Genomic DNA, 557750 nt, shown 5'->3' with positions numbered 1-557750 from the left:
TTTTCTCTTCTCGTTTTTATATAAAATCTGCACTGGATCTAATTTGTGCAAATTTAAGACACATTATTCCTGGGCACACTTGAATGCAAATGATTTGGCCCAGCCACTAAGTCTAGAACACAGTCGTCAGCTCATAGGTCAAAGGATGAGGGACAGCCCCTGAGGACTCTGTCAGAGGGGCATCTGGGTTTGTGGTCTCCATGCCACACTACAGGAGGGCCCCTCACTGAATTTTAAAAATGCACTGAGCTCACAAAAAAGGGAATTAAGTATAGCAGGGGTTCCCTCTACACATTAATCTCAGAAGCCAAATCCTTCATTTTGAGAAAGGCCTTCAATACAAGGAGTCCCTTGACCTTCGTCCTTCCTGCACAAATAGCTCTGCCAGAGCCAGCCTCCTTAGACTGAAGGCTTTTCCCACCCCTACCTGCCTGCTGAGACAGAAGGAACACGAAAGTCAATTATAGGCCCCTTAAAGGCCCACTCGAGACCAAGAAACGGTTTTGTTATGGCAACAGATGCTGTTAATTCCTTTATATCCCTTTAAGACAGATTCCCCACCAGAGATCTCCAGATCTCTTTTTATTTCATAATGGAAAACAGCCTCACATTAAGAAGCTCAATCATTCAGCAATAACTTACCAGAAATGATTGTCAACATAAAATTACTGACGTTTATTAAGTGCTTACTAGCATATTTGCCAGATACTATGTTAAGTACGTGTATTAGCTATTTAATCTTCACAACAACCCCATAAGATAAAGACTGTTGTTACACCCACTTCATATATGAAGAGACCAACATGCAGAGTAGGTATGTGATCCTGCAGAAATCCCACAACTAGAAAGTAGCAGGGCCGGTAGGTCTAGAGCCTGTGATCCTCACCTTCTATGGACTCACAAAAGATTCTATATATGTCTATGATTATTTTATATATGTATGAATTCTGGTAGTAGGAATGCCACCCTAAAGCCTGTATCTGGAACATGGTAGGCACTCAACAGCGTTTGTTGAATGAATGAATGAGTGAATGAATGAATGAGGAAATACAGTTGAATGTTATCAGTACTTAGAAGCATGTGTCAAGAGAAGTAGGGTTTAACTCATTGAGAGTCTGAGATTTAGGGTCATATTACAGGGTGAATGCAAGTATGTTTTCAAAGATATGCTTAAAGTTTAATTTGACATATACTGCAGGGGATATTTTATAGGACAGAATTAATTGCAGATGTGGCTAAATTTATTGACCATAAAAGCCATGTAGAAATAAAGTGAATATTCTTACTTTTGTCTGTTGTTTCTCTGCTTGGAATACCCCTGTATATCCATCCATTCATCCACACATCACCAGTATAAGCATAGTAAAAACCCAGTTTGGAACCAGCTGCCTGAGTCTGAATCCTGTTTCTGCCACCTACTAACTATGTGACTGTGGGCAAACAACTTGACTATCTAGTGCCTTAACACTCCTCATTGGTGCTCACCTCATTAGGAGTGTTTGAAAGATCCCATGCATTACTGTAAATGGGGTGCTGAAACAGCACTGGGCCTTTATAAGCCCCATGCAAGTATTCTGTTACGATCATTCATCCAACCATCCATTTTTTATCTAATAAACATTTATCAAGTACCTCCTATGTGTCCTGTTCTGTGCATCACGCTGAATATAGAAAAATAAATGAATATGGTCCTTATCTTAAAGGACCTAATATTCCATAGTGACAGGTGAGCAACCAGCCAATGGCCTTTCCATGTTGCAAGCCCAGGAAGTTAGTGGCGGTCTAACTTAGACTTGTTCAACAAGTATTTACTGAGTTCTACCAAGAGTCATGCAATGGAGATGCACAGATGAACAAAAACACAGTCCACTCCCTCACATTAGAAGAGATATATATATATATAATAAAAGGGAGGAGGTCAATAGAGGTGGAAGCAAAATACCAGAAGGAACCCATTAATTCTGTGTGTGGAGGAGGAGGAGAGTAAGAGCAACTTCCTAGAGGTGGTAACATTTGAATGAAAAATGAGAACATGAAGGGGAACTTCATGAACAGTAAGATGGGGGAAGGGTGGCAAAAGCATTTAGCATCTGGTGTGACTGCAGCCTGGAGGTGCAGAGTGGGGGCAGGATTTTGCAGCTGGCAATTGGGGGTTGGGGCCAGATGGCTAAGAGACTTGAAAGGAGAATGGCTTTTATTATGGGTGACATGATTTTGAACAGGAAATTGATACAATCACCAGTGTGTCTTAGAAAGAAAACTCAAGTACAGTGCAGAGGATGGATGGAAGGGGAGGACAACTTGAAAGCAGAGAAACTAGTAGTGAGAAAATGGCAATGGTTCAGGTAAGCGATGACAAGGTCCATAGGGCCACGACTGTTCAAGAGACATTAAAGATGCTGTGGATTATCTCATTCCACTCTCCTTCTTGTACTGGCAGGCTGGAAAGCTAAACACTGTATTTCCCAGACTCCTTTGCAGTTCAAGTTCCAAATGGAATGTGAGTTCACCAATCCATCTGTGCAAGATTTGAAAGGTGAAAGTGAGGAAGAGGCCAGTTCGTAGCAAGCCCAGGCATAAACATGTAGAGTGTTCCTGTGGCAACATCCCAGGGTGCTGCTCTGGCTTTGTAGCTAGGGCACAGAGCACAGGGTACAGGGTACAGGGCACCTATTCTTCTCCTGGCGTGGAATTAGAGACATATCGTGTCTAACATGGCCATGGTCACTTTTTGATCCCAATTGCAACAGAAGTGGTGTGTCCCTGAACCACCACTAGTGGTGGTTTTCTGATTCCCAACCTTCCTGGTTGTGGCACATGCCACAGCTTTCCCGGCAGGCCAGCTCTGCAATGTTCCTATGGGAGTCATACCTCAAGGTCCAGCTGAGTGCCTACTCTTCCAACAGTTGTGTAAGTGCTTCATTGCATGTATAAAATCCCTTTCTGCTTAAAACGGCTAGAGTGAGTTCTCTTGACTAGAGTTGAACCCTGCCTGATATATTGAATAAATAGAACTGAGGGAGAATTTGATGACCAATTGAATGTGATGAGGAAGAAGGGAGAGAGTAGCAGTGAGAGGAAGAGAGGAGTCAACAACTTCCAAGGTTTCTAGCTTCATGTGGTCATCAATCAAAATAGGGATTTGTGGAGAGAGGTGGAGATCTGCAGGTGGCAGAGTGGACCATCTCACAAGTTGATTGGAACAAGTGCTCCACAGTGTCCAGCTACGGGGTGGACAGTTGAAACTAGGTCATTACTGACTACACAATAGGGAGGTGGAAGGAGATTTAATATTGAACCTAAGTAGATTTTTACTGCAATGCATCATTGACCCACACCTTCAAGTTCAATTCTTGAATGAAGACTCATATAAAATAGCAATGGTGGATTTAGTGAAATTCATACACACTTACCCATCTGTACCTAGCAGCATTTTCTCTCTCATGTTTTACTATTCAGAAAGCTCTCTTCTTGGTACTATCTCCTTTCTTAACTTTGGTAAGACTAGTGAATTTTTTCTTTTTAGAATGATAAGGACTAATATCTTTCTTTCAGTGCCTAAATACTGCAGTATTACTCAAATAAAATCAAATTCTAACCTCAACTGATTATTTTGGCAATGACAGCCAGTCCATGGGCCAGTGACCCACATTACTCCTCCATTCATATTAAGTATTTCATTGTTTTTTTTACAAATCTGGACAAGTAGTAAGTTGTCTTTTTGCTTTGGTTTGGTTTGGTTTGTTTTTTTAGCACAGTGGCCACATTTCTAAGGCAATAGAAAGGTAAATGGACCTCAGCCCAGCTCCTTTGAACTCTTTGGACAAATAATAGCCTGACATTGCAAATTCAAGATGGGAACTTATGTATTCTGCTTTTACAATAAAGCTCAGGGATTTACACAATTGTCATTAAATGTGTGCCTAAGTGAATCAAATAGTGAATCTTTCTTAATAGGTATGAGGATTGGAGGGAGAAGGTAGAAGTAGAAGCTTGTGCAATCTGTTATAAAAGCACCCATTTTTCTATTAAAAAAAAAAAAGCAAAAAGGACCCTTGGTAAGACTTCAAGATGCATTTGAACATGTTTTTATTATAACATTGGTGACAGTTACAGTGAATTAAAATGCAAATATTTGTTTTATTGGATTATGAACCCCTTCCTCAGAGTGCAGAAACTGTCTTATTGGGCTATATTTTCCCAGATTTAAGTAGAGGTCCTGAGGGTAGGCACTCAAGGAATATTCTCTGAGTGACTGAAGGAAGTTTCCAAACTAGGGGTCAAGGCACAATGTTTTAGTCTTTTTTTTTTTTTTTTGTAAAGATTTATTTATTTATTTATTCATGAGAGACACAGAAAGGAAGAGAGGCAGAGACACAGGCAGAGGGAGAAGCAGGCTCCTTGCAGGGAGCCCGATGTGGGACTCCATCCCAGGTCCCCAGGATCATGCCCTGGGTGAAGGCAGTGCTAAACTGCTGAGCCACCTGGGCTGCCCACAATGTTTTAGTTCTGGCTCTGCTTCAGTTTCCTCAGTTATGAAATGAGTTTTCAGGCCTTAGGTTCTATTACTCCTTTGAAGGGCTTCTTACCCATAAGAATGTTTTTTGGATCCTTGATGGAAAAAGATACAGAATCACTTTTCCTAAAATGTTTGAAGTACAATACAATATTTAATGAATTCAATTCGGTTGTACCTACAGCGGGGGGCGGGGGGGGGGTGGATTGAATGTGACCTCTAGAAGTTCCTTATGAATTCTGTGGTGGTGGAATCCTGTTAATTCTCCTCTACCTTGGGACGCCTGGGTGGCTCAGTGGTTGAACGTCTGTCTGCCTTTGGCTCAGGTCATGATCCCGGGGTCCTGGGAGCGAGTCCTGCATCCAGTTCCCCATGGGGAGCCTGCTTTCCCCTCTGCCTATCTCTCTGCCTCTCTTCTCTCTCTGTGTCTCTCATGAATAAATAAATAAAATCTTTTTTAAAAAGTCTCCTCTACCTTAAGATCTGGGTCAGAATCACTGGGTGTGGAGCACCATTCCAGAAAAGATTTTGGCTACTGAATGCTTTCTATTTTCCTCTTGTTTACCATCAGAATACTTCCCCTTTCCATGGGGATTTTCTGAAAAGGTCACACAGCCACTTCAGAAAACCATCCTCTTGCTGAATGACAAGGATAGCCTCTTTCTCTGGTTGGCAACCAGAAGCAACTGCTGTCAGATCTGGGCAGGGCCTACACGACGTAGTTGGCCAAACCCAGAGGGAAAGTCCAGCCTCCCGTGATGATACTAGGACTGTGGCAAAATGTCTTCTGTGGAGGTGACGACTGGGCAAAGTTCCACCGAGGCCTTCCTGAAGCAGCAAAGACTAGAAGGAAGCACCTTCTGAGACCAGCTCTGGGCTTATAGGGAAGGAGTTCCGAAATACTTCAGAGCACCCCATCCTTACTGCCTTTCTGGTCCACTTCCAAAATGTGTACATGGGATGATCTGGTGCCTTTGGGATCAAGGACAATCCTGCTACGAGCACAGTGAATAGCTCTGGGTAGAGCTGTGAGTATAAGCAACCTAGTCGTCCATCAATCAAATGCGTTCTGAGTCTTTGCCATGTGCTAGATCCTGTACAAGCTGTTGGGCTCAGGATGGTGCATGAAATCACAACCCATAGACTGAGGGTCTGGTGTGTAAGCACAGATATGCATGACGGATCATTCCAATAGCATAAGGACCCTGCTTTGCCTGGGAATACAGAAAAGGGAACAATTCACTCATATCCCTGTAAGTGCCGCGGAGTCATCCACCTACGGGCTGGCAGGGCTGGTGTTGGTGACTCTGCCTTTCCACGTTCAACCTGTCCTGCTTATGGGGCACATGGCTCCTCTGTCAGAGCACTCTGCTGCCCAGAGCCCTGTGATTCCCATTCCCTGTTGAATAAAGATCCACCCCCACCACCCCCCAGCAAGGTGTACAATTTGACTCCCACTTTCCTTTACAGTTTCATCTCTTCGCTGAATGTCCATAATTCAGGATGCTCCTTTCACATGCCACTGGTCCCCTATAGCAGATGCTATGGGGGCCTCACTCACATCAGGCCACATTTACCTGTTGCTGCAAACACCTGCACCTCTCTTTCTGTAGCTTTACCTTGGCTGCAGGGGCAGCCTGGGCCGGGCAAGCAGGACTTGTTCCTTTCCTGGAAACCATCCCCTCCATCTCGGCTTCTTTGCTTTCTGTTGACAGAACTCTGAGACATGCTTTACACTGAATTCCAGAGCTGCCCAGAGGGGATTGAGCTGCAACTACCCGCAATGGCAACTGTCCTGATAACAACCTTTCTTCCATCCCTTGTTGCATTCCCCACTCCCCTGTGGCTGTTTCCTGGAATCATCTCCCAGATTAGCTATGGCATTCAAGTCCTTGTCTGAGGGCCAATGGCTGGCTGGCTGCCAAACGGTGTCTTCATTCTCCTCCCCTCCTGGGCCCTTAGACCACTGGCCTCCAGTCGGTCGAGCTCCTCATTCTTAAAAGTTCTGCGGGACAGTCACCCTTTCTGTGATGCCATTTCCCATCTACCACATTCCACCATGGACAGTGTGAGGGTCTTCTTCCCCTGAGATCCGTAGATCCCTGGCCCTTTACCCAGACGTCTCTTATGATGTGCGTCACATGGCGCTGTCATTCTATGTAGGCATATTTGACTTTGCTCACTTGGAACCACGACTTCCTCCTTAGTCAACTCAGGCCCTGGCAGAGTGCATTGTCCAGAGAAGATGCCTAACAAGTATCTGATGAATGAATACGTGACCCTTCTGCTGTGGTTTCCTGGCTCTCAGCCTTGTGTACACAGCAAGAAGTTGAGAGCCACGTTCCCAACCGGGCACTTCTGGGTAAAAGGGAGGTCTTACTGTGCCTTGAGAGGGAGGCCAGGAAACCTTTCGTTGCCCCCCTCCCCACCTCTGCCCCCATCCCCCAACCCCCACCCCTGCAATGTACTTACTCTGGTTAGAATCTTATTGCCTGAAGAGGCTCCCTTTCAATGCAGGACAAGTGTCTAAGCAGACTTGTCCAGGTCATTAGGAATCCATGGAGCAAATTCCAAGGGTGTGAAAAACCAGTGACTGAGGGGCCTGAGGGCTGGTGCAATGGCCACATAAAAATTGCTACAGATAAGCCCGAGGCAACTCAAAGATGCCATCAGTCCCTAAGACAGCTGCTATCTTTGTAGTTTTTATCACAGGGTAAAAGCCAGCCCCGCGGTAAGCTGGGGGCTGAATAAAGAGCCCAAAAGGAGATATAATCCTAGGGAGGAATCCAAAACTGTTGGTTGAGCAGATAGCTGGTCTTTGGGGAAGGCTGGTTTCGGCTGACTTTCTGTGCTTCGCCAGCAGTGTTATTTTAAAATCTCACTGCCAAGGAAGACCTGACCCCTCTGAAGAACCAGGCCGAGCAAGGATGGAAGGCACAGGCTGATCCCCTGTGATGTGAGACTTCAAACAAACAAACAGAAACACAAATTCCAGAGCCACGAGAAGGAAAGTTGGTCTTCCCTGCTGAGCAGAAATGGAAATGAACTAAGCAGCCTGAAGTGTAAGAAATGGGAGTTGGCACAGGAAAATGAACCTATGTTCCACTAGTTGTATGTGGAAATCAGGAAAGAACCAAGGAGGGTTTGAGGAGAAGAAGAAGAAGAAGGGGAGTAATAATGAAAGAAAGGTAGTAAAGGACTCAGTAGGCAAGGGAAGAAGGGCTTAGGGGCTGTCATGTGCCAGGCAGGTGGCACTTACTTATTTTTCATATTGGAGACATTTGAGCTGTTATTATGTCAGTATTAGGAGTACTATAAACTTGGCCTCAATAGCTTTGAGCCATTCCTATTGCCATTCTGCAGATGGAAAAACAGAAACTCAGAGAGGTTAAATGACTTGCCTAAGGTCTCTGAAATGGTATGGCATGAAATCTAGGTCTCAATGCCAATAAGCATTTCAAAATAATTCATACTCAGGTCAAAACACAAAGTAACCATTGCTGTCTGGGTAAGGTCAGGTGCTGAAGATTGTCAGGAACCAAAACTCGAAATCGTGTGTACACCATCTTTGTTCCTCCTCCGTGCATTTGTAAATTCACTGCCTTTGGATGCACTATTACTGTGGGAGAAAAGAAGGGAAAGGATCTTTTAGAGGATCAAGTTTAAAGAAGCCTAACTTTTGGAAAATCTCCAGATTTGGGTTTAGCAGTGTGCTTGGATTAAAAAGAAAGGAAGAAAGGAGGAAAGAAGAAAAGGAGGGAGGGAGGAAGAGAAGGAGGAAAGCTGCAAGCCTAAGATTTAAATTTTCACCCTTCCTGATATTGGTGAGGACCAAAGGGAAACCCAGAAATACCAGGGGATTGGCAAGTCCTGCCCTACTTTCAATTCAGCCCCAAGCAGGAAGGCTTAGGTTTGTCACGAGAAAGCCTCTTGTTACACCCTAAGACCAGAACAAAACCCCTGGGAGGAGACTCTCATCTTGACAGCGTGATTTCCAAAGAAACCTTTTCAGTCTTATGACTGCGATGTCTCAAGTGTCACAATTGTGTAACCCGCTGATATTTAAAGTGATCCTGGAGTCCAACATATAGGATTAGGAAGACAATGTCACAATGTCCATTAGTTTGACTACAAGGGGAGAGGTGAGAGAACTCTCCTTGAAGAGCAAAATGAAGAAGAAGGAAATCTGGATTGGAATCCTAGACATGTGGGTTCTAGTCCTGACTCCGTCACTAGTTTGAAATTCCTGCAGTAACTTTTCCTGTGTACTTTCCTCTGCTTTCATGATGGAGCTGTGCCTAGATGACACAGAAGAGAACTGAGAACTTCCAGCTCCAAAGATCTCAGGGAACGTTTGGAAGCTTTCAAAGAGGTAGGCCACTGAAAGTAATCTAGAGCTGTCTGGTATATGATGATGACTCAGAAACCAATCCGAGGGCTGTTTTTATTGTTCTTCATTTCCAATTCCTTATTTGGGTTCTATGAAAAGAAAGAGAAAGAGAGAGGGAAAAAAAACTATCAAAAGGTACTCAGAAAAAAGGAAAACAACAACAACAACAAAAAAAACCCCAACAAATATCTTTTCAGCAAGTCAGATAACTAAGCTAGGCACTTTTAGTGTAGAAGAGTTCTTTTTTTGAGTGGCAGTGTCACACTGTAGAAAGAACACAGATGGGTTTTGAGTCCAGAAGACATACAATTAAATCATAGCTTTATCACTAGTGACATAAACAGCCTTGAGTAAAGGCTGTTACTGTTAAAAATGTTATCATTTTCATCATTAGGCTGTCATTGAAAAGATGAAGAGGCATCTTTTTGAACCTTAATTAGGTTGTATAAAAAGGAGACTAGGGGCACCTGGCTGGCTCAGTCAGTAAAGCATGCAACTCTTGGTCTCAGGGCTATGAATTCAGCCCCACATTGGGTGTAGAGATTCCTTAAGAATAAAATCTGGCAGGGCAGCTGGCTAGCACAGTTGGTTAAGTGTCTGACTCTTGTTTTTGGCTCAGGTCATGATCTAAGGGTCGTGAGATCAAGCCCTGCGTTGGGCTTCTTATTCAGCACAATCTGCTTAAGATTCTCTCTCCCTCTCCCTTTGCCCCTCCTGCTCATGCTCTCTCTCTCTCTCTCTCTCTATCAAATAAATAAAAATAAATCGTTTTTAAAAATCTTTAAAAAAAAAAGGAGACTAATTTAAACAACAGTAAAGCTACCATTTATTGGGTGCTTTTGTGCCAGGCACTGAGCTGGGCTCTTTGTATCATGCCTCCAAATCCACCCACTTTATACTGTATAAATTAGGTATTGCTATCCCTAATTTATAGATACAGACTTGGAGTCAAACCAAATCTAAGAGCAGAGCTGGGATTCAAATGCAATTTGGTAAAACTCTGAAGCTTATTCTCTTATCTACTCTCCCAAACTTCCTTAAAGGATAATAATATAGACCAAATAAGGGAATATTTTAAATATACTTTGCAAATGGCAATATACAAGTATTCTCTGTAAGATTCGTTATCAATAAAACAATAATGGTAATAATGCAGCAGTAATGACAACAGTGATGGTGAGTTTTTACATGTTCACAATCAAAGTGAGTATCCAAATAGAAAGCTGTATAATCTTATTTGAATGTCTAATCAAAAGGGCCTAAATGAAGGCTCCAAGCTAATCAGACCCTGGGAGCTTCCCTCATCTGTTTTCATTGTGTTTAAGTTTCTGGGCTCAGAAAAACAGTTTGCTTGAGCAGAAATGTTGATATCTGAGAAACAGTGCAGAGAAGATTTAGAACATAGTGAAACCTCTTTGTGCTATGCAGTTTTATCACTGAAAGTGCCATCTGGCCAAGCACACCAGAAAGTAACCACAGATTACCAGCTGGTAAATTTTACCTGTTAAAAAAACAAGCAAAAGACTCAATACTCTATCAGTGTAATAATTCAGGATTGCAGTCTGAATATAATAGGTGACAAACTCTCCTGAGTTTGATGAGTCATCAAGGCCAACAAAGAATCCCTCTGGTCTTCTAAACAGAGCATGTTAACTTGCAATTGAATCTTCTGGTAGAGGGACAGTGCACAGCTCCTTTAAAAGAGGATGTGGGGAACCAGATGACTCAAGCAGGTGGCACAGTTGACCTAGGAGTCTCAGTCCCACTGAGCTATCAATGCCTGTCTGAGGAACTCGCCTCCCTACCTACTAATTACCTCTTCAGCTCCCTGAGAGAGTGCTGGCACTTTTTAAACCCTTTAGAGACAGACATAGACTGTTAAATGTGAAAGGAACCTTAGGACTCATTTGGCCAAATGTTCTCATTTCATGGGCAAGAAAACAAAAGCCCAGAGAGGTAAAATCTGAAGGCCCCAGAGGGGCTCAGTGGCACATGCAGAACATGAACCTCCTACTCCCCATATGATGTTCTAGTATAAGATGTTGCCCCACCCCATCCTTCATCCTTCAGCACTCCCACACTGATTTTTGACATATATATACCCTGGCACATCACTCTTATATGCACTAAGGTCTTTGGGAAGATCAGAATTCCAGAGTTGTATTCTTAGGAATTAGATAGTACTTTCTAGGTGCACAATTCTAAGCCCTTTAAACATATGAATTCATGAATCCTTATAATAACCCTGGGACGTAGGCACTATTATTATCTCTATTGCACAGAGAGGTTAAATGACTTGCCCCAGGTCACACAGCTGGTCAGTGGTAGAGCCAGGATTTAAACCAGGTCAGCTACATCTAGGGTTCATGTTTTCATCTCATATGGAGAAGTATAGAAATGGTTACTGGTTGCCTATAGACAAGAGACATGGAGGGCTATGGGGTCTAGAGAGGGAAGACTTTCTTTGTCTTGCAAACTCTCACAGACTACATTTTTGTCATGTGAATATGTGACTTACTCAATAAACAAAAGTAGAACCTATTGTGGATGTCTTTTTTAAATAGTTCTAAAATAGGTAGTGGTGAAAGTTATACAGCATTGTGGTTGTACTTCACACCATTGAATTGTATGTTTAAAAATGGTTAAAATGGTAAATTTTGTAATACATATATTATACCAAAATAGTTCCAAAAGGTTTTTTTTTGGCAATGACAGGGAATACTGAGATGATGTTTTCCAAGACTTTAAGCACATATTTGGGTCTGGAGCCTAAATAGCTCAACACTGAAATTCAGTAAACATGTATTATATATAAGGCTCTGTGCAAGATATGTCAGGATAAAGCCATAGCCACTTTAAGAAATCTTTAAGTTTGGGCACCTCGGTGACTTAGTTGGTTAAGTGTCTGCCTTTGGCTCTCAGGTCATGAACCCAGGGTCCTGGGATCAAGTTCCCTGTTGGGGAGGGGATCCTGCTTCTCCCTCTCCCTCTGCACGTGCTCTTTGTCTCTCAAATAAATAAAATATTTTTTAAAAAATTTAAATTAAATAAGTCTAAGTTTCAAAGAACAAATAAAAGGTAGCTTGTGTGCTGAAAACACCAAATCAAAAGGAGGAGTTGCTCTTTGGTGAACCATGAGGCCAATGGTGCCAAAGGGGCACTTCTGTATGATTTTTATGAAGTTGCAAGGACATACTCTGCAATGCACCTAGCACAGCAACTGGCATATGTACGAGTTTAATCAATACCAGCTATTATTATTACTATTATGTGACTCTTCTGAGACTTACTTTCCTCTTTTATAAAGTCAGATGCTTGGATTAGATAGCCTACAGACACCATAACGAGGAATGGAGGTGATCTCTCTGTTTTGTCAGCAAGTAAAGGCAAGGCCGGCTGCAATGACTGTTCTCACAGAAGAAGATAGCAGCCCTGGATGAGAATGGGTGAGCTCCATTTGAAGGACTCAGAACAGTGTTGGAACTTCCTTGTCCCGCTCTTGGAACTGGTGGGCCAGTTACAAACATAGCCAGTATTAAAATTAAATGATGCAAACTTAAATGAAATAAACTATATTTAAAATGAAGTAACAAATACACAAAACTTACCATTTCCTAACTAGTTCGTTATATTTTATGATTATCTCCTTTTAGGGTTCTTTGCACCAACTGTTTTGAGTGGTGGAAATAGCATACAGAGGTGCACTACCACACATCTCTTCCCAGCTCCTCATTCAGGAATGTCAGATTTGTAGTTTGAAATCAGCCAAGGTAGGAGTATTTACACCATAGAAATCGGCAATACTACCAATCAGCCTTCAATTTGCCCCCCAACTGGTTGTTAAACATTTATCAGCCTGCCACTGGCCCAGACAAGCATGTGCGGTCTGGGTCTCTCGGAGGCCCCTCTTATTGCTCACAAACAGAAGAGAGCAGAATTATCTTCTCATTGCACGTAATGCAGGGGCCCATGAAGAAACAGGCTATTAGACATGGTCCTCTCCTCTGTTTCCTTAAACAAAATAAAATAAATAATTCTGAGTGCTTGGCGCACAGCCGAGGACCTCTCGTGTTCGATTCTTCATCCCGTTTGCAAGAGCTAATTACAGTGAGGGGGTGTGCACAGCAACAGTTCTTTGTGTTCTGAGTGAAATAATGGCTTAGTCACCCCTGAGAGTATGAAGGCTCTGTATTTCTCTTCACTGCAGTGAACACAAATCCCAATTTGACGGCATGTGACTTTTTCTTTTTCTAAATGAATCAGACTTTATGAATAGAAATTTAGCTTTCTTCTACCCTCTCTGGCCCTGCCATGTCAATTAGCATATTTTCTGTTTTTCTAGCTGAATCGACTCACCAATAGTTTTAGGAATCTGTTGGTTTGCATGTTCAGTTCTGAGACTATCAGAGGGAGATGGAATTCTTGCTTTGCAAACTCGCTGATTATGTAGCATAAATTTGATTATCTTTTTTGTGTAGAGAAAATGAAACCCACTGCTGAGAGAACTGAGCCCTGGGTTTGGGAACAGAATCCTTTCTCTTCAGGTTTCTGGAGCAAACTTAGATGAGCCAACCTGGCTGAGGCTTCAGTGCCCAATCTGCAGACCCAGGACACTGCAGGGAGGGTTTGAGCTGTGTACCAGGCCTTGATTGGACATAGTTTAGGGTCTAAGGAGTCCAGGCCTCAAGACCCTATACACTGACAGATGAGTGCTCCCCAAATCACAGGTAATTCAAAATAAAATTTCTAACAGTACAAAATCTGGGACGTCTGGGTGGCTCAGTGGTTGAGCATCTGCCTTTGGCTCAGGGCGTAATCCCAGAGTCCTGGGATCAAGTCCCGCATCAAGCTCCCTGCATGGAGCTTGCTTCTCCCTCTGTCTATGTCTCTGCCTCTCTCTTTGTGTCTCTCATGAATAAATAAGTAGAATCTTAAAAAAAAAAAAAAAAAAAATCTAGGCAGAGGGCAGTGTTGTAGCTTGGATAAGTGCATGGACTCTGGAGCCAGGAAGCTTGGGTTTGAATTCTGGTGTTCTGAGTTTTGTGTTCTGAGTGAAATAATGGGCAAGTATAATAACCTTGGGCAAGTCACTTAAAATCTGTGTCTTGGGCAGCCTGGGTGGCTCAGCGGTTTGGCACCACCTTTGGCTCAGGGCATGATCCTGGAGACCCAGGATCGAGTGCCACATCGGGCTCCCTGCATGGGGCCTGCTTCTCCCTCTGCCCGTGTCTCTGCCTCTCTCTCTGTGTGTCTCTTAGGAATAAATAAATAAAATCTTAAAAAAAAAATCTGTGTCTTGATCTCCTCATCTGTAAAAAAAGAGATAAGTAATGCTACCTACCCTCCTAGGGTTGGTATGAGGATTAAATATATTAAAATTTGTAACATGGGGAGCACCTAGGTGGCTCAGTCAGCTGAGCATCTGCTTTTGGCTCATGATCCTGGGGTCCTAGGATCAAGCCCTACATGGGGCTCCCTGCTCAGTGGGATGTCCACTTCCTCCTCTTCCTCCTACTTGTGCTGTGTGTGTGTGTATCAAATAAGTAAAAATAAGATCTTAAAAAAATTTTTTTTGTAACATGCTTAGAGGGGAGACTGGTACATAGTAGGTGCCATATAAATGTGAGCTATTATTTGAATGCTGACATGCTTTCTTGTCATTTTTTGGATTGAAAATTTGTGCATAGGTTAATTGAAGCTGAACTTTTATTCTTTTTCCTATATTTTTTTTCCTGGTACCCTAAACACAGGACTAGCTCTGAGATACCAGACAGGTGCAATGGAGCTCCAGAAGCCAAACGTCAAATAATCCCTATGTAGTTTAAACTAGAATTCTAAGTACATTCTGGTGGTTAAGAGTCAGGGCATTTTGTTTTAGAGGGGATTTCTTTATTATTTGAGAGAGAGATAGCCAGAGAGCAGAAGAGATAGAGAGCACAAGCAGAGGGGGAAGGGCAGAGAAGAGGGAGAAGCAGACTCCCCGCTGAGCAGGGAGCCCAATGCAGGACTTGATTCCAGGATCTGGGATTATGACCTGAGCTGAAGGCAGATGCTTAACCAACTGAGCCACCCAGGCACACCAAGAATCAGGGTTTTATTTTATTTTATTTTATTTTATTTATTTTTAAAAATTTCTTATTTATTTATTCATGAGAGACACAGGCAGAGGGAGAAGCAGGCTCCCTGCAGGAAGCCAGATGCAGGACTCAATCCCAGGACCCAGGGATCACGTCCTGGGCCAAAGGCAGATGCTTAATCACTGAGCCACCTCAGCATCCCAGAATCAGGATTTTAAAGTCAGACACATAGAGTTCCTTTGTTTGCTTGTTTGATTTTTCATTTATTTTTATTTTTTTTGATTTTTCATTTTTAAAGAACTGAAGACTTAGAGAAAAATAGTAGAGAGTTCACTACCCCTCACCCTGCTTCCTGTGATGCTATGCTTCCTCTGATGCCTATAGTATAATTATTAAAGCTAGAAAGTTAACACATAGATACAAGCCTATTACTTAAACTATAAACCTTACTTGAATTTCATCAGTTTCCCACTAAACACAGGACCCAACCTGGGCTCTTACTTTGATCGCTCTTGGTAGCTGTGCCTTTTTAGTTTTCTCCAACTGGCAAGGGTCGCTCAGGTTTTGTATTTCTTTTCTGACCTTGGCGCTATTGATGAATACCAGCTAATTATTTTATAGAATGTCTCACAGTTTCAGTTCATCTGATGTTTACTCATGATTAGACTAATCACTAATCCTTTTGGCAGGAGTACCACACAAGTGAGATGTCCTTGGTGCAAGCTTGGAGCAGCATGCTGATATATCTTATTGATGAGGATATAACCTTGATTACTTGGTTAAGGTTTCTCCACTGTAAAGTTAACATACCTATTTTTCAGACTAGAAGGTATTATTAGGAAACTCAAAATACAGGAAGACTTTTTTGACATGCCAGAGTCTGTAATAATGCTTTGCATTTGCATCCTGCTCTATGAAAGTTTTTGTACCTATTACCCAGCATCTCAATGTACTTGATTATTTCAAGTAAAAGAGAACTACTTTAAAATACAGTTTGAGTAGCAGCTCATATAAAAAATTATTTTGGTTACTTCTAAACAATGTTCATTCAAATAGGGTCTAAAAGCTTTATCAGGAGTAGTAGACCAATAGAACACTTAAGGTTGTAAACTTAAGATAACATGTATGAAGAAAGTTATATTGTAAGGAACATAAGAGACAAGAAAAAAATAGCAGTGAGTCCCATACTTTAGGTGTGTGCCACATGTATGCATTAAATAGTAATTCTCTGAGTGGTAAAAAATAAATAAATAAATAAAAAATAAGCCAATGAAAGAGTTTGAAAATCCATTAGGAAGAAGAGTAATACTGTACATGCAAAATTTCAGAGCTTAATGTTGGGACATACAAGGCAGTATAATAGCTCTCTCCTTTATTTTTATTGTTATTTTTTAAAAGATTTTTTTATTTATTCATGAGAGACACAGCTCTCCCCTTTAATGCATAATCTAAGCCCATACCATCTTCACACATGGTATAATTCATTTTCAGAATTCAAGAATTGGTCTTCCTAGCAGGCCACAGGATGCTAAAGTGGCATCACTGCATCAAGACCACTCTTAAGGAGGGTTGTGTTTTCTTTGTTTTGTTTTATTTGCTACCAATATATTGTATCGGTGGCTCAAGTTAAAGAAACACATATTAGGGATCCCTGGGTGGCGCAGTGGTTTGGCGCCTGCCTTTGGCCCAGGGCGCGATCCTGGAGACCCGGGATCGAATCCCACGTCGGGCTCCTGGTGCATGGAGCCTGCTTCTCCCTCTGCCTGTGTCTCTGCCTCTCTCTCTCTCTCTCTCTGTGACTATCATAAATAAATACAAATTAAAAAAAAAAAGAAACACATATTAATATTGGAATAAATAATGGAAGAATCCAATTATGGCATTCTAAATTATTCTTCTCTGGTGATCCCTGGGTGGCTCAGCGGTTTTGCGCCTGCCTTTGGCCCAGGGCATGATCCTGGAGTCCCGGGATTGAGTCCCATGTTGGGCTCCCGGCGTGGAGCCTGCTTCTCCCCCTGCCTGGGTCTCTGCCTCTCTCTCTCTCTCTCTCTCTCTCTCTCTCTCTGTCTATCATGAATAAATAAAAATAAAATCTTAAAAAGTAAATAAATTATTCTTCTCTAATGAAGACTTAAGGAGAAAAAGAAAATAAATGTGGGATCATAGTAGCTGAACTTTGGATATTTGCAATGATGTTAGGCACTGTCCTCAGTACTTTGCATGTGCTAATTAATCTAATTTTATAACAATCTTATGAGATATTTAATAGTATTATCACCTCCATTTTACAAATGGGGAAACCAGCACAAAGAGACTAAATGACTTGACCAACATCACACAGCTAGTAAGGGTAGAGCTGGGATTTGAACCGGTGCATGTGGCTCCAGAATACTGAAGTTCTTGAATGTTTGAATACATTGCACTTTGACTGGCTACTAACCCTGCAATTCATACACTTTTCTTCCCTTAAGTATACTATGAACCTAATATATATATATTTTAAATATTCTATATATAAAGTGTTTAATAGATCACAAATCTAATAATACATATTTTCTACCTCTTAAATATACTAAAAATCACTATTTCTGGCATTTGCTTTTTTTCTCTTTTTACTCCTTTCAATATCATTACATCTTTATTCAGTCTAAACCACACAAATTAGTCCTAGGTCATATATCCACTCCTGGATTGTTTTCTGATTGACTCATGGGTTGGGAAGTTCCAGGGAGACAAGGATCAAGTCTTGGATGTCTAGCCAATTTCCCACAGAGCCTTAAGACATAATTAATCTTTTTTTTTTTTTTTTTTTTAAGATTTTATTTATGGGGCACCTGGGTGGCTCAGCTGGTTAAGCATCTGTCTTCAGCTGGGGTCATGATCCCAGGAGTTCCACATCAGGCTCCCCGCTCTAAAATAAATAAAGAAAATCTTTGAAAAAAAGAATTGATTTAGGAAGAGAGAGAAAGCATGTGAGGGTCAAGGGGGAGGAGGGCAGAGGAAGAGGGAAAGGGAGAGAGAATCTGGAGCAGATTCAGGGCTGAGCACAAAGTCCGAGGCAGGGCTCCATCTCTCCCTGATCCTGGGAGATCAGGACCTGAGCAGAAGTCAAGAGTCAGAGGCTTAACTGACAAAGCCATCCAGGTGCCCCAAGACAGAATTAATCTTAAGGGTTAATAGTTATGGCCACTTAATTTGTGTCTGGCTACATTCTAAGGATTTCATACTCATTATTGTCCCTCATTCTTCAAAACAGCCTCTGAGGCTCACACTGTTATCATCCTCATTTCACAGATGAAGAAACTGGGAATTAAGTGACTATTCCTAGCCAACAGCTAGCATAGCAGGAGAAAAGGCAGGACTTTCCACCAAAGCCTGTCCAATCCCAGAGCTGCTCGCTCAACTGCTAGAATATACTATACCCTGTAGGTGCTAAGTATATAGCAGGCAAGCAGTCAATGCTTGTTGATGGTCAATTGATTGATGTCATTCATTTGTTTATTCTCCTATTCTTAGTGAGGGAGGGAAGATGAAGAATCAGGGAAAGACAGTTAATAAATCGAATTACTCAGGAAAGGGGATCCCTGAGTAGCTCAGGGGTTTAGCACCTGCCTTCGGCCCAGGCGTGATCCTGGAGTCCCCAGATTGAGTCCTGCATCGGACTCCCTGCATGGAGCCTGCTTCTCCCTCTGCCTGTGTCTCGACCTCTCTCTCTCTCTGTCTCTCATGAATAAACAAATAAAATATTTTTTTAAAAAGTGGCCAGGAAAATAACTGAGCTGAGGGCTGAGGGCTGGGGGCCAGGTAGAGACTGATGCTGGGAAGGGTAAGGAAGAAACAGAAAAGGACACGTCAGAGAGAACCAAGACAGTGACAGCCTTGCTGCTGTCATGGAAGTCACACTGGCATCACCCAGGTCTATGCTGCTCCAGCCACTTGATGCGACTTGAGACCAGGGACTACTCACCTCCCTAACCTCCAACAACCTTATATTTTGCTAAGTCTTAGTGTGTAAGTTTTGCTCATTCATCTATGAGGTGGCAGTCTATGTTCTAGGCCCTGAGGATACCTAGCGAACAAAATAAACAAAAATTCCTGCCTTCATGAAGCTTACACTTTAACCAAGGGGATATAAACAATAAACATGATAAATAAGTAAATTATATACTTTTAGGTGGCAAGTAGTTTTGTTTAAAAAAAAAAACAAAACAAAACAGTAAATATAAATGAGAGCAGGAGGGCTGGAGGCTGGAATGTGAGTGGTGGTCAGAATAAGCCTCACCTATAGGGTGGCATTTGAACAAATATTTAAAGGCATTGGGGTTAAAAGAGAGATGGCAATAAGAATGGTAAGATTCAGGGCACCTGGGTGGTTCAGTGGTTGAGCCTTTGGCTCAGGTCATGGTCCCGGGGTCCTGGGATGGAGTCCCACATCGGCCTCCCAGGAGGGAGCCTGCTTCTCCCTCTACCTATGTCCCTGCCTCTCTCTGGGTCTCTCATGAATAAATAAATAAAATCTTTTAAAAAATAATGGTAAGATTCATATTCCTGGGTTCTAGAAATTAAGAATAAATGTTTTATAATAAAATTACTACTAAGAGGTTGAGTACTTTTTTTGAGGTTGATGATTTTTATAGAGGAAAAGTTACTTGTAGCTTTTTCTTTCTGAAGAGGTCTGAGAGATGACAAAACATCTGTAACTCAAGTTTTATCTCAATTATGTAAAAATACCATTTCCATCCCTAAGTGGCAGTAGCATATTTTTGAGCCTTCAGTCGGTTTTGTTTGTTCACACACATATTATTTATGAGTTTGTGTCTTAAGTGGTTTTTTATCGGATCACATAACTGTAATCCACAAGATGATAATGAGGATCACCATGAAAGAGCAAAGACTATCTTTCTGTTCATGAATCAAATGAAGTATAAAACTGGTAAATACCTTTTAAATAATACCTTGAAGACTTGTTTTGATTTTTTTTTGGGGGGGTGGACTGGACAGAGGGACAAGGAGAGAAAGAATCTTAAGCAGGCTTCACGTGGGACTTGATCTCAGGACCTTGAGATCATGACCTGAGCTGAAATCTAGAGTCAGATGCTTGACCCACTGAGCCACCCAGGCCACCCTAATTTTTTTTAAGTAGACTCTATGCCCAACATGGGGCTTGTACTCATCACCCAAGATCAAGAATTGCATGTTCTACCTGCTAAGGCAGACAGGTGCCCCGACTTGTTTTTAATACTAAATACATAAAGAAGCACTGCTAAAACAACTTCTTAGACAAGGAACATATAAAACTGAGTATGTTGCTCAATTCCTATTTTGATATAGTAACTGCTTAAATTCCTACCATGTGTCCACATCGTTTACTATTTTATGTGTATAGTTTCACTTAGTCACTCATTCAATAAATATTACTGAGCAGTCACTTGTGCCAGGCATGGTTCTAGACTCTGGGAACATAGCAAGGAAGAAGACAGACAAAATCCTTAAACTTATGGAAATGGATATATAGTAGGTCAGGTAGAAAATAAGTGTTATACAGAGAAAACAAACCAGGCTAAAGGGGAGTGGAGAATGTTTTTGGGTAGGGGATATTAATTCATTATAGAGTGATCAGAGATGGTCTAACAGGATGACAGTTGGTTTTCTGGGTGAAACCATTTCTAGACAGAGGGTATAGCAGAAAGTAAGAACATGTTGTCTTTGACTCGATAACTATTATTTTATAGGAAACTGAAGTCTCAAGGATGTTACTTTTATATATGTGGTCGTGTCACATAAGTACTAAGGGGAAAAACTAAAACATGACTCCAGGTCTGTTGGCCTCAAAATTCCATGCCTTAGTCTCCCAAAATACCATTTGATTTACTCATCCTAACCAAAGAGTTACTCTTTAAAAGATTGGCAGAGCATAGGACTACCAGGAATTAATTGGTGCTGCTGTTAGTTCTATAATTTACTTTAGCCTTAGGCAAATTACAGACACTTGCTCTTCTCCAGAGCCTGTAAAATGGGGTTCAGGTAATTAACAACTCAGAACAACTGTTATAAGAACTAATTAGCTAGTGCTTACAAAATGCTTTGAACCCATAGCAATCAGTGTCTTCACTCTGGCGTCACACTTTCCTCCCCATTGAACCCTAGGTACCTCCATCCCTGTCTCTCCCAGCTCCCATATCTGGTCCTTTTTAGATTTCCCTTTGCTGGCAAAACTAATCACCTAGCTGCTAAAACCAGAAGTCCAGGAGTCATCCCTAATTTCTTTTCCTTCACTGCATACATTCCCAAATCGGGTTCATTCTGCCTCCAGAATGCATCTTATACACACCCACATCGTTACAGCTTCAATACCACCAGTCTGTTTCAATCCACCATTCCCTCTCGCCTAGAAGATTGCAATAATTGGCTAACTGACCTCCTCCTTTACCATCTTGTTCCTCTCCGGTGCATTTCCCACACAAAAGCCAAGAGCAATGTCTGAAAACAGGAATCAAGACATATCATTTCCCTATTTAAAACCTCCCAGGGATTGCCTACGGCAGACAGGGTAAACTATAACCCCCAATCACAGCTAGGGTGACCAACATATCCTCTCTTGCCCAAGCCTTTCCTGACTTAAACATGTGAAGTCCCACATCCCAGGAAACTCCTCCATTCTGGGCAAAAAAGGGACAACTGCTTACCTTCTCCATGGCCTGCATGGCCTCACTCACATTTAGGGCTCCTGCCTCATGACGTCATCTCTTGCCACTGTCCCCTCAATCACTACCCCCTTTGTACAATGGCCTTTGTCTGGTTATGGATGTCCTAACCCCTTCCATTCTCAGGCCTTGATGGGGGTTGTACCTGCCTTTCCCTTGGCCTGAAATGCCCTTCCCATGGCTACATTTTTTCTCATCACTTAAGGCTCAGCCAGAAAGGCCTTCCCTGATGCAAGTTAACTCAATGGTTCCTATTTACTATTCTCTTAGAGCATTCTTCTACTTCCTTCCTAGCACTTACCACTAGTCTTGATTCATTTTCCATTTAGCCATTTATTGTGTTTCCTACCATTAGAATATCAGAGGGCAAGGACCTTGTTTGAGTGTTCTGTGTGGTATCCCCCAGCACACAGCTCATAGCCAGTGCTCTGAAAATATTTGCTGAACCAAAATTTTAAGTCTTGAGCCTCGCCTCTACCAAACAACAGGTGGACCTATGGCCCTGTAGGGACAGAGATTAAGATCTTACAAACACCAGAACATCTGGTTGACCCAGCTCCTTCCCAACCCCCAACCCTGCCAGTGACTAAGGCCTGACCTCAAAAGGACTCAAATTTTGATTTCTTGGAGGCCTAGAGAGGTTAAAGGACTTGCCCGAAGTTACACACTCAGTTTACATTTAACATAGGCAGGGTTAAAACTAATATTTCCTGATTCCCTACCAACTGAATTCTAATTTCTAAGAATCTTAGCACAGGAATAAAACTCCAGGCCCTATTTGCTTTAGCCCTTCCAATCAGACTCTGTCATCACCTCTATTTAAAAGACATCTGGAGCCAGGGAAATAAATGACTTTTCCAAGGTCACATTACTCTTGAAAAGGATTTTATTCTTAGACCACTCTCTCTCTAGATTTTATTATTTATTTAAAGATTTCATTTTTAAGTGATCTCTACACCTAACTGTGGTGTCTAAATAGAATATCTCTCAGGGCGCCTGGGTGGCTTAGTTAAGCATCCAACTCTTGATTTCTTGCTCAGGTCATGACCCCAAGGTTGTGAGATTGAGCCCCTGGGCGATGAGACTGCTTAAGATTCTCTGCCGCCCTTCACTCTGCCCGTCCCCCTCCTCTAAATACATACATACATACGTACATACATACATAAGGTGTCCCATCGATCGGATGGGGGCACCCAAATGTAGGGCAATGATCTGGTGGGAGCCCATGGTATGGGAGGTGAAAGAACTCACCTGAGACAGAAGAAAGGAGATAGAAGTTTAACGAATATATCACAAGGGAGTAGTGGGCAGGACAGCAGAGGAGAGGCTGTCTGCCATGAGACAGTAGGCAGGGGCGAGATTTAAAGGGGGGATGTAAGGAGGTCTGATGATGTATGGAAGTCTCCCTTTTCTGGTAAATGTGCCTGGTTGTAAGTAGCCCATTGGTTAGTTAAAGCCTATGGATATATAGTCCTTTCTACATTCCATTACTCAAGCCTATTTGCCTAAAAGTGGCCTCTACACTAATGCGGGGCTTGAACTTATAACCCTGAGATCAAGAGTCACACATTCTACTGACTGAGCCAGCCAGGTGCCCCTTTGTCTCTATAGTTTTTAATCTTTTTTATTCTGGTCTTTGTACAACTATGCAATCAAGTATCTTTTCCATATTAAACAGGTTAGCAAATGGTATTTAAAAAATGAGAAAAAAATTGGATGCAGGGATACATCAGGAGTGACAAATTATTTAAACAGATGCGATACTTCTCATTAATTCATCCAACAAATATTTGAGCTCCCGCTACATGCCTTGAATTGTTCTGGACGTTGAGAACAAAGCATAAGACAAAGAGTCTCTGCCCCCCCTAGATTTTACAACCTAGTATGGGAGGCAGATTATAACAAGTGAAAAGTGTAGTTTTATGCGTTCGGTGCATTGGGTAATGTGAGTCCTGTGAAGAAACATAAAGCAGAATGAGGAGCAAGTGACAGGCGGGGAACATGGTTGTGTTAAAGTTGTTCAGGGAAAGACACTCCAGTAAGACGTCATTTGAGCAGTGATCAGAATTAAGACAAGAGGAACAAGGGACAAGAGGAAGAATGTTCTAGGCCAGGGGGAACAGAAATGCAATGGCCCTGAGGCAGTGTAGGGCGTGGCACATTCAAGAGAATGCCCAGGGGCCCTGTGCTCGGAGCGGGGAGAGCTGGAAAGAGGAAGGCAAGGTCACACAGGTTGCTGGGCCCAGCTCCTGGTGGAAACTGCTCTTCAAAACGCCTCCTTTTTAAACGGACGTGTCTTTATCAAGCTAATATTTACAGAGCCAGGCCTTGGGGAGAGGGTTGTGTTGAAAGCCACTGTGTATGCGTGTTTCAATATGTTAACAAGTGCCACAGGATTTGCTTTTTCTTCCCCTAACTGCTTCTTGCTGTTAGAATGTTAATCTGGCTAAATCCATTCAGCTTCAGACGTTTGGAAATCAGTCACCTAGTGCTTGAGGCCGGAACAGGAGACCCACTTACACATCTCAAGCAAAGCAGGTGAGGGGAGGGCACTCCCTCGGATCCAGATCAGGTGCAGAAACCAAAGCGATTGTTCAGCCAAAGTTTCAGGTTGGTTTCTAAAAATAAGGATCTGACTCACCCTTTCCTCAAGCGGAGAAAGCTTTATTCCTTTTCCCTCCGCAGCTCCTGGTTGGTTAACTCATGTCTTAGCAGCTGCGTGGGCAGGTTGTCATAGGTGGTGTGGCAGGGAGGGAGAAAAGCGAACTGGCTCTGAAGTCAGATCTAAGTCAAATCCTCCCTCGCCGAGAGAGAGAGAGAGAGAGAGAGAGAGAGAGAGAGAGAGAGAGATTGAGAGTTTTAACCAATTTACTTCTTTGAGTTTCAGTTTCCTCCTGTAAGAGGGGGGCATTAACACTGGATTCGTTTTTCTGCTGCTGCGTAACACATCAGCACACATCTAGAGGATTGGAACAACACCCATTATTACCTCACAGCTGTGCAGGTCAGAAGTCCCAGATGGCGTAACTGAGTCAGAGCCTCCCAGGCTGGAATCCGGTATCTCGGCTGTGCTCTCACCGAGAGCTCAGGCCCCCTTCTACGTGCATTCCTGTTCTTGGCAGAACTCAGTTCCTTGCAGGTAGTTGTCAGACTGAGGTCCCTGTTTCCTTGCTGGCTGTCAGCCCGGGGGTCCCCCTCAGCTCTCTCAGACTGCCCACAGATTTCTCTTCCCGTGGCCCTTCCATCTTCAAACCAGGGCCTACGCATCAGGTCTTTCTCACATTTGGGGTGTCTGGGACTTCTGCTCTCGACCGTTTAAGGGATCTCTGCTTTTCAGAGCTCGTGTATTCAGGTCAGGCCCACCCAAATAATCTCCATATCTTAAGGTCACCTGTGCCATATAACATGCTATCATCCACCAGAGTGAAAGCGCATCACATTCACAGGTGCCAAGGATCAGGGCAAGACACCTTTGAGGGTCATCTTAAAATCTTTGCCTACAACAAATGCCTTCCTCAGAAAACTTCCTTGAGAATGAGAGATAATGTATATGTGTAAAATAGTAGACAATTAACCTTGCCACTGTTACACATAAGGACCCCTTTGGAGGAAGGTACAGTATAGGTAAGTTTCTCAGCTGAGTGAATCAAGTAGAAGACAAAACTATACTGTCTATGGTACATATTATTATCTTTCTCATATTTATAAATGTTAAAATAGTACTTTGAACATAATAAGTGTCTTTATCAAGCTAATATTTACAGAGCCAGGCCTTGGAGAGAGGGTTGTGTTGAAAGCAACTGTGTATGTGTGTTTCAATATGTTAACAAGTGCCACAGGATTTGCTTTTTCTTCCCCTAACTGCTTCTTGCGGTACTTTGAACATAATAAGTGATCTCTGTTTTTTAGAGAAAGAGAACATGCTCTTGCTAGCAGGGGGATAAAGTGGTAAGGGGCAGAAGGAGAGAATCTTTTTTTTTTTTTTTAAGATTTTTAATTTATTTACTCATGAGAGACACCTCCCCCCCCCACCCCCCACCCCCCCACCCCCACACACACCCAGAGACACAGGCTCCATGCTGGGAGCCTGACATAGGACTCAATCCTGGGCCTCCAGGGTCAGGCCATGGGCTGAAGGTGGCGCTAAACCGCTGAGCCACCCTGGCTGCCCGAGAGAGAGAATCTTAAGCAGGCTCCCTGCTCGGGGAAGAGCCTGACCCAGGACGCAGGGCTCAATCTCACAACCTGAGATCATGACCCGAGCTAAAATCAAGAGTTGAACACTTAATGGACTGAGCCACCCAGGTGCTGCAAGTGATCTCTGTTTTAATTGGAGCATTGATTTGATGACTTGATTTGGAAATACTATTTGATCTAATTTAACAAAGAGAGATTGAGTTTCTCCTTTTTCTTCTGAGTGCATTACATCTCTCTGCTTTATCAACTCATTTTGGCAAAGCTGTTACCCTTCCTCTTCCTTCTCGTGCACTTTGTGGTGAGTTTATCACCATAGGACCATAAGCTCAGGCTTTTATAGTATAGATACCAGCTGAATTCTGGGAGTTGGCTGAAGTCACTTTAAAATAGGGAAGGAGGGGGATCCCTGGGTGGCGCAGCGGTTTGGTGCCTGCCTTTGGCCCAGGGCGCGGTCCTGGAGACCTGGGATCTAATCCCATGTCGGGCTCCTGGTGCATGGAGCCTGCTTCTCCCTCTGCCTGTGTCTCTGCCCCTCTCTCTCTCTCTCTCTCTCTCTCTCTCTGTGTGACTATCATAAATAAATAAAAATTTAAAAATAAAATAGGGTAGGAGGGCAGCCCCGGTGGCGCAGCGGTTTCGTGCCGTCTGCAGCCTGGGGTGTGATCCTGGAGACCCAGGATCGAGTCCCACATCGGGCTTCCTGCATGGGGCCTGCTTCTCCCTCTGCCTGTGTCTCTGCCTCTCTCTCGCTCTCTCTGAATGAATAAATAAATAAATCTTTAAAAATAAATAAATAAATAAATAAATAAATAAAATAGGGAAGGAATGGCCTCTGCACATCACATCCACAATGAATTCATTTCAGCTATGACTATTTTGGTTGACTGTATTAAAGACAACCAAGGCATGGTTTTCACACTGATGACATCACATAGTTTTCACACCATGACATCATAAGGCACAAGGCAGCATCTTTTATAAAGAGCGTAAGTCCTAGAGCCACACTGCTAGGATTCAAATCCTGTCTCTGACATTTGCTTTCTATGTGGCCTTGGGCAAGTTACTTAATCTCTCTGTGCTTAGTTTTCTCATCTGTAAAACATCATTTACTTCATAGGGTTGTGGTGAAGATTGAATTAAAGATTTATAAAGTGCTCACAACAGGGCCTGGTGTGGAGAAGTACTTACTATATGAAGTGTTTGCTAAGCAAATACATTTGGCCCATCTCCACTTTCATCAGAGCTACTAAGAAGTAGCAAAAGTGAGTTACTTAAAGGCTTCTTTCTTCTTCCCCTGCCTAACCTACTCTCTTATAAGACTGGCATGGATTTTTCAAATTGTGTTTTATTTATTTACTTACCGAATTAGCAAAATTTGCATATCTACAAAACTTAAAAGAATGCAAAAAAGAGAAACAGTAAAAAGTTTTTCTTCTATCCTAGGTATCCGTACACTGAGCTCCCTGAAGCAGAGCTAGGCTCTCATGTATCTTCCTGAGATAGTCTATACATAAACTATAGTATAAATGCTTCTATGATAATATGTTATACAGACATTTTTCAGATATGTTTTTAACACAGATGATAATACTGTATTCTGTTCAGAACCTTGCCATTCAGCAGTGTCTTGTGGAGATCCTTCCATATTAGCACATAAGGAGCTGCCTCATTCTTTTGATGACAGTAGAGTATTCCACTGGAAGGGTACACCATATTGATTCAACAAGTCTTCTGTTCAACCAGTCCTCTGTTGAGTCCTCTGATGAACATTTCATTTTCAAACTTTTCTATTATAAATAATACTGTGATTAATACCTTTGTACATATGTCATTCTGCACATCAGATATACAGGATATCTGAAGGATAAATTTCTAGAGGTGGAATTGCTTGGCTAAAAAGTATGTGCAAAAAAAGCATATGCAGTGTTGACATCTATTGCCAAGTTGTCTTCCATGGCAGTTGGACCAATTTAAATATCTTTCTACAGTATATGAGTGCCTGTTTTCCCAATCCTTTCACCAAAAGAATGTGTTATTCTAAAGTTTTTATTTTTCTTAATTTTTAAAAATTTTTAATTTTTTAAATTTATTCATGAGGACACAGAGAAAGGCAGAGGGAGAAGCTGGCTCCCTGCAGGGACCCCAATGGGGGACTCAATCCCAGGACCCAGGGATCATGACCTGAGCCAAAGGCAGACACTCAACCACTGAACCACCCAGGCATCCCTAAAGTATTTATCTTTGCTATGGACTTTAAGCTTGGCTTTGACACTCTGGTATCAATATGGTCATTCACATTTACTAGCAAATATAGCAGCATTTAGGGATGTTCTTATTTATAGTCATGGTAGTGCAGATAAATGGACCTCTAGAAACCAGGATTCTTTAAATTAAAGGCTAAATCTGGCTTCTGTCCTATTCTCTGTGGTAACAGGCTAGCTGTCCGTGCAATATTGCAAGGAATTTTTGAGGACATTCAGCTAAGAATGAAAATATCTGTTCTGGTTGCCTAGTGTGGATCCCCTAAGGTTCATGTGGGATTGGGACATGTAAATGGTAGAACATTTGCTATTTTTGATAATGGACTTCAGGCCCTCTCCTTCCAAAGATGGCTCTCAACAGATATAACAGAGCTCTCTGTGTTCAGAAGCTAGAGCAATGACAATACCAAATTGCTTGAGTATCACCTATCAACAGTGTGCAGAGTCAATCAGGAGAATGCTGACGTCAGTGAATCTCTATCTGCATTCAACAATATGGCACCTCTAGGACTAACTCTTTCCTGCTGAGAAGCAGCATGTGTCTCTGCCCAGGAGGGGCCAGTGGCTGCAAATATAGTTAGCTAGTGAAAGACATTTTCTTCCTTGGAATATTACTCAAAGCTACTCAATCCTGGTAATATGATACTGTACAATATTCATGTGATAATTAACTATGCAATACTATAAAGGTGATTTTATGTACCAAAATATGAGCAATTTTGTTAATTTGGGGACATAATTAGGGGGAAGGGAAACAACAAACCTAGATGAAACCACCTTTTTGGGGATACCTGGGTGGCTCAGCGGTTTGGTGCCTGCCTTTGGCCCAGGGTGCGATCCTGGAGTCCCAGGATTGAGTCCCGCATCAGGCTCCTGGCATGGAGCCTGCTTCTCCCTCTGCCTGTATCTCTGCCTCTCTCTCTCTCTCTCTATGTCTATCGTGAATAAATAAATAAAATCTTAAAAAAAACTTTTTTTTTTTTAAGTAATGAGATTTGAATTAAAGATCTTACATATTAGAATTATGTACAGCCATAGTTTAGGTCTTTTTGTACCTCAGCCTTGTCTGATAAGGACTTAGCAGTTTTTGGAAAATTTGTCTTTGAACTGAGATTCATATATTTGTTTTGAATCTCAGTCCAAGTTGGTTGGAAGTTTGCTAGAACTAGGTCTGAAAGTTTTTTCTTTCTTTTCCTTTATTTTCCAGTAAAAATGTGTTGATATTAATAAGGAGATTCCAATAAAGAAGAAAGTTGGGAACCACAGATCTAGAACTTTCTGATAATATAATGGGCCTCTTCGTGAGGTAATAGTAGTGACATCTAAAAGATTGATGGGCATGTATTTAAGGTAGAAAGCCATTGGTACCTGCTTAACATCTGGTGATGAGCAACTGCATTGGCTCAGGGGAGGTTTTGGGTGGCTATTCTTGCAGACACATTTATAACAATTGACCTCTCAATCTGACCCTACCATCCAGGGTAAGCTTTGAGTGGAGGATTCAGATAAGCCATTGTGGGGCTATTCAATCTATTTGAAAGGGTCTGTGCAACAGTTAAGTACTTCCTGTGAGGCTCTGTATTCTGGGAGGTTATTCTGACAGCACTTCCTTTTGAACACAGTTATAGTGTGTTGGTGGTGGAAGTAGCTACTACTCTGAAAGCAGACAGACTTTACCTTCCTATAGAAAAGGATCACTGGGATGTTGCTTTGTCTGTTTTGCTGCTAACAAAGGTGGATCCTTGGAAGAAAGAGCAGACATCCTTGTAGCATCAAACTTGAAAGTCACTAGTGGTTGGATGGGAAGATTTCGATTTTATGATTTCTCTTGATATTGTAGTTTTAAATGATGATAGCTATTATGAATTGTGATCAATCTATATAAAAGGACTACCCTGGACTCTTTCAAAAAAGCAGTCTAAACGAGGGACCCCAGTGGTCCTCATGCAACATTGGTTCATTTTAACCAGTGCATCTATTTAATCAACATAAAAATCTCACATCCTGCTTTAAGATTATTTGAAATTTTGAGATAAATTATGCATTATCATTAAAAGTATATAAAGTCAATAATAATGTTAGAATATGGTATTAACAGCTACATGCCACCATTCCCTACTCGTACACTGCCCTCTGCTTAACCCACATGAGTCAGAGAAAAAAATACTCTCTGAATTTAGGAGCATTATTAACCAACCATAGAAACCACCCTGTATAGCTGTTAATCCTAAGTCTCACCAAATTGCTGACTCCTTATGTTGGCATGCTCTTATGACATAATGCTTTTCAAGGATATTTTGAAGATGGATTTCCTTTATCTCTGGTCTTTTGTGCAAACAAAATTTCAACTTGGCCTAGTTGTTTGTCACAGAGGACTCCTAAATCCCAAACTAATCCAGTGGTTCCAGCTTTTGGTGTTTCAGACATTCTCTGAAACAATTACAGAATTCTTGGAAAAAACTTCTGTTTTCAGATAATGTTACTCAAAATGAAAATAGCCTTTCACCTGTTTATAAAATTGGAAAAGCTATTCAGATTTTAACTTGAAAATGCAAAGAAACTCAGTTGGAGAAATGTATGTCTCAACCAGACTAATAATTTATTTGCTTTTCAAGCTACCACAGAAAGACAGATGGAACATTGCCCATCATGAGGAGAGAACATATCCAATCCATCTCTGAAATCCTTTTTTTATTTTTTAAGAGCATGAGAGAGCACCCACAAGTTGGGGGGGGGCGGCAGGTAGAAGGAGAGGGAGGAAGAATCTTGAGCAGGCTCTGCTCCAATGCCTGGAGTGAAGCCTGACATGGGCCTCTGTCTCATGACCCTGAGGTCATGACCTGAGCCGAAATCAAGAGCCAGAGGTTTAACCCACTTAATCATCTAGGTGCCCCCAATCTCTGAAATCCTAATAATATCAGCAAATAATTCCACAGAGCCCATCATTTCTACTTCATTCATTCACTTCACTTGAAATAATAAAGAGCAATCATATCCCCTGGTCTATTATCTGAAACAAGTCTAGAAAATGGAAAACCAACAACTACAGTTTCAATCTGTATCCATCAACATTGGGAACACCTTGCTAATAAGATTCAATTTTGTTATATGATCTGATATTGCCTCTCTCTAAAGCACATGCTAATAATAAGCAATCCACATGTTCAGAGTGTTTGAGACACCACCACCCATGAAAGAAAGGACCTAAAAAAAAAAAAGAAAAAAAAAAAAAAAAAAGAAAGAAAGGACCTCAGAAACTATATTCCTTTTGTCCCCTTGGATCTGTTCAATTTGTTTCTTTGTAAAAATAAAAATGGACATTTCTGTCCAGTGACCATTATATGTTTAATTTGCCAGTCCCTCTTCACCCTGTGGCTAGCCAGGTTCTGCTGAAGGTGTTATGCACTTGAAAGAGGTGATTGCTTGACTACAACCCACCACAATTGAAAAAACAGCCTGTACTCTAGTCTTCCTTTCACCTGGGAGCCTGTTTTCTTACGGACAGAATTCTGAACACTGGACAGGTCTCCCTGATAATGCCACAGACTATTTAAACCTAAAATGTCAGTGCAATTACCACCTTCCATAATATGTTTTCCAACCAATGTCTACATGGCTGTGCTATTGCTCACACTCTTTCTTTTGTGGAATTTTCACTTTCCTTTTTGGAAATCACCAACTCTGGCTGAAGCCATTTTTGTCTTGGTGTATGAGAAGAGAGCATATTTTTGGAGGTGTCCTTTTCCTTTCCCAGAACTATGTTTCCGCTCTTCTCTTTCCTCCCCTCTGCCAAGTACAGTCATCCTGCCTCCCAGATCTAAGGGCTAGTCCACGTAGGAGGTGCCACAGTTCTTTCTCAGAAGTCTTAAAGTTATGAGTCATGCCCTTCCTGAGAGCTACACTTATCTCTTCATTAGCCATGTTTTCTTTTTTCTGAAGACTTAACCTGTACAGACAGTTTTCTACATGAAGTCACTCTGGGTCCCTGGACTCCACTACACACGAGATACATACGCACGCCAGTTTATACCCGGATCTCAAGTATAGATCAAGTATAGATCTCAAGTATATATATACCCGGATCTCCTTTTTTTATGATTGCATGCCCTTCTCACCTCAACTTCTGCTCTGATTTTTTTAAAGATTTATTTATTTAATTTTTAGTGATAGGGAGAGGGGCATGGGGAGAGGGAGAAAGAGTCTTAAGCAGACTCTGTACTGAGCACAAGCCCGATGCAGGGCTAGATCTCCACCCTGAGATCACCACCTATGCCAAAACCAACCAAACCAAAGAGTCAGACACTTAACCAACTACACCACCCAGGCACTCTCTGATCTTTATAAGTCTTTGAAAATATATTTCTTAGGATTTTAGAGTTCTCTCATTTAGAAATTTTGCTATCGGATGCATCACCCTTGTAGAACCATGGTAGTTTGACAGCAGTGGGCAATATAAGTGTTGAAGAATTTATGATGGTCCACGGAAATCAGATCATGGACTCATAAAGGGAAAGCTTTGTTGGAAAAATTTCAGTCTCTACCTCTGTGATGGTTATGGATTTTATGATGGAAGTAGAGGTAAAAGTTTCTGAAAATTCCACAGAAAAAGGCTACTATTCTCACAAAGAGAGAAACAATAAAGAGCTCTCAAGAACACTGCTGATTAAAGGAATAGTAAAAAAAATGCCATAGGAAAAGCAGCAATCCTTTCAGAAAAGTGACTGTAGGTATTCAAGGTTATGAAAACCACAATTTGTAAAAGAAAGTACAACCAGAAAATATAAATAAGCGATATGTTCCTGAGATGTTTTATCTATTGTGGTTTATCTCTTTCATTAGATCAAAAATATTGTCATATCAAGTATCTCAGGTAGTCAAAATGTCAAAAAATAAGCATTTTGTGCAACAGCTATTAACTCTACTTATTATATTATGCTACCACTGATGTGGTAACCATATTGCTGAATTTAGGGATCAGCAGTGAGATCTTCAGAATAAAAAATATTGAGTTACAAATTAGTTTGCACTGCTTTTATTTTGAGAAACTTTTTTCTATTTAGATTCTTTCATGTGTAAGAAGAAAAATTGGAAAGTTTCCCGTCTTGGTATGTCCCAATTAATGAATCATATTAGAAATAGAACTTCAAAAACCATTAATTTATTCATTTTTTCAATAAACAGACAGTAAGTATGTATTTGGCTCAAGCCAGGCACTGTGCTAGGCACTGGGGTTACAGATGAAGTGGGAACAGACCTTGCCATTGAGGGCCACAGTCTAATGAAAATAGATAAGCAAACAAAAAAATTGGTGCAAAACAGAGGACTGTAGTTAATTCTTACTAAATGTATCAGAGTAGATGAGTTTTGAGCTGTCTTCAAGGATGATAAACAGTTTGCTTGATGGGCAAGAGAAGAAAGGTACTCCAGGCAGAAGGAACAGGATTTGCAATGATACCAGAGTATAAGAAAAAGCATAGCAAGAACAGGCAACAAGAGTTGCTTAATGTGGCTGGATCCCAGGGGATCTCTGGGAGATGAGGCTGGAGGGGCAGGCAGGGTCCAGACTATGGAAGGTCTTGACCCCTGCTAGGGAATTTAGGCTTTATCAAAGTCAGGAGAAACGGAAGGGTTTTAAGTAAGGAAGTGAAACGGTCAGATTCACATTTTAGGAAGATGGCTTTGGTGGCAATGTAGTTAGAGTAAATGGGGCAGGATTGGAGACCAGTGATTAGGAGGTTACTACAAGGGTTTGGGCAAGAATGATGATTACTCACACATATTGAGTGCTAATCATGTGTCAAGCACTTGACATGTTAACTAATATATTTTTATTTGTATTTTTATTTTTTTTTAGATAGGGAAGGGATGGGCAGAGGGAGAGGGAGAGACAGAGAGAGAGAGAGAGAGAATATCTTAAGCAGGCTCCATGCCCAGTGCAGAGCCTAACATGGGGCTCTATCTCAAAACCCTGAGATCATGACCTGAGCCAAAATCAGGAGTTGGATGCTTAACCAACTGAGCCACCCAGGTGCCCCTTTATGTTATCTCATTTAATCCTCACATTGATCCTATAAGGTAATATATTAGGATGGGTTAGGTTATGCTGTGACAAGAAACAACCCCAAGGGATGCCTGGGTGGTTCAGTTGGTTAAGCGTCAGACTCTTGATTTTGACTCAGGTCATGATCTCAGGGTTTTGAGATTGAGTCCCACATCAGGCCCCATGCTCAGTGTGGAGTCTGCTTGAGATGATCTCTCCTCCCTCTGTCCCTTGCCTCCTCCCACTGTACCCCACTCTCTCTTTCTCTCTAAAATAAATGTTTAAGAAACAACCCCCAAATAATTAACCAACATTATTTAAAACAATAAAAATAAGTATTTGCTCATGCCACACGTCCCATGTAGGTTGGCCAGGGGGCAATGCTCCTCATAGTCACACAGAAACCCAGAGTAAAGGGAGTTTTATTTCAATACATACCTCATAACTTCGAGACGGGATCATCATAGCAGTAGGAAGTGAATGTGGCTTATTGTCTCTGGGCTCGGAAAGCTTCTGCCCAAGTGTCACAGAGCCATAGTCAACCCCATAGTCAACTCCTTTCCAGGGAGGCAAGGAAGTGCAATCCTACCATGTGCTCAAAAGGAGAATCAGGAGTATTTATTTATTTATTTATTTATTTTAAAGATTTATTTATTTTAGAGAGAGAGAAGGGTGTGCATGGGTGGAGAGAGTGACAGAGAGAGAAGCAGACTGCTTACCAAGCACGGAGCCTGATGTGAGGCTCAATCCCCAAACCCTGAGACCATGATGTAGGCCCAAATCAAGAGTCAGATGCTTAATTGACTAAGCCACCCAGGCACCTAAGAATCAGGAATATTTAGACACTAGCACTAGCTACTATCATATCCTAGTTCTGAGTAGGAAGTAAAACCACACATTTCTGACCTCCTTTTAATGTGACTGTGTGACCTAATGTAGCCAATGAAATGGTGGAAGCTTTCAGAATTAGTGGTCTTTAAGAACTAAGAACTAGAATATAATTTGTCAGATTCTTGGCTTTTCCTCTGCCATGGTGACTGGCAGTATTCCAAATGGTGGTGCTTCTTTAGTCTGGATTCCAGAATAACAATAGATAGCAGAGCCCCATTGACTTCCAGTGGGCATGTAATATGAGGTGCAGTTGTTGGTCACTGAGGTTAGAAGGATATTTGTAACTGTAGCATTCTTAAAAGTCTCCACAAATAAGTTTTTTAAAAATTATTATTCCCATTTTACAGATCAAGAAACTGAGATTCAGAAAAGTCAAAGAATGTGCCCAAAGTTGCACCTAATAGGTGGCATAAAGCCAAAATTCAAACCCAGGCAATCTGACTCCTGAAACTGAGCTTCAAACTAGAGCTAGCAAGAGCCTGACTTAAAGCAGCAACAGTGGAGATGAACAGTGGGACTAGTTTAATGACATTTAAAAAGTAGTATCAAGATCTCCTGGATGATGATACCAGGATGGGGGAAAAACAGGTGTCTAGAATGATTCCGTTTTCTGACGTGGAAAAGGAAAGAGATGGTGACCAGTAATTCAAATGGAGAAGAGAATGGAGTGAGAAGGTATTAAATCTGGAATTAGACTCTTTTAGCACTTCACATTGTCTTCTGTTCTCTCTGGTTTCTCATAGCAGTTTGATTATTTCCACATATTGTTGCCCTATATGTTATGTGTTATTTTTCTCTGACTGCTTTCAAATTTTTCTCTTTATTTTATTTTTTTTTATTTTCTAGCAATCTGACAATGGTGGACCTAGGTATGTTTTTCTTCATATTTATATTGCCTAGGGCTCACTTTTTGGATTTGTGAAGTTGATATTTTCGTCAGATTTGCGATGTTGACCATTATTTCTTTGATTATTTTCTGTTCTATTCTTACTGTCTTCTCCTTTGGGACACCAATTACATCATGTCTGATACTGTATCACAGGTCTCTGAGGATCTATTCATTTTTCTTCAGGGTTTTTTTTCTGTTCTTCACATTGTATAATTTTTATCAATTGAACGTTATTTTTTTAAAGATTTTATTTATTTATTTATTCATGAGAGACAGAGAGGAAGAGACACAGGCAGAGGGAGAAGCAGGCTCCATGCAGGGAGCCCGATGTGGGACTCGATCCCTGGTCCCCAGGATCATACCCCGGGCCGAAGGTGGTGCTAAACCGCTGGGCCACCAGGGCTGCCCTCAATTGAACTTTAGAGGATTCTTCTGGAATTTTCCTTCTCCTGTTAAAACCCTTAGAGGATTTATTAATTAATTAATTTATTTATTTATTTATTATTGTTATTATTTTTTTAATATTTTATTTTATTTATTAATGAGAGACACACAGAGAGAGATACACACAGGCAGAAGGAGAAACAGGGTCCTTGCAGGGAGCCTGATGCAGGACTCAATCCCAGGACCCCAGGATCATGACTTGAGCCAAAGTCAGATCAACCACTGAGCCACCCAGGGGCCCCAAGAATTTTGTTATTTTATTTTGAAAGTTTCAAGAATTTGCATTTGCTTATTTTTGTATAGTTTATATTTTTCTTCTGAGATTCCTTATCCCCTATTTACCCTATTTATTTACTCATTAAGATCACACTTTCCTTTATTTTGAACACATTTGCCTTTAATTCGTTGAAAATACAATAGCTGCCTTAATGTCTTTGTTTACTAAATCTAGTATCTGAGTAATTTTAGGGTCAGTTTCTAATGTCTACTTTTGTTTTCTTATTTTTGCGCTTGTATAATAATTTTTCATGGTAACACCAGAGGATAAAGGTGATAAATTATAGAAATTTTAGACTCTGGATTCTGTTGTCTTCCTTTGAAAAATTTTAGTTTTTGTTCTAATAGGCAGTTAATCATTGGTTGCTCTATAGAGCTCTATCTTGCCCTATAGATATGGCCTGTGTGCTGCTCCCCCGGCCCCAGTGCACCGTCTGCCCTGTGAACTCCCCCCACCGGGCCCCTCTTACCCCACGCATGTCTGCTCCCCTCATTCTGTAGCGTTTGTACATAATAAAACAATGAAGTGGAAAAAAATTTTAGTTTGAAAAATTTTAGTTTTTGTTCTAGTAGGCAGTTAATCATTGGTTGCTCACTTTGAACTTACGCAGGTTTTTCTTTTTTTTTTCCACTTTGTTAGAGTAGATCTTCAGAAAAGCTCCTCTAATTTAGTGTGCTCAATCTTCAAACCATTTCCCCTGTGGATCTTGTCAAGGCTTAGTTTTAGGCATAACTAGGGCAGACCTAGGACAATAGGTCTTCCTCCAAGACAGTGACTCTTGAACTGTAGCATGTATCAGAATCATCTAAAGAGCTCATTAAAACACATTTCTGGGCTCCTTCCTCCAAGTTTCTGATCCAGTAGATCAGAGGTGGGGGCCTCAGAATTTGCATTTCCAGCAGCATGTCTAACAAACTTTCAGGTGCTGCTGCTGGTGGTTGAGGAACAATTATCCAAGAACTATTGCTCTAGAATATGGTCCTTATTTTTTTTTTAATTTTTATTTATTTTTTATGAGTGTTATTAACAAAATATTAATATGGCTTTCCAGTTAGGCTGAGCCAAAACTCTGATCACCTCTATTACTGCTTGAACTCTAATATCCCTGCTCACTCTTCAACCCCATAGAAGTCGGAAGAGGTTATACAAAATCATAAAAGTGGAGGATCAAAGATAGAATCTTGGGGGCACTGCCAATTTTTCATGGGTGGATGAAAGAGGCATATAAGGAGTGATCCAAGAAGCAGAAGAGCCCTATCCTGGAAGTCAATGGAGAAAAATTCTAAAAAAATATCTTGAATTCTTACTGTGTCTCCTCCACGTGCTAAGAGGTTCACAGAAAAAAAAAAATTAATATATTTCAAGCAACCCAATAATATAGTACTATTATCAATCCCATTTTATAGATGAGGATGAAGATGAAGAACCTGACCAGTTAAGTAACTTGCATGATGTTGTGCAGCTGATAAATGGCAAAACAGGACTTGAATCCGGGAATTCGGGCTCCAATACTCAGAATCCCCACAATGTGCTGCCTCATTGCAAAAATAGGAGACGATGACAAATGCCATCAGGCTGCCCAGGACAGAAAAGTGCCCATGGGATTAGGTACTAGGGCCACCAGTGAGCTCAGCAAGAGCTCACTGTAGTAAACAGTAGGTGCTAATTAACTGTTCAATTTTATCAGTTCCTGGGCTTAACCCTTTGTTTGAGCCAGCAGAGTACCACACACGTGGCATCTCCCAGCCCCTGCTTGCCTTATCTTCCTCCTCAGAAACCTAGGTTTTTGCTCAGCAAAAGGAAACTCACTCCCCAACTGCATTCAGGGAAGGGAAGATCTGTGCTTCAAGCTCCTAGGGGAGTGAAGAGAAGTGGGAGGTAACTACTTATAACTCACTAACTGGGCCCAGGCACAGATTTACATGCATTGGAACATATCATCAACTCAATTACCTATGCTCAGATTAGCCTTAGCAAGTCTTTAAGCTCTCACAGCTGTCTTCAGGTGTTCAGGGGATTATTATGAGGAGATGTTGATCAGCTGTTCTCCATGGCTCCTGGGGGCAGAACAAAAGAAAAGAGGCTTAAATGTCAGCAAGGGATTTAGATGTAAGTGAGAACTCTGTGAGGCAGGGAGGTCCTGTGTACCCAAGCAAGGGTTTCCAGCCTTTCTGTCGTATTTAGCCTAAATATTCCCTTCCCCACCACACTACCTCTTCCTTTGTTTTCTGACAAAAGAGACAAAAACAATAACAGCAAGTTCTTATGTAGTTCTTACTTCATGTCAGGCACTGTTATGGAGGTTTTTACTCATAGTCACTCTTCCAATATTCACCACAACACGATGAGATAAGTACTATTGCTGTCCCCATTTTATAGGTATGAAAACTGAGATACAGGGTGAATAACTTGCCAAAGGTCACATAGCCAATAAATGGTAGAGCCAATATTTGAAGCTTTATCCCTAAGTCCACCCTCTGAACCACTACCCTGTACTGTTAATCTGTATGTGTGGCACTAGAACAGAATTTAATATCAGGCAAAATAAGGGAGAAATTCTAGCTGGCAATTTGGCATGGAGGCTGTTGCAGATTGTTTACAAAATGACCCTAAGTGATCCACTCCTTGACTTTATGCCTATGTATAGTCCTCTTCCACACTGAATCCGTGCCATTCCAGTGACTGGCTTGGCCAACAGCATGTGATGGAAACAACTTTCTGAGACTTCATACTCAGGCCTTAAGAGGTCTGGAGCTTCTACTTTCTCTGTCAGAACCCAGCTGCCTTGTAAAGGACACTCTGTCTACCTGTAGAGAGGACACATGTAGAGAGAAGACTTGGAGGCTGAGAGGCCATGTGGAGAACAACAGAGGCACCTCAGCTAAGAGCCAGAACCAAAGTGGTAAATGAAGCCATCCTAGATCCTCTACTCCCAGCTGGATTGTCCCAGGAGACACCACACAGGCCAAGATGGGGTGAACTTGCTGAGCCCTGTGCAAATCCTAACTCTAAAAGGGTTGTGGTTTTATTTTTTAAAAGACTTTATTTATTTATTTATTATTTATTTATTTATTTATTTATTTGAGAGGGATTGAGAGCACAGTGAGAGAAAGAGCATGAGTGGGAGTGGGGGGCGACAGAGGGAGAAGGAAAGGCAGCTGATCAGGGAGCCTGATGATGTGGGGCTCCATCCCAGGACCCCAGGACCATGACCTGAGCCGAAGTCAGACACTTAACCAATTTAGCCATCCAGGAGCCTCAAGGGTTATGGTTTTAAGTCACTATTTCCTTTTTATTGTGGTGAAACACACATAACATAAAATTTATAATTTTAACCATTTTTAAGGGTATAGTTCTATGGCACTAAGTGGATTTGCATTGATGTGCCATCATCACACCATCCCATCTATCTCCAGGAATTTTTAATCATCTCAGACTGAAACTCTGTCCCCATCAAACACTGTTCCTTCCCGCCCCTGGTAACCACTATCCTACTTTCTGTCTCTATGAATTTAAGTCAATAGGTTCTAAGGTAGCACCATATAACTTCATAGAGATGCTGACAGATTTAATAATCTGCTTTTAGAACATATTAATGTGTTTCTTAGTTTATTAAATACCAGAGAGTTATATAAGTATCAGGAACCCTCCCAGAGCTTCAGTTTGCTGTGTCATTTGTACCTGTAATTCTTTTTTTTTTTTTAATTTTTGTTTATTTATTTATGATAGTCACAGAGAGAGAGAGAGAGAGAGAGAGGCAGAGACATAGGCAGAGGGAGAAGCAGGCTCCATGCACCGGGAGCCCGATGTGGGATTCGATCCCAGGTCTCTAGGATCGTGCCCTGGGCCAAAGGCAGGCGCCAAACCGCTGCGCCACCCAGGGATCCCTGTACCTGTAATTCTAATGGTGTCGTGGCCTATAGTGTTACAGGTAAAATTATAATTATACCTAACATTTACTTTGAAGTTGAGAAGGCAGTTTCACACTTAATGTATCACTTGCCTTTCACAATAGCCTTGGAGGTAGAATTAATTTTTTCCCTTTTATAGATCAGGAGATTGAGGATCAAAGGTTTTAAGTGATTTGGTCAAGGTCATAGCATTGATAGAACAGGTTGGTCTGCAACCATCACGCCTGCTGGGTAAGGGAGATGGGGGGTGAGGTATCCAAAAGATAATTCAGCAGTTTGAAAAAGGAGACACAAGCCTATTCCTCAAACCACAGCTGCTTGCCTAGGACACACCCATGGATATGCCCACAGGAGAATCCTTTGATCATGCTGACTACCAACCAAGATGGCACCCAATGAAATGTTTTAAAGGGTGTGGCTGGGTCTATTTTAAGAAACAAATATGTTCGGCTGTAGTTTGGGCAGGAATAGCATGACGAGGCAAGCCAGGGACATCCCCATTGAGTAAAGCCACAAAATCATGCCCATTCATAAATCAATTCAGTGGGTCACAAACAATATATTTTTTAAATAAAATAGAACAGAATTCATTGAAGTAGTAAGGACAAGTATTTTTCTGAGGAATTTATTTCAGTAATATTATATACATATACTTGTATCTTCGTAGTCATGTTATTTGGGATTTGGGTCACAATATCAAATCTATTTCCTACCATGGTGTGAATGCTTGAAAACCACTGCCCCACCCCAATTCTTCCTCAAAGTTCAGAAGCATTCTGCAGTCTCTAGTGGAAGTATAGCCCGTCTACCTGCACTGGCCTTGTGCAAACAGTAGAAAAGAGACAGATGCCATTTTAGCACAAGGACAACACTCCAGAGGCTGGTTTGGAATGGCTGAAATTGTCATTTGTAAAATTTTGCTCAAGTGCCCAAGGTGATTTTATGACATGGAGATGTAGTGATAGGATTCTAAAAGCAATGGATTAGTCAGGGAAACCGAGCTTCCACCCCCTTGTTCTCCTTCAAACACCTATAATTCCTTGAGATTTTCTCGGCTTCATTCCCTCATCTCTAGCAAGAGGAATGATCAGACCAAATTATCTTTGGGGAAAGTTTTCAACCAAGAGAAGGAGTGCTGATAAGATTTAGGCTGCTGTCTACTCATTTTCCCAAGGAGGGGCACTGGGATAGGGAATGCAGATGGAAAGTCTATCTGTCTCTCTTTTTTTTTTAAAGTGAGTCCAGTTTTTTGTTTATATGTTTCCCAACATGGATAAGGATAGACAAACACTCTTTGAAAGATAACTAATGTACATTTCTGGTTTGAGGCTGAAGACTTACCTTGAGTACCCCATCCAGGTCCAGGTGCCTACAATCGTGAAACTTACATCATTTTAGTTTCATGAATTAAACAATAAACTATAATTGTCTAGGTCCAGGGTATGATGGTAAAGTCATAGCATCTCGGTCACATATTAAATTTCCTCCCTGTTATTAAGCCATGTACATAAGAAGGCAGTTGAAATTCCTTAAGAGGTAAAAGCACATGAGTGTGGCGATTCTTTCCCGAGTTGAGAAAACATGAATTTCTTGGTGGCTGGATTTTGATCCTAGAGCCAATGCCGAGGGAGGGCCTGGGTCAGTGACCACTGGAAGTTCCTGGATGTTAAGAAAGGCTCCATAGCAGAAAAGAAAGCCCAGACATTGCCAACAACCATTGTATAAAAAGAAAAATGAGTCGTTGAGTCTCAGCAATAACGACTCTGCTTCTGCCAGTGTCAGCAGGGAGACAGGTGCAGAGAGCTCTGAAGAGCCCTTCCAAACCCTTACACGTGACCCAAAAAATGCCCCAGAAGCCCAAGCTCCTTGACATGCTGAGCTGAATCTGGAGTGTTTCCAGCTATATTCAAATGGGTCTGGGAATGACATGGGAACTTAGCAGCTTTGCTTGCAACTTAGGAGTAGAAATTGTTTTTCATCAGACAGAAAATATCCTTGTCTATTTGAATTTCAAACAAAGTAATGGTGTTTGGGGACTGCTATAAGAAAATTCATTCTCATTGGGGAAACTCCGCGTCTTTGTACAATTTAGGGAGAGAATAAAGGAATTGTTCAAACTGCTTCATTTCTATTTTCTCATGGTATAGAAAAGTTTATGTGATTTAATGCCTTTTTTTCATGATAATTTTTGAGGAATATATTCAAACAAGATGCCATTTAGTAGACTTGAATATTGCCTAACTCTCTGGAATGACAAAAAGCACAGATCGGCACAAATCGAAGAGGAAAGTAAGAAAAGATTTATTCAAGGGCAGTGAATTATATTATTAGGCCAGTGACTCCCTTCCACCCACCCCCCAAACTAACCCCATGCCCAGCTTATCTGAGTAAACCAAAGGAAATTTAATCTTAGCCTCTACTATATATTCAGTACATTCCGGCTGACATTTCAGACCCTGTTAGAAATCTGGTTGGCTTCCAAGCACATGCAATACTAGAATGAAGAAATAGTATAGATAGTTATCTCATTTTTCTTTCTCTCTGAAACATTGACAATGATTCTTTGTAGAATGTCTCAGGACATTCAAGGAAGTTATCCATAAACATTTTGCAGAAATCTGTCAAGAGCTGATTATTGCAACTTATATTATATGGATACTTCATTCCACAGGCTTCATGTGTTGCAAGATTAAAACATGCAGGGAAGACAATGGAGGCTATAGGCTGCCAAACACATGAACAACCAGTAGTCAAGAGGCAGGTTTGAAGTGTGGTATTTTCAGCTCGAGAGGACAGAATGGTGACCTTAGATGACACAGGCAGAACCACCAGACACACACCAATCCCTTCCCAAACACACCACACATTAACCAATAAAATGGGCGAAACCCGTAACTCCATCTGGTTCCTCAGAAATCCTTACAAATGTGCCAGTTTCTGTGGGATATGCCACATGAGAGTTCCCTGCTGGGCAAATAGGAGTATCACAGACACTTGAAATTCATACATAAACTCCAAGCCTATATTTCAGCAACTTAGTTTTCCTCCTCCATTAGCAGTTGCAACCAATGCCTCCACTGTAGGCAGGACTCCACCCTTGTCCCTGTCCCCATCCTACAGAGTCATGAAGTCTGTGAATAAAGACGCCAAGGCTAGTGGCCCAGTCCCAAACTGAATGATCGCCCTTTGGAAAGTGAACCCTGGAGTGCAATAAGAAGGCTTCGCTGCAGTGTCACACAGCACGGCAGGTTTGCCTGCTTCTCAGAATCAACAAACCACGGCAATGTGAGATGTTTTACTTGGTAAGTCTCAAGTCCTTTTACTGTGTGGGAGAGACATCTCGATCATTTCATTCTACTTGCTATAGTGTTTTGTTTTTTTGTTTGTTTGTTTGTTTTTTTAAGATTTTATTTTTAAATAATCTCCATACCCAACTAGAGGCTCAAACCCATGACCCTGAGATGGAGGGTCACATGCTCCACTGAGTGAGCCAACCAGGCACCCAGGTACATAAGAGTTTTTATTTGGGCTCTTACCTGTGGCCACCTACTCTTTCTCCCAGAAATAGTAGACCAGTCTTGCCATGTCTCTTAATCACCACAGTAGCCTCGTGTTTGCAAAAGACAAAAGAGTATTAGGTTAAAGTCTCATACTCTTCAACAAAGGTGATGACATTTTCTTTCATAACACTGCACTTTTCATGTCAATCTTAATTAAGCTATTTGCTTAGGTTAAAATGATATGAAGTACACTTAAAAGCATTTCTGGATGCACACATTTAAAGTAAGCATTATATATATGCTTATACACACAAATATATAAAATCAAAGCAGCCATTTTTTTAAAAAGTAAATTCCTTTTGAGAGCCATAATTTCAACTAGTCACCATGATTGTGCGAATCCATCTTTTTTTCAGAGACGATCATTTAAATGACTAAAGGTACTCAGTCTGTCATGCCATAAAAATACATTTATAATTGAATATCTCCCTACAGACAATAGTGTGCTAATGGTTCCCATAGAAATGCAAAGCCCAAAAATGCATTGATGTTTGTTTTTTTCCTCACCTCTGTTGAACTTGCCTTTCATTATTGGGTGAAGAGAGATCACGCTTTCATTTGGTCAGGCATTTGAGAGATGCTGCAACTAGGTTTCTGTTCATAGCAATCTCTACGTGGGAATAGTATTATATCGTTCAAAAAGTATGCACCTATTATTGCCTCATGATCCCCACAACATCCTTGAGGCTGAGCAGAGCAGGAGTGATTTTTCTGTTGACAGATGGGAAACAAGCCTGTAGAGGTTTAAGTTACTTGCTTGAGGCTACGGCACACATCAAGTCACAAACTAGGATTCAAACCCAGACCTTCTGAGCCCTAATTCACACTGTTTTCTTTTCTCTGTGCTTAAACAACAACAACAACAACAACAACACACACAGAAAGAAAGAAAGAGAGAAAGAAAGTAGAAAGAAAGAAAGAAAGAAAGAAAGAAAGAAAGAAAAAGGAAGGAAGGAAGGAAGGAAGGAAGGAAGGAGAAGAAAGAAAGAAAGAAAGAAAGAAAGAAAGAAAGAAAGAAAGGAAGAAAGAAGAAAGAAAGAAAGAAAGAAAGAAAGAAAGGAAAGAAAAGAAAGAAGAAAGAAAGAAGGAAGGAAGGAGAAAGAAAGAAGAAGAAAGAAAGAAAGAAAGAAAGAAAGAAAGAAAGAAAGAAAGAAAGAAAGAAAGAAAGAAAGAAAGACTGGTACTTTTAAGCCAGGTTAAAAATCTCACTTGCTTGGTTCCCCCTTTAAAATCTTAAAACAGGGCAGCCCAGGTGGCTCAGCGGTTTAGCGCCGCCTTCAGCCCAGGGCCTGATCCGGGAGACCTGGGATCGAGTCCCACGTCAGGCTCCCTGCATGGAGCCTGCTTCTCCCTCTGCCTGTGTCTCTGCCCCTCTCTCTATCTCTGTGTCTCTCATGAATAAATAAATCTTAGAAAAATAAAATAAAATCTGAAAACAATAAATAGCTCACCAGGTGAATTTGACATACATGACAGCTCCATGTTACAACCTCTGGACACTCAACCAGAGGACTGGCAGTCTATGCACTGAATGACCAGGATGGAGTATATGGGAGACAATTTTATGGTCAGGCACCAGCTGGCCTGTGTGCATCTGTAGAGAAGTTTCAAAGCTCTACAGTGGGGCCGCAGCCACCAAATGTCCCCCTGCTCCCCATCTACCTCATGGTTCCCAGTCATTCTGGTCTGCTCCCTCATTCTCTAGCACAGCACAAGAGTGGGGGAGAAAATAGCACTGGAAAGAGTTGGTACTGGGTGAAGGGTTGGCACAGCTGCTTGTAGATACTTGAGGTGGGGAGAGAAATAGAAGATGGGAGATTGGCCACAATTCTTGGAACCTTCCTTAAGGGAGGGTGATATGAAAGCTTTTGCACAAAGTAGCAGAACATGAAGTGCTGGTCCTGGTTCCCCAAACTATAGTCAGTGAGTTAGGGAAGAAGTTAGAGAGGCCATCAAATCCAGCCTTCATTCATTCATTCTTCTGTTCATTCCACAAATAATCACTGAACATCTATACTGCTAAGGATATAGCAGAGAACAAAGCAAAGACCCTGCCAGCATGGAGTTTACATTTTCCTGGGGCTGAGAAACATTAAGCAAATAAATAAATAGCACATCAGCTATGATAAATGCTGTGGAGAACAGAAAAGCAAGGTAAGAAGAAAATGGACCCTTGGGGGGTAGGAGAGCCAGGAAGTACTATCTTATATATATTGGTTAGGGACTGATAATGACATTTGAACAGAAACTTGAAGAAGCCATGGGGATATCTTATGGAAGAGAGGACACAAGTGCAAAGACTCTGCTACAGAGAATGGATGGCATGTTTAAGGACCAGCTTGGATGCTAGTGGGGTTGCTAGCATGGCATAAGGGGGAAAATTGTAGGAGAGGTGATCAGAGAGACTGTGGGGCCCAGACCATATGGGGTCTTGGAAGCAAGTGTTAAGCTTGAGTGAGACAAGAACCTTTAATTGGAGAAATGACAGGATCTGACTTTTTAGAGTATCCTTCTGGCTGCTGTGTTGGAACACATCTCAGGGCTGTGTCATGGAACATGATGAAAATCTATTTCATTCTTAAAAGACCCTGTACATGATTCAGTTACCTTCCTATTTTCCAGTTTGTTTTCTATGCTTCTCTCTCTAGACAGGTTTTCATCATTGGTTTTATTTTCCATCATCGGATTCTTTAAAATTGTCTGATCTTGCCATCATCCCTTTTCAACCCTCAACTTGACACTTTCCAAATGGTTTTCACTTGCACTTAGGGGAAAGTTCAAACTCCATCCTCTGTTGTAAAAGGTCCTGTAAGATTGAGTCCCTGCCTGTATCTCTCTGCATGTGCTCTCCTCTGTGTTCCTCTTCCTCTGTAGTCACGGTGGCTCTCTTTCGGTTCCTAACCCCAGATAAGTTCTTCTTCCTGATACCTTCTCCCTATGTCTGTGTGGTTCACCCTTGCATATCTTGTGCTCCAGAAATGTGTTGTATTAGTTAATTTATCAATCAAATGCGGTACCCAAATAAAATGAAGTCACCTCAGAATCCACTGTTTGAAGTTATTTCTGTTTTGGAAGTAAGCTTGGGATTCACTATCACTGGAATTCCACTCAGTATGATTTTATAAAGTTTTATTTATTCAAGTAATCTCTACACCTTACGTGGGGCTTGAACTCACAACCCTGAGATCACATGATCCTCCGAATTAGCCAGCCAGGCACCCCATTCAGTATTATTTTAGATTATGTGAATATATTTTGTTATAAATACATGTGATCTTAATAAATTACACACATTTTGGAATAACTTTCCTAGATGTTATCATTCTAATTCACCTTCCCACATCATTGCAGCATTACATGAAATATCTTGTTAAATGTGGGGCTCCTGGGTGGCTCAGTTGGCTAAGCACCTGCCTTGGGTTCAGGTCATGATTCCCGGGTCCTGGGATCGAGCCCTGCTTCAGGATCCCTGCTCCAAGGGGAACCTGCTTCTCCCTCTCCCTCTGTCTCTGTGTGGGCTCTCTCTCTCAAATAAATAAAATCTCACTGAGCAGAGAACCCAACATGGGGCTCAATCACAGAACCCCGGGATCATGACCTGAACCCAAAGCAGATGCTTAATGGACTGAGCCACCCAGGCGCCCCAAAGAGTTGTGCTATTTAATATGTTACCCCAGTCACACATGTGGTTTTAAATTTTTAAATTATAAGTTAATTAAATTAAATTTTAAAAAACCCTTTCCTCAGCTCCCATGTGGTTTGTAGCTACCACATTGAATAGCCCAGATATAGAACATTTTCTATTATTAAAGAAAGTTCTGTTGGACAGCATTATTTTACTTTTTTATTTTTTTAAAATTTTTATTTATTTATGATAGTTACAGAGAGAGAGAGGGAGGCAGAGACACAGGTAGAGGGAGAAGCAGGCTCCATGCACCGGGAGCCCGATGTGGGATTCGATCCTGGGTCTCCAGGATCGCGCCCTGGGCCAAAGGCAGGCGCCAAACCGCTGCGCCACCCAGGGATCCCGGACAGCATTGTTTTAGAGCCTCCCTTTCACACCTCCCTGGTGTTTGATCTATCTTCTCTTTCTAAGGAGATGTCTGCAACGAGGTGACAATTACTCTATCAGGTTGTCTTTCTTTCAGTGCCTACTTTGTACCAAACAGCGTGTTAAGAGAGTACTTTATATATATAAGAAAGTATATATATAGAAGTATATATAAAAGTATATTACATTATATGTATATATACACATTATATACATATATATACATATATACTATACATGCACTTATTATACACACATATCTATACGTATAGTTTTATTTGTTCCTCACAGGATTAAACCATCAGCCAGTTTAGGGAGGCCAGTTTATAATATCACTGTAGTAAACCAGAAATTTGATGCCTGTTGGCTCAGGTTTCCATACTCAACTCTTTAATCAACAGGCAAAATGTAAATTGGTCCCAATCCCATCAGATCATGGAGACCTCTGGTGCAAATAAAAGACAATTCATGCCAGTATGGATCTACATCTTTTCAGAATCTAGAGGGCTTACAAGTTCAAGTACCACGGGGCATGAGCCTGAGAACTAGACAGCCAGAGGACATTCAAAACTGGAGCCAAACAATACATGCGTATAGTGTTCTTTACTAAAAAAAGATCAATTCATCCTTTATCATCTAAATTATAGAACTTACAATATGTCCCCCAGAAATGGTCTGCTTTCAAGAAATACATACGATAACATGCTGTTGGGAAGCACACAGACACGCAACAGAGACAAACTAGATGGGAAATGTTTGCAAGTATAGAAAACAGAAAACAAAGACCTTTAAAATGTATTTTGAGTGATACTTAATAAATATGCCCATGTAAATTAGCCAACTGCTTGGTGCCTGAGAGTAACCGTTGGAGTTTCAAGTGATGAAAAAGATGCAAAGTGAAAGGTAATTGCAAATAACTTACTGTAAGAAATCCCTCACTCTGAACATTTAAAAACAGTGAACATTTCATTTTTTCAACAGAAAATCAGTTTCTCTTCACTCCTGCTAACAATTAGTAAACAGATATGTAAAGAATATTGACTCTAAGCAAAGTCACCAAATTGATACCTGTGGTGCCTTCATGTCTTGGCTTAGCACTATAGGTAAATTTTTTTTTTAAGATTTTATTTATTTATTCATAAGAGACACAGAGAGAAAGGCAGAGACATAGGCTGAGGGAGAAGCAGGCTCCCTGCGGGGAGCCCAATAAGCCAGAGGCAGAAGAAGCTCAACCACTGAGCCACCTAGGTGCCCCTGTATCCAGGACATTTTTGACACAAGATCGGCTTAGTTTTTGATTCAGAATATTCTTTTATCTTACCAAATTCATTTTAAAGATGATACTTCAATCCATGGGATATTTCTAGAACTGTTTTTATTTATTTAAAAGTCTACATATATTTTCATTTTATATGCTTTAATAAAGTTCTTCATCCATTAAAAAACCTAAAGCAAGGGTCAGCAAACTTTTTCTGTAAAAGATCAGTTAGTAAATATTTTAGGATTTGAGGGCCATATGGTCTCTGTCATAACTACTCAAGTCTGCCATTGCAGTGTGAAAGCAGCTCTAGAACATACATAAACAAATAAGCCTGGCTATATTCCAATAAAACTTTGTGCACTCTGAAATGTAAATTTTATATATGTTTTTTCTGCCACGAAATATTCTTCTTTTGATTTTCTTGAGCTACTTGTGAATATAAAACTACTCTTAGCTCATGGTTCTGTGTAAAAATACATGGTAGGCTGGATTTGGCTTCTGGTTCATGGTTTGCTAACCCCTCATCCAGAACATGAAATCAAAGCCTAGAGAAATGAAGAAACTTGTTTAAGAACAGAGACGAGCTGAGGACTATGCTATATTTTTTCTGCTTACTCAGCTTAATGGGTTGTATCTTATCAAGAAATAAAAATTCATCATGATAAGATGGTGATCTTCTAGCTACTAAAAGATAATTTAATTATATGCAAGGGAAGGCCATATTAAGACCATTAGCCAAGACTGCTCTGCAACATTTTTAACAAAAGCAAAGTTAGGGGATCCCTGGGTGGCGCAGCGGTTTGGCGCCTGCCTTTGGCCCAGGGCGCGATCCTGGAGACCCGGGATCGAATCCCACGTCGGGCTCCCGGTGCATGGGAGCCTGCTTCTCCCTCTGCCTGTGTCTCTGCTTCTCTCTCTCTCTCTGTGTGACTATCTTAATTAAATAAAAATTAAAAAAAAAAAAGCAAAGTCAGAATGTTTGCCATTATTACTTTTTTGCGTTTGCGTTATCTATAATGGCAAAAACACAATGCACTCTATTAATAATGTTTCCTTCCCTCTGCCAAAAAACTATATACTCTTATTGTAATGTAAACTGCAAATATTATGCTAAAGGGCAAAAGGAAGCGGAGAGAAATAGGTTAAAATTTTAAACTACAGCAATTTGTTCTCCCAATCTGGAATTAGTGGATTTAAAGGAAACTTCTTTCTGTATGTTGGTAAATTGAACACCAATAAAAAATTATTTTATTAAAAAAAAAAGAAAAAGAAACTTTTTTTTTTTTTTTCAAGATTTTATCCTCTCATTAATGAGAGACACAGAGAGAGGCAGAGACATAGGCAGAGGGAAAAGCAAGCTCCCTGCGGGGAGCCCAGTGTGGGACTCAATCCCCAGACCATGGGATCACACGCCCTGAGCTGAAGGCAGACACTCAACCGCTGAGCCACCCAGGCGTTCCAAGAAACTTCTGCTTTAATCTTGTTCATTAATGGATAATTTATGTATAATTCCTATATAATTAACAGATCATTACTTTGAAGACTTGCTTATTGGGCTATTCTCTTACATCATTCAATATTTATTGAAGGTTTACCATGTACCAGACACTATGTGAAGCTCTGAGTATATAGTAATATACAAATTCTCTTCTATCCTCTTTTAGAGGAATGTACAGTATAAGGTTCTTCCCATTGACAAATTTTAGTGCCAGTCCACTACCATCATGTTCTTTATATGACAATCAACAAAATGAGTAAAAGCACTAATAAGTTATCTGATTAGTTCATTTTTTATTCTAATATGCTTTGAAACATAAGGAACCACTTTTTTTGTTCATCCATAAGAAGCAACTCCTCAGTGGTTAGTTTTATTATGAGATTGTAGTAATTTAATCACATCTTCTGGCAGCACTTCTAACTCTAGTTCTCTTGCTGTTTCTACCAAATCTGCAGTTACTTCCTCCACTGAAGTCTTGAACTTCTCAAAGTCATCCATGAGGGTTGGAGTCAACTTCTTTCAAATTGCTGTTAACGGTGATATTTTGACTCTTCCCATGAATCACAAATGTTCTTAATGGCATCAAGAATGGTGAATCCTTTCCAGAAGGTTTTCAAATTTATTTTGTGCAGATCCATCAGAGGACTCACTATCTAAGGCCGCTATAGCCTTACAAAATGTATTTTTAAGTAATAAGACTTGAAAGTCAGAATGACTCCTTTCTTGACCCATGGGCTGCACAATGGATGTTGTGTTAGCAAGCATGAAAACAACATTAGTCTTATACATCTCCATCAGAGCTCTTGGCTGACCAGGTATACTGTCTGTGAGCAGCCCTTTTGAAAGACTTTTTTTTTTTCCTGAGTGGTCAGCCTCAATGGTGGTCTTAAAATATGAGTAAATCATGCTGTAAACAGATGTTCTGTCATCTAGGCTTTGTTTTATGGAGCACAGACATAGCATACTTCTTAAGGACTCTAGGATTTTCAGAAGGGTAAATGAGCATTGGCTTCAACTCAAAGTCACCAGTTGGATCAGTTCTTAACAAGAGAGTCAGCCTGTCCTTTGAAGCTTTGAAGCCAAGCGTTGACTTCTCTCTAGCTATGAAAGGACTAGATGGTATCTTCTTCCAGTAGAAGGCTGTTTAGTCTACATTGAAAAACTATTGTTTAGTGCAGCTACCTTCATCCACTATCTTAGCTAGGTCTCCTAGACAACTTGCTGGAGCTTCTACATCAGCACTTGCTGCCTCACCTTGCCCTTTTATCTTAAAGCTTCTTTCTTTAAATCTCACAGATCAACCTCTGTTAGCTTCAGATTTTCTCCTACAGCTTCCTCCCCTCTCTCAGCCCTCACAGAATTTAAGAGAGTTAGGGCCTTGCTCTGGATAGGGGAATGTGGTGGCTGGTTTGATCTTCTCCCCATACCAATAAATTTTTCTCCATATTAGCAATAAGGCTATTTTACTTTCTTATCATTTCTGTATTCACTGGGGTAGCACTGTTATTTTCCCTCAAGAACTTTGCCTTTGTGTTCACAACTTGACTGACTGTGGGCACAAGAGGTCTACCTTTGGGCCTATCTCAGCTTTCAACCTGCTTTCCTCACTAAGCTGAATTCTTTCTAGCGTTTGATTTAAAGTAAGAGACATGTGACTCCTCCTTTCACTTGAACACTTAGAGGCCATTGTAAGGTTATTAACTGGCCTAGTTTCAATATTGTTGTGTCTTAGGAAATAGAGGCCCAAGAAGAGGGAGACAAAGAAATGGTCAGTTGGAGCAGTCATAACACACACAACATTTAACAATGAAGTTTGCCATCTCATATGGGTGCAGTTCATGGTGTCCCAAAACAATTATAATAGTAGCATCAAAGATCACTCATTATAGATTACCATAATAAATTCAGTAACAGAAAGTTTGAAATGTGACACAGAGAAACAAAGGGAACAAATGCTATTGGAAAAATGCACCAATAGACTTGCTTGATGCAGGGTTGCCACAGAACTTCGATTTGGAAAAAAAAAAACATAATATCTGTTAAGCACAATAAAACAAAGGGCAATAAAATGAGATAAACCTGTCGTAGAAATTTATTTATTTATTTAAAAGATTTTATTTATTTATTCGTGAGAGACATAAAGAGAGAGGCAGAGACATAGGCAAAGGGAGAAGCAGGCTCCCTGTGGGGAATGTGATGCGGGACTCGATCTGATGGTCCTGGGATCACCACCTGAAGCAAAAGCAGATGCTCAACCACTGAGCTACCCAGGTGCCCCTATCATAGAAATTTAAAAAACATTTTGCAACGTTCTATCTGCACAGCTTTTTAATAAACTCAAAGAACTTCACACCAACTTTTTCTCTCTCCTTTTTCATTTCTTCCCACAATTTCTGTGTCAAATAGGTTGAGGAAATCTGAGCACAGCAAAATACAGGGTCTTGTACAAGAACACAACCAGTTGAGATAGAGGAAGTATCAAGATTAAAATATTTGTAAGAATCCTCCTTTACCCACTAAAAATTTAAATAAACCATTAATCAGAAAGGTAGCTACAGCTGTACAGGAAACCCTGTTAGTCACACACAGTATTTGTTTAAGTGAGTGAAAACAAGGGAACTTTTTTTCCCTTTCCACTCTCACAATACAAACATAAAAACTAGAAATACCAGACAGACCTGGAGGTAATTAATGAACAGCAAGTTGAACTTTTTACCTGTAATATCACTTTATATGTGCAAGAAACAGCTACAATTGAATTGTAATGATTTAAGGAGGCCACTGGGTTAGATGGGTGACTTCTTTTTGAATAAATTATCATTGTCTTTCCACTTTTTCAGTTCCCATCTCCTGGTCCAACCACTGACATGACATTGGTCATAAAACTCATGTCTTTTTCAGTGTGTTTTTTCTACTTTGAATTTTTGGTTTTGAGCGGCCACTATTTTTATACTTATCCCAAAGCGTTTAGTGGCAAATTAAGGGATAAATGCAGAGGTGGCAGTGGTGGTGGTGGGGGTGGGGGGTGGGGGGGCCCATTCAGAATGTATGTCCTGGCTCATCCAACAATACCAGGACTTAGGGGATCCCTGGGTGGCGCAGCGGTTTGGCGCCTGCCTTTGGCCCAGGGCGTGATCCTGGAGACCCGGGATCAAATCCCACATCGGGCTCCCGGTGCATGGAGCCTGCTTCTCCCTCTGCCTGTGTCTCTGCCTCTCTCTCTCTCTGTGTGTGACTATCATAAATAAATAAAAATTTAAAAAAAAAAGAGAAATGAAAATAGAAAATTATTAAAAAAAAAAAAAATACCAGGACTTACATAAAAGTGAAAATCTGAAATTGAGATGATCTAGGGCTGGCCAAGGGCCACCCTTCTAGTCCAAATCTAGTTTTGGCAGATCCTAAGAAGCCATATTTCATGTCAGTTTTCAAGCTGACTACAGCTTGGCACAAGGAATTCTCTTGTCAAGATCAGTTTCTGGATTGGAGCTAATCAGGACCCAGCATACTAATGAATACTGGAACTGGCGTAGTTCCATTCAAACACAGGGAGCAAAGAGATGGGGCATATCAGTGACCATACATGGGCAACTCCCTCCTTAGGACACATTTCAAATCTCACTGCACCTTAGCCTACACTTGCTGGGTTCTTTTTTTTTTTTTTTTTTTTACTTGCTGGGTTCTTAATTTTTCTGTATCACCAATCTCTTTTCTTGTCCAAAATTAATCTCTTTAAATAAATAAATAAATAAATAAATAAATAAATAAATAAATAAATAAATATGATTTTAAATAAATTACACTGAAATACTGCTATAAAATCTTTTTTAGAAAGTAATGTATGTGCTTCCTTGTTAACATATTAAATAACAGGATCTGGAATCTAATAACTACGTAAATTTGAAGTAACTTAATATTTCCAAGATATCTGCAACAATCATAATAGGATATGAAAATCTGTCTGATTTCTTTTAGTAAAAGGTCACAGGTACTGCTAGTAATAGTGTGATTTTTGTTCATATTCATTATCGAATGAAATGCTAACTTAAATTTAGAGGTTAGTGAAAACAAAAATTTAACTTTTTCTTTCAAAATCACCCTGAATTCTATCAGTGGACCCCAGAAGAACAATCTCTGAAAAGTTTGAAAACACCCAACTAACAGAGTTAAAGAAAGAACGAATTTCTGCCTCAAAAAAAATTTCCAAGTTGGGATGCTTCTTCTTTTTCCAACCATTTTATTTACAAATCTCCGTCCTACTTCCCTGTGAAAGATTATTCCCTCCCATTTTGTCTTCCAGTGCATTGCTGTGGGCTCCAGGTATGTACTGGTGTTTCTGAGCACTAGAAAGCACTGTCAGAGTAAATTTCTAAAAGAGACATGCCACACAAAGACAATTATTCAGGTGGTTTGCTGCAAAATCTGCCTGAAAATTTGGGAAAAATAGGACACTTATCTTACTGATTAACCTTATCAATGATCTGTTTTCAGCTCCCTTAGTTGTGGGAAAACACCTTGGTTAAAAGCTCTTTGTACCCCAAATACTTTTTTGACAAACCTATAATTAGAGGTCAACAGAAGATGTTCTAGAAAAGTCTAGTTTTGAGATGATTAAGATTAGGCAAAAGTAAAAGTCCTGAGCATTACAATCTGGAGTCGTCTTCAATATTAGTTATGTTTTTCTTTTTTTTTTTTATCTTATTAGCAGAAATGAAACAAAGTGCAGCCAAGACAACTGTTACTGTTTTTGTTTTTGTTTTTTTGTTTTTTAATTTGAATAGAGAGAGAGCCTGAGCAAGGGGGAGGAATGGAGGGAGAGGGATAGCTGACTTTCTGCTGAGCAGGAAGCCTGATGTGATGTGGGGCTGGAGTTCAATCCCAGGACCCCGAGATCATGACTTGAGCTGAAGGCAGATGCTTAACCGATTGAGCCCCCAGCACCCCAAGACAACTGCTATTCTTGCCAGAAATAATAGCAGTATTAACAATAACAATATCGGGGATCCCTGGGTGGCTCAGCGGTTTGGTGCCTGCCTTTGGCCCAGGGCACGATCCTGGAGTTCCGGGGTCGAGTCCCATATCGGGCTCCCGACATGGATCCTGCTTCTCCCTCCTCCTGTGTCTCTGCCTCTCTCTCTGTCTCTCTCTCTTTCTCTCTCTCTATGTCTATCATAAATAAATAAATAAATAAATAAATAAATAAATAAATAAATACATCTTAAAAAAAAACAATAACAATATCAAGTCATAATCCTCATACAATGAAAATATTACCACAAAGGTTAGTAAGAGGGACTTTTAAGTCCTAAACTTAAGTAGTTGATTTTTTTTTTTTTTTGGTGTCAAAATAAGTTCAAAAACTAATGGATCAGGAAACATAATTTCATTCATATTCCTGATTTAAAAAGAGACACTAAAATATACTAGTTAAAAGAAATAGTTATATAAAAGTATAATGTCTAAATTCTTTTATAAATGATCAGTACAACTAGTGTTGCTAGTGGAATGACCTTTACTATATATAAGTGCATAATGCTGCAAAGAATGTGTAAATGATTTTAATAGTTTTCAAGGACACACTGCTTAGGTAGACAAAGAGAGTATTGTGTTTTATTCTAAGCAAAGTGCAAATCCAGAAAGTTAGCTCATATCAAAAAGCTTTCACAATAATTATCACCCATGTAAATAAAAATTTATTTTTTAAGGTACTGATGTAAACTGGGGCCTTGTTCTTTGAAAATAATGTCTTACTTAATTTGAAAAGTTAAAGAAACTATAAAAACTTGTGCTTGATATAAACCTTGACATTTAGACTGAGGCAATCTGAATTCTAGCTGTAGCTGTCCAGAATCATAAGCAAACAAGTTACCAGATATCTACAAGGTTCCTGACAAACCAAAGCATTGAGAAACTGCTTATTTCATATTTGATTTGTTAGTTAAGTGCAAAACTGTTGATTTTATTTAAAATTGTGACAAAATAAGCTTACAAATTGTATTTTGCTCTTTAGTATTATTTTGCACACTTGTTTGCTTTCAATTAATTGAAAAACTAGTGAATTTCGCCAAAAACAGTAGCAGAAATAAAATTTGGTATGAAAGCCACAACTCATAAAGGTTAAATTAATTCAACAGATTCAATACAAATCCTTATAAAAATCCTATCTAATTTTTTTGTAGAAATTGATAAGTTTATCCTAAAACTCATATGTAAACTCAAGCTAAAACAATCATGAAAAAAGATAAACAAAATTGGAGGATTCACATTTCTCAATTTCAAAACTTGCTACAAAGCAACAGTATTCAAGATAGTGTGGTACTCACATGAAATAAACATGTAGATCAATGGAATAGAATTAAGAGTCCAGAAATAAACTTGTACATCTATGGTCAATTAGGGTTTGACGAGATCATCAAGACCAGAAAGGACAGTGTTTTTAAACAAACAGTTCTAGGACAACTGGGTATCCACATTCAAAAGAATGAAATTGGACTCTTGCCTCAAAACATGTAATAATCAACATAAATAGATCAAAGACCTAAATGTAAGAGCTGAAACTATAAAACTCTTGGAAGAAAATAAAGGAGTAAATATGTGTGACCTTGGATTAGGTAAATTTCTTAGATATGACACCAAAAGCACAAGCAACAAAAGAAAAAAAGATAAATTAGATTTCATCAAAAATTTACATATACATCATCAAAAGCAAATCATTTAGTGATGTAAAGTACACTATCAAGGGAGTGAAAAGAAACCCCACAGAACGGAAGAAAATATTTTCAAATCATATATCTAATAAAGGACTTGTATCTGGAATACATAAAGAACTCAATAATAAGAAAGAAAGAAAAAAACAATTTAAAAATGGGGAAGGGATCTTGACTTCCTCCAAATGGATATTTTTCCAAAGAAAATATACAGATGGCTAATAAGCACATGAAAAGATGTTCAACATCATTAATCATCAGGGAAATGCAAATTAAAATCACAATGAGATACCACTTCACATCCACTAGAATGCTAGACTAAAAATAAACAAAAATAAAACAAACAAAAACAGAATATAACAAGTGTTGAGGTATAGAGAAATCAGAATCATACACTGCTGCTGGGAATGTAGGATGGTACAGCCATACAGCCACTGTGGAAAACAGTCTGGCAGCTCCTGGAAAAGCTAACCATATTGTTACCACTTGACCCATCAATTCACTCACTTTTAGGTATATGCCCCAGAGAAATGAAAACACATGTCCACACAAAAATGTATATATGAATGTTCATGGCAAAAAAAAAAAAAAAAAAGAATGTACATGGCAGGATTTTTCAACATAGCCTAAAAATAGAAACAACCCAACTATCCATCAACTAATGAATGGATAAACAAAATGTGACTTATCAATACAATGCAATATTATTTGTCCATTAAAAGGAATAAAGTACTGATGATATATGCTACAGTATGGACAAGACTTAACTTTTTTTTTAAAGATTTTATTTATTTATTCATGACAAACAGAGAGAGAGAGGCAGAGACACAGGCAGAGGGAGAAGGAGGCTTCCTATGGAGCGCTCGATGCAGAACTCGATCCCAGGACTCTGGGATCACGACCTGAGCCAAAGGCAGACACTCTACTACTGAGCAACCCAGGTGCCCCAGGACACATTGAGTTTGAAAAGCCAGTAGAATACATTCCAATGAGAGAAGCCCAGCAGGCAATCAGAGATATAAATCTTAATGTCAGGGGAGGAATTTATATTGAAGTCATAGACCTAGGGGTAATTTGCATATACATATAATAGTCAAAATTATGTAGAAAATATGTATGGCAAGAATATTTTTGGTAACTTTAAAATACATATAACATAAAATTTACCATCTTAACCATTTTTAAATGTACAGTTTAGTGGTGTTAAGTATATTCACATCGTTGTGCAACCAATCTCCAGAACTTTGTCATCTTGCAACACTGAATCTCTGTATCCATTAAACAACTGCTCCCCATTTCCCCTTCTCGAACCCAGTTCTTGGAAACCACCATTCTACTTTCTGTTTCTATGAATTTGACTAATGTAGATATTTCATATGAACATTTGTCTTTTTATGACTGGCTTATTTCACTTGGCGTAAAGTCTTCAAGGTTTATCCGCACTGACGCACGCATCAGAATTTGCTTTTTAAGGTTAAATAATATTGCATTGTGTGTGTGTGTGTGTGTGTTATATTTTGTTTAGCCATTCATCCATTGAGGGACTCTTGGGTTGCTTCCACCTCTTGGCTGTGGTGAATAATACTGTTATGAGCACAGATGTACAAAAACATCTGTTTTCAATCATTTTGGTATATACCCTGAAGTGGAATTGTTGGATCATATGGTAATTCCATTTTTAATTTTTTAAGAAACTGACATACGGCTTTCCATAGCAGCTACACCATTTTGAATTCCCACCAACGGTGCACAAGGGGTCCAATTTTGTCATATCCTTGCTCACGCTTGTTCATTTCTGCTTGTTGGGTTTTTTTTTTTTTATAGTAACCATCGTAATGGATTTGAAGTGATATTTCATTATGGTTTTAATTTGCATTCTCTTGATAATTAGTGATGTTGAACACTTTGTTTTGCATGCTGTTGGCCATTTTTATATCTTCTTTGGAGAAACATCTGTCCAAATTGTCCATTTTTAATGGAATTATTTGTTTCTGTTGTTGTCATTGAGGAATTCTTAATTTAGGGTAAATAGACCACATCTGGTGTGAATGGATGGGCTTTAAACAGTCATGAAGACCCTCATACTAAAATTTTATGTGTACGTGTGGTGGTTTTCCTCAGAGATTCTCTAGTTCTGATCAGATATGTTTTCCACAGAGAAAGCAGCCCCTTTATCCCAGATTGTGTAAATAATGCATGTATTATGCAAAAAAAATCCCAAAGAATAAAAGTCTGATCCTAAGTCTTTTGTTTGTTTATTGTTTTATTTATATCTTCTGTCATACAAAGACTGGCATTGTTATGTAGTCAAATATATCTATCTTTTCTTTTAGAGTTTTGGAGTTACTCAGCAATGGTTAATCCTTAGAAAGGGATATCCCCTCAGCCTTTAGACTGAACATATACTAACCTGATCCCTTTGTGTGATATCTTTATTGAATTACATTTTTACAGTTTTTATTTTTTTAAGATTTTATTTATTTATTCATGAGAGAACCAGAGAGAGGCAGAGACATAGGCAGTGGGAAAAGCAGGCTCCCTGCAGGGAACCTGAAGGGGGACTCAATCCCAGGACCCTGGGATCCTGACCTGAGCCAAAGGCAAACACTCAACCTCTGAGCCACCCAGACATCCCTACAGTTAAGTTTTTAATCTTCCTAGAATTTATTTTATGTTAGTGTAAAGTGGGGGGATCTTTTAGATTTTTTGCCTAGGTAGATGATGGCTATTTTAATTTCTTTGTTTTGCCAAAACCTATAAGGCAATGTAAAGAATATTGAGGCTGATAGCTATCCTATTTTTTGTTGAAATGGTTTTTGTGATTTGTCATTGCATATTGCTTACTAGGCTTTGTTAGTCTTAAGGATATTTAAATAGTTTATTTCTATTCTTATTTTTCTAATAGAATTTATCAGGAATAGCTGCTGAATTCCAACAAATAAGTTTTTAGCATTTATTGAAATACTTATATTTTTCTCCTTTATTGATGCAATAGATTATATAATAGATTACATCATAATGAACCATTCTTGTATTTCTGAAATAAATCCTGTTTGGTCATAATGTATTATTCTTTTGCTACATGGATTTTGTTTACTAATATTTTATTTTGAGTTTTTGAATTTATATTCCTAAGTGAGATTGTTCTGTACTTTTCTTTATGATGTTACACTACATTTTCCCAGTTTTGGTATCGAAGTTTGCTGTTTTTATACAATGAATTTGGAGACTTTCATCTGGAGTAGTAAACAATCTTGTAATTATCTCTTCTTTTAAAGTCAGATAAACTTAGCTGGGAAGCCATCCATATGGTTTGGTAGCTTTTTTTGATGGAAGATTTTTTTAATCACCTTTTCAATTTCTTCTCTGATTATTCTGTTCACATTTTCTACTTCCTTTGGGGGTCAATTTTATTTGCTGGGTTTTTTAAAATCAGGAAATCATTCATTTCCTCTAAATTTTCAAACTGCTGACATAGAATTGCAAGAAGTAATCTCTCCTATATGTGGGCATATGAAGTATTTCTCATTTCTTACTTTGCCTCTTCTGCTCGTTGTAGTGTATGTGAGGGGGGTGATATATCACTGATCTTTTTTTTTTTTTAATTTATTTATGATAGGCACACAGTGAGAGAGAGAGAGAGAGAGAGAGAGGCAGAGACACAGGCAGAGGGAGAAGCAGGCTCCATGTACCAGGAGCCTGATGTGGGATTCGATCCCGGGTCTCCAGGATCGCGCCCTGGGCCAAAGGCAGGCGCTAAACCACTGCGCCACCCAGGGATCCCTATCACTGATCTTGTTCAAAGAACTGGCTTTTAGATTTAAGATACTTAGTTCCTTTAATGTAAATTTTTTTCTCTAATGATGGTTGAGTCTGTGTTAAGCTTTTGTTATTTTCATTTTTATAAACACATTAAGTTTTATAAATTTATTTACATAATTTTATATCCTTACATGATATTTTTCATCTTGTTGGTGCTTTCAACTTAATTTCACTTGTCCTATATTAATATCACCAACTCTAATTTCTTTATCTTTGTATACCCTTTGATACCTTGTGTTGGCATGTTCTTTGTAACCACCACACAGCTGAATTTTGCTTTTTAAACCAAATCTGACAGTTTCTGTTTTTTAATGGGTACACCCAGTTTATCACATCCAATGTTCTTATCTTCCTCTCTATTAATCAATTTATTTTTCTTAAGATTTATGTATGTATGTATTTGAGAGAGAGAGAGAGAGAGAGAACTAGCGAGAGAGCATGAGTGTGGAGCCAGGGGTGGGGGGCAGAGGCAGAGAGAGAAGCAGACTCCCTGCTGAGCAGGAAGCTGGACAATGCAGGCCTCCATCCCAGGGCCCCAGGATCATTACCTGCAAGGAAGGCAGACACTTAACTGACTGAGCCACCCAGACGCCTCTCTATTAATCAATTTAATTTAGATTTTGGTTTCCTCTTTTTCTTTATTGATGTTAATAATAAATTCCTTGTTAATTTGGAGTGTCTTCTGTATTTTTTCCCCATTCCATTAATGGTTACTTCCTTTCCTCAGCCCTCTGTGTCAGAATGTATGTCTTTAGTATTATTTAAATAAGTCACCCCCTGAGATGCAGTATAGTCCCCACCATGATGTTCTAATCTAATCTAAACTAAGTTAAGATCTTTAGGATCTTTCTAGTCACTTTCTTTTTCCCACTGTTCTCTACTTCCCTATGATCATCTAGGACCACTCCTCCCCCTCCTCCACAGGCTTCACTAGCCAGAAGACCTATTGCCTCCTGGCCTCATTTAAAAAAATCTTCTCCATAAAAACTACTAATAAGCTTAACCTTACCTATGTTGTGGAATGGTTGGTGGCTAAAATGGGAAAGCTAGGAAAGCATCTTGTAGATTGTGAAATGGTGTAGAAACACCTGCGGAGACTATTTGTAGGGAGGACTTGGCCTGTTTTGATCTCAATGGACAATCGCGGACAAGGTGGAATTATAATCTCTGTGCCTCTGTGGCTTCTGTGCCGTGAAGGAAAAGTGTTCCAGCTTCATTTACTAGGCACAAACTCACTGCTACTTGGGACTGACTTCTCTCAGCTATAGTCTTTTGTTATAGGATACATGCATTTAATGGATGCATCTTTAAGGATAATATCCTAAACTATCAGAATCTATTAACATCTTAGAAAGCAGACTACAGGGAGGGGGGCACCTGGGTGGCTTAGTCAGTTATGGGTTAGGCATCTGTCTTGGGGTCAGGTCATGATCCCAGAGTCCTGGGATCGAGCTCCATATTGGGCTCCCTAGTCAATGGAGAGAGTGCTTCTCCCTCTCCCTCTGTCCCCACTCCGTGCTCTTTCTGTCAAATAAATAAATAATAATAAATAAATAAATAAATAAATAAATAAATAAAATCTTGAAGAAAAAGAAAGCAGAATACTTTGCAGGAAAGGGACTCTGAACTGGAAGGTTCTGATAGTATGGGCCAGTTTTGAAGCCTGGCAAACTGCCTGCAAAGAGCTCCAAGGAAAGTGTCTGAAAGGAGGAATTGCAGACAGAAAACTGAGGGAGGGGATCCCTGGGTGGCGCAGCGGTTTGGCGCCTGCCTTTGGCCCAGGGCGTGATCCTGGAGACCCGGGATCGAATCCCACATCGGGCTCCCGGTGCATGGAGCCTGCTTCTCCCACTGCCTGTGTCTCTGCCTCTCTCTCTCTCTGTGTGACTATCATGAATAAATAAATAAAATCTTAAAAAAAAAAAAAAAGAAAACTGAGGGATCAGGGAGTACTTGAAAGAAGAGAAGGTAAAAGAAGAAGAAGCAGCAGCAGCCTCCAGCACATATTTGCTTGTTGAAAGTGTTGTCTGCTGTCTGCATTGGCTCAGAAGTTCATGGCGTCATAGGGACTCAAGCCAGGACAGACACTCTCCGAGCGCTGTCATACAGGAATATGAGAGCCAGGTGTATGATATTAAAATGTTCTAGTAGCCACATTTTTAAAAGCTAAAAAGAAATATGAAATTAATAATGTATTTTATTTAACCTAATATATTTATAATATTATTATTTCAACATGCCACCAGTTTGAAATTATTAAGGAGATATTTTACATCTTGTTTTCCTACTAAGTCTTCAAAATCCAATGTGTATTTTGTACTTTATACATGTTGTCATTTGGACTGGCCACAGTTCAAGCACTCAATAGCCACATGTAGCCAGTGGCTATCTTAGTGGACAGCAATGCTCTGTAGTGATGTTGGTAAATTCAGTCCCAGGCTCTCCTATCCTTCACCCTTGGTGGAAATCACCAGACAGCCATGGCATTCTTTTTTAATGAGTCCTGGTGTGGTCTCCCAATTCTTGTTACCAGAGCCTGGCTGATGGACCTTCTATTGAGGGTGGGCATCCTGACAGAAGGTAAACCTCAAGAGACTGTCAGTTTTTAGAAGGCAGGGCTTTGGTCTGTTTTATTCACTGCTATATCCCAACACCAAGAGCAGTGCTTGGAACATAATGAGCACTAGATATATACTTATTCATTGAATTATATCAGTTTGCCATCCTAGCTATAAAGCTAGGAAACAGAGCTCATTTCTAGTAACCATTATTTTCTGACAATCATTTTAAATTAAGCCAAACATTTTCAAAATTTATGAGTAGAAAGAACATTTTCAAAATTTATGAATTAAAAGAAAATCCTAAATGAGTTTTAAAAGTAAAAGGAGGATGCCTCAGTGGCTCAGCGGTTTAGCACTGCCCTCCTCACAGGGAGTCAGTCCCAGGATCGAGTCCCACATTGGGCTCCCTGTATGCAGCCTGCTTCTCTCTCTGCCTGTGTCTCTGCCTCTCTCTCTGTCTCTGTCTCTCATGAATAAATAAATAAAATATTTAAAAAATAAAAAAATAAAAGTAAAAGGAGCCACTCACTTTCTTGTTCCGCACTTTTAGTGTTACTACTGAATATGAATTTTATTTATTTATTTTATTTTATTTTTTTGAATATGAATTTTAACCTTTAAAGATTTTCTAGTAGGCATTACACTATGGCAACAGAAAACAAACAAACAAACAAACAAACCCGGGAGATCCCTGGGTGGCGCAGCGGTTTAGCGCCTGCCTTTGGCCCAGGGCGCGATCCTGGAGACCCGGGATCGAATCCCACGTCGGGCTCCCGGTGCATGGAGCCTGCCTGCTTCTCCCTCTGCCTGTGTCTCTGCCTCTCTCTCTCTCTCTGATGTGACTATCATAAATAAATAAAAATTTAAAAAAAAACAAAAACAAAAACAAACCCATGACTATATACATTACTATGCCTATAGCCACACTTTTTTTTGCTAAATATGTTACTGCAGTATTATATAATAAATCTAAATATTTTGCAACATTCTGTATAATTTCAGCCTGTTTCATAATTCCTTCATAATTCCCCGAAGAAGGATAGGATCAGATGAGTAGGTGCATTCACAACAATCAGTCACAGCATTTCAGAGTGAAGTCATTGCCTTTTGGATTTTATTTTTTAAAGACCTAATAGAACTTTAATAATTAAGATCATTATCATGATTATTATAATAGCTATTCTTTGTTGAATGCTTATTATATTTAAGAATGATGTTAAGGGTTTCGTGTACATTATTTCATTAAAGCCTTAAAGTAATACTAATAGTCGCTTGCTTAAAGTCATTCAGTTAATACATGATAGAGCCAGGATAAAATCCTGGTCTGCCTGATTCTTTTTTTTTTTTTTTTTCTGCCTGATTCTTGAGTCTGGAATCTTGTCTATTCAGTTAGTCCACCCTCTCCAGTTTTGTAGTGAGAATACTTAAACCTCCACAAAATTATGGTATATTCAAGATCATACAGCTCATGAGCGGCAGAGTCAGAACTGAAGTCCACATCTCCTGTTCTCAGGGCCAGATTCTCTCCTTTATACAGTATAGTCTGTCCATAAGCAAAGCATGGACATGTAATTTATTCAAAACATATCTTTTAAATCACTGAAATGAAAATTGACCTTCATATGAAGAAAACCAGTGATTACTGATTTTTAGTCTATTTAGTCATTAACAGCAACATAATATGTTTAACAGCTAGGATGGGGATTGGGAAAGCGGGATCAAGACTCGAAGTGATCATTGATCCTGGTCCCAAGCTAAAAGAATGAAGTGAACCATTATCTATGAAAGTGGTCAGTGATGAAGTGTTACTAGCAGAGGAACTCCACAGAAGACCCCAGATAACTTCGGTTGGAGCTAAGAAGCATGAGATGTGGTTGAAAGGGGAGAAAGCTGTCCTGGGTTCACAGAGTGGAAACAATCTCTGCAGATTCCTCCTGAGGGCTCTTCCCACACCTTCTACCTACACCTTTGAATCTCCACCACCTGGATGGGTAGGGGCCGGTGGCTACGGGAATGTCCTAGCTCCAGGTATTTTCAGGGCTGAACTGAGAATGGTCAGCTCTGGAAAGCAGCAGGGGCCTTGTCAATCTCCATAAACCCCAGGAGAATGTAGAACAATGGCCTTCTCAGTCCTGGCAGTCCTGCGGCTCTCCTCAAGGCCACCTCCCTTGCATTTAAGTCCCTTTTTATTGAAGCCAGTTGAATGCTGTCTTATCCGCATTAAGGGGGCTTGGGCTGCTCCTGGCTACAATTAGATTTTTATGCCACCTGGGCATAGAAACTCACTTCATTTCCAATGTCCCACCATTCCAGTAGAGTTTTTACTTTGAAGTTCACAATTAACGTTGGGTCAGCAAGTTATTAGATGAACGGGAGACAGCGACACCGGTACAAAACAGTAAAATACTAGCTGGGTTGCACAGAGAGGCCAGTGCAAGAGACACAGTGACTGATCATCAACAGGGGGGCAGAGGTGGGGGGGAAAGTCTAACCAAAAGTGTATAGGAACTGAAATTGTTCCTATAACTCCCCTTGCTGGCCAAAATGAAGAGTGACACAAGAAAAAAAAAAAAAAGATCTGCCTACTTCCTGCTCTCTCTGATACCTCTCCATGTAACTGCATATCCAAATACCTCAAGGTTAAAAAAAAAATAGTAAGAAAAAAATCCAGTGTGAAGGGACTAAAATCGATAGCTTTATTTGCTCTGTTTTTGATGGATCAGCTATTCAAGTGGGAAATGCAATGAGGTCATTACTTTGATAAAGAAGAAAGTGTCCTCCGAGTATGAACACTGCATGCCATTCACTTACTTCATAAGAAGGAACAAAAGTTACGTGGGCAAGATTTATACCCATAGCACCAGGGAGTCTAGCGATGTCACAGCCATGACACCCAGCCAATCTCAGGGTAGTATATGAAACTGAATTGTGTTTGTTGAATCCGGCACTAATCATGATGAATCGCAAACACAGGAGTACCAGCAATTCAGTTACCTTACTGAAATGATATTTTTAATTCAGAAAGAAAATTTCTGCAACTTACACATATTAAGAATTAACCATTTAATTTTTTTTAATTTTTAAAAAACAAACACAAAAAAAAGAAATTAAACAGTGGCTCTACACCCTACTTAATCTTAGGGAAAGGTGACATGGGGAAGATAGTCCACTAAATATGCAGGTTTCTCTCTCTTTTTTTAAGATTTTATTTATTTATTTGTGAGACACAGAGAAAGAAGCAGAGACACAGGCAGAGAGAGAAGCAGGCTCCATGCAGGACTCAATCCTGGGTCTCCAGGATCACACCAACCGAAGGCAGATGCTCAACTGCTGAGCCACCTAGGTGGTGCAATATGCGGATTTCTGACAGCTATAACATTAAGAATGCTTTGGAACACATAAGCAGGTATAGGTATAAAAACTGATTGTCATTTGAAATTAAAGTAATAGTTCCCATGACCCAGAGTCTTTTCTCATGATAGCAGTTTTGTTCTTTCTTACTGTTTTGCCATCAGTAACAATCCCATCTCAGCTTCTGGTGATACCCATAAACAAATTCTGTATAATCCTGAGTCTGTCTCCTGGTGGTAAACTACTCCAGAAAATAAGTGTACTTGAAGGCCATTTTGAGATTTTATATTAACTCTCTGAAGTTCCCCCTGTGTTACTCAGTACTTCTAAGTTCTTGAAATAATTTGCAAAATATTTTCTTTTTTTTTTAGAGATATATTCATTTATTAGAGAGAGAGAGAGAGAGTGAGAAAGAGAGAGAGAGGAGGCCAGGGGGAAGGGGAAGAAGGAGAGGGAAAGAGTCTTAGGCACACTCTGTGCTGAGAATGGAGCCCAACCATGACTTGATGACTTGATCCATGATCCTGAGATTATGACCTGAGCTGAAACCAAGAGTTGGACACTTACCTGACTGAGCCACCCCAGCACCCAGCAAAATGATACTCTAATGGCAATTATATTTGCTATTGATCTATAGTTAACTGTATATATTACAGATATCAATGATATTCATTAGTGATGGTTGATCAGTTAGCTAATGCTGAGCAAAGTATTTTCAAATATCAGATCATTGCCATTAAAATGTCAAAAAAAATATCGCTGCCTTACCTTATTTATACTGTGTGGTTAATAATGATGTTCAACTCTTCTGATGACATTGGGCATTGAATCTTTAACGTATGATTTCTAAGGTGAGGACAACGATATAGTCTTTGATGGTCAGACCAAGCTGGAGTATTGTCTAACACCAAGGGACTTGGATTTAGATGTCATTTTCCAAAAGTGACATTGCCAAGTGGGAGGGCCTAATTGTAAAACCGAGACCAGGATAGTAAGGGCACACAATACAAGGAAAACACAACTCCTTGACCCTGCCCTTACCCATCACCTTCTGCTATCTTCACTTCTTTCCCTTTACAATTTAGGTCCTGTGGCCCATTACTGCAGCCACTTTTTTGCAAACAGCTTCGTTATCCTCACTCCATCTACTTCTTCCATCACCACTGCCAGGCAAGAGAATGGTTCTGGATCAAAGCACCTACCTACTTCTCTGCTGAGATCTCCAGGCTACTGTGCTTGTGAGAAATCATACAACTGCACACACTGATTTCACCATAGACCAATAGTGTCCAACCTGGACTGGTCCCTTCATACAGCCTGGTAGCCATTTGGTATTTCCCTAGGTGGTGGTTGTCTCTGCCTTGCTTCACAGAATTCAATTTCTCTTCACTTTCCTCTAAACTCTGATATCAACATACAATCTTCCTTTCTACTCAACAGATAAGACAATGCTGTTCAGTTAGGCACTCCTTTACTACCCTGGCCAGTGGTGTACCGGTAAATGCCTAATAACCCACTCTCTGGAGGCCTTGTGTGAGGAAGTTCTGATTTGTAGTGTTAGTCAGTTTCCATGCCATAAATATTCCCACTCTGGCTGAATTCAAGCTTATAATGTGTATTAGCCAGTTGTCAAAATTTCTGAAAATTTAACAACTGGCTTCTGTGAGCTAGTAGGAGCTGGCTCCAGCACACGCTGCATGAAACCCAGAAACTTGGGGTGCCTGAGTGGCTCAGTGATTGAGCTTCGGCCCTTGGCTCAGCTCACGATCCTGGGGTCCTGGGATCAAGTCCTGTATCGGGGAGCCTGTTTCTCCCTCTGCCTATGTCTCTGCCTCTCTCTGTATCTCTCATGAATAACTAAAATCTTAAAGAAAAAAAAAAAAAGGAACCCAGAAACTTAAATAGGTCCAAAATATCTTTTCCTCCTTCACCCTCTGTCATAAAGAGATGTCTCTCTTATTCTCCCGTCTAAAGTGAAAGACTCCTCCTGTCTTCTATAATTTTTTTTTAAGATTTTATTTCTTTATTCATGAGAGACACACAGAAAGAGAGAGAGGGAGAGATGTAGGCAGAGGGAGAAGCAGGCTCCCTTTGAAGAGCCTGATGCAGGACTTGATCCCAGGGCCCCAGGATTATGACCTGAGCCGAGGGCAGATGCTCAACCACTGAGCCACCCAGGCGTCCCTATAAGTATTTTTTTTCTATCTATTAAAATCCCTCTCTCTGGCATCTTCAACTCCCCCCTCTTTATTGGCTAATTCTTTTTTGTCTTTTTGTCATTTAATGACCCAATTCCCTCCACCCCTTTTTGTTTATGTTAAGAAAACTCCATTTGATTCCACATTTCTGTCCAGCTATGTCAGAGACTCATTTCTTCAAAGAATTGTTTCCACTGTCTTATCTTCAGATCACTCAACTGTTAACTGGAATCTGGGTTTCCACTGAAATCTCAAAGTTCCTTGTTACTGGATTCAACAGAGAATTCTCAGTCCTTATTCTACTGATTGGTTTTCAGCATTTGACACATTTGACCACTCCTTCCTCTACTTGACTTCTGGGACACAATGGTTCTCTGATTCTTCTCCTTCCTCTTGGCTTTGGTCTCCTGTGCAGGCTTCTCCCTCCTGTCCTTTTCTTATTTTTGGTGCTTCTCATGATTTTAATCTGAGATCCCTTCTTATTTGACTTTCCCAGGACCTCATCTCCTCCCATGGCTTCAACTACCATCTCTAGGTTGATGATGACTTACTGGTCCATGGCTCCAGGCTAGTCCTTCTCCTGAGCTTTAGATTTGTACTACCCACTAGGCATATTCATTTGCAATCTTCAGAGGCACCTCAAACTTAACATTTATAAAATTGAAATCTCCCCAAATCTCCTCCACTTCTGTGCTCTCGGCTCAGTGAATGAGTCCAAGTTGCCCACACCAGAAAGCTTGGAATAATCCTTGAATCCCCCTAATATCTCATTCCCATTAATCACTAAGTCCTGCTAATTGAACTTCCAAAACCTCTTCCATCTTTCTACCTCTTATCATCCACAGGGTTACCAGCCTGGTTCAGTCACATCTCTCTACCAAGATTATCTCTCCCAACTAGTCTCCCTGTCTTCAGGCTTGCCTCATACTAATCTTTCCCCATTCTGAAGTGATCTATCAAAAACAAATCAGATCATGTCACTTGCCTCCTTAAAAACTTTTGATGGTTTTCCATTGTTTCTGGGACAGAGGCCAAACTTGAATATGATCTATGAGTGCCTGTGTGGTCTGACCTCCATTTCTGAGCCTCTCCTTTCTTCCTACCTTGTTCCCATTGATCTAAATTTTTTTCAGGTCCTAAATATGCCATGTGCTATTTCATCTCTTTGAATACACTGTCTACTTTGTCAGGAATGCCATAATTTACTTCCTGCTGCTTCCCATCCCTTCTTCCTCTGACTCTTACTCATTCTTACAAGTCACTTCCTGCATAAGTGCCACTGACCCAGTTCCCTTTACTTCTGCAACTGTTGCATTTAATCATTGCATATTTTTAAAAAGATTTTTTTGTTAATTCATGAGAGAGACAGAGAGAGACAGAGACATAGGCAGGGGGAAAAGCAGGCTCCCTGCAAGGAGCCCGATGTGGGGCTCAATCCCAGGACCCAGGATCATGACCTGAACCAAAGGCAGACACTCAACCACTGAACCACCCAGGTATCCCTTAACCATTGCATTTAACACAATGATTGTTTTTGCTATCTTATCTCCTTCATTGATACTATAATCTCTGTGAGGACATGAGCCATATGTCTATGCTCTTCACCATCATATCCCCATTGATTTTAATCAAGCATCACTCATTAGCATCACTCTACATCTCACCCACCCTCGGTCCCTGGCAACTGCTAATCTACTTTATTCACCTCCCTCAGCAAGTTAATGGTGAGAAATATTCAGCCTGGACCTACTATTAACTTTTAAAATAAGATATTTTAAATATTAAATATTTTAATTTAAATTTTAAATATCTGTGTCTTATTTTCCTTAACTTTGAAAAGATGCCTATTCATTGAAGAACAAAGCCCATAAGATGACCTGCAGTGTTTCATAAACTGCCTATATATCACTTGGCTTCCTATGAAATTTTATATTGCTCAGTTTCTTGTCTCGTTTTGGCGAATTCATAGAATCTTCTGTTACTCAAGTGTTGGGTTCTGTTGCTAGAAGCAAAGCTCCTATTATGCTTTGAAGAACCTCCCATTCTACCATGGCTGGTTCTTCAGATCCCTGCCTTCTGCTTAATGTCTTCCTTGCTCTCTAAATAGGAATTTTTTCCACTCTGAGCTCAAGGAATTTGAGTCCCTGCAAGTTCACATTTTAAAACTTGTCTTACATGCAATGTTGTATTGCTCTCATTCAAATCCTATCTTTCAAATAAGACTTTCTTAGGTGTTTAGTTTTTGTTTTCAGAAATAGGTAATGAAAAATAATAGTGAAAAAATATAGATATAAAAAATAATAATATATATTATTTTAAGGGAAAAATACATCTACCATCTCCAAGAACTCCATGCGTGCTTGTGAATTGTAACTGGAAAGGCTGATTAATCCATCTGTTCCCCAAGGATCATATTTAACATTAATTGAAGACTTATGACATACCAAGGACAATGCTAAAACCTTTATTTACATTACTTTATTTAAACTCAGGGCAACCCAACAAAGTAGGAAATATTGCTACCGCCTTTTTACAGATAAGGAAACTAAAACTGAGAGATTAAATGACTCATCCAAGGTTAGACAGCCAGTAACTGAAGACGAGGACCTTGATCGGTCTCTGACCAGAATCCATTATGTTTTTTCTGGAGGAAAAATTAATTGTAAAGTTAAAAGGTAGTTTAATCTCATGCTGTTTACCCTGAAAAATAGTGTTAAATTCTGATTGAAATGTTCACAGCAACCAATTTGAATATCTCTTTGATGATAAAAAAATATAAATACCTATGTTTAAATATATGCCCCTTGAGAAACACTTGTGCTTCCTTACCACCAATTTCATTGCTTTTCCATTCAGATTGTTCATATGACATCACAGGATAGAATTGAACTAAGGAGGTTCAATAATGAAAAAGACCAGTTATTAAGATGATTATCCCTCAGGACACCTGGGTGGCTCAGTGGTTGAGGGTCTATCTCCCACTCAGGTCTTGGTCCCAGGGTCCTGGGATCGAGTCCTGCATGAGGTTCCCTGCGGGGAGACTGCTTCTCTCTCTGCCTATGTCTCTGCCTGTCTCTTATGAATAAATAAATAAAGTCTTAAAAAAAAAAGATGATTATCCCTCTAATTTCCTTCCAATACACAATGCTAGATGCACATTGCTAAATTGTGTCTTATTTTCATTTTTTATAATAATTTCAATTACTGGGATTTAGTGCCTGGCACATAGTAGGCACTCACTAAATATCCATTGAATGAATTGATGTGTTATCTCCTTTTTGGAACTCTATGGCACTTATTTCCTAAAGTCAGGATCTGCAAAAAAAGAAGTTTAAAATAGAAGAGTACTAAGGAACATTCAGTGTTGTTATCCTAGGAGTATGTACATTCCATTTAGTCCTAAAATATATGCCACACTTGCTCCCTAACTGCTTCATTATGTTAGTTTTGTTTCCTTAAACAGATTTCAAGCAAGGACTGTCATTCAATTCTTATATAAGCCCCATGGAGCCTAGTGTAGTGCTGGTCTTATAGTAGACAATCTATCAAAATGTGTATCACATTCTCTTATAAATGGTAAAGACTTAAAAATATTTCTTAATATGTTATAAAAATTATTTTCAAGTTGATATATTTTATCGGAACCACCAACAACCTCTTTCTTTCTAATTTTCATAAATTGTAACTTCATTTTTTTCTCCAGGTTAACATGCATGTAATAAACAAATTATAATTTTATACTTTAAAATTTTATATATATATGTATATATATATATATATATAAAATGTAATAGCATTATAAAGAATTATTGTGCTGAGGTGCCTGGGTGGGTCAGTCAGTTAAGCATCTGACTTGTGATTTTAGCTCAGATCATGATCTCATGGATCCTGGGGTTGAAACCTACCTTGGAATCCAGCTTTATGCTTAGTGAGGAGACTGTTTGAGATCTCCACTGCCACTCTTCCCCCCTCCCCAGCCTGTCCCTTCCCCCACTCACACATGGGCACATGCTCTCTCTCAAATAAATAAATCTTTAAAAAAAAAAAAAGAATTACTTTGCTGTCATCTTTATAAACCAGAACTAATTAATTGATAGCATGGTCTATATGGGTTGATCTCAGTCATATTCTACCACTTTTATCTCCGATAAGTTTTTGATTGAGATATAATTGGAATGCTTAAAATTCAACTTTTTAAAGGTATTCAACTCAGTGGTTTCTAGTATATTCACAAAGCTGTCCATCCATCACCACTACATAATTCCAGAACATTATCATCACCTCAGAAAGAAATCCCACATCCCTTAGCAGACATTCCTCCTGTCACTCCCCCTTACTCTGGCAATCACTAATCTATTTTTTGTCACTATCGATCTACCTATTTGGACATTTTGTATAAGTGGAATTATACAATAGGTAGTCTTTAGGTCTAATTTTTTTTCACTTGGCATGATGTTTTCAAGGTTCATTATGTTGTATTGTGTATCAATTCTTCATTCTTTTTTGTGATCAGATATGCCATTGTACAAATAAACCATATTTTACCTAATCATCAGTTGATGGACATTTGGATTCTTTCTACCTTTGGGCCATTGTGAGTAGTGCTGCTACGGACATTCATGTAAAAATTTTTGTTTGAATACCTTTTGTCAGTTCTCTTGCATAGGAAAGAAATTGCTGAGTAAAATTATAATTTTGTGTTTAAGTTTTGAGGAACTACTAATCTGTTTTCCAAAGCAACTGCACCATTTTACATTCTCACCAGCAGTGTTTAAGGGTTCTAATTTCTCTATGTCCTCACTAGCACTTATTATTATTTTGTGTTGTGTGGGGTTTTTTATTTTTTAATTCTAATCACCCTGGTAGTGTGAAGTGGTTTCTCATTATGGTTTTGATTTGCATTTCCCTAACAACCACTGATATGGAGCATCTTTTCATGTGTTCATTGGCCATTTGTATATTTTCTTTGGAGAAATGTCTTCAGATCCTTTGCCTATTTTTTAATTGGGTTATTTGTCTTTATTTTTAATAGTAAGAGTTCTTTATAACTAAATACAAGTCCCTTATTAGATATATAATTGTAAATATTTTAGCCCATTCTGCAAGTTGTCTTTTCTTTTTTTTTTTTTTTTTTTCAAGTTGTCTTTTCATTTTCTTGATAGTGTCTTTTCCATCAGTAAAGTTTTTACTGTTTTTTTTTTTTAAAGTTCTTACTCTGGAAGTTGAATATTTAAACTTTTGATGGAGTCCAGTTTATCTATTTTTTCTTCTACTGCTTGTGCTTTTGGTGTCATACCTAAGAAATCATTAACTAACACAAGGCCACAAATACTTACTCATGTGTTTTCTTTTAAGAGTTTCATTGTTTTAGCTCTTGCACTTGGGTTTCAATCCATTTTGAGGTTAATTTTTGCATATGGTGCATGCACTAACATTTTCCATTTTCCATGTGTAATCATATGCACTATGGAAGTTTATATTGAAGATTACAGATTTAAGTAGTGGGAAGTGACAGTTTTCAAGTAATCAAACTTATTAAATAAGAATTCACAGCAATTACATTTAATCTTAACAAAAAAATTTATCAGAAATTTTCCTGTCTTGGGCAGCCCGGGTGGCTCAGCGGTTTAGTACCGCCTTTGGCCCAGGGCCTGATCCTGGAGACCCGGGATTAAGTCCCATGTCAGGCTCCCTGAATGGTGCCTGCTTCTCCCTCTGCCTGTGCCTCTGCCTCTCTCTCTCTCTCTGTGTATCTCTCGTGAATAAATAAATAAAATCTTAAAAAAAAAATAAAAAAAAGAAATTTTCCTGTCTTGAAGGTAATAAGTGAAAATATAATGACAAAACTCCTTTGCATATTACATTAAATTCAGTAATTTTTTCATAGCATTTGCTTAATCTTTATCTGCAAATATTCCATTTCTAGCAGGTAAGAAAAATTTTGATAAGCTTATGCAGTATCTAATATTTTCTTTTTAAAAAATATTTTATTATTTTAATATTTTATTATTATTTTTTAATTTTTATTTATGATAGTCACACAGAGAGAGAGAGGCAGAGACACAGGCAGAGGAGAAGCAGGCTCCATGCAGGGAGCCCGACGTGGGACTCGATCCTAGGTCTCCAGGATCACGCCCTGGGCTGAAGGCTGCGCTAAACAGCTGAGCCACCCGGGCTGCCCAGTATCTAATATTTTCATAAAAATAGCTAAATTTAAGTTGTTCAATAAATAAATAAATAAGTTTAAGTTGTTCTGTTCAAATGAAATAGAAATAATGAGCAAGCTTATTATTAAAACGATTTCCTTATTCAGTCGTTGATATCGGAATGTTTATTTGAAGCAGAGTAATTTATTAGACCTCCTGAATACCTTTCCTGAACAGACATTTCACTTTGAAAGAATTTTAACAGTATAAACTGCATGCCCAGAGACATGGAACAGACAGCAGCAGGATTCAAGAGGAGAACAAAGAGACAAAGATCAAGCAGGTTTGCCAAACAGTAGGTCCCTGTGTTTGAAAAACCTTGAGGGCTTTGCAGCAATTCCATTTTAGAAGTTTTCTGTAAAACAGAGTTTGAAGTCCAAAGCACAAAACTCATTTTAGAGATGAAGTCACTGTTAAATTACTGGGGTTAAATGTATCACAGTTATGGATTCTCTATAATTAGCATTGCTTATTTTCCAAGATCATAATTTATATTCCCTATTAAATTCAAGCGTCTGAGGAAAAAAATTGACAATGATTAAAAAAAGTACATTCTCCTAAAGGAGAGGGTTTTTAAAAAAAATTTAATTAAAAACTAGAGTTGGGGAGATTTTGCATAGAGATTGAAATATGTTATTTTTAGTTTTTAATAAAATTTGGAAGATTGGCTGTGGGGCACTGGTGGCTCCTAAAATATAATTTATTTCATGTTAAATGCCCTTTCAGTAACTGTATCTTTCACGCTCAAAAGAAAATCTCTTTCAGCAACTACAGGTGAGAACATTTTGATGTGGCACATATACAAAATCACATGTGGTGTTGAGATTGTCCTTTGGGGACAGCGGTGCCCTATCTTTTCTCACTCTCGTTCTGGTTGAAATTTTAAATGTTTTGTTATCAGAAGGTTTTTCCACTTAAGATTCAGAGCAAGTTGACAGCCTAGGGAATGATCACTCTGTTATCTTGCATCATGAAAATTGGTGGGTGTGTCTTGTCTTGGATTCTCTGAAATGCTTTTTGGTGACAATCATTTGCTTTTGACCTGAAAACACCATGGTTTTACTTTTCAAATTAGGGTACCAATGTAAGCTTTGTGATGGCAGAGATTATCTTGTTACTGCTAAAGCCCCAGTGTCTAGAATACTGTCTGGTATGGTATTATAAATAATTATAAATGAGAAGGAGGAGGCAGAGAAAGAGAAGGGGGGACAAAGAAGAAGGGAAGGAAGAGGCAGAAAAAGAGTAAGGGAGAAGGTTAAAGAGGAAGGAAAAAAAGAAGCAGAAGAACTAGTAGGGGAAAGGGAATGAATGATACTACATCATAAGGAATATATATACATGGTGGAGAGATGCAAAGCTAAAGGACAAACATAGGGATATTTGGGGAGGATCAATTTTACCCAAAGAAATGAGATGGGGAGGAGAATATTATATTAAAATAAATATAGAGGGCGCCTGGGTGGCTCAGCTGGTTAAGTGGCTGCCTTCGGCTCAGGTCATGAACCTGGGGTCCTAGGATGTACCCTTACATCAGGCTCCCTGCTCAATGGGGTGCCTGCTTCTCCCTAAGAAGAGGGAAAACACCTTTCCTCCCTCCCTCCGCTCTTGTGTGCTTGGTCTCTTCTCACACACAGAATAAATTTAAAAAGTTAAAAAAAATGAATATAGATATGTGATGGAAGAAGATGCAAAATTTGCATTAGGCAATAAATTTATTCTCTGCTTTCACAGACTCCTAGAAAGTTGAGCTGGGAAGGGATCAAAGAAGTCATTTTGCCACATCAGCCATATATGATGCTGTAATCTAGGGTTGGCAAATTTTTTTCAGGAGAGGACAAGAAATTTTATTTTATTTATTTTTTATTTTATTTTATTTTATTTTATTTTATTTTATTTTGAGGATAAGAAATTTTAGGCTTTGAAGGGCATAGTTTCTATCAAAAGTGCTCCATTATGCCATTTTATTATTATTTTTAAGATTTTGTTTATTTATTCATGAGAGACACAGAAAGAGATGCAGAGACACAGGCAGAGGGAGGAGAAGCAGACTTCACACAAGGAACCCGATGCAGGACTTGATCCCAGGAATCTGGGATCAGGCTCTGAGCTGAAGGCAGATGCTCAACTGCTGAGCCACCCAGGTGTCCCCCATTATGCCATTTTAGCATGACAGAACCTTACGTATACACAATATGTTTTTTTTTTTTTAAAGTGCATGTCTGTGTGCCAATAAAATTTTATTAAAAAAAAAAAACAGGTGGTGGGACAGATTTGGCCTGTAGGCTATAGTTTGTTGAGCATAACTGAATATCTTCTACACTATTCAGACAATGCTTATAACCTCTGTCTATATCTGCATGACAGGGAACACACTTCTTTCCAAGGGAAAACTATTCTATTTTTATATAAGTGGGGTTATAGAAAGGCATTCTTTATATTGAGTAAAAAAACTGCTTTCAGTGTTATTATGAACTGAATGTTTGTTTCTCCCCAAAATTTGCATGTTGAAATTTAATCCCCAATGTGATGATATTTGGAGGAGAGACCTATGGGAGATAACTAGATCATGGATGGAGCACTCAGGAATGGAATTAGTGCCTGTGTAAGAAGAGGACAGAGAGCTAGTTTACTGCATCTGCAAACCAGATGAGGGCTTTTACCAGAACTTGACCATGCTGGCACCCTAGCCTCCAGATTGTGAGAAAGAAATTTCTAAGCCACCCGGTCTATGGTACTTTGTTACAGCAGCCTGAATCAAGACAAGTAAGACAAGTACCATCAAGTTTGTTTGTAACTTGATTTAGTACATGATGCTTTTTTTTTTTTTTTAAGACAGCTTCTGTGTCTAGTCAGCATGGAATAACAAGGATCTGATTTACTCTCCCACCTGAAACAACTAAAAAACTGAGCAAAATGTAGGAGACCAGAGCATTCAAGATACTGACACTAGGCCACCAAGGACAGTGATCTCTGAGAGATGGGAAACAAATGAGGTAAGACTCCAGTTGCCTCCACCTTACTGCCTAGAGCCAATTTCTAGGACTCTGAACTGGGAGCCCAAGTGGAGCCCAAGTAGAGCCCAAGTGGAGCCCAAGTGGAGCCCAGTCATCTCTCTGAGTCGAGGAGATGGATTTGCAAGTCCAAGGGAGCCAAGGACGACAGCATGCACAGAGTGAAGCAGAGGATCAGAGAGACAAATCTGGAGATGTGCAGAGGGGCCCTTTTGATATTCAGCTGAGTGCTGCTCAGTGAATGTGTGTGAAGAAGTTAGGCAAGGTCAGGGAAAGAAACACCTGAGAAGATTATAGAAAAGAGGAAAAAGTTCTTGGAGCTCACCAGAGGCCAGAGATAGTCCTTGCTCCTAACAGCTCCTAACAGCTCCTAACAGTTTTTCAACAGAGTGGAAAACTTCAGAATTCATAGGTACTCTTTAGAATATTAAGGCTCACTTGCCACAGTAATGAGGGCAAACTATTCCTAGGCCAAATGCTGCTTCGGCCCTGGATAAATGAACTTAAAAGTTAGATCTGAGGGGCACCTGGGTAGCTCAGTCAGTTAAGCATCTGCCTTCAGCTCAGGTCATGATCTCAGGGTCCTGGGATGGAGCCCTGAATTGGGCTCCTTGCTCAGCAGGTGTCTGCTTCTCCCTCTCCCTCTGCTGCTCTCCCTGCTTATGCTCTCTCTCAAATGGATAAATAATATTCTTTAAAAAATAGTTAGATCTGAAGGGATCTGTTTTCAATATGTTTTCCCCTAAACGTACATTAGATAAAGTTTAATTTATAAATTAGGCACAGTAAGAGATTAACAACATAATAGAATAATTATGAAAATGTACTGTAATAACAGTTATTTGAATGTGGTCTCTCTCTTTCAAAATATCTTCTTGAACTGTACTCCCCTTTGTGATGATGTGAGATGATAAAATGCCTACATGATGAAATGAAGAAAGGTGAATGATGTAGGTACTATGACATAGTAATAGGCTACTATTGGCCTTCTGACAATACATCAAGAGTGTCATCTGTTTCTGGACTTTAGATGACCAAACTGCAGAAAGAGAAAAAATGGAAAAGGGGATACTGTAAATAGAGGGTGAAATACCCAGCCATAGATTGTCCTTGCATTCTGACAGCACTCAGTCCAAAGTGAACCTTGCTTCCTTGGGCCCCTACTACAAATCACCCAACCACAGCTCCAGTCCTATAATGGGTCCTTTCTAATACTCTCTTATTGAGAAGCCCTTTTCCTAAGGGTGTGCATTCTCCCTCACTGCAATGAGTGATAAACACAACTTGTATGTGTCCTTGGCTTTTGCTGGAGGGCTTTGCCATTTTGATATATTATTTAATATAATCTTCATAATAAGAGCATAAGCCTGAATTTATAGACAATCTTAAGGCTCCTAAAGGTTTATTTAATTTAGAGTTACAGGCAGAAAGAGACAAATCAGGGATTTGAACACAGGCTCTTTGAATATTCCTCACTACCTTGGATGACAGGAAGACAGGGAGCAAGATAAAGAAGAAAATAAAGATGTTCAAAAAGAAACAAAAGATTTTTTTTCTCATGCTCTTTAACTGTCACTTTCATGGAACAACATCTCCATCTTGTGATATTTTATAATGCAAGTTTTTAATTAACTGGATTTTACAACTACAGTCAATCATTCAGAGGCAACCAAGATTTAAGAGAATACATTTTGCTATTATTTGCTTCATAGGCAAAATAAAATTAAGCTGTTCAATTGAAAACCATAACTAATAAGGAAAGAAATGTTTTTCATTGTCATCGGTGGCACTTTTTTTTTTCGTGAAAGATGACCCTGTTGTATGTTTTCACTTCAAAATAATGTCCTTAAGATAGCTGAAGATCACATAGAGTAGATTGGTTGCCTATACATGAAGAAACTTTTGGATGCCTGATGGTTAAGGGTGGGAGAATTTTCAATGAATATTCTTTATTTTGTATTAAACTAAAATCACGTGAATATATTACCAGTTCAAAACATAAGTTAAAAAATTTAAAGGTCAAAAATAAAACATACAGATATGCACCTTTACTTTTTAAAAGATAAATAGTATCTGCAACTAAGGTACTACAGAAAATAAAATGAATTATCTGATTTTTCATTCATTAGTTGTAACTGACTCAGATTCCTTAAATATGAGGCTGTAGCAGTAGGAAAGAAGTAAACTAGGAAGAAGGGCTCAATTAAAAAATGATAAGGAGAGGCACCTGGATGGCTCAGTCAGTTAAGCATCTGCCTCTTGGTCTCAGCTCAGGTCTTGATCTCAAGGTTGTGAGTTCAAGCCTGTGTTGGGTTCCACCTTAGAAAAAATGATAAGGAGCCAGATAAAAGAGGGGAAGACAAAGAGTTCATGCACATAGAATATAGCAATAAGTATATTCCTAAATAATTATACAATCTGAATTTTAAGAAAACCTTTTCTAAATCATTTGAAATAATATAATTGAAAATTTAAGACAAAATAGCATTGGCATATGGAGCAAGTATTGTACTGACATACTTATGCTAAAAAGCTATTTGTCAGGGGGCACATGGGTGGCTCAATTGTTTAAACATCTGACTCTTAATTTCAGCTCAGACCATAATCTCAGGGTGTAAGGGTCAGGCTCTGTGCTTAGTGGGGAGTCTGCTGGAGGTTCTCTCTCTCTCTCTCTCTCTCTTTCTCTGCTCTCCCCCCAGCTAGCCCTATCTCTCTTTCTCTTTCAAACAAATAAATAAATCTAAAAATATTATTTGTTGGTTATCTGAAATTCAAATTAACTGGATGTCTTGTATATTATCTGGCAACCCTAACTGCACATCCATTAAAAAAAATAAAATAAAAAATAACTCATCAATTTACCAGCAGATGGCTCCCTGAATCTAGTTTAGAATAAGATAGTATACTCAAACCTAGTGTGGAGTCCTTATTGTCTCAGAGCTTTTATTGTTCGGTCTGGTGTGATTGGCTTAGTTTTGTGGGGGAATGGGAAGTTTTTATTTAGTTATATAAAAGCATAAAATATCCTTTCTCGCCATTTCATATAACTCTTCATGATTCTTAACTTCCGAATATGAAAAAGAAAATTTAATTTTTAATATTTGTTTCTTTTATATTTGCTCAAGCATTTAAATGCTAAGGCAATACATATAATCTCAGTGTAAAGTGACTCTGACATTTCTATTAGATTATGCATTCTGAGCATTAGGTCAGGGATCGCCATAAAAACCATACCTTTACCTCTTCCATGCAGTCTGGTTTGCTATGATATTGTAACATTGAGGCATGTGTTTTGTTTTGATCCAAAACACACATCCAGAGCTCCCAATGAAATCATTGATTCAAAAGAACTTTTAGACCTACCACAATTTTACTAACCCTTTGCCAATGCCAAAATAATTTGATGTATTCAAGTCTAAGACTTATTTTCTAGGAAAAAGTATTCTAGAACAATTGTCTTAGAGTCTATTTTGTCTGACAAGAGTATAGCCACTCAATCTGTCTTTTGGTTCTAGTTTGGATGGCTATAGTTTTTCATCCTCTCACTCTCAACCTATTTGTGTGTTTGAAACTAAAATATGCCTATTGCAGTCAGCATGTAGCTGGATTTTTTAAAAGATTTTATTTATTTATTTATTCATGAAAGACAAAGAGAGAGAGCGAGGCAGAGACACAGGCAGAGGGAGAAGCAGGCTCCATGCAGGGACCCTGATGTGGGACTCGATCCTGGGTCTCCAGGATCACACCCTGGGCTGAGGGTGGTGCTAAATGGCTGAGCCATTGGGGCTGTCCTATAGTTGGATTTTTAAATCCATTCTATTACCTCTGCTTTTTAGTTAAGTATTTAATCCATTTACATTTAATGCAATTGCAGATCAGATAGGATTTATATTTACCATTTTTCTTTTTTTTTTTCTGTATATCTTATGTCTTGGTCCTTTTATTCCTCCATTCTGCCTACCTTTGCTTAAAAAAAACCTTTTGAATAGATATTTTAAATAAATACTGATAAATAAATATTATTTTAAAAAGATACTTAAATATCTTTCCCCTATTGACTGCCAATCTTTCTCAGTCTCTTCTTCACTCATTTTTTTCTTAGTAAATAAATCTTGGACTTCAACATATCAAGAAACAAATATAAAAAACAGAGACTTGCCTGGGGTTATGTAACTAATTCATGACAACATTAGGACTAAAAAACTGGTCTTCTAATTCTACCTAGTTTTTTTTTCTTTTTTAATTCTATCTAGTTTTAAAGTTCCCACTACCACTGTGCCATGTAAGCAGACTGAGTTCATTTGTGACACAAGATCCTTCTAATGTCTTTCCTTTTCTTTTTTTTTTCTTTTTTTAAGATTTTATTTATTTATTCCTGAGAGACACAGAGAGAGAGAGAGAGGCAGAGACATAGGCAGAAGCAGAAGCAGGCTCCTTGCTGGGAGCTTGATGCAAGACTCAATCCCAGGACCCGGGATCACACCCTGAACCAAAGGCTTTACCACTGAGCCACCCAGGTGCCCCTTCCAATGTCTTTCTTGCCAGTTATGAATTTCTTGTATTTTCTACCTCTTGTTTCAGAAGAAGCATTTTTCCTCTAATGCTTGAATTCAAATTTCTTGACACGGAGTTTCTTCAGTGCAGAGCCAGCACCATCAAAGGTATGGGAGATGATTTAAAGTGATATGCTGAATTAATATTGAATAACAAATACATAACAGAAAGCTGCTTTATCCAAGGCTCTTTTGAGCCTTCTGACAAGGAGAAAATCTCATTTTGGGGCTGGTGTTTAACACCTCTCTAACATTGCCCATCTTCCTTTTTATTTTTTATTTTTATTTTTAAAAAAAATTATTAAAAAAAATTATTTAGGGATCCCTGGGTGGCGCAGCAGTTTGGTGCCTGCCTTTGGCCCAGGGCACGATCCTGGAGACCCAGGATCGAATCCCACGTCGGGCTCCCAGTGCATGGAGCCTGCTTCTCCCTCTGCCTATGTCTCTGCCCTCTCTCTCTCTCTCTCTCTCTCTCTGTGACTGTCATAAATAAATAAAAGATTAAAAAAATCTATTTATTTATTAGAAAGAGAGAGAGAGAGAGGCAGAGACACAGGCAGAGGGAGAAGCCGACTCCATGTGGGGAACCTGACGTAGGACTTGATCCCGGGCCTCCAGGATCACACCCTAGGCTGAAGGCGGCGCTAAACCACTGAGCCATCTGGGCCGCCCCTCATCTTCCTTTTTAGCTGAGAGCAGTCAACATTAGGCCTGGAGTGCTGGTACACTGTTTCTAGCTAGAATCTAATAGTATTATTTTGCTTTCATTGTGATTATTTTCATTTATGTCAAATGATGCTGATTTTCCATTCACAGTTTTCTATTAAAGCTGTGATCTTGATTTTTTTTAAAAAATTGAGAAAATAGTATAGATAGTAGTATATGGATGTGGAAAAATCACCCACGAAAGTGGTACTTGAATGACCACATCTGGAAAACTACTGTGTTGGTGCAATCTATTATGATGATTGTCTATTGTAACCTCTTGTCTCCGGGGCCACCAAAGGCAATCAAGCCTGGGAAAATGAACCTCTTTTCTTTAAGGTTTTATTTATTTGACAAAGAGAGCATGAGCAGTGGGGAGAGACAGAGCAGAGGGAAAAGCAGACTGTCCACTGAGCAGGGAGCCTAATGTGGGGCTGGATCTTAGGACCCTGAGATCATGACCCAAGCTGAAGGAAGAAGCTCAACGGACTGAGCCACCCAGGTGCCCCACTAGTAGACCTCCTGAACCTCTTTCCCTGTTGCACCCCAGGTAACTCCAACTCTTCCTTAGTTGTTGGCATATTTGGCTTTTAAATTTCAGAATATTGCTTCTAAGGATGCCGTTTATGAACTGCTATGGTTTGGACTTTTGTTCCTCTCCACTTGCCTCATCATTCAGGACTCCGCTCCATCCCAGTTGTCTGCTGCTTCTTAATTAAGAAAGATTTTCCCCCTCCTTTTCAAATGATTATAGCTCTTTTGGTTAATCTTTGATGGGCTTGTGTTAAAGAACCACAATCATATTTTGATTTTCCCAAAGTGATCTTTGCATTATCATCTTACCATTTCAAGTCATTTGCGACAAGTTTCCACAGGGATTGGGCAAGAGGACACTTGAGTAATGCTACCCTCTAAGATATGTGAAGTATTCCTTCATACCAACTCTCACCCAGCATCAAAGGATGCTATTCATCCACCTCAAAGTGAGTAGTTTCCTGTCTTTTGGGGCATTCATCACCCTTTTCTCCTCTGGGATAGAATATTTCAGTACCTGACCATCAGTAACCAGATGCAGTTTACCCATGAGGTTCTGAGGATCCTCAGACAAATAGGGCTCCTAATACTGCCCTTGTACCCCAAAGTTCCTAGTTAGATATAGCTTAGGTCCACAATGGAACACTAGGTATCTATAAAATACAAAAGAATAAGGAAAAAAATATTGCAGAGAAAATAGACTTATTTTTAAATGACAATAATTATAAATTGAGTTTTGTGTTTAAAAACACAAGTTAAAATTCTTTATGTTTAAAAAAATAATTCTTTATGTTTTGGGGCAACTGGGTGGCTCAGTCCATTAAGGGTATGCCTTCAGCTCAAGTCATGATCCCAGTCTTGGGATGGAGCCTGCATTGGGCTCCCTGCTCAGTGGGAAGTTGGCTTCTCCCTCTTCCTCTGCCTGGAGCTCCCCCTGCTTGTGCTCACTCTGTGTCAAATAAGTAAATAAAAAAAAATCTTTAAAAAAATAAAATAAAATTCTTTATGTTTCATACACTTTTTTATACTTCTATAACAAGCTTCAGTGAAGCTGAGCACAGTTTATAGGCCTGGATTAACTTGAAGCAAGTGAGATAATGTATTTTAAATACCTATTTTACACTAGTTACTCTGAGTCAAATGCAAGGAATGTTAATTTACAAATATTTCAAATACTCTACCCCCTGGGGAAAGAAAATCACTCCTCTAAGTTCTTTTGGTAGAAAGCTCCAGGTAACTAGCTTTTAATTTTCTACACTATCTCTGATTTAATGTTCTGGTCATATTACAAAGAGTGACTTAAACAAAGACCACATTTTTTACTGCTCTGCTTTCACAACAGTTGAATCCACACACCTATCTCTACGGCGACTTTTGTACCGTCCTCCCCGAGATTTAAGTCCACAATGAGACCATTAACCAGAAGTGAGAGGTAAAGAGGATTATACACACAATTAGAACAAACAGTTAACTATGAACTCACTCCCCCACAACTCTTTGCTTAAGCTTTACTTTGGGGATAGAGAATCTCGTTAAGTTTCATTTTCAATATCGTGAGTTGTCTCTTACATTGACCTATCGTGGAAAAATAAGAGGCTCCTCAGTTACATTTTGAAAGACTAATAGTACTTTAAAGTTGATAGCTAGCTTTGCCTCACATTTTCAGCAGACTGTACTGTGTACCGTGTGATGCATAATGAAATGTATCATGACCCGACCCCTAAGGCATCTTCATTTTTGTAATCTTCTGTGCATGTGTGTGTGTGTGACAATGATATTTTACTAATATCTGGGAATAAAATAATATTACATATAGTAAAAATAAAACGAGTTAATAAAAGTATTTGAGTGTTTTTTTAAATTTTTTTAAAGATTTTATTTATTTATTCATGAGAGACACAGAGAGAGAGAGAAAGGCAGAGAGAGAGAGAGAGAGGCAGAGACACAGGCAGAGGGAGAAGCAGTCTCCATGCTGGGAGCCCGACTTGGGACTTGATCCAGGCTCTCCAGGATCAGACCCTGGGCTGAAGGTGGCGCTAAATCACTGAGCCACCTGGACTGCCCAAGACTGTGTGTTTTATGGGCTACATGGTAGCAAGGTGGGAGAAGGAGGAGGAATACAGTATGCTCACAAATATTTATAAAACAAATTGAAGGGTGCTAACGTACATCTATTCATTAATTTCTTGAGGGTAAGGTGCCTGATCATTTCCATACATTCATTATTACTTCCAGGGCTTAGCATAGTGTCAGATACATGGTAAGAATTTAATGTTTATTTGTTAACTTTATGGACGGAATGCATGCATGCATGTAGAAAGTGTTATGGGGACATAGAAGAGGCAACACTTGACATTCTGGGAATAATGGAAGTTGAGTACACTAGTGGATGAAGGGGTGGGAGACAGAGGTTTGTAGCAGAGACTGCTAATCATTTCCCCATACCGATCCTCCCCTTCTTCCATAGCGACAGTTCCCTTGATTTCTAGATGGACACATAGGCCAACCCTTTCTGCTGTTAGGTATGCCATGTGACTGAGTTCTGGCCAAGAGATGTGTGCACCTTTCAGGTTATGTCCTTGAAAAAGGAATGAGCATGCCCTCCCTTTCCTCTAGTTCCTCAACCCCTGGCTGGCAATGGACCTGGCGGTAAGCCACCCTAGACTAAACTGACAAGGGCAAAGCCCTCACATGCCCCGTAAAATAGGAGTGGGGTCCCTGACAACTTTGTGGAGGAGAGCCCCTGTGCCAACAGGACTTTAGGTGAGAAATAAACTTGCTCTGTTGAAGCCAATGGGTTCTTCTGGGTCTCTGTCCCAGTGGCTAAATTTATATTCTGATACAAGCATCAGGAAGGATTTATAGAGGCGATGTTTGCACTGAGTTTTCAAAGACTGAGAAGGAAGGAGCTCCCTAGGTGGACTCAAAAATTAAAGAAGCCGGAGGGAGGAGGGCGGGGGGTGGGGGTGACTGGGTGACGGGCACTGAGGGGGCACTCGACGGGATGAGCACTGGGTGTTATTCTGTATGTTGGCAAATTGAACACCAATAAAAAATAAATTTATTATTAAAAAAATTAAAGAAGCCGTATTAAAACCCTTTTTTTGGGGGCGGGGGTCTGTATTTGCTCCCACTTGCATGCTATCATTGGGGGATGCAGCGAGGTTAATCTGATAGTCTGTTGGTCCAGTTCAGCCAAGTCTTTCTTTGCAGGCAATTCCTGGAAAGGAGGGACTTGGCCTTAAGTTGGCAAAGACGTTTACCCAGGTCGCCCTGGAAGAGTGCATGATATTCGTCGTCCTAAAAAGTACGGAAATAAAGCAGGCTTGTCTTTTCCCCCACCCCGCCTTTGCTTGTTTGTTCTGTTTCGGGAGCTCTCTACTCTTCCTGTTGGAGCGTTTGCGGCGCCCCAGGCGCCAAGGCGGGTGCCGTCACCGACACAGAATTCTTGCTTTCGAGGAGGGCGCCCCGGACCGTCCGGGAGGAGGGGAAGCCCGTGCTCCTGGGAGAGTCGGGGACCCGGGCCCGGGCGGGCCAAGCGCGCAAAGGGTCTCGCTCGGCCCCCAGCGGGGCGGGAACAGGTGTCTCCGAACTCCCACCGAGGCGGAGCCGCTCGCCCGCCAAATCCCGCGGGAACTGCCCCCGAGCGGCGTCCGGTTGCCATGGAGACGCGGGTCCCGCGGGCCGGGCCGGCCCACCCGCCCTCCGCGGGGCCTGAGCCGCGGTCCCTCCGCGCCGCGCTCCACCGCGCTCCGCCGCCGCGTCCGCCCGGGGACCGCGCAGGACACACCGAGAGAGGCCCGACGGCGCGCCCCGCCTTCGGGAACCCGAGCGAAGCGAGCGCCGGAGGCCGCCACCGCCCGTGCCCCGAACCAGGCGAGGCCGCCTCGGAACCCAACTGCCTTCGCGCGGCCCCGAGGGCGCCGTTCCGACCGCAGCCCCGGAGCCCCGAGCGCGGCCGCCGCGTCCCCGTCCCCCGAAGCCCCGGCAGACCGCCGCCGCCTGGGGTCAGGGGGTCGTGGGGCGGGCGGGGGGAGCGCCCCCCCGACGGGCCCGGGAAGGGCGGCTCGGGAGGCGACTCCCCAACCGCCTGCGCGCCCCCGCCCCTCCGCGACGCTTGGGTCCGCCCGCAGGGGCCGCCAGGTGCCACCTGTCCCGCCTCCGCCTTGCGCGCGCGACGGAGACGGGCGGCCGGGTGGGTCCCGCCTCGGCGGGGACTTACCGAGATCACCGCTTGTTTTCACAGACGCGATGCTCGAGGCGCAAGGAAGACGGTTCCGTGCAGCGTCGGCGTGGTAGCTGAGCTGGCGTCGCCGCCGGCGGGCGCGGGGGCGGCCGTGCCCCGCGGCACCGGCGAGCCGGGCTCGGCCCGCGAGCCCCGCGCGGAGGACCCGGCGCTGTCGGCCCGCGCCCCGCGCAGCGACACAGGCCCCGCCGGGGCGCCCGAGAGCACGGGCTTCCCGGACGCCGTCTACGTTACGGCAGCAAACATTTTTCAGGGTATTCGGTTGGAAAAGTCACCGGAGCACGTCTTAATCAAGTACGGGGATGAACCCTTGCGGTCCTTGCCCGAGTCGGAGGATGAATCCGTGCAGCGTTCGTCCTACGAGCTGGCTTTCAGCGCCCTGAAGTGTGAGTAGCGCCAGTCCGAAGGCTCGGCGCCCCGCTTAGCGCCGCCTTCGGCCCAGGGCGCGACCCCGGAGACCCGGGATCCGGTCCCGCATCGGGCTCCCTGCGTGGGGCCTGCTGCCCCCTCTGCCTGTGTCTCTGCCTCTCTCTCTCTAATAAATAAATAAAAGTCTAAAAAAAAAAAAAAAAAGATCAGCGCTTACAGGAAGATAATGAGAGAATCCGTGGCGTGCAGCCCCCCTCCTGCACGCCAGGTTTTGTTTTTACGCACATCTGGTCAGTTGCAAATGTCAAGGAATTCGGAGAATTCTTTCCAGGACAGTAATAAGCTCTTTCAGGGCCAGAACTGTGTTTTTTATTGTTGTTGTTTTTTGTCCCTGCCCCCCCCCCCCCAACTGCAGATTTGCACGGGCCTAGCACGGTGCCCGTCCTTAGATAGATGTAATGCACAGTCATTAAATGAAACAAGGAAACCATGTCATTAACAGGAAGCATTAGGAATCCACTGAATTAGCCAAGTACGCATTCCTTCTCCTGGGGTTATTTCTTTGCATTTTCTGTGTTCTGTGTTTACACCTCGTATATTAGTGTATAAACTTTCACAAACGTAAAAACCAGTAAGAGGGTGAGGGAGAGGAACAGAGATGGGATAAGAAGAAAAGGTACAACATACTAAAAATGAATGTAAAAATTAAATCAACCCCCCCCCCCCCCCCAAATGATCCCATTCAAAGCCAGTAGCCTGAAGTTTGGGAGCTGGTAAGAGCAACAGTCAAAAGGGTCTGGAGGTGTTGTTTTGTTTCTTAAAGATTTTTATTTATTCTTGAGAGACAGAGAGGCGGAGACGTAGAGGGAGAAGCGGAGGAGACATAGAGGGAGAAGCAAGCTCCCTCCGAGGAGCCCCATTTGGGACTCATCCCAGGACCCCAGGGTCACGACCTGAGCCGAAGCCACGGAGCCACCCAGGTGTCCCTGGAGATGTTTGTTTTTGTACTGGTGATAAACTTTATAATTTATAATATATTGTACTATATTATATTAATGTTTACATTGATTTGTAAACTGACTGAATATAGTTCCAAAAAAGAAGTTCCGGAAATATTTGGAGTATTAGCAGCATGGCTGAAATGAGCCTGTGCCTTGCTAAAGAGACAGCTTGAAAGGGCAACACTAATTTTCATGTATTTCCTTGGTATTAGTACATATTGGGCCTTCTTCATCATTGCACATACGCAGTTAACAATTGTTCAGTTGAACTAAATGTCCCATTAATTACTGAGACGTGAATATATATTTTTGGTAGTCTCCAGACATGATACAGCTCAACTCTAGGGCCAGGAGTTTATCAACAAGGAAGAAAATTTGATGTTAAGAAGCAATTTCTCTTTAGTTTTTATTTCTTTTCTCTTGCTTGTTTTTTTTTTTAATGTCTTAACCATTTACCATTTTTTCTTTTCCAGTGTAATCTTTCAGATTGTTTCATCCGTTCCTTCCATTTGCTTTTAAAAATGTAGTTTTCAAGACCAAGGTGTGCTTTTAAATCATGAGTCAAAAGAACATTTTTACATCTTTTTCTCTTTGCAACAGTGAAAGGCAGACTGGGCATCTATGTTAATTAGCTGGTATTTAATGTTAATGCCAAAATTCTATTATAGACCATTTGTTTTCCTAATGGAATATTGAATCCTACCTTTAAAAGTCAATATTAAAAACTTGAAATTATTGTATATAAATTTAATGCATTAACTAGATGGTTATGCTATAGTGATATATGTACTAGATTATCTTTCTCAGTCTTTATTTCTTTTTATGAAGGGCCTTGTGATTATTTGATATTTTTTAATGACCCAGAAAATCCCAGTCAGATAAAGTACTGTCATAGGCCTTTATAAACCTGCTTTTGCTTTATAAACCTGCTTTTGCTTGAAATGTTCATTTTTAAAATTTTATTTATTTATTTATTTATTTATTTATTTATTTATTTATTTATTTATTTATGATAGTCACAGAAAGAGAGAGAGAGGCAGAGACACAGGCAGAGGGAGAAGCAGGCTCCATGCACCGGGAGCCTGATGTGGGATTCGATCCCAGGTCTCCAGGATCCCGCCCTGGGCCAAAGGCAGGCGCCAAACCGCTGCGCCACCCAGGGATCCCCCTAAAATTCTAATTCTGATATAAGGTCAAATACTAAAATAAAATGTCTTTGGTTGTTTACTTGGTACAAATATTATTTTCTTCTTATAAGGAAACTATCTTGCTTAAATTATTATCTGAATAATTTCTGAATGTTCAAATAGAATGAAAACAGAATTTCTAAATGCATTAGGTTTCCAAGATAATTAAGAGCCTGATATTTTTCTTTAAAATATGGGATGCTCTGTGCATTTCACTTTTATCTTGTGTATTATCAGTGTTCTACCAATACTTTCACATGATATTTTATAAACTCACATTTGGCTTGTACAGTATAGGTTCAGGGAATCACAGTTCAGAAAAGAAAATTCAGGATTTTTTTTCTCTATGGTTTTATAAGAGCAATAAAGCTGAAAAGGCTAATGTACAAACTAAAGAGAGCTTGGGTAATGGTCCCTTTTATTGGTGAATTTGTGAATAGATGATTTAGATCATATTACCTTTTCCTGTGGAAGTACAAGGAGAAGGAAAAAATGACAGAGGAAGTTCCTTTAATTATATAAATGTTAAGTATATTCCTTTGGTTGTATTAAGTTTTTCAGGTTTATTGTTTGCTCTTTTGTTGATGTCCTTTGTGTATAAGCTCTTTCAAAAGCAGAATGTGTATTTATCTGATTAAACTTTTAAAGGTGTAAAGGGCTCAGTCTGTTGTTTTTTTTTTTTTTTTTTTAAAGATTTTACTTATTTTTTTATGAGAGACACAAAGAGAGACAGAGAGGCAGAGAGACACAGGCAGAGGGAGAAGCAGGCTCCATGCAGGAAGCCCGATGTGGGACTCATCCCAGGTCTCCAGGATCAGGCCCTGAGCTGAAGGCGGCGCCAAACTGATGAGCCAACCAGGCTGCCCATCAGTCTGTTTTTTTTAAGATGAAGACAACCACTACTCCTGCTTTTCTAAATAGCCCCAAAGTCAATTTTCTGTTAAAGAAGGTAATGAAGAGTAGCCTATTCCTTTTAAGTTTTACTTTTGTCAAAGAAGTAGAGTACTAGCAGCTAATTTGTTTTTTCAAAGAATCTCTGGATGTTTCAAGGAATTCTAAATATTAAAGAAGAAAATCTGGAAAACAATTTCTTAAGAAATACACTGATGGGGACTCCTGGATGGCTCAGCGGTTGAGCGTCTGCCTTGGGCTCAGGTCGTGGTCCCGGGGTCCTGGGATCAAGTCCCACATCAGGCTCCCCATGAGGAGCCTGCTTCTCCCTCTGCCTATGTCTTTGCCTCTTTCTCTTTGTCTTTCATGAATAAATAAATAAAATCTTAAAAAAAAAAAAAAGAAATAGACTGATGAACCATAAAGAAAAAAGAACACTTGAAGATTTCCCTGAAATTATTGATCTTATTCCTGACTTCATTCTTTCTCCAGCCTTTCTAGGTATATATAATAGTTGGTGAACTTTCAGTCCCAGGAACTGTCTGTGGCATTAATCTGCTCGTTTCAGAATCTTCTAACTCTGTCTGAAAAACCTAGTAAATGCTTAATGTATATTTTGGTTATGGCTTTGGGAATTAGTAATTTTAGATGGGGTGCCCAGGAACACCCTCAGGGTCAATGATTCACTGGAAGGACTCACAGAACTTAGCAAAGCTATTATACTCATGGGTATAGTGTATTACAGTGGAGGTTATTTAAAATCAACACTAGAAAAAAGTACATAACCTTTTTATATTTATAAATATATAAATTTATATATATGTATGTATATAAACATACTAGAGGAGACCTGATATAAGTTTCTTATTGTTCTTTTCCAATGGAGTCCATGGAAATATGGACTTAATTCTCTTAGCAACAATGGACGACAATGCGAATGAAGTATTGCAGTATGTAGAAGGTAGTATTGAAGTATAGGGAAGTTCATTCAAGCCTTGCTGTCCACAATGTTTATTGGGATCAGTCATGTAGATAAGGAGTGCTCTTGTGGCTGACCTTACTCAATCTCTAGCTCTTCCAGAGGCCACACTGATGCTGTTTTGCCCAACGCCCGTGTACACAAGGACACTTTCATCAGGCAAGATATTTCAAAGGCTTATAGAGGTTATTTCACAGGAGCTTGGAGGGCCATATCTTTCCTTGGAATGTTCAAGGTTTGGCCACTCAGGCCTGCTGAGTTAATTTTTTTTGTTTGTTTAAAGAGGGCAGCCCAGGTGGCTCAGTGGTTTAGTGCTGCCTTTAGTCCAGGGCGTGATCCTGGAGACCTGGGATCAAGCCTTGCATCGGGCTCCCTGCAAGGAGCCTGCTTCTCCCTCTGCCTGTGTCTCTGCCTCTCTCTCTTTCTCTCTGTGTCTCTCATGAGTAAATAAATAATAATAATAATAATTTTTAAAATATATTTATTTATGTATTTATTTGAGAGAGGGAGACAGAGAGAGAGCTTGTGTGCCCACATACATGTCCAAATTGGGAGAGGGGCAGAGGGAGAGAAGCAGACTCCCCAATGAGCATGGAGCCTGATGCAGGGCTAAGGCTTGATCCCAAGAACCTGAGATGAGGATCAGAGGCGAAATCAAGAGTGGAAGGCTTAGTAGACTGAGACACACCCCGCCTGCTGAGTTAATTCTTGATTGCATTCATTAGAAAAATGATCTAGATCAATAACCTTTTAAGCTTTGGTTTCATGGAAGAGGTTAAAGCAATTTTCTTGAATGACAATAATAATACCTTATATTTACATAGCTCTTTGTAATTAAAAGAACACTTTGTCATTTGATATACCAGTCCTTTGAGATGTAAGATTCTGATTTTGCAGATGAAAAAATTGAGAGAAGCTCAAGAAGAGATTAAATGATGTACCTAAGGAACTAGCAGAAAGAAGGTTAAAAAGAGATGTTTCATTTGGTTGGAAAGTGAAATAGCAACCCCATCCCTAATCCATGTTTTTTAGGGGTTTTTTTAGGGATTTTTAGGGTTCCATGGTGTGTTGTTTTAATTATATAATGATTTGTATTTGGTGATGCCAGCTTCCTTCCCCTAGTATTTATGTTTCTCAAATATTCTTTCAGAATGTTAGTGGCTATTCTTTCTAGTTTTGCCAAAAAAGCCTTAAATAGTTTTATTGTTTCTCTCCTTCCACACCCACACAAACTGAACCAACTGTATTATATATAATTATATGAGGCCCTTGACATTCTTGAAGTGAAGATTCTAGAGATCCCTCACATGAAGGAAACTCCATGAAAACATAATAACAATAAAAGAGGGAGAACCTAGAGGAGAATCAAAAGAAGGGACATCTTCCATCTTTCTTCCAGAGCCGGAGGGATGACAAGATGGGCTATGTGAATCTTAGGGTTCCAATAAATAGTGCTCTGCCTTCACATTTGATTTTGGAACCAACTGAGAGAGAGAGATAAAAGAAAAGGTGTTCGGGGACATGGCTTTAGATCTCTAGTCCAGAGGTTTGCAAATACTATCTACCGAATACTTTCTCATCTAACCTGTGAAGAAGTGTAGATCTCTCTACTGCACCTCCACAGACACACTGGCAAAGGGTGTTTCTCCAGGGAAGACCCCTCCATGTTGAAAACCTGAAGAATGGGGATGAAGAGTTCTTTTCAACACATTAAAGAGAACAGGCTTTTAATTAGTTGGGAACAGGGAATAATGCAAGTTATTGGGTCATACTGGTAGGATATGCAAGGTTTGCAATCATCAAGTAAATCTTGATAACTCAAATTAGTCACTGGCAATGTGTTTTATTTAGCCACTCTGGTTTGTTAGAAGAGGAAGATGAAGAAAGGCCGCATAATGTTGTGGTAAAGAGCAGACACTTTGGTGCCATACTGTCTGGGTCTGAAACCCTGATTTGCCATTTGGTGTGTGATTACGAACATAGTACTTAACCATATTCTTTTTCTCATCTCCTTATCAATAAAATAGAGATAATGATGATAGATACCTAATTCATAGGGTTGTTATGAGAGTTCAGTGAACATATGAAAAGCGCTTAGAACAAGGTATAGCACGTAGGAAGCACTATCTAAAGTATACAGGTACTATTAATGTTGGCATTACTACATGAGAATGTTATGTAAATTGTAGATACACAAAGGTGATGCTTTCTGCACAGCATCAAAGGCAGCCCAACAATGTTACCAGTTTTGACAAGAGCCCTAAAAGGAAAAATGCAATGTTGGCAAAATCATTATTTCATTCTGCCTCTTCTATTTCTTAGGAAATAGGAGTGTTTCACTCCTTCTTAGGAAATAGGAGTGTTTCACTGTATCCTAAGAAGGAGTGAAACACTTCCATTGCTGAAAATTCTGTGACCTGTGCAGGTCTGCTCCCTTAGATAAACTCCTTCATTGTTATGAGGACTCTATTTTTTGTGATGAAATGGGACCCATGCTGAAAACCTATGAAGTAGATAGGAATTGGTTTTCATGTACTTAGGTGTAAAACTAAACCTTATTTTCCCTATAAGTGAAATGTTGCCTTATATAATACAACCATAATTGGTGGCTCAAATATGGATAATGATTTCCAAAGGATTTCCTATGAAAGTTAGAGTCTGTGCTCTATTAGTCTAAAACTTCTTTTTAGTTTTCCCATCTCCCAAATAAAAAACTGAAATTCAATGTGTACCGTGCATATAAAGCATTTGTCACATGATGTAACAAAAGGAACATTCATGTACCCCGTGGAGCTTTTTCAACATGTCCGCTTGTTTCCACCTTGTACCTTTGCAATTATCTCTGCCTAGAATGCTCTCTCCTCCCAGATCTTTCCATGGCTAACTCCTTGTCATTTGGGTCTTAGATTAAATGGCATCAATGTCTTCACCAGTGAGTTCTACCAGATATTTCAGTAAGAAATAATACTGACCTATGACAAACTCTTCGAAAGAATGTAGGAAGAGGGAACACTTCCCTCTTACTTTACAAGGCCAGTATAACCCTGATACCAACATTGATAAGGATATTATGAAAAAAGAAAATGATAGACCAATATCTCTCATGAGCATAAACATGGAACAAAACTAAATAAAATATTACTGAATCAATCCAGCAATATAAAAATGATGACATTTAAATTAGATCCTCTTTAATGTTTTATAAAGGTTGAAATTGAACTAAAGGTTGGAATTCTTTTATTACTGCTTTAACTATTCCAAAAATGCTCCTTTGACTAGGATTTTGTGTGGTACCTAGATCCCAAGGGTTCCGGATTCAAAAAGATGACAAGCATTCATCATGTGAGTCTTTGTCAAGAATTGAAATATATTTTAGATATGAAAGTAAAAACAGTTGGTGGTATTGTCTAAAGTATATTTTGATTCCAAAGTTTTCTTTTTCATTTTTGGTATTTTCAGTAACAGATTTTTTTCCTTGTCTTGCAGTTCAAGATATTTTGGAAACAATATTAATAGATAGCTATATCTTCCCAAGTACCACAATAGTAAGTAGACAACTTTTACATCATTAGCTGTCTCATGATTGTTATTTAGAAAGTACTAACAAGCCTGTAAAATAAAAACTAGTTTTCTTGATGCTGAGGCCTCTTCAAAACACATCCTGAACTCTTTCCTACTTCCAGTTCTGATCCTAGTACTTTCATTGTGATGACATAGCAAAAATTGTCTCTTTGAAAAGGTTTATTTTTTTACTGGATTTTTTTTTTCTATTTGGAAGTCCTTCTCTGTCTCTCAATACAACCAGACTATGAAAAAATAGTGGAATGGAAAATATTGCTATTAAATATTGTTTGTATACTTTTCTTTATGTGTGTTTCCCCTTGGTAGCCAGATCACTTGAGCAGTCTTATTATTGTGATGCTGTATGATTTCCAAGACAGAAAATTTCAAGCTCGTCTCCTTTCTGATAATGAAGAGCCCATAGCAGAAGTTCAGGAAGTAGAGAGTCTTCTTAACAGGTAATTGTGAAAGTACAGAGTATTTTATATGAAATAATTATTAGTATTTTCATTGGTAAAATTGTATACCATATAATGTGTAGATAAATGTCAAAAATTTATAGAGAAAAAATAAAAGTTCATGTTTCTTGAGTTCCTTTACAAACCTTCTTGAACAGGTTAAGTATTCTGTTAAAAATCAAGTTGTTGGGACGCCTGGGTGGCTCAGCGATTGAGTGTCTGCTTTCCGCTTGGGGTGTGATCCCGGGATCTTGGATGAGTCTTGCATTGGGCTCCCTGCAGAGAGCCTGCTTCTCCCTCTCTGTGTCTCTCATGAATAAATAAATAAAACCTTAAAAAAAAAATCAAGTTGTTTTTGAAAGCTTGAATTGTAAGATCCAACTTGTCTTTGAAAAATCATTAGAAATTCCTAATAATGTTTCAGCATATACATAAATTAAACCTCATTTGAAACAGCTATTATTTATTTACTTAGGTCTGTTTATAGCTCTTTTAAAAAAATCTAATGTATCAAACAAGAAAATTCCAACAGAAGATAAGAACCCACTACTTTGCCAAATTAAAAAGAAAAAAGAAAACAAACCTTTTACGTAGTTAAGAACAAGCTAACAAGTTTTAAATTTGTTTTCTTTATAGCCTAAATCTTAGCAGAAACCTACTATGGGGATAATAATAGTACCTACCTGAAAAGGTGGTTGGGAAAATTAATTAAACTAATGGGCATGGGGCAGCCTGGTGGCTCAGCGGTTTAGCGCCGTCTTCAGCCCAGGGCCTGATCCTGGAGATCCGGGATCAAGTCCCACGTCCGGCTCCCTGCATGGAGCCTGCTTCTCCCTCTGCCTGTGTCTCTGCCTCTCTCTCCCTCCTCTCTGTGTATTCTCATGAATAAACAAATAAAATCTTAAAACAAAAAACTAATGGATATGAAATGTTTAGCTTAGAACCACATGCATAGTAAATGGTCAATAAATGTTAAGTGCTACTATCATTAAGGCTTTTGTTATCATGTTGTTGAACTTTAATGGAAAGCAGAATATAACAATGATAACAATCTGGTACGAAGATTTTTCCCTGAAACAATTATCAGTATGATATCTGATTTTATATTGTTAAAGGAAATTAAAGCAGTTTCATTTAAATTATGAGGCTGGAGGACTAAGGTAATGACATAACAAAAATAACTTACATTTATTGAGCACTTAATATGTATCAATCACTGTTGTGGAGCTCTTTAATTATAACTCTCTGAGGAGGATACTATTAGCAACCTGTATTTTAACACGTGGAAAAACTGACACACAGACATTTTACAGAAACCTACCTAAGGCTATAGATCCAAGAAGGGAGTGACCGGAATTCAAAATCTGGAAGGCTGATGCCAGAGTCCAAGCATTAACCATTTAGATGCTACTACTCCTTCCACTTAGGATAGTTAGGTTTGGCTGAAGGACTCTGAAAGATTAAAGACCTAGTCATAGCTCATGTCAGATGTAGCCATAAGAAATTGTAAGATGGAGAACAGCAAAAGCAATCACAGGTGTATACTCTCTGTGTTAGATAAGTAAGGATCTCACCTGGTTTTCCATGTGGGTTTCTGGGCAACCCACACCTCACTGCCCATCCCACTACTGACTGGACTACTTGCCTTCCAGTACAGGCATCCAGATACATCAGAGAAAATTGATGGGGCAATATGCTATGGGACAGACTTTGAGTTTCAGCTTTGCTGAGCTTCCCTCAGTTTCTGTTTGACTTAGTTAGGACTCAGGAGACATTGATGGAAGTCCCAGCATAGTCTTAGTGAGCCTAATGAGAGCTGGGGTTAGCTTGAGTCAGCCAGGAAAGCCACGGGGCTCTACCCAAATTAGAAAGACCAGACTATGATTTCCTCAACAGCAGATTTTCTAGCTGAATGCTAGCAGGGCAGTGAATAGGACAAGCAAAGGCCATGGCTCAGGAGGCCTGAGGAGCCGGAAGATACTACTATCGAAGGATTCTCGATTCCCTAGATTTTTCCCTTTCCTCAAATACCATGCTACCTCCTGCCTTAACATATACAGTTACATTCTTGTCAATGCAAGAGTTTTTCCCCTTATAGAAACCAATAATGGTTTATATAATGCAAATCCTTTTCCCAAATTAATCAGTTAACCAATCAAATTAATTTGTACTATACTCAATTTATAATCTGGTATAGGAGAAATGTATTTTAATCAAGATATGTTTTTTTAAAGATTTTATTTATTTATTCATGAGAGACACACAGAGAAAGAGAGAGGCTGAGACAGAGGGAGAAGCAGGCTCCATGCAAGGAGCCTAATGTGGGACTTGATCCCGGGTCCCCAGGATCACACCCTGGGCTGCAGGTGGCGCTAAACCGCTTCGCCACCGGGGCTGCCCAAGATATGTTTTAATGTGTTTAATCGAAATGTGTTTGAATCAAGAATCTTAGCTTTTAAGTAATAGAAGCCATCTTCAGTTAGTCTGAGCAAAAATGGAAAGTGTTCTTACAAAGATACTGGGATATCTCAGGCAACTCAAAGACTCAGAAAGGGAATGAAGCCAGGAATTGGAAAGGTATTAAGACTTTCTTTATCTTTGCTTTTTAAACGTTTTATCTCTACTTCTCTCTTAGTATCTGTTCCATTCTCTTTTTTTTCTGCATATCTACCTTTTCTGTTTCTCTAGTCTATATGGAAAAAGCCCTACTCTTCTTGCACTGTAGTTCCTAAGCCTACATGTTACAGTTGTGTTTTAGTTTCTTCATTTACATTAACTTATTTTATCATCTCTGCACACCAATTCTAAATTCTAGGTTCCCCAGGAATTTGATTGGCTCCATGGGGTTTGGGTGCATTCCTTTGGGCCAGTCCTGCATAGCCAATAGAGTGGGATTCTGAGCTCAGACAGGATGTTGACTTGTATGAAGATCAACCTCTGTAGACTTTCAAGGGCTTCTGTTGTCCTGAGGGAAGTAGAATCATTATAAGCTTGAACTATACCTTATTATGTTTCTACTGAAAGGATAAGAACTAATTTTAAGAGGTGATAGAAGTGATTATTTAGCAAGAAACTGAATAAGAATGATTTCCTTCTTATAAAAATTATGTTTGATCTTTGTTGTTATCCTTTCTACCAGAGATCCTTGTGGTTTTTTTTTTTTTTTTTAAAGATTTTATATATTTATTCATGAGAGACAGAGAGAGAGACAGAGACACAGGCAGAGGGAGAAGGAGGCCCCATGCAGGGAGCCTGACGTGAGACTCCATCCTGGGTCTCCAGGATCAGGCCCTGGGCTGAAGGCAGTGCTAAATAAACCACTGAGCCACCCGGACTGCCCGAGATCCTTGTGTTTTATACTCTATGTACCAACTGTGTCTTTTCCTTTATTCATGGCTTTAGATATACAATCCAAGATGATATATATTATCATTTTGGACTTACGCAGGGTCCTTAAGAACTCATTCCTTGTATAGATCAATTATGTTTTTAATCCTACATGCATGGGTTAAATAAAAAGATACAACTGTCACTTCCTTTCTCACTCTCCATGCCCTCACACTAGCCCAAAAAAGAGTTTCTATCAAATAATTTTGTTTTTTAAAGATTTTATTCATCTATTCATGAGAGAAAAAAAAGAGAGAGAGGCAGAGACAAATGGAGAAGCAGGCTTCCGGTGGGGAGCCTGATGCTAGACTCAATCCCAGGACTCCAAGATCACGACCTGAGCCAAAGGCATATGCTCAACCACTGAGTCACCCAGGTGCCCCACTACCAAATAATTTGTTGGACTTTTGTGAGGCAGAATTGGAGAATGAGCAGTGAAATACTAGAGACGCAGCAGGAAGGGAAAGAGTTAGCAGTCCATCCTTCCAAACCACTCAAAACTGTTCCTCCTGATATCTTCCACATTACATTATGGCACCAACATCTACCTAGACTTCATCCTTGATACTTCTTTCCTCCCCTTTCCTATACCCATACCTTACTTAATGCTGTAACTCCAATTGAAAAACATGCTTCATTGGTCTACTTTCCATTTCCACTACTACCTTCCAAATCCAAACCACCAGCTTGCTATGCTAGCTTCCTTATTGATTTCCCTGTCTATAACGCATACTTTCCCACAACCTATTCTACATGGCAGGTACAGCAGTTTTTTGAAAATGTAATTATTTGATCATAAGAGAGTGTCTGAAAAAAAAAAAGAGTGTCTGGAATTAGACTTATTCTCCTACTGTAACAACTAGAAAACTGGACAAAATATATGAGGCAAAGATTTGGGGCATTAGACAAGATACAGCACAGAAACTTGATCCCTAAGAGAATGGAAACAAATGAGATGAGCATTAGAATAGTCCTGGCTTTATGCCTAGAGGTACTTTCCAGCTGCAATACAGGAAGAGGAAGAGCCGCCCAAGAGGAACATGGTAGTCCCACTAAGAAAACAGAGATTGGAATTTTGGAAGGCTGAATAATAATTTGTCTTTTCTTCTTTGTTCTATTAAAGTGGTAAGGTAATTTATATTGAATGATTTATGAGTATTAAAACCAATCAGGTAGTTTGGGGATAAATTACATTTGTTCAGATATGGCTCTTTTCTTGTCTTCCCCAATTCTCTCATTCCCTATAATACTCCAGTTTCTCATTTGCCAGAATGCTCCCCAAATACTTATTCCTGGGTTTTTATGTCTCATATTCTTTCCACCTCTTCTTTGGAAACTCTTAGCTTATTTTACTTAGTGAATATACTAATTCACTAACATTGTAAGTATGATGTCTGATTTTATATTTGCACAGTAAATTCAAGCAATTGACTGAAGATTATCTTTTGGCATTAAGAAAATATTCAATTTAGGGGTGCCTGGGTGGCTCAATTGGTTGGGCATCAGACTCTTGGTTTCAGCTGGGATTGTGATCCTGGCATAGTGGGATGGAGCCCCACATTGGGCTCTGTGCTCTGTGTGGAGTCTGTGTGGGATTCTTTCCTTACCCCCTACCCCTACCACCACTCACACATGTGCTCTCTGTGCTCTCTCTCTCTCTCAAATAAATAAAATCTTGAAAAAAAATATTTATGTTTAAAGAGAACCACATATACACAATATACTAAGATAAATTTGAAATAGATTAAAAATTTGAATGTTAAGGCTGGAAACCATAAAACTCCTAGAAAAAGACATAGGCAGTAAGTCTTTGGCATCAGTAATCTTTGTTTGCACCAGTCTCCTCATATAAGGGCAACAAAAGCTAAAATAAATAAATAAATAAATAAATAAATAAATAAACAAACAAAAGCTAAATAAAAATAAAAGTTTTGTACAGAGAAAAAATCATCAACAAAACAAAAATGCAATCTACTGAATGGGAGAAGGTATTTGCAAATCATACATCCAATCAAGAGTTAATGTCCACGGGATCCCTGGGTGGTGCAGCGGTTTGGCGCCTGCCTTTGGCCCAGGGCGCGATCCTGGAGACCCGGGATCGAATCCCACGTCGGGCTCCCGGTGCATGGAGCCTGCTTCTCCCTCTGCCTATGTCTCTGCCTCTCTCTCTCTCTCTGTGACTATCATAAATAAATAAAAATTAAAAAAAAATTAAAAAAAAGAGTTAATGTCCAAAATATATAAAGAATTTACATAACTTAATATAAAAAAAACACAACCAATTAAAAAAAGGGGAAAGGACTTGAAAAGACATTTTTCCAAAGATATAGATGGCCAGCAGGCACATGAAAAGATGTTTAACATCACTACTTATCAGGAAAATGTAATTCATAAACATAATGAGATACCTGACACCTATCAGATTGGGTATTATCAAAAAGAAAAAAAAAGTGTTGGCAAGGATGTGGAGAAATGGAGAAAATGAATCCTTGTACACTGTTGGTGGAAATGTAAATTAGTGCAGCCACTGTGGAAAGCAGTATGGAGGGTCATCAAAAAGTAAAAATAGAACTACTATATGATCCAGCAGTTCCACTGCTAGATACTTATCCAGTGAAAATGAAAACACCAATTCAAAGAGATACATGCATCCTTATGTTCATGGCAGCATTATTTATGATAGCCAAGATATGAAAGCAATACATGAATGGATGAAGATGGGAGATACATATACACACATAAAACTCAGCCATAAAAAAGAATGAAATCTTGCCATTTGCAACTACATGAATAGACCTAGAGTGTATTATGCTAAGTGAAATAAGTCAGAGAAAGACAACTAACATATGCTTTCACTCATATGTGGACTCTTAAAAAACAAAACAAATGGACAATCGAAACAGAAATAGATTCATAGATACTGGATATAAACTGTTGGGTTACTAGAGCATGGAGGATTGGGGTGAGCAAAATGAGTGATGGGGGTTAAGAAGTACAAACTTCTAGTTATAAAATAAATAAGTCATGGGGATGTAATGTATAATATAGGGAATATAGTCAGTATTCTAATAACTTTGGTGACAGATGAACTAGACTTAATGGGATCATTTCATAATGTCTAAAAATATTGACTCACTGTTACATAGATGAAAGTAATATTGTATATCAATTATGCATCAATTAAAAAATAATGAGTAAATAAACTGAAGGAAAATGGTATATTAGGACTCTATTCTGGTAACTGACAGTACTCCAACTCAAGATTAGGTAAAAGAAAATTTATTATAATGTATTTCCTGGAAGATTGAACATCAAGATGGCAGGAAGGGCAGAGATGTGGCTATACTTCTATTAACTTAGTCCTCTGACTTAAATATCATCAGGATTCTCTGACTCTAGTCTCTGCTTCTCTGTGTGCTTTGGCTTCATTCTTCTCCCAGAATGGGAAATGTGGCTGCTGACAACTCAGGAGCTTTACATCTTACAGCACCAACACTAGATAGACTGGCTTGATTCTCTCTTCCTACATCCAAAAATTGACCCTGCCTTGAGTCAAGTGCTCACTCTCTACCAATCAGCTGTGGCCAAGGAGACTGAGTCAGTTAGGGACACCTTCCAGGAAAATTGTATGAATGGAGGGAGGAGAGGAACATTTTTCAGGAGACAGGAATTTCTATTCCCAGAAGGGAAGCAGTGCTTAGAATGCAAACTAGTAGGTTTCTCCTATAAATGGAAACATTGGTATGCTAAATATGTCGACTAAGAGAAGGAACTTCCCATTAACTAGGTACAGTCATAGCTGCTAGTCAGATCAGCTGCTAGTCAGAATATTCCCTGACTTAAGGAAAGCAACACAAAAACATAGGAAATATGCCTTTTTTCACATGTGTGGTTGTGATGGGGCCATGCTATTCTTAAAATACATGTTTCTCTTTATTTCTTTATTCTTAGAAAATTGCATTTCTCCACTGTATCATGAACAATCACTGACTTAACCAAAATAACCCATATGGTTCCTTATGAAAATAAGAGAATAAAATCTATTATAAGCAAGTAATTTGGGTATTTTCTTTTGTATTTATGTACTATCCAATTACATTAAAAATATTTCTATTTACCTTCTGTCCACTTTTTCTATCAATTATGTTTTTCCAATGCTCTATAAGAATAAATATGAACATTTTATTCTTTTTTTCTGTAAAAGAACTTCAACTCTTTATGATATTTGGAAATCCAATAAACTTCTAATTACATAAATTAGAAGGAAATTAATGGAAATATTGGGAAAAGTTCTTTTTGCCATTATTTGTAGATGTAAAGTTTCTTGGGATATACTGTATTAGGTATAATTTGCTATTGTATATTAGTTTATTTCATTTATGGCCCAGGATATTTTTATCTTCCTTTAGAGGCACTTCCTTTCTTTGCTGTTGGAAGGCCACAGCTAGACCTGGGACACTAACTAAGCCAGGCAGCCTGGTCTAATCTGGGATTGAGATGATTGGAAGCTGTGCGTCAGTCCTCGTTTAGGTGTTATTCCATTTTATTTTATTCCTAGGGTTGTCTTTTGGTAACCCTGTCCAAAGCCTGGGGACTTATCAAAGCCCCACACCCATAAAGTTGGTATGCCCCCAGTTTCCGTTTTTGTTCTTCATGGCCCATGAGTCATTGCAAGCTCTGCATATCTCTCAACTTCTCAGGCACATATTTCAAAATTGGCAGATACTTTCATATATGATACTTCTACTTGGAGCACACACTTCCTTAATCCTGGCTAACTCCTACTTCTATCCTTATGGCCTGGCCTAAATGTAATTCCTGGGAAACTTTCCTTGACTCTCATAGCAGTGCCCCTCCCTTGTGCCACCACAGTATCCTGCCTTCTCTTGTCATGAATACTGATGACATTTAAAAATAATTGCTTGTCTCCCCTTACCAGATTCTACACTTCATGATGATGGCAGGAACAGCATCTTCCTTGCTTATCCCTTTGTTTCTGGGACCTAAAACAGTGCCTGGAATATTATAAGAATGCAAATATTTGTTCATGAATTAATTGATACTTCTCTATGCTTAAGAGGCTTCTATTTCCTTTTTTTCTTTCTTTCTTTTTTTTTTTTTTAAGAGGCTTCCATTTCCTGCAGAAAAAATTCCCACTTCCTATGCATGGCATATAAGATTTTTTTTTTTTTTTTTTTTGCATATAAGATTTTTTGTGATGTGAGTCTTGGATCTCTCACCACACCATACTCTATAAATATGCTTTGCTGTTTAACATCTCATATACATGGTGCTCTGTCCTGTGTGTCTTTTTTCCTTTTGTGGTCTGGAAAATTGATGCTATCTGTGGCTTCTCTTGTGGTCTGGAAAATTCTTGCTCTTTGTTAACAGTTTAAAAGAGAAGTTTAGGGGCACCTGGGTGGCTCAGGCAGTTAAGCATCTGTCTTCGGCTTAGGCTTGGGTCATGATCCCAAGTACTGGGATCAATCCCCGCATCAGACTCCCTGAACAGCGGGGAGTCTGCTTCTCCCTCTCCCTCTGATCCTCCTCCCTGCTTGTGTTCGCTCTCTGTCTCAAATAAATAAATAAATAATAACATCTTTTTAAACAAAAATAAATAAAAGAGAAGTTTAAGTTTCTTCTCCTCTTCAAAGTCTTTTTGGACTGATCCTTGCTATTTTTCTAATGCCTTTACTTTCTTCTGAATAACCTGTCTAATGTCACATAGCTAGTAAGTGGTGGAAGCAGAATTTGAACCCAGGTAATCTGATTGCAGAGTCCAAACTGTACTGGCTGGACAGACAGGGAGAGACGGCAGAGGGAAAGGGAATGTGGTATGTTATCAGCAGGGGCTGAAACAGTTCCTGTGTGGCCAGGCATAGATTTGTGGATCGGAGTAGTAGGAATTGAGGACTGAGGTGTCAGTTTAGGTTAAATTATTAATATCCTAGTGTTTCATGATAAGGAGCTTAGATTCTGTCCTGTAACTAATGGGTTCATTTTAGATTTAAGCATAGGAATTACAGAACTACAATTTAACATATAGAAATAGCTCTGGCTATGTTTACACAACAGGTTGATGGCAAACAGATGATTGAGCAACTCTCTCTGATAGTGTTCAGATTATGCCAGGGGATGGCCTTCTGGAACAAGAATGCTGTGGTTTCCATTTTTGTCATTGCGATCTACCTTACAGCTATGGAAGAAGTTATTAGTAGCCACAGAGTATTTCCCTAACAGAAGTAATGCATGTCTGGTTATCCTGAATAGCATTTGGATTTGGTCTTTATCCTCAATCTGATATTGTATATTTATACAAAAATCTTTGTAACTGTATATATACCTTAAATTACTTTTTGTGTGATTAATTTATATTAAAATTCACAGTCTGAAATGTTTTCTCTCTGGAAATTTGGAAAATTATTTCTCTGTGTACTTACTTCCCCCAAATACACAACATATATTTTTCTAGGCTTCATAGCTCTAATTTTTAGGTACAGTGATTGAATAATTCAGTCAATAGCATTTATGGTACATTTGAACTACATAGGTATTTGGAAGGACTATTTAGTCAAAAGTGGTGTGTACTCAGAAACATCTCACATGTATGATATAGAACAGTAATTCATCCTTTTATATTAATTTAGTTTTTGATGTGCATTAATGTATTATGTAATTGTTTTTAGTGTCCTTTGCTGTAGTTCTGTGACATTAGGAGATAGTACTACACAAATCTAATTTTATTATAGTCCTAGAAGTCTTAATGTTTGATAACCCTTCCCTCTCCTTCCCCCCCTCCACCCCCACCCGTGTCCCATCTATATTCTCTCTTTCCATTTCTCTCTCCACCTTCCCATCCCTTCCTTCCTCTGTTTCTCCCTCTCTCAACGCAGGTACACTGTTCATACACAAACACATTATTAGGTGAAAGGTTCTCGTTCTCCAAGTAAATAAGAATCTATCTATCTTTTTTTTTTTTTTTTTTTTTTCTGAGAGAGAGTGTGTGAAAGGGGAAGGGGAGGGCAAGGGAGAAGGAGAGACAGATTCTTAAGCAGGCTCCACATGGAGCATGGAGCCTGATGCAGGACTCAATCCCATGACCTTGAGATTATGACCTGAATCAGAATCAGGAATCGGATGCTTAACTGACTGAGCCACCCAGGCATGTCTGAGTAAATAAGAATCTTAATCTTACTGAGCTTTCTGTAGCCACATATACCACTCTGGTTGTACTTACTTCTTCCATGGCATCTCTTCCCCATTTCTCATTCAAGGTTATCCTTGAGGTTTATTATTCAATTAGATTCTTACTGTGAAAATGCTGATTATAGGTCAAGAATAAGTCCTATATTCTCATTTATTAACATTTTCTATAAGATAAAATCATTGGATCTTCATGGTGATGCTAACCAGTTCTTGTTTTTCTTTTCTGTTATGGGAAAATCAGACCTGGGAAGGACTTCAGATAACATATTCATGAAAGTTCCTTAATCTTTCAAGACTACACTATTGGCAACTATGAAAATAACTAGCCCATTAGTGAGTGTCTGTTGTGCTCAGTATTTTGCACACATGATTGGTAATCACCACATTAATAATAAGGTGGTTGACCACATTCTACAGATACAACAGGCTGAGAAAAAGGATTCATTAACATACCTGAGGTCACACAGCTAGTAAGTAACAAACTGAATTTAACTTCAAATTTGTCTGATTAAAGTCTATACCTCTTTCACTACATAAAATTTCTTTCAGTCAGCAATTGATATCTGAGGAGATGCATATCTATACAGGGGCAGCAAAAACTAAAAAAAGGAAGCAGCATTATTGGATTTCTATTTTCAATTATTATTTTATACTATGACAATTTGAGGCAGAATTACAGAAGGATTTGTTAGAATTCTAAATCTAATTTGTGAATTTTTCTAGTGGAAAGTTGATAGTCTTGTCTTCAATGCAGTAGTCATCAAGAATGGATTTTCTATCTCTAGTTTTAAGACGAAGTTGGCTGCAGCATTGGCAAGATGTCGAATCAAACATGATGCCCTTTCAATTTACCACATTCTTCCAGAAACAATTAGGAACCAGGAACTAAGGGCCTCCACTTTGCCACTTTATGCTTGGATAAATACTTGTAAAATCAGGTATGAGTTTTAATCAAATTCTTTATTCATATTTCAATTTACTAGCCTTTCAAAATAATGTGATAAGAAATACTACCTTTTTAATGGGTGGGGTGGGGCACAGCTAAGGGAGTGATTCAAGAATCATAGTTTAGTTCAGGATCTTATCATCAAATTACCAAAGGTAATTACATAAATATGTTAACTTTTCTGTCTTTAATTACCTTTTAACTTATCATTAGCTAAAATTGTTAAGTTCCATTAGATGCAATGTATATGGTATTATTTTTATTTATTTTAGGAAAAAGATGCTAGTGTTAAATACATTTTTAATATATTATTTTATATATATTTAATATATTATTTTTAATTACACTTACAATTATTTTTAGTTACAACCTACTATTGCATATTTACAGCCCTGAAGAAGTTTATTATAGTTTGAAGAAAAAAGGTTATCATAAAGTCAAATCTGTATTACATATTGATGATAAAGTCTTTGCTGTGGACCAACATTGCCATGATGTCTTGATTTTTCCATCTCATCTTAAAAATGATCTTCTAAATATAGATCTTTTCAAAGATTATAAACTTATACTTCAGGTAAACAGACATTTACTTTCATTGTGATTCTCAATAATCCTACTTACTCAAAGAATCCACTTAAAAATAAAACCTAACAAACTGACTATATTTTTTATAGATTATCAAGGAAATTTATAAAGGCTAATTTTCAACTATTTTATTGAATAAAATATATACCCCTACAATCAGTGTTCCTATTGTACTTCAGCATCTTTGTCCCATGTGAAGTTATAAAGTACATGTTCTCCTTCCTGGACTCAATATATGGGGGTACTTGTATTGCTGGAACCTGAAAGGCTATATTTTTCTCCTCCAAGGGAGTATTCAAAAAAAGTGCAATGGTACCTTTTCCAACTTTTATTTCTGGGGAAGATGCTAATACCATCCTGAATTTGAAAATGCAGTATGTTATACTTTCCCATTACTTCCTTAATATGGTCTTACAGTCTTGATTTATAAGAGGTATATAATGGCAATCAATGCAGGAAGAGGATGTGAGATTATATGTGGTTTCAATAGAATGAAAAAGAAATGATCCCAAAAGTTAGGTTATATTAATTTTTATGTCCTTAGATTCCAATGCTTGGCTCAGATTTACCTTCGTCTTCCCCTTCACACACTCATCTTCTTGGGTGGAATCTCTTGGCCTTATCTTATAGTGATACAAACCCTACAGAGCACTGAGATCAACTGCAGAAACCCATATGTCTAGCCCCTTTTTATAAGCTTGTCAATCATCTTACTTTTAATATCTGTGAATCAGCAGTGATTTAAATGACAGTGGAATGGGGAAGAAAGAATGGTATCAGCTGATGAGTGAGTTTTCATGAAGAGGTAAGAATCGGTGCTGTAGTAGGACATCACTAATCTATTAAACACATTTTGGAGATTTTGACATTATCATCACTATATAAAAGCTAAATGATAACATTTATAATTTAGGCTAAACAAAGTTAAGGTCTTTGTTTTAAAATTCTTTATATCAGTTATTTTTGTTAACTTTGTCTTCTAACATATATTAAGATGTTTTAAACTCAAATGGATTAGGTATCTCAAGAGTCCTACTGAGTACTTATTTTTTTTTACTTAAGCAAAAAGAAAGTTTATGCTTCTAGTCAAACCATTTGAAATTCTAATCATATCATTATCTTGTAGGACAAATCTCGAAGTCTCGCTGTCCATTCTGTAAGGGCTTTATTAAATATGGATGATGATATCTTAATGGTCAATACAGGTTCATGGTACACAGTTGCCCATATGTCAGTCTTAACAAATAATAATACCTCAAAAATATTTGTGTGTGGAGTAAAGTCACAAGCTAAGGATCCTGACCTGAAGAATCTTTTTACAAAAATGGGATGTAAAAGTATGTATAAATATTTATTTGTTTGGTGATTAATGTTCTACAAAATTTAGAAATGTCAAAAATTTGAATTTGTTTTTTGTAATATAAAAACTCTAATATATTATACTCTTAAAATTATTCACTAATTCATATTACACCAGGGTCTTCTCATTGTTTAATATTGGTTAAACAACTGTAGTTTAAATTAATGAATATATTGGCACTTTGGGATATTGCTTGGCATTAGCTACCATATAATTTGAAGTTCAAACAATAATTAGTTAAAGTAGGTGGTAGAAATTATCATCCTTTAATAAATAAGAACACAACCAAAGGAATGCTTGACAATGTTAGTATTTAGGACTAGAAGTTACCATCCTTTAGGCTTCTTATTTTCAAAATCTTTTCTATTGGATCATGCTGTGACTAAAGATAACATTTTATTTATTATAGGTTCAGTGAGGCTGAAAAACCAAGCAAAACTTTTGACAGATTCACATGGCTAAGGAGACAAAAAAAATAGAATTTAAAGCTTGACTTGGAGAGGTAGACTAGTAAATACCTAGAATTTCATATGGAGACAGAAGAAGTATATACTGGATAGTCATCAGTTATGTAACAAATTGAAGCCCAAGTTCTAGTCATCTCATTCCCAATTGGATTAAGATGATCTGGGATTATTAGTGCCCAGATTTAGCTGCCAATCAGAAGCAAAAGTAAATTTTCTCTGGAAGAAAATAACATCATCCTAGGTCTCATATCATCTCCTAAATTTTTTCAAATATAATGTTTGGCACTCAGTTTAAAAAACAAAAACAAAAAAAAACAAGGTAAAAAGAAAAGATATGACTGGTATAAAGAGAAAAACACTGCAATAGGAACAAACCTATAGGTGGTTCTAATACTAGAGATATCAGATGTGGACTTTAAAATAACTATGATTAGTATGCTGAAGAGATTAAATGCCAAGTTGTAGAATTTCAGCAGAGAACTGGAAACAATTTTTTTAAGTAAAAAAAATTCTAGAACTAAAAAATACAACATGTGAAAATAAGAGGTAAATAAATTTAACAGTAGATTAGAGCTAAGGAAAGAATAAATGAACTGACAAGCCACAAGAAAATATCCAGACTGAAGCAAGGGAAGACAAAGGATTAATAATATGGGAAAGATCATAAAACACACATGAGACTCAGTGATCCAGTGATCTTCCATATGCTGTGATTGAGAACACAGAAAGAGAGGAGAAAAATAATTGAGAAGAAATAAGATTTGAAATTAAGGCTGGGAATTTTTCAAAATAGATAAAATAAATTAAGCCACAGATTCAAGAAGCTCTATGAACTTCAGTAAGAATAAATATATAGAAAACATATTAGGTATATTGTGGTATAACTACTGAAAACCAAAGACCAAGCAGTCAAGGTGATAATATATATTACTTTTAATAAAAAAGCAATAAACTAAAAACTAACTTCTCAACAGAAATAACCAAAACCAGAAAACTATTAATATCTTCATAGTGCAGAAACTACCAAGTACATTTCTAAACTCAGCAGAAATTTCCTCTGAAATAAAGATATTCTCAAACAAATGAAATCTGAGACCTTGTCACCAGCAGACACAGTGGAGGATATACTAAAGGTTATTTCTTGAGTAGAAGGAATATTATCTCATATAGAAAGTTGTAGATGCTGGAATAAATGAAGAATAATGGAAAAGATAAGTACATAGGCAAACCAATTATAATCTAATGTCTTGTGGGAGTATAAACTAATGTCTTATGGGGTTAAAATATGTGTGTTATATTTAATTAAAGTAAATTACAACAATGATACATAATTTAGAGAGAAGGAAATAGAATTAATGTGTTTTTATCATCTTTGCTTTGTCCAGTAAATGGTAAAAAATAGTAAATCATTAAGTCAGTGGTGTGTGTTATATCTAGGGCAATGAATAAACAAATAATAAAAGGATGTTTAATAGCTAGGAGGGAGTAAAATGGAATATGGAGTTAGAATACCCTATTAACATAGAAAGGATAAGACAAATAGCAAATAGGTAGATTAAACTTTAAAAAATATATATGTAAGCACATTAAGTATGCATGACTAATACTTGAAATAAGACAAAGAATGTCAGTATTAAAATTTTAAGATCAACAATATGCCTATTTATAAGAGAAATTCTTTACATAAAAGGATATTAAAAAATTAGGACAGAAAAAGATATACATTACATATACTACTACAAGAGCTATTGACAAAGTAGATTTAAGTTAAGAAACATTACTAGAAATATAACATTTTCATTAGGAAAATGAAACAGTATGAAAGAAGTATATACTTAATAACATAATATTACATAAAACTAAAATGTAGATTTCACCTATGATTTTTGCAAGGTTTCCAGATAAAAAATTAGCATACAAATTCATTTTCTGCATATCATTAACAAAAGTTTGAAAATGAAGCAGATACCTTTTACAATAGTACCAAAAAGTATAACACATTTAGGAGTACATCTAATAAAATATGTGTAAGACCTCCTCATAAAACTATGGACCATTATTGAAAGACAGAAGACCTAAGTAAATATAATAAGAGATCATATTCATGAACTGAAAAACTTAATGTCATCAAGATGACCTTTCTCTCCAAGTTGATCTGTATGGATTCAGTTCAATCCACATGATACTGCAGAGTACCGAGGAGATGTTTTCTTTTTCAATAAATGGTTCTAGAAAAAATGAAACTGATCTGTACTTCACACCAATACAAATCTAGAATCTCCTAGAATTTATAAGGGAAACTTAATGACTAGGATTGGTAAAGATTTCGGGATCCCTGGGTGGCGCAGCGGTTTGGCGCCTGCCTTTGGCCCAGGGCGCGATCCTGGAGACCCGGGATCGAATCCCACGTCGGGCTCCCGGTGCATGGAGTCTGCTTCTCCCTCTGCCTGTGTCTCTGCCTCTCTCTCTCTCTCTGTGACTATCATGAATAAATAAATAAAATCTTTAAAAAAAAAAAAAAAAAAAAAAAGGATTGGTAAAGATTTCTTAAACAGGACACACAAAGCACTAACCATACAAGAAAAGATCAATAAATTGGAATACAGTAAACTTTTTAAAAATTTAAAACTTCTATACATTAAGAGAGTGCAAAGGCAAACTAGAGAGGGAGCATATAAACTGAGGAAGAGTTTTATATACATGTATATAAAGAATTCTTACAAATTAACAATAAAAAGATAGACAACCCAGTTGGAAAATGTGCAAGAGACAAGACCAGTCATTTCACAAAAGAGGATATCCAGATGCAAAAAAAAAAACTTAGGTAAAAGTAGTCAATCCCATTACTAATCAGGGAAATGCAGTTAAAATCACCACATATCCACAGAATGATTAAAATTTAAAAGGTTTGGAGGGGAGCCTGGGTGGTTCAGTTGGTTAAGCATCTGACTCTTGATCTCAGCTCAGGTCATGATCTCAGTGTTGTGAGTTCAAGCCCCATGTGGGGCTCCACACTGGGCATGGAGCCTACTTAAAAAAAAAAAAAATTACAGTACCATGTACTGGCCAGGTAAGTAACATTGGGAATGCTCAAAGATAGCTGGTGGGACTGTAAACTTGTACAGCCACTCTAGAAAACTAGCATTAATCACCAAACATGAAATATGTATAGACCCTATAACCCACCACTTCACTTCCAATTACCCATCTGAATTTTTCCCTAGTTAACAAGAAAGAATAGGAAGCGCTAGGTAACCACACAACTGAGGAAAGGAAGTTTCCTTTTAGAAGTATTCCAACTAATAAATGAAAAAGAGATGACAGGATTAAGATAGGTCTATTTTGCAACCCCTTTGCTGGTGCCAGAAAGGCAACTTAATGGATGAGTATGATGTGACTTGTGAAGTAGGTTTTTTTGGTCCTCTCTCTACCCTCTTCAGTCTGCTCTCAAAAAAAAAAAAAAAAAAAGAAAGAAAGAAAGAAAGAAAAGAAAAAAGAAAAAGAGCCTGAATCTAATTAAGCTTTTTAAAGATCCAACTACTAAGTTATAGGAAGCACAGAAGATAGGAACATGTTAAAGTACACTCTAGGGAATCAATTAGCAAAATCCAGACCGTGGAAAACTCTTAGCAGTACCAATAACCATGTTTCATTCGGAAATAAGTTATAAGGAAAAATGCAAAGGGAACCTTAGAAGAAATTTAAAATAAGGCTTATCAGCTAATTGTAGTGTATGTACCTTATTAATATCTGGATTCACATTAAAAATTTTTGACATGTGTGAGACTACTGGGAGATTTGAGCCATAATTGGATGCTATTATTATTCAATGATAATAAATTATTTTTAAAATTTTGTATGGCTATATTTTTAAGGAGTTCTTATCTTTTAGAGATATGAAATATTTGTAGATTCAAAATAATATGGGTGGGGTGGAAGTGGGTACAGATATAGATGAAACAGAATTGGGCATGAATGGTTCACTGTTGAATCTCCATGATGGGTGCTTGAGAATTTATTATATTTTTATGTCTGTTTTTGTACATGTTTGAATTTTTCTGATAGAAAGTTAAAAATAGAGGGGATAAAAGGAAAAGACCCACTGATTAAAAAGAAAAACAACAATTTCAAAATAGAATAGGAAGATGAACAAGGTGATCAGATAAGAGAAAATGGGTGGGCAAGTAATTTCAGGGGTGACTCCTCAGCAGGTGAGGGGAATGGGAGCCACTGCAGAAGTGGAGGGGTGGCCTGAAGACAGGGGCACAGATCATTGTACTCTGAGACTGACAGACTTAAACTAAATTACAAAGTCCTTAAGGGACCTTAGACTGCCTCATAAATGCTACTGACACCCATTTTTCTCTGGGGAAGATAAAATATAAAAGGGAATTACAAATGGGAAAGGGAAATAACCTAATACTGAGCGTTTACTATGTACTAGGCACCATACTAAACTGCATTATCTCAGTCTTCACCACAATTAGATGAAGTAGGCATTATTATCGCATTTTATGAGTAAGGAAGTGGAGGCTCAGAGAGATCAAGTCACACAGCCAGTAAACAGTAGGAGGTTGGGAGTCAAAGTTGGGTATTTCTGCCTCCAAAGCTCATTTCCCTCCACTACATCACAGTGTTCTGATGGAATCTGAAGTTCAGAATAAAAAATAGAATTATATTTTATGTAGAAGATATTTAAATTTCAAAATTATTCTCTCAAGTGAAGGAGAAAAATTCATGTAGTATAGGAAGTTATCAGAGAAGAATAGCCCTCTTTTCTGACTATATTAGGATGACTCTTTGTGAGGTTGAGGATTTAAAAATGAACAATGATAAATCAATCTAATTACATACTGTATTAAGATTTTTAATTAATACTTTTGCATTAATTTTTCTGTTTTTTCTCCAAGATATTGAAATACTTCATGAGACATTTCTTAACATTGAATCAAAGGATCATAGATTACAGAAAGTTAAAGTGATTCTGTTGCTACCTCGTTGTTCAGGACTGGGTGTTAGTAATCCAGTAGAATTTATACTAAATGAGCATGAAGGTACTTTAACATTTTTTAATTTATAAATTACTGAAATTTTTTATAATTTCAAAAATAAAATTGTTTAAAATGACATGTCAAATATATCTGATTAATGAGTAGCTACCATGTATATAGCACTTACAATCTGTAAAGTACTTTATGCCGGGTCACCTGAGTGGCTCAGTTAAGTGTCTGATTCTTGACTTTGGCTCAGGTCAGGACCTCAGGGTCCTGAGACTGAGCCCCAAGCTGGGCTCTATGCTTAGCATGGAGTCTGCTTCTCTCCTTCTCTCCCTCCCTCTGTCTCTCCCTACACTTGCACACACCACACACTCTCTCTCAAATAAATAAATACATACATAAACTTTTTTTTTTTTAAGATTTCGTTTATTTATTTGAGAGAGAGAGAGCGAGAGAGATAGCGAGAGGGAGCACGAGCAGATGGGAGAATGAGAAGCAGTCTCCCCCCTGAGCAGACAGCCCAATGCAGAGCATGAACCCAGAACCTGGGGGCATGAGCTGAAGGCAGATGCTCAACCGATTGAGCCACACAGGCACTCCAATACATAAACTCTTAAAAATATTAAGTACTTTACATTCATTGTCTCATTTAGTCCTTGTAGCAATCCTTTATGATATGCACAGGGGAATATTAAAAATATTTAATAATTGGAATGATGTAGGTGATCAGATGTTGGTCCTTATGCTATTCTGGTATATACTTGAACTCAAGATCTAGGCATTAACATTTATCAACATTTTATGAGGAAAAAAACTGAGACTCAGAAAGATTAATTCAATTTTACAAGGTCACACAGGTTCTAGTTAGTAACAGAGCTAGAATTCAGGTTTAGATCAGCCAGACTGAGGGGCTCCTGGGTGGCTCAGTGGTTGAGCGTCTGCCTTCGGCTCAGAGTGTGATCCTGGGGTCCTGGGATCGAGTCCCGCATTGGTCTCCCCACGGGGAGCCTGCTTCTCCCTCTGCCTATGTCTCTGTCTCTCTCTGTGTCTCTCATGAATAAATGAAGTCTTTAAAAAAATAATACATCAGCCAGACTCTACAGACTATGCTCTAAAATTAAATCATTATCACATTATTTCAAACTTAAGATTTCTTTAACCTCCAGTATGTATATTTTATGATATGAATGCCTCAGATTAAATATTAATACTAGGAATATTTCATTTCCTTCTTTAATAAATCATAAAATATTATTTAACATTACCATTTATTGAGCACATATTTATAAGGCAGTGAGCTAAGCACTTTGCTTCAATTATTTCATCAAATCCACAAAAACTCAATGAATTTTTTACAGTCTCCCCCCTTATCCATGGGGATTTGTTCTAAGACCTCCAGTGGATGCCTGAAACCATGGGTAATACTGAACCCTACATCTACTATGTTCTCCCCTATCACCTATGGTAAAGTTCAATGTATAAGAGATTAATAACAACAAATCATAAAATAGAGCAATTATAACAGTATTTTGAAATAAAGTTATGTGAATGTGGTTTCTCTTTCAAAATATCTTATTACACTGTACTCACCTTTCTTACAATGTGAGATGACAAAATGTCTACAAGATGAGATCAAGCGAGGTGAGTGAGGTAGGCACAGTGGTGATGTAGCATTAGGTGACTATTGACCTTCCACCGATTTGGCAGAAGGAGGATCATCTGCTTCCGGGACCTTCAGTAACTGAACTACAGAAAGCAAAACTGCAGATGCTGAACTCCTTTTTTCTACATTTTATGAGTACAGGATCTGAGGCTCAGAGGGGTTGAAGCTCCCCAGAGCCATTTGACTAGTGTCAGAGCCCAGATTAAAACACAGCAGCTCTGATTCTGAGGCTGACACTGTGAGCCACTTTTTAAATGCTGTGCATTAACTGAAACGTGCATTAACTGAAATGGATCCTTACTCTAATCTGCTCATATTGAAAGCTCTAATTAAATAAGATTAACTGAAATATTAGATAAAGAAGACATTTCACCAACATTCAGCATATAGTGAGTACCTATTTTCTGTTTCTAGCAAGGACAGAATCAAAAACGAGAAAAAGAAATGCACACAACCACGTGCCAGCCAATATTCTAGGTGGTATGCGTGCACTGTCACTTAATAGTCACAATAACATTTTGAGGGTAGTGTCCTTTTTTATCTCTATTTGGGGAGGGTGGGAACAAGACTAAGAGAAATCTCACAAGCTACCTAAGGTGTAGCTAGTAAATAGGCTGGGATCCAAATTCAGATTAGTTAGCACATTCCACTATACTACAAAATGTGTAACTGGGCTTACACTGTTCCACGTGGAATTTTGACCTGCTATAGAAAATGTCTTCCCAGTGGTAGTAAAACAGAAGCATAACCAACTCAGATGGGAGAATGGTGAGCTGAGAAACTTCCTACATTGACTGGGAAATAAATAAGAATTAGTAGACAATGGGAAAAAGAGGGGGAAGAAATAGCTGCCGCTATAATAAACATTGCAGTCAAGAGAATTAGACCTTCCAACTGAGAGACCTCTGGCCTTATTCTGGGCCATCTTGAAGTGGGAATGTAGAAAAAAACAAACCATAGGTAAAAATAAAGTAGAGCCTGTTGGGGGTGCGGTGGGATGGAAAGCCCAAAGGGAACCACAAGTTATGAAAAAGGAGAAAGTAAAAAATTTCCTAGGTATTAGCAACGTTCTGAAAACTTTGATCAAGAGGCAACAGGAGGGATCCCTGGGTGGCGCAGCGGTTTGGCGCCTGCCTTTGGCCCAGGGCGCGATCCTGGAGACCCGGGATCGAATCCCACATCGGGCTCCCGGTGCATGGAGCCTGCTTCTCCCTCTGCTTATGCCTCTACCTCTCTCTCTTTCTCTCTCTGTGACTATCATAAATAAATAAAAATTAAAAAAAAAAAGAGGCAACAGGATAAGCCAAGAAGCAGGCTTTGGGAAACCTAGGGGAAAAAAAGGAAGGTTTCCTCTGAGGAGGTAATAGCCAGAGCAAAGAAGGAGCTGCTGACCTAGTGTCTATGGTAGAAATAGTACCAAGCTTAGTGGGGATAAATCCAAAAGACTTAGGTACTAGGTGGAAGGGAGAAATCATGAGTTAGTTTGAAAAACATTTTAACATGGAAAAATATTAGAATCATTGAGGAATATATGAAATTGTTCTTTGCTAACAACTTGGAATTATTTTAAAATGGAGTGAAAGAGGTAAATTGATACAGTTTTATAGTATAACATGTAAATGGTCCTTTAAAAAACTGGTGAATAGAGGGGCACCTGGGTGGCTCAGTCCGTTGAGCATCTGCCTTCAGCACAGGTCATCTCAGGGTCCTGCATCAGGGGCTCCCTCCTCAATGGGGAGCCTGCTTCTCCTTCTCCCTCTGTCACTTCCCCTACTTGTTCTGTCTCTGTCAAATAAATAAAATCTTAAGAAAAAAAATGTTTTTAAGTGGTGAATAAAAATAGAAAAATGTGAAGTATAAAATTAAATTGGGAAGAAATAGAATTAAATTAACCCTTAGCGATATTACTGGAATGGAGAAGAGTCACTATATGGCATAAATAATTGGCTCTCGTACTCCAGTTACTGAGAGGCGAAATAAACAGAAGTTAGGAGTTTGGACACTCTGGTCAGATTTCTGAGCTAGAAGCATGGTTCTACACCTCGTAGCTATGTGACCTTAGATAAGTAGTCTAATGTATGTTTGGACAGTTTTCTTAATGTTAAAAGGGATGATAAAGGGGGTGATGGGGCACCTGGGTGGCTCAGTGAGTTAAGCAGCTACCTTTGGCTTGGGTCATGATCTCAGGGTCCTGAGATGGAGCCCTTGTAGGGCTTCCTACTCAGTAGGGAGTTGGCTTTTCCCTCTCCTTCTGCCACTCTCTCCTCACCACCCCCACTCTTGCTTGTGCCTGCTCTCTCTCTCTCTCTCTCAAATAAATGAAAAGTCTTTAAGGGGGATTGATAAATAATGTATATAAAGTGGTACTCAATATTCTTAATATCAAAAAACATGTTAAATTTAGTTTTAAAATTTTTTAAAAGTTACTTTAAGAGTTTCTTGATCTGTTTCTTAATCTATGAAGACATACATTTACCTCCCTGAATTTTTTTCTTCCAAGATTGCTTTCAGTAAGTTAATGTTTTTAACCATTTCTTTTTGTATTCTTTCCTACTCAGACATGACTGTAGCTCATCAGTTTCTGCCTTGGAAATAAATCTCTTTTTTCTTTTCATCTATTAGTCTCCAGATTACTGCATTCTCTCTTCTGTATCTAAATGACTTAGTTGGATGACTATTGCATAAGAACTTGAAGAAGAAAGAATATTAAAACTAACCGAAATTATCTTTATTTAGTTTTTAAATTTTAACAGTATTTTTATAATACTATTTATTTAGTTTTAATAAATATTTTCCATGAAATTCTCATTAATAAGGAAAATGATTAAAAAATTAAACTATGTGATTATAGCAATATATGAAATGCACCCAATAGTGATATATTTAAAAGGATTTATTTGCTTTTAGATACAGGTTTACTTAAAGATTTCTCTCAAGGAGGCACATCAGAAGATAAACTTCACATTCTTGCTCAACAGCAATATGAACAGCTAACACATGCAATGAAATGTAAGTTTATTAATCAGTGCAATCTTAAAATATGTTGTGAATCTTAGAAACATTAATACTTCATTTATCTATTATAATCAGGTTAATGAGTTGTGACCGTAAGTGAATTTTCCAAAATAGTCTTAGTGCCTTCCAATATCAAAATATTTATTTTTACCACTTCAGTCTGTCTTAAAAATAGATGCTGTGCTATCATTTGTAGCATAGGTTAGCAAGCATAATGAACAGTTTCCTAATGCTGAAGTAAAAAAATTATGTACATCTATTATGGAACAGTTTTGTTTATTTCTTTTCTTTGGCTTTTTACTTGATGTAATTTTTCTGTTGTCATTGTACCTGCCCATAATAACTATTCTACAATTCAAATTTAATCAAATTCTTATGTCTCTTAGTACTAAATAGAGAATAGAGAAAAGCAATTACAAATAAAGCCTAGATTTCTTTATTTTAACCCTGAGTAACTAAGCTCTTTAGGTATTTGTGGTATTGTTTCAATCACTCCATTTAGATTTTGTTTTTTTGTTTTTGTTTTTGTTTTCCATTTAGATTTTGAGGAGCACTGTCCTCAAATGGATATGGATATGAAAAAGAAATCTCTGAGAAATTACATAAACTATTATTAATTCAGTGCATTGTTTATTAAGTGCATACTCTGGGTCAGGCTGGATTTAGGGATATGAGTGTGAATAAATCCTGATCTACAAAGGCTCAAAGATAAATATATAGTTATAGATAATTCATTACATAAAGATAGAACATAAATGAGGTAGAAATAAGGCAAATGGAAAGTACAGAGCCAGTCTGTTGATGCTACTCATAAATATTAATTTGAACACATATATATATATGAGTTCATATATATATGATCTATGAAATAAATGGTTGGAAGATTAGAAAGTTGGTAAAGAATTTTTTGATGCTCTCTCGGATCACATTATTTAAAATTACAATATCATCTGAAACTACCCTCCATCACTGCTTTTTCTCTATAGCACTTACCACCTCCTAAAGATATGATATGATTTAACTGTTTGTGTCTTATCATGTTAATAAAACATGGAAAACAAGCTTCCCAGGGGCAAGGATTTTTGTCTGTATATCTTGGATGCCTAGAATAGTGCTTAGCTCGTAGTAGGTGCTTGATATGTGTGAATAAATGAGTGCAGATAGTAGTAGTATCTCATTTTACAGAAGAAAAATGAGAGTTTATGTAATTTTCCCAGGTTCATACAGCAGTTAAGTAAATAACTGGAATTCATATCTAAGTCTGTTTCTAGTTATGTGATATGGCTCATGGGGAGAATGCCTGAAGTATCAAGCTCAGTAGTAGTAGTAGTAGTATTTGTGTTTGTGACTGGCTTGATCACATTGATTGAATTTCCAATTTCCAGACAGATCAATGAAATCAGGAGCTGGTTCTTTAAAAACATTAATCAAGTTGATAAACCCCTACCCAGACTTACCAAAAAGAAAAGAGAAAGGACCCAAATAAATAAAATCACAAATGAAAATAAATAAATAAATAAATAAATAAAAAATAAAATCACAAATGAGAGAGAAGAAATAATAACCAACACTACAGAAATACAATTATAAGAGATATTATGAAAAACTCTATGCCAACAAATTGGGACAACCTAGAAGAAATGGATAAATTCCTAGAAACATATAAACATATAAACTACCAAAACCAAAACAAGAAGAAATAGAAAACTTGAACAGACTGATAACCAACAAAAATCTCCCAACAGGGGTGCCTAGGTGGCTCAGTTGGTTAAGAATCTGACTCTTGATTTCGACTCAGGTCATGATCTCTCAGGGTCCTGGGATTTAGTCTCCAATGGGCTTCCACACTCAGTGGTGAGTCTACTTAAGTATTCTTTCCTTCACCCTCTCCCTCTGCCTCTCCCCACAAACTCCCTCTCTCTCAAACAAATTTAAAAAAATCTTTAAAAAGCAAAATAAAACAGCTCTCTCAGCAAACAAAAGTCCAGGGCCAGATGGCTTCCCAGGGGAATTCTGCTAAACATTTAAAAAAGGGTTAATACCTATTCTTCTCCAACTGTTCCAAAAAATAGAAATGGAAGGAAAACTCCCAAACTCATTATATGGGGCCATTATTACCTTGATTCCAAAACCAGACAAAGGCCCCACTAAAAAGGAGAATTATAGGCTAATAATCCTGATGAACATGGATGCAAAAGTTCTCAACAAAATACTAGCAAATGAAGTCCAACAGTATGTTAAAGGAATCATTTACTACGATCAAGTGGGATTTATTCCTGGGCTGCAAGGGTGGTTCAACATTGGCAAATCAATCAACATGATACACCACATTAATAAAAGAAAGTATAAGAACCATATGATCCTCTCTATAGTTGCAGAAAAAGCATTTGATAAAATCTACATCCATTCATGAAAAAGCCTCAACAAAGTAGGGATAGAGGGAACATACCTCGACTATGAAAAATCCATAGTTAATATCATCCTCAATGATGAAAAACTGAGAACTTTTCCTCTATGGTCAGTAACAAGAGAGGTATGTCCACTGTCACTACTGTTATTTAACATAGTACTGGAAGCCCTAGCCTCAGCAATCAGACAACAAAAAGAAATAAAAGGCATCCAAATCAGCAAGGAGGAAGTCAAGCCTTCACTATTTGCAGATCACACAATACTCTATTTAGAAAACCCAAAAGACTCCACCAAAAAAGTACTAGAACTGATAACATGAATTCAGTAAAGTCACAGGATACAAAATCAATGGACAGAAGTCTGTTGCACTTCTATACACCAATAATGAAACAGCAGAAAGAGAAATCAAGGAATTGATCCCATGTGCAATTGCACCAAAACTGTAAGATACATAGGAATAAAGCTAACTAAAGAGGTAAAAGATCTATACTCTGAACAGTATAAAACACTGGTGAAAGAAATTGAAAGTGACACAAAGAAAAGGAAAAACATTCCATGCTCATGGATTGGGAGAACAAATACTGTTAAGATAAGCAATCTACACGTTTAATGTGATCCCTTTCAAGATACCACCAGCATTTTTCACAGAATTAGAACAAACAATCCTAAAATTTGTAGAAAACCACAAAAGACTGAATAGCCAAAGAAATCTTAAAAAAAGCAAAGCCGGAGGCATCACAATTCTGGACTTCAAGTTATAAAGCTGTAATGGTCGAGACAGTATGGTACTGGCACAAAAACAGACACATAGACCCATGATACAGAACAGAAAACCTGGAAATGGACCCACAACTAATCTTCAATAAAGAAAGAAAGAATATCCAGTAGGAAAAAGTCTCTTCAACAAATGGTGTTGGGAAAACTGGACAGCAACATACAAAAGAATGAAACTGGACCACTTTCTTACACCATACACAAAAATAAGTTCAAAATGGATTAAAGACCTAAATGTGAGACAAGAACCCATCAAAATCCTAGAGGAGAACACAGGCAGCAACCTCTTTGACCTCAGCTACAGCAACTTCTTGCTAAACATGTCTTTAAAGGCAAGGGAAACAAAAGCAAAACTGAACTATTGAGACTTCATCAAGATAAAAAGCTTTTGCACAGCAAAGGAAACAGTCAACCAAACTAAAAGGCAAGCTCCAGAGTGGGAGAAGATATTTGCAAATAATATATATCCAATAAAGGTTTAGTAACCACAATTTATAAAGAACTTATCAAAGTCAACACCCAAAACCAAATAATCCAGTTAAGAAGGCAGAAGACTTGAATACATTTTTCCAAAGAAGACATCCAGATGGTTAACGGGCACTTGAAAAGATGCTCAACATTATTCATCAATAGAGAAATACAAATCAAAACAACAATGAGATACCACCTCACACCAGTCAGAATGGCTACACAGGAAACAGTAGGTGTTGGTGAGGATGTGGAGAAAGGGGAACCCTCTTAATGCTGGTGGTGGGAATGCAAACTGGTGCAACCACTCTGGAATGTAGTATGGAGGTTCCTCAAAAAGTTAAAAATAGAACTACCCTATGATCCAGTAATTGCACTACTAGGTATTTACCCAAAGGATACAAAAATACTGATCCCAAGGGATACATGCAGCCTGGTGTTTATGGCAGCATTATCAACAAAAGCCAAATTATGGAAAGAGCCCATTTGTCCATCGACTGATGAGTGGATAAAGAAGGGGTGGTATATACACACACACACACACACACACACACACACACACACACACACAATGGAATGTAGGCAGCCATGAAAAGGAATGAAATACTGCCATTTGCAACAATGTGAATGGAACTAGAGAGTAAATGAAGTCAGAGAAAGACAAATACCATATGATTCTACTCATATGTGGAATTTAAGAAACAAAACAGATGAACATAGGGTGAAAAAGAGAGAGGCAAACCGGAAAGCAGACTCTTAACTATAGAGAACAAGCTGGAAGGGAGGTGGATGGGGGATGGGTTAAATGGATGATGAGTAATTAAGGAGTGTACTTGTTGGGATGAGCACTGGATGTTGTATGTAAGTGATGAATCACTAAATTCTACACCTGAAACTTTTAATATTATACTGTATGTTAACTAACTGGGATTTATTTATTTTTTCTAACTGGGATTTAAATAAAAACTTAAAAAAAAAAGAATTTTCAATTTCTATACAATCCAGTTAGATTTACTTTACTTATTGGCCACAGATTTACATTATTAATGTGTGCTTTAAAGGGAAATCATGCAAGCATTTATGGAAATCATTCCTTTCACAACCATGTGGTAGTAGTATCAAATAGATGTTTGGAAATATAAATCTGTTTAGGATTGTTAATAGGGTCATTATTATTAATTACACCTTCTTTATAGTTACTAAAGCTCAAGCAGTCGTTTATTGCACATGTTCAGTTTATCCAGAAGAAAATGAAGCTGTTGTTAAAAAAGCACTGGAATTTCAGGACCTGGGGAATAAAGTACAGCCTTATAGGTAAGAAAGGAAAGGATCGTTTTGAATTCAAATATTTCTGAGAGTGAATGATTATGATTCTCTAAGTTATGTGAAGACATTCCACATCCTTTTCGTTATACTTTAACATGACCAAATAAGCTAACTTCTTACAACTATAATGTAAATTCTGTAGAGCCTTTACAATGGCTTGGCATGAGCATTCTCTTGTACTACTAAAAATTCTTTTTTGTTGTTAGTAAAGCTAAAGGCATTTTCACTTTGAGTTGATTGGTTTTTGGATTAAATTGGGTCTAAATATTTATATCCCGAGTTTTATATACATGTATGCCTCAGTACAAGAAAAATAAGTATATAAAAAAACCTTAGGAAGGAGATAGAAAATTATTTAATTGGATGTTTATTATCTGAAAACACATTTCTTAGCCCCTTGTAGCCTTTGTCCCTCACAAAGACGGAGGTAAAAATGGCCTAAATAATTCAAGTAGATTCTGGGTTAAATGCTACAGGGAAGTAGGCGTAGAGGGGAAGAGCACTATTCCATCTGAACTGTGGACATCAAAATAAAGAGTAGATCTAAAAATACATGGCACCAATTAGTTCTTCAAGACTGTATGATAGGTATTTTAAAACATGTCTTCTATTTTTTACTTATTTGTCATGTTCAGAACTTTCCCTTTAATTCTTACAGAAGGTTCTTAACATGTATATGGTTTGCTCCTTCCTTTTAACTTGATATCTTTTCCTTTGCTGTTCACAAGTGGATATGTTAATTATGCTTGTATTTTCCTTCTTAGTGAACTTTACTTCCTTACGTAGTAGTAGCTCCTATTGGTGGCTAAGGGCCAACCTCCTGTTCTGATAGCTTCCCAACACTGCATTAGCTAAATCACCATCTAGTGGCAAAGAGAATTATTGCGGGTATATAACCAAATTCGTAATGTGAACGATTTTGTCTGTCAGGGATGTTTTCTACGACTATACTATGGCAAAAATGGAGAAACATCTGCATTTTATTTCATTAGATTTTATTTCAGGTAAGCCATGATGAATGATTAATCCATGATATGGTATAAAAGACACAGGTAATATTTAAAGACATGAAGATAGAATAATGTGGGTTTTGGGCTAAAATTGGAGAGTAAATATATATTCAAGAGATTTAACTACTTGCTAAGGATGCTGTTGAAAGAGCTTATGAATTGCTTAAGGAAGTATACTGTATGGCTTTTGAGAATCATTTCTTAATTCCCAAAGTAGGAGAATTTAGGTCTGAAAGCAGTATTATATGCCATTGAATCTAATCACCTGTTGTTTAAATTTCCTTTTAATATTCCAAAAATAGCTCATTTTTGGACTTTAGCTATCATGATACTTGCCTTGGGTTTATGCTACTTTCCCCGCCTCATTCTCTACTGTAAAAACTTCAAACATTACAGAAATACCAAATTTAAAAAGAATGAATTTTTCTAAATTCCAGGCTCTTAAAAATAATCATGTTAACAGTTTGATGTGTAATCTTTCAGGTTTTCAGGAACCAAAAGTTGTGGACATTTTAAATTGTAATTGGTCTTCTCAAATTACTCACCAAAATATACACTCTTATTAATCTATTTCTCCACAGCTTCACCAATGCTGTGTTTTATCAGACTTAAATCTTTACCAATCTAATTAATTTCCATTTCTCCGTGAATGAGGTTGGGCACTTTTGCAGTTACTGACTGGCAGTGTAGTGTTGAAGGTTTCAGAGCCGTAGTCTTCAAACATTTTTGTTCAAATACTCCCTACCATTTTTTAAATAACTGTGATCTTTTTCCGTTTTAAAGTTGACATCTGGGGGATCCCTGGGTGGCGCAGCGGTTTGGCGCCTGCCTTTGGCCCAGGGCGCGATCCTGGAGACCCGGGATCGAGTCCCACATCGGGCTCCCGGTGCATGGAGCCTGCTTCTCCCTCTGCCTGTGTCTCTGCCTCTCTCTCTCTCTGTGACTATCATAAATAAATAAAAATTAAAAAAAAAATAAAGTTGACATCTAATATTTTTCATCATAAATTTAAATAATTGCAGAATATTTCTGGAATATTATATTACATGGGATTTAAGTATATTTCTGTTAAATCTTTGGAGCTGCACATTTATCTTACTTAATTTGTGGAAAAATATATCATCTGTTACCTGTTTTACAAAACTAGTTCTCATTGCTAAAACCAAATTAACCTCATCAGGAAAAGTCTGACTTATTAATTTAAATAAACATGTTAATATGCCTGTGTGATTTATTTCTAATTATAATTCAAAGATAGAAATAAGGAAGGAGAGAGAAGGGGAGGGAAGGAGAGGGAGGACAGGAAGGGAGTGAGAAGGGGAGGGGGGCAGGAAGCAAGAAGTTAGTTCAAGAACAGAGCTTTGGTAAGAGTTTGGAACCCTCTTCAAGATTTCTTACCTAAACTCTGTTTTGCATTGGGAGAGGAAAACCAGTCTTGAGTTGTCTTTTTGTTAGCCCCCTAGAGATTTTAACATCCTGGGACAGTGCACTAAGATGAGATAGGTGCCTATTTTTGTTGTGTGAGAAAGGTGTTGTGAAAGGAGAAGAAGGAGAAGTAGCTGTAACATGGGATACGATATTATCTACCTTAATGGATCATTATGGAGATTGAATATATTAATATGTTGATACATAAATGTTCAATAAATGTTCATTGTTATGGCTATTGCTATTAATTTGCAAGTTGTCTGCTTGTGTTCTTTACCATTTTTTCAACTGTATTATTCATCTTTTTCTTTTTATATGTTTTATTGTATATTACATATATTAACTTTTTCATATAAATTACAAATAGTTTTTAGATTATCTCTTAAATATTTAAAAAATTTTAATTCCAGTATAGTAAACATACAATGCTATATTCATTTCAGATATATGATAGAGTGATCGAACAATTCTATACCTTACTCAGTGAACATCATGATAAGTATACTCTTAATCCCCTTCACTATTTCCCCTAACTCCCCACTCACCTCCCCTCTGGTAAACACCAGTTTGTTCACTATACTGAAGAGTCTGTTTCTTGGCTTGCCTTTCTTTTTCCCTTTGCTTGCTTGTTTTGTTTCTTCAATTCCACATACGAGTGAATTTGTATGGCATTTTCTTTCTCTGACTGACTTATTTCACTTAGCATTATACTCTTTAGCTCTATCCATGTCATTGCCAATGGCAAGATTTCATTCTTTTTTATGACTGAATAATATTCCATTGTGTGTGTGTGTGTGTGTGTGTGTAGCTTCTGTATCCATTCCTCAAGCAATGGACATTTGAATTGTTTCCATATTTTGGCTATTGTAAATAGTGCTCCTATAAATACAGGGGTGCACTGTATCCCTTGGAATTAGTGTTTTTGTATTCTTTGGGTAAATACCAAGTAGTGAGATTGCTTCATCCTAGGGTAGTTCTATTTTTAACTTTTTGAGGATCCTCAAAAGCCACTTTTCCAGTGTCTGCATCAGTTTTCTTTTTCTTTATTTTAAAAAAGATTTTATTTATTTATTCATGAGAGACGCAGAGACACAGGCAGAGGGAGAAGCAGGCTCCATGCAGGGAGCCCAACATGGGACTCGATCCTGGGTCTCCAGGATCACGCCCTGGGCTGAAGGCAGTGCTAAACCGCTGAGCCACCCAGCTGCCCGGTTTGCTTTTTCCACCAACAGTGCATGAGTATTCCTTTTTCTCCATATTCTCGCCAACACTTGTTTCTTGTGTTGTTGATTTTTAGCCATTTTGACTGGTTGATGTGCTATCTCATTGTAGTTTTGATTTGCATTTCCCTGATGATAAGTGATGATGACCATCTTTTCATGTGTCTGTTGGCCATATGGATGTCTTCTTTGGAGAAATGTCTTTTCTTGTCTTCCGCCCATTTTTAAATTGGATTATTCAGATTTGGGGTGTTGGGTTTTATAAGTTCTTTATATAATCTTGGATACTAACCCTTTACTGGATACGTCATTTGCAAATATCATCTCCCATTCCTCAGGTCGCCTTTTAGTTATGTTGATTGTTTCCTTTGCTGTGCAGAAGCTTTTTATTTTAATGTAATCCCAATAGCTTATTTTTGCTTTTGCTTTCCTTGACTTAGGGGATCTATTTAGAAAAAACTTGCTACACCTGATGTCAGAGAAATTAGTGCCTATGCTCTTTACTAAGATTCTTATGGTTTCAGGTCTCACAGATGGGTCTTTAATCTATTTTGTACTTATTTTTGTGTATGATGTAAAAAAGTGATCCAATTTCATTCTTTTGCATGTGGCTGTCCAGTTTTCCCAACACTACTTGTTAAAGAGACTGTCTTTTTCCCATTGGATATTCTTTCCTGCTTTGTCAAAGATAAATTGTCCATATAATTGTGGGTTTATTTCTGGATTTTCTATTCTGTTCTGTTAATCTATGTATCTGTTTTTGTGCCAGTACTATACTATTTTGATCACCACAGCTTTGAAATACATATTGAAGTCTGGAATTGTGATGCCTCCAGCTTTGCTTTTTTTTTTTTTTTTAAGATTTTATTTATTTATTCACGAGACACACAGAGAGAGAGGCAGAGACACAGGCAGAGAGAGGAGAAGCAGGCTCCCTGCACGGAGCCCGATGCGGGACTCGATCCCAGGACTCTAGGATCATGCCCTGGGCCAAAAGCAGACGCTCAACCACTGAGCCACCCAGGCGTCCCATCTTTGCTTTTTTTTAAAGATTGCTGTGGCTGTTCGGGGTCTTTTGTGGTTCCCTACAAATTTAAGGATTGTTTGTTCTAGTTCTATGACAAATGCTGATGGTATTTTGATAGATATTGCATTAAATGTGTGGATTGCTTTGGGTAGTATAGACATTTTAATATTTAACAATTCTCACAATCCTTGAGCATAGAATATCTTTGCATTTCTTTATGTCATCTTCAATTTTTTTTATCAGTGTTTTATAGTTTTTAGAGTACAGGTCTTTTACCTCTTTGGGTTTATACCTAGGCATTATTTTTGGTGCAATTGTAAATGGGATTGTTTTCTTAATTTCTCTTTCTGCTGCTTAATTATTGGCGTATAGAAATGCAACAGATTCCTGTATCTTGATTTGCATCCTGCAACTTTGCTGAATTCATGAATCAGTTTTAGCAGTTTTTTAGTGGAGTCCTATGGGTTTCCTATACATTTGCATGTATGTTATTTGCAAATAGTGAAAGTTTTACTTCTTCCCTGCTGATTTAGATGCCTTTTATGTTGTTGTTGTTGTTGTTGTTGTTCTCTGATTGCTGTGGCTAGGGCTTCCAGTACTATGTTGAATGAAAGTGGTGAGAATGTACATCCTTGTCTTATTTCTGACCTTGGGGAAAAAAGAAAGATTCTCAGTTTTTCCCCACTAAAGATGATATTATCTATGGGTCTTTGATATATGGCCTTTATTATGTTGAGGTATGTTCCCTCCAAACCTACTTTGTTGAGGGTTTTGAGGGTTTTTATCATGAATGGATGTTGTATTCTGCAAATGCTTATTTATTTATTTATTTATTTATTATTATTATTATTATTTTTTGAAATCATTCATTTATTTGTACATTCATTCAACAAATGTTTATTGAAGAATTACTTTACCCAATTAAATGTATATTTTTGCTGACTTAGAAAAGGGATAAACGTTTTGTCAAATTATGTAATATATGTAAAACTATTAAAAAATGTAAGTGAACACCCTAACAAATTGTTGTAAAATAAATCCCCTGGTATCCACTTTGTCTTTCTAACTTCACATATTTTTCTTTCTTTTTTTTTTTTAATTTATTTTTTATTGGTGTTCAATTTACTAACATACAGAATAACACCCAGTGCCCGTCACCCATTCACTCCCACCCCCCGCCCTCCTCCCCTTCTACCACCCCTAGTTCGTTTCCCAGAGTTAGCAGTCTTTACGTTCTGTCTCCCTTTCTGATATTTCCCACACATTTCTTCTCCCTTCCCTTATATTCCCTTTCACTATTATTTATATTCCCCAAATGAATGAGAACATATAATGTTTGTCCTTCTCCGACTGACTTACTTCACTCAGCATAATACCCTCCAGTTCCATCCACGTTGAAGCAAATGGTGGGTATTTGTCATTTCTAATAGCTGAGTAATATTCCATTGTATACATAAACCACATCTTCTTTATCCATTCATCTTTCGTTGGACACCGAGGCTCCTTCCACAGTTTGGCTATCGTGGCCATTGCTGCTATAAACATCGGGGTGCAGGTGTCCCGGCGTTTCATTGCATTTGTATCTTTGGGGTAAATCCCCAACAGTGCAATTGCTGGGTCGTAGGGCAGGTCTATTTTTAACTCTTTGAGGAACCTCCACACAGTTTTCCAGAGTGGCTGCACCAGTTCACATTCCCACCAACAGTGTAAGAGGGTTCCCTTTTCTCCGCATCCTCTCCAACATTTGTGGTTTCCTGCCTTGTTAATTTTCCCCATTCTCACTGGTGTGAGGTGGTATCTCATTGTAGTTTTGATTTGTATTTCCCTGATGGCAAGTGATGCAGAACATTTTCTCATATGCATGTTGGCCATGTCTATGTCTTCCTCTGTGAGATTTCTGTTCATGTCTTTTGCCCATTTCATGATTGGATTGTTTGTTTCTTTGGTGTTGAGTTTAATAAGTTCTTTATAGATCTTGGAAACTAGCCCTTTATCTGATATGTCATTTGCAAATATCTTCTCCCATTCTGTAGGTTGTCTTTGAGTTTTGTTGACTGTATCCTTTGCTGTGCAAAAGCTTCTTATCTTGATGAAGTCCCAATAGTTCATTTTTGCTTTTGTTTCTTTTGCCTTCGTGGATGTATCTTGCAAGAAGTTACTATGGCCGAGTTCAAAAAGGGTGTTGCCTGTGTTCTTCTCTAGGATTTTGATGGAATCTTGTCTCACATTTAGATCTTTCATCCATTTTGAGTTTATCTTTGTGTATGGTGAAAGAGAGTGGTCTAGTTTCATTCTTCTGCATGTGGATGTCCAATTTTCCCAGCACCATTTATTGAAGAGACTGTCTTTCTTCCAGTGGATAGTCTTTCCTCCTTTATCGAATATTAGTTGCCCATAAAGTTCAGGGTCCACTTCTGGATTCTCTATTCTGTTCCACTGATCTATGTGTCTGTTTTTGTGCCAGTACCACACTGTCTTGATGACCACAGCTTTGTAGTACAACCTGAAATCTGGCATTGTGATGCCCCCAGATATGGTTTTCTTTTTTAAAATTCCCCTGGCTATTCGGGGTCTTTTCTGATTCCACACAAATCTTAAAATAATTTGTTCTAACTCTCTGAAGAAAGTCCATGGTATTTTGATAGGGATTGCATTAAACGTGTATATTGCCCTGGGTAACATTGACATTTTCACAATATTAATTCTGCCAATCCATGAGCATGGAATATTTTTCCATCTCTTTGTGTCCTCCTCAATTTCTTTCAGAAGTGTTCTATAGTTTTGAGGGTATAGATCCTTTACATCTTTGGTTAGGTTTATTCCTAGGTATCTTATGCTTTTGGGTGCAATTGTAAATGGGATTGACTCCTTAATTTCTCTTTCTTCAGTCTCATTGTTAGTGTATAGAAATGCCACTGACTTCTGGGCATTGATTTTGTATCCTGCCACGCTACCGAATTGCTGTATGAGTTCTAGCAATCTTGGGGTGGAGACTTTTGGGTTTTCTATGTAGAGTATCATGTCATCGGCGAAGAGGGAGAGTTTGACTTCTTCTTTGCCAATTTGAATGCCTTTAATGTCTTTTTGTTGTCTGATTGCTGAGGCTAGGACTTCCAGTACTATGTTGAACAGCAGTGGTGAGAGTGGACATCCCTGTCTTGTTCCTGATCTTAGGGGAAAGGCTCCTAGTGCTTCCCCATTGAGAATGATATTTGCTGTGGGCTTTTCATAGATGGCTTTTAAGATGTCGAGGAATGTTCCCTCTATCCCTACACTCTGAAGAGTTTTGATCAGGAATGGATGCTGTATTTTGTCAAATGCTTTCTCTGCATCCAATGAGAGGATCATATGGTTCTTGGTTTTTCTCTTGCTGATATGATGAATCACATTGATTGTTTTACGGGTGTTGAACCAGCCTTGTGTCCCAGGGATAAATCCTACTTGGTCATAGGTGAATAATTTTCTTAATGTACTGTTGGATCCTATTGGCCAGTATCTTGTTGAGAATTTTTGCATCCATGTTCATCAGAGATATTGGTCTGTAATTCTCCTTTTTGGTGGGGTCTTTGTCTGGTTTTGGAATTAAGGTGATGCTGGCTTCATAGAACGAATTTGGAAGTACTCCATCTCTTTCTATCTTTCCAAACAGCTTTAGGAGAATAGGTATGATTTCTTCTTTAAACGTTTGATAAAATTCCCCTGGGAAGCCATCTGGCCCTGGACTCTTGTGTCTTGGGAGGTATTTGATGACTGCTTCAATTTCCTCCCTGGTTATTGGCCTGTTCAGGTTTTCTATTTCTTCCTGTTCCAGTTTTGGTAGTTTGTGGCTTTCCAGGAATGCAGTCCATTTCTTCTAGATTGCCTAATTTATTGGCGTATAGCTGTTCATAATATGTTTTTAAAATCGTTTGTATTTCCTTGGTGTTGGTAGTGATCTCTCCTTTCTCATTCATGATTTTATTAATTTGAGTCTTCTCTCTCTTCTTTTTAATAAGGCTGGCTAATGGTTTATCTATCTTATTAATTCTTTCAAAGAACCAACTCCTGGTTCTGTTGATCTGTTCCACAGTTCTTCTGGTCTCGATTTCGTTGAGTTCTGCTCGAATCTTTATTAACTCCCTTCTTCTCTTGGGTGTAGGATCTATTTGTTGTTTTTTCTCTAGCTCCTTTATGTGTAAGGTTAGCTTTTGTATTTGAGTTCTTTCCAGTTTTTGAATGGATGCTTGTATTGCGATGTATTTCCCCCTTAGGACTGCTTTTGCTGCATCCCAAAGATTTTGAACGGTTGTATCTTCATTCTCATTAGTTTCCATGAATCTTTTTAATTCTTCCTTAATTTCCTGGTTGACCCTTTTATCTTTTAGCAGGATGGTCCTTAACCTCCACGTGTTTGAGGTCCTTCCAAACTTCTTGTTGTGATTTAGTTCTAATTTCAAGGCATTATGGTCCGAGAATATGCAGGGGACAATCCCAATCCTTTGGTATCGGTTCAGACCCGATTTGTGTCCCAATATGTGGTCTATTCTGGAGAAAGTTCCATGTGCGCTTGAGAAGAATGTGTATTCAGTTGAGTTTGGATGTAAAGTTCTGTAGATATCTGTGAAATCCATCTGGTCCAGTGTATCATTTAAAGCTCTCGTTTCTTTGGAGATGTTGTGCTTAGAAGACCTATCGAGTATAGAAAGAGCTAGATTGAAGTCACCAAGTATAAGTGTATTATTATCTAAGTATTTCTTCACTTTGGTTAATAATTGATTTATATATTTGGCAGCTCCCACATTCGGAGCATATATATTGAGGATTGTTAAGTCCTCTTGTTGAATAGATCCTTTAAGTATGATATAGTGTCCCTCTTCATCTCTCACTACAGTCTTTGGGGTAAATTTTAGTTTATCTGATATAAGGATGGCTACCCCTGCTTTCTTTTGAGGACCATTCGAATGGTAAATGGTTCTCCAACCTTTTATTTTCAGGCTGTAGGTGTCCTTCTGTCTAAAATGAGTCTCTTGTAGACAGCAAATAGATGGGTCCTGCTTTTTTATCCAGTCTGAAACCCTGCGCCTTTTGATGGGGTCATTAAGCCCGTTCACATTCAGAGTTACTATTGAGAGATATGAGTTTAGTGTCATCATATCTATTCAGTCTTTGTTTTTGTGGACTGTTCCACTGAACTTCTTCTTAAAGGGGAATTTTAAGAGTCCCCCTTAAAATTTCTTGCAGAGCTGGTTTGGAGGTCACATATTCTTTTAGTTGCTGCCTGTCTTGGAAGCTCTTTATCTCTCCTTCCATTTTGAATGAGAGCCTTGCTGGATAAAGTATTCTTGGTTGCATGTTCTTCTCATTTAGGACCCTTATTATTATTATTTTTTTAAGTAGGCTCACAGCCAGTGTGGAGCCCAACATGGGGCCTGAACTCACAACCTTGAGATCAAGACCTGAGCTGAGATGGAGAGTCAGATGCTTAACTGACTAAGCCACCCAGGCATCCTTCAAATGTTTTTTCTGCATCTACTGAAGTGATCATACGGTTCTTATCCTTTTTTCTATTGATGTGATGTTTCACATTGATTGATTTGGGAATTTTGAACCACTCTTATCACCCAGGAATAAATACATCAGATCGTGGTGAATGATTTCTTAAATATATTATTGGACTTGATTTGCTAGTATTTTGTTGAGAATTTTGCATCTCTGTTCCTCAGAGATACTGGCCTCTAGTTTTCTTTTTCTGTGGCATCTTTACCTGGTTTTGGCATCAGTGTAATGCTGGACTCATAGAATGAATTTGGAAGTTTTCCTTCCTCTTTTATTTTTTGAAATAATTTAAGAAGAATAGGTACTAACTCTTCTTTAAATGTTTGGCAGAATTCCTATGGGAAGCCACCTGGTCCTGGACTTTCGTTTGTTGAGAGCTTTTTGATTATTGATTCAATTTCTTTGCTGGTAATTGGTCTGTTCAAATTTTCTATTTCTTCTTGTTTCAGGTTATATGTTTCTAGGAATTTTTTCATTTCTTCTAGGTTGTCCAACTTGTTGGCATATAGTTTTTCATAATATCCTATTATAATTGGTTGTATTTCTGTGGTGTTGGTTATTAAATCTCCTCTCTCATTTGTGATTTTATTTATCTGGATCCTTTCTCCTTTTTTCTTTGGTAATTCTGGCTAGAGGTCTATCAATTTTATTTATTTCTTTTTTCAAAGAATCAGCTTCCTGGTTTCATTGATCTGTTCTATTGGTTTTTAGTTTCTATAACATTTATTTCTGCTCTAATCTTTATTATTTCCTTCCTTCAGTTGGTTTTAGGTTTTGTTTGTTGTTCTTTTTCTAGGTCCTTTGGGTGTAAGGATAGTTGTTTATTTGAGATTTTTCTCGCTTTTGAGGTAGAGCTGTATTGCTATAAACTTCCCTTTTAGAACTGCTTTTGCTGCATCCCAAAGGTTTCGAACCAGTGTGTTTTCATTTTCATTTCTTTCCATGTACTGTTTAATTTTTTCTTTCATTTCTTAGATGAACCATTCATCATTTAGTAGCATGTGATTTAACCTCCATGTATTTGTGGTCTTTCCAGATTTCTTCTTGTTGACTTTTAGTTTCATAGCAGTGGTCAGAAAAGATGCATGGTATTATTTCAGTGTTTTTGAGTTTGTGGAGGCCTGTTTTGTAGCCTAACATGTGATCTATTCAGAAAATGTTGCGTGTGCACTTGAAAAGAATGTGTATTCTGTTTTAGAGTGGACTGTTCTGAATATATCTGTTAAGTCCATCTAGTCCAGGGTGTCATTCAAAGCCATTGTTTGCTTGTTGACTTTCTGTTTAGATAATCTATCCATTGATGTAAATGGGGTGTTAAGGTCCCTTCTATTATTGTATTATTATGAATTAGTTCCTTTAAATTGGTTATTAACTGTTTTATGTATTTGGGTGCTCCCATGTTGGGTGCATAAATATTTACAATTGTTACATCTTCTTGTTGGATTGTTTCCTTTATCATTATACAATGTCCTTCTTTGTCTCTTGTTACAGTTTTTTTTTTTTTTTTTTTTAAGTCTATTTTGTCTGATACAAGTATTGCTATTCTGGCCTTCTTTTGACATCCATTCGCATGATAAATGTTTCCCCTTCCCTTCCCCTCATTGTCAATCTGCAGATGTGTTTAGGTCTGAAATGAGTCTCTTGTAGGCAGCATATAGATGGGTCTTGTTTTTTTTTTTTTTTATCCATTCTGTCACCCTGCGTCTTATGATTGGAGCATTTAGTCCATTTACATTCAAAGTAATTATTGATAGATACATATGTATTCCCATTTTATTACTTGTTTTGTGGTTGTTTCTGAAGATTTCCTCTGATCCATCCTTGTTCTCTCTTTCATGAATTGCTGGTTTTCTTTAGTGATATATTTGGATTTCTTTCTCTTTATTCTTTGCCTGTTTATTAGTAGTGTTCTATTTGTGGTTACCCTTAGGTTTGTATATAACTTCTGCATATAGCAGTCTATATTAAGTTGATAGTTGTCTAAGTTTTTTTTTTTTAAAGATTTTATTTATTTATTCATGAGAGACACAGAGAGAGAGAGGCAGAGACACAAGTAGAGGGAGAAGCTGGCTCCATGCACCAGGAGCCCGACGTGGGATTCGATCCCGGGTCTCCAGGATAGCGCCCTGGGCCAAAGGCAGGCGCTAAACCGCTGCGCCACCCAGGGATCCCGATAGTTGTCTAAGTTTGAACCCATTCTTTTCTCTTCCTCATGTTTTAGGTATATGGTATCATACTTTATATCCTTCTATTTTGTGAGTTCCTTGACTGATTTTTTATAGAATTCATTTTTGCTGCTCTTTTATTTCCTGCCTTCATACTGTCATTTTTGGTCTTTTCTTTCCACTCAAAGTCCTCTTTAATATTTCTTGTAGGGCAGTTTAGTGGTCACAAGCTCCCTTAGGTTTTTTTGGGAAATTCTTTTTTCCCTTCTATTCCAAATGATAGCCTTGCTGGATACAGTATTCTTGCCTGCAAGTTTTTCCCATTTAGTACTTTGAATATATCATGCCACCTCTTTCTGGCTTGGAAAGTTTCTAATGGAAAATCCATCGATAGTTTTATGGTGGTTCCATTGTATGTAACTATCTTCTTTTGTCCTGCTGCTTTTAATATTTTTTTCTTTATTACTATATTTTGCCATCTAAATCATAATATGTCTTGGTAGGGCACCTGGCTGGCTCTGTCAGTAAAGCATGAGACTCTTGATCTTAGGGTTGTGAGTTTCATCCCCATACCGGGTGTGGAGCCTACTTAAGATAAAATTTAAAAAACAATATGTCTTACTGTGGGTCTGCTTCTGTTGATTTTTTAAAAAAGATTTTATTTATTTATTCATGAGAGACACAGAGAGAAAGAGAGGCAGAGACACAGGCAGAGGGAGAAGCAGGCTCCTCGCAGGGAGTCCGATGTGGGACTCGATCCTGGGTCTCCAGGGTCACGCCTTGGGCTGAAGGTGGCACTAAACTGCTGAGCCACCCGGGCTGCCTGCTTTTGTTGATTTTGTTGGGGGTTCTCTGTACCTCCTAGATCTGGATATCTGTTTCCTTCAGATTAGTGACGTTTTTAGCTATTATTTCTTCAATTTTCTGCCCCCTTTCTCTCTCTTCCTCTTCTGGGACTCCTATAATAAGAATGCTATTATGTTTGATGGAGTCACTGAGTTCCCTAAGTCTATTCTTGTTTTGCATAATTTTTTTCTCTCTTTTGTTCAGCTTACTTCCCATTATTGTCTTCTAGGCCATTATTTTATTACCATGCTTCTCCCAGCCTGCTGTTCATTCCATCAAGCATGTTTCTCATTTCGTTTATTGAACCCTTTATCTCTGCTATGTTATTCCTTATCTCTGTTAATGGTCTCACTGATGTCTTCCCCTCTTTTCTTGTCTAGTGAGTATCCTTATGATCATTGCTTTATTTACTTTATTTATTTTTTATTTTGGGGGTTCCATTTGTTTATTGGTCTCCTGATTACTCCACAGAAGAGTTAAGGTGGGAAGGGGCTTCAGCATCACCCACCTTCCCAGATGGCAAGAGTTTCAAAGCCTGTGCAAGATAGTATAGTCACTGATTCCTGGGATGGTGTGAGCTGTGGGCTTTGAGCTCTCCAGCCCTGGCCTTATGCAATCAAGGTAATGGAGCAATAGCCACTTCCCTAAGCCTGAGTGAGGCAAGGTGCACCCCCACAGACCGTGAAACAGGGTTCAGGATTTCTCTTCTTATAACTGAGAGACCAGAAGTCTGTCCCCTTGGCCCACTCTCCCAGTGGGTCCAAGATCATCACCACTCTGACTGCCTGGGAGGGTTTAACCAGAGCAAATCATGTAGTGACCCATGCTGGAACAGCTGGTGAGGGCTGGAGGCTGTCTCAAAATCAGGTCCCATAGGGGTGAGTTCAGGCAAGGAGGGGATAGTGGGCTGAGGAGAAGATAAAATGGGAGTGCATCATCATTCAAAACAATATAGGCTTAGGGCCCACCTGCTTGAGACTCCCATGAGCAGGAGGCTAAGTTAAACCCACAGCTGGGCCCTCCAGGGGCCATCCTGGCAGCAGGATATGAGCCACTGTTGCAAACCAGTGCTTTTCCCAAGAAGAACCTGTGCAGAACTACAACTTCCTGATTCTTTAGCTAGCCCTCTTCCCTGTCTGAGTGTCTGGGCTTCCAGTTCCAAGGTGGGATCATTAGAGTGGCCACAGGGCATGGTTTTCAGCTGGAATGGGTATGAAATGCGTGCCCTGTGGCTCCTGAGAGGCAGAAGTTCCTTTGCTTTCAACTTCAGTGAGCAGCTAAGTATTCAGAAGTGGGAGTGTCCTGGCTTGGGGCCACCATTCAGGAACTCAGGGCCCAGCCCATTGCCATAGCTGCCATAGGACACTTTTAAGGCTTCAGGTATATTGTGCTTCTGATGCTTGGCCACACTATGAGCATGCGTGGTCTCATTGAAAGCTAGCCACACGTGCATACTTTGAGCAGCTGAAGAAAAGCTCATAGTCACACTTGGCATATACACAGATACCTGGCTCAAAGTGGTTCTGGAAAACCTCACCCCCAAAGGAGCTGCAGAATGACATGGCACCAGTGGGACCATGGTGTGACTGCTGCTTCAGACAGATCTGAGGCCACTGGCTCAGGACTGCCTGGCTTGCACCAAGGGCCCCAAGCCTCCTCTCAAGGAAAATCATTGCTTTAAATTCTCCATCAGGCATGTTACTTATATTTGTTTTACTTAGATCTCCAGCTGTGACCTTGCCCTGTTCTTTCATTTGGGACAAATTCCTCTGTCTTCTCATTTTGTCTAAGTCTCTGTGCCAGGAAAGTAAGTTATGTCTCCTGTTCTTGAGGGTAATGGCTTTATGAAGAAAAGGTCCTCTAGAGCCCTGCAGGTAGTGTCCTCTTTTTCCCAGGGCTTAGCACTTCTGGGAGTGTCTTCAGTGTGTGCTCTGCTGTTGTGTCCTGACCACTTTATCCTTCAGGCTAGCCATTTTCAGAGGTTCCATTTGCCTGTTGTGGGCAGTGTGTGGTCTCTGGCCTGAATATGGTGCATTTTAACTAGTCTGCATGTGAAATGAGACATGTCTCCACTGTCACCAGAACCGAGGCCTCACAAAAACTCCCAGGTCAGGAGATACGATGCTGGCAAGGTTTGGGCCAATCTTCTGGTAATGAGGGCCCATCACACTGAGCCAAGGGTGACTGGAAAGGGCATTTTTTCCAGAGGGTGAGGGGGCAGGGCTGGTACAAGCAAGTTAGATAGCAAGTGTCTGCCCTGTGCTTATGCTGAAGGGCAAGGAAGGGAAATGATGCCAGCCAGTTCCTTTGTTTCTGGAGGGATCTCTCCTTTGAATGCTACCTCTTTGGGACATGCTCCAAGATGAGTAAATAACCTCACCTCCCCATTCTGTGTCCCAGGCACTCTTCAGATTGGTGTTTCTGCACTGTATGTCTGCAGGCTGTTTGCCTGCCTTTTCTTCAAAAGCAGTCCCAATGTCCTCTGAGGTCTCCCAGATCCAAGCATGCAGACCTTTAAAACTCCAGGCTTTAAGCCCTGTTGGTTAAAAGAACTCACAAAACCCACTTCTCACTTTCCAAGTCCATTGCTATAGGGATTTGTCTTTTCTGTGTATTCTCCTGTGTGCTAGTATGTCTCTCACCCTCCTCTGAGATCACGGCTCCCTCCCCACTGTAGTTCCACAATCCATTTCTCTCCCAAGCTGAGTCTCTACAATTCCTACATTCTTTGATGTAGTCTCTTCCCTACCTTAGTTGTGGAGTTTGTTTTGCTAGTCTTCAGATTGATTTCTGAGGCATTTAGGATTTGGTAGTTGCTAAGTTGTATCCATGGGACATGGTGAACCTAGGATCCTACCACTCTGTAGAATTCCTGTAGACCTGGATTTAAAGGGCTCATGTGATCAGGCCAGGTCCACCCTGATAATATGCATAGCTTAAGGTTAACTAATTTGAGACCTTAATTATATCTCCAAAATTCCTTTTGCCATGTGTCTTATTTTCCTGGACTGCCACAACAAATTATCCCAAACCTGGTGACTTATAACAAGAGAAATTTATTCTCTAATAGTTTTGGAGATCAAAAGTCTGAATGTCAAGGTGTTGGTGGGATTGGTTGGCTTCTGTGGCCTCTGATGGAGAATCTGTTTTATGCCTCTCTCCTAGCTTCTGCTGTTTGTTACAATCTTTGGTGTCCTTGGCTTGTAGCTGTGTCACTCTAATCTTTGTCTCCACATGGCCCTCTTACCCTATGTGTCTCTGTATCTTCCCTTCTTATAGGGACACCAATATTGAATTTAGGGTCTACTCTACTTTGGTACTACCTCATCTCAACAAATGATATCTGCAAAGACTCCATTTCCAAAATAAGGTCAGATTCTGGGTTTTGGATGGACATGAATTTTGGGGGGACACTATTCAACCCCAAACAGTCTACTGTGGCTCCCTAAAATTGATGTTTGTCTCATGCATGAAATACATCTAACTCATCCCAATATCATCAAGCCTTCACCCATTCTAGGATCAATTCTAAATCCCAAATCTCATCTAAATATCAACTCCACAAATCCCAACTGTGATTATCCAAAGCAGGTATGTGTGAGACTGGGTATTAAGTTATCTTATTATTTGAAGATGTGGCCTGTAAGCTGGAGTTCAGAAATAATTTTGTTATGTGGGGACAATTCCTATAAGGTAATTTGACCAATCTTAATTAGGATTATTATTACCATTAAAAAAGACAGCATATATAGCTAAAATATACCATATGTATTAAACATTTACTGAATATTATGTACGAGGCATTCTTTTAGGTGCTAGGAATATATTATAAATTAAGATTGACAAAATCCCAACCTTCTTATTTATATTCTGGAACTAAATATGTTCCAAACTGGTAAGAAATCATTATTTTCAGAGAGAGTATTCTTTACCTTATGCAAAGAGATTTTTTTTGAGGATTTCTATTTGTGTAGAGCATATATATGAATAGGCCTCAGAAATTCAGTTTGTGCGTTACAAGGTTGGTGAGAGGAGTGGCTGACACTCTGGCCTTTGGAACCTACACAGCTATTATATTTCAACTTAGTTCAGCATAAACATTTATTAAGAACCACCACTTGCACCACCTTTTCGCATGTCATTTGAAGTCACTTGCGTCTGTTTGCATCCTAAGCGACCTCTACATCCCCTTACTCACCTTATGTTCCAGCCACATGGAAATACTTGCTGTACCCTGAACACATTTTTAAAATTATTTTTTTTTAATTTAAATTTTAGGTAGTCAACATACAGTGCAATACTGGTTTCTGGAGTAGAATTCAGCAATTTATCACTTACATGCAATACCCAATGTCCATCATAACAAGTGCTCTCCTTAATCCCCATCGCCCATCTAGCCTATCCCCCACCCACATCCCTCCATCGACACTCAGTTTGTTTTCTATTGTTGAGTCTCTTACGGATTGTTTGCCTCTCTCCTTTTTTTCTTTTCCCTCTTCCCATTATGTTCATCTATTTTTTTTCTTAAATTCCACATATGAGTGAGATCATATGGTATTTGTCTTTCTCTTATTTCACTTAGCAAAACACACTTCAACTCCGTCCATGTCCCTGCAAATGACAACATATTCTTTTTAATGGCTGAGTCCATTATGTACATATTCCACATCCTCTTTATCCACTCATCAGTCAGTGGACATTTGGGCTCTTTGCTCTGGCTATTTTTTATAATGCTGCTGTAAACATTAGGATGCATGTATCCCTTTGAATCTGTATTTTTGTATCCTTTGGGTAAATATCTAGTAGCACAACTGCTGGATTGTAGGGTATGAACACACATTTTTATGACATTTTGCTTTTGTTCGTGTTCTTTCTTCTACCTAGAAATACTTTCTTTACAGTATTGGAAACTTACTCATTCTTCAAGACACAGCACCAATGGTGGTACTTCTGTGGAATCTTCATATTTGCTATCCCATGGCCGGAGTTAATTGTACCTTTTTCTGTATTCCTACATGATTTTGCCTCTATTTGGCTCAGCATTCTTATTGGGTCTTTTTTATATTATTATAAACTGATTAGTTTCTTCAACTAAATTGTAAACTATTTAAGAGAATTAATATTTATGTACTTAGCACACAGTAGGCAAATAGTGAATGAATAAATATACATTTAAAATGGTTTTAAATCACTAAATTCTATACCTGATACTAAGATTACACTGTAGGTTAACTAACTAGAATTTAAATAAAAACTTGAAAAAAATAAAATGGTGCTAAATTTCAAAATATACAAAATTATTAACAAAAGAGTTCCTGATACTTTAATTTATATGGGAAAATATTGCTTTGATTAAATATATTTTAATTGTAAAAGTATGGGAATATAAGAATTATCTTTTATGAATGAACCACTTATTACTGAATGAGAAATTAAATAGTAAATATAAAAACCAAAATGTTATTTTACACATAATAGTGATTAGAGATTTTTATGTTTCTGCCACAAAATCTTTTCTTTGTTATGCACTTTCTTGAGCATTGTGTAACACATTCACTAATACTCAAAAAGTGGTTGGGAAGAATAATGTAGTTAAAACGATAGGCTGTATTTTTATATTGTAATTGTGCAAAAAGTAACCAAAAGAAGGAAGTCATACTTTTTGTATTTTGACAACATGTGAAAGTAAAAGTTTTTTTCTATTATATCTTTGTGATTACTATACATATTTACCTGTTTTGATAATGGAAGTCTTTTGGTTAACATATTAGCAACTTGGAAGAGATTTTAATTTGTAGAAAGGCTGGTATTCTTGGCATGGTTGTTTAAAGATGGAAACCTTGGGAAGCAAAATAAATTATGAGCTAATATGAAATAGTAGAGCTTTTAATTTATAATATTGTTCTGATTCAGCATTTTATTCTTATTTGGGATTTGTGCTTAAATGATTAGAAAACAATACTAGAAGAAAAATTGTCACAATTTACTGTCTCTCTTGATTGGCAAACAAGTCATTCTAACCATCTCCTGTTGGCTCATATCTATTGCAGGCTTAGTCCTCCTGTTCTTCCAATGTGTTCCTTAAAGGAAATACATCTGTCTACTGATAAATTTTTCAGAATGGAACCATCTGAAATTACCAATGGTTGTTTTCTTTCTGTTCTAACAAGGGAGGTAAGGGGGAAAATTCCAATCCATGTCATGCTTTGAATTAAGAAACTGCAAACCTCATAAAGAGGAACCTAGGTACTTTGTGAAGATTTTGAAATGGTGTGCTTACTGTGTGACACAAAAATCCCTTTTTTTTAAAGTTCATTTGTTTTAGGAAGCTCTATACGCAACATGGAGCTCAAACCCATGACCCTGAGATCAAGAGTGGCCTACTCTTCTGACTGAGCCGGCTAGGTGCCCCCAAATCCCTCTTTTTCTCTTTCCATTCCTCCTGAGCGATCCTTGCTTATCTGCTCTCCACCCCTACCTTTCCAAGCACTTTGCCAACATTTAGTTCATCTTAGCTCACATGGAAAAAATAAGCTCTAGAATTTTTTTTTCTATCACATTTACAAATGAGGAAGTTTAAAGTAAAAAAAAAAGTCATTTGCTGAGGTTTATGGGATATATTCGTGAATAAGGACTGAAAACCATTTCCTTTATAGTAAGAAAGATACTCTTTTATTTTTACTGAAATGCTGGGAGAATTTATAATATACAACTTCAACATGTAGTAACTGCCTCTTTTTAATTGTAGCGGGACCCATCTGAGACAGTGTCTGTGAAGGATGTTTTGGCCCGGGCTGCAGCAAAAGGTCTACTGGATGGAATTGAGTTAGGTAAATCTTCAAAACGGGAGAAGAAGAAGAAAAAATCAAAAACATCATTGCCAAAAGCTCCCACTAATGACAATAATGGGATCCAAATGAAAATCGCTGAGTTCCTGAATCGAGAAACAAATGCAAAAGCTAATCGGCCAGAGATATTAACAAAAACATCTCTTCCACAGAAAAATGCAACTCCAGCAAGTTCTTCCTCACAGGTCAGAAAACCTGGCAAACCTGCCAACAATCCCTTAGCGCCTACACTTACAAAGAACGCAGCTCACCCCAGACCATATGAACGGCAGACCAGCTTCCTAAGACCTCGCTCAGAAGACAGAGTGATTGCTCTGAAACCCATCGAAATTGTTCTGCCTCCGGTAATGTTGCCATTTTCAAGTTCCCAAGGGATCAAATCTCAGCTACCAACTCAACATTTTTACTATCGTTGGGTTGGACCCAAGACTGTCATGCCCAGCTACTTTCCCTCACCATCAATAACCAGAAGAGGGGAAAAGCCTAAAGAAAACTTACCTTCCTCCCTACTTCGGCGTCCTCGACCATGGCTTTGACTGTCTTGTGTTTTTTACAGGGGTCAAGAGCAGTTGATTTTTTTTTTCAAAGTCTGATATTTCTCTGAAGGTTAGATAACCCTACACAAGATACTCATCTTTTGGTCACTTAGTATCTTCTAAATGTGATATTACCTTCAAGAGAATTAGGACAAGTGAGAAAATAATGTAAGTGATCCAACAAAAGCAGAATTCCTACATTTCAACAGCTCAGTGCCGATCTGTTCTAGAATGTCCGGCTGTAGACTCAGTATCAGCTGTTAGAACCTGTCTTCTTGCTAACTTTCGGTCTGGACTCAGGATACTGTTTTAAGAGGAAGCTGCAAGTTTTTCCTGCAGGGAAACACTGCCTCATAACAGATGTGGGGCAGGTGACTGGAAAGCGTGGCCAGGGAAAAGACGCTGGCCTTCACGCCTACTTGAGGTCGCTTTTCTGTATCTATTCAGTTGTGGTTTGACATTTTCCATCACTATGGAGGTTGATTTTTTTTTCTTAAATATCAAAATATTCTTTAAACACGGGATGGCATGTATTTTTGTGATGTGATTGAGTAGGAAGGACAGGCAATTTTGAAGTTCCAGGTGTGGGTGGTTCAGCTGAACGCTACCAGAGTGAAAACTGTTTCTCCTTGGAAGAGCTTCCAGGATCCCGAGCAGATTGAACATAGTCAGCTTTCCCTTCTGACCATGCCAATCACAGTTGTGGAAAAGTGACTGTACACAGATTTCCATCTAATTCGTAATAATTCTGAGGGGGAGGAAAACTGAATGCAAGTGACACCTATTATTGAAGAGATCCATAAAAGTGTCTGCTTCTGTTCCAAGATCAGGTGAAACAGTAAAATCTACAAGTCCTATCAAATGGTACTCGGTAATCAAACTTCAGTAGATCATTTCTGATGCACAATTAAAATATATTGTAGCACTATGTTAATTATATTAAAAATCAATTCATCTTGAATTTATTATCTGTTGCCTATCAAGAATTGGTATGATGATCACTTCTGGGTCTATTGATTGGTTTTTCATCATGGAAACAGAAATTGTTTGACATTAAATCAAGTAAGTTACGACTATGAAACCTATTGTTTAAAATATGTTCATAGACACATTCATAAAGTTTGAATATAAAGTTCTATTTTCAGAATCCAGTTGTGTTGAACAGTTTTATGTGAATTCCTAAATGTTCAAGTCAGGCGGCATGATTTCAGTAGACTATTATCCTCTTCAAGATGAATTTTTAGGCCTGTATCAGCAATAACATTCTAGTCTTCATTTTCTCACTTGAAGTGAGGATAAACAAAATGGCAGATTTCATTTTAGTAGTAGTAAATCTTTATTTTAACTGAAAATTTACATTTATCAGAATGTGTCAGGGAAGAAAGGCAATAAGCCTTTTTATACTTGAACTTCTATTTTAAATCCCCAAAGAATTCTCAATTATGACTCTCAAAAAGTACAGAAATGTTTTAAACGCTCAGCTTAATTTATTGATTTCAAAAATAAAAAATGAGACCAGTTTCAAAAATAAGGTCTTTCCTCCTACTCCCTACTGTCTGGCTCTGAGTGTCCCAGGCCTCTAGAGCGCTAGCTAGGGCAGCTGAATTGAACTTTGTTGGGTAAAGAGCTAGTATTTTATCCCTGGAACCGCTTATTCCTCCTGCCTCTTCCCCTGCCCAAGGCTGAAAAGTATTCCATTGTCCCAAAGTAGCAGGTTTTAGATATTTATTTTCTGTGATGTTATAAAAAGATAATTCATCGTGGAGGAATAGTTCAAGATATTTTTCTGATAAGCTTTGTGATTCATGTCGTATCACAATTTAAGCCACTTATTTTCAGTATCTCATAGCACTCATCCTGTCACTATTTTTCTCTAGAAATATATGGAGATTTTGAACGGTTAAACTTGTAGTGTTCTTCTTTGAGGGTCTTTTTTTTTCCTTTGAGGGTCTTCTAAGAAGAACACCATCAATTATTTAAGTGCTTTCGTAAAAAGGGAAAAAGACTGGATAAAACTGTGAGAATGCTAGTGAAGGAGAGTACTGATTACACTCACATTTTCCTTTCTTGAGCTTCTTAGAGCAAAGCGCTGCAAAAACCTAAAATAATGAATTTACTGGTAGATTCTCCAATAGCAAATTTTGTCTGAAATTACTTACCACTGATGTAATACCTGAAACCAAAATGAAATTTTGTTCCTTCAGAGTAACTGCCTGTGATAGAGTTAAGAAGAAGCTATGACGGGGGAGGGAGGGATTGCAAGATGGACAACAAGGAGAAATGGGTACACACTGATCTCATGTGGATCTGGCAGTTAAACTAGCCCACATCTAACTGGCTCTTCTGGTTACCTTGGATTTTGGACTTAGTGCTTGTACAACATTATTCTTTATTAACATCGGGTTCTTAAAAGGAATGAAAGCTAGACTCTTAATACTAGGAAGACTGCTTCCACCCATCCCGAGCTGGTGACTAAGGATGCCAGCTGCCCTTCCTGATTGCCCCGTCAGGGCAGTGCGATAAATTACTCAAAATTTAAAGTGACTATAGTTCTTACCAGGTGGAAATCTGCAGTAACAGTCAAAGCACAATCTTTCATTACTAACGTGGTTTTTAACTTGAGGTTAGAATCATCTGAAGAGAGAACGACTAGCGTGGAGATTCTACACTGGTTATTTCCATTCCTGGATCGATAGGACTGAGATGGCAGATGAATGAGCCAGACATTTTGTGCAGCTAAGTTTATTCTCACAACATATTACATTTAAATGTGTAAAAGTGGTCAACAGCAAAGGGGGCAGAAAGCAAAACCAAACGTTCTTTCAGGATAAACAAGCTGCTTTGGATGGCAAGGAGTGCTCTCATTGATAAAAGTGTGAGCGGAATCTTTTCTCTGAAGCTGAACTAAATTAAACTTCATTTTCCTGGCTGTGTAGCACACATGTCAGCTGTGTATTAGGTTAAGGAAGCCTGGCAACCTAGAGAGCTAATGGTTTTATTAGTTAAATTGTGCTAGTCTCAGGGCTCTGCTTTTCGTGGGAATTCATGAATTTGTGTTGCAAATGCTTATGAAATGAGGCATCATATGAGAAAAGGAGGAAAGATTTGGGGCTTTCTAGTAAATGACCTCGTGTAGAATCATCTTACAAATCTCCATCATAAAATCAGAGTGGATTTTGTAAAAAAGTAGCAGTGCCAACAGTTTATCACAAAGAGCTTATTTTAATGGAAATGGTCTAAATGTCCCTTCATGCAACCAGACAGACACAAACAAAAAACAATGGTCCTAATTAGCTATAGGTGATCTTCTATCCAGGTGGAAACAAAGGGCTTGTGGACATGTGTCTTTTAGATGAGATCACATGTGCTGTGAAGAATATAAAAACAAAGCACCCAAGCAGTGCTTCAGGTTTGCAAAGTGAAGTTTTTGCCATAAGCATGTTGGCTATTCCCCTTGATGCTGCCAAGGAGCACATATATGAGGTGGCAAGTCTGCGTCTATCTAGCTGCTTTTAAAAAATAAAAGGAACTTTAAGCATTTTGCCATTTCTTCTACATATTCCAATAAAAATGTGACTACAAATCATTACAAAACCACCTTTTAGGCGATGTATAGTTCACTGAGATTACTTAGGCCTGGATACACTGTGAGATACTATCCAGTAAAGATAATACATTAACACAATAATGCAGTATATTTCAGTAAAAATAGAATAAATAAAATAAAAATATTTCAAGCCGTATTTAACAGGTTAATTAAAACAATGATAAGACGTACGAGGCATAGCGGACGTGGCCGCCTGTTTACCGCGTCGCAGGTCTAAAGAAGATGCATAGATAACTCAAGTGTCACCTCAGCGTCGGGGGGGACACCGCGCCCTCTCACAGAGAAATACACACACACTGTCACACGTACTTTTTGGCCATGGCAGAAAGTGTCTGAACGCTCGGTTTAACGTAATGGATTTTACAAAATTAATTGCATTTAGTACGCAAAGCTATTTTCAAAACAGAATATCTGCAGTAAAGTTTTCAGTATGTAAAGCCTATCATTCATCTGAACACATTCTATAATTGCATATATTAATCAGTTTGCTACTTAAAGCTAGCTCAGTATTCTTGATCCCGAAAACAAACAAAGGTATACCTTAAAAAATGAACAGTAGGTTCTGGTAGAGATTTCCAGTAGAGAAGCGGGTGACTGATTCAGAATTTTTCTCACACTAAAGCCTTTCGTTCACTGCGGAGACCGTGATGAAAGATCATCATCATTAAACTTTAAACAGCTTTTCGAAGGGCACAGTAAGGATTTTCTTAATGCGAGAATTTCTTAGGATGGCACTGGTTACTTCAGATAGACTAGTATATAGGCTGGTGAGAAGCAGAACTCCTTTCTAGGGTGGCATCTTTTTTGTCACAACACTACAGTGCCGGCCAACAGTTCCAGGATTCTGAGGGAACAGAGGCAGGAGGCCACCGACTCCATCATGTTCTCTGGTGGCTAAGTACCATGGGTTGGGAGTATCTCTACCACAAGTAACGTCATCTCTGGAAAATCTCGTGAGTTGAACAGGCTTGTACTGCGTGTAGGATCCTGTTCTCTACAACACGTTTGAGGCACACTGTAGGAAAATAGGCCTGGACTGAGTGAGGGCAATGGTTTTATGATTAATACCACTGCATGAGGAATTTGGGTGTATTTCCCTATTTATACAGGGAATTCAAAGATTTTTTTTTTCTTTTCTTTTTCTTTTTTTTTTTTTTTACAATAACCAGTTATGCCAAGGGTAATTCTGGAGAAACCCTTCCTCACTGATGTGGAAGCAACATAACGTATAACAGAGTTGGGAAGCATGGGTTCTGGTCCTGGCTCTCTCATAAAGTTTTGAGACATCTTAGGCTAAGTGACTGAGCCTCTTGGTACTTTATATATATTTTTATTTCTCAAATGTGTTTATAGAGTACCTTTCTCTACCTGTTAAGGCTCAAATGTGATAAGACTGTGGAAACCGTTTTGACAAGAACATAGTAGTGGATAAACAAAGTGTTACTTTTTATAACTGGATGTCTTAAAATGTTAATTTTGACATTCAAAAGTTAACTAAGGCTAATATTTAGATTGGTCTCCTTAGCAACTTCTTTTTAAAACAACAATGTCAATAAGAGTCTAAATCTGTGTATCTTTCTAGGTGAGAAAATGTTATTTTTGGGACACTTGTTAAGCAGTTCGTTGTTGCTGTGTATATTTTGCTCTGATACGAAATTTTTAAATCTTGAAAAAATGGAAAAAATATAAATTTAAAAATATATCTAGTAAAGTCCAACAAATTCTAATATTAAATACATAAATTCAGAAAGATTCGATTTAATGTAATTTGTTGCCATGGACAATACATGTTGGACAGACAGCTTTCTGGGCAAAAAGCAGGAAGGTAAGACTGCATACAGAATCCTAGCAGGACATTTCACTAGGAGGACTAACATAATGACATGGTGGTAGAGAGTCAAAGTATGAATGACACTCCCTCAACTCCAAATTGCATATTGGCTGATTATCAAACTAAGGATGAAAGGCGTACGAGGAATATTTCATTGTAATGTTGTTTATGTAGAGAATGGCCATAGTGAACTATAATTCTCTAGCTGCATTGTACAATATAAGGCAGAAGTTTGAAATATGTCCCACCCAAAATGCCTTATGATTTTCTTAAATCTTTTTTTTAAATAATTGGTTTGAAAACCATCTAGAAAGGCTATTTTTTTGTTCATTTTAATTTCTCAAATTTGGTTTGTTTTTCACTTTTGAAGTTCACTTTTCCCCCAACATCCCACAAACAGCTGTAGACATGAAATGGTGTCCGTGTGTCAAAGAGCTCGTCAAGGAAAGCTGCCATTTGGTTCCTGTCCTGATGCCAACAGCCAATTGTGTCAACAAAAGGTTCGATTTTATGAAAGACTGAAACAAAAACTCATCATCCTATTTTAACAGCAATTCAATGGTATCTGGTATGCAGTGGCTACTCCAATGTTGGAAACAGGGCAAAGTGCTGTAGGACTTAAACATTGCTTGTGACAGATCCAGTCAAGAAGACAGTGAAACTAACTCAGGTGTCATTCGCTCCAAGGACTCTGCATGAGTTCACTAGGAGGGGTGTGGCCACATTCTTCTCTGTGTATGTGAAGTTAAGTAATGTTCACGATATTTACAATAAGAAAAAGACCTTCCACTGCTCATGATGTATCTGACTCATAGCAAAAAAAATTAGTCATGCTTCTTTTCATATCACATGATGGTGGCAAGACGAGAGAACATGCTTGTCTAACACTGTTTGGTTAAGGATAAATTCTCTGAAGACAAAGCATCAGCAACTGAATGGAAGGCCAGGTATCAGTTCATCTTCTTTAGTGTAGCTATTCAATCTTCAGGTAAATATTCCAGAATCCTTGGACATATGCAGCTATGGCGTCTCTGTGACAGGGCGTTTCTGTTTCAAAGTGTCAATGAGGGATAAGACCCCTCGTTTTACATTGGTCGTGACTCTTCTGGTCACGGAGTCTGCTGGCGGAGGAGGTGGTCGAACTTTCTGTGAAGGCGGTCTGGCTACCAAGCACTTCTGGTATCGTAACTGAAATAAAACAAAAATGTTTTATGGTCATTAATGACATATCATCCCTTCTTGTTTGATTTTAATTCACCAATGCATTTACTTCCAAAACGTAATGACTTAGCTCCTAAACATAAATCCAAGAGTTTATTATTTCTTTTCTTAATATGGGTATTTTATTTTATTTATTTTTTAAAAAGAGTTTATTCATGAGAGACACACAGAGAGAGGCAGAGACACAGGCAGAGGGAGAAGCAGGCTCCATGTGGGGAGCCCGATGTGGGACTCAATCCTGGAACTCCAGGATCATGCCCTGAGCCAAAGGCAGATGCTCAACCACAGAGCCACCCAGGCATCCAAATGTGGGTATTTTATTTTTATTTTTTTATTTTATTTATTTTTAAAGATTTTATTTATTTATTCATGATAGACAGAGATAGAGAGAGAGAGAGAAGCAGAGACACAGGCAGAGGGAGGAGCAGGCTCCATGCAGGAAGTCTGATGTGGGACTCGATCCTGGGACTCCAGGATCATGCCCTGGGCAGAAGGCAGGTGCTTAAACCGCAGAGCCACCCAGGCTGCCCCAATGTGGGTATTTTAAATGCTCCCAAATGATCATTATGCTTGGGACACGTGGGTGGCTCAGTTGGTTAAGCATCCAACTCTTGATCTCAGCTCAGATCTTGATCTCAGAGTTGTGAGATCGAACCCCGCATTGGGCTCTGTGCTGGGTGTGGAGCCTGCCTAAAGAAAAACAGATCATTCAGCTCAACAAAGTTGAAAGTTATGGCTTTCCGCATCCATCTCCACCCTCTACTTGTTCTCTATACAGATAGGCTGGTTGCAATTAATGTACCTAACAGTCAAAGAGCTAATGAAAAGGATCAGGAGAGACAGTATTTGAGTTTTGTCGGAGACATGTACATCTCTGTACAAGAGGTAAGTGCTCATGGCTAACTGGGAGACAACATGGTGGAAAGGTCACAGACTGAAGCGAGGCTCTGTCCCTTATGTGAACTGTATGACCCAAGCAAGTTATTCCATCTCTCAGCCTTAGTTTCTTCCATGTAAAATGGCACAGAACTAGGACCTTTACAGAGGGCGTTATGAATAAGGAATCCTTGCAGAAGGCTGAAAACAGGCCTAGCAACACTGAAGGCATTCATAAGTATTTGCTCTCCCTCCTGTTTCCTGCTTTAATAAAAAAGAATGATGTATAAGATTTCAGGATACATTTTATCTGCAAGCTGAAATCCTCATGGATTTAAAAAGTTTAAGTAGCCTCTATACCCAACATGAGGCTCAAACTCACAACCCCGAGATCAAGAGTCACACACTCCACTGCCCAAGCCAGAAGCCCCTAAACCCTCATGGAATTTAAAATGTCCATGAGCACTGTTGGCCCCCCAGATAGTTTCTCTCCTTCAGAAATATAACATAATCCACTCACTTTTTTTTCACTCACTTTTATATTAATGAAAAGATAAGTAATTCCTCAAAATTAGATGAGAAGGTTAAAATTTACCGAATGTTTTTTCCTAATCAAAGCACTTTAAAATCATTCCGTGGTTGATTTTTTAAACTCTGCTTAAACATTATGGGTTCTTTAGTACAGTGCAAAACAGGCTGACGCTTCCCTGTGGGAAGCATAAACTATCTACAGGAAGGACTCTGAGTCCCAATGCCCAGAGGCTACAGAACCGGCTCCTTTTGATCCAATCATCCAAGAAACTGATTTCTCAAGTTTCCTCTGGGTTAGCTATCTTGCTAGGTCTGTATTACAACCCAAAGCACAGACTTCCAGAGCACAGATCTGTAAATGGGCAGGTGTGGCATCGTGGTACACCCGACTAGGCATCTCTACTGTCAAGTGTGTCCCGTGTGAATCAAAATTGCACCTGGTGAATTTCATGAAGGCTCCCCCTCTCATTCTAGATGCCACCAAAATATCTTTAGCCGGGCCTATACTACACAACTGCAAAAAGTACCTAAAAATTAAGTAGATTCAAAAGAATGTGTTAACACCCCCAGATGTTTCAGATGGCATAAATTCATGCGTAGATATTTCAGAGAGAGATTCATGTGGATCTGACTGAAGAGGAAAGCTACTGAGTTAGAAATGCTGGAATCTGAGTGGAGAGGAGAGTGTGATGTCACCAGTGAGCCTCATACTGGGTTGGCCGAGCCGCTTCAGCTGGTCACCCTGTTACAATTAAAATCGTAAGCAAATGAGTAAAAATGGTTTCTCAGAGAGAAAATGAGGCTGAGAATCAGAAAATAAGCTGTAACCAGTGATAAAGCTAATTATTTGTCACCAGCATTTAAAATGTACAGTTAAGGCGGAAAGCCATTCATTTTACGACTAAAACCATCTGTTAGGATCTTTTTCATTTCGTGAAATACCTCAAGGGTCACCCCCCACTTTTGCTTGACTGGGTGCTTCCACTTCCTATTGTCTTCATCCCCTGAGTGTCCTGCGCTGGGCCGGGGGGGTTCATCTGGACTCCTCCACCAGCTTTGCCCCCTCCCGCCCCTCCCCTTCACTTGCAGGGGAATCTGAGTCCTGCTTCCCGGCTCCATAGCACTTGAGGGGAAACCCTATCCCTGACAGAGGCCCGCGGTGTCAGAACCCCACCAGCTCTTCCCCTCCCTCCTTCCTCCTCCCCTCTTCATTCAAAGATGTCCTTCAAGGGGAGGTCAGCTGGCCCCCTGTTCTTATGCCTGGCCTTTGCCATCTACAGCCCATCTCAGTCTTTGCCTTCATTCTTAGTCTAGCAACCTCTTGCAACCTCCTGTGACACCACCTCTTGGATTCTTAGCATTTGGCTACTCTCAGGGTCACTGTGACCCAAATAGGCTAAACCCCAACCCGAGGCTCTTAATCTACCACCAAGACCTTGCCCCAACTGTGTGTATGACCCCCCTTTCAATCCAGTGTTACTAGCTCATTTCCCTCTGCCTAAAAAAATGTGCGAATCCCTCTGCACCCCATCAGAAAACCAGAAGCAAAACCCTCACTGCTGTACTTCGAGCTACCCCTTCCACATCCGACTTGGTCTATCTTCAGGGTCTCTACATCTTTTTCCTCCTGGTACTTCTCAGGCCAGTGTGATTTTAATACTTTCATTTATAGTACCTTTTACACTACAGCAGAATTTTGGTTTATGTGTCTCCCCCATCTACCTAAGCTCTATAATACAAGGATCTTAGTCCCAGGGTCCAGCCCATAAATGGTGGGTTGAGTTAAATGAACAGGTGCTTTAAATTCAGTATTTCTCATCCCCAGCCAGGCAATTCTCTACAACATCCCAAGCCATCTGCTCCTGCCATTGTACTGGATTAGACCCTCTGAAACTCACATCTGGACCAGTATGGCCTCCTGGCGGAGCTCCCCACCTCAGCCTTGTCCTTTAAACCCATCCTCTACATTGTTTTTTTTTATTTTTTTTTTTTAAGATTTTATTTATTTATTCCTGAGAGACACAGAGAGAAGCAGAGACACAGGCAGAGGGAGAAGCAGGCTCCCTGCTGAAGCCTGATGCAGGACTTGATCCCAGGACCCCGGGATCATGCCCTGGGCTGAAGGCAGATGCTCAACCACTGAACCACCCAGGGGTCCCTACTTTGGTTTCTTTTTTGTGGAGTATGCTTTTAAAATCTAGTATCAGTTCATCTCTCCTGCTTAACACCTCTCCTGCTTGCTGAAGATAATCACCTTGGCATGACATCACAGGCCCTTCATGATACAGACCTCACCTTTTTTACTTGGTTCCAGCAACCCAACCTGCTGTTGCTAAGAATTACCACCCACCCCAGGTTTGGATGCCTATATTCATTCTGTTCTGCAACTTTTCTAGAACTTTTTCAGTGCCTGGCATAACAGGTGCTCAAAGGATATTGGCAGAATGAATGATGAAGTGTTTTTGTTTGTTTGAAATCATATACATGGTACACAGAGCACCAGCTTTGTCACCTGAAAAACTTGGGGTCTAATGCAGGCTTTGTCTCTTACCAACTCTGCGCCCTGAGCTCCGTTCTTTTCTCTAAGCCTCTGTTTTCTCACAAATAAAGCAGAACTAACAACCACCTTCCAAATAGTTGCTGTAAGGGCTGAGTTCACAGATACAAATTAAATAAAATATGTAAGAACAACATGCTTAAACCAACTATCTGAAACAAAAAAAATCATTCGGTACGCTGCATTTTTTAAGTACTAAGTTGGTTCTAAACGGTGCCAACTCATACATGGCCAACATTTCCTGATCATATACTGAAATTAATTAGGGATCGAGACTTAAGAATCCTCCAATTTGTAGTTTTGAAGATCACTGCTTTCAATGGCACTGGAGTCTCAACAGAATGTAGCTCCATCCAGCCCGGCTTCTTGTGGGTGTCCTTGGCTGTTGAGATGGCGAACTGCTCGTTGTCACGGATGGCATCCACAGGAGCGAGGCGTCATACAGCAAGGCATTACTTTAGAGGTTAGATGTATTTTCTTTCAAATTAGTAACTCTGCACTAATTTACTGCACATAAAACAAAAGCAGTGGCGTGGAGCTCCAGCAGTTCCCTGGAGCGTGATTACTCACCATGCAGGCGGCCTGCACCGCCTCAGACACGTTACCCGCATTAGGCTCGCACCAGAAAACATGGCACTCAAAGCGCTGGTTCCCAGTGTCCATGATGAAGGCAAATGTATGGACATCCTTCCCGACACCCATGAAGGACAGGAATCGCACGCGGCACTCCACTAAGGTTTCCTCTTCATTCTGCAAGACATGCTGGTCAGCAGCCCGCTCTGTCTGTGAAGCCAGGTGACAGTCATAAACGTGCTCATTTCTTAAATTATAGACTCAAGCCTGGAGTGGCTGCGTACAGACACTGGTATTCAAAATATATAGCTAGACTGGATTTAGAAAGGACTCCTATATTTTCTAAATATGTCCGGAGAGGCCATCACTACTATATGGGTGTCTCATCGACATTTAACTATGCTCTGAACTACACTACTGTGCTTCTGTGTGTTCTGTTCTCTGTCTGCCACACTCCAAGCCTGTGTGTTCACTGTGGGCAGGGGCAGTGTCATGTGTACTTCTTAGGCTTTGCCCACACAGGGCACCTGGTGGCTCAAAACCCATCTGCCCAGGCGAACCCACTGGAAACCTCAGAGCACCAAGAGAAAAGGAGCTACAGGATCTCCTTCTCATGCTAAGTAGCACACTGTTTCACATTTCTATCTAAAACCATGTAGAAAAGCTGCCAAATCACTCCTCCCCCTCCACAAACTGGCGTCCATATGGTATCCATATGATGCAGTGTAAAGAAACGTTCAGAATCCATTCTTACAAACACCACATCCTTTGCATCAACCATATGCAATTTCTGAATTAGTAAACACATCCAGAATGTTGACTTTTGGATCATTAACATCTCAACTTACTAGATATTCACTCAGGTGCTATGGAATTCTTTCATAGGCAAATGAAACTAGCCTGAGACACCATGAAGTTTTCTTGGGAGAAATGATGTTTAGGTCGAGACCCGGGTAAGGGTTGGGTAGGCAAAGGGGTGAAGCACAGAAGGAGCAGCACTTGCACACGGTGAGGGAGAAAGGAGCTTCTTAGAGACTTAAGAAGACCCAGCTTGGTGGGCTGTAGAGGCAGGCAGGGCCAGTGAGCATCACTCCTAACTCCTTCTGAGAAGGGGAACTGGGCTTGAAGGTGACCTTCCAGTGGACGGCATCGAGAGCAGGCCAACGCCTTGTGCTCTTTCCACAACAGGTGCTTCACAGAGGGAGAACTGAGAAGTGGTCACGAGCCTAGAGCAGACCACCTGGACCGAATCGTGAGCTTGTTGCTTCTAGTTGTTGTGACCACGGGCACTATTTGCCTCAGTTTCCTTAACCAAAGAATGGGTAATTTGATTTGAGGCTAATGCTGGCTTCTCTTGATGACCAGTGGCCTATGCTACCAACGACAGAACAAACCAGGGGACTTTCCACAACAGAAGTGTCTCCTGTGCCCCAACTCCAGACAAACAGCCCAATCCATACTGAAAGCCTGGAGACGAGCCCGAACACCAAATCCCACAATGAGTGACTGCCGGTGTCATATAGGTACCTCTAGCAAATTACTTCAATCTCTTGGGCACCAGAGCAAGAAAGAATTGGGAGCACCAAAATAGATGCTTCTTGGTTCAAAGAAAAGCAAAGTTATGCCAAGATCCAGACACAAAGGACAGAAAAAAGAAAAAAAAAATTTAAATGCTGGCTATTTTAATCACAATTAAGCACACCCCCAGAGGTCCAGCCTTGGCTTTGTGTCTCCATTTCACGGAAGATTACTGTAGCCAGAGTTTCACTGTAACCCATGAAGACCCACCGCGCATACAATCCCACTCACCTTTTCACTGATGACAGTCACAGTAGCATCGGCCACATTCATGTTCACAGACAGCCAGTCCTCCTGGTTCGACGAGGTCATAAGACTTTCTATGGCATTGTTCAGGGTATCCATTCCTGTGGATAGAACAGATCACTGAGGAAGCTCCTAAAGCCATTTATCATTCTCGAGTGTGGGCCCAAATCACCCAGTAACAGCTACACCCAAGCAGATCTTTTTTCTTTTTTCTTTTTGGTATTTCGTTGGGAGCATTTCATTGCTTGAAAGAAAAAAACCAAACAAACAGCTTTTTCAACAGAAAGAAGGGTCATGAGAACCTCCAGAGAGGTACCCAACTGGACCGTGGTACTACTTTCCTTCCAGAGAGTCCCACCCCGAGTACATAAATAGCACTTAAGCAAATGTTACCTTTCCCTAAGCAAGGAGCCTTGGGAAAGGGAACGGGACAGAAGCCAGCATCTTCCAAAATACCCCACCTTCCTCCATCTTACTCTGTTCCTTACAGAAGGCCACATCTAGGAGGCCCGCCTCCTGAGCAGGGTGCACGATGCCCCGGGCCCTGCTGCAGGGTGTTGTGTGGCAGTGTGAGCGGGGAGGTGGGAACAGCAGCTTCACTGAGGCATCATTCACATACAGCTCACTCATTGGAGGTGTACGATGCACTGGTTTCTGGTATATTCACAGGATTGTGCAAACCATCACCACAATCAAATTTAGAACATTTCTATAACCCCCAAAAGAAAGCCTGTATGTTTTAGGGGGTCACCATCTATTTCTTCCCAGTCCCCTGGTCTGTCCAGAGGTTGGTCTATTCTGGACATGTCATACACATGGGATCATACGGCGTGTTTCTTTGTATCCAGCTTCTTTCATTTGGCTTACTGTCTTCCAGGCCAACCCACGCTGGTACTTCATGCCTCTTTACTGCCAAGTAAAATTACCAAGTACAGCAGTATTCCATTTTTGGGGGGGGGGCAGTATCACATTTTATTAATCCATTCATCAGTTGATCGACATTTGTTTCCACTTTTTGACATTGATGAATAACGCTGCTGTGAGAGTTGGTGTGGACAGATGTTTTCATTTCACTTGGGTAAACGCCCAGGAGCAGAACTGCCGAGTCCAATGGTAACTCTGCAGTTCACCTTTGGAGGAACGGCCAGACTTTTTTTCCAGAGTGGCTGTGACCATCTCACTTTTTCCCAAGCAGTGCATAAGGGTTCTGATTTCTCCGCAGCCTCTTCTCCCCAGGGGAAGGCTCCATGTCCCAGCCTCCTTTGAGCATGGTACGGCTGAGCAACCCAGCTCTGCCCCAGGCTGTGAGCCAACTGCAGTGTGTGCCGCCTGGGGGTGGCACCTCGAAAGGAAGGCATGAGGGCTCCCTCGGCCTCCACCCCCCACCCAGTGGTCACCAGCACTGATGGCGGTACCCGGTCCCAGAGCGGGCGGCTCCCTGCAAGAAGGGCGCAGCCCTTGGGAGCCCTGGATCCTGCATCTCCACGCTACAGTGTGAGCCATGCGTGTGCCCTGTTAAGTCCCTCTATTCTGGGGACAACGTGACGGGGCAGCTTAGCTCGTCCTCTATTGCTCTCTGGATCAGGACCATGTACGTGCCCTGACTGGTGACAGTGCAGGGGCTTGATTCAAGACGGGGGAGAGGGATTAGAGGAGCAGAGCCCACCCCTCGGGGGGACGATCACCTCCCAGGAGCTCCCAAGCGCTCACAAAGTCAAAGGACATAAACGTTTCACATACCGACTGGTTTGTCTACGGGTAACATGCCCAAGTACTGCACGTGGAACTTCTGGACCAGCTCAGTCTTTGGTGTTGGAAAGTCTACTGCAGGAGAACAAAAGCAACAGACTCTTTCACCGTGGTTCGGACACCCACAGCCGGCCGCCACGCTGTGCGCCGTCCGGATTGCCCAGCACACCGCCCGCGCCACGACGTCCTGTTTCTAGAGGGGGTGCGGCCTCTGTTCTGTGAGAAGAGCATCTCTTCCACCAGACACTGCTGGCTCTGTCACTCAAAATCCCACCTGACTTTCATTTCTAGGCAGGGAAGCATTTGAAAGCAGGACGTGGGATGGATGCATTAAAAGCTGCTACTGTCTTTTTTCATATATGCTAAATCCACCGGTTTTGATGGCCTATTTGGGAGGAGTGGTTGGTGGCCCAGAGAAAACTGAATCACAAAGGGCACCGAGACAGGAAAATAACAGCATCCCCCCACGTGTCTCCAGTTTTATTTTATAGACCTGACCTCTAACATTATGTTAGTTTCAGGTGTGCAACACAGTGACTCGGCGCTCGTACGTATCGCCAAAACGATCACTGCAGGAAGTCTCCTTGACGGTGATCATTATAGTTGGCAAAAAAAATTTTTTTTCCACGTCAACCCACATATTTTTAGACCAGCTGGTTCTTATCTCACACTATACATGAATTATAGAAGCACTAAAGATAATACTCTCTAGTCTTGTCCAATAACAACAAAACTCATCCTGGTCCTTTGTACCTAATCCTGTCGGCACAAAACAAACTCTGGGCCAGGAGGACCCCCTAGTGCATGCTCGGCGAGCATCTGTGGGTTGAGCATGTTTCTGCAGGAGACTAGAAATGGCAGGGAACCCCACGAGGCCCTCTGGGTCTTCACCAGGCTGCAGAGCGCCAGCATGAAGGGAGCAGGTGCTGCTCGCCTACCTTGCAAGGGAACGTCGAGGTTCACATTGGTTCTTTCCTGTAGGGAACTGCAGGCCAGGGCTTTGGCATTCTTCCGTTCGGCCATAATCTGAAGAGGAGAAAACACACCTGTGGTTTGTGGTTACAGACCCCATCTTCAGCTTTTCCAGCCAGGAAAGGGCCTGAGGTGACTTTACTTCCAAGTTGAATAGGTTTTCGTCTACCGCCTGACCACCCTCCTCTGCGTCGCTGAGCTACTTGGAGAACTGCGCTCATTTTCCCCAGGGGTAACAGGTGAAGGACTATCCCCCTGAGGAGCAATCTCCTGATTGCTTGGAAATGCTTCCTCCTTTCCCCAGGCTCCCACCTCTAGGGAGACAACCCAAACAAATACCCTCTGCTGGTCCACTGCGGTCACTGGAACATACAGCAACAGACTTTTCTCATTGCTTCTGAATGTTAACTTCTTGGCACCCTTTTCAGGGCTCGGGGGTTAGTGTTTGTGGGTTCAAATCCCTCCTTCGCTACTTACTAGCTGTGTGACCTTGGGCCAGTCACCTGACCCCTTGTGTCTCGTTTCCTCTTTGCACGTGGGAATAATAATATTTATGTCCCCAGTGATAATGTGTTGTCAGTTCTGAGGACTGAATGTCAGCACTCAGAAATATTCCCTGCTCTGGGGGTTGTTATTCTCAAATCTGTTTGCGGTCTGCTGTTAGGGGCACTAGGATCATTTTTCACTCCTGTTCACGAAGTGCTGTTGGTTTAGGGACTGGAGGAAACCCACCCTTCAGTGACCCCAAAAGCAACTCCTATCTTCATTCCCAGCCCAAGCTTTCCATTTCAGGTGGAACAAAAGTGGCTTCCTCCCCAGAGCTCCACTCCAGCCCTCTGTGGGTCTGTGCCTGGGATGGCAGGCAAGAGGGCTGCTCACAATAACATCACATTTTTAATGAGCACTTGCTCTGTGTTAGGGCCATGTTCGGGGGGCTTTACACTAGAATACAAGCTCCACGAGGACAAAGATTTCTTTCTTTCCTGTTTTAGCCTCTGCTGTATTCTTAGAACAGGACTTGGCACACACACGATGTTCAGGGCTATCTGCTGCCTGAATGAATGGAGAAAATGATGAGCAGGGAGTGTGCTGCAAAGCTGCAGGCTATGCCGGGGCCCGTCAATGCCAGAGTGGGATAAATGGTGATGGCCAGACCAGCACCGACCCTGCATGCGCTGGTCACCCTGCATGCCCTGGTCACCTGGATCAGAGCCGGCCCAGCTCCTACCCCTCCCTTAGGAAACGTGGCTGGCACCTGCTTTGCTTCTGATGTGCAGATACCAGGCTACAGCCTGGGCCTGGCTAGCTGAGGAAGTGCTGTGATGAGGTGGGGTCTTGACATCTGCCTCGAACCAGAAAGGTGATGCTCAGCAGGGGGGGTGGCCAAGTCTCATGTTCAGATTCAGTAAGTCAGTCTGGGGGTGGAAAGGCCTGGCTGAAGGACACCTGTGCCAGTGCCCTGGGCACTTGGCCCACCACTATTTGAACACCAGCTGGCGGTGATGTTGCTAAAACATCAACCATCCTGGTACTGCACTCCTTGGAGGTCCAGGGACAGAGTGGCCAGTGGTCTGCTCTCTACTGGCTCGCCCTTGGAACACTGTGTTCATTCAGGGGGGGCCAACTAGAGAGCACAGAAGAGGGTTAGGAGCCTCGTAACCTTGTGACCCAAAAGAGGTGAGGATTCTGGAGGAAGGAGGAGGACAGGAACAGGACTGCACAGACACCTGTCTAGCACCCCCAAACGTACAGGTACAGTCCACAGCTTCAAAGGTCTTCCAACAGTAAAGGGCTGCCCAGCAAGCAGATGAAATGGAGGACTCTTTCTCTGTGGCTATAGATCACACATCTCAAGTAAATCTATGGAGGTTCTGGAGGGGATGATTTCAGGTTTACGCAAGAAAGAACTCTTTAACAGCCAGAGCTAGAGCTGCTCAATAATATCACTGTCTCCTGAGAAGTGCAAGACCCTGTTAAAGGGGGTCACGGAGGTGCAGGCAGAGGATGGGGATGTTTCTATCAGGACTGCTCTGCTGGAGGGGAAGGAGGAAGGGAGGCTGGTCTGGCGACGTCCAGCTGTCCATCCTCATTCTGTGCCTCTGGTTAAAGCAGTGGGACCTCACCAGTGTAAGACCTTGACCACAGCCTGCCTCATGGCTGGTCGGCTTCCAGGAGCAGCTGTGTGTCCTCCTGAAGCCAGTGTCAGTCAGCTGCCTGCATTTCCACAGACACCCAGGTGGTTTCTTTCTTTCTTTCTTTTTTTTTTTCTTTTTAACTCATGAGAGAGACAGAGAGAGGCAGAGACATAGGCAGAGAGAGGAGCAGGCTCCATGCAGGGAGCCCGATGTGGGGCTTGGTCCCAGGACCCCGGGATCACAGCCTGAGCCAAAGGCAGTTGCTCAACCACTGAGTCCCCCAGGAGTCCCCTCTTGTAAAAATATTTTCCCAGGTGGTTTCTTATCATCCTCCCCTTTTCCAATGTTTTACGCTCAGATCTGGGGCCGTGTCCCTGAAAAGTCTGCCCCGACTTCTTTCCCCCTTCTCCCTGTCAGGGCTGGGGATACGCATCTCCACGCACCGGCCCTGCCACTGTTCTGTCCACCTAGCTCACCCTGCAAGCTGTGGAGGGGCCCAGGCTTGGCTCATCTCGGAGGCAGAGCATCACTGAGAGCAAGAGTGCTTTATCCCAGGGGGCTACACAGATGGTCTGCCCGTTTCTCCCTGAACACGACATGCAGGCCAGCATCCCCCCCGCCTTCATATCCCCTTCCCTGCTCAGGCAGAGAGAAAGAAAAACAGAGGGACGGACCCCTGCATCCTGGCCCACCTTACCTTGGAACAGATTTCGTGGAGACTTGTGGCGATGGCTTTTGCTGGTGTGTCACATCGAAATACGTGACATTTCAAAATCCTCGTATCTTTGTCTCTTGCTACGTAAGCAAAATCTCTGTGCGAACAGAATTTATCAGGACATCAGAAAAGGGACCTCTAGCAACATACGCTCTAGTTACGAATGTTAGCTGAGCGAGCGGCCAGCGTGTCGGTGGCAGAGTAGGTATGTGGTGGGCAGAACCAAAACGTAAGCTTCACTAGCTGCCTGGGACACAGGGACAACTCCAGGGATTTAAGAATTCATCTCTGAGTAACTATACTGTTTCCCAAAGTCAATGTCCTGAGCTCCTGGAATCTCTTACGACCAAAACTGAATTTTAAATTTTTTATATTATTTATTTATTTTTAAAGATTTTATTTATTTACTCATGAGAGACACACAGAGAGAGAGGCGGAGACACAGGCAGGAGGAGAAGCAGGCCTCATGCAGGGGAGCCTGACGTGGGACTAGATCCCGGGACTCCAGGATCATACCCTGGGCTGAAGGCAGACACTCAGCCACTGAGCCACCCAGGGGTCACAAAACCGAATTTTTTAAATGAACCTTCTATCTAGAGCAATTATGATTATAGAAGCAAGAAGGGGCTTGAGACGACACGGATTTGCATGAGTGCTACCAAGACAAACACGGTGGTGCAGCGGAAGCAGAACAAGAAGCTCTGATGTGCAAACATGTGCCCGGAAAATGAGCAGAGCCCCAGCTGCTGGGGCCAGGTGACAGGCTGTCACCAGGCAGGCTGCCACACTGGGAGACAGCACAGACTGAGAGCCTGTCAGGGCCGTGAGATCCCGTTGAGTGGCTCACCCCGACTGAGGTGAGCTCACACACCTCGGGGAGCGTGCAGCTGGCGCTGGATTTTCGCCTCTTTTACTGATGACAAGGGTAACGACTGGGACAGTACCTGGCTTCAAAGAACCAGGCTGTGCAACTAAATTCCTCCCTGTGATTATCGGAGGACGACGATGGTTTAAAGATCAAAGTGCTCAAGAAAAAGAAATGCTCGCGTTGCTGCATCCGGATCACCATGATCTCCTTGTATATGTTGGTTAAGCCAGGACACGGTCTGCAGATTGTGTCTACAACCGCAGAAGAATTTATTATTTATTTATTTTAAAAAGATTTTATTTATCTATTCATGAGAGATGCAGAGAGAGAGAGAGAGAGAGAGAGAGGGACACACAGACACAGGCAGAGGGAGAAGCAGGCCCCACAGCAGGGAGCCAGATGTGGGACTCGATCCCGAGTCTCCAGGATCAGGCCCTGGGCTGAAGGCAGGACTAAACCGTGGAGCCACCCGGGCTGCCCCTGATGAATTTATTTTGAATGGTTCCTCTTCATGTAAGAACCGGTGGTCTTTTCAGACTATGATAATCACTTTCCTCAAGATACTCTTGGCTCTTTGGGAAGGCACAGGGGTCTACCCACTGGAGGCAACTGGCCATCGTGAAGCTGTGGCCAGAAAAGCCTACCCTGCATCGCATGCCATGTGCAGTGGGGCTCCCCACCCCGGCTCCAGGTCGGGGGCACTTCGGCCTCAGCCTGTCCACACCTGACTTCAATACCTGCTCCCTCCTACCTCCTCCTTCCACATGTTCTATCTCGGCTGGCGTCCTCTAGGCTAGAACCAAGAGGCCTTCCTACCCCCCCTCCCCCAGCACCCCCTAACTCCCCATGTCTGGCTTCCTGAAAACGTCCTGAACTCATCCTCCCCAGCCAGTTCCACCACCCCTGGGACAGTCTAAGCAGGTGGCCCCGCCCCACCTCGCCTCACAGGGTCTCTACGCCCTGGTCACAGTGTGGGACTCAGGGCTGGGGGGAGCACCCTTCCCAGTGCTGCCGCGGTGACTCATTCACCCTGGGTTCTGTCAGTATCTGTGACAGTCTGCATTCCCCACGACTCTCTGAAGCTCTGTGAGGATGGTACGTGCCTCATCAACCCCAATACCCACCCCAGACCCGGCCACGGAGGTCCTGACTGACTGGTCCTTCCTCTTTCAGAACAGCACCTGCAGCTTGCATCCCAATTTCCTGTGGGGAAGCTGACCCTTGGCCAGAGGTGCCCACGGGCTTTATGACCGTGGGTGGAGGGGTGGGTCTGGGCGAAGAGCTGGGCCCACACTGAGGGTTGAGCAGTCTTGTCCTACCCTGTGCTCCTGAGGCCTTTCCGTTCTTGTCTCAACCACTATCAAGACAACATATTAAATAAGAAACGAGAGAAGGCCTCATTTCTGGAGAGCATGCTCAAGGAAAGCCCTGTTTCTGGCCCCCAGCTCTCCGGGTTCTTCTCTTTCCTGGATGGATCCTAAAAGGATATACGTGGTGTCTTGCCACACACAACCGTCTTCCTTCAAAATTCTACGTTCAGCTGCCATTTCTCCAAGGCCAAACCTCTTTGGTTCTCTGATCACCCACTCAAAGTCCAAACTCTGTCTGGATTTCTAGAGTTTCGAAACCTGGCCCACCTCCTCTTCTAGCTCCCTTGTTCCAACCATGGGGCTCTCTGCTCTGTTCCAGAAAGGCAGGTCTCGATTCATGGCATGTCCTCTTGCGTGGCCACTGGCCTCCCGGTACCGCCTGGGGTGCACTGCGGTCCATCCAGCTCAAAAAAGCCTGCTTGGCCCTCTGTGCCCCAGGACATTGCTTGTGTCTAAACTCTTGCGGTATTTAAATTCTGTAGCACAAAGGATAAGAGCTTGTCACATCCTACCTTTCATAGTTACTGTGCAGACCTCAGAGTGTCTGTTCTCAGAGACAGTAGGAAGCAGCCAGGGACAAAGGAATCATGACTCAGGCAACCTCAGTTCTAGTCTCAGTCCTGAGTCCAGGAGCTACAGCAACTCAGGCATGGCATCTAACCTCATCTCTAAGTGAAGGAGCTGAGAAACACATTTCCAAGGTTCTCGTCGGGCTGTGATACACCATGAGGTAAGCTTCCCAGTCCCAGCCTGGTCTTCAGGACCGCTGTTGGCCTGCGGTGCAAAGCTACCATCCGGGAGGAGGACACCAGCCCTGGTCAACGAGCAATGGCCCATCCTAGCAAACTGCAGCTCCACGCCCTCCGCTCTTTATTATGCAACCCCCTGAGGAGCAATTTTTAAAAAAATTATTATTATTAATCTTCATTTTCTTCTGGCTCCAGGGAAAGTGATTAATGCCTCAGGCAACCATCTGGAACCCACATCTTCCCAAGGGAGAAGCTTAGCAGCCAAAGGCTTTGTTTCGGGGATTTTTTTTTTTTTTCCTTCCAGCTTTGTCTTTTCCTGTGGGCTTTCAGGTACCGGGCTAATAGATCCGGGACACAGGAAATCTGTCCTGTTGGGGACAGTGAGTGAGTCCTGCAACGAGCCCTCTAGGGGCTTCATCTGCTTCCCCAGGGAGGAAAAAATGGGAGTTCTCTCCTCACTACCAGGGTCAAGCGATTTGCAAGGGAGACCTATCCGGAGCCAAGCTAAATACCCACAGGCCCCAGGCTTGGGTATTTGTAAGCTGTGGTGAGTCCTCTCTTTCAGACCTGGGGCACGGACAAGTCGAGCAACTTCCTTTGTGTGCAATGAAATGCATGTCTGATCTAATTTCATTATTATTTGGAATGAAACCCAAATATCGCTTAACTGGTTGTTTCAAAAGCTCAGCTTTTCAGCACCTCATTTCTGAAAAAGCCTGTGGTCTAGACAGAATCAGGAACCTACTAAGATGCTCTCAGCCCAATTCCAGGATCTGGGAATGTGTTAGCTCACACGGCAAAGGGTGATCAAATAAAAGATGTTGAGATGGGGTTGTTATCCTGACTTATCTAGTTGGGCCAGACACAATGACGGGGAAAGAAGGACTTTGCTTCTAAGTAAGTGACAAACAGGAGCAGCAGCCACCAGCTAAGGAAAGCCGGCAGGCAGTCTTTAAAAGCTGGAAAAGGCAAGGAAATGGATTTTCTCTTGGAGTCATTAGACGTGCCAAAACTGTGATTATACCTGGAATACTCATTTTAGATTTCTGATCTCCAGAACTGTAGCAGAATAAATTTGTGTTGCTTTGAGCCACTGTTTGTCGTAATTTGTTAAAGCAGCAATCGGACTAATATCACTGCTAGGGGGCTTTACGGTCTAACTAAATTATGATTTAATTAAAGATTTTTATTTAAAAACATATTCCATTCCATTCCACAAATACCTTCTGAGCCACGATTACGTGCCAGGTAGACAAGGCTCCGGCTAGGAAGCCCACTATCTAACGGTACAGGTGTCCAGTGAGATTCATGGTGCATCTTTAAGTATCACACAGACCTCACCAGGTGAGAAGGGCAGCAGACAGTTCCCAGAAGGTTCTGTGAGCATGAGCAAAGGCATGGCTGTGAGAAAGTCCACAGAGCATTCGGAAGAACTGTTGGCCCAGTGCATACACCTAGGTACTGCGGCAAAGGGCCACGGTGGGACTGCAGGGAGGTTGTACCTGTGTCCCCCCCACAGCCTGGCCCTCAGAGCCTCGGAATATGGCATGTGACCCTGCACAATACGTGTTTTAAAAAGTTTCTTTGGGTGGGATGAAGTGGGTCAAGGGAGACATTGACTGGGGGCTGCTGCTCAATGTCCAGGTGAGTGGAGGAGTATGAAGCAGGCTAGGTTAGCATCTGTGAGAACAGGGTAAGAGGAGGCAGACGGAAAGGAGGTGCTAGAAGGATGGCTGGCAGGACTGATGGGTGTGGCTGATGAGAGGCCAAAGCCAGAATGACTCTTGCTGGGCCAACTAAGCGCCCTCGAATGCACCAGGCCAGGAGAAGGGATCTGGTGAAGGAAGGAAGCTCATGAGCTCGGGTTGGACGGAAGTGTGAGGTGCTGGAGGGCCACCCGCTGGCCAGGCCCACCAAGCAGGAGGACACTCAGTCCCTGAGTGTGGGCCTGTGGTCTGGGCTGGAGACACAGATCTGGGGAGCAGCTGAAGTCAGGGCAGTGGATGAGAGCATGGAGAATGAGACAAGACAAAATGAGGCCTGGATTGGAAAAGAAAGGCATTTAAAGGCCTCACTGAGGCAGAGGGCCCAATGAAAGATAGAGAAAGAGTGTGTGTGTTGGGGGGAAGCCCAGAACAGGCTGGTTCCAAAGGCACTGAAAAAAAGAGGGTTTCAGGAGAAATCTCCAGGGCTGCAGAGGCTGAACAGCAGGAGACCTGTCACTGGGTCTTAGTGACAGGGAGGAAGGGAGGTCTGTGGTGACCTTGGCCTCCTGGGCCTCTTCTCTGGAGGAGGGAGCTTGGGTCCCAGCTTTAGGAGACTGAGTTAAAAGAACACAGTATATCTGCTTAATTTTTTTTCCCCTTAAACTTCTCATTCTGGGACCTTTCAAACATACACAGAAGTAGAGGACAGTCCCCATGTCCCATCATCCAGTCTCAACAATAATCCAAGATGTTGCCCAGCCCAGACTTTCAGAGAGACTTTTTCCAATCAGTGTCAGGATTCTCAAAGACCTTATGCTCACACATCAGAGCAATCTGACCTTTTCTAGAGATCTTCCTGTGTTCCAAGGGGGACGAGAAACCTTGGAACTACAGTGCTCCTGACAGATTGCAAACCAAAAAGGTTGCGTGTGACCAGCCTAGGGCCATACATGTGAATTTTGGAGGAAAAGCACCAGGTGCCACCGGGTGTCACATAGCCAGGCAGGGCCCACGGTGGCTCTGAACCCACGTGAGGGTGAGGGTCAGGCCCGCCTTCGCCTACAGAGCCCTCCATGGCTCTCCCATCCCCTACCTCTTTCCTCAGAGCCACCAGCAGCTGTGGGGCGACAGCTCGGCTGAGATGGGCTCAGATGGGCTTCTATGCCGCCTCCTGGTTGACCAGGCACCCAGTGGTCATGCATCCCCCAGGCCTTTGGTGTGTTCATTTACATCCACAGAGCCCAAATGATCTCTGAGGTCCAGTCAGAACACAGTTCCTATTTTTCCCAACAGATTCTTCTAGATGTCCGTCTGTCTGAGGCATTCTGCCTGACGCTCAGGTGCAAGCACCGCTTTTGTCCTCGGCTCTGGCTTGTTCCACTGACAACGCTGGATGAGGAGCCATTTGCTAAAAGAGGCTCTGGTCCAGGCCCCCGCTCCCCACACACAGAGTTGTGCCCCATTCCTTTCTCGCAATCACGGGGATCACGGTGTCTCCTTTAAAAACCAGGAATGACAAGTTTACAGCTGTACCTACTTGCGTCCCTTCCTTAAACTCTAACAGAAGAGAGCACCAGCAATCAACTCCCTCTCCCCATTTGTTTACTGGGTCCTTGTGTTTCCCACTCTCTCTGGTTCCTCTCCTTTTGCTGGTCCCCCCTGCTGATTACTGCCCCAGGGGGCCGGCCTCCAGTCCTGCCAGGGAAAAATGTCAGGGCTGAGACACCTTCCGTGGCAGCCTCAAATTTCTTCATGGCAAGGAACAAGGACAAAAGAATGCTTTTACTGCTTCCAGTTGAACAGCAGTTTAACCGCCCTGCAGGGGCTTAATCCATCTTTAGGGAATGAATGAAGAAACGATTCTTTATTCCAATGGGTTCTATTAAAAAAAGAGCCCAAACTACTCACCCTTTCCCTGGATGTCTCCCCTGCAACCCTCTTAGAGACAGGGCATTTGCTTGTGTGTTCCTCTCTCCCCTAAAGGAATTTATGAGGCACCTACAGACCTCTTAGTGGGGTTAGCCAGGCTAACATTTCAAAGCCCTGTCCACAGAAGCCGGGAGAGGTTGGTATCTAGACTATTTCAGTGATACGAGATCTTATTTACTTAACGAATCAGCCTGTTTCACCGCAGGAATGTTCCTGGGGAGCCAGAACATATATATATATATATTTTTCTAAATGATGAACTGAAACTTGCCTCCTTGCAACTTTGGCTTGTGGGATCGAGCTTTGCCTCCTGATACAGAAGCAGGAGGAGGTGAGCCTGCCAGCTGCAGGAGAGCCCAGGCGTGCGGGACGGACTCGTTCCCCTCTTTTCTAGGAGATTCCTTTCCATTCACTCTCACCTAATCTCCTCTGCTAGCATTCCTTTGCCGGGCTCCACAAAAAGACAATGCCTTCCAGAGAATCCGGGTTTGCTCGGGTCATATCCGTGCTGCGTGATGCTGGGAATTTGTGAAGGCCGGCACATGACAGGCATTCGATTAATGGTAGCTGTCGTTATACGCGAGGAAAAGGTCAAAGAGAGGACCCCCTTTGAAATTCTGTCTCCTTCTCCATGAGAGATGTTTAAGTAAATATTTGAGTTCATAGGATTATAGTAAGACTCTCTGAAATGTACCTACAGACCCCTGCCTCCTGGTTGGTTTATCTTTCTGTAGAAGCTATAAGCCACTACTGCAGTTGTTGTTACTACCACGGAGTACGGGCCCCACACGAAACTAATGACAAACAGGAACAAAGAAATCTGAGCCAAATATTGCATGTCTAGCCCTCTATGACAAACGGCTTTATCTCCACTTTGTTTTACGTGCACAGGGGCTGGAGGGAAAAGAGCCCTGTTTTCAACACTGTTTGCTCTTCTCTGCCTCACTGCTCCGATCTTCTGATGGTACTTTGAAAATCTCATTTTGGAAATGCTGGTGAGGATGCGGAGAAAGGGGAACCCTCTTGCACTGCTGGTGGGAACGCAAGCTGGTGCAGCCACTCTGCAGAACAGTATGCAGCTTCCTCAGGAAGTTGAAAATAGAGCTACCCTACAACCCAGCAATTGCACTACCAGGTATTTACCCCAAAGATACAGAGGTAGTGATCCAAGGAGGCACCTGCACCCCAATGTTCATAGCAGCAATGTCCACATTAGCCAAACTGTGGAACGAGTTGAGATGTCCTTTGACAGATGAATGGATAAAGAAGATATGGTTATACCTACAATGGAATATTATTCAGCCATCAGAAAGGGTGAATACCCACCATTTACATCGACATGGATGGAACTGGAGGGTATTATATGGAGTGAAAGAAGTCAACTGCAGAAAGGCAATTATCATATGATTTCACTCATATGTGGAATATAAGAAACAGTGAGAGGCACCATAAAGAAAGGGAAAAATTAGAGAGGAAGACAAACTATAAGAGACTCCTGACTTTGCGAAAGGAGTCCCCAAAACCAAACGGTTGCAGGAGGGGAGGTGGGGTAACTGGGTGACGGGCACTAAGGAGGGCACGTGACGTGATGAGCACTGGGAGTTATTCTATATGTTGGCAAACTGAATTTAAACAAACACACACAAAAAAGAAAGATCTCATTTTGCGGGTGGGCAGAGGAAGAAAGGAGATGAGAAAGTCATCTTTTTAGATGGTCAATCCAGAATGTTACACACACACTTGATATTTTGTTTTTGTTTTGCTTTGTTTTTTATATTTTACCCAGTGGCGTATCAGCAGGCACTGACTTCACAAAGCTTAGGCTCCAGCTTTGTCAACTCCACTCTCTTTCTCCTCTGCAAGCTCAAGCAGATGCTAAGTGCCCCTTCAGAGGGCATCCCAGGAACTCCTCACCTGCGTAAACACACATTCTCCCCAGGGAATCGTGAGACACATAAGCTGTGTAAACAGCAGATTTGAAATTCTACCTGCAAATAATCCAGGTGGCTCTGGCGGACCAGAAGGCGCAGCCTTCTGAAGAACAGAGTCGCGCTGTTAATTTAATATTCGGAGCCACGACCTCTCGACCTCTCCCCGGGGAGGAGGGGAGGGATTAGAAAACATCTGAAAATATCCTCACCGCTGCCTCGGACCAGCCCTCCCGTTACTGTGGATGAGCTCACGACCCTCATCCTCGGCCTCCAGAGGTCTCCTCAAAGGTAAGGAAAGGGGCCTTCACGTTTGCAGATCCTCCCAACCGAGGCCCCTCAGGAAGACTGAGCCTGGAAGTGCCCCCCACCCAGTCAGAACTTTAATTTGGTGATAAAGCTGCAGAAGAGCAGAGCTGCAGGCCCCCAGGCCCACATGCGCAGCCCGGCACCGGGAGCCCAACAGCTGAGGTCACACGCCTGCCTTTCGCCCCAGAGTCCTACCCTTTCCATAGTCAGGTTCATCCAGATGCAGGAAGGGAGGAAAAGAATCCATATGGTCTGGCTAATAATCGAGACTGAAAGGGAGTCAGTCTTCCGGGCTCTTAGCCTGAGCCACTCTCACCAACGAAACTCTAGAGAATCCTTAACTTCAGCGGGTCCTACCGTGCACTGAGAAGCCCTCTTAGCACTTCTAACCACGGCCCCTCCCAGCCACCGGCGAGCGGCCACGGCCACGGCCTGTCCTACCCAATCACCCTGCCCGTCCCCGTCCCCAGGGTCAAGCGCAGCAGAGGCTCAGGGACCCGGCTGCAATTCCATGCTCTGTTTCCAATGAGGACACACACGAATGACGATGACAGAAGGTTACGGAGAGCAAACTGCCCTTCGGAGACAACGATGGCTGTGGTGGCGGCAACATGGCATGAGGAAAGCACACCGACGAGGGGGGAGAAATGAAAATCGGTTTGGTTACCTCTCTCTGAATCCGGGCAGGCATGAGGGAACAGAGCAGAAACAGCACGTTAGCGTTCACTCGGCATCCAGGAAATGCAACAGCCCCGTTAACAGCAACTCTGAGCCCCGACATCCCATCTTTGCTTCCCAACTTTGCTGCGCCGAACAGCCTCTGGGGGCTGATTTTAGCTGCGCTCTGTCACACAGAAGTGTGTATTTTGAGCCACGTTACGATGAAGCCAAGAGATGCCAGCTGAGTTTAGAGGCAACATATCAACCGGGGGAGGTAATCAAGCTTAAAATATCACAGTCAAATACAGGAAACTGTTTGCAGTAAACACTGGCAAGGCGCGCGTCTTCATTTTCCAGCTCCACCTGCTGCCAATAAAAAATGTACAGAAACGATGACGTGGAGACGGCCTTACCTGTTCTTACTAACTTCTGGCATTCTACTAATTGAGCTGCAACTTTAGCATCTCGGTCCGGTCCTCTCACTCAAATGCATCACGAGAAGGCCCCAGAGCAGGAGGGGGCAGGGACAGTAGAAGGTCAAGGGCAGAGATGGGACGTGGGAGGGCTGGCCGGGTGAGGGATCAGATGTGCCGGGGAAGAGAGGAGCGGAAGGGGAGCGGGGTGCAGAGCAACTTGGGGCCACATGCTTCAAGATTCACTCCCTGAGCCGGCAGGGTGACCCTAATGAAGTCATTTAAACTCTCAGCCCGAAGTGCTCCCTACACCCCTCTGATCTTGTCCCAGCCAATCTGAAAGGGCCTGAGGGCCACCGGGTCCCCAGGGTGGTCACATGCACGCCAGTGAACATTAAGCAAGTGGACCGGAGAGGCAGGGAGCACCCGGATGCTGAGAAGGAAAGGAAGAAACCCAGCTGTCACAGAAACCTGCTCTTGGGGGCGCCCCGCAGCCAGGGTCACGGAGCAGCCCGCAGGGCCCTGCAGAGATGAGAGTGAAAGTCAGGGGGTCAAACAGCAGGCACGTCACACAGCGAACCTCAGTCATACAGCAGAGAGGGGGGCTGTACATCCTGAGGCGGAGCAATGACCACAACGGGTTACTAGGTGCGGGGAGCCACACAAGCACACAATCCAACTTGCAGATATATGGACTCGCGAGAAGCAAATGTTTGAGTATTTTGATATCCACACAGTAAGAAATCTGGAACAATATAATATCCACATTGTCACCTGTTACCTAGAGGAGGGGCTTGTGGAGGATTTTATTTAACACATTTGTTTGAATATTATACAGTCAGCACGTGTGACTCCTGTCCTACCAATAGGTAAATATCTACCTCGCTGCTTCAGCCAGAGCCCTGTGAAAAGCTCACCCCAAAGCACAGGTGGCAAGGCTAGAACATACATGAGTACTAGGGTGACACCCCCAACAGCCACTCTTTTTCTTGAGCTCTGGCTCCGTGTTGCCCAAACAGCAATCCAATGAGGTTTTACTGTTCTCACTGATAGAAAAGAAAACCAGTTCAGAGAGGTTGAAGAACTTGACAAAGGTCACACAGCTAGGACATGGTGCAATCAGGGTTTGACTGGAGGTCTGCAGGACTCTCTAACACTAGTCTTACAGTCGTTCAGCATCACCTCATGGTTTGTCACCCAAATGACCTGGATGGTTACAATGCACAGGTGTTCAAGACAGGGGCAAAGGATCTAGCAAAGAACCTGGGGCTTTACATGTACATGGGAGGGGCACCTGGATGCCTCAGTGGGTTAAGCCTTTGCCTTCAGCTCAGGTCATGACCCCAGGGTCCCGGGATCGAGTCTGACATCAGGCTCCCTGCTCAGTGGGGAGCCTGCTTCTCCCTCTCTGCCTCTCTGCACTTGCACTCCTGCTCTTTCTCAAATAAATAAATAAATATATAAATCTTCAGATGTATAGGGAAACCTCTCTTCCTTTCCTTGGGTTGTGAACTTTTATAGGGGGATAAGGTGGCTGACAATTCTCAAAAGAAGTCCTTTACGCTGAGTATGTAGATAGAACCGTGTTCAAATCCAGTTGGCAGCCATGTTCCCTTGGGTGTTTATCCTGTTTTTTTTTTTTTCCCCAGGCTCCCTCTATGTGCCAGCCACACTGTGTTACCTGGTGCGTGTGATCCTTCAAACCTCCTTCCTTGTCAATGAAAAAAGGATCAGGACACCTGGCTCTGGGTAATCGTGGGAATTAAGTTAAATGAGATGGTGTGTGTAAAAGAGTACCTGGCACGTAACACGGTGCAATAAACTGCTTCATTGTAGTTGTCATCACTAAGTCATCTTATGGTTTCAGGTCTCATTTGGGTCATGCTGGGCGGGCACTGGAAGTAAAATGTCTCTGTTGGACAGGTGGTCACTGGGGGAAATATTACGGCCATCTTCCCAGAGTTGATGGGCACTGTTTGCCACAGAACGAGGGGAAATCACTTCCTGCTCATGTCCCTCTGTCAAAATTAGTCTACAGAAGCAATTTCAGATCATCACCAAAGGATCCAAAGACTTAGATCCTAGTCTCATATTAAATGAATACTTGGTAAGTCTCTTAACCTCTCTGAGTCTTGGTTTCTCATTTTAGATTAGATGGTTTAAGAATTGCTTGGTGCTCAGACTTTTATCAGAAAAGGATTTGCTAAAATGTTTTGACTCTTACATCAAAAAAGGATGAGCTGGTGGCATTTCTTTGGAGAGCTTTTCATTTATACCAAATGCTTTTAATTTTTTATTCCTAACAAAAACTGTGCCTGATTACCTTCAATCCAGAGACCTGAGAATACAGTCTGTTTCTTTTGAATATAATTATTATTGTAGCCTTGGATATTTTTATTTATTTCTTTTTTAAAGGTTATTTATTTATTTATTTATTTATTCACGAGAGACACAGAGAGAGAGGCAGAGACACAGGCAGAGGGAGAAGCAGGCTCCTTGAGGGGAGCCCGACGACGTAGGACTCGATTCCAGGACTCAGGGATCACGCCCTGGGCCAAAGGCAGCTGTCCAACCACTGAGCCACCCAGCTGCCCTGAAGCCTTTGATATTTTAAATCAGGTCCATTACTTCTCATCCACTTAAGGAAACAGCATCAATATGTAGCCACAATGTTTTTCCCTGAAGGCAGAACTTGGAAAAATGATACTGCCAACTTTTAACAAGGTTCCTTCTTTTGGGGTTAATAGACACTGCTTGATTTGAGTGTGGAAGTAAAAGCCAGCCATAAGTAGGGACTTCAGAGAGATCTTTGAAATGTCTTTCAACAAATGCAGAAGAGTCAAAGTGGCAGCTGCTTCACTGATTTAACACCTTATAAATTTGCCAGGAAGCAAACATCAGCCCAAAGCCAGGCTTCTGCAGCAGGAAGAGCGAAGCGAGCTAAATGTAGAGTCAGGCGCACGCTTGCTCCCCTCACGCTGTAAACGCGGAAGAATTAAACCAGGATTAATTCCACACCAGCCACACACTCAAGGGCTGCTTGATCAGTATGCTCTCGGCGGCGATTTCTTGGGAAAATGAACGTGGGAGTAATTGGCAATGTTTTCATTAAAATAAGCCTGAAATAACGGAACTACTTGGCATGTGTAACCGGGCATCCAAACGAATAGGAAATTCCTCAAAATAAACAGCACGCCAGAATGACAATGTCTGTTCCAGCTCTTTGGAGGAGGATGCATCTCCTCGTCCCCGGCACGGCCACCTACTTCTTATGCAACTCACGGGCCTTCTACTTTTCACACACTGAGCCTGTACATAGCAAAGACTTGCCAGTGTGCTTCTCACTCCATTTTTGCAGAACTCTTGTTTCATGCTACTTTTTGATGCCTGGCCTTTCAACACTGGGGGGCTTTTGAGCCTTTTGAGCACCAGCACAGACCAGCATTATCCACACAACAATGAAGCAACAGCTATAAAACTTTATGTCATGGAAGGTCTTACATCAACTCCGGAACCTCGCTATTTTCCCCCTAGCTTCAAGGTCTTTTTTTTCTTTCTTATCCCTGACGCATATTAGTTGTCTGCCCTCGGTCAAGGCCCTTTGCCTCTTTGTTCTTCAGTTTATTCATCTGTGAAATGGGAATAATAGTGGCACGGACCCCCTAAGAGTTCTGCGGGAGGGGGGGGGGGATTACACTCATTAATTCATGTAAGAGTCATGGTGTGATGGCACAATGTGGGGCTCGGTGTGCATGCTGAGCAGTGCGCTAACCAATTGTGGACAAAGAGGAGTTTTGCAGAGAGAAAGTTTCCTAACCTGTTTTGGATCATGGAAGCTTTCGGAAGCTGATGAAAATACCCCGGAAAGAAATGTGCATGAATTTTATGCACAAACCCTAGCAGGATGGGGAGAAGGTTCAAGAATCCCTGGAACTCATTCAAGACCCCTTTAGAATCCATATCCTGCAGGTAAAAGCTCCCTGAACTGAACTGAATTCTGGATTTATGCAAATTTACCATCTGGTGTCTGGAGTTTAAGAGAATTCAGCTCAGGAAAAGGATCTGTCCTTCCCAGGACCAAATGGTGACATAGGCACCTGTCTTTGATGAGTGTGCCTGATTTTGCAAGCTAGTTCCCTTCCCACCTCCCTGCTCTTGCCCCCCAGGCCCACACGGCCTATTAACTTGCAGATGCAGGCAAGTCAGAGTTCCAACAGGAGTAAGTGTGAAGATGAGGATCTAAAGTGGTGTAAGGTTATTGAAATTCAAGGCACATTCTTCTAAACAAAGGACTTTCTCATGCCACTGGAGAGAAAACACAATAGTTACCAGTCAGCTTACTAATGAGGGAAAAAGGGATATTTGAGAGCTACCAGGAAATGAGTTTGGGGTGTGTGTGTGTGTGTGTGTGTGTGTGTGTGTTTAAAGTCCATGTTTGAAGTGAGCAAGAATTAACAAGTGTCTGCTTTCATCTGAGCTGTATTACAGTAAAGCATCAACCACCATCACAACAAAACAACCTTGCTTCTCTGAATATCTATGGAAAGAGAATACATATACATAAACTTATATTTAGGTCTCAAGGGAGAAATAACTCATGCCATGTTACGGTTTCAGGGTATAAAGTTTAGGGCATAATCAAAGAGCAAAATTATGTAAATTGTACCTGAATTGTGAAACCATGGGCTGGCTTCCTTCCTGAAAGTACTGGTGGAAAAAAACAAAACAAAAACTTGATACCCAGAAGGCTCCTTTCTCTCTGACTCTGACATAGAACAGGGAAGAAGACAGGTCTACGCTGGAAAAGTGATTTCCATGCAAGAAGTGTCACTAAGACATGAAGTACCAGCAAGTTATAGACAAGACTCCCAGTTAGAACCGTGGTGAGTCTGTGGGTGAATTCCCCTCAATTCCATGCACCCAGCCACGTGGAGGGCCTCCTTCAGGTAGGGCACATTCTTAAATCTGTTCCTAAATTTTCAAGAGGATTTCAGGCTATCGCTATATAGCCAATCCCCATTTCTTTGCACAGACAGGAGTGCTAGTGTAGCCAACACAAAGAGCCAAGACATTTGATCATTTGCATTTTGGAAACTTCCATCTGGATACAAGTACACCTGACACTCTGTAAAGTTGGTGATACCTAAACAAAAATAAACATCAACAACACTAACAAAATCACCATGGCAGTGCCTGTTTTATTGAACCTGCTGCCCACCCAGGCTTTGTTCTCAGTGCACGTTATTGCCGAGCCACACAATAATCCTGCAGGAGAACATCACGACCTGCAGGAATTACAAACAAGGAATCCAAGATGCAAGGAATTTAACTGGCTCAACACCCCCACCAATAGAAGGTGGTAGATCCACAAATGGAACCAGCAGGTCCCCTTGCCCAGTCTCTTCTCCGTTGTTGCGTAGTTCTAGAGCACCTGGCACCTGACTGAGACTACCTCTCTCCCCCTTAGTGGGCTCTCCTCAGGACCCACCCCTCCGGTAAGAGAGGTGGTCTCAGGTCTCTGCTCCTCTCTCTATCCTATTGGAGTTTCGTTTCCACCACAGCTGGACCTGGTGACAAAGGGCAAGTGCTCTGATTCGGTCTAAACAACCTTCCCAAGCAGAGGCTAAGGGTTTCGTCCTCTACACAGCAGCCAATTATCCTGTGGCTGCCCTGCTTTGATCCTCTCCCGGACTCCATCTCATTGACCTCCCTCTCGGCCTCACCCATGGCCTGCTGGGCTCCAGCCACACTCCCATCCTTCTGTTCTCAAAACACACATGGCCTGTGTCCACCTTGGAACTTCTGTCATCAGTATTCCCTCGCCTGGGTCGCCTCTGCCCCCCAGGTCTCCTCTGGAGGATTCCTCCTTATTGTCATCACATCCAGAAAAGCACTCTGGGCTATCCAGTCATGGTCAACACCTGCAGCTGTCGAAACTACTCTCTTTTATTGTTCTTGCTTCTACCCCAGAAAAGAGTCAAATCTGTGTGAGCAGGAACTCTTCCTGCTGTGTTCACTCACCACCTCCTGGCACACAGCGCCACGTAATCAATACATATTTTTGAATGAATGAAATAACTAAATAGAGTACACAAAGAACTACCCCTCACCCCCCGCCCTTACTTCTAATAATTTTGTAGGAACCCAAGGTACCGATGCTGGGAATAACCGGGAGTTGGCTGCATTTTGTTTTCACTTGCTATTGTTTACTGCAGATGGCATTTAAAAAAATGACTTTAGCTCATATTCGGTTTTTATGTCATCTAAAACAATGTTAATAAAACATATTTCATGTGAGCCGGCAGGAGGAGAGTTCTGAAAAGATTATCCATCTCTTGTGACTCTATCTGAAAGTGAGGCAAATCTATACTTTGATCATCTCCAGCAGAAACAACAGTGTTTTCCAGAGCCCCTAACTAGATTCCTTCTTCAGAACATTTGTCTAAAAGAAAAATGGCTCCCCTGCTCCTGAAGAAATCAATATATAAATTTCCATTGTATATTGATTTTTATCGGGACTTATCAACTCCCTGGATAATTTTCTTTATGTTTGAACTCTAAAAGAAATAAACCATTGCTTATCATTAAGGAAAAAGACCTCAGACAACACACTTCCATATATACCGAGACAGAGGACCTACGGAGAGCTATATACCATGAAGCATCACAGAGCATTCCAGAGGGATCTTAGCAGGAGTTAACTTTCTGATACAATTTGAAAGAATATCCATATTTCCTGTTCAGTAAGGTTCCCTTTTCTATGCAGCTAGTCTCTTTGTTCCAGCCTCTTTTTTCTTTTCCAAAGAACAAAAGAAATCTTAAAAAAAACAAACAAACAAAAAATCACAATCCCATTACAATAGCATTCTGTTCTTACTGCCTGAATTTACCTTCCTTTTATTGTCCAGATTTGTCCATATCTGACAAATGTAATAGACACACCACCTAGAAGAAGCTTTAGTGTGGGCTTGGCTGTTTGAATACTAGTTTGTCACGGAAGTACCCCACTGCTGGCCCAAAGCGACCAAACCTTCTTACTTTCGAAGGACAAGGTCCCTCTTTCAGCTGTCGTTGGGGGCTCTACATGGATCTTTTAAATCAGAGGTGAAAAACCATGACCCCAGGATCACAGATCATCCGTGCTCCCTATCTGTTTTTATAAAGTGTCACTGGGACATGGCCACCCCCATTCGTTTCCCATCGTCTACGGCTGCTCCTGTGCTAGGAGAACAGAACTTGTGGAACAGTAGCTGCAATGAAGATGATGTAAGCCCAAGAAGCCACAAATATTCATATCAGGCCTTTTCCAGAAAAAGTGCCAAAACCCTGCTTAGATGACAACCTGATTCAAGGGAGCAACGTACTATATAGACAAATACTGAAATCAGTACCAGCTAAATAATTTGTGAAGCCCAGTGCAAAATGAAAAGGGGAGGCTCCGTGTGAAGAAATGAAGAACTGCAAGATGGTAAGAGCAGAGCATTAAACCAAGCACACACTAAATCTGTACGGCAGCCCTCAGACACTAGAGTAATCCTTGCTGCAGGTGACAGGCTCCAAAGCCACCTACAAACCATTCCATCCAGATGCAGGAATGAGAGTCGCTTCCAATCTGTAGCTTCTTCAGGACCCAAAACACCTCTTACTCAACTGAAATCCTACACGTACACCCCACTCCACGTGAGAGTCAGAATCAATATGCAGCTCTGCCTCAACCTCTTATTTCAAAAAGGTCGCATGCAGGCTGTGAATGTGTTTTTAGCAGGGGAGTGGAGCAGGGGAACTCAGGGGGGCAGAAATCACACTGGACTTCTTGCAAACAGCATTTTCATGTAACCTGGCAGACAGATGCACGCTCTAACATGACAGAAGCAGGCCAAAGCAGCCCCAACTGTCAACTGTGCTCTCTGTGGCTGCTTTTCCTCGATCATAATTATTTCAACTGTCATAATTTATTCATCCCCAGACAAGCTTACATGTTCCAGGGTGACTAGTCCAGGCATCTGGGTCAGAAGGGCTGGCTGCCCCAGTCACTTCCACCCCTCCTCAAGCCTCAACTTCCGACTGACTACGGAAGGAATATCTTCTGCATCGGTATTTTTTTGGCAAAACCAAACCAAAGTTGGTTTCAGAACCAAAGTTAACTGACAAAGACTATAAGCTTTTGAGTTCGTGAATGTGAAGGTGGGAGGGTGCAGAAAAAAATCCCATCAGAAATCAGAGACTTCATTTCCATACTTTACAGGTACAAGGAAATGGCTTTACTAGCTCACAGAGTGCTCAGTGATTTTTCTGCAAGGTTCCCAAGGAATTTTACTCTTTCTGATTTGAGATACATTTGGAACAAATTTTGTTTGCGACAATACATCAGTTGTTGGGACTCTGAAGAATGTTCCACGTGAAATAGGTAACTTCAAATGCAATTATCAAAGGTTTCTTATAAAACTGGAGCAAAGGTAGATTAATTCCATATGGACTTAAAGCTTAAAACTTATCTTTTTTCTTACGTTGATCTTTTATTTTTTTATGACAGAAAAAAGAAAATGCTCAAAGGTCTGATACCAGTTGAGAAGGACAGTCAGGGCAATAAGGCTGAAAACATCCTGGACAAATGGCTATATGCACAGCACTCCACTGGACAGGTCCGCTCACCCACAATGGAGACTAAGCCCTAATTAAGTCAGGGTCTTGATACAACAGAAATTGAAACTGAGTTGCTCCGTTGCTTAATAACTAGTCCTTAAACAGGCTTTATTTCTTATACTGTGGATTTCAAACAGAAATCAACAATGAATCTAAAAATCCAGGGGGTGTCCTAGAATACTCCCCCTTCCACTTCTGCTATAGTCAGTCTTGCCCATTCAGTCTCCACAACCCACTTCTCTTCATTCTCTCTACCACAACTCTGATTCTTCTTGGAGTGGGACTTGCTAGCTGGTCCCTCAGCTTCCACTTGTGCTCCTAACTTCCATTCTCCCAACCGCATTCACTGAGATCTTTTCTTACAAAATATTAGGTCATGGCACTGCCCTGGTTATTACCTTTCAAAGGCTTCTCATGGCATTAAAAAGAAAACCTAAACCTTTGACCACAGCCTGAAAGCCCCAGATCATCTTGTCCCCACTGATCTCTTCTGCCCCAGGGCATACCACAGGCCTTCTTGCTCCTGGCTTTAGCTATGCTGCCCTCCGCTTTGATCCTTGAAGACACTGCGCCATCCCTCTTCCTCAGAGCTCTCCACCGGATCCCCACCTGCCTGGCTTCTTCTTAGCCTTCTTGTTCAGCTCCAATGTCACCTCCTACAATAGACTGCCGCTTGGTGACCCCTTTCCCCACTGAACTACTCTTGCATTCTCTGAGCAACTGACCATTCTCATGGAGCTTTGTAATCTATATCATCATGCTTCTTAAATTGTTCTTCCAGCCTATGTCCTGCCTCTTTGTACCTTGACCGTTTCATTCATTGCGTACCTCACAAGACGCCTGAAACACAGACATTCCGTATCTGCTGAACAGCAAGATAATCTAGAGATTATAAATGCCAAGTACATGTGATGGTCATAGTTAAACCCTCCAAAGAGAAAATGAAGTATTTTCATCTATATTAATTCATCTGCTCACTCAACAATCCAATTATGGAGAGCCACATAGGCCAGGTACTATATTAAGATTAGAAGAATCCAAAGGTCTAAGAATTTCTCAAAAATATTATATGCTGTGTTTAAAAGAGGCACTTAGGAAAGAATAATTTACACTACTATTTAGCATGTTTTCATGTAACCGTAGGGATGTGTGTTAAAGTCTGGAAACCCAGATGAGTAAGAAGTTATATATCATCAATATGTTCTAAGAAAAACCAAGAAAGGCAACCCCCCCCGCCAAAAAAAAAAAAACACATGAAAAGTACAGAGGAAGTAAATAGGGGATTTTCCAACTGTGTTCCAGGTCTTTAAATCTACGAGTCCCTTCTTCACACTTGGGAGACCGTGGCCAGATGAAAAGCTTTGCTCAGTCAGTGGTACCAAATGGAATTCACTTCCCTGAGGGGTTGTTCAAGATGAAAGCTGTCCAGGTGAGACCAGGAGGCTGCACGACTGATAGTTTTTGAAACAGACTGGAATGACCACATCCAAATAAAAAACACCCCTCTTCAAACTCTCTTAGATCTCAACTTCTGGCCCTCCTTGCAGTTCCAGACTCCTCTGAGAGGTATCCACGGTCAAGAGATGCAAGTGCAGAAAGACTGAACCACCAACCATCTGATTAATACCTCCACCCTTGGAGAGGAGGTGACCTTGACCTCACTGGTGTGCATCCACAGCCCTGGGCTCAGCAGACCTCTAAGGCTGCAGCCTGCAGCAACATCCTCTTGCCTCACCTCAGTGTTATCCATACTATCTCTCAGGTGTGCTCCAGTTCAAAGGATCTGAAATGGGTCCTCTGACAGCATTATGTGGGCTCCAAGAAAGTAAGTAGGTACTTGTCGCATTTATTGAACACATAGCAGGTGTTCAATAAATACTTATTAAATAAATTATCCCCATTGCTCACAAGTTAGGACTTATTATAACAATAGAGGAACTCATTAACGCATTAGGTGCCACAAAAGGGGTTTCTGACCCACCCAGCACAGAGCCTGTGCCTTCACTCTGAGCCTCACTTACCGCTGAGCCAAGAACAATGACACTTTTCTTTGATGATAAGGGCTGATGCCTTATGTCTTTCCCCCATTCAGCTTTTTATTTACATTTCATCTTGGACAACACGACCATCAATAACTTTTACAAAATTATGGACAAAATGGGGATTTACGGTTGTTTTTCTCACAATACGTTATGCTTTCTAAGTCCCTGGGAAAGGCTTCAGGACATGAAATAATTCCTTTCACAATGCAGTACCAACTGAAAGGCAGTGGCAAAGCTTTGAACTTTAGGGAGAAAACTTGCAAACTGCTTTCGTGGCGGAGTAAGGCTGAAGGAGAAACTGCCCAATAGTTTAAGGAAACCAAAAAGAGAACACGGGGAAAGCGGACACAACCCACCATTCAGGATTCAAGTCAAACCAGGCTGCGTCTGGGGTTATAAAAGGAAAGAAAAAGACTAATGGGATTGCCTGCTCCTCCGCCTTCTCCTACCCAAGGCAGTAATGAAGATTCACAGCCATGCATTAATTAGGGAATCGATAGATAGATGTGCCTGGTTACAATACTGGGACAGGGAAACAGATAATGGAGAGAGAAGGCACAGACTCCCCCAGAATCCAGTCAAATGTACGCGATATTTCCATCACGTTTTTCTTTAAAAAAAAAAAAAAGCCACCAAAAACTCCTTTTTGATTGCCAAGAGCAAGGAGGTGACAGGTTGGCTGATTTTCTACATTTGGGGAATTTGGAACCTCTTCTCACATGGGAGTCCCACATATTCTCAATCCTAGGACTACAATCATTCGCAAATGCGCAGTCTTTCTACACCAAACAACATTGGTTTCAACCCCAAAACTGGATTGCCCAGATGCTGCCAGGATTTCTTTCACTCGTTAACAGACAAGAAGACGCAAATGTAGGACTCACCGGAGGGCTGTGAGATGAAGGCGCTCGTTTACTCAATCCTGGTACCCAGGGGCCGCAAGCCAGACGCCCAGCGCAGAGCATCCCAGCAGCCCGCGCCCCCTCGCCCCTCCCCGCCCGCCCCCCCTTCACCCCTCGCCCCTCCCCGCCCCGGCACTTCGCTGGCGCCGCGACCAGCGCGGAGGGCGCAGCCTTTGTCCCGGGGGCCCCGGCGCCCGCCTCGGTCCCCGCTCGTCACCTCCGCCCGCACCTGCAGACAAAGGCCCGCCGTGGCCTCCCGGGCGCCCCCTCGCCCCTCCCCACCCGCCGCCGCCCCTCGCCTCAAGTTGCAGCGAGCGCCCCCCGCGCCCCCCGCGCCCCCGCCGCCGCCGCCGCCCATTGGCTGCCGGGGAGGAGCCGCCCCGCCAGCCCCGCCCCCCGCCAGGTGCGCCCCCGGGGCCCCGCCAGGTGCTCGCGGCTGCCCGGACCCGGCCCGAGGCGCGCAGGGCGGCCGGCACAGTGCCCTCCTCCCGCGACAGACCCCCGAGTCCAGCACGAACGCGGGACCCTCGGGACGTGGGAAGTTCGTTCGGATCCCGCTGAGCCGCTTTGCGAAGTCGACGCCCTGGGCTTTTCGGTTTTTCTGGTTCCTAATAGATCCAGCCGGGTCCGTGAAGGGGGGGCGGGTCGGCGGGGAGAGGGGGGTGGAGCAGGTGGTGGCAGGGGTGGCAGGGGAGGGCCCACTGGCACGCACGGCCGGCCGGAGAGCCTCTGCAGTGTCCAAAGCAGGGGCAAACTGTAGTTTGAAAAATCTGGCAGCCAGTTTGGAACTGAGCTCAAAGGTATCCTTGGCAGATTTCCCTGCCAATTTACACGAAACCCTTACCAGCAGGTAGTTGGCCCCGACACACCTTTCCAAGAGAGGTGCCCTCTCTTAGGGCACCTTTTGTTTAGTGCTGACTTGGAGCCACGATGACCCTGGCACCCCAACACTGTCACCTCTAGTGGAGAGACCCCATACACAGAAGCAGGAAAGTGTCCAGTTGGCCAAGCGACAGCATTTTAAATGAGTGCTGGCCAGTCACTAAAATGGAGCTTGAAAGAAGAATCCAAGGTCTCCTTACCGTCTTTATTCTGTGTCTACGGAGAGCACTTTACTATTTGTTTGTGGGCAAGATGTTTGGACGATTTAACAAAATGAAATAGGCTATATTCAAAGTACCATGCACGGAACTTATGAGATACACATAGAGAATGAAGGGAGTCTGCAACTAGGAGGTTTTGTCTGATTTTAGTAAAACACATCACAGGTGTACTGGCAACTCTTAATGTTCATGTTTTAACAGCAGATTAAACATCTACTCACTTGTGCAACACTTATTAAGCTCTTCCTAAATGCCTGGCTCTCTGGCTATCCGTTGTTTTTCAAGGGGGACATGTTCTAACTTAGGGTATATCCGGATCTACGACCAGTAAATACCTCAGCTGTTTAGAAAAGTTGTTTACACTTAGCTGCTCCGGCAACCACAACTGTTTGGAACACAGCCTAACCCGGAGGTGGGGGGTGAGTCTGGGGCGTGGGGTTCAGCAGTCGGAATAGGCATCACGGAATCTGCAGACATGAATTCACAGAATCCCACCTGTCACCCCTTCTTCCCTTCCTCCCTCCCTTCCACATAATTGTAGTGAGTGTGGTTACTTGCCTACAGCAGGGCGGAAACAACACATCAGCCAGAGCTGCCAGATGCCCAAAGGTGACAACACAGTGTGACAGCTGAGGGTGTGCTCGCAGGGATGTCATGCTTGACAAATCCTGCCAACTCTACGTACCACTGTTCTCTCAGACGCATCCCCCTCTCTCCAACTCCACCGCCTCCTACCTAGTTCTAGCCACCGTCTTCTCTCATCTAGATGGTTGAAGTGGTCTTCCAACAGTCCCCCTGGTCCCACTCATTCCCAACTGGCTGTTCTCAGGGCTGCCACACGTGTGTGTCACAAATCACAAACCCGAGGAGCCGTGCTCAGGCTTTAAAACCCGAAAATGCTCTTCCATTGACTGGAGATAGAGTCCACAATCATTTCCAGGGTCTCTGAGGCCACCAGGGATCTGGTCCTGATTCTCTCTCTAATCAACACTGCAATCACGTTCCCTCTTTCTTCTCTTTACTCCAGCCTCATCTCCTAGTTTCTGGAACATGCCCAGCTCCTTTCCATCTCAGCCTTTGCACCATCTGTTTCCTTCTTCTGAAATGTTCTTCACTGCACTGCTCACCTGGCTAATCCCTTTCACCCTCCATATCTCAGTCCATTTCCTTGAGGAAAATCTTCCTACCAGGCAGTTCTACACCCTTACCTCCTCCATTCCCCAGTATCCTGGATTTTTTTCTTTACAGTCCTCTTCTCCTTCATTTTATGGTGAGGCTTATATACATGATTGTAGTGTCTGGTTTTGTTCCTGTAAAGAACTCAACCTTGGTCAAAGAGGGTCTTGGCTTGTGGTAGTAATCTCTAAGACCATGGACCTAACACTTGTGTTTCTGTTTGCCTGCAGCTCTTGGGTCACACTAGATAGTCTAACGATCTAGACTAGGGGCTTTGGCCCTAGGTAGGGGCTTTGGCTTATGTGGCATCAATGCCACCTCTGGAGGGGCTTGAGACTGAGGTCAACCACACGGATCATCAACCATGCCTATGTGATGGAGCCCCAATAAAATTCCTGGACACCAAGGCTCAGATGAACTTCCCTGGTTGGCAATACTCTGTGCATACTGTCACACATGGATCCTGGAAAAGTTATACAGTCCATGACTCCACAGGAGAGGACAACTGCAGCTCCGTGTCTGGATATTTCCTGCACTCTGCCCTATGCACCTCTTCTCTTGGCTGATTTTCATGTGTATCTTTTAGCTGTAATGAACCATAACTGTGAGTATAATAGCTTATAGTGGGTTCCGTCTTTCCAGTGAATTAGTGAATCAAAGGCTGGTCTGGTGGACTGTTCCCTCTTGTATTCTCAGTATCAGGCACATTTCCTAATACACAGTTAGTGTTTGATACATTGAGTATTGATCATATTTAATAAATGAATTTTTTTTCTATAGGTACTTTTAAAATGAGCATGTAATGAACATGGAATGCCTTTACAATTTAAAGAATAAAATTTCACTTTGCCAACTCCTACTTCTGAGTCAAGGCCAGATCAAAAGTTGCCTCTTCCACGAAGCCCTTTCCTACTTGCCAGGGCCCATCATTCTTTCTTGCCAATTGTGTTCTCTGGCTTATTGCTCTGCTTTAACAGCAGTCAGTGTATTGAAATGTTTTTGTGAATGACCTATGTTAGATAAACTCTGAATCCCTGGTGTAGAATGTGGTGCTTACACAGAGCCGGTACACAAAAGGCATTTGCAGAAGGCAATTTTTAAAATTTAAAGGTTTGGTGTATAGAAAGATAGGTTCAGGGGTACCTGCATGGCTCAGTCAGTTAAGCATCTCCCTTTGGCTCAGGTTGTAATCTCCAGTCCTGGGATAGAGCCCAAGCTCCCTGCTCAGGGAGGAATCTGCTTCTCCATCTCCCTCTTCTGCCCCGCCCCCTGCTCATGCTCTCCCTCTCTATCTCTCTCTCTCAAAATAAATAAATAAAATCTTAAAAAAACATAGGTTCAGCCATCTATGAAATTCTGGTACATACTGCAGTTCATTCCCTGAAAAATAAAATAGCTGTTAACTGTAGTAGCTGTTATAATGGTGTGCAACTCTATTATTTTCTTTTTAAAAATAAAAATGTTCCTCAAAATTATTATCCACTTTAAAAACCTGACATGCTTTAAATAAAAGTATGGAAGCAGATCACCAAACTTTTAAAAGTCATCTGACTCCCTAATTAGAATGAAATATTACAGTTTATTTACATAATACATTAAGAAAATAAAATAAAATAAACACAACCACCAATCTTTCTCTCCTCCATACAAACCTAATTGAAAATTCAACTAGCACACTAATAACCTATGATGTCCCCAAGTAGCATAGAAAAATCAATTTTATTTCCTTCAGACCTGCATTTAAACTGGATAATAACTGCTATAATGTGCAACAGCCATAATCCAATTTCAATTTGTTTGATTAGATGAATATAAACATTAAACAAGAAAGTCACAGGATTGTCATAACAATGTTCACGCTGTTAACTCATTATAGAACAAAGCATTTTGATTTGCTCCTAGAAAACATGCTGCTAGAAAATATATAAATATGAATTCAAAGAATCCTTGAATACCATCCACAAAGATCTTTGCATTGTCTCACCCAAAGATAAAAGCAGCTTTGAACTGAGAGGCCAGTAGGAACTCTCCCTGAATTTAGGACAAGGAAAACTCCAAATGATTTCTTATATATGAAGTTGTATTGAACATTCTTTTGTATCACATTCTATAATCAATAAGATTATAAAGGCAGCACCCAGGTCAGTGGTTCTCATATTAAAATGTGCATGGTAATCATTAAAATGAAGATGTCAGGGCTCAGCCCAAGAGTATGATTCAGTAGGTCTGGGGTGACCCCTCGCTCTTTTCATGTATGCACCTGAAAGATCTTCAGAGGCAGGTGGCCAGCGGCTGGACATTGAGAAAGTTTCCAGAGATGGGACTGGACTGTGTGGATGAAGGAAGTCAAATGACACAGATAAAGAGAATGGACAGTGCAATGTTGTGGCTTCTTCTGTGTCCCTGACTACACTCTGAGCTCCTGGAAACTCAACCGTGACTATTTGTTTTTGGTATCTTCGATGCCCAGCTCAGCAGGGAGCACTTAATAAATTAATTTCATTATAGTAAAGTGGCTTGCACCCACACTCACACCTACCTGGACATCAGGAGAATTCACTGAGGATGCACTTGTGGGGGTCACACATGATCCCAACAAAGTTTTCAATAGACCAGGTGGGATGTTTGGGCAGGCCCTTGACCTAGATCAGTACCTTCTGAACTTCAGTGTGCAAATGCATTCTCTGGGGATGTGTTAAAATGCCAACTCTGATTCAGTAGGTTTGGGGTTGAACCTGCATTTCTAAAAAGCTCCCAGGTGATGCTGATGCTCTAGTCCAGAGACTCTGCTTTGAGTGGCAAGAATCCAGATGTAAATTAGCCCAACCATGGCCACAATGACAAACAGCAAGAAGGATGCATGCAAACTCAGATCTGCATTAATTTGAACAACAACAGCCAGAGAAGTTTGCACTGGGAGTAGTATTTCCTGACTTATTTTAAAGGACTGTGTTACCTGATGGTTGCTCTTAGAGAAAGCCATAACATGACTTTTTAAAAGAAAACCTCGACTGCCCCATAAAACATCAGATACAGCAGAAGCTTTGCTTGTAACTCACATAAGGATGAGGGCTTTATTCTAAAAAACCTCCAGGTTTGACAGCAGTGTGCTCCAATGAAAATTTTGAGAAAAAAATTTCTCCGGTCCAATGGCCTGAAGTCTTCATGTTCTGCCCTTATAAAATGCAAAGGCTATTTATAATAGCCTGGGCACAACAAAATTTTTTATAAGTGGAAGACATTTCCAAGTCCTAGTCAGGGAGCAGAGCTCATTTCCCGCATGCAATATTCAGCAGACACAACCTCCCACTAGACCAAAGGCAGTGGGCACTTCCCTGGCATTTACTGTACTATGAAGAAATTTGACTTCTCCCTCTTCCCCCAACATCACATCTCAACTGCTAGGTGGTGGGAAGTAAGCATAAATCATTACCCTCCATGATTCGGAATCCTATTAGAACTGGTTCAGTTCTTAAAATGCATCTGCTCAACCATGTCCCTATGCAACCCCCTGGCAGGCAGGATTGCAAGGAGGTGCATGGGCCCTGAAAGCATGAGGGCCCAGTGAAATGCCTGCTGTCTGGCAACTTCCACAATTAAAATTAGAGAAAAAGCATGTTTCTGTAAATTCAAACTTAAACTGATATTAAATTCATGGTTGGGAAAGTGGGGGCTGGGGTAAGGGGGTAGGGACTGGGGTAAGGGGGTAGGTAGAGAGAGGCAAAAAGAAGTTCCTGAAGTCAATTTTACTTCCGTCACCTCTAGTTCACCACTGCTCTGGTGTCTGTCCCTGTAGTTTTGTCTTCTTGCAAATGTAATACATGGAATCACACCATACATAGCTTTAGAATCTTGCTTCTTTCACTTAGCATAATTGTTGAGTGTACCAGTTGGGTTCATTCCTTTTTATTGCTGAGAATTTCATTGTAGGGATGTGCCACACTTTGTTTATCCATCTACTAGCGATGGATATTTGTGTTGTTGCCAGTTTGGGGCAATTATGAATAAAGCCAATAATAAGAAAAACAGCCCAAGTGTTTAAATGGGCAAAAATTTAAACAGATACTTCACCAAAGAAGATATATGGTTTTCATAAGCACGTAAAAGATGCTCAGTATCATTATTCACTAGGGAATGCATATTCAAAGTACAATGAGTTACCACGTCACATATTGTAGAATGCTAAAATAACAGCAACAAAACCCTATGAAAACGTGGCCATACCAAGTGCTGCTGAGGATGCTGGGCAATTGGAACTCTTACACTGTTGCTGGGAACGCAAAATGGTAGTTTCTTCAAAGAGTGGTTTGGCAGTTTCTTATAAAGCTAAACGTATCCTTCCCATACAACTCAGCAATCCCACTCCTGGGTATTTACCCAAAAGAAGTGGAAACTTATATTCACACAAAAACCTACATGTGAATGCTTATAGAAAATTCATGGCTCATGATGAACTCCCCTCCCTCCTTTTTAAATATTTTATTTATTTAGGGGCACCTGGATGGCTCAATAGTTGAGCTTTTGCCTTTGGGTCAGGTCATGATCCCAGGGTCATGGGACTGAGTTCCACATCCGGCTCCTGGGTAGCCTGCTTCTCTCTCTGCCTATCTCCCTGTGTCTCTCATGAATAAACACAATCTTTTTAAAAACCAGATTATATTTACTTGAGAGAGAGAGCACAAGCAAGGGGAGAGGGAGGAGAAACAGGCGCCCCACTGAGCAGGGAGCCAATGCAGGGCTCAATCCCAGGACCCTGGTATCATGACCTGAGCCAAAGGCAGACGCTTAACTGACTGAGCCACCAGGCGCCCCTTAACATCCGCTTTAAGATGAAAAGGCACCTGTCTATGGATGAAACCCATCCTAAAACTCCTTTGGGTTACTTCAGTTTTCCGAAGTTCAGACCTGAGTACATGAGTGATCTTTAAAAAATAACTAAGAGATTATAAAGTAGAACCACTTGATTTCTTGGTGATCACAAAACTGCTCTTAGGAGCTTGCTGTTGAGGCTGAATCTCAGAGGAGAGTCTGAACAGGGGTTTATCCTGTAATCACCACTTCCAGTGTCAGGAAGCAGGTTCTGACCCTCATCTGTACTTACCCCTGAATCCCTCCTCCACACTTTGCCTTCCCCATTCCACTTAAGTGCCCCCATCCCCTCCAAGAGGTATCAGCGATGTCAGGAAACTATGGAAAGCAAAGCAGAAAAAATCTGCCAGCATTCTTATCCTTCGGCGTGGAGTTGAAATAAAAACATCATGTATGACTGCTAGGATCTGTTTTATCTTCATGCTCAGCAGGAGTTCCTGATGGTGAATGCCTCCGAATGGCATTTCGAAGGAGTCTGGGTCCATTATCTAGCAGAGCTCTGCTTGTTTTCATAAATAAAACCTTATTGGAACATGACCACAGCCATTCATTTAGATCTGGTTGAGGGCTGCTTCTGCCTAACAGTGCCAGAGTTGAGTAGTTAAGACACAGGCAGGATGCCCACAAAACTTAAAATATTTACCATCTAGCCTTTTATGGAAAAGTTTTGCAGATCTTGATCTAGCAGAATGGCCCTTTGGTCATTCAATTAATATGATCTATTCGTGTCCTATTTGCGTGGACTGGTATAACTACTAATTACTAATATGTATGCAGCACTTTATATCTTCACGTACGAACAGTTCTGTATCTTCAGATAGGAACAAATGTCTGTTCATATCCATCATTTCATTATCCTATGAGCTCTATTAAGTTGGCAAATTGTTACCATTTCCTTTTCACAGACAGACAAAATAGGATCTGACACAATGAGTGAGTTTATTTATAAGAGGTGAAACCAGAACTCACACCCATCTTGTTCTCCAAATCTTCTGCTCTTGTCACAAATAAACAGAAAATAAATAAGACATAGAGCACATCAGCAAGCTGATCATTTAGTGAGCCAGTTAAGATCGACTTGGATTTTCATCTGTCTAAGCTCATTCAATTAAATTCAGTGCCACACAAAGTTCATGCATGAGGCTCATGTCCTCTGAGATGGTGTCCTCTTTTATCCTCATTTGTGGCACTTATAGATTGCATAACCTACAAGAACCTTCTCTTTCATGCAAACTATACTCTTTTCATATATATGAGTTAATTATACTAATGAAGTATCAGAGAGTTGATTCATTTTCACGGAAGCTAAAGCTCAGATAATTTCTGGGGCTTCCTTTAAGAAAAATAATACAAAAATACTCTCCTTTTGCAAATTTTACAAAAACCACATAAACTCATTACTAAACCCTCTCCCAGGGCCTTGAAAGGGGCCCAAGATTTTAAGCTTCCTTATCATAATAGTAAACCCTCCTCTGTGCATTATCTTTCCCCCTTGACGAAAGGAAACTCATATATTCCAGATAGAGCTCCTCGTAAGAATCGCTGCCTTCTGACTGAACAGACTGATTATTTAAATCTGCCATCCCCATTGCCTCCTCTTAAAGCTGCAAGATTGAAATCATTCACGCCTGATCTCAGCCTCCAGTGGTGGCTTTCCAAGTGTGGGCCACGATAAAATCAGCTTTACTAGGGAATGTGTTAGACGTGCAAGTTCTCAGGTCCTCTCCCAGACAGTTCTGAATTACAGACTCTGAGGATGGGACTCAGCCGTGGGTACTTTCTCAAGACCTACAGTTGATTGTGACGTGGCTCAAGTTTGGGCATCACTGGTCATCTAGATCATGGATTCCACTCTCTCCACTCATGCAGAAAAAACTTTGAGGAAATGAGGGGAAACCACAACATCTAACCAAGTTTTATAATTTTTTCTTTAGGAGCACAAGAAGCCAACAGTCAATTTTAACAGTAAGCAATCCCATTTTTAGAATTTTAGGAAAATATAGCATGTAAGATGTGTCAGGATTAACCAGAAGGAGACAAGCAAATGCTCACAGCTCAAAGTCTACTTTGATGGTTCCTGAGTGCACTGATGACAAATTAAATGAATTCATGACTTATTAATCGAGTGGAAAATGTATATTTAAACACTCCTGATATAGTCAGACTGAATCAGTAATTCCAAACTCTGAATCATCTTACAAGTTGAAGGAACTTCTCACAAAGAACCTAAATTACTTACTTTAAGTAAAATTCCTTATTTTTCAAAGGTTGGGGGCTGGATCAAATCAATCCTTTTAATCATCAAAGGGCTATTTTATTATTTTTACCCACCAAGGACCTCTTATTTTAAAATGTACTTCTTATACAAATATTAAACTACTTTGATGTGTACCCACACTGCTTTTCCTGGCAATCAAAGGTACACTTAGCCACTAATCACAACTTCTGATCAGCATTAGCTAACCTGTGTTGCCCCTCTAAGTGGACATATTTTAATTCCCACCAGAAGCAAAGACTCTTTTGGTTGGCCTGTGCAGCTTTGTATTACACAAATGCGTAATTTTCCCTCTGGCCTCTCCTCATCTATAAAAGGCATATAAAACCTGTTGTTCTAAGGATTAAAATAAAACAAACAAAGCTAGATATAATGTATTTAGCACCTTATTTGGCAAATGGCAGGCACCCAAATATGGACATTACTATTCACATGATGATTAATTAAGCTGTTTGAAATCCTGAAATGAGCTCTACAGTGGACACTTGTTAGCTTAACCATCCTGGCCCCCCTTTCTGGGAAATACCACACCATGCAAACCTAGGTGAACAGCAGGTTCCTGATTGACACCCTGCATGAAATAAACCTGACCAGTTAATTTAGACTAGGGTGGGCGCCTACCCTATGCTGGGTGAGTCTCTTCCCTCAGGAATTTGGAATTGAGAGTCTACAGTTTTAGACTGGCTAGGAAAAAAATGGCCATTTTTTACCATATGAAAAAGTGAAAACCATAAGTGAATCCTGACATTACCTCACACCCTAGGTTCCAAAAGACAATCAAATTGTCCTTTGCTTAAGATCATTTAAATCGTTTTCTGTTGCTTATAATCAATGAGCTTTAACTACCATCCCTATCCTTCACCCAAACTGTGGCAGAGCCACATGAGGTGAGGTCAGTCCCAACCTGATAGTTAGTGACTCCAAAGTAGTCACTGGCCCTTAGGAGGGCTATGTGTTCAGCACAGGTCCAAGCAGACATCTCTTCCATATGTGGGAAATCCAAAAAGGGAGCAAGCCCTTTGGCAACACACTGTAACTTCAGGCTAATTAGAGTTGAAGATACCAGCCCATCCAAAGGCTTGATAGCAGGAGAGATTTAGTGAAAAAGATCTTATGCTGGGGTCGTTCCAAGCCAACTGTGGGATCCTGGTTAATTCACTTCACCTTCTGAGTCTGTTTCCTGAAGAGTTTCCTCTTAAGTATATGAGACAGCAACAGCAGCCCCGACAAGCACAACAATAATAATGATGGTAAACACATACCTAGTCTTCATCAGTCAGGGCACAACCAGGAGAACAAAAACTGCTCCAAATAGTTTAAATGGGGAATTTAATAGAATTGGTGACATGGGTGATGGAAGAGTAGAAAAGCAAACGGGAGACAGCGAGGCCCTCAGAGATGAGCAACAGCAGGATGCAACCTACTGTGCCCTAGCTGAAGGGCCCAGGGATCAAGACTACCCAGAGGAGCCACTACCACAGTGGGGTATGCAGAGGTGGCTGGAGCCAAGAGGAGCCACAGCCCGAGGCCCAGAGAGGGGAGAGGAACCTGGCTGGCACTTCTTTCCTTCAGCACCTTCCAGTGGCCAGACCCAGGGACAGCCTGCACTGGGACTAGTGCACTCACCCTGTAGGCGCCAGACACTGTCCTCAGCTCTTAGCAAGGGGAACCCATTTACCCCCAGGAGGTAGACAATGGTATTACCCAATGGAGAAACTGAGCTATAGAGAGAGTGATGTAATTTGCCCAAAAACACACACACAGTAAGTGGCAGGATTGGGATTTAAATCTTTTTCATTTGAAATCCATTGATTGAAAATCCATTTGATTTCTTCCAGAGGTGTGGCCAGCAAAAACAAAAGGCCACACTGTTGCAAATGCTATGTGTTTATTGTTAGACACTTAATATTCAAACACTGCAGTTATGCTGCTTGTCCCCAACAAATTGACAAATGGACAGGGTGTCCTTGGTGGTTCTGAACACTGTAGACCGCTTTGTACCGGGAGCTGCTACAAACTCAGCCCTCCTGATTCATAATCAGTCCTAAAAACAAGTTCTCCCTTTGCATCTACCAAGTTCTCCCTTTGCAACTATGGTTAGTTTTCCAGACAAACAACTCTTTTTTTCCTTCAATAGGTATTTATCAGTAAACTACTAAATTTTGGATATGATGATAGGTATTGAGAGTATTCAATATTTGACCCATGCTCCACCCCCCCATTTTTACTTTTCAGGTATAAAAATTACTCGTTTTTCTTTTCTTCCTTCTTTCTTTCTTTCTTTTCTTTCTTTCTTTCTTTCTTTCTGTCTGTCTTTCTTTCTTTCTTTCTTCTTCTTTCTTTCTCTCTTCTCTCTCTTCTTCTTCTTCTTCTTCTTCTTCTTCTTCCTCTTCCTCTTCCTCTTCTTCTTTTTTTTTTTTTTTTAGAGAGAGAAAGGACACGCTCATATCCAGGAGTGGGGGAGGAGGGACAGAGGGGGAGAGAATCTTAAGCAGATTCCATGCTCAGTGCAGAGCCTCACATGGGACCTGGGGCTCAATCTCAGGACCCTGACAGCATGACCTGAGCCGAAATCAAGAGTCGGTCACTTAACCCACTGGGCCACCCAGGCGTCCCTCCAAATTTTCTTGAGTACAGTTGACACACAACGTTACATTAGTCTCAGGTATATAACAGAAAAAGTTTATACATTATGCTGTGCTCACCACAAGTGTAGCTGCCATCTGTCCCCGACACAGCGCTATCACAATACCATTGTACAATGTCCCCTGTGCTGTACCTTTCATTCCCGTGACTTATTCATTCCACAACTGAAAGCTTGCATCTCCTACGCCCCTTCAAACCTCCCTCTTCCTCTGGGAACCATCAACAGTTTGTTCTCTGTATTTTTAGGTCTCATTCTGCTTATAAGTCATTGTTATATGAGGACCTGGGACAATCTGACTGGGTAAGGCCTAGATGGAGTACATTCCAATAGTGAATTACAGATTCAATGGTTACTCAGTGTCATGCCTATGCCCTCCTGCTCCATGTCCATGGCAGGTGTAACCAACAGATGGCGGACTCCTCAGCCAGCTGGTTTTGGTCTCCTGGCTTTTCTCACTCCAGCAGTTCAGGTCCCTAATGTCATCATGTCAAAGATGGCGAGTAACCCTTATTTGCTAACCTGGCATTAGGATAAACATTTCCTAAAAATAAGGCAAATGTCCGAAGGGACTGCTTTATAAACAAAATAGGCCAGGATTTTAGATTTTGAAGGCAAATGAGAAACATGTGAAACCACAAAGACTTCTGAGAAAAAAAAAAAAAAGTGGCTTTGACATTTCTTGGTTTATACTATTGTATTAGTTTCCTTGCCAACTATATAGGCCTAATGCTGTAAAGGTTTACTGTCTGTGGTATTTACTACTAAATATTTAGTAAAAACTAAAAATTACTGGAATTTGTGTGCATTGGCATATCAGGTTCTACACAGTGCTTTAGAAATGGAAAAATACCTCTTCCTCTCAGTCCCATATTGAAATCGAGTTGGAAGAGGCAAGTCCGGTCTCAAAATGGAGGTAAAACTGCCGCCAGGTCGCCCCCAGCCGGACTCTGGCCACCGCCGCCTCCGCCACGGGGAGAAGGGCCATGATCCAAAGGAACCCGAGCAGTTGAGAAAACTGATAGTTTAAGAGAACATTTTGAAAAATGGGGCACACTTACAGATTGTGTGGTAATGAGAGACTCCCCCCAAACAAAACGTTCCAGGGGTTTTGGTTTTGTGACTTACTCTTGTGTTGAAGAGGTGGATGCAGCAATGTGTGCCCGACCACACAAGGTGATGGGTGTGTAGTGGAACCAGAGAGCTGTTTCTAGAGAGGATTCTGTAAAGCCTGGTGCCCACCTAACAGTGAAGAAAATTTTTGTTGGTGGTATTAAAGAAGATACAGAAGAATATAATTTGAGAGACTACTTTGAAAAGTATGGCAAAATTGAAACCATAGAAGTTATGGAAGACCGGCAGAGTGGAAAAAAGAGAGGATTTGCTTTTGTAACTTTTGATGATCATGATACAGTTGATAAAATTGTTGTTCAGAAATACCACACTATTAATGGACATAATTGTGAAGTGAAAAAGGCCCTTTCTAAACAAGAGATGCAGTCTGCTGGATCGTAAAGAGGTCGTGGAGATGGATCTGGCAACTTTATGGATCGTGGAGGAAACTTTGGAGGTGGTGGTAATTTTGGCCGTGGTGGAAACTTTGGTGGAAGAGGAGGCTATGGTGGTGGAGGTGGTGGCAGCAGAGGTAGTTATGGAGGAGGTGATGGTGGATATAATGGATTTGGAGGTGATGGTGGCAACTATGGTGGTGGTCCTGGTTATAGTAGTAGAGGAGGCTATGGTGGTGGTGGACTAGGATACGGAAACCAAGGAGGCGGATATGGTGGTGGTGGAGGAGGATACAATGAAGGAGGAAATTTTGGTGGTGGTAACTATGGTGGTGGTAGGAACTATAATGATTTTGGAAATTATAGTGGACAACAGCAATCAAATTATGGACCCATGAAGGGGGGCAGTTTTGGTGGAAGAAGCTCGGGCAGTCCTTATGGTGGTGGTTATGGATCTGGTGGTGGAAGTGGTGGATATGGTAGCAGAAGGTTCTAAAAAAATTTCAGAAGAAAAGGGCTACAGTTCTTAGCAGGAGAGAGAGCAAGGAGTTGTCAGGAAAGCTGCAGGTTACTTTGAGACAGTTGTCCCAAATGCATTAGAGGAACTGTAAAAATCTGCCACAGGAGGAACAATGATCCATAGTCAGAAAAGTTACTGCAGCTTAAACAGGAAATCCTTCTTGTTCAGGACTGTCGTAGCCACAGTTTGCAAAAAGTGCAGCTATTGATTAATGCAATGTAGTGTCAATTAGATGTACATTCCTGAGGTCTTTTATCTGTTGTAGCTTTGTCTTTTTCTTTTTCTTTTCATTACATCAGGTATATTGCCCTGTAAATTGTGGTAGTGGTACCAGGAATAAAAAATTAAGGAATTTTTAACTTTCAAAAAAAAAAAAAAAAAGAAAGAAAGAAATGGAAAATATGAGGTCACTCCGCTGTGCACATGTGTCTCTCTCAAAATGAAAAAGAACAACGAATTTGCACTAAACTACCTCCAAGTTTAAATGGCAGGGAGAAAAAACATTCTAGTGTCTAAAAATGTAGACATCAAATCATGTTATACATCATTTTGGAGGAAGACAGTTGTCTGGCAATAAACTGCTCACCCATGAAATGAAATAACCCTTCTAGGAAAGGATGATTAATTATTTAATAAACACTGTGTGTTTTTAACTTCACTGTGAAAAATAAATGGGGGAGGTGCCTTGGGAATCTCAATGGGCAGCATCCTCTCCCTCCTGCCCACTACACCCCACGCTGTAGGTACCGAGGAGGTGGCGCTGGAGGGAAGGACAGCATGGAGTGGGGCAGGAGGCAGGTTCTGTCCCCATCTCTACACAGGAGGACACAAAGGCTCAGAGTCACACAGCCAAGAAGAGGCAGATCCAGGAGTCTGGCTGGCTGTGTTGAACTCCAAAGGTCCTTCCAAGATATCATATAATCTGGACCATCCAGAGGAGGGAGGAGGTGAGGGTAAAGGAAGGAGGAGGGAGGAGCAGAGCAAGGGAGAAAGAGCTGGGGTAGCAGAGGGGGTTCCCACCATCCTGACTGTGGTAAGGTTGAACAATGGTCCCCAAAGTATCAGGTCCTAATCCCTGAAACTTGTAAATATTACCTTATAAGGAAAAACGGTCTAAGTTGTAGATTCTGAAATGGGGGTATTATCCTGAATTATCTGAACGGGCTCTAAATCCAATCACAAGTGTCCCCATAGGGGAGGGGCATAGAGATCACACACACAGAAGAGAAGGTGACATGAAGAGGATGCAGGCACTGGGGTGATGGCCACAGCCAAAGAATGGGTGACGGGCACTGAGGGGGGTACTTGACGGGATGAGTACTGGGTGTTATTCTGTACGTTGGCAAATTGAACACCAATAAAAAATAAATTTATTATTTAAAAAAAAAGAAAGAAAGTCAGAGCAACTACAAGCTGGAAGAGGAAAGGAACAGATTCTTCCCAGGGCCTCCAGAGAGAGTAGGGTCTTGCCAACGCCTTGATTTTGCCCACTGAAATGAATGTTGAACTTCTAGCCTCTAGATTGTGAGAGAATTCATTTCTGTCGTAAGCCAGCAAGTTTGTGGCATTATGTTATGACAGCCACCGACCTGCTGATTACAAGCTGAGAGGTGTGGCTGTGTGCTTCTCAGCCTGGCTGGCACCTGAATGAATACCAGGAGATCCTGGTCAGGGGCTTTCAACTCTTTTTCTGAAGCTTCTTTCTCCCTTCCCCTGTGTGATCCTCAGCACAAGAGAAAACAGGTGTTCCCATTAACAGCTAAAAGGAATAGCAAAATGCACTGGTTCAGAATTTAGGATTCATGGTTTTAGACATGGCTCCATAATTTTTTTTTTGGGTGCAACACCAAGCAAGTCATATGAAAGTTCTAGGTCTCCCTTTCCTGATCTATAAAAAGCATCATGATATGTCCTTTAGTCTCTGGAGAGATTAAAGGAGGGATGCCTAGGGATGCTGATGCCGTGGCTCAGCGGTTTAGCACCTGCCTTCAGCCCAGGGCATGATCCTGGAATCCCGGGATTGAGTTCCATATCGGGCTCCCTGCATGGAGTCATGTGTCTTCTTGTGTCTCTGCCTCTCTCTCTCTCTCTCTCTCTGTCTCTTATGAATAAATAAAATATTTAAAAAAAGAAAGATTAAAGGAGATAGTGTGCACAGACCCTTAGTGAACTATAAAGCATTATATTAAAACATGTAAAGAGTCCTGATTAATCTCCCTTCATTCTCTTCTTCATATAATCAAAAGCATCCTTAAGCCCCTAGTATAAGGAAAGAATTGTGTTGAGTCACATACAGAGAAGTATAAGACACAGTGCTGGCTGTCAAGGATTTATAATCTTCTTGGGGAGACATACACACCTACAATGTTAAGTAACAGCACAAGGTTGAAGAGATTAAGTGCCAATAACATGTACATGACTACAGAAATAAAAGAGATCATACAGCACCGCAGTGGTGTGAATATTTGGTCCCCTTCCTAGTGCAGAAGTGTATTTCTCCACCCCCTGAACTCATGATTGGTTATATGACTTGCTTTGGCCAATGTAACGTGAGCAAAAGTTCAGTGTTGTTTCCAGGCAGACGTTTTAAGAGTCAGTGCATTTTTTCTTCTTGTGACCATGGCTGGCAATACTCTAGTCTACCAGTGACTGTATCATCGGCCTGGGACATAGCATGAGGCAGTGCCTCCAGCCAATCTGCCATGGACATTTAGCAGAACGAGAGTTGTTTTAAGCCACTGAGGCCTTTGGTTGTTACTGCAGCATAACCTAACCAGTGCTGACTGATACAAAAGGTGACAGGCTACCAGAAAAGGTGGGACCAAATTAGGCTATAAGGACAGCCATGTCAATATAATGCTTGACAGGTACATTACAAAGTGATTCATGAGTCTCAAGGACTCATGTTAATTACTTACTATTCTACTTAATACACCCCAGGTGGGCAGGGACTGTGAGGTTCTTGCTCATAGCTACATCCTTGGTGCCAACTACCATGGCTGACACGTAGTAGGGATAATAAATGAGTGTCTAATAAATCCCCAGAGGGGTGGATTGGACCATCTAACAGAGGAAGGAAGGAGAAAAGAAACTCAATAGCTTGATACCTCAAAGTAGGAATGAGGATGATGGGACCTTGGGCATAAAGAATACCAAGACAGATCACTTAAAAACATACAGGTACAATTATCGTTAAATTATAATTGTAAATCTTAAAAAAAAAGACTGGTGCCCCTCCTAGATGATGACAGCCATTTCTATTCTTCTGCTGTCCTGATTAACACGATTCTTTGGTATAATCTGTTCTAATAGCATGGTTCCAAGGTCTAACAGGATGATTAACAATATTATGATTAAAAGTGACTCAAGATTTAAAGACCTAAGATATATACCATCTTTCTTTTTTTTTAAGTATCACTCTAATTTCTATAGCACAGACTTACTAAAACCTTATCTTAAAACAATTTTTCCCCTCCTTTTTATTTGCAATCCTTGACTTAGCGAATTTAATGAATAGGATTAGGTTTTATCTTCCTTAATAAATATCCTCTACAGCTTCTCTTATGTCAATAAAAAAGACAAAGCAACTCTTTAGCTAGAAGCTATATAGAGATAAACCAAGACATTTCCTTTAGGCAAGAAAGGGGTGCAATTACTCTGGGCCACCGAATTTGTGGGGAAAATATATTAAGAAATTCTACACCATCCATTAGATGTAATGCTTTTGGTAATCACTGCTTATCTTTGTAATGGGATCCCTGGTGGTAAGAAAAGTAAGTCTGGCAAGCAAGTACCTTTAGGGCTGAGGTGGTTTCTGTGACACTGTTATTCTCTAATTCATGTAGGAAGCCACAAATGTCATTTCGATTGGCCAATAAATATTAATTTACTGTAGAGATATATTATTAACTTTGCTGTTCTTTTAGCTGCTCTGGGTTTTTACATAGGGGAAAAAAAAAACCCTCAAAATACTCCTGCTGCAGAATGCACAGCATTTGTCAATTACTGAAAAATAGGAAAGCCAGGGAAAAAAATTATCTGTATTTTAAACATGCCATTAAAGGGCACTACAACTGGACTTTGTAATTATTAAAATGTATATCCCATGTGCTTCAGAAAAAAATTAAGTGGTTTACAATAAAAGGCAAACATCCTATCAGGCTCTTCGATTAGAAAAGTAAAATTTAAAACCAAATAGAAAAAAAAAAAAAAAAAAAAAAGAGAAAAAAAAAAAAAATAAAACCAAATAGAAGGAAGAAGTAGTTCTGTAAATCAATTAGGTTAAATATGAACCTGAATTGCATTCAACCGTTTCTGATGTAAAAAAAAAGAAAACGACAGTCATATGGTTTAGTCTAGCATTATTATTGCAGTTAAGGATTTAATTTCACTTGAAACTTTCTGGCAATAAAGCAAATGTGACCAACTATGCAATTTTCACCATTAACCTAATTCTTTAAGAGAGTCAATATTCACTGACTGCAAAGAAAGCTATGCTCAGAAGAATATAACACTTTTCAGTGAAGTCATGGGGGGTGGCGTGCTAAGCAAAGTGTTAAAACCCAGCTTTGTTATAACTGATAGAGTTATCATTCAGAACCCCTAGATCAGGGTACTTCTAACCCGGCAGGTCCCAGAAATACTGATCCTCTTCAAAGTCCACTTGTATGAAGCAAATAATGTGTTTTATGCTCACAAAGTATTAAAAGTTCAAAACAGCCCAAAGCCTTCAACAGCTAAGCTGTGTGTGTAGGCCCCTCTCTGAGAGCAGGATGTTGCAAATACTATTTCTCCCAATGATCTGTTCATGGAATCTTTAAAAAATTAAATGACAGCTATTAAGCTGGTAGAATGTTGTTTGGTTCAAATACTTTTTGGAAAAATTAACCAAAATCAGTGTTATTCACACTAGGATTAGCTAGTGGTAATAAACAGCATTTTAAGAGTTAAATAAATAGGGGCTGGTGGGGTAGGGGGGGCAGGCAGGAGGGCTGGAGGCCGGGTGAGGGGCAGCCCCCTTCATCTCCTCCTCCCCTAGGAGAAGGGGCAGCTTCATCCCCCTGCAGCCTTGGGGCCTGTCTGAGCTTGGGTGGAGGGTTCTGGAGAAATGGAGGGGGCTCACTGGGGAGAGGGGGAGAGGGGGAGAGATGTGGACAGAGGTCCTGGGAACCTGAGACTGGAAAGGAACAGATGGAGAGGCTGAGCCAGGAGTGAGACTAAGACCAAGGCCGAGATGAGGCCAGGATGGAGAGGCCAGGATGGAGAGGCTGAGAGAGGAGACAGACGAGCGTCTCCTCTGCCATGCACACACACACACACACACACACACACACACACACATCAAACAATAGAGTAGCAAAGAAACAAAAATCAAAGAACAGAACACACAGTGAAGCTAAGTACTGCTGTGAAATTTGTTAGTTAAATGTGAAAGAATAAAGGAGACAGGGGGGAATTAGGTCATGCCATTAACCGCATTTCTTATGGGTTACTACAAATAGTTTGAAAGCCAGTGATAGAAAAAAACTGATGACTATAAAAAAGGTGGGGGTTCACACAACAGTTTTTAAAAATCTGATAACTGCCCTTGCAAAACTTGTTTTCTTGTGGGTAGACACACACACGATCGGCAAGTTAAGCAGAGCTTCCTTGGGAGTGCTGGCGTCGAAGGTTCCATAGCCTCTGGCTGTGTCCCAGGGCAGGGAGCAGCTGGTTCCCCAGAAGGAAGCATAAAGGTTTCACGAAGAGGCTTTAGAAAATGAGCAGGCAAGACAGGGCAGTCGAGGCGGGGAATGTTCTCTCGCCCACCGTGCAGGAGGGTGGTGGGGGGAGCCTGGGGCGAAGGAGCTGGAGCAGCAGGCAGGGGTGAGACCACATGCTGCCCCTGGAGGGCACACCCCAGCCTCTAAACAGCAGGAACATGTCTTCACCTGTCAGGAAGGTTCCTTGGGCTGCAGTTGGCAGGTTATTTGGAGGGGAATACCAGGTGACAGAGAGGGAAGGATGGGGGTCAGGGATGGGGGTGGAGAGATGAGCCTAAGAGGTAGTAGGGAAAACTGTTCCTTCTCAGCGTCACGGTGGAGCAACACTGAATCGGCCTGCCTAAGGGTTGCTTCTTTCTCTAGTGCTGCGCTGTCCACTAGCCATGTCACGCAAGCCACACAGGTAATTTTTGCTGTAGTCACATTTTTTTAAAAGGAAGCTTTAATAATATATAATAATAGATTTTATGATTATATAATATTGTATATTTATTATATTATTACGATTATATAATTATATAATAATATATTTTATTTAACTTCACATGTCCAGAGAATTATCATTCAACACGCAATCAACATAGAATGTTGTTTTGAGATATTTTACATTTTTTTTGTGTGTGCAAAATCCTCGTGTGTATTTTACACTTCACAGCACATCTCAATTCTGACTAGCTGCATTTCAAGGGCTCAAGAGCCATCTGTGACCAGCAGCTATGGTACTGGACAGTCCAGCTCTAGAGAAATGTTATCTTGTCTGACTTACTTTTTACTACTGACTGGGACTCAGACTCTGTGAAGTTAGCGGTTAATTTATGGGAGATCAATTAGCTGCAAATAATTTCTGTGACTTTATGCCAAAAAAAATCCAGACAACCCCAAAGGTGATGATTTTATTGCCAGTAGAATATTAACCAATTTTGTATCTAACTTAGTCATCTATTTTAACATTTTCTCTTTTCCCCTGGCCGCTGTTGGGATTTTCTCTCTGGCTTTGGTTTCAGCCATTTGACTAAGATGTGCCTACATAGAAAGGAGTGAGGACATGTGTGTATTTAAATCATCCTGCTTGAGGTTCTTTGTGACTCTTAAAAGCACCTCTGCTTCCTGGTGGCTTAATTAGCAGTTTTGAAGATTCTCAGCATTTCCTATATTCTTTTGAATTGATTTTGGTGTCCTGCTGGTTCCTTCAATGGTGAGTTAAATAAATCTTTTTTTTTTTTTTTAGTTAAATAAATCTTTGACATGTTTACTCATTGTATATTTTAAAAATTATGTTTAAAACAGCCTTATTGAGGTATAACCAACATACAATAAACTGCACATATTTAAAATATATAATTTGATGAGTTTGATAGGTATACACTAGTGAAACGTTGCCATAATCAAGGTAGTGAACAGATCTAGAACTCCCAAAGATTCTTCTTGCCTCTTTATAATCCCTTATCTTCTGTCCCTTACCAGGTAACTGCTGACCTGCTGTTTGTCACTATAGATTAGTTGACCTTGCATTTTGTAGAATTTTATATAAAGAAAATCATACAGTATATACTTTTTTCTTTTTTGAGGGCAGGGGAAGGAGGGTCTGGCTTCTTTTACTCAGCACAATTCTTTTGAGATTTAGCCATGTAGTTATGCATATCAGTAGATGATTCCTTTTTACTGCTGAGGGGATATTTATTGCATGGATATACCACAATCTGTGTATCTATTCACCTGCCGCTGGATATCTGAAGTGTCCCAGCTTCGGTTATTACTTACTGCACATATGAGAGCCTATTTTTAGCTATCTGAAAATAATACCTGGGTCTAATTATTAAGGAGATAGAATCATTAGGGCCTGACCACTCCCGGCAGGTAGGGAAGGTAAGAGGACCCCAAGTTGCTGACTCATGCAGCTGATGGCAGAGCCATAACCAGAGTGGACTCAGCAGGAGTTGAGTGAATGAATGCATGCACGCACATGGAAACAAGTGAATGAATGTGTGGACCTAGAAAACAGGACTATGACTTTGAAAATGGGGCGAGGTGTGTGGATGACACACTCAGTTCCGACCACATTGAGTTTAATAGATTTGTGGGGTTTTTTGTGGTTTTTGTTGCTATTTTTAGTTTAACACATTTGGTTCCGTATTCCAGCAAGCAGCAGCTGTTATTAAACTAAGTGCAAGGGTGATCTGGCCCTAGGTTAGCTAAGTAGGTGCCAGGCACACTACCTGTGACCTTGTGGTTTGTATGCAGTTAGGAGAGAAGCTTCTTTCAAAGGGAGTTAAAATGGACTTAAAATGGACTGCTGAATTTTTCGAGTTCAGATAGCTGTTTATAGATTTAGGAGTGACTTGAGCCTTCCTATTGTCATCTCGATCCCCATCCCAGGTACATCCAAAGGAAGAGAAGGCAGGAAGACTGCTGAGGGGCCTCAGCCAGAGGGGAGGAGATACTTTTGATCTGAACTAACTATTTCACAGATTTGGTAATCAAAGAGTTAAGGGTTAACTCTTTTTAAAAAATGCTATTGACACATCTGCTGGTGCTCTATGTAAAATTCCTGTAAAACTTATTACCCATACTCTCATTCCCTATCCCTATCTCTCCTGGGAGAAACCTGGTTTCAGTGGCCATGTAGAAATGTCTGGTTCTACTGAGGTTAAGGTGGAGACTTAAATTTTTCCAGCTTTGTTTCCAACAAACCTGCACTTAGGAGTTCTCCCATGGGGGTGGTAAGGAAGGATTAAGGGATCAGAGGCAGGAGCCATGAATGATTTCCCAGTAGACAGAGAGACTCTCAATTGCATCACGACCTGCTCCATCCTGGGCTGGGCCCATGGCTCTGCGGAGAATCATCTCCAAAAGGACAGGGCACCCTGTGCAGAAAAAGGAGCCCTTGACAATGCAGCTTGGAGCCATTCATCGAAAGGGGCAAACGTAGCGACACAGGATGGTGACCAGGCCTAGAGAAGCAATCTCCTGCAGAGAGGCAGGCAGTCCACGCCCAGTTCCTTTCTACTCATGGTCACCTTCCTCCCCATCCCCTATGTCCAGTCTGTTCTCCATGTCATCAAGCCCCGTAATCTGCTCTGTCCCCAGCCCCAAATTCCTTAGAGTCCTTAACTGTGCTCTCTTACGCCCATCTACCCACTCCAGGACTTTCAAACATCTCTTCACCTCTGACATGGTTCCAGTGTAAAATATCAGCCTGAATATCAAGATGTTTTAGGTTTTATTCTTATTTTCTCTCCCTGCCACCCAGCTTCTCCAGATACGTGGACGGTGCTACATCCAGTCTGTCATGGTGACACTGTCTTCTTTTATTTACAGTCAAAACAATTGTTCCTGCATTTAGAGAGATTGCTGAATGAACTATCTGGCTCATTTATTCATATCTGGCCCAAAGTCTGGTTTAGTATTATTCCCACTCTCCGGCCTCCGTGTCTGTGCCAGCCTGATTCTGCTCCTGGACATTTTTACCCTCAGAAGCTGGGGTCCTTGCTTGAGGGCCCTGAGTTTAATTCTTAATTCCTGTTTTTGATTCCTTTTCTCTTCTTTTCTTTTCTAAACAGCAGTTCCCCAGGGTACTCTTTGGGAAACAGCTCAGAGGGGAAGAATTTCCAGCTTCTGGAAGAAACATAGGACACGGTGACTGTGCCCACAGGCTGTGTGCCAGAAGAAGGAAAGCTGGGAACGTAAGTTGACTGATTTCTTGTCTAAAGAGAGAGGCTGGTGAGCAGCAGGAGAACAGGAACCTGAGGCCCAGTGGGAAGCCCACGCTGACACGTGTATGACAGTAGCAGGATGTCTCTGAACCCAAGTGACTGGCCTGAAAACTCATCACAGGACAATTTTCATCCATTCTCACTTTTCTCTATTAAGAAATAACTGCACCAAACACAATTCATTCCCAGGATTTAATTCACGGCTGTGGAATTTAAACACCAAAGTCTGGCTCAGTAAGAAAGAAGACCACAGAGCCACTGGTGGGGGAAGTCTAAACACCAGTGTTAGCTTTTGAGGAGACTTTACCTTATTAGTCAAGACTCCCAGGAACCAATATGGGACAAATTTTAGATATTTAAAGGCAAAAAGATGCAAGCTTCCTATGTGGTTAAATTTCTTCTAATTTTTAAAAAGAAAATTTATTTATTTGAGAGAGAGAGACCGAGGGGAGGGGCAGAAGGGGGAGGGAGAGGGAGGGAGGGAGGGAGAGAGAATCTCAAGCAGACTCTATGCTCAGTGTAGAGCCTGACATGGGGCTCGATCTCATGACTCTGAAATCATGACCTGGGCCAAAACAAGCTGTCAGACGCTAAACAAACTGAGCCCAGGTGCCCCTCTCTTAATTTTGTATAATAGTTACAGTTGACCCAGGGCAATGTTTTAAGGAAATAGTACCATCTCAATAAAAAGAGTACTACTGGGGATAATGCAGGATACTTCTACAAAAGCACCTCCACATCCCTGCCATCCTGACAGTGACCCCCACTTTAAGTGGAGAAGAGGGCACACTAAGAGCCCCCCAATATCAGTACAAGGGAAGATCCATGATTAAATTGCAAATGCTGGGATTCCTACTCCAGTAGTGCTTCTCTTGACCAATTCTAGCTCTCAAACACCTGACATTGTAGGAGGTGAGAATCCTTGAGTACCACCTAATGTTCTCTAATTCTTAGTGACTGACTGTGCTACTGTGATAACATATCAGAAGACACAGATATTTTGTCTTTGTCCTGTTCCTGACGCAAACTTGGAAAGCCCTTGTAACTTCCTGAATGACAACAGCATCTTTTGTCATGACCTTTGGCCTTAGTCCTTGGTTCTTGACACAAGAACATTCAAAACCTTCCTAATCTCCAGAATGTAGGGCGTTGTACGCTAATGACAGGTCTGCCTTCTCCCTCCCCTGGGGGTAGCTTCAGAGTGGGGGCTGGTCATCAGAAAGACCAGAGTGTGAATAAAGAGCTAAACTTACAGCCCCATTCCCAACTCCAGGGAGAGGATGGGGCTGGAGATTGAGTTAATCACCAGTGGCCAGTGATTTAATCTATCATACCTACATAATGGAACTCCCATAAAAACAAACAAACAAACAAACAAACAAACCAGGGTTTAGACAACGACTGGTTTAGACAGATGATGGGTTGCTAAATGCATCCAAGGGGCCAGGAAGATCATGTGTCTCAAACGTTCCAGGGATAGAAGCTCAAAGTCCTGTGTTCACAATGCTTTGGGACCTCACCCTATATGCCTCTTCATCTGGCTGTTCATTTATATCTTTCATAATTAATTGGTAATAGTAAGTAAAGTGTTTCCCTAAGTTCTGTGAGCCATTCTAGCAAGTTGTCAAACCTGAGACGGGGTTGTGGGAACCTCTGAATTATAGCTGGCAGGTCAGGAGTATGCATGCCCTGGAGCTGTGACTGGCCTCTGAAGTTGGGGTGTCTTGAGAGGCTCAGCCCTTAACCTGGTGGGGGTCTGTACTAATTCTGGGTAGTGTCAGAGTTGAACTAAATTGCAGGACACCCAGAACTGATATCCACAGAGAACTGGAAAATTGCTTGGTGTGAAAAACCCACATATTTGGCATCAGAAGTGTTTTGTGAGTAGTAACAGATCATAGGAGCTACATTATGTTCTCAATCCCTGGATTTACCATGAAGCCAAAACTCTCTGCTGATTACATTTGAATAAAAGGGTTCAATGTGATGACTTGCCTATGAAAAGCAGTAAGTGCCCATTCATCTGCAGTAACAGTAGTCTTTTACAAATTTATCAACCACCTAATCATTTACAGAGCATATACAATTTGCTAGAAACTAAGCTGGGCTCTGGGTTATAATAGTTACAACTTTCTCTGCTCTATGAGACACTAATCCATGTTTATGTGGGTTGTTAGGCCATTTCTCCATGAAAACTACTCTTCTTTCTGTTCTTGGAATGCTTGAAGTACTCCAAGATTATGGGGACTGACACAGAGAATTACTGAAGCCAAGCATGATCGATCACCCTCATACTGCATCCAGAGAGGCCCATTCCTCATCCACCCTGGGACTCAGGGAAAGTATGAGATGAAAGTTGTTCTGGAATCATCACCAGAACTTTCTGCACTCTCTTGACATGACAAGTTCAAGCTTCCACTTCACCGGGTAGTGTCAAAACATGCTTATGGAGAAATGCTGGATCATGCATTGAACCAGTTAGCAAAACAGAAGATGAGTTCCCGAGGAGAAATCATTGTCTTCATACAGTTACCAACAGGGACAGCGCCACCCAGAAAGATCTGCTTGAAAATGCCCTCACATATTCCTTGAGGGAATTTTTCTTGGACAATCACTTACAAAGTCTTTTCTTAAAGGTTATTCTAAGCTGAAAGTATTAGCAAGCATCCCAGCATGATTAATAGAAGGAAAGGAAGCCACTTCTAAAGGGATAAAATATAACTACAGTGTAAGTCAGCAGAATGGTCAAGTAAATCCTGATGCCTCTGCTTATCATGGGGCTGTATTAAAAAGAAATTAACTCTAGAGGTCAAGATAATACTGTGGCATAGGGAGAGAATTATTGCTCTCCCCCCGAAGACTTTTCTCCCTGAGGCAACGCAGCACATACCCTAGATTAAACTTTCATCAGCAGATCTTGGAATTCCATCAATCTTTCATTACAGTCTGGCCCGGAGAACCCTCTGACTAGATGTCATTGGGAAGCTCTCCATCCTCCATACAGAGACCCTCCAATAATTACTCCTAGGGAAAGAAACCATGACAAAGGGAAAATGGAGATAACTTTCAGATTAGCTTAAAAACAAGAGGCCCAGTATCTCTAAATCCCTGTCACCTAAGACAGAACGGCCCTTTATCACTGACAATTGCTACCAGCTGAGAAAGGAAGTCAGTTGGGCTGGTGGCTCCGAAGAAGGGACTCAATGAAGCTAGTTCTGCACTTCTGCGAGTGCTGGAAAAACTGCCAAGCGGAGTCAGAGCGGATGCAATGGGATGAAGGAGCTTTTCTAGGGTGATGCTCACAGAAATGGGGCACGAAGTAAGGAGCATGTCTCTTCTTTCTGCTCCAGCCTTGCAGTCTCCCAGTCAGAGGTAGACAGCCAGGCAGCGACCTAGACAAGCACAGATGTGTTCTGGGCCTCAGAAAGCAGAGCCACCCACCAAGGGCGGGTTTGGAGCTGAGAGACAGCAGAGTAAGAGCCGGCTCAGGAAGCAGCAGGCCATGGGCTCAGAAGGCTGAGGGGATTCAGTCTTCAGACCCCATCAGAATGCTGCCTGTGTCACCTCTTTTTTAGTGGTAGCTGAGCTAGCTCCATATCCCAGAGTCCCTTGCAGCTGTGTGTGGTCAATGGGGTGTGAATGGCATGGGAACATATGTGAGGTATGCAAGGTCCAGGTCATCTTTCAGTTTAGAGACAGGTCCCCTGGCCCGGTCTGCTGAGGACGACACTGGAAGGATGGTACAGCAACAGCCTAGAAGAAGCCTGAGCCCGCGTGGCACAGAGCTGTGCCGTGAGACGGTACTGCTCATTGTAGACTGCTACAGGAGAATGTGTCTCTAGTGTTTCAGACAGTGGACTTTAGAACACCTGGTGCAGTGGTCCAGCCATATCCTGTTTAATACACACCAGTTTAGCTTTAGGAACAGTAGCAGGACTGGGCAATGCTTATGGGTACCCCAAAGAATGCTGGTAGAACTGAGTGCAGGTCACAAAGGAGAGACAGTCAAAAAGGACATTGCCTTCCTTACAACAACCTCCTACAGCAGCCACAAAGACCACTCCAACGCTCTTTCTCTAAAGGGAAGGAGGGCACCCTGGGTCCCTTATAGCCGGGTCTCTGATCTACTTTTTCTAAGCATCCATCTGAAGATGTAAAAAACATTCCTAGCTCAAAGCCATACAAAAAGAGGTCTCAGGGCCATAGTTTGCTTTCGATTCACAACTGTGGTCTTATCTCCTCAATGAAGAAGCCAGGTCTTTAAGGACAGGGACCAGGCCATAGAGTTCAAGAGTCTCCCTGCTGACCTCCAGTCATGTTAGGCCATCTGTCACCTTTTGTCAGGATTAACAGGGGAGCCTCCTATTCAGACAGATGAAAATCTCAGGAGTCTAATCTTTGCCCTGTCAGAACCAGAAGGCTCACCTAAGGTAAGTCCCACCCTCCATCCTTAGTTTTCTAATCTCTAAAGAGGTTGGAAGACATTGGTATTAAACTGCCTTTTTGATGTAAAAGTCTGTGAGTCAAAGTTTTATCTATGCTAATTAATTAACCCCAGCTTTACTCAGGACCCTCCCTGTATCCCCATCCTACCTCCAGAATGAAGCAGTGTTTTCAAAAGAAATCAAAAGACAACAATGGCATGAAAACAAGAGCCTAGACCTATGTGTAACAATAGTCTTCTAAAACAACTTAATCAGGGTCTTGGTGGCCAAGACCAGGACTTAGGACTCTCCTAAGAGATGACAATATGGAAAAAAAAAATTCAGTGTGCTTGAGACTCACTATATTTTTTAGATAAAGGGTCCCTGAGATTTCAGAGAGATTTTAGGCAGATAAAACAATTATGTTGAAGATAAACTCATTGGAAATTTATGAATAATCTATCACACCGTTTTTATTAGAAATTATTCATCAAAAACAGAAAAGAGATGTAGAAAACATTTTCTAGAAGGAGAAGTTTTGTGATAACTATAAGCATAAATAATATCACAGGAATGACAGTGAATCTGAGAAAGTACTTTTTATTTTTATTTTTATTTTTTTTAATTTTTTTTTTTCAATTTTCATTTATTTATGATAGAGAGAGAGAGAGAGAGAGGCAGAGACATAGGCAGAGGGAGAAGCAGGCTCCATGCACCGGGATGCCCAATGTGGGATTCGATCCCAGGTCTCCAGGATCGCGCCCTGGGCCAAAGGCAGGTGCCAAACCGCTGCGCCACCCAGGGATCCCGAGAAAGTACTTTTTAAAAAGCACTTGTGCCCAATGGCTGTGGTGCTTGCTATTAATTATGAAAGGATTTTATCTTCATTCTAGCAGGTCCAATAGGATCTCCATTTATTAAGTTATTTATTAAAGTTATTTATTAAAAGTAATTCCAACTTTTCTAAAAAACAAAGACAGTCAGCTAGTGTTGCTAATTTAAATGAATGAGTTTACTGACCAGAGCAGCGTTTTCCAAAGCGTATTCCACGTGACTGTCTCTCCATGAAGAAAAGGGTCTCAGTGAGCATTAGCATAGGAAAACCTCCAGGAGCGTCCAGGTTTTGTAAAAGGCCTGGTTGCACTTTGTCTGCACTTTCCAACTAACCCTAGAATCTTTTTTTTTTTTCCCCTCTTGAGGAAAGTGTATGAACATCTCACTTCATGAGGGCCTCATGGAACACTGCTGTGGGAGTCACTCGGGAAAATGCTACCTGTGGGATCTGAAACCCTCTGACTATACCATCCACCCACTTTCCTTTCTCACACGAAACAGAGAATCAGCAGATACTACTGCATGTTGGCAACATACATGGGGATCTGTGTGCCCAGATCCTTCCCAGAAGATGGGTCTGTATCTGCCGCAAGGAGTGGAGAGTTCCTGTTAAAAATCCCCTATGTTCAGAAATTACGTTTGCTTGTTCTGGATACCTCTATAAAGAAGAAGGAGAAAGCCGTTTCCCTGGGTCTGAATGATGATCGGCATGGGCTCCCCAAACAGGCTCACGAAATCCTTCTACCCATCCTTGGAATGATAGCATGAAAGGCTCACAAGACAAGAGGTGGCACCCCAGTCGTCTGCCCCAGTCCCTGTGGGCAAAATGGCAGCTCTAAGGCCAAGAGCCATCTGTACCTGAGGACGCCCTCTTTCCCAAGGTGGGAGGAGGCAGGGCAGGTCTATATGGGCACCCCAGTGCTGCCTTAGATTGGAAATATAAGGCTTCTGAAACTCCTTTCACTGATCTCCATGTCTGGGCACCTTGCCATTGATCACTCTGTGATCAAAAGGAACCCAGGTACAGAAGAGCCAAGAGAGAGGAGGTAGCTCAGTCTTTGCTGGGCAATAATGCAAATGTGCTCTAAGAAACACCACAGTAAAGCCAGGGATGACCCTCAGGAGTAAGGCGGAAACTTCAGCCCAGTCCAGCAACAACCAACATCCCGTGGAGAACCAACGTCTCATGTGAGTGCAGCCCCTCACGCCGTCCATAAGAAGAGGTTTCTCTAAACCAACCTTGGGGATCAGTGTGGGGCATGATTGCCAGATCTCTTCCTCACCCAGAGGAAACTCTCTCCATAAGCAATTTCTTCATAACAAATCAAACCCACTTGAAAGCCTAAAGATGGTGCTAAACCCCAAATAACAATAAATTCTGAAATTACTTAGAGCCTCTGGTATACATACTATCCTCCTTCACTTGAACCACATCAAGAAATCCCCTCAGAGCCCTAGCAAACTAATACACTGCTCTGGTTTGATCTCCTGCGTGCACCTGACACCACTTACTGACAAGGAGATTGTTCCTGGGTTAGCAGGGAAGAAAGAAAATGGAGTCTCGGGAGCTCCTGCTTGCAAAGCACGGAGCAGAGGGTCAGGTACATGGTCAGTTGTCAATAAATGTATGGGACTGTTACTAGCATTCCATGAAAATGGTTATCTTGGTATTCACCAGAGGAGAACACACGGCCCTAGTTCCAAGGACTGTGCCTACTGAGGTATAATCAAATCAACAAGTCTTTGCTGGGCACCTACAGGGCTGGGCAGGGTACTAAGGGGCTGCATTCGTCCCACTGTCTTTTTCCTCACGTTTCATTAAACATATCTTTTTAGAACTCTGAGAGAGGGATCCCTGGGTGGTGCAGCGGTTTGGCGCCTGCCTTTGGCCCAGGGCACAATCCTAGAGACCCGGGATCGAGTCCCACGTCGGGCTCCCTGCATGGAGCCTGCTTCTCCCTCTGCCTGTGTCTCTGCCTCTCTCTCTCTCTCTGTGACTATCATAAATAAATAAAAATTAAAAAAAAAAAAAAGAACTCTGAGAGAGAGAAAAGGAGAGAGAGAGGGAGAGAGAAGAAATCCCCTAAGACGTTCCATTTTCTCAGTAACAAAAGTTACAAAGGAATGCAAAATGGGCTCATTTTTGCAAGCAAAATGAAACACTTTTATGTTTTATTCATGCAAAGTGAAAACCCCTTTCCTTTGCAGCATTACAAATTGAATTTGCTCTTGTAAATTGCTGTTAAAAGAAAAAAAAGTTAAAAAAAAAAAAAAAAGCAGGAATACAAAGGCCCTTTCTTCTAAGGAATGAAAACTCTGGGGACCAGTGGGGAGAAATAGAACCTTTCACTGGGAAACATAATTTATTATTATTATTATTATTTACTACTTCCAAAAGCAATCCAACTCAAGGGCCCCCCCAACCCACTGCAGGAGCTTGAGGTCCTGACAGCCAGCGTGGAACCCTGAGGGAATTTCTAAATTACACTTATCTGTTAACATTGAGCAAGAATAAGAAGTGGTTTCAAAAACTGGTTAACCCACCCCACTTTTCAAAAACATAGCCAAGGCAATGTAACTGAATTTATACTGCTATCACTGCGCGGCAGCGGGTCAGGGGGCTCTTCTTGCCTTGTAGGATAACTGAACTCAAGGTGTCTGGAACAGCCCCTCACCCCGTGTCAAATGATAAACTGTCCTTGAAACCTCCCTGACATCTGACCCCTCCCATATTCACCCTGTCATTGAAAGGAAGTCGTGTAATTCGTTGTATCTGCTAGCATATGTTCCCTTCATGAATCAAGACTGAATTCATTAGGCATTTGCCACGTCTCCATCACTGTGCCAGTTCTGATGCACACACAAAGGTACTTATATACACAAGCTCTGTAAAGGCCTCTCTTATGATCCCCATTTGACAGAGGAGAGAAACTGAGGCTCAGAGCTTGAATAACTCTGTCCCCTGGAGTTTCAGGTTTTTATTCTTCTTCTTCCGTGAACATGTGGCATTTGGCTTCCTTTTAAAAAACTGGGCAGGCTAAAAATGTCATCAATGAAATCTGCTCACAGCCTAACTTTAGGAAAACACAACCTCATCTATTTGTACATGTATCTAACGATCCTCGCCATGGCTCCTACCTTAAGAACAACCTCAGGGGGCATAAACCAGGGAAGGATTGAGCATCTTACACCCTTCCATTAAGGTTAAACGTTTTTAATGATGAACAAACATCATCAGGTATTTTCCCTGTAAAATTACTCAATTCATGTCAACTTATCAACTGCAGTCCACAGCTCTGCCAAGCAAGTGAATGGCAGGTGTGTACGCATAAATTATCACCCTCCCCTGCCCCCTCCCCCTCCCCCCTTCAGTGCACCTGGCCCAGCTGTCACCATTTAGCACTCTGGTACAAAAGCTCAAAGACACAACTGTGCTCCCAGGAAGGTTTATCCAGTCAGCAGTCAGAAGACACTTTGGTTTTCTCTTTTGCAGACAATTTTTCACGCCTGGTGATAGCAAAAATGCTAGTTCTGAGACTGAGGAGTGCATAGCCATTTTTTTTTTTTTCTGGCTCAGGACTTGGAACTGATTTAAAAGACTACCGAACCCACAAATGCCCAGCGTTGGTGGACAAAGGCTGGGGGATAAGCCAAGACAGAGTCCCTGAGAGAGGACCACGTGGCGCAATAAACCAGAATGCCCAGGAATGGAACCATAAGCTCAGCAGAGTCAGCTTTTTGTCATCTGGGATTTTCACCTTGCTTTAGTCCATTTTCAACAAAGCAATAACTAATCATCCTATACCCGATCCCTAAATGCTAGAAGATCCTCCGGTATTTTGAGAGTTGCCAAAGATGAACGATAATGTAAGAGTGAAACATTTAATGTAGCCCAATTACTAAGCAATAGTATCCAAGTATGATGTCTGAAATAAGTGCCACTTTATCGTTTAGAATAGATATGTATTTGAACTTCCTTATTTACAGTCATCCTGGAGAACTAACAACTCACAACACATCTAAGAAATACTTGCTGTAAATAACACATTTTCACTAGAATTTCAGAAAAGCATACAGTTCAATGGAATTCTGATGTGACCACGCATTTCAAATGTTAACAAAGTTAAGCCAACCACAAACCCCAGAAGCTCCCAATCACCATGATTCAATGATCTAAAGCTTGTGGTACAACCTCTCTCTTTGAGCAAGCCCACTAAGAAGGAAACACCACTAGGAGGGCTTCTGAAATGGCTGAGATCAACCCAGACTGCAGAGAAGAGGGAAAAATAAAGGGGCAGGGGTCCAGAGAGCCTGGGTGAGCTGGCAACTGGGATGAGGAAAATGAGCAGGGGGAGAAATACACAGAACTCAAAAACAGGATCCAGAGCTCACAGAACGTCTGACATACAGAAACCAGAAAGGGAAGTAGTGTGGAGGGTTTAGGAGGTAAGGAGAGAGATGTGGCTTTAATTTTTTACATTTTTCACATTTCTTACATTCCTAAGGATGTTCAGTAAAGGGTAACAACTGTGAGGCCATAGTTTTACCTCTGAAGGTAACACAGGGGCAGGTCCTAAAGTGACCCGTGGTGGCGCCACCCCAGGGTACTCACCGGCCATTGTCACGGCCCACGCCCCACACACGGATGCTGGCAATGGGCTGCGAGTGGAGCACGCTGCGGTCCATGGGGTCCACCAGGCTGAGCGTGTCATTCTCCAGGATCAGGTACATGTCCTTACCCTGCGATTCAATGAGAAAACATGCTATCTTTCTCAGGAAGCTGCACTTCATGATGTGTGTGGCTATCTAGGGACACTGTTTCAACCAACAAAAGAAGCCACCCTTTGGGACGTAATTTGTTTTCCTAAGAGAGCAACATCCTCTCTTGACTAAAATGTGCATAAATTTTTCATACTCCTCGCACACACCCAATTTTTCTCACCCTCTCAACATCCTCCTAAATGTGTCCCTCGCCTGCCTTCTAGTCAACTCCTATTTTTAATTATTTACAATTCTGAATCCTGACTCACTCTGAGAACAAAGACTATCACAGGAGCATCCCTGGAGAACCTGGTCTTTCACTAACATCATGTCCGTCATTCTTATAACTCGTCTCTCTCCGTCCCTTCCTCTCTACTTAGACCCTACCAGGCATGCTCCAGATGGCCTTCCAACGACCATGACCATCCCAACCCTTCTCAGTGTTTATAGCACTTCACATCTAGGTGATCTGGCTTACAAATAGCAGGTGCATTTGTGACATCTCTTGGTACCACAACAGCTAACATTCATAGGACCTGATCACATCTCAGATCATGAACTAAGGCCGGAAGAAAGGAGATACGTTCCTTAGTGCACGGCCAATGTTTAATAATTTCTCAAATTATGCCTGAAGAACTGCAAGGGGAATAAAGTTGAATAGTCTATGTTCTTGCTGCCAAAGAGCCAACATATGTGGGGAGACGGGAGCAACACAAGCAATGAGCAGCCTCAGTTTCCCTGTGATCTTTCCAATGTGCCCTGAGAGCTTGGTTTGTTATTATCTCCAATTAGCAGATAGGGAAACTGAGGCTTCACAGTTAGGCAACTTGCTCCAGGTCTGACCCAGAAGATGGGACACGTTTAGCCATACAGGCACTATCATAATACCAACACACAGGGTGACCTTAGCTTAGGCCAGCCACTTGGTGGTCTTCAGGAGAGGCAAGATTGCCGAGCCCCGGAGAGCTGGGAATGAGAGAGAGGGGTCCCAGGTCCTGCGGGTGCCAAGCAGTGATGTGCTTTGGGATAACTGACAGATGGCTGGTGCCTTGTCTGTTCTCTCTGCCCTTCCCCCAGGAATGAAGCACTGGTTGCAGCCTAAGAGATCTCCAGCCAGACCCGCTTGTAAGTGACCCCCAGTATAACTCCCACGTGGTCACTGCCACCCTACCTCTGTGCAGCTGCCTCACGGCAACCACCTTGCAGATGCTAACAGACTCTGAAGGCCTTTGTTTTAATGCTTTATGGGATGCCATCCATGGAGAGGCCTGATCCCCCCTCACTGAGGAGGATATTGCATTTCCTTTGAGCTAACTCAGCTTTGAAACCCCTGCTGGTCCTCCCCAGAGACTGTCTTCATTGGTTAACTCTACTGACCATTTTTGCATCGTTGGACAGAACCAATGACAACTCTCAGCTGGTAGTCTACAATGAGAATGGCTGGTTGAACCTGGAGTGTCACTGAATGAAAATACCCCGTGGCTTCTGCTGAGTCACTCAGCACACACACATCTTCCCAGGCACATCCTTTCGGTTTCCTCACCCACACACAGCAGCTCCTGACTGACCACTGTAAAATCTTGCTAATTGGTTTTTGTTACCAAAATAGTGATGCTTATGCAGCTGTCATCCAAGGATGAGACATTCATCTGACAGTCATGACTTTATTTTCCATTTGCCACTCAACAAACATTTAAGGAGTTGTGCCGTATGATGTAAGGCATGGCAAAAAGCTCATAACCCTAAGGATTAAGCTACACTTTATACACTCTGAACTAGAAACACTTCCTGAAGAATTTATTGTTCAGAAGCACACAGAATTGAGAAAAAAAATAGGAATGGCTTAGTGAGGCAAACTATGTGGGAAGACACAGCATATTTTCAGGCAGGCTGCCCCCTCATCTCTATCCCCATCCAAAGCTCTCTCTCCTGTAGGTATCCTGAGAATTGGAGATTCCTTTAGAATCTTACTAAGCTCTTCTAAGTACCTGGTGGCAAGTAGTCGGTGGTATTCATCAGTCATTCACACATTACTATAAATTATGCCAACCTTTCTTCTAGATCCTAGCTGAGATTTGTTCTTTTAGTGGAATGGCATTTTGGCTGAAGAAGAGGGATGGCAGGTAGGTAATCCAGTGGGAAAGACATGTCTGGGTATTTGGGTGGGAAGTGGGAAGTAATGCAGTGAAAGCATGGTAAAGGCAAATACCAAACAAATGTCCTTTTATGGAAGGGAGAAAATTCTTCCTTCTTTCTCCCCATGCTGGATATCTAAAAGTCCGGATGGCAATGCAGATCGGTCTTATTCTAAGGTATATAGACTCCTCCATGGGAAGCCCTGACATTCTGACAATGTTTCCAGGAGGTCCAAGCAAAAGAGACCCCATCAAAGAGTTGCCAATGTTCTGTATGAGCTGGGCATGGTTCGAGAGTAGTGGATTCATACAGCAAGCACTATGTCAAGACACTCCTGGGATCCCTGGGTGGCGTAGCGGTTTGGCGCCTGCCTTTGGCCCAGGGCGCGATCCTGGAGACCCGGGATCGAATCCCACGTCGGGCTCTCGGTGCATGGAGCCTGCTTCTCCCTCTGCCAGTGTCTCTGCCTCTCTCTCTCTCTCTGTGACTATCATAAATAAATTAAAAAAAAAAAAAAAAGGCACTCCCGATATACCCGTTCTACAGGTCTCAGAACATGGCAGGCATATGGCTTTTCCTGCTTGATATGATTTTTATACTAATTTGGTATTTTTACTTATTACTTTCCTTTCTGAAATGATGTCGACTGACAATCCAAAACAGAATTACTTTGTTCAAAGTGAGAAGTAACATCTAGGTATCCATTCTAAAAACTCAGGTAGAATATTGATTTTCAGATTATAAATAAAGCAGATTGTGTTATAACAGGATAATGTGTCAATTTTCAGACTACAGGGACACCACCACTTCTGTGTGTATGTGTAGGGGTCACATTCCCCTTTGAGAACATACTTTCAGAGAGCATCTCCTTTCCTTCTTATATAATGGTGTGTCCCTGTTTTGCATACGGGTTAGGGGTTTCTGGGCCCTAGCACCCATCCATACATCCCCTGGGACTTGGGGATACGTGGTCAGACCCTGTCATGTAGACACAGACAAATGTTCTCTCCCAGGGCCCAGTCCTCACTGGGATCTGGCAAAGCTAACAGATAAATCAAAGCGTACGTCATGCCCAGACTACCTGTCTTTGTGGGAAGATGCTCCTGATAAATGCCCTCAGTATCGCACCTCGCAGAGCCCTAGGGTTTCATGAAGCACAGCAGAGCAAAAGCAAGCCTGCCATCAATTATTTCCACATGTTACTCACCTCTCCCCAGATGCCGACTGTATCTCGGATGTCGTTTTTGCAGTAAGAAAGCTGCCTGATGCAGTTGTTGACAGCAACGCTGCTTTTACCAGGAGCGAGGTCTTCCTCTGCCATTTCTACCCATCCCAGAGAGCGCACAGCGAAACACTGGAAGACAAAGCACAGGGCATGAAAGCATGCATTGGTCACAGCCAATCTCCACCAATTTACCAAAATCCTCTGCAAGGAATGCCTAATGTATCTTCAATTACTACATAATGTCCAGTCACCAAATTCAGCAAATGCATCTTCTACTGCCGGAAAGTTCAATTGTGACTGCTTTTTGCTATTAAAAAAATGTAGTGATAAGTATCTTCTTGCCTACTTTTCTGTATGTGTGCGCAGATTTTTTTCTAGGAGTAGCTTACTACAGGTACAATTATAGGGCTAATGAGTATAAGGATTTTTAAGCTCCTTTATCTATGATAAGGCATTTTTCTTAAGCAGTAAGAAATGCAACACCCACGAGATCTGCTACTTTGTTAAACACCCAGAAAAAAACAATGGAAGAGAGAAAGAATTAAATATGCATTAGGCACTTGTTTCTTTTTTTTTTTTTAAAGATTTTATTTTATTTATTCATGAGAGACAGAGAGAGAGAGAGAGAGAGGTAGAGACACAGGCAGAGGGAGAAGCAGGCTCCATGTGGGGAGCCCGATGTGGGACTCGATCCCGGGTCTCCAGGATCACGCCCTGGGCTGAAGGCAAGCGCTAAACCGCTGAGCCACCCAGGGATCCCCTAGGCACTTGTTACTAATAATGATGAAGCAAAATGTATTCTCCAGTACCCAGAAATGAGAGAAAATGGGGGAAAATGTGCTTTCATGATAAACAGTCTCAGGTCCTACAGCAACTATACTTAGCACCAAATCCTGAAAACCTGCACAACACACGAGCTCGCGAGATACCTTAAAGCACACAATGCTCTTATTCTTTTATCCCTTTGAGATACTTTGAGATCACACTTCTTGTCTTCCTTTCTAAAGTTCAGTTATTCAATTGTCTCAAAATATAAAAAAGTATTATATCCATGTTGCAACAAGAAAATTCAAAGATCTATAAAAAGGAAACTCATGAGACATGTGAGGGCTAATTCAGCTACAGATCTGCTTGCTGCCAATTGTCAGGGAGGCCAGGTAGCTGGAAGGGGGACGGAAGGGGGATCCCTCCCAAGCAGTGCAACAGCTGAAGCCACCTACCTTCCTTCCCAGCACAGGCAGGGCAGACAAGGGGCCGAGTTTCTGCGGGAGCCAGCAGGCTGGCTCTCAAAGAGTATCTTGCAAAGTTTTCAGAGTGAACTTTATAATCAGATGGACCGCAGAGGCAGTTAGCTAGATAATGAGCATTGAGCAGGACTGCTTGATTGTTGAAAAAAGGTGGAAACTGCCAACCATCTCCAGAATGCAAACAGTGGGGCAAAACCCTGGGAACACACAGACGTTCTTTCCTATAACTGCTGCCCTAAGATAGCCTCCAGCTCCATTTACACTGAGGTTTTGGCCTTCCTCCTCACCCCAACCCTTGCAGGGGATGGCTGCTATGGCCGTTCCAACAAGGACCATAGAGGGCCCCAAATTCCCCTTCCCTATTGAAGGGAGGAGGCCCTTCGGGGACAGGAGGCCACCTTGGTCAGAGATGGCTCTCCCTATGACCTCATAACCCATGCAAGTATTAGAAATAAGAAAGCCCTGACGCCTCCACGCAGTTGCCACATCTGCACCTGCCTGCTATCCCACCTGGGGTGCACTTTGGCTCCGATCACTATTACATGCTTGCCTGCCTAAGTCTGGCTCTGAATTCCTTCTTGGCCAAACTCAAGAACCAAGGCTGGGGAACAGGACTCGCCCCTAAGAAAATGAAATGCTACAAACTCCCTAAGTGACCATATTCATTTCAGGTCAACTTTCCCTGTCTCACCCCCACACCTTGACCGGACACCTCCTGCCTGAATTGCTAACCACATTTTCTCAGGGGAAAAAAAACAACCCACCAAAGTCCCAAGGACAATCCATTTAAGCAAAGAGCACCCTCACGTCCTAGAGGAGAGGCAGTGGCGAGGTGTCTGACTAACCACTGGGGCCAGAACAGCAGCCCTGAGCTGATGGTGGATAGGATGCCTTCTACAAATAAACCAAAAGCCCAGGTCCCTGTGACCTCTGCAAAAGCTGCTCAGCACTCCGTGTCCCGAGGGAAGTTTCTGGGAGATGCCCTTACATTTCATCTGTGCCTCTGATCCACCGCAGGGAACCTAGTCAAAGGTGAAGAGGATGCCCACGGGCACAAGGGCTGAGGGGCAGCCTTGGTGCAAGCACCTCCTATAGCTCTGCTTCCTTAGCTCAGAGACAGAACTGAGTTTCTCCCCGTGGGTACGTCAGATCCGACACAGGGTTGCCCCACAGCGTGCCTTCCCCCCATTTCACAGCTTGCAGGGGCTCTGGCCATATGTACCCCTTGCCTGCAGGAAGCCCCGTGTAGCTCACTAACCTCCCTCCTTGTGGGTTCCCCACACGGCCCCCCAGTAGTAAAACAATAGCACCACACCCCAGCCTGCCATTCTGTCCTCTTTCTATCCCACCTGCTAATGAAAATCTCAGCTTTTCCACCTCCATCAATGGAAGTGCGTGGAGGTTTTCCCCACACGCCAACACGCAGTTCTCAGATGCCAGCTGGGTGTCCTACAGTTCAACCCATTCTGACACTACCTGTAGACAGCATCAGATTCCACAGGTTAAGGGGCCAGTTCTAGAAGACTGTCTCCCCAGCCCCACCACTTCAGATGCCAGTCACAAGCCCAGGTTATAGACTGGAGTTTTCCAACAACTTGCTCTTTGGATTCTATTAATTTGCTAGAGCTGCTCACAGAACTCAGAAACATTTTACTTACTAGCTTCCACACTCGTTCCAGGCACCCTATTCTCCCCAGTGTGCATGGGTTCACTGTCTTTTAGAGTTTGTATGAAGGCTTCATTACAAGGGCACGGTTGATTAAATCATTGGTCATTGGTGATGGAACTCAATCTCCAGCCTTCTTCCTGTACCCCAGGGGCCCAGGGGTGGGAATGGAAGTTCAACCCCTGTTGGCTCCCCTGGAGACCAGCCCTCCAGCTTTAGGTGCTCTTCAAAAGTCACATCATTAACCTAACAAAAGACCCTTAATCACTGTCAGCCCTTAGAAAGTCCAAGGGTTTTAGGAGCTGTGAGCCAGGACCCAAAGACGACCAAACATATGAGAAATATATCTCAACAACCAAATACATATTTTCCTAATAAATCACAGTGTCACACACCTCTAGTGCTATCCTCCTGTGTCGAAAACAAAATGGAAACTCTCCCAGGTTGGAGAACATTTATATCATCCCAACCTACTTAAATAGCAGAAAACAAGCACAAGAGAGTTGTATCATCTGACACAACACACTGGTCATTGGTGACTGCACCCAATCACAATCATTGTTCAAAAGCCAAAGGTATTAATTCATTTACTCCTTATTTCAACCCTTTTAAGTCAATACTAAGTTAACTGTACCTATTTTATAGGTGAGGAAACAGGATGAAGCACAAGGCTAGTACATAGGTTGAACCCAGCCAGAAGTCAAACCCAGGCAGCCTGACAGCTGGGCTCCCATTTTTTGCTTTCTTTTCTTTCTTTCTTTCTTTTCTTTTCTTTCTTTCTTTCTTTCTTTCTTTCTTTCTTTCTTTCTTTCTTTCTTTCTCTCTTTTCTTTCTTTCTTTCTTTCTTTCTTTCTTTCTTTTCTTTCTTTCTTCTTTCTTCTTTTTCTTTTTTTAAATTTTATTTGTTTATTCATGAGAGACACAGAGAGAGAGGCAGAGACACAGGCAGAGGGAGAAACAGGCTCCCTGTGGGGAGCCTGATGTGGGACTTGATCCCAGGACCCAAGGGATCAGGACCTGAGCCAAAGGCAGACGCTCAACCGCTGAGCCACCCAGGCACCCCTGCGCTCCTACTCTTAACCACTCTATATGCCTGAAATTTTCCTGGAGGGACAGTGTCAGATGGGACTACATCCACAGAAAGGCTCAAGAACAGTTAGCAATAGCACTAGAATTTTGAGTGTATATACTGCCCAGAGCAGGGACAGCCTGGGTTAAAATCTTAGCTCTGATTTACTAGTACTGTGATCTGGCCAAGTGATTTATAAAATCCCAATCTTTTTTCATTTATAAAAGTGGAAAGAACACTCTGAACATTTGTTGAATGGAAAGAGCAAATGAACAGAGTGCTACAATAAATCTTGGCTGAAGTCATCAAAAGGAGAAAAATGAAAGGATATGATTTGTAGTTAGTGTGGCCACACATTTCAATTGTCCCCAGGACAGTTCTGATTCATGTTTTGTTGTTCTAACAAAATTACTGAGGAGCTCCTTTTACTCTGAAAAGGGTCCCTGTTTTGATAATAAATTACTAGACTCATTTTGCTCAAATTCCAGTGAATGCAGCCTCTGGAGTGGAAATTGAGGTTTGGATGGGATCCTGTGATATGCCCAAATGGAAACAGGGTTCCGGATCAACAGAGGCTGCTATCAGGAGAGCATCCAGTGATCCCGGCAGAGGTGAGCCGTAAAACAATGTGGGATGGTCATATGCCCTTCAAACAAGAAGCCAGGAACACATTTTTCCCACTCTCTTTAATTGCCTGCTACAAAACCCTACAGCCTGTAAATACTCAAAAGAATTTATTAACAATACGGAAGGTAAAAAAGAATATTGGCTGCCTTTTGTCCCTTGAGTTCAAGAATAAATGGATTTCAATTTAAACAAGCTCACTAAAATTCACAGTATTTTTCTTGGCTAAGAAATGCAAACGGTACATGAAATATATTGTTTGTCATGATGATAAAAAGAAAACAAGAGCCCTAACTCTATTATTACAGTGAATTTAAGTGGTTTTCCTTGTGCTGTTTTGTTGCTGTTGTAATTTAGTTTCTGATCTATAAACCTTCACCACTGGTCCCCATGGCCGGAGTAAGAGAAACAGGTGTAAGGGAAATAACAGCTCCACCAGGGAGCGAATTCATCCTCCCAAAGAACTAAGCTGCAAAGAGCAACCTGCACTGTTAGGTGCTGCCCCTGTGTGGCAAGGAAGGTTAACAACCATCACCACCACTTTTCCTTAGCTCAGATAAAATGATGTTTGGTGCAATCAGCTCTGGGAATAAACATTTGTTTCAGAGTATACGAAGAGCCCAAAATATTCGATCCAAAAAACCAAATATTTAATCAACCTTACTTATATATATATTTTTTCAAAATTTAAAGAAAAAACTAACATTGGTGTTTGTTTTTCTTTTTTTTTCTTCAAGATTTTATTCATTTATTTGACAGAGAGAGACAGAGAGCACAAGCAGGGGGGAATGGCTGGCAGAGGGAAAGGGAGAAGCGGACTCCACGCTGAGCAGGGAGTCCAACATCCCAGGACCTCAGAATCACGGCCTGAGCCGAAGGCAGACACTTAATTGACTGAACCACCCAGGTGCCACTCAAGATTTTAAAGTAATCTCTACATTCAGTGTCAAGCTTGAACTCACAACCCCAAGATCAAGAGTCACATGCTTCACCAATCAAGCCAGTTAGGCAGGAGCCCAGATGTTCATTTTTCAATAGTTCTTTATCAAAAGGGCAAAAACGAGTGGTTCAGGGAACAGACCGTGTCATCAGATGAATGTGGACTTAAGTCACAACTTTGGGGAAGTCACTTCTGGTCCCAAAGTGTCAGTTTCTTCATCTGTAAGATGGGAATAATAATAGTACCTATAGCTTATAGCACTGTTGTTGGGACTAAATGAGACAATGCAGGTAAAGTGTTTAGTTTCCTCCCTGGAATATAGGGAGAACTCCGTAAACGTTTGTCTATTATCGATAGGTTTTAATTCTTTCCTATGTGTGGGTTTTAAAGATTTCTCTAGTTTAACGGATTACAGCCAACGCTTGCATGTGGAGGTGTACTGGGGATCATGAGGGGCTTTGCTCAAACACACAACACTGGCCGCTGTCTGCATAGTTTCTGATTCAGCAGGTCTGAGTAGGGAATCGGCAAGAGAACTTGCATTTCTAACAGACTCTGGGTGAAGTTGAAGTCTGGGGGCCACACTTTGGGGAACCACTGCCACAGACAGAAGGCCCCTTTCCTACCCAAAGTGGTGCTGTCCCTAAGAGTGGTCCTGAAAGTAAAATGTGGGTGGAAATCCCAAGACTACCACTGACTATCCGTGATTGTGAACAAGTTAGTTAAAATTCCTGTGCCTCAGTTTGTTTGTTTGTTTCTTTTTTAAAGATTTCATTAATTTATTTATGAGAGACACACAGAGAGAGGCAGAGACACAGGCAGAGGGAGAAGCAGGCTCCCCACAGGGAGCCTGATGCGGGACTTAATCCCAGGACCCCGGGATCACAACCTGAGCCAAAGGCAGATGCACAACCACTAAGCCACCCAGGTGCCCTTCTGTGCCTCAGTTTCTTCATCTGACACTAAAAATCCCAGTCCCCCAACAGCCTGTCACATGTTGTGAGGATTAAATGGGCAGAGTTTGTTGCTGCTCCTGTTATGCATCACTGGCATTAGGGGAATGAGCATTGTGGCAGAATTAGAAGGCATGTAGCTCTTGGCCTGAGGCTTCTTCCCTCCCATCTGTTCTCCTTCTCCGTGCTGGAATCAAGTTGTCATATCTTGGTTAGAAACATGTCGTGTTTCAACTTCCTTTTCTCTTGAGTACTGTATTAATAGAGACATACACCTGGGGACAACCATTTCCAAACACATACAGAGGGGGACAGAACACTGCACAAAGCCTTGGTCTCTACTGCCAGATGGTCCTGGGTTGAAAGTCCTATATTCCCATCAATGGGTGCTCAGCCTCCATGAATCTAAGTTTTCTCAGGTGAAAAGTCGTGGTCATACAGGCTCACAGAGCTTCCAGGAAAATCAAAGGAAATAAGAAATGGGAAGTGGCTGGCATGTTGCATGCCCGTAGCAAATGTTCCCTTTCTTCTCTTTCGGGATCCAAGAGGCCCTCTCATTTTGTTCTGTGTTCTCTCGGAGGTGGTCTGTTTCTCTCACCCTGAGCTTTAATGAAGACAAACCAGATGAGAATATGCTGGCAGACGTCTGTGCAGCCTATCCCAGGACTATTCGGTGGGAAGGGACAGGGGAGCGGAAAGACAAGACGGCAGCTGTTGGAGAGGAGGGGCTGGACTCTGTGCTTGGCACCAAGGAACAGGGTGCTTGGATGAGCTCGCATCCACAAAGCAGCACCCTCAATACCAGTGGAGGTCAGTGCTCTCTGACTAGTGAGGAGCAATGACAAAGAGGGAAATGATACTAGAGTCAACAGCAACACTAAATTATAGATATTTAAAAAACTAAAAATGTTCATGGAGAAAAGCTACAATTTTGTCTAGCATTATACATGTAATCCTAGTTAACACTCATTTATGGGAGTGACTTACATTTAAGCCTAATTACCCTGCATTACAATAACAACTGTGTATTCAAGTCAATACACATTTATTGAATGCCCAATAGTTCCTGGAGACAGAGAGAAATGAGTCAGACACAACTCCACTCTCGTGGGAATCTATACCATGGCAATGTGAAATAAGGGGACATGGAGACACACACGTTTGTTGCTCATGGAAGGGCAGTTGTCTTGTTTTTTGTTTTTTTTTTTTTTTAACTTAGAGGGCATTTTAGACATTTTTTTTTTTTTAACATTTTATTTATTGAGAGAGCATGAGTCAGGGGAGGGGCAGAGAGAGAAGCAGACTTTCAGCTGAGCACAGAGCCTGCTGAAGGGTTTGACCCCAGGACCTTGAGATCATGACCTGAGCTGAAGTCAGATGATTAATGGACAGAGCCACCCAGGTGCCCCTGGACAGCTACCTGAGGGATGTGGATAGAGCTGAGCTTTGTAGAATGGATGGATTCATTCAGTTAACAAACATTTGCTGACACCTACTGTAAGCCAGGTTCTAGAAACACATCAATGAGCCAAAGAGACCAAAGGTTCTGCTCTGTGTAATAGTTTACAAAACTAGAAGGGGGGCAGCCCTGGTGGCCCAGCGGTTTGGCGCTGCCTTCAGCCTGGGGTGTGATCCTGGAGACCCAGGATCGAGTCCCATGTTGGGCTCCCTGCGTGGAGCCTGCTTCTCCCTCTGCCTGTGTCTCTGCCTCTCTCTCTGTGTCTTTCATGAATAAATAAATAAAATCTTTAAAAAAAAAAGTAGAAGGGGGTGCCTTGGTGGCTCAACCATGTAAACATCCAACTCTTGATATTGGTTCAGGTCATGATCTCAGTCATGGGACCAAGACCCACATCAGGCTCCGTGCTCAGTAGGGAGTCTGCTGGAGATTCACTCCCCCCTTCTCCCTTTGTCTCTCCCTCTTTCTTGCTCTAAAATACATGAATAAATCTTTTTAAAAAATGAAAAATTAAAAAAACTGGAAGGATGAAATCATTCGGCTATGACACCAAAGGTCACGCAGCTCCACTGACATGAACTAGATGAGTAAGGTACATGGTATACAGGGGAGGGGCATGAGCATACCAGTTAGAACCCAGAGTTCCAAGTAACAAATCTCAAAGTGGGTGATCTGAGCCAAGTTACTAAATCTTGGTGAGCCTCAGTTTCCATGTTTGTTATAGTGAGGACAATGTTATGGACCTCCTGGGGATACTGGCATGATTGGGATGGCCTATGTTAAGTGCCTTTACAAGGTCTGGCTCAAAAGAGCTGGTTGAGAAAATGTAGCCACTATTTCCTCAAGGTCTTTGGTCCTTGTCAAATGTGTTGGGACTGGGGGAATGCCATCGACAGCCAGCCAGTCAATCCTGTTTTCTTTCTTTCTTTCTTTTTTTTTTTTTTTCAATCCTGTTTTCTATATAAGCAGGACTATGGACACACCTCAGTGGCTGGGGGTTGAGAGAGACAACAGGGCCTATGGGAAGAGTAGATGAGGCTCTGTCCTCTTCAGAAGAGCAGGCTCCATCTCCTCAGACTACTTCAGGGGGTTTGACCAAGAGTCCACGGCCCCGGGTGGGGTAGGGGGACAGATCCATGGGCTTCTAAACCTCCTGAAAATACACCCCAAGTTATTTGTATGTTTCCATATTATGTAAAAGGGTGCAAAGCTTTCACTAACTTTCTCAAGGCTCTGAGAATATGAAGTACTTTAAAATAATTCCAAGGGGTTGGATACCAGAGCACTCAGTCATCATGGCATCCATGAAGATGCACATATTAGGGGTGGAAAGGGCTCACTGGGTGGCATCAGAGTTCTTTTCAGAGAAGCGGAGGAGGAGAACAGTTCAATGACTCTACATATGAAATGGTTGGGTATTTAGGGGAGAATAGAAGAAATGAAGGTTAATGAGAGCAGGGAGAAAGAGCTGGACAACCTGTAGGAATCTCTGAGTGAGTGGCTTGCAAAGGGGAAGGAAGCCCAATACTCAGGTTTTGAAACCAGTAACTGTGTTTGATGCTGTGTGAGCCCTTTGATTATCCTTGGTGCTCTAGCAAAAGCCTGCTGCAAAGAGATGACTGACGTCCAGGGGGAATTAAAAGAGAACGGGGTACCCTCCCTCCTGGGGAGATGCCTGGCGGAGAAAGAGCAACAGGCAAAGGCCTAGAGTGGAGCCCAGCAAGTCAACTCAAGCCCCAGGGAGTGGGCAGGACTTTGGGAAGGACTTTGGATCTCCTCAGGCTGTGAGACTGGCATGTGCCCTGGAGCCTGAGAGTGTGGCGATCCCAGACGCTGCCTGAGCAATGCAGAGCCAACCTGTGGAGCCCTTTTGTGCCTGTACTCTTTCGGCCAGGGGGAAGAAAAACGTGTGTCCTTGCTACATGTGATTATGAAAAACAACCTTTTTAATAATCATATATTGCACATATGAACAGTGCGGGTATCCTTTTTCTCCTTCTTTTTTCCATGCTGGTGGCCAGCATACCATAGGCATTTAGGGCACTTTCATTATAGTTGACATCCTATGTTCTGGGCTGCTTCTCTAAGAGTTAAGAACAGCCCTCCACCCTTTCATTTCCCAGTTATTGCACAACATGGAGACAGCACGAGCCTGATTACTGCCCAGGTGCCAGTCTTCTGAATGTCCAGATTGCACGGAGAAATAAAGCAGCGAGGAGGCCTGAGGGAGTCCAAGTGCCCTTCCCAAAGTTTTGAGGCAGCTCAGTTGGTTAAACATCCGACTCTTGATTTCGGCTCAGGTCGTGATCTCTGGGTCGTGAGATTGAGTTCTGCACTGGGCTCTGTGCTCAATGCAGAGTCTGCTTGAGATTCTCCGCCTCTCTCTCTCTCTCTCTCCTGTCCCTCCCCCTGCTTGTGTGTGTGCGCGCGCACACACTCTCTCTCTAAAACAAATAAATGTTTGTTTTTTGTTTTTTTTTAAAGCACAGGATTTTCAAGATTCAAAATATCTTCCTTGGACATTGCCTCCATAACAGGGCAATTTTTAGTTCATCAGTGTTTGTGGTCATTATACAGAGGAAATAAATCATTGTCACTATGGACACTGTTTTAATATAATTAGCTATATTTGCTATTGCTTTTCTTTGAAACACTGAGATGCTTTCTAAGTCCAGCATCCCGGTGGGCTCCGCTCAAGAGGTGCCTGGGGACTCTAGAGTGGAGCTTGACCCACTTCTCTATCCAGCTGAAGCAAGGAATCAGCTTGATTAATTATTCAGCATGACCCCAGCAGTCAGGAATACCCAGAGAGCATTTCTACGGTGACCCCAATGAGCACTTTAGCTGTGTCTGCTGTTTCTCCCCAACTGTGGGCAACACAGTGAGCATTCAGGCACAAAACAAGATGCTTGGCCCTTTGGGGCCCTGGCCATTTACTTAATTTTCCCCCTTCCAACCTTTCAGAACAAGACAACCAGGCTGGAAAAGTATACCCTTTGTTAACATCTGACAGGGCCTTCAACAAAGAGGACAGGCATAATAAATAGATACTACCCATAATAATGGATAACACGCGTGTGGTGCTCACAACGTGCCAGACACTGAGGATGGATCCGTAATTGAACTCTTGTCTACAATATCCATCTCCGAGGCTGCCTGCTTGCACTGCTGGCTGGTCGGTTCCTGGAGGGTGGTTCCCAGCCTGGGTTACCTCTGCCACTAGCAAATAATAGGCTCTGTCCTTAGTAAATGTTCTGGAAACACGCAAGGTCAGGGGGCAGGAATACCAACAGCATTCTCTGTATTTGAGAAATGCCTCAGCGCGCACACAATTATAGGGAATCAAAGCTAAGTTATCTAACACAATTAGAGGAAAGATGTGAACACAGTTAAGGAGCAGAGCTTTCAACTCTCCCTCATACACAACGTGGAGCCACGCAGGTTCCCAACATTTAAGGCTCCAGTGACTATTTCATCTTATTTTTTATTATTTCTAAGATTTTATTTATTTTATTTGAGAGAGAGAGGATGAGTGTGAGAGAGAGAGCAGGAGCAAGGGGGTGGAGGGAGCGGCAGAGGGAGAAGCAGACTCCCCACTGAGCAGGGAGCCCAATGCGGGGCTCTATCCCAGGACCCCGAGATCATGACCTGAGCCCAAGGCAGACACTTGTTGATTGACTTGTTGTCAATCAAGTGACTGAGCCACCCAGGTGCCACAAGACTTCAGTGATTTTAAACCTTTAAATGAATATATAAGGATTCTTCCCAAGCAGATGTATCTTTATTTCTCCCACTCTATGACCCTCCCAAGTCAGCTCCTGGCTGTGGGAACTCTTCCCAAACTGTTATCTAAAAAGTGCTTGCTGACTTGCCACCACACAACACTGAGAAAAGCAATCATTTTGGGATTTACAGAAATCGAGGCTTGAACCACTGATATACTGAAAAGAATGCACAAGGGCGGTCACGTGGGAATGGACAGAGATGTGATTCTGCATGTACTCTAAATATTTAACTGCTGCTGGGGAGTCCTTGCTGCCCTCTATTTATTCAGAGGAAACAAAAAGTTCCCATTCCTTCTCACCAAGGGATCTCTTTGAAGGATGAAACAGGCCAGCTGCGCAGAACAGTAGCCTGGGCTCTTTTCCATTCCCCTCCTGTGGCTCGAGAGGGTGGGGACATGGGTCTGAGGCCATGCTGGAGAGCGGGACAGTGCTGCTGCACTGGATTGTGGCTTTTAATTTAAGACACACACTTGTGTGGCACTGAAATCACAACAACAATGTGTTTTACTTTTCACTTAAGACACAAGATATGTATCTTTGTGTGGCAAGGAGATCCTAACATCGATACGTGGTAAACATATTTCTAAGTATTTATTATTATCTTAAAAGCAATATTCTTCGGTGCCTGGGTGGCTCAGTTGGTTAAGCATCTGCCTTCCGCTCAGGTCATGATCCCAGGGTCCTGAGATGGAGCCCCACATTGGGCTCCCTGTTCAGTGGGGAGTCTGCTTCTCCCTCTCCCTCTGCCCCTCCCCCTGCTTGTGCTCTCTTGCTCTCTGTTAAATAAATACATACATAATACATATATAAAATCTTTAAAAAAATAAAAATTCTTCAAAAAGCAGTATTTTCACTAGTGAGGGGACTTCAGAAATAGCACAAAGAGGGAAGGGTTTCCATGTACTGAGCTCCCATGGTAAGAGACACCATTAGTCTTCTAATTTAGTATAATTCTTATAACCTAGTGAAAGATGTAGAGGCCCTGTCCCCCACCCCCCGGTGTTCAGAAGGAGAAAACAGACTCCCTGAAGAACTCAGGCGAGTTCAAGCTTCATAAAACATTTTGAAAGGCGTGACCTGGGTGCTGTGGTGGTCATACATAACCGAAGGTTTGGGCAGCCCGGGTGGCTCAGTGGTTTAGCACCGCCTTCAGCCCAAGGTGTGATCCTGGAGTCCTGGGACCAAGTCCCACATCAGGCTCCCTGCATGGAGCGTGCTTCTCCCTCTGCCTGTGTCTCTGCCTCTCATTCTCTCTGTCACTCATGAATAAATAAATAAAATATTTTTAAAAACCCAACATAACCGAAGGTTTGTGAATGTGGTGCTGAGGAGGAGGCTGAAGGTAGGGGGACAGCTGAGGTAGCAGACAGCGGTGTCACACACGAGTGTTAATTAGGGTGTGTGTGTGTGTACATGACATTTGGAGTCGATAAACTCATTTCTCCTGTGTTTCTCCTTTGGTACTGATGGAACTCTTCCCCCTGACATTTCTGGTCACCAAATACGTGACACCAAGCAATTCTCTGTAATACCGCTGGGGGGTCCTATCATTTAACTCAGTTCTTTTTTTTTTTTAAAATAAATTTTACTTATTTATTCATGAGACACACACACACAGAGGCAGAGACACAGGCAGAGAGAGAAGCAGGCTTCCTGCAGGGAGCCCGATGTGGGATTCGATCCTGGGACTCCCAGAATCATGCCCTGGGCCTGAAGGCAGACACTCAACCTCTGAGCCCAGGGGTCCCCATTTAACTCAGTTTTGACATTAAGTCCCTGGATCTGACATAAAGTCAGATCCCACAGGGTAAGCGCTCGTTCCCACAAGCCTGCCTCCCTCCCCACCTCAGATGCCAAAGGCAAGCCGGAGTTGTCATCTCTTCTCTGACTGGCTATCAACTGGAGGTTCCCACAAGCTCCCCTTTGGGTTTAATTTTCTACAGCAGCTCACAGGACCCAGGCAACCAGTTTCCTTACTAGATTACCAGTTCGTTATAAAAGGATGTAGCTGGGGAACAGCCAGATGGGAAAGCTGCATAGGACGAGGTATGGGGAAGGCACCGAGTTTCCAGGCCCTCTCTGACCACGCTGCTCCCCAACCCTTTCATGCATTTACCAACTCAGAAGCTCTATGAACTCTATACTTCAGGGATTTTTCTGGAGGCTTCATCACCTAGGCACAATCTATCTTTAATCCCATTTCTAGCCTTCTTCTGTCTCTGGAAAATGGGCGTTAGGGCTGAAAATTCCAAGCTTTTAGTCATGGCTTAGTCTATCTGAGACCAGCTTCCCATCCAGGAGCCCAATGAGAGTTGCCTTACTAGAACAAAAGACACTGCTGTCACCCAGGAAATTCCAACAGTTGAGAAACTCGATTTCAGGAACCAGGATCAAAGACTAAACACAAGAATAAAAGATGCTCCTATGCTCTTAACCACATAGAAAATCCCAAGTGTTTTAGGAGCTCTGTGCCAGGCACCGGGGCAGATGCCAGATACTTTCTTTTACCTATGTAATCATTTTAATCTGCAGGACAACATCTTAATCTGTAGGTGTTATTATTATTTCTATTTTACAGATGAAGAAACTGAGGCATAGGGTGGTTGTAACAGGCTGACTTGTGTCCCCCTCTGAATTCATATGTTGAATCCCTAACCCCCAATGTGGTTTATATTTGGAGAAAGGGCCTTTAAAGAGGTAATTAAGGGATGCCTGGGTGGCTCCATGATTGAGCATCTGCCTTCGGCTCAGGTCATGATCTTAGGGTCCTGGGATCGAGTCCCACATTATGCTTCCCACAGGGTGGCTGCTTCTCCCTCCTCCTGTGTCTCTGCCTCTCTCTGTGTGTCTCTCATGAATGAATGAATGAAAATCTTAAAAAAAAAAAAAAAAAAAAGACGTAACTAAGGCTAATGGAGGTCATAACAGTGGGTCTGAATCTAAAAGGACTGATGTCCTTCTAGAAGAGAAAGGGACACCAGGAATGTGTGTATGGAGAGAAAAGGCCAAGTGAGGACACAACAGGAAGATGCCATCTGCAAGCCAAGGAAGGAGGAGATGGGAGAAACCAAACCTGCCAGCACCTGATCTCGGACGCACTTAGCATCTACAGCCCCTTACCCAACACGTCTGAACTACTCAACAGCTTAATCTGGTTCATACCAGAGGTCAGGGAGACCTGCTTCCCATTCTCAAGAGGCCCCAGAGAATTCACGTCTGGAAGTACATTGAGGAGAGGGAAATACCCCCCAAATAGGGGATGAATGAGTACTTCAAAGGACTCACAGTACTTAGTGCTTCAGACTGGCTCTGCGACTTCACTGGTGCCTCCACCACAGGCACTACCTAGCCCTGGGCGGTCTTGGCGCCCTTGCCCGGACTGTCCACCGGAGGGCCCCATTACCCTTCCTTCTTTCTCCCCCCACCCCCACCTTCCCCAACCCCCACCTCCTGGTAACAGATCACTGGAGGTAAGGAGTCTCTAAGGAGGCAAAGGAAATTCAAGTGCCATCAGGCGTCTGAGCCTGTGCTCATCCCTGCAGGCCACAGCACTGCGGTGGTGTGTGAAGGCTGAGGCCTCTGCACCTCCTCAGCCAGGGCCCAGCACTTTCTCCTCCATGAAAGGCTTTCTGCAGTTAAAGAAAGGCCAGTGTTCCCTGGCAATCTAAAAGCATTTACCATGTTGGTCCACGGTGACTCTAGTTAATCTGCAGGGTAGGGGGAATCGAAACCATATTATGAGCAATTTATAGGCATTTAAAAATAAAAACCAGATTGTCAGTTTATTAATTTACAGGAAGAAATGGAAGTCTAACCGGATGCTCCATTTGGCTAACAAGAGGATTCATTCTCTAGAGAAAACCCAGTCTGGTTTTTAATCACCAGCCCACTGCCGGCTCACGAGCAGAGATGCAAGCAGAGGAGCCTGCTTCAACATCTTTATGGCCAGGATCTTCAGAGATTCATTGCTGGTGCCAGAAACAGGCCCTCGGGGTTGTGACTTAGTACAAAATGGTTCACTGTATTAGTCATGTCCTGCTCAGGAAGCAGGCTGGCATTATGAGGCCTATTTTTATCAATGAAAGAGTAGAGCAGAGCTAGATTCCAACAACAGATTGAGCTTCAATGTTTCCAGAATGTCAAGAAACAAATTATGTGCATGTGCATATTTCAATATCAACCTGCAGGTAGATCACATTCAACATCTTCACATGTAATCACCACCATCTTTCTAGCAGTGACCATTTATCAAGTGCTTACTCTTTGCTATCTGACACACAAAATTAAGAGTCTGGACTTGTGGAGAAGCATGAAGGAGAGCACTGACATTTATAGGCCATTTTCTAGATGCTGCATGCTTTACAGCACATAGCATGACGTGCTCACAGCCCTGCAAGGCGGAAGCCACCTTTCTTGTTTTCCAGGTGAGAAACTGAGGTTTGGAATGCTTAGCTGAATTGCCCAAGGTCACACAGGAAATAAGCACCCTAGAATCTAATCTAAGGCTTAGCCCTCAAGGTGGTTTGTCCTCTTGATTTTACAGAAGAGGAAGCCAGCCCAGTGAAGTTCAGCAAAGTGATAGAGCTGAGGACTGGATGGGTCCTAAGCCTAGTCACTAATCTTTGTTCCACGTTAGCTGTTCTATAAACACGGACGTTCCTTGAGACCTGGCCTGTTCTGAATGTTCACCACTCAAAAGAGGGTCCAGTGCACAGTACATGCTCAATAAATATTTGTCATATGAAGACCTCAAGTTGGAGACAGGCTTGGAGGTCACATGGCTATAGTAGACCAGATTTGATCAGGAATCCTGGGCCACTATCTCTGGCCATGGCCTCGGCAAATTAATTGTCCTCAGTTTCTATATCCCTGGAGGGATAATCCTACCCTGCAGGTCCTGGTGAGGGTTCACGGGGATGTGGGCTGAGCTCTGGCAGAGAGCCTGGCACAGCCATTTTTATTATAGCAAAATGTCTAGAGCTGGGACTCTGAAGCCAGGGCACCCAGGTTTGAATCCTGGCTCTCCACTACTGAGTGATGCAGGGCAAAGTACTGACCTGCCCTGTGGCTTAGCTTCTAACCTATAAAAAGGAGACAATGCTAGTACTGATGTCTTAAGGAACATTGGGAGCAATACCATAGTAACATACATCTAATGTGCTTAGAACAGTACATGGGAAGCTTTCAGTGTGTTATTGCTATGATAAGCTCTCTACATTATCAACAAATCCTGATCTAGGCCATGCCTGGTGACATAAAAGTCATACAAAAATATCAGTTGAGGGGCACCTGGGTGGCTCAGTTTGTTAAGCATCTGACTCTTAATTTCGGCTCAGGTCATGATCTCAGGGTTGTGAGATCGAGCCCTGCCTCGGGCTCCATGCTCAGCGAGGAGTCCGCTTGAAGATTCTCTCTCCCTCCATTCCTCCCTCCCTCCCCAGCTCCAGCACACATGCTCTCTCTCCTTCTCAAATAAACAAACAAACAAACAAACAAACAAACAAACAAATCTATCTATCTATCTTAAAAAAATATATCCATTTAGCCAGCAATGAGAGCTAGGTCAGATATCATGTACCATGCCTCCTCTATAAGACCAAAGGCCAGTCTTTCTAGGGGACTAATTCCTGCCCTGTGCCCAATCCACTCTGGCTTATTAGGAGTTCTGTCTACACTAGCTGGTAGAGCCTTGACTCAGGTTTGCAGACTGGAGCTTATGTTCAAGTGTCCTGAAACACATGGACCAGGAAAAAATATGAACACCTGCTGTGTTTGCAGCCCTCTTCTCTGGGCTTCCAAACGGTTCCTGAAAACACACTGGGCACTCAGCTAGACCCACAGTCCTGTCTTAGAGCTGAGCCCCTGAGCAAAGCTTTGTGCTAATTTCCCCTCCAGGTGCCAATGGGATCTAGACAACCCGGTGTCACGACACCCCCTCACTGTTGGGACCCTGACTTTGAACTAAAGACCACAGGGATACATGTGCGACAAGGGACCATTCATTAAATAGGACCCTCTGGACATGGAGCAGGCCCGCTGAGCCTCAGACCATTCCTGCACATATCCAAGCAATAATGGTCAAGTATAGAAATCAATGTTTTGTTTCGCTGTTCAAAAATTCGAAAGCTTCTGCAAAAGACTGTTTTTTAATATGATGTGAAATGGTTGCTCAGAAGACTGGGGGCAAGAGCAACTTCCGAAACAGGACACCTGACATATCCAACTAGGGCGCCTGTCAAATCCTCAGGTCAAACATCCTATCATGACCCTCCTAGATAACTCCAACCTACTGCAGCCCAAAGCCCAGGCCAACTCTGAGTTGCCACAAAGCATCTCTAAGAATCATGATCTGACAATAACCACAGAAACTTCTCCTGGTGGGACAGCGAACATGTTCCACAAAAGGGAACTTTTGCTGGAGACATTCGAATGCCAACAGAAGCTGGGTTTGTGGCAGTAAACACCAGATTCACAGCCCACACTCCCAGAGCTTGAGTAAGAGCCTGTGCAAGTCCAGGCCAAGGAGCTAGGCTGGCAGGATCCCACTTCTATTCCTGCTGATAAGCAGCAGATGTCTGCACTACTGGGAAACCACTCTTACTCCCTGAAAGTGTGAATGGTATTTTAATTTTCCCCTACAGGAGTCTTGGAAAAGACTAGGAGGCAAGTTCTATGATCCACATGGCTGATTTACACTATAGATTATATTTCTGCTGCTGTAAAGTTGAGAAATGTTATTTGCAGCGTAAGCATAGAGTAAAACCATAATGAATATCCAAGTTCTGCACATAAAGTAGGCCACTTTATTTTGCTAGGGAAAGCAAGATGGCCATGTGAGCTATAGAGGAGATGCTGATCCAAAGGAAGGAACAGAGAGAGCTTGAAGTCAGGAGACAGGCTGTTCCCTCCAGACTGGGGGCTGGGGACCTGGGGACATAGGGAAGTCAGAGCTGGGACACTGGGGAGATAGGGAAGTTACCTGTACAATCTCAACTAATAACAAGTCTACTTGCAATATGGAAAATGCAATACTTGAATAAACACAGTTATCATTCTTTTTTTTTTTTAATTTTTATTCATGATAGTCATAGAGAGAGGACAGAGAGGCAGAGACACAGGCAGAGGAAGAAGCAGGCTCCATGCCGGGAGCCCAACGCAGGACTCGATCCCGGGACTCCGGGATCGTGCCCTGGGCCAAAGGCAGGTGCTAAACCGCTGAGCCACCCAGGGATCCCCCACAGTTATCATTCTTAACAACAGTTAGCCAAAAGCATACTTTACAGGCAGCATCTGAAGCAATTCAGAACTGATTTGACCCTTTACTCTAAAATGTGCCCAACGGAATGATGCCACTTGGTCTTGAAGAAAGTCTTTCCATGGAATGGCTCAAGTACAAATACAGTCCATCCTCACTATTTGCAGATTCCATATTAGCAAATTCACCGACTTGCTGAATTTTATCTGTAACCCCCCAAAATCAATTCTTGTTGTACTTTTGTGGTCACTCATGAACATGCAAAAGAGTGGCAAAAAATTTGGGTTGCTTGATGTGCACGCTCCCAGCTGAGGCTGAACAAGGCAACTCTCTGCCTTCTTGTTTTACCTTTCGTGCTGTAACAAGTGCCCTTTATGTGGTTATATAGTGTCTCATTTTTTGCATTTTTATGCTTTTCGTTGGTAATTTCACTGGTTAACATGGCAATGAGGCAAAGTGCTACACCGCTGTTCAGGACTCCCAAGCGCAAGAAGGCTATGAAGTGCCTTAGGAAGAAAACGGTTCTTAGGCTCCATTCCGGCACGAGTTATAGTGCTGTTGGCCTGAGTTCAGTGTTAATGAATCAACAATATATATATAAGGTGTCTTTAAACTGAAGGACACATAAAACAAGGCTGTGTATTGATAGGCTGATGAAAATGTGACCAGAGACTCCCAGGAATTTAGCTCTGTATTTCCCTTAGGAGCAATGTGTCAGTATTTGCTAATTCAGTGTTGGCAGTACTTTTTATAGGATTTTAAAGAACCACGATAAATGATGAGCATCGACTCTAACAGCCCGTCATCCCAGGGCAAAAACGGAGAAGCCTTCCTTCTTTGTAAAGGACGTAGGTCCATTGCTTCGTAGTAAAAGGATCTTAATTATTAGGCTTTCTGGATCTTGTGGTAGTAGAGTGTTGGCAGGATTCAAAGCCAAGAAACCATGGGTTCTTGTCCTGGTGCTGCCAGTAGCTGTGACCTCTAGGATGTCCCCTAATGATCTAGGCTTCATTTTCCTCATTGAACCAAGACAGAGAAGAGAAGGGGGAGCCGAGGAGGGAGAAAGGTTTGGGCTAAAAGATCTCTCAGGACATTTCTAACTGTAAGATACCTCTCCAGCATCTGATCCCACTCCTGTCCCCGTGTGTCAGTCACTCAGCTCCAGCCACACTGGCCTCCAGGCCGATCCCTTCTCTGCCAGGCACCTGCTTCCCTTGGGCTTCCCCCTTATCTACCCAGTGCCACTCCCTCACATCTCACTTGATGCCTTCCTCAACCATGTAGAACTGCAACCCCTCCCAGCGTGATCTAGCTCTCTCTTCCCTACATTATTTTTCTCCACAGCAAGTATTTTCACCTAATGTATTTATATTCTGTATTTTGCTGCTTATCTCCCTCCCCACACTGGAGGGTAAATGACATGAGGGCAGGGAGCTGGTCTGCCCTGTACCTGATGCATGGTAAAAGTGACCTGTAATTATCATCATCATCAGGAGTTACTGTATTTTTGTTGTTGGTTTATAAGAAAGCTTTTATTGTGCAACTCAGCAAGAAACGAAAAATCTGCACTTTTTACCAAGTGTCTGAGATGAACCCATTGAGCTCATAAAGAACAGAGACCTATAAAGACCTTAATTATAAGCACTGCTATTACCAACCCTAAAGACAGCATTTACAATGTTTTAATTCTCGAAGCTGACTCCTAGAAGTCTGTAAGTACTCACACAGGAAAAGTATTTAACCACGGTGCAGAGAGCCAGAACACAAGAGCTCTGGGGACCTGGAACCCAACCACCTCATTTCACAAATGAGTAAACCCGAATCCCAAGAGCATTACCTGCTAACAAGAATGACAATCTGCCTTGCAGGGAGTGGAGTGGGCATGGAAGGCGATCTTCAAGGGTGCTGGCAGAAACAGTCCCTGGCCAGCTGGCACTCCTTGTAAATGAAAGACGCAGTGAACATGAAGAGGTGCTCTTCCAAGACATTTATGACAATTCAAGAATTTTAAGTAGTTACTTTAAAGAGTTTGCTTTAAATTAGATACATTGCATTCATAGGATAGGGATGAGATATTAAAGAGGAGGGCATTTTCAGCAATGGACTAGAATAAAGGCTAAAAATGCAATCCTAGAGATGACAAAGTATCTGAGGAATAGATATATCTTAGGCTTTATCTAAGCCCCCCTGTGGATTCTTCTTATAAGTGGGCACTGCCATTAGCAAGCCTGTTTAAGAAATATATGCCAAGTTCCCAAGGTAGTGACTTCCTACTCTGTTCCACATGGAGATTGGCAGCTCTTCCCCTGTATTGGGGTGATACAATGTAAGAAGATGGGTTTCTATTTGAATGAAATATCTTTAGCCCATGTCTAGCCATGTTCTGTTCCAAAGATGCAATATACCTGTGTCTCAAGGTGTGGACACAAGGAAAGGTGGCTAGAAGGAGCCTTGAAAATGTTCAGTAGCTCCAGAAACTGTTCTAAGAACAAGCATGACTGTGACCAATCTTGGTGATCACGCAAAATAACCAATGAGAGCAGGGATCCCAAGAGTGCTGCAAAGTAATGTCTTCCCAAAAGTCCAAGAAGAGCTATGACTCCGCAGGTCGGATCCTGTCACAGAGCCTTGAGATGGTAATGAGGCGCAAGGGAGTGAGCAGTTAGTGAGGTAAACCTTGACAGAGACAGGGTGCAGAGGACATGGTGGGAAGGGCCAGAGGGAAGGAGGGAGGGCTTAGGATTCTGACATCTGCAGGCTCCCCTGAGAGGATGGGGTTCCCAGACAGGGACCAAGCCAGTTGGGGGACAACTAGGCTTCTATCGCAACGATGGAGTTGGCATGGGTCTAGTGATTTGGGCCCAGGACAGCTGGCTCAAGTTCAAGGAGAAGCCTCATTCCCAAACTCTTCTTTTCCTAATTCCTATGGTAGACACAGTCAATAGCTCATCTTGTAATGCTCTATTCTTTGAATTAATTCCAGCTCCTCAATTAGCCTCTGAGCCTTATTTTTAGAGCTGAACTCAAAGCTTGTCTTGTCCTCTACTTGATCGATAAGGCCCATCAGAAGAAAGTGACTTGCCCCAGACTGCCCAGCCTGTAAGTGGCAGGTATGGATGAGTGGTGGGCATGGGGAAGGAGGGGTCTCTTGATTCTCAACACAGGACCCCTTCCACTGTCCCCCATAGGATCCGTAAGAACCATTTGAGGTCAGAGAACCAGAATTTTTTTTTTTAATATCCTACAATGCCTAGGTAAGTTCCAAGCACATCATCAGCATTTAGTATCAGTTGATTAAGTTTTTCTTCTGAAAAAATGCAGTGTATCCAGAGAAAAATCAGCGAAACTAATCAAAGCAACATGAGCTTTGCAAATTATAAAGAACAGTGGAGGGAATCCAGATTGATTTTCTCAGAGAAGAATGAAAACAGTATCTTGAAGTATTGGAAAGAGTGTGGGGATGATGCCAATCAAAAGCTGTCCTTCCACACAACATATTAAGCGAGAGGTAGGTGCTTGGAATTGTAAGGAAGAATCTGGACGGTGGTAATACTGAACTTCTTAAGGACAAGATACTAAAACAAGGAACCCTCTACCCAAAGGCTCTTTATCTCTGGGGCAAAGCTTTATTTATTTATTTTTTAAAGATCTTATTTATTTATCCATGAGAGACACAGAGAGAAGCAGAGACACAGGCAGAGGGAGAAGCAGGCTCCATGCAGGGAGCCCGATGTGGGACTTGATCCCAGGTCTCCAGGATCACGCCCTGGGCCAAAGGCAGATGCTCAACCACTGAGCCACCCAGGCGTCCCTGGGGCAAAGCTTTAAATGCACTATGGTGAGTTAATATTCTGTGATAATGCATTCAAGTGTTGACCACCTCCTTGTTCAAAGCGCTTTGGGAAGAGGCTCTTTTTACCTTCAAGGACAGAATGGCAGTTCACACCTGGGTACCCACAGTAACAAAATAAGATTTGTTTTTATGTCTTCAGAATATCTTCACGTGTTAACAATGCGGCATGTCCCAGGGCTGGCTGGACCGCATTATCTTGATTCTACACAGCTTACCCCAGTGGGAAAGAAGACCAGCTTCAACCCGTACATCATCACCTTTGCTAACATACAGGGACTTGGTGCTGGCACAACAACACGCTCATCCCTGCACACTTTCCATCCTTCACAGAGAGAGACCCTCCAAGAACTCTAGAGGAATGGGACACTGTTTTACATGTAATGGAATGCCAGAGTAGGCTGTGGGCCCCTAGGAAACCTCTCAGCTTCCTGTGTCCGTTTCCCCCCACCCCGTGTTAACTTCACAATAAGCTAAAAAAAAAAAAAAAAAAAAAAAAAAAAAGGTTTTAGGGAAAATGTTTTATAGGTGCTACATTATTTATCTCTGTGACAGTAAGAGTGCTTTAATGCTGCTCAAGGCAGCAGGCCAGATACTGCTGCTCAAGGCAGCAGGCCAGATTCTGAACCCTCTGCAACTGCTTGCGGGGGTTGGGGGGCAGCAGCCGGGGCAAGGAGCAAGCAAACCACCCAGTGTTCCCAGCAACATGGGGGCAACTTTGAAGCCCATGAATATTGACATAGAACTCTGGAGTAAGCATAAAGCCTCTGCTGGCTAAAGCCCAAATCATTTTAACCAGGGTTCTGGATGCTAACTAAGCCCGAATGACTGGGCTTTAACCAGGGGCTCCAGGAAAGGAAGATTTGTATGACTGGACTCCAGTGCTTCGTTCCCATTCTGGCTGAACTAGGGAGGGAGGGGGGTTGCTTTAGAGGGAGCACGCCTGGGATTGGCCTCCAGCTGACTTCGTTCACACAGCAGCAAAAATCCATTACTCACCATTGCTGACGGGACTATAAGAACCCCACGACAGTACAATTTTGTAAAGAAACTGTTGGAAGACTAAAATTATACTTTATGTTTAGCCAGAGCTGCAGGTTATCGAAGCAAATTTTTTAAGATTTATTTGGGGGGTGTACACGCATGAGCTGGGGGAGGGGCAGATGGAGAAGGAGAGAGAGAAACAATCCTTAAGCAGACTCCCTGTTGACCACAGAGCCTGACCTGGGCTTGACTCAGGGCTTGATCTCACAACCCCGAGATCATGACCTGAGCCGAAATCACAAGTTGGACATTTAAGCGACTGAGCCACTGCCCTCAAAGCATTTCTATAACATCTTCTTTGGTCCTCACAGTAACACTGTGAGGTTCCCAGAATAGGCAATAGCATCATCCCATTCTACAGGTGAGATAAGCAAAGTCCAGAGAGGTTAAGTGACTTATTCAAAGTCACACAGCTCATCACCAACGAACTGGAGCTAGAACCCAGGTACTCCAGCTCCTACTTCATACACTTTCTACCTGAAGCATGGCCCTGCAGGAGGGACAAGGACACTGGCTGGTTTTTCCTCTTTTGTTATTCTCTGCGAGTCAACTACCTGGGATCACCAATACAAAGCAAGCAAACGAAAACAAAAAACAAAACAGGCACAAAAAACCATATTTTGTATTTTCTCTCCATCTCTGAAAACGGTTGCACATCTTCAGGATAACTTGAGCTAGTGGTAGAGATTTCCCACAATAATCACACAGGAAACCAGAGAAACAAACCAGATGTGCTTGCCAGGCCATGGGAAGGCCCACTACGTGGACAGGCAAGCATCAGGAGAGTAAAAGCTTGGGCATGGGAGCCTGGCTGCCTGGGTGCAAAATCTCGGCTCTGCCATTTACCAACTGCGGGCAAGTCACCTGAGATTCTAACCCTCAGCTTTGACTAAAAATAGAAGAAAGAAAGGAACACACCTCACAGGGCTTGTGGGAGAGCAGAACAGCAGCGGTGCTGTGTGGGCGTTTGTCACTGCCATTGACAGAGGTGCCAAAGGAGCCTGAAAGGCAGAACCCTGAGCGTGCCAGTAACAGCCCCATACCACCTCGGTCTATGTGTGCCTCGCAAATACCAAATGCTCAGTGAACATTAGCAAACACCATGGCGATTTTATTATCAGAAAGAACACAGAAAAAGAAAGAGAAAGAAGAAAGAAAGAAAGAAAGAAAGAAAGAAAGAAAGAAAGAAAGAAAGAACGAACGAACACAGGCTTGAGAGTCTGTCTCACTCAGGTTCGAATTTTAGTTTGTTTACATAATGGCTTTGTGATTTTAGGAAAGGGATTCCGATTCTGTAAATCTCAATTTCCTCATCTGTAAAATGGAATAATAGTTATTGCCTTCCTTGCAGGGTTGTGTGGAGAATCGGATGGCCCACAGCATATCACACACCCAGCAGGGTGCTCAGCACATAGACAGAATCAGAGTATACTGTGAGTTTTCTTCTTCACCCACCCTCTACCATTCCCAAAGGACGACAGTCTACACTGGATGTCCATTCGTGTCACTGTTTCCAGATCTCAACTAAAACATGGTGAAAATGCAGAAGAGTATCTGAAGTAACATGGATGAATTTTATGTAGAATTTTATGTTACTCTGTGAGTAACACTGGTCTATAGCATTAGTGTAGAGGGAAAAAACTGAGCACAGTCTATAAATAAGCTCTAGGTTGCTATAGATCTCATCTGAACTCATGGCTCTAAAAAAAAATCATGGCTGTCATAGGAAGGGCTTTTTGAGCAATCATATATTCTTGGCCCTAGGTCCATGTGTCATTTATGTGGGCCAACTTCCCAGATTTGCTAGAGATGGGGGTCACTGCTGCTCAGACTGACCATTGGTAAGGTGGCTGGAGCAGAAAAGTGGGCCCCAGGTAGGAACCTGTCTGCCCCTTCCTGAGCAGCAAATCTGCTAAGAGAATGAGAGACTATAATAGAATCCAAAGGGACACATCTCTGCTCCGTGCCAATAGAAAGCGAACTAAAAGATCACCTGGCTGGAGATTTCGGTTAAGAGTATGTTGGTTCAATAGCTAACCATAATCTTAATGAAGTTATTTTTAAGGTCTCAAGGTCAATTGAAATTATTTTTTAAACTAATTATTTTTAAAGATAAAACTGACATATACAACATTGTGTCGGTTTAAGATATACAATGTGTTGGTTTGATACATTTATGTATTATAATATGAATACTAGCATAACATTAGTTAAAATCTGTATCCTATCACCATTATCTTTGTGTGTGTGTGTGTGTGTGCATGTGATGAGAACAGTTAAGATCTAGTTTCTTAGTAACTCTGAAGTTTATAATAAAGTATTATTGACTATGATCACCATTTGGTGCATTAGATCCCCAGAGCTTCTATCCTACAGCTGGAAGTTTGTATCCTTTGACCAATATCTCTCCATTTCCCACACCTTTGAGCCCCTGGTAACCACTCTGTTTCTACAAGCTTGGCTTTTTCAGATTCCACATGTAAATGATGTCATACAGTATTTGGCTTTCTCTCTCTTTTTTAATATTTTATTTATTTATTCATGAGAGATACAGAGGGGGTGGGGAGAAGCAGAGACATAGGCTGAGGGAGAAGCAGGCTCCATGCAGGGAGCCCGATGTGGGACTCAATCCCGGAACTCCAGGATCACGCCCTGGACCAAAGGCATGCGCCAAACTGCTGACCCACCCAGGGACCCCAGTATTTGGCTTTCTCTGTGTGACTTATCTCACTTAGTATGATGCCCTCAAGGTCCATCTATGTTGTCACAAATGGCAGGATTTCCTTCTTTCTCATGGCTGAATGCTACTACTACTCCAGTGTGTATGTAAATCATGTATATATACTTATATACACCACATATTCTTTTTTTTTTTTTTTTTTTTAATTTTTATTTATTTATGATAGTCACAGAGAGAGAAAGAGAGAGAGGCAGAGACATAGGCAGAGGGAGAAGCAGGCTCCATGCACCGGGAGCCCGACGTGGGATTCGATCCCGGGTCTCCAGGATCGCGCCCTGGGCCAAAGGCAGGCGCCAAACCGCTGCGCCACCCAGGGATCCCTACACCACATATTCTTTATCCATTCATCTACTGACACTTAAATTGCCAGTTACAATTATTCATATGTTATTGCTTAGTGAACTGACCTCAAACATTGCCTTCAACATGAAGCAACTGAAATCCAATGTACAGTTACAAGTTCTCTCTTCCAGCAACATTGTCACTGTCGTTCTTAAATGAGACCACCATTTTCTCAGCTGTATTGTTTTCTTTTCCTCCCCTCCCCAGTCTGATGGACCTCACACCAGCTGACACCTAACAGCTGTTGAATAAACAGATGCCAAACAAATGGATGGATGAATCCGTCCTGGAGAACTGTGGAGAACTGTCACTCTTGGTATCAGAGATTGACACTAAGGAAGCCAGACTATGAAAATGATTTCCTTATAAGCAGCAGAGCCAGCGGTGGAGGAAGAACTCAGATTCTGATCTTTGTGACTTCACACTTTGAGGAGGCCTGCAAGTGAGGGGAAGGTATGGTTCAGCTAAAATGACTCAGCATCTGAATAATTCTGACAGCCCGGTAGGAGGAGCGACCATTTCTCTATAAATTTTACTAGCCGCAAAGAAATGAGAAATGTTTGCATTACTACCTCAGTACTGGTATTAATTTTGAACTGACAGCCCTAAGAGCACAAGGTCTGATGTCTGTTGGCAATTTTCTAGGTAGTCTGGACATGCCAGCATCAGGACCCCCAGCACTTGACCAGCTGGCCCTTCCTGGAAGACCCAGCTCTGCTGGATGAAGGCACTGCTGCTGCTTCTGCCTATGGCTGCTCAGTGCTGTGACTAGCCATGGCCCAAATTCTCTGCCAGGATCCCACAGGGCCGGGTCCACACACCTGCTGCCCCAGCATTCTCCTGGATGCTCATCTCCACCACTGCTGCTGGCTGCTGCCCGTTCACCTCACCTGTTTCCTGCCGCCTTCCTTCAGGGAAAGAGGAAATCTGCCTTTCCTTAATTAGCCTTCCTGGGCATCCGCCACCACAAGGTGCAGCTGCCAATGATGGAGAACAATGCATCTCATTTCAATAGCGCCCTTCAAAACTCAGGGGCTACATGGCTGCCAATTCCTTGACTGCTCATTCAGACAAGTGTAGTGACCAGAAGTTAATAAGGGAAGGGAAGCCATGGTTCTGCCAGCAACACAGCATTATGTTTGGCCATGTTGGCAAATAAAGGGAGGAAAACAGTTTTAGAAACACAAAAGCTGTCCTCTGGGCTAGGAGTTAAAATGAACATCCAAGGCCAATGGCTCAATGTCCGAGAATGAGCGTCAGCTCTGCTCAACGGAAAACCGTGCTGAACTAGGGTCAGGAAGACTGGCTTGGAGTTCTGCTCTTCCCAGACAAGTCATGCATTCTTGGGCAGATCAAGTTGCCTCTCTATGCTCCTCCCATTCCTCCTAAAGCTTGAATGAGATAGTCTGTATTTTCTCTTTGTGAATGTCAACCTAAAAGCCACACATGAGAGGATGAATCTCATTCTGCCAAGACTTGATATGTTCATCATTGGCTCTGTGCCTTGGTTTCTTGATTCAACTGTGTTGATAATGCCCTTCACTAAAGACATTTTTGTTGAACAACTGAAATGTGGGAATGACATTTACCTGCAGCTTGTATGTTCCAAAGATGGCTGCAACAAAGCTTCCCGTCCTATGTACTCTTGCAATGTGACCTTGCCATGCTCCCTTGAGAGGCAGAGACCACGTCTCCCCCATTGGTCTAGGTGGAGGTCTAGGTCTAGGTCTATTCCTCAGCAAGGAATAGCCTTGTCTCACCCGGTGGCTTTAGCTCCCTGCTTCTTGGAAGCCAGACCCCACATGAGAAGTACACTGCCTACCCAGGGACCACTACTGTGAGAAAGCCAAGCCACATGGAGAGACTCTGAAAGATGAGATGCCAGGCGATGAGAGACAGAGAAACCTAGGAGCACGGAGCTGCCAGGCATGTGAGTAAGAAGCCATCTTGGAAGTGGACCCTCCAACCACCCCCCGCTGGCCTCTATGTGGATCAGAAAAGAACTGCACTACTGAACCTTTCCCAAATTCCACAAAATCACAAGCAAAATAAATGGTTGTTTTAAGTTATCAAGTTTTGGCATGGTTTGTTACATAAGTTTACAGGAATAGATAACGGCAACAACGCTATCTGTAGCACTGGACAAATATGATAAACTTTTCTTTGAGTGAGAAAATGTGTGTGTGTGTGCACTGGAGCAAGAGGGGGTGGGTATGGGGGAGAGAGAGAAAGAGTCCTTAAGCAGACTCCACACCTGGCTCAGAGCCCACGTGGGGCTCTATCTCACAATCCTGAGACCATGACCTGAGCTGAAATCAAGAGTCGGATGCTTAATTCAGGCGTTCCCAATGACGAATGTCCTATTAATAGATCTGTTCCTAAAGGCACTTGGTGAACATGAACACAAATTTGCATATAAAATTATTTTCAAATATTCTGCATTTACATTTACTGAATGGGGAAGAATCACTAAATCCTGTTGCAGTGCAAGTACCCTTAGGACTAGGGTATCAGCTTAGGTATTGACTCCTTCTGGGAAACCACATGAGCCACCCCTTACTGTCAGCCTGGGTCGATGCCCCTAGCACAGTGTCCATTCATGACATGGTAAGTCACATTTAGAACAATGCATCAAATTCTCCTGTTTGTTGTCTGCCCCTTGAAGCAGGAAACATATCTACTCCTCTTTAGACAGGAATAGTAATAATGGCTAATGCATAAAGAATGCTTATTACGTGCCAGGGATGGCTCCAGGCACTTGAGATATATCTTATGTTTATAATATATCAAGCAACATCTATGCCATTTAATGGGAAATAGGTACTATTATTATCCTCACTCTACAAAAGAGGAAACTGAGGTACAGAGAGGCTAAGCAACTTGCCAAGGTCACCCAGCTAGTAAACAGCAGAGTCTGGCTTTAAACTCACGCAAGTCACAAAATCCCCAGAATGCTATTAACCACTTATCCTACAGCCGCTCCTTCAGCATTGTATACTCAATAATTGTGTTTGATAGAGTTGAAGGAATCGCAACAGAAATCAAATCCAACCTTTTCATACAGATCAGGATTTCTGAAAGAAAAACCTGTGCCACATGAATCAAAGTCAATTATGAGAACTATACACAGACATAAAATCCCATACTAATGCTAAGTAATGATAATGAATGTGCTACACAGACCCCAAATAAATCTGAATGAGTAAATACTCCCTACCCCTTCCTGTTTATCTATTCGTGCTAATCTAGTCAGTAGCCACTAATCTAATTACTTCATGAAAATCTATGCTAATAGGAACCAAGGGAGGGCACAGATAAATAAGGCTCACAGAGGAGTATTAGAATTTCATGTTCATTCATCACTCACTTCAGAAAGTTCCTCCACCAAACCCACCATTGAACTGATTTGCATCATCTCCATCCCCCTCTCTCCCCCCTTCTGGGGCAGGTTGTAACAAAAGAGTAAGCAGACAAGCAGAGCTTACACAAAATCCAGCACCTGGCCAAAAACCCCCCAGGCAGCTGAGAACTGGTTGCAAATGGGCCATAACAGAACAGGAAAGTGCTGTGTAGAAAGGTTAGGTCGGCTTCCCTGCAGAAGATGCAGGAAAACAATGCTTTATTGATCAGGTTTCAAACTTTTTAGTGTTATGACTCTTAAGTGTTGTTGGGTATAGACCAGCAGCAGCAGCATTTGGAAGCCTAACAGAAATACAGTCCCCTTGTCTTGTCCCTAGAACACCTGAGTCTGAATTTGTCAACACATGCAGGGGAGTTTAAAGCACTGCAAAGGACTGGACCACATGAGTTGGGGTGTCGGTGAAAAGAAAGGGGGAGCCTGTCCTCAAGCGATGACCTTGCAGTTCCGTCACCCAGACCCACCTCTGACATCTCTGCTGCCTCCATCCAAAACATCAGGGCCACCTAAACTTTACCCTTAAAGAAAGCTTAGGGAATTAATAACTGGGAGTGGGTGCAGACACTTTCCTGGGCTTCTGAGTCAAAAGCATCTGAGTTCAAGTTCTACCTCCACCAGTCACTAGCTGTGTGACAAAACAAATTATGTAACCTGTTCAAAGCATCAGTTTCTTATCTGTAATATGGGAAAATAAACACAATGCCTGGTGTTCACAGGAAATCTGCATGTGAGTGCCTGTGTGCAGAGCATAGGCTAAGTGTGTTTGCAAAGGAGGAGTCAGCAGCCTGTCTCCAGCCCTGGAGAGCAGTAAGCAAGTTACTCTTTCTTCCCTTCTCCAGCTCTTGAAGATAGATGAGCCTAAACGATGGCATCTCCAGATGCCATAGGTCAGGACTGCTACATTTTACCTGGAATTTCTCAGAACCAGGGTGACTTCTGAGACGATCACACATTCATTTTACAGATGAGGAAGGTGAAGGTGGAGAATTAAGGAATTACCCAATTCCTTTTCTACAGACTTCAGAGGAGAATGTCCTAAAGGGAGTTCTAGAAGCCTCTCTTCATAAATATCCTGGAAATGATTTGTTATACACTAAGCCAGGGTGGTCCAAGGCCCATGAGACCTGGCTTTGAGTGCCATCTCTACCACAAACCGATTGTGTGACCCTCAGAAAGTTATTTACTCAACTTTTCTGGGACTTACTTTTTTCACCTGTAAAGGAGGCCCTTTAGATCATCTCCAGCATCCCTTCCAGCTATAAGCAATTCAATGATTCCCAATGAAAGGTGGCTCCCGCCCATTTCTTTAAAGATGTAATTTTCAATATTGCCCACAAGGTGGCGGAACGGCTCCTTTACAGAAGTCCAAGCAGAGCGACACAAAGGAGGAAAAAGAACTCTGAGAACCTAGCATACTTTTTTCAAAGGATTAAGTTTTCTACAATTTAACTATAAAATGTTATTCTGGTGTTGATCATTATAATCAAGGGTTTGGCCAGAAATGTGCTACAGGCCATTAGAAAAAGACAGTTTTGGGGCTTCTGATTGGCTCAGTCGGTTAAGCATCTGCCTTCTGCTCAGGTCATGGTCCAGGGTCCTGGGATCCAGCCCCTCATCAGGCTCCCCGCTCAGAGGAGAGCCTGGAGCCTGCTTCTCCCTCTGCCTCTGCTGCTCCCACTGCTTGTGCTCTCTCCTGCTCTCTATGTCAAATACATAAATAAAAATCTTTAAAAAAAGTTTTATGGGGTTAAATTTGGATTTTAAGGTATTTAAAGTAGGATGAATAAGAGGTCAGATAGCAAATTAATGGGAAATTAGAAATGCAAGTTATCTGACTTGCACCCAACCGACTGCCCAAATAGGGCAAGGAGTTGCCTTCCTGACAAATGAAGCACAAAAGGCAATTATATATAAAAAGTTTGTGTACACAGGAATTTCAAAAAACATTTTCACATGGAAAAAGTAATACAAAAGAGAGAAAGAAATGATTAAAGAAAAAAAAATATTTGAGATTACAATAATGAAGAATGTTTCAAATCTAAAATGCATAGACACTTATACAAGTGGTACCCTGAATTAGATCTTGGAACAGAAAAAGGATATTAGAAGAGAAACTGATAACATCTTAATAAAGTGTTTAACCATTTGGTGCTGTTAATTTCTCAGTTTTGACAAAATGTACTACGGTTATGTAAGATAGGACGTTAGGGGAAGCTGGGTGAAGGGGAATTGGGAACTCTCTGTACTATCTGTGCAACTTTTCTGTATATTTGAAATTATTCCTAAATAAATATTTAATCTACAAATTTCATAGAAAAATAAGCATAGAGGAAGAAACAGCCAAGAATGGACAGAAACAGAGTTTCTTCATAAAGCAATGTCCTGTCTTGATAATTTAAGAAGGGGAAATTTTAGAGGACACAGTAGCCCATGTGCAATAAAACTAGGCTGAATAAATTAAAATGACAACGCCTAGAGTTAAAGTGGGCAGTGAACAAAGAAGCGTATTCTAGGACATGACTGGTGGAATTATATGCTGCTGTATCCTTTCGGTAAAGCAATTTTGCAATAGGTGACAGAGTCATAAACTGATAGCCTCTGACCAGGGAGTACCAGTTTTAGCAAACTATACCAAGGAAACAAAAAGATAAAAAGTCACCTAGTTTTATGAAGTTGTAGCTCTGCTCTGCAGTGCTAGAAGTTGCTCCTGTGGCCACTGGGTGCCTAGGTGGATTACGGTGCTATTAATTAAAGTAGCATTATATTAATGGAGTTAAGAGTGACACATCTGATAACTGTAGAAAGGAATATATGAAATAATTTTTTAAAGATTTTATTTATTTGTTTGCGAGAGAGAGTGTGTGTGCACAGAAGTACGAATTGGGGGAGACCAGAGGAAAAGGGACAGATTCCTTTCTGAACGAAGAGCCCAATGTGGCACATGATCCCAAGACCCTGAGATCATGACTTGAGCTGAAATCAAGGGTCAGACACCCAACTGACTGAGCTATCCAGCACCCCTGAAATGATTTTTAAAGAGCTCATGACATAGTATCCTAGATTGGGTCCTGGAACAAAAAAAGGACACTAGTGGAAAAAAATTGAGAAACTGAATAGGGTCTATAGTTAATAATGTGGTACCAGTATTTATTTATTAACTTTGATTATTATACTAAGATTATGAAGATGTTATTTGGGAAAACTAGGTGAAGGGTATATGGGAACTCAATCTCTGACTTTCTGTAAACCTAGAATCATTTTATTTTATTTTTTATTTTCTCAAAGATTTATTTATTTATTTATTTATTTATTTATTTATTTGATAGAGAGAAAGAGAGAGAGAGAGAGAGAGAGAGAGGCAGAGACACAGGAGGAGGGAGAAGCAGGCTCCATGCAGGGAGCCCGATGTGGGACGCGATCCCCGGACTCCAGGATCGCACCCCCTGGGCCAAAGGCAGGCGCTAAACCACTGAGCCACCCAGGGATCCCCTGTAAATCTAGAATCATTTTAAAACAAAAAAATGAAGACCTCAGAATTATATACAAACACACATTACTCTCAACTACAAAAGAAATTATTGCACAAAAATTTAGGTAGGCTTGAAAAACATTTTCAAAGTTTTAAAAATACTTTGCTCTTTGGTGAGGGGGTTAGGGAGGTCCTTGTGTGCGTGTGGGGTGGGGGTGGTGTGGTCATTTTATGTTGTCACTGCTATTTAGAGGTTTCCTTGAACAAATGATTATCAAGGTGCCCAGACTCAGTGGCTGGAGAGGGTTGGGAAGTACCACATCCTGATACCCTAAAAATGATTTTAGTTGTTTTAGCATGTACGCTTCACTCAGGAAGGAAGACATTTTCTATAATAACTTTTTAGTAATCAGTCCTTAGGGGCTATATTTATAATTCCATGGCACATGAAATTAATTTTTTTCCCTAAAGAGAGGATAGTTTCTGCTTATCTGGGGGGACTTCAGTTTTCTAGCTGTTGGCAGACTGAAGGAATGTGAAGGGTTATCTAAAGAAGTAACTGACTTCCACAAAGGACTTGAACATCTCAAAAATCTAGGTCTTTGCCACTTCTTCCTTCTTAGGTGCCCTCAGTGACATCAAACAGGCATTAAGGGGACAGATGGCAAAGCACAGCACACACTTGTGTTGTGCGGAGGACTCCTCCAAAGTGACTGCACACTGAAGTTAGTTCAAAACTCATCGGCTTCTTCAAAATTGGTAAAGAATAATTTCATTTAGGGCTGCTGGATTTTAAAATAGTTGTAAATCTGACAGAACAGCTTGGTCTTCCCTGCAAGGCATCCTATGCCTGGAATTTCCATTAGCAGGTAGCGGGACCATGCATCCAGAGGGGAAACACACAGCCAGACTCCTCAATTTCCTCAAAGGAAGGTCAACCCCACTGGGTCCATGGTGAATTAAAGTGTGTAGATTTGCCAATCACCAGCGATGCAGCCTATCTCCACTCCAGCCCCCTTGGCTTCCTCCTGTTTTAGGACCAACCTTGACCATAAGCCTTGTTGAAACCATGCTACAAAGGGATGGAAAAATCCTGCAGCCCATCCCTTCCACTTCTGGAGTCCAGTTCATCACTGCCTCAAATCAGACCCACAAGCTAGTCCACACTGTCATAATCTTCCACTAGTTCACTTGAAATGAGTTTTGCCTGGGTGTTTGTCCTTTGCTTCCAACGAGTCATGCTATAAAACACCGACTGACAAAACCCAAATTTCCATATATCTATGTATAGTTGGAATATTACTGAGGACACATAATTTGGTGGTTGCCCCTAAATAAAGCTCCAGGTGAGGTTTTTTTTTTTTTTTTTTTGATTGAGGTATAACTGACATATAACATTATCTTTGTTTCAGGTATACAACACAATGATTCAGTATTTGCATACATTGCAAAATGATCACCAAAATAAGTCTAGTTAATATTCATCATCATATAGCTACAAAACATTTTTTCTTGTGATAGGAGTTTTAAGATATATTCTCTTAGCAACTTTCAAATACGCAAATGTATGAAGAATTTTCTTTTCTTAAAGTCTCGTGAGTGTGGGCTCTGTAGCCACGTGGCCTGGATTCAGATCCTGAAGCTATTTACTTACTAGCTGTTTAACCCTCTGTGATTCAGTTTCCTCATCTGCAATATAGAGATAATGATACTCAGGCCACTGAATTTTTGTGACGATAATTGCCAGGAGAGATAAAGTCTTAAGGACAATGCCTGGAAAAAAGTGAACACTCAACAAACATTATTACTGTTACTTTATAAAGAAGCACTAGAAACACTCTTACACACCATAAGGAACTGGGAGGTTTTTGCCTCATGTACAGTGTGATACATGTAACAGAGGGTTCTAAAACGCTCTGCCCTCCCACTACGCTGGGGGTCTTCAACAATGACAGTGACTCTCTACAGCAGGGGGACCTGCAGAATCCAGGGTGGGTGGGATTAATTAGAAGCACATATAGTAAAAAAAAAAAAAAAAAGCACATATAGTGTGCAAACATCTCGGGATTCTCCATTGTCCTAGGGATTTGTGCCATTTACCCTAAGAAACCTCAGTGAAAATAATCACCAAGAGGCACAAAAAAATGAACCTGCAGGTCAATTTCCATAACTGTGTGGAGTCGTATGATTTGAAAAACTATGTATTTTTCCTTTTCCCTAGTCTGATCTTTTCTGACCCTTGTCTATTGCCCCAGCACAGACAGATGTACTGATTATTCCTTTACATTTTCTGTGCCTTAAAAGAAAAAAAAGCATTTGTTCTTATAAGTTTTCTAAGGTCTTATATAAAACAAGGTAGGATATAAAATAAATAATCCCATACATGCACTTTCTCATTTAGAACTCAGTACAGCTTCAGTAACTAATGGCAAAACCAAATGTCCTCATTAATATGAACAAATTCATAATAGGTGTTGGAATAGACACGTGGGTACCAGCAAGGGGCAGATAAAGAATTCAGTGAACGGTGCCACTGGGAGGTAAAAAGAGAAAGCACAACTTGGGTAATACTTCAACCAGGCCTTCGGTCCTGGTAACAATCTCCTCTCCCCCAGCAACTCACCAGCCCTGCCCACTCGTCAGTTTTGCCATCCCTCCCAGCACACCATCCCTCCCAGTGCGCCAAGTGCACCATCCATCCTAGCACACCAAGTGCACCATCCCTCCCAGCGCACCAAGTGCACCATCCCTCCGAGCATGCCAAGTGCACCATCCCGCCCAGTGCACCAAGTGCCCCATCCCTCCCAGCGCACCAAGTGCACCATCCCACTCAGTGCACCAAGTGCACCATCCCTCCCAGCACGCCAAGTGCACCATCCCTCCCAATGCACCAAGTGCACCATCCCTCCCAGCACACCATCCTCCCTCAGCACCAAAACTTCCCATCACAGCTGGCGCTTCAGGAAGGAGGAAGAGACTGCCACCCACCCCGCCTCCTCGCCTCCTCCAGCCTTCGGGGAGAACCCTTGTAAAACAGCTGGTAGCAAAGCAAATGACTCCCAGCCCACCTTCCTGTTTTACTACATCCGCTCCCTGCCATAAAATTTATCTTTAAAGGCCAGCATGTTAGCAGCGGCCCAAGGACTTGTTCAGAATGCCACTGGCTCTAGAACACCTTCGTGCTATGAGGCTGCGCTTAGAATGTAGCGGAGCGGACTAGGAGCCCTGGAAGGAGGGAGGAGGTGTTCAAAGGCAAGCAGATGATTCGCCCAGCACAGACAGCAGTATGGCAGTTTCAAGGAGTCAAGGTTTTGAAACGGCATGGTGTTTCTCACTTAACTACTACTAAGGGAGCTTATTTGCTATTTTATTCATAGACACAAATCTGCTTTGGGAGGGAGAAAAAATATCTAGGACCAGCTACATAATTTGCAAGTGGAAATGTAATATGCAGAATGAAAATGCAGAGCCCCTGTTCAAAAGGCAGGGGGGAAAATGCCGTAAAAAGTGTTGAAACAAAATTGTTGCTTTTCTTCTACATTCTCTCTCTTCAATCACTATGGTGTGTTTTACTAGGTATTTAAAGTCGCTCTCTTGGGCACAGGTCATCTGCAGGGTAAGTGCAGACTCTTACAAATGGCCCAGGGCCCTGCCCACCCTGCATGGACCAACACCTCCTGGGTTTCCCATCCCACCTGCTGCTGGACTGATGCTCCTGTGCCCTGGTCAGGAATGGGGAAACTGAGTCAGGAATCCTCCCCTTTTCTGTGGACCCATCTCCCCTACCCCGATGCGCAGCAGATAGGTGATCCTCAAGTGTACTGCAACATCTGTGCCAGGACACACTGGGTACCCGGATTGGGAGTGGGCAGGGCCTCACCCCCACTGAACACACTGTTAAGCTGTCAGTCTTGGCTGGGGTGGCCACTACTTTGCCCTTCCTTGAGATGCCATGGAAGCACGTGTGCCCAAAGCCAGCTCTCTCCAAGCTCACAGTAAGGCTCCTACTGGGGTGGAAGGCAGTAGTCATTGCTGGACGGATGCCCAGATGAGGATGTTTGGCAGGGCCTGAGGTGCCAAGAATAAGGGAAACAAACAGTTGAGAACCTCTCAAGGAGGCAGGGAGGTTGGGAGGTAGCAGGACTATTCATAAGGAGAGGCTCCAACTCCCCGCTGCATGCTCCATCGCCCCATTGGACTTCACTTGCAAAAACACAACTCCAGACATAAAATTATTAAGAATTTCAAGATGGTGATCACCCAGCATTAAACCCCAGGCATGGGACCCTGTGCAACTACACTGGCCACATGCCCGTGCTGGCCTTGCTGGCATCCCACCAAAAGTCCAGAAGCAAAAGCTCACTCTTGTTTTCCTATTGTCAATCAGGCCTGTGTTTATGAAAGACACAGTGCAAGTGTGAGGCTGTCCTAGACCAGGTGGGCGTGAGGGGTCTTGCAGCACCTGCCGATTGCCCCTCCCATTGCTCTGCAAGGCAGAGCCTGGTGTATCTTTAAAGGCCTCTGGAGCCCACTCATTCGAACAATAATTTTAACTTATTACACTGCACAGAACTGATGTAGTGAGATATAGGCACGGTCTAGATGATTATGGAAATCCTCCCAAACCTACCTTGGCCTAGGGATTTATTTTAAGTATTGAGGAGATTAGGAAAGAGAGAGGATCGAGGAATAATCACTTAGTAAGTAGCTCTGGGTTAATAATTTATAAAAACCAAGCCATTTCCAAAGTCATTACTTTGACCACTGAAAGCACATTTCTCACAAACCTTGGCTTCTGGGTCACTATTGATACTGCAAGAATCATCATCATCAGCATGTGGGGCATTTCTAGAAAGAAAAACAGAAAATTGGACTTAGAATTCTATTATAAACTCTAGCCATGAGAAGCCACACATTATGGCAGGCCTTCCCAATGCCCTACCTGAGTTTCAAAGACGCATAGCGGAGTGTTGCTCCTTCAAACTCTTTTAAACTGGGGTCCGGGTTGACTGTGGCTGCATGCAAGTCCTAGAGGAAAACAGATCCCTGTTAATGGAGAAAGGGGGAGGCCCCGTGATGTGGCCTCAAATATCAAGGGGGAGAAAAGTCCTCCCGGCATGAGGCAGAGAGTGTATGTGAGCTTAGGCAGAAAAGGGCATGCAAGGACTGCTGGATGCTGGCTCGGTGCAAGCCCCAGTTCTTACAAGACAACAGGGAACCCGGGGCAATCAGCTTGAAATCATTCACAACAGGACACATCAAAAAAAAAAAAAAAAAAGGCAACATGTGTGTGAGCTGGACATCCCTAGCAAAAAGCCCCATCACTGCGTCCCTGCAGAATGGATGATATTCATGAAGAAGAAAAAGATACAGCCACAGCCATGCAGAAAGGACAAAATATTAAATGATCTGGAATCTGACAATATACTTGCCTTCCAAATGTCACTATTAATCTTTCCCCCATTCAGAACAGCAAAATCACTCCATGGCTGTTTCTAGACATATAATTATTCACATAGGAAAAAAGCACATTGATTTAAAAAAAAAAAAAAAGGAAAGGAAAAAAAAAGGAAAAAAAAAAAAAAACACAAGACACCGTTGTTAGCATTGATATTCACAGGACAGGTTACGGAACAAATTCACTCTACCAGCAGCTTGTTAGCTGGTTCTAGATCTAGATTATCACCTGAAGCCTTGGATGGGGGAGAGAGACGGTGCTCGACTTACTTACCATGGAAATGACTGACCACCATTAGTGGTCAGCGTTAGATCTTCTAAACGTGGCCTTCAAAGCACACAATATGCTTTCAAGGATCCAGTGCCTAGCATACCTAATTCCACAGGAATTTTTTTCTCTCCCGCTAACTAAATAGAACTCTCTTCAGAGATGGGGCTGGAATTAGGGATGGTCCCTGTCACTGTGCAGATTTGAAAACTGGGAAGGTCCATGGCCCAAGGCATAAAGACCTGGGGCCCAAATTATTTTCATGTAAAAGAAAAAAGGACAACGAAAGGGAAGGAGGGATGGTCAGGAGCGCAGCCTTGATCTCAACATCTGACCTAATCAAAAACCAGCTCTACACAATCTAATGTAAGTTCTTCAAATTCATAAAAAGCTCCGCTTCCTTGCCACACCAGCTTCTTCACAAATTAGTATTTGATCACGAAATGATTTTGTAAACATGATCACAGAACAAAGCTCGAAGCCCTGCCTTGCTGGGAGAATGCTCAGAGTAGATCTTTGAATCGAAACAGCCCTTCCATTGCCCTCAGACAACAGGCAGTGCTGTTGGTTTTTCTTCCTTTCTACCATATTGAGTGAATATTCAAATATTTTTTATCTAACATTTGGGGGAAATAAATGAAGCGAACAAAACCCAGGGACATCCTTGTGAACGTGTTCCACGGATCTGTCAGGTGAATAATTGCTTTTCTTGGATAATAAATCAACAATGGAGACTTTTCACTCAAGTCACTTTCAACTACAGTGTTTTGAAAATGAGAAGGGAATAGTGACCCATGATTTCTGCTCATGACATTAGTATAATTTTAAACCCACTAGAGGCAGAGGCAGCTAAGTTCAAATGTGCCGTGTGTTGAGAGATACGTCCATTTAACTCAGCAGGACTCGATGAGTGTGGAGTCACTGCAAATATAGATTTATCGTCACCACTGCACAGCTGGTGTCACTGCTGCTTTCCCTTTTGGACTAAGCACCCGAACTGCAGTTTTTGGAAAAAAAAGTAGAACTCACACCAGTATACCTACTTTTTAAAAAAAGAATCTTTTATTGAGGGGGGCGGGGGGAGGAATGCTGCCCAGACCTCTGTCTTTATCCTACCCCAGCCCCCAGAGCAGTGCTCAGTTTTCACTGAAGAGAAAATTAATAACATAGGAGGGTCTACTTGTTAGCTGAGGATATCCGTGAGCCCCCTGAAATCACGGTGGGGTTCTGTGCATGCACGTTTTCCTGGGGTAAAGATCCCTCACTTATCTCATATTTTCAGAGGGGCTGACCAAGCAAGGTTTAGAGTCACCACTGTAAGTGTAACTCATAGGACCTGAAATCCCAAGAATTTTAAGCTAGAGTTTGTTTTTGTTTTTCCCCCAAGGGAAAATAAGCCTACTTGACCCAAATCATCATCACTGTTTACATGTGAGCAATATGTGTTTTTTCATTTAAGTTGAATGTTGACAAAAGGATATCAGATGGTGAATTAGTAAGACTCCAGGTAATTATGTTCTTGTAGAGAAATTTAAAAAAAGAAAGTGTGTCTGACAAAAGGAATCTGAAATCAAATTATCTTCAACAGGCACTGTTTGGGGACTAGAAAGTATTTTTTCAAAAAGCAAGTATTCAGAAAAGTCTTTAGCATTTAACTAAAGTCGTTCTCTGTGTGCATGGTTTAAGCAAATTTTTTTAATGTATTTACTTTTTGGATGTTGGGTCTCTATAATGTAAAAGTTGATTATAATTCTAAAACTGTATGAATCCAGCTCTTATGCTACAGAGATGTGAGTCAGCTGGCAAACTTCCAACAATCACCTCTTACAGATTTAAATAAACAAAGGTCATATACAGCAATTCTTCAAAAGCTAAAATAACACGGGGATTCTCAAAGGAACCCTTTAGTACAAAACTCAAGTAAGGCCTAACATAACAGAAGTTATGACTAGAACAAAAGACTCTTTACTCTCCTCTTAAAAGCACTCATTTTTAGAAATTCCCTCTCCTACATAAATGATCATAAGTTTTCTTTTTTAAAAATGAAGGGCAACAAAAGACAAAAACAATCCATCTTGAGTTTTAAAAACCACATATTCTATTCACCTGTTTGGTTTTGTTTTGTTTTGGTTTTTAAGAGAGAATACATTTTAGCTAATCATTAAAAAAAAAAAAAAAAAAACCAACCCAAAGAGATTATTTGGTTCTATAGAAAATCTGCAGTCTGCATGGCAGGAGTGAGAGATGAAAGAAGAGGTGAGACAAAGAAAAAGACAGTGAGAGAGGGAAAGGCAGGTGGGCTCTAGGTCTCAAGGACAAAGACTGACAGACAGGGGAAAGGCTGGTGAAAGAACAGAGACCATTTCCCATGAGCAATGACCTCCCAACTGATCATATTTCAGGCAATGCAGCTCAATCTTTGCACCGTGGAAGAATGTTCTGGTGCCAGAGTTATAGATGGGGACATATTGTCCTGGTGCTTTTCTTGATCTTGACCAGGTGAAGCACACCTTCACCTAATCAAAGTGATGACACTGAGTTCTGGGAGAGCCTTGGAGCCTTAGCTCCTCAGTGCCGGTAGTATCCCTGGGGACTGACCCACCCCTAGAACATGGTGCTTATTATGACCCTTCATGACCTTTCAGCATAGTGCCCCTCATGATCACACAGCAGAATCCATGTGAGGGTTCCCACTAAGGGGCATCTAATCGTCTAACCTTGACTACTGAGGGTTTTCTTCTTCCTCATATCTCTTCTGGGATCTTAGAAAGTAATGCTACAAATCATACAAAAATGATACATCATCCTGCTGGAAAAAAGCTAACACTGGAATTGACAGTGTCAACAGCATGTTATTGAGGATGGGGTCTGAAGGGATGGGGAAGTTTCTAAGAAGTGATATCAAAATGTAACCTGGAGAGCAAGCCTGGAAGGTGAACCTGCTGAGAACCAGGCAAAGAGGAAAGCAAAAGAATATTCCCTAGCGACTCTGATGAAAGCTACAATCATCACCTTCATGTGCCCTTCAGAAGGTCTGCTGCAAAAGCCCAGGTTGAAATCTTGCCTCTGCTCTCATCTGCTCTGTGACCTCAGTTCCTTGTCTACGAAACAGGGCTGAGAAGACCTCACCATCAGAGTGTGGACAAACAGATCAAGAGCATTATCCTTTATCTTAAGGACTGCTGTCCGAAGGTGCCCAAGAAATGGCAGTTCCCATATCTTATGCTCTCTCCTTCCACAGTGGAAAGAAAAAAAATAAAGCCATTTGTAAGAATAAAAAATTGGGGGACCTATGGCCTACAAAGTGTTATGAATTATGCTTCTTAATCCTCTTCTGTCAGGACTTGAACCTTGGTACGTGTGGCCTTGATGATAAATGGCAGAGCACTCGATATCTTGGCACTCTAAGGGACAGGCCAGGTGATATTAATGAGCATTGAATCCCTAGATGTGTGCACATTTTTAACTTCTTTGTAAAATGCTTTCTGTGTTTTGTTGGATGCAACACTTGTCAGAAGAAGAGAGTTATGGTTTATAATGCAAACATAACCCAGAGAAGAAGAAGGAAGGAAGGAGAAAGAAAAAGAAAAAGAAAAAAGAAGAGGAATCAAACTAGTAAACAGACCAACAAATAGCTGTGCAATTAAATTCATCTTTGTGAGCCAGGGGAAGGTCAGGAGGCCCAGGGCTCTAGTGCCTGTGTTGCTGCTACAGCAAGTCAACCAAGAACTCACTCAGCTATGAAACTGGCTTATTCCTTCACTCAGCAAACATTTCATGAACTTCACCATGAACCAGACACTGTGACAGGTGCTGGGGATGTAAGATGAGGGGACAGGTCCTGACTCTCCCCCGCTGCCAAGGAGGGAGACTAATATGCTCCAAGTAATACTACTAGAAGGGATGCCTGGGTGGCTCAGCAGTTGAGCATCTGCCTTCAGCTCAGGGCTTGATCCTGGGTCCAGGGATCGAGTCCCACATCGGGCTCCCTGCATGGAACCTGCTTCTCCCTCTATGTCTCTGCCTCTCTTTCTGTGTCTCTCATGAATAAATAAATACAATCTTAAAAAAAAAAAAAGGACACTCTGGAGTAAGGGCCTTTCAAAGGGGAGGGATGGGAGCAGTAAGTCCCAGGGGAAGCTAGGAAGAGTCCAAAAAGGAAGTGACCTAAACAAAGGCAGGGAGACTAGATTCATTAGAAGGCCCGCCCGCTCTTGTACTTACTCAGCACAGAATCACCTGGAAAGCATATGATAAAGGCAGATTGCCAGGTCCCACCCCTGGAGAGTCTAGCTCAGTGGCCTTGGGTAGGACCAAGGAATCAAGATATTCTATAAGGGTCAGCAGTCACCTTGGCTGCCGTCCTTGGCCCACAGGCTAAGAAATACAACCATACCATTCACTAGGCCCTTCTTGAAAGTTCTCGCTGCTCATGATTACTTGATTGGGTCAAGAAGTTCAGTAAAAAGATGAAAGAAGGGGATCCCTGGGTGGCTCAGCGGTTTAGCGCCTGTCTTCAGCCTATAGGGCGTGATCCTGGAGTCCCAGGATCGAGTCCCATGTTGGGCTCCCTGCATGGAGCCTGCTTCTCCCTCTGCCTGTGTCTCTGTCTCTCTCTCTGTGTCTCTCATGAATAAATAAATAAAATCTTAAAAAAAAAAAAGATGAAAGAATAGCTCTTCTGTGTTGTCATTTTATTTCTAAGTATATATGGAATTCCACAGGTTCTAATGTAATACATAGATTTTCCCCTCCTAGGGAGTTAGTGGCTCAGGCCCCTGACAGAACCCAGGAGTAATGCAGCAAGAACAGAGCAAATTATGATCAAGAAAATTATGATCAACGTTCTGAGAAACAATTCCACCTCCCCTGCTGCAGACCTACTTTCTCCTCCACACTCCTCTCCTTAAGGAGCCAGGAGATACCTTCAGTAGGACACATTATAAGGCAAGAGTTGCCTATAGGCCAACAGTGATTCATAGAATATTCTGTGAGGCGCCCTCTTCTCTCTAGAATTTGACATCCAGGGATCCCTGGGTGGCGCAGCGGTTTGGTGCCTGCCTTTGGCCCAGGGCGCGATCCTGGAGACCCGGGATCGAATCCCATGTCAGGCTCCCGGTGCATGGAGCCTGCTTCTCCCTCTGCTTATGTCTCTGCCTCTCTCTCTCTCTCTCTCTACGTGACTATCATAAATAAATAAAAATTAAAAAAAAAAAAAGAAAAAAAAAGAATTTGACATCCAAGTGATTTGGAACAAATCAATGGATTGGTGGGGGAAGGGGCGAGGCAGAGATCATTCTGGGCCAAATTTCAATAGCAAATGCTTCCTGGCCCGTTTATAAACTTTAGAAAATATTGCTGGCATACACAGAGGAAACATTATCCACTGCGCTTAGCACTTCCCCAGTGATCTCTGGAATGTGAAATGTAAAATTTTCAAACTGTAAGGAAGCTTTCAGTCCTAAACTTTTGTGAAGCAGAGTCAACAGATTTGGCACTTACTTGATTTTCTTTTCCCCCCCTAAATGAGCTCAGGGAAAAGCTGAATAAAATATGCATTTCTAAGTTTCTTCTCGTCCTTAACATTTTGCTTTCTCTCCTGGTTCCAAATTAGTTGAAATAGATTCTATTTAGGGATCAAAGAAATGGTGTCAGAGAAATAATCATTTCTCTTCCGCTGTCATTAGCACCTGAGACACTGTTATCAAGAGAAGTCATTTTCTAGAAGGCTCTGCATATGATCCAGCCTGATGCAGAGATGTGAGACCCACCAAGCCCCCTGATAGGCAGTACTGTGAGGCCTGCAGTAGGGTGGGGGTCAGCAGACCTTCATTCAAGCTTGGCTCCACCACTAATAAGCATGTGACCTCGGGCAAGCTTCACGTCTCAGAATTGTCAAATGTAAAAAGGGAATGACAATGACAGTACCAGACACATAAGGTTTTATTAGGAGTAATGAGAGAAGGCATGACCTTGGCACCATAAATGCTCCATTACCCTCGGTGCTTCTGGTTTAATATCCATGTCAGCGTCTGCATATTCTGGGTATATGGGAGTCTGGGTCTCTCCCCAGCTCCCCCTCCTCTTCTCTCTACCGGTTCATACATTTGCTTCTATGATTTTAATTTACTGCCTTTAAATGTGCTTGGTTCATTGACATAATGGCCTTATGGACAGGGGGATAATGTGTATGAAGTGAACAATCAAAAGGCTGAGCTGAAGAACATCTATTCCACTGGTCTTATTAAAGTGCTGGATACGAGTGGTGCTCTCTCTGAAACTTAAAATGGCGTATCTGTTAACAAAGTTCCCTGGAGGGTTAAGGGTCAACACGATGGCATGGTTAACAGCAGAAGTAAGGAATGAGACCGACATCAAGGTAGAGATTCACATAGTACTGGGGGCAGAGCAGAGGATCCAGAGTCTGAGAACTGGACACATGCCCATCCTACACCAGCTGCATGCTTACTGAACCCACTGAGCTTCTGTTAACTCTTCTCTTATGCAAGGACCAGATTAGGTGTCTTCTCAGTCTTGAAGGGAACAAATGTAATGACCTTTATGAAAATACGCTGAAAGCCAAAATAAATCATGAATAGAGGCAGGGACCCTGAGGACTGTGGATCATTAGGGAAACACTGAATTCTAGGAGAGGAAGCAGGAGGCGAGGGCCATGGGACATAATCTGAGCCTGGGAAGGGGCCCTGAGAGGTAACCAGGATGGGAGTGGGAAGCGGGTGCGGAGAAAAGGAAGAATAGGCCCGCATGGACTTTAGCAGGAGGCTGGGGGAGTAGAGGTGGACTCTGCTCCCTGACCCTCTTCCCCAGGGCAGCCTCCTACCTGGCATGCATTCTTCCCAAGATTTTCTGCAGAAAACGTGGAAACAAACACCTGCCATATCCATTGGAGAAATAAAAATCTGCAACCAATAAACTTTGGGCTGCCCTCCTTGGACTTTACCACACCCACACCTTGGCCTCAGGAGGCAGGCTTTCAGGAGAATTTAATTTCTTCTACATACAGAGGACAAGAGGTTCACTGGACAAAACTATCGTCTCAAAGTGAGTTTAATCTAACTTCTGGGAAAATGAGAAAGCACATTAGGCTGGAATCTCAGAGCCAGATGAGCAGAGTGAGAAAAGCCCTGGCCTAGGATTCAGGAGCACTCAGGATCTCTGAGTTCTGGAGCCTGTGGTGCCACTGATCACCCACCTCCCTGCACCTCAGCTGCCCTGTCTGTCATGTACAGACACTGGTGTCAGCTGACCCTTCCCATCGTAGCATTCCCTCATCATTAGGCACTCTGATGTGGTGCAGATGGTTAAAGGATTGTGAGCGGGGAATGAACCTCTGGAATGGAAAAAGAGAGTCTAACAACGTCAAGAGAAAAGGCGTATAGGTAAGAAAGGGAGAGGGTATCTGCTCCTAGTGGAGAGTAGAGGCTGTGTCCTGGCTGGCTCAGCTTCTGAGGGGGCCACTCGGTGGTCCAGGGAGAAATGCCAAGATGCAATCAGCTGGGATGGGAGGAGGGCTCTACCTCATGCTAAGCTCCTTGACGTTCATCTTTAGTTCCCAGCACACCTCACAAGATGAGTAAGTGAATGGAATGTGTTCCGTGAATAGGAACCTTATACTTCAATAAAAAGTTATCAGAGTTGCCCAGTGATAAGCAACAAAATTCTCCGTGGTTCAGCAGTACTAAAGCATGTGCTGGACCAGGAGGCTCAAGGGCCAACAAACCAAGGCTCCTGTCTGAGGGAACAGCTCACCCCAACCCATCACCTGAAAGACGGAGAATCCAAGGCCCCAGCTGGGTAGGTGAGATGCTGAAGCCCTGTAATATGTAATAGGAGGAATGTATCTGGAATGTAGGTCTTACTGCCTCCCAGGGAAGAGCAAGTAAATATCCACAGATGTAAGAAACAAGATACTTTCAAAGACAGGAAGGGTGATAATGGTTGCAAATACACAGAGGAGCTCTGCAGGTGAGAGACGCAGTTCAGATTCCCTCCAAGTCCTCAAAGTAAAAGAAAAACGAGTCCTTGAAAGAACAAAAGACTGTGGTCAGACAGGCAGCCGTGCCTGTGTGTGAGTGATCCAACTACTTTTCTGGAAAAAGCCAACACTTAACTGTGACCTTTTCCAACTGCCATTTTCTTGAGTATTTTGTTATCAGGATTCGCAAAGGTTTGCTGTAAGAATCTCTGTATAAATAAATACCACAGTGTAATTTTTTTTCATGCCTCAATTCTTTGTTTAAACATCGCATTTCCTCCTCAGGGATAGCAGAAATTTATGCTGCTATTTAGGTCTAAAATAATGTCACTTCTGCTAAATAAACAGATCCTTTAAAAAAAAAAAAAAGAAATTATGCACTTAAGGGCTCTCAAGGGTTATTCCTGCAGCCATCCCCTCCATGCAATCAAATGGACCCAAGGCTAATACGATATGCAGTAATTATCACACGTCTGGCCAAGAGATGTTTTTCCATGTGTAAATATTTTATGGAGCAGCACCATGCGAAGGCACCTGCAGAGTTAAGTATTGGTTCCATGAGCCCCAGGGAATCTTAACCACTTCTCATTAATCAGCCTCTCTTACTTTCTGCACCTAGAATGCTGTTTCAAGAGACCAAAAGCCACGAAAAAATGAGAACATCCCTGAACGATGGTTTTAACACTATTTACACTAAGAGGAAAGCATTTCTGAGGTTTCCGATGCAGCATGCATGATAATCAAAAAACTTACCTTGCTGACCTGTTGGGGCAGAAGCAACAAGTCTAAAGAGAAATGACAAGCAACATCCACTCTACTAAGCTGTTAAAAAGATACTCCATTTTACCTCGTGCTCTGGGGTGGGAGATGACGTTACAGAACTAAGGGACCCTTTCCTAGAACCGTGAAGATCTGCTGGGATGGAGACGGGGCGTTCCCACTGAGTCGTCCCTGTCGGTATGTGCCAATAATAGGTCCCCGCAATGTCGTTGATTCTCTTCCAGCCAGGTGGCAAATCTGGATCCGTCTGAAAGGAGTGATCACTCCATATATCTGCTGGGAAATGGAAAACAAGATTTTCTTAAAAGAGGAAACAATCACAGTGTTCCAATTTCAGCACTAATAGTTCGGAGAACCTCAGAGGCAGATATGCCCATAGTACTAATGAGAACTAGAGCCTTCCTGTGGACACAAAGTATGGTAAAGGGGACAATATGGAAAGAAGTGAGAGGACTGAAAAGAAGACTGACAATTGAGGATACAGATATAATGGACCATGGTCAAGTCATCTTACTGCTTCAAGAACCCTTTGGAACAAGCTAAAGCTTCATTAGCCAAAAATCAATGCCCCATGCAAAATTTGCAAGGTTACACACAAAATCTACTGACTCCTTTACAAATCAGTAAGCCTTACTGGTTGGCATCTTATACCATTCTCAGCAATGAGTGTAACTCTCATTTTCTTTAAATGCTTTCTGTAAGTGAATACTGTCTTTGTATCTTCCTTTTGCTTTCACAACTCCTCCCCTTTGATTGTAAACATCTACAGAGTAGCAATGCCTTTTATAATACTCTAGAATTCTAAATTGTACACAGAAGATTCCTAAGGAAGGCAGGCTAGAAAAGCCTTTGGAATTCAAGACTGATGCTAAAAGCCGGCTAGTAACCTAGTACATGAAGGAGGGTGGGTGTGGGATACAATAGGGAACGGTGGGGACTACGGCAGACTAGAAAGCAAGCGCAATGTCCGAAAGTATTCAATTAAAAATATAATAATGTTTTAAATACTGTGCTGGGGGCGGAGGGGAACAAAATACACGTCCTGGGCAATTTTAGCAATCCCTGGCCTGTATCAATATTTTATCAGTTTACTGGAAACTTACTTGCTTTGCAGAATCTCATTTTGGCCTTCTTGAAATTGAATATGAGATGAGGTGAAGTGCAAGAGAACAGAGGAGAGAGAAGTACAGCAGCACAGTGGGGGAGTCACAGGCAGCTGTATCAAGGTGCGTAGGTAGTAAAACTTAAGAAACTTGTGTTTCGATCTGGGGATCACTTTTCTTCTAAGCCTCAGGCCCTCTCCCATGGGGCCATTCACAGGAGGCGGGGGTGCTTCACAGCAATCCAAAAGAGAAGCACATGGGTCTTGCTCTGTGCAAATGTCACTGCATCACGTGGGCAGGCATCACTGCCACTGTCGCTCTTACAGCGGCAACAAGGAAAAAAGGAACCAAACAAAGAGGCTGATTAAGACGATGGGCACAGATGTGCATTCATGCGCGTGTTTGGCATCCCAGCATTCACTTTTCTCATTTAAATCTGCCAGAGGCAAACTGCCACTTGTTTCAAATTATGATGGAAATTTCCCCTTTCCCCCTACAGGAAATTAACCGTGATTAAATAATTTCAACTTACCCCAAATTTTCAGAAACAACTCGAAACAAACATGTATACAGTCCTTTGTCCTGTCTCCTTTTTAGGGGGTGGAAGGGTTGTTTTGTTTTTTGCATCTCAACTGGGACAGGAAAAATAAAATACATGGGTGTCTGGATTAAGATGGAGAAAATCCTACCAAGGGTTATTTCCTTGTCCCATTTTAGCGGTTTATAGAACCATGGTTTGTGACTTGAAAGGACCTAAAGAGGCTGCTAGTTACCATTTCTGAGGTTTTTGAGGTCTGAGGGCCTGAGTTTTATACATTTATCCTAGTTGTCTCCACAGCTGGGACGTGAGCATGAATGTAGATTACCACTATCAGAATATGGAATCATATCGGACTAAGGACAGAAACCAAGATCTCTGCTGAGATTTTGTTGGAATAAAAATTAAGAAGGGATTTATTCCACTTCTAAAAACTGATGTTGGTGATATGATTATGATGGAGGAAGTGAGGACAGCACACCTACAATATTACTAATAGCTCCAGAAACATTTATAGAATCGCTTCTGCATCATCCCACACTGGATTTCAAGGGATGTAAGTAAGCCCTGTGATGGCAGCCCTGTCTTGTATATCATCATATTCTAAACATCTAGCATGGCAAGTGTTCAATAACAATGAGTTGGATGGATGGTGGATTAATGGATGGATGGATGGATGGATGGATGGGAGGAAAGAATAAATAGAGAAGGAGGGAGAAATGAATGAATGAATGAAGTCTTTGAATGATGGAACTAGAACTTAGCAAAAGAAGAATTCTGAAGAAATCAGTTCCATGCAGTTTCACAAAACAGAACAATTTTACAACCCCCAGAAATAGCAATGTCTACTTCCCTTCGATGGCGCACGTGAACGTTCTTATGGATGAAAGGAAACATAATATGACAAACTGGAAAGAGTCCTGGGCTGGTGGCCAAGAGACTTTGAGTTGAGATTTGGGTTCTTTCTTTATTGAAAGGTTCCAAAGGGAATAGTAGGAAATATGCCTTCAGTCCCATTACAGTTCATTTTGTTAATCTAAATAGCTCCAACTTGCCTTGTTTTCCTACATAAAAATATGTACGCACTTAAACAAGTACTTTGAACCTTATTCAACAGGTCAGTGGTTTTCAACTGTTATGAATTTGGGAGGAAAAGAGTGGTGCAGGCAGGTGGAATTTCAGGCCCTTCTAGACCCTTCTAACCACAGCAGCACCATTTTTACGTCTCCAATACTGGTATTGTATGTATGATCTTCCCTGAAAACAAAGATCAAGTTGTTGTTATTGTTTAAAAGAAAATTTGAAACCACAGGTAAAGCAAAAATGCAGTGGGGCCCAGGCACCTAAATCTCAAGAAGCTGCTTCTGTCAAATGATTATTCAAAATACTCCAAAGCAGCTTAAATGGTTGCTCTCAAATGAGTACCAAAGTGCATATGGCATGAAGAAGGGCATGCAGACTCCGTCGATAGAGGAAGAATCTATAAACACCAGCTGATTAGAGGAGAAAGTTCCAACCTCTTTTGATTCTCAGAAAATCACTTAGTGAAGTTTTGCTGAAGTCAAAGGAGCTGATGTTGCAGAAATGAAATGATGTCTGATAGTTTCATGGCCCTTCTGATCCTCAGCAGTTTTCTCAAACTCAGTTGTCTGTCATGCACCTCTTCTGGATAGATCTGCCTAAAGTTCTCAAGTCATGGTATTCTCATTTTTCAGTGGGAATATACTAAAAGACCTCTGCCCTGGAGAATTCTCTTCTTTTTGGGTGAGTCAAAGATCCATTCAGCAGTATCTGGGCATCTCAGTGATTGAGCCTTTGGCTCAGGTCGTGACCCCCAGGGTCCTGGGATTGAGCACATCGGGCTCTGAGCCTGCTTCTCATTCTGCCTATGTCTCTGCCTCTCTCTCTGTGTCTCTCATGAATAAATAAATAAAATCTTAAAAAAAAAATCCATTCAGCACTGGACAGAAGGCGGCAAACCACAAGATTTCACCCCAGTTACCCAACCTCAGGATTGGAACTCAGGCCAATTGTTGGCTGGGTTACTTAAGGAAAGACTTACAGGAGAGTTAAAATGGAGAAATCTATAGAAAGCCTAATGAGTAGTTTTAAATACTCCAGTAAAACTATAAATGAGGGGAGTCAGCAAAGACTCTAAATATGGCATTATACAGTCTGGCATGGCAACCAAGTGTGAACTCTGTAGCGGGCCTTTGTATTTTGGCTCAGCCACTCATTGTCTGAATGATTTCCAACAAGTTATTCAATACCTTTGGGCTTTGGATGTTTATCTGTAAAATGGGGATTAAAACAGTATCTACTCTACATCACTGGGGAGTATGTAAAACACTCAGAACAAAGGTTGACATATAATAGGCATATTTGCCACATAAACGTTCACTGTTAAGGGCGCCTGGGTGGCTTAGTCAGTTGAGCATCTAACTTTTGATTTTGGCTCAGGTCATAATCTCAGGGTTGTGGGATCAAGCCTTAAATTGAGCTCTGTGCTCAGTGGGGAGTCTGCTTGAGATCTCTCTCTTCCTCTCTGCCCCTCCCCCTGCTAGCTCTTGCTCTCTCTCTAATAAATCAGTATTTAAAAAAAAATGTTCACTGTTATTGCTATTATCATTATATATCATAGGTATCTGAAGCCAACAACATGATAATATATTAAATTCACTAAACCCACCATAAGAAGTATTTTCATATGCCCAAAGGAAAATACTGACTACAGAATTTATGGGATTATGTAATCATCATGGTTCAAAGAATAAAGATAAAAGAAGATAATCTTATGGTGACTCTTCTTCTGGAGAGGAAGGTCCACCAGACTCCCTTAGCAGGGCTGGGATTTGAGGACCTGAGAGGGTCAGACAAGACCAGATTCCACCCACCATGCCTTGCGGTGCTGCTTCCCTGTCTGGCAGTGGTTCTGCTTCACCAATACTTTCTCTTTCTTCAAATGTTTGTCTCTCAATTAATGTGTAAGTAAAAAAATAAATATTTCATAATTAAAAAAAAACAGATTCACATCCTCTGTTGTCTCCTTTAAAGCAGATTTGTGTGGGATGCCTGGGTGGCATCAGCAGTTGAGCATCCACCTTCAGCTCAGAGCGTGGGTCCGGGGATCTAGTTCCGCACTGGGTTCCCTGTGAGGAGCCTGCTTCTCCCTCTGCTTATGTCTCTGCCTCTCTCTCTGTGTCTCTAAAGAATAGATAAATAAAATATTTTTTAAAAATTAGATTTATGGGGTGCCTGGGTGGCTCAGTTGGTTAGCAGCTGCCTTTGGCTCAGGTCATGATCTCAGGGTCCTGGGATGGAGCCCTATGTTTGGCTACCTGCTCAGGAGGGAGGCTGCTTCTCCCCTTCCTTTTCCTCCTCCCTCCAACTCATATTCTCTCTCTCTCTCAAATAAATGAATAAAATATTTATATGTATATGTATAAATCTTTATATAATATTATATATAATCTCTAAAAATCTTTATATTTTTTACATGTGTATGTGTATATATATATGTGCGTATGTGTGTGTATATATCAGATGGGCTAAATTTGTCCTAGGTTTCTCTCAAACACAAACCAACCCCAAATAAAGTTGCCTTGTTTTTATATGATTCCTGAATATTTTCTTCCACTGTGGGTCTAGGGCTTTCATTACCAAAAAAAAAAAAAAAAGTTCCCTACTCATAAAGTAAAGCACATCTTCACAAACATTACCACGTTTAATGCTCACATCAATGCCAGCTAGAAGGTGGGGGTTGGGGGGTGTCCACAGCTACCCTATGAAGAACACAGTAAAGTTAACCCCTTTCTGAGGCTTAGGGAAGACAGCTATTTGGTTTGAAGCCAAGGGGAGAGACTATGTCCCCATGGATAAATGGATGCTACTGTTTCAGACAGCTGAGAAAAATCAGTATGGACAGCTTGGGGGAATTGGGAAAGTAAATACATAGTGATAAAAATGAAAGAACACAATGGCTGTAAGTCTGGGGCTTTGAGACCAGCCTGCTGGCCTGACCAAGGTCAAACAGCTACTAAGCAAGAGCCCTGAGTCCTGAACCACCTCTGTGCCTGGGTAAGTCCACAGGAGGATACTTGCAGTGTAGGCCTTACATAGGGCCCTCCCTATTCTGCTTTCAGTAATCTGGGGAACGATTGGCCCACATAGCTGCAGCCCCTCTCCATCAGAAGCCTCGGGCATGTTGCAAAGACCAAGACCCCTTGTCCCTCTTTCCCTCCCTACAGGATCTAGCACCTAATACGCTTTCCGATCTGTCATCACTGCATCTCCTTGAAGGCACTGTCCCAGGGTGACAGGACGGTTCAGCAGTAGGGACTGAAAGCCATAGGTGTCCTTTCAAAATGGACGTCCTTTCTGTGGCCCTTTGTTGTTTGTAGTTTTGTTCTGGAAGCAGGGCCTGGAAGTCAAGAGTATAAAAATAGCAAGGCTGAGAGCCCCAGAAAGTCCCTCTTGTACTGAGAGCCTCCTGGGCCAAGAGCAATACTTGGCGTGGGAACAAGGAGCCCATCTGTGAGCAGCAAAGACCCGCCCCTTCCAGCCACCTCAGGCGCCAGGGCCACAGGCCTGGTTCTGGCTCCATTTGGGCTCCGTCTTTCCGGGGACCCGCTTCCCACTCCCCTTCTCAGTGGAGCTGTATGTGAGGTAAGCCCACCTCTAATTATCCTCTCCTCTGGGCTCGCTTGCTGGAACCCAAGGGTCAAATGAAAACAAATCAGCATCTAGCAGCAGCTGGAAATTTCCTCTGCTTGCTCCAGAGGCCACAGGAAGGAGGAACAGATGAGCTGAGATTCTAAATTTGGCAAGGTCTGCAGCACAGAACACAAAAGGCTGCCCTCAGATCCTCAGGATGGCACTCACTCCCTTCCTGTCAACGTTTGTGTACCCAGTGCCTTCCTTGTGCAAGGCATAGGGTGAGAGGCCACAAGGAAAGAGGAGATGGAGCAATTCATCCAACAAATATTTCCTGTCTACTCTGTGCCAAGCACTGTTTTAGGGCTAGGGATACGTGGGGTCATCAGATGGATCTCGTCCTACACCAGTGAACTGAAGCATTGGTTCTCAAGCATCAGAGTCACCTGGAGAGGGGCACCTGGGTGGTTCAGTGGTTGAGCATCTGCTTTTGACTCAGGTCATCATCCTGGGGTTCTGGGATTGAGTCCTTCATTGGACTCCCTGCAGGGAGTCTGCTTCTCCCTCTGCCTATGTCTCTGCCTCTCTCTGTGTCTCTCTCATGAATAAATAAATAAGATAAAGAAAGAAAAGAAAGAAAGAAAGAAAAGAAAAGAAAAGAAAGAAAGAAAGAAAGAAAGAAAGAAAGAAAGAAAGAAAGAAAGAAAAGAAAGAAAGAAAGAACAGAGTCGCTTGAAGAACGTGCTAGAAATGATCACTGGGAACCACCCCAGAGTTTCTGGCTCAGCAGGTCTGGGGTAGGGCCTAAGAATCTGCATTTCCAAAGATTCCCAGGTGATGGTGAGTCCATGCTGCTGGTTTGAGACCACTGATTTAGGAAAACAGAAAAGGTAGTAATTCTTTCCCATCAAACTCCATCTAAATACTGGTCCCACAAAATAAAAAATGTGAATGTATATGCATTTAGTCATTCATTCATCCATCCACTTATTCACTCACTGTGTATAGTGAAGGCCTTCTCTAAATGCCAAGCACTATTCTAGAAGCTGGGCATATGGTAATGAACCGATGGGTAATGCGATCAATCCTGTCTGGGAATGGGGTGGGCTATTTGGATAGGATGGTCTGGGAAGGTCTCTGAGGAGCAATGTATCCCTTAACTAAGCAGGGCCAGCCTTGTGAAAAGACAAGAGAACACCATCCCCGGCAGAAGGAATACAGCACAGAGCCCATGTGGCAGGAAAGAACTTGCCATGTCATTACAACCAAAAAGTCACTCGAGCGAGGGTTAAGTGGTCTAGGATAAGATTCAAGGCCACCAGGGCTAGGGATTTACCCTCTATGCAAAGGAACTCTTGAAGGTCTTGTGTGATCTGTGTTTTTCCAAAAGGGGGGCACCTGGGTGATTCAGTTGGTTAAGTGTTTGACTCTTGGTTTTAGCTCAGATCATGATCTCAGGGTTGTGAGACTGAGCCCCACATCAGGCTCCACGCCCAGGACAGATTCTTAAGATTCTCTCTATAACCTCCTTCAACCTCTCCCTCTCTTAAAAAAATTTTAAAAAATAAAATAAAATAAAATCAAGAGAGTTTTCCACACAATGCTTCCTTCTTGGAGAAGAAAAAACCCTTCCTTCCGAAGTCTTAGTTTCAGCCACTCCTAGCTAATCCCTTGAACAATATTATTCCTGAAAGAGCCAGGTTTAAAACTACAGGTTTCCCTCGCTATTTGAAAATAGATGAAACCTTTCATAAGCCAAAATGGCATAAAGCTAAGAGGTAATTACCACAATTTATTTGGGAACAAATTCTGAGGGTCCCTAGACCCAAAAAACAACCTCTCTTAGGCTTTTCTGATACCTCAGGACACATCTTGCTAACAGATGCACAAAATAAATCAAGATAAAGCACAGATGCTCATGGACACAGTTCAAAGCTATGGCAAATTGATGCTGAGTTGCTGAGTATAGTTCCCGGGAAAGGAGCTTGGTGGGGCCACTCTTGCTGCTGGGGGTGCACACTGCCTCTGTAACAGCTCGCTGCAAAACAAACGCTGAACGCTATTTTCACCTTTTTAATTTTAATTTTAATTTTTATTTTTTTTCACTTTTTAAATAAAAGTGAAAATCTTCAATTTCTTTTGGTTAGTGCACACAGGTACTAACGTAGGTGTTTTGAAAAAGCAAAGTGGCATAGCACAAACTTTTGAAAAGTGGAGGTCACCTGTACTTAAATTTTTAAAAAAGATTTTATTTATTTGAGAGAGGGAAAGAGAGAGAGCACGAACACAAGCAGGGGGAGGGGCAGAGGGAGAGGGAGAAGTAGACTCCCCATTGAGCAGGGAGCCCGATGAGATGTGGGGCTCAATCCCAGGACCCCGGGATCATGACCTGAGCCGAAGGCAGATGCTTAACGGACTGAGCCACCCAGGCGCTCACCTGTATTTGAATTTAACCTTAAGACTTTTTGATCACCTGGTGGTCTGCTTCCTGTGCCTCTCTCCTCTCTCTCTTACTACTTAGTCTCTCTTTTTTTTTTCTTCTGGACTCAGAACTTCCTTGTCAGAATAGAACAAGCAAGAGTCTTGGTTCCCTCCAGCTGCATCACCAAATTCTGGAGACAACAGCATGGAGCCAGGACTCTAGGATTAGACAATTTATTCCAGATTTGCTGGGGGTTCGAGGTAGCATACGGAGGCTACTCAGAATATGGTTTGAAACAGTCTTCAGTCAAAGTAACTGGAAAACAAGGACTATGGAAACTAGGGAATGAGCCCCAAAGTGTCCTAAATGTGAGCTCTCAGAAGTCTGACCTGCACGTCTACCAGGTTATGGGGGGGAGGGGTAATAGGGAGAAAGCTCGTCCCAAAGTTTCAGGGTCAGTTCTATTTCTTAATATTTATTTGTAAGGCATCATTGGGACCCTGAAATGACTATCACAGCCTTAGAAAAATTATACATTGTGCTCAATTTGCACTTTCCCGTGTGGCATTCTTCTAACAGTGACAATAAAATTCTTAACAATTTTAGAAACATTTGTTTCCTAATACTGTTTCCCTTGTTTTTCTTTTTAAATACTAATATTAAAGTTTTGGAGTGTCCTTGAAATAGGAAACTATTTGTAGCTGAGGATTTTTCTGTTAAAGATTCTCAAGTAAATATTCCAAGAACTCACTATTTAAATGGTCCTTAAATTTGGGCCTTATAACCTTACATGCTTTGTATATTTTTATCAAGTATTTTGGTAGAAGATCAACACAAAGTTTCTTAATTTAAACTCACTGGAGACATAGTCCTTGCTGGGCTTAGTCTACTAAAATTGTTTCAGGGCCAGGTTACTATCACAGACAGGAGCTCTGGAGTCAGCCAGCAGCCTTGAATCTTGGCTCCAGTGGCTGGCTGGCCCGGGTGACTTGTGACAAATGGCTTCATTTCTAAAGGCCTGTCTGCTCACTATACAAAAAAGCCAATGACAGCGCCTACCCCATAGGGTTGATGTGGAACAAAGCACCTAGCACAAAGCTGGGCACATAGTAATCACTCAGTAAATGTTTGTTAATAGCTATTAATCACTTTGTTCAAATGTGGCTTTGGGGAAAAATATACTGCAATACAAAACATTTTTTGAAATGGCATGAACCACGGTTCATTGAAAACAAACTAGGATTTCCGAGTTTGCAGCAACCAAACGGGTTTCTACTAAAAAGACTGTTTTTCTTTAGTGGGGAAAACTAGGTGATAATCTTGGCCCCCCACATATCAATTTAGAAACAATGTATCACATGAGAACACACTGGTTTGAGTATGTGGCACCTCTTCAATTAGCATGTGGCTGTTTTACGTCATGTAGCTGAGCCCCTAAAGAAACAGAAATGAAATCAGAACCAAAGAGCTTGTTAAGTGTGCTTTATTAATTAAGACATCCTTGAAATTGCTTTTATTCTACCCCCTGTCCCCATGAAAGTATGTATGTAGGAACTGTGGGTGGAAGATAAAAGGAAACTATGCTTCTCTGTTCACAGACTGTTACCCAAAATCAAGACACAATATATGAATCAGGGACTCTGCAAAGACAAATTTAAAAACTAAAAGGCATAAGATATAAGTAGCTACAAATTTTCTGGAAAAAACAACAACTAACCCTGGTATTTGTAAATATCTACTCGTCTGTACAAATCTACAGATAACTGAGGTTAATCATATGACCTGACTAAAGACTATTTTAAATATCATCAGAATGTCTCACTCTAGGAACACCTGGGTAGCTCAGTGTTGAGCGTCGGCCTTTGGCTCAGGGGGTGACCCCGGGGTCCTGGGATCGAGTCCCATGTCAGGTTCCCCACAGGGAGCCTGCTTCCCCTCTGCCTATCTCTCTGCCTCTTTTTCTGTGTCTCTCATGAACAAATAAAATCTTAAAAAAAAAAGAAGCTATCATTCTAAATACCCAAACATACAATAGAACATGTACTTTTCTACAAGTTATGCAAGGGGATATTAAAATCTTAAGATGCTATGAAATATAATCTAAGAACATGATTTCCTTTTAAAATGTACAAAAAGCACAAAGTAGCATAATTTATAAATACTTCTGAGAAACCATAGGCTTAATGCTCCCCCAACCCCACCAAAAAAGACCTACAAATAAAAACTTGAAACTTGAGTGGAGATTCATATTTTGCTTTAAGTAAGACCATTTAAGTAACCTCAGTTTTATTTTTCCAAGAGCTGGGAAAAACATAAATTGAAACAACAAATCTCCTGGGGCTCCTGGGTCCCTCAGTCAGTTAAGTGTCTGCCTTCAGCTCAGGTCATGATCTCAGGGTCCTGGGATGGAGCCCCACTCAGTGGGGAGTCTGCTTCTTCTTCTTCTACCTCTGTCCCTCCCCCTGCTCATGCTCTTTCTCTTTCTCTCTCTCTCAAATAAACAAATATCTTTAAAAAAAAAAAATCTCCAAAATCCAGAAGTCTAAATAAAATAATGAATGGAGAATGAATATAGGTAGGCATTCTCTTGAAATCAGGAATTCTTTTGATAATTTTATTTATTTTTAATTTTTTTTAAGTTTATCTTTTTTTAGTAATCTCTACACCCAACACAGGGTTCAAACCCCCAACCCTGAGATCAGGAGTCACATACTCTTCCAACTAAGCCAGCCAGGTGCCCCAATTTTTGGATAATTTTTAAAAAGTAAAGATCACAACATATTTATATAAAATTGCTAGTCAGGTTTATTAGGTTTTTCTCCAGTTGTCTGAGTACACCACTCACCTACTGAATAGCAGCAATACATCTTACTCAACAGATGGGATTATTATGTTTGGCAAGAAGATCAGCAAATCAGACCTAATACCCTTTGCTTTAATGTTTGGGTATTTAGTGCTTACTCCTAACTACAGTGTTCTAGAAAGATCATGACTATATGGAAATTAAGTAAAGGGTAACTGCACAACATTATTCAGAGAATGTATCCCACTGCCATATCCTCAGTCAACCCAACCACCCAACTTTCTGATTTGATTATTATTTTACAGTGAGCATTTGGAGAAGAGAAGACAAAAATACCACTGCTGGCATGAATCTTTCTTTGACTTCCAAACACTCAGACATATAGAATTACTACTGGCACCATACTCTTTCAAGGTAGACAGGTTTGAAAGTGTATTAAATAGAACCAATCTTTTCCCCATTATTTTGTCAGGATCTTCAGTGCGCCTCCTCAGGCAGATACACAGTAGCAATGATGACAAGGTGGAAGCTATTCCAAGGGTTGCCTTGACTAACCTCACGGTCATTATTTTTCTAAATGATGACATACCAGGACTTGACTTCTCATCTATGTTAAATGTTAGAGCAAAAGATGTTATTGAGAAACTAGGAATTAGGCACAGTATTCTACAACAAACTACAATTTGATCTTTTATCACTGCATTAAAAGAGTAAGGTCAATGGATGCCAGCTTTTCCAAAATCAAAATCGACCTATGGGAGCACACAGAACTATATTCCCTTAAGTTAAATGTATATATTTTGTTTCTTATACACGAACAAAAACATGTATTTCTAGAGCACTAAAGGACTTTCAAAGTGCTGTAACTAATCCAGACTCATTTGATGCCACAAAATCCTGCAATGCAGGCAGAAGAGATCTTATTCCCATTTTACAGATGAAGAAATAGAGTTCAACCATGTGAACTAACCTGATGAGGTTGGAAACCGGTTATTATTGACTGAAGAAATCTCTGTGTATTTTTGTTTGGGAATCATTCTATTTGTTAAGTGCATTTTTAAAGGTTAAGTACCCTTAAAAATATCAGCATAGAGGCGCCAGGGTGGCTCAGTGACTTAAGTGTCTGATTTCAGCTCAAGTCCTGATCTCAGAGTTGTGAGATCACACCCTGTATCAGAGTGCTGGCCATGCAGCCTGCTTAAGATTGTCGCTCCCTCCCTCCTTCCCTCCCTCCCTCTGCCCTGACCCCATAGAAAAACATACATTAGCATAACTGAACTAATCTGCTCCATCTGCCATGGTGGTTATTGATCATATTTTAACATTTGATGTAAAATAGGATTTCTAGACTATGGCTGAGGTGGAGGAGTTCAGAGAAAAATGGTTTTCTGATATTATCTTTTAAAAACACAATTAAAAGGATCAGGGTGAAAGGATTGTTACTCCTCGAGATACTTATTTTCCACCTAAATCAAAAGAGAATTTGAAGCACCTTTGTACATAAAAGATATAAATATATTTCAATCAATAAAATGAGAGGATAGAGCCAGGGAGTTGAGAAGAAATTTAATCTCTTGCTCCAAAAATTTACAAAGTGTTAGTTATCTAGTAAAAGTAGTTTATCAAAAAGAAACTTTTTCTTAAGCATCAAATCTTAGCACGCCAGAAACTGCACTGGAAGTAGAAAGGCAGCAAACTGATAATAAAAGTTTTACATTGCATCTCGGTGGTTTTATTCTGTAAATTTTTTTTTTTTTTTTTTTTTTATGATAGTCATACAGAGAGAGAGAGAGGCAGAGACACAGGCATAGACACAGGCAGAGGGAGAAGCAGGTTCCATGCACCGGGAGCCGACGTGGGATTCGATCCCGGGTCTCTAGGATCGCGCCCTGGGCCAAAGGCAGGCGCCAAACCGCTGTGCCACCCAGGAATCCCTGTAAATTTTGTTCTAAATTGTAATTGTGCTGTACTAGAGGTAACTAAATGTAAACTTTTTTTTTTTTAAATAATAAAGTTAAAGGGGCAAACCATTCTGTACTATTCATTTTGTCTGTGAGCAGCCTGGTGTCAGGGTCTTATAAATCTGGTACCTGTGGGAGACACCGAAAGTTGTCCATCAATATCCAGTGTCTTCTTCCAAAGCAATAAAAACTTCTGTTTGGATACCTTTCCCAGAATACATTTCCCAGCCTCCCTTGCAGCTAGGTGTGACCAGCCAGATTACATGTTAATCCTTGGGGTGTAAGTACAAGAACTGTATGGCAGTTTCCAAGAACCTTCTATAGAACAGCTGGCAGGCACATGTATTCTCGCTGTCTGGAAGAGATAAGCTGCCTTGGACCACAGGGATGCAGGCTATACCCCAGGGATAGAGGGGCAGTACTGCCAAGGAATTTGGGTTCTTGGGGTGGGTGAATTGCTCCTGTTAGGCTTCTATATGAAAGAGAAATAAATTTCTATTGTAATAAGCCACTGTTACTTGAGAGTCTTGCAATACTAGCAGTCGAAATTGATCCTAACTCATCTATATAACAGCGAGAAACTAAATTAACACCTAGGAAAGAAACAGCTTCTAGTAGATTAGTTTTGTAATCTCATATTCAATCCCAAAACTTTAGGCATCTGATTGGTAGGGTTAAGAAACCCAGGCTCCTGACTCCCAAACTCCCAAACTCTTTCTGAAACAGCAAATTGTTGGAGTGTAATTTCATTGGTTATTGCTCATTCATTTCCTACCACCCACCAAGCCAAGCATCTTAACCTCATATCTGACTTTTGTCAAAAATTACCAAATGCTGGAGAGTCTGGGAAACATCTGACTCTTGATTTCAGCTCAGGCATGATCTCAGGGTCCTGGGATTTGAGCCCTGCCTCAGGTTCCGCACTCCATGGGAAGTCTGCTTGAGGATTCTCTCTTTCCCTCTGCCTATCACCCTGCTCATGTGCTCGCTCTCTCTCTCAAAGAGACAAATAAATCTTTAAAAAAAGAAACCAGGGCAGCCTGTGTGGCTGAGAGGTTTAGTGCCACCTTTGGCCCAGGGCCTGATCCTGGAGACCTGGGATCGAGTCCCACGTCGGGCTCCCTGCATGGAGTCTGCTTCTCCCTCTGCCTGTGTCTCTGCCACCCGCACCCCCACCCCATGTCTCTCATGAATAAATAAGTAAAATCTTAAAAAAAAAAAAAAGAAAAGAAAAGAAAAAGAAGCCAAATGCAGAAACTGTGTTGGGCCTACTTTTTTACAAACCTCAAGAAGTATCTATAGGATGCACCAACCACAAGCAACATCAAACCATTTGTTCGATTCAAGTCTTTGATTTCTTTGATCTGTACCATGTTCCTCCCCAATCCCCTCCAAATCTAGGTCAGGAGAGAAAAGCAAAGATTCTCCAGTGGAAGAAAACAAAATGGCAAAACCAATTAGCTGTTCCACACCTGTGTGATAGCTTCATTTTTCTTTTCCAGCAATGAAAGAGTGATGATGTGCAGAGCTTTGAGTTTTTCAAAGATGCTGAGGCTACTGGCAGAAAAGAGGCAGGGGTATTTGTGGATCCCATCTGCCAGGGATGCACGTGTAGAAAGTGTCATTTCTTTATGCTTCTCAAAATAGAATCTAGCATAAGACAATATTAGGTAATTGAGCCAAAATTCCAGGAAAGGACAAGTAAATGGAATAAAAATAATTATTCTCAAAAATCTCAAATAATAAGCAAGTGCTCAAAGTTTAGAAGGGCTTCCTGCCTGTAAAGATTACGATATAGGACTATTTGTTTAAGCTGTGGGCCCTGCAGAGCAAAGAGTTCAGAAAAAGTGTCACAGAGATGCTATTAATCACAAATTAAGCAGATCTGAGTTCCTTAAAGCAAAGGTCAGGCTTGTTCCTCTTTTAATTTTAATCAACCAAGGTACCCCAAGAATGTCTCACACACAGTAGGTGTGCAATGTTTTCTAGAGATATGTAAATATAGTTGGGAGTGGCTCCCTTTTTTCATATCTTATTCACTGAAACCAAGAAGCTATCTCGGGGTGCCATGGTGGCTCAGTCCATTAAGCATCTGACTGGCTCAGGTCATGATCTCGGGGTCCTGGGATCGAGCGCCACATCAGGCTCCTTGCTCAGTAGGGAGCCTGCTTCTCCCTCTGCCTGTGCTCCTCTGCTTGTGCTCTCTCTCTCTCTCTCTCTCAAATGAATAAAATCTTAAAAAATAAAGAAGCTACGTAGATAATATCTATATGAATCATAATTACAGGAAAGAGGAGGACAAAGGAGAGGTAGGAAGGAAGGAAAGAAGGAAAAAAAGGAGGAAGGAAGGATGGGAGGGAGGGAGAAGGCAGCAGGGGCATGTGCCACTAAGCATCCTGCCTGCTGAGTCTGAGTTCTACTTTGTATGACATTGAAAAAGGAACTAGGATAACTGTTAGCTAGTTTGTATTCACTCACAAATGCGCTGGTTAACCCATAAGGCCTCAAAGTCCAGCCAACAGGCTAAAATTATTTCCCAACTAGAAAAATGATCTTGAAGCATTAAAAGTTCTCATCTGCAGGTTGTCTGGGAACAATTCCAAATTTATATACAACAGAAATAGGATTTTTTCTTCTTCATCTCAAATTCTAAGCTCTCACTTGTGAAAATTCTGATTCATATGAAGTTTTTGTTCTGGGTTGGCTCTATTTCCTTGTTTCTTGATCTGTGTAGTGTCCATTTGTAAAAGATGGTCTATCTGATCTTGGATTCTGGTATGTTCTAAGCATCTTCCTCCTTGGTTTTCTCCACCACTTTCCCTCTCCAAGAAATTACTAGAACCTAAAGGCTGTTAGGAGCATACAAATGATGCTCAGATCTCAGAAGTGAGTAGAGAAGAACATTCTCTGGAAGCAGATGAATCCAATGCTGTGTCAAAGTTTTCCTTGTTTCATGCAAAACAGGCAGGAGTTACTGGTGACAACTGTCTATGTCGAGATCTTCATCCTAGATAGCTATCCGTGCTTCTTTCCTTGTAGAAATAAACTTTGTGTGTTTTTCTGTGTTGCAGATATGCTTGAACGAATGAAATGAGAGTACTGACTCCTCCTTTTAGAAAACATTATAGTAGGAAGTACCTAACCACGGATCCAGGAGCAGAAAAAAGTTGAGTGAAAGATAATGCTGGGTTGGGAGTTTTTTTGTTTTGTCTTTTGAAATTCCCTTTGGAGAAACAAACAGTATAAATTACTTTTAAAAGCAAAAGCACAAGGGGTGCTTGGGTGGCTCAGCCATTTAGCACCTCATCCCAGGGTCCTGGGATTGAGTCCCCCATTGGGCTCCTTGCTCAGCAGGGAGTCTGCTTCTCCCTGTGCCTGTGTCTCTGCCTCTCTGTGTCTCTCATGAATAAATATATTAAAAAAAAAACACAAAAGAAATAAAAGGAAAAGCACATTTTTCTGTGTAAATTTTCAATGGGGTTTTTCTTTCAGGGTAAAAATCTTTTTTTCTCCCACTTTCTGCTTCAATGACAAATTCATTCAAAGAATATATAAGGCTCTGCTGATAGTTCAGAAAGACTTGCAAATAAAGATTACACTTGTACTTGACCCAGATTTCAAACTGATCGCCCTAGGAAAGCTTGACCTCTTTCATGGGTACTGGGTCTGTTTCATAAACATATGCATGAGAACTGAATTGGTTAGCTACTCCTAAAAAAAAATAAGCCATAACTTAATTCACTCTACTGTTCAAAAGGATCTGATTCAACAAATAACTGCAAGCCTGTATTTTTCACTGAACAAAATTAGAAAAAATACATCCATCAATAAGAATATGAAAAAGAATTTTTTCCCAAACCAAGTAAATAATATATGCCCTATGAGCCAGTAATACCACATACCATCTCACACAGTTCTATCAGAAGGGGTGTGTGTGTGTGTGCACACGTGCGTGTATTCCTGGGGGAGTAACTGTGGTGCTGGGGACACGGAGGCAGGCTAGGAGCCCATCGCTCTATGAGGAGAAAGGGAAAATGTGTTGAGTTCACACCATGGAATACAATGCAGGAGTTAGGAACCAGGCATTAGCTATACACACAGTCTTAGGGATAGATTTTTAAAACACAGCATATGAAGAAAATATCCTTTAAAAATTATGAACACACACACAAAACAACAAGGCACATCACAAGCATGCTTTTGAGCAAAAAGTCACCCATTAAACACATTAGATGATTGCCTATGGGTGGAGGGTGGGAGGAAGAGATGGGAATAACAGGGAGTAAGAAAGGAAGCATGGAAAGCAAGAGAGGATGTTCTGTAAGTACCAGTGATGAAAATACACCACGAATTAGGGCATATGATTAACTCAACTGTCTGCAACTGAGATCCAAAATAAACTCACTTTTCCATATTTACTCATTTTCCTAAACAACAAAAATACAAGTGAAAAATGACCAAAGAGACAGATATTGTTTCGGTAGCTATGGAAGTGACACAGGGCTCTCAAAGGTCCTAAGCTGTACAGTTGAGCTGTCCAGTAGGGAAGCCACTGGCCCCACAGGCTACTGAGCACATGAAATGCAGCTCGTCTGAACAGAGATGGGCCGCCAGTGTGAAACACACACTGGATGTGGACAACTTAGTCCAACATGAAGAAAAGAAAATATTTTATTAATAATTTTTATATGGGTTCTATGTTGAAATGAGAGTACCTTAGATATATCAGGTGAAATAAAATCCATGACTAAAATTAATTTCACCTGTTTCTTTTTACTTACTGTGGCTATTGGAATGATTAATATCACATATGTGGCTCACACTATTCTTTCTGATGAACACACTGGTCTGGAGGTTTCCAGTGAGCCAGGGGTTTAAGAGGGATCCTTTCTATAAACATTACTTTAGAACCTCAATTTGGGAGGTTCTGAAAAACATAAATGTGGCCCCCTGACTGGAAGGATATAAAAACGGTTCAGAATTGAACATTAAAATTCTAGGGGTACCTGGGTGGCCAGGTGGTTAAGTATCAGTACTTGGTTAAGTATCTGCCTTCGGCTCAGGTCACCATCTCTGGGTCCTGGGATGGAGCCCACATCGGGCTCCCTGCCTAGCAGTGAGTCTGCATCCCCCTCTCCCTCTGCAGCTCCCCCTGCCCATGCACACACACACACACACACACACACACTCTCTCTCAATAAATAAATAAGTAAAATCTTAAATAAATAAACACTAAAGTTCTAGTTTAGGAATTGCTAACACCTTGAAGCACCTGTTCTCATTTTAAAACTTCCTTAAGATCAATGCTGCTTTTTAGGAATTCAAGTCCAGTCCTTGAATTTCAACTAAAGGAAAATTTCTACTATATTTCATTCTGAAGTTATATAAAATAAGATATCTGGAAAAATCCCATATAATATATCGATCCAGATACACAGCATATGACTTCAGCACCTACTATCGGAAGGTACTTTAAAAATCAAAATGGCACTAACAACTTAGAGATTATGTATTCACAGTACCTTACCCGTCTCTTGCTTGCTCTCTCTCTGTCACATGTGGTCTTTTGTCACATGTAGACTATTTTTCCTACACTCTTTGTATGGACCAACTGCCACCTATTAATGGTCTCTAGACCCCTTTATGACTAGACTTTGAATTTCCATTTTTCTGCCCCTAGCTCTGAGTAGAGTGCTTGGCACATATGGATGGTCAACAACTATCTATCAAATTAACCGGAAGTAAGTGGGACAGAATTGAGACGTTTGGGGAGGAGGAATAGAGTCACATAGGTTATTTTCTTGTGATTGTTTAAGAAAACTATTAGAGGGCAGCCCGGGTGGCTCAGCGGTTTGGAGCCGCCTTCGGCCCAGGGCGTGATCCTGAAGACCCGGGATCAAGTCCCACGTTGGGCTCCCTGCATGGAGCCTGCTTCTCCCTCTGCCTGTGTCTCTGCCTCTCTGTGTGTGTGTGTCTCTCTCATGAATAAATAAATAAATAAATCTTTAAAAAAGGCAAAAGAAAATTATTAGAAAGGACCAAGTGTTTCCAGGTTTCATCAACATCAGCATCCACGTTAATGTATTACTGAGGCGCTTACCATGTGCAAGCCACTGTTGTAAACACTTTGTGTATCAATTCATTTACTTCTTATAAGAACCCTTTAATATTGGTGTTATCTTACTCCATTTTATAGACGATACATAGAGAGGATAAGCAACTGACTCATGATCCCAGAAGTAGTAACGGTAGAATTGAGATTCAAAGCAGGCAGCCCCACACCACAATCCATGCTCCCACATACGTGTTAGTCAATATACAAAATTACCCATTTTAGGATTGGATCCCAAACAGTTCAAGGCTCTCATATTCATGCCTTGCTTTTCAACCTCCACAGCACTGCTTCATGCTAAGCTCTCAAGAGCCTCACCTGGATCTGAAAAGGGTTCATAATCAGTTACTGTGACTGTACTGCTCCCTCTAATCATACCACAGCTAGTAATTTCCCAGAAAACACCCATTTCAACCACTCCCTGCTCCTCCTCCTGCACAAAATAAGTAGACTTCCTTTAGCATGGAGGAGCATTTAACCCCCTTTTCAATGGTGTCCTCCCCTTTGCCACCTCATTCCCTTATTCCTTTCCCAAACCAGGCCAAATGCCTACTCCCTGGTCTCACAACATCCCACACAGTTCTGCATCCCCAGGCCTTTGCTTATGTTGTTTCCCTGGACTGGAACCTCCTCCTTTTCTACTCCCCTCAAACTAAAGCGTCAAAGGTTGCTTCCTCCATGCAACTTTTCCTAATCACTTATTTTTAAAAATTAACTTGTTCTTCCCTGTACTACCTCCTTTTAGATACAAATTATGTAAGGCAATTTCTCCCCTAATATTATAGTTTCCAATATGCGACACCCCTCTCCCTCTGCTCCTAATGCCTAGAGCCAAGGATTGTTGTGTACGTGTTAAGATCCATAATGGATTCTGCTGAGAGGCTGAATGGGAGGTGGAAGCCACTCTTCACAAGACCCCCTAAGTACAACCACATTCAGAAGTTCAGAATTTCTTATACAGGCAGCAAAATACTATCAGAAGTTTGGAGCAGGGACTCTGTGTGTTTTGAGGATATTATTATGAACAAGATAGAAAATAGATGAAAAGGATTGCATTAGCATAAAAATTATGTATCACAACACATGTTCGAAAATTACATGTCAGTAATAGAAGTGAAAATATCAAGCCAAAATAACACATAATTACAAATTCTACATCTCAATTTAATTTTGCTATCAGTATAAATCAGTGATTAAAAACCTAGTCACTGGCCATTTGAAAGACTCCTTCCTCCCAGCGTGCAGCTGTTGTCATGACAACAGGACTTCCGGCCATATCCACACGGGCTTAGGTTTAAAGGGAGAGGATGAGGATCAATCAGGTGAAATAAAGAATACACTGACCAGTTTTGGAATGTAAGAAAACATCTTTCAACCCAAGGTTACCCAATATAATCTCTTTACATCCCTGTCAGTATTAGAAGCAGGATGAGCTTTTTTAATCAATAAAATTATGCTTTAGCTTCAAGATTCTGCACATATAGTAATAACATGTGCTGAAGATCTACACGCTAACTCTAATTAGTGGAGGATATTCCAGAACATATTCAACCCTTCCAATTACTGATACTATCCTAAATCTTCCTAGGTCAGAAGCTGCCTATCTTTCTTCTGTCTCAGCCCTTCTAAAGGATGTACTCTCTTTAGGAACTGATTCTTTGCTTCCAAGCAGATGGGATGGGGGAGTGAGGTGGCGGCGGTCCATTATCTCTTTGCCCTTCTGCACTATACAAATGTTGAACATCTCAGATGACTATACAAATTAATTTGAAAATTCTGTGAGAACCAGTAATTATTTGTGAATAAGAGCCACTAATAGATGAAAACTTGAGTGAAAGTTATAAACTGAATTAATTTTCTTCCTTTTTTTCTATGCCTTGGACTTTCAATTAACACTGCCATCTATCCCCACTCTGGTGTTTGTGTGTGTGTGTGTGTGTGTGCACGTGCGCGCGTGCGTCAAAGGCATTTAAACTAAAACTGCATTTGAGTTTTTGTTTGTTTGGAGACTGAAGATAGCCTCCTGCATCCATTCACCTTATTTCAGGACTGGTCCTGTCAGTAGGACCAGGGTGCCCCAACACCACAGGCTAGACTCTCAGAGTGGTTCACATCAGGGACAGTTCCCACTCCTAGGGGCATTCAGAAATGTATGGGAGTGTTTGGGGTTCTCACAATGGCTAGCAGGCGCCAGTGGTGGCTAGAAGCCAGGGATGCTAAATGTCCTACAATGCATAAGGCAGTCAAACCGAAGGAACAAGGCATCTTGATTTTCCTGGGACTCTCTTGATTTTAGCACTCCCAGGCGCAGGCAAACTGTCATCTTAAATCCAGCACAAATGAAAGATTGTCTCTGCCAAACACTGAAGAACTTTTTCTCATGGACAGGAAAAATACATTTGCCCCCGTCTTCTAAAAATTCCCTGGGGTTCCATAACTCTTCACTCTCTTCTGACGGTACCGTCTATTTACAGTTATCTCAAGAGGGAAAGCAATTTTCCTCATACATGCTTGTAACGTAGATGTTCCTAGCATGGGTGAGAGCCAGCTCAAGCCAGCTTTTGTGAGAATAATTTCTACATCAAGGCTCTGAAATGTCTTCTTATTACTCAGCATATTTGTATTGACGGAGAAACTCCACCAAAATCTAATAATGAGCCGCTATTAACACAATTCTTCCTTATGAGATGCAAACTCTCCGAGGAAGGACACATTTTAAATCCAAAATTCAAGCTACATTTTGAGAAACAGACCAGTGGCTTTTTGAACCTGCCTTCTCTTTCTTTGGTTTCCATCACTAATTTTTTTTTTCACAAGTCATTTTACTCAATTACTCTTAAGCTAAGAAAGCATTTCATACCACTGACAAGTATAAAAACTAGATTCTCTACTTACTTGTTCCGATAGAGGACACAATAATTGGAGTGAGACTCTCTAAGGATCACATCATACATCTTTATGCAGAAATAGTAGGAACTGTCTCTAGGAAAATGGTTAAGTCAGCTGCTTTTCATTCTCTTTAAATCTCCCCATCCTGAAGCTATTAGACAACACAGTCGCTCATGGATTCTGTGACATTTTTTCCTAGAAATACTTTCCTTATATGGTCATCAAAGGAGTGCAGGCTTCCGGTTAGTATTGGTACTTCAGAGGCCTAAAGGAGTTAATACCTCTAATCTAATACCAGCCAATGTCTTAAGACCAAGGGAATAAAGTCTATCAAGTAACTGCTCCCTCTGACACCTTCTGGTTCTTAATCTGATGCCCAGGTGGCAGATATTTCACTTTAACATTAAGTTAGTAAAAGCATTCCCCCAAATTCTTGGTCTAGATTTAAATCATTAACTTAGATGTGAAAAGGTTATAGTGCATAACAAATCCAGTCATAGTCCCATTCAGGCTTTAACTGCAGTGCATATTCTTATGGACTAATCAATTTAATAGAACAATGACCAGACCGGGAGGGGTGGGGGGGGGTAAGATAATAAATACTTGGTTTCAATTTCTAAAGCTGAACAAAGTCAAACTCTCAACACAAAACTCCCAAACACTAAATCTCGAGTTGCAAAGTAGATAAATCATACATTATTTTGTTTTAACGTGTTTGCTTTGTAAAGGATTTGCTCAAATGGTCCTTTCAAATATTTTCCCATATAGTGATTTCGTCCATTTTTAAATATTTTTAAGGGGCACTTGAGTGGCTCAGTGGTTGAGCATCTGCCTTTTGTTCACAGCGTGAGCCCAGGGTCTTGGGATGGAGTCTTGCATTGAGCGCCCTGTGGGGAACCTGCTTCTTCTTCCACCTATGTTTCTGCCTCTCTCTCTCTGTGTCCCTCATGAATAAATAAATAATATCTTTTAAAATAAATAAATAAATAGATAAATAAATAAATAAATTTAAGCCACTCACTAATGTTCAGAAATGCCTAAATAATAAAACAAAATTTTAGAATAGAATAAGCTACTCTGGTACAGAAATTATCTTCAGCTGAAAGTAGTTGAGTTCCTGAAATCCCTTCCCTGCCTAAAAGTAGAACCTCCCAAAAAGAACTCAGTTGTCATAAATCCCCTCCCCCTGAGAGCAACTCTAATCTCTTCTGGAAGCTGAGAAATCAACACCCAAACATATGGTTACCAAACTATCATTATCTCCTATCTATTCTCCTAAGAGCCCACTTAGCTTTCCAAAAAAATCACCTGCTTTTTCATAGTGACCTCTACCTCCCTTCAACCTTCTAAAGAGTCATGTGTTCAGAAGCACCCTTTCCCCCCACCATCTCCTGTTAAGATTTTACATAAGCCTCCAATCCTAACAGCCTCCCCAAGTTACATTTCTTTGTGAACTCTCATACGTAAGTACATAATTCAATCTGGGATTCTTCCTCTTGCTCATCTGTCTTAGGTCAGCATAATTTGCAGTCCTCAAGTACTGAACCTGAAAGAAGAGAAGAAAAGCTTTTCCTCTATGGCAAATCAAAGCACTCTGTCATTCCTTCCTTCCTTCATTTATCAATGCATTCAGTGACCATCTGCCAGGAGCCAGGCTTCGGGCTAGATGTTGGACCTGAATCTTGTAGTCCATTGGGGAAAAGTGGCATCTAGTCAGTAACTTAAAATTACACTGAGTAACATGAGAGAATGGAGTCCTGTGGGAGTTTTAACCCTTGTTCACATAGTTGGTAGGCACCAAGAGTAAGTTTTATGAATAGAACTCTGAGTTCTAGGAGGTAAGTTCTGTGAGAGTAAGGACAAGTCTGTTTTACTTGGTACTTATCCCTAGGGGCTGTCTGGTATCTGGCACTATAGTAAGTACTTAATAAGAATTTGTTGAATGAATTCCACTGCCTTGAATCTTGCACTCCAAAATAAACAATTCTCGGTAGTCTCTGTTGGCAATCACAGAATTTGTTGAGAACCAGTGGTATGAACAACACGATCTCAGACATCCGATTCTTTCCTTCTCATAGAGAAGACATCTTTGAATGACATCTACTCCTTATCCCAAATGTGTGGGATATTCTCCAGTTTCCCTTTTCAGTCTAGTCTCCACCCTTTCCAGTTGAGAGGCTAAACCCTTGGTAGGTTTCGCCAATGAGAGGCTCAGCAGAGGACAGGAACATGGGAGGAGAAAGAGGAGAACTCCCCAGCTCCCCTTCTGCAAGAGCACAGGTTGCCTGGGACTACAGTTGGGTCACCCCTTGTCTATACTCACAGTTGCAAATCTACCTCTGCCTGGGTTCCAGGAACCTCCCATCTTCTTGGCCCTTCGGGCCTGGAATGTGCCAATGGGAACCTGTTGCTGTCAACCCCAGAAGGCTTCCTCATACTCTGGAGGTTCTCAATCTTCCCCAAGCCTCTGTACACAGTGTCTTCTTTAAACTCCCCTCAGTGACCCCAGTGGAGTGATCATCTATTTCACCCCAGAACCCTGATTCATAAAGAAATGTACTAGAGTTGTACTCCTTTCCCTGGGCTGCCATAACAAAGTACCACAAACTGGATGGCTAATAACAACAGAAATTTATTGTCTCATAGTACTAAAGCCTAGCAATCCAAAATTGAGCTGTTGGCAGACCCGTGCTTCCTCCAAAGCTGCTGGGAGAGGGTCTTACCCTGTCTCTTCCAGCTGCTTGGAGGCCCCAGGCATTTCTTGGTTGGTAGCAACGTAACCCGGTCTGCCCCCCGCCCCTGCTCCCTTCACAAGGCCCTTCCTTCTCTGTGTACGTCTGTCATCACAGGGCATTCCCCTTTGGTCTGTGTCCAAATTCCCCTCTTCTTATACGGTCACCAGTCATAATGGATTAAGGGCCTACCCTACTCCTGTATGAACTCATCTTAACTTGATCACATCAGCAATGACCCTATTCCCAAATAAGATCAAACACACAGGTACCAGGAGGTAGGACTTCAACATATCTTTCTGGGGGACACAACTCAACCTATAACAATAGTTAATATATGTAGAGATAGTGTCTATCTGCAGAATTGAGGGCAGGTGAAATCTTTACCAATCTGCACCCACAGGATCTAGCCCAAGGTTACACACACAGAAGATGCTCAAAGCACACAACAAATCAGTAAATCATTAAGTGAGTGGTACATACAGCTATTTCAAAAAAAGATTTATGATTTTGTTACAGTTAAAAATAAATCAATAGAGTCTAAAAGAACAGAAGCTGCCTAAACCACTCTTCTGTAACGGAACTGTGCACAGGGATACTGAACTAACAGTTTGCCTGCACAACTAGTCTCAGGCATATCTAATTCTAATATCTCCATGAAGATTTGTCTAGAGAAGTAATTCCCCTTTAATATCACACAATCAGAGAACATCGACTGAACAACTCACAGCTTTAGACTACACTCAGCTCAGTTTCCAGGATACAGATATGAATGAATGAAAGACAATTCCTGCCTTCAAAGAACTCACATTCCAGTAGGGCCAACACCTTTAGCCTAAGCTCCTTGTGCCTGTTGCTCTAGTCTCTGTTTTATTCAAGTGCCCAGAGCATAATTTTACTTCTTTTTGGTGCCTTAAGTCCATTATTTCAAATATCAACTGCTATCAAATGTCAACGAGAGACCCTTAAACTCCTTACATCTACTGCTGCCAATAGGCGTGTTCTTTGAGCCCTTTGCAATCTGGTCTGGGTCCACTGGTCCCCCTACCCCACGAGGGCTAAGCTGTCCCCTTGCTCTTACTGGAAGGTTTGGCTCTACCAGCTTCTTTTTTCTTTTGATCTAGCTTCTCATTCCATCCAGCTCTCTTCTAATTCCCTAAACCTCATCCCTTATCTGCTACACAGCTGGGTTAGAAACATGTCTAAAGTGGAATAAGTAGGCTTTGAGCAAGGACCTGGAGGTCAAAGTGGGCAGAACAGGGACAAAGAGGCATCTATTTTGGGCTCCTCAAAAGGCTTTTGCTCTTGTTTCAAATTCTCCTCACTGATCTAGTTCCACTCTACCCCACTCTATCAGGGTAGTTTTCTATGCTGACCAGTAAGTGTTTACATCTTACTTTATCTATATGTTTAGTTATTACCTGACTCCTGCAATAGACATTTGGCTCCCTGAGGCTATAAATGGAATGGGTGGATATCACAGCAGCTCTCTGGCATCTTGACAACAAGGGCTACAGGTGGTTAATAAATAGGTCCACCTCCTAACATTGAGAACTCCTTACTACTTCTGGAAGGATTCACTTTATCTCATATCATCTTACTGTTGGCCTAAAAGGCAGGACATTATGCCGCAATGTCTCTTCACCACTGCAAATAAACAGCTTTCAGGTAAGTTAATGAGGAGAATGCAGTAAATAAGAAAAGAACTTTCCCCTACTTAAACCTCAGTCTTTACAAAACAGAGACACATATTCTTTACTCATCTCTTATTTCTCAAGCCCAGACTTGGATTGACTCTAATTCTAGGGACCCTCATGAATACCTGCATTCTCATTTAATCCAAACCAGTCAATGTTAGCTACTCAAAGGTTTGTTAAAAAGGAGTTTTTATCCTTCCTTCTGACCAAAGCTATTAGAAAAAATCATCTGCAGTAATAAGGTTTATACAAACTCATAAAATATTGATAATATTTAAGGCTATTTTTGTTTCACATAAAAGTTATTATTTCTCTCCTCCATAAAATTCAATGCTACAGAGTCAGCAGTATTGAGAAACTTTACTAAAATTAGACTTTCATTCCCAATTAGTTTTTAGACTCAGGAAAACCCAACAATGTTAAATACAAATCCATAGGTAGCAAGTGAGAAGTAATTTCAGAACGGTGCTTATTATAATTTTATATGAAATGTATAACCTACTTCAACAACTAAATAGTAAAATTAATGGGATTCACTCCATGCGAGAATTAGCTGAGATGCTAATTCTTAATCTGACACCAGGTGGCAGACATTTTGCTTTAACATTAAAATTAGTTAAAGTATTCCTTCAAATCCTGTGATTTGGAGACTGGAGAACTTTGGGGATTATATTATTCACCAGAAGAATTCTCAACTTCTAAAAACCAGAAACATGTCTACATATTAAAGAGTGGGTACTAAAAACACTCCCGGTTGTGATCACAGAGCTTCTGACCACTAACATACGTACTGAACCTACCAGGTGAGGTCATTCTGGTAGGCAGTAGGTCACAGGAAGACCAGGGGATCAGGAGCTTCCTGTCTAGGGTGTGGAGGTGGACAATCATCTAGTATTCATTCCAAGAATTAAAGAACCTAAACGGTTATTAGTGCTACAAAGGGGAAGGAAGAAGCACGTTAGCTTTCTTTGCATACCATAAAGAAGAAACAGGGCCAGAGGGCTTGAGATAGGGAAATACCCCAAATAGCTCAAAATGCAGAGCACCTTGCTAGATGCTGAAGGGCAGTGGCTCTCAACACAAAAGCATCTTTTAGTGTACTCTTAGTAAATACTGGCTGAGAAAAGACCCAAATTATAACAAAGTAAGGGCACTTTTAAAGAAACTTGTGTATTATTTAACCCAAGAGAATCCAAATATATTTGAAAAAGAGTCACCACAGACATATAAAATGCTGGGTACACATACAGATACGCAGCCTCTGAAATACCTTCTTTTTCCCAGAGGTCTGAGGCCCACAGACTAGGAATTTCTACAGTGTGTGATAGCTATAAAGATGACTGCCAGGAATACACCGGAGACGCTGTCCTTGACCTTAAGGAACTTATGTTCTAATCGAGATTTAGCAAATCTCTAAATAAATGCACAAATGAATTTCATATAGGGTAGAGTGTAAACCACAAATGCCATGCTCCAGGGCGCAGGAGGGTGTGATACGGTGATGAAGCAGACAACAAGGGGCTTCATGACAGAAGCAGTGGTGAAATGGTTGAGCCATTCTCAGATGAACCATCTGATGAGCCATTCTCAGAGATGTCCCTGTCTGTGCCTAAGCGTTGATATATAAGAAGATGCAAGCGATGGGACTCAGAAATAGCCTATGGCTGCAACGTTTTCTCGGTCTTGAGGATTCAGCCCACAAACACACCTTGTCAAATGCCAAAGACGTGTGCCCAGATCCATTCCAAGCCTCCAAGCAGCCCGTTGTTTCACCCCAAATCAGGCAGCACGGGGGCTGGGCTAAGCGCCACATTATTCTAGCCATACACGCTGAGGACATTCTGCTCCTCCCTGACACATCCACTGCCTCCATGCTGGGGTAATAACTAGCTTCTTACTTGGCAGCAGTCACTTTTCAAGCTAAGGGTGAGTCTGTCTACCTGTGAGGTCATTTACTGGTAGGCAGTCTGGAGCAGAAGAAGCTTTAATACAAACCTCTATAGAAAAACATTGTCTTGTCAATGGTAAGATTCTACTCCAAAAGAAGAAATGGAAAAAAAAAATGCATCCTATTTCTACTTAAACAGAAATTGAAATATCACTGAATATAGGGGGGGGAAAACATGGAAAATTATCTGATGAATGTCAATTCAATTGTCAATCACAAAAAAAGTGTTTTTCGGTGAGGCAGCTGGATCACAAAACCTTTCTCTGGTTCCTATCTTCACCCTCAGCTCTATAATTCCTGGACAGTGGGAGTCATCATGAAAATTATAAAGATTATACAAATATACATGAACAACCAAAAACTCATTTTATTAAGATTACATTTCATTTAATAACTAATTCACAAACACATTATAAGAAAAATGTTCCAATTCAGGACAATAATGGGAAACAAAAAACACTGCTCATTAACATCAATGAGCTCCAGATTAATACGAGTACTTGGGGCTCATCTTTTTTTTTTTAAGATTTTATTTATTTATTCATGAGAGACATGGGGTGGGGGAGCGGGGAGAGAGAGAGAGAGAGAGAGGTAGAGACACAGAGGGAGAAGCAGGCTCCGTACAGGGAGCCTGATGTGGGACTCGATCCCTGGTGTCCAGGATCACGCCCTGGACTGAAGGCAGCACTAAACCGCTGAGCCACCGAGGCTGCCCAGGCTCATCTTAAAGGTAAACGAAGAGACACATAGGAAAAGCAATGGCAGAAAGGGCCAGCCAACTAACTCCCAGCCTTGCTCCATGACCTTGGGAAGTCTTTCCCACTGAGTCTGTTTTCTCACCTGCACAAGGGGTAAAGCAACTGGATTTCCTAGCACTCTGTGATTTCGAATTCTGGAAGGAAAGACTAGACACTTTATTTTGCTAACAACATTTCTCAAAAAAGTTGCAGTTTAGAATTTATACAATTGGAGATTCCCCCAGAAATTAGTATTAAAAATTTTGTGGCGTTTCTAACAAGTTAACAGTTAAGATTTGGTGCCCAACATACAATAAACACTCTTGACAAGTGGTAGGAAGAATTCTTGGATGGTCCTAAGATTCCTGCCTCCTGATACACACGCTCTGAATAGCTCCTCTCCCTGAGTATGGGCAAGACCTAGGAACATGACAGGCTATCACTCCTGTGATTAGGTCACATTGTAAGGTGAAGTAATTTTGTGGATTTAATGAAGATCTCTCATCAGTTAACTTCAGGTTAATTAAAAGAAAGTTTCTCCTGGGTGGGCCTCACCTAATCAGGTGAGCCCTTAAAGGCAAAAAGTAGCAACAGATGCTGGCCTTGAAGAAGGAAGCTGCCATGTATAAAAGGAGGGGACACAGGGCAAGGACCCAACAGGAGTCTCTAGAGCTGAAAACGGTCCTGGTCAAAAGCTAATAACAAAATGAGGATGTTGGTCACACAACCATAAGGAAATAAACTCTGCCAAGAACCAGTGAGTGCAGGAATCCCTGGGTGGCTCAGCAGTTTGGTGCCTGCCTTTGGCCCAGGGCATGATCCTGGAGTCCCGGGATCGAGTCCTGTGTCCGAGTCCCGTGTCGGGCTCCCTGCATGCAGCCTGCTTCTCCCTCTGCCTGTGTCTCTGCCTCTCTCTCTCTCTGTGTCTCTCATGAATAAATAAATAAAACCTTTAAAAAAAAAAAAAAAAAAAGAACCAGTGAGCGTTGGAGAGGACCCCAGGCCTCAGATGAGACTGTAGCCTTGGCTGACACCTTGCTTTTGGCCTGTGAGGCTCTCAGCAGGGGACTGGGCTAACCTGTAATCAGAATCCAGATCCACATTAACTACGGGATGTTGTTTTATGGGATGTTTACCATGAACTACATTTGTGGTAATCCGATACTCAGCGAAAGAAAACTAATACAGGGCACTGAGATTTTGGGGGAACAAAAGCAGGGGCTGTTTTCCCCTTTCAGCACTAGCTAGACCTTTTGCTGCCTGTTCCGCTCCACAATATACTGGCAAGCACTCTACCTCCTGGTGATTTTTTTTCCCCTTCTGCATTCATTATGGAGTCATTGACTCTTCTACAACCCAGGCCTGAGACAGCAGCAGCCATTCCATGGTGGGCATGAGATAAATGACAGAATGTCCACATATGATCCACGAAGGGAGGCAGCAGAGCCAGTAAGTGTCCAGTCAAGGTAGGACCAGTTAGCTCTGAGACATGTAAGACTGGAGACGGGAAAGTCTGGGAGGAGAGTCTCAAAGACAGTAGAAATCATAGCCCTGAAGTAGGATCCCTTGCCCATGCTGTGCAATCTGTGTGTACGGTCTCGTAGCTTCATAGCTGCATACAGGCACCATAGAAAATTTAAGTTGTGTAGCTTTGGGGACGAGCACCAAAAAAGGCAGTAAGAAGTATCCAAAACTTGCAATTTCTCAAACCTGGGCTTGTGCTCAAGTCTCTTTGCTCCCAGTCTCTTTTCCTGACTAGGACAGATCTCAGACCAGGTTCCCAGAGTGGAATGAGAGGATTCTCTGAGTCTGATTCACGTAGGGATGCTCGCTGACAATGGATATTCCTGGGCCTCATCTGAGACCCTACCGGATCAGAATCTCTATGGGGAAGGGCCCAGGGGACATGCACTTGTTAACACAGGAGTCTTCTGCATGTTGAATTTGCAAACCAATAATCTAACTTGGCCGAAGCTGTCCTCTTCTAGGTGAGGAATGTGAGCTTACTCAACTTGCTTACAGAGACATGGCTAGCAAGGGAGAGAGCTAGAAGAAGAATGCAGAATGCAAAACTGATGGACGTAGCCCAGGAAGCTGGGAAATGAAACCCGTCTTTGTGTTTTCCACACTAATATTCCCCCCCATTAGTACAGATAATTAAGCACCGAAGATAAAATGACTTTGTAGTGGCAGAAATATGTAAACACATTAGGGAAAAAAATTCTGTTTCACCAAGGTCTGTGGTTGGTTAGCATTTTCTGGTTAGTGCAAAATTTGACAGTATGCTAAAAGTTATCACTGGGATGGCTTGTGAGGAAGTTCCCTCACTGAACATCCCCTTCCAACCACCTACCAGCTGCAAACCATGAGTGTCCATCTGGCTGCAGGTGTGGTCTCTGCTCCCTGTGGACAGAGGCCACCACGATGATGTGTATAGGCTGCTCCTATTTCTCCAGCTGCAGTCCCAATAATTCTCCCACTGCAGCACTTACATTCCCATTTGGGACCATGCTTCTCTTGTGCACAGAGCAGGCCGTAACGTAGGAACTGCCTTAAAGTGACCCCTCAAGTCTCACTCAATTTCCAACAAACCCCTATGTTGTAGACTAAAACATGTTCCTTCACATATGTTAAAATACTAACCCCAGTTCCTCAGCATGTGACTGTATTGGGGACAGGGCCTTCGAAGAGGTGCCTGAGGTTACAGGAGGCCTTTAAGGTGGGCCCGTAGTCCAACAAGACTGGCGTCCTTATGAGGAAGGACAGGAGGTATGTATGCACTAGGGAAAGACCTACATGAAGAGGAAACAAGAGAGCAGCCATCTGCAAGCCAAGGGGAGAGGCCCCAGAAGAAACTAAGCCTACTGGCACCTTGACCTTGGACTTCCAGAACTGTGAGAAAATACATTTTTGCTCTTTAAGCCACCTAGTCTGGGGTATTTTGTTCTGGCAGTCCTAGCAAATTAATATACCTACTTACATGTGAGAGTAATTCGCACAAAATATAGACTCCCTTGCATGATAACTAGTTGATTATATTTTTGAGCCTGCATTCTAGCCATCCTTCTCTTCAGACAAGGCTGATTGTGCTTCTGATTATAAGCTCCCCTCCCTCCATCTATTTTTTCAAGATCAGAAAATATTCATTTATTCAATGAATTAAAAATGTATTTTCCTTGCAAGTATCCAAACGTGGGTATTTCTTTGGTCATAAAGTAACAAGGAGTCAACAAAAAAATGCAAATAATAATTTGCTCATCCCTTAAAGATAAATCTTAATTTAGTTTCTAAATTTTTTTTTAGTAGGCTCCAGCATGGAACCCAAGGCGGGGCTTGAACTCATGACCCTGAGATCAAGACTTGAGCTGAGACCAAGAGTCAGATGCTTAACTGAGCCACCCAGGGGCACCTACACAAATCTTAATTTTAAACAACTAAACCTAAATATACATAGGAGATCAATTCAATGGAGAAAAAAAAAAAAAAAGGTAAAACCACTCTCCTTCCCCAGAATGAACTTCGGTAACCCCTGTCAATAAACCCAAAGACTGGAGCAAAACTATGTGCCCAGATTTCCTTCCCACCTGGACTCCACAAGGACACCAACCATCAGGGGTATCCTCCTCCTCTTCCCCAAAGATGAAACCTCAAAATTCCAAAAGCCCTCCCATTTATTCAAATGCAGTAAGTATAAAAGTGGTAAACTGCCCCCCTTTTGGAACCAACAGGTGACAGATCCCTGATAAGTGCCTGGGCTTTATCCTCTCTAGGGACCTGGAAATGCCCCTTGCCATGCCTCTCTCACTAGACTCCCCATACAGGCTGGAGAAGAGAAGGATGGAAGCAAACAAGGGGGGGTTGCAAAAATAACTAGAGTGGGTGACATTAACCGGGCACTCACCATGAGCCAGACACTGTTCTAAGCACTTTTTGCATATTACTCATTTAATTCTCAACACTTCCCATTTCACAGACCAGGAAAGTAAAGAACAGAAAGGTTAAGTGGCTTGCCTAAGGTCACACAGTTAATAAGTGGTCGTGCTGGGATTCAACCCCAGGCAGCCTGATGTTCTATGGCCTGTGCTCTTAACCATCACACTATTTGCTCTCTCCTAAGAACCGATACTAAAGCAAAGGTGATTTAAAAACCATTCTTTCAGTAATCTATTCTCCCATCCATATCTTGAAAAGCAGTTGCTAGAAAAAAGAATGAAACACACATTTCTATAATTTAAATGTAAAATATCGGGAATTAGCAAACATCTCACAGACCGTCTCTTCCCTATCATTCTGGGAAGTGGATAAATATTATTTCTCCTGGTAATGGACAAGAGATAAATCTGACTTGGTACAATGTCATGGCAAGTTCGAATCCTTAAACCCAGAGTGTTGCTTAGTATGATTTTTTGATCCCTGAATCATGAAGTCTCTTGTGGGAGAAGAAGAAAAGAAAAATATATTCTTATTTGCAACACTGCTAGTGAGTTCACTGGGAAATTAAATAGTCCACAGAAAGCCCTGGATCAGCAACCATCTGGTTAAAATGCTGCAGGGTGGACTATTCCACAGGTTCATCAGCTGATTTTGACCCTGGGAGGCAAAAGAAGGCAGCAGTGCATAACTACCAGTGCAAGAGGTCGCTGAGTAAGGTTGAAGAATCGATGGTTCGCCAGTCTCCATAAATCACAGACACAGGAAGCCTTTCTCAGTAGGGCTAGGACAGCAGTCACGCATGAAACCTACAGGGAGCTGACCTCCTGGGAAGTTGGCCCATCTCCAGATCGTCAGCATTTGAGTTGCCTTATAAAAGCGCATGTACACAAGCCTAGAACTGGTTATCTTTGAATGAGTTCAGGGCGGTCTTTCTTCCTTTTTGGGATTCATTTCTGAGATAATGGAAGACAAAAATTGATTGGGTCAAATAAGCAAGGATTTGGGGATTTTGAAATAAAGTATGTGATCGCTGGCCAAATGAACTCTTCCACCATGGAAGCCAAGGGCTGAGCCACAGGCTGGAGTCAGGGTTTCCTTACATCCCCACTCAAGAGCACCTTTCCTTGTAAAAACGGTCCAGAACAGAAATAGTCATTTGGTTCATTGTGGAGTAACATGTTCTAGTGCCACCCAGGCCCCTGGCATCTCAAGAGGTGGAATGATGGCTAACAAACAGCAAAGAGGCAGGGAAAATCTGCCCAGAGAATGTTGGGAATTCGGTGTGCTGCTTATTGTATTTATTTATTTTGGGGGATGAAGAATAGTTTGCTGTAAAGATGTTGACATAATGCGGTATTCATATTACAGGGAATATATGAAATAATACAGTACACTTTACCAGATTAAAAAGAAAACTATATACTCTTCAGAGTACTGTATTTAATATTCTTGCTGGGACCCTTACACAAGGAAACAGACATTCATGAGCCCACTGTTCATCACAGCTTTGATTACAATAGCAAACTTTCTTGGCAGAGGTATCTGTCAAAAATTCTTTATACTGGGTGACTGGGTGATGGGCACTGACGGGGGCACTTGATGGGCTGAGCACTGGGTGTTATGCTATATGTTGGCAAACTGAACTCCAATAAAAAATTTAAAAAATTCTTTATACTGATAATTCCTCTAGGTAAATACTAGGACACATTTATGAGATATGTATGAATGTTTACAGAAGACATTTATGAGAAAAAGAAGAAAACCACCTAAAGGCCCAGCAACAAGGACCAATAAAAGATATACAATATTCCTGTGTTCTACATTATTATGCAGCAGAATGAGGCGGTCTTGAACTAGACTTCCTGTATTCTAATCCCAGCCCTACCACATATTTGACTAATGCCCCTTACGGCTGTGACAAACCGTGGTTCATGGATGGCTGTTTCCCTGTTTAATGGTCTGGCTATATGACCTTACAAAAACTCTGTAACCTCTCTGGGACTCAATTTCCTGATACTGTAAAATGTAGATAATAACAGTAGTCTTATAGGGCTCATGTGAGGTTTATAAGTAAGTTCTTAGAACATTATCTGGTACGAAGTAATGGCCATAAAAATGGTAGCTATTAGTACTATTATCCCCAAAACTCGTCACATGCGTGCATAGAAAAAATATCTATGTAGCACATCACATTTATATAAAACAAAACCAACAAACCACAACCACATCTTTTCCCCTCCCCCACCAAGATTTTCTCTCTGGGGAAGAGACGAGGTGAAACAGATAATGGGTATGAGAGGGAATTACAAGACTATTCTTCAGAACTGTATGAATCTTTTCAAACTTGAATCTTCTACATTGGCTTTCTTCAAGCTCTTCCCTCCTACTCCCTCCCACCACTACATCAAACTGCATTCCACTCATATCACTTCTCCAAAATCACTCGCTTCTAGTCATTCATAACCTTTTGATGGTAAATTCAAGCTGTATTTTTCAATTCTCATGTTACTTCACCTCTGAATGTCTTTCAACATCATTGACCACACTTGTCTTAAAATGGCTTCCAGGAAACCACCTCCTCCTGGCTATTCTGCTACTTCTCTCATATTTCTCAATGTCCTTGAACATCTCCTGTCCTCCTTCTGGGCCTTCAGTGTTGAAGGCTTATTCCTGGGCCCTTTCTCTGCTCACCTGGTTCAACTTCTAGGCAACCTCATCACTGCCCAGGGCTCCAGCTATAATCTCCAGGAACATGCTTCTCATACTGAGACCTCATTCCAGATCATTCCTCTGAGTTCCCAAAAACATCAACTGCCCACCTGGCAATGCCCCGGTATACTTTCAACTTATCTTGTGAAGGGTCTGGCTTCCTACTCCCGTTGTTCCCATCTCAGCCATCTGATGATGGAAGCTACATACTTAGGGTTCCTCTTGACAAATCTCTTTCTTACAGTCCTAAATCTAAACCTAGAATAGTTAGTGTATCTGTCTTGTACCTGTCTTCTTCCCTTTCCCCATTTCTATTGTTGCCTTCTTCAGGCTAACCCAGTCTCTCATCTACAATTGCCTGTTAACCAGCTTTCGGCTTTTACTCATCTTCCCCTCAGAGGTTTTTCTTAGCCCAGGGTCCATGGACTCCCAAGGAGTCTTGTGGATAGGATTCAGGTGGCCCATGAACTTGGGTGAGGGAAAATAGTACACCCTTATTTTCATTAATCTCAAACTGAAATTTACCATTTCACTCAATCATGAATGTTAGCAACAGACCATCCTAGTATTAGGAGAATACTAATACTCCAAATACTACCGTGATATTGCCACCAAGAGAAATCGGGTATTTTTACATCACATGACAATTATCAGATACACTGTTTAATCACTCCTTTGAAATTACAGTAGCTATCAGACTCTCCACTGTATCTTTTTAAGATTTTATTTATTTATTCATGAGAGAGAGAGAGGAACAGACACAGGCAGAGGGAGAAGCAGGCTCCATGCAGGCAGCCTGACGTGGGACTCGATCCCCGGTCTCCAGGATCACACCCTGGGCTGAAGGCAGCGCTAAACTGCTGGGCCACCCAGGCTGCCCTATATCTTATTTTTGATGCGTTAATAAAGAGGCACAGATACCACTACATCACATATATGAGTTTAGTATTTTGGCAACTGTATTTAGATATAATTGGTCTCTTTTGTTAGCCTATGTGTTTTATCTTATAGATTCAAAAACATTCTTCTTAGAAGATGTCCCCTAGGCTGCAGCAGACAGCCAAAGATGTAGGTCAGTGGCACATTAAAGGTCAAGAATTTCTGCTAGCTGATTCTTCATACCACTGTCACAGTTATTTTCTCAAAACACAACCCTAATATCACCCTCACATGCCTGTTCAACGATTTTGCTAATTGAGACCAAAGTACTTAATCATCTGGTCCCTGCCTACCTCTCCAGCTTCACCTGGCATCCTCAACCCCTTGTTCCCTAGACAGTACCTACACAAATTATCTCTCAGCAATCCAAGCTTCCCATCACCCCACTGCCACCCTCAGGACTTTGTTCATGTTTGTCTCTGCCCATTCATCCTTATCTCTACCTATTTTCCAATCTTCACGGCTTTTCCAATCTTCACGGCTTCTTATAAACATCTCCTCAGAGAGGCCCTTCCAGGACCCCAAGGCCATCCCTTATCTTGGCTCTCCACTCAGAACTTCTAGAACTTTGTCCCCATAGTACTTTTCACAATTGGTAATCAACTCTCCTGCTCTGTGAGGTAGGAATCATAAAGTGCTTTGGATCTATTCTACTGCTGACTTATGCTAAGAAATTGGCTAACATTTGTCAAATTAATGAGTTGAAGAAAAAAAAAAACTAAATATCCAACAATGTAACTTAAATAAATAACGGTATTACCTAAGTTATGGACAGCCATTAAAAATTGTGTAATAAAAGTATATTTGCTGACATGAAAATGTTTCAATAGATCTCATATTTGATATGAGATCTAAGTGAAAAGGGCAAGTTAACCGAGTACATCTTCAGCAATTCCATTTTTAGTAAGAAGAAAAAAATAGATATATAAACATATGAAGAGATAGAGACAGTGCCACAAAACAAGGTCTGAAAGGATATTCATAAAATATGTAACAGTTCTTATCTCTGGGCAGCAGAGTAGGAGATTTAGAATTGTGTATCTAGCTATGTTGCCTAACCTTGCCTTCAATGACTATGCCTTGACTTATGCAATTAATAAATTAATAAAATTGCAAACTATCTGCTTAGGTTAATTAGTTTCAAAAATAATTAAACAACCCAATGGAGGTAAGCTATGTTTAACTGAATTAACTCAGGTCCATTCCAGCAGGATTAATCCTGGAAGATAAAACAGGACTTTTCAGGAGGCTACATAAAAAACTGTAGAACCAAGTATACCTGACAGTGAGCACAACGTCAACTGTGAGGTCATGATGAACAGGACAGGTCTTTTCAGGTGAGTAGTGATCTCATTACTTCATAAAATCCCCTTTAGTTACACTGAATTTCAGGTTCAAGATATAAACTAATCCACAAACCCTAATACGGGAAAAGATAAAAAAAACCATAGCAATTTTAGTCACTATTAAAGCCCGATTTCTTACCAGATATGCTGAAATTAAAGCAATATTTTTTCATTCTGTTGCAGTTTAACCACATTAAATCTCTAAGTATTAAAACAATAAAAAGATAATGCTCCAAAATTAATTAATTGGAGTTAGAGTGAAGCTGGGGAAGAAGATGAACATCGGTAATTTCTGGAAAGTTGAGCAAGCAGCATTTCTACATATAAGTCAAACTGTGTGAAAAAAGCACCACCGGTAATAATTACAAGTCTTCAGATCCAGCTTATATTTCATCACAGTAAAAAGTTACTTTGCCCTGCACTAAAGCATTTGGCTGGGATGAACTAACTTGCTGATTCATGTTATCTTGAGTATAGACTTTTCTACTTGAATAACTTAATAGGTTGTCCCAGGGAAGAAATTAGTGACACATAAAGGAGAAAACAGAAGTTTTGTAAGGGATTCTAGTCCTTTTTGAAAATCTTCAAGCTCCACAGATCACAATTTCTAAACTTTATCACTTGGTCTGCAGGAAAGCCAAGAACTCTATTTTGAGAGAACTCTTTTCAAGGCACTCCATCAATTCAAAATTGCTCATTTTCTCTTTTTTATGATTGCCCCTCTGCCAGCCTAACAAAATAATAAAGTAAAAGAGTAAAAAATAAAGTCTCAAAGAAATCCAAAAGAGACGCTATGCCCAATGAAATACTGTAGGTAATAAGAGATTACTTACAATCTTTCGCCGTGACAGTGCAATCCACCCTCAGCTGATCTGCAACCAGCATCCTTTAGGTTTCTGAGCTACATTTCTCAATACTTTTCTATCCTTTAACAGGCATCCGAATCAACTCCCCATTTGAAGTTTGTGTGTAAATAAGAATTTAGTTAATTAGCCCAGGTAGGATCAGAATTTGTAGAAAATGAAACCATCACTCCCAGGCACATTTGCCTGGACATCGCATTGCTGAAGCTCCACATGCAAATGGCATCAGTGCTTCCTTATCCAGATGAGCTGAGAACAAAGCAGCTAGGAAAGGTGCATCCACCACTGAACTGTTTCCGGTTTAAAAGATCCCGATGCATGATCTGACTTATTCCAATCAAGAGAGGAGATCAAGAAACAGGGCACTGGGGCCATGAATCTATTGTATTAATCCATCACCCACAATGGATAGTAAGTAGCCACGTAAATAGCAAAATTCCCTCACATACTCCCCTCTTTCGAGCACAAGAAAAACTATACAAAAAGGCCTTTGTTGTAAACTGTTTAGATAAGCATGGAGGGGAGAAAGGGGCAAATTATGAAAATTTAAAAGACAAATTTAGGAGACACAAACTCTTCCCAAGGTACCTAACCTCCAGCACTCCACAGGAGCACAGCAGGAATGGTAGAAATTGATTTTGTGAAAGGCTATTAAAGAGAGTGCTGTTCTCATCAGAAAGTCCCTCCCCTTTTTAACCATAATAATAATTTAAAGCAATGCCAAAAATCACATCAGTCAAATGACCAAGAAAACTTTTGGGTTTTTTGCACACTATAGGGGGAAAATTAAATTCACATCTGTTAAGAAATTATCACTTTTAAAAGATTAGGTAAAAACTAACAGCTTTTCCACGGCTTGCCAATATACTCACTTGAGAAGAAAAGCTCAATGTTAAACAACATGATACCAAGCCTATGTATCAAAAGAATAATAAATTTATATTTTTTATTACACAGATATTTGATCTGCTTGTCAAAGTTTAAAAGATCGATTTAGGACTTGACAGTCACAAAACATACTTCAGAACTTGACAATATAATTGTAAAAAGTGGTTTTCTTCCTCAGCTCAGCAAATTTCTTAATCTAAAGTTACAAAACAATCAGCAGGAAGCTTTGATTGTTTGATTATAAATTACACTGAACCAGTTCTCTATTTTCATGTGCCTTGTTCTCTTTAGGTAATGATTTGTACCCTAAGGGATAAGGAGGTCTCTTGAATATTTTATAGGACTTTTTTTTTAGATTTGACATTTCAATCCAATGACTAATTCTTTGAAATGTATTTAAAATTAGATAGTCATACTTTCTCAAAATGAAGGACTGAACATAGTCTCTGTGTATAATTTATAACTAGGGTGTGAAAATTCCCATGATGTTTCTGGGTGGTGATCCCAAAACAGAAAAAGTTGAAGAACCACCATGTTGTGACTGCTCTGTTTCTGGAACTCTTTATAAAGGATGATTCTGTGAACCATCAAGCATTCTCCAAGAACCTAGTGGATTCATCCTCAACATGTGCTGAATGACCAACTCTTTAGGATATAATAGAAGGGAACTAGAAGGGAATTAGACAAAATCTAAAGTCCCTTCAAATTCCATGATCCTGTGGTCTTCCATAAAGTAAAAATGAGATTTTACATTCAAGCATTAGCATTCATGAGACAAAAATCAAACTCTCCAAACCTCAGTTTCCAAGTCTGAAAAAGACAAATGATTATATCCAGGAATATTTTGTGAACTGAATGATATACTGAATGTCAACAGATTGCTCATGCAGTGGGCAAGAAACAAATGGTCACCATGACTAAGTGACTGTGCCCCAAAGATGACTCAAAGCCAGTTCTGACACAAGAGTTTCAAAGTCACATTACATTATTCACACAATCCCAAAGCTACACAATCGGACTTGCCCCAAGGTGTGTCATTCTCATTGTACTTGTGCCAAAAGCCCTTATTTTGCAACACACTCTACTTGAATATACACGATTAAAGTTTAATTCTTATCAACAACTCACTCTTTTCTTTTAAAATGACAGGGGCTGGGACATGGTACATATACAGTTAATACTACTGTAATGAATGCTAAATAAATAAGTTTTCTTCTGCTGTCCAAAGTGCCTTTCTGGACTTTTCAGTGTTCATATAGTGGGTGAGAAACAAGTGGATTTTTCAGTGGAGTAGAGAAAACGGAGAAGGCTGAGAAGTACATTTATTAATGCACAATATTAAGAGTCAGGTGATCATCATGACTTGCGTGGACTCTCAAAGGAGGCAGCTACCCCATGATGCCTTGCCTCTTTCAGTACTTTTCAGGGGTCTGAGGCAGAAGGAAAGCTGAGCTCACTCAGCTCAGACACAATGCTTTCTCCTTGCGACTATTCACTGATGCACACCAGAAGAGATATGAAAAATGTTTTCCAGAGGTGAATGCTTCTCTGCAGAAAGAGTTCATTTCTGGAAACAAAACCAAAATCTCTGCATCTAAAATCCATGCTTCCAAAAATTATGGCCTTTCTTTCATCACATAGCTTTTATGTAAACAATGTGCAGATGAGCTTAGCGGAAATCAATAAAACACAAGAGTTTTTAATTTCCCTTGAGTAGACTAGAAAGTGCATTTTTTCCAAAGACATCCTAAATGTGTTGGTTTTTCAAACTAGCTATGCATTTACTTGGTTTCTTAATTTGCTTGTTTCTTTATTTATTCTCTATTTACTGTAATAAACAATTTATAGTGACTTATAGAAGCACAAGCATCACGCCAACTGTCAAACGTCCTACCGCATTTTGGTCTGCTCAGCTGAACTTTATAGTGATTACTAGTTCCTAAGAGCTTCATTTGAAGGGCAATGTGTTTGCTCCAGGGGGTGGTGTCACAGACCACATTCACAGATTCAATATCATGCAACCAGACTTTCAAATCCAATGGCAACAAAGATAATAATCACTGGGTATTCATGAAGACCAAATCTTGGTCTCAAAGGAATCTTTGGTGAATTGTCTGTTCAAGTGGGAAAGAAAAGAAGAAATGAAAGAATACAAACAAAATGCTAGAGTCATGTAATCAAAGAAGAGGTCCAAAGAAGGGGGACTTTTCACACATCGGATTTTCATTCACCTTTTCAGGAAAAAAAGAGAGAGAAAGAAAGAAAAAGGGAGGGAGGGGAAGCTAGGGGAGGGAGAGAGAAGGAAGGAAAGAAGGGAGGGAGGTAGGAGGGAGGAAAGAAGGAGAGAGAGAGAGAGAGAGAGAGAGAGAAAGAATGAACAAACAAATGAACATGGACTCTGAAATGAGACAGACCTTGAGTGTGAATCCTGATCCTTTGGGTTGCTTAGCTATTACTTAAGCCATGATTCTTACAGCTTTCAGAGTCTCAGCAAACTCACCTCTTTAAAAAAAGAAGATTTAGCATCTACCCTGAAGGACTGTGGTAAAGACTAGACTCCCACATGCTTGCAGAGAGCCCAACACACAGTGGGCATTCAGAAAAGGGTGACAATTATCATTCCCATAAAATGAGTATTGTCAATGGAGGTTTACAAATTTAGAGAGTGAATTTCTGAAAGGGTAATCAATGATTCTCAATCTTGGCTGCACAAAGGATGCATCTGAATAGCTTTAAAAAAAAAACTACTGATAGCAAAGCTTTAAATAAATAAATACTCTTCTTCTCACAGACCAGTTAAATCAGAGTCCATGTTGGGAATACCTCAATGTAGATCATTTTTTAAAGCACTCTAGGAGATTTTAATGTACAGCAGAGTGAGAGCCACAGGGTTGAATCATTCGCCAAGTTCAATGCTGCTTTTTCTCTTATGACCCATCATATGCTTATCTACCATTGTTCTTTGGCTCACCTGCTATACCAGCAGTCTCAAAAGTGGAAGTAGTATAACATGGAAGCAACCCAAGTGTCCATCGATGATGTATGGATAAGCAAAATGTGGCATATACACACAATGGAATATTATTCAGACTTCAAGAGAAAGAAAATTCTGACACATGCAACAACATGGATGAAACTTGAGGACATTATGCCAAGTAAAAAAAGCCAGTCACAAAAAGATACATACTGTATGATTCCATTTATAGGAAGGAGGTACTTAGAGTAGTCAAAATCAGAGACAAAAAATAGAATGGTGGTTGCCATGGGCTAGGGGGACGGGAGATTGGGGAGTTATTGTTTAATGCATGTAGAGTTTCAGTTTTACTATGAAAGGAATTTTAAGAATAGGTGGTAGTGATAGTCTTACAACAATTTGAATGTACTTAATAAAAATGAATGGCTAAACTATCAACAATAGCCATATTATGGAAAGAGCCCAAATGTCCATTGACTAGTGAGTGGAAAAAGAAGATATAATATGTGTGTATAAATAAAATGGAGGGGCAGCCCGGGTGGCTCAGCGGTTTAGTGCCGCCTTCAGCCCAGGGCCTGATCCTGGAGACCCGGGATCAAGTCCCACGTCGGGCTCCCTGCATGGAGCCTGCTTCTCCCTCTGCCTGTGTTTCTGCCTCTCTCTCTCCCTCTCTCTCTCTCTCTCTCTGTCTCTCATGAATAAATAATTTAAAAAATATATAAAAAATAAATAAAATGGAATATTACTCAGCCATTAAAAAGAATGAAATCTCGCCATTTCCAACAACATGGATGGAACTAAAGCATATCACGCTCAGTGAAATAAGTCAGAGAAAGACAAATATCATGATTTTATTCATATATGGGATTTAAGAAACAAAATAGATGAACATGGGGGAAGGGAAGGAAAAATAAAATAAAAACAGAGGAGGCAAACCATAAGAGACTCTTAATTATAGAAAACAAACAGGGTTGCTGGAGGGAAGGTGGGGGGATGCACTAAATGGCATTAAGGATGGCACTTGTGTGATGAACACTGGGTGTCATATGTCAGTTATGAATCAGTAAATTCTACTCCCGAAACCAATACTACACTACATTAAAGAACTTTTTTTTTTTTTTTTACATTAAAGAACTTGAATTGAAACTAAAAAAATGGCTAAGGTGGCATATTTTGTGTCATGTGTATTTTACCACAATTTTTAAAAAAATGAGAGTAGCACAAGATGGTCCACTGGGATATGAAGAAAGTATATATTCTACTTTAAACTTTATTTAAACTTTAAACTCTATTATTATTTTATCCATTTATGTCTTTCTTCTAAAATTAATTTATTTGAGAGAGAGAGAGAGAGAGAGACTGCATGGTGGGGAAGGGGCAGAGAGAACCGTCTCCAGCAGGAAGACTAAGTGCAGAGCCTGACACAGGACTCAATCTCATGAGTGCAGAGCTTGACACAGGACTCAATCTCATGACCCTGAGATCATGACCTGAGCCAAAACCAAGAGTTGGAGGCTCGACTGACTGCATTACCCAGGTGCCCCTTATCTATTTATTTCCACTTTTGTATGTTGCATCTATAAACAGAATATATTAGTATGTTGCAAATGTGTATGGTTTATAAACATACATATGGCCAGGATGTATACTCAAATATCAGAATGAATAATGAAGAGTTCACAAAATACTACATTTCCTAGAAAGAAATGTGGATCAATCCTAAGGCCAACCCTAGACGGTGGACCTGAAACATATGTCATCATTAAAAAGAAAAAAGCTTACAGACTGGGACAAGGGAGGGCGAACAGAGGAAGGAGACACTACAATGCACAGGCAACTCGCCCAACGTAAGACATTTATTTGGCAGAACAGGTGCTCGGATCTGGATCCATAAAATCTAGTTTGGTGCAAGTTCCATTCTGTTGATTCTAAAATAATAATTTAGACCAATGTTAACACCAAATCAAAGGAACCACCAATAAGAATCGCTAGATATTTTTAGGAAATTAGATAAACTGAAAGTAGGGAAAGAAAGACTATTTATTGATTCCTGCCATGTGCCAGGAATATACTTTACATACATACATATATACACGCTTTGCATATATTCTAGCACATAGACTTTCCATATATTTATTATTAGCTCATTCAATCATCTCAGAAATTTTATGAGTTAGGTGATAGGAGCTCATTTTATAAATTATGAAATGACGGCTTAGGGCTATTTAGTAACTTGCCCAAGAACACAGAGCAGTGAGGCAGATCTGGGATTCAAAACCTAGGTGTACTTGACTCCAAACACCATTCTTTTTCCACCATACACTTGAATGCAATGTGTGTAAGAAATACATTTTGTCATCACACATGTAAACACACATGTATTTATCCAACTGTAAAAACTGTTTCATAAAATAATACTCAGCCTAAAACTGACAGACTAAGCCTTAGTTTGTTGCCCAACATCATAGGAACGTTCCACTTCCTATCAGGTGTCTGACCTGAGAAAAAGGGTTCTTTCCTACAAAAGTGCCAAAAGCTAGGCAAGATTCCAAGGCTGATCACTTCTCATGAAAGCACTGGTGCCATAACCACTTTTTATCCAAAAGAAAGAAAAGAACTCTGCAAATGGCTCAGCATTTCATTAGCCTACCATTCCAAAGTGTTCAGGCTTCCAGAAGGCTCTTGACAGAACTATGGCAAGCTCCTGGAGGAAACGCTTCACCAGCATGCAGGAAGTTCGTGGTGGGTCCAAGTATACCCATATGGGCAAAGTAATACAGATTAAACAGTGATTTATTTCATCCCAAACTATATCTATCGTTTTAAAACTATGTTTCACCATGCTACTCCAAACTGTATATGGCATCTTCTCTTCCGCTTCTGCCAAGAAAAGCAAAGACTCTGGGACTCAGCTCCTGAAGGTTTAAATTGGGTTTATGTGGTCTATGGAGGAAAACAGAAGCAGAGAGAACCTGGAAGAGTGAGAGAGGGGTGGAAGATTCCGTCTGCTTGAGTACACAGACTTCTGGTCAGTGTAGACTGGGTTTTGGTTTTTAAATTTCTCATCTTGCTTCTTGGTATTGATAAAAAGTTCCCCTGAAGACTGTCATGTATTGTGAAACCTTTACCCCCACCCCCACCCCATGATGTTAGCCCATCCTATCCTTCAGACTAAGAACATACAAAATATTTTAGATGAAATAGGGTAGCTACCAAGTGATTGTTTATATCTTAAAAACATATGCAGAGAACACATAAAAAATGCAGATGGAGTTCTGACTAGAGCAATTTCCACCTGCTTCTTGGTCCTGAGTTTGAAGTGAGGTGATTCTGTTTGTTTGTTTTTGGCAAATGAGCAAAGAAAAGCAGCAGAAAGTACAGACAAGCTCCAGACGTTCTAACCCCGTCTCTTAGACATGCTTTTTAATTTACAGCTTTGAAAACGCTCCTTCCCTAATTCAGCTTATCCCTTAGTTTTCTAGGTTTCTTTTAGAATCTGCGGAACACCAAAGGGTATGTTAGCTGAGGCTGCTACTCATGCGACCCTTAGAGAAGGTGGGCTGAGGCGTCTCTGAAGAACTGTCTCTGAGAATATTCAGGATGGCTTAAAACTACAAAGTTATGAAAATCCTACCAGTTATAGCCTCTACAATCAGAACACTCAGTCTCATCCCGTCTGTCTCTGCCCCCCACCAACCACCACCCTCCAAAATCATGTTGAGAGTGAAAATTGTTAATTAAGGCTAAAAATGCTAAAGAGAAAAGCATCTTTGCTAACACGTTCTGGAGTTAATGCTCAGAACTTGCTGAGAATGGAAACGGATACCTCAGCTGACTGGTTTAGTTCACTTTAACAGCTAGAGATTCGTTTTCTGATATAATTAAACAAAAAAAAAATTAAACAGCATTTTAGATATATCCTGGATAGTTTCTTGGGTGTCTCCATAAGTGTGGGGTGGGGAAGAGAACAAACTAGCACTTGGAAGATTTGTTGGATGAGGGGCGGGATGGCTGCATGGAAGCATGGGGACTCTGCAAGTCAGCTGGCCCTAAGGCCTCCTGGTGTCCAGACCCAGGGGATTGCACTGGCCTCAGACCCACCATCCTCTTCTCCCCTCTTTCAGCTAAGGCTGATTGGACCTATAAACCAAACTCAATTGGGATGGATCGAAAGCAGGGCAGCCTTCCATTTGCAAGATTTCCGCTCTATTAAGTATTGTCTCCTTATCTCTACATTCTAGTCTATTCTGCTGCTTATCTAAAAGTATTTTGTACACACAAATCACAGTCCCTCTTTTACTCTTTCTGTGCCTTTCTCTTAGTGGGATAGTTAATTTCCCATTTGGAAATAATTGTAAAATCAAATTTCTGCAGAGCCCTGATTGCATGCCCAGTACGATACTGAGTGCTCCCCATGTCTCCCTTTATTTCAGCCCTTCAACTGCCCCATGAGGCAGGTACTGTCATTAACCCCATTTTACAGAGGGAGAAATGCAAGATGGTAAGTGACTGGGCCACAATTATACATTGAGTAATGTCAGAGTTGGGATGTTAAATATTCAGTCTTTATGATGCATAAAGCTTATGACAACAGATTCCATTTTACGGTCAAGAACTAGAAAAAGGACTCCAGGGGTTTAATTTCTGGAGCCTATAATAATTGAAAACCCTTCTTGCCCCTACAAAAACTAAAACAAAGCACTGGTTTTGTGTTTTTTGTTTTTGTTTTTTTAAGAAAATGAATGTTTTATACGTGTGTTTCATCATGATTCTATAAATTGCTGTTAAACTTTAGCCAGATCAGAATGGACTTTAGCAAGATCACAGCACTTTACAGCATCATGGAAATCCCCGACTAAAGCAGATCAAATGTCAGAATTGGAGTTGTGCTTCTCAAGCAGGGCGTGTAAAGAATCTCTCAAGAGCTCGTTAAAATGCAGGTTCCTGAGACCCACCTACTGGATCTGATTCTGGAAGGCACAGGTGAGGCCCAGACATCAGCACTGTAAGACATGTCTAAGAGAGTTGGATGCAGGTGGATTTTAGGACAAACCTGGAAGAAAGAGTGACTTAATAGCTGCAATGAGATTTCTCCCCAGACTTGAAAATGAAGGCGCTTAAGACTGTTCTTGGAGTAATCAAGCAACAATGGAGTCAGCCGATGGATCAAAGCCAAGAAATGGGACAAGAAGGAGATAAGATGGCTCCCAAACAGAGTATGACTATCATCTTGTGATCTAATAAAAAATACGTATTTGGTCTCATTCTGGTTCCTGAAGAGTTCCTAAAACCTCTGAGTGATGTAAGTCAGATAGCATCTTTTGTCATTCATAATAAGCCTCTATCCACTAGAGCTGAGTTTATACTAATTCAATAACTCTAGGTGGGACTCTAGATAGCTTCAGCATGGGGCTGGTTGCCACAGAGGGAAATCAGAGGGTTGGAACTCTTAGTTTCGTTTTTCAAGGAGGGGAGAGAGGCTGTAAACTCAGTTAATCACCATTCGCCAGGGTTTTAATCAATCATGCTCATGGAATGGAACCTTCATAAAAGTCCTAAATGAAATGGCCTGGTAAATTTCTGGGTTGGTGAACAAATCCATGGGTCAACTCCAAAGAGACAGAAACTCCTCCACTCAGGACTCGTTCGGATCTCGCCCTCATCCCTCTTCATCTAGTTGTCCATTTGTATCCTTTATAATATAATTTGTAATAAACCAGTAAGTATAAACTGTTCTCCTGAGTTCTATGAACCATGATAGCAAATTATCATTCTGAGGCAAGGGTAACAAAGACTCCTGATTTGTAGTCAAGTTGGACAGCTCTGTGGGTAACCTGATGACCCACTACTTGTGAGTGGCATCTGAAGTCAGGTGAGAGCAGTCGTACAGCACAGGGACCTTAACCTCTGGGTATGTGCTAATTCTAGGCAGTTAAGATCAGGATTGCTGTCCAATTAGTGTCTGCAGAGAACTGGGGAACCCACAAATTTAGTGTCAGAAGTGTTTTGTGTAGGTAGCAATGGCTTATCTTTAACTCAGGAGAAAATATTATTTTATCCTAAGAGTGTGTTAGACAGAATAGCTGGTAGGTATTATATATAATCTAGGTAGCTTAGAAAAAGTAGACCATAGATTCAAATCCCAAAGAAGAGTGAATCTTAGCCAATGTGCTTCAGGGATTCTAGGTTCCCAATAGCATCACCCGAAGGGGAAGAAGTACAGGATACATCAGGCTCTCCAGCCTGATGCCTTTTAAAATTTGATTTCTCTGACTCCCCTCTGGTAGAACCATGCTCCTCAAGCATCCTTCTACGTATAGTTGGGTTCCCTGTGTGACTGTCTAGAGGGAGGGGAGGCCTAGTCATGTAGTTTATGGCAAATCAGGCCATGTGATAATGACTTCTGGTTGGGAAATAATACACTAGCTCTGAGAGTGTGTACTGACTGTGTCTTGTCAACAAATCCATTATCCATGAGAGTGACCATTCTCATTACAAATTAATAAACTGATATACTGTCTGTAGTATTTTAGTCTCACAAACTTGATTAATGAGTCTATCTTTGAGAAGCAGATCTGCTTTTAAAAAAGTCTAGTTTTGGAGTCTGTCAGGGAGACCCTAGGCCAAGGCCATGCATGTCACCAGGTAAAGTCTGTTGGGTCTCTTACTTGGCAGAGGTAAGTAAAAGTCAATGTCAACATCAGCTTGTGAGTAGAAGAGTATGCTTGTTTTTCTAAATGTGGCCCTTTCACTTCACTGCAGATGAGTACAAATTAGAGAAAAGTGATGCAAGTTTAATATTTACAATTAGAAAAAAGAACACACTGGTTCTAACCATCATAACTATGTCACAGGTGTTTTGGGCGTTCCTCTAATACTACCCAACCTGGCTAAGTCACCATGTTCCCACTCCGTCCTTACCCTATCACCTGTCTAAAGGGAAGTATGCTTAAAGCTGCAATGCACCAGAAGCTCATGTAAAAGTCCCAGACAAAATAGAAGAACTTGGTGTCGGAGTAAAGCCACAACTCTAATTTCAGCACATCCACTGCCCCCAACCCCATCCCTCACCCCTCAGCTATTCCACATTATCTCAAACTCACGTATCTAAAATAAAAAACATCCTCCTCCTCTTCCTCCAAAAACTAGATCCTTCTCCCAACCATTACTGCTGAAAACCAGCATGTTCTAGTCTTCACACTGAAACTCTGACATGTTTGGTTCTTCTCTCTCCCTCACTACCATATTCAACCCACCACTAAATCCTAGAGATGTCTTTCCTCTACTTCTGCTCTATTTGTAAAGCTACCAGTCTCCTCTGATCTTCATCATCTCCAACAGACTGCTCTGAGACACTCAAAACAGCCTGCGTCCTCTGCCCCAATGTACCCTGGGCACCAGTGTCAGATATGCTTCCTTCAAACTTCACCTTTCTAAGGACACTCCTTTCTTGCAATTACCAACCACTTTTCACTAACAAAAGCAAGTTCATAGTTAGGCATTAGCATTCTCCAATCTGGCCTCCATCTAACTATCTGATCTTTCTCACAATTATCCTTCATGGATTCTCCTCTCCAACCAAAATGCTGGAAGCACTGAGCCTCACACCGAGAGCAAAATTCCTGGGGAGAGTTTCAGGGGATTTCTCAGGTCGAAATTATTTTCATAATTCTAAGATGTTATTTACAGCTTTTTCCACTGTGTTGACATTTAACCGATAGGGCACAAAAAATAATGGCTACAATTGTGGGCTTTTGCAGCACGAAGAAAGACAGTGATACAAATTGTACCAGCAATCACCATATCCCCCGATAATATATACTCCCACTGAAAACAAAGCTAATTTCACCTAAGACTTCCTTGTGGAAGCAGTAAAAATTATTGACTTCATTAAATCTCAATCCTTGAGTATACCTTCCTAGTGTAAGCATGCATAAAGCACTTCTGTAGATGGAGGCATGATCATTGTTTGAGGAAAAACGTACATGGAACATCCTTTCTTCTTCAAAGAACAACCGACAGACTAACCGTGGTTATTCAAATTCAGGTACCAAGCAGACATTGTCTCAGAAATGAATGAGGTGAGCCGGTCACTTCAAGGAAAACAACTGACAGTATTTGTTGCCAATGATAAAATGCAAGCTTTCAAGCAAAAATTAGAATTTTGGAAAACTTGTTATCTGCCACTGAGAGCTTGACAGCTTCCCAATAATTACTGACTTTTCTGATGAGATAGGTGGTGAGATGAATGAATGTAATGTTTTCCTACTGTATAATGAAATGTGTCAACATTTGGAAGAACTTCACAACTCACTAAACCAATATTTTCCAAATCACCAATCCATGATGTTACAAAATTATGGATGGGTAAAACATCCATTCGAAATGTATGATGCATCAGTGGATTTTAATACAACAATACAACAAAGTTTACTATTGTGGTTGTAACTAACTTTTAAGAAAATACCAATTATTGAGGTTTGGTATAACATCAAAAAAGAATATCCGCAATTACCTGAAAAAGCTATTAAAATATTCCTCTCTTATCCACCCTCATGTCTGTATGAGACTGGCACGATTTTCTTCATCTACTTCAGCCAAAACAATTTATGGAGACACAGTAAAGGTAGAATCAGATAAGAGAATCCAGTTGCCTTTGATTAAGCCATGAAGGAGATTTTCTTTTTATTTCTTTATTTCTTTATTTCTAAAAATATTTTATTTATCTATTCATGAGAGAGAGAGAGAGAGAGAGAGAGAGAGAGACAGGCAGAGGGAGAAGCGGGCTCCATGCAGGGAGCCCGACGTGGGACTCGATCCTGGGTCTCTGGGATCATGACCTGAGCTGAAGGCAGACACTTAACTGCTGAGCCACCCAGGTATGCCAAGATTTTCGAATAAATAAAACATTACCACTCTTCTCACTAATTGTTGGCTTTGAAAAAATGTTTGTTTCATAAAACATACTATTTTGTTAATAGTAATGTTTCTTATTCTTTTTTAAATGGATTAATTTAAAAAATAATCTCCATTTTAATCTTGAATACAATAAACATTGATAGATATAACCCACATAAAAAAGATCTTTGAGGGGTGCCTGGGTGGCTCAGTGATCGAGCGGCTGCCTTTGGCTCAGGGCATGATCCCGGGGTCCTGGGATCAAGTCCCACATCAGGCTTCCCTCAGGGAGCCTGCTTCTCCCTCGGCCTATGTCTCTGCTTCTCTCTCTGTGTCTCTCATGAATAAATAAATAGAATCTTTTTTTAAAAAAATCATTGGGGATCTCAATAATTTTTAAAGATGTGAAGGGGTCCCAAAGACCAAAATGTTTGAGGAAACTGCCTTAGAATAATCTCTCCTTTTGTTTTCTTCGTTTCTCTTTTTAATTTTCTGTGTGACCACCACTTCTTTACTTCTCTAAATTCCATTTATTTTTCAATTCTGTCTTTTTCTCCCAGTCAAGAAATGCCGTATCTGGAACTTTATAACCCTTATCTGTCCTACATACTTGGCAAAACTCTACCTGGTCCAGTGTTACCATTCAAACTATGGTCAAGCACAGAAGTACATATCAGTATCACTTGAAAGAGCTTATTACAAATGTAGAATCTCCATAATTAAAAGTTTTCTTTAAAAGATGCACACTCTCTGGACGCCTGGGTGGCTCAGTGGTTAAGCATCTGCCTTAGGCTCACGACCTGATTCCAGAGTCTCAGGATCGAGTCCCACATTGGGATCCCCGCAGGGAGCCTGCTTCTCCCCCTGCCTATGTCTCTGCCTCTCCCTCTGTGCCTCTCGTGAATAAATAAATAAAAATTTTTTAAAAATAAAAAAAATGAAAAATAAAAATAAATTAAAAATGCAGACTCTCAGGCTCCAGTCCTCAGATCTACTAAATCAGAATCTGCACTTCAACAAGATTCTCAGGAGATTTTCCTGCACATTCACATGTGAGAAGCAGAGGATTTGTGCATCTCCCTAATTACTGTGAGTTTCTTGGAAGTAAACTATTACCTTTAATTTGTTGTATTGCTAGTAAGGAGTGCACTTGTGATGAGCACCAAGCATTGTATGGAAGTGCTGAATCACTGTATTGGACACATGGAACTAATATTATACTGCATGTTAACTAACTGGAATTTAAATAAAACTTTAAAAAATACAATTTACATTTTATAATAATTATTCACTGGAGCATGCTTACCCATTGTATGAACTTGTTTCTGGGGATTAACAAAACAGCAAAAGCAAAACAGCCTATTTTCCGAAGAAATTTTCCACCTCACAGCAAAGACAGTAATAATAATGGTAGCTAACATTTCAAAACATGCTTTCTATGGGCCCAGTATTGTGCTGAGGACTTTATGTAACAATCTTATAAAGTAGGTCCTACTATTATTATTCCCACTTTTGAGATAAGAAATCTAGGGTTCAGAGGACAAGAAAGTGATAAAGTGGGATAAGCCCACTTTACCTGCCTCTAACACCCAGAAAGTGATGAATGCCATGAGATGAAGCAAGAGATTTAAAGGAATCTTGAGGAAGGAGCCTGTGAGTTCTCTGAGGGAAAGATTATGTCTCCATCTGAGATTCACCTGAGCACTAGCTCAGTACGTTGCACGTCTAGGAACTCAGGGGGCATTCATCAGACTGACACTACATCAGTGGAATGGGGTAACCTTATCAACCTTACTAAGAGTATCCTAAAAATAAACCATCTAGATTTTACCAATCGGATAATCCTTAACTCCATTAAAGATACAATAGACCTGAGTTAAAAATGCTTCTCTCTGGTATATCACACATGGAGTCCATTCTCTGACTCAGGGCTCTTATTCCATAGCACACAGAGGAAAGGTCATCAAGAGACAGGGGGACAAGACATGAACTAAAATGGTGAAAGCCACTTGGAAATCCTGAAAGAAACTGGTGCTCTCTTTGGGTAAAGAAAGGAAAAGTCATGAAATGTCTCCCTTGTCTACAATGAGGACATGAAAGGGAATGTTGGTCAGAGGTCCCCCCACAGGACACACACTTGAAGCAGATAGAGAAAAGCAAAGTAGGAACTAGAGAGTCAGCCCATTATGGAGAAGTACCCCTGAAGGCTTCCGTCACTAGGTGCCTTACCACTCTCTGTCCTCAAACTAACCTTGCTACACTTCCCATCAGTCCCTTCCCAATGATTTGGAGTTGGGGTCCTCTCCATCCTCTCACTTTTTGACAACTCCACATGGAGCTATGACCATATTTTCTTCTTAAACATTCTAACAAAAGGTTCTTTGGTTCTATTAACACTACTCTACATGCCTATTAGGGATTAAATATGCTTTCATGAGCCAGCCATCTTGTAGACCTTATAGAATCCTCATTATTAATACTATCGTTTATATGAGAAAAAGTGTCCTGGCAACAAACAGACCAAACCCAGCTTCTCAAACAAGCCATTTATAGGATGGAGATCTACATTTATTATATTTCAGATGTACCAATTCAGTTTTATATGAAGACTTCTTTAAATGATACTAAGGGAGAAAAATAATCAACTAACAATGGTCCTAATGATACTAAGAATCCTTTTGAGGATTAAATTCAATCATATCAAGAGAAAGCTAAGGAAAGCTAAACAAAAAGAAAAAAATGAAAGTTCACACACAGTAAACATCCTCTCCCCTCTTAGGTACCAAGAGGAATGTTAATAGAGTTGGAGTCATCCTGTTCTCTTGCTTTCTGACCATTCCACATGGAATGCTGACCATGTGTGATTTTTTTTTTAAATAGGCTCCACGCCCAGCATAAAGCCCAATGAGGGGCTTGAACTCATGACCCTGAGACTAAGTACCTGAGCTGAGATCAAGAATCAGATGCTTGGGGTGCCTGAGTGGCTCAGTTAGTTTAAGCATCTGCCTTTGGCTCAGGTCATGATCCCTGGGTCCTGGGATCGAGCCCTGCATCAGGAGCCCTGCTCCGCAGGTAGCCTGCTTTTCCCTCTCCCACTCTCCCTGCTTGTGTTCTCTCTCTCTGTCAAATAAACATATAAAATCTTAAAAAAAAAAAATCAGATGCTTAACTGACTGAGTCACTTAGGTGCCCCAACCATGTGTGATTTTCTTTTTTTTTTTTTTTTTTTTTTATTTATTTATGATAGTCACACAGAGAGAGAGAGAGAGAGAGGCAGAGACACAGGCAGAGGGAGAAGCAGGCTCCATGCACCGGGAGCCCGACGTGGGATTCGATCCCGGGTCTCCAGGATCGCGCCCTGGGCCAAAGGTAGGCGCTAAACCGCTGCGCCACCCAGGGATCCCCATGTGTGATTTTCTAACAGTCAACTGATTCTATTTTTCCAATGAAGTGCTTGAATATGAAGCTTTTATTTCACTGTTTTGCATCTAAGGGTTTTCACAGGGAAATGCAATACATAAATTATAAGGATAATTGTTAACTACCTTCACATTTATGAAAGCAAATTGAGAACATTACCACATTCAGACTTGAGGTACAAAATTTATGAACCACCCACATTCTACTTTTGAAAAGCTAATGTTTCTCCTCCTCTAACCAGATTAACAGATGGAGAACACTGAGAAGTCATCTAAAGATGTCTTTGGAAAATTCAAGCATGTTTTGCTTAACAGTTCATGTAACACTTTATAATTCTAGCAGAAGGTCTGGGACTGACCTGGAATGGCTATGGCCCCAGGATGTTACCACTATGGCACTGCCCTTGCATGCAGCTGTAACAGGCAAGACCAACATTATGTTAGTTACTTCTACCATAATAGCTTCATGTGTATATGGCAGCTGAGCCCACTGGCACACAGAGCAGAAGTCTCTAAGCCTAGTGTCTTGAGCTGGAAAGGATAGGACCCCCTTAAATGGTGGCTACTGACTCTCACCTTTTTGGCACTCAAGCTCAGGGTTGTGAGATTCCTGGGTTTATAAGAGAAAGGAGAAACCCATATTTTTGAGTAAGAAAAGCTTCTAATTTCTAAGCACTAGCATCTAATTCAAAGTCTTCTACAATGTTGTTTACAGGACCAAACCTGTGGGTTGTCTGTACATTCTCCAGCACTGCCCATGGGTGATCTCTGAAGATTTGATGGCATCATATGGCCTTTGCATTGCCCTATAGTTAAGGTCGTATCTTTTTCTCTTATATTCTGCATTGCTCCTAAGAAAATCCTGTGTGTTTGGTAAGCAATGTCCCTCAAACATAGGTGAGAAAAACATGGCGATCACCAATATCCCTCCTTGTCTGTTCCTAAGCTTTGGGCCAAAGGAATAAACCCATCTCCATCTGCCAAGTTCCCCGAACTACCCTAGCCTTCAGAGCTGAGCCACATGGCTAAATGTTAAGCTTAACTGTGTCTTTATTATGTTTTTCTTCCCTTTCTACACTAGTTCCCAGTCTCAGCTGGGTTTGTGATTTTAGACCCACATCTAGGTTTCCTCATCTTTACCACAATTTGGATGAAGGCAACCCCCAAACTATCTTGAGGTCCTTTGGCAGTATATTCTGTTCATTTATCAATTCTCATGGTAGATACCTACAAATTTAAGATTTCCTCCTTGAAAAATCTGAACATGCTAATTCCTGCAAATATTCTCTCACAAATCCTCTGTGTTACATATATTAAGGAATTATCTATGAAGATACCTGTGCTGGGTTGAGTCATACCCCCCTTCACCAATTTGTATCTACCCAGAGCCTCAGAATGTGACCTTATTTGGAAATAGTCTTTGTAGATATAATCAGTTAGGTGAGGTCATACTGGATTGGGGGACTCTAAACCCAAGGACTGGTGTCCTACTAAGATAGCCACGGGAAGACATGGGCAGAGACTGCAGTGCTACAGCCACAAGCCACAGAACACTAGGCATTGCCAGGATGGGAAGCGTGGGAGAGGCAAGCAAGGGAGCTTCAGAAGGAGCCCTCAGAAGCAGCCTGGCCTGATGACATTTTGAACTTTTAGAACCATGAGAATAAATTTCTGTTGTTCAAAGCCATCAAGCATGCAGCAATTTGCTAAGGCAGCCCTAAGAAACTAATAAAGCAGCAAAACATCTATTCTTCTTTGCTTGGAAGCTTAGGCTCTCTGGACCTGCAGTGGGCCTTATCTTTTCATACTAACTGAGGTACTGACATGTGCAAAATAAAACAAAGAACACACAGACACCTGTAAAAGGTACTCTTCATACGGGGGGTGGCGGCTGAGGCCATGGAGATAAGAAACTGTATGTGAGGGCAGCCCCTGTGGCTCAGTGGTTTAGCGTTGCCTTCAGTCCAGGGCCTGAACCTGGAGACCTGGGATCGAGTCCCACGTCAGGCTCCCTGCATGGATGTTGCTTCTCCCTCTGCCTGTGTCTCTGCCTCTCTCTCTCTCTCTCTCTTTCTCTCTCTCTCTCTCTCTGTCTCTATGAATAAATAAATAAAATCTTAAAAAAAAAAAAAAAGAAAGAAACTGTATGTGAGCTGAGGTCACAGAATGGTTCTCACTTATTTCTACACCTCAGGCACCTGCCACAGAACACAGAAAAGGCTCTTAATAAATGACTGGCATATATATGTCTATATGAAGTAACAAATCAGAAAAAATGGGTGAACTAATGAACAAAATTATGATGAGCAAATTCACAAACCCCCAAACTGTTGGTAACTTATATAGATAATATTGCTCAGTTAAAATCAAGGTAAAGTTACAGATCTATTTCAGTTCCCCAAGGATGTGGACAAGTTCAAGCTTGCGGACAACTCTGGATGTTTCTGAGGCATCCTGACTTTTAAAAATCATAAGCCTCGGGACGCCTGGGTGGCACAGCAGCTGAGCGTCTGCCTTTGGCTCAGGGTGTGGTCCCGAGGTCCTGGGATGGAGTCCCACATCAGGTGCCCGCAGGGAGCCTGCTCCTCCCTCTGCCTGTGTCTCTGCCTCTATGTGTCTCTCATGAATGAATAAATTTAAAAATCTTTAAAACAAATCATAAGCCTCTCTATCTATTTATAAATTTAAGATTCCTCTGTGAGAATAATGTATTTGGCCAGAACATTTACAATGAAATTTGACCAAAAATCTTCAAGTCACCCATAGTCCTTTTGTCTCTATGGCCCCACTGAGTCAACCATCTCCTGGTGATTGCCCTGGAGGGTACTTCTCAGAGGCACCAGACACCAGGACAACTATAGGACTCCACCCTTTCTTTTTCTAAGTAGCTCTTCTGTTCACCCTCCCCCAGAAACTTGTTTACCTTCTGTTTACCCTCCCCCAGAAACTAACTTGCCAAAACTAGAAAACACAATTTAAAAAAATAAAAAAATTATTTATTTAGAGGCAGAGAGCATGAACAGAAGGGGCAAAGGAAGAGAAATATCAAGTAGATTTCACACTGAGCATGGAGCCTGATGTGGGACTTGATCTCAAGACACAGAGATCACAACCTGAGCTGAAACCCAGAGTCCAATGTTTAACCGACTGTATCAATCAGGTGCTCCAATTTTTATTTTCAAAATGCCAGTAAAGCAGAGAAAAGACTGCGGGAAAATTACAAATTAAACTTCTTTAGCAATTAATTAAAAAGAAAAGAAAAAAAGATTTTTTACTTTTTAACACTTCTGGGAGACAATGCCCTCCTTGGATCTCCATCCGATGTCTATTTAGTCCCCAGTACAGGTAACTTTAAGGACCTAAGCGTCCACATCTCTAACAACTGAAGTTTCCTCCTCTGAGCATCCTCTACCCTCAGCACTCTGGCCTCCTCTGAGCATCCTCTACCCCCAGCACAGTCCCTTCCTGGCTCATTGAATGTACCTATCGAAAAAATAAATAAAAAAATAAATTAAAAAAAAAGAATGTACCTATCACCTTGTACTCACTACCAGACTGTTAGACTTTTGCTACCACTCATTTCATTGTATTATCTTTTGTTTCCTAAAGTATAATTCTTTGAAGTGAAAGAGCAACCACAAATTTTTGAACATTTAAGTGAATACTTTTTTTTTTTGTCTAGAAAATTCCAAAAATGATTGAGCGAAACCATTTTCTTCCCTAAGTTCATGAGATGAGGAGATGAGGTAAGTAATATTTTTATATATCTTACCCCCAGGCTACTAAAATCTAACTTGGAAATCACATCACCTACCCCAGAATACAGTATGTCCGAGCTATTCTGGAAACATCTCACATCTGTCTTCTTGAATTCCTCCTGTCACATCATGGAACTCTCAACTGAGAAGACAAGACAGGAAGGCTAGTGAGTCACCAAAGGGTATTTAAGAGATTAAAATTAATCCAGGCAGGGCAAACTTGCTGAAAACTAGGTCTTTCCTATATCCTGGAATTATTTTTTTAAGGGAAAGGAGCTTTTGAAAAGCAATTTAAAAATCATGTATAGTTGAAATTACCAGAAAACAAGTGACATAGAATGAACATTTAAAAGAAGGTTCTGAAAAAGTTAATAGTATAACCTTATCCAAAGTTCTAACATTCTTAAGCTAGCTAAAGCCAGAAATAAGAAGAGCTGCCAATTACACTGACACAATTAGGTTCGTGCCTTGGCTTTCCCCCTCTCCAGCTACCCAGTTTGCAAAAGAGGTCCACTTTGCTTGCCTTAATACTGGAAACAATCAATGTTATGACATCAAAGGATTCAAACTCTTGAGCAACATGATCAATTTACAACGCAAAGTGAAGTGTAAAGGCAAATGTAATCGAAACAGCTCTTTTCCTTGGCACTGGCCTTTCTGACTTGCAGACCTATAGACTCAAATGTGAGAAATGTCTGTGGTGGACTGAATGACCAGTCCCAATTCTCCATCCCTCCTAGGAGCCTAGAATATAAATAAGAATCACCCTATCCAGATGCTCTTCACAGTTATGGTTTACAAGCTGTGCTTACTTTTTCTGTTTCTATAGGTGTGCTTGATGTAGCAACGCTGAGAGAGCATGCATGCATGTTTATCTTCCAGCTCCTTCCAATCAGCAAAAAGATAACATTTATGCAGCCTTTTACTATGTATTACGTACTCTTTGAAGAGGTTCATATCCACACATAATGAAGACTTGGTTCCTGCTTTCATGAAGCTCTACGTCTAAATGGAAGATTTCAAGTAAGGTTACGAACTGCTGAGGGGAACATGATAAAAGAAATCTGAAAACATTTCTCTGAAATGTTACTTTCTCTGAAAGTTACTTTCAATAACTCAGAGGGTCTTGAAAGGTTTCACAGAGGAGATAACATGTGAGCTAGATCCCAATTTTTAATAAGGATGGAAAGATCTTCTAAAATATAATTTTCCATTTTCCAGATTCTCAAGATAACTACCACACACAGCCAGTTGGAGATTAAATCTCACATATTCAGGCTCTGGAGGTCACTCACTATAGTACAGTGGAAAAACACTGGATGCTGTGTCTGAAGACACTGGTTCAAGTCCCACCATGACAATCTGAGAAAGTACCATGAACAAGATTCTATGGACACATAGTAGGTCCACAGAATTTCACTGTGCGGTTCCTAATAACTGGTTTTTCAGCCTCACCTATTACCAGGCAACATTGTCAATTAAGTTATAAAATATGTATCCAACATCAAAATCAGATGTTGATTGAGCTATAACATCAAATGTTTACTGAATATATCAAGGCCATTTGGCGATATGTAGGTGGCCTCTGATTTTATTCAGTTAACCATTACTTATTTACTAAGGTCACTTGCTATATCTCAAACACTGACAACACAAATACAAAGATGAACACAAACCACTCCCTGCCCTTAGGGTACAGAAAGTCCTAAGTAAAATCAGAGTCCAGAATGTAGGTAACTTTTAATTAAGGGAGAAGTAAACTTTTACATCCCACTTGCTGTAGTGATAATGGTGGTCACTAATAATATAGGCACTAATATTTATTAAACTCTTGCTATATGCCAGACACTGTTCCAAGAGCTCTCACTTAATCCTCACAATTGGTCCATGCCAGACCCCACTATCACCTCCACTTTATACATCAGAGACTGATGAACTGCCTGCCTCTAACCGAGCTGAGATTTGAATTTAGGAAGTTGACTCTAGAGCCCATGCTCTCAATTATAAGGTAATGAAGCATTAGGCTCAAAGTCACACCACCTCGATTTTGTTTTCTCTATGTATATCCTGCCTTTGTACACTTTAGTAATGAACCTAATCTTGGCACAGCTATTCCACAAGACCCACCCAGGTTCATACTCTGTACCTTTAATTTTATTAAGCCCCAAATTAAACCTAAGTTAGATGCTGGTACCAACAAGGTCCGGAAACCTGTACCCAGGTAGCATCAAAATACTATATCTTTCAAAAGTTTCCATGAAGCAAAGACACCAGGTGACTAACAGAAAGATTACACACAATCTGATCAACCTATATTTATCTGAGTCATCGTGCTTACCTGGGGCCGTGGAGGGAACTGTATTTCTAGCAAAATGCTAACTAATTCTAAGTTCTCACCTTCAAGTACCAAAATGGGATGCAACCCTTTCTTTTAGAATCAGAGTCAAGGCATTCTTTTGAACTTTGGTAAACTCCTATGAAGCTCAATAATTTCACAGATGCTTTCTTTTTTTTTTCCCTAATAGGCTCTTGTTTTCTCAGAGGACAGACTACACAGGAGGAAAGAGGAGCAACATATTGTATACATGATTGATTGTGCAAAAAAAAAAATGACTAAATGCTGGAGGGGGCAATTGAGAGACAAAGAGAAATGGAAAGTAGTCGATCTCTGGGTTAGCAGTGCATTTTATTTTATAAATAGCAGTCTAACTTGGAAAGGATGCCCCTAAGGTAGAAACGAGCCTATTTTTCTAGGCTCCCCAAAGCACAGTCTACAATCCAAAGATAATTGTGTTATGATTTAGTCATAAAACACACACCACTGTGATGAGTATTTACTTAACACACAGCAGATAAGCAAATATACCTTCTGCAATGCATACTAGAATACGGGTACTCTGTATTATGAGATGCATACCAGTATCTTACAAAAATTTGCTCTTATTTTTTTTCTCTCAATAGTTAGTATTTGTATTTATTATATATATACATAAACATGTATATATTATAGGAAACATAATAAACACTGATTTGACCATTAGAAGTGAAACATACAATGTTTAATTTAAGCTGATCATGATCATTATAAACACTAACAGTATGTTTCACTGGAGAGACAAAATCAAAAGTAATGCAAATGCTGAAAATTCATTTATTTTATTTTACTCACTAATTTTCGTAGTGGTCACCACCTGAAACTTGGAAGTGTGATCATGAAATAAAGAGGTTTCAATTCAGTAGGAGTTCACAACTGGCTATGACGAAATTCCAAAAGAATTCCTAAAAACTACCGATACTAATATTTTGAGATCTTGCGGCGTGCTGAAATAAGTACAGAGATTCCAGAGTGACCATATGTTGAAAATAGCACAGGTTAGGTTCTTATGTACTTTTTTAAAAAACTCAAATGTCACTGCTTGAGAGTCACAGCTAACCCACATTCTCTTGAGCATATTTGATTTAAAATGTCTATCCTTAGCTACCCATTAAGGGATGTTACCATATTGTCAATCTTCCTTTAAAATGTGAAGATCTTCAAAACTGACTTGAAGAGAGAAAAATGAACATAGCCTCTCATTGTGTCAGAAAGCTTAACTCAGTTCGCATCATGTGCCAAGCACCAGAGAAACACAACAAAAAGTGATGCCAGGACACTGAGCAAATGAGCAGTGAGCAGAGGGGACCCCGGGAAGGTTTCCTGGAGAGAGTCAGAGTAGAGTGTATGTGTTCAGCTGGAATTTTGTGCTCTCTGTAGGCCCTTACTGACACTAGCACCCTACAAGAGAAGGAGCAGTACGCAGAAATCATCCAGACACTCAGCAGTGAGGGAATAATTAAATAAACTGTGGAGCTCGAATATCGTGGAATAGCATGCTTGATACTTAAAAAACCTGAGGTAGAAAAATTGTATGTCCTCATATGCACTGCTCTGCAAAATATATACTTAGGAGGAAAAAGCAAACCTTCCTAAAACTATCTAATGTAATTTTTTTGTTTTGATTTTTTTTAAATGTTTTATTTATTTATTCATGAGAGACACAGGGAGAAGCAGACTCCTTGCAGGAGCCTGATGTGGGACTCGATCCCAGAACTCCAGGATCACACCCTGGGCCAAAGGCAGATAGATGCTCAACCGCTGAGCCACCCAGGCATCCCTGTTTTGATTTTTTATTGTGGAGAATTTTAAAGATGCAAAATTAGAGAGAACAGAATAATAAACACTTATGTACAAATCTTTAACAATTATCAGCTAATGGGCGGTTTTGTTTCTTTTTTCTTTCTTTTTCTTTTATCTCAATTATTTTGAAGAAAATCCCATACCCAATATTATTTATGTTAGTATATATTGTATCACGTTGTATCTATTATACTATTATATATTGGTATATATCTCTAAAAGATAAGGACTCTTTAAAAAATACCATTATCATAAAATTTGGGTAAAACTTAAAATTTATTATAAATGTGGGTATATGTCTAAGATGCTCTCTGGGGGTTTAGCACCACCTTCAGCCCAGGGCATGATCCTGGAGTCTCAGGATCGAGTCCCACGTCAGGCTCCCTGCATGGAGCCTGCTTCTCCCTCTGCCTGTGTCTCTGCCTCTCTCTGTGTGTCTCTCTCTCTGTGTGTGTCTCACATGAATAAATAAATAAAATCTTTTAAAAACAATAAATACATACATACATACATACATACATAAAATGCTTTCTGAAAGGAAATACTTAAAAAAAAAAAAAGGACAGCGGCCATCATTGTGAATAGGGGCTAGAGTGAGGAACAGGGGAGACTTTATTGTTCATTTAATATCATCCAGTAAATTTTATTTATTTACTTAATTAATTTTTTAAAATTTAAATTCAATTTGCCAACATACAGTATAATACCCAATGCTCATCCCATCAAGTGCCCTCCTCAGTGCCCATCCCCCAGTTACCCCCCCTTCCCCTTCCACAACCCTTTGTTTCCCAGAGTGAGGAGTCTCTCATGGTTTGTCTCCATCTCTAATTTTTCCAGGAAAATTTAAAATTTGCCTACAGCAGAAAGCGCCATGCCTGGAATTGCAGTGGAAAGGCTATCGTGACGGGAGGAAGACAATGAGGTCTGGGAGATACTCCTCAAAGGAAGTGGACTCTGGATGTGAGATACTCAAGGAGACCTTTATGTAGATTCAAACATGAGCAGGTGACAGTGTCCATCAGCTACAGGATATGAATCCTCTCAATGGGTAAAAAGTAATAGCTGTGAACTCAGCAACATTACTAAACATAATTATGTTTCTAGTAATGTGCAGGTCCAGGCATTTATGAGATGAAATGGACTCATCTCAACCTCCCTACTGCCATATCCAGCTACAGCAGGCTGATGAAATCTATCACCTAAAGCACTGCGATTTTAAAGGGCATTTCAAAAACACTTTTTTTTTAAACAAGTTAATGTCTTCACTTTCTCCTTCTCTTCTTCCTTATCTATAGTCCTTGTAGTTTCTCTGCCTTAGCGGTGGCAGAAATGTTACTTCCTTCAGCAGTGGGACGATCTGTTATATTTCTAGCACATTAACATAGTCCTGGAACCCAATGGGGTAGCTGCCGGGTGACAGGGTTATGTTAGAGAAATAAGCCTTTGTGAGTGCTTGTTTATCCTGAATTAAGATACAACAAAGTGCTCCACATGTTTTAATCTTATAATCAGTACAGTGGGGGGGTTATGAGAAGAAGAGATTCAAAGTAGCTGGCTTTTAGAACCCTGTTCATTTCTGTTCCGATTAGGACAAATCTGAAGATGTTACAGATATAGACAAAAGTCAAGAAAGACTGGTCTCAATTAGACCACTTAAAATCCTGAACTTCTGAATATATTAAAAAAAAAAAAACCCACACCACCACTTTCTTACTTTCAAATATCACATGAACCAGGCTAATAAAATGTTCCCCAGTAAAGGTCAAAGGGAAATGTCTACAACAAGCAGACTTTTAAACTTTTTAAACTTCTAACTTGTCATTAGTTTGAGCATAATTAAGTTCTGAGAACTTTATTTTTTTTTTAATTTTTTTTTCTTTCTTTATTTATGATAGTCACACAGAGAGAGAGAGAGAGAGAGAGAGAGAGAGAGAGGCAGAGACACAGGCAGAGGGAGAAGCAGGCTCCATGCACCGGGAGCCCGACGTGGGACTCGATCCCGGGTCTCCAGGATCGCACCCTGGGCCAAAGGCAGGCGCCAAACCGCTGCGCCACCCAGGGATCCCAGTTCTGAGAACTTTGAAATAGTTGGTTCTTTTCATGAAGCTATGTGTTGTCCCCTGCAACTCTCTCTCTCTTATTATTTTGCTTAACAAAACCCAGTATTTCTAGATAGGGTTTAGAGCCAGTTCACCTAAGCGCTGGCAGTATAATTTAAACAGATCATGCTTTACTATACACTAAGGACCCATTTCTTTTACAAAAATGCTCACCAGAACAAACAACGTAGGTAAGAACCAAAATGAAGCCAGGGAGAAATCTAATGGTATTTTCCACACAAACTGCCTTATTGTACCCCAAGAGGCATACATTCTTCTCTCCCCACAAATGGACTTTTTTTGGTGCGACCAGGGCTTAATCTCATCAATAACTGGGAACACCAGAAGAAAGTACTGCCATGGTCTAGACCCTTCCCAGGGGTACCTGTTTCATCTGGGGAACTGGGCGAGGCGCTGTCTTGGGATAGTGTTGTCCAGCTGGACTCCTCATCACTCGGTGCCAGGTTCTGGATCCGGTGGAGTGCGCAGTCAGTTTTGGCTCCCGTCTTAGGATGATCCTTCTTGGTCTCTGGGCTGGATGACACTGTGGCCACTTGGCCATCTTCAGGGCTGAACTGGGCTTTGTTGGCTTTCTGTGGCAGCGCTTCACCATTCCCGATGACGGTGGAGGCCTGGCCCTGGCCCGGCTGCGATTTCTCTTCCACAACCCCGTGCTGGTTGCCTAAGTTCTGCTCTAGTTCTCTGGTTGAGGTTTCCAGGTCTGCATAGTAATTTAGGAAGCTCTTGGTTCTCCTGGGTTGGGAGGGTAGAATTTCAGAGCCTGAGGAATCGCATGGGTGGGGCTCTTTGCCCTCTAACTTCTCAGAAGTTATGTTGATGACTGCAGTGGGGCTGATGTTTTTGTTGGGGTCCTGCTGTCCCTGTTCTGCAGCCTTCCGGAGCTGGTTCTCCCCATTTTTCACCAGCTTGATGTTGGCAGAGCCACTTCCCAGCAGGGGCTGTGCAGCTGGATCAGAGAGGCCCATTGCCACCTGGATGTTAGTTAGTGCATATTTTTTCCTGCATTTGGGGGGTGTGCTGTTCTTGCTTTCGGTGTGTTTTATTTCAGCATTCAACAGTTCATTGTGGGAGGAACGGAGATGAAGGGTATTTGGTGGTGTGGCTGGGCTGTTTCGATTTGTGATGTCTGTGGCTCCGCTGCTGGCCATAAACACTGCCACGGTGTCTACACCTGAGTCACCTGGAAAAAAGAAACTAGTCATTAGCAGGCTGCCTGGCATGATTAAACTGCTTAGCATACAGTGAGCCAACATTGTTTTTACAAAAAGTTGAAAGGATTAATGCTTCCATTGCACACATTCTTATAGAATGGACTCATTTTCCTCTTTATTTTCACTATTCACTCATAAGTTAAATAGGAACAAATAAAAGGCTTAACGTGGATACAAAAAAAGCCAATTTACAGAAAAGCTGAGCTGTCTAAGGGTCCAAATTTTATTTAGAATCTCCCTTTTGAATTCATTTAAGGGCATTTTCTCCTGGTCATTATTCACAACCTTGCAAAGCATCCCCTTTCTAAACATTCACACCACATTTCTATTCTGTAGTTCCTTTGAGCAACAAAAAAGTTGCCCAAAACTCCTCTGGGGTTCCAGTCTTCTTAATTAACCTGAAAGGTCACTGTTCAACAATGTACCATACATCCAAGGTAATTTTTCTCAGCCATGTTGAGAAATTGTGTTCTGAATGCCTGGAAAAACCAAATCTCCATCAGAGTTTGCTAATATATTTGTGAACATTTTTGACCTGGGCTTAGCGTTTGGATGAAAGACATTTTGGAGAAATGGCTCAGTTACTTGAGAACACACACACACACACACACACACACACAATTACTAATAATGCAGCCTTGAGACCTTGGCTACTGCTCTGTTAGAGCCCCCAAAGGAGTCTGAATATATTCCACTGAATTAAAATACAGACTCAGCGGTTTGCAGGCCCTGTGTGCCCTTGCAGGACTCCTAGGAAACTATCTGACAGTTGCATTTATCTCAAATATTGTTCATACCATCCGTGATTTATTCCATGTGTCTCTTACTAGGAAGAAAGAAAGGTTTCTCAGACTAGAAAGGAATAAGATTCATCAACAAAAATTCCTAAGGTTTCACATTTCTCAGCCTATGAAGAATGACCCTTTCTTATCTGATCCTTTGCCCTCCACAGAGACCTCAGTGAGTTTACACCAGCAAATGAACCAAAGCACAGCTCCTAACATTCCTAAAATTGTATTGTGACAACTCCCTCTTCCACCCCCAGGCAAAACAGAGACCTCCACAGGGAAGGAAGGTAAAAATGTTCCTTTGCTTGGGAGCTTGAGGTATTTCTTTCTATCATCAAATACTCAGGATTATCTACTTTAGGAAAGAGTTACCCACTCATGCTTGGGTCTGTGTGCTTCTAGAAAGGCAGGCAATGTACACTATAGGCAGTGCCCACATTTATAACGCAATACAGGCGTGGCCTACAAAGACAGTTAAGGGCTGTAACATGAAGTGGTTAGACCTTGGACTCCATTCTTTATAATTGTTACTTATAAGGATTACTGCTAACCCAGCAAAAGAGCTAAGTGCCTGGGCTTCATTTTAGTTAGAAAAAAAAAAAATCTGGTTTGTTTCTCCTTTTTAAGCAAAATCCTGGCAACTACATTTTAAAAAAATCATACTGTTTTCACTATTACTACCATTTTCATATATTCCAATTTATAATTCAACCTTACTCAAGAGTGCCACTTGATATGAAAGGGCCCACCAGGGATCCCTGGATAGCTCAGCGGTTAAGCACCTGCGTACGGCCCAGGGCGTGATCCTGGAGACCGGGGATTGAGTTCCACGTTGGGCTCCCTGCATGGAACCTGCTTCTCCCTCTGCCTGTGTCTCTGCCTCTCTCTCTCTCTCTCTCTCTTTCTGTGTGTCTCTCATGAATAAATAAATAAAATCTTTAAAAAAAATTTTTTTAAAAACATAAAACTGAATCCTGTTTTAAGAAAAAAAAAAAAAAAGGGCCCACCTTGAACCCATTTGAAATTTTCCCAGAGACACATATCTTGTCACATGGGCACACAAGAGAAAATGCCATTTAAACTCTTGGGTATTTAGAATGACATTACTATGAGAAAGGAAATCTCTGCTTTTTAAAAGACATGGCAAATATTTCTAGGAGGCTATTTTATGATGTTAAGGTACTATATTCTAACAATGTTATTAGGGAGAAAGCTTTATTTACTTTGTTTATAACCAGAAACATTTTCAGAAAGAATACTATCAAAATTTCTAGGTGATTAAATAGCTTTTATATCTTGGATGTGATAGATAAAAACCTTTCGCCACATTCTCATCAGCCTTTTGGATCCCACTGCCCTCCCTATGCCCTTTGGAACATTTCTGTGTGTGAGATATCATGAAGGGGAGGTCTGGACGGGTTAAATTAGAACAACAGGACCATCCCGTACAAAACAGCTCTGTCTGCACTGTTTTTATAGATCAAAGCCTAAATACAGTTTGTGTGCATCTTAAGATATTAAATGATGGTATCATCTGGGAGCAAAATAAAAGGTTCACATCTAGAACAGCCAAGTTAATGCTATGACATATACAGCTGTCTCTAGGAAGGAGTTAACTACCAGCTGGGCAGTCATTTGGGTCCAAAGAAGTAGGTAGAGGTCAGCAAATTCCTAGAAAGAACAAGGCTTCAAAGAAGGAGGCCCCTGCAGTCCAAGTGGCTCAGCAGTTTAGCGCCGCCTTCAGCCCAGGGCGTGATCCTCGAGTTCGGGGATCGAGTCCCACGTCAGGCTCCCTGCATGGAGCTTGCTTCTCCCTCTGCCTGTGTCTCTGCCCCTCTCTCTCTCTCTAACTCTCTCTCTCTCCTCTCTCTCTCTTTTTCTCTCTCTCTCTCTGTTTCTCATGAATAAATAAATAAATAAAATCTTAAAAAAAAAAAAAAAAAAAAAAGAAGGAGGCCCTGAATGTGGGAGGCAGTGCCATGAGGATAAGAACAAAGAACTCAGGGCCAGGGGGACAAGGCTCGAGCCCTGCCCGTGTTACTTACTAGCTGAGGGATCTAGGACACCAGATCGTCAGGGTCCTTGTCTGAAAAATGGGCACATTAATAGCATGTGGTTTTTGTGAGGGTTAAAAAGAGAAATGTAGGTGGGTATTTAAAAATAAGTGTAAGCAACCCTTACCCCTTTAGATCCGAGTGACAGAGCACAGAGCTGCCTGCCAGGGCCCCCAAACTAACACCTGATCTGCTCCAAGTGATAAAAATGGTCCTGCTGTATGGACACACAGGAAGTAAACAGGCTAACAAGATGAGATAAAGAAGTTGGATCCAGAGAGCTTAATTATAGGGGGAAAAAAATCGCTCAAGTTTAAGAGGAAGGAGGTTTTTCTTTTTTAAAGCAAAGGAAATCTGACAACGTCTCTTTGAATCTATTCTATTTAACTGTTTTCTTTGGACTCAAGAATAAGTCCAAATTCCTTGACATAACAGGTGAGTTAAATTCTCCATTTCTCTGCTGTAAAATCAGGATAGTAGTAGTATCTACCCCTCACTGATTTTTGTTGAGAACGAAGAGAGATGACTGTCAAGCATTTAGCCTAATGCCTGGCATACCATTAGGGATTATTATTTTACCATTCCCTCCTTTCCCACGCGTTTTTGTGTCTGATCACCATCTTTAAGGAGCACTTTCCTCTTGCCAGGCACTGTGCTAGGAGTAGGGGAACCAAGACACACAAGGTCCCACCTGCTGAGTGCTTTCAGCCTTGTTGAAGACAAACACGCCATAATGTAATAAATATCAACCAGGATGGGAATTGGGGGAGGTGCAAAGGAGTGAGTGGTCTTCCCACTTCAGTCTGGAGACGATGTGAAGGTAAGAGAGGGTGGATTGGCATTTGGGGGGTCTTAGCAAATCCAAAGACAAAAGTTGAGATGTGGTTAAGGGGGAGGATGAGTCAGGTGGAGTCCTACAAGACATGCTCCAAGGGTTTGGACTTGAACCCCAGGCAGAGAAGAAGATCAAGCACTTCAATAGAGTAAAGGATGAATCTGAGGTTGAAGAGAAAGAAACAGGAAGAGAGAGAGAGGGATAGGGAGAGGATGTATGTGTATGTATGTGTTGTATTCCTTTATGTGGTAGAGGGAAAGGGTATCTTTCCCCCAGCATGTTCTCCAAGATGACTTTGATGAAAGGGCATTAAAGAAGCAATGTAAATTAGGCAATTAAAACCTGAGTAGTCATCAGGGCAAGAGCAGAATGAGGCAGATGGAGAGTGCTTCCCCAACGAAAGAGGCAGGCTGGCCTCATCTTCACACTCTTCCATTGGGTGTTAGAGTCTGACTCTGCCATTTATCAAAGGGAAGCAAAACCCAGGCCCAGAGACCCCCTGGAAGGCTACTGTAAATAATCCAATCAAGACAGGAGGGAAAGAACAAGGTGGGCATGAGAGACTTAGGCACAGGGTGGGGGGTTCTAGGTGGGGAGAGTCTATCCCTCTCACTGACTCTAATCATTCATCCCTTGCCCAGGGCATGAAGATAAGGCCCCCCGTTAAGCAGCACTGGCTGATTATAAGAACATTGGTGGCTTCTGTTCTCCAACAGCTTTGGGAGAATGGCAGAGGTGGGCAGAGGGTGACCTTCAAGGAACTTCCCTACAAACAAAGTGAGGGGACAGAAGAGCAGTTGGAGGATGACTTGGGGTTATAGGAAGGAATTTTTGTTTTTTAAAGATTACAGTCTTAGTGATGTTTTATTGCTTAGAAGCTGGAAATGCAGAGGACAGTAGAGAAGGGGAAAATGGAAACACAAGAGGGATATATGAATAAGATAGAATGCAGGTGATGAGGGTATCTGGGTGGCTCAGTTTGTTCGGCATCTGCCTTCAGCTCAGGTCATGATCCTAGGGTCCTGGGATTGAGTTCCCATAACAGGCTCCCTGCTCAGCCAGGGGTCTGCTTCTCCCTCTGTCCCTCCCCCTGGCTCATGCTCATTCTCTCTCTCTCTCTCTCTCTCTCAGAAATAAACAAAATCTTTTTAAAAAAGGATCCAGGTGATAAGAGGAGGGAGCATAGCAGATATGAGAGAGTCAGCCTTGCCCAAGACAAGGGATGTTTGATGAGAGAAGGAAGGAAAGAAGTAAGGGTGGCAACAGGTATATCTACCATGGCTGTGACACAAAGCCAAGGAAAAGCAGCACTGACAGCCTCAATTTTCTCTGTGAAAGTAAAGTCTTCCCCTGAGAGGAAGCAGGCGAGGGGAACACAAGGAGAGGAACAAAGTCCAGAAACAGTCACATGGGAGAAACACAGAGTTGGTGACTTTTTCTAAAAGAAATGTTAAGTTTGATGGAATAAGAAGAGACACACAGATCAATGGGATAGACCAGAGAGCGCAGAAATAACCCCATGCATGTACGGCCAATTAACTTATGACAAAGAAGCCAAGAATACACAACTGAGAAAGGATGGTCTCTTCAATAAATGGTGCTGGGAAAGCTGGACAGCCACATGTGGAAGAATGAAATGGGACCACGCCCTTATCCCCTCCACACAAACATCAACTTAAAATGGATAAAAGACTTCAACGTAAGACTTGAAACCATAAAATTCCCAGAAGAAAACATAGGCAGTAAGCTCCTTGACATGGGTCTTGGCAATCGTTCTTTGGGTTTGAGACCAAAAGCAAAGGCAACAAAAGCAAAAATAAACAAGTGGGATGACATCAACCCCCTAAATGTTCTGCACAGCAAAGGACACCGTCAATGAAATGAAAAGGCAACCTACTGGGGCACCCGGGTAGCTCAGTGGCTGAGTGTCTGCCTTTGGCCCAGGGCATGATCCCAAAGTCCAGGGATTGAGTCCCATATCAGGTTCCCTACAGGGAGCCTGCTTTTCCCTCTACCTATGTATGTCTCTCTGTGTTTCTCATGAATAAATAAATAAAATCTTTTTTAAAAAATGGGAGGTAAAAATGAAGACATAGTCACAGATGGGGGCAGAAGTGAGGTATAAGGTGTGCGGAAGTGAACAGATGAGGAATGTACTCTGGGTAGGGCCTGGAGAGGGCAGGGAATGGAGCCAGGAAGAGGATGGAGAGCTGGGAGGGAAAGGCCAAGGGATCAGAGGTCTCCAAAAGGTCAAAGCACAGGTGTTACAGGAACAAGGAAATGTTTTCAACCCTAGCTGCATGCATCCCTTGGGAAGCTTTTAAAGACATACAGAAGGCAAAGGCCCACTCCTAAAGACACCCTCCAAAGACTCTGATTCAATTGACCTGGGATTGGGCCCGGTCAGGGCAATTCCAATCAATGTGTGGTCAAGGCCAAGAACCACTAGAACAAGATAATGATTGCTGAGGTACTTGAAACACTGATCACGCATGTCACATTGCTTGTCCTTGCACACGTTCTCAACATCCTTCTCTCCCATCTGGCAAATTTCTATTTCACCTTTAAGATTCAAGGTAGATGGTGGAGCCTGGGTGGCTGAGCATCTGCCTTTGGCTCAGGTCGTGATCCCAGGGTCCTGGGATCGAGTCCCGCATCAGACTCCCGGCAGGGAGCCTGCTTCTCCCTCTGCCTATGCTCTGCCTCTCTCTGCGTCTCCCACGAATAGATAAATAAAACCTTTTTTTTTTTTAAGATTTTATTTATCTATTCGTGAGAGACTTAGAGAGAGAGAGAGAGAGAGAAAGAGGGGCGCAGAGACACAGGCAGAGGGAGAAGCAGGCTCCATGCAAGTAGCCCAACATGGGACTGGATCCCGGGGCTCCAGGATCAGGCCCGGGGCTGAAGGCAGCACTAAACCACTGAGCCACCCAGCCTGCCCCAAAAATCTTAAAAAAAAAAAAAAAAAAAAAGATTCAAGGTATTCAAGGTACAGATCACCTAGTTGTGCACTGTCTTCTTGCCCCTCCAGGCAAATTGCAGGGCTCCTTCTTCTATACCCTCAAACCTCCATACACTTCTCTCTCTGACAGCATCACTCCCACTGTTATTCTTGCCTTTTTAGTTTCCTATTAGACCGTGAGCTCCAGCAACCAGAAGAGCAGCGTAGCACACAGTAGGTGCTCAATGCATGTTCAGAGAAAAAAATCAGTGAATACGATGGAAAAAAAAAAAAAAAAGCCAAGTGTTTCATTTAACATCTCAAGAACTGTTTACATTAAAAGTCTAGCTCCTCTCCAGCTTTTATCCCATGCAGCATCTGAGCAAGAGTTAAAATAAAATCTTTCAATATACTATCCAGACCAATTTATTTTGCTCCTCGGTCTCGGCTCAAGAAATTCTTATGCAATTCCGCCATAGAAGAAAAGGCTATTTAGAGTCCAAAGTATATGTTTTGTGACCCAGAACAGGCTGGTATACTTCTCTGCCAGACGTGATTTCTTATCAGCTGTCATGCTCCCAGATCCGAGTTCTCCAAGCTTTGGTATGAACAGCATTAACGGCTCAGCGGAGGCTCCGGTACGTGGGGTACAGTGCTCCTGTCACCACCATGCCCCCCAGCACCCCATTCTGGCCCTCCCTCTCTTCCCTTCCTTCCTCATATTTACCACCAGCATCATTAGTAACCATGATCGAAAGGGAATCACATATGCTGGGAAATAGCAACACAGCAATCGTATAGATACTAAAAAGAATGGGGAACCAATGAACGCTCTGTGGATATAAAAGTGAAAGGCTACCACCCCCCTCACGCATCTCTTGCTTCTGCTCTTCTCCATGTAAGACATTTTAGCCTGCTTTCCCCGATCCTAATACCACAGTGACACTCAGAAGTTGGGGCATTCAGGCCACCTCCATTTATCTTTGCCTCCCATGATGTTACTACAGATTTAAGATCGAAGACCACTTGGCCTAATACTCCCTAGGAATTGGAGGGATGGAGGGAGTTAAATCCACTGACACATGGGCTAGACCCTAAGTGAGAATTCAGGGCATTGCCTCTGCATTTCCCAGACTAGCAGCACTGGGATGGTCCTTCATGGCTTTCCTATCCTACCGAATTCTGCCCATTTTCCTTAAAGTGTTCCTCTGGTAAACTGAGTCTCCCCTTCCCACCTCCTCCATGCCTGCTTTCAGGCACTCATCACTCATCAGTTTCCTTCTAAATCTGCAAGCGTAATGGCTCTGCAGTCTAGCCTGACACATTTTGCCCTGTATCATTCTAAATACAAACCGCGGGCAGCCCGGGTGACTCAGTGGTTTGGCACCACCTTCAGCCCAGGGCTTGATCCTGGAGACCTGGGATCGAGTCCCATGTTGGGCTCCCTGCATGGAGCCTGCTTCTCCCTTTGCCTGTGTCTCTGCCTCTCTCTCTCTCTCTCTGTCTCTTATGAATACATAAAATCTTAAAAAAAAAAAAATAAACACAAACTGATCGTGTAGATCTCCTGCTTGAAACACCTTCTGGCCCCTTGTTTGAATTCAGCTCACTCTGTGAGCCACTTCAAACTCCCCTATGCTAGTCTCAATCGAGCCTTCTGGTCACATCTCCCACCACTGTACCCCCACCCCCCGTCTTGTTCTCTACACTATAGCCACAGTCAACTTTCTTGACAATGCCAAGCCCCTTCTCAACTCTTCCCCGTGCACATGGAGTTTGTTTCCTCTACCTAGGTATGTCTTTTGCCTTCATCTCCCCTACCCCCACCCTATACCCTGCCTGAAAACTATAAATCCTACAAAACCCAGCTCTTTTAGCCTTTCTCTGATTCCTAAACACAATGATGGGTGCCCCCACCTCTGTGCTAGGTATGTAACAGGCTGTTCATATCAGCACTTCTATATTACACTATAAATGCCAACTGAGATGTCTAACTCCCCTCCTAAATTATAAGTTCCTTGAGAGTGCTGACTGTTTTATTCACTTTATAGGATATAACTTACATATCATAAAGCTCACTCTGAATGTACAATTCAGGGGTGTTTAGCATATTCACAGAGTCATACAACTATTACTATGATCTAACGGCAGAACTCTATTGACACATTTGAGCAATACAGAGAAGGTTCTGCTCCTAGATTTCTGGTAGTTGGATGGGGCTCCAAAACTTTGCCATTGTCTCCAAAGTTATTCGTCATGCTGTTATGATTCAACATCAATTCAGGAGGATCAATTCCTATTCCAGAGCTGGGTGTAAGTTAATTCAAAGTGAGACAAGAGCTAATATTACTACTGCCACTGCTCCCCTGCATGCACACGGAGAAACATCTGTGATAGCCTGACATGCATTATTTCCTCTCTATCTGGTAACAACCCCACAATTTTTCTTGGGGAATAAACCTTTCTACACACTCATTCCTTGATTCAACAGATTCTCTGGTGTGCTCTACTGTGCAAAAGATATGGTTCTAACTATGAAGGTTATAGCAGGGCACAAAACTGACAAAATAAAAATACCTACTCTTGGGCAGCTTACATTCTAGGGGTTCAGCCCAGGTGTTTCAGGCAGAGATGATGCTGCCCGTTATTTTGTAGAGGACATGGCCCAGGCCCAGCCAGTCAGAGTAGCAAATCCTCATGGCTATGGTGACTGGCTCAAGGAAAAGCATGTGACCCACACAAAGCCAGCCCTAAGATTGTTGCCAGAATGCTCAGAAAAGGGGTGCTCTCTTTTCTCTTTTTCTAAAACTAGAAGATATGAGTCTGGAGCTTTGAGAGGTCACCATGAAGAGGCAACCTGAGTTATTAGCATGAACCTATGAGCAAGCAGATCCATGAGACAGAGAGAAAAGAGGAAGCTCTAATGACATTGTTGGAATCCCTAAAAGAAGCCATACCTACAACATAATACCCCTAGACTCCTTGGGTATTAAAGTCAATTGATTTTTTGGTGTGTGCTTAAACCATTTTAAACTGAGTTTTCTCCTATTAGCAACTAAAGAAAAAATGCTTCGTTAATAAACAGAGTACTTTTTATGAGGCCTAAACAAAACTAAGTAAGCGAGGGTTACTTAAATTCTATAACCAAGGGTTCCCTGGGTGGCACAGCGGTTTAGCACCTGCCTTTGGCCCAGGGCGCGATCCTGGAGACTCGGGATCGAATCCCACGTCGGGCTCCCGGTGCATGGAGCCTGCTTCTCCCTCTGCCTGTGTCTCTGCCTCTCTCTCTCTCTCTCTATCATAAATAAATAAAAATTTTAAAAAATTCTATAACCAATAAAGCTTTCCAGAAACCGAGAGTCACTAAGATCCCAACACTAAAATGTAATCCCATAATTCTGACAACATCCTAATACAAACCCATGCTGGAACCTGTAGTTAAACCTGCCCCCTCTGTTTCTCTTTTCTGAGACCTCTAGGCAACTGTCAAAGAAAATTTTCTCAATAATGACCAGAAACTCTTCTCTCCATACCCTGTTCTACTCTCTGTGTGCTCCCATGACATTCATTCATTGGAATTGGAATTGGAATTGGAAATGGACAAATGGCCCAGGGAAGCCCAATGTTTGTTTGTCCCACTCTTCAATTAAACTTCATAATTTCTTCATTTTCATTTTTCTGCTACACAATTTTATTTCCACTGAGGAGTTAACAGCCAATTTCTACCCTGAGCAATGTTGCCTTTTGAACTAGACCTCAAAGTATTAAGGAAATAAAATAACTCAGATTTTGTTTCTTTTAGGAGGGAGAGGCAAAATAAGCCTGGTTTCCTGAAATTACTCATGAAAGTAAACTCCCAATGTGACGAAAATGATAAGAACTTCTCTCTGAACAAAAGAGGCCAAGGCTATGGGTCACTGAGATCACAGGATTAGAACCTTGGAAGTTTCTTTTATTTATTTATTTTTTTAAGATTTATTTATTTGAGAGAGAGTGTGTGCATGCACGTGAGAGAGGTAGGGGCAGAGGGAGAGAGAAAGAATCCTCAAACAGACTCCCCAAATGAGCGCAAAGCCAGCCATGGGGCTGGATCCCAGGACCTTGAGATCATGACCTGAGCTGAAACCAAGAGTCAAAGGCTCATCCAACTGAGCCACCCAGGAGTCCGTAACCTTGGAAGTTTCTAACAGCTTCACACAGCTGATTCACAGGGCAACTACCCAGGCTTTATGGTACGAGGGTGATTTCAATAGCTAGGTCTTATCTACCTAAGGGTTTTTTCAAGCCCATTCAACTTAATTGCCTAGGACTCACTTTGTTAAATATCCCAAGTGGAGATGAGGAGACTCAAAGAGATGTACCAGATACTTTTCTTCAAGAAATTCAATCAGAATAGGTAATGAGAAGGAACAGTTATTAAACAAATTCACGGGCAGTGTGGGTGGCTCAGTAGTTTAGCACCACCTTCAGTCCAGGGCGTGATCCTGGGGACCAGGGATCAAGTCCCGTGTTGGGTTCTCAGCATGAAGCCTGCTTCTCCCTCTGCCTGTGTCTCTGCCCCTCTCTCTCTCTTTCTCTCTCTTTCTGTCTCTCATGAATAAATAAATAAAATCTTAAAAAAAAATAAACAAACTCACAATGGCTGAAGTAGGTAGAGAATCTTATGAGAAAAAAAGTATTTGGGGGACACCTGGGTGGCTCAGTGGTTGAGCATCTGCCTTTGGTTCAGGTGATGATCCCAGAGTCCTGGGATCCAGTCCCACATCAGGCTCCGCGTAGGGAGCCTGCTTCTCTCTCTGCCTGTGTCTCTGCCTCTCTCTCTCTCTCTCTCTCTGAGTCTCTCATGAATAAATAAATAAAAACAAACAAACAAAAAAGAATGAAGACCTTGAAAGCAGTCACCTTGGGATAGTATATATGCTTATCCCAAGGATATTTTCTCTGCTCAATTTCTAAGCCATTTGCATTGTTTAGAAGAGCCTCAACGTCTTCGGAAAATTAACGTATGTTTTTAATACAGCTCTAGATTTTTATGACCAAGTTGGATAAATATGGTCAATGAGCAAGCTTGAAGATACTGGCTTAGGTGGGAAGAAGTAGGTGAGCGATAAAGTAATGACACAGGTTTTCTTGACTAACTGACAAGCTGGGCCTCAGGTCATTTCTACCAGAGAGTATGGAACAATGGCAGATTCCGTGAAAGAGGGTAACTACTTGATTATGTCATTGGCTGAGACCTCCTCGGAAAGGACTCCTGAGTTGAATCTTGAAGGTTCAACAGGAATCTTCCAGACAGATAATGGTGTATGTTCGGGGGTATGTTTGTTTTTTAAAAGGCTCCCTGTCATCAGGAAATGGGATGGAAGGCTACTTTATCCCAGTTATTGGACCAGACTCTTCTGTACTAGCTACCACCTGAATTTTTTTCTTTTTTTTTTTTAATTTTATTTATTTATTCATGAGAGACAGAGAGAGAGAGAGAGAGAGAGAGAGAGGCAGAAACACAGGCAGAGGGAGAAGCAGGCTCCATGTAAGGAGCCCAATGTGGGACTTGATCCTGGGTCTCCAGGATCACACCCTGGGCTAAAGGCAGTGCTAAACCGCTGAGCCATCTGGGCTGCCCCTTTCTTTTCTTTTCTTTTCTTTTTTTTTAAGATTTTATTTGCCACCTGAATTTTTAATTAAAAAAAAAATGACTGGGCTATACACTCCACTAAAATAAGAATACTGCTTTCCTTGTAAAATGCATCACATCCTATACCAACACATGATAGCAGTAGTTGTCATTAAAAAACCATGCTGGGGATGCCTGGGTGGCTCAGCAGTTGAGGGTCTGCCTTTGGCCCAGGGCGTAATCCTGGAGACCCGGGATCAAGTCCCACATCGGGCTCCCTGCATGGAGCCTGCTTCTCCCTCTCTCTGTGTCTCTCATGAATAAATAAATAAAATCTTAAAAAAAAAAAAAAGTGCTGGATAATTGTGTCATTATCTCTTATACAACTACCAACAAACAAAAGCAACTTGAGTACCATTAGAAAGAATGAATACATTAGCATAATAAACTATAAGTGACAGTAAGAAATTCCTAGAAGTTATCTGATTTGTTCACTTCCATTTAGAGGAAAACACAGCATTTTATATGCTTGCCAGCTTTGTCTTTACAGTTTCCATAGAGAGCTTATCTTGCAATGTAATAAAAGATTTTAAATGCTAAAGAATTCCTAAAAGGAACCATTCTCAACAGTTTAACCTGTGTTTTTAAAAGGACATGTGTATTTGCCCTGATTTTCCAAAACTAATATGCCTGTTCAAATATGTATCTACAAAGAAAATCTACTCCCTGCCCTTAAATTACCACAGTGGGGATCTAAGAATCAGCTCAAAGTTCCTAATTTTCCTGTGTGAATTTAGGTTTATCACATTGTTTTTGGCTGTTATGTATAAAAAGAATATTACCTGTTGTTCACATACCTCTACTGAGCTTGGCGTTTATTTCGTTATGTTTTATTTTAGTTCTACGTTGAAACAGAACATGCAGTATTATATAAAGGAGAAAATGGCTGGGACGTCCTTAAGGATTTTAATTCAGAACTGAGAGACTTTAATACCCATCTGTCCATGGTTTAAATCTACTTACTTAAAAACTCAGAATTTGCTGAGTGGTTTGTATCCTAACAAATATGAATTCCACAATTCATCTTTCACTTGCAGTCCTAAGTCTATGTGTAATTCAAACTGTTACAGCAATTACTTCTTCCTTATTCTATTACTGTGAGATGAAGAGTTAAATCCCACACCACACTGTGTGTGGACTAGCATCCATCCTGACACAGAGAAAGGGATATACAATAAAATTAAGGTGGTTTTCTTAAGGCCTGAATTTAATCAGCACCAGATCAAAGAGAATACTCAATGGGGGAGTTCTGCTCTAGACAAACCCAACAATGGTTGAAGACTCAACAATGGCTAAGATGCTGTTTTAGAAGACTCACCACTGACACCTCATTGTCCATATGTAAGTATTCACAGGCTATCACGTGCAATGCTAGTTGGGAAAATCTGACATAGTTTTAGTTTCCTGTTATAATCAATAAAATACTTTTTTATTATATTACTAGAGTCATGCAATTGCTACATAAATACAGGTAAGTTCAGTTGATTCTCCTATCTTATTTTAACGATCTACTTTTCCACCACATGAGTGAACAATAAAAAGCAAAAACATGTCATTTTAGCAAACCATGTTTAACATCAAAACAGTCATCTATCACATATATTTGTTCACATTTTAATATTCAACTGCTTCTCTGCATTGAAACATGTGAAAGTGTGTCTGACCTGGAAGTACTTCTGACATGGATCACTGGACGCCAGCAGTGGTGCAGGAAATAGGTTATAATTTGAAATCTGAAAAGAGGGATCATTTGAGAAATTAAAACCCCAAATAACAAGCACAGAAGAAAAAAAGCATAGCATTGACAATTCTTCCAAAAGCTGTCAAAAATGTTAAACAATTTTTGGCAGAAAATATCCAAATTTTTGTTTATTTATAGTTGGTCACAACACATTTGACTGAAATTTAAATTTCTGCTTAGCCACATTTCCCACAAACATTTCTTGAGATTCTTTTTCCATGCCAGGCTGGAGTTATCTATCTGTCTGTCTGTCTATGTGTCTCAACTTTCCAATGCTTTTTCTCATAAAAACATAAAATTCAGAAGGCAATAAGGAAAAAATTGGTACATTTCACCACATAAAAATGTAAACATTCTGTTTGGGAGTAAAAAACGACTATAAACACAGTGAATACAAAAAAACAAACTGAAAGAAATTAACACTACAATGACATAAAAGGGCTAATTTCATTTATATAAAAGAGCTCTTTGATGTTATTAAGAAAAGTATGAACAAACCTATAGGAAAATGAGCAAAGGACAGGACAAGTCCTAAGAGAAATACAAATAAACATATAAATAACTAACGTCACTCAAAACTAAAGAAAACGTAAATTTAAATAACAATGACTCTGGGCATCTGGGTGGTTCAGTGGTTGAGTGTCTGCCTTCAGCTCAGGTCCTGATCCTGGAGTCCTGGGATAGAGCCTGCTTCTCCCTCTGCCTATGTCTCTGCCTCTCTCTCTGTGTGTGTCTCTCATGAATAAATAAGCAAAATCTTTATAAATAAATAAATAAATAAATAAATAAATAAATAAATACTCACTGATATTCCTCTATCAGAATGCAAAGATTAAATTAAGCTTGATAACACATAACTACAGCAACAACACTGGAAATAGGAGTTTTCAAAACTTGCTAATGGGAGTAGAAGCTGGCAAAACTCTTTGAAAGGCCATTTAGAAATATCCGAGCAAATTTAAGATGCACGGACCCCACTGTTCAGCAATTCCATATCTGAGTATGGTTCTAAAAGCAAAAAATTGGCAACTAACTAACTATTCTTCAGTGGACAGCTGGTTCATTAAATTATGATACATCCATACACTGGGGTACTGTGCACTACTTGGAAAAACAAAGTAGACCCATATGAGCTGATATGAAAAAGGCTTTAAGACTTATCACTAAGAGGTGAATAACATACATAGCAGAGCAAAATCAGTTTTGAGTAAGATTTTTTTAAAGCATATACATATATATGCATGTAAGTGCACACACACACATATATACATACATTTACACAGAAAATCTCTCAAAAGAATAATAAAGAACCAGACACAGTGGTAAACTGCCAAATTAGATACATAATAAGGAAAATGGAAAACAGACTGTTTTCAATGAGTTGCTATCAGGAATGTCACTTAGAATGATAATCTATTATATTAATTCAAATGCGGATACCACATGATTCCATTTATAAAGTACAAAAACAGGAAAAACTTATCTTTGTCAGGGTAGTGATTTACTCTGGAGGGCAGGAAAGGGGGAGCAGCAAGAGGGTAGTCTCTGGGATGTTATGAGGGTAAATGCACTGTTTCTTGATCTGGATATGGAAATTCCTCAAGCTGCACCCTTACATGCACATTTCTGTATGCCTATTACAGTTATGTGAGATGTTTTCTCAAAAAGTCAAATGATGATAGTTTTCTAAAGCATTATTCAAACTGCATAACTTTCTATCTGTGAAGACGAAATTCTATTCTAACCTTTCCGAACTAGTAACCTTTAATGGGCATTGCTCCCAAATTTATGATTCAGATAATGACCTGACAACTTGGTCTACTGACCCACAATACATTTTTAATTATATTTCCACATATTGCAGGTAAGGCTCATTACTCTGGTATAATTAACAGGGTGGGTTTATTTTAAATTGTCCTGAAACAGCAAAAGATGCCTCCTCTATGTACCTTTGCTTTTGCCCTAGACCTTTCTCAGCTCCTGAAAAGTATTTTACAAATCAGTTTTTTTGTTTTTTTGTCCTCAGTGTACCTTAAGTTATAAGCAGAGACGGATGTGAGGTGACAGCTATTTCAAGACAATGAATATAATAAACAGAGGAAAAGTTAAGAAGAGGCATGCTTATGGGAGCAAAAAGGCTTGAACAAACACTAAGAATCTAATATTTCAATATGTCTCATCTTAAAAAAAATTCCTTGTCTCCAGCATGAAAGAAACTGACTTCTATGAAGTTATGAATTGACATTCTGCTAATCACTTCATATTTTAAATGGTCCTGTGCTATTATTATCTGACCAATATTTATTCCATACGTGCCATATGTTCCACTAGGAGCAGAGGATACTTCAGTGAATAAAAACACATTCCCCCTTCTTGTGGAACTTATAGACTAGTCCAGGAGATGGACATTAATCACAAAATCATTCACAAATCAGTGTATAAGCATATATGGCCAGGAGGAAAAGAACTCAATTCTCTGAGAAGATGGAATGAAGCAAATGGGATAGACTAGAGTCAGGATACACTTTCGGAGAAAGTGCAATTTAAATAGCAATTTGAGGAAGAAATGGGATTTAGCTAGGTAAACATTTATTAAACACCTGCCATGTGTAAGGTACTCCTTGGCCACAGGAATAAAGCACAAATATGCAGAGTTATTTTCCCCTAGGTATTTATATTCTTGATGAATAAGCCTGATCTGGCTAAAAAGTTTCTAAGGACTCTGTGACATGGATTAGTTCTGCAGAAGAAATAACCTGAGAAATTCAAAAGCACTCAAGTATGGTTTAAGAATAATCTGTAGCTGGGGCACTTGGGTGGCTCAGTCAATTAAACGTCCAACTCTTGATACAGCTTAGGTCATGATCTCAGGGTTGTGAGATGGAGCCTCATGATGCATCTGGCTCCATATATAACAGGGAGTCCACCTGAGATTCTCTCTCTCCCTCTTCCACTGCCTCTCTCGCCACACACACCCGCTCCCTCTCCCTCTCAAATCAACAAATAAATCTTAAGAAGGAGAAGAAGGAGAAGGAGGAGGAGGAGGAGAAGAAGAAGAAGAAGAATCTTCTGTAGCTGTGTTGTCCAATATGGTAGCCATTAGGAGCAACTGGAGCTACTAACACTTAAAATGTGACTAGCGCAACTAAGGAACAAAATTTCTAACTTTATTTCATTTTAATTATTTTAAATCTAAACTTACAAACTGACACTTGACTCTGGGGGAACTTCTTGGGTAGGTGAATCTACTTTCTCAACTATACATTTTATGAAATCTAAATCATCATCAAGTATTTCTAATGAAAATTCCTCATCCAAGTTGAGTGCTAGAAGTGAAAAACACCTGATTTTAAAGACTTTGCATGAAAAAAAGTAAAATATCTCACTAATAATTTTAGAATATTGGTTACATGTTGAAATGAGGATATTTTGGATACACGGAGTGAAATAAAACATACTGGCAAAATGGATTTCACCTGTTTTTGTAATGTGGTTACTATTCAAATGTAATTCATAATTTTACAAATTTCAAACTACATATATGGCTCACATTACTTTTCTGTTGAAGAAGCACTGATTTAGGGAATGCAGCAGAATCTGAAACTTCACCCTAATCAAAATATTATTTACCTTTTCCATAAAAGCAAAGACAGGCAGAAACACTACCTCAGCTGTAAAGCTAGGGAAGGTCTGCCAGTATTCAGAACAGGTGCCTGTTTCCATGAAATCACATACTGAGTTCGAAGAGACCAGAGACTCAGGTAGGCCATTACCTGCTCCATGTTAAGAATACAGCTGTGATTTTAAAACAAAGCATGAAATTATGTAAGTGAAACAATCTAGTAACAATAATTTCCTTCTGGCAGCATTTTCATGTGTCCTATTAACGAAAATTCATAATCCTTCTGTGCCTTGTGATAATGCCATTAAAGCTCAGTAAATGTCCAAGAGGACCCCAGAAGAGTGTCCCCAAGCAGAAATCATGTAAGTACTATTAAACAAATGAGTAAGTGAATAAATAAATGCCCACTTGTATTTGGTTCAGTATAAGATCCTTTGTGATTTTTCCCCTCATTGGATATAAATATATAAATTCAAAATTTTATATATTATCAACTCAATTTTTTCTTTTATAACCATCTAAATCTCAATGTCTTTATTTTTGTCAATATGAAAAGTCCCTCATCAAGAATGCTGTATCTCACTAGAATTGTGCCCAATGTGTGATTATTCTTTTTATTTGTGATATTGTATTTGTAATTTAGAATAAAGATTTTCCCCTCTATTTTTATTGTGTATTTTGTCTTTTTTCATGTAATTACAATTACTGTGCCCATAAGGTTTCTAGTAGGAAACAGATGACACGATCAAATTGAATAATTTGAGTCAGGTTTAATTAAGGGACTATTTAAAAAAAAAAAGGCTGGCAGGTAGAAAAACCACAAGGAGTAATGCAGACTCCAGAAGTAGCAAGAGCAAGTTACCACCTCTCATCTGAGGGACAAGAAAGCTGTGTGCAGAAGGGCACTGCCCTGCAGGGCCACCATCTGCATTGGAGGGTCCCCCAGCAGCTTTCAGCAGCCCTGCACAAAACTACGATCTTCTCCTGCTCTCATTGCCTGACCTTCTGACTACAAGGTTAAGAAACTATTACTGAGTAAGCTAAAGTTGTGTGTAACTCCTCTTTTTCCAAGAAATAGATGAAAAATCACATGCATTCATCTATTCAGATACAGCTCAAGTACCGTGTCCTTGAAAAGATTTTCTTTGAACTACCTAATTATTTTAACCACTATTATCCCACACTAAAGTTTGTACATATTTCTATTATTACATATAACACATGATACGAAGTTTTTAATTTTATCTTTTTTCCTAAGAGGCTAAGTTCCTTGAAGAAAGGACTGCTTCACTTATTTTTATTTTATTATTTTTCATCGAGGTGTAAGTCACACAACACTATATAGTTTCAGTTGTACAATGTTGTAAATCAAAATATTTGAATGTACTGCAAAAAGATCACCACAATAAGTCCAATTAATATCCATCAACACACACAGAAAATTTTTGTTCTTGTGAGGAGACCTTTCTATGTACTTTTAAATGATGCCAAAGAGGGACTATAGAAATAAATAAAAATCAAATAATCTCACTTTACCTGCCTTTCTTGAATATACCCCAAAAAGTCTGACTGATTTCTCTCAGTTTACTTTAGTCTCTTTCCTGTTCACTTCCTCTTTAGACCGTTGGTTACGCAACCTTCACACAGTTCTAGAACTCCAGATCCAGCCTCAGCCTAATTTCTCCTGATACCTCCTCCCAGATGTATTCTTATTCCATAATAGCATAAACACTGCTGCGTTCACAATCACTCCTTTATCCCAAAACTTTAAGAATAAAGTTCTTTCAGCCATTGACAATCCAACCCCAACTCTAGGACCTCTTACTTACTTAAATCCTTCCTTACCTTTAAATAGTGACTTTCCCAAAAAATCTAACCTTGGTGCAATCCTTTCAGAAACAACATTCCCTTGCTATAACAACTATTTTATAACATCCCTTTACTATCTTGAAGTGAAACTTGTAGATAAATAATCTATCTATACACATAAATTCCAGAAAAGGAGAAATAAAAGGAGAGATACATTTCAGTAAGCAAATTTTCAGGCCCAACTACGCTAGCAGTCATAAGGAAGTCATCAGACACCTGCATCTCTGGGTAGATTCACTGTGAGTGCAACAACTATAAATGCAAACTGACAGAGGCATGTGTTGTTTGTCAGCCCAAAAATCATGATTTGCACTGCTGTCAATAATGGCAATTTCAAAATGCTGAACAATTCTAAGAAAATTTCAAAAAAATGTTAAATACAAGTTATCTTACAATTAGGAATTTCCACTTCTGGGAGATATAATGTATGTTAAAGCCATAAAAAATACTTTATGTTTAGAACTTATAGGCACAGATCATTATAAACATGCTGTTTGCCCACATGAACATTTGGTAGGGTGTTTATAAGCTTTGCAGAAGAGGACATTCTCGTTATATAGGGCTGTCCTGGGTATACTGCAAGGCATCTATCATCCCTGGTCTCCACCCAGAAATGCAAGTAGTGGGCCCTCTTCCACACTTCCTAAGGGGTGCTCTAGACACTTCCAACCCCCCTGATTTGAAAGTTATAATGTCAGCCCAGAGTTACCTCTCTACTTCCTAATTCATTTGACACTGAGGTCCTATATGATCTTGAACCAATACTTAATGTCTGAAGCACATCTTACTCAACTGTAAATCATGGTTGCCTTCCATCTGCCAGTCACTATGAGAACCAAATGAGATACAATAGGTTGCTTACTTGCTTGCTTGCTTTGCTTACTGCCTGGCAGATACTATTTTTTCTAACACATGCAACCTGTTTTGTCAATGACGTAAGCTTTCTGAAGGAAAATGAGGTGTCCTGGAGATCTCTGCACACCTATAAGTACTTGATAAACCCTGGTGGCGCACATCTTCCTTCTTTCCTCCTTGCCCTTTCCTGCACTCCAAAAATGTTCACAAATAATAAACTAAGTCCAAGAATGGACCAAAGAACTACAATTACAACGGGAACTTGCTTTCTGTCATTACTGAAATCATTATCGTAACCTGCCAAGCATAGGAAGGGCTGTCAAAAAAAACTGTCGCCTTACCCTCTTGATAATCTACAGGGTTGTATCAGTTAATAAATACTTTTCATGTAGACATCGTACTCTAGGATGAGACTTATCTCCAAAATCATACTAATTCATCCTTAAGGTTTAAAATATTTTTCTCTAATCTCTATTTTCAGATCTATAATTTGGAGCAGCTACATCAGATGGCTCTACAACAGGGAAACTTAGTTTGAAAAGTCCTTTAAATTGCCTACTTGGTACAATACACACTTTCCGTTAAACAACTAAAGTGTGTAAAATTTTATGATACATACATAATGAGGACGATTTAATAAGTATATGCATATGCAAAGTTTTATTTCAGTATTTTGTATTTCCACAGAGAAGAAAGTAGAGATATGTCATATAATATTGCACTCTATGGGAACAGACCTGATTTTTTTGAAAAAAAGTTTTAATATACAATTACTAGTAACAATTTCTTGCCATCCACATACCTAGGTGCTACATATCTGCTGTTGACAATCACTGTTCTGGAAAAACCTAAATTTGTCACTTATAAAAATTAAAAGAAAAAAAGAAAAAAATTAATAAAAATTAAAATAGAAGAAATTTCCAGCAATAAAGATACAAGAACTAATCCTATCTTTAATGCCCCTATCTTATGCAAAAACACTTAAGGATGTTGATTTGTGATTCTAGCTCCTTATATTGACTCAGTGTTCTCAGAGCCAGATTTTATTTTCTTTTTTTAAGATTTTATTTACCTATTTGAGAGAGAGTAGAAGACACAGAGCACGAGTGGGGTAAGGTGGGGCAAAAGGAGAAGCAGACTCCTCACTGAGCAGGGAGCCCGATGTGGGGCTTTATATCCCGAGATCATGATCTGAGCCAAAGGCAGAGGCTTAACCAACTGAGCCACCTAGAAGTCACCTCAGAACCAGCTTTTAAAACCAACTCCAAGAACACTATCAAACAAAGAAAAACATACACAGAGAACAATGCACCTAGGTGGCTCAGTGGTTGAGCATCTGCCTTTGGCTCAGATCATGATCCGGATCAAGTCCTGTATTGGGATCCCCACGGGGAGCCTGCTTCTCCCTCTATGTCTCTACCTCTCTCTCTGTGTCTCTCATGAATAAATAAAATCTTTTTAAAAAATATGCACAGAGAAAAATCTGTTTCCTGAAATGTATCCCAGGGGAAAATATCAAAACTGGAGAAGAAATATTTTTAAGACAGAATAAAGGTAGGCTTCTCCATGTGTGAATTACCTTTATAACCCTTAACAATAATTTTTTTAAAAAAAGCAAAAGCTTTTATGATTCTCCCACAAATATATTTGACCCCCATTTTCCATACTTCAAAGGTATGATGCCTGTAGTTTAGAAATAACAGCAATGTTTAATGCTTCCAAGAAGTGTCTGTTTAAAATATGCTGCTGGATGGCTCTGGAGGGTGGACTACCCTTATGGCCTCAATCAACACCTCTCTGTATCCTTGCCTTCTGCTCTGTTATGTTAGTTCAGTCCCACTGGCTCTGGCATAGCTGTGGGTCTTGCTTTGGTCATCTGAAGGTTAGTTAAGGAGAAGCCTGAAAAGCATGGCCCATTTCTAGCCCCCTGCAAAAGATTATGATCTACGCTACAGTGCAATACAAGAAAACACACAGGCTGGCCTCTTGGAAGGGTGTTGGAGACTTGGGTAGCTGAATCATCTTGGCCAAGGCCATCTGAGACCAGCCTCAGCCAGCTGACCATCAAGCATGTAGGAGAGTACTGCAAAGGGCTGTGCACTGTGCCCACAGCTGACTGTAGGCCCATGAGCAAACCCAGCAGAGACAATAAGCATCCTTCAGCCATCCTATAGAGACCAGTGGATATTGCTCAAACTTCTGAACTTTGGGGGGTGGGGGGTTCTTATGCAACATATTGGGGCAATAGGTAAGTGATATACCAATTATACCCACAACAACCAAAATGAGGTAACAGGAGAACCACAGGATTAAACCTGAATCTCGATCCAGGGGAGGTATGATGTTGTGTAAAGACCCCACTGTGGAGAATCCAGTTCTTCCTTGGACACTAATGCCCTTCCTAGATTACACAGGGATGTCTTGATCAATATAGGCTACATCTTGTTCATTCACAACACACAACCATTTACACTCTGCCTGTTAGAATACCCTGTGACGGCAAATTTTAGGAATGTGTCATCAGGACATACTAGCAGCACTACTTCTAATAGGAACAAAATCAGAAATAAATTAAATGCCCATCGACAGGAAACTGATGTAATAAAGTATCACATCTATACTACGGAATTTAGAAGTGGCTATGTTCCATATTTAGTTACATAGAAAGATCCCTTTTATTGAACAAAAAAAACAAGCTATAAAACAGTGTGGCGAGTACACTCGTCTTTACATACACTTTCAACTTTTCTGTATATTTGAAAATTACCATAACGAGAAGTCAAAATAAAGGTAGCATTCAGAGTGTCATTCTTTCATAAATTAAAAAAAAAAAAAACTTTCCAAAGTAAAATAAAACACAGATTTAGAAAATTACACAAAACAAACAACTTATTCTAAAGAAAACAGTATAACACGACCACCCAGATCAGAAAACAGACTTTTCTAGCTACTCCAGAAGGCTCTCCATGTACTTCCTTTCTTCCAAATGTAAATAACTAATTTTGAACTTATAGTAATCACTTCTTTGATTTTCTTTATGATTTTGTTACCTCACAGCACAACCTTAGTCAATATAGTTAATTCTTACCTATTTTCTTCTAATTTGTGTCTTTTAAGTTACATTTAATCTATGTCCCTCTCTATCCTTTTCTATTTATTTATTTATTTATTTATTTATTTATTTATTTATTTATTTATGATAGTCACACACAGAGAGAGACAGAGAGGCAGAGACACAGGCAGAGGGAGAAGCAGGCTCCATGCACCGGGAGCCCGACGTGGGACTCGATCCCGGGCCTCCAGGATCGCGCCCTGGGCCAAAGGCAGGCGCCAAACCGCTGCACCACCCAGGGATCCCATCTATCCTTTTCTTTACCTTACAACATACTGATTGAAAAATCTGGATCTGGGACACCTGGGTGGCTCAGTGGTTGAGTGTCTGCCTTCAGCTCAGGGTGTGACCTGGAGTCCCAGGATCGAGTCCCACATCAGGCTCCCTGCATGGAGCCTGCTTGTCCCTCTGCCTGTGTCTCTCCCTCTTTCTGTGTGTCTCTCATGAATAAATAAATAAAATCTTAAAAAAAATAAAAGAAAAGAAAAATCTGGATCTGAATAAGTCATGGGGATGAAAGATACAGCATAGGGACTACAGTCAATGGTACTATTATGTAGCATTGTATGGAGACAGATGGGAGCTACACTTGGGGTGAACATAGCATAATGTATAGACTTGTCAAATCACTGTTGTACACCTGAAACTCACATAACATTGCATGTCAACTCTACTTCAACTTAAAAAAAAAAAAATTTGGCCCACGTGAGCTGTGGAGTTTCTATAGTATAGATTTTGCTGACTCCCTACTCACAGTGCAGGTGAATACACTGCACTATCCTCTGAATTTCCCATAAACTGGAGACTGGATTCAGAGGCTTGAAAAAATTGAGATTCAATCTGTTTGGTGGGATGCTCTTTCATCAGGAAGCATGTAATATCTGGTTTTCCCTGGCTGCTAATGTCTGCAGTCATTGTCACTCATTGTCTGGACATGTTAAATCAATGGGGATTGCAAGACCATGGTACTCTAATTCTCCCATTTCATTTTCATTTATTGAGTGGAAAAATTTTAGGAGATGCCTCTCATCATCTACTAGATGGCTCCCCGGGGGTCAATTCATAGAAGAAAGGCAGGATAAGTATCTGATTCTTTCCTGACTACTTCCAAGATAACGAATTGGTGCTCCATTAACCTCAGACCGTAACCAATCATTTTTGTCCATATCATCAGACATCATGAATTTAATTTTTTTTTTAATTTATTTATGATAGTCACAGAGAGAGAGAGAGAGAGAGGCAGAGACACAGGCAGAGGGAGAAGCAGGCTCCATGCACCGGGAGCCTGATGTGGGATTCGATCCCGGGTCTCCAGGATCGTGCCCTGGGCCAAAGGCAGGCGCCAAACCGCTGCGCCACCCAGGGATCCCCAGACACCATGAATTTAAACATATTTGCAACTCTTATTCTTGAATATCAAACTGTCCCATTTGGGGGCACTAGAGGTGTCTTCAGGTTGGCTCCTGAGTCCTTCTGACATGGCTGTAATCTTCGATAGCTACTATCTAGAGATGTTTCAGGCTCATCTCTATTATCTAGAGATGTTCCAGGCTCATCCCTATCATCTAGAGACTATTCTGTTTCTTCTTCTTCTTTTTTTAATAGTATGTTTGTATGGGATGTAATCTTGCTAGTGTTCTGTACTTATATGAAATTTTATAAAAGTACACAATACTAACAAGATCATATCCCATAAATTTACTATGAAAAGAAAAGAATATGGAACAGAGTGATATCCTCACAGACAATGAAAACATACCAAAAAGATGTGCTTAAAAAAATGAAAATATAATCTACTATTTCAAAAGAGGGTAAAAGATTATTTTCAAAATTATATGAGACATGAAAAAAAAGCATACATCTGAATTAGAAAATTTATATATAACTTTTATAGTCTCTTTACTACCTTTCTCTCCGTTATTTGGAAAGCTCTACAAGAGCAGGGACCACATCTATTTCATTCATCAGCATATTTGTAGTGTCTGGCTCATGGCAGACGTTCAATAAATAGTCCATAAAGGAATGTATAGAAATGCTCACTAAAATGTTAACAGTAGTAATCTCCGGGTGGTAGGATGTAGAAAAATGTCTTCCAGTGCTTTGTATGTTGTTGAATTGTGTAAATTCTTTTACAATGAGTACGAAGTATTTTCATATTCAGAACAAAGAGTTATTTTCAATGTGAAAGAAAGTTTGTACATGAAACTATGTACATACTATATATCTCTAGAAAGCAAGCAAGCAAGCAAGCAAGCATGCCCCCATCTCCCATCCCCCCACCCTCACTGCCTATATCTTCTATTCATAAAGGAAGACTCTGGGGTAAGAGGTGATAAGGCTGAGTTTTACTAAGTAAGACTAGGTTTAGAGTTTGTGAAAAGGAAGACAGCAACCACCCATCTGCCTTCCATGCTATACTTGACAGATTTTACTCTGTAGCTCAGAAAACATGTTAATAGGACTTCTTGTGGTGAGAGGAAGGGATTAAAAAAGCAAAGAACCTTGTTGTGATAGTTTGGCACCACGTTGAAAATGGCTCACAGTGCCTGCAATTCGTGGAACAAAGATAACATCTTTCCATAAAATCTGCACTCCAAGACATCCCAAATATACAACCGAGAAATGCCGATGGCAGTGACGCAAAAGCACCAAACAGAACAATCCCAAACAAGAACGAGATGAAGCCTTAATTTGCTTAACTGGGCCTTCATATATCTATTAGAGAAAACATAAGAGATGAACTGCCTCATAAAACAGATGGTCTTCTCCAGTTCCCCCTTTTTTTTTTTTTTAAACAAGATAATTAAAGGAAACGAAAGAATAAGGATCTTGTTAAATTGGCTACGGAAAATGGTTTCATCTGAAGTAGAATGCCTGAGTTTCTGGAGAAAGGATTGCAAGTTCCGCCCTCAGAGCTGATGCAGGTCATTCAGCAAAGCCTACATCAGAGAGGGAAGCCACGCTTAGGGCAAGAACCTCCTAGATAGCATGGAACATCCTGGCACACTCTATTCACAGAGGCAAAAAGGAAGCAGATGATAATGAAACATAACCCCTTGTTGAAAGAGCACTGGAGAGGGAGTCAGGACGTAGGAGCTTAGATGTCTTGATTTGTGGGTCTAATGAACCTATTTCACTTTGTCACCTTTTAATTTTTCTTAGAGAAACCCATTATTCATTCCCTTATCATATCTTGGTAGTAAGAACAAATGAGAGAATGAGAAAAAAAAATCTCTACAGCAAAGATTGCAAATGTAAAATCATTAGTTTACAATGAAATTTTGTTTCATTGCTGGATATGTAAGTCCCATTGTGCAGTATTGTTGTGAATCAAAAATCAGAGGGAAGAGAAATTGAGGGTCCAGGTGTCCTGAACCCAACAGAAGACTGTCCATGTCTGTTCTCTAAACTCTAAGACACTTTCTTGAAGAAAAGGAGAAGCATATAAAGTATACCACAAAAGCAACTCAAAATTCCAGGCCAGATTTTTGATTGAGACAATATTAGGAGCCAAGAATCCTTAAGGTCTTGACTGGGATTCATCCAAGAAAGGGCACTGCCGCCGAATGCTACCTCATCTGACATAATGCCTACTGGGTCTGAATCTAACCAAAACCCAAGGGATAACATTTAGCCCTGGGTAGCATTAAGTAACTATTGCTGAAGGTTTCCTCTGAGCTAAATAAACAGTATGCACAATGTCTCTCAGGTCTGACAAGCCCTAAGAGACAGGCACCACTGTTCTCATTTTACAGACATGTACCTATAGCAAGGTTAAGAAACTTGCAAGACATTAGATGGCTAATAAGCAGCTCAGCCCAAGCACCACCCTATGATTCCGCCCACCCTATGATTCCAGAATCCTCAGTTTAGTATTCTATTCTACTGCCTCTCCCAGAAAGTAGAAAAAGGGATGGGACTGGTGAAACAGACTCCAAAGATCCCATTAGCAGAGATTACTGATCCCTCCTCATCTACAGGTCCCAGAAGAAAGTGAATGTCACAACCCAACAATTAGAAAATGGCTTCTCTTCAGTCACATCATAAAAGCAACACTGAACTTCCCTTCTGACCTGCCTAACTACTACCTCTGGATCGCTCCTATTCCCCCTACATTCCTGAAATCCTTCCTCCTCTTTTGTTGGGACTTTTCCTGATGCTTCAAATACCACTTCCCCAATCCCTCCTCATGAGAACCAAATCCACTCTATGCTTCAAAAATTACAGTTAAAGCTCATTTTAACACATAATGCACATGAATCAACCGTCATTTCACCATGTAGTGGCCTGGAGACATTTGGCAATTTTCTCGATGATAATAATCTCTAACACTTATATCACACTGACTACTTACCAGGCATTGTCTTAAGACTTCATACATATTAACCACTTCAATCCTCATAACCACACTGTAAGCAGGGAACTATTACTGTTCTCATCGTACAGATGAACTAACAGGCAGCAAGATACCAAGTAACTGCCCCAGGTCATACATCTAGCAGGTGGTGAAGCGACTTTGTTTTCAATCTCTCTGAACTTCAGTTCTCTCATCTCAAACATAAAAATAATATTTACCTCACGTGGTTTCTAGGCAGAAATGGAATAAATATACCCAGAGCAATTTTAGATAATACTTAGATTCTCCCTTCTTCCTCTAGGGTTTCTGGGATCACTCTAAGGTACAATCTAGAAACTTTCAATTAAGTAAGAACAGGGAGATAAGAAAAGTGCTCAGCGTCTTTCGGACATGCTGTCTCATGTGTGAGTCACACATCCCTTTGAAGGAAATATTACCATCCTTGTTTAACAGATGAACAATTTGAGAACTCATGCGGGGATGTTCTGGTAGCAACTTGAACCGGAATTCAAATCCACATCTGCATATTTTCTCTCCATTGCTTTTTTTTTAACCAAAGCCCCGTGGTCTTTGGTGACCTGGTGTTGGAAGTCTCACATGTCACTGTCACTTCTGCTACATTCTGTTCCTTAGAAGCAAGTCCCTAAGGCCAGCCCACATTCAAGCTTAGGGAATCAGGAAGGGTGAGTGGCCTATTTTTTTTTTTTTTTAAAGATTTTATTTAGTTATTCATGTGCAGAGGGAGAAGCAGGCTCCCTGCAGGAAGCCCGATGCAGGACTGAATCCCAGGACTCTGGGATCACGACCTCTGGGATCACGACCTGAGCCAAAGGCAGACACCACTGACCACCCAGGTGCCCCTCTCTCCATTGTCTTTGAAGAGGCTTGCGGGGACAGCCAAGTCTTGTAGCTCCCCATCTTCCTCACACAGCCATATCCAGAAGAGTAGGGCTGTGTAAGTTCCACATGCAACCAGTGCTTATGTGATTGCCAGTGTTGACCTTTCTTTGAGAAATCAAGATGGAAAACCATAATCAAAGATAGAAATAGGTACAGCCACATTTACTAACCCTACATGATTCCCAACTCCCCTAATAAGGAAAAAAAGAGGGAGAGAAGGCAAAGAAATGATGAAAGGAAGGAGGGAGAGAGGAAGGAAGGTGGGAGAGAGGATGGAAAGAGGGAGAGAGGAAGGAAGGAGGGAAAGAAGAAACTGTCCCCGGCCGTGGATGATAATGAAACATACACCCAAGTAGAATCTCTGCGTTCTCCCATCCACTTCGGTACTTTTTGTCCCACAAGAGTGTCAGCTGCAGATCTTGGATCAACTTCTCTTCCTTCTTGGCCCTTTGGCTGCGGCCTCAGAGAAGGCTCGGGGAAGATGGGCTGCCCAGCAACATTCCTCTCCGAAAGGCAGCAGGAGGGAAGAAAACAGCTCGGCCCTGACCCACGGGCCGAGGCCGCCACCAGGAACAGGGTGTTCCTCTCAACACAGGATGCCCATTCACAACCCACACCAAGGTCCTCCTGTATCTCTAGCCACCATCGGCTCTCCTCGTCAAAACTAAGAGCAGAGCGGAAAGCAGACGGCAAGCCCCGCTGCCAGGGAAACTGAAACAAAGGGGGCCCTGAGTCCAGAACCACACCCGTCACCTCGCCTGCTCTCACCCCCACTGTTCTCAAGCTGGGAAGAGGACAAGCCGCCTTAGAAATGTCTTCAAAAAACCGTTTAGACCTACTGTCGGCCCAGTATCACACTGATACATGAACTTAGAGGGTCCCATAAACTTAGAAATATGTTAGGACAAACTTAGGTGGATCTTTTTTTTCAAGACAGTTTTCCCAGGTTAAGAACCATTGCACTGGTTGGTCACAGTGAGAGAACAGAGCTATGGAAAAGGAAATCACCACCCTCCCACGAAGTCTCCTTCTCAACCCCCCTAGTTCAGTGAGGCAGACATCCAAGCAAGATCCCAGCCATCTCTGACATCATCCTGCCCCAGCCCCCATGCCCATTTGGGGATCTGGCACCAGCGATCTACACTAAGGAGCTACAGACATCTGAATTCTCCTCCCTTCATTGCCACTGTCACCACCTAAGCCAGGGTTCTATGAACTCTCTTGGAGGCCTGCAGTCCATCTCCTGATCAACCATCTGCCCTCACTCCAGCCTCCTGCACACTTCTACAGATTTATCCTCCTAAGAGAATCCACCACCTTTATCATGACCATACCCATGCTCCAGACCATTAAAAGTGGGACTCTAGGGCCAGAGCAGTTGGGTTTGAATTCTGTCTCCATCACTTCTTATTATGAGTTTCCTTGGGTAAGTCACCTAACCTCTGTGTCTCAGTTTCATCAACTGTATAATGGACATAATGAGAGTCATAATGTCAAAGGCTTACTGCAGAAATTAGTTGAGTGTGTATAAAACACTCAGAATGGCGGTAACACAGTCAGTGCTATTTAAGTATTAGCTATCATCATTACCAGTATGACTCTTTTAAGAGCTCCCCTACTGGCTATCAAATAAAATCTCCATTCTACCAATAGGCTCTCAAGACCCTCCATGTACTAGACCAAAATAAGCCCAACTTGCCTCTAGTCTCTAGAGACATAAACCCTTCCTCTACCACCTGACCCCCAAGGGCACACCAGCCTGGGCTCCACACTTGTTACTGAACCTCCTGAAAGTTTCCCACTTGTATGCTTCTGCTATTTGTTTTGCCCGGGACATCCTATCACTGTCTGTCAAACCCTTACTATCTCTCAAGGATCGGCTCAAGCATTGATCCCACCCAAGACATTGTCATCAAGAATTCAGGTGGACAGCACTGAAGGTGTTAATGTATCTAGCAGGTTTTGCAAACATGCCCTTATCTGTCTAAGAGTTATCACTTTGGATTACCTCAAAGAAATAACCTTTGTCATTTTGGGACTCAGGCAGTCAGAATAGATGGCTTTTGAAGCCTCCTTTGGAGACCCTTGGGGTTATATAATGTTTCCTTGTTCCTTTGAGATAATCCTTCATTAACCAAGAAGAGGATGCATAGGTTAACCACATATATTTTTATTTTACAAATGAACAGCTGAAACTGTTTTAAGTCTAAGTTCCAAGGTTATGAAAAAAGTGTAATTTTACTAGATGGTGTCTACAATCTCTCTTTATAATTTGATGGTGCTGTGACTTATAATTCCTTTTATCCTAACAGCTCAAAAGACAAATTTGATTTTTGACCTTAAATTATTTCATAATACATACCATTGCACCACTTCTTTTTTTTTTTTTAAGATTTATTTATTTGTTACTTGAGAGAGAGAGACTGTGTGGGCAGGGAGGGGGTGCACAGAGACAGAAAGAGAATCTCAAGCAGACTCCCTGCTGGGCATGGAACCCAATGTGCGGCTTGACTAGGTAATGACCCCGAGATCATGACCAGAGCTGAAACCAAGAGTCGGATGCTCAACTGACTGAGCCACCCAGGCGCCCCCAAAGTACCACTTCTACCTTCTGGGGGAAAACGATTCACAGAGTATTTGCATGAAGTCTAACAATGCACTAATTCTAAGACAGTAAAAAAGAAAACCCTAATTTGGGTTATTTTTTCCCCTACCCCTGTTTTCAGCAATGCAGAATTCTAGGATAAATTGTTTCCCATAAAAGTTAGAACTAGCCCCCAGATTTCTTGAAATCCCTAGGGTAGAACTTAGCCATAAAAAATTTGAAAAGAAGTAGAAAATTTAATAATCCCATTACCCTGAAATCCAATAAAGCCTGTTGGAGCTTCACATTTTTAAGAAATCAGACTATTTATGCTATTACCCCTAGAACTGCTATAGTTTCCTACAAAGCCATAAATATACACAATGTAGTTCACCAGAACACTGACTAAGACGATCATAAAAAAGGCCATAAGGAAGATACCGGCCATGAAGCATGGCTCGACGGTACTTGCTACAGCAGGTTCATGCAGGCAAGTTCATTTATTTTGAAAATTACATTTCTAAGTCCACAACTCATCGCCTTCAACTGTGAACAACTTTTAATATAAGTTAGAATGTCCTTCTCAGCGACAGTTTTCACACGAGCTAAAGGTCATACTGAATATCAAGGAACAGTTACGAGGTAATCACAGCATACGGGGAAAAGCATATAACATCTGTATCTTCACATTTGCTTCAGCTATCATCGCATTCAGCTGTAAGCATCAGAAAACCCAAATAACAGTGAATTCAATAAATAGGAAGTAATTGGAAGGCTCAAGGCTGCTGGTGTCAATTCGACAGGAACAATGTCAGAGCAGCTATCTCGGTGATGCTCTTGGCTTTTCCTTCATGCTTGTAACCTCATGGTGACATGAGGGCTGCTGTGCATTCAGACAGCTTATCAGTATTCAAGGCAGGGCAGAGGAGAAAACAAGTAAGGGCAGTGACAGGCTCATGTGTCAGGCAGGTTTTATCAGGACCATAAATGCTTCCCAGGAAACCCCAACCCCCACCCAAATGGACTTAATTCTCAGGTCTCCCTGGCCAGAACCAGGTCACACTTGCCACAAAGAATCCTAGAAGTTTAGGGTCAGGACCGACAGGTTAGCTTGAACCATCACAACTATTGTCTGAGGCTGGTCATCATGCTACACAGTCTGTTAGCAAAAATGGAGCAGGATTTAGGCATAGGGTGGGCAATTATTTGTCTCTATTTTGAGTCTCCATCTTGAGAATAAGAAAGTCGTCCAATGTGTAGAAAAGATAATTATAGTATTTCCAAAGCGTTTGTTGCTCCCCCAACTTAAAAGCATCTACCATATATAAAGCAATGTTTTACAAATTCCAATACCTATAAAAACAAACAAAAACTGGTTAATCTCTGGGTTTGTAAGCTCTGATTTTTTTCTCTCTATATATAAACAGATAAAAATTGACAGTCAGATGGTGAAAAGACAACTGTGAAGTCTTGGTGCCATGAATCCTCATCACAACCTGAATGAGTTCTACAAAGTTCTACCTGAGGTGAATTTCACCTTTCACTAGGCAGAAAGGCCATGTTAGCTGTGATACGCATGGTAAAGTTGGGGGTGAAGCATCTTAATTGTATTTTCCCCACTCCGTTTTCCCTCTTCTCTCATTCAGCTCTCCTAAGCCTGCCTGATGGAACAGGTGAATCTCTTTAGCACCCTGGCTCTCCCATGGAATCATGCCCCCACCCACCCACCCCCGCCACAGCCACTTAACATCCAGCAGCTTCCCACTGCTCTTTGGAAATTATCAAAACCCCGTACCAAGACTCCAAGTCTGTTCAGCCCAGCCTCCTCCAACTCCATCTCTCACCAAGCCCTGCCATGCCCGCCATGCTCTAACATTCTAGTCTTCTTTCCATTCCTTTGAACCATCCATATTACCACAGACTATGATGAGCTTTCCTCAGTTCTCCACATGGCTAGGCTCTTCCCATGCTTCAGATCACAGATCAAACAGCACTTGTTCAGGGACATCCTCCCCATGTCACCCCATGTCATGGGGGCCCTGCCCAGGAACTCTCCAACAGACTACTGACTTCTCCACAGCATGGACCACAGTCCATAATTATCTTCTCTGAGTGGCTTTCCTCTTGTCTCCTTCCATCCCTAAAATAAATGCAAGTTCCAAGGAAGCAGTCACCTTACCTACACCTTACCCACTGCTCTGTCCACACAGCCCAGCACACAGAAAGGCTCTAGACCTTTCTGCCATCTGCTTCCGGGATGCATTTGATGCAGCGGATCTCCAGCTCCTCTGTGGGTCACTAACTCCTCGAGGTAGCCACCAAACCGACACTGCATCCCCAGGACCTGCTCCCCCTCCCCCCAGCAATCCCGACCTGGGAATCTCCTCTCTCCCAGCAGCTTCTCCTGCTTAGAACCCCTTCCCACTCCTGCCATAGCTGCTGAAGCAGGTGGCATAGTGGTTGGGAGCACAGAGCCTGCAGCCAGACAGCCTGGACTCAAATCCCAACCATACCACTCACTGTGCAGCCTGAAATAAGTTACTTATCTCCCCTGTGCCTCAGTGTCCTCGTCTGTAACTGAGTGATAAGAGTAGCACCCATATCCCAAGACAGCTGCTAGGAGGACTGAAAGGATGCCCATGAAGTGCTGGAGCAGTGCCTGCCTTGGAAGTGGCAGTCACTAATAATGCAGCAACTAATAATATAAATAGCTTATTATCATGAACATGCGCTTCGTTTTCACTAGGATATATTCTTCCCATGCACCCCCATTTCAACAGGTCCATCCACAATACCCCACTTCACGTGCAACTCAAGTAACACCTGCAACCCCATAGTCGCTCTACCACTCCATGATCAGAATCACATCTGTTCCTAGACCTTTGTCCTACTGGAGGAGGAAGCTTTCAAAGTTGGGTTTTAGTCCTTGAGCTTCATGATTACGCCTATCTTTCCTGGCCTTCCCCTCCTCTAAGCTGCTACACGACGTGATTTGATTCTGATAATTGCCACCTTTGGCCATGTCTACATATGAAAACATACACTCTTGGAGGACAATATGTAACTCTTCTCAATCCTCCAGAGGAGCCAGCACAGCATTACAAGTAGAGCAGATGCAATAGCAATCCATCTACTGATTGGCTCTGATCACCCCTCCAGCCTTAACTCCATTCCTGTCCCTCAATCAGAAAAAAGGGGAGCCATTTTTTAACTATTGCTTAAACCGGACCCTTTGGTGGAAGAAACAGATTTCAAAAACAAAAGGCTTCTATCTCCTGACATTCAAAAAACAACAGGAAATCCTCTTTACCCCTAAGCAAGCCCCAGTCACAAGGAATGGTAGCAGGTATGCATGATTTAGCCAAGTCATGCTGGATTTATTGGTTTCAAGTTCCAAATAAGCAATATGCAACTTAAGCCATTTGGGGAATTTTCTTGTACCCTGAGAGATGGGGATCAACACTTGCCATGATTGGATACTCCTAAGAGGGCACTCTAAGGAGAAAACAAATCTGATTCCACAGATTTAAGTATTTTCCATAGAACTGAAAGGGAGAAAATGACTTAAAGTTTAGATATACTTTAACAAAGCATTTTCTATAGAATACGCAAGAATGCATACTTGCTATTTTGTTTCTATCCCTTTCTCTATAAACACACACATACCTCATTAAAGAAAGTTCTAGAAGGTACAGAGGCTAACAATAAACTGACCTATCTGGTGACTCTGAAATATGCCAAGTCATTCCTTTCAGAATTCTATGGGTTTCATGTTGCAAGGATTCTTGTGACCTTCATTCAGGTCATCAGAGTTCACTTCCCCCAAGAACAATTTCAGGTTTGCATAAATGAACAAGTGTCCGGGAAACCTGGAAAAATAATTCTATCTGCTTTGTTTTCAAAAATGCCCCCAAAAAGTTGTATATTTCTTTTTTTCTCTCTTTCCAGAGGCTGCTCCCAGAAGATAGTTTTAAGCTCCAAAGTTTGGCTGGAACATTTCTTCTCAACCACTCCTTTTGCAGGAAGTCCCCGTGGCCACTTCCCTGAGGACAACACATTCCTCTCATCTCTCTCTGAGTCAAAACCTATCCACATATACAGAAGGCTAATCTATCCCACCATCTGAATCCTCTACATATGAAATGTGGGGCAAGGCTGTTTAGAAGCCCCTAGAGTTGTCCCCAAAATGCTAGGCATGAGGTTTGAAGATACTTGCCACCCTACAAATAGGTTTCCCTGGAACAAGAAAGCTAGTCTACGGAAAATAAAAAAGGAAGCCACACTTAGTTCCCTCCAAGGACTGTTATGCCACATCTTCTAGACTCATTTTACAGCAAAAGCAGACACCAAACAGGCTTCTTTCCAGGATGTCCATTCCTGTTACTGAAGACTTGACACAGGGCTTCTTGGTTCTGCTTTCTATTTTGATGCTAGAGATGATAGACCTAGAGCACCCATGTGAAGATGGGACTTTTTCATTACCATAACAAAATAAATTTTGATATAACATTCAAATCTCCACCGGAGAAGAAGCAGACTACAGAGGGAATTTTAAAACAAAAAAAGCAAAAATTTACAAAGAAGGAATTTTAATTTGGATTGTTGAAACCTTAATTTCTCTCTCCAGAGAGACAGAGATGTCACCTTTCTTTATTACTGTTAACATCAAGAGATAATTTTATTTACTAGACGTGAAAACAAGCTCTATTTTATGAGTATCTAAAAATAGAAGCAGTAGATAGGCTTCTGATAAGCAATTTCAGAGCTACGGTTCACATGCCACATAAAATCTAGAATCAAGCTCACTGAGACATGCCCAGAAAATAGTGTTCTTCAAGTGGTCTGGTGTCCAAAGATGAACTGTACTACTTCACCACACTCCAAAACTACGGCTTAGGTGCAAGTGTCTTTGCAGAACACTCATTCACTGAATTAATATTTATTTAATACTCATTTATGTTTAAGATTCTTTGCAAATCAGAGATCGCAATCTGGTGATTCAAAGGTCTTAAAATCCTGTCATCAGACTATGCTGATAAGAGTTGCTAGTCCATATTGTGAGCCAAAATGACAAGGACTCTGCCTGTTTCAAATACATGGAAAACCTGAATAAGATATAGCAACTTTTGGGGACACCTGGGTGGCTCAGCGGTTGAGTGTCTTTGGCTCAGGTTGTGATCCCAGGATCCTGGGATGGAGTCCCACATCATGGTCCCAGCAGGAGGCCTGCCTCTCCCTCTGCCTATGTCTCTGCCTCTCTCTGTGTGTCTCTCATGAATAAAATCCTAAAAAAAAAAGTCAAAATAATGAAAAGCAAATCTCTGGGCCATAACTGAGGATGGAACTCAAAAATCAGTAAAGATAGTTAAAGCCTGAGGACCTAGAAGGCTTTCTGATGACCTACAGAGAAGAAAGGAACAAAGAGATAATGAAACTGGCTAGCCAGAGCTGAGCTGCGGGCTCTAGGTGGGCAGTCACAAAGGGCTGCCCCTCAGTAAAACCAAGTCTAGAAAACACAATCCCTATCAAAGCCCATCTGGCTTCTTTGTAGAAATTGAAAAACTTCCCCTATAAAGGGAAAGAATAGTCTTTTAACAAACAGTGCTGGGACAACTAGAAATGCACATGAGGAGAATGAACTGAACCACTGCTTCAAAATATGTTAACTCAAATGAATCAAACACCTAAATGTAAGCACTAAAATTATAAATTGATTAGGCAATGGTTTCTTTTTTTTTCCCTAAGCAATGGTTTCTTAGATAGAACATCAAAAGTACAGACAAAAAGCAGATAAACTAAACTGCATCAAAATTTTAAACTTTTGTGCTTCAAAGGATACTAGTAAGAAAGTAAAACTGCAATCCAGAGTAGGAGAAAATTTTTACAAATTGCATAAGAGTGTAGTATCCAGAATATTCAAGGAAGAATAAATAACTCAATTTAAAAGTGAACAAATGAAAAGATGCTCAACATCATAAGTCACTAGGAAAATGCAAATCAAACCCAGAACGAGATGCCACTTTATACCCCTTAGGATAGCTATAATCAAAAAGATAGACAATAAAAAGTGTAGCATGACCCAGCAATTCTGCTCTATGTATATACCCAAAAGAAATGAAAACATCAGTCTACTCAAAAACTTGTACATCAGTGTTTACAGCAACATTATTTATGATACCAAGAGGCAGAAATAACCCAAATGTCCATAAACAGATGAACAGAAAAAACAAATGTGGGACTGTATCTGTACAATGGAATAATATTCAACAACAAAAAGAATTAGGTACCAATAAGTACTCAACATGGATGAACCTTGAAAACATTATGCTAGAGACACAAAGTAAGGTTCACAGTCTCCGAGGGAGATGGGTAGGCATGTGTGGTGATAATTAATGATGGGTTCAGGGTTTCTTTTCAGAGTGGTAAAAATGTTCTGGAATTAGGAGGTGGTGATGGTTATGTATCTTTGTGAATATACTAAATGCGACTGCATTATATAAAGAGTGAATTTTATGGAGTGAATTATATCTCATTTGGGGGGAGAGGAAGTCAATGGGCAAATTCAATGATAAGATTAAAAACAGCCAAAGAGCAAATTCATGAATTAGAAGGTAGTCTGTGTTGAGGTTGTAATGACTCACCTGAGAAGCAGAATTTTTTAGCCCACTAGAATTTGGAGATTTGTCAACAGAACAGTGTCTTGGAATGTGGCCTCTCTTTATAGCCTCCCTCGTACTATACTTTGTCTCTTACTCCTATCAGGTAGCAGGAGTCCTACCGTTTGGCTACACTACCTGGCATAGCAGTTTTGAGAGGAGTTGTCTCTTTTGAGAACAAACTAAGAATTCTCGAAGTAGAGGAAGTAACTTCACACACAAACCTATGTGTATGGAAGTTCCTAAACAGCAAATAGTTGGTAGTAAATAGAAAAGGGAAAAGTTCAGAATGGCAAGAGAGAAGGGAGGTGTGGTAAACTGAGTAAGAAAAGGAATACAGGAATTCACAGAAGCTGAAACAGTCAAGGATGCAGATTCTCTCCCAGAGCCTCCAAGCCAAACAAGCTCTGCAGATACCTCGGTAACCCAGGAACACTCCCTTTCAGACCTCAGGTCTCCAAAATGGTAAGACAATAAATCTGTATTGTTTTAAGTCACTAGTTTGCAGTAATTTGTTATAGCAGCAATAGAAAACTAATACAGGAGGTAAATGGAAGGTCAGGAAGATGCTGTAACTCAGCTTTGATGTAAATAAAGGAAACTGACCCTAAAACAAACCAGGGCATTTTCAGTTGCTTCCCGGCTGGCAGAGGAAGAAACTAAGGAGATATGGGTAAGAAGGATCATGAGTCAGGCAGATGCAAACAATAGGGGTTGTCATATACAGAAAGAAGCTATGTAAACACAACCAAAGCTAGAGAACCAAGTATGTTCAAAAACAGGATTTGGAAAAATTTGCAACGTGCAAGGAATTCCTCACCCCCCCCTTCAATGTTATATAAATTTTCAAGTAAGTACTTATTTGTTCATTCATTCAATATGTATTTATTGGGCACTTACTATGTGTCAAGCCCTGTATTTACTCACATTCATAATGGTTACTCAAAACTTTTCCTATTCAAAGCACTCATACAATTACACTAGACAGTGGGTGCTGGCATGCTGTTTAAGCTAACTAGATAAACCAAAACATTATCCTGTAAAAGCATTTTTATTTTTGTCACTGCTATTATGTAGTAAAGTAGATTACCTTTACTTATTTGGATGTGATCGCTCTCCTTTAAAAGCTTTGTTATACATTTGTTCTTTGTCTTGGCTTATTTGTAGATATTTTAAGCAGTTAAAATCCAAGTTTAAATAATACTTCACTACCCATAAATTTCCTGAGTGCTATGTTTTGAATATATTTGCTCTAACTTGAACTGGTTCTCCCCTGCAGCCATGCCTTGTTTGCAGCTCTCTCTCTGGAAAACAAATATAATAGAATTTTTAAACTAGAGATTGCCTAAATATCATCCAGTCCAACTCCTCAATTTACAGATGTCAGAAGTGAGACTCAGTTGGTTCTAATAACTTGTCTACTAGCCCTAGGTGGTGGGGCCAGGCCTCTTGTCTCCCTAGCAATGGCTCTGCAGCAATCACGGGCTCCCTGCTCTTAAACCCAGAGTACTAGGCCCAGGGGCTCGGTCTCATATCTTAATTAAGCTCCTCAGGCTATTGCTGTATGAAAAGGCTGGCAACCTGTCTCTTTAAAGAACTAGATTTTAAGCTTAAAACCAATACGAACTGTGTACGATGAAAACAAGTCACATTATCTGCACAAAAATAAGTTCAGGGTTTTTTTACATTTGGATCACACGTACTTCATGCAGCTGATTTTTGGCCACTGAACAGATTAAAAAAAAAAGAAGCTAAGCCTCAATATTTGGAAAAAATAACGAAATACAAAGTACAACAGTGAGGACAGCATAGTTCACCTATCACGTCGGAAAGTGTTTTCTCGTCTCCCTCTGTTTCCAGAGTAGGAAGAAATGTGCAGTCCTCACACAAGGGTGGTGGAATGGAAATAGATAAAACTTCTCCAGAAGGTAGTTTGGGTGTGCATAGCAATGTCTTTATAATGTGCAAGCAACACTTTAACTCAGCAGTTTCACTTCTGGACATTTCTTAAGGGAGAAAAAAAGAGGGTTATGAATGATGATTAATCCAGAAGGACATCGAAAGATTGGAAATACCCTAAATGCTCAACAGTGGGTGATTGTTCTTTGTTTTGTTTTTTTAAGATTTTATTTATCTGAGAGAGAGAGAGAGAGAGAGAGAGAGAGAGCAGAGCACATAAGTCGTCGGGGGGGGGGGGGGCGGCGGTGAGGGACAGAAGGGAGAGGGAGAAGCAGACTCCCTGCTAAGCATGGAGCCAGCCTCAGGTCTCCAGCTCATGCTCATGACCCTGAGATCATGACCTGAGCCAAAGGCAGCCACTTAACCAAGTGAGCCACCCACATGCCCTAACAGTGGGGGACTGTTAATCATGATATACCCATGCAATGTAATAATGTGTAAGATTGTTAAAAATCACAGACTAGAAGATTTAATAATATTAGAAATTTCCATGACCAATTAAGTGACAAAAAGCATGTCATAAAATAAGACATACAGTATGATCACCATGTTTAACATAAACGGGCAGATGCATGCATGTACACATACACAACCGACCATAAAAATGCATGCAAAATGTTAAGGATGGGGCTTTTTTTCTTTGGGCTTTTCAGTGTCTATACATTTTCTAAAATAAATGGATTCTTTTTTTCCCTCTTGGACAGAGGAAAAATCTAATCAGTGTTATTTTTTAAATCTTGTTCCTTTAATCTTCCCCAACTCCAACACCCACTCCTCATTCAGGGAATCTTATTGCTAAAACTGTGAAGACTCCTGAAGGACTCCTCAGCTGTGATCACCAGCATCTGGACAATCCTGCAGGGCTTCCTCCCACACCAGGAAAACCAATTAAAACCAGAGCAGAAAGTCCCTCTCTTGGGATACTGTGTCATATCCTGCCTGTCCTGGGCAGTGAGACCCACTTGGCTGTTAATGATCTTGAACCCTGTACTCAGGTTCCTGGTCCTAACTCAAATTCCAAATGTTTCCCCATAACCCAGCAGAGTGGAGAAACCCTGCCCCTCTCCAGACTCCCCAAACATGATTCTGTCCAAGCACACTTTCCAATATTATGTAATCTCTAGCCTAGTGCTTCTCAAACTGGGACTTGAGACCCATTAATTGTCGCTGAAAATCAATTTAATGAGTCTTGACCAGCACTTTTTTAATCATGGTAGAAGTTCACATATCCAGGTAAAGCTGAAGCAGCTCTGCTGCATTCAACTGTTTTCACTGCCTCCCTCCCTCTGGATTACCATATACATAAGTCTACCACTGGCCACAGCTGCTTTTGAGTTGCCAGGAAAGTAAATGTTCTAGTCTAGAAAGATATTTATGATACCTTGTTGAGTAGACACCATGTACAACATTACCCCATGTCTGTAAATAAACAGAAGATAAATATATTGAGAGAGAATGCTTGATGTACAGAAGGGTAATCAACAAAATGCATAAACTGGCTATCTCTTGGTATATAGAGTTGTGAAAGCTTGTTTTTTCTTTATTTTTAAATTTTTCTTTCTTTTTTTTTTTTTTTTAAGATTTTATTTGTTTATTTGACACAGAGGGAGAGAGAACACAAACAGGGAGAGTGGCAGGCAGAGGAAGAGGGAGAAGCAGGCTCCCCCAAGTAGGGAGCCTGACACAGGGCTCCATCCCAGGACCCTGGGGCTATGACCTGAGCGGAAGGTAGATGCTTAACCGACTTAACCGACTAAGCCACCCAGGTGCCCCTATTTTTTTTTTAAACTTTTCTATATTAAACATGTATACCTGTATGATTTTTAAAAGTGTTATTACTCTTATTGTACTTATTACTATTACTTTTTCAATATGAAGTACTCTCCTAGGGCCTCTCTGTTATTTGTGGCTACTGAATTTAATTGGGTATGAGAGGAGCTAGAGACAAATGTCAGCATCCTTTGATGCTAAATCTTTTAGGTCTATAAGACCTTATTACCAAAAGCTTGAGTGGGGAGAACAGGTGAGTGGACACCACCTAAACAAGTGGTCAACAGGTCACTAGACAACTCAAGCATAGGAAGGAATATAGATGGGAGGAGAGGAGCAAATAAACCTAGACTCAGATTGTAGCTCTGCTCTGAAAAGTTACTTTGCTGTTTCAAGACTCTGTTTTCTCACCTGTGAAATGGGGATAATAAAATGAACCTTTAAAGGTTTATTCAGTTCCAAGTGAGATACTTCTATTAAATTTAGGATACAGTGTGTGGCATGTGGTAGGGTCTCAAACAAAATCAATGCCTTTCATCAGGGACAGCAAGGAAGTCAAAGAGGGAAGCCCAAAAGAAATAATCATGTGCCTATTAATTACTATTTAAACCTTCTATCTTTCATTTATTTTTTCAAAAAAATTTTTAAGTAGGCTCCATGTCCAGCATGGGGCTTGAACTCACAACCCTGAGATCAAGACCTGAGCTGATATCAAGAGTCAGATGCTTAAACAACTGAGCCACCCAGGCGCCCCTGCTTAACCTTTTTGAATGGAAATTTCTTAAGTGCAGAAAAAGAGGAAACACCCACCTCTGAGAGAGCGATAGGAAGGTGGAAGGAGAGCCAGGGATGGGTGAGCAGAGCATCGTGCAGCATCCTGGCTGCCCTATTTATGCCCCTGTGGCCTTGGCCTGTAGACGTTCTGCCAAAAGGTCTGGAAAGTACTTTATAGGGGGCCTTCCTAAAGACAATGATCAGATCCTATCTCAAACCCAAGGTGATGAAACAAATATCTGAAGACCTACCACAGATAAAGCACTGTCCTCATATAGAGAGAAGAGAAGGAAGTGAAAGAGTTTAGTGTTGAAATCCAGACAAAATATATACATAGTCTAAAATATAGAGAGCAATTTGGAACACAAGCATCAAGAAGGATATTTAAGAGCTACATGGGCACATGCTTGTATTTGGGAAACCAGGGAAGCATCCTGGGAAAGAGGGCAATGCTGCTATGCCCTAGAGCCAGAGTAGAGTTCTAGCAGGCAGTCAAGAGATGGATCTGCATTCCACAGAAGGAATGGCAGGAGCTACCCATTTAGGCTAGAGTAAGGTATCTACTGAGGAGGAATACTACTAACAACAACTATTATTAACCATGAGTAATGGGTACTAAAACAAGGGGCAGGGAAAGAAAATGTGGAAGATTCAAACGTCAGAGTGACCTTTTAGACTAGTGGGGATGCACCAAACATTCTGGTAAGGGATAAAAGCCATGCTTAGATGAATCTGGCTAAATACATAAGTCAAATTTGCAAGGCAAGAGACCGCAGGCCAGAGGTCAGATCTTGACAGCTGGAGTTAGAGTAGCTGTAGCCATGCTAGGTGCAAACACAATAAACAAGGACGCAATCTTATTCACAATCCCCAGAATTATTTCAAAACACTAGTCTTAACATGAGCACAAATATCTGCATGAAAACACGGGAGTGGTCCACTCTAACCACTGACTTCTACTTTTGGCGTTCAATGGATGCCATTCCATCCACATTTCACCAAAGACCAGCATCCTGGCCTGAAAGAAGGTAGCCCTGAACAGGAAAATAATAATGCCAAAGCAGAAAAAAAGAAAATCTACAAACTGCAATTTGCCATGTGAGCCTCAAAAATTGTTCAGAGTGCAGCAGCACTGTGTACTATCAACTCTTGATCAAGAGTTCTGACCACACCTAATGACAAAATTATGAATTCTAGAGAATTCCACCCCCTCCAAAATATTTTCTCTTCTCCAGGAAGAGTGTGGTCCTGTTCAGACCTAGTCCCAGCTGAGAAGCACCCCCTCCCCACCCACCCACCCCCCACAAGTCATCTTAACTTTCTTGACTTAGGGGACAGGAGATAGAGCAGCTGAGGTTAATGTTTCTTACCACCAAGAGGGGCCTCTAAAGAGCATCCGCTGGAGGTTTCAACAAGCAAATCCAATTTTTTTTAAAGATTTTATTTATTTATTCATGAGAGAGAGAGAGAGAGAGGCAGAAACACAGGCAGAGGGAGAAGAAGGTTCCATGCAGGAAGCCTGACGTGGGACTCGATCCCGGGTCTCTAGGATCAGACCCTGGGCTGAAGGCGGTGCATAACCACTGAGCCACCCAGGCTGCCCAAGCAAATCCAATTTAATAATAAGGAGAAGGGAGATACAAGGGGGAGAAAGGGGAGAACAGAAAAGACACCACACAAAATAAATGATGGTTTCAGCATACTGAACTGAGGGATCAACAATACCCTAGGGAGAAGACAAAAAGCCCAAAAGGGTGAGAACAACAATTCTAGTTCCTGGGAAGGATGTTTCAAGCAAGGTGTTATGCAAACACGCTAAAGGCCAAGGGACTATCATGTGCCCACTCGCAGCCACTCACCCTCCTTCCCACCAGGAAAAAAGCACCAGTGACATGTGCAGCAGAGGCCTCTGGGAATGGCTAGCATACTCCCAGCATCCAGGAAGGGTAAAATAAAAACAGTTTTCTCCCAGAGAGCTCTTAATAAGAAGTCAGTCAAGTGAAGAAGAAATGCACCCTTTCAACTACTTGACAGCCCAGACTCTGAAGCTCAGAGGCCCTTGGAAAACTCTGAAGAGGTACGACGGTGAATCACTCATGAAGCTGGTGAGCAATGAGCTGGTCCACAGATATAAATTTCTCAAGTGAATTTACTTCTTCCACCCAAAGAACCTAAACTTTAAAATCCTAACCATTTTGAAAGAAGAATTTTCTTCCAAACATATTAGATTGACCACATAAAATTAGCATGTTTGCAGGTCAAAACTGGTAAAAAAAAAAAATAAATAACAATTTCACATGTTTCAATCATAGTACATGGCCTCCAACTTCTTCCAAAAGCAGAAAAGAGGCAAATTTGTTCTTAACAGGACAGACCATAGATATTTTAGGCTCTGAGGGCCAAGAGGCAAAGTAGATTATGTTGGGACTTACATAACCATTTAAAAATATAAAAACCATTGTTAGCTCCTACAAAAGCAGGCGTGGGCTAGATTTGGCCAGTGGGCCGGTTTGCTGACCTCCGTTTTACGGTATACAAGGATGAACTTTTTCTGATGTTCACAATGAAAATTGCTCATTTTAGGGTAATGTAGCAATGCCATCAGAGGATGCAAAAGTATCCATGTAAAAGCTGTTCATCCCACCCGTGCACACTGCATCACTGGTGGTTGGTCTGAACCACCGCTCTGTTGTCAGCGCTCCCTTCGGCTGCTGTTTCTAACAACCTGGCTTATTTTAGAAGCAATTGTGTCTGGGGGAGGGTTTGAGGGCAGTTCTAACTTTTCTATGAAGAAACAAATGGAGATGTACAAGGAAATGAGACTTAAAGGTGAATATGCATAAACATAACTATGAAAAGAATATGGGAGCAAAGGTGCTCTGGGGAATTAACCCCAAGCATGCCCCTGATGTGAAGTCAAAATTCCAAAGGTCCCAAGGAAGCAACAAAAGCAAATAAATATCTAAGCACCTGGGCCAAAACTAAAAGGCTAACTGGAGAAAAAAAAAAAGTTTATGACAAACTCTCCTTTATAAAAATAGGACAGATGATTAAAGGGGCAATAATACTTTTTCTCCTAAGTCAGTCAGGGGTAGAGACTCATAGGAAGAGGCCACACAACTGTACCCATTCCCAAAAGACTAATCGGAAAAACTTGAGTTTTGTGAGGCACTGAAAGTCATCACTGAGGGAATCAGGAGTTTCCTCCTTTGGAGGATGCTGACGAATAGGAGTCAGGGATTCTCTCCCTAACATGTATTCAACAATGACATACCCAGAGGACCTCTTTTCTGAGTCCAGAATTCTTTTACTTAAAAGAACGGTAAAAATCAGTAGGAAATGATCTTAGTTTATGGCATTGCTATTGTTTCAAATGTCATATACTGTGATGCAAAAGAGGAAAGCTTAAAAAAAATACAGATTTGTTCTAACTATGAACAAATGTGCTGAAAGACAAAAGGGGAGACTGCTCAGATACACTCCTGGCCTCATATGGCCACTGGATTAGAAAAACCCTGAACTTCAATAACATTTCTCATCACTCAGTATTAAACACGTCCCCTAGAGCAATCCATCCTCCTGCATTTCTAAATGCTCTCATTTAAACCTTATAAATCTTCACCAGGTCAGTACTCCACCATCTTCTACAATGACAATTAAAGGGAAAAAAGGGAAATCCAATCCCATACATACATGAGCTGCTTGGGTGACAGTGAGCCTCCGGGTACCGTCTGCCCATAGCGACCGGTCAGCACATGAGCAGGGGCCTTGACAGTTTCCAAGTATTCGGGAAAGACGGAGTTGGTTCGCTGGGGTTGGGGGTGGGGGGAGAGATTTAAAAAAAAAAAAAAAGGAGAAACAAAACAGAGATTTAGGATAATGACTCCATTTTTTTTCATTAAAATGCTAATGATGACCACAAATTTCCAGATAACCACATTTATGAATTATTCATAGTCACATGCAAGATGAAGTCTCCCTGTCACTGCGGGCTGGCACACAGCTTGCTGATGATGAGCATGTGGCCCCTGTAATAAGTGTGACAGAAGCACAGGTCACTGCAAGTCTATCCGTCAGGGTTGGCCCCCATGGGCCCTCTTCAGAAGACCAGGCAATCCCACCCACATTTCATTGGTGCTCATCTCTCCCCTAAAGTCAAGGAACAGCTCCTCCCTGGTTCTTTGTTGTGATGTCTGAACTAACACCCTGTAAAAACTCTGAAAGCTTAAAAGAAAAAAAGAAATTTTCTGTAGTGGGTAGTTAAGATATCAGAATGATTTTTTTTTTAATTTGAAGTATAATATAAATATAGAAAAGTACACCTACCATAAGTGAAGAGTTCTTAAACTGAACACACCAGATCAAAACCTAGAACATTATCAGCACCCTGGAAGCCCATTTCATTCCCCCTCCTAAAGGCAGCTATTTTTTAAAATATTTTATGTATTTATTCATGAAAGACACAGAGAGGTAAAGACATAGGCAGAGGGAGAAGCAGGCTCCCTGTGGAGAGCCCGATGCAGGACTCGATCCCAGGACCTCAGGATCACGACCTGAGCCAAAGGCAGACACTCAACCACTGAACCACCCAGGTGTGCCCTAAAGGCAGCTATTATGCATAGATTACTTCTGTTCATTTTTTTAGACATCGCACTGATTTGCTGTAATTATTAATTTCTCATTTAAAAAACATACACTGAACATCTCCTATATGCCAAGCACTGTGCCAGACACTACAAACGTGAATGAGACACTGTTTCTGTCGTTAGGGAAAGTGAAGTCCAGTGGGGCCAAGAGACACATATAACCCACTCCAGGGCAGCCCAGGTGGCTCAGTAGTTTAGCGCCGCCTTCAACCCAGGGCCTGGTCTTAGAGATCCAGGATCCAGTCCCATGTCAGGCTCCCTGCATGGGGCCTGCTTCTCCCTCTGCCTGTGTCTCTGTCTCTGCTTCTCTCTCTCTCTTTCCCTCTCTCTCCATGAATAAATAAAATCTTAAAAAAAAAAAAAAAAAACACTCCAAAGGTCAGTGGGATGGATGCGATGTCAGACTCATGTCAAGTTGGGGCACCTAGTCATAAATGGAGATGTTAAGGAAGGCTCCCAAGTAAATGGATTGCCTGACTTATCAGCCTGGGTAGGACTTAGCCAAGCTGGGAATGGGAAACAGGATAATGGAAAAGGCAGAGGTAAGAAACTGCACAGTGTAATTCAGTGCTGCTGGACTCTCTTGGGTGAGGTCAGGAAAGAAGCCTGCAGCCAGATCCTAAACTGTCCACATGTTCAAGGACTCTGACTTTATTCTGGTTGCATACAGTCGCTGATGGGTCAGATCTGGGTTTTGGCTGCATTACTCTTTCTGGATGGGTTCAAAGAGGCAAAGTAGAAGCAAGGAGGCCAGTTAAGCCAGTCTGCTTGTTTGGTATGAGAGGAAGGGTGGGCATTAGGAAAGTAGGGAAGCGGGGAGGAAGAGAAGAATTAGTACTTGGGAAATATCCGGACACTAACAACAGAATAACTCGGTAATTAATTGCATGTACATGGTGGGAGTGATGACTGCATAGAGAATAGAGAAGGATGAACAAGTTTAATCAGGAAGACAAAGGGTTTAGTTTGGGGCATCAGAAATGGAGGTATATAACATTCAGGTGGGGACACTCACATATTCTTGAGTGTGAAGCTTGGGGAAGAAAGCTGAGCAAAACATAAAGCCATCTACATGATCATGACACAAAGCAGAAATTAGGTTTGTGGGTGACAGCCTTGAAGGAATGAGGGTAGAGTGAGAAGATGACAGAATGAGTGTGAGAAAGCAGACCCCTTGAGAGCATGAACAATGATACAAAGGGCAAAAGAAAAAGATTGAAGAGGACAGGCAGATGGGCACCATGGGAAACGAGATAAATAAAGATAAGAAATGAAAAATACACCTTTGGATTTGCCACATAAGCAGTCACTGGCTGCCCTGATTGAGTGCAGTTTCAGTTAAGTGTTGGCAGCAGAGACAAGAGAAGAGGATGGAGAATGGATGGTTGTTGGAAAGAGGAAGTGTTAATGGAAGGAAGTGCTGTATGGACAAGCCGAACAAATCAGCAGAGAGAGAAGGCTGAGAGTGCAAGAGGGAGGAGGGAAAGATCCCTATGGAGGTGGGGAAAAGTCTCAGGAGTACAGATGATGGGGCTGACCTTCAACCTCAAGGGAAATCTACAACACCCCCCAATATTTGAAGAATACTAGAATCAGAGGAATAAAGACCAATCTAGTTAGAGCAAGTTCGTTGGTAAGAGCACTGGGATTTTTGGAGGCAACAGGTGAAATGACAACCACATTGCAGACAAAATAGCTGGTGAGGCTCTTGACAGAGAATGGGCTGACATGGAAATGGTGTGACGGCCTAGATCTAGAAGATCTTGGTTTCTTACACGTGCTTCCCTCCAAAATGGAAACAGACCAACCTCGTCCCTTTTAAGGTAAATATCAACCCCGTCTGTTTTAAGGTAAATAAACATATATGCCAGTGCATATCAAGGGGGAAAGAGGCATTTGTGAGGTAACCATACCCACAGGATAACCTCATGGTATCAAAAGAATATCTTGTAAGTAAAACATTCAGAAAAACACTCTTTTAAAAATGATCTTTCATTTGCAGTGCCAACTTCTCCAAAGGTTTATGTAAGTTATACTTCGCTAACTGAAACGACTCCCCACCATCTCACAAGAGTTCTTAAGATGCTTCCATCCAAAGACCTCTCCCAGCCTGACTAACGTAATAAACATGAAGAGTCAGATGGTTGAAAGTAAAGGTGAGAGGGAGTGGTTGGTTGGCTGCAGCCCCTGCCCTGGAGATGGCCCAGCGTAATGCCTCTTCACACAGCAGCAATGTCATCCCCCTTAGGCTCCTGTCCCCTCTTCCACCTCAGTTCTGGCAAATCCAGAAGTGGGTGAAGTGACTTAGTTCTTGGAAAGCATTCCAATAATGACAAAACAACAAGGCTCATTAGAAAGTCTAATGCAATGGAAAACACATTGAAAGTAGATTTTATGTTCTCCAGGCCAACTCTGTGATCTCAAAAGCTGGGAGGCTACTGCACAATCTGTCTGTTCTGTTACCATGAACATCTCTAGCCCATCCCTGGAAAACGGTAGAGTTTCAGAATTCTAGATAGGATTGAAATGGTTCCAAAGCCATCAGAAACCTACCTGCTAACTGAGCCATTCCTCTTTGCATCCCCAGCACATACGATAAGTGGCAAGCAGTCGATAAATACGGAAAAAATCAATAAAGCAATACTTAAATGAAGAGTTCTCACAACTAAGAGGTAAGCAGGCCAATTAAATGGTGAGACTAGAAATAGTCTATTCCTTCATTGCCCAACCTAATTCACTCAAAGCCAAGCTGCAAATCACACTCAACTGCGTTCACCTTCCTCCTCATGGAAGAAAATCTTTATCAACTCATAAACACATATTGTGCGCTAAGTAAGAGGATTCAGAAATAATGAAATTATAAAAATAATGAAATTATAAAAAACAGGATGCCTCATAAATGAGAAGACAGGTAGGTGCGAACATTCTGAGTATACAAAGGAATAGAAATTGCCCACTCTACATCTGTCTGCCTTCTTTGTTCTCCTTCTGTGCGAAGGACAGGACGTCATTACTCTGACAGCATGGCGCCTCTCCTCCCAGATGCTCCTTCACACAGCAACCTGTTCAGGTTCAACCCACTGGGGCAACAGATAGTAATGAGATAATCAAGTCTTGCTTCCTCGAAAATTCAGACAATCCACCACTCCCTATAGGTCTGTGTTTTTGTCCTAATATATATTTATGTTATTCATCATTTCACTTCTTGTAGAGCACATAAGCTCTGAGGTATCACTGATCCTACGGAACACATTTTACACATGACACAGCAGCACACTTGGTTTTGTCTGGAAATAACTTTAATAATAAAATGTTCCAAAGTGAGGAAAGGTGGGTCATTGCTGTTTTGGGGCTTGGTTTGGTTTTTTTGGTATGTGCTATGTGACATTTTCCTGAACTGTAAAAAAACTCAGTCCTGAAAACATCAAATCTGTATCTGCCCATCTGATCAACAATACCCCGAGGAGGAAATAAATCTTTAAGACTACCATACTTCTTCCTATTTTTGATTAAGAATACTAAGAAACCAAGATGAACAATGCACTATTCATTTGAATGCAGGTCATCAAGAGGAGGAGTGGGATATTTATGCCAGTCCACAAAATGTTTAGTGTGCAACTTTTTAATTACTATATTTATGGAATTATCCATAATATATTCACTAACACAAATGCTCTACAAGGACATTAATCCTCAACAAATACATTAATGCTTCTCTCCTCTCCTACAAATTCTTATTATGCTGATGTGAGGCAAAAATGCCAAGAATTCTCTCCAAAATAAACATTTCAAGTCAACAACCACTTGTTCTACTCTCTCCCTTTTTAACTATTTTATGATATTGTAAAATCTCACTTAAGTCTTTGCTGCTATTGACCTAAAGACAAATTTGTAAATAAAATGTTAAAAAAAAGATTTTTTAATGAACCATTTTTTGATACAAAAGCTGGTATAAGCTACTAAAAAATGGGTTATGCTCTTCAAAAATAATATTCTATCTATAACTCATTGAATTATAATTATGTGCTTCACTATGCCATTGTAATGCTGTAATTTGTTTTTTAGAAACCTCAAGGAGTAAGAGATATTGGAAATGATCAAGATTTTCGTAATAGTTGAAGGACTACCCATCTGAGTAATAAAATGAGTTTAATTTCAACCATACTGGATTTTTTTCCCCCTAAAATACAATGCCTTCTCAGAGCATCCAGAATAGAATTAATCTTGGGTAACATGGAATCATTAATATGACTATGAATCATCTCGCTGTGTTGGAATAGAGAACACTGAGGTAAAGGAGCTGGGTCCAGTAGATAGTAGACAGAAGTTGAGTTTCTACCACCATGACCAGAGCTGGCAGGAGTGGAGTTCCTACCAAAGCAACAGAACACTCCGAGAATCAAAAGTAAGAGATGGCCGAGTTTCAAACAGCAAGGAAAGCACAGGTTCAAAAACACTCTGGAGACCTAAAGGTGAAATCCAAGTTACAGATCCAGGTCTAGAGCCAAGCTAAGTCAGGATCCTTGCAGAAGATAAATCAATGGAATAGAGGGACAGGGTGTAAGAGTGGCTTTATGTGTGCACTGCTGGTAACCAGACTAGACCTGCCTATAAAGGCCAATGGCTAGACAAGCTTTCCAGGCACAGAAGGCTGTTTGCTCTTCCACTCAAAGGCCGCTGGGTACTCTAGGAGATATTTTCTCTGCTTTTCATAGTTTATCTCCTTGCCCTTGCCCTCAAGAGTCAAATCTCATTATGGTCAGAGTACAAACCATTCCCTTTCTCAAGTCCGCTACAATTTTGGAAACCAAAGAAAATTTAAACGTATAAGAGAACTAAATTAAAAAAAAAAAAAAATTCCAGGTAAGTTATGAAGGGTGCAATGCACAGACTCTGAACCTATACCTGGGCAGCTGAGAGGTCTTTTTTGTGTATTCCTTGGTTCTTATAGAATTCAAATAGTAGGGCTCATTTAAAATCATTTAGTACAAATACAGCCAGGCCTAAAACATGTCCTGGGGGTGATATCTGTAAGTTGACCACTGTTATTTAATAAAGATTTCTTTTAGAGAAATCCAATAAGCTGAATATCCAGAAAAACAATGGAATCAACTGCTCTGATGTGAAGTATCTGGCAAAGTGGGAATAAACTCAAACTTGGATAAGTGAGGGCTTTGCTACTGGAGACTTCAGTAAGTGGTTGTGGGCAAGTTAGCCTTTGATGCCTCATCTGTAAAATGGGTTAATGATACTTGCCTTCCAAAGGTGTGAATGAGAACAAATGCGTGGCTCGGATGATATCAACAAAATTAAACCTTAATTAAGTGGAAGCACCACACATAAGCCCCTATGACACACAGATCTTTATTTAGAGCTGAGAAAGTCATCCACCTCGTGCTTTCCACCCAAATCTCGCCAACTCATATGATAAGATTCCTGCCCCAAATTATTTTCGACAGAACTTTCCTTTTGGTTTATAAAATGTTTTTTAACTTAACTACTTAAATAATAAGTACAAGTGCTACTGCATTTTCAGATTAAAAAAAAAACAAACTAGGATTTAAAACTCCTCTATTAGGGGGATCCCTGAGTGGCTCAGCGGTTTAGCGCCTGCCTTCAGCCCAGGGCATGATCCTGGAGTCCCAAGATCGAGTCCCACATTGGGCTCTCTGCATGGAGCCTGCTTCTCCCTCTGCCTGTGTCTCTGCCTCTCTCTCTCTCTCTCTGTGTGTGTCTCTCATGAATAAATAAATAAAATCTTAAGAAAAAACACTCCTCTATTAGGATAGTCTCAATTTGTTTTTTCCTTAATTTTCTCTTACCCAAGTCAGTTCTCTCTTTTTCCCATTTTTCTTTTTCAAATCCTAGTGGATCCTTTTTCTCTCTTGAAGTCGAGGCTTGCAACACTAGTAATGAACGTCTTTGTGTTATTTAGAAGTTTTCAAAGCACCTTCATATACATTACCTTATTTCCCTTAAATTACTTCTACTTGCTTCTCTTTAGTTTCCTTTGCCCCACTTTCCAAAACACAAGCAGAACTCTCTAAAAGCAGCAAAGAAGCAATTTTTATCCTTCCAACTGCCAACACATTAATACACAATATTTTGCAGAGTTGTCTACTGGAAGTTAGACTATATACAGTATTGCTAAATCCTAACACATCCAATTCTGCTTGCAAGTAATTTTTTTTCTCACCTGGTGATGATCTTTTAAAGCTAAAATACAGTGAGAAATATATAAACATTTTAAAATAAGATGGTTCCTTTAGGAACCATCAAAAATAATGAATGAAAAATAAAAGGAAGAAGAGGTGAATAAAATTACAGAAAGAGAAAGAATAAAGTTCTTTCAGCTTTCAGGGAAATTTTCATTATCTATCTTATCAGAGCTATTTATTCTCCATGATCTGCATTAAATAATCTGATCCTTAAATCTATGAAAACCACAAGGGATGCGCCCTCATTAAAAAAGATGATCTTTTGAGTTATGATAATGAGAAAGAGCATCTATTTTTGGTTCTAAGGACAGAAGTATTTCCTGCTTATTGCTCAGAGACAGCAACACTTCTAGTAAGCTTTAGCACAAAACAGATGCCTGGCACTCTTTACCTATCATGATGAAAACAGGAACCTTCAAATAGAAATGTTTCCTCTCTGAACCTCTATATACTCTCAATCTTGATTTATCAACAAAGAACATGAGGTCTGAAACAGAAAAAATATTCATTCTACCATGTGACAGTAATAATTTAAAAAATAATAATCTGTAAACTCTAGATTAGTAATCAGATCAGATTCTTCTATATTCCTTCAAATCCTGCAGGATACAAAACCTTTAAAATTTGAATTGGCTTCCTCTTTGTTTTACAGTGGTTGACTAAGGCCCATACTAATTTTACAGTAATCCTTGTTATACCTTCATAATATGTTAAACACTGTAAAAATAAAATCAGCTGTTACTGTTAAAATAGGAGTACTAAAAAAAAAATTTAAGGAAAAAGTTGAAAGGAGGATCATATATAGTCCTGATTCTGCCATAGTATTTACATGTTCAATAATGTAAGCTTTGGCACATTATAAATGTTTCCACATTTTACAAGAGATGCTCTGAGTTATTTTATCCTACAAATGGAGAAGATGTCATGGTCTGACATTGTTCTACAGAATCTATAGAGATACCTCATGGAAACTCCACATCCCACTCAATACAACTGGGACCATGTAGAATGTTTTCCAACCTTGAACACAATTCAAGTCAAACTAGTAGGCAATCTAAGAAAGATTGGTCCACGTGGGATTAAGACCATGAAAAACTCTAGGGGATGGAAGACATTTCTTTGTAACGTTGCAAATTGTATGCTATTCTTGTGACTGGGTTTAAGGTCACACTTGGAATTTATACCTTAGAGAAAATTATACCTTAGATAAAATTAACCCAGGTCACTTTGACAAGGATAGTAACAATTTTTGAATGAAACTGAAAAGTACGGTAAATGGAATCCATCCTGAAATAACCAAATAAATTTTTCTTTAATGGACCAGACCACCATGAATCCAAATTGAAATGTCCAATCTAAAAAGTGCGCTAACAGGGATTTTCAATTGTACGTGATAGATTACAATCACATGTTTAACTCCAATCCCTCCAAAACCCCACTAAATGGCACTAAGCACAAGGCAGAAATAAGCTCACAAAGAGAAAGAGAATGCAAGAGGAGAAAAGTAACGGAAAAAATTTTGGAAAATAGAAATCAGATGAGCCAATGATGAGTAAATTCTCAATGCAGGGACAAATTTTACATGCCTACAGACAGAACTGTCAGGAGGAAGCAAGCCAATATGGGGCACAGAACATTAGGGAAGTGCAAATTCAGGCACAAGTTACATCAAAAGTTCAGGCTGGGGGCACGTGGGTGGCTCAGTGGTTGAGCATCTGCCTTTAGCTCAGGTTGTGATCCCAGGGTCCTGGGATCGAGTCCCGTGTCAGGCTCCCCATGGGGAGTCTACTTCTCCCTCTGCCTGTGTCTCTGCTGCTGTGTGTGTGTGTGTGTGTGTGTGTGTGTGTGTGTGTCTCATGAATAAATAAATAAATAATCTTTTTTTAAGATTTTATTATTTATTCATGAGAGACACACAAGGAGAGAGAGAGAGAGAGAGAGAGGGAGAGAGGGAGAGTGGCAGAGATGCAGGCAGAGGGAGAAGCAGGCTCCACGCAGGGAGCCTGATGTGGGACTTGATCCCGGGACTCCAGGATCACACCCCAGGCCAAAGGCAGGCACTAAACCACTGAGCCACCCAAGGATCCCCCTAAATAAATAATCTTAAAAAAAAAAGTTCAGCCTGGATGGAGAGGGCAGCGTGGAGGTGCCACTAAAAACCAGAGGACTGCTTACAAGACATCGTAAGGAATAAACTTCCAGATCCTTCCTCAGCCATGAAGTATGTCAACTGTCTCCCATTCCTCCTCAGGTTTGCTCCCTGCAAAGGTTAAACTTGAGAAAGTCTGGACTCAAGGACACTAAGAACAGCGACATAGGTGGAAGTATCACACTGAAGGAGAGGACTGAGTGTACACTTTGAATACAGATCTTTTCTCTGCTGGCCTCCTAAAGCATGGTCACATAGGAGATTGCAAGGCTCTTCTAGAGAAACTAACCAGCCCCAAAAAAGAGATCTACAGTTAACTAAAACTATGGAAAAAGGCGGGTTCTGAAAAGAAAAAGTCATCCAGTAGTAAGGCCACCAGTTGATGAGAAAGAGAGCTTGCCAACCTGCTCATGCAGAGAGTTTCCAATCAGTTTTCAATGTCTCCACATATATCAAACGGACAGCAATCACCAGACATGTGATGAAGAGTCTCACATGACAAACAGAAACTTTAAAAGGAAACAAGAGTCAATGCTGGAAGCAGGATTTAACTTCATATATACGTTATTAACTCCAAGGGGCAAAAGATATTGCATACATAAAGCAAAAAAGAATAGGATGCTATAAAAATAGAAATACTACAAGAGCAAGAGAGAATTCTTAAAAAGTAATATTATGATCACAGATATAAAAAATCCCTAGAACAGTTAAAAGATAATAAAGGTAAATAAAGGTTCCCCAAGAGTAGAAGAAACAGATGTAAGAAGTCAGAAATTTTTTTAACAACAAACTGAAGGACAAATACAAAAGTTCCAGCATTTGACAAATAAGAGTTTGAGAAAAGGAAGAATATGAAAAACAATGGCAAGAAAATTATCCTCCACCGCCCTACAAGAAATTTCACAATGAATGAAAAAAGTTATAGAGAAAGGCACATCATCATGAAATCTGAGAACATGAGGGAATTTTTTTTAAGAGTCTGAAACCTCTCCCCATCCCCTCAAAAAAGTCACATATAAAGTAACCAGAATCAAAAAAGCATCCAACAATTCAATAATAAAATTGGAAGCAGAAGAAAATGGAAGGAGGCCTCCAAAACTCTCAGGGAAAATAATTTCCAACTTTAAGTTCCATATCAATCGTATGTGAGGAGAGACTAAATGATATTTTCACACATGCCAGTTCTCCAAAAAATATATCATACACATTCTTTCTCAAGAAGCAACTGGGCAAGGTGCCTCCCCGAAAGAGAGACAAAACCAAGAGAGATGCCACCCATCCAGGTCAATCAAGAATTCCCAACATGATAATGAAGGAAAATTCTAGGTCAACAGCTGTGCATAAGGCCTGAAGAGTAAACAGTTCAGAATGGAGTAGGCAAGCAGAAGGCTCTGCAAAAAATGTCACACACACAGACACACACATATAAGAACCAAGAGACAAGCCACTGAGAATTTGGGGATGGGGTGCCTGCGTGGCTCAGTCAGTAAAGTGTCTGACTTCAGCTCTGGTCATGTTCCTGAGGTCCTGGGATCGAGCCCCCTGGTGGGCTCCCCACTCAGCAGGGAGTCTGCTTGTTCTTCTGCCCCTCCCCTGGCTCATACGCACTCATTCTATCTCCTTCTCAAATAAATAAAATCTTAAAAAAAATGTTTGGGGGATGAATAAGTCAATCAAAAAAACAGAAACTTGGGGATCCCTGGGTGGCACAGCGGTTTGGCACCTGCCTTTGGCCCAGGGAGCGATCCTGGAGACCCGGGATCGAATCCCACGTTGGGCTCCCGGTGCATGGAGCCTGTTTCTCCCTCTGCCTATGTCTCTGCCTCCCTCCCTCTCTCTCTCTCTCTTCTCTCTCTCTCTCTCTGTGTATGACTACCATAAATTAAAAAAAAATTTTTTTAAAAGAAAGAAACTTTAGTATGCTATACAAGGAAGAAAATAAAATCATAGTATACTGTATAACTTAGCTGTGAAAAATATTTACAGTGAAAACAAATGGAGATATAATAATCTTAGAGAGCAAAGGGCAGGTATTTCAGGGAGGAAGAATAAAACAGAGTTAACCCCCTTAACTTCCTTCATAGGAATTCAATGTTTAATGTGTAAAATTGGAAAAAAAATTAAGAAATACTAACATAAACACTTTAAGTTATATGACAGTAAATACATGGAAAAAAGCTAGCTGAACATAAAGTAATTACCTCTCAGAAGAGGAAAATGACAATGCAAATAAGCAGGCAGGAATTTATAAGCTATATATGTTATTATTGCAAATAAAAAAATAAGTTTTAAGAATGGTAGAAATTAATCAATAAATATGTAAACCACCCAACCATATAAGACAAACTGATAATGTGAAATTTCATTCTATGTATAAATTAGCTAACAGATAAATCTAAACCTGTTTCTCCAAGTTAATCAAATTGCTAAAATTCAATTTAGTGCATTTTATGTTTAAGCAGCAAGAAATACACTGAGAGACACCAATATGCCTAAGTCATCAAGTCACACCTCTAGCTTTAATTAGCACATAATGAAAGGGTCCCTGGGCACCAGTGCACAAGGCAGAATCAGCCATCTTTCTTATCACCAAGTTCATTAACTGCAGCTGCAGACTGGTTTGTGCGCTGACCACTCCCCTTCTTCCAAAGCCCCTACTGTGGCTTCTTAGAGTGAAGATTTGTCCTTATTGAGAGGTTAAGGATGGATAATATCCAGCATCTGCACCCCTTTCCTGTATTGGGGGAATTCCCCATCATGTGAGTATGGATGAGAGCTACATCTTTCAACATAAAGGCAAAAATGGCTGGACGCCCACCTGCCCCAGACCCCCTTACAGCAAAGGCTGGAGACACAGAGAGACAGGGACAGAAGGAAATTACCATGGGTAGGGGCAACGGCGACAACATCCAGTGCCAGACGTAGCAAAGGCTGAGGTGACAGAGTTGGTAACCAGTGTCTGGTCCCATCGTTGTGGTCAGCATGACCCAGTATGGTCTCCTGTCCAGTGATAGGGTCCATCCACCCTGCATACAGCTAATCGTATCATATGACCTTGGCTATGAATCTTACTATAGAGTCTGTATTTGCTCCCATTTTTTTCCAACTTCTAGTAGTTCCAGAAACTACCCAATATCTTCTCAATAAATTCCTTCTCTGCTTAAATCATTCAGCCAGTCCCCATGGCTTTGAAGAACCCTGCCTGATATCCTGTCCCAGGAGAGCCAGGAAGCAATAGCTAATAGTCTACTGAAGTTAAGAATAAAACGTTTATGCTGCGTAAGAACCAAGGACATGTTTCCACCAGGAAACACGGGGGAAGGTTAGGTTCTAAGGTACAAAAAGAGCGATGCCACTGGAACGTTGTGGGTTAAAGAAGTTTCAATAGGTCCATCAATCCTTTGAATTGTTTTCTCTCATTAGGAAACATATTCCTAGTTCAAAACCACTAACTGACTTTACAACAAGCCATGAGAATGTAATCAGTTTGTGAATTGGGAGTTGCCACTATGTACATCTGGCAAAAGACTCACACTCACGATTCTTATTGTGAATCTTATTGTGAGTGAGCAGAAGAGCAGTGGGTGAGGAAGAACCATTTTCTTTGTCTTTCTGCTTTGAAACAGAGTTTTCTGAGAGATGAAGCTGTTTGAAAAGCAGCGGTCAAGAACTCCACATGAATATGAAAATGCAAACCAAGGCCCCCAAAGGTTTGTATTCAACTGTAGAAACATCAATATTGCTGAAAAGCTGCATCCATCAGCTGAGCGTACTGCAGCATAGTTAGTCCAAGTCTGGGAGAGCTGAACCCTAGGCAATTTATCTGCATATGTCTCAGGCTAACCACACAAATGTTGCAGACCAAGCTAGAAGTTAAGATAGATAGCTTAGAACAAACTGTTGATGGGACCAAAAGGGCTTTTATAAAAGGGTCAAAGGCAGTAATGACGTTAATAGAAATGGGGATGAAAAGAACGAAAGCTTCACCCTGTGGTAGCTGTTGTTTCTGGAAACTGAGGAAGTCTTTCATGACAAAGTAGAGCTACCGTTAAAGTCATGATACAGTACAACTACAGTTTTTGTTAGTTGTACAGAACAAGATTATACGCACCCTGGAAAGAAGGCTTTAGAAAATAAATGCGAGGCCGGATGTGTGCATACAATTTCCCTGCCTGTCGTCTTATTTCATAAAGACTTGCCAAGGGATCAATCCCTCAGTCACAGAAGTCGGGCTATACATCACCTTGGAAGAAATTAATTGTATTTCAGTGGTGATGTAAATGCTACCTCAAATTCTATCACCTGCCAAACCATCTTCACCATATATTCCTCTGTGCAGTCAGTTCCCATGAAATATCTAATGGCCTCTAAAACAAGAGTTTCATTCCACAGTTGTCCAAGTGAATTATACTGTGCTCACACAGTGTTTTGAAAAGCTGAGATAAATTTATCTCAGTCAATCCCAGATCCACAGCCACCCCCCTACTTGTTTCATCTGAGGATCACAATGGACAGTGATTCCACACAGCAATATGTTTGTGTATCAAAGTAAATATATAGTCTAATCACCACAGCTCTGTGAAGAACCAGGCGTAATTCTGCTATTTTGGTTTCAGAAATGAAAAGAGAACAAGAGAGAGAGAGAAAAAAAATCCCAAGAAATCAGTCTCAAAAGCTGTTTCCAAGACTACCTTTTTAAGAAATTTAAAAATAAGGGCCAATTTTTATGCACAAGTGTAAAGGAGGCAAATTCATAGCTAGCTAATGAACCTCAAAATGGTAGAACCGTAAACAGCTATTTCCAAAACAGATTCATTGTATCCAAAGCCTGATCTAATATGTTGGTATATAGAAAGATCTCTTTGTTTTTCCTCCCTCTGCAAAGGCTTAAGAGATCATCCAGTAATTCACACAGAGGGGTTTTATTTTGTCTCCTGTAGGTTCTAGTTCCAACCATTATAACCGGCAGAGTTTTCTAGGTTTACTATAAGAATCTCTATTGTATTATATAATCTTGCAAATATTTTCTTACTCGGAATTTCTTTTACTAAACAAATACAACAAGATTTAATTAACACAGCACTGATTTCACCAACATCATGGAACGTACACTGACAGCTATGAAGTTGTAAGGCAAGTATAACATGGTGGGAAAAAGTGATGTATGAAAGTGTGTCAGATGAACCACTAATCCTTCAACACTTACTGCAAACACAGCAGTTTGTAGCAGGCGTGGAAAGGACCTAGGCGTGTGACACAGTCACTGGCAGTCGGGAGCTCAGCATACTCGAGCAACATGATACATGGAACTGTGAACAAACACTGATTCAGACACATCCTAGAAAGATTTATACTTTAAGGAAAAGAGGCTGGGTAAGTCAGATGGGGTCCTATTCTGTCAGATTATGAGGCCTATTATACATATTATTTTTTTTAAGTTTTATGTGACATGGATAGGTCCACACCTCTTGTATTATAAAGGATACCAGTCAACAATGCTGTCAAAGTCAATGTCATGCATTTAAGGAACTTTACCATATCTTGCCAGCATCACTCATCATACTGGAACATTTATTTTTAACTAAAGTTAGAATGTTTTTAACTAAATATTTTTAACTGGGCAGCCCGGGTGGCTCAGCAGTTTAGCGCCGCCTTCAGCCCAGGGCCTGACCCTGGAGACCTGGAATCAAATCCCACGTTGGGCTCCCTGCATGGAGCCTGCTTCTCCCTCTCCCTGTGTCTCTGCCTCTCTCTCTCTCTCTCTCTCTCTCTCTCTCTGTCTCATGAATAAATAAAATCTTTAAAAAAAAAAAAAAACAAATATTTTTAACTGAGTCTCCTACTAGACCATGAAATATTAGAGGCCAGAGGGGTATCCTACTGAACTTTTACTGCTTATCTCTTGGCACCTACTGAACACATACCAATCCATTATGCTGTTGATGATGAAAGAATGGATGAATGGTGCTACATGAGAAGTTGTTTATTTGATGATTTGTCCAAATGCAAAGATTCTTTAAAAAAAAAAAATATATATATATATATATTTATTTATTTATTTATTTATTTATTTGAGAGAGAGAGTGTGTGTGCACACACATGAGCGAGCACACAGGAGAAGAGGGAGAAGGAAAAGTAGACTCCCCGCTGAGTAGGGAGCTCAATGCAGGGCTCAAATCCAGGACCCCAGGATCATGACTTGAGCTAAAGGCAGACACTTAACCAACTGAGCCACCCAGGCACCCCCAAAGATGGATTCTTGACAACAAAATAGTTCAGGAGGCTTCCACAAAGTTACATTTCATTAAGAAAATGGCAAAATTAATATTTAAAAGTATGCAAGAGGTATTCATTGAAGCATTATTCATAAGAGGAAAAATTACATTCTGAATTTTCAAAAATTGGGTAACATGTTTTTCTATTACGGCCAGTCACTTGACAGATTATGGAACTATTAAAAATGACAAATATGAAGGCCTATAACAGAGGAAAATTAAAATCCAATCCATAAAACAAAAATGTTTAATGGTGAAAGGCTGAAAGATTTTCCTTTAAGATCACAAGGATGCCTGCTCTTGCCACTTCTGTTCAATATAGTACTGGCAGTCCTAATCAGAGCAATTAGGCAAGAGAAAGAAATTAAAAGCATTCAAATTGAAAAGGATTTAATAAAAATATCTCTATTCACAGATGACCTGAAAACCTGTCACAGATGTAGAATGCCCTAAAGATTCTACAAGAAATAATTCAAACTAATAACTGAATTCAGCAAAGTCCCCAGGTATGAAATCAACATACAAAAATCATTTGTTTCTATGTACTAACAATGAACAATCCAAAATGGAAATTAAGACAGCAATTCTATTTAGAATAGCATCAAAAAGAATAAAATACTCAGAAATAAACTTAACCAAGGCAAAAGATATATACACTGAGAACTACAAATGTAGTTAAAAGAAATTTAAAAAGAATCAAATAAATAGAAAGACATCCTGTATTCATAGGTTGGAAGACTTAAAATTGGCAAGATCTCAATACTACCCAAAGCGATACACAAATTCAATGCAATCCTCATCAAAACCCCAACAGCATTTTTGCAGAAATAGAAAAATCTGCACATATTCTCTCCTTTAATAAACTTTAAGGGTGAATAACTCCAACTTACCAACAAACACTTATAATTAAACTATGAAGTAATATATTGAACATCACAAATTGGATGCTACCTTTCGGACACACAGAGGATCCAACATTTATTTATTTATTTTTTATTTTATTTATTTATGATAGTCATAGAGAGAGAGGGGCAGAGATACAGGCAGAAGGAGAAGCAGGCTCCATGCACCGGGAGCCCGACGTGGGATTCGATCCTGGGTCTCCAGGATCGTGCCCTGGGCCAAAGGCAGGCGCTAAACCGCTGCGCCACCCAGGGATCCCGAGGATCCAACATTTAAAATAGAGTGGCATCGGGTTACTGCAGAAGGAGATGGGCGGGCAGGGAGAGGGGGTGGGTTAAATAGGTGATGGGCACTAAGGAGAGCACTTGTGAAAAGCACAGGGTATTACAGGTAAGTGATGAATCACTAAATTCTACACCTGAAACTAGTTTTACACTGTATGTTAACTGATATTTAAAAACTTGAAAAAAAATACAATACTTGCTTTAAAATGCAAAATAAAATAGAATGGCATCATCACCAACATTCAGTCTGACAATGGACCACATTCATGACTTTTTGCATGAAGTAATCACAGGGGAGACTTGGTAAGTCTGCCCTGTCAGAAAACAAGTCTGCCATTGTACTTAAAAAGCACACCAAGAGGGGTGCCTGGGTGGCTCAAACAGCTGAGCAGCTGGCTCTTGATTTGAGCTCAGGTCATGACCTCAGGGTCCTGGGATCAAGCCCTGTGTCAGGCTCCATGCTCAGCACAGAGTCCACTTGAGAATTCTCTCTCTCTCTCTCTCTCTCTCTCTCTCTCTCTCTCTGCCCCTCCCCAACATGTTCATTCTCTCTCTAATAAATAAATATTTTTTTTAAAAAGGCACACCAAGAGGATAGTATGTTATCAAGATGACGGGAGGAATGGCGTTCTCCAGCAACAGATGGCTGGGTCTCCACAAAACAGTTATAATCACAGATCAGAGTGGTGTTAAGAATGGGAACTACCATCATTAGAAACTGACAGCTTGAATCTGTTCAAAACCTGTACTGTGTACTTTTAGGAGATATTATAGATTCATAGAATTTATGATTGACAAGGACCTTAAAAATCATATTACATACGAAAATCATTTTATGGATAAGAAAACGAGTAACCCAGGAAGTAGTCATGGTACCTTAGATACCTCAAGGTCACATAACTAGCAGGTGGCAAAACCAGGACTGGAATGTTGGTTTCCATTGTTTCTCCATTTTCCCTAATGAAACTCCTGTGCTTACGTTGGAAGTACCACCTTAGTCTGCTAGCAGAAAAGGTTTCTACACAAAACAATTTTCTTTTTTCCCCCAGATTTCATTGAGATATAATTGACATATAACATTGTATTACTCTAAAGTCCACAACATAATGATTTGATACATGCATATATTATAAAATGATCACTGCAATAAATTTACTCATCCATCCATCCATCCATCCACCACACATTTACAAATTCTTTTTGTTACAATGGGAACTTATAAGATCTATTATCTTAGCAACTTTCAGACATACAATACAGTTTTGTTAAGTACAGTCACCAAACTGTACGTTACATCCCCAGAATTTATTTGTATTATAATTGAAAGCTGGTAACCTTTTGACCACCTTTCCGCATCTCCCCCATCCCGAACCCTTCACCTAAGGCAACCATCATATCTGATCTCTGTTTCTGTAAGTTTGTGGGGAAGGGGTTTAGATTCCTTATAGAATACCATATAGTATTTGTCTTTTTCCACCTGACTTACTTCACTCAGCATAATGCCCTCAAGGTCCACTGCTGTAAATGACACAATTTCCTTCTTTTTTATGGCTTAATAGTATTCCATCGTATATATATGCCATGGTTTCTTTATCACTCAGCCACTGATGGGCACTTAGGTAGCTTCTATATCTTGGCCATTGTAAAGAACACAATGAACGTGGGAGTGCAGATACCTCTTCTAGGTAGCGACTTCATTTCCTTTGAATATATGCCTACAAATGGGATTGCTTGATCATGCGGTAGTTCTATTTTTAATTTTTTGAGGCACCTCCATACTGTTTTCCACAGTGGCTGCACCACTACATTTATATTAATTTAATTTACATTCCCACCAACAGTGCCCAAGGACCTCTTTTCTCCACATCCTCACCAACACTTGTTATCTCTTTTTGATAACAGTCATCCAAACACATATGAGGTAAGCACAAAACAATTTCTTAAAAAAAAAAAAAAAAAAAGCAATTTCTTGACAACTCTTAATTACATCAATATATATAAACCAGCTCACTCCTACTCGAAGCAAGGAACCTCCTAGGATGGCATGGAAGCTTCTAAATGACACCAGATTTTTTGATAGCTGGCTACCGCCATCCCATTCCTAGAGAAAGGGGTTAGGCCTGCCCTACCCCGTGCAAGGGAGACTTCCCAGCATCAATTATCCTTGGAAGAGGTAGAGCCTGAGATAAGAAATAGGACTGAGTAAGGAAAGACTTGGCAGAAAGAAAATGGAAGCCCTCCCTCTTCCAGAGCCTCATTCTCTTTGATGCCCAGACTCTATATTCAGATGTGTTGACAGTCATCTCTTAGGGTGAGAAGTGGTGGCCTGCACAGAAAGCTGGCCTTGTAGGAGGCCTGGGAAGGCTGCATCTAGATCTATATCTGATAGCCAATTTTATGGGATTCTCTGGGGTTTGTTAAAAGTCATAAATTCAACTTTTATCTGTTGTAGATAATTATAGTAGACTAGGAATGGAGTGAAAAATGGGAGGCGGAATTTCCAAAGAACTTCCACAGTGCTGGCCGGCAGCACTGAGGAGCAAGGTCCTCAAAGAAAATAGGAACCTTTAAGACAGGGATCCAAGCATGAATGCTAGGCTCACCCATCAAATGAAGATGGTATCCTTTCTTGATCATGGAAACTCAGAGGAGGCGGCATTAATTTATAACTAGGAGACACAACGGGTTTGCTTGCAAATCATCACAGATTAAACACAGATTTCTCAATACCAACAATACAGGCTAATATTCACTGGCTGAGCACTGTGACAACCACCCAGAATGTGTAAGTCAGCATCCATTCTGATTGGCCAAGAGCTGGGTGTTAACTGGTTTGAGTCTCACCTTTCCAACAATAATTTTAATGCCTCGTCTCCCCACCCTCGGCATCTCCTATGATTCCTTAGCCTGGGAGAAAATTGCCTTTGTGTTATATGGTTACAGTTTATCACAATTTCAGGAATGAATAAATATCCTGTTAATAAACACTAAGCAATAAAGATCATTATTCCTATTTTATAGGCTAGAAAATTGAGGCTCAGAGAAAGAAATCACCCACAGGTAGCTAGTGGCAGAGTCCAAATTTAATTCTGAAACAAATGAGTTTCAGAATTATAGAGGAGCAATCCCTCTACTTTGGAAATCTACCCTCCTACAAAAGATAACACTGCAGGGAACAGGAAACTATGGGCCTTGAAGGCAGATGCATTGCTGTGTCTTACAATATTAATATGGAAAAGACTGCTCATTGTATGATTTTAATCCTCCACCCAACTCGCATCCTGCTATCATTGTCAAGAATTACCTGAATATCTCAAACTTTTACTATAGCTGCGTGACAAAATATTAGTCTGTTTCTTCAAAGTCATCTATGTGAACTATAAACCAATTTAGCCCTATTTATCAAGAGAAAAACCTCAACATACATTCTATTAAAGCTTTGGGAGTCCCTCTGTAAATGTCTCATTTGATTAAAATATTACCATCAATTTCAACAAAAGACACAATTTAACAGCAAATTTAAGGGGAAAAGATCTGAATTTAACAAATTTCCCTCCAGCCATTTCTTTAAACCTCCAACAAAAAACTCTGTTCTCAGAAATTATTTCTTTTACTCTCTAGTCAAAGAAGAAATGAAAATGCATCTGAATGAAATTACCAGTGCTGTGGAAATGCTGAGATGCTAAATCAAAACTACTGAGAATAACAAGATGTTCTCCAATGATGCCAGATTCCCTAAACCTACCCATCATCGTGATAACCTTTAAATGCCCTTTCTCATAAGGCTATGCCAGTCATTAGTTGTAATTAAAGTTCATTTTGTCAAAATCAGCTTAGTTTGCTCAACATCTGATTCTTTTCAGGCACCATTCACTGGCTCCCCTTTCTACTTATTTATAAGAGATCAGATACTAGTCTAACATGTAATTTTACTGATACTACATCCACATTTGGTGAATTCGTCAAATAAGTCTGAATGCTGTAAGGTTTCTGTTTAAAGATCCAGACTGTGGGGCATCTGGGTGGCTCAGTGGTTGAGCCTTTGGCTCAGGTCATGATACCAGGTTACTGGGATCAAGTCCCACATCAGGCTCCCCATAGGAAGCCTGCTTCTCCCTCTGCCTATGTCTCTGCCTCTCTCTGTGTCTCTCATGAATAAATAAATAAAATCTTTAAAAAAAAAAAAAAAAAAGACCCAGAATGTCACCAATTTTCCCTAGTAAGGTGGCCACTGAATTTATCATCCAAACCAGGACACCTGACAGTGAAAAGGGGCATTATCAAAAATAGTCAAGAGGAAATAGGCAGAGTCAGGACTGTCCCAGCAAGCTGACACAAAAGGTTCACTGAACTTATTAAAGAACAAACTACTAGACTTAAAACCCTAAAGACTCAAAAACTGAAATCAAGATCATGGTGGGATAGGGGGCATAGCAGGCTTATGTGTGAAAAGAAGGTCAGAAGCACTAAATAACATCAAAAGAAGGATGCAGTTTTTCTCAAGCATCCAAGTCCAATGGCATTTCCAGATTCCCCAAACATAGCTCTTCCCACTTTGACTATTCCAACAGTTTGTACAGGTGGATTAAGTCCATTACATGTCATGTGCTCTCTTTGCCTATTTATTGGTTTATTTTATTGCCACCCTCACTGTCCTCCTTGATATTACCTTAACTTATCCCCCATTTCCTAGGAGATGCTTGTCCCCTCTCCTCCCTAATTTATTCCCCATCAATAGGCCAATCAACCAGAGTTACTGGGTACTCACTCCATACCAGGTACTGTGCTAAGTACCTCCTACAGTAAAAGGGAAATTCAAAGGTGGATGAAATATAGTCCTTGCCAGGTTATTGTTCACATCTTATTTGAAATATGTTGTTTAAAACTCAATACTGTTTCTCCAACTTCCATTTCTGCATATCCTAAGCAGCTCAAGCAAGGAGTACAATTGCAAAGTAGTCTACTAAAGTCACTTCTCTATTTATAGACAATTTAATATATGTACTGATGTAAAAGAATAATAAACTATTTTGTTAAGGTGTCAACATTTCTACATCTTTTTAAAAGTTATTTATTTATTTATTTATTTATTTATTTATGAGACAATGAGAGCACAAGTGGGGGGAACAGAAGAGGGAGAGGGACAAGTAGACTCCATGCTGAGCAAAGAGTCCAATGTGGGGCTTGATCCCAGGATCCCGAGATCATGACCTGAGCCAAAACCAAGAGTCAGATACTCAATGGACTGAGCCCCCGAGGTGCCAGCAAAATTTCTACATCTTAAAAAAAATCTCACAAAAGCTCTCCCAGCCAAGACACTGCTCTTGGGGAGAGCAAACATTCTCGTATCCCTATTTCCTCCATAAAGCTAGTGATGAACTGATTCTGTCTGCCTACAGAATTTCCAGCACCCTGCAAAGTATCTAATACAAAACAGGCTCTCAGTAAATGTTTATTGAGTAAATGATGAGGGGCTCAGGGTTAACTGTTTTTTTTCCCGATTCCAGCTCCTCAACATTTTTGCTCCACTGATTATTTCCTCTTAAAAAAGCAGCCTTCTGAGTAACAGCTTTGAGAGTAGCCAAAATCCCCAGATCAAATTCCTAGCCACTTAATAGCAATGTAACCCTGAGCAAGGCTTCTAGTCATTCTCTATGCCTTATTCTACTTACATAAAAAATAGTCCTAATCATGCTTATACCTTATTTTTCTTATCTATTAAATAGAGATAGCACCATCTAGTTGGCAGGGTTTTTGTGGTGTTTGCGAAATTTGAAAACAATATACATCCAGGGCCCAGGCGGAACCCGAGAAATGTGTACTGAATGGAAGACTAAATTGCCATCCCGTTCTGCGGCTCCAGATCAAAATATAACCATCAAAATCTAATTTGCCAAAGCTGATCTTCATTCAAACAACAGATATGCATCAAGAGCTATAATGCACAACTGGAGTCTGTCTGCTGTTAAACAGCAAAGGAGGAGTTTAACATCTGCTTTTAAATGTAGGAAAACACCAATTAGCTCACGAGTAAAAGGGGAGGGTGTACAATCGATTTTATTTTCCCCACCAAAGCATCCAAGTATGAAGGGCTTACGGGTTTAAAGCAGGCTGAAGCTTTTTTGCAGGACATCGTACAGTGGGGGCAGGTAACCCTGGGGATGGTTTTTAAATTCAGCATTTAGCTTTTCCCCAGCAAGAACGTATAGGCCCAGTTTGCCCTTAAAGTGCAAAGCTAAGCAGTCAGAAACCACAAGAATAAGATTGGGTCTGAAGAATATTTTTATCCAGCTCGCTGGCCCGTCCAGCTATCTCACATATAAAACCTCAAAGGAGAATAACATCATGAGTCTTTGTGCCAGTTCACATTTATGAAAGAAAATAAACGCTGTGACAGACAGGCGCACACTTGTTTTTGCCACACAGCAATGTTCTGAGACCCATTCTGCTATTTCGCTTCCCCTCTGGCTAAGCTGTGGCCACTGGGAATAAGAAGCTCCCCTTGGGCTGAATTTCCAGCACACCTGAACTTATTGCCTCCAGAGGCCAGGAGAGCTATTTCCAGGCCTTTACTTCTTCTTCACCAGTAACAGGGGTAGAAACAAGCTATGAAACTTCCCTGGGGTTTGGTTTCCTTCCTCCCTGCTCACTAACGCTACTCTCCTGGAAGATGAAAGAAACTCCAGAGTTTTTCAGAGCCCAAAGGCAATGTTGATCTCAAACAACATTTTCCTTTTTTTTTAAGCCACCATTTCCTACTCTCCTCGGGCATATAGAGCATGAAGCAAAGCCTAAACTCCCTCCTTAGAGTTCACATAAACAAATGCAGTAGTTGCAAAGGGTCACCCTGGGGTAAACATGGCCTATAATAATGAAATGTCCAATGCTATCCCACAAGCTCACAATTTTGCCCTTCCTTAAAGAATACCTAAGCAAAAGTGGCTCTCATCTGAATGCAGATTTTTCCCCACTAGATTCCCAATGAACCAGGTACATGAACCTATTATCACATAGCCATCTTCATTTATAGATGCTTTCTTGCCAAGGGCCATGGAGTTCATAAACCAAGAAAGCAGGATGCAAACCTAAGTAATCTGACCCCAGGACCTCTGATAATCAGCCCTGTACTAGGAAAGCCCTTCTATTTGTTGTCTGAGTCCAGCTGGGACCAAGCAAGAGTGACCATCAGCATAAGGGTTTCTTGTGTTTTTGCAAAATGAGGTCCTTACCTGCATGAATGGCAGTGTAACATTTTTTATGGACTCATAAATATCATTTAAGACATTTGAGTGTTAGAGCTGCCACAGCAGTGAAGTGGCAAGCACAGCTCTAAGCTTCGAAATAGGACTCGCGAGAAGTCCATTTTAGTCTTGGCTTCAGTCGTTGACAGTAAGTCACAAATTATTTTTCAGATAAAAATGGCAATTAGGAATTTCCTGAAACTTTAGCAATTAATCTAGACATCAAATTAAAATTCAAGGACTCCTTTTAAAGTTCTACTTAACTATAACTGCAACTGAAGCTTTACATATATAATAAAAAATTACTGAATTTTAAGAGACAGAAAAGTCCTAAGAGATTATTCATCCTTTTTTCTTTTTTAAAGTAGGCTCCATGTCCAGCACAGAGCCCAACACAGGGCTTGAACTCAGGACCCTGAGATCAAGACCTGAGCTGTGATCAAGTCAGACACCCAACTGACTGAGTCACCCAGGAGCCCCAAAAGATTATTCATCTTACCAGTGCATATTTTGTTGAGCAAAGAGCTATGAAAGACAAAGACAAAAAATAAATGAGACTGGATCCCAATCCTCAGAATCTTCCCATCTAGTACATTAAATAAAACACTATGTAAATAACTATGACCCAATTCAAGTTAAAAACAATGAAAGATAAAAACAGAATATGTTATCAGAGAGATTCAGGTAGCCTATTAAGAGGGTTCAACACATAGAAAAGATTACTTCTAGGGCAGCCCCGGTGGCCCAGCGGTTTAGTGCTGCCTTCAGCCCAGGGCGTGATCCCGGAGACCTGGGATCGAGTCCCACGTCAGGCTCCCTGCATGGAGCCTGCTTCTCCCTCTGCCTGTGTCTCTGCCTCTCTCTCTCTCTCTCTCTCTCTCATAAATAAATAAAAATCTTTAAAAAAAAGAAAGAAAGAAAGAAAGAAAGAAAGAAAGAAAGAAAGAAAGAAAGAAAGAAAGAAAGAAAGGATCACCTCTAAGCATAGCACAGTCATTAAAAACATAAACAAGAGAGTCACAGAGACCCAGGTATGAATATCAGCTATACCACTCCCTAACTGTGTGACATTAGACAAGTTATATAATCTCCCTGAGTCTCACTTTCAAAATCTTTAAAATGGGACAATAACATCTACCTCTCAGAACTGATATAGGATTAAGGAAAATAAAGCGTATAAAACCCTTACTACAGTTCTTCATATACTCTCAGGGTTAACTGCTAGCAGTGGCTGCCAGTCCCAGACCTATTTCTCCAACCTCTGTGTCTAGTTCTTACCCTTATCAATGCCCGTATCTGGTCTGTCCAGGGCCCTGCTAGATCCTATTATCAACTCTTCAAGAGAGAGAGAGAGAGAGAGAAAAGAGGGAGAGAGAGAATCCCAAGCAGGCTCCATGCCCAGCACAGAGCCCAATGTGGGGCTCAATCTCACAACCCTGAGATCATGACCTGAGCCAAAATCAAGAGCCGGACGCTTAACTGACCGAGCCACCAGGTACCCCTATCAACTCTCCTTTACAGATGAAGAACTTTGAGACTGGGGAACATGCCCAATGACATATAGTTAGTAAAAAGGCCACCAGGCCTTAGGGTACATGGTTATTTTTTTTGTCTAATCTCTCCTATTGTTTTATAAGCAATTAAAAGGCAAGTAGAGCATTTTATTATGCACATTTTCAAAGGTACCCTCTCTGTGTAGGCCCAGACCCCAGCACACAGTTTGGTGAGTGAAATGGCAGATGGTTATTAGTCTCCACTACTCCCCACTCTCACATTCCCTTGTGCAGTGAACAATCTGCATGACCTCACATGGTGGCTGGCCCTGGGTCTCCGGTCTCGTTTTCTCTTTTTCAGTCCATATCCCACACTGCCACCCAGGTGATTTTTGTAAAACTCCCATCTAATTATGAACTTTCCTCTATCTTTAAAGTTTCTATGGTTATTTATTGGTTAGAGACCCGAAGCCTCTAGCATGGCACACATGTGGCCCTCCTCACTCTGGCACCAAAGCTCTTCAAATTTCAGAGCCAACTCTGCTGCACTCCACCATGTTCCACACCCCAACCACAGTAGAGTTCTCGCCACTCTCTGAACATGCCACGAGCTTCGATTCCTCTGCACCTCGGCACATGCTTTTCCTACTACTAGCTCCCACTATTCCTCTTCTTCCTCCCTGTCTTCTAACTCAGCCCAAGACTGTTTCAGTGACAGCTCTTCCATGCAATAAAGACATTTCTTGATTCCTCGGCTGAAATGACTATTCCTTCCTCAGCAGACCCAAGGCACTTGTGAGTCTACCCTCCCCACCCCACTCATGGGAGTCAGGAACATACTGCATGGGCTTTGAAGTTAGAAGGGTCAGAGTTAAAATCCTAACTCAAACATTTTCTAGCTGAACGAGTGTGAGCAAGTTACTTTCCCCCTATATTTCAATAATCCCGGGCAGCCCAGGTGGCTCAGCGGTTTGGCGCCGCCTTTGGCCCGGGGCGTGATCCTGGGGACCCTGGATCGAGTCCCATGTCGGGCTCCCTGCGTGGAGCCTGCTTCTCCCTCTGCCTGTTTCTCTGCCTCTATCTCTGTCTCTCATGAATAAATAAATAAAATCTTTAAAAAAAAAATAATAATCCCTGCCCCAAGAATTACTGGGACAAAATCGAATGACTCAATGCTATGTCTTTCATACTTGCTCAGGTAGTAGAGCCACTCTAAGGGCAGAATGCATGAAATTTCCATACATTTAATTGTATCATGTGAACTAAGAACTACTCTAGGAGGAGAAATTATGCTCACCTGTACATGTATACAGGTTTTCAAATATAAAAAAAACATATGTTTTTGGGACACCTGGGTGGCTCAGCGGTTGAGTACCTGCCTTTTGCCCAGGTTGTGATCCTGGAGTCTTGGGATCGAGTTCCACATCAGGCTCCCTGTGTGGAGCCTGCTTCTCTCTCTGCTTATGTCTCTGCCTCTCCCTCTTTGTGTCTGTCTCTCATGAATAAATAAATGAAATCTTTTTTAAAAAATGTTTTTAAAATTATTGCTCAAAGTTTATCAACTAAATGCTTCAAACCTTTTCTTTCTCCCAATGTGTTAACTTCATAAGTAGTAGCAGATACCAAAAATTTAAGAAAATAGAATAGAAGAAAAACATTTAGGGCAGGCTGGGTGGCTCAGTGGTTTAGCGCCGCTTTCAGCCCAGGGCATGATCCTGGAGACCCAGGATCGAGTTCCTGCATGGAGCCTGCTTCTCCTTCTGCCTGTGTCTCTGCCTCTCTCTCTCTCTCTCTCTCATGAATAAATAAATAAAATCTTAAAAAAAAAAAAAAAGAAGTAAAACACTTAAAGATTAGAGAATTCTATTTATAACTTATTTCGGAGGGAATAGGTAAGTATCATTACTAGATTTTATTTTTTTTTATTTTTTTTAATTTTTTTAATTTTTATTTATTTATGATAGTCACAGAGAGAGAGAGAGGCAGAGACACAGGCAGAGGGAGAAGCAGGCTCCATGCACCGGGAGCCCGACGTGGGATTCGATCCCGGGTCTCCAGGATCGTGCCCCGGGCCAAAGGCAGGCGCCAAACCGCTGCGCCACCCAGGGATCCCTCATTACTAGATTTTAGTAATCAAATACCTCATCTAAGAGGATCCACCCCACTGCTTATCACATAGTATAGGCTGAATTAATTGATATTTGACTTTGAATTTGAAAATCAAATTAAATTCCTTGAAAGCAAGGCCTATCTCCATTACCTCTGAATCATGAGTCCCTAGCACAGTGGCTGGTGCAAGTAGTTACACAACAAATGTCGATTTAATAAATGAACTTCAAATCGAGAAAGTATGCAAAGGTCTATATAACATTTTGCATCTCCAATTAATTTGGATTGCGATTTACTCCAATAAATTCTAGTCCAAAGTCTGTGATTTGCTCCCTTTGTACCCATTACCTCATCTGCGATGTTTAGAATTTCTTGGGAGGGAGAGATATGTAGGGAGAATCCCTCCTTTGGCACAGAAATATTGATGAAGACAGCAAAGCAGAAGGTACGTGTCACCTGCACTCTTGTAATATAATGAAGGGACCAAAGAAGACACAGTGCTTTATACAGAGTACCTGTCAGACAGTGACACTTACAGTTCTGAATACCCATTTAGTCCCATGAGCCTTTCTATTCAGAACATGTCTGGTTACAGTAAACACTTGCAGAGATTATAGAAGGAGAATCCTAGTCTATTCTGTTTGTAGGTGGAAAACCCACACTATATATTTCACATATTTATTCTCCTCTGTAACCGAAAGCCAAGATGGCTTCAAATTAAACAAAAAGCTAAGATCCAACTGTTATACTTTCACTAAAAAATGATATTGTAGGTAAATATTTATTAGCATGGGGATCCATTATTTATCATTAAGTGGAAAAGACAGGATACCAAACAATTTGAAGAACAGAATCCTCTTTCAGTACTGACATAAAAAGAAACACAGGCATGTGTTAAGTAGAACAGTAAAACAGAAGCTATTTTTTAGTTCCTGTAAAATGGCTAATTTTTCAAAAGCACATCTACACTTTATAAACATTACAGACTCAAGGTGTCCAGAAATCTTCCTTAAATAACTCAATAAAATGCTTTTCCAAATGCAAATGCAATCAAGAAAACATAAGATTAGAGGATGAAAAGATGCTGAAAAGTGTAGAGGTTGTTTCGGGTTCTGGCTTTTTCCTAAAACAGTGTTTGCCTCCCCCCAGAAGAAATCACTGATACATTTCAGTACCCCTTACAGTTTTCAGAGTATAGTCAGGAACATTCTCCTATGATATTTGTCACTGTCAGGAAGGAAGGACTTCCTTCTCCCACTCTGTCCCTTCCTTTTTTTTTTTTTTTTAAGATTTATTTATTTATTTTTATTTATGATAGACACAGAGAGAGAGAGAAAGAGGCAGAGACACAGGAGGAGGGAGAAGCAGGCTCCACGCTGGGAGCCCGATGTGGGACTCGATCCCGGGACTCCAGGATCACACCCCAGGGCCAAAGGCAGGCGCCAAACCGCTGAGCCACCCAGGGATCCCTATTCTGTCCCTTCCTAATGCTGCCTTCCACCTAACAATTCTTCAGGACAGGATTTGTACAGAGCACACTTATATGTTATAACCTCCTTCTTTCCTCTTCTTTTTTTTTTTTTTTAACCTAAAGGTAAACTATGAACAGCCTTCTGTGTACATAAATATCCACCTACAACACCAGTTTTAGGAAGCAGGGATCTTTTTGACCTGGTCCCTCTGGTAACACAGGGGCTGTCTTTAGCTTACTACTGTGACCAGAGGTCCCACAGATGCCTTGCCTCTACAAAATGGAAATAGAACTTTTACAGCAATGGTGCAAAGGGAGTATTTTGGTATAATGGAAGGAAAATACCTCATATATTAAATTTTAAAGCGATGCTGAATTATTTGAAAGGCACTTTATAAGTAGCTTACTTTCTGGGGCTAAGTTATATTTCCAATCTAATCATCAAATATCTGGATCTTGATGCCCACAATCTTTTGCCCTTTTCATTCCACTTCTATGGACAGACTGATGACTTCTAACATAATCCTCTTTCAAATACCGTTCCAAGAAGGAATAATAACTATACCTCATAGGATTTCCTTTACGTTAAGGTTAATATGTGAATATAAAATTCAACTAGATAAATTGCTATCATTTTTTAAAATGCCACTGACAATAGTAGTTCACTATTGCAAATATTTCACTGTACCATTAAAAAACTGTCTTTGGAGAAAATTTTCAAGGTCCTTGTTCTCAATGAATTTATATGGACAGCCCTCAGAAATTATATTTGTGGTGTATGTATCCTCTGTGTATGTGTATGTGTATCAGTACAAATATCTTATTTAATCTAAACAGGCTTCATAATTAATGGCCCTTACCTTATTATATAATAATACACAATTTAATTATAAGTATATTTATAGTGTGTAAATATAACAAGAAAATCTGATCTTACTATTTGATACCTCTATGGAACTTCTAGAACAGAGTTCTCTTCTGTCTTGTTTTGTTTTAAACACATTTTAACTAGCTTATATGTACTGTCAAAAATGTAGAGGAACCATAAGACACAAGATGGAAAAAGTTAGGAACCTACTTAGTAATTTAGTGCACAAACAGTCCCTATAATCCATGACACTATTTCTGGAACATGCCAGAAAAAAGATTTGTGCATGAATGTGCATATAAATGTTTATGATGCGTTGTTTTGCTTACATTCTTATGGCCATTCATACTTCTGCATAAATCCTACAATAAAGCAGACTGACTTTATTATCTTCAAGGCCCTTTTTACCTTTTCAAAAAGATCTGGGAATAAAACAGAACTCTATGGTCCCAAGCAATTTTTTCTAAAAGATGGCAAAACTATTTACACAGTCTTAATTAGAATATTTCAGGGTACCTCCAAAAAGCTATAAAACAAGAAAACTGACAGGCACATCAATTCTTCTAAGACTAAGCTACATGAGGGACTTATTGAACAAATGATTACACATTTTGTTTTCCTTTCCAGACAAGAAAAGAGCCAAATGGATTTCATTCTCATTCTTAAAATTCAGAATCAAAGAACCTATCTAAAAGTCTAAAACACCTGAAGCTCAGAAAACTGGACTCACTTTTCTGGCACAACATATTATAATGCTTTGCCTTTAAAGTTTGTCTACCGCACATCTGATAAAAGATTTATCACAAGTGTGAGGACTCAGTTTATGAAACCTAAAAAACTTGGCACAAAGCAGAAAGTCACCCTAATCTCTTGGAAAGTTTATTCGTTTTTTTTTTGTTTTGTTTTGTTTTTTTAAAAAGGTCTCTCAAGTCCCTTTCCATGTTTCAAATTCAGAAGAGCACATAAAACTTACAAAGCCAGGAAAGAATGAAAGTAGAAAAGCCATAGATCCACTGTTATCTTTCTGAGAGAAGTATAACAAGATTTTTTTTTTTAAGTTAGAAAATTACTTACTTTTTTCCCAGGTCTTTGGTACAGAGCTCAAAAGGCAAATTCCCTTTTCCCACAAAGTCTTGTTAATTAATAGCAATCATTCAATGAGGTCAAGCAGCCCAAATATCTAAAAATTGTGCAGAGACAAAAAGTTAAAATTCAAAGTCAGATGAGAAATTAAAAATCAAGACACCCCATTGGTATTCAGTCTCTCTACGTAATTACAATACAGATTTCATTGGAATATCTAAATGATGAGCTATGTTAGCTGCTTTTCTTTCAGAACAATATGAACAAGGCCTGCTAAATCAAGATGGTATTTTGATCTGTCGTCTTATTAAAATCACGAAAGGAGGATCCGGCAAGGCTTCTTGGCAACCATTCACGGTAAAAATGTCCTTCTCGGGAAGTCATAAAAAAAATAACTGAGGGAGGATCTGGGCTTCTAATTATACTGTGACTTGGGAGGGAAGGTCTCCTGAAGTCACACTTGTCTGTTCCACCTTCCAAAGATGAGCTCATCTCACAAGCACAGAAACAGTTGTAAACAGAAATGAACAGTAACAACCTAAAGAAAATCGTCAACAACTTGTAAACACCCTTCTCATGGATTCATTTAAGCACAGTACACTTCTGCAGGTGGCAATGAGAAGTGAGTTGCTTTTTCCCTCATCAAAGAGAAAATCTGAAAATTCTGTATGATGATATGCTCTTTTGAAACAGACGCTTCTTCCCCAACAATCTCACAAATGAGTACATAGGTAATAACTCCTAAAAGTTTGAGTAGGTAAAACAGGGGCCACAGGTAAGCCTAACTGAAAGTCAGCACAGGCCCCACCCTCCCGCTTTTCCCATTCTAGGCTTTAGGCTAGATGTGATTCTAAACACTATAAACTCATTTAAAAGCCACAAGAGAGTCAATGAGAAGGAGGCAGGAAGCACTGCTACAGGAGACAGGCCATAACTGAAAACCAGAATCCCACAAACATCGATAGGCATCATTCATTATTAGTATCGTCACTGTTCCTGCCAACACTCACACAGTGCTCACTCGTATGCTGGATTCTTCTCGTAAGTGTTTCACACATAGTAATTCTATTGGGGATAGAGAAGGAGAATATGCCTCGACATCACTGTCTTACACTCAGTATGCTCAGTTCTGCTATAATGTTTGTGTTTGTTCCAAGTTTGCTATGTGAGGGAACAATTTGAGCATAACTTGAATTTCACATTTGTTTATGCATGATGTCATCGCAGGAAACCCTAGGTAATAGCAGAAGATTGCACCCAGGCAGGACGCAGCTGCATAGAGATACCCAGAACACCCAAAGCCCGTGCCTCCAACACCTACAAGAGATCCTAGTTTCCACCAGTGTTATGAGCCACACCCATTCACATCGGGTGCCCCAACTTCCCTTCTGATTTTAGGGAAACCTCCTTTTATCACCTCAAATAACTAACCACCTGCAACCTTTCGAAGGGCCTGTCTGAAGATGCCACCAGGATTTTGTCAAGGTAAAGTATCATGCTGATTGTATAATTTATTTATTTTAACCACCTAGTATGTGTAAAACTGTGCTACAATTTTTATTCAGGTCCTCTCCTATTTTTTTAATGTGTCACTGATAAAGATTTTTGAGTGTTGTACCCTGATCGGATTTTTCCCATCAGTGCTATGGGTTTTACTGCATTATTTTGCATAGCATGGTGGTTTTTAGAAACACCTGTCGTGCATTTTAGCAGAACTGCCTATATGGTAACTATTGTTTATAAAGATGCTTGTGGGGGATCCCTGGGTGGCCCAGCGGTTTAGCGCCTGCCTTCGGCCCAGGGCGTCCAGATGCTGGAGACCCGGGACTGAGTCCTACATCAGGCTCCCTGCATGGAGCCTGCTTCTCCCTCTGCCTGTGTCTCTGCCCCTCTCTGTGTGTGTTTCTCATGAATAAATAAATAAAATTTAAAAAAAAAAAAAAAAGATGGTTGTGATTTGAACCAGAAGGGGGGTAAATTGTGATTTTTAATATTTTCATTATATTAAAGATTAGATTTCATTATGTTAAATTATAATACAATTTTAGAAAGATTCTTATTCACAATGTTTATAATGATCAACTATAGACACATAAGGGTCAGTTTGAATTACGTGAAAACTTTATTCATGAGAAGTTCCCTAATGGTGTTAGATAAATAAGGTGCTATCACACCATTCTGTACAGATCAAGATGATGGGGTTATAGAGATAGATCCTGGCAGGCAGGAGGACTTAAATGTAATTACTGGAAATGACAAACTGAACTGAGTAAGTTTTTATGCCTTGAAACCAGTAAATTGAAAAAAGACTCTGAATTTATCCTTTAAAAAGTCTAAGATATACATAAAAAGTATGTATGTGTATGTACAAGGAAGTTTTCCTATGATAAGTAATGTTATTTTAAGCAATTTAAAAAATATAAATATCCCAACAATGGGTAAACAGTTTTTTCTATTATCTGTAAATCATTTTAAAAAATGGGAAAATGTTTTTAAGTAGTGTTCATTGGCAACGCAGACTATAAAATAATATGTTCAGTCGAGTCCCAATTTTGTTTAATAGTATCTATAACTAGAAAAAAGAGGGGGAAGTCAACATTTATATAGATGCTAATTAGAGATAATGAAATTAGAGCAAAATGATTTTTAGTTTCTTTGCATTTTCTTGTGTACCCAAATTTCTCACAATAACCTTATCTGCTTTTACAATTACAAATAACAATATGCTAGGAGGTGCCTTGGTGGCTCTGTCCAAAAAGCATCTGCCTTCAGCTCCTGTCATGATCCTGGGGTCCTGGGATTGAGCCTGCTTTGCGCTCAGTGAGGAGTCTGAATCTCCTCCTTCTCCTACCTCTCCCCCTGCTTGCATTCTGTCTCTCTCTCAAATAAATAAATAAAATCTTAAAACCCCAAATAACAATATGCTTAATAAAAATAGAACTAAGGCATCTGATGAAAAAAACCTTTTATCCCCACTTTAAATTCACATGTGAATCCAGCCAATGAGGCCAGCACAAGAACAAGGACACCAGCAGCTTCCTTCAAAAGCATTAACAGATCCGGTCTCATGACTGAATCCTTCAAAGTATTTTCTATCTCACAACTCAAGGCAAACACAGTCCCAATAGAGACATTCAAAGTATATAAAACCATTACAGAGGCCAAAATACAAATTTGCTTTTGCTGGCTAAAACTGTCATGGATTTAGTAAAATCCAGATGAAAGAAGATGGTTTTTAATATATAATTGTATACAAGCTGTCTTAATGCCTGAATGAAATTTCATTCTGAAAGAAGAAATTGTGTTCTGGATAAAGCGCCTTTCAACAAGATCAAGATTAAAGAAATACAAGGGGCAATGGATTTGGGAGTAGGAATAAACACTCCAGTTGGTGAGTTTTAAATAGAATGTAAGAAGAGACAGAGGCTGATCTTTATGACTTCCAAAAGAATTCAGTTATATTAAAATCTACCCAATGGGGATCCCTGGGTGGCGCAGCGGTTTAGCGCCTGCCTTTGGCCCAGGGCGTGATCCTGGAGACCCGGGATCGAATCCCACGTCGGGCTCCAGGTGTATGGAGCCTGCTTCTCCCTCTGCCTATGTCTCTGCCTCTCTCTCTCTCTGTGTGTGACTATCATAAATAAATAAAAATTAAAAAATAAATAAATAAATAAAAATAAAATCTACCCAATGACACCAAAACTTGACTTTGAAAATTGTCCATTTGCCAAAAATGGGGACTCCTTAGTCATGAATGCACTTAGTTTGATCTCATACACTGACATCACAAAAGAACTGAATGGTGAAGGTACTCAGGACTCAGAGGACAATCTGGGACAATGTGGCCACCACACATCTAAGTTCATTCACCTGTGCTTGGCTAGCAGCACATTTAAATAATGTGTTCCCTTCCATTTTCAGTTTAACTTTCCTAGTGTGTGGCACACCCAGGAACTAGGAAGAGCAGTTGCTTTAAGAGGACACTCCATTGTCAAGAACATACTGAGAATTAAAAGTCAGTGAGTGTGGATGTGTGCTTTTATTTCATTAAATTACAAAGTATCTGTAATATTCAGTGTACAGGTTGGAATAAAAACTATATTCCTGCTGGACAAAGTATACATGTAGTAATCTTTGTATTTTTGTTTGGTTCCCCCCCCCTTCCAAAAATGCTGACTTTGATAAAAACCAAACAAAAACAAAACCTTTATGTTTTATTTTTTTTTATTTTTTATTTTTTTAATGACTTTTTTTTTTAAAGATTTTATTTATTTAGTCATAGACACAGAGAAAGAGAGGCAGAGACACAGGCAGAGGGAGAAGCAGGCTCCACATGGAACTCGATGTGGAACTCGATCCCGGGTCTCCAGGATCACACCCACCCCAGGCTGCAGGCAGCGCCAAACCGCTGCGCCACCGGGGCTGCCCAACCTTTATGTTTTAAATTTGCTTTTAGATTTTTAAGCATTTTCACAGGTTCCCTGTCAAACAGAAACAAAAGCTACTGCCTTACTGTTTTGTTTTAAAGAATAGAAAAGGCAAAAGAACATCTAAATTATGCGATTATGTATAAAAAGAGATCACAGAGGACGTACTGAGTTCCAAAAAAAAATCAGTTGATTCAAGATACCTCTCAGAGGCTCTATCATCTTATCAAATTCATGCTGATTATTTTAAAAAATAACTGAAATCCTTGGCTTCTGAGTCTCACAAGTTGCTGCCTAAGATGCTGCACATATGCACATCCAATAATTTGCAACCAGATATTATAATCAGTATGTAAAGTCAGATATTATATTCAATTGCGAGTATCCAAAATAAAAAATATTAATTTTAATTTTTAGAGGCCATGCTGAAATATACATCCATCTATATATACCACATGCTGACCCTGAAAATAATAGAGCACTTAGAACTCCCAGAATGGAAACTATATTTCTTAAATTGCTCTAAGAATTAGCACATGTATAGCTCAGGGGAATATACTCTCTTACCATTATCAGATATAAAAAAAAAGGGCAACCAATTTTCAGAGTCTACTTGGAAAACAAGCAGGAATTATTTCCTGGGGGCTCTCTAGTCACTCCCTGGGCAGAATTCCAACATAATTTAAATTGGTCTTTGGTACCATCTCACTTCCCTTTCCACCTTACTGCACCAGAAGACCTTCACTTTTGATGGCCTCCTCCTCTCAACTGGTTCTTTCCTTCCAACTTCTAAACAACCAGTGGCTCCATCGGAATATTTTAGCAGAAAGTAGAGGATGGGAGAGCTTAAACAAAAGACTGTTGATGTTTAACTTTCTGTAGATCCATGTGCATTTTTAAAGCAAAGCTTGAGCACCCAAATCTTGGCTTCTAAATACCTTAGTACATTCCAGAAATAGTTGGGTCTAGGCCTGGGGTAAGGATAGCACAAAATTGCCTAGAACATCTTATTATGCTAGAGACTAAGGAAATGCCCGAATATTAATGCAGACATGACAAAAGGACACAGGAGCTACCTCAAAGGGACTTTCACTGGCCAAATGTGGGACAGTTTGAACAACAACAAAAAAAGAACGATACAGATGAATTAGAATATATTGAATTAAAAAAGGAACCATAAATCCAGAGGCATTCATGAAATAGGGGATAGCAGGAAGCTCTTCTTTATGAAGAATGCCAGCTAATAAAACACCAAAGGAATAGCAGAAATAGAAAATCCCACTTCGCAACCACCCAGGCAATAATTGATTCAGTCAAGGATCATTAATGGATGCTAAAACCATTAGGGAAGGGGTTTTGTGGATCAGGATACTCATACAGTCTCAGAGTATCACCCCACAGATTACTTATCACTTACCTAGGGGAAAAGGTATCTTTATAATGGATAATTCTGGCAGACGATTTTACCCAAGTGATGATTAGCATAATCAATTATGGGACAATTAAATGTCATGTGTCTCTACAATCACTGTGTCATATGTTTGCCAAAATGCTTAACCTATATCTATCTAATCATAAAGGAACAATCAAACAAATCCAGATTGTGGTACTTTCCATTAGACAACTGTCTTGAAATCTTCTAAGATATCAGTGCCATGAATGATTAAAAAGAAAAAAAAACACAGAGTGACTGCTCTAAATTAAAGGAAACTAAAGATATAAAACTCAATGAATGACTGCTGATGATTCTTAGATGAGGAAAGGAATAGTTATAAAAGACATTAGTGAAATGACTGGGGAAAGTTAAATAAGTATTCATACATTATCTATGTATTAGATAATATTTCTTGGTGATAATAGTATAATGGGTTATGTGGAAGAGTATTCTTGTACTTGGTAGACACATGTTAAAGTGTTTAGAACGAAAAGGTCAAGATCTCTACAACCAACTCAAATGGTTCAATAAAAATTATTTAAAGTGTGTGCATGTGTAGAGAGCCAGGCAGACAGACACAGAAAACAGAGATATAGCAAATATGGCAAAATGTTAGCATTTTATATGGCAGACTAGCAGTGACCTATAAAACTAGTAACCATGATGACTTGTGGGCTGTATCTATTCTGTTTAAAGACAGACCATAAAGGAGCTCATGGTTGAAAGGAAAAGGACACTATCTTTCAAAAACCTTTTTCCCAGTTCATTTCTCTTCTGTAGCAATTATTTAATGGTCACTGGTTGGGAGGAAGAAGACTGAAAATGAAACACAAGGAAGAGGATGACAATGGATGAAAATTAGCAATAGGCATCCCAGAACCACAGCTCTCAGCAGCTGCCTCAAGTTTAATGGGTTTGAAAGAGAATTCTCCCCGCCAAACTTGATCCCTCATGTCTATGACCCTTCTATCCAGGCTCAAAATTACAGCTTCATCTTTCACTTTGGGTCCCGTGGCCCATCCTTCACACCCACTCTTACTTTTTGCTTGTTCACATCCTCAAGCCATGGTGGCCACAGTCTCTCATATTCTAGGCAAATGGCCTCTCTTTCCTATGTTCTTTCTCAATATTTCTGTAGATGGTGCTTACTTGGCACTTTTTAAATGTCTTTGTTACACAGCATCAATTCTACGCCCACTGAAGGTAAGTGCTTTGCTATGTTATCTCACTTAAAAAATCACTATAAGTCTGTTAAATATTCCTTTATCCCGACTTTACAGAAGAAATGGATGTTCAGGGGCACCTGGGTGGCTCAGTCAGCCAAGTGTCTGCCTTCAGCTCAGGTCACAACCCCGGGGTCCTGGGATGGAGACCCACATCGGGCTCTCTGCTCAGCAGGGAGCCTGCTTCTCTCTCTCTCTCTCTCTCTCTCTCTCTCTCTCCCTCTCTCCCTCTCTAGCTATTTCTGTTTCTTTCTCTCAAATAAATAAAATCTGAAAGAAAGTAAAGAAAGAAAGATAGGAAAGAAGAAAGAAAGAAAGAAAGAAAGAAAGAAAGAAAGAAAGAAAGAAAGAAAGAAAGAAAAGAAAAGAAAAGAAAAAAAGAAAAGAAAGAAGAAGAAAGAAAGAAAGAAAGAAAGAAAGAAAGAAAGAAAGAAAGAAAGAAAGAAAGAAATGTTCAGATGAGACAATTTGTCCAAGCTCACAGAGTTGTACAGCTGACATTCAAGACTTGGTCTTGAACTTTTATCCTAAGACCAAGTGGCTTCATATTGTTAGTTACAGCTTTAAACACCATCTCCCGGCCTTAAATCAAGCATATGATCTTTGAAGGAAAGGACCCATTTCATCACCTTTGTGCTCTCTCTAGAGGCTGGCAATACTCGTAACTCATGTTCACGGATTTATATTTCAAGCCTCAGCTCAGAGACCATTTTTCTTAGTGACTTCCACCCCTGCAGAACCAACCACTCGATCCTTGCCCTCTGTATGCTTCTGCTACAGGATATGTAAGCCTTAATGCAGGACTAGGACTGCTACATGTGTGCCCAGAACACAGAAGGCATTTCACGAATGTTCACTGAATGAAATGTTTATATGTGAGACAGTTAGGTTTCCCGACAGGGTTGCTACGCCTTACTAAAGGAAAGAAAGGAAAGAAAGGAAAGAAAGGAAAGAAAGGAAAGGAAGGAAAGGAAGGAAGGAAGGAAGGAAGAAAGGAAGAAGGAAGAAAGAAAGGAAGAAGGAAGAAAGGAAGAAAGGAAGAAGGAAGAAAGGAAGAAAGAAAGAAAGAAAGAAAGAAAGAAAGAAAGAAAGAAAGAAAGAAGAAAGAAAGAAAGAAAGAAAGAAAGAAAGAAAGAAAGAAAGAAAGAAAGAAAGAAAGAAAAGAAAGAAAAAATTGAAAACTAAAAACCTCATTTTTAGCTTTCTCACATACTAAGGAAAATTCTTTTAGGAAAGTGTGATAGACGGAGAAGAACGGAAAGCACAGGTCTTGGCTCTTTGAGCCAGAACCATTGCAGCTGCTGCCCTGGGTATACCGGGTTCTAGAGCCTTCCACATTTTAATGTATATATAACATCATTCAATACAAATTATGATTCAGTATGTCTGGGGTAGAGCCCAAGATTCTGCCTTAATAAGCTCCCAAGAGATGTCGATGACGCTGAATCTACGGTCCACACATCCAGTAGCAAAAAGTTCTAGACAGTTATAGTGAACGCCTGCCCATTTAGAGACATGTAGCACGTAGATTAAAATAGCGAGACATAAATTCACAGAGTGTTAATGCTAGTTATCTCTGGATTTCTCCTTTCCACTTTTCTATAATTTCCAAGAATTTTATCATGATTCTTGCTGATGGAAATGAAATGTTAAATACTATATATACAATTGCACTGAAAAACTGTACATTTGGACATTTCCACTCTGCCTGGCTACGTAGTCATTTAAGCAACAAATATACGTAAAAGGACTCGGGCTGGGAGAGAACAGGTTGGTGAATTTAGCAATTCCCCATCTACGCATTTTAACACTTAGATTAACATAAAATGGCCATTATCCTTAACAAACAGTCGCCACCAGCAGCATTGTTTTTCTCAGGTTCCTCTCCCTTAAAAGAAAGAGAAGGAATCCATTCAGTTGGAAGACAATGAAAGGCAAACCAAATTAAGGCCAGAAGGGAAAACCAGCAGGCACTAGGTACTGAATCTCTTCCAAGTGGGTCAATGGAACAGCAGGAAAGTCCAAACAGAGGTGGAAGCGCGGTTCTCCCAGAAGAGGGGCGGTGAGCTGGTATCCACTACAAGGATAAATGGAATCAATTCGACTAGCACACCCTGTGCACCTGCAAGTGAGGCGGAAAAAAATGATCCCCAGAGGACCCCCACTTCCACAGGGTAACAAGGCGATGTCATGAGGAAAAGGTAGTGAGAGGGGTGTCCCTTTGGAGGAAAACTTCCCCTGACACGCATCTCCTTCTCTTTCAAAGGAGTTTCCGTGCTTGCCAGGTTGGATTTTGTGAGTCACAGAAGTCCACCAGTGGCGGGGATGCATTTTGCACACCCACCCCAGCCCCTGCAGCAATTCCAGACACTTCGGTGTCTGTGCCTGGGGGTGAGCCAGAACCAAAGAAGGAGGCCAAGCGCCCCGTGGTGATAGTAGCGCTCGCGAGGTTCGGCCTCTCCTTTCCAGCTCGCTTCCAGCTTCCCAGCAAGGCTTTCCCAGGGCCAGCATCAGGTGCTCGTACCACAGTTCCACCCATGGGCCTACTGACTTTTTGCCTTCAAGAAATATTGTGAAACTCACTGTGAAATCACCCACAGGGATTGGAACCGAGTGCCCAAAAGGCTTATCTAGACAATGGAAACAAAAATCACTCCTGAGTGTCTACACAGAACCACTCAGGATGTCTTTTCACATCTGGAAGTTTTGACGCTGCGCTCAACCGAAATCACTGTGTCACTGTTATCTCTATTGAATCCCATGACTAGCGATGGTCTACTCAAGGCAAGCAGGCAGGTGCCATGTTATTTAAAAATGTGATCATTTGAGATTTCAAAACTAACATCAAAGTCATCATCTTGATGGGTGGACACCTGAATCTACTGGGCTTAGACTGATTTACTGATATTCTGTAAGGCAGTTTCCTTATTTCTTGGGAGATGCATACTAAAGTACTTTGGGGTAAAATGTCATGATATCTAGAATTTATTTTTTAAATTGTTCAGCAAAAGATAACCTATAAAACTGTATACAGATAAAGTGCATAGGGAAGAATGTTAGTAATTCTTAAAATTAGATGGAAGTTCAATGGATGTTCATTGTGGCATTCATTCTGCATTTTTCTATACTTGAAAACTTTTAAAAGTTTAAATTTATATCCGTCAAAAATATTTATGATCTTACAGTTTTATCTCCTTTGTCCTATTATTGTCCTACCACCCTACACGTCGGTCCATCTACAAGTAAATAATTTTCTTTCCAACAGAAGACATTTCCTCAAGCCTTCCCACTCTCTGAACCTTTGTGTATTCTATTTTCTCAACCTGGCATTTTTCTCTCACCAGTCACTGTGCCTCTGGTTAGAGCAGACTCCAACCTTTTAGGTCAATCTCAAATGCTGCCTTCCCCAGGAAAATGTTCCTACCCACGTCCCCCACTCCACATCATCCTTTGCTGACTCTTCATCACACTTAGCACAGTCCATCCTGCATGGTAAAACTTGAAGCTGACATTTACCGACAGCTCTCCATGTGTGAGGCCCTGCTCTACCCACTGTCACATGCATTCTTCCATTTACTCATTTTATTCCTACCCCCTGAGGCAGGAAGTGCTATCATCCTCTTCTCACAGGTGAGAAAACAGGCTTTGAGAGGCTGGATGACTTGTCCGGTCACAAGCGTAGTAAATGGCAGTGCCAGGATTCATCCAAATGTAGCCCTATCTGCCGCCAAACTCTCAAATACTAAGATGCGTGTCAGGTGCACAGGGGCTGGATCCTTCCCTCCTAAACTCTAACAACTTAAGGGCAAGCAGAGCATCTTATTTGTGTATTCACTCAACAGACAAAACTAGTAGAGAGCCACTACTGTCAGAAACAACAGCTCTATGTGATGCGATAAAGCAGTCGGTAAAACAGGACACTTTGTGGTCCAGGTAAAAACTATGAAAATCTGAACAAACTATGGGCTTTGGTTTCATCACTATTCGTTGATTCCTTTTAACAAATGCACCATATTAACATAAGATGTTAGTAATGGGGAAATGGGGTGAGAGGGTACAGAACTGGGTAACTATCTTCTCAATTTTTCTGTAAATCTAAAGATGTTCTGAGACGCCAGGACACCTGCACCCCGATGTTTATAGCAGCAATGTCCACAATAGCCAAACTGTGGAAGGAGCTTCGGTGTCCATCGAAAGATGAATGGATAAAGAAGATGGGTTTGCTTCACCATTTGCTTCAATGTGGATGGAACTGGAGGGTATTATGCTGAGTGAAGTAAGTCAATTGGAGAAGGACAAACAGTATATGGTCTCATTCATTTGGGGAATATAAATAATAGTGAAAGGGAATATAAGGGAAGGGAGAAGAAATGTGTGGGAAATATCAGAAAGGGAGACAGAACATAAAGACTCCTAACTCTGGGAAACGAACTAGGGGTAGTGGAAGGGGAGGAGGGCGGGGGGTGGGGGTGAATGAGTGACAGGCACTGAGGGGGCACTTGACGGGATGAGCACTGGGTGTTATTCCGTATGTTGGTAAATTGAACACCAATAAAAAATAAATTTATTAAAAAAAACTAAAGATGTTCTAAAAAAAATAAAGTCTGTTTTAAGGAAAAAAGACAATGACTATGAGGTTGCTGTTCTTGATTGCCTCATAAACTATCTCTTACACCAATTCCAAAGAGTGGTCCAGTCTTCTTTAGCAAAAGGGGTAGTGCTGAACACATGCATGGGGCCTATTCGGGGATTGAAGTGGAACTAGAATCTCTGACTGAATGTGTGGCATATGCTGTTTAAACCAAATCCCATACATTTATAACCCTCCCCTCATACAACCCTAACATGTTGCAGGCTCCAAGTTCTGCAGCTTAATTCATGACATTTTAATCATTCCCAGGAAGAAATTTACCACATCTCCTACTTCTCTAAGTCAGTTCAAAGTTCTTAAGGTTTCAGAAAGACTCCAGGAGTTCAAAAAAATTAAAAAAAAAAAAAAAAAAAAAGCATCGGTACTTATTTTCTTAAAAAAATCAGAACTCAAACCCAGAACTTCAGGCATCTCCACAGTGACATATCAACCACACCATGCATGGTTCTTCCCTCCGAACGGGAACTCGGCCCTTCTCTGTGCAGGGACCTCTCCCCACTATAATAGCTGACTCTCTTCACTCCATTTATGAGGTTTGCTAGACTCCCACACATAATGACCTTCCTAAGTAGAGCCAGCCTAATAACTCGCCATGAGTAACAGTAACTCTTTGTGAGATCATACTCCTGGAGAACCTCAGAAGAGCATCACAGATGTACATATTTAACATAAATGCTAAGTAATAACATTGAGAGTATTTTACTGTTTGTAGTGCATTTTATAAATGCCCAGTCTCATAAAAGTACTGCAATATGGGCAGTGAAGATATCACCATTTTCTAGATGGAAAATTGAAGCTTATAATTGAAGTCAGAACTCCTTCACATGCACGTCTGTGGATCTGTTCTACTCAGGATCCTTCAAGGCCTGGCTCAGTGCCAGCTATGTTTTGCTCTCTCCAACCAGTAAGACAGGACCTCTTCTGCCTTGTAATTTTGCACAGTACTCCCCTCAACCTGGAGGCAGTCTCTCTTTCTCTGCAGGTCATGTATCTGTTCATGCATCCAATCTTCCAGCAGAATTATACAAACCAACTCAGGACTAGGGCAGTGCCTCACTCATGCTTACCACCCCTAAATGTTAACACAATGCCTCACACAGTGGCGGTTCCCCAAAACCAGTGGCCCATGACCACACGAATGATTCTCGGCTGCAAAGCTTACCCATGGGCAAAAGCCATGAAACAGAAACATATGCTGTTCTGGTTCTCGAAAACTAATGGGAAGTTCAAGAGGACTTTTTTTCCTTGACCTTAAGGCAAAATAAATTACATTTATGTTTCACAACATGGCTGATACCCATAAACAGAAAATAGAATTTTGTTTCCCCCACGAGTCCTCAGCAAGGCCTCCAATTTGGGGCCAAGAACATTCAGGAATGTGCCACCAGTCTCAGTTTTCATCCAGATTCCAGAAAAGGGAGAGAGGAAAATTCATTTTACCATCCATATAGCTTGAGCTCCTCTTACAGGAATGCTGCTAGAGAAAATAACACCTAAAATTGGCTTGTGCATATTTTTCTTCCTATAGACTTGTTGGCCATATTGACCACTTTGTGAGAACCCTTGATTCTCAGAACCTAAATCAAATGAAAAGTCAAATATTTTTAAAAGATCAAATCATTTAAAAAATTCTTCTATCCTCCTTGATATAAATAAAAAGCGTCTGACCTTGCACAGAGGTCAGTTAACTCAGAGTTAACTGCCCCTGCCTGAAAGGAAACCCAGGCTTCTAGTATGCCAGGACATCACAGAAGTTGCTGAAAGAAGCAGTTTACTGAATGGTACTTCTGTGTCTTCAAAGTTTTCATATGTCCAATGGTGGAAAACTAAAACCATCTGGATCAAAGAGGCTAAAAGTCAATGCTTGCTTTGTTTGTTTTTAACCAGAATAACCAAAATTGAATATAGCTCACCAGGGTTTTAAATTTCTGCCTTGGTATTTTTCCTTCTGTGTCCAACTATAAAAGAGACTTAAAAAAAAATAAAATGTATAATTCTCCCATCAGTAACACATGTGCTTTGAGTTTTTTTTTAATCAGGAATGAAAGATGGGACGTACAGAGTTATCCAAACCTTTCCCTGTATATCCAATGGCATATGCTGTACACCCAAACACCACAGAAATAGTTAGAAATGTCCTCAGACTTCAGTTAATGAACTGTTTCTCTGCCCTCCCAGAAAAGTGATCACAAAATACCAGAGGGGATCTGAGGGTATGAGTGTGTATGTTTGTGTATACACGTCTGCATGTGCTCATCTGTGGTGGGTCTGGACAGCATTAGGGTGGAGGAGAGCAAGCAAGAGAGAGCTGGAACTCATAAAAAATATCTTAAGTATCTCCTAAAACCTAAGATTCCACTCCTTCCTTTTTTTTTTTTTTAAGATTTTATTTATTTATTCATGAGAGACACAGAGAGAGGGACAGAAACGTAGGCAGAGGAAGAAGCAGGTTCCTCGTAGGGAGTCTGACGCAGGACTTGATCCCTGGACCTGGGATCACGAACAGAACCAAAGGCAGATGCTCAACCACTGAGCTACCCAGGCATCTCTCTTTCCTTTGTTTTCCAGTCTGTTCTTTGCTCCAGGACATTGATCTACTTACTAACAGCCTCCCTTACCCTCTGGCTCCTGGTTGGCTTTGCCCAGTGGAAAGGTTCCCACAGGAGTGTCAGCACCCACCGGAGAGCAGAAGGAAGAATGACTCCCTCCCTGTAGGGTCCCTTCAAGTCATAGGTCCTGTCAGGTGGCCCACTACACAGAGCTGTTCCTTAGAATTCTCCCTCCATCCCCCTCAGGCCCCGACTGGGAAGAGTTTGGCAGCTACTACCCCCAGGGCACTACACTATCCTTGTATTTCCCCAATACCCGGCCCAACCTTCAATTTGAATGTGCCATCCGTTTCCTGATGGGACCTGGGTTGATATGGAGGCCTAAAACCTTTGAATACTCACCTAACAAGATAATGCCCTGTAATTACTACTGTTTTGATCCAACTTTTATTTATTTTTTAAAAATTCTTATTATTTATTTAACAGAGAGAGAATGTGTGCATAAGCACAAGTGGGGGGAGTGGCAGGCAGAGGGAGAGGGAGAAGCAGACTCCCCATGGAGCAGGGAGCCTGATGCAGAGCTTGATCCCAAGACCCTGGGATCATGACCTGAGCCGAAGGCAGACACTTAACGGACGGAGCCACCCAGGTGTCCCTTGACCCCACTTTTATAACAGCCTTACGTCGATGATGTCAGAGAAGAGGCTCCCTACTATATTTCAGGATCTTTTATAGCAAATTGTTTTGGCTTCTATACTGACATGTTATTTTTAATCCCCATATTGCATCATGAGCAATAAACCACATAAATATCCTTATAGTTTAAGTGATCCCTTTTTTCAGCCTTATTGAGATATAACTGACACCTTGAATTGTAAGATATTGAAAGTGTACATCATGCTATTTGGTATGAGTATTCTTGTGAAAGAATTTCCCCATCTAGTTAATCAGATTCCATCTCTCACATATTTTAACACCCCCTACCCCGTTTTTTTGGTGAGAACATTTCAGTCTTCCTCTCTTAGCAAATTTCAATTATATAGTACAGTATTATCAACTACAGTCCCCATATTTTACATTCAATTTTCATACTTTATTCACCTGATAGCTGCAAGTTTGTACCCTTTCACCAACCTCTCCCTATCTATTCCCCACCCTCAGCAACCACTTTTTCACCGACTGTTTCTGAGTTTGACTTTTCTTTTCTTTTTTTTTTATTTTTTATTTTTTTATTTTTTATTTATGATAGGCACACAGTGAGAGAGAGAGAGGCAGAGACACAGGCAGAGGGAGAAGCAGGCTCCATGCACCGGGAGCCCGACGTGGGATTCGATCCCGGGTCTCCAGGATCGCGCCCTGGGCCAAAGGCAGGCGCTAAACCGCTGCGCCACCCAGGGATCCCAAGTTTGACTTTTCTAAAAAAAAAAAAAAACAGATTCCATATGAGTGATACTACATGGTCTATGTCTTTCTCTGTCTGACTCAACTTCATTTAGCATCCGTCATGCCCTCAAGGTGTATTCATGTTGTTGTAAATGACAGGATTTCCTTCTTTCTCGTGGCTAATATTCCATTGTATATACAGAGACTGCATCTTTTTTCTCCATTCACCCATCAATGACCACAATCAACATGGCAGTGCATGTATTTCGAGATCCTGCTTTTCTTTAGATAAATAGCCAGAGGTAACACTGCTGGATGATAGGGTAGTATTTCTATGTTTAATTTTTTGAGGAACCTCCATACTGTTGTCCATAGTGGCTGTACCAATTCCCACAAACAATGCACAAAGAGTTATCTTTACTCCCTTGCCAGCATTTATTATCCCTTGTCTTTTGATAAAAGTCATCCTAACAGGTGGGATATCTCATTGTGCTTTTGATTTGCATTTCCCTGATCCGTGATGTTGAGCATCTTTTCATGTACCTATTGGCCATCTGTGTGCCCTCTTTGGGAAACCATCTATTCAGTTCCTCTGCCCATTTTTTAATTGGATTGTTTGATTTTTGGCTATTGAGTTATAGGAGTTCTTTATATATTTTGGATATTAACTTTTTCATCAGACACATGATTTGCAAATATTTTCTCCCATTCAGTAGGTGGCCTTTTCATTTTGTGGATGGTTTTCTTTGCTGTGCAGCTTTTTAGTTTGAGATGGTCCCACTTGTGATCCTTTTAAAAACATAAGTCAGATCAAGTCAGATCTCTGCTCAAAACCCTGTCATCTCGCTTGGAATTGAATATTTTTAAGTCCTCATTCTGCCCTGGAGCACCCTTAGTAACCTCTCACTCCACCCCCATATTATTTTTTTTTTGCTTCGCCTCTGCATCACCCTTTCCTTTGTTTGCTCTGCTTCTGCCCAGAGGGCAGCTTTACTGTTTCTTGAACATGCCAAGTCCTTTCCTACCCGAGGGCCTTTGCCCTTGCAGTTGCCTCCACCTAGAATGCCACCTCCTGGGTCTTCACGTCGCTGCATGTCACTGATTCCTGCTCACCTGGAACTACCCCAGAGGGCCCATCGCCACCTCTCAAGCAGCCCTCTCTTGCCTCTCTCTCTCTCTCTCCCTTTGACTGGTCTTCACTGTGCTTATTATCCTGATACATTACATATTTATGTGTTTATGGTCCATCTCCTCCTATGAGAACACATGGTCCCAGAGAGACAGGCCCTGTCTGTTAGGATTACCGCTCACGCTGACTGCCTCGAAAGTGAGTGACATACAGTCAGTGCTCACTAAATGCACATTGACCAAATGAGTGATTTGGCCAGGAAAACATTTTTTAAGCTACCAGTCGGCTTTCTTCCTGAATGCAGTAAGACGATTAGTGGCCATCTTTCGGAGATGGGACCCCAAAGGGATTCTGCATAAATTAAAAAGATGAGTTTATGGAATAATCTGCCATCCTAATGAGGTTTTCCACACTGCACATCAAAACCCACAGTAAAGGGCAGCCTGGTGGCTCAGCGGTTTAGCGCCACCTTCAGCCCAGGGTGTGGTCCTGGGGACCCGGGATTGAGTTCCACGTCAGGCTCCCTGCATGGAGCCTGCTTCTCCCTCTGCCTGTGTCTCTGCCTCTCTCTCTCTCTCTCTGTGTGTCTCTCTCTCTCTGTGTATGTGTGTCTCTCATGAATAAATAAATAAAATCTTAAAAAAATCACAGTAAACAACACTAAAATATGAATAAATTTAAACAATTGTTTAAACCAGGACAGCAAAGATTTTCTATAAAGAAGCAGACAGTAAATAACTTATACTTTGCAGGCCACAGAATCTCTGTCACAACTACTCAATTCTGCTGCCACAGCATGATAGCGACACAATACATAAATGAATACAGATAGCTGTGTTCTAATAACCCTTTATTTATAGACACTGAGAGATGAATTTTGTACAATTTTCAGCTATCAAAAAATAGTCTTCTTTTAATTTTTTTTCCATTTAAACATATGAAAAGTATTCTAAGCCTCATGAGCCATATAAAAACAGGCAGGAGGCTGGATCTGGCCTCTGAGCTGTAGTTTGGACCCCTGATTTAAGTCATTCCTAAGGATGGATTTCTTCTACAGATAAAATACATTCTGATCCATGAATCTGCTGGATATTCTACAATTAATTAAGCATAGAACAACCACATTTCTTAGAGTGGTAAGATGGATAAAGCTTTTTGGGGGAGTAAACATTACTAATTCACTCTTCTAGGTCTGTTTTCCTACCTAGATTTTGGTTATCTTTAAACACAAGCTTTGTTAGCATTTTTCCACAATTAAGTATTTTCATTTTCCATCCTCATGAAGAAATCGCATCCAGCTTCTTCCTTTACAGCAAGGGGAACTGTAACAAAATCTTTTGTTTTTAAGATTTTATTTATTTATTTATGAGAGAGAGAGAGAGAGAGAGGCAGAGGGAGAAGCAGGCTCCATGCAGGGAGCCTGATGCAGGACTCGATCCCGGATCTCCAGGGTCACACCCTGGGCCAAAGGCAGGCACTAAACCACTGAGCCACCCAGGGATCCCCCAAAATCTTAAAATAAAATGAAGAGGGTGGTTTCCCAGACTTTGGGGCAAGGCAGATTTCACATAAAGTTTTATGATTAAGTATACGTGTTCCTTACACTTTGCTTTCAAATACTTTCAAACACACCCTATTGTGTGGGCCCTGGAATGAGAACTATTTGGATTGCAGGTGCTGCTAGAATCTAGGGTCATCTATCCCCACAAGCCACAAATTTGCTGAAAAGGCCAGGATGGAAGATGGCATGGCTAAAACATGTTATTTCAACTAGGAGACACTGTATGGTAACTAACTGGAATGAAAACTTAAAAAGAAAAAAAAGGAAAGACACACATAAACACAGTCAATTAAAAAATTTTAAAGAGAAAAAAATTTTTTTTCTTTTAAAGATTTTATTTATTCATGATAGACAGAGAGAAAGAGAGAGAGAGAGAGAGAGGCAGAGACACAGGCAGAGGGAGAAGCAGGCTCCATACCGGGAGCCCAACATGGGACTCGATCCCAGGACTCCAGGATCGCACCCTGGGCCAAAGGCAGGCGCTAAACCGCTGAGCCACCCAGGGATCCCCGAGAAAAAAAATTTTAAATAAAAATTTTTTAAAGAGATAAAGGTGAAAACATGTTATTTCATGACTTGAAGCAGAAGATTTTAAATTTCACTCAATTATCATGACACTCTCCTCTCTCTCGTATCTAATAGCAATATATGAAAATAAGGAATTTGAAGAAGCACTCTTCATACTATAACTTAGAAGGGTCGATCAAACATAGGAAAGAGAAGTAATTTTAACATCAAACATGTCTGTCTGATCCTAGATACATAGTAGAGAACAGAACACTTCACCTCAGGTGCTTGAATGTTTTGCATATCCTGATGTCGGGTGTCCCAGAAACCTGAACAAGAAAGTATTCAAAAGGAAAGTTCTCAACATTAACACCCTTTATGTTCTCCAAGCTTAGGAGACATGGAACAAAACCAGTCCAAACTCATTATCACCTAATTAATTAAAGACTCTGTCTGCCCTGCCCAGTTTGAAAACAGATCTACTGAAATGTGAAATGAAAAATTCTAAGATTCATTGAAAGACCTCTAGTGCTCTGCTTCTTGGAGAGTTTGTTTTCCAATTCCATAAGTAACGCAGCCTACAAACTGACCGTGAAAACCAGGGATTAAATTAGGCTTTAGTAAAATTCCAAGCTGCGTGTTCCCAGTCTCCTGAGAACGAGGACATGGATTGAAACGCCAGCATCTCACATACATGGTCCAATTCACACCAGAGACAGCCATCCACAAAGCCATCCCGTCTCCTATGCTGCCTCCATTCTGCTGAACCGGGTTCTATCCAATAAATGAAAGCTGATACATCATATCACAGAAAGCTGTAAGAGAAGTGCCTCTGCTTCATCTCACACTCTTAATTCAGTTTCTGAGGGAGATGAAAATGCTGACAAGGCATGCAGCTTCAAACAAAAATGGTCAGAAATGAATGAATATGCCAAGGAATCACTGTCTTTGCCTGGAAGCCAGAGAGCATTCAAACAGACATTCTTTTGGGAATACCCAGGGCACCACTATATCACCCTCTTCCAAACATCCAGGGAGACTGGGAGGCTAACATTAGGTGGGAGACGAAGTCTCCTTGAACAGCCTTGGCTTCTGCTTGTGTTAGTTTGCTAGGGCTACCATAACCAACTACCACAGGCTGTGTGGCCTACACATGGAGATTTATAAGTCCAAGATGCTGTCAATATCAAGGTTTGGCAAAGTTGTTTTTTTCTGAGGCCTCTCTCCTTGGCTTATAGATGTTGTTGCATTCTAACTGTGTCTTCACATGGCCTTTCTACTGTCTACATGAGTCCAAATTTCCTCATCTTACAAGGATACCAGTAATATTGGTTAAGGTCCACTTAAATGACCTCATTTTAATTTAATTGCCTCTTTAAAGATCCTATCTCCAAATACACAGTCACATTCTAAGATACTAAGGGTTAGGACTTCAACATAAGAATTTTCAGAGAGCGGGGCACCTGGGTGGCTTAGTGGTTGTGCATCTGCCTTTGGCTCAGGTCGTGATCCTGGATCCTGGGATGGAGTCCTACATTAGGCTCCCCACAGGGAGTCTGCTTCTCCCTCTGCCTATGTCTCTCATTTATAAATAAATAAAATCTTTTAAAATCTTTTTTTTTTATATTTTTATTTATTTATGATAGTCACAGAGAGAGAGAGAGAGAGGCAAAGACACAGGCAGAGGGAGAAGCAGGCTCCATGCACCGGGAGCCCGACATGGGATTCGATCCCGGGTCTCCGGGATCGCGCCCTGGGCCAAAGGCAGGCACCAAACCGCTGCGCCACCCAGGGACCCCAATAAATAAAATCTTTAAAATTTTTTTTAAATTTTTTAAATTAAAGAAAAATAATTTTAAGAGAATGCCATTCAGCCCTTTACTCTACCAGAACAACTGCCATGGCAAAGCTCTATTTCTGTGGGTTCTTACCAGTGCCAGAGGTAGACTTAATAGACAGATAATTCTTTTTTTTTTAATTAACTACATTTCTTAAGGAAAGAATATTACATTCGACAATGTCCCAACACCATTCTGATTTTGATTATCAAAAGAGCAATGTGTCATTTTTAATGCCTTTATGAAACAATTCATTATATACCAAATCTAATCATAAAGTGGGGGTAGGGGCATATCCAGAAGATTTCTAAGCACCAGCTGCCAGTCCACATTTTATAAGCAATTTGCACTGCAACAAAGATCCAAACATGGAAAAATCAGGACATTTACTTGACATTCATCATAATGAAAGGCAAGTGTAAAAAAAAATACATTTTCACTCATTTCACGTGTGCCTTTTCCCACAGGCATTCACGTCTTTGCATGAAGGATTACCTATTGCTGTGTTAATCTGTACTGCCGGCTCCTGATATCAAAATGGGTTTAAAATATAACACTGAGATCAAGACTTCTATTCAAACCAGGTGCATAGCCAGGAATATCATCAGCTACATGTAATATTGTAAAGTCCTGTATCTAAAGATCACCAAAGTCCTTTTTAAAAGAAATACCAAAAACAATATCATGTATATGATTTTAAACTCAGTTTAAGCCTCCTAACAATTTATGGCCTTATAGTTACTTTTGTCCTACAAGTTTGACTATGTTAACTCATTAATACCATAAACATAAAAAAAAAAAAAATACCATAAACATTTACTGAGATTGTACTATGTAGCAGGCCACATGCTAGGTGCTGGAGACAGATTATTAAATAAACAAAATCCATACCACCTCACACCTGTCAGAATGGCTAAAATTAACTCAGGAAACAACAGATGTTGGCAAGGATGTGGAGAAAGGAGGAACCCTCTTACACTGTTGGTGGGAGTGCAAGTTGGTACAGCCACTCAAGAAAATAGTATAGAGGTTCTTCAAAAAGTTAAAAATAGAGCTACCCTATGACCTAGCAATTGCACTACTAGATGTTCACCCAAAGAATACAAAAATACTAATTCCAAAGAGATACATGCACCCTGATGTTTATAGCAGCAATGTCCACAATAGCTAAAATATGGAAAGAACCCAGATGTCCATTGATAGATAAATGGATAAAGAAGATGTGGGGTGTGTGTGTGTGTGTGTGTGTGTGTGTGTGTGTGTGACTTAATGTAGTCAAACATGTAGGACAGAAGTAACTATAAGGCCATAAATTGTTAGGAGGCTTAAATTGAGTTTAAAATCATATACATGTGAATAAATAAATAAAATCTTTTTAAAAAAAATCTCTGTGTCTCTCATGAATAAATAAAAAAATCTTTTAAAAATAAACATATACATGATATTGTTTTTGTATAAACACACACACATGTATATACACAATGGAATACTATTCAACCATCAAAAAGAATGAAATCTTGCCATTTGCAATGACCTAGAAGGAACTAAAGGGTATTACGCTGAGCAAAATAAGTCAGAGAAAGACAAATACCATATGATTTCACTCATATGTGGAATTTAAGAAACAAAACAGATGAACATAGAGGAAGAGAAGGAAAAATGTTAGATAAGATGAAAAAATGAGAGGGATGCAAACCATAGAGATGTTCAACTCTAGGAAACAAACTGAGGGTCACTGGAAGGGAGGTGGGTGGTGGGATGGGGTAACTGGGTGATGGGCATTAAGGAGGGCACTGGATGTAATAAGAACTGGGTGTTATATGCAAATGATGAATCACTACACATTCTATCTCTGAAACTAATTTTAAAAAGGAATAAAAAAGTTTTAACCGACTGGGTTAACGCTAACTTATTCCATCTCCCTGAAACAATTTGGATTTGGTTGTTCTTTTGTAAACTACTAAGTGTAAGATTTCTGTTTGCATTTACCTGTATGTTTATGTATGTCTATATATGTATGTTCTGAATATGTGATATTTTTCTACCTCTAGATGGTATTGCCAAAATTACTCTGGTAAAAGAGCTCTACTTAATTAGCTTTAAAAAAAAAAGTGCTCATATAAATTAAGTATTCCTCAAACTCAGAAATAAAGAAACTAACCCCAAATAATTAAACAAACAAAATCCCTGCCCTCGTGGAACTCACATCACTTCCTCTACTGTCCTACAAACATCTTTCCCTTCCCAACATCTCTGACTGGGGCACTGGGACCTCCAGCCTTCTTGCTTCCCAAAGACAAAACTCATGAGCTATTTCATATTTTTCATTCTCCTTCACATCCCGTCTGGGGCCTCTAATGGCTATTTCTAACCCTGTTTCCTCCACCTGCCTCTCTTAATACAGATAACATCATCACCATCCACCCACAAGCCCCAGCCATGAATCAGAGGACCCTTCTTCCTCCCCATGCTCCCTGTCACTCGTCATTTGCCAAATTCATTAACCCCATGCCTGGATTCCCTCCCTCATCTCTTCTGGCATCTCCATTCCCTCCACCACAATCCTGGTCATTTTTCTTCTCAACTAACACGATATCCGCTCTAGAAGACAGAACCTATAATGCAGAAACAGTGGTCTACTCACCTTTGTGTTGGCACAGAACTTGGGACATACTGTAAATCAGTCAATACACTGTTTTCCTGGCTGTTTCCCCACTCGACCATGTGCTCTGAGGGCAGGGCTGTGTCTTTTTTTTTTTTTTTTCTTAATTCTCAGTGACTGACACATAGTAGACATTGTGTGTCTTTTGGAAACCACTTAATCATTCATGCAACAAATATTTATCAAGCACTATTCCAGATGATGGGGATGTATCAGTCACAGAAACAAACAAAGAAAAATCCCTGCCTTTTAGAATTTGTATTTATAAATTCATGTTTACATCAATCCCTCTTGAAATGTATATTATCATGAGGAGAGAGAGATAACTTAAAACATAAGTAAAGTCCGTAGTGTATTTGAAAGGTTTAAATTCTATAGGAAAAGAATAAAGAAGAGGGAGTTGGAGAGGAGGGCAAAAGAGTTTGTAACTGTCAATGCATCAATTAGGATCAATAGAGTAGCTTTCAGGGAGAGGGTTACCTTTGAGCAAAGATCTAATTAAGAGAGGAAGTATGCCATGTGAATATCTGGAGAAAGGCACACAGGAAGAAAACACAGCAGATGTAAAGGCCCTGAGGCAGAAATAAGTCCAATGCATTCAACAACTAGAGTAGCTGGAAGGAAGTTAGCTTGGGGGAGGATGTGGGCAGATGAGATCAGAGAGGAGAGGAGGGGGCATCATATGGACCCTTCCAAGTAATCATGAAGACTTCATTTTTTACTGTGAGGACAAAGAAGTTTTGAGCAGAGGAGTACCACGGTGTGACAATGATTGTTAACAGTATCACTATTTTGAGAACAGAGTATAAAGAGGCAAAGCTGGAATGAAGGAAGCAGCTAGGAGGTCTCTGGAATAATCCAGACAAGACAGAATGGTGGCTTGGGTCAAGGTGGCAACAATGGATATGTTCTGAAGGTCAAGTCAAGAAGGTTTCCTGGTGGACTGGAAAATATGTCTACATTTCTCCCTTTTCACTGATAATAACTAAGTCCCAAACCAGACCCTCTCCTCATTCCCAGATGGCTGGGAACATTTGGAATTTGTTGTCCCTGTCCTCAATGCTTCCCCCTTCTCCCTCTCTCTCTCTTTATTCTACAAAGCAGGGCTGGTGTTCGGAACACCCTCCCATCACAGCATCACTTGCTCCCCGTGGGTCTCTCTCCAGAGCCGAGACCTGCTCCGAAGCCCTCCTCATCAAGTGCCCTCTGCCTGCCCAAGGCCTCAGACACCTTCCCATCACTCCGCCTTGGCTCTCCATCGCCCTCAATCTTAAGACCCAGGCCCTCAGAGGTTCACTGCAGATACCACCTCCTTTTCAAAGTCTTCCCAAGATGATCTAGCTCATACTGACTTACCACCCGCTCAGGGTTCCTGTGACCTTTACCACTTGTACCAAATCTTCCACATCATGCTGGCCCAGCCCAGACTGTGCATCCCCAGAAAGCAAGAGGCATGCCATAGACTTTTCAGTGCCATGCTACCTACTATAGAGAAAGCAATTATAATACTTGCTGAAAAGAACAACATAGCGAAGAATGAAAGACTACATTTTAATTATTATAAATGTATTTTCAATACTTAAAAATTGGTAGCAGTCACCTAAAAACCAAATTTCTGCCTTCTTTTGAAATAGTGGAAAGTCAGGCAACACTAGACTCTTATTCTTGAATAGCCAGCCACGTGGTAACTGTGCCCTTCCCCTCACTCCCTTATGCTCCAGTTCACTTGTTTACTTTTCTCTCAGGTCCTGGTAGGTATCTGAGTTTGTAATCCCCATATTAGACACTGGTGATCATGAGTTCTTAAACTATCAGGTTCTTGTGGGAACTAAGTATTTACTGAAGGTAATACCAGTTTTTCTCTTTCATAATATCCAGTGTCAATGGTATTGTTTCAGACTTTTTGATATTATCAACATAGTTAGCTGCATACATATACACCATATACCTATACAAATAGAGACATATAGATGGATTTTTGGCCACTCTCCTAAATCTCCCTAATAGATTAGAGTTCCTACATATGGTCCAAGTACTTTGAACATGGGGATTAGATTTCCTGACATGACTTAGCAGAAAAGGGTCAAATATCTATACATAAACTATATAGAAAGAAAGGAAGACAAGGTGAAAATAAATAATACTGATTCTGATGAGCTATTCATCAAACCATTTTAGGAAAAAAGAAATTATTAAAATTCTTCTGAACCTAGAAAAAATACATGGCTTTGTTGATTTTTTCAACTGAAACATCAAGTATTAGAGACTGAAATACATATAGATAAGGGGTATTACCATGAGCTTATTCTCCAGAACACTACTGCCTACATTCTAAAAAAATAATAATAATAATAATTGTCATCTTCCTAATTATTATTAAATTTCAGCAAACTGTTTTCAGACAAGCTGATCAAGAATTGAAAACATAAGCAGTAACTGGGGTGCCTGGGTGGCTCATTTGGTTAAGCATCTGCCTTCAGCTCAGGTCATGATCCTGGGATCCTACTCAATGGGGAGTCTGCTTCTCCCTTTCCCTCTGCCACCCCCCACCCCCGCTCATGCTCTCCCTCTCATAAATAAATAAATAAATAAATAAATAAATAAATAAATAAATAAATAAATAAATTAACTAACTAACTTAAAAAAAGAAAGAAAGAAAACTTAAGCAGTAATTGTTATTGTAAGACTATAGGGGAGTCATCTCCTTTGACCTATGGCCCGTGTCTAGGGGTTTTAATTAAGAGAAAAGCACAATTTAGACACGGAAGTCCAAAGACATTTAAAAAGCACACTGGCTTTAATCTGTGCATCAGTCATGACTTCTACTCCAAGCAGGCGGGCCTTTCTTAGCAAACAGCTTTCCTGATTAGCAATCAGATCTGAGAGACTTTCATGACCACCTCCAGCCTTGTGGTCTGAAAAGTAAATACAGTTCAGTCCAAAGCCCATATCTAAAGCAAACAAACTGAGCATAAAGGTACACTTTCAGACACACTCCAGTAAGATGGGATTCTTTGTCCTTCAAATCACATTTGGTAAATATCTTTTACCTTTCTCTTGCTCAACTCAATGTTTTAACTAATAAGCCTTCAAGGGAATGTTTGCTGGCTTAGCACATACTTTACCACTCTTCCCACAAAGATCACCCCCTTCCTCTGCACGCAAAGAGAGTAAGAAAGTCTAACAAATGAATATTAGAGAAAAATTTAGTGTTTTAAAAAACACTTAGTAGGGTTTTATGAACTACATTCAAACAACATGAGGAAAACAGTCCACGATCATACTGCTCAGTTAGCTCCTGATTCTTTTTTAAAAGGAAAGAAAAGGAATAAATGAACATGGTTACAAAACTCAAATACAGAAAAGTAAGGAAAAATAAAAACTTGCCAGTGTATTAACATTCATATCTTTTTAGAGAAAAAGATAATGTGTGTGTATATATATGTATACTATATTATATATTTATATATATAAGATAATTTCAAATTAGCACACATCATTCTATACAAACATGCTATAAAGTACCTTATACAAATATCTTGGCATAGTTTTAAGTGAGCCTATTTATGAAATTGCGGGTGATTTTAAATTTTGAAACGTATTGCCAAATTGCTCCTCACTGGTATCTATTTTAGAAGATAATTTAATCTCAAACAGTAGTCTCTTTGCTGTATGGTTATGAGTATCAAAACTGATCTGCTTTGTCTCAAACTGTTTCACAGGTCGGACAACCAACCCATCACAGACTAAGCCAAGCTCTTCTAGATAACAGAGAATACATGAGCCAAACCAGAAACATATAAAAGCAAAGATTAAGGTTGGGGATCACAGTTTTGTAAATAAAGGGTTCTGTGTGGCTGACCTTTTACTTTTTTCTACATTCTTTGTCTAAGACACAATCTCAGGAAAAGAAAGGGGCTAAGCGTGGAGATTAGCTTCTCATAGGTACTTGTCTTAGTCCTTCTGGGCTGCCATAACAAAATACCACAGACTAGATGGCTTAGAAATAACAGAAATTTATTTCTCACAGTTCTGGAGACTGGGAAGTCCCAGAATGAGGTGTCAGCACAGTTGCCTTTTGGTGAGGGCCCTCTTCCTGGTTCATAGTTGGCCTTCTCACCGTGTCTTCACATGGCAGAAAGAGCTAGGGGCCTTCTCACTGTGTCTTCACATGGCAGAAAGGGCTAGGGATCTCTCTGGAACCTCTCTTGTCAGTCACTACTTCCAATCATGAGGGCTCTATCCTTATGGCTTAAGTACCTCCCAAAGTCAACTCCTCTTTATACCATCATCTTTGGGATTTCAACATATGAATTTGTGGGATGGTGAGAGAACCCATTCGTTTAGACCATAGCAGTATTTAACTATGAATGCCAGCAGTTGAAAATACTAAGAAAGCAGTAGATAGACTGGAGTCTCAAACCATCCGCTGATGGTTTGAACAATTTTTAAACACTCTGTTGGTTCTTCACCATTGTCAAATTCTAGGGGAGCTCCCATAATAGCACAAAGAAGCTTGAAGTTCTCAAACAATGAGTACAGAGTGGGGATGTGGGATAGTTAGGAATGTCCATGGCTTACCTTATTAATTCCTTCTCTAAGTAGTTGCCTGGGAGTGTCTGGTTCCCCTCACAGCCAGATCCCTCTGGGTAACTCTCAACAAGATTAGAGTGTGGCTGGGCCACATCCCTTGGCTATAAAACCCATGACTTCCCAAATATGCTCTGCATTTTTATTTTTGCCTCTGAGAGTCTGATTGGATATTTTCCTCAGGTAAAAGGGCTTGAAAACACGTATCCACTGACAATTTCCTACCTTCTAATTTATCAAAAATCACAAAAGGCTCTTTCTCCAAATCAATCTACATCCATATTAACCACCCTCTCCTTGGAAATTCCAGAACATTCTATTCATCTAGTTCTCTGGGCCTTTATTATCTCATTCATATAAAAACAATGAACAATATATAAAGAAAGAAAGATATATATATATGTATATACGTGTGTGTGTGTGTGTGTGTGTATATATATATATATATATAGAGAGAGAGAGTTTTCCATAGGTCAGTCACTTTATAGGCAGTGCTTTCATTTACGTAAGTATACAGTGGAGCTCAAGAAAAAAAAATTCATTCAAATTTAAATTAGGACATGTGATACTTCCATAAAACCATTTGATCTCACCGATCATAAGCTTCTTTATCTATAAAATAGAGTAATATTGCCTGTCTGTCATAGGATTGTTGTGAGGATCAAATGAAGTCCCCCACCCACCTCACCAAAAGCTGAGCAAGTGCCTGAGTACTTAGCATACTGGACACACTCAATAAAATGTTAGTTCTCCCAGAAGGGCTTCTATTCTGGCTCTCCTTCCCCCAGGATATTTCATTTTATTCCCTCCAGCAACTACCAAAGTAACCTTCCATATAGATACTTGGAACACGTTCATTTGGAATTTAACTGAATTGTTCTGAACTAAGTAAAATTAATTCAATATTTCTTATTTCTCATAAATTAATGCCCACTCAAGAGCAGCAGTCATTTTGTACCCAACATTAGGACCACTTAGGGCCAAACATCATTGTTGGAATTCTCTATATTTCTGAGGCAAGTCTTTGGTAAAATCACTTAGTTATCCTCTTACTTTCCTAGACACCACCACGCTTTAGCCAGACACCAGAAATGAACCACCATTAACAAACTCTCTGCAAACTTACATTTCAAAAGAATCGCCCTTATGAAATCAAACACAAAATAGTTACTAAGATTCTAAAATCTGTCCTCAAAGGGCCTAAGCTGCATGATGATTGCAGGAAGAACTATTTTCTTTAATTTTTAAAAAGGGTACACTAACAAATTACACAGAGCAATTTCCCAATGCTAGCTACGATGATGTTGATACTCATTTTTAAAATAAATTACTGGCTTGGATTTAGTCTATGTAAAAACATCCAGTAGACTATTTTTGTTTATGAATGAAGCAGAAGATCAATTCTTATCTGAGCAGAAAATAATCAGTTTGGAAATTTCAGAAGTTATGAACAGTTATTGTGTCATGAATATAGATCTTATTCAGACAGTATAATCAAATTAAATGTTTTATTCATTACATGTCAATATAGGACTGAGAAACTACTGCTTGTTCTTATATTAGTAATTAGATTAAAATAAATAACAATTGATTACATGTCACTCAAGTATGGTATCTTTGAAGGCCTTTAAAGGAAACCTAATAATTCACAGATTATTTCACTTAAATACTATAAAGACAAGCAAAAAATCAACAGATGTAATATGTCAAACTCTATTAACATATTTATCATAAACATCTCCACTACAGATTTACACAAAAATGTGGTTTCTCCTAATGAAAGCAAGTTCCAGGTATTCTCTCCATTCTCATATTGGTTCACTGCATGTGACTAAATTGATCCGCTTTTGTTTCATCTGCAACCAAATGATAATACGGCAGAAGCCTTCACAGAATCATTCCAAACCCTGAGCACCAGTCAACACAAGGCTCTCTCTATAAAGTCAAGGGCAGTTAAGAAGTTAGTATCACCCAGACATGTTTTGTTTCAGCTCCCTAAGAAAAACAGGACCAAGACCATATTTCCCTAGAACATTTTATGTACTACAAGCCTCATAGGGTCCATTCATCATTCTGCAAATAGTCACAAGATTTTTAAAAGGCATCAAAGAGAAAGAAAAGATTTAAAGTATGGCAGGGTTAAAAAATCCACCATACCCAGTTCCCAGGCCCTGGAATTATAAGTAAAAGCTTACTATCTATGGCTTTTTCTTTTATTATTTTAAGAGAGTTTGTTTATTCATTCATTCATTCATTCACTGGAGCAGAGGGAGAGAGACAAGCAGACTCCATGCTAACCACAGAGCCTGATGCGGGGCTCAATCCCACAACCCTGAGATCTTGACCCGAGCCGAAATTAAGAGTCCCACGCTTAACCAACTAAGTCACCCAGGTGCCCCTGACTTTTTCTTTTAAGTGAACAATAAAAAGAATAATTCTACGTTGCTCTATGGATGCATGTTTATGCAGTGACATCAGCCAAAGGACAGCCAAAGAAAGCAAAGGGGCAGGTAACAAACATGTCAGTTCCCATCAATGTGGTCTACCTAGATTGAAATAAGATTGCAAAGAAAGAGCAAGAAGCAGAGAAGCCATCCTGAGCTGAACCCTCTGGAAACTGGGAAGAATGGCTTGACCTACTAATGGAACTACAAAAAACACATTCTAGATCTAATTTTGATTTTAATACTCAATTAAAGCCCAGTGGCAGAAGTCAGCTTTTAGCTGTATGTCAGAGAAAGGAAATGCCTCTGAATTTCTCCAAGACCAAATCTTTATATTTTTTCACATTAAAAATAAGTCATTCCCCAAACAAAATTATAACTTAATGACAAAACAAAATAAAAGGAAATGACCAACTAGAATCCAAATATCACCCAAAAAGGCACTTTTTTTCCCTTCTAAATCACATGCATTCACAATTTTTACAGAGTTGTAATAAGGAAGAGATATATATTTGCAGTCTTTATATTTCCTATACAATTATTTTATGTCTAAACAGTTGCACAAGAACTATATTAACATAAGGACACAAATAGCACAGGTAAATATTTAAAAAATACAGACTAATTTTTTTTCTTTTTTTTTTAGGCAGAGGGAGAAGCAAACTCCATGCAGGAAGCCCGATGTGGGACTCAATCCCGGAACTCCGGGATCACGCCCTGAGCCAAAGGCAGACACTCAACCACTGAGCCACGAAGTCATCCCCATACAGACAGTAATTTTAATTGTAATATGAAAAATATTCAGTTTTTAAGAAACATAAAACCATACTAGATTTCCAAAACCCAAAACATTTTAATTCATAGATTTTCCATTTAACAAAATTGTAGTTTTGTGAGATTTATCATTTTATGTTTAAAAAAAGAGCCAATTCATATTATCATTAATGTAAACTCTTAAAAATCTTGAGATGATGTATCAAACTTGCAGATCCTTCAGTCAGTAGTTATTGGTAATGATTAAGATAGAAGTAATGGAAATTTTAATCTGTTTTATTCGAATGGATAATGGGCACTAGGATGCTTACCATCTTTTTGAAAAACAAAGCATTTTTTTAATTTAAAGTAAAGCATACAATAATCTAGAAAATCCATCTAAATTGGTTTGCATTCTCTTCTACCGTTTCAGATTTCCACATTTATCCCCCCAAAAAATAACCAGAGACTAGTAGTTTTAAGAGAATGACTCAAATAGGAATGGAAAGGAAAAGTAGCAAAGATATGATAGTAAAAATAAATAGAGACATATTGCGACTTAACCCTGTTTCTTGAACAAAACTTCTTCACAGAAAAGCTGCATTGCAAACCTAAGTATAATATGGAACAAGCATAAGGACAGGCATAAATAATCAAAGAAATAGAACTGAGTGTTCTAAGATAAACTCTTACATTTATGGTCAATTGATTTTCTACAGAAGTGCTAAGATACAACAAAAGGTAAAAGATAGTCTTTTCAGCCAATAGTTTTGAGATAACTGGATATCAATGGGAGGGGAAAAAAATTAACCTATACCTGAACCTCACACTATACACAAAACTTAACCCTAAAGGGACCAAAGACCTAAGTGAGGACTAAGATCAGAAACAAAGGAAAAAAATCTCAGTGATCTTCAGTTACACAGAGAATATTTAGAAACACCAAAATCATGAACATCAGAAGAAAAAACTGAATAATTGAACTTCATTACAGTTAAAAACTTGTAAAACTCAACACCCCCAAAATTAATTATCTCATTAAAAAATAGGCAGAAGACATGAAAAGACATCTTTCCAAAGAAAACATGCAAATAGCCAACAGACACATAAAAGATGCTTGACATCACTCATCATCAGGGAAATACAAATCAAAACTACAATGAGATATCACCTCACACCAGCCAGAATGGCTAAAATCAACAACACAAGAAACTAAAGGTGCTGGCAAAGATGTGGAAAAAGAGGAACCCTCATGTCTGCTGGTAGGAATGCAAACTGATACAGCCACCATGGAAAAGAGTATGGAGGCTCCTCAAAAAGTTAAAAATAGAACTATCCTATGATCCAGCAATTGCACTACTAGGTATTCACCCAAAGAATGCAAAAATACTAAATCAAAGGAATACGTGTACCCTAATGTCTATAGAACCATTATCTACAATAGCCAAATTATGGAAATAGTCCAAGGGTCCATGAACTGGTGAATGGATAAGGAAGATGTGATATATACAGATGATGGAATAGTCCTCAGCCATAAAAAAGAATGAGCTCTTGCCATTTGCAATGACATGGATGGAGCTAGAAGAGTATTATGCTAAGAGAAATAAGTCAGAGAAAGACAAGTACCATGTGAATTCATGAATAGGGGAATTTAAGAAAGAAAACAAATGAGCAAATGGAAAAAAGAGAAAGAGGCAAACTCAGAAACAGACTCTTAACTATAAGAGCAGAGCAATGGTTACCAGAGAGGAAGTGGGTAGAGGAATGGGTTAAATAGGTGACAGAGATTAGAGGTGCACTTGCTGTGATAAGCACTAGGTGTTGTATGGAAGTGTTGAATCACTATATTATATACCTGAAACCAATATCACACTGTATGTTAACTAACTGGAATTTGAATAAAAACTTTAAAAAGCAAAGAAACTTAAAAAAGCTAAAGAAAACTTATGAGCTTCAAGGACAGCATTAGGAAAATGAAAAGAAAAGCCACAGAGTGGGAGAAGAATACATGCACATCATATATTTGATAAGGGGCTTACAGACAAATAACTCAGCATGAAAATACACAAAGAATTTAAATAGGCATTTCCCTAAAGAGGATACAGGAGTAGCTAAGAAGCTCAATGACTGTATAACTAGCTCAATAATAAGGAGATAAATTTCATAATTATCATCTTTTGTTCTTTTCAAAAACTACATAATAGGATGATTTCATTAGTAACTCTAAAGCATGTTACTTTGTGTTTCTTATATCACAGTCAAGTTTTCAAATCACTGTAAAAATTAATGGTAATAAAATCCAGATTGAAGAAGAAATGAAACTATCTCTATTTGCAGATGACATAATCTGGTATGTAGAAAATCTTACGTAAGTCACAGCACAATAAAGAACTACCAACACTAATAAACTAGTCCGAGGTTTAAGGAAACGAGATCAATATATAAAAAATCAATTGTATTTCTATATACTGGCAATGAATACTCTGAAAATGAAATTTTAAAAATGATTCCATCTATAAAGGTATCAAAGGAAAAAATACTTAGGAATAAGTTTAATAGCAAAGTACAAGATCTATCCCTAAAAACAACAAAATACTGTTGAAGAAATTTTAAAAGATGTAGGTGCATCTGGGTAACTCAGTCGGTGGAGCATCTGACTCTTGGTTTCAGCTCAGGTCATGATCTTGAGGTCATGGGATAGGGCCCACATCAGGCTCCCTGCTCAGTGAAGAATCTGCTTAGGATTCTCTACCTCTCCTTCTGCCTCTCTTCTTACTCTCTCTCTCTTTCAAATAAATAAATCTTTTTAAAAAAGAATCTAAATCAAAGAAAACATATCTCATGGTAATGAATTAGAACTCTTTTTTTTCCAGTGTTTTTGGTTTGTTTGTTTGTTTGTTTGTTTGTTTTTCTGAAGAGAGAGAGCTCATACGCACACAGTCTGGGGTGGCGCAGAAAGATAATCTTAAGTAGGTTCCATGCAAGGAGCTGGACATGGGCCTCAACCTCACAACCCTGAAATTGTGACCTGATCCAACATCAATAGTTAGATGCTTAACTGACTGAGCCACCCAGGTGCCCTGGATCAGAACTCTTAATATTCGAAAGATAGCAATACTCCTCAAATTGGTCTAGAGATTCAACACAATCCCCATCAAAAGGCTCGTTCAATATTCAAAAATCAATTAATATAACCCATCATATCAATAAGCTAAAGAAGAAAAAATCATATGATCATATCAATAGATGTAGAAAAAGCATCTGATAAAAATCCGATACCCATTCATGATAAAAATTCTCAGCAATCTAGGATTAGAGGGGGAGATTTCCTCAACTTGATAAAGAACATCTACAAAAAATCTATAGCCAAATATTATATTTAAATGGTAAGAAACTAGATGCTTTCCCATGAAGAGCAAAAATACGGCAAGATACTTTCCATCACTCCTATTCAACATCATAGAGATAAGACAAGAAAATAAAAGGTAGACAGATTGAGAAGGACAAATAAAACTGTCTTTGTGTTTACAGATGACATGACTATCTATGCAGACAATCCCAAAGAACCAATAAAAACACTCCTGGATCTAATCAGCAATTATAACAAGTTTGCAGAATGCAAAGTCAATATACAAAGTCACTCGCTTTCTTACACACCAGCAATAAACAATTGGTATTTGAAATAAAAAACAATACTATTTATTCTAGCATCAAAATAAATGAAATGCTTAGATATAAATCTAAAAAAATATGTACAAGATCCATATAAGAAAAACTATAAAACTCTGATGAAAGAAATCAAAGAAGTTCTAAATAAATGGAGTTATTCCACATACAATGGTAGGAAGAAGACTCAATATTGTCAAGATGTCAATTCTCAACTTGACCTATAGATTCAACACAGTCTCAATCAAAATCCTGGCAAGTTATTTTGTTTTATTGATAAACTGATTCTAAAGTTTACAAGGAGAAGCAAAAAGTCCAGAATAGCCAATACAATATTGAGGGAGAAGAACAAAGTCAGAAGACTAACACTATCTGAATTAAAGATTTATTATAAGCTATAGTAATCAAGATAGTGGTACTGGTGAAAGAATAAATGAATAGATCAAAACACAAGTACAGTTAACTGATCCTTGACAAGGAAGCCAACATCATTCAATAAAGAAAAGATATTCTTTTCAACAAATTGTGCTAGAATAACTATAATTTCACATACAAACTAGGAATCTAGACAAAGATCTTACCAGTTTTCATAAAAATTAACTCAAAATACCTATAGATCATAGACCTAAATGTAAAACATAAATTTATAAAACTCTAGAAAATAAAGAGAAAACCTGGATGACCTCGAGTTGGCAGTGACTTTTAAACATGATAGCAAGAATTCATGAAAGAATTAATAATTGATAAGTTGGACTTTATTAAAACTAAAAACTTCAGCTATGAGAAAGACACTGTCAATAGAATGAAGAAAAAAAAAAAAAACAAGCCACAGAACCAGGAGAAAATATCCACAAAAGACTTACCCAATAAGGGCCTGGTATCCAAAACATACAAAGAACACTTAGAAAAAAAAAAAAAAAAAAAAAAAAAAAAAAAAAACAAAGAACACTTAGAATTCAACAATAAGAAAATGAACCATCTGACTTACAAATGCACAAAAGACCTGAACAGATACCTCACCAAAGAAGATATACAGATGGCAAACAAGCATATGTAAAGAGGCTCAAAATCATACATCATTAGAGAACTGCAAATAGAAGTAACAATGAAATGCCACATACATCTTTTAAAATGGTTAAAATCCATAACACTAACAAAACTAAATGCTGGCAAAGATGTGGAGAAACAAAGTCTCATTCATTGCTGCTGGGAATGCAAAATGGTACAGGGACTATGGAAGAGTTTTGCAGTTTCTTACAAAACTAAACATACTTTTTACCACTCAATCTAGCAAATACGCTCCTTGGTATTTACTCAAAGAAACTGAAAATTTATGTCCACACAAAAACCTGCACATGAATGTTCATAGCAGCTTTATTCACAATTACCAAACCTTAGGAAAACCCAAGATATCTTTCAATAGGTAAATGGATAAATGAACCATGACAACAGAATATTATTCAACACTAAAAAGAAATAAGCTATCAAGCAACAGAAAAACATGGAGGAATCTTAAATGCGTATTTCTAAGTGAAAGAAGCCAATCTAAAAAGACTATATATGTATATATGTATCTCTAAAAAAATATGACATTTTGGAAAAAGTAAGACAATGGAGATTGGAAAAAGATCAGTAGTTGTCAGGAATTCAGAAGGATGGGAGGAAGGATGAATAGTTAGAACACGGGATTTTTAGGGCACTGAAACTATTCTGTGTGACTCTATAATGGTACATACATATCATTGTATATTTGTCAAAGCCCATATAATGTACAACACAAAGAGTAAACCCTAATGTAGACTATGGGCTTTAGTTAATAATATTGTATCATTATGGCTCAACAGTTTAACAAATGTACCAAACTAATGCAAGATTTTAATAGGGGGGCAGGCCTGGTGGCGCAGCAGTTTAGTGCCGCCTGCAGCCCAGGGTGTGATCCTGGAGACCCAGGATCGAGTCCCACGTGGGGCTCCCTGCATGGAGTCTGCTTCTCCCTCTGCCTGTGTCTCTGCCTCTCTCTGTCTCATTCTCTCTCTCTCTCTCTCTGTCACTCATGAATAAATAAATAAAATCTTTAAAAAAAAAAAAGATGTTAATAGGGAAAACTCTGAGTGGTAGTGGGGATACGTGGGAACTCTCTATACTTTCTGCTCAATTTTTCTGTAACCTAAAATTGACCCCCCAAAATAAAATCTGTTAATTTAAAAAAGCAAACAGGGGTGCTTGTTGGTTACGGATCTGACTCTTAATTTCGGCTCAGGTCATAATCTTACGGTCCTGAGATCAAGCCCTGGGTCAGACTCCACACTGGACGTGGAGTAAGTCTGCTTAAGATTCTCTCATTCTCTCTCTCTCTCCCTCTCTCTCTCTCTCTCTCTCTCTCTCTCTCTCTCTCTCTGGTCCTCCCTTGCTCACCCCTAACCCCAAGCACACACTCTCTCTCTAAAAAAAAAAATAGTAATAAAAATTAAAAAGCAAACGGTTTCAATTACAAAAAATAAAATAATAATAAAGTCTAACAATAAGAATAAGAAATAAATCTTTAAAATTCATGATGTGCTTGGAATTCTGCTTGAAGAGAAAGCCAACTGAGGTTTTAGTGAGAAGAGCAGCTGTTACTCTGTGGTGTTAAAATAAACTCTGGACAGCTTTATGATAACCTCTCATTTGGCTGCTCCCAAAACAATTGTGTTTACAGTAAACACCAGGATTCTACTACCAGTGAAGCTCTGAAATTATCTTCCTTATCTACTATTACTTTAACTATAAGCTCTGGAAAGCCTCTCTTTCAGACTCAAAAAGCAAGTAATTGAATTAAATGTATTTTTTTAAATGTTCCTGAAGACTAAATTCTACTTCTCCTTTGTTAAAATAACAGCTCTCTGCCAGTTTCTCCAACACCCAGCAGAATTCATAATTGCATCTCTACTCCCACAGAACTTAGCTTTTACCTCTACTGATACATTCTTCACATTGTGTGTCAGAATACCGATCTGGCCCATCCCCTACGCAGTGAGCCCCTGAAGACAGGGAGGGCCCATCACCTCACCCTAAGACCTCATATCTAGAAGGCATTCCCAGTCAGGACTTTTGTGGATCGAAGTGATGGATTACGTTTTTCAATAAAGTACCAAACCTGCCAGGAAAGTGAAACTAGAGTTGCTGACTTGAAATGATGCTGCATCTGGGGTCCTGAGTTTTGTGTGGGGTGCACTTCCTATATCTCTCTACTCTGATCTACTCCACGCTAACAACTTTAGTCTCAGAAAAGGCTTTCCTTAAGTGGTGGCAAAGAAAGAAACAAGCAGCTCCAGCTTAACAAACCCATGAAAAGGGAAAACCTCTTTGCAACAGGGTCAGTGAAAATCCCAGGTCCTCCATGAGTCAATTCTTGTGACCCCGAGTAGCCAAGCTCATGTCACATGCCCATAACAGAGGCAGTGAGGTCACCGCCTCCGACCATACAGGCTGACAACAAAGGAAGGGTGACTGACTGCCCAAGGAAAATCTGGGTGATTTACTGAAAGGAGGAAGGGCACGCTGGATGGGAGAAGTCAAACAGACGTTCACTACTTTACAGGTTCTCAAGACTGCTGACTTGCTCCTGCCCAGCGACTATTTATTACCTGTTTATTATGTATACTGCTGAGTTACCCCTGAATATCCAACAGGAATTGTTTGTAGTCCCTCTACCTGTGTACCTGTGTGTACAGTACCCGTTCACAAAGTGAATTAGCCCCGCCTTACTGCACCATGTGAGGCTGTTTTGTTTCATGCTCCTGGTCCATGGTTAGGCTATTTTGCATTTATCTAGGTTCCTATTATTTTCAGGACGCCTCTTTTCTTCTGTGCTATGGAGTATCTTCATGCCAAATGTATACTCTGCCAAAAATGAACATGTTGCTAGCTTTTGTCTGAGGGGAGATAAGAGTAAGTAAAATCTTGCCAGGCAATCCAGGGACGGAAGGGCCCCAACAGAAATGGCAGGTCTCCACCTCCACGATCCCCCCTTCCCAGTGTGAACACAAACGAGGGCGAGTCTGAAAGCACCAGTGCAAGCCCATGCTTTCTCAAGGACAGGGTTTCTCCCCAAAAGCCCGCCAAGATCACTGCGGTTGTTATGGGTGGCCTCTGCTGTGGCCTCTTACATACGTTGTGCTGAGGACTTTCTCTTCTCTGAAAGGGGAGTGGAATAGATGAGCAAGAGGATGGGGAGAGGAGACGCAGAAGGAAGACAACAATTGACTGCACACGGCAGTATGTCAGGATCTATCCGCCTTCTCTGCAATGCTAGGAATCTCTCAAATAACTGGGGAGGACGATTTGGGGCTGTTTCAGAAACACTTTATGGAATAAACAAAAGAGCTTTTCCCTAGCGGGGCCCACTCTGCTTCATCCAGCCTCTCTGATACTAACCTGATTTTACTTAGTTAGCGTCTGTCTCCGGCTTTCACAGGAGCTTTCTTTTATGGATTTTCCATCCAGCAAATGTTTCTGTTCCACGGCTGGGCAGATCCGACCACAGCATGCTTGGCTACAGACCACAGCAGCTCACCCACAGCAGCTCCGACCTGCAGGGGAAAAGCCAGAGCCATTGGAGGGATTCGTATTCACAAACTCACTCTCTCTCTCTCTCTCTCTTCCCCCCCCCCCCGCCAAGAGTCTATGTTCAGCAGGATAACACCAAATGTTTTCCAACTTTTTAAAATCATTAATGAACAGAGACAACAGCCATAAGGTGTCCAAAAGACAAGTTTGGGTTATCCTAAAGGAGGACTGGGGTATTATTCATTATTGAAAAGCTTTGGCCAAACGATTATACTGTTTGTGGAAAATGCAAAAGCCAGATGTTTTAATTAGCCACAGAAAACACAAGCTACAACTAAAATTTCATGAACACAGTGATCTGCCCTGTGGAAAACCACAGGAATGTTCTGGCAAGGCCCAGTCTGAATTCTTGGGACACAGAGGGCTAGAATCATTCCCCTTAGGAACTCGAACAGAAAATTAACTTGCTCAATATGTTTTAAAAGTAAAATGAAACCCAGATTTAATCTCAATCAAATACAAAAACATTTCAGGACTTCAAAGGGCACCACCAAAAGACACATAAGGAGAAGGTCATAAAGAATTCCGATGTGGCTCAGGCTTTAGAATGCATTTTCAATGCATTAACAGAAAAGTTATATAGGCTAAATAATCCAAAGGAAAAACTAATCATCTTTCATTTCCTAATAGAGAAAAATGATATATGAAACCAATATTCAACAAGTGAATCATAAATATTATCAAATGCATAATATATTTGGGCAAAAGGAATCTCTTAACTATCCTTCTTCATGCCAAACCTGTGGCCTGGCCCACGCCAGCTACCACACTTCAGCTTGAGGAATCAAGGCATCCAAAAGAATAGTGTTAAAATAGCTTATACTCACTGATATTACAGCTCACAATTTTGGTACAGAAAACTAAAGTTAGGAAACCTTAGAAAAGCAATTAGTGAACAACTAGGGACTAATAAATTAAGAAGTCTTCATTTCTTAATTAATGTATTAGTTATGACAGCATCTATATATGCTAAGTATCAAAAGCCTGCTCAAGAGGGAAGAGGACAAATGTTATTTTCAGATACTAGGTCTACAATTCTATTTCTGTAAGGCAAAACAGACCCTGTCACAAGTGTGCCAAGCATAATATTACATTAATCTCTACCTTCATTTGAAAGCTCAGTCCTGAAAATCATCTCAAAAGGAACACAGGAAAGTTATAGATGTATGGTATAATCCCAATTTTGTTCTAAAAACTGAGTGTGTATAATTTAAAGACACCAAAGTATGAAAAAAGAGCTATTTCTGGGTCATGGAATTAGAAGCTATTTGTCTTTCCTTCTTGGTGTTTTCCAAATTTCTCACAACTAATATGGATTACTTGTAGAACTAGAATATTTTTAAGTAAGATTTTTATTAAACAGTATGGAAATAGAAATCTGCAATTGGATGTCTATCTTATATTACCTTGATCGGTGAGTTTGCTCTTATCTGAACATTAAGAGTTAGTAAATTAAGAAATCCTCATTTATCTGAACTCAATAATTCTTAATTTAGAAGTTCAAAACCCAAGTGTCCTATAACATTTTCAGGGCTGAATAACACTACTTTTCTTAGAAACAAGAAATTTGTGTTAGTTTTCTGCAAACTTGCCATGAAGAGACAAGAAGACCATAGTTATTTCCCTCCTTTAATTAATACATCCAAACCTATCACTGGCCATGCCATATAAATTTTGCTTAGTTAAAAAGAGCACCTACTGTGCATTCCTTATGGTCTCACAGGAGCTCAGCCCTCGTGAACACTTGACACACTCCATTTTTGATACTCTTAGCATCCCAGAAAACACAAAACACGGTGGTGGAGTCTTAACACTGGATGACTTGGCAATCATTCACCCCAAGAACCCCAAAACTCCCTCAGGTTACAAATGAAGACATCGATGCCCAGAGACTTCAAATGTCCTTCCTGAGGCCACATGGCAGGGATGAGAAGATCAGGGATAAAAGTCCAGATCACCTGCCTCCACTCCGACCCAGCACTCTTTCTACCACTACGATATCTTAGCACGCACTCTTCAGAATACAAGTTTGTATGACACACACACACATACACACACACACACGGTAAGTTCGTACCAGCAAAGCCAGAAGAACAAGACAGACATTTGTTCCACCAAAAATGAAATGCATGCAGGAAAAAAACCTCAAAGACTCAACTGCAGGCTAAAAAAGATGTGGTGGCTGTGCACAGAACATGTTCAATCAGAGAAACAATGGTCGCAGTGTGCTCGGGCAGCAGGTGTCCTGACCAGAAACTGCCTATCACACCGAAAGCTTTCTGGTCCTAGTATTTGCCCTGTCGACAACAGCACATACCCACTGCTCAAAGCAGGACAAAAGGTTGTCAACAAGATAATACTATACTCACCCTGAGCCACCCATAAGAGGTAAGAAGGATGCAGGCTCACCCCACTAGTTCAAAACCAGTGATTTAGGGCATCAGGTCCCAGCCTCCTCCTAACAAAATGACCCAAAACTTAGGGGAGAGACATCAGTGGTTTCAAAAATTAACAGCAATCGCTGAGAAATCACATAAAATGAAATAATCCTAATACTTCTTAGCTTATATCTGATACAAACCACAGAGAACAAGCAAGGTTCTTCTCTTTTCTTCCAAGTTCTTTAATTTGAAATACTGCTCACCTCCACTTCTTTCTTAGAATCCACCTACAGTATCCCCGCCACACCAATCAGAAACCTAAGATTCGCACAAAATGTGAATAGTCTGAAAAGCAAGGGGAGAGAAGAGGACAGATGGCAATGACAAACTCAGAAACGCTCCCTGAAAAGCCTTTATTGAGCGCACTGCTCGTCAGCCTGTCCTACTGTGCAGCAGGACTACAAAGGCATGGGCTGTGAAGCTGCTAATAAAAAAAGCCGCATCGAGGGATGATGTGATCTCGCTTTGTAAGAGCCAGAACAAACACAATAGCTTGTCCCGCCTCATTTGAGAAGCCAGGCACCCAGGGAAAAAAGAAAATGCATTTTTTTTCCCACCCAAAACCGCTCCTCAAGTCCCTACCATATATTTCCACGGCTGGATCCGGGAGGAAACACAATACTGGCAGTTTATTTATTCCCCTCGATGCCTCTGTTCTAATACTAAAGGTCAATGTCCACAGCAGGCAAAGGGAATTAGATTCTTGTTGCCATTTCACAATGAAATCAAAGCTTTGTGGTATTGTTCAAGTAACTCTGTAAAGTTATTTGTAAGGTAATGAGGCGAAGTTCAAATTTAGTGGTCTGGGAGAGCCAACTCTGACCCACTAATCAAATTGGATAAAATCTTGCTGGAGCCAACAAACTATCTTTCTCAACAGAGACAAAACACAAAATTAGAATTAGATCAGATTCATAGATTTCCAAATCCTTTCTTGGAACCTCGGCTGTGTGTTGTTTGGTCTTTAGCTTCAGTGAATGCCTTTGGCAAAATGTGAAACCAGATGTTTGCCACCATTTGAGAATCTTAAATGTTTGGCCAGCATTTTATTTTTTCTATTCTAATATCACAGGGGAGGGTTCTCCTCCTTGAGTCCGAGTCCAGCAATACTAGCCAAGCCAATTCAACACTTCAGAAATTTCTATCTCAAAATGACTGGGAGGACCAGGCAAAAATATATTGGAGAACATTCCTCTCACCACTTTGGAAATTTGATTTTAAGGATTTATTTATTGATTTGAGGGGGACGTGGGGAGCAGGGGGAGAGAGACAAGCAGACTCTGCTGAGCTCTGAGCCCGATGCAGGACTGGATCCCATGACTGAAATCACGACCTGAGCTGAAATCAAGAGTCGGATGCTTACCTGACTAAGCCAGCACCCAGGCACCCTTGGAAATTTGATTTTAAAAACTTAGATTCACAGTATTAATAAATTTATATCTTAAAATGTTTGGGAGAAAAGAATATAGCATTAAAATTGTTTTTTTATTTTTTTCAAAAAGAATGTATCAATAGGCACCCATCAAAGATTATACCTGATGGGGAAGACATTAGGGAATTTGGAAGAGGTTTCATATGGTAACTTCCTCTGTTATGCTCTCAAGAGGGTTTCAACTGGGGGAATTTGTGCTTATTAATGTTTTAAAAGCTGTTCTGGAAAGAAAAAGGGGTGAAAAAATGGGCATATTTATAACCTGTAGTCCTAGCTCTGCTACTTAAGACTTAAAGGCTTTCTGGGATAACTAATTTATTCTCTTTAACCTTTGTTCCACCTTGGAAGACTGAGGTGATATGATCAGCCACCTTCATGGGAATGCCAACTGATAAAACCAAATATGAAAGCATCAGAGAAATTTTAACACTATGTGTCCACCCAACAAATATTCACTAAGAAACTTCAAAGCTGCAGGATAAGGTACTGAGGACACGACCGTGGACAAGACACCCAGTCCCTTCCTGTGAAGATTCAGGTTAAGGAATGCAGTGTGATTTATATGAGGCCCAGGGAACACTGGGAGCATGTGGGTATAGCCTCTAATCCGAATACCAGACAAATCTTGGGTATTATTACCTTTATGAGTTTTTTGTTGTTGTTATGTTTGTTTATTTATTTATGAGAAAAAGAGAGAGCAGAGGGAGGAGCAGAGAAGAAGGGAAGGACAAGCAAACTCTGCACTGAGCTTGGAACCCAAATGCAGGCTTGATCTCAGGAACCTGAGATCATGACCTGAGCCAAAATCAAGAGTTGGACACTCAACTTACTTGACCACCAGGTGCCCCATCTTTACCGAGTTCTTGAGGAAGTTCCACAGCAAAAAGTGGTCGATGTGGATTTTCGTTTGGGTGGTCTGATTGTTCTTCATTTATGTATTTTTCTTGAGCACTCACTATGTGCCAGGCACTATCTAAGTGCTGGGGATTTCGCACTGACCATAATTTCCACCCTGATAAAGTTGACATTTCAGGCATTCCTCATTCACATGAAATGTAAAATATATTAACTAAATAGGGTAAGCAGCAAGACTGGTTGCAGTACAGTGATTCTTTTAACCAAAATACCTACACACTAAAGTTAAAAGGAATATTCTAATTCATCTAGATACAATAAACACTTCCCTTATTTTAATCTCCAGACCACATTTTACAATGTAACAAATAACTACCATTATATGAACTCTAAGGTTTGAGGGACTACAATTTGTGTGTGTTAGCATGCAGTAGGGCACTCTCCCCACACTGTCCCAGGCCTCCCTGCCCCCAGCCAGGAAAAAGAACACATGCTGGAACCCATCCAATAACAACCCTGGTTTTAACAAGGGGAATATCAGTTATTTTAGAAGCATTTCCTGGAGCAGTCATTTTTTAAAGAATAAAAAAAAGTTGAATTATTTATTTTAGAAACTAAACTGAAGTTCAATTTTAACATGCCAAATGTCTGCCTTAGCAAAGTTTCTTTTTTAAATCTGTTTCACTACAAAAATAAATAAAAAGGGCCTGAGAACTAGGCTGTCCAGGACACTATCAACCCAACTGTCTGAAAATTCAGTATGGGATAGAGGAGAAGAGAATGAGGAAAGAGGGAAAAAGAGAAAAGAAGGTAGGAAGTAAAGATCCACATAATGACCAATAACTTGAGAGCTCACACGCTTAACACGAAGAGTCAGTGTTCAAAATATGGCATAGCAAGGAAGAAAGTATTTTATTTGGATAAAAATGACCAAAATAAAAATGACCAAAAGGAAACCCAACTCCAGAGGAAGGCTTCCTAAACCTGAAGTCTGTACAAAAAATACGAAGTCCAAAGCCCAAGGACTCTGACATACATACCAGGGCTGGGGTGGTATCCAGGAAATTTTAATTTTTTTTTTTAAACTATCCCTGCATGATGCTTGATCCACAGCCATGACTGGGAATCACTGGTTTTACTCTATTTCCTTATATAAAAAAGTATTAGAATACTTATTTTTGTAAGATTTTATTTATTTGAGAGAGATAGAGCATGTGCACATGTACGCGTAGTGGGGACGGGCAGAGGGAGAGAATCTCCAGCAGACTCCATGCTGAGCACAGAGCCCAACCTCGGGGCTCGATCCCAGGACCCAGAGATCAGGAGCTGAGCTGAAACCAAAAGTCAGACGCTGAACCCAGTGTGCCACCCAGGCGCCCCAGAATACCTTTATCATCATAACGGGTAACTGTTTTTGCTAAGGGCTTTCCATTACTCTTTACATCCATCCTGAAGGAGGAACTCTTACTCTGCCTATTTTTAAATAGTGAAACTTGAGGCATAACGGGGACAAGTAACAGGACTGATGTTACTACCTAGCTTTTAAATCAAAGACCTGGGATTTTCCACCCAAGTCTGCCCTATATTTTCCTAGCATCTGGTGAATGTCAGCAAGCTGTCTCTTTCTGCTCTATCGGCTAAGGATGTCCTATGACTACCTAATCTATAATATGACATAGGCATTACAGTTTTTCCTACAGAGCTTAAAACCCAAAATTCAGTACTAAACTCTGTGCTGAAAAGAATGTTCTGAAAATCATGCATAAAGTATGGTCTATTTAGAGCACTGGGAGCTATCTGGCCAGGTCTGCAGAGCTATTTTTAATTACCTTCCAACTGAAGATTAGTAAAAGGTGTGCTTCTGATCTTAGGGAATGTAGGCTCCTTCCTCAACATGAGACTTTACCTAGAATGAACGAAGCTGGACACAGTGAAGTCCAGCTCATTAGGAATTACTTTACTGCCAAGGGCTTCACACCTTTTCACAGCTTCAGGCTTCTCTCTGTGTTACACCATCTGCCCAGACTCCCCTGCCCAACCGCTCAGATGTGCCAAGTATTCATTCTCAAGCCCAGCCCAGATACTACCACTTTCTTAAAGTCTTCTCAGATGCCCTGGCAGAAATAATGGCTGCTGTCTTTGTGATTGCCAATGCTCCCCCTACCACACAGAGCAGGCTGACGCTTCAGGAATACATAGGCCTTGCCTGGTCAGGGTCTAGGCAACATCTTACCTCTGCACCCTTTAGTCCCGGGTGGTCCAGAGCCTGCCCTGGTTCTTCCCCACCTCTCTCAAGGCTCCTTCTTAGGCTCCTCCTTACACTCCTCTCTGAATACCAACATGTTCATAAAGCCTTCATCCTGACTCCCGTCATGCTTCACCCAAATCTTTTGGTGACTTCAACCACATTGCCAGCCCAGCTACAGGGTATTATGATTCCCATATACCCATTCAGTACATCACCCATTCATTCATCAAAAATTCATCAAGACATATGCTATGCCAAGTACACACCAAACTTTGTCTCCAGGCCAGACTACTCCTTTCACTACTCTATGTCCAACCTACTTGGATCACCACTCCTGGATGCCCACACCATTACTACTCTAACCCCAAATGGCAACCATCCTAAGAGGCCCATGTCTTCACATGTTCACACAGATAATACTGAGAAGTGTCTTTTAAAAACGGCACTTTAAAAAATTTTGGCAGTAGGGGTGTCTGGTGGAGCATGCAACTCTTGATCTCAGGGTTATAAGTTTGAGCCTCACCTTGGGTGTAGACATTACTTAAAATCTTTAAAAAAAAAATTTTGGCAATGTTTTTCCTAAAATTTTTTACATGTAGCGTAACGGTGGCTCTTACATACAATGGCATCTTAAAATGAACTGCAGAGATTATCTTAATTTATTTCCCTTCCATTGTTGTACAACAGTGCTGTTCACCAGAACTTTCAATGATGGAATTGTTCTGTATCTGCGTGATTCAATACAGTAACAGCCATGAGCCACATGTGCCCTGAATTGTGGTTAGTATGAGGAAATTTTTTCATTTTTCATTTTTAAATTTAAAAAACTTTTTAAAAACTTTTAATTTAATTTAATTTTAATGATTTTTATTAATTACTTTATCACTCTTTTTTGCATCTCAGTCCTTCCTCCTAGAACTTTCTTCTTTCTGAAGTATATCCTTTAAGAAGTTCTTAGTAAAGGTCTTCTGTGGCAAGTTTTAGATTTTTGAAAAGCATATTTTGCCTTTTTCTTGAATGACAGTTTTGCTGGGATACAACCAACAGTATTTTCTTTTAGTATTTTGAAGATATTTTCCAGCCTCCATTATTGCTGCTAAAAAGTCAGCTCTTTACTTCCTTGATGAACAATCAGGCTTTTCTTTTTGGGTGTTTTTAAGATCATCTTTTTTATTTTGTTGTATTGAAGTTTTCCCATGTGGAGACATGGATTTCTTTTTATTTATCCTTATTAGTTTGTTGTGCTTCCCTTATCTATCCATAAATTACTTGAATTTAAGGAACACTGATCATTTATGGACTTCAGAAACTCTCTCTGGAAACTATACACCAGATCTTCAAATAGAACTCCCCTCCATTTGTTCTATTTTCTAGGGGCTCTGAACAGATCTCCATATAGCCTTTATACCCTTCAACTACATTTTCATGTTTTCTTCTCATTTCTATGTCACATTCTGGTTAATTCCTTCAAACTTTTTTTCTAGTTCATTGCTCCTTCAGCTGTTTCTAATTATTGAGTTATTATTTCAACAGTTACAATTTTTTCCTTAGGTATTGTTTTCGTTCGTATCTTTCCAAATCTGCCTGGTCAATTCTCTTTTCACCAATAACAAAAACACCTAGATCTATACTGCCCTTGTACACACTCTTTTCCTTTCCCCCATTTTACTGAGATATAATTGACATACAACACTGTATTCATTTAAGGTATTTAAGGTACAACATAATGATTTGATATTTGTATATATTGCAAAATGGTTACTACAATAAGTTTAATTAACATCAATTGCGTCACAGTTACCAATTTTTTTCTTATGAGAACTTTTTTTTAAAAAGATTTTATTTATTTGAGAGAGAGAGAGAGCACGTGCATGGATGGGGCGAGGAGCAGACAGAGAGTGAGAAGCAGATTCCCCTGAGCAGGAACCCAGAGGCAAGCTCCATCTCAAGACCCCAAGATCATAACCTGAGCCAAAGACACTTAACTGACTGAGCCACCCAGGTGCCCCCTGATGAGAACTTTTAAGATCTATTCTCTTAGCAACTCTAATCACCATGCTGTACATAATATCTCCAGAACTTATTTATAACTAGAAGTTTGTACCTTGACCACCTTCCCCATTTCCCCTACCCCTCTTCTCTGGCAACCACCAGTCTGTTCTCTGTTTCTATGAGTTTGGGGTTTTTTTTAGTTCCACATAGAAGTAAGATCATACAATAGTCATCTTTCTCTAATGTATTTCACTTAACATAAAGCCCTCATGATCCATCCAAGTTGTCACAAATGGTAAGCCTTCCTTATTTTTATGGCTAATATTCCTGGGTCAATTCTTATCTCAGCTCTTTGCACCTATTTGTGATTAACTATTTTATGTCTTAAAACTTTTCAAACATAGTTATTTTATACTATGTATACTCGGTATCATAATTTTAATATCTAAAGTTCTCAGAGAAAAAAATAAAAAATAAATAAATAAAGTTCTCAGGGTTCTAAATTTATTATTTTTTTGTTTCTGGTGACTCTCACTCTTGGTGGTTTGTTTTCTAGAAGAACTGGAGATCTTTTACTCTGAACTCGTATTTGGTTGATTTTAGGAGAAATCCTAAAGTCCAAAGAAAGGATGCCTTCCTCCAGAAAGGATCTGCATTTCCTTCTGCCAAAAGCCAATGGGCACTACCTACCCAGGCCACCTTAGGTTCTTTTGTAGGTACTAGCAGAATGCAGGCTATTGCACCTTGCCACTGACCAAAGGCTTAGTCTCCAACCACAGCTCTGATATCAGCATTTACCCCTGCAGCAACCTATCTTTTGTGGCTGTTTATACACAAAGCTCTCTGCTTTGATTTAATTTTCCCTTTGATGGTTGATCTGAGGTAGGAGATTCTGAAAATGTCTTAGCGCCTATGATTCCAGAAGCATATTAAAAAATATTTTACCCAGATTACAGTGGGGAAGTGTGTTAGAGTATCCAATCCACTATACTGTTGGAAACCTAAAACCCCTACCAAGATCTCTCAAAACCTACTTTTCATCCTTTGTCCTACATTTTGCTCAGTGGCACCATTCACTCTCATCCAAATCTGAAACTCAATTTAGCAGGTACCAATGACCCCTCTCTTTTCTCCCCTACCCCCATGTGCAACTAGGTACCAAGTCTCAACCTCTTGATCAAAAGTGAGCTCGCATTTATGTTTCTGATTGGCATGGAATCTAGTAGTATAATTTTAATCATCAAGGACAAGAAAGAAAAATAAATGAAACTAAATTAAAACCTAAATCATGCATTCCTGCCAAAAGACGGTGCTTTATATGAAGGAAGCTTCAAATAAAATATAGGGAAGTGGAAGGAGAATTGAGTTTCTTACAGATCCCAAAAGAACTGGAACTTTGGTGTCAGAACGATAATCACATTTCCAAGGGGAGGTTTAATTTTAGTCAAACAAAATTATCTGTCACAATAAATTAATGTTAATTTGCATTTATTGGTTTTGTAGTTCTGCTTCAATTTACTCTATAAATCTGTCATTGTTTTGTAGTTATATAAGAGCTGAAGCATAAGGGTTTATACCTACTTTTATGTTCAAGCATATTTCAACTACTTCATAATAAAAATATTTATCTCAGTACTGGGGACTTGTGAAAATTTTTTTCCTATAAACAAAGAGGTCCATAAATTATTGAGATTTAAGGAACACTGGTCTTTATATACTTTGTCACCTTTTATGTTCATCATTCTCTCCAGAAATGAATACAGAAAAATGGAATACAACAGCACAATCCAGATATCATTTACTTAACTCCAATTTCTCCCCAATTCTCCAGCTGTTTGAATTAGCTTTTTTTTTTTTTTAAGATTTTATTTACTTATCCATGAGAGACACACAGAGAGAGAGAGAGAGAGAGAGAGAGAGAGAGAGAGAGGCAGAGACACAGGCAGAGGGAGAAGCAGGCTCCATGCAGGGAGCCTGACGTGGGACTCAATCCCGGGTCTCCAGGATCACACCCTGGGCTGAAGGCAGGTGCTAAACTGCTGAGCCACCCAAGGATCCCCTGAATTTGCTTAATACGGATGAATCTTTTAAGGCAGGATGCTTCGTGTCTTTCCTCCAACAGTGGCAGTTTCTAGTATACAAGGTTCTCCCCAGGTCCTACCATCACCCACTTCCACTAGAATCTATAAAATGGCACAAATGTACCTGGCAACAGTACAACAATGAAATGTGTCAAACAAAGGACGGTCCTCGCCTTAAGGAAGTCCATTTCCTGATTGGGTTTCAATAACCGGGAATTTGGGTGCGTATGGCATTGTTGCTCTGAATGAGTACAAGAAATTCCCAATCATTTCTTTTTTAACTTCAATATTCTTTTTTTTTTAAGATTTATTTATTTATTCATGAGAGACACAGAGAGAGAGGCAGAGACACGGGCAGAGAGAGAAGCAGACTCCATGCAGGGAGCCTGATGTGGGACTCGATCCCAGGGACCCGGGATCATGCCCTGGGCCGAAGGCAGATGCTCATCCGCTGAGCCACCCAGAGATCCCTTAACTTCAATATTCTTATTCTTTATGGACTAATGGACAATAGGCCCTTCAACCTTTACGCATTTCATGTTAGAAGTCCCTCCTACCAAGATAAAACTTTATCTCCGACATACTGGCTTACCTGTCAACATCTTCTATTTCTCTTCCCACAGGGTCCCACCCCATCAGAACCAGAAGGGAAGTGCCAGCACACCCGTGCCATCTATTACTGAACAGAGAATACTGGGGCCCAGAATGCTGAAAAGGCTCTGATGGGCACAGTCCAGAACCTGGTTCTACAGAGTCTTGCTACCCCACCTACCCCACAGAGTCCAACCTCTGTGACTTCTCTGCCTCATTTTAAACCATGAACAGCAGGGCACCTGGGTGGCTCAGTCAGTTAAGCAGCTGCCTTCAGCTCAGGTCATGATCTGGGGTCCTAAGATGGAGCCCCATGTCGGGCTCCCTGCTCAGTGGGGAGTCTGCTTCTCCCTCTCCCTCTGCTGCTCCCCATGCTTGTGCTCATGTGCTCTATTTTTCTGTGTGTGTCAAATAAATAAAATCTTTTAGAAATAAACCATCAGTAGCTTGAACTAGGACTTAAAATTAATGACTTTGGTCATCATTGTGCTTTCATTGTTGTTTTTTTTAAAAGATGTTATTTATTTATTTGATAAAGAGCACAAGCAGGGGGAGCAGCAGAGGAAGGAGCAGGCTCTTCACTGAGCAGGGAGCCCAATGTAGGGCTCAATACCAGGACTCTGGGATCATGACCTGAGCTGAAGGCAGATGCTTAACCGACTGAGCCACCAAGGTGTCCTGAACTTATGTTTTTAAAAAGTCAAAGAATTAGAGAGCTTACTAGTAATAGTAATTTGTGGATATCCATAGTATGAAGAACAACCTGAGTTTCAGTAAAATCTAAAGAAAGTTTCTCAAATTCTGAAACCTAATCCAGAATTCTTTTTGGAAGTTTGTTTTTTTTTTTTTTAATATTTTATTTATTTATTTATTCATGACAGACACAGAGAGAGAGAGAGAAGCAGAGACACAGGCAGAGGGAGAAGCAGGCTCCATGCAGGGAGCCCGATGTGGGACTCGATCCTGGGCCTCCAGGATCACACTCCAGGCCCAAGGCTACACCAAACCGCTGGGCCACTGGGGCTGCCCTGGAAGTTTTTTTTTTTTTTAATTGTTTTCATCTTTGATTTTTAATCAAAGCACATTAACTCAGGGGGAGAACAAGATTATCTTTTTATTCAAAGAAAGAAATAAAACATTCTACTGTCAGTTTAAAAACAACACAGGGACTACATGTAACTCAATTCAGCAGTTCTTGCATTCAGATCTGCATCTGGGCACAAGAATATGCATTTTTTAATTTAATTATAGTTGACACACAATGTCACATTAGTTTCATGTGTACAACCAGTGATTGGACAAAGCTGTACCCCATGGTGTGCTCACCACAAGTGTAGCTCCCATCTGTCACCACACAACACCACTAACAATATCATTGACTGTATTCCCTATGCTGTACCTTTCATCCCTGTGACTTACTTATTCCGTAACTGGAAGCCTTTATCTCCCACACCCCTTCACCTGTTTTTGCCCATCCTCACGCCCTGCCCCTCTGGAAACCTTCAGTTTGTTCTTTGTATTTATGGGTCTGTTTCTGCTTTTTGTTTATTCTTTTTTTTTTTAATTTTTAGATTCCACATACACGTGAAATCATGGCATTTGTCTTTCTCTGACTTAATACATTTAGCATAAGAGCTTCTAGGTCCATCCATGTTGTTGCAAGAATATAAATTTTTTTGAAGATTTATTTATTTATTTATTGGGGGCGGGAGACGGAGGGAGAGTCTTCAGCACTCTCCACACTGAGCACAGAGCCCTATTTGAGGCTCAATCTCACAACATAGAGATCACAACCTGAGCCAAAACCAAGAGTTGGTTGCTTAACCAACTGAGCCACGAGCCCCGCAAGAATATACATTTTTAACAAGCACAAATGATGATAATGCTGGTGGTCTGAAGGCCACCCGATAGGAAACACAGATCTACGCAATTTAATTTTGGTAACTCCACCTAATCAAAAAAGGAAGGCAAGGAAAGGAAGGAGCAGAGTGAGAGAATCCGAGAGACACGGTACAGCCAGATAGGCAGACACGGTGTCACCCTTCAAGCACGTGAAAAGTGGCTTTCATGGAATAACATTCCGAAACTCTGACCTAGTAAATTATGCAGAGAGCTGCTGCAAAGAATTTTTAAAGCCAACTCAGAGCAGAAACGGCATTCTCACCCAACGAACAGGTGAAATCAAAGGCCAGTACAGGGTTTGGCAGATTTCAGGCCCTCACGAAATATTTGCTTAATTAAGAAGCAACTCTGGCTCTAGCTGGAAATCTATTTAACCACAGAAGTGAAATCATAATTAATATGATCACATCTTATTTTCCCCCTGTGTCTGTTTCCTCAGGGCATCTATGATGTCTGAACCGGAAATCGAGCAGTAAGTATTAGAATAACAACATTTGTTGGAAAGCTCAGCCTAATTTTCGTAGTTCATAAATTGCAGGATATGCCTTTATTAATTCTTTTCAGATTTTTTTCAAAGAAATCTGAACTTTTAAAATGACGTGTTATCCACCTTTAACCAAATAATTCTGGCAAGCAGAACCTTCTACTGGAAAAGACAGTTGAAAAAAGGAAAGGAAAGGAATAGGAGGAACAATTAATTAAAGGTAAAAAATCAAGAGTAAGGAAGTCAGGAATTAAATGTAGCTAAAAATACAAATTGTTGCTTCAAGCTCCAGATATTATATCATTTTTAACCGGGGGGCAAGGGGGATCCCCAACAGACTTAAAAGAAGATGTTTAAAAGAAGATGATCAAACCTCCTGTGTATCCTGTGTATCCTGTGCTCAACATACCATCACCAGGTCCAACTCATTCATTCATTCATTCATTCACTCCTTTTTACTTCCTTCACTTCAGGACAATGTTTAGCAGTTGTTTATTTTACTCCTTATATTCAAAAGAAACATCTGAGGGATCCCTGGGTGGCTCAGTGGTTTAGCGCCTGCCTTCGGCCCAGGGCCTGATCCTAGAGTCCCAAGATCGAGTCCCACATTGGGTTTCCTGCATGGAGCCTGCTTCTCCCTCTGCCTATATCTTTGTCTCTCTCTCTCTCTCTCTGTGTCTCTCATGAATAAATAAATAAAATGAAAGAAGAAAGGAAGGAAGGAAGGAAGGAAGGAAGGAAGGAAGGAAGGAAGGAAGGAAGGAAGGAAGGAAGGGGAAGAAAAGAAAGAAAGAAAAGAAAGAAAAGAAAGAAAGAAAGAAAAGAAAGAAAGAAAGAAAGAAAGAAAGAAAGAAAGAAAGAAAGAAAGAAAGAAAGAAAGAAAAAGACCTGATGTTAAATCAGGAAAGAAAATCTTTCTTTACAAATTAATGTCTGTTGTGAAGCTGAGTGCACAGTTTTCTTTCACAGAAGTGGGAGTGAAGTCCTGCAGAGGGACTAGGGACTAGTCCCAGGTTTGGGACTCTGAGGGAAATAGGTTCAAATCTTGACTGTGTCACTTGTCTGTGTGACCATGAGACTCATCGTTCAACTTTCTGAGCTCGTTTCCTCCTCCAAAAATGGAACCATTATATGCACCTTCTGGGTGGAGTGAGAATCAGGGACAAAGTGTCCGAAGAGATCGAGCACAGTACCTGGCACACAGCAAGTGACGGCTCTTACTGTTATTTCACACTGGCTGCCTTTGCCTGGGGGCTGCACAATCTTCTGTCCAGGCAGGTGAGTCTAAAGCAAGTATTCCCCAGTCTATTTTCCCCAGGCTGCAAAGAGCTCCCACATGAAGCCCTTCTCATATGACTATTCATCACCAGACCCTTGGGAACTGTGTTCTGTTCTCTCCCGAGTACAGAGGAAATGAAAGTCATTCTCAGGCTCTCTCAAAGGGACATTCACCCTCAAAAAGCAATTATTCTATCATTTTCGCTATAGTAAAAGAAGCCAAAGAACTGACTCCCAAATTGTCACTCTTGGAGCAACCTAATCCCCAAACACTTGAATAATGAGTGGGAGAGTGGAAAGAGCAAATATGGGAGGTGGGGTTGTAAATGTGCTCTACCCCTCCCATAGCCACCTGCCTGCACACACAACTGCTCTGATATATAATTCTTTGAAATCTGGACTCAGCTAGGAATATGCCAAGAAACAATATAAAGTCAGATGAGAAGAGGCTACTGGTGCTTACCCAATTTAGCCCTTGGATAACAGCTACATGTTCCAAAGCCCTTTTCCATGACAGTCCTTCCTATTTGTGATTAAGAGAGATGGATAACATGAGGGACTACAGTATTGACTCCAGAGCCAGGTTGGCTGGGTTTGATACTTGGCTCCATCTCAGCCTAGCTATGGGACTTTAGACATGTCATGCCAAAGGGGCACAATGATAGCCCCCAACTCGTAGGGCTGCAGCAAGAACTGAATGGGTTAATATATATAAAGCGTCTAAGTTAGCTATTATCACTGCTATGAAAGCATTACACCCAATCAACAAGACCAAGAATACATACACTCTCTCCTCAGAAAAGGACTGCCGTATTTCTTCAGAAAGCTACACCTAACTCAAGTTCTCTAAATTGAATGGTATTTTAGATACACTAGAAAGTCATTCTGGTTTGTCTACAGCAGTGGCTCTAAGCCAGAGTGGCACCAGGAGCACCTGGAAAGCTTTTCCAAAAGGTGCCTGTCTGGGCAGTAAATCTGGTTTGGAGCCCAGAATGTGTATTCTGACAAAGCAATGTCACTCTCATGCCCACCTGGAGGTGAGAAACATTGGCTGAAAGCAAGTCTCGACTCTACAAGACCGGCCTTTCTTGGCAGGTTGGGGATAGTTCAGGGGTGTTTCAAGGATACCACTGCCCACAAAAATGTTTCAGGAACCAGTCTACTGTTCCTTGAAATTCCTTTAGCAGGAGGTTCCCATTGCATAAATCAGAAATACATTTTAAACTAGAAAAGGAACTAACACTGGCTGAGCATCTATAGCATGTCAGGTCCTTTATGTGTATGTGCTGTTCCTCAAGATCACCTTGAGGCACTTACTGTACAAAGGAAGAAACTAAGGAGCAGGGAGGAGGTTTTATAGCAGAGCCAAGATTCAACCCCAGGTGTGTCTGCCCACTACTCCACACCACCTCCTGGCCTGTCACCTGCACACAGAGGAACCCTGGACACAATTTTAAATCAAAGACAATGAAACAGGACTAGAGGAGGAGCTTCACATACACCCCACACACTCCACCACACTCCACCCTATCCTGGTCTTTTTAGGTTGTACTGAAACAGGAATAAGTTGAATCTAAAGATACAGGAAGGAGTCTTCCACTCAACCCTCGCCTCTTCTTCCAGGAGAAGATTTTAGGACAAATCTCAAACTCACCAAGTCTTAATGCTACATCTGTACAACTGAAAGGTGTTAGCTTTAAATTTCTCTTTTATCTTCACAGGCAAAAGGAAAGAAATAGATGAATTAATGGAAATAGATAAAAATGGGGGAAATTGTCCAGTATACCTCAAAAAAACTACCATGAAGCTTAAATAAGATCACAATATCTTGTAACAGTAACATGAGCTAGGACTTATTGACCTTGATCAATGCCATGAATACATCATTTTCTTTTTTTTTTTTTTAAGATTTTATTTATTTATTCATGAGAAACACACACACACAGAGAGAGAGAGAGAGAGAGAGGCAGAGACACAGGCAGAGGGAGAAGCAGGCTCCATGCAGGGAGACGGATGCGGGACTCGATCCCGGATCTCCAGGATCAGGCTCTGGGCTGAAGGCGGCGCTAAACCACTGAGCCACCCGGGCTGCCCATCATTTTCTGACAACCCCTAAAGACTCCCATCTTTCAGATGAGAAAACAGAAGTCGGAAAAGGTTAAAAATGTGTCTGAAAACTTGGTTTGTAAATGGAAATTAAAACCCAGGATAAAATCTAGCCTTTTCAACTCTAAGTCCAGTACATTATTTTGTGTATAAAGTCATTATGTGATCTGTCAAGTCTAATAAAGATAGTACTTTCCTCATTATTAGGAAATTTTCATGAGCCACCAAGTGCCTCAAAGCTACAGAAAAAAGCAGAGGGAGCAGATAATCTATAAACTGGAATCTCATCCCTGAAATAAATAAGAGAAGTTTATAAACCTATTTTCAGCTTAATGAATAGAAAATAAATAGAAGCATCCAAAGAAAATGAAGGCAATCAAGAAATAACACTAAGGAAAAAACAATAGGCCTAAGGAGAAACAACGCTATTTACTGGGAAACATCAAGGATGAGAAACAGGGAAGTGATTCAGACGACTGTAAGACAAAGATTCAGGGCCCAAGGCAAGCTAGCTGTACGGAAAAGGGGAGGGTGGGGGACACACAGTTCACAGGTGCTGCCGGCCTGGATCAGAAGAAGGACAAGGGCTGAAGTCACCAAGCCATAGAAAGGAAATGATGGGAGCTCTGCTGCCTAAGTGATTAGTCAGAGTGTGAGGAACACCACACTTCCTCCCATTTCCCCTCCCTGCAAATGCTAGAGAATTACCAGACATTCCTTCTCAACAGAGGGGATGATTTTTTTTTAATACCAGCTAGAGCAGACAGAGAACTTGCCAGAGGAGACTTCAGCAATCTGATCATGGCCACAGAATATGGCATATTCCCATCCCTGCAGTCAGGGATGGGAATCCAGATGTGGCCCCACTAAGGCCCTAGCTATGCCACCTCGGGCAAATCCCTCAGCAACCAGATCATTGGCTTCCAAGGGAACTGCGGTCAGGGTGATCTCTAAGAGGCATATTCTGGTCACTACCTCCCTTCCCAGATTACCCTGGCATCCCTCTCACCTCCCATGGACCATGGTGAGTTCTACAATGTGCTTCTAACCTGAAGAGAGGGAGGGAGGAAGGAAGAAACGAGAATGACAAATGTGCTTAAGCTTCAAAGAGCCTATAAGAACTGGAAATCCAAAACACAAACAAGACTAATGAATCTGATAAAAATGGTATCTACCATTTATTGAGCCATTACTATATGCCAGGTATGTATCAGCGGGTTTATTCCTCACCACAACCCTTTAAAAGAAGGAGGGTTAAGTAACCAGTCCCGGTGACACAGCCTGTAGTTAACCTGGGATTTGATCCTTGGCCTTCAGAGCCTGAGCTCCTAATCACCAAACACACAAATAATTAAGGAACAAGACGGCCCAGTTAATTGTATGACGCCTCTTTGCTCTATGGCTGAAATCCTATCCACTCCAATTGACAACCTGTGTTACAGAATGTTGCCAGTTTCCCTAGGGAAAAGGAGGTGATCAGTTTGGGACCAGGATCTGACAAACACACAGGTTGAATGAAACCAAGCCCTTCATGGGCATTGCTCCCTGATTCTAGAATCTTCCTCCCTGAGAGCACACCCCAGATCTCTTTCAAAAGTGTAGCATTCCAGGTAGCTACTGACAATGAGGATCCCATCATCCAGGGAACTCATTTCCTCAGGAGATACTATGGAACCCAGAAATGTTAAATGGACGACTCCAGGTCATTCAGGTCATTGGAGGGCCAGAGCTAGAATCTGAGCTTCTCAGACTTCAGTTTCATGTTCTTTCGATCCTTTACAACTAATATCCATGTCTTAGCCCATATTTTATTCTGTGCCTTTTATTATAGAAACTTTCATACACATAAAAAAGTAGAAAGTATCAACTATCCTTCAATGAAAAAAGAAAGTAAAAAACTTAAAATATAAACTCTACATCAATTTTTTAAAAATTGCTTTTAACTTAAAACTAGAAAGAAAAAAAAAACTGGAAAGAATGAATGAATGCCTGCATAGCCATCTACAAGCTTCAACAATTACCAACTCACAGCCAGTAGTCTTATTTCTCTCCAAATCCACCTATTCCCTTCTCCTCCACTGCCATGTCCAACACCAGATTGTTTGGAGGTAAATCCCAGACATCTCATCTGCAAATACTTCAGTATGTTCCTCTTAAAAATAAGGATCCTTCAAAGCATAAACATACTAGCTTTATCACATCTAAGAAAATTAATCATATTTTTTTAAAGATTTTATTTATTTATTCATGAGAGACACAGAGAGAGAGGCAGAGACACAGGCGGAGAGAGAACCAGGCTCCCTGTGGGGAGCCCCATGTGGGACTGGATCCTAGGACCCCGGGATCACGACCTGAGCTGAAGGCAGACACTCAACCACTGAGCCACCCAGGTGTCCCTTTCCTTCTGTTTTGAAAGAATAAATTCCACTTAACTGTTGATTCAATTCAACAACTATCTCTGGAATGTCAATAAGGGCAAGGCTCATGGGATACCAAGGTGAATAAGACCTGATCCTTATCTCTGGGAAGACACACAATCCAAATGATAAACACCAGATGAGAACTACCTGCGAAGGCTCTAGAAGAATTTCAATGATGAGGTGGGATCTAAACTAGACTGAAAAATTTGGTTTGGGCCCATACGAAGCAAAAGGGCAATAGGACACAAAGGTAGCTGGGGCAATGTTGCCAAGGTGGGAACGTGTCTGGCATATTTTAAATTAACAGCAGTGCTGGCAGGCAAAATATCTCATGGGAAAAGAGTTTGGTAATGAAAGATCCCGAATATATGCTGGGGATCTGAGAATCACCAAGCATGTTTGATTAGTGGGGTAGCACTGGATCCCTATTATAGAACACTAGCAACAGCACTGAGAATGTATTAGAGGTGAGGAATCTTGTTTGGATTTCAATAATCCAGCTAATGTGGCCCTCAACTAGGCTAATGGAGATAACCAAAGAGAAAAGGAAGTAATGTGGTCGGTCTGCCACCTGATTACCTGGTGACAGAAGGCAGGAAGAGTAAAAGATATAAAAAGCTGATTTGCAGCTTTGAGAGAAAAGGAAACGATTTTCTTGAAGGAAAAATATTATTTCTGCAGTACCTCACATAACATACTTCCATGGCTGGGTACTAAAATCCACATCGAATATAAAACGGTCTCTAATGTTTCAGCAACAAGGCTTACAGGAGGAAGAAAATTCATTGTAACAAAAAAGGTAAGTCCTAAAAGGCTTTATATTTATTTAGGGATAAAATGCTAGCAAGTGCTTAAGTCACAAATTCAATCTCAGATTCACAACTCATTTTGAATGTACACATAAATTATAATCAGTAGTTTAGAACTACAAATTGCTAACACAGTGACACAAGGGCCCAAGAGAAGGCTCCTGTGATTTAGAGAAGATCTCAAGACACATAATTTCCTTTTATCTAATTAAGAGGGCACAATAGTTTCTGTTTGTACCAGACAGCACAAACCCAATTAAGTTCTTAATAGATACGTTCTTTGATGGAAAAAGAAAAAAAAAAACCTAAAACCTGCTTATAGAGTGCCCGAAAAGGTAGAACACTATCACCTCTCCTTAAACGTTAACCTTTAAATAACTAAAACAACTATTTTATCCTTTGGATTTCAACTCTTGGATCACACTAGGTTTCACATAAGCACAAAGATATTCTAGATACCTTTTTTATTTGCACAAAGCAAATTCTAGATACTTTTTGAACCAGTGGGAAGTTGTAACTTAAAAGTTGATTCTTTTCACTTAGGGAATATGATCCCTAAAGACATGCTATTTTTTAGAGGACTAGATTATGTCCAGGTGTTTAAGTACATATCAAGGTTAACAGACTGTCCACCCTGTGGGAATAATTCTGGATTTTCATTTTCATTCTTCAGTCTTACTTTACTAAAGATTTTAAGTGGGTATATATTCCCTTTAGCCCCACCTGCAGAAAGTTTCACCATCCGAGTTATAAACCATTCCCCTTAAACCATTAAATCTCTAAGGCTTCTCTCACAAAGCTATCAATTGTTTTATATTTTATTTGATCACTTGAAAAGTCTACAACACAGTCATGTAGAGGAAGGCAGTCTGAGTTTTCAAATCCATGGGACTCTAAGTGTACAACGTTAGCTGTTTCATGAGTAAGTCACTTACCTGTTTCCTCACTGCACCCTAGGGTCATATTAGCACCCATCTCTCAGGAGTGCTTTAGGACCACCTCTCCTTCACTGTACTTACTTCAGACGCCAGTTACAAGCACCAGGTCTCCAGGTTACCTGCTTGCCAGACTTGGCTACACATATGGGGGTTCCCACAACTTCTGCCCATTAGGTTTACCAGAAAAGCTCACAGAACTCAGGAAAACACTTTATGTCTCATGGTTTATCATAAAGGATACAATTTAGGAATAGTCAAAAGGAAGAGCTGCACTGGGCAAGGTATGGGGAAAAGGAGTGTCCTCTCTGGATGTGTCACCTGCCCAACACCTTGATGTGTTCACCAACCTGGAAGCTCTCTAGACACAGCAGTTTAGGGGTTTTTAGGGAGCATGATTGCTTAAGTCATTGGCCAGCGGTGACTGAACTCAGTCTCCAATCCCTCACCTCTGCCCCAGGGTCCAAGGTGGGGCCGAATGTTCCAACCATCTAATCATGGCTTCTTGGTCATTCTGGTGACCAACCCCCAGCCTGAAACTATCTAGCAGAGCTACCACCCTCTATCCAGGAGTCATCTCATAAACATACAAAAGACACTCATCGCTCAGGAGATTCTGAGGGTTTTTAGGAGCTCTGTGCCAGGAACCCAAGACAAAGATCCAATATCTATTTTTTTTTTATTATACCACAGATTAAATGCAAAGTGGCAGCTATTGCTGTTTTTTTTTTTTAATTGCTGTTTTTATTAACATAAGACAGTCAGGATTGCAGTGCTTCCCCAGCATTGTATGGGTAGACATATGGTTTAGGTGAGACCGCCTCCCATCCCTATGTTCCTCCATTCCTTCTAACATTTAGCGGCTCAAGAATGGACTAAAAATAAAAACGAGGAGCCAATGGCATCCCCCAGTTCACAGTGAAATGCTTTGAGTTGGTCCAACCGGTATGAGGCGTAACACTTCTGAGCAACAGTTGGGAAAACTCTTTCCCTAGATGTGAACAAAGATACCCATCATTCTGGAAGCTACTGGCAGCCACTTTGCCAGCCTGAGGTGAACCACACTGAGAAGAAAGCTGGCGGAAGAAACTGAAGAAGAAGCCAGCACCACATCAGAGCTTCTCAGTAGCCTGTAATAGTCTATAACAAGAAACTGGAAATAAGCCTGTTTAGAAACATGTATAGCAATTTGACTGAATAAATTTATATCTGTTGAGTTTAATAATTAAAATCTGGGGCTTATACTTGTCTTTTACAATTTCATGTTTGTGGTAATTCGTTTATATTGCATTTTATAAAAGTATTGGTCTATGTTGGTTTAGAAAAAAAAAATTTAAGTTCCTTTTTTCAAATAGCTTAAGGAGCAGCACTGCATGGTCTGAGGAGGAGAAGTGGACGGCAGCCCTGACCAGACCATACCTAAACCTGACGCTTCACCTCTACTTTTTAGTAATGTGAGCCAACAGATATCCTTTGTTGCTTAAGCCTGTTTGGGTTGACTTTGCTACCATTTACAATCAAAACCATCCTACCGCATGTAGGAAACTATCAACCCAAAGTAAAGTGAGAAAAAGAACAAAGATGGTAGTAAGATACAGTGCAAAGGTATTGAGAATCCCAATCATTACATAAAACTCTACATGAAACTGAAGAAGAAAAGACCCAAAGATGTATAATCAGATAAAGGCTCTTTACAGCCCTGCAAGTAAATGGCTACCTTGACGGATTTCCTTCCTTTAAACAATGAATCCGTGCAAATTTCATTGTTTCACTCGTTTTTAGCCGCTGCCAATTTTGAGCCAAATGAATTATCTTCAAGCAAATGTCACACACAGCGGGTAGTGATTTCATTTCCTAAACTGTTGTCAAAGCTTTGCATACTGAAGCTTCCAAAAAGGAGAATTGGAAAAATGACAATTTAGAGGTGGGAAAGAAACAGGAGTTATTTCAAAGCCGCAGCCTGTGATACAGTGGAATCTTTCTTAAAGTGCCTCTATCTAACATTTTCCAAACTGCAATCATTTCAACTGCTGGCTTTCACCGTATTTATGCTGAAATTTAGCTGATTTATTTTTATAGACTTTTACCAGGATGAAAAGCCAAAACTGAATAGAGAGAGAGAGAGAGAGAGAGAGAGAAAAGGAAAATAGTACTGTGGGTTTTTTTTTTAAGTAAAGATTAAAGACTATAAATTGGAAGAATTAGCAAAGAATAAAGAATGAACTTTAAGAAAAATGTTGGCTAGTTTTATTACTGATTTGTCAACCTAAAACAACGTAAAGTTACTAAAGCCAAAAGTCTATGTATAATAGGTAACATAAGTACACAGTGGTATGTGTGTTGGGGTGGGGGGGGATCAGTTCAAGGCCAGGAAACTCCCAAATTCCTTAACAAGATGGCACAGTCTGGGGACCCCTGGGTGCCTCAATGCTTGAGTGTCTGCCTTTGGCTCAGGGTGTGATCCCGGGAATCCCTGATTCCCACATCAGGATCCTTGCATGGAGCCTGCTTCTCCCTCTGCCTGTCTCTCTCTCTCTCTCTCTGTTGCTCATGAATAAATAAATAAAATCTTAAAAAAAAAAAAAAAAAAAGATGGTACAGTCTGTAGAGGGTGAAGCAGTTGGGAAGGGTAAAGCCACAGCCCCTACCAGAGTCTCCCTAATTGTGAGATCCAGGGACATTATCCCCAGGAGTCTGAGATTTAGAAACTTTCTTTTTCTACTTTTATGATGAGTTTTGAAATTCAATAATATAAGCATCCTAGGCCATCCAGATGCCAACCTTCTTACAGCCAAGTAATCTCATTCTTACTTGCATTTTACAAGCACCCTGAGATCACTTAAAATCAGAACATTCAACTCCGGTTGTTTCTCAAGCTGTTTTGCCCCAGACATGGTTGCAGAGGTCAACACTATCTCCTGGTTAAGAAACTTGAGCCTAGTTAACTGCATCAAGGAGAAAATTGCAGTATGATTAAAACCAGAGAAGAGCGCCCTGAGAAGCACACATCACTTCAATAATACTCAACAAAAATGCACAACCTTTATTCAACCTCCCCAAATGGAGGGGCATTTTACAAAATAACTGGCCAGTACTCTTCTGCAACGTCAAAGTTATAAAAGACAAATGAAGGTAAGACTCTTCCATATTGAGAAGTGTCATGATCCCAGGGTCCTAGAGATGGAGTACCTCATCAGGTCCCCTCTAGGGAGCCTGCTTCTCCCTCTGCCTATGTCTCTGCCTCTCTCTGTCTCCCATGAATAAATAAATAAATCTTTAAAGAAGTAAAATAAAATGGAGTGGAGTGCGATGCCTGGGTGGCTCAATCAGTTAAGCATCAGACTCTTGGTTTTGGCTCAGGTCATGATCTCATGAGTTGTGAGATTGAGCCTGCATGGAGCTCTGTGCTCAGCAGGAAGTCTGCTTTAAGATTTTCTTCCTTCTCTCCACTCACACACACATTCTCCTTGCCCCCAAATAAATAAATCTTTAAAAAATAAATAATAAATAAATAAAATAAATCTTTAAAAAATAAATAGTAAATAAATAAAATAGGGGGACCAGAAGAGGGAGCTCTCTTAGCCCCCACATTGGTTGTCAATTGCAGACCCAACAAGAAGAGATACCCTTTGCAAGTCAATACTATTTTAGCTACTTCTTTACTAATCCAGCAGGAGGAAGAAAGATTCTTCTCCCCTGCCAACAACCCAGCCAATAAAAAGCCACCATACTTCCAGCTCTTAGTTTACTCCAATGGATTTTTTTGTTTCTAACAGCCTTCCCCAACTCCTTCCTTTCCTCTAGAAAAGAGCATTTCTCTTCTTTGTTCTCTGGACTTGCCTCGAGTTTTGTCATAGCTTGCTTGTCCCGGATTGCAATTCTCTGGTATTCCCAAATAAACCCATTTTTCCTGATAAAATAACTGGTGGTTTTATTATTAAGGTTAACAGGTTAAGGCACCATAACAACTAAATGCAACATGTAATCCTGGATTGAATCCTAGACCAGGAAAAGAATGCTAATGGGATGCTAACTGGCAAAATTTGAACAAGGTCTCCAGGTGATAGTAGTAAATCAGTATTTGCTTCCTGGTTTTAGTCACCATACAGTGAGTATGTAAGATATTAGCATTTAGAACATCTGGGGGAAGAATGTAAGGGAATTCTTTGTACTATTTTTGTCACTTTTTTGAAAATCTGATATTATTTCAAAATACAAAGTTAAAAATAATAAGCATTTTAAAATAATCTCTGCCTCTGTGTGTCTCTCATGAATAAATAAATAAATAATTTTTAAAAAGGCAAATAAAATTTTAGTGATAGTTGAAACTCATTTTTAAGAAAGTTATTAGTAGAGTCTTTGGTGTTTGAAAAGGGAGCAGTTGTCCTTGGGGTGGTAATAACCAGGATTTTGGAAGAGCAGGTGACAGTGAAGGCTGCAAGGGGAAGTGAAAATGTACTGATGAGTATAGATTTATCTCAGAGTAAAAAGAAAAAAGTGTAGTGTGTTAATTTTAGAAGCATTTACTTTCTTGATGTTCTATCTTGCAATTTGAAGTTTTTCAGTATCCTAAAATGAGCTGACGTGGCAAAGTATTATTGAAAAAAATGACAATTTGGCATCTTTTGCTAGACTCCTCCCCACCCCCCCAATTAGGTGAAAGAAAAATCAGTGGTAAATTTCAAGCATATTTAGAGTGATCTCATTTTGATATGACTTTAATAGCTATCCTTTTTTGGGTGCTTACTGTATCTATTCATTCAACATATTTTATTTCTTTTTTTTGTAAATTTATTTTTTATTGGTGTTCAATTTGCCAACATATAGAATAACACCCAGTGCTCATCCCGTCAAGTGCCCACCTCAGTGCCCATTACCCACTCACCCCCACCCCCTGCCCTCGTCCTCCTCCCCTTCCACCACCTCTAGTTCGTTTCCCAGAGTTAGGAGTCTCTCGTGTTCTGTCTCCCTTTCTGATATTTCCCACTCATTTTTTCTCCTTTCCCCTTTATTCCCTTTCACTATTTTTTATATTCCCCAAATGAATGAGACCATATAATGTTTGTCCTTCTCTGATTGACTTACTTCACTCAGCATAATACCCTCCAGTTCCAACCACATCGAAGCAAATGGTGGGTATTTGTCATTTCTAATGGCTGAGTAATATTCCATTGTATACATAAACCACATCTTCTTTACCCATTCATCTTTCGATGGACACTGAGGCTCCTTCCACAGTTTGGCTATTGTGGACATTGCTGCTATAAATATCGGGGTGCAGGTGTCCGGGTGTTTCATTGCATCTGTATCTTTGGGGTAAATCCCCAGCAGTGCAATTGCTGGGTCGTAGGGCAGATCTATTTTTAACTCTTTGAGGAACCTCCACACAGTTTTCCAGAGTGGCTGCACCAGTTCACATTCCCACCAACAGTGCAGGAAGGTTCCCCTTTCTCCACATCCTCTCATATTATTTCATTTAATCCTCTAATCCTCCACATAAGCTGAGGACTTGATTGGGATCATCCACCTAACCTTCCTTTTTTTTTTTTTTTTAAAAAAGCCACCTCAGTTTCTAAAGTACAAGGTACTGTTCCAGGCATCAGGATGTGGTGGTTTGCAATCCAGCCTTAGTTCCTGTGCTCTGGGATGCTTCAAACAATAGGGAAGATGAAAAACCTTACAAATACATCATTAGAAAATGTGGTGGGTTCTATGAAGAGAAATGATAGAGTGCTGTGACAATGTCAGACAGGGTGCTTATCTAGGCCCAGTATTGGTCAGGGAAGGTGTTTCTGAATAAGTGATATTTAAGCTGAAACCTGAATAAATATTGATGAGTGTAAATTTGCTAAGCTGAAGTGTGTGTGATGGGGGCACAGAGGAAGTAGGAAGACATTTCAAAGACTGTAGTTTGCACTGTCTTTGAAGTGATGATCAAGCCTGACTCAGGGACTGTACTCTATAAGAGGGAGAGGAACACTGATGAGAGGGTAGACCAGTAGGCAGGACACTGGGCCACAATGAGGATTTTGGTATTTTATTTTATTTTATTTTATTTTATTTTATTTTATTTATTTTATTATTTTATTTTATTTTATTTTATTTTATTTTATTTTATTTTATATTTTATTTTATTTTATTTTATTTTATTTTATTTTATTTTATGATTTATTTATTCATGAGAGACACAGAGAGAGGCAGAGACCTAGGCAGAGGGAGAAGCAGGCTCCCTGTGGGGAGTCTGATGCGGGATTTGATCCGGGGACCCCAGGATCGCGACCTGAGTCAAAGGCAGACACTCAACCACTGATCCACCCAGATGCCCCTTCATTTGCTTTAAAAACATGAAAAACTTGCTTCTATCTCAACAATGAACTAATAAAAGCAGGATAAATCACAGTTCTCCCAAGTAGTCCTTATTCATAAAGGGGATTTAAAGTCATTTAAAATTGCAATTTACTTTAAATATAAAAATGAAGGATTAAAACACCCATGTTGATCCTTATTTCAGGTTATGTTTCACTGTAACAGAAACTAAATCCTGCTGGGCCCAGGCAATACACTCAGGGAAAGGAAACAAGGACCCAAATACTGAGATTTCTTAGGGGATAAGTAGGCAGATTCCCACTGACCAGGGAAGAAATGAGAATTTAGAGTGTATTGTTTCCTTAGAAGAAAACACTTTACAGAACTTGGCTCTAGACCACTGAATAAATGGCTACATTCCAGAAATGTGTGTTATATAAAGCAATACCTAGCAGTTACATGCAAAACCGAGTGAGTAATTCAAAGTTGGATGTGTAGGAGAGGGAAGACTTTCCTTATACCTTCCTAGATTATACAGCCGACTCTATAAAATAAACTGGCAACAGGCAGATGAACAGGGGGAGAAGCATACCAATTTATTAACTTTTAATATTACATGCAGGGGAACATCACAGGGGGGAAAATGAATACCCAAAAAAGCAGTGAGATTTGAGAGCTTATATACCATCTTAATACAGGAAATTGAGTGGGGCGTGTAGGCCTCTCAGGGGAGAGTAAATGGTTCTTAGTAAAGACGAATGGGCCCTCCGAAGAACAGATGGGAGATCTGATAGTTTGTTATAAAGTCTGTCTGGGTATGGTATGTGTGATAAGAGTCCATTTTTGCTGGTTGATGAAACTCCCAGAGAGGGAATTGTATGACAATGGGATTCCTTTTTTTGGAGGATCTGTTTTTAGGTAGATAAGAGGAATTCAGACTAAGCTTCTCACTGCATTTGCTATTTTTTCACATTTAAATTAATCAATATAATACAATCAACTACATTATAGTAATCAATATAATAAAGTAACATAGTTTGGAGGAGCATCTCCTGAACTCTGTTGGATGAAAGCATGATTCTTACACTCACAATCATGGGATAAACAGATACATAATACATACAAATATGCACACATATACATCTGATAATTTGAATCTCGTGACAGCTATAAATCTTCTCCCGGGGGGCAGGGGAGGATGCTTATGTAAAAGGGAATCTCTCAACCCATCTCTGTTTAACCACCTTGCCAAATTAACCAACATATTGCACTCCCTCTATAGAGAATACTGACTGATGTTGGAGAACACAACTAGTAGCGGATGCTACTTGAGCACAGGGCTTCTCAAAGTGTGGTCCAGAGAGGGATGCCAATCTACAAGCTGTTAGTTACCAGCTGCTCAGGAAATGGAGAGTGAGCATTTAGAGATGGACATAGCTTTTAGGCATGATTGTAACCTCCAAATACCTGCATAGGGAACTTGTCTCATCAACCAGTTCCGGTGTTATTGACCTTGCAAGGTGAGTGGTGCCACCTGCCTACTAACTAAGCACAGGAGAATCACAGATAATAGTTCAAGGTTACTTTGTTAATTTTGGGGGGCAAATACAAGTATTAAAATCCAGAAATTTTCCTTCATCCAAAAAATCATTTAAATTTGACCATAAAGTTAAAGGATAAATTGTTGGAACTGGCTACCACGGTGGACAGAGGTGAATTTTGACACGGCAGCAACACTCACTTCATTCTGAAGAGAAGTAGAAAATGAAGATCTAGAGCTTGCTGAATCGCTTTAACATGTGTTTATTCATTCTTATCAACATAGTTTTGTAAGACCAGTTCCTCCACCATGAGTGTTATTAAAACAAAACCATAAACAATTTATGAGATAAGCTGTCAACAACCCACCCTAAACAGGTTAATAAGCAAAAAGTATTTGAGACATGAAAAAATGAAAAAGAAAAAAAAACTTAAATGCTTCCATAGGAACGTTTTTTCTAGATATATCTCCTGAGACAAGGGAAATAAAAATTAAAAAATAACTATTGGCACTCAAAAATAAAAAGCTCCTGCAGAGTGAAGGAAACAATCAACAAAACTAAAAGACAACCTACTGAATGTGAGAAAATATTCGCATATGACTTATCCAATAAGGGACAAGTGTTCAAATATTTAAGAACTGGTACAACTCAACATCCAAAAAATAAATAATCCAATTTAAAAATGGACAGGAGACATGAACAGACATTTCTCCAAAGAAGACATACAGATGGCCAACAGAAACACAAAAAGATGTTCAACATCATTCATCATCAGGAAAACACATATGAAAACTACAATATCACTTCACATCACTCAGAAATGGCTAAAATCAAAAACACAAGAAACAACAAGTATTGGGAAGGATGTGGAGAAAAAAGAAACCTTTGTGGACTGTTGGTGGGAATGCAAACTGGTGTAACCACTATAGGAAACACTATGGAGTTTCCTCACTAATTCAAAGAGTTATATGCACCCCTATGTTTTATAGCAGCATTATTTATAATAGCCAAATTATGGAAGCAGCCCAAGTATCTGTCAATAGATGAATGGATAAAGAAGATGTGATACACACACACATACACACACAGTGGAATATTATTCACCATAAAAAGAATGAAATCTTGCCATTTGCAACATGGATGGAGCTAGAGTATAATGTTAAATGAAATAAGTCAGTTGAAGACAAATACCATATGATTTCACTCACATGTGGAATTAAAGAAACAAAATAAATAAGCAAAGAAAAGAGAGAGAGAGAGAAACCAAGAGAGAGACCCTTCACTATAGAGAACAAACTGATGGTTATCAGAGGGGAAGTTGGTGGGGAAATGAGTGAAATAGGTGATGAGGATTAAAGAGTACATTTATCATGAGGAGCACAGTAATGTACAGAATTATTAAGTCACTATATTGTACAACTGAAACTAATATAATGCCATGTTAACCATACTATAATTAAAATAAACTTAATTTAAAAACATAACTACATATATATGGAGTTTTTTCAAAGTGTACACAGAGGGGCAAAGGGGTGGCTCAGCTGTTAAGCATCTACTTTTGGCATAGGTCATGATCTCAGGATCCTGGGATTATAACCTGCTCAGCGAGGAATATGCTCCTCCCTCTCCCTCTCTCTCTCAAATAAATAAATAAATAAATAAATAAATAAATAATTTTTTTTTAAAGTATACACAGAGATATCTAATAGGGGGAAATCACCATTTCACTCATAACTTTTGTTTAGTTATGACTAGAATAACAAATTAATAAGAGTAATAGTGATTCTATGTGAATTGCTAATGCACACTTCTGAAGAACATACAGATTTTGTCATTTTTCTCCCTATATCATGTTGTTCCGATTATATTTACTGCCACACAATTTTATTTCTGTTGTTTCTAAAACATTAAAAAATTAAGGCTTGGGGATCCCTGGGTTGCGCAGCGGTTTGGCGCCTGCCTTTGGCCCAGGGCGCGATCCTGGAGACCCGGGATCGAATCCCACATCGGGCTCCCGGTGCATGGAGCCTGCTTCTCCCTCTGCCTGTGCTCTGCCTTTCTCTCTCTCTCTCTGTGACTATCATAAATAAAAATTTAAAAAATTTTAAAAAATTTAAAAAAAAATTAAGGCTTGTATTTTATATGTCTTTATTATTTATCTTTTTCATTAATAAAAGTATAGCTCCGCAGCAGATTGAAAGTAAAATGTGCTACCCCATCCCTACCCATTAGTTGGGAAACAGTAATCTATTCCTATCAATCATGCTATATCCTTTCCTAGGGTCAGATGTGTTAAATTCCTACCCTATTTATGCCAACAGTTCTTCTAATTTAATTATATATAAACACTTAGTAAATTTTACATAAACATATAAGATATGAGTTCAGAAAAACTAATGTTTCTTTGAAAATGCAGTTGAATATCTGAATAATGTAGAATAATTCAATAAAAATAAAATACTAAAACAGCCATTATTTAGGTGTGAGGCAAAAGACTGGGAGGCAAATCACAAAAATCTGGAAGGATTTTGTACTCAGGAAGTTCACAAGTATCTTAAAGATCTTCTAACAATTTAAAGCAACTCAAACTGAAAACCAAGTAGACCATGCATCACGGGTACAATTGTATGTGCAAAAAACAACATGGAAACCACTTATCAGGTTTCCATCAGAAATCAGCTAATGGCTGCACATTTATGTGTTTGAGTTTAAAATAAAATATTTAAGATATGAATGTAACTCTTTTTTTTACATTTCTCCACTTTAACTGATTAGCTGCTGGTCATAATCACAGATAAGAGAGCTTATACTGTAAACACAAAATTCTGTGCAAAATATTCAAGAGATTTTGGCCTCCCAGCTCTGTTACTGAGACACTGAGTGATAACACCAATCACAAAAAGCATAAGGAATCCAAAAAGAGATTCCAGCCAAATAAAGAAAATGAAACAATTTGTGAAACTGCAAAGCATATGTCTCTTACTCAGTAAAATTATATCCACACCCAATTCCTGCAGAGCATGTACTTTTTAGCAGTTAACAGCACTAATAAAATTAAAGCAGAGCCTTCATGGGATAAACGGGGTTATTCTAGGCAAAGAGTCATTTTTCCCTGGCAGAGCCCAAAAGTCAAGAAACAAAGCAGAATCAAAAGCAATATATAAAAACTCCTTTAGGAGATACTGCAAAAGATTTCTCTTACTCTCACTGCAAAAAATGGCAGTGATTCTGAGACATAAACCAAACTAAATTCAAAGGTTTAGTTTAATTTTGAATTCAGACTTTTTGTAGCTTATCCAGATTGACCCATAGCTCAGGATTAAAGTTTTATTTAGTGTTAGGAAAAATAAACAACACAAATGAAAAGTAAAATAGTGTAATGAGGGAAATTAACACAGGAAAGCTCGTTTAATAAAGCATTCTAGGTTGACAAAAATTTAAATTATAGGAAAATTTTTAAGGATTTTATGAATACTCAAGTTGAAATTATTTGAGCACAAACTCATTCTAAACTAACAGCCAGAGTGTCCCCCACCCTGACTTCACAGTATTAGAATTTAGTTGAATTAATACAAAATTTCCACTGTCAATTATAGTACCTAAGTGAAATAGAATGGAAACAGATGCAAAAAAAAAAAAAAAAGGCATAGAACATGTGTAGGGTAGGAAAATAATTTTCCCTCTACCCTTTTAAGTTCTTAGTTGAGACCCCTATAGTAAAAGACAAATTAACAAGAGAAAAACAAACAAGTTTATTAATGTATAACCTCATTTAACATGGAAGATACCCAGGGGAAAATGAGTAACTCAAAGAAGTGGCTTAGAATTCGGGCTTAATTACCATCTTAATAGGGAAAAGGGGAGGGCATGTAAGCTTCTCAAGGGAGAGTAAATGATTTTTAGGAAAGATGGAGTAGGCCCTGAAAAGAACGGATGGGAGGCATGACACTTTGTAACAAAGTCTGTCTGGATGTGTTGTCACTTCTAGTCTCCTTTCCTGTGATAACAGTCAATCTCCCCCAGTTGATGAAACTCCAGGGATGGAATTAATAACAACTAAGTTCCTATCTGCCTAAAGACAAAGAAGAGGAGTTTAGAGAAAGCTACTTTTAGCATTTGCTCTTTTTCAAGTGCCTACAGTTTGAAGTAATCAACATACTAAAGCAATGTATTTTGGAGTGACACATCCTGAGCTCCTATAGTCATATACTGGGGTGCCATATTCCGCTACCCTTCACATGCAAGTATGTGAGGGAACAGTGGGCTGATGTTCTGGGTCCTGCTCTCTGGTCTGTCTCTGTCCAAAATTTGTACCATGGTGTTGTGGAAGTGACTCACCTTAATTTTGGGGTCCCTGTCTGTGAACTCAGAGATTCAGCTATGTACACCCCACAGGTGCTATCCATGCTATGATTCTACTGCCCTACAACTACATATATGCCCAACACTGAACTGGGCTTTTATAGGCAATGTATGATGGGAGGCAAACATAAGATCTACCACAGTGAGCAGATGTGGACACCACTCACTGATGTGGCTAATAGTTATTCTGGTCATGAACAAAGTAAAAATGGAAAGATATGTAGTGCACAAAGCAACGTCAAGAACTATTAAACTTTCATAATTCTTCATGACAAAATGCATAATGCCACAAAAAAAAAAAACTTTTAAAAAAGGTTTGCCTTTTAATAGGTTTTCCACCTAATTTTATAATTAACAAAAATTTATTTTTAAAAAACAGGAAGGAGGGATCCCTGGGTGGCGCAGCGGTTTGGCGCCTGCCTTTGGCCCAGGGCACGATCCTGGAGACCCGGGATCGAATCCCACATCAGGCTCCCGGTGCATGGAGCCTGCTTCTCCCTCTGCCTGTGTCTCTGCCTCTCTCTCTCTCTCTCTGTGACTATCATAAATAAATAAAAAAAAAAAAAGAAAAAAAACAGGAAGGAAATATATTAAAAGGAAGGGATTCACTGTGGTTATTTAAAGACCACTTTACTGGCATCTTTATCTTCTCTCATAGAACTTAAATTAATTCTTTTTTAAGTGAAAAAATGATAAAGAAGTGATTAAGAACATATACTTGAAACTAGATGGCCTGGGTCCAAGTCCCACTTCCCAGCTATATAGCCTTGGGTGAGTTTCAGTTTCCTCATCTGTAAAATGAGATAATACAGATGGATAATATGGTCTTGACACCGCATGTGGTTGTTGACCATTAATAGGGGATAATATATATAAAGCACTAAGCGCAGTGTCTCTGCTGCACAGAAGAACCCATAAAAAGCATTAGCTAATATTTTGTGTTAACTTCATATCTAACTAAAAATAGAAGTTGAGGGGGATCCCTGGGTGGCGCAGCGGTTTGGCGCCTGTCTTTGGCCCAGGGTGCGATCCTGGAGACCCGGGATCGAGTCCCACGTCGAGCTCCCGGTGCATGGAGCCTGCTTCTCCCTCTGCCTGTGTCTCTGCCTCTCTCTCTCTCTCTCTCTCTCTCTCTCTGTGACTATCATAAATAAATTAAAAAAAAAAAAGAAGTTGAGTAATATCCCAAATGAAAACCATATAAACATCAAGACCCTAGAAAATCCTTCATAAAAATATTAACATTAAATATTTAGAACACTAAAACAATTCTAAGAATATATATATGACATATATATGTCACAGCATAGATATAGGATAGATATATAGGACAGTAGCTTCATTTAACTCTTCTCCCAGACCTCAATCCTTCCTCAGTCTATTCTACACATAGCCACTAGATTCAACTTCCTAAAGCAATGTTGGGTTTAGGTCACTCCCAGCAAGAGAGCCTTTAAAGACTCCTCACGGGACGCCTGGGTAGCTCAGTAGTTGGGTGTCTGCCTTCAGCCCAGGGTGTGATCCTGGGGTCCTGGGATCAAGTCTTATATATCGGGCTCCCTGCATGGAGCCTGCTTCTCTCTCTGTCCATGTCTCTGCCTCTCGGTGTCTCTCATGAATAAATAAAGAAAATCTTTTAAAAAATAAAAATAAAGACTCCTCACAGTACAGGATAAACTCACACGCCAGAATGATGCTCTACCCTTAGCCCAGGCTAGAATAAGCTTCTAGCACACTGTACTTCACAGTACTTGGAACAGTCGGTAATTACATCCTTGGGTGATTGTTTAGTTAATACCTTTCTCACTCACTAGAATGAAAGCATAAGAGGCAAAGCCTGTGTTTTACCCACCACTGCTACCATAGGGCATGGTTTGCTGCAGGTGCTCAGTAAATATGTGATGGATAAATGAACCTCATCACCCATAATTCTCAAACACTCTAATATGAATGACTCATCACAGGTCATCAAATAGTCTCATATGAATTTTCTCACCTATGCCTCTGACTGAGGCTTTGGGGAAGGTAGGACAGATGAGAAAACCAAGGCCCAGGAGTTCAGGGTCACCCAAGGTCACATTCTTAGTAAGTGGCAAAGAACCAAAGTGCATTAACTCCTAGTCTAGAGTTCTTTCCAGAACGTTCAGCTGCCCATGTTAAATCCAATACAATCCACTCAAGCCCTGGCCTTGCCTTATACTTTCTAGTCATTGCAATTGTTACTCTTCCCTTCTACCCACCTAGAACTGCTCCTACCTCTTTTCCCACTTTTCATCCATTAAGCAAATATTTATTAAAGACTTTGATTGAGAGGCAAACCCTCCTTCCTTCAGGGCCTACCACTGTGTCACATATGCACCATTTTTACTGTACAGACATCCACGAATTCACTAAATAAAAAGTTTTTCACTATACAAACATTTATTTGTTCTTCCAATACAATAGTGAGAATCTGCTAAGTGCTACATTATGTAAGGTTCTGTAGAGAACTATACAGGATCACACAATAACTGATTAGGATACCATTGTCCTCATGCTCTGAAGAACTACTGAAGTTTCTGGAAGAGAATAACAACATAAATCAATTTGCTTAAAAAGCAATACAACTGCTGCCATTCACACAGGCTGAGATGTCCCAGGTACTTTAACAGAGAAGTAAAGCAAACACTAATACCCATTAAATAATATAAAGTACAGAAATTAAAAAGGAAATATAGATTAAATTTACTACTATCATAAAAAAAAAAAAACTAAGTTAATACAATGACGTCATCAAGCAAAGTATCCCCAGGTCTACTCCACCAAAATGGTTTTTATACAGCAGGTCGGTTAAAGAGTTAACAGCCCTTCTTAAACTTGTCAGCTCAAAAGTACACACAATTAAAATGGAAACAACAGATTCAAGGATCCTATTTCTCTGAATTACTAGCATAGAACCACAACTCTAAATACAACAGCAATAAACCTGCAATAATCCTTGTGAAATATAGTATCAATTAAATGTTGGTGCAAGAAATGTAATGCAGAATTACTGCCGTATTAACACTCACTGAAGATAAATCACCGAAGACTTTAAACAAGTGAAAATCGATTCTATGAATATTTAACACAGCTGGCTTTATTTACAATTCCCCATAGCAGACATATACAGGCATGAAGAAGAGCTACAAAGGGTTAATAATGCTACATTACATGTGGATTCAGAAGAAATGACAACTGCGTCCCCAGGACTCTTCCTTATCTTGAAATGACAATATTTTACAGCCTTGGGGGGAAGCATACAAAGCAGTATTCAATAACATGCTAACTCATTACCAGATTTAATAGGAACAATACCCAACTAATCCTCCTCTTTCTTTCCTACTTAAATTTCAATGCTGAATTAAAGAGGCCAATCTCAGATGAGACAAGACGGTGGCTGCAAAAACAAAGTAACACTCAGAATGGACAGAAATCTAAGAAATGATTTGTCTCCAGGGGCAAAGGTTTGAGTCCATGAAGAACCTCCATCAGGATAAGGCAGCACGTCTGTCTCCCAGCTATCTCCTACAAGGAGACACTGCTTGCAAACACTGTGGTCCCATGAGGCTCAAATAAGCCTAAGAAAATCCACTGGCTGGTGGGGTTGTGTTTGCTTGCTTGCTTGCTTGAAGGTCTTTAAAAGTAGCATTAAATTTGCCCAGATGTATTCTTCCAACCTAAGTGGGTCTCCCCACTCCCCCTTAAAGGTCTCCCGATCACCCTGCCTTTCCCACACCTTGATCATCCAGGAGGGAGTGATTTATAAATCCTGCAGGGAAGCCAGGACCAGCCTCAAGGAGCCTCATTAAGAAAAGCTCCCCTTTTATTAAATCTAAAGCTCTTCTCGTTGTGCAGTTTAATTCTACTTCCTTTTTTTCTCCCCCTACGTAAACCTGGCAGAAAGTAATACACTCTTGAAAGCAAAAGTCCCTTTCATCTCACAGAAATAATCACATTTGGTCAGATGAATTCTGTGAGTCAATAGAACAGGCGCAATTTTAATAGGTGCCCTCTGTCAAAGCAGGAGGAACATCAATGATCCAATTTCATTCTATCATTTATGTCAAAAATATTTTTTTCAGACTTATTACAGCCTTGTAAAAACTAAGTTTAATAGCTCCTTTGATTCTGGAATTATACATGTCTCCCTGAAAGTTTAAGCTCACACCTTTACCCATGTCCAATTCCAGGCATAGACAGTCTTTTCCAAATGGTTTCCGAGCACCTAGGGGGGCAAGGGAAGGTTATAACTCAAGGCACTTGTGTTTCACTCCCCATCTTGGGTTGCCCTTTTGGATCTTCTGCTCTCTTACCTTGGCAAACTGGGAAAATGAGAGATGAAACTCAAGTCTGTTAATTATACTTCGCTCATAACTCTTGATTTTAAGATAGGGGAAGGAGGAAATTGAAATGCGGCTACAATTGTTTTTGGATGTAAATTATCCTGAGAGCTAATTATGTATAATTCCTTCATTTTCTTTATTCATGTAAGTGAAGCCCAGATACATTTCCTTTTAGGTCAAATATTTCTTCCCTTAGAACTTCATGACTAATCCTCTATAACCCTAACACTCCCTTACTCACCCCTCAAGAACTCAAGTGTTACTATACCATACTATTAGGAGGAAAGGAGATAAAACTTGTCTGAGAGGGGCTAACATTACATACTTGGGCATGAAGTTATTAATGAGCATAAAGTTAAATCACCCTGCAAAAGAAGAGGGGCAGTCAGAGAAGTATCTGACCTCCATTCCAAGCCAGTCAAAGAAAGGTTTCCCAAAGGCTTTTCCATCTCTAGGATCTCAGTTACTCTGCATCTCGGAGGTGAACAGGAGTCTTCAGCAAGCTCGTCAAAGAGCTAGTCATAAAATCAACAGCTGTCTGTATTTATAGCCTCTACTTTCTCTCTCCTCCCATTGAGTTCACTCCAACCAGGCTTTCATCCCTATCATTCTAACAAAACTGCTCTTGCCAAGGTCACAAATGACCCCCCATACTGCCCAAGTCAACAGTCAATCCAATCCTCATCCTACTGGATAATTACATGCTCTTGAAACACATTCATTACATGCTTTCCGAGGCCCTCCCCTCATCTTGGGTTCTCTTCCTATCTCACTGACTCCCCGTTTTCAGGTCTTCTTTGCTGGTCCCTTCTCATCTTTGAACTCCAGATTCCAAAATCTCTCATATATCCAACTGCCTACTCAATATCGCTACATGATGTCTAATAGGCATCACAGACTTAAGCCCTAAATCAAATTAATAGTTACCCCCAAATTCCTCCCAAAGCCTTCCCCATCTCAGTAAACCTCTATTCTTCTAGTTGCTCCCTGCCTCTGCTCACACTCTCTCCCTCTAATTCCACATCAAGTATAATAGGAAATCAGCTCTACTTTGTACCAAGAACCTGACCACTTACTACCACCATCTCTCACTCCCTAGCCCAACTACCATCATCTCTTGCCTAGATTACTGTAATGGCTACTTCCTCTTTCCATCATTCTAGTCTCCACAGAACAGACTGATCCTTTTTAAACATAAATCAGATTATATTATTACTCTGTTCAAAACTCTCTGATGGCTTCCCACCAGTTTGGATTGAATTGTGTCCTCCAAGAATTTATATATTTAAGTCCTAACCCCCAGTACCTCAGAATGTTACTGTATTTGGAGACAGGGTCATTGCTGATGTAATTAGTCAAGAAGAAGTCATTAGACTAGGGTAGGCTGTGATCTAATATGACTAGTACCCTCATAAAACAAGGAAATTTGGAAACTGAGATGCACTTAGGGTGACCATGTGGAGATGAAGTCTGAGATCTACAAGCCACGGAATGTCAAATATTGCTAGCAAACCACCAAAAGTTAGATGAGAGGGAAAAAGGGATTCTCTCTCACAGGCACAAGAACCAACTCTACCAATACCTGGACCATGAACTTCTAACATCCAGAACTGTGAAATAATACATTTCTATTATTTAAGCCACCAAGTCTATGGTGCTCTATTAGGGCAGCCCTACAAATTAATACACCACCTCACAGAGAATAAAAGGTGAACTCCCTGTAACAGTCCGAAGGCCTCACATGACTGTACCCTGGCTCTCACACTGGCCTCCTTGTTGCTCTCCTGCTGTAGCAAGCACACTCCTCTGTGGGGCCTTTGCTCTGGCTCTTCCCTGGACAGCTCTGCCCCAATGCCCTCAATTCCTATAGACCTCCATTCAAATAACCCATAAAGGCCTCCTCCTCTCCTTCTATCCACCTCATCTAGATTTCTTTTTTCCATCATGTGTCACCACCAGATACTTAAATACTTACTGCAGTAGACCGAGAGAAGCACTGCTAAGACTCACCAGCCACCTGCAAGCAGACAGCCTCCACGGCCTCCCTTTTCAGGGTCAGTCTTAGCTGCAGAGAGCTGCCCCACCTACCCTAGGGGATGCCCTTCTCGGGCATGCCATACCTGTACAACACACCCGGTTTATAAAGGAGTGAGGTTATGGCTCAGTGCAGGGCAATCCAGAGTTCTCTGGCAGGCTGGTTGAAGCTTTATCAAACCTGCAGCTTTATTTACCTTCTCCCTGTGCCCAATTCTGCTTCCTCCCCTTCCTGTTCACAGTACTGACCCCAAATAAAACCTCGTTTCCCAAACTACATCCCCGCATCTGCTTCTGGGGTACCTCACTAAGCTCGCTACACTTACCTGCCTTGCCTGGCTGGAATGTAATCTTATTGAGGGCAGGGGCTTTCTTTCAATATGTTCTCAAAGCCTAGGACAGTGCCTGGTTCAAAACAAGAAATGACTGAATGGAAAGAAGGGAAAGAGGCAGAGAGGAAGAGGCACTGACTATGTGGAAAGGAGACCAAACCCTGGATAAAACAAAAGCCTCATAAAATGGTCATTACTTGTCATAAAGTAAAAGGAATACACACTATTACAATGAAACTCTGCATGAGATGTCTAAAGTGCACTTTGCGGCTTGATTTTACAGGAACATTAAAAAAATGTGTACAAAGTTCCTAAGATTCACTTATTATCTTGATACTCCTGATTCTTCTCCTCCTAGGATTTGTATTTCACCACCTCAAGTCGTACCACCAAGAGAGTTTCAGGACAATAACCTTTAACATAGGGGAGATACTGTATCATTACTGTTAATAGTAATTTGTGACATCTTACATGTTAATTAACTCCCACTAAAAAACTCTGCCCTGCATTTTACCAAAATAGTTTATTATAGCTTTTCTCTTTATTGACTGGGTCTTATTTCAAGCCTTACTCAAAACATTACTTTTTCAGAGAACTGTCTTTCACTTTATTGCAAGACCAATTGCATTTAGCTCTGGCAAATTATTTAAAATATGCTTCCCCTGCTCTGTAGTTGGCTACTCATTCAGATTCAAATTAGGCTGATTCCTACCTGTCACAAACCTCATGCCAACTAAGAATATGCAAGGTCTGCCTATAAAGCAATAAAGCCAGAGGGGAGAGGTGTTTGTGTTTGGTCTATAGGATCACTTTCATCTTTTTATATATAATTGCATGATGAGATTTTAAGGGAAAAATGTAAAGCCATGTTTAACACCAAACTCAACAAAACCACCCCCACACTAGAGCTACTATTACTTTACTGGTCTGAACCACTCTAAGACAGATGGATTCAGAACACTGTGTGTTTACAGCTCAGGAATGTCATACATAGATGGACCTGAAATATTTTATAACCATAAATATGAATAACAGAGTCTTCCCAGTCAGACCTATCTAATTTCATCAACCCTCTGAAATTACATCTTTCACTAAAGCAGCCTTGGGGCACAAATGCAATAAGATAACATTAATTAAAATATATAAAATCATCCAGGAGTAGCAAGGAGTATACTACACTTTTTTAAAGGGTAGAAACTGAACTAAAAATAGTAATCACTGTTTTGCAAGCTTAAAAAGCTGGGTCTCACAAAGTGCCTGAAGCCACAATCCTACCAGACTTTCTCCAACGTAGGATAATAATTAGGATGTTATTCATTCGTCTGGTATGCACCCTAATTTTGCAGGGCTGTGTGTGCACGTTCACTTTGCAACTGCGAGCTTCAGTTCTCTGCTACCTGCTTGTCATTAAGCAGAATCCAAGAAGTTCCAAAGCACAATGTGCCATCCCCTACCACTATGCCAACTACTGTACCACCCAAAAAATGAGATTCTATGCAACCCTAAAGAAACACTATTACCACTGCTGAAATCCAGCTCTCCACTTTGTTTGGAAACAAATTACTGCTGACCATAAATAAAGAGGATACTATTATTAAAATAACCACAACTGCCTTGGTGCTCACGTGATCCCACTAGGTCTTTACAGCAACCCTATTAGGTGGTATTACTCCAATGATTCAGATGAGAAAACTGAGACTCAAAGTAATCGAGAAGCTTACTTAAAGGCTATACCACTAGGAAGCCATAAAGCCAGCACCGTAATCCTGACCTGGCGGGACTCCAAATCCCATACACCTGATACACTGCATTTCCTTCCGAAACTATCACAACCATAAACAAGTATTTTAGGTGCATGGAAACAAAGAACCTAATTTTATCACTAAAAGTCATGGCTTCTGCACATCAGTATGACAGCACTATTCTGTATCATGCCTTTTCATTTATTTCAAGTATTAACATCCGAATCACCACAGCACAGAAAGTCAGGTCAGAGTTGAGCTTCAGGAAAGCTCACCAGATTTTACCTGACTTGGTTTCCTGATGATGTGAAGACATGATGATACAAAACAGGAGCTCAGGTAGGAGGACAATAGTCCTTTGCCTTCCATGTTATTAAAAAGTAAGACCTATGTAACTGGTGGAATTTCAGGTGATTTTTTTAAAATTTCTTTTTTGTACTCTTTCATTGTTATGGGTCTTTTTTTTTTTAAGGACTTTATTTATTTATTCATGAGAGAGAGACAGAGGCATAGGCAGAGGGAGAAGCAGGCTCCCCACGGGGAACCTGATGCAGGACTTGATCCCAGGACCCTGGAACCATGACCTGAGCCAAAGGCAGATGCTCAACCACTGAGCCGCCCAGGTGTCCCTATTGTTGTGTTTTCTACTATTTACCATTTTTACCAGATTATTACCATTTCTACTATTTACCATTTTTATCACATGAGAAAAGAAAAGAAACATATTTTGTTTGAGAAACATAAATCATAACACACATTGGTGCCAATGGGCAAAGATTTTATATAAAATGTGTTTCTTAAGTTCATATCTTGTCTATAGAAGCCCCACACAGAAAAGATGAAACTGAATTTAATGACCATGTGCTAAAAAAGTCAGAAAGCTTGACTATATGTACCAAACCATCAAGTACTGTCCATGTTACCCTGAGCAAGTCATTCAGCTCCTCAGAGATCCCCATTCCTCACTTACAAAAAGAGGATACTATAATTAATACCAATTTAAAATGGTCATTTTAAGAACTAAATGAGAAATGCATGCATTTATGTACAAACATATACATTCATAGTGTCAGGAGCCATCAACATTTAAACAATCTAACCTGAAAGATCCTTAAACAGATAGTACTCTTATGCATTTCTGTGACATGAATTTATCCATGCCTAAATTTTATTTATTTTTTTAATTTTATTTATTTACTCATGAGAGATACAGAGAGAGAGAAAGAGAGAGAGAGAGGCAGAGACACAGGCAGAGGGAGAAGCAGGCTCAATGCAGGGAGCCCGACGTGGGACTTGATCCCGGCTCTCCAGGATCACGCCTGGACTGAAGACAGCGCTAAACCGCTGAGCCACCCGTACTGCCCTATTTTAGCTTCTTTTAAAGCCAAATCTTATTGCAGAGGCAAAGGGCAAAAGTCTTCCTCTTTCTCTCCTTTCTCTGTGTATGTGTGTTTCCCAAATGACATCCCCAGTAGGTCGAAAATTCATTAGTCTTTAACTCTTTCCAGTGTATATTTATGCAAAGGAATTCAGACTTTACATTATAGCTGGTTTTAAATTAGAGTCCCATTCAATTCACATTAAAGGACCTGTGAATTATAATGAGTGCTTTTACTTATGTATCTTTATACTCTAGGGGAACATTTGGAAATTGACTTGTAGAAAAGAAAATCTAGAGACAGAAAAACCAATTAGCAGCTTTACCATCTTCAAGGTAGAAAAAAAATGAAAACACTTGAGAACTGAAAAGATAAAACACATTCCAGGGACATTTGGAAAGACTGGCCATTCCTGTTGATGCATACTTGGATGAGGCAAAAGAAAAGAATCTCAAAGACATAGGAAGTTTCTAGCTTTGGTATCTGTAGGGATGGTGGTCCCTAAAAAGTGGTGGCATCATAACATAGCTGGTGAGGAGATCAACCTGAACAACCACTTTGAAAGACTTCATTAAGGCTAAACAACATATGTATGCCTCACAACCCAGCAGTCCCACACCTCAAATATACCTAACAGAAATGCATGGTAAATGTCCACCAAAAGGCATATACAAAAATGTTCACAATGCCATTATTCTCAATAGGCGAAAACTGGGAAACAAGTGTCTGTCAACAGTAATGTGGATAAGCTAAAGTATATTCTTATAATGGAATACCACTACACACAATAGACAAAAATGAACTAATGTTACAACAACACAGATGGTTGAGCAAAAGAAAGGCAACATGAGAGGTCACATATTGTATGACTTCATTTATATGAAGATCAAGGCAGGGGAAATTCATCTAGTGACAGAGGTACTATCTGGAATAGCAGGAAGAAAGCTGTAGGAGTGATGGAGATGTTCTCTATCTTGATTGGGGTAATGGCTACACAGGTGCATACATAATGGAAAAACTCAATCCTACACATCCTGGGAAGGGGGAGGTCCATTAAAAAGTTTACCTAATTCCCTAGTATTGTCATCCTTGAAGAAATAAAAATGCTCCACAGCTTCACATACTGCTTAGTTTGATTTCACTGCAGTACATTTGCTTTCTAAAGCTTACCATATCAAAAGAATTTGCTACCTAGGCTATTTCTTAAAGTTCTGTCTGTGATCATCTCATCAGAAGTGAGAAAAGAAGAGCATCTACGAGTCATGAAAAAAAAGAGATAAAGTCCTCCTCCATATAATCAGGTATGGCTACTGAGTGTGTGTGTTTTAGTGTCCAATGTTTTGTTGTACAGCTTATGCATCAGAGATAACCTATATACTAGTCTTATATACCTGGCTATAAAATATGGTTTGATTCCTGGAATACCCTTAACTTTACCTCCTAAGTAAGATAAAGCAGTTTAAGCAATAAAAAGACAGCCTCTTTTCTAAGAAGATCTGAAAAGAAAAAGGCCAACGAAAGCTAATTCCCTACTTGTGATTAAGGAGCTTTTGGAGAAATGGACCAGTAAGGAGCTGGTAGTCTCTTTCTGATAGACAAGAGCAGCAAAAGGCTGAGGGAAGGGCAACTCAGGCCAGCTAGGAGACAGCTATAGCTGGCCCATCATTCCCCATATAGATGATGCCTTGAGACCCAACTGGATAGATTTAACTCTCTTTACGGAGGAGCTCAGCAGGGACCCAGTGAATAATGTCATGTCCTAGAGGCCACCAACATCACCCTTATAGCAGCCTTGGCCACCCCAGGAAGGAGAATGATGAACTATGAAATATGCCACTCATGAGACCAGAACTGGGGGACGGAAAACTTGTACCAGATATATTTTCCTCCTTTGTCCACATCAGCCAATAAACAGCTTCCTCTCCCCTTTGTTAATGCCTGTGTGCTTAGGATGATCAAATCATGGGTATGAACAATCACCAATGACCTACTTGATTACTAACTTGGGATCCATCTATGACAATAGTCAATAGGTCTTAAAAAAAAAATAGCTCTTAAATTCCTTTTATTCTTGTTTTTTTAATTTTTTTAAATTCCTTTTATTCTATGCATTCATTGATTTTTATTTTTCCCTCAACCCCCCCTAGAAAACCCAAGTGTAAGAGAAGATGGCTTTTGCTAATGCAAGTCACACCACCAAGTGGGGTGGCCAGTCTGAGAGCCATGAGTGGGAACGCCATTTGATTATGCCTCTGGTGTGCTGGGCGGTCCTGACCCAGTCACATCCTCCAGCGCAGTGACCAAGGGGTCACAGTAAATATTTGGCCAGTGCTAAACATGTGCAGGACTCATAATTTGTCAGCAATGAAAAATCATCTGAAGTCATTTTACTTGTCCATTTTCCAACCCTTTCATTTCACCACTGTGATTAAGGACCTGTTTTCACAAACCATAGCTGATGACATCTAACCAAATGATATTTTCGACAACTGATGCTGGCATGGATCTTCTGAAGTGGTATTCTCTCCTAGGTCAGGAAAGCAGTAATTATTAGCTACTGTACTCCAGAAAACCACCAAACCTCTGTAGTGAACTTGACAATGAACCTGTTCACAGTGGAACAAAGGCTTACAGGCTAAGAAATTAGATTTAAAACTAAAAAACAAAAAAACAAACCAAAAAAAACGAAAAACAGTAGAGCACTAGTGTGGGGTCAGCTACTTTTTGCACTAAGATTCTTTTATCTCAATATCCCTTTCTATATACCTGCAGTATACCTATTTAAACAGCATACCTCCAAACTTTTTCATCCACTAATTTAACAGCAAAACAGGAAAAAGATGAGATGAGAAGAAATGTATGTCACTTGTACCTAGTACATGATGAGCTCTCTCAGGCACTTGGCTTACATAAGTTATCTCCCACAACCCTCACAACCTCTTGAGGTGGGAATGGGTGTCTCTGGTCTGTGGATGAAAAATAAACAGAGACATGACTTGTCCCTGTTCATGATTAGAGACAGACCTAAGATTCCAAGCAAGGACTGAAGGGCATTAAAGCCTCAGACTTTCCCCTAGACCATGATCCTCACACTAGCATTCCTGAGCTCTCAAATGGAACCCTGGGACTTCCCAAAGCTACCCTCATCAGCAAATTTAACATGTTCCTTGCGGAGGCTGCGTTTTGTGCACCATTGCTTCTGTGGCTCTCCCAGGACCCAGCTAGCTGGGTATAGGACCACTGTGGCGGCTGTCAGAGCAGCTGCCTGAAAACTACAGCACAGCTTGGGCCAGAGCCTGAGAAGGGGGAGACAGAGAACACATGCATGCGTGCACACAAGCGAGAAGATGTATGTGTGTGTATATAAAAATAGTAGAACACAAATAAAAATAGTAGAACTGCAATAATAAGGAAGAAGAAAAGATAAATTCTAAGACATCCAGAACAGTTGTCACATTTCTTTAATATGGCTAGTAGGCATATGTGGAATTTAAGAAACAAAACAATCCAACAAAGGGGGAAAATGAGACAAATCAAGAAACAGACTTTTTTAATTTTTTTTAAAGATTTATTTACTTATTTGAAAGAGAGAGAGAAAGTGAACAGCAGGAGGAGCAGAGGGAGAGAGAGAATCCAGAAGCAGCCTCCCACTGAGTGCGAACCCGACTCGGTGCTCTGTCCCAGGACCCCAAGATCATGACCTGAGCGGAAATCAAGAGTCGGTCTCTCAACCAGCTGGGCCACTCAGGCGCCTCAAGAAACAGACTCTTAGCTATAGACAACAAACTGATGGTCACCAGAGGGGAGGTAGGTGAGGGCGATGGGTGACATAGGTGATGGGGATTAAGGAAGGCACTTGTGATGACCACTGTTTGTATGGATGTGCTAAATCACTATATTGTATACCTGAAACTAATATGACACTGTATGTTAACTACGCTGGAATTTAAATAAAAACTTAATTTAAAAAATGGACAGTAGGTAGATCAGCATTTAATACATTAGTCTCTACTTACTGGGATATTTACTTGAAATATTTTATTAAGACAAAATATTTATTATAGACAAAATATAATAGGTATAGATATTAATATAGATACATAAATAACTCTCATACATTTGCACACACATCTGGAAGGTGACCCAGACTATTAACTATTAACAATGCTAACTCCAGGAAGAAGGAAGAGAGAATGGGGCATTTATACTTAATACAACTCTGTAAATGTAGAGAAATAAGATAAAAATCAAAGAACATTCATAAGTTTTCAATAGTTACTACAGTTTTACACAGAGATGTGATTTGTTTTCAGATTGACACAGCTGATCACATCCATCCATTGAAATACATCTTCCCTTGACTTTTCCAGGACATCACCCTCCCACCTTAGCGGCCACTCCTTCTCAGTCTCCTTGGCCTATTCTTCATCTCTGCAACCCTAACTTGGTAATGAGAAACTAAGCTCTTGCAAGCCTTCTCAATCTACACTCCCTCCATGGATGATCTTTATACTCCCAAACCTGCAGCTCCAGCTCAGACCTCTCCCCTACTCCAGACTCCTAGATTCACCTGCCAGGTCCAGAGGTCCAACTCGATATCTATCACCTGTATATATCATATTTGATATTGCCTATGTTGTTTCTCTCTTGAATTTTTTGTCCTTATTTAAGCATCTCTCCAAAAGCCTCACCCATCAGCCTACTTCTTGCCCAACACTGGCATTAGCTGCCCCTGTTGTTGAGAAAGGCCTAATTTTTATTTATTTATTTTTTTCAACCGAGAGGATTCTTAAAAGGCTCTGTCCCAAGTATTACTAATGATCTCCAACTAGAATTTCTAGTGATGTTTACTTTTAATTTTCTTTTTGTCTGAGCCTTGTCATATTGAGTACATTTTACTTTCATAATCAAAGAAAAACCACAATGGAAATGACCCCCTTCCTTCAAAAAATAAAAATAAAAGTGGGTGGGACCATGGCTGAAATTATGCAATTGCCATTAGATATGAGAAGTGTAGCCACAGAAATCCGAGGTCACATGTACCCTTTCACCTCTGAACACACCACTCTGGGTGGCATCCCCAGCAGAATGACTGCATTCCGGTGGTGGCTTTTTAAAACCTACAGTGGTTCAGAACACAAACTGATGTCACCGAGTAATCTGGAGACAATTAACAACAAACCAAAGCCATCTTTAAATTAATCGCTTAGATACAGGTGGTTCACCAGATTTAAAAACAAAACTATGTTGGCTCAACATGCTGGTTTATTTTTTTTATTTTGCCTAATCAGCAATCTGCACATAGCTCTGTGCCAATGTCTGGCCTATCTTAATCATTTTTCCTCCATTTAAACAAAGTACACTACATTTTCTTTACCTCCTGATCCCACTGGCAAATGGCAAAAAAAAATAGTTGTTTACAAGAAAGTCCACGGACCCGAGAGTGCAGCACTTACACAGGCCCACAGGAATCTGTGAACTAGACTGAGAATAGTATGTAAGTCTTCCAAACCTGGTCTTCCAATAGCAAATACAAGAGCAATAATGCTAATTAGAGCCAGTACTTTTTTTGAGCACTTACACTGGCCACGCACTGATCTAAGCACTTCAAATTAATATATTCATTTGTTCCCCCCAAAGCCTGTTATCACTAAAAGAAGAAAATATGGAGGCACAGAGAGGTCAAGAAAGAAGCTTAAGGTTACACAGTGAGACACAGCAGAATTTGAATCCTGGCTCCAGGACCTATCTACACTCTTATACCACTGTGAGTACCCCCTGGGTGTCTCCTGTACCTGTCATTGTGTTAAGACTTTCTACCTTTGCATACACTATTCTCATTTCCCCTAAAGTTCTTTCCTTTGCTGCCTAGCAAACTCCTATTCAACCTCCAAAACTCATCTTTGGGAAACCTTCCCTGGTACTCCAAGGAGAATTAATCATCCTCTTTCTGCTTTCTGTTATCATTTTTTATTCATATGCTATTTCACTAACATGTAAAAAAAAATAAATCTCCCAACTTGACCATGAGTCTATGTGGAAAGGAGCTATGTCTGATCCATACCTGAATTCTCCACACTTGATAATTATCACCAAAATTCATTTATAAATTTAAGATCTTTCAGGGATCATTTCATAGTATAACATTTATTAGGTGCTTACTATTCTAGGTACTTTACGCATTTTAACTCATTTACTCCTCACCTAATCCTATCATGGAAGATTCCTATCATGTCCCCATTTTGCGGATGTATAAGAGAAAGACAAAAATTTTGTTACTGCCCAAGGTGAGAGCTAGCAAGTACCTGAATTTGACCCCAGGCAATATGACTCCACACTCACTGCCTGACCAGTACACAGGCTCTGTACAGACTCTCTGATGTCCAAAGAAAAGGTTACACCCAGTTCTTGCCCATGAAGATGTCACATAAAATCTACTTCCTTTTCTTCTTCAGGTTAATAGAGGGAATGATCACCTAAAGGATCGGAGAGGGCAGAGATCCTGCCTGCTTGGTTTACCCCAGACACTCACCATCCAGCACAGGGCCTGCCATATATATTTGCTAAATGATCAAAAATAATTTATATCTTTGAATTAATGGTTTTCTTTACATGTTATAGCATTACTGAAAGCATCATACCGATTTTATCTTCAAAACAACTACATGAGGAAAGTATTCTTTTAGCCCTATTTATAGATGAGGAAACCAAGGTCCCGTGAGCTTCAATAACTCACCTAAGATCAATCACAGCATTAGAATGTGAAGCCAGCATTCAAACTCTGGAGGTCTGATTCATCCTGTAGCTTCTTGTGTCTGTTGTAACAACCACAAACTGAGAGGCTGAGAACAATAGGAATTTCTTGTCTCAATGGTTCTAGAGGCTGGAATCCTGATATCATGGTGTTGGCAGGCCCATGCTCCCTCCAAAACCACTGAGAGGGGGTCCTTCCCTGCCTCTTCCAGATGCTGGAGGTCCCAGGCACTCCTTGGTTTATAGCAATGTAACTCCAATCTGCACCCCCTCCCCACCTTCACAAGGCCCCTTCTTTCCTTCTCTGTGTACCTCTGTCATCACAGAGCATTCTCCCTTTGGTCTGTGTCCAAATTCCCCTCTTCTTATAAGGTCACCAGTCATAATGGATTAAGGGCCTACCCTACTCCTGTATGAACTCATCTTAACTTGATCACATCAGCAACGACCCTATTCCCAAATAAGATCATACACACAGGTACCAAAGGTTAAGACTTCAATATACCTTTGGGGTGGGGGAATGACACCATTCAACCCATAACAGACAGCCTGGATAGTACTGATTCCAAAGATGCAGGGAAATGACTCAGTGTCTCTAACCAGTTACCCTCTTCATTGATACAAGATTTGCTAGTTCTAAAATCGCTCCTCTGAATAAGGAGCAGTTAAAGGTTTGAGATTCAAGGGTTTCTTTCCATACAAAGTAAACAGGACATAACCAAAATGTAAACACACTTTAAGTACATGAGAAATGTTCTTTATCATGAAAAAGCCAGTATTTCCCCAGAGTGGAACCCAGTTAATATGCGAGAAAAACTTCAAGTATTTATAATCTACTTACTTTCTACTCTCTTGATTTATTATATACCTTCACTCTTTCCACTTTAGGCAATACCTTTGAGTTTTGGCCAATGAGCAATAATTAAACAGTATTCTATAAGAGTGACCTATTTGATTTTTTTTTTAAACTATCAATAAAAGTGCCCACTCCTTCTGAAAGCTAATGATTCCCTGGGGTCTATAATTAACAGTTTAAGATGACATGCAGTTTTCAAATTTTAATAAAAATTAGCCTTCAGGGATCCCTGGGTGGCGCAGCGGTTTGGCGCCTGCCTTTGGCCCAGGGCGCGATCCTGGAGACCCGGGATCAAATCCCACGTCGGGCTCCCGGTGCATGGAGCCTGCTTCTCCCTCTGCCTGTGTCTCTGCCTCTCTCTCTCTCTCTCTCTCTCTCTCTCTCTGTGACTATCATAAATAAATAAAATAAAATAAAAAATTAGCCTTCATGGAAAATGTAAATAAAGTATACAATTCTTCAAGTAAACAGGTATTTCAAGTTTCTTCCATTGATAGCATCCCTATTCTTCCAGAGTTTAGTGTCAAACTTGTATACTCACTCTATATCAACTGTATTTTGCTCATCTATTAATCATGAGAATTATGTCCACCATACACTAGCAGCCTGATTTTCTCTATATACTAGGGAAGTAACCAAAAACTTTCAAAACAAGTTAATTCGGAATCTGGCTCTTTAAATAAACTTGGGGAAAATCTCTGGCATGTGTAATGTTTAACCAACCCACTACTCAGGAATTATTCTTCGAAATGGTTTTGTTGGAAGGTGTCACTGTTAACTAATGAATACATTTTGCTAGCATCACCTAGATTGTGATAAGGACTACATGAGTGCCATAACTCATCTTAAATATTAAAATATAGGGATGCCTGGGTGGCTCAGCGGTTGAGCACCTCCCTTCAGCCCAGGGTGTGATCCTGGGGTCCCAGGATCAAGTCCCACATCGGGTTCCCTACATGGAGCCTGCATCTCTCTCTGCCTGTGTCTCTGCCTCTCTCTCTGTGTCTCTCATGAAAAAATAAATAAAATCTTTTTTAAAAAATTAAAATATAGCATTTAAGTCAGGATGTACTATAGGCCAAAGCTAGTCAAAGCAAACTGTAGAGGAACTGATATTTCCTAAAATCAAAGTCTTGACCTGAAATTCTATCTGCCTTCCATCAACTTTCCAGACTCAAATAGAAGTGGAAGTCTAAGAGGTTATCCCAAAGGACAGTTAAGTTATTTCGGAAGATATGAACGACCCATTTAAAAAAAAAAAAAAAAAGTAACAGCCTTCCTTAGAAAAAGATCATTATTAACATGGAATAATTTAGCAAGTAAAATTCTATTTTATTAGCACACCACATTAAAATGCAATTTTCAGACTAATATATTTACAGACATTTCAAGACTGCCAGTTGCTCACCCCTAGTAACTGGAACTGATCCTATGTAATTATTCTCAGGACAAGATGCTTAGTGATTAGAGAAATAACGGATTTTTTTCCCAAAGAGAAACAGTAAGCCCCAATTACATCATTTAAAAGTATTTATTAACCCCATAAAAAATATAGAAATTTTCTTTGTTTAAAAAGGCAATTAGAAAAAGAAAGTGCAAAGCAGCTACAATCACAACCAAACACAGTTTGTGGTTCTGACATGTACTTTCTCACACCAGTTGGTCCTAGATACTCTCCACTTCCCTAGGGAATTCCAGATTTTATAACCTGGTAGATATTGTATCTTAGGAAAATATTAATTTAAGAGTATGCAGTGTGTGTGTGTGTGTGTGTGCGTGCACGCACACGCACACACAGGGATACATGCAGCGTTCACATGTACTAAGTGCTTTTCCCCAGTGCCAAGTTCTATCCTCATAATCTACATTCAGCTCAATCCTATCACCTGTTAGCTGTGTGCCCGTGGAGGTTGATGAGCCTCAGATTCCCCCACCTACATCAGAGGATAATTACAGCAGCTTCCTCATAAAGTGTGGGACCCAGGTGATCCCTGGGTGGCTCAGCTGTTTGAAGCCTGCCTTTGGCCCAGAGTGTGATTCTGGAGTCCCGGGATTGGGTCCCGCATCAGGCTCCTACATGGAGCCCACCTCTCTCTTCCTGTGTCTCTCATGAATAAATAGAATCTTTAAAAAAATAAGGTGTGGGACCCAATGATGCCCTCCATGTAACACATTTGCCACAGTGACCACTGTCTCACAGTAAGTGCTCAATAAACATCAACCCTTATCATTTCTTTTTTTTTTAAGATTTTATTTATTTATTCATAAGAGACACAGAGGGAGGGGCAGAGACACAGGCAGAGAGACAAGCAGGCTCCATATGGGGAGCTCGATGTGGAACTCAATCCTGGGACTCCAGGATCACACCCTGAGCCGAAGGCAGGTGCTCAACTGCTGAGCCACCCATGTGTCCGAAACCCTTATCATTTCTATGGGATCCTCCCACAAGTGAGGAAAAAGAGGTAACTTGCTCAGGATCACTGTGCTGATAGAGGCAGACCCAGGATCAAAGCCCAACCCACAGGTCTTTCAAAGATATCAAACTATAATAAGAGGCATAAAACACATGGAGGGAATATCATTCACATTCTCTGAAGATAATACAAAGCAGAGAATGAGGTAACAAGGAAAACCAAGAACATGTAGTTGAATATAAAGGCTAAAAACCTGCTACAAATCATAAACATCTTTCCATTTGCCTTTTCTAGAAGAATTACCCTTTCCTTGAGGGGGGTTTGGGTGATTCAGCTGACTAAGTGTCTGACTTTGGCTCAGGTCATGATCTCTGGGTCTTGGGAATGAGCCCCACTCAGCAGAGAGTCTGCTTCTCCCTCTCCCTCTGCCCCTCCCCGTGTTTGTGCAAGTGTGTGCGCTCTCTCTCTCTCTCTCTAATAAATAAAATCTTAAAAAGAAATTAAATATTTTAATTCTGAAAAGTCTGTCAATTTGATCAAGGACCATCTTCTCTTTTTTTATGGTGAAAAAATTTATATTTAGATTTATAGCCATCTGGACTCAGTTTAGATGATCCCAACCTGATCAAGATGTTGACCTTGTCCATATCAATGTCATTGAGCTTCTTCACAGCCTGTTTGATCTGGTGCTTATTGGCCTTGACGTCCACAATGAACACAAGTGTGTTGTTGTCTTCTATTTTCTTCATGGCTGACTCAGTAGTCAGGGGGAACTTGATGATGGCATAGTGATCAAGCTTGTTTCTCCTGGGGGCGCTCTTTCAAGGATATGTGGGCTGCCTTCGGAGACCCAGGGTCTTGGGTCATTGGGATATAGGTGCCTTATGGATCTTCCTTTTTTTTGTGACTGTGCAAGCCTTTCAGCACCGCTTTCTTAGCTTTCAAAGCCTTTGCTTTGGCTTCGGCTTTGGGAGGGGCAGGGGCTTCCTTCTTTGCCTTTGGCACCATCTTTGTGAAAGAAGGACCATCTTCTATAGCACAATAACACATGGGGGATGATCTAGAATATCTGGTCAACCTACTGGCCATTTCAACACAAAGTAATCAAAAGAGTGGCGCTCATTTTCACATCTTATCACAATAAATCCTCCCAACCAGGAAGGAATCATTCTAGATATTTTACAGATGGAGAAATCATGGCTCAGGCAGAGAAACCACCTATATCCACCTTCCCAGCGCAAGGCCCAAGCTGAAACTTGGCCCTGTCCAGACCTAAAGTCTACACTCTCTTTAGAACAACACGGATGAGGCAAAAGAAAAGTTAGGCTACATAGTCACTTGGCTTTGAGGAAACACTCAACAAAATAAGTGGGGGAAGTGCCACAATTTTGGAGGACATTCAAATGAAGATTAATTTTTACCAAATTGTTTCATTTCCAAAGTAGAAGTCAGTAACAGTTACGGCCAAAAATATGTCCCGCATAGAGCATATTCAATTCACAATTTTGAACTTGTCTTGAGTCAGTGTTCATTTCTCATAAATGAAAGCTTCTGGAAAGGCAAGAACTTAGCATCTAGTTCAGGTTGAGTGGCACCTATGCCCACCTCCCCCCAAGGTCTTGGGGTCTTTGCCTACTGCACCCTTCAGAGTTTCAGCCCCAGTGGCAGGCTGCACAAAGGTTAGAACACACCCAGAGTAGCTTCAGCCTAATGTGAGGACACAGGACCAGCTCTCTCTCTCTCTAAGATTATACTTCCTTTGCTTTTATTATGGTAAAATACACATAAAAAAATTCACCATTTTAACCATGTTTAGGTATACAGTTCTGTGGCATTAAATACATTCACACTGTTGTATGACCATCACCACCACACATTCTTAGGACTTTTCCATCTTCCCCAAATCATACTGTGGATCCGTTAAATACCACCTCCCCATTCCCCCTGCACCACAGCCCCTGGCAACCACCTTTCTACTTTCCGTCTCCAGGAGTTACACTATTCTGGGTACCATAAATACACTCATACAACATCAGTGCCTTTGTGATTGGCTTACTTCACTAAGCATATTGCCGTTCTTTTTTGTTTCCAGTTAGTCTCCTTGAAGAAACACCCTGAAATGCACATCCTCTAGAGGACATAAAAATGAACATGTGAGAAATTTTTTTTTCCCTTCTACTACTTACTAAAAGGATATCAAAACAGTAACAATGGTCAGGGAAGAAGAATGAGAAAGCCAACAAAATCCCCCAAAATCCCACAACACAGCCACTCCATTTTTATCTCTATTCTTTCTTTCATCATCTTTTGCTTTATGCAAATGAAATCTGCATAAATACATCATATTGAGTATCCTTTAACTTAACTATCAATCAAAATGATACACCTTCAAGCTTTTCAAAAATTAACTTCCAAGGTCAACTGCCAAGGAAAAATAAATGTGCTTTCATGAAAACTTGTATCTGCTGAGCTCTCGCATTGCCTGAAGTTTCACTCTCATATGATGAAATTGTCTTTGGCAAACGGAACCATCCCGTGTAATAGTTGGTACTGCAGAAAGAGGGCAACAGCTTCACAAATGTTTACACAAAAACCATTTAAATGTTAAGCAAAAATGTACATAAACTCCAAATGTGGCCATTCATCCTACTGTTATCTCTCTCAGTGGAAAAGAGCATGACGGCATCTAATGAAAATCCTGTTTTCTTCCCAGGGAATAAAAATAAAAATGTCACAAATCAACATTCTCCCCCACTTTCTTTTTTTATATTGATTTTTCTTGCAATTCACATGTTCTCAGAACTAAGCTAGGAAAAAGACAAAATTTAATAAAACTTCACATCTTATTTTCATTTCTTGTTTCTACTTGTGGCTTGTAAAATATATATATATATATATATATATATATATATATATATATATAGACAGTTGGATCTAGTAACAGTAAAGGAAAATGATTTCAGATGAAATAAAACCTAAGTCAGCAGGAGATGACTTTGATTGGGAGACAATTACACCAAAGTCAAGGGAATACAAGACTTCCTTTATTTATTCTAGTAGAAATAACCTCAAGTCCTAGAAAAAAAGACATTTTTAGAAAATGACACTGACCCAATTGCTAGGTCTCATGAATAAGAGCAGGGAGTGTTATTTCTGTTGCACCTCACCTCACACAATTTCTTCCCAAAGCACTGAAATACATTTAGCTTGAATGCAGGGTTTTGGGCTACTACATAATTGAAGACATGGAGATCCTGTCCACAATAATGGTATCTGACATATCCACCACTCATACTAAATTTCCTATTTCATTTAGAGAGAGCAGAATGCATGAGAACAGAGTACCCAAACACGAAGGACCCAAAAGGACTAATCATTCCAAAATCTTGACTTAGGGACATCTTCTTTAACTCTATTATCAGTCAGGCCCCAGTGCATCTTTCTAGAAATTGCCACAAGGACAAAAAAAATTGGTAATACCAGAAGGGGTCTCCTCTCAACCCTGACGACTAACTCAAATGTTCTTTTACTCTCAATTATTTTACAGAAAGACTCATCCCAGGCTCTCCCTTAAATGAAACTTTTCAGTGAGCTTGTCCCACTGTGAAACTTTCCTGGCTTGCTGTATCAAACCAGGACCATAAAGATTAACAAGAGAGGCACCTGGGTGGCTTAGTACCTGAGCATCTGCCTTTGGCTCAGGTCATGATCCAGGGGTCCTGGGATCAAGTCCCACATCGGGGTCCTTAAGGTAGCCTGCTTCTCTCTCTATGTCTCTGCCTCTCTGTGTCTCTCATGAATAAATAAAATCTTAAAAAAAATTAAAAAAAAAAAAGGTTACCAGAGAAGAAAACTTCAAAAAGACCCTGTCCATCTGCTCTGACTTCAGGAAGGGCCAAAATCTAGGTTGAAAGGAAGATTCTAAAACATCAGCAAAAACTCAGAATACAGTGTCTGATCCAGGTTTATTATTCATAAATAAGGCTCACCCTTAGGCACTCCAAGCAGGTCACTCCTTTCCCCCCACTTTACTTAGGGTGAGTGGACACCCAAAGCAATGAAGAAGACAATGACGTCATAAGAGGAACAACTCGATCGCAAACCATTCTTTGTGAAAGCAACTGAGGCTAAAGCATGTGCAGGAACAGCTTGAATCCCATGTGACACTCCAGCAGGCTCCTCCCTGAATGCAGCAAATGAGCAATGATCTCTCAGACTCTAAAGGCCATTTATCTTTGGACCCAAATCAATAGGTCTGATCAACTAGGCAGGAGGCTTTTGGAAAACCAATATGAGAATTCCCTCCTCTGCCTCTTCTTCAACAATCAAAGTCACCAAAGGGTAAGTGGGACGTGAAGAGGAGAGAAAAGTCTGTGTCACATGAAATATTCTTTTTAGGTGCGCACAAAGCAGCACCTTTACAGCTGGTTGTCTGAGGTATGCAAGAAAAAACATCAGTTGAGAGCAAGCACACTGTGCAAAACTGGCCCACAGGCAAATGCTGGATTAAATGAACTTTCTTTTCAGTAGGACTTCCTGAATATATTAATGGAAAGAGAAAGTACATGCAGTTTTCTGAACTTGATGGCAGAAGTCTTTATTCCCAACATATTCCCAGTCACTCTGGATTCACTCATCACCCTCTGGGAAGTACTGTGGCAAGTACTGCTTTGGATGTTGTGGAAGCAAGGTTAGAGCCCATATCTGGATAAGCATGCACATAATAAAGGTGACATCAATCCAGTCTTCAAAACTAGAGAGGTATTAGGGCTCCCCAAAAAGATGTTTTAAAGTTAGGTCCTCTGCAGCATTCTCGTGCCCTTCAATTGCACCTCTCTATGTCATGATCTTGATAGACCTGGTCGTCACTTCCTGCCACTCAGGACACAGCCAAATAGACACCTACTCACCACGTGATCTGAAGGAGCCCACTGGGCACTTTTCATGACATCACCCATCTCTGTCTTCTTCATGGCACCTCCCACCCAGAAAGCAGGAGTGTTTTACTCAGTGCCATATCCTAGGGCCTACTGGCACATAGCAGGTGTTCAATGAACATTTATGGACTGAGTGAGTACATGAAGTGTTCTAGCCATCCCTCTCACTGGCTTGGAAGAATGATTACTTAAACATCTGGTTACATTTAAGACCAGTTCAGTAAGATTTATTACTTCAAATAAAGAGGCCACAGTTATGCTATGGTCGCTAAATTAAATGACATCTGCATTTCTTTTGGATGCCTATTTTCATACTAAGCTGACTATTTAAAGACCTTTCTAGAATTTAGACACCGAACCACATAGTTAACTGGCTCTTGTGTTAACCAACCGCATGCCGAATGTCCTTAATCCTTAACATCATGGTATAAACCTATACCGTCACAACTGGGGGTAGACTGTCAGAAGAACTAGGTGTCACACATGTTCTGGGGCATATTTATTAAAGCTTCCAATGACAAAATTACTTCTCATTCACAAATTCATTCTTTGACAGAGAATGACTGAGCATCCAGGATTTCTAAGCCCTGAGAGCACAAAGACAAACCAGTAGCAGTGTCATCCCTCAAGGGGTTACAGGTTATGAGCCAAGCCAGGGAGGTAAGCAGGTGCAATGCAGTGTGACCCAAAGGGCACGATGGAGGACAGGGTACCAGGCGCTCACTGTGGCAGCAAGAGCCAGTCATCCTGTTCTGGGTAACCGTGTCCCCAGTGGTCTTCCAAGTGTGGTCCCCAGTCCAGCAGCATCAACATCACCTGGGAAATTGTCAGAGGTACGGATTTTGACTGGGCCACATCACAGGCCTCCGAATCAGAAATTTGGGGGGTGAGACCAGCAATGTCTACTTTAGTAAGCCCTTGGGTCATTCTGACACACACTGAGGTGGATGATGATTAAGCCACTTTGTGGAGGAGGAACAAAAAAAGTCAAGGAAGTGAAGAATACACAGACAATAAGGATGGTTGCAGGTGACGGGAACACAGGATAAGAGCCCGAAGGCCAGAGAAAACCAGGCATGTTGAAAGAACGGTGTGGCTCAAAGCTCAGAGCAAGAGATGGAAAGCAAAGCAGTATCATGAAGGGTACCAGGTGCGATGCCAAGAAGCTGGCCCATCGTCGTGAGGGCAGTGAGTGAGGAGCCCCTGGAGGGCTGGGATGGGCATGCCCGGACCTGTAGAGGATTTCTGAAGATCACCTTGGAGGCAATGCAGAGCATAAACAGAGAGGCCATGGGGGACGAGAGGTGATAGTAGTGGGACACAATCCGCAACAGCAGGGCTCCACGTGGGGGCCTGGGGTCAGGGGCGCCTTCCACGGCTGCACAGATGGAGGTGCCAGGCACGCTGTGGACTACCCTGAGCATCCCTTCCCTTTGGAAGCCTTGTCTGCCACACACCCCACGCACACACACACACACCCCCAACCAGGGCAAATGCTGATCGAGAAGCACTAAGTACTTCCCACCTCCCCTCCTGGTAGCACACAGCACATTTTATCACAGTTGCCAGCTTTCCCTACAGCCAGAGAGCTTCAGGCAGGCAGAGACAGTGGCCATCCAGGTCGGTTTCCACCCTGGTCAGTTTCCACAGGCAGCATCTGGAACAGTGCCCAGCGCTTCGGAAGCCAAACTGAATGAATGGAGCTGGACAGGCCAGGAGGCCACTGAGAGGCCACTGCCCTCATCCGGGGATGAGATGACCGTGTCATCGGGAAGGAGTCAGAAAGCTTATGATGAACTGAACATCTTCATTTTTCTCCAGTCTGTGGATCCCATTCAAAACACAGAATGAAAATCTCTTCAAGTCAATTATGCTAGGAAAATTTGACAGTAAATTTGATCTGCTAAGTGGAGGCCACGAGTCAGCAAGGACCATGGTTTGAGCACTTTTGCAAGTGAAAATAAGACACAGTTCTAGGCCACAAAGACACTGTCACCTGAGATAACAAGTTTGCTCCCTTTTGTTTTCAGAACAAAACAAGACTCCGAAACCTTGAAGTAGAAGACCGAGACATTTTAAATCCCACTGACACAGCTTGCATCTTTGCTTTGATTTTTAGAAATGATTTCAAGCAGGCAGATGTTGTGACCCAATTACAGGGTATTTTAGAAGGAGTAGGCACCTAACTTGGGGGTGGAGCCGGTGGGCGTAGAGGGAAGAGTTAGTTACTAAGCAGGCACTACCACCTGCCTCTCAGTCTTGCATGGAATTTTATAGAGAAGGGAGCTGTGACAATCAGGAAGTAAGGCAGCTCTCCCCTGACCTGCTTCCTGTTTTCTCACCATTCCCAAAATAGACAGAGCTAAGGAAAATCGTAAATATATTTCTGCGCCCTCCAGGGAAAGAAAGGTTCATTAAGGGCATAAATTTGGGTCCCTGGGAAAAAAAGGATGAAAGACAAAGCTATCAAAGTCCTACAATCAAGAGGTGGAGAGAGTGAAAAATAAAATCTATGGACAAAAAGGAACCAGAGAAAGAAAAACAGTGGCCAGTTCTTACAGCAAAGCATACTAAGAGGTGGTGCCACAAACTTGGCTGCCCTGGATTCCCTAAATTCAACCTCTTTGGAGTCAAAAGTTAGTTTTTGCTTAAAATGAATAATAACTGTTAAGATCTTCCTTTATGCCAAATATTCATTATTATATTTCTATATTAACTCATGAAATCCACTTAACCGTATCATATATAGTATTCCTACTTATGGATAAGGGAACTAAAGCACTGTTAATTCTGTTCTCCACCTGTAATTCTGTAATTCTGTTGGCCTCAGTCATATGGCTGTTAAATTGCCCAGCAATATTGGAACTCTAAGAGTCTGGCTCTTAACCACCAAATCCCTACTACCTCCCTGGAGGGCTGTCTTGTGCATGTACTTCCTGTAGGACATTTACAAGCATCCTTGGCCTCTACCCTACTAGATGCCAGCAGTACTCCTTCCAAAGTCATGACAATCAGAAACATCTCCAGATATTGACAATATTCCCTGGAGAGCAAAACTGCCCTCCTCCCTTGTTGAGAACCATAGCTATAAAGACTTGAAAGGGCAAATCTCTAGGTTCTCTTTGGAAGGTGTGGCAAATCCCAGGTGTTGGATATGACAATTCTATGGAGGCAAGGAAAAATGGAAAAGGAGTTAGCTGAAGGGTTTTCTGTAGTGGGGGTTTACAGGAGTCCCTTGCCACAGCTCCTATTCCATGAGGCCTCTCCACTCCCATGGAGACAGGACCACTTGCTCAGACCTCACACACATGCCTCTACCGTAGCACCATATCATCAGTGCTCTGGTACATTCCTGTCTGTCTTCCTGAACTCTGCACAGTACCTGGCACAAAGTATGTCCTCAAAAAACATTTGCTGAACAAAGACATGAACAAAGAAAGCTAAGTTTTCCTGTCACGCACACACAAAAAAAGTCTGTCTTCACTAGTGATCTGAAAAATGTATAAATAAATAAAGCTTAAAAATAAATAAAGAAAGAAAGAAAGAAAGAAAGAAAGAAAGCAAGCAAGCAAGCAAGCAAGCAAGCAAGCAAGCTTGGTTACTGGAGAGGATAAGAGATTCTGGTCAGATACCAGAAGAACGTGAAGTTGAACCAGTGCTTCTCAAAGCATCTATACCCCTGTGAGTCCAGACTATGCCTCAGTTAAGTTCAGAAATTTTGTATTGGTTCACTTATGGAAAAAAATCAACTCAAGAAACCTAACTCATACTAAAGAAATTCTAATTTATTCACTTCCACTGACAAATAGTACTGCCTAGCAAATCAGCAGATCCACCTCTTTTGACCTCTCTTGCTCAGGTCAAAAGTCCCCTTGGGAAATCAAATGAAGATCAGAAGGTAAGAACAGAGCTGGCATCCAGGAGCATGCTGGATGCTCCCAAAGGGAGGAACCATCATCTGGGGTGCTGAAGTTCTTTCTCCAGACCCACCGCTTGGGCAACCAGAAATCTTGAGTCAGCCACAGGCAGCCGGAGAAACCTGGAAACACTCACTTCACCTTTTTCCAGTCATCGGAAGCCTCTGTCATTCTAGCATTGCCTCATGATAGACGCATGACAACTAATCAGATTCCAGTGTATTTTATTTACAACAGAAACATTCTAGACTGCAATCTGTCCAGAGAGGTTACACAGCAACGCCTAGTCAGACAAATTTAGAAATGATATTTGGATTTTCTGCTACTCAATTTGTATTCACATGAAAGAAATGCATATTGGAGCCATAATATGAAAGAACTAATTCCATCATTAAATATGTGGATTTAAAACATAAAAAATAAATAAAAATAAATAAATATGTGGATTTACAGTAATGTCCATTTTGAAAATGGATGAAAGGTGAAATTTTCACCTTTTCCCCAAATGGTGAATTTAGGAAGGTTCTTCACTCGTCAAGGAGGAGGTACCCCAAAGGACTAAGTGAAATGTTTCCTGTATAACACGAGGCACACAGTTGACCCTTAGTTACCAAATGTTATTTCTTCATTCTGTTAGGATCTCTAGCAACCATGGGTGCCTTCATATTGATTACAGTTACAGGGAAAGTGTCACTGTTTACTATAAAGACTTTAGTGAAAAGGACCTCAGTTTCCTTATCTCTAAAATGGGAACAGCATCACAGCATTTTGTAAGACTTAAATAAGGTAATAGTGATAAAGCTCTTAACACAAAGAGCTCCATAATAACATTAATACTATATTATCAATGATGATCAGCAAGATCCAGATATCATTTAGCATAGATTTTTCAAATATCATCTTTAAATATATTATTTTCTTATCCTACTGTTTAAAACACAGTAATAATTTGGGTTTGCAATGCCTTGAGCAAATTATTCTTAAGGTTCCTCTAGCGATTCATCAAGGCTTGCTCTGGAAGACATGATATTGCAAAGGTCCAAACCAAGCTGGCTATTACACCACTTGTGTTTCTACGGCCTTGACTCCATCAGCATTTCCTAGAATCACCAACCCCATATTGCTAAAGTGTGCCGCCTTGGCAGAAAGAGGCCTGTGTGCAAAGAAACCAACACTAGGATCTGTCATTTTGAGGCTTTGCCTGCTGAAATTCACATTACAATCAGTTGTCCTTTCTGCTCTCAGACCCTCATCTTTCATTTTGGCACTTCCATTGACATTCTTGGGCTATAATTCAAAAATATCTGCTGGTTCCCAGAGCACTTTCAAAATTAGCTTCTTCTAAGCTCCTAAGACCCTGAGTCTATACCAGTGACCCTACATTCCTGGAAGGCCCAGAGGCCCCATCAACCCACCCATAAGCTCTAGTTTGGCTTGGCCTCCACTATTCATTCTATCCCAAGGGCATGGCTCTCAACATCTCAAACCCGGCTTCCCAGACTTATCAATTTCATGGACCATTAAGCTGCCAAATAAAAATATTCCCATCAAATCATAAAAGAATTCTTATCCCCAAATCAGAAGGGTATAGTCTCAGAGAAAAAAGGACACATCTCCTCAATTGGACACACTTACAAAATATTCACTACAACATCATCATTATTTTGATAAGGACAGCAAACACATCACTCACAGCAATGGCCATGGACCTAATACTGTGCTTTGCACTTTTAAATTTTGAGTGGAAGCTAAAATCTGACGTATAGGGCATCAGGGAAACATTACATCTTATACCACTGTGATGCCAAGCCTTCCTTCTTTAAAAACAGTGTTTCCCTTCACTATCTAGAGCTCTCGGCAAGTTCTCTCCAGCCTCATGCCCCTAGGTACACACTCCTAGCTCAGTTATAAAACTACATTCTTCTTAGTCAATTTTAAAAGAAAAACACAAACCCAAACTACTCTTCCTCCCACTCTAAGCATTCCTAAAGCATAAAGTTACACTTTAAAAACCTCAGCTAGGGATCCCTGGGTGGCGCAGCGGTTTGGCGCCTGCCTTTGGCCCAGGGCGCGATCCTGGAGACCTGGGATCGAATCCCACGTCGGGCTCCCGGTGCATGGAGCCTGCTTCTCCCTCTGCCTATGTCTCTGCCTCTCTCTCTCTCTCTGTGTGTGACTATCATAAATAAATAAAAATTAAAAAAAAAATAAAAATAAAAACCTCAGCTATTACGTAGCAGACAAAAATCTTGCAAGATTTCCACAGGAGGCAAAGAGTAGTTCACCTTATCTATAATCACTGTCAAATCATTAATAAGCAAAGAAACAACTTAATCCATAATTCCATACCATTCATTTTTCCATGTTCTCTTCCCATATTTCTCCATAGAAGTCTGTACATCTCATGTACCAATAAATTTCACAGTAAGACTTTTCTGATGATAAGAGTAATGCCTGTCCTAGCATCCATTCAGTGCTTAGGAAAGCAGGTAAGATTCAAACATTATAGAAATAAGATTATGCAGAAAGGGAATGTCTCCTATGAGTCTACACCTAAAGGCCTCTAATACTTTTAAACTGATGTAGGCTTCTTACTTTTTGCCAACTTGTAGTGACTTGACTGTCTTCTGCTCTTTGTGTGCTTCCTCTCTTATGGCTCTCACCTCTTGTTCAAAGTTATCACTCCACTCCTACCAAATGCCCAGCAACCCTGCAGCCTGGTTAATACCAGAAGCGCTTCACTTCTGTCTGTTTCATTCACTGTCTGTTTATTATCAACTATTAAAATATGGGTAACAACCCTGGCATCTCCTCCCCTGCCCCACTGAAAGGTTCATTCAGGACATTGAGCTTTGGGAGCATCGTGAAAGCAAAGTGCACTACAAACACCAAAAGGACCAGTTTCCTTTGCTTTCTGACCCATCACCATAAATTGCCAAGAGAAAAAACAAAAAAAGTTCACAATCTTGCCAAAGTAGAGTAGGTCCATTGCACCAGCCACAACTCCTGTTTACTGCAGTAGCTGACCCTGGACACCTGGACACCTGATGATGAGAATTTTATTCTAGAGACCAAGGGCTACATTTCTAATCAAAGGCTAAAGAGAGAGAGGATGGAGACATGGAACAGGCTGGCCAAAATTTCACTTAAGTGGGCCCGACACCCAAGACACAGGACACCTTCCTCTGTGGCGGCTTCTTTCTCAGCTTATCTGCATGCCCAAGAGCAGAGACTCACCTCAGAAGATGCTATGAAACAGTTTCAAATATCTAGTGTGCTTTATCCAAATCTAATCATCCCCTTATCTCCTACCTAGACTTGGAAGGGCCACAGAGTTAATTTTATGACAACCATTCTTTAACAAAAACTAAAAAGGCAGCCAGGATTTGGCCAAAAAAAGGGCGGGGCGGGGGGGGGGGGGGGGATTCCTCAAAGCAGGACAGGCCAGACTCTGCGAAACACAAAATCACCTTCATGTAATGCTCTACATGCAGTACCCATCCTCCAAAGGTTGCATCATAGACCCTTGAAACCAGACAAAAGAACTCAACAGGCATCCAGAGAGTGCACTGTACTGCAACTCTCTCATTTTACAGATGGAAAAACTGAGGCCCAGAAAAATAAACTGACATTCCCAAGATCACACACAGTAAGTTAAAGTAGCAGAAGAGTCTGGCCCAGAAGGCAAGTGTTGGAAGTCACTGGCTGATGGTCTTTGCACCAAATCCCACCAGGCTACTGCAGAGAATCTGTCACTCTGACTCTGACAAGCCATTGCAACTGTATCAGGTTGATACAGAGCAGGCATTAAACAAATATCCTTAACCCAAAGAAGGGAAATAAGTATCACCCACATAACTAGTAATACCTTCTTAAAATACTTTCCTAAAAGTCTTACAGCTATGGAAAATTCAAGGTGTTATAATATCAGACTAATGTCTATTTTAAAAGTGTAACTGGGGTGCCTGGATGGTTCAGTGGGTTAAGCATCAGATACTTGATTTCAGCTTAGGTCCTAATCTCAGGCTAGTGAGTTCAAGCCCCACATTGGGTGTGAAGCCTATTGAAAATATATTTTTTTAAAGTGTAACTAAAAAAAAGATGCAGAGAAACAACATTATATTTTCCTTAAAAGATAAATTTAGGGGATCCCTGGGTGGCGCAGCGGTTTGGCGCCTGCCTTTGGCCCAGGGCGTGATCCTGGAGACCCGGGATCGAGTCCCACATCGGGCTCCCGGTGCATGAAGCCTGCTTCTCCCTCTGCCTCTCTCTCTCTGTGACTATCATAAATAAATAAAAAAATTTAAAAAAAGAAAAAAGAAAAAAAGATAAATTTAGATATTCTGACATCAGAGTTGTCCCCATAACCCTGTACTAATATTATGGCAAGCTTTTTAGTATTAATTCCTGTTGTAATAGAGGGGGAAAAATTTCAGTATTTTTCTGGTGGCAGGAAAAGAAACAGTCATTAAAAAGTTGAAACATGACATAAAAAGAGTAACAATTTTAAAATACGTTATCTTTATACATGTGGATTCTTGCAACACTTAGTAGTCTTTTCTTAAATAATTCTGTAGTCTCTTATTCACATTACTCCAGTTAAATGTAAAATGCCGATCTTTTACACTTCAGTTCATTAAGCTTTTCCACTACCACTTTATAAAAGTTTCAGAAAGTGCTGAATGGTGCTGGCTGCTTGAGGGCGAATTATCTAGTCAAAAGCATCCTTTGGAAAAGAGAATAGAAGTTCAAGAAAACTCCTTCCCTAGAAAACAATCTCAACTTTAGAATCCTTTCTCAAAGGCTCTGAGCAAATATCTAGGGATATCCCTAGATACTGAAGACTCCAAGTGATGGGGGGGGGGGGCACACAGTAAAATGATGACAAAAGGCCAGCAACAGAAATCTTGATCTGCTTGCTTCTCCCCTGGTGTTCCGACCACTAGCCCATTGTACTCTACTGCCACCTGCGTTCTCCCGGCATCTCCCCCAGCGCAGACGCTTCTCACCCATTTGCTACATGCCATCCCTTGCAATAAAGTGCATTTCTAAGATTCTGCAAGTTACGACAAACAATTGTTGAGCAATTATTGTTCTCAAGCTACAAACGGAAAACACATCTGAGCGGCTACCGAAGTTCCAGAAGAAATCCCCCTTTAAAGAGTATATCCCTGAAAGGCCAGCTCCACCAAGTCAGGCATCCTTCATTATCATGGCCATTTGAGGACAAACGGAAGCCCGTGACAAGGAAAAATAAATAAATAAAGGCTTACGAGACCTAAATCCAGAACGACAGATCAGGGTGCCACTGTTGGGTGGTTTAAATCGGTCAAGTATCAGAACAAATGACACACAGTTGCCAATCTCGCAAAGTTTCCTCATTTCTTGGAACTGAAAGCAGCACTGCTGGCATCGTTTTATGACAACCCTTCAGAGATCTCACCTAAGTGATCGTGTGCAAAGGGACACCAGTGATGGAGGGACTTCTCAACACTATGCCCTCCGAGAGTCCAGTCCTGCCCGGGCTTCCAACACTGACCCTTATTCCCAGTCCCCACCACCACCACCACCACCACCACCACCACTCAATCCACCCAAAAACGCTTGTTGACAGTCGTGGCTCTAAACTGCGCAGAACTTGACTACAAAACGGCTACAACCGAAATCTGATTTCTCCAACGTATTTTTGTTTAATGCGAGCCCCACGCCCCCTCGGCCCTCGGGCCCCTGCCCCCTCAGCTCCAGAGACCACCTGCGGTCCAGACCACCTTGCATGGTTTCCTTGGGACTCCGCATCCGTCCCTCCGCCCAGCACTGTCCCCATCGCACCAATGTCATTTCCAGCGTCCGACCCTCCACGCGGCGCGGCGGGCGGCGGAGGGGCTCTCGGGACCCCGGGGCCCGCCTCCCCGGTTCGGTCCCCTCCGCACAGCCATTTTCTAGCTCAAACGCTCCGTGCCTGCGCGGGGGAAATGAACTTTTCCCCCTTGGTCTGCCGGCGGCCAGCGTCGGAACCCCGAGGAGCCGGCGCCGCCCGCAAGTCCCCGGCAGGAGCGCGCCGCCCGCCCCGGGAGGGAGGGGAGCCCAGCCGCGCGGCGCGCAGCCGAGGCCGGTGCCCGGGCAAGGGGGTGTGCGCCCTGCCCGCCGGCGCCCGCCCTCCGCCGTGCGCTCCGCAGCCCCACCCGGGCGCACCCCCTGCGGCCCCGTCTCCCGCGCCCCAGGCCCGGCCAAGCCCGGGCTGCCGCGGGAACGAGGGCGCCGGCAAGCGAGAGGGATGCAAGTCCAGGAGTGCGCCCGCGGTCGCCGGGCCGCCCCGCCGGCCCTGTGGCGCGAGCGCGGGGCGCCCCGGACTCCGCCACCGGCGCCCGCTGCAGAGGCGGCGGCAGCTGCTGCAGCTGTGGCTGCGGCGGGGCGGGCGGCAGGGGCCGCGCAGCCCCGGGGCCGGCAGGAGAGGAGCAGCCGCCGGGGCTGCACGCAGCCGCTCGTCGCACGCCGCTGCCGGTGCCGCTGCCCGGCTCTGCCGCCGGCACTCCCGGGCCGCCCGGGGTCCAGGGCACAAGCAAGGAAGAAGGCGAGGCTCACCGGCGGTGCGCGCCGCGCTCGCTCCGGCCCCGGCGCCCGGCGGCTCGGCTCCAGTCTCGCCTTCTCCCCGGAGCGCCCGGATCAGCTGCGGCTGCAGCGCACGAGCTTCCTACTTGAGACCAGGACGGGCTCCGCGACTGAGCATGCCCAGTGCCGCTCGGCGAGTCCCGCGCAGGCAGCGGCGCCGGCCAGATTCCACTTCTCCAGGCTTTGGCGGCGGCTGCGCGACGAGAGGCTGGAGGGGCCCGGCCGCGCGGGGGCCGAACCGGGAAAGGCGGGGCCGGGGGCGGGGGCCGAGGAGGAGGGGGCGGGCCGCGCTCCTAGGGCGACCCCTGCAGGCAGAGGCTCGCGGCCTCTGGGACCCTCGGTGCCCCGCTCGCCGCGGAGGACGGCAGGGAGGCAGGGGCGCCCGGGAGGCGCGATGCAGCCCAGCATCCCCTCCATGCGGCCTGGCGTCTGTCTGCACCAAAAGGCAGCTGGGCAGCCTCATCCCCGGCCAGTCCTTTCCCCCGCACGTCTGCAATCCTTTATAATGGGAAAATGCACCCAGAGGAAAGCTGCCCACACCCACCCAGCTGCAACTTGGAGGCGAGAACTTCTGCCTCCTTATCCAGAACCCCAGGCGTATGCCACACACACACACCACCCCTTGATGTGAAAATCACAGCAAGATCACTTCAGGGGAGAAACATACCTGCAGGAGGAGAAAAGCATAATTTCCTTTTCACCTCCAGGAATATTACCTATAATTCGATTTGTAAGCAGACGAGCAGATGCCTGAGAAGAAGGGATACTCAGTAAGCAGGAATCAGCGCTCTGCTCTGGACACTGCGGCTGGCATCCCCCAAGCATCCCCCAAGCAACCCCCAAGCATCCGTGGGGGGTTGTTCTTCACCAGTGCGGTGGTCCTCAAGCTGGAGGCTGCGTCAGAATCATCCCAGGGCTCGACAGCAATAAACTGACAGGTCTCACTCCCAGAGTCTCTGAATGAGTAGGTGTGCAGTGGGCCCAAAGCATCTGCACATCCAACAAGTTCCCAGGTAATGCTGGTGCCGCGGCCCCGAGGACCACACTCTGAGAACCATCACTATACATACACGCACAGCCTTATCGATGATCTGTGTCAGGAGGATTATCCTAAAAGTGAATTAATAGTGGCTAGGAGGTTATGGCTTCTCCTCATCCTCTTCCCCAAACTTCCAATATGCTCTAATTCCTCAAATAATTCCTCTAATTCCTTATTCTCCGTGTGAGGTTTCTGTGTGGTTGTGACCGGCAGTGCTTTATTGCTTCCAATACCATGTATGTATGGAGGATCCTCAAGGTCTCAAGGAAGCCTGGGAATACCACTGAATAAAAAAAAACCCAGACCCCCTGCCTTCGTAAAGCTTCCAGTCCAACGAGGTGGACAGACATCCACCAAATAATCACTCAAAAAATGTCATATATTGGGATCCCTGGGTGGCTCAGGGGTTCAGCGCCTGCCTTTGGCCCAGGGCATGATCCTGGGATCCCGGGATCGAGTCCCACATCGGGCTTCTGGCATGAAGCCTGCTTCTGTCTCTGTCTCTCTCATGAATAAATAAATTTTTAAAAATCTTTTTTAAAATGTCATATAAAACACGGAGGATGCTAGGAGAGAACTCTACTACACGTGTATAAAAGTACATAAGGGTCCCTGATGCTGGCGCATATAGGGTTGTTAAGTAACTGGGGGAGCGGGGAGGGAAGCTGCCTTGCGGATTAATGGTTTCCGGCGTCTGCACCCCTGAAAACCTCTCCCACGAACAATTCTCAGAACCACCTGAAGGCCAACAGTCACGTTGCTCCTTACTGCAACAGAAAACCGATATTGGCGCTGAGTAATCCCTATAAATCCATCAAAGTGCTCACCCTTAGGGCTGAGTCGCTGCCCCCCCCCCCCCCCAGATCCGCCTACTGAGTCTGCGGACCACGCACAGCCAGAGGCCATGGGTCAACTCAACTTAATAAAATGCAGACCCCGAACTGGAAAGGTTTCCAGTGCTGGTCTCCGACCCTTAGGTCCAGAGGGGCGACGAAACCGGCCAACCCGAGACCACCCCGCCCTTCAGCTGCAGGACCAGCCCCCCTTCCAGGCAGCTCCCCCGGCCGCGGCACGCCACTGCCCGGGACCCCACGGCTCCCCGCGGCCCCCCAGGAGTCCCGCCCCGCAGGGCCCGGGGCTCGGGCCCCTCCCGGCTCGGGCTCCTCCAGACCCGGAGGAAAACCCGCGGTGGAGTCGGCGGCGGCGGGGCGGGGCGGCGCGCGCAGGCGCAGTGGCCGCCAGGTTGGGCCGAGGAGGCGCCGGCTCCACACCTGATGCAATCAGCCTTCCGGAAACGGGCCCGGCCGCCGCGCTCACCCAGGAAACGCTTCGGCGCCCCCCACCCTCGCCGCCGCGCCCCCTGCGCGGGTGCCGAGCCTCCCCGCCGCCCGACTTCGCCCGGAGCGGAGGGCGACCTTCGGCGGCCCGCAGAGGGCCCGCGGGGGTCGGCGGGTCACCGCCCGCGAACGCCGACTCTGGCCGCCCTAGCGGTGCCGTGGAAACGGCCCCGGACGTGCCGGGGCTGCTGCGGGGGCTTCCCGCCCTGTGCGTTTGCAGAGGAGACCTGCGGAGGCGGGAGGCCCCCAGCCTGCTCCGCTGGCTCCTTCCCTTCGTCTTTCTCCCTCACTGAAGGGAACGTTTGGAGGGACAGTTTTCGGGCAGGAGGGACAGTTTTCAGGCAGGAGGGACAGTTTTCGGGCAGGAGGGACAGTTTTCGGGCAGGAAGGTGAAACCTTCGTCTTTGCTAAATCTGTAGCAGCGCGCGTTCTCCCCGCCGCGTAAAGCCTTCCACGCGCACTCACTTTATAAATAAGTAATTGGTTCCTCCGCGCCTCATCATTTTAGTTTACAAAGAAAAATCACTTCTGGTTTCGCCGCCTCATGCAATTTTGATATCTTTTGTGAGTGGGTTTTTGTCCTTCATGCTGACTCACCCGTGAATTGTTTTCTAAGGAAACGAGATAGTCTAAGAACATTTTCAAGAGCGTGCTTATGAAAGGATGGAAGTAAAACTTACCTCCATACGTCCTTTAAGGCTAAAGAAGGAAAAGGCAGATTCAAGGAATTTTAGTTGAAAGGATACTTAGGAGACTTCTAGAATGACACCTAGGTCAACAGAGATTTTACAGACGTTTACCTCTCTGTGGCCCAAAGAGGTCCATGACTTTTTCTTACTTAAGCAAAACAGCAGCAAAACTGCACTTGAACAGATTTCCTAACACCCTAACGTAATGAAAAAAATATATTTGTATTTTGCACAAATGCTATACAGAGTGCAAGACTATGTCACAATGCTATTTTTCCAGCAAGACTATGTCACAATGCTGTTTTTCCCTTCTAAAGATTACAAAGTACGAAATCAGCAACAGAGGGGATCCTATTGTTCATACTTCTGAAGTCACTAGTCTTGAAATAGTGCTTGATCTCTCCAGCACTATACAACCTACCCAGACATTTCTGAGATAACCGGAGACTAGGCTTTAAATATTTCCAACTTAAGTGGAATGAAATTCTTCAGAGCTTCAAGACATCAAGAAATCCTTTGAATCAAAATGTAGAGCCTCTAGTATTTTTGCTTGGTAGTGGTGTATCAACTGTTTGAGGTTAAACCAAGGGAATTTCAATGATCACAATAAAATATCAGGGCTATGATTTGGCACTGTGCTGATTTAAAACACTTTTAACAAAATGGAAATCAAAGCAAAATACAGAAGTTACTGCAAAACTCATGCCTACAAGAAAACTTTTCAAACCCCTATCTACCTTTTTATCTTGATTAATGTACATTTCTTTTTTAGAACATTCTGACATTTAGATCTGAGAGAATGCCTTTACTTATGCATAGAGTCAAGTAAATGTCAGAATACAGAGGAGCAAAGTACGAACTCATCACAAGATACTAGTTACAGAATAATGAAACTTCACCGAGTACTTAGCATGTGCCAGATACTGGCTAAGCATCTGACATAGATTATTTGATCTTCACAACTACCCTAAGAGTAAGGTACTATTGTTACCCTTCTATTACAGGTAGTGAAAGAGAAGTTTGAAAATGTGAAGTAACTAACTCAAGGCACGACACATTCAGTGACTGAAATGGGATTTGAACCCAGGCATTTGCCTGTAGCTCAAGCTCTCAAATAACACTCCACATAGAAAAATGTGAATATAGAGAAAATGATTGTGATTGTTTCATGTAAGAAAGGAAGTAGAGTACTATATTTATTCTCCTTCCAAAGATAAGCCTTGGTAAAGTCACTGTGTTGTCCACACATTCATAATTAATGACTTAGAGTCCCCAAACTTACGACCAATCTTACAGATAAGAGGCAGATGATCAAACACCTAGTGACTTTTTGAGAGTACCAGCAAGGCCTGCCTTCTGATGGACTCTCCATGTCCAGCTGGTTCCTCTAGCCTGAAACTATCCAGTATGGTAGTCACTAGCCACATATGGTCATTTAATTTTCAATTAATTAATTAACATTAGAATTAAACTTAATTCTTTGGTCATATTAGTCACATTTGGATGTTATAGCCATGTGGGCTAATGGCTACTGTGTTGAATGGCACAAGTCTAAAATGTTTCCATCCCTACAGAAAATTTTATTGGACAGTTCTACTCTAGTCCTTCATCCCAATAGTGTGAGGCTTTCATCTTTCTTCACTCTGCGCCAGCCCTCCTCTGAGAGGACCGTGTTTCTAGCTCTACCTTTCCCATGAGTTTCAGTCCTACTTTTCCAAATTAAAATTACTGTCAGAGTGTAAAATACTATCATGGAAAGATATAGGCTTTGGAGCAAGACTTTATTTCCCATCCCAGCTCTTTTATTTATCATCTGTGTAACCATGGACAAATTACTTAACCTCAGTGAACCTCAATCTTCTCTGTAAAATGGGCATTTTAATCTTTTCATCATGGGTTTATTTAATAGAATAAAAATAACACACATAAAGCTTCTGGTGGGCCTCACATAGGTTCCTTCCTTCCACTCTTATTTCAGTAAATGACATCACCAATTACTCAGATTTTCTAACTAGAAATCTCAGTCATCTTCATTTCTTCTTTCCTCTTCAACAGCCCGCATTAAATTAGTCATCAAGGCCTGTTGCTCCCCTCCCAGGGATGCCTCTCAAATCTGGGCCCTCCTCTCTGCCTCCATTCCCACTGTTCTCATTGGCTTTTCACGTGCTGTTTCAGTATCCTGCCAACTGACCTTGTTGACACCCATCACTCCCAATCCAAGCCCTTCCTCCAAGCTGCTGCCAGAGTGATCCTTCTAAAAGAGATGCTGGTGATGTCACTCCCCTACAAAAAAAGCCATTGATGACTTCCGGTTGCTTAAGGATAAAAATGTAACTATTAAATCCAAGGACTCATGGGACCAACCCCCCATTCCATTTCAAACCCACATTTGGACGCCTCTACTACCAATCTCCCTTTTAACCATCCCTCCCTCAGCTCTTAACTCCCCCTACATCTCCCCTTCCCAACACACGCACCCTCTGCGCCATCAACCAGTACCCTGTGAGGCATTTCTACAATGCATAATGGCCTTGCCTGTCTCTGCCCCTGCACACACCCTTCTCAATCTGAACTGACCTTTTTACATCTTCTTTACCAGGCAAACTCTACTTACTCTTCAAGGTCCAGTGCAGCTATTACCTGTTCTATAAAAAGCTTAGTCAACTTTCCCAGGGAAAGGTGGTGACCAGCTCATCTGTGATGTCATAGGTTTAAGAGTGTAGATGCTATATATTCAGATTACCCAGGTTTAAATCCTCCCTATACCACAATCTCACTGGTAGTTTGGGGAAAGTGACTTACCCTCTCCTTAACCTCAGTTTCCTTGTCTGAAAATGTTGATTATCATATTATGTACCATTTAGCATTGTTGAAAGAATATGATATGATAATGCACATAAAGCTCATAACAATGGCCTGGCTCATAGGTAAGTGCTCAATATACATTACCTTAAAATCATTACTATTATTACTATCTTTTTTTTTTCTATTATTACTATCTATCTTATCCTTTTGTCTCTATGTGGGTCTTTTACATTAAATACATGTTTTACTTTTGAAGTTTTTTTATTTCACATTTATGTTGATTTTACATTATATAAAAAGCATTTTTATTGCAGAAGTACTTGGTATTCATTGAACAAATGTAGGAAACACTAATAACAAAGCAGAAAGACTATATATTTTTTCTATTGTTTGAGATACATCTTGGTTGCAGACAAAAGGAACTCTAGTTAACTTCTCCAGAAAAAAATCAGAGAAGGCATCGTCACGTTGCCCATGGCATCAACACAAAGATGGAGAACTGTTTCAGCAAAGGGTCAGGATCTCTGGAAGACTGGAAGCAAATAATACAGACCAGACTATGGCACAGTATGTCACCAATAGCACCATCCCACTGGCCACTTACTATGGCCACTGCTTCTGAGCTTTTACAACTTAGCAACGCTTTCTCCCTACTCAGATAGCCCATACCTTAGCAGCCAGAAAGCAGAGAGAGGAAATGTTTGCCTCCCCTCAGATTCTCTGTTGGGAGGTAGGGCCCTCCCATAACCAAACTCATGTAATAGAGGATTCACCAAAAATATAAAAAGGGTCTCCCCACCCTCACTCCCCCACCACACGGTGCTTTCCCCGTACTTTATCACTCATTTGCAAGTATCATGTACTTCTACACTTTCAAGCCTTTGCTTAATCTATTCCCTTTGCTGGAATATATTCTACTTCGCACAATGATCCATTCACTACTACTTCTTTCATCTTGTCCACTTTTCAAAATTGTACTCATTCTACAAAGGCCGAGATTCTTCCTTAATCCACTACACAGGTTAATGCTCACTTCTTGGTTCCAGAGCACATCATATGTTTTTGTAGCACCTCATACATACAGTTAGATGTTGTAACATTCTTTGTTGCTAGATTGTGAACTCCTATTTCCAGCTTTATCACATAGAAGACACTTGATAAAAATCTGGTTAATGAATGAAAGAAGGGAAAATTACCTTTTATGAAGGTACTGTGCCGAGCACTTTACAATATTAACTTAATTTATTCTCAATTATAATTCATTTTGTCCAATAGGCTGTATCAGCATTTTATAACAGAGAAAACTGAGACATGGAGGAGTTAAGTTATTTTCCCAAGGTCACACAGCCAATAAAACACAGAGGCAGAATTTGAGCACAGAGGAGAAAGCTAATTAAATGTATCTGTAAATTTTTCATAAGTATTGAAAATATATTTAGTAAATTTTATAAGCACTTATTCCACTGTTCTTGAACAATGATAATAGATAGGCTCTATACAGGAATTCACAGAAATTTAATTTATGAGCACAAAAGCACACAATAAAATTCATCACACTCTTTGTCTTTGCTCTTTCCCCAGATGACCAAGAATTGTTATTGCAGACACTGGCATTTTATTGAACTGGTTCTGCCTACAAAGAATTTATGTTCTTATGCTCAGAGCAATCTCCTTCCCTGGCTATACGATATCCTCTCATCCCTCCAGAAAATCCTTGTCTGGCTTATCTTCAGACAGTAGAAATTTGAGTCCAGAGTACCAATGTGCATGGTGTCTCACAATTAATTGTCTGCACAGATAAGGGCAAGAATTTAAATCTTGTAAATGGAGGAAAACCATCACCTCCATGTTCAAAAAGTAAAACATAAATAATACCATCCAACCTAGAAAAATATTCAATTTTAAATTCATATACACATAATTAAATAGAAAGGAAGAAAACTAAGATGAAGAATACTGAAAGACAGAAGAGGTTATAAAAGAACCAGAAATCATTTACAAGAGAAAAATGCTTCACTCATACTTAGAGGTAGAAGGAAATACATTGCTAATTTGCAAAGAATTGATATTCTCCTTGATCAAGCAAAGTAAACATCTGTCATTAAGTTAAATGAAGCCTAGCTCCTTATAGATATCTGAGAATATAAAAAGTGATTTGGGGAGTGAAGGGGCATTAGTATAGAAAAAGAAATGTAATTAAAAGTAATAGCACCAAATTAATACCTAACATGAAGGTTAGATATTAGGGGGAAAAAAGATTATTGGTAAGGTCAATTAAATAAAGGAAAGACTTCAAAGGAATATAGTAAGTGCTCCATCCCTTGAAATATTTAAAATTACCCTGGACAAAGAACTAGAATATATTTTGTAGAAAGAAATCCTTTCTGACAAGCTGGTAGATTAGTTCTAATTGATTTTTCCACCTCTAATTTCTTTAAACCTTTGAAATGCTGTTCATAGAAGACAAATGAGTTTTCTTTGAGAATGAATTTTCGTGTCTTTATTTTAATGAAATGAGATATGATTTCTTATGAAAATAGTTTCAAAGCCAATGACTCTGCAAGTAATAATTCTATTATTTAGACTATAAAAGTTAACAAAGTACATCATTAGTAAACACGGTAAATTACTATGTAGTTTCTTTCATTGTGCACCAGCAATTGTCTTGGAATAAAATTCCCAAAAAATGAAGGAATACAATGCAATTCAAGAACAAAAAAATGAAGCAGGCAAGTATTCTAACAGTTTTTTTTTTTAATTTTTATTTATTTATGATAGTCACAGAGAGAGAGAGAGAGAGAGGCAGAGACACAGGCAGAGGGAGAAGCAGGCTCCATGCACCGGGAGCCCGACGTGGGATTCGATCCCTGGTCTCCAGGATCGCGCCCTGGGCCAAAGGCAGGCGCTAAACCACTGCGCCACCCAGGGATCCCTCTAACAGTTTTTACCTTCCCATTATAGTTTCATATCCTGTCTAGAAAGTTATCACTTAAAAAAAGGCTCATTGAAATTACGTTAAATTTTGTATTATTGCATCAGATAACAGTTTTGAGGAAATAAGAGACAATATCATATACATTTATTTATTGTAAGAAAAGAACTAAATTAGAAATGTACTAGAAGCCCAAGTGGCTCGGCGGTTTAGCGCCACCTTCAGCCCAGGGCCTGATCCTGGGGACCGGGATCCTGCTTCTCCCTCTGCCTGTCTCAATCTCTCTCTCTCTCTCTCTCTCTCTCTCTCTCTCTCTCTCTCTGTGTCTCTCATGAATAAATAAATAAAATCTTAAAAAAAAAAAAAAGAAAGAAAGAAAACTTTGCCTGATGTCTTTGAATTTTTTTAGATCACATTTTGCTTAGGAAAAGAAGAGGAAACACTAAATCAAACAGGAAGTATATCTGTTTCTCCTTACATATATGGATTTTCAAAGCAGTTCTACATTCTTTGATAAAATGTGAATGAATGGCAATATGATTGTAAAAATATTCTTTTTTAAAAAGATATTTATTTATTTATTTATTTATTTATTTATTTACTTGAGGGAGAGTGAGCATGAGTGGGAGGGAGGGGCGGAGAAAATGGGAGAAGCAGACTCCCCACTGAGCAGGGACCCTGACAGACACAGGGCTTGAACCCAGGACCTCAGAATCGTGACCTGAGCAGAAGGCTGACACTTAACCAACTAAACCACACAGATGCTCTTGAAAAAAATATTCTTAAGACTTTTTTTATCCCTAGGCCATAAATATATTCTTCCCTATTATATGCTGGGAAGTTTTAACTTTTGTGTCCTTAATTTTTTTAAAAGATTTTATTTATATATTTTATTTTTTGAGAGAAAGCACCCAAGAGCAGGGGGAGGGGCACAGGGAGAGAGGATAGAGAGTTAGAGAGGCAGACTCCCTGCTGAGCACAGAGCCAAACACTGGGCTTGATCTAAAGACCCTAAGATAATGACCTGATCTGAGAACCAAGAGTCCACCACTTAACCCACTGGGCTACCCAGGCACCCTCTTAATTTTGTTTTTTGCATTTGAATCTTTAATTCATTTTCTAATATGTTGTGAGATACAGATGTAATTTTACAAGTAGAAAGCCAGCTATTCTAATGTAATGTATCAAAAATCCTTCTCAACTATAATGCCACTTTTGTCACATACCAAGTTCTCATTGATCTGTTCCTAGGCTATTTCCTTTCACTGATTAATATTTCTATTGTTGTGCTAATACTGCACTACTTTAATTTCTATTCCTTTGTGATATATTGATATATATAGTCTTCCCTCTCCTGCTTTATCAAGACTACCATGGCCCTTCTTTCACAATACTTTTCCTTATAAAATTTATAATAAATTTATTTATAAATTTTTTCATAAATTTTTATGAAAGATGTTTAGAATTTTGATTGATATTACATTTAATATAAATTAATTTAAGGAGAACTGGTATTCTTATTCTACTGAATAATCTCATACATAAATGTATTATATTTTTTCATTTATTTAAGACTTTATTTAACAAATAGTCTCTACATCTACTAAATTCTAAGCCCACAGAAGCTCATATAACTTTTCAAGTTTGAGAGTGATATTAGTAAGAAGATTTGAGTTTTTATATTATCCTAAATCTGCTGTTACGTTAGCTGAGACAAATCTCTTGGACATAAGTCTATTGTTCTCATTTTATTTTTACTGGATTTGATCTTGGAAAAAATCAGTGAGATGATAGAAGTCAATCAAGCACATTGCCTTTGTCCACATGACTGCGGTTTATGTAAATCCAGTGTGGTTTGGAGTGTCGGCCTCAATTTTAATGAGGTTATGATAACAGTGCCTTATTTAATCTCCTCAGGTTTGCAAGAAAAATCACAAAGGAAAAATTCACAGATTTCCTTCTTTTAACTGGTATGCAGACCGTTGGCATTTAATAATCCCTAGAGTAACCAATTAAAGAGAAAAATAGCTAAAAATATAATACGTAAAGTTAAGTAGAATACTGGAAGTATTTAAATAATCAAAATGAATACAGGAAAGAGAGAAGAGGCTAACAAAACATGGAAAACAATCTAAAATAATAGAATTATCGACCTAAATGCAATCATATTGATAATTACGTTAAATGTAAGTGATCAAAACATCCTAATTACGGGGGATCCCTGGGTGGCTCGGCGGTTTGGCGCCTGCCTTTGGCCCGGGGCGCGATCCTGGAGTCCCGGGATCGGGTCCCGCGTCGGGCTCCCGGCATGAAGCCTGCTTATCCCTTATCTGCCTCTCTCTATCATAAATAAATAAATAAATAAATAAATAAATAAATAAATAAATAAATAAACAAACAAATAAATCCTTAAAAAAATAGACTCTCACGGAGTCTTTAAAAAAAACATTCTAATTAAAAAACAGAGATTCTTGGATTGGCTATAAAAATAGAAAACCCAATTATATGCAATCTATAAGAAAGCTAGTTTAAATGTAATTACATAGATAAAATGAAAGGATGAAAAAAGATGTATAATGAAAACACTAATCAAAAATTATTTTACTAGGGCTGCCGTAAGATACCACAGACTGGTCTCAGCTTGAACAACAGAGATTTATTTTTTCACAGTTCTAAAGACTAGAAGTCCAAGATCAAGATACCAACAGCATTGGTTTCTTCTGAGACTTCTCTGCCTAGCTTGCAGATTGTTTCCTTATTTCTATGTCCTCATATGCCCTTTCCTCAGTGCTCTGCCAAGTACCCCCTGGTGTCTCTTCCTCTACTTATAAGGCCACCAGCTATTAGAGCCAAATCATATGACCCCATTTAACCTAAATTACCTTGTGGCCTCTCTCCAAATATAGTCATATTTTGAGGTATTGGTACTAGGGCTCTAACATATGAATTTGGGAGCAGGGACACAAGTTTGCTCATAATATCAAAAGAAAGCTGGACTGGCTATATATATATTAGGTGAAATAAACTTCAGAACAAGAAAAACTACCAGGATTAAAGACAGACATTACGTATTCAGAAGTGAGAAGTGGGTTGATTCATCAGTAATACAAGACAATCTTAATGTAAAGCATCTATAAATTAGAGATAAAAAAATACACAAGCAAAACCTGATGGAAGTGAAAAGAGAAATAGACAAATCTACAATTACACATGGAGACTTCAGTACTTCTCTCTCAATAATAGAACAAGTAGACAAAAAATCAGCGTGGATATAGATCTGACAACTCTACCAACCAATTTGACCTAATTGACATTTATAGAACATTCTGACCAACGACAGAATACACAATCTGATCATAACAGAATTAAACAAGAAATCAATAAAGAATGATACCTGGGGGTGCCTGGGTGGTGCGGTCAGTTAAAGCTGCCGACTCTTGGTTTCAGCTCATGGTTGTGAGATCAAGCCCCACGTTGGGCTCTGCACTCAGAGAGAGATTCTCTTTCCCTCTGTCCTTCCCACTTGTACTCTTTCTCTCAAATTAATTAATTTAAAAAAAAAAGAATGATACCTGGAAAATACCCAGATATTTCAAAATTAAACAATGCACTCCTAAATAATCCATGGGCCAAAGGAGAAATCTCAGGGAAAATTAGAAAATTGTTTGAATGGAATGAAAATGAAAATACAAAATATCAAAATTTGTAGGATGCACCTAAGAGTTTAAAAGAATATTTACAGCATTTACTTTTTTTTAAAAAAAGGACTTGAATCAATAAACTTTCATGCTAAAAAAACAAAAGAGCAATTTAAATCCAAAGGAAATAATAGAGTATTAATGAAATAGAAATTGAAAAAATAATAGAGAAAGTCAATGAAAGTAAGTGCTGTTTCCTTGAAACAAATCAGTAAAATTGGCAAGTCTCTAGTTAGACTTGTCAAGGAGAAATAAAATTTATAAATAACCAATATTAGATTAATAAAAAATATTGTTAACAACTTTATGCTAATAAATTTGATGTCCTGGGGAAAATGGGACAAATTCTTTAAAAGACAAAAATTGTCAAAATTCACCCAAGAAATTGAAAACTTCAAGTCACTGGCGAATTTTATGAAATTTTAAAGGAAGAAATAATAAAACTTCTACATAAACTCATGAAAATAGAAAAAAGAGGAAAAACTTCATAACTCATTTTATGAGGCCAGAATTACTTGATACCAAACCAGATAAGCACAGACAAGCAAACAAAACTACAGAGAATATATGTGCAAAATCTTGGAACAAAATTTTAGCAAATTGCCTCTATCTGCATATATACAAGTTGTATATGGGTGTACGTGTGCATGTACTTATTAAACATACTATAGGAAATCAAATTTTTGTTTTAAGATTTTACTTATTTATTCATGAGAGACACAGAGAGAGGGAGAGAGATGCAGAGAGAGAGAGAGATGCAGAGGGAGAAGCAGGCTCCATGCAGGGACCCGGATGTGGGGTACAATCCTGGTTCTCCAGGATCAGGCCCTGGGCTGAGGGTGGGTGGGGATAAAGAAGTGCTGAGCCACCGGGGCTGCCTGGAAATCAGGTTGGAAAAGAAGATGTAAAACTGTCTTTATTTGTAAATGACATGATGGTATATATGGACAATCCAATCCAATGCAATCTAAAATAAGACTGCCTGAACGGAAAAGGAAACTAAAAAATCGCAAGATATAAGGCTAACGCTAAAAGACTAAACCTAAACAAACCCCAAAATTCATTGAATTTTTATTTACAAGGAACAAACGATTGAAAAAAATTTTAAGATTATGATAGTATCAAAGAAATTGTATTTCTAGTTACTAGAAAACTTTTATTTTTTTTCTTTTTTAAAAATATTTATTTATTTATTCACTACCGAGAGACACAGAGAGAAATAGAGGAAGAGACACGGGCAGAGGGAGAAGCAGGCTCCATGCAGGGCACCCAACGTGGGACTCGATCCCGGGTCCCCAGGATCACGCCCTGGGCTGAAGGCAACGCTAAACTGCTGAGCCACCAGGGCTGCCTGAGTTACTAGAAAACTTTTAAAACACTATGATAGCATCAAAATATCAGGAATAAAAATAATGAAAGACATGTAAGACCTATATATCTAAAACTACAAAATATTGCAAAGAAAAATTAAGGAGGGAAGCCCGGGTGGCTCAGCGGTTTAGCGCCTGCCTTCCGCCCAGGGCGTGATCCTGGACTCCCAGGATGGAGCCTGCTTCTCCCTCTGCCTGTGTCTCTGCCTCTCCCTCTCTCTCTCTCTCTCTCTCTCTCTGTGTGTGTCTCTCTCATGAATAAATAAATAAAATTAAAAAAAAAAAAAAGAAAAGAAAATTAAGGAAAACCAAATTAAATGAAGAGATATGCCACTTTTGTGGATTGGAAGAATCAATACTGGTAAGGTGGCAACAGTCCCCATGCTGTTCAGTGCCATCTCTACAAAAATCCTGGCATACCTGTGTAAAGAAATTGGCAGGTTTATTTTAAAATTTACATAGAAAGTCAAAGGACTTAATTTCTAAAAAAAAGAAGAAGAAGAAGAAGAAGCAGCCACTTTCAATTTTAGTTCTTTGTTATAATAGCATCCCACTTTCAGGTACTGTTATCTGTTTTAGCTGTGTATTGTTCTATAACAAATTACCCTTTGCAACTGAACACCACATCTATTATCTCACTTTTTCTGGGGAGGCAGGTATCTGGGAACATCTTAGCTGGGTCTCCCAGGGTCTCCCATGAAACTGCAGTCAAGCTGTTAGTTGGGACCACAGTCCCCTGAGGGCTGGACTGGGGGAGGATCTGCTTCCATATTCACTCACGTGATTTTTGGTGGTCGTCAGTTTCTGACTGTTGACCAGAGACTTCAGTTTCTCCCCCAAGTGAGCAGCCCAACTATCTTCACCATATGACAGCTGGATTCCCAAGTGACCTGAGAGAAAGAAAGGAAAGAAAGAGAGAGAAAGGGAACAAGACAGACCAGAACAGACCAAGACAGAAACCACTGTGTCTCTTACGGTTTATTTTTCATTTCTGTGTAAATAATATTAGAAGAATTCATGCATTTTTAAATTTTTAAAAATATTTTATTTATTTATTTTGAGAGAGAGAGAACAAGCATGAGTAGAGGCAGCGGGAGAGAGAGAATCTCAACCAGACTCCATGCTGAGTATGGAGCCCAATGCAGGGCTCAATCTCACAACCCTGAGATCACTACCTGAGCTGAAATCAAGAGTTGCATGCTGAACTGACTGAGCCATCCAGGCACCCCAGAATTCATGCATTCTTATCAAATATCACATTTGTTATCAAAGAAAAGGTTTTAGCTTTTTCAAGAGAAAACTATAGAGCCTCATTTAAACAAGTGATAATAATAATATTCATAAAAAAAAAATGAGTGAAATAATTTGAGCATTTATTATGTTCCACACACTCCATTGAACACAGAAATTAAGAGCATGGTCTTTGGCTCAGACTGCCTGTTGTTGCCTTTCTGTTCCACCATTTACTGGTTATGTGCCTCTGGGCAAGTTATTTAACTTCTCTATGCTTCAGTGTCCTTATCTATAACATGAGGATAATGATAATAGTTACCACATAGAGCTGTTGTGAGGATTAAATGGGTCATATTATATGGATCACTTAGAACGGGCTGGCATCTAACAAGCACTGTGTAAGATTTAGCTAGTATCCGTATTAGGTATTAGGTAGTGTTTGTAAACATCACTCATTTAATACTCAAAATAAGCTAAGAGGTAAGAGCGATTATATTTTACTTCCGAGGCAAAGCAGTTGAACCTTGGAGATGCAGGTTAAGTAATTTGCCTAAAGGTACACAACTGGAGAGTGGCCAAACTGAGTTTTATGCAGTTCTCTGGCCAGAAGCTACTTAAAAAAAAATTTTTTTTTAGTAAGTTGTAGATGTGACTGGAGAGTGATCAAAAATGAAGGTTAGAAACTAGATTAGAGGACTCATTAGCTACTGTAATTTTTCAGAAACAATGTTAAAAGAATACTGAAATAGAAGAAATTTTAGAGAGCCTGGCTATACAAATCATTATGTAGTTCTTACAGAAAAAGTGAGTATAAAATATCAGACAACAGAAAATCTGGTGAGAATATAGTGAAGCAGAAGAAAGACGTTTGAGAAACTACCACACATCTCCAAAGTCTGACCAAACATTGGGGTCCCTTTTCTATGGTGCTGTTGGAATATTTCCAATAAGCGGAATCACTTTTGCTTTTAGATACCTGTCTGTCATTCAGGGCATGGTAGACATTATGCCTGCCTACCAATATCCCAGTTCTTCTCTTCCTGGAAATGTATAATTGCATTTCCCACTCCCTTTTAATTCAAGCCCAACTATATGGCTTGCTTTGCCCCTTGAATTATGAGTGGAAATAATGTATGTCATTGCCAAGTGGGAACTTCAAGAGCCAGTATGCCTTGCTCATGTCCAGGTGATGATATCAGCCTGGATCCCTTGGGGACTACGACAGGCAGAGACTCCCTCCACCCTTGACCTTCTTTGGACATGTAGTATAAGCAGCTAGCAAACCATTGCTTTTTAAGCCACTGAGATTGGGGGATTGTTTGCAACTGTATGATAATTGATCTACTCTGGAATGATTATGCACAGTTTTAAAACCTTTTCTTTCTGGGCACCTGGGTGGCTCAGTCAGTTAAGCGTCTGCCTTAGGGTCCTGGGATTGAGCCTTCAGTCAGTCTCCCTGCTCAGTGGGGAGTTGGCTTTTCCCCCTGCTCATGCTCTCTCTCCTTCTCTCTCACTCACTCTCTCTCTCAAATAAATAAATAAAATAAAATAAATAAATAAATAAATAAATAAATAAATAAATAAAACCTTCTCTTTTTAAGAAGAATTGTGACCTCTAAGACATCTTAGTCCAGAATATATCTTGTTGAATCCTATTACTAATTCATAAGTTATTTTCCAAAGCTAACTACAGTTAGCATTTAGCAGTTTATAAACTGGCTCTAGCATTCCCCAGAACTGAAGCCATCTTAATTCGTAAAGGAGAGATTATTACCAACTGACGCCAATGTGTCAGTTGACGTGAAACATAAACCACTAAAATTGGCAGAGGTTGCAGTAAAAAAAAAACAAAAAACAAAAAAACTAACACTAAACATCACATATGTTAGAATGGTAAAGTTCCTGTTGGATTATTTTTTTTTTAATTTTTATTTATTATTTATTTATGATTGTCACAGAGAGAGAGAGAGAGAGGCAGAGACACAGGCAGAGGGAGAAGCAGGCTCCATGCACCGGGAGCCCGATGTGGGATTCAATCCCAGGTCTCTGGGATCGCGCCCTGGGCCAAAGGCAGGCGCCAAACCGCTGCGCCAGCCAGAGATCCCTCCTGTTGGATTATGATCATCAGAAAACAAATGTGTTGGGTCCTGTTTTCACCATTTAAAAAACAACAACATAGAAAACAAATACACACACAAAAATGAATGGATGTCATAGGCACATGCAATAAGATAAAAACCTGAGAAGTTCACAAAGATCACCTTTAATATGAACCATGTAGTTTCTAAGCAACAATCATGTTGTCTGTGGCTTCTCTGGTGTTCATTACAGACTTTTTTTTTTTTTGAGTTTTTATTTTAGTCCCAGTTAGTTAACATGCAGTGTTATATGGGTTTCTCATTACAGAAATTTAAAGTAGAATGTGTAGGAATACCACGCATTTTACACCTGTTTGCGGCATAATAAACATATAAGTGAAAGAGGTGATCTAGGAGGCAGGCAATAAAGAAACAGGAAAGTAAGAAATATATACAATAAAGAAAGAAAAGTCAGGCTTAAACAGAAAGAGAGCCAGAGGATACTCTTTCAAAAGCAAACATGTAAGGCAGCCCCCGTGGCTCAGTGGTTTAGTGCTGCCTGCAGCCCAGGGCGTGATCCTGGAGACCCTGGATCAAGTCGCAGGTCAGGCCCTCTGCCTGTGTCTCTGCCTCTCTGTCTCTATGAGTAAATAAATAAAATCTTTAAAAAAAAAAAAAGGCAAACACATATGAAGGAAATGCAAATATCAGTTAATTATAGGGAATTTGTTAATTTTGGAACACACTAAACCTGATAATGTGTATCTTTATCATTTTGGAATATATATTGTTTTCCTCTCAATTTCCTTGGCCTAAAAGGTATTCAAAAGCATAAAACATAATTTCACCTAAAATTAAAACTTAAGGATGAACATTTTCTTTTTGAGACTTTTTGGTAGAATGGAAATAATTTTTCCCAATATGGCCTCATTCTCCTAACTGGCCTACGCATCTCAATAACTGGGAAGCAGGAGAGGTTTCTCTCATCCTCAGAAATGCCTAAAGCCCAATTCCTATGTTACAAGAGGTCCATCATCTTACTCATTTACCAGGCCAGTGATTGAGGTCCTTTTTTTTGGTCCTGATCTCTTCAGTGGCAACATTCCTTTAACAAATACATTTGAGTACCCACTATGTCTAGGCAATGATTTGGTGATTGTGCTATTTGACTTGCCATTCCACCACAGTTAAACTATCAGAGCATTATAAAAGACACAAGCCATTATCAGGCTCATCTCTGACCCACTGTTATGGGTTGTGTCCTCTCCCCAAAAAAGATAAGATGAAATCCTAACCCAGTACCTCAGAATGTGACCTTATTTGAAAATAGTCATTATAGATATAATTAGTTAAGATGAGGTCATATTGGTGTAGAAAGGCCCCTGAACCAGTATGGTTGACGTCCTTATAAGACAGTCATGTAAAAACACAGAGGCATAGGGAGAATGCCACGTGCAGATGGAGACAAAGATGGGACAGATGCACCTCCAAGCCAAAAACTCCAAGATTTGCTGTTTGTCAGCTGAAGCTAGGAAAGAGACATAGAACAGATTCTCCCACAGAGCCCTCAGGATGAATCAACTCTGCTGAATTTGGATTTTTGTTCCCCAGGACTTTGAGGGAATAAATTTCTGTTGTTTTTACCAGTTGGTAGCATTTTATTACCTCAGCCCTAAAAAACCACCACACCCATCCACTCTAAATAAACACCTTCATATAGAGATACACGTTGTCCAGGAAAAATTTTATTACCATAAACTAGTATTTCAAAACTTTAGAAATTGTCAAAGGTGTCAGAGTCTGAAAAGCCCTTGCAAAATGTGATTGTCCTTTTCTATGGTGACACGCTGACGACACATTAAAAAAATCCTCCCTAGATTCTGAGTTAATTTACCCCCATTTCATTTCAGTAAAAAAAAAAAAATGATGTGTTGTTAATAAAAGGGGAATGAATGCTGAGTAAGCCAATGTCCATTACGTGAACCAATCAAATGTCCTCTAAAAGGAAATATGAAACTATTGCATTTGCTAAACATGGAGAAAACAGCCTCTATCCCCTCAAGCTACTAAACGTCTCAATATTTGGTGACAGTTAACCTACAGATCTGTCCAATTCTCTCAGACTGGAGAAAACACGGACAGAAATGAGAGGAAATCAATTCAAAAAGAAAAAAGAAAGAAAAGAACTCAAGTGGGTAAAATCTTTTTAACCAGGCTCCAGACATCAAAGCAGGAACTCTATGATGAGCACAGACACTTCCACTCCGAGACCTCACAGCCACTTCTGTAAGGGAAAACTCCTAAAAGACCACCCCAAGCATGTGTGTATCAGGCTGGTCTTCTCTCCCCATCTTCCACATCCTCCTCTTCACATTTGCTCTTCAATCTCTTTACAAAAGGAAGGCACATCTCAGCAAATGGATGCTAACTGGTGCATTGCCTCAGGTGTAAAACTAAGCAAAAGGACAATTCAACATACTGCCCATGGCGTTGAGGTGGCTAAAGACTATGGGGTGACTGGGTGACGGGCACTGAGAGGGGCACTTGATGGGATGAGCACTGGGTATTATGCTGTATGTTGGCAAATCAAACTCCAATAAAAAAAAAATACAAAAAAAAAAAAAGGCTATGGAGACTCGATTGTCTTACAAGTCCACCCATTCCAATTCTTTGCAATTGAAAATTGGAGGTGGAAGGAATGAAGTTGTCAGCTAATAGTTGACGGAACCTAATTTTTGTATGATTTTGGCATATAACTTAGAAGGAGGGCAAAAAAATGAAATTCTTCCCATTCCCATCTTTTTTTTTAATGTGAACAAGTTTTCTCAGAGCTAAATGTGCAACACTGAAAAATAAAAATGGAAGTGATGGTAAGCCCTGTCTCAACAGTAGGAGAAGAAAGTTTACAGTTATTACTATTACCATTATAAACCTTCTAGCAGTAGTAGTGCCTTTATTCATCCACAAATACATAAACTCATTTTTTAAATGCAGCCTTACTCATCTTAAGATATGCACTTCCAGAAAATTTTGCTTTTTATGTTTAATAATTATCCATGAAATTTGTAACCTCTTTATGATATTTTGATTAGTAATATGTTGATAATAATAGTAACTCAAACTAGAAGGTACTTTTAAATATTTAAAGACTTCAGTCACAAGAGATAAGGGTAAAACGGAATTTCTATGCTGTAGAGAGTTTTGCTAGAATGATAAATAAAAGACTTTTAGGCATTAAAGTACATTAGGATGAAATTTTCTGGGAGAAATGGAATTGAAATATGAGATAAAGAGCAAAAAGGAACAATGCAAAATGTTAATGAACAGCTAGCTTAAGTATCTTAAAAATACATGATAGTATCAAACCGTTGTATTTATTTCCATTGGATACATTTAAAAGTAAAACTTTATCAATACCTCTAATGCACCAGAAATTATAATCTTTGCACAGCTTTAAGCTTGTGATAAAACATTTCATATGTCAATTAAAAAATGTATGAGGGGGGTACATTGTTTACGGTCCATGCTAGCCAAAAATGTTTGAAGAACACTGATCTAAAGGAGAGACAAGATGGATATTTTTATTTTTTTAAGATTTATTTATTTATTTGAGAGAGAGAGAGAGAGAGAGAGTACACATGTGTGCATGAGCAAGAGGAGGGTCAGGGGAAGAGTGGAGGGAGAGAATCTCCAGCAGTCTCCAACTGAGCACAGAGCCTGACACACAGGGCTCAATCTCATGACCCCGAGATCATGACCTGAGCCAAAATCAGAAGTCAGATGCTTAACAAACTGAGCCACCCAGAAACCCCCCAGATGGATATTTTTAAAAGAAAGTAACATAATAGGGTACTATATGAGTCCTAAGGGAGCCCACTAAGAAGCAGATACCAATGCCTGGGAGGTGGTCATACCCTGTGATGGTTTGAGAGAAAGTACAGAAGGAGGCAAGGTACTGGGATAAGGGCAGCCTGGCTGCCAAAACCGGGTCAGAGTCTCAGATTCTAGTCCCAGAGATTTGATTTGGTCAGAATACTTCGTATTCACCACACTCAAAGCTTACTTAATAATTTTTTTTTATAAATTTTTATTTATTTATGTTAGTCACACAGAGAGAGAGAGAGAGAGAGAGGCAGAGACACAGGCAGAGGGAGAAGCAGGCTCCATGCACCGGGAGCCCGACGTGGGATTCGATCTCGGGTCTCCAGGATCGCGCCCTGGGCCAAAGGCAGGCGCCAAACCGCTGCGCCACCCAGGGATCCCTACTTAATAATTTATAGTAAGAACTACAACTATCACATCCTGTATGATGTGATAGAAGCCAAATTGCAACCAGAAGGTCATTTGGTGGATCCAGTGGAATCAGAATAAGGATGAGAATGGTGTGACACCAAAGGCAGAATGATCTGAGGTTCTGACAGCCTGCTGCACCATATTATGGTGGCAAGGGGACCCCTACCACGTGCCCTGGAGGACTCCCATTTAGGGGTCAGGCTGTACTCCTGGGTGGGGCTGGAAAGGATCCTGCCAGCCTCTGGCTCCTGGGGTTTCCTTGTCAATGTTAGACAGTGGTTTCTCAGGTCCATTATTTAGGATACTAGGACCATATTGATCATAATCAAATTCCAATCCTGTCTGCTTCATGTGACCTGCTGGTGGCCTAAATTGAAGTTTTGGACAAACCCATTCCTCAGTCACACATTTACAGACAATATCTTGGCCTTCTTGCAGCATAAGATGAATTACACCCATATTACATGTGGATTTTTTTTCTTGTTTCACTCTCAGGTAAATTTTTATTTCCAAATTTTTATGGGAATAGGAATGTGGTGGTCTCATTCCCATGTATCATCTATAAAACATGTAATAATTGCAATTATAAAATTAGCATATGAGCAGAAGAAAATTTAGCATATTAATTATTCAAAATAACGACTAGTAAAGATAGCTCAGCACTGTACTGATCATAGCCACTTTGAAGACGGTCGACTAGAAAGGAAGCTTAATAAATTCAGTGCACATTTACTGGGCTCCAACTAGTGCATTGAAGCATGCCAAGATTAGAGGATAGGAAGAGAAGCAGGGCAGGCTCTGCTATGGAGACTTCACCTGGAAGCAGGTAATTCTCATACGACGTGATAGAGGCATAATCAAGCAATATAAGAGGATTATAGGAGCACAGTGGAGAGGAATAAGGGATAGTCTTCACAGAGGAGATATTTTATTTCTATCTTAAAGGAAGAGCAGAAATTTACTAAGAGGAAACAGGAAATAGCCATCCAGTATTGAGAGTACAATCAATATCTAGAGACCCGCAAGAGCATTGCATCTTTAGAGAATGATAAAAAGTTCAGTGTTCCTGGAACTTAGAGTTTGGAGGGGGAGGGTGCAGAAAGTGAGTGAGGTTTGGATTTTATGAATCTGCACTGAAAGGGTATGAGTGTGAATCCACATGGATTGAACCTGTGGGCAAGGAGAGAAATCATAACCACCCTAGACACCTTGGATAGACACATGGGGCCAGTTGGTGAGATATAAAACACAAAAATTTGGGAACCTTCCACCTCAACAAAATTTCTAGAGTCCAGAGGCATGGGTCACATCAAGAAATCCCTTCCAAGGGATTGCTACAGATGGTCCCCTTGTCAATAAGAAAAAGTAGCACATCTTGTATTGTTAGGGTGTTTGAGAGGCAATATACATAATTAGGACTGCTGCTTTGACCCATTTATCCAACAACCCATTTTGATTGGAGTATAGAGAAAGAGATGACTCTCCAATAGGTCCAGGCTGCCATGAAAGCTGCATGGCCATCTGGGCTGTCTGGTCCGCAAATTCCATGGTGATCAAGGTGTCTGTAACTGATAGGGATGCTGTGTAGAGCCTTTGGCTGGCTCCTCAGTTCAGACTGTCAGGATTTTGAGCAAAGCTATGCCACCCTCTGAATATAGCTATCCTCCTTTTTGAGAAACAGCTTCCAGCTTGCTGCTGGGCCTTAGCAAAGACTAAACTATATCAACTAAAGCGCCCATAATGCTCTGGGTTTTGGCTGACCCATCCAGCCATAGAGCTGAATGTGCAGAGCAGCACTCTATCATTAAATGGGAATGTATATCAAGGCTGGCCTCTAGCAGATCCCTAAGGCATAAGTAAGTCATGTGAGCAAGTGAGTCAGAACTTTGTGGCTTCTATTCTTGCCATACTGTCTTTCTCAATCCATGCTAACAGCCTATGGGAATAGAAGAAGGAAGTCATAAATATGAATGATGATCAAATAATCAGTTGCAGAAACAAAGACTATACTAATTATGAATATTTCTTTCTTACTTGTTAGGAATATGTTTGTGTATATATTTTCTTTTTCTCTGTCCCATTTTCCTACTACCTAATATAATTAATAGCAGTCAACCTTAAATTTTAGGATTTATGTTACAGAATATCAAAGAGGGGCTTAACTCAAGCACAAAAATAATGTATATAAATAACTCTCATATTGAGAAAGTGGAATTTTACATTATGTTCTGCTTGAGAAATAGTTGCATCATGTTAAGTAGAAGCATGTTTTTGCTCTTGTTTTTATTTGAAAATTAAATATGTTTAGAAGAGCAGCCAGGAGTAGCCCCAGACCCAACACCAGACACTTGGTTGCCAACTCACAGAGGCTGTAACTACACAGAAGAAACAGATTTCCATAGATCTCTCCATAAACTCCCCATTTGTGGTCTACTTTAGTGGCTGAATGTTCTTGGCCTCTACGATTACCCAGCAAGCTCTGTTTTGCATCGATGCTTCAGGAGAAATGGGTAGTGACTATCACTATTCCAGACTTTCTTGTCCTGAGCTGGTCCCACAGCTATGTAAGATCTAATTCCTATAATAATTCCCTTGTCCCACAATACTAACAATGGCTCTGCTTCCCTGACTGAACCCTGACAGATACAAGGATTTTTGAGCCAGGGTCTGAGAAAGGTAAGGGTCATAAGGTTACCTCAGGCAGAGTATTTCAGGCAAAGGAAAGAGCAAGTGCAAAGGCCCTGGGCATGAACATAACTGAGGAAGTAGTGTGTTGAGGGGAGTTAGTGAAGGGGGGAGTAGGAGGAGCTGAGATACAGGGGTAAGGTCATGTATGGCCTCATAGAATACTACAGAAGAGTTTCACCTTTTTCTCTACCTAAGATAGAAAACCATGTAAATAAGCAGAGTGGCATGATCTAACATTTTAAGTGAATTCACTTTTACTGCTAAGTTAAGAATAGACTGTAGGAGGCAGATAAAGGCAGAAATAGGAAGATGAATTAAAAGGCTGATGCAATAATCCAGATGAGAGATGCTATTGACCCAAACCCAGCTGTTAGCACTGAGTGAGGTGGTGACACGTTGTTAGAATCTGGATATATTTTGAATCCAGAGATGGTAGGATTTGCTGTCAAGCAGAATGTTGGGTGTGAGAAATCAAGAGGAGTCAAAGATGACTATAAGGTTCTTGACTTGAATGATGAAGAACAGGATTACTATTTAATGACACAGAAGGCTAGGGGTAGAACAAATTTTTAGAGTAATACCAGAAGTTCAGATTTAGACTGTTAATTTTGCAATGTCTGTTAGATATACATGGGCTTATGTTGACTGGGAAGTTCTATAGACTAGTCTGCATGCAGGGGAGAGAACCTAATATAGAGATACAGATTTGGGGATCATTTGTTTACATATGTTTAAGATTATTAAGAGAATGAGTATAGTTAGAAAAGAGAAGAGTTCAGGACTGAGCTCTGGGGTAGTTGGAAAGGTTGGAGAGATGAGGAGTGGCCAGAGGACTGAGGAAAACCAGGAGCTGATTCAAGTGCCTCTTTTTTTTTTTTTTTTTAAGATTTTATTTATTTATTCGAGAGAGAGAGAGAGAGAGAGAGAGAGAGAAAATGGTAGAGGGAGAAGCAGGCTCCATGCAGGGAGTCTGTGGGATTCGATCCCGGGACTCCAGGATCAGGCCCTGGGCTGAAGGTGGCGCTAAACCGCTGAGCCACCCGGGATGCCCTGATCCAGGTGTCTCAATTCTGTGTTGCTCCACCTTTCTTGCTAGTGGAAAACAAGTCTTATTGATCTGCAAATTCCTGACATCTGGTATGTTATCAGTCATTTACCAGGTATTCCATAACCAGATGTTGAAGTGAGGGCCCTGCTAGATGACCTCATGGAAAGATGACTCCCAGAAGAGGAGAAAGTATTTGTAAATCATATACCTGATGACAGACTTGTATCTAGGATATACAAAGAACTCTTATAACTCAATAAGAAAATGACAACTCAATTTTTAAAATGGGCAAAGGATCCAAATAGATATATCTTCACAGATCTACGAATGGCTGAATCACACTTGAAGGAGAGTTACAGGGATCCCTGGGTGGCGCAGCGGTTTAGCGCCTGCCTTTGGCCCAGGGCGCGATCCTGGAGACCCAGGATCGAATCCCACGTCGGGCTCCGGGTGCATGGAGCCTGCTTCTCCCTCTGCCTGTGTCTCTGCCTCTCTCTCTCTCTCTGTGACTATCATAAATAAATAAAAATTAAAAAAAAAAAAAAGAAGGAGAGTTACATTCATTAGCCATTAGGGAAATGCAAATCAAAACCACAATTAGACACCCACTAGGATGGTTAGAATCAGAAGGAGAAAAACAAATGTTGGCAGGGATGTGGAGAAACTGGAATTCTCATACTCCACTGGTAGGAATGTAAAATGTTGCAGCCACTTTGGAAAATAGTCTGGCAGTTTATCAAAAACTTAAACATAGAATTACCATTTAATCCAGCAGTTCTACTCCTACGTATATAGCCAGGGGTTGCAATTATAATAATTGACAAGGTCAGGTTGGGAATAAATAGGCATCCTAACCACAGAGTTTTATTGAAATAGTAGAACACGATTTCCTCAGGGGCAAAATAGATGGGCAATTGAAGGATACCACTTTTGAGTAGAAGAAATCAAGGATGAAAGACCATGAGACTAAGAGAGAGTATCCCAATGAGAAGTTAAAATTCCTTGCCTGGTTCAGGATGAGATTCACCTTTAAGACCCAGACTCATTGACTGAGTCCCTAGGAATAAGGGGCCCTGCAACACCATGTGGGTATGCATGGTAGTGATACCAGGGGTTGGTATCACTCTCAGTAGAGGCCAGATGGATATTGGAAGATGACTACAAACCACAGGTAGTAGCTTTACCACATCTACCCGTCAGGAGTGATATCCTTGTTAGAGCAGATTCATACGGCCTCAGTTACATAGAATGCAGCCAGTGATTTGATGCTTTTCCCTTTCAATCAAAAAGAGGACAGAAATCGTTTGTTTTCCCATGGAATTGGCAACAGTATACATTTATGGTCTTGCCCCAGAGCTATGCTTCCTTTCTCACATCTCATCATAGTGTAGCATTAAGAGATCTGCCCTTTCTGGACATCCTACAGGGCATCACATTGCTCCCTTGCAGTGACAATATTGTGATGATCAGGCCAGATGACTATGAGGTGGCTAGTACCTTCAAGGCTTTGTTGAGCCTTTGATATGGTGCCAGTCATGTGGTGGCTTGTTGACTATATTGGACCTCTTCCATCCTGAGAGTGCCAGTAGTTTCTATCTTCATAGAAACAGGCATGTATCACTGGCGGATATGCCTTTCCTGTCTACAGGGCTTCATCCACCATTACTATCTGGGGGCTTACAGATTGTTTGAGTCGTCCTGGCAGGGGAGCACACAAAGCTAGGAGACCCACTTTACGGTCAAGGAGACATGGGATGAGATCAAGACTAAGGGATCCACTGACTTGGTCTCCAACCACCTCACTCGGAAGCTGCTAGCCTGATAGAGCATTCAAACAGGCCACCAAAAAAAAAAAAAAAAAAAAAACAGGCCACCAAGACAGCACAGCCAACAATTGACTGATTCTGGGGTACAGAGGCTGCTGCCTTGTCTCAAAGGAAGGACAATTCTGCACTGCGGTTCATGGTCCAGAGCTTTTCCCCCCTGGCTCAGGGCAAAATCAGACTTTACCTAAGACCATATCCCCACTTGGCTCTCCCCCCCCCCCCCCCCCTTGGCTCTCTCCCCCTTGGCTCTTTCCCCTCCTTTATTTTGCTTCCTTCCCTTCGTTTAAGGCTTTTTCTCTGGATAAAAGCTTTATCATCAATAAATCATGGTGCAATGAATTCCTCTCTCTGGTTCTGCTTCTTTAAAATCTGATGGAAGACAACCAGCAATAAGGAAATGTCCCTGAGAGAGGAGGCAGCTCCAGAAAAGTGAAAACCACATGAGTTACAGATCCTCAGAGAGGACAAATACCAGCTTGAGACAAGGGATCTTCTTTCTTTCTTTCTTTCTTTCTTTCTTTCTTTCTTTCTTTCTTTCTTTCTTTCTTTCTTTCTTTCTTTCTTCTTTCAAGATTTTATTTATTTATTCACGAGAGACACACACACACACAGAGGCAAAGACACAGACAGAGGGAGAAGCAGGCTCCATGCAGGGAGCCTGATGCGGGACTGGATCCCAGGACTCCAGGATCATACCCTGGGCTGAAGGCGGCGCTAAACCTCTGAGCTATCCAGGGATCCCCCAAGAGACAAGGGATCTACTTTCATTGGTTATTCCAAACTAAGTAGATCCTAAGGACTGGGAGCCAGTCTGCTTCTCAAACTGGGTTTTTTGCCCTCTGGGAACATGTGACTACATTTCAGGAGTAATTAGAAATCCTCCCAGAGTGACAAGTGTACTAGAAGAGATGGGGAAAATATTTTATTTTATTTTGTTTTGTATTTTATTTTATTTTATTTTATTTTATTTTATTTTATTTTATTTTATTTTATTTTATTTTATTTTGAGAGAGTGCAAGCAAGGGGAAGGGAAGAGGAGGAGGGAGAGGGAGAGGGAATGAATCTCAAGCAGAGTCAGCACTGAGCGTGGAGCCTGACATGGGGCGGGCTCCATCTCACAGCCTTGAGATCATGACCTGAGCCAAAAGCAAGAGTTGGACCTTAACTGACTGAATGACCCAGGCGCCCAGGGAAATATTTTGTATTAGAACAAATGCACCTCTCTTATGAAATAAAGTACAAAATGGGCAAAAAAACATTTTCTAGATGAAACAGATGATCTCAAAAGGCACATCTCTCCCGAGGCAGGCAGCTGAGGACCCCCAGAGGTTCTTCTGCTTGTAAGGGGTATTTGAGCCAAGTTTGATAAACAGTGACAGTGATGTGGCTACTTTGAGCGAGAGACCAGAACAGGTTCCATCCTACAGACCAATGCAAGAAAAGGAGAGACCTCGGACTTGGATGAAACTCTTTTAAGTTTTTAGGCCTTCCCCCTTGTAATAACTAGCATGTTTGAGAGCTTTCTATTTGCTAAGCATGTAATACGCGAACGCAATCCCCCAGCGCTCTGTGAGTAGCCTCATATTACATACGGGAAAAGTTTAGAGAGGTGAATAACTTTGCCAGGGTAATTGGAAAATATGTAAGAATCCTCATCATGGCACATCCTGTGTCTTCTCCACTTTCTGTGCTCATAAAATGTAGGACATATAAAAATAGAGAGATCTAGGTATCTCTAGAATAAAACGCTGCTGAAGTCAAAAGAGTTGAAATCTGGCCTGAATTAGAACATTTCATTTTCCACCTTTTACCCTAATGTTCCTCATACTTTTGTCCTCTCAATTTCATGTTTTCAACTGGATATTTTAAACCGAAAACTTTGACTTCTTTGCCATGCTATATTTATTTCTCTCTCATCACCTACATAAATTTTGCCCTACGTACAATCGCTTAGGCCTCGCGTGCCACATAAAAATGAATAGAAAGTAAGTTTGAAAATATCAGAGATGAGAACAATCAGGTTTCATAGCATAGAAGTCATGAAGAACTTCTTCATATAGGTTACATTCTGTTTATTTCTTCATTAAAACTTTGCCAGGTTCCATGTATATGGTTGGTCTGCCTCGAAAAAAAAAAAAAAAAGACTTAAATGCTATTTCAGGTTCTCATAAATACAAACTCAAATCTACAACCTGGAATTTTTTAGGAGAAAGGATGGAAGTTCACTTGTCCCTCCCTTACCAATAGCATCATTGAAAGAATTGTTTACTATCATCTTCCTACTCTGCTGAGTTCCTGGGTATAAGTCCAAGAATATGAGGCATGGATAGCCAGGCTCTAAAGATGACTTTTTAAAAGATTTTTATTTATCCTCTCTGCGGGGAGCTTGATGCAAAACTCAATCCCAGGCCCCCGGGGTTACGCCCTGAGCCAGAAGGCAGACGCTCACCCACTGAGCCACCCAGGTGCCCCCTGTCCTTCCTTTCTCTTGCTCCTCTCCCTCCCTTTCTTCCTTCCTTTCCTTTTTCCCTCTCAGTTTTCTCTTTTAAAGATTCATTTGCAATTTATTGTCACTTTTGTTACCACTGCTTTATAATCTAGGTGGCCTAGATTGCCAGAATAATGCTTGGCATTGGAGCAAAATGCTTGGTTAGCAACTTCCAAACTGCCGTGTTGTTACAGCTTGATTTCCAATTAACACACTTATTAGGCTATATATAATGCCTCTCTATCTCAGAGACCATGCAAGTTTTACCCTGAACACCTTTTCAGTATTTGCAAAGTTTAAGTAGTGCCTTTAGAGTTGTTTACATATTGAAAAACAAGTTTATTCAGTAGAAACAGTTTGCAAGCAGTAAGATGATACTCTGAAAAAAGTATTAAACTATTGAATGCTTGTCAGAAAGGCGGGGAAAAGACGTTGATAGTGTTTTAAAAAATCATCTATTTAAAAAGTGATTTTAATTGTGTGCAATTATTGTATTCTATGTGTGTGAAGTTAAATAGCAGAAACCATATGTTTCGACAAACTTTCTGAAGATCTCAGCTAGCTAACCTATGAAAAATAATGTTCTATATCCACTGGGGCAAAGTTTTTAAGGAAATACAAGGAACTGTGACAGCAGCTCCCCTATAACAAATGCAAGCGGGAATACCCTGGGGACAGCATGTCACTCTGAACATTAATTGATACATGAAACTGACTTATAAAAATAGCAGGGATCCCTGGGTGGCGCAGGGGTTTAGCATCTGCCTCTGACCCAGGGCGTGATCCTGGAGACCCAGGATCGAGTCCCACATCGGGCTCCCTGCATGGAGCCTGCTTTTCCCTCTGCCTGTGTCTCTGCCTCTCTCTCTCTCTCTCTCTATGTCTGTGTCTCTCATGAATAAATAAATCTTTAAAATAAATAATTTTTAAAAACAAATAAAAATAGCAAGCCGAGATGGAATAAAAATCATCTTTAGGGCACCTGGGTGGCTCATTGGTTGAGCATCTGCCTTTGGCTCAGGTCGCGATCTGGAGGTCCTGGGATCAAGTCCCGCATCAGGCTCGCCACGGGAGGCTGCTTCTCCCTCTGCCTATGTCTCTGCCTTTCTCTCTGTATCTCTCATGAATAAATAATAAAAATTTTTAAAAAATTAAAAGAAAGGAAGGAAGGACAGAAGGAACCCAAACTGCCAGCAGTTCTCCTTGATCACAGTTCAGGTGTTTTTCTAAAGAGGACAATCATCCAAGGGGAATCAAAAGGCAGTTTCTAAAGAGGTAGATTTGTCTTTTCTGACAAGTTGAAAGAAACTGTATTGAAGGAAGCTTTGTCAGAACATTCCACATTGGATCTTCTGCCCAAGGCCACCATCAAGGTCAAGTTTATGGCTAGGACTTCTGAAAATGTGGTCTTAGTGAAATCTAAAAGTCGCCATAATGCCCATTCCAATAGCCATATAAATGACCTAGAGACCTGTGGCATAGTGGGTTTCTGTCCTACTTTGGCCACTTACTGGTATTATAATTTTTGATAATTAATTGAACAATTTGGGGCTTTACTTTCAACACATTGAGGTGACAGGCAAAAACGGATGGGAAGGTTGGTCAGAGCCATCTCTTATGACTCCGTGATTTTAGGAAAGTTACATAACTTCTATTTATTTCTTCAACTATAAGATGTGAATAAGATCTAAAAAGGTTGTTTGGAAGAAGCCAGACATGAGTACGTAATGTATGATTCCATTTATATAAAGCTCTAGAAAATGCAAACTAATCTATAGTGACAGAAAGTAAATCAGTAGTTGCTGGGGGAGCCAAGAAGCAGGGAGAGACAGGAGGAAATAATTACAAAGGTGTGCCAGGAAACTTATGAGGTGGTGGATATGCCCATAATCTTGATCTGGTGACGATTTCACAGATATATACATATGTCAAAACTTAATCAAGTAACACATTAGACATTTTAAACATTTATTGTGTGCTAATTATACCTTAATAAAACTGTGTTTTTAACAGGGTCAGAGGGGTGCCTGGGTGGTCAGTCAGCTGGGTGTCCAACTCTTGGTTTTGGCTCAGGTCACGATCTCAGTGTTGTGGGATTGAGCCCCAAGTCTGGCTCTGTGCTCAGCGGGAAGTCAGCTTGGGATTCTCACTTCCTCTTCCAGTGCCTCCTCCCTCTCGTTCTCTCTCTCTCTCTCAAAATAAATAAATAAATCTTTAAAAAAAAGTAGAAAGTTCAGAGAATTAAATGAGAGTATATTGCAAAACAACTTGCAAAATATGTGGTACAAGTAGGTCTTCAAAAATGAGCTCCTTTTCCTACTTATGTCACAGAACTATTTAAAATGCTACTGTCCTTTCCAAACATCTGTCAATATTATGAACACTGAAATCTTCCCAGAAATTTTATAGCTGGATAAATATTTTCAGAGAAAAACAAGGGACAATATGAAGATACGTCCTTTTTAGGATATTAGTTCTGTGATGTTCTTTCAAATTTTTATTAAAAGTATATTTTACATCGCTGGAATCCCATTGTACATAGGACTTGGATGTCACTTTTCCACTCTGTGTTTTAATTATAAAATGTCTGCATGTTATTTTTAATGACTGCTCTATAATTTTCTCAGCGGTAGGAATTTGGAATATATTTTGAAGGATCTGCTGATGGGCTTTGAGGTATGAAAGAGAGGATCCACAGATGATGCTGGAATTTTTGCCTGAGCCAATGAAGCAGACTTTCTGGGGAAGAGTGTGGAAGGGCAAGTCTGGAGAGAGGACGAGGAATTCAGTTTGGGACAAGTTAGGTGCTGACCATCAAAATGGACATGTGGAGTAGGCAGTGGACAGGAGATCAGAGGGGAAGTCTGGCTGGAGACATAAGTTTGGGAGTCTCCAGCATAAAGACGAGCTACATGAGGTCTTCAAGGGCATGAGGACAGAGAACAGAAGAGATTCAAGCACAGAGTGATGGGGACCATCTAATGGTTAGACATGACAAGGGTGACAGAAAAAGAGTGTCAGTGAAGAGGCAGGAAATCTCAGAAGAGTTGTCTGTCCTGGAGGCCAAAAGAAGAGAGTGTTTATGGAACAGACTGCTGCCAGTCCTCCTAGTAAGAGGAGGACAAAAGAGTAGTAAAAGGTGGCAATATCAAGAAAAATTTTGGTGGAGTGCTTTGAGCAAAAATTATTAGAGTGGATTCAAAAGGTTATAGTAAATAGAAATTTCTCCAAAAAAGAGATACAAATGGCCAATAAACAAATGAAAAGAAGCTCAGCAGGGCACCTGGGTGGCTCAATGGTCAAGCAGGCACCTTGGGCTCAGGGCGTGATCCTGGTGTCCTGGGACCAAGTCCCACATCAGGCTCCCCGGAGGGAGCCTGCTTCTTCCTCTGCCTATGTCTCTGCTCTCTCTGTGTGTCTCTCATGAATGAATAAATAAAAATCTTAAAAAAAAAAAAAAAAAGAAAGAAGGAAGGAAGGAAAGAAAGAAAGAAAGAAAGAAAGAAAAGAAGCTCAGCATTATTAGCTATCAGGGAAAGACACATCAAAATGACCACGAGCTACCATCTCACACCCATGAGGATGGCTACCATCAAAGGGCAATAACCAGTGTTGATGCAGGACATGGGGAAATGCTTCTACGCAGGGGGAAGTTTTTAAAGGCCCTTATAC

General features: G+C 40.9%; 2 protein-coding genes, 3 long non-coding RNA genes and 1 pseudogene across 18 annotated transcripts; 5 read left to right on the top strand and 1 right to left on the bottom strand.

Annotated features, from left to right (window-relative positions):
- Positions 1–27156: 27156 nt before the first annotated feature.
- LOC125754890 (uncharacterized) lies at positions 27157–37222 on the top strand. The gene is made up of 2 exons (XR_007409940.1): positions 27157–35341; positions 35424–37222. It is a non-coding gene; the product is annotated as an uncharacterized LOC125754890 (long non-coding RNA).
- A 41419-nt stretch (positions 37223–78641) lies between these two features.
- Positions 78642–87954, top strand: LOC112654073 (uncharacterized). The gene is made up of 4 exons (XR_003132710.3): positions 78642–78805; positions 83405–83484; positions 84934–85064; positions 87829–87954. It is a non-coding gene; the product is annotated as an uncharacterized LOC112654073 (long non-coding RNA).
- A 24-nt stretch (positions 87955–87978) lies between these two features.
- On the top strand, positions 87979–147672 carry NSUN7 (NOP2/Sun RNA methyltransferase family member 7; the record flags this gene model as incomplete). The annotated part of the gene is made up of 12 exons (XM_049107736.1): positions 87979–88622; positions 88862–89247; positions 96775–96833; positions 97177–97307; positions 108686–108838; positions 109237–109420; positions 110558–110768; positions 116169–116312; positions 120826–120927; positions 125781–125898; positions 145192–145315; positions 145890–147672. Coding segments are annotated over 12 exons (2892 nt in total), but the record flags the coding sequence as incomplete, so codon positions are not given.
- Positions 147673–149251: 1579 nt separating this feature from the next.
- Positions 149252–524750, bottom strand: APBB2 (amyloid beta precursor protein binding family B member 2). 14 transcript variants are annotated; one of them, XM_035714465.2, is made up of 18 exons: positions 524528–524747; positions 455243–455397; positions 416000–416105; positions 384962–385077; positions 352734–352802; positions 337931–338746; positions 272015–272223; positions 262879–262941; positions 262389–262474; positions 262234–262294; positions 223568–223714; positions 220076–220203; positions 165099–165213; positions 162233–162320; positions 161286–161369; positions 159531–159646; positions 157719–157898; positions 149252–153151 (listed from the first exon to the last, which is right to left on the bottom strand). In XM_035714465.2, exons 5-18 carry the CDS (start codon positions 352750–352752, stop codon positions 152984–152986), a joined length of 2280 nt encoding a protein of 759 aa, XP_035570358.1. In that variant the 5' UTR covers positions 352753–352802; positions 384962–385077; positions 416000–416105; positions 455243–455397; positions 524528–524747; the 3' UTR covers positions 149252–152983. The 14 variants fall into 14 exon arrangements, with proteins under 14 accessions (XP_035570358.1, XP_048964607.1, XP_025294150.1 ...); XM_049108650.1 differs by lacking the exon at positions 352734–352802 and having other exon boundaries at positions 161286–161366; positions 524528–524749; XM_025438365.3 differs by lacking the exon at positions 352734–352802 and having other exon boundaries at positions 272015–272220; positions 524528–524749.
- Positions 173567–176893, top strand: LOC112654075 (uncharacterized). The gene is made up of 3 exons (XR_003132712.3): positions 173567–173957; positions 174446–174909; positions 176698–176893. It is a non-coding gene; the product is annotated as an uncharacterized LOC112654075 (long non-coding RNA).
- On the top strand, positions 199613–200812 carry LOC118354265 (heterogeneous nuclear ribonucleoprotein A3-like; annotated as a pseudogene).
- Positions 524751–557750: the final 33000 nt, after the last annotated feature.

Source organism: Canis lupus, chromosome 3, assembly GCF_003254725.2.
Source record: "Canis lupus dingo isolate Sandy chromosome 3, ASM325472v2, whole genome shotgun sequence".
Lineage (NCBI taxonomy): Eukaryota > Metazoa > Chordata > Mammalia > Carnivora > Canidae > Canis > Canis lupus.
Note: the sequence above shows the minus strand (reverse complement) of the source record. Positions and strands in the feature narration are given on the sequence as shown.

Coding starts and splice junctions, on each gene's coding strand:
- APBB2 (XM_025438364.3), bottom strand. CDS start 385,007: ATGGGCAGACGGTACCCGGAGGCTCACTGTCACCCAAGCAGCTCAT. Junction 262,942..272,014: donor CTCCCACCCCAGAGCACGAG/GTAAAATGGAGT, acceptor TTATATGTCTAG/AAACAGCCATGGAGTGATTT. Junction 162,321..165,098: donor TCCACGAAATCTGTTCCAAG/GTAAGGTGGGCC, acceptor TCTCCTCTTCAG/ATTATGGCCGAACGGAAGAA.